The 515,155-nt window shown below is 60.4% G+C and overlaps 5 protein-coding genes and 1 long non-coding RNA gene across 24 annotated transcripts; 3 read left to right on the plus strand and 3 right to left on the minus strand.

Annotated features, from left to right (window-relative positions):
• The first annotated feature begins 13,872 nt into the window (after positions 1-13,872).
• On the plus strand, positions 13,873-28,275 carry Wrap73 (WD repeat containing, antisense to TP73). Its single transcript, XM_046424557.2, has 12 exons — positions 13,873-14,031; positions 16,735-16,887; positions 17,594-17,710; positions 21,633-21,705; positions 23,159-23,262; positions 23,617-23,703; positions 23,989-24,123; positions 24,204-24,281; positions 25,696-25,801; positions 26,592-26,717; positions 27,453-27,644; positions 27,941-28,275. The coding sequence occupies exons 1-12, from the start codon at positions 13,963-13,965 to the stop codon at positions 28,081-28,083; spliced, it is 1,383 nt and encodes a 460-aa protein (XP_046280513.1). The 5' UTR covers positions 13,873-13,962; the 3' UTR covers positions 28,084-28,275.
• A 437-nt stretch (positions 28,276-28,712) lies between these two features.
• Tprg1l (tumor protein p63 regulated 1 like) lies at positions 28,713-33,632 on the minus strand. Of its 4 annotated transcripts, none has more exons than XM_046424550.2 (6): positions 33,372-33,632; positions 33,045-33,136; positions 32,735-32,911; positions 31,215-31,368; positions 29,724-29,925; positions 28,713-28,845 (listed from the first exon to the last, which is right to left on the minus strand). In XM_046424550.2, the coding sequence occupies exons 1-6, from the start codon at positions 33,567-33,569 to the stop codon at positions 28,733-28,735; spliced, it is 936 nt and encodes a 311-aa protein (XP_046280506.1). In that variant the 5' UTR covers positions 33,570-33,632; the 3' UTR covers positions 28,713-28,732. The 4 variants fall into 4 exon arrangements, with proteins under 4 accessions (XP_046280506.1, XP_046280507.1, XP_046280509.1 ...); XM_046424551.2 differs by having other exon boundaries at positions 29,724-29,901; positions 33,372-33,625; XM_046424553.2 differs by having other exon boundaries at positions 28,713-29,925; positions 33,372-33,628.
• A 10,960-nt stretch (positions 33,633-44,592) lies between these two features.
• Megf6 (multiple EGF like domains 6) lies at positions 44,593-137,147 on the plus strand. 7 transcript variants are annotated; one of them, XM_046424792.2, is made up of 39 exons: positions 44,596-44,968; positions 48,975-49,109; positions 54,301-54,410; positions 65,701-65,805; positions 88,684-88,806; positions 107,984-108,106; positions 115,816-115,941; positions 117,172-117,294; positions 118,207-118,329; positions 118,500-118,637; positions 120,111-120,230; positions 120,632-120,754; positions 121,018-121,191; positions 121,526-121,657; positions 122,378-122,506; positions 124,085-124,213; positions 124,756-124,890; positions 125,016-125,150; positions 127,315-127,440; positions 127,956-128,087; positions 128,175-128,303; positions 128,426-128,557; positions 129,022-129,150; positions 129,249-129,377; positions 129,613-129,741; positions 130,036-130,164; positions 130,328-130,456; positions 130,806-130,931; positions 131,083-131,211; positions 131,302-131,433; positions 131,596-131,724; positions 132,147-132,275; positions 133,311-133,439; positions 133,638-133,766; positions 134,147-134,275; positions 134,382-134,510; positions 135,079-135,207; positions 136,241-136,288; positions 136,509-137,147. In XM_046424792.2, exons 1-39 carry the CDS (start codon positions 44,829-44,831, stop codon positions 136,562-136,564), a joined length of 4,881 nt encoding a protein of 1,626 aa, XP_046280748.1. In that variant the 5' UTR covers positions 44,596-44,828; the 3' UTR covers positions 136,565-137,147. The 7 variants fall into 7 exon arrangements, with proteins under 7 accessions (XP_058428745.1, XP_046280750.1, XP_046280748.1 ...); XM_046424794.2 differs by lacking the exon at positions 131,302-131,433 and having other exon boundaries at positions 44,595-44,968; XM_058572759.1 differs by lacking the exon at positions 88,684-88,806.
• A 6,497-nt stretch (positions 137,148-143,644) lies between these two features.
• Positions 143,645-164,502, minus strand: Arhgef16 (Rho guanine nucleotide exchange factor 16). 5 transcript variants are annotated; one of them, XM_046424757.2, is made up of 16 exons: positions 164,236-164,329; positions 163,178-163,235; positions 157,125-157,715; positions 154,209-154,254; positions 153,127-153,296; positions 151,764-151,820; positions 151,252-151,412; positions 149,075-149,227; positions 148,868-148,997; positions 148,218-148,292; positions 147,870-147,962; positions 146,203-146,354; positions 145,713-145,901; positions 145,181-145,254; positions 144,575-144,676; positions 143,645-144,212 (listed from the first exon to the last, which is right to left on the minus strand). In XM_046424757.2, exons 3-16 carry the CDS (start codon positions 157,695-157,697, stop codon positions 144,073-144,075), a joined length of 2,115 nt encoding a protein of 704 aa, XP_046280713.1. In that variant the 5' UTR covers positions 157,698-157,715; positions 163,178-163,235; positions 164,236-164,329; the 3' UTR covers positions 143,645-144,072. The 5 variants fall into 5 exon arrangements, with proteins under 5 accessions (XP_046280713.1, XP_046280712.1, XP_046280714.1 ...); XM_046424756.2 differs by lacking the exon at positions 164,236-164,329 and adding an exon at positions 163,517-164,179; XM_046424758.2 differs by lacking the exons at positions 163,178-163,235; positions 164,236-164,329 and adding an exon at positions 164,448-164,502.
• A 10,715-nt stretch (positions 164,503-175,217) lies between these two features.
• Prdm16 (PR/SET domain 16) lies at positions 175,218-485,228 on the minus strand. Of its 6 annotated transcripts, none has more exons than XM_046424769.2 (17): positions 484,801-485,220; positions 380,908-381,257; positions 332,585-332,635; positions 220,836-220,970; positions 211,922-212,024; positions 206,495-206,705; positions 204,868-205,015; positions 204,217-204,370; positions 200,311-201,712; positions 196,235-196,319; positions 193,089-193,261; positions 192,386-192,463; positions 187,120-187,289; positions 186,754-186,928; positions 182,517-182,753; positions 181,250-181,424; positions 175,218-180,000 (listed from the first exon to the last, which is right to left on the minus strand). In XM_046424769.2, exons 1-17 carry the CDS (start codon positions 484,835-484,837, stop codon positions 179,866-179,868), a joined length of 3,819 nt encoding a protein of 1,272 aa, XP_046280725.1. In that variant the 5' UTR covers positions 484,838-485,220; the 3' UTR covers positions 175,218-179,865. The 6 variants fall into 6 exon arrangements, with proteins under 6 accessions (XP_046280725.1, XP_046280723.1, XP_046280726.1 ...); XM_046424767.2 differs by having other exon boundaries at positions 196,235-196,322; positions 484,801-485,219; XM_046424770.2 differs by having other exon boundaries at positions 193,089-193,258; positions 484,801-485,217.
• LOC124079297 (uncharacterized) lies at positions 230,055-231,984 on the plus strand. The gene is made up of 2 exons (XR_006847254.2): positions 230,055-230,925; positions 231,858-231,984. It is a non-coding gene; the product is annotated as an uncharacterized LOC124079297 (long non-coding RNA).
• Positions 485,229-515,155: the final 29,927 nt, after the last annotated feature.

Consider the following 515,155-nt stretch of genomic DNA (forward strand, 5'->3'; position numbering starts at 1 on the left):
GCTCACGGGAGGGACACAGCTCAGGCCTCCCCAGAGATCCCGCAGCATGCAGTCAGGTGGGTGGACCCACAACTCGCAGGCTCTGGGTGGGGCGCAGGACACACTGCCCCAAAACATGGCACAAAGCCTGCAGAAGCCGGAAGGTCACTGTCACTGTCACATCCACCCCTGAAGCAGGCCACGCAGGAAGGCTGGAGCCTTCCTCTGGAGCTCTCAGTGCGCCAGGCCGGAGGAAGGGGAGCCCCAGGGCGCCATAGAGCTTGATGGGAACCAACAGGCTGCCTTCCACCCTTCCCCTGCGACCCCCTGTGCCCCGTCACCATCTTGCTGCTCGCTTGGGGTGTGATCGCAGGGTTCCCTGGTTCTCTGGGTCTTCCTGTCCCTCACCTGGGCTGTTTTCTCTTGCCAACCTGCCTTTTGTTTTCAGGGGGCCCCCCCCGCCTCACTCTGGGTGGCCTGACGCCCACTTCTGGTCTCTGTCCCTTCACTGATCTCCTGGACTTCTAATTCCCCACCTGTAAATGGGGGAAATGGACACCAAATACAAAAAAAAGGGTCCCCAACCCGCATTACTCACAGCAGGGGAAGCACCAAACCCACGGTTCCCTGTTGTGGCTGTGACTCACCCTTGTATTGGCACCTGCAATGCAGGTGGGGACACAGAGGCAGGTTTCTTATACACTGGAGGGTTTTCCTCTGAGGACTGCCAGCAGGGCGGGAGGGCTCCCCTCACCCAGGGGCCGCTCGAGGGCCCTCATCCCCTCCCGCAGCCCTGGGGACCTTGTCACCTCCACCTCAGGCTGCTCTTGCAGGAAGCTGAGTCCAGCTCCACGGCCCATGGACTGTCCCTCTAGTGCCCCCCACTGTCCCCTCCACAGCCCTGGTATCTCTATTGGGGTTCAGGACACATCATCCCAATGTGCTCCTAGGAGGTTGGAACACACCCCTCAACCCACCCCTCTGGGGCACAGTGACTGTCTGGCTGGCTGTCTGGCCTGCAGAGCGGCCCTTTGCAGGAGGACAGCTCATCAGCTCATGCTCCAGGCTGTGAGCCAGCAGAGCTGGGGAGAGACTCCCATCCGGACACCGGGGGGCGGAGCCAGGCAGTTACTCACCCTTCACTTCCCCTCGCCCTCTGCCTCCACCACCCAGCAGCCCCAAGCCCCTGCTGCCTTCTGTAGCCAAGGCTGCCTCCAAGCTGCGTCTCTGAGGGCCCCTGCGTGCAGCTCCATGACCACCAGAGCTTCTCCTGCTCCTATATCTGCTGTTCTCCCTCTTGGTGACCACGAGAGGTCGACGGTGGCTGGGACTATCAGAGCTGCAGGATCCGGGACCCCAGACAGAAAGCCCGGGAAGGTGAGAGGGCAAGGTTCTCATACATCGGCTGTCCTGCCCGTGGAGTCTGGTGGAGCCCTGGGGCTGGGGTCTTCCCCTCCCAGCTCGGACCAGAGGAGGAGCCTGTGAAATAACTCCAGACCAGCAACCTGGGCTCTTCTCCCCTCTGCCTTTTCTCTCCCTCTCTTCTTCTGTGCTGGGGAGGCCTCATGCACGCCAGGCGAAGGCTGACCCCTGGGCTGCGCCCAGCCCCAGTGGGCTTCGCCTGGTACCATGCTTTCTGACCCCCTTCCTTCATCACTGAGATAGCTGTTGTCTCCTTCATCTCTGCCCTCCTGTCACTTGTGAAGAAGGGCAGAATTTGTAGGGCAGGAAAGGGACAACCTGTACACCTGGTGACCATGCCAGCCTCGCAGACTGGTGAGTTCAGGATTCCCATGGACCTGATGTCCATGCAGACGGACTTTGCTGTGGGTCCCCAGGGCAGAAACCCATGATGGATGGTGTTCTGTCTCCCTTCACCTGTGGGATGTCTTGAGCGCTGGCTCTGTGGCCAGCAGGAATGCTTTTTGGTCTTGGCCAGCGGGGGCACAGTCGGGCTTGCATCAGGCAGGAAGTTGGATGGGTCCTCCCACAGCACGAGGTCTCCAGGGAGTCTGTCTAAACAAGAGGTCCTGGTCCATAAGGGGCTTCTGTCCTCCCCGGCTGCATGTCTGTCCCATAGCACCTGCCCAATGCCCTAGCACCTGCCCAATGCCCTAGCACCTGCCCAATACCTGTCACACATCAGCAGGTCCATGACCACCCCACGTCCGCATTCCCTAGGAGATGGGGACAGCTTGCACAAACCCTGTCCTCACCCACCTGGGTCACAAGGAGGACGGTCATGGCCCCCTCTTTTGAGAACACCTCTTTAGTACGTGGTGGTCACAAAAGTCTTGTTGGTTTTGGTGTTGCGTCACCTGTTGGGCACATTCAATAAGGACGAGAAGAGGAACCCAATTCAATACCACCAGGGACATTCACTGTTTGTCTAGCAAAATGTGATAAATGATATCCAAAGGAATTTTTTTTTTTTAGAGCCCAGTGATCAGAAGTTAGCTGAACAGGGGCTGGGTTGTGGCTATCATAGCATATAAATAAATAAATAAATAAACAACCAAACAAATAAAAAAAGAAAGTTCATTGACAACTAAAAAAAAAGAAGAAGAAGAAGAAGAAGTTAGTTGAACAGGAAACTGAAGATCAGAGTCCAAAAGGAGCTAATTCTGTAAGTCCTTCTCTCCCAAGTTGAAGTAAAAGTGTACACTCTGGGAGTAGGAAATCTCCCTGGAATTCCAGAGACACAGATCCAAACTAGAACTGGGACCTTCGGATTCCCATCCTAGCTCCTGGAGCTGCAGCAGCTGAGGAGGGGTCAGCCCCGAGGGCACTTCTTTGAGTGCCCTCAAAGAAACAATCTCCTTGTCTTGCAAATTGAGTCCTGAAAACGCGGGCTCCCAGTCCACAGCCTCCCCCCCTCAGCTCCAGGTGCTGCCGACCTTGTAAGGGATTAGGACGCCGGACACGGAGGCGGGGGTCGGGTGGGCACTGAGTAGCACTTGGAAAAAGAAGGAAAAGCTTAAACAGGAATCGTTCTGAACCCCTACACTAGGCAAAGGCGCCCCCCAAACTCCTCAGGAAAACCTCCGTTCTTCCTCCGTGTCTTTGAAATGTGAACTTCCTTCCCCACCGGCCAGAGGGCCATCCCTTTGAAATGCAAACTTCAGGGTGATGATTCTCACCCGAGTCAGAAAACTATTTAAAAACCGGCAAATGAAAGATCTCTACTCCTGTACACAAATATCAGTAGAAAGCTTTAGCCATCTAAGCAGTTAACCTTATTATTGTTATTCCATCTTCCAGATTTCGTCATCTGGACCCACTGGTACACTGTGAGAGTCCAAGCTTGGAGGGAGGCTGTGCCGCATCGCCCTCCGCTTGTTTACGCAGAAGTGTGGGTGACATTTATGTGGGGCTTCTCTTCCTCCAGATAGAACTGCAAGCACTGATTTGTAGGAGAGTGCTATTTAATTGGCTTGGACAGAAAGAAGCCCTTGCATACGTTATTCCTAAAATTCTCAGAGAAAAACAGACACCAATGCACAGGCTTTCCCAGTTCTCCTGAGCCGGGATAATCTCGGTGAACGAAAGCTGGCTCACGACTGCCACACGGCAAAGCCGCCGCTGTATTCTCCCTGGGTTTACTGGCACTCAACCTGGGGACAAACTGCAGGGGAAGTGCAGGGACCGTGACGCCTGTCATCAGCACCACAGCAAAACTCACTGAAACGTGTGTGGCTTTCAGGGTTTTGCTTTCCTGAACCTTGCTTCACACATATATGCAATAAAGACACTGAACAGGAAAGTGACCGGCGATGCCGCTGCTTTGTTTGAAAACATAACATTTTCATAAAAGTGACATTTTTGCAAGTCATCCAAACATGATTGTTAAAAACAAGAAAATTAAATGGACGTTAGTAGGACAAAATTTCAGAAAAGAACTTTTCAACAATGATCACGCTTTGTAATATGTCTGCTTCAAAGACAGGTTAGGTTCCCAGATCCCTTGGTAACTTGCTCCCTGAAGGTTACACCCAGCTAAACCAAGTGGTGGCTGTTCATTGCCCACCTCATTTCAAAGTCAGATACAATCTAGAAACTTCGTGTCTACTTTTGGTTTCTGACTACTGGAGAACAGAGCTATTTGGGTCTGTTAGGAACTCCATCTGTGGGCATTGGAAACTGCATCGCAGGCACTCTGCAGGAACACTGCCGCTGCCCTGGGATCTGCCCCTGCAGACGCCCGACTCTCCCACTTGCCAGGAAATTCGTTAGCATTCTAATTCGCATATGCAATTAAAACAGTGGACGTGATAAAGGAAAGAACTCTGAAAAGAATAAGATGTGTTTTTGGTAAGAAAGCCTAGGACCGGCTTTGTTTTGTTTTGTTTTGTTTTTGTTCAGCAAAAAGAGTGTGACTCGTTTGGAGGTTATTTAAAGGTTGTTTCAGAAGGAAGGGAGGAAAAATGAAAATGAAATGGATATAGAGAGTTGGGAAGAGGCAGAGGGAAGGGAGAATCTTGTGTGGTCCGGGTGGCTAAAATTGGATGCACTATAAGAATTTTAAAGTGAGTCTTAACACCAAAGGTAAACTGATGTGGGCTGGCTGCGGCTCAGTGGCAGGACCTGCCTGTGTCCTACCCTGGCCGGGAAGACCAGAAGAAAGGGGTGGGGAGGGAGGGAGGAGGAAGGAGGGAGAGAGGAGGTGGTGAGGGAGGGGAAACTGATGAAAGGCTAGAATTCGGTCTTCCCTTTTAAAACAGCCGAGTTTTCCGGAAGGATTGGTTTGCTCTTAGCGAAAGGCTAGGAAGTTTTTCTTCACCTTTTAAGCCACCTGCCAAGAAAACCAAGATTTTGTTTTATCAAAATAATTTCCTGTGCTTCATGTGGTTCTTATTGGGTCTTTGATTACTCAAGAAAACTGCCTTTTCTCTATAAAAAGATCCAAGGTTTTAAAGAACTATATAGCTTTCCATAGTTGTCTGAAATATTTAACTGCTACTTTGGTTAAGTGATACTTACGTATTTCATAATGTTCTGAGATCTTATTTAACCAAGTGTTTTAGTGTTTGGATATTTGATGACTTTCCAAACTTTAATTCCAAACTAAGTCATTAAGTTTTTTGTTTGTTTGTTGTTGTTTTGGGTGCTGGAGATCGAACCCAGGGCTTAACCACTGCACTACATTCCCAGGACCCCCTCCCCACTTTTTTGAGAAAGGGTCCCACTAAGTTGCTTAAGACCTTGTTAAGCTGTCGAGACTGGCCTCAAACTTGGGATCCTCCTGCCTCAGCCTCCAGAGTTGTTGAGATAACAGGTGGGTACTACCACATCTGGCACCAAATTAAGTCTTTTTTGCCCTCTAATTAACTTTGGGATTTTCCAGATGGGTCCCTGGAATCTCAAAAGAATTTTGCCAGATGCAGCGGTGCACACGTATCATCGTAGCAACTCAACTCGGAAGGCTGAGGCAAAAGGAAGGCAAGTTTGAGGACAGTCTGGGCAACTTAACGAGACCTTGTCTCAAAATTAAAAATAAAAAGGACCAGGGATGTAGCTCAGGGGTAAAGCACCTCTGGGTCCAATATTCAATCAATTAATTAACTAACTAATTAAAAAATAAAAAAGGATGGGGATGTAGCTCAGGGTGTGAAGCCGTGGGTTCAGTATCAAAATATATCAGTATTGGACTGAATAAAAATTTCCAGAACGCTAATGAAGAAATTATTTATAGCTCACAGCAACACAGAAATTTGGTAAATCAGACTTTTGCAAACAGAATAGAGCCTGCCCTCCAAAACTCGGAAGTTGTGAGCGGTCTTACTTTCATGGCAACATGGTTTACCGGCACAAGGTCCTCAGAATCTTCTCCCATGTCACAGTGCGTGGCTGGCTTTGGCTGGGATTTCCTACTTGCCCTGATGTACAATAGAATCAGAAAACCCCGTGCGCTTTTAAGGAGCTAAGTTTGGCTTAACAGAGCCAACAAAGCCTTGGGGAGGAAGAGGAACGCCTGGTTCAGCACCCCGTGTGCAGGGGTTCTCTGCCTTGAGTAAGAACGGTGGTCACTTATGGAAGGCCGGGAACCTTGAGAATTTCTGGGGACCTCCAGGAAGAGGAATTCACCCAAATATAGAGGAGCAGCAGGTGGGTCCTGAGAGGAAGTCGTTGGCTTCTAGCCTGTCTCTGAAGTCAAACTGAGATCTCTCCCATCCCACCCTGCTTTTTAAACCAAGGTACTTGCTACATTGCCCAGGCTAGCCTTGAGTCTTCGACCTCCTGCCTTGGCCTCCAGAGTCTCTGGGATCACAGGTGTGTGCCGCTGTGCCTGGCTCTAAGATTCCTTATTATAAGTTCAGCAAAGCAGACGTGAAGGAGCTGCGTGGCCACTCACTGCCCCTGCCCGCTGCTCTCTTGCAAACAGGCCAAGTTCAATGAGGCTAGACTTGGTTTTGTTTTTGTTTTTGTTTTTTTTTTTTTGCAAACAAATTAATCTACTGCAATTATTTTTGGTAGAAATGGGGTTGATTATAGAAAAATTAAGTATTTGTTATCAGTCTCCTGCTAATTGTCTGTGTGGTTTTGTTTTCTACCTATAAAATGGACTGGATCCTGAATTCTAGTCACCTCTGTACCTGGCTACCCGTCTCCACACTAACATGCCTGCCCCACCCTCTGGTTTACAGTCAGTGAGAACAGCAGCCAACAGGTCCTGGAGCTGCAGCTGGGTGAGGTGAATCAGCCAGACCACCTCAAGGTGCCATGCAGGACAGCTCCCAGCACAGGCACCCTGAGCTCCCTGGAGACCCCGTGCAGACACTGCAAGCCCAGCATCCAGAAATCCCCTCCACTGCTGACCTCTAGGGCAGACACCAGTCTCCAGCGTGCTCCAACCGTGAACTTGTGTCTTTGTCTTTTTCTTTTCTATTCTTTTTTTTCCTCCTTTTCCTCCCTCTCCCCCCAGTACTAGGGATCAAACCCAGGGGTGCTCTACCACTGAGCAACATTCCTAGCTGTTCTTATTTTTTATTTTTTGGGACAGGTTCACACTCCGTTGCCCAGGCAGCCCTTGAACTTGTGGCCCTCCTGCCTCCCGAGTTGCTGAGCGAGTCTTATTACTTATTTGTTGTCTGGTCAGGAGTGCTGCTCCCCTGTCAATCTGTGCTCTGTCAATCTGATTCCCAGAGCAGCCGAGAGCCTACGCTAGAAGGAGCCTCTTTCCTTCTCTTGCAGTCTGCTCTTTGGGGAAACTGACCCCAAGGTCTTCTGGTGCCTCACGTCCTCTCTACTCCCCAAGACCTGCCCTCAGTGCCCTTGCATCACCCCAGCATGTCCCTCCTGCTCCATGTCCTCTCCAGGGTCACTGCATCTATACTGCATGCCTTCTCCCCTGCCCCTCCAGCCACGGTGACCCTCACTGACCTCCCCAGCTGCCTCTCTGACACTGACAGCCAGAGTAGGCCTAGGGCACGTGTGTCACCTCTCTGGGACACGTGTATCCCCCTTCTGGGGCTGTTTCTTGTCCAACGTGTCTGCCTGTCTCCCCAACTCTGGGGGATGTGGGACCCCTTATTGGAAGAATGTTGCCAACGCATCAAGTAAAGTGCAGAAGATCACAAATTGTTGAACTGTAGTTATTCTAATGGAGTCAAGGGCAGTCTCTTCAAAAACATGGTCCTAGGACCTCAGAATCTGACCTCACGTCTCATTTGAATTTAGGGTCTCTGCAGACATGACAGAGTCTCAAGATGAGATCATCCTGGATTACTCAGAGAGGCCCCACACCTGGAGAGGAGAGGCCCAGAGAAGTCCCCATGCTGTGGAGGCAAGCAGTGCAGGGACTCCACAGCACCAGCATGGAGGAGAGGCCAGGACAGGATTCTCCCAAACCCCATAGGAAGCCACCTTGCACCTTGGTTTCAGACTCTGGCCTGCAGAACTGTGCAACAATGACTCTCTGCTGTTTGAAGCCACCCAGTTTGTGGTTACTTGGTACAGCAGCCTGAGAAAACTAACCAGGTCACAATATGCAAAGAGCCATTCTGTGGTCTTATCTGGGATGCTCTTGCTTATCGGCATGTTCAGTGATAAGGCTAGGCAGCAGGTGTGATGATTCATAATCTAAACTTGGCCAACAAGTACAAATGAGACTTTGAGCTTTCTGCAGCAACTGTCAGGCACAACCAAAATGCCAGCGCTGCAGCTGGGAGCAGGTTGTGGGGCACTGCTCCAGCCTGTGGCTTGCTGCTGCGTTCTTCTTCGCTGGAGATCCTGCAGTTGCTTCAGCGTCCAGGTGAGTCAAGTGGCCCTTTCCCCTTCAGTTGCCTCGAATGAATTTCTCACTCCTAGTTTAGATGGTTTCAAAGGGCCTTCCAGGGTGAATGTTCCCCCACCGTATGCTCTGGTGACCACGTCTTGTATCCACCCAGGTCCTAGAGAGTGCCAGGCCCAGGGGAGAGGACCATGCACACAGCTCCCATCTGGCTTGGTTGTCACAGCTGGTGCACTTGGCAGCCCTGTGGCTTGGGCCAGTGGAATAACCCACTGAAGCCTCAGTTTCCTCTTCTGTAAATGGGCTCAACCAGCTGTTTTGAGGATTGGGGCCGGGGGAGTTAATTATTTAGCCAAGTCCCAGCTCACTCGTTGTTACACGTGCTGCATAAAGAATACTTTGACTGTACTTTTTTTTTTCTCCTTTGGGGTTTAGATTTGGGGCAGCCTATTGGGGGGGTGGGGAGCACTTTTGAAGAGCTGGCACTTCTGTGAAGGCCCTGGTGGGAAAGCTGTGAACACTGGTCTAAGTGATTTGGGACAAGCTGTTTTTAATGCGGGGTCATCAGTCAGTCCTACGGCTTCGCCAGATCAGGTGGAGACAGTGCCCAGGGAAGGGCCTGGGCCAGGAGTCCCTGTCCCGCAGTCGCTCACCTTGGGTTCTTTGGGCTCTCTTTCCTTTTTGTCAGATATTTTAAAACACTGACTTAGCTCTCACCAAATTGGAAAATAAAGCTCCGACTGGGAACAGTGACAGGCAAGCTGCAGCCACAGGTGGAGGTGCTTTGGGTTTGTTTCGTTTTGTTTTAATTTTTTTAGTTGCTGATGGACTTTTATTTTATTCATTTATTTATATGCGGTGCTGAGTGACTCAGTGACTCACACATTCAAGGCAAGCACTGGACTACTGAGCCACAACCACAGCCCCCTGGATGGTGCTTGTTTATAAGGGGTTTTCTGATTGTTTGCAAACCCCAGCCCAGGTACACAGCATCGTTCCTGTGACTTTGCAGATGATAAGTCGCCCTTGAACTTGGCGGTGGAAAGCTGTCTCCCACTGAGATGCATAGGAAGCTCTTCATGCACCCACAGAAGTGACTTCACTTTGGGGCACTCAGAGTCTCCTGGTTTGTGGGTCCCTGGGAGCCCACAGGGCCTCCTTCTGGTTCTGGAACCTTTGTCTCTCTCTTGGTCCTGGGTCTCCCCTGTGCATCTCTATTTTTGCTGTGCTCATTTCCATGTGCTCAACCTTAGAAATCCATTCCTGGGCCTGGGTGGGGCGTGCTCTATAAATAAACACCAGACTGAGGCACCCATGCCATGGGACATACCCCTGACAGATGCCACCAGCCTCCGCCCAGGCCCAGGCAGATTCCAGCCTCCCTGCCACCCCCTGGGGAAAGGCCTGGGCTCCCTCCCGGTGAACTGGCTCTTCCTTTAAGGTTCCTGGCCCTCTCAGTCCTGAAGCAGCACCTTGGACCAAGAAACAGCTGAGGCCACTTACTGGATGTCAGGCACCGTCCAAGCATTTTTGGTGTGGCATCTTGTTCAGTTCTCCCAATCCACTAAGGTGGAGACTGTTACGACCTTACTTTGCAAAGGGGTAAATTGAGCCTCCAAGAAGTTAAGTCACTTGTCTGAGGTCCAAGGGCAAGAAGAGGATGTGAACCCCACGTTCTGACTTCTACACCAGACAGACTTTTGAACAGGGCTGCTCATCAGAATTAGGAGACAGCTACCTGTCCCCCCATAGCCTTCACGGATGACCCCCTTGACAGGCTCAGCACCACATGCCCATTCCACAAGTGCCTGCACTGATGGGCCAGCCCTGCCCCAGGCCCCCTGGAGTGCAGCTCAGGCAGCCAGACTAACTGGAACAGCGCTTTTGCAGCTTTTGGTGCCTGACTTTTTATCTTATTTTAAAATTATATATATATATATATATATATATATATATATATATATATATATATATATATATAATTCATAAATTTGCATACTGTATAATTTCAAACACTTCTCTTTTGTTCTCCAGCGCTCCCCCACCCTCTTTTATTGAATAGATCAAAGGATGGAGGTGCTCAGATCTCAGTGCAGAAAGGGATCATTCATTTTGTTTCTGCTTACTTGCCCCCACCCCAAAGCTAACTATCAAGACAAAACAAATAAACAGCAATGATGGTAACAAACAACAACAAACCCAAATACTGTGTTACTGAGACCCAGGTCCAAGGCATTCACTTAGTTAATAAACAGCACAAGCAGGGAGAAAGGTGGCCCCCTCAAAGTCCCCAGCACTGCTTCCCTGACCCTGGCCGGTTGAAGACGTCTACCTGTCACCCCTCTATTTACGACGACTTGTGCATATGTGTGTGCTCATTCCTGAAGGGCAGGAGGAAAACGCCAGCTGAGCAGCAAGGTAATAGTAGCTGCCCCTGCCCAGAAGGACCGTGGCTGCTGGAAGAGGCCAGGAAGTCAGCCCCGGGCCTTATTTCCCAGCCTGGAACAGACTCAGAAGGCAGGTCAGGACCCCCTCTTCCCAAACTCAGAAACGCCAGTCCATCTAGCAACCCATTCCATTGGGCCAGCCTAGCGGTCAAGGCTCGCGCGGGTGGATCCCCCAGGTCCACTGAAGGACCTGGGTCGCCTTCGGCCTTGCGGGGAGTCGGGGGCGCTAACGCCTCTGGATTGGTACGCACTTCGCGGGTGCCCAGGGAGTGGACGCCGGCGGGGAGGAGCTTGTCGGCTCCGGGTGTCTCCTGTTTCCACCCGCAACCGACCCGAGACTTAGCGTCTTCCCGGGATAGCCTTCCGAGCCGAACCTCGCCAGCTGGGTGTGCCGGAGAGGGGCAAGAACAGCAAGGCCCTCCCCAAACCCGCGGGCCAGCCCTCGGCTCCCAAGTCTGCCGGCGCTGCTGGCAAAACCCCGCATCTCCTTGAAGACTCGACTCCCGCTGCCTCCCGCCCCTCAAGCCGAGTCCCCATGCAGAAAGAACTCCGAGGGACCCTCGTGTCACAGTTCCAGCTCCTGCCCAGGCTCCCTCTCATCCCTGATTTCTAGCTTCAGAGACGCGAGCCCGGGCGCCTGCCGCCCAGCGATCCCTCCTAGAAAGCCGAGCGGGGCGGAACCGCACGGCTGACCCCTGGAGCCGGTTCCAGCGCTGCCTACCTGGTGCAGCAGAAGCCCGAGATAATCCGCGTCCGAGCAGGCCTGGAGCTGGCCTGGAGCTGGCCTGGGCTTCGCCGCGCACCCTTGGTTGGCGCAGGGCGGGCGCGAGCGGCTCGCGGGCCTCTAGGCGGGTGCGGACCGGCGGCCGCGGGCCAGGAGGCAGGGCGGGCGGCCGGGCCCGGCGGCGAGTTATATGGGCGCGGGGAGGGGAGGCGCCGCGGGGAGGGGGGCGGCCGCCAGCCTTAGCGCCTTTCGCAGCCCGGCGGCGGGAAGGCAGCGCGGGCACTCAGCCGTGGCGCGAGGAGGGCCGGGCGGCGGGGCCCGGCTGGGGCCTTGATCTTCTACCCGCGCTCCGCCTCCCCAGCTGGCCGGGGAGCGCAGTCGGGGTCCCGGAGCGCACTCCGCCCCGCCTCTTTCCCGCCGCTGTTTGGCGCGCGTGGCCCCTGCTGAGCCCCGCGGGGGTCGCTGGAGCAGGGCTGCACACAGGTCGGCGCCGGGGCCCTAGGGCTAAGGAGACTGGACTGCGACCTTCGGCAGGTCTGAGGGCGTCAGCCAGGGCGCGCGCGAGCCGCGGTGGGGACATGGTCATGGGGCAGACTCCACTCTTCTGCGTGCTGGATTACCTCCGACGGTCTCCTCTCCCCAACGCCCCGACACTCCATCTCCCCGCGCTGCTCCCGCTGCCGTGAGTGTGGTCTCCAAGGGGAGAGAAAAGTCCACCACGCTGGTTAGGGATGCCCCACCTCGTTCTGCACTGGTTGTGGCAGACTGGGGACAGGGTTGAGGGCTGCGGCCCCAGGCTGGGGAAGAAGGGGACGCCACCCTCGGTTCGCATATCCTAGCCACGCAGCTGCGGCTCGACTCCGCAGGCAAACAGGATCCCACAGAGATACTTTGGATATGACCATTCTCTCCCAGCGGGAGCTGTGTCCCACCAACCACAGGGAATGACTCCACTGCACCCTGCTTGGTCCCTGGACGGTCACCGCCTCCAGATCCCGGGCACCGGATTCTATGATTCCGAAATCGTGTAGTGGGTTTACTCGGCAACGCTGGTGCTCACGAGCTTGAAATTGCTCTGGGTTCGCACACAGCTTTGGGTTAATGGGCGACTCCGCTCTGGTCTGAGACACCTGCCGCGGTCGCAGCCGGCTTTTCCTGGGCAAATGAGAGCCTCTAAGGCCCTGATTGGGCTTCTTAGGGACTAGGCTGCAGAACCAGACAGAGGGCGAGTTTGCCTTGCACTGCCTCCGATGCTCATGGGACCCGTTACCTAGCTCTGCACTGATGCCCCTTTCTCATGGTGACCTCCATCCCTTGGGAGGTCCCCGCAGTGTAGCCCCTGGCATTGCCAGTGAGCTGGGCTGGTGCAAACCGGTTTCTCCTGCGGTACGGGACCCCATTTGCCCTGGCCCTGCTGACTTCCATATATAGTTATTGCTCACTTACTGTTTGCAAGGCTTGGTTTAGGAGCTCAAAAACCAATTCTACTCAGGGAGTTGGGTCTGACGCGTTTAGGCACCCCTGGGCGTTCCTTCAAGAGAAGTTGGATACACAGACGTGGGGTTGGGGGTGGGGCGCTAAGAGGTGCGAGAGGGACGCAGGCCGTGGCTCCTCTCTCAGAACACAGAGGATGTCAGGATTTGCGCGACCCAGAAGGCTGCAGAGGCACAGCCTCTGTTGGGACCGGCGGGGACAACTAACGACTTGAGTGAGCGAGGGAGTTGGGAAGGTTTTGTCCCGGAAAGAGGCTCTGGGGTTGCGAGAGGACGAGAAGACGAGACATGGCACTCGGAGCGAGCGTCGGGATAAGCCAGTGCCGGCGCAGGGCCATCTCCCTGCCAAGACAGACGGTGGACTCCGGGTGCGGGCCCTGAAGCATCCTAGTTCCCGCGCATCTAAGCCCAAGTGCGCTTGGAATGAAATGCGCGCGATCCACACATTCGTTCGGCGGGGTAAGCCTCGAATTCGTTCTGTCCTCGATCTGAAAAGCCCCTGAGCATGAGAAGAAAGTCACGCTGCAGGTAGTTGCTCGACTTAGCAAAAGAAAACAAAGACAGATACTTATTTATACGTTATAAATAAAATAATTGTGGCAGACACTGTTACATATTGAATATATGTACTAATATATAAATATATGTTTACGGAGAGAGAGAGAGTGCCCAGATACATATTGAATAAATTTGAATTTAGATAAGCCAGTAATTTGTCCCGCGATATTTGGGAACGTGCTTATATTACAAATGATTCGTTGTTTATCTGAAATTTGAATTTAGCCGTGCGTCCTGCATCTTGTCTGCAGCCCCAGCTGTCTGTGATCCGAGGTCTCGCCGACCCGACGTCGATCTCTGGGACCGCGAAGGGATGAGCGGCGGGCGGCGCCTTTAAGCGCCGGGCGGGGCGCGGACTCCTGGCCCCACAATGCTGCGCGGCCGCCCGCAGCGCCCATAGGCTGCAGCCTCCTTCCACCGCCCACTTCCGGCCGCCTTCCCCACCTTACTTCCGGCCGCGGCCAGGCGGTTGCGGGCGGCGGGTCCCCGCGGGCTGTCAGGCGCGGGTCGGGCCCGCGGCGGCCGGCGGCCATGAACTTCTCCGAGGCGTTCAAGCTCTCCAGCCTGCTCTGCAGGTTCTCCCCGGACGGCAAGTACCTGGTGAGCGGCGGCGCGCGCCCTGCGCCCGCGGCGGGAGCCCGGGCGGACGCTGCTCCGGATCCCGGCACCGCGGGCTGAGCGGGGCGGGAACAGGCAGGAGCTCTGGGGTGGGTGCCCCGGATCGGAGGGGTCCTGCACAGGCGCGCAGCCCCGGGCGGGAGGCGTCCTAGGCAGGTGCGCAGCCCCGGGGCGGGAGGCGTCCTGAGCAGGTGCTTCGCATAGGAGGGGTACTCGACGGTGCACAGTCTCAGGCAGGAAGGGTCCTGAGCCGGTGCGTAGCCCTGGACAGAAGGGCCATCCGGGCAAGTGCTTCAGTCTGGAGGTGAACCTGGGCAAGTGTGCAGTTCCAGGCGGCGGGGTGGGGGGGGGACTGAGCAGGTGTGCTGGACCCCGAGCTGCAGCTCGGTGTGCAGGTGTGCAACTCCAGGCAGAAGGGATCCTGGGCTGGTTCTCCAGACTAGAAAGGGATCTGGGCAGGTGACTCCATATAGCTGTTTTTGGCTGTCAAAGGCGGATTAGGGATAAAGCTGTGTCTCTTTCACTCACTTGAGAGTCCAGAAGATGTTAGCTGATTGTTACTTTGTCACAAAAGTTGTCTGTTAACTGGTAAATAATATGGCTACTTTGTTGTCAACTCTCCTCCCTGTCCTCACCACATTCAAGTAATGCCCTCAAGGCTAGACTTGAACAGCTCATTCCATGGGTGACAATGCTTAAATTGCAGAGCTACAACTTCAAATTTTGAAATAAAGCAATATGACCATTGTATATCCTAAGAAGTGGGGAAAATAATTGATATTGGGAAACGATTAAAGAAAAAACATCAGGCCTTAAAGAAAGTGTGCTTCATTTTTTTTGTTCACTGCCCTGTATTAACCAACTGATGCTTTCTGATTCTTTTTCAGCTTGCACCTTTGTTAGCATTCCTGTTATCTTGCATCTTTATTAACATTTCTGTTGTCTTTGTCTAGACCTTTGAGAATATAACTCCCAAAATGCATGTTTACTTTCTTTATGGAGGTATTATTCTAAATCACATACAATAGTATTCAGCTACAAAGTACAAAATTTCATTAGCTTAAAGTGGCATCCAGAAACCTTGGTATGTTTTTCAAAGTGCCCCCTCCACAAATTAGGTTTTTTTTTTTTTTTAATCCATTTATGAAAGTTTCATTGATTTATAAGGAGAATGATTATATTTGCTTTTTGGTTTGTGTGCCCTCATCAGAATATTGTGGAACACTTGGTAATAATTTGTTACTGGAATCCTGTTCTTGAAAGCCCAGTTTTAGTATCATGCTATAGATATCAGATGGTGCTTGTGAGTGCCAAAGTTTCCATTTCTTAAGGAATTCATTGTAACTAATCAGAGCTGTGGAAGCTACAGTGTGAGAAAATAAGTACTGTGATGCTGTCTCTTCAAATCTGCAATCACCACCTTCCCTTTTTCTTTTTTTCCCCACCAATGAGGCTTTCTTTGTGGAAGTTAATAAAGCTAATAAGTCTAGTTTGACCTTGATAAGTACAGAAATGAAGCAATTAACATTTTTTTTTTTTTATAATGTCTGTTCATGTTTTTTTTTTTTTTTTTAAAGAGAGAGTGAGAGAGAGAATTTTTTTAATGTTTATTTTTTAGTTTTCGGCTGACACAACATCCTTGTATGTGGTGCTGAGGATCGAACCCGGGCCGCACGCATGCCAGGCGAGCGCGCTACCGCTTGAGCCACATCCCCAGCCCAAGCAATTAACATTTAAAAATCCAGTCTTGGTTTTTAGTCTATAATATATAGTCAGCAGGTGGTTACTCAGAAATTATTTGCATAAATATGGACATAAAGAAATATTTAAGAAACATTTAAGAAAATACATTTAAAACAGACTTTTTGATGTTCAGTGACAGGGACAAGTCACATGTGTTCACTTTTGGTTTGTTCTGGGTTGGCTAGTGGTGCCATGTAAAGGGCTTTTCACCAACAGCCCTGAGCCCTGGGGTTTTAACTCTTCATAAATTTGAGGAAACTGTCTAGAAGTGACAGTAGGAAAGGCTCTGGTTATTAAGTCACACAAGAGCTTTTCCCAGTATTCTGTCCCACTTGGGCTTAGTTTTTAGTATTAACTTAAGAAAGGAGTAGAAGTGCTTTAAGTAGAGTCTTAATAGTCTCACACTTTATACTAGAGCATAGTTTATTTCTTTAATTTTATTTTAATTGCAGAGTTATCAGGTGCAGTGATAATTTGACATGTGTAGTATCTAGTGATAAAGTCAGTAGTGGAGCCTAACAATTTAAAACCTTTGTGGGCTGGGATTGTGGCTCAGTGGTAGAGCACTCATCTAGCACATGTGAAGCCCTGGGTTCAATCCTCAGCACCACATAAAGATAAATAAATAAAATAAAGATATTGTGTCCAACCATAACTAAAAAATAAATATTAAAAAAAAATAAAATAAAACCTACTTTGTATATTTCAGCTTCAGTCTCTGTATTACCTCCTCTTGTTTTGGGAATGAGCTCTGTGATTGCTGTGCGGCATGAAGCCACGTAGACATGAGGCTGTGTAGCAAAGCTGTGTAGACATGAAGCTGTGTAACATAAAGCTCATGAGGCAGGGGAAGGAGATGGCGCTGAATGCAGGGCCACGCCGATGCCCCATGCCCCTCCTGTAGAGCAGAAGAGTCCATGCTTGCTCACTTATGTCTTTTAGGCCTCCTGTGTCCAGTACCGGTTAGTCGTCCGGGACGTGAGCACCTTGCAGATCCGTCAGCTGTACACCTGCCTGGACCAGATCCAGCACATAGAGTGGTCGGCAGACTCCCTCTTCATCCTCTGTGCCATGTACAGACGGGGGCTTGTGCAGGTGTGTGTTCTCGTGTTGGGGTCAGACTTAGGAAACCTCCCTGGGAGTGTCGTGTCACCAGTGTTATGTCTTCCAGTTTGGAAAACAGTGGCAGTGCAGCTCAAAGTCAGTTTTCTTTTATAATTATAATGTTCCTCTAATAGTTTAATACTTTAATTTATTTTTTATTTTTCAAATTTTATTTATTTATTTATTTAGTTGTAATTGGACACAATACCTTTATTCCATTCATTAATTTTTTTTGTGGTGCTTAGGATCGAGCCCAGGGCCCCGTGCATGCTAGGCGAGCGCTCTACTGCTGAGCCATAATCCCAGCCTCCTTAATACTTGAAAAATGAGTAAACCCTAGAATATTCTTGGTCTCTAAGCAAATATAATTCCAGAAATGGAGGTATTTGCCACTGCAGTCTAATGCTGGGGTGCTGTGTGTTTCAGGCAGTGCTAGATAAGGCAGTGCTTTGTCACATACCCACAGCAGCTCAGTGAGGGCCTGGGAGGGCAACCTGGATACTTCGTTTTACAGGATAGCGAGAGAAGATCGCCCAGAAGCGAGCTTATGTTGCCATGGGCCTAGAGCCAGTGCTTCCTGAGGGCAGACTCCAGAGCTGTCCTATCTTGATCCAGTGCAGTGGACGGTCCCTAGGAGAAGGCATGCTGGGTGTGCCAGTTGGTCCCTAATGGTGCATCTGTCTCTTTGCAAATCCAGGTCTGGTCTCTGGAGCAGCCAGAGTGGCACTGCAAGATCGACGAGGGCTCTGCAGGGCTGGTGGCCTCGTGCTGGAGCCCAGACGGGCGCCACATTCTGAACACAACAGAATTCCATGTGAGTGTCAGGCCTTGTGAGCCTTGTCAGCTAGTGGGAGCCCACACTCTGCTCCCAAGGGGCCTGGGACTGTCACTGTTGGGCTCTGGAGCAGCATGTCTATCAAAAGTCCTATCCCAGAAGCACTGGATAACCTTTTAGGCCAATTTTGAAGAAAACACCTTTTTTTCCTTTTATTTGTGACACTAGGTTTTTAACTTAAAATTTTCAAAAGGAAAAGTTATTATCTACAGAGTTCATAAACCTTAAAGAAATGGCTTTATTGTGTATCCCACATTACACATATATTAATTCTGAAACATAATTTATACAGAATCAATTACTTGCCTAGAGTGCATTTGGATGACACTGTTCAACCTAAGACCAAGGTTGTGGCCACTTTGCAGGTGACATTAGAGTAAATGTCGAGATGAGGGGTGGAGGAACACCAGGAACCTCATGGCACGGGGCACCCTGAGACAATACTGAAACTGACCCCAATAGTCAAGCAGACTTCCATTGCCACAGTGAAGAACAACACAGGATGCAGATGTCCCTGGCCAGGAATTGACCCGATGGTCACCTGTGCCTCAGTCTAGTTGACAAGGGAGGATAGAACACTCTCAGACCTGTGCCACTGGACCCTTCCAGATGCACAACCCTGTAGGAGGGTGTTGCAGAGGGTGAGAGGAGGCTCTGCTTCCTGCGTGTCAGTAAGAAGGCTGTGTGGTTCCGCAGGCCACAGAGGACAGCAGATTGCTGTCAAGCCTGGAGTCCTGCTTTCCTCTCCAGGGCCACTCCTCAGCCGGCACTTGGCATTAATCGTTTCCTTGCTCTTCTGGGGGGCATCATATGTGTTGCACAGATGTTTGGTTTGCAGTGGCTGCAGCTCATTTAAATGGCCCTGTGCTTGCTTCACAGATCGCCCAGCGTTGTTTTTAGATTCACCCATGTAGTTCGTTCATTCTTTGTAAGAAAAACCATGCCACAGTCTATTAGCCATTCTGTTTCGGGGCATTTTGGGTTGTCAGAGGCACAGGGCTGTCATGCTGTGGTTCATACCCCCTGTAACATATCCAGAATCTGTGGGAGGGTCCTGCCTGGTCAGCACCGATGTGTTCATCTCTCTGGACGGAGCTTTGCGATCCAGTGGAACTGTGCTGGCCTTCACTCTGGTTTAATTTCATGTCCTTAATTATTGATGAGGTCGAGTACTTTCGTATCTTGTTTTACACACGGTAATTTAGACAAGTGGAGTGTATAGCTGTGTGTGGTATGAGGTATGGACCCATTGTGTTCTCTTCCCTGAGTTATTTACTCTAAATAATTACTTCATCCATCTTCACCGTGGTCTAAGTACTGAATTCCTTTATGCCCTCAGGATCATTTCTGATTTTCAGTCTCTTCCATTGTTGGTCCACTTAAGTGCCTGTGTCCCACTTTAAGTGGTTGAGGTTTCACATTATGTATTTATTTACTTTTATTTTTATTGTTCTGGGGATGGAACACACGGGCTCATATGTGCCAGGCCAGGGCTTTACCTCTGAGCCCCCTCCCAACCCTTCGTGCCCTTACATGTTAGTGTGGATGTAGTAAGTAGCCTGTAGTGGACTAGGGGAAAAACGAGGGCTAGAGGTGTGAGTAAGCTGCAGAGCCTTGCCTAGCAGGAGCGAGGCCCTGTGAGAAGACAACGTATTTCACAGGCAGTCAAACCCACCCACTTGATGCTTGCAGTTTGGAGGTTGTTTTGCAGGTAGTCCTGGGTGAGCAGGGCTAAGGACTTCGGCCCCATAGTATGGGACCCCTCATCGCTGTCCCTGTCCTGCCCGTCACCTGCAGCCTCCATCTCTGAGGCTTTGCCTGCTGGAGCCGTCTGCTGCCCAGAGCTCTGGCACCCCCTTGCACCATCCCGTCATGGTGTCCTGTGGCCACCCTCCTGCTGCCGAGTGCTTCTGAACCCTTCTGCATGGCCCCTGTGCCATTGTGGGCTGTCTTCTGATGGAAGTGGCCATAGAGTGGCCTGTGCCCAGGGCCAGCATGCTTCTTCAGCTGTCAGTGGAGCGGATAGAGTTGACACAGGTGTATTCTTTCCTTTTCTTTTTTGAGGAACCCGGTGGCTCTCTACCCATGAGCCACATCCCAAACCCTTTTTATTTTGAAACAGGGTCTTTCTAAGGTGCTGAGGCTGGCCTTGAACTATGATCCTTGAGCTTCATCCTTTCAAGTTGCCAGGGTTACAGGCCAGCACCACTGTGCCCGGCCCCCTAACTTTTTTTCTTACTGGATTTTTTTTTTTTTTGTGTGTGTGTGTGTGTGTGTGTTTACTGGGGATAGAACCCAGGGCCTCGTGAGTGCTGCTAAGCTATATCCCCAGCCCTCCTCCTGGAGGTTTCTAAACTTCTTTGTTCCTGGTGGGTTGAAGGCAGAAGCCAGGCTAAGTGCGTTTCCTGCTGGGGCCTCCGTAAGGTGCAGGCGGCAGATGCTGTCTCTGACACCTGCCTGTGCTCCGGGGTGTATAAGTTTCTCGTTGAGTTGTCCAGTCTGCTCTGTGGGGTGGTCTCCACTCCTGCACTCCGGGCCTGGGGCACCTGGCCTGCCACTGGGCAGTCTGCCTCTGGTGAAGACGGTTCCCTGCTCTCCTCATGGGACTCCTGCTCTACTCCACACCACCCTCCCCAGGCCTCAGCGTGGCAGAGGCTCTGGAGGATGAGCCCTGTCCTCAGTGCTCAAGTTCACAAGAGGGCAGTGCCTGCTGTCACTCCTCCACACTGTGTGCAGGCGTCCACGTGCCCATGGGCTCCCAGACACAGCGGCCTCGGTCTGGTTTTCTTTCTTATTTTTAGGAGGGATGATGTGGAGAAATCGAGTTAGTTGAGTTTTAACCTGATGAACTGAAAGCAGGCAGCATTTTCTGAGTCGCGCTGGCACAGAAACGGGCACACTGCATCCTCAAGTGGCACCTACCTGACTGAGTGCCCTTGGGGCCACATCCTTCGTAGGAGGGCTGTGGAGTGCCACCCAGCTCCTTGTGCCCGGCACTTGCTGCACTTCATGCTGCAACAGCCCTCCTTATGCAGCAGAGCAGCTGTGGGACCTGAGGATCAGAGGCTGTCGCGCTGCCCAGTGGGAAGGGCGTGGAGAACCTTTACAGAAACAAGTTGTTCTTGTCTGCTCCACAGGGGTGGGGTTATAGAGGGTCAGCATATAATCAGGTGTGGCCGGGCACACACGTAGAATTTGATGTTACATCCCAGAAGGTCAGATTCCCATCCAGGGCTGTTCCCCTTGGTGCAGGTGTCCTCAGTCCCTTGTTGGGACCTTGTCTTCTCTTGGCCTTTTGTACCAGCCTGGTCACCTCCAGGGGAGGGAGAGGGGTGGTGGAAATAGCAACAGTGGTCACCTCCCGGCTACCAGGGGAGGGAGAGGAGAGGTGGGGAGCAGTGACAGTGGTGGCCCCGGAGCTCTTCTGCAGAAGGCACGGCCCTTAACGTCCTCCTCTTGGTAACCAGGGCCCTTAGGGTCCTGTTCTTGGTAACCCCTCAATAGGCTGCAGCTGTCCCAGGGACTTAAGCCAGAACCACCTGACTCCACACAGTGCTCTAGAGGCTGAAAGAGGCTCTTCTGGGTCAAGACTTTTCTCCATCCAGACATCTCTGTGCCTGTCGTAATATGCAAGCCAGGAGAGCTAGCGTTTAGAAACACACCCACTTGACTTGGCTCACTCAGACAATATCATTCCAGAACACAATTCTAAGAACATTAGTAGGAGGACAGTAAACTTTGCATTTGGACACAGTTGTAGAGAAGAGTCCCTGGAAGGATCAGTAGCCTTGTGTCAGTAAATCTTTTCCTGGGACTGGTGATCTGGTTTATGATTCGGGACAGGCTTTCTGAAGATGCTAAGTACGTGCCAATTCCTTTCTCTCTCCCATTTCCCCAATAGCTGCGGATAACTGTCTGGTCCCTGTGTACAAAGTCCGTGTCTTACATCAAGTATCCCAAAGCCTGTCAGCAGGGTGAGTCTGCCACAGCCGCTCCAACTTACTTCTTTGCATCTGTTTGGGGATTTGGGGACTTTCTTCCATGGAATATTTCCAACTTAGAAACTCAGCAGCACACCAGCTCCTAGTGGACCCTCTTCCTGTCCCCACTCAGCCCTTGTATACTTGAAGTGTCTCCCAGGCATGTTCCCATCTTTCTCTGTAAAAGTCAAGGCCCTTTTGCTACCATTTGGGTGACAAGAGGAAGCCAGGCAGACTTCAGATAAAAGTGGAGTTCACAGGAGACCCTGGCCTTCGAGAGAGCGGGTGGTCAGACCCTCCAGCTGGTGCCTGGCAAGGACACAGCTCAGCATCCACATGAGTGTCGAGTCACTGGCTCTTCTGGGACTTCTCTGAGCTGGTCACACCCAGGGGCAGGCTAAGGCATGGGGGCCCTGTCCCCATTAAGGCCTCTGGGAGGAGGTGGACTGCTGGGCAGACGCACCCAGCATGCCGGGCAGGACTAGTGACTGCTGCATCTGTCGAGACAGAGGGAAGTAGTGTTACCCGACTGGACGGTTTGATGGCGTTACTGTTTTTCAGTATCAGCAATCTGGGAATTGCATTGGCATGAAAGTGCAATTGTGTGATTATTTTTGATGTGTAGAGTTTGAATGTTAGCAGCTCTGCTGAGGAGGTGCGCACTGCCCGAGTGGAAGTCATAAGTTATTGGAGGTGGTTTCTTTTCTTTTTTCTCTTTTTTAAATTTTTTAGTTGTAGATGGACAAAATACCTCTATTTTATTTATATTTACGTGCAGCAAAGGGTGGAGCCCAGAGCCTCACACATGCCAGGCAAGCGCTCCACCACTCAGCCCAGCCCCGGCCCTGAAGGTGACCTTTTTATTCACAAAACCTGAAAACTTGGCCTGGGTTTTGTGAGGCGATATAGAACTGGAAAATACAATTTTACATTTTCAACCAAAGTTTTTTTCTAAGTAGTCATCTTTTTTTTTTTTTTTTTTGAGAGAGAGAGAGAGAGAGAGAATTTTAATATTTATTTTTCTTAGTTCTCGGCAGACACAACATCTTTGTTTGTATGTGGTGCTGAGGATCGAACCCGGGCCACACGCATGCCAGGCGAGCAGGCCACCGCTTGAGCCACATCCCCAGCCCTCTAAGTAGTCATGTTAAATTTACTTCTTAACAATGAAGTTCAAAAGTAAAAAAAAGAAATGTACTAAGAACTGACTCTTGACCCGCTGAAGAGGAGCCTGGGCTTCTGTGGCCCGCCCAGCAGCTCTCAGACACCGAGTTTTGCCAGTGGTGCTCCCGCTGGTGGGCACCAGGTGCGGGATGTGTCCCGGAGGGCTCCCCACTGGGCACCCCCTTTGCCCTCCGCTTGCTTTTGTCGTCCTCCCTTGAAAACCACTGCTGTCCTTTCTTTTGCTTGGCTACTTCCTAATTGGGTCCTCTCCCCTTCCTGGCAGGGGTCACTTTCACCAGGGATGGCCGCTACATGGCCTTGGCAGAGAGGCGGGACTGCAAGGACTATGTGAGCATCTTCGTGTGCAGCGACTGGCAGCTCCTGAGGGTACGGCGCTTCCTCACCCTGGGGGAGCAAGGCGCCCGGAGGTGGGCCCCCCAACACTGCTGCTGGCACTTGCACTGTGTGGAGGGATTTTAACCACAGGGACAGAATGTAGATATTTTCGTTCATTTGTGCGTCAGAAAATTAAATGCATGAGTGTTAAAAATATTAAGTATACAGAGAAGGCACTGGCCGGAAGCATGCACTGCCTCTAGGAGCTCTGCATTTGCTCAGGCATTCGAGACCCACCTGGGCAACACGATGGGGCTCCCATCTCAAGAAAATACATGTATAAAAGAAACACTTATTTAGGAAAAGATTGGCAGATTTTCATGTTTTTCCTCTCCCCCTTGGAAGCATTTCGATACAGATACCCAGGACCTGGCAGGGATCGAGTGGGCCCCGAACGGTTGTGTGCTGGCAGTGTGGGATACCTGCTTGGAGGTACGGAGTGTGCCCAGTGACACGTCCTCTTCTAAGAGCGCCCACCTGCTCCTCACCTGGTGCTCTCTGCAGACAGTGAGACAGTGGGCTTGGCCTCGTTGCAGTTGACTGTCGTCAGGTGTATGCCACAGTCTCCCCTTTCCCTGTGCCACTGCGAGATGTAATCCCACTTTACAGGCAGGTGGAGGACACTTCCTCCTGTGCTGCTCCCCATGGGCTGCAGGAGTCTGCAGCGCCACTGCTGTGTGTTCCCTGGAAAGTGACGCCTGCATGTCTCCTCTGCAGTATAAGATCCTGCTATATTCCCTGGATGGCCGCCTGCTGTCTGCCTACTGTGCTTACGAGTGGTCCCTGGGCATCAAGTCGGTGGCTTGGAGCCCCAGCAGTCAGTTCCTGGCAGTGGGGAGCTACGACGGAAAGGTGGAGACAGGTGGGGTGGGAACCCAGTGAGCGGCCCTGCCTAGCCCCACGGCTCACCTCAGCTATGCTTCCTTCTCCAGGTGCGCCTCCTTAATCATGTGACTTGGAAAATGATCACCGAGTTCGGGCATCCTGCAGCCATCAACAACCCCAAGATAGTAAGTCCGGGTCCTGAGCTGGGGTCTGAACAGTGTTTGGGGAGGGGGAGGAGCTGCTCTCGAATTCTGACCCTGCTGATGTTATTGTCCCCACACCTGCATCTTTCTGTGCCCTGCTGGTTCTGTCAGTGCAGGCTTATATTTCGAGCTGTGCTGCCCACAGGCTCTTCCAGCTACTGCACTTGCACTTCAAGCCTCCTTCCAAGAGGACCCGAGTCTGCCCCTGCCCCTGCCCCTGCATTTGGGCTGGGAAAGCTGGGCACCTCCACAGGGCCTGAGGAGGTCACGTTCCCAGGGAGCAGGAAGCACAAAGTCCTCTGATGGAGAGGACTCTTGGTGTCCATTTGTGCAGCAGCAGCAACAAGTGCCCACTGCCTCCTGGCCTCTGGTCTGTGTGGGTGATGGTAGAAGATGAGATAAAAATGCTGGCCTCCCTGTTAGGGCTGCCTGGCCCTGAGGAGGAGAATACGAGTGGCGTGGCTGGCAGGTACAGGGCCAGGCCAGCCAGCCAGCCAGGGACCTTCCTGGAGGTGACATCAAGGTGAATACTGGGAGGAGGTGCAGAGAGGAGCTGCAGGTGCCGGGAATGGGTGATCTCAGGTGAAGGTGCCTCTTGGAGGGAGCGGTGAGGGAGGCTCTGTGAGGGAAGGCCGAGGGAAGGCTGACCATAAGGGCCCAAAGATGTGCCTGTGGCCTCTGCATCTCTCCAGGGCCTCTCACCATGCGTGCCTTAAACACTAAACCAGGTGAACCCTGCACCAGGACCCCGAGTGTTGGTCAGCTTTCCCTGCTGACAGAATGCTGCAGAAACAGCTTGCAGGTGGGAAGTCACGGCCTCAGGGTTCAGGCATGCCACCCAACCCTCTTGCTTTGAGCCTGTGGCACAGCTGCTTACCTCGTGGTGGCCAAGAAGCAGAGCAAGAGGGGAAGGCCTGGGTCCCAGTCCCCTTTAAGGCCACGCCCCCAGTGACCTACCTTCCTCCCCTAGGTGCAGCCTCCCCTTGTTGCTACAGGCTGAGGACCATCAGCAAATGGGCCTTTGGGGGACTTTAAGATCCAGACTGTAGGCCCGAGCCTGCCACACCCACCACCTCCTCGGGGCGGTTCCTCCGCATGCTGCTTGCTGGCATCTGGTGGTGCCCACTCTCCTTTGCCGTCACCAGGGAAGTGGACGCCCTGCTCACTTCTGCACGGTTGGCTGCAGGAGTGACCGGGTGCTGTCTGAACACAGCTGCACACTGGCTCCTCGCTTCTCAAGGGGCACTTGCCAGCAGCTTCAGGTGGCCCTGGAGAGCCTCCCTCCACAGGTGGAACCGTTACACCACAGCTGCTTGCCCAGCACCCTCGGGCACCCCATAGCAGCTCCCAGGTCTCAGCCCTGTCCCTCCTACCTGGTGACCCGGTTGTCTTTCAGGTTGTGTATAAGGAAGCGGAGAAGGGCCCACCGCTGGGGCTGGGCCGCCTGTCCTTCCCGCCACCCCTACCACTGGTGGCCCCCCTCTCAGCCTCAGAGAGCAAATGTAAGTAGCAGAGGGCTACTGTCCTCTGCATGGGACACTTTGCTTGTTTTTGTTTTTCTTTTAAAATGAAAAAGATTCCTTTTTGTCCAAATACATTTCAGGTGCTCTTTATTTTTTTAAAAGTCCATTTCCCTTCCTATGCTGCCTCCAGCCAGAGATGGACTAAGTGCTGGAGTCTAGTTTGACAGCTGGCTCCCTGAGGGCAGGACTTGACATCAAGAGTGAGGTGCCCCAGGGGATCAGAGAGCCTGCGGGGTGCAGTGAGCGGGACTAGCTGGACCCAGCAGGGTGTGGTGCCACCTCAGCTGGTCCTGGCCATGCACTGGGGGCAAGGAACCTGTGCTCCAGAGGACACAGGGACCTTAGGGACATGTGGGGATAGCACCTGGCCCTTTGCAAGTGTGGAGGGTAGGAGGGCAGCCTGGCCCCAGGAAGCAGCTCACCGCCACTTGTCCTGCAGCCTCCTGCTGCTGGTTTTATAAAGCTGTCTGCATCTGAAAGCCACAGAAGCAACGAGGAGGTTGAGCTTGACTGAACCAGGACGGGTGGGACAACAACTGCTGAGGTGTGAGAGCAGTGAGGGCAGCAAGGCTGGGTAGATCCGGAACAAGCCGGATGACATGATGCCCTGTCATTTCTTCCTTACCAGACAATGTCCCCAACACTGTATGGGTCTGGGACATCCAGGCCTGGCAGGCAGTGGTGCTACTGTCCCCGGGGGGAGTTCCCCGGGCCTCCGTGCTGTAGCCGACTCAGGCGAGCTCAGCATCTCTCCCTTGTGACGTTCCAGATGAGATCGCCTCTGTGCCAGTTTCCCTGCAGACCCTGAAGCCGGCCACCGACAGAGCGAACCCTAGGATGGGCGTGGGGATGCTGGCTTTCAGTGCTGACAGCTACTTCCTGGCCACAAGGAATGGTCAGTGTGCGCTGGTGTCCACCTGCTGTGCCCCACGCTCCAGGGGTAGAAACCATGGGAAAGGCAAAGCAAGTGAGGGGGCCGTGCGTGGGCTCCGATTGCCTGGCGAGATGCAGTGTCCTGCCGCAGAGGCCCCTCAGGAGTCCAGCTTATCTTTGAGGAGGCAGCAGGCCAGTGAGTCAGCAGCAGTACCTTGGCCTCTGCACACTCCTTCCTCCTTAAGAAAGAACAGGCGCCAGGCGCAGTGGCACGCGCCTTCGATCCCAGCAGCTGGCAAGGCTGAAACAGGATCGAGTTCAAAGCCAGCCTCAGCAATCGCTGGGGAGGCTGAGACAGGAGGAGATGAGTTCAATGCCAGCAACGGCGAGGCGCTAAGCAACTCAGACCCTGTCTCGGGATGTGACTCAGTGGTCGAGTGCCCCCGAGTTCAATCCCTGGTATCCCACCCCCCCCCCCCCAAAAAAAAAGAAGAAAGAAGAGGGCATAGGGCAGGCAGTCTGCCCTGTAGGCCTGGTTCTTTTTTTTTTTTTAATTAATGGTGGCAGCTCTTACAACAAAGCCAAAGAAGAACACTGGTGGGTGGTCTTTGAAGCCTGCGCTTTGCTCTGGAACCCTGGTCCTCTGAAGCAGGCTCAGGAACACTGACCTCTCCAGGGCTTGCTTGCAGAGGGGCCAGGCTACCTAGGGTCAGCAGAGCACAGATGACATGATGCCCTGTCATTTCTTCCTTCGCAGACAATGTCCCCAACACCGTCTGGGTCTGGGACATCCAGAAGCTCAGGCTCCTCGTGGTGCTGGAGCAGCTGGCCCCCGTGCGCTCTTTCCTGTGGGACCCACAGCAGCCTCGGCTGGCCATCTGCACAGGCGGCAGCAAGGTCTACCTGTGGTCGCCGGCGGGCTGCGTGTCGGTGCAGGTGCCTGGGGAGGGTGAGTGCATCCGGTGGGCGTGAGCTGCAGCCTCTGGGGCAGCTGCCAGGCCCTCTGCTGCGCGGGGGAGCTCCTCCACGTCTTCCAGGAAACTTCAAGGCCTGTGCCCAGTGTGCACACCTGGCAGGACCCACCACCCTAAGCTTCATAGGGTGGATGGTGGCTTTGAGCTCTGCCTGGCTTCACCCATCTGGGGCACCCAGGTCCCTTCTGTTTGCCCGTGGGGTACAGGCTGCCTTCCCCAGGGATCCTCATCTCTCTGCTCTAATCCTCTGGCTACCCTTTTCTGTCTCTAGGTGACTTTCCGGTGCTTTCTCTGTGCTGGCATTCAAGTGGGGACTCCTTGGCCCTCCTCAGTAAGGATCACTTCTGTCTCTGTTTCCTGGGCACTGAAGAGGGGGTCCACACAGCTTTGGAACAACGGGACAGCCATGCGTAGGCCCTGGTGGAACCCTCAGCAGGGACTCCATGTCCCTGATCTGGGAAGGAAGAGGTTCCCCTGGGAGCTCTCCGGCTGTGATGTGCTGGCTCAGTGACTTGACTCTGATTTTCTGTAGCAAGGGGGTTTTGTAAATATGTGTGGTATAAAGCTGTAATTTTCATTATTTAAAATAAATATTTGCTAATTGAAGTGCCATCACGGCAGGTTTTCCAGGTCAGGCCGAGCTGCTGGGCCGTCTCAGGACGGGAGGGACGCTGTGCTGCAGAGCCCACCCCACTGCCATGGCTACTTTGGGTTCTTTTCAGGAGGGCATGGGTGTGCCTGCCCTGTGGTAGGGTGTACTCTGGAGTGAGGGGGACAAGCACCTGAGGGCAGGGCTCTCCTGGGTCCCCCTCAAGGGGATGATAGCTGGCAGGCAGCGGCTGGAGCACCAGGGGCGCTGGGAGGGCTGCCCAGCTGCCCGCACTGTGTCTCTTCATGGAGACGTGCCAGGCAGGATCCTGTTCCTGCTCCTGCAGAGCCCGCAGACAGACCTTCAAAGCTGAGGCTGGAGACTCACTGGGGAGCTGCTCCCCTGGCTGGGCACTAATTTTAATGACAATAACCTCAAAAAACAGCAACATCCATTTGGTTCTAAACATCTTTACTACAAGACTGCAAGTGAAGGCTGAAGACCTGGGTGCTTTGAGACAGCCTTCCACTGGAGAGGCCACGTGTCCCGGTCGCATCCGTGCCAGCAAGCGTAAAGCCATGACAGAGCTGTAAGTGAGGAGGAGGAGACTGAGGAGCCAGCGCTCAAGTCGCGAGTGCTGCAGCCCCACTAGGCATGGGCTGGGAGACTGATGGCACCTGGAACCTACGGGCTGCAGGAGCCAGGGTGGCAGCGTGTCTCTGGGAATCTAACTCATCCTTGCTTTAAAGTGCATCCTTTAAAGAGCAAACTACCTATTTCCCTTTTAAACATGAACAAAATAACAAAAGCTGAGGATACCTATAGTTGTCAAAATTATGTGCAATTCCTCAACAAATTGTGTTAAATGATTCTCTGTAAACCTTTTTTGGGCCTGGGGAAAAAGTATTAACAACTTGGATTAATTTTAGAAAACATACAACTGTAGGTCAACCATATTTACAAAAAACAACTGTCCGCTAGGCTCTGACAAGGTACAGACTGCTGTGACCAGTCTGTAGGCTGCTTTTGTATTTTGCTTAAAAAAATGGATAAAATTTCAAAAATACAAAATTTGACATGAGTGTAAACACATGTGCAAGTGCAGGCACTGGAGATGCCAGGCTCCTCCCCATACTGAGGTCTACACAGCGAGGCGCGCAGATGCGCCCACAGACTCGAAGCATGCTGCAGGGGCTGGGCAGGAAACCACAAGAAGCTAATGGGCACTCGAGGGGACACGAACGGCAGCAGCTCGAGGTCAGCTACGTCTCTCTGCCCCTCTCTGTAGCTCACTAAGGAATTCACTGGACCATGCTAATAACACTCAGATCCCCAAAGGTGGCCACCCCGGTCCTCCCTCCAGTAGCAGCGGGCTGGCTTGAGGTCTCCCGCGTTCCCGAGTCCCACTCAACAAGGCTTTCCTTGGGGATGGCTCCACGCTGAGCTGTCTAGAAGCCAATCTTGCCTCTGGTCATGGAATAACCCAGCTTGGCCTCGTTGTTGATGAAGGACATCAATCCCACGTAGGTCTCGATGAGCAGGGGCCGCTCCAAGACCAGCACACCGCTTGCTTGTCCTGACAGAGGACTCTCTTTCTGGGCTTTTTTGACAGCTTGGATTAACAGAGCCTTGAAGCTTTCCAACTTCAAAGAGAAAAAAACAGGGAGCTTCAAGCAACAAAAGAGTGATCTGTTAAATGGAAAAATCGGCATTTTGAGACATTTAACTCTCTCAAAACACACACACACAGGCAATGAGATGTTCTAAAAAACGTCTTTTAAGTGATTTCATTTTGAGAATATCGCAGTACTTATACAACCAGTACGCAGGTCACTCGGGTGCCGGTGTGGTACACTGCTTCACTGCACACTGTAGGGAGAAGCACCCTCTAAATGCTGATCAGAGAAAAACAGGCACGTAAGCCAGTCCTGGGTACTGCTGCCCGGCACCGCGTCCTGGACCGCAGGCGGTGATGCCATGTTTGCAGCTGTCTGCCCCGGTGCCCACCACTGCTGTGTGAGCAGGCTGCTGTGGCACAACGTGACTCTGTGGTGTGTGCCTTTTTCTTTGTTGAGCCCCTCAGGGCCCTCACTTGACAAGACTCCTCTCGGCCACTTCTTGGGAGTCCCTCCACAGCCCTCAGCGTGGCTCTCTGATTGGCGTGACACCTGCCATTGTGCTCGTGGGTTTAGACATCAGCCTTTCCTCCCGACAGGACTGTGGAGGGGGGCAAGTGTTTTGCCACAGAGGCCCACTTCATCCTAGGCAGGCTCCCAGGTGCAAGGCACCCAACCCATCTCTGCTCCAAACCTGGCCTGAGGCCCAGGGAGCACCCACACTAAGTGTCTTCAACATGGCGGGCCGGCTGCTACTCCCTACCGTGTGTCTGGGCTGTTCTCCAAGAGAATCAGCAGCAGCAAGGGGCCATGTTACAGACCAGCAGTCATACAGGGCTCCTCACACACAAACGAAATAATTTTTTTTTTTCCCAGTAATGGGAAAGGAACCCAGGGCGTTCTGCCACTGAGCTCCATTCTTGGGCCTTTTCGTTTTATTTTGAGACAGAGTCCTGCTAAGTAGCCCAGGCTGGCATTAAACTTGCAATCTTCCTGCCTCAGCTTCCAGAATCACTAGGATTACAAGTGGGCACCAAAGTGCATAGCTTAACCAGAATAAAGTTTTTAAAATATTTTTTTTTAGTTGCAGTTGGACAGAACACCTTTATTTATTTATTTTTTATGTGGTGCTGAGGCTCGAACCCAGGGCTGCGCAGTGCTAGGTGAGCGCTCCACTGCTGAGCCCCAGCCCCAGCCCTAACCAAAAGCTTTTTACTTCCTCATGGTCAGCAGGCATTCCTCCAGCTCGCACCGCGGCCTGTGGCCACAAGACTGGATGACACAGACCTCTCTCCACTGCTGGCCACGACAGCTGCAGTGGCTGCTGACCACCTGCTCACCTGGCACAGGGAAGCCGTCTTTTCATCCACACCAGCCATTGGGTGCTCTATGAAAGTGGCGTAGGGCACGTTCGTGGACCAGGGGTTCCATCTGTTTATGAAAGAAGGACGACTCTGCTTGTCCCACTGGATGCGAATCCCAAAGCCTTCTCGCCTGACACAGGAGAACAAACAGCCATCTTCAACACCACAGGAGGAGGCTCTCTCACCCGTCAGAGACGAAAAGCAGCAGTTAATGTAGCTCTGTATCCCCAGGAAGACCCGAGACACTTTCCAACCAAAAGTGGCTTTGAGTGTCACTGTTACCCGGGCTGGCCTTGAACTCATGATCCTCCCTCCTCAGACTCCCAAGTAGCTGGGGATTATAGATGTACACCACCATGCCCAGCTTTTTGGCTTAAGGACTTTTAAATATGACAAGTTAAATATATTGTCTTGTTTATCTAAACTTTATCTTTACTTATGCATTAAAAATTAATAGAAATACATCACAGATAGTCTAGCCCGTGATTAATGTTCATAACTTTGCTGTTTCTTTACTGCATTATTAAATGCTGGCTAAAATTTTTAATCATGTTGGCTCACTGAATTCTCCATTCAAATCTCTACATCAAACTCTAAATTGCAGCTGGGTGCAAAATAAAACCTCTGAATTTTACAGTTTAGGTTTTTTCCTATTAAAGATGATCAATTCTTTTTAAAAAATATTTTTTAGTTGTAGTTGACACAATATATTTTATTTATTTATTTTTATGTGGTGCTGACGATCGAACTCAGGGTCTCACACATGCTAGGCGAGTGCTCTACCGCTGAGCCAGCACCCCTGCCCCAAGATGATCAGTTCTTGAAAGTTGAGCAATAGATATTTTTTTTCCTCTTTTCTTTTTCTTTTTTGGTGGTATTGGGGACTAAACCCAGGGGTGGTCTACCACTGACCTACATCCCTGGCCCTTTTTTTGTTTTTAACTTTTTACTTTGAGATAGGGTCTCACTAAGTTGCCTAAGCTGTCCTCAAACTCACAATCCTCCTATCTCAGCCTCCAAAGTGGCTGGGATAATAGGTGTGTGCCTCTGTGCTTGGCTACCCCCAGATATTTGCAAATATATCCACCCTTAGTAATATCTATAAATTAAATTGGCACTCTTAAAAAAAATCAACCAACAAAATCACTGGGCTTGAACATGTAATCTTTCCTTGGATGGAGATAAAATGCCCTGAGGAACATCCAAGTTCACTTTTGACAGTAGCTCTGCTGGGATGTATCTGAAACCCAGTTAAACCACTTCCACTGCAAGCCTAAAAGGTGTCTTTCATGCCAAAATCCCTCTCAGTAAGCACTCCACTCCCAGAAAGTCACTTGCTTCTATTTTAAGGATCTTTCTCTCCATCCTTCAGGCTGAGATCATTAGCTTACACAGAACAGCAGACACAGGACTACCACCTAGGGGTTTAAAAGAGCTGAGTTCTAAGGTCACAATGGTCCCAACGGCAAGATAAGGGCTTCTTTGAATGCACTCACTTGTTGAGAGATTTGGGGGGAAACTGGAACTCTCCGTGGGAGATGGTGTCCACTGCACTGAGTGCCACCCTGACCACCTGCTGGCACTGAAGGCTGATGAAGTCGTACTTACAGATGAGCAACGACTGGTCAGTGACCAACACCAGACGCTCTTTTTCGTTGTTCCAGTGGTCCACCCTAGAGGTGAAGACAAGTCACCTGTTCCCACCCTCTTGAGCAAACACGGCCCTGGTCTTCTCAGGGGGGTGTTCCAGTGGTTCGCAGGGCCTGGTCACGGGAAGTTCCCCCCCAACACCGGAGGCTCGCTTACTCGGTCAGCAGCCACACCCCCTGGATCTCGCCGTCCTCCACGGGCCGGACAACGGCGCGGATCTCTTCCACGGCCTGCTCGATGGTGCCGGGCTGGACGCGGCCGGGGCAGAGGTCACTCTGGGCAGGCGCTCTCCTCTCCTCCTGTCCCTCCTGCTTCCCAGGGCCTGGTCCTCCTCCCCAGCCTCCCAGACCCTCCCGCGGTCCCAGCTTCCTCCCGTGCCCTCCCCGTCCGTGCCCGACCCTCCTCCCCAGCCCTCCCGCTGCCCTCCCCGTGCCCGACCCTCCTCCCCTGCCCTCCCGCGGCCCGGCCCGGCCAGGCCCTCACCCGGAACACGAAGTACTCCTTGACGCGGGCGCGGCGCGTGGGGTCGTGGACGCTGAGCGGCCACAGCGTCTGGCGCAGTGGCGTGCCCACCCCTGCCCGGGCCCCGCCCGCGCTGCCCGGCCCCACGTCCTCGCCGGCCGCCAGCAGGGCCGTGGGGCTCGTGCCCGCGGAGTCCACCGAGTCCCGCAGCTGCAGCATCGCCACTCCGGGCCGGGACCCTACCCCGAAGCCGCCGCCTTAGGGCCACCGCCCGCAGCCGTCAGCGCTGCCCCGCCCTTTAATCGCGATTGGCTGAGAGCAGCCGGACCCGCCCCAGTCTCCGCCCCTAAAGCGCCCGCCTCCCCCTTGGGATTGGCTCTTTCCCAGCCGTCCTCCGCGATTGGCTCCGGCCCTCCGCTGTTCACATTCCCTCCCACCCCTAGCCGCACCGGAAGCAGCTGTGGCTCGCAGACCCACTTCCTGTTTACGGAACTGAAAACGGACCACACCGAGCGTGTTGCCAGGGAGACGCGGGCGTCGGGGGAGGAGGAAGGGAAGGGCCGCGGGAAGGAGGAGCCAGGAACTCTCGGAACCGGGACCTCCTAGTGCTGGGGCTCCATGAGCGGGGTGTGCGCACTCGCCCATTTGAGTAACGCCCCTTCCGCCTTGGCGGGAGTGGCTGCTGTACGTACGCGCCTGTGCGCTTGGGCCGTGTGAGTACGTCGGGCGTGTGCGTAGCCAAGTGCGTGTGAACGTTAGGTGTGTGCACGTCAGGTGAGCGCACCTGGCGGAAGGCTGCGCGGTGGTGAAGGGTTTGCCTGGATCCAGCGGTCCTGGGGCGGGACCGCAGATCCCCTGCAGAGCTCTGCCAGGGCCTGAAACTGGAGCTCCCCAGGAACTGTGGGGCCCAGCGCGGTGCTGAATTCAGGCACCCTTCGCGTCCTCATAGGGACCTTAGGAAGCAGGCAGAAGAGGATACTTGAGGCACAGGATCAGCCACCTGCCAGTGTCACACCACCAAGGGTCAGGCTGGGCATTCTTCTGACCTGCTCTTGTCCCGAGGGTCACTATACGGTTGTCTGTCCTCCCCCAGCCCAGCGATCTGCCCAGGAGCTGCACACTGCCCTGGAGTCTGCTATCCCTTCGGGAGACTCAGCCCATCCCAGTGTCACCCTCCTTGGCACTATCTTCACAGGCTTCTGGTCCCTCTGACCACTGCCCTGTCATGTCCCTGTTGCCCCCCCACACACACACACACACATGAGACTCTTGTCAACTCTGTGTGCTCACCTCCCCGGGAGATGTTCCGCCATTCACCAGGACTTGCTTTGTTCATGTTCTTGGCTCATGTAGGTCACTCGCTGTGCCCTGGGTCATCGTGCTGTGTGTGCTGCCATGTTGGGAGTCTCTGGAGCTAGCCCCTCTTCTCTGGGTCTTCATGACCGCTTTCAGAGTTCTTTACCTTTCATGACAGCACAGGGATGTAAATGCTATTGTGCCTGCTGCAGACCTGTAAACAGGTCTAGGTCTGGAGAGTTTCCGGAACTGTCTGAGGTTGCACAACCAGCACAACTGTGCCGACCAGCAGCGACCCTCCTGGCTTGTGTAAAATTCAAGGGCTGGTGAGACCTTCATCCCCAAGATCTCCCAGAGCAGGGGTTCGCAGGGGACCACACTTAAGAGCTGCTCACAAGAGGTCAGCATTGATAGAAGCAGGAGACACCAGAATACTTTGCTTCCTGAAAAACTCAAGATTTTGAAGTGGGCAAAGTGAGTGTGCAAATATATAATGGCATGTTGCTAGCACCATGGGCCTGTGGAGTTGGGGCTGAAGTTCAGCTAGCTGCTACACCTTCAGTGGACCAGGGGCAGGTCATACCCCCACCCCTGCTGTGGGCCCTGCCCTTTGGAGGAGGAAGCCCCTCCTCTCTGGCAGTGGAGCCCCTGCCCAGCCCTTGTTGGGGAGCAGCCTGAGCCTTTGGGCTAGAAGAGCAGTGTCCCTTTCATCCTAGAGATGGTGGTGCAGAGCTAGCCCTCGGTGGCAGCTGGCTGGACTTGGAGCCAGAGCTTCTGGGTTTGAATCCTAGCTCCCTGGCTTCTGTCCACATGGACTTGGCCATGTGAGCTCTCTGTGCTTGGTTTCTGTGTCAAGTGGGATATCCTAGGATGTTTCCGGTGGCCTGTTGAGCCCTGGCCTGGCTCAACAGCGGTGGTCCACTAACCTCAAAGCATCTGGAGAGATGGCAAAACTGCTTCTGCTCTCTCCACCTGTGTATGGGGTTGGGGGCACATTACCAAGAACACTAGTCCCCGAGGTTGTCACTGTCTTATCAACAAAGGACTAAGCTAGGACTTTCCCCTGGGCCTGCGAGAACCCGAGTCTGAGCAGCAGCAGAGCCCCCACCACTTGCCTCTGTGCCAGTGGCTCCCAGGAGGGGTGGCAGGGAGGGTGTTCCTGCCTCACCTGACCCACGTGCCACCAACTTCCAGAGCCACCATCAAACATGGTGAGCAGGAGGGGCAGTCCCCTTCTTGGACAGCAGGACTGGTTATGGGCCTGGTTAGGGTCTCCTGGCAGAGCATGCCAGCTGGGGCTCCTAGGAGGAGCACTGAAGGAGGGAGGGTGACAGTGAACACATTAGCCAATCCCCAAACACCAATGCAGAATGTTGTCCCCGATATGAGGAGGCTGGTTCATACCGGGGTTGGGGGGGCATGGGAGGATTAGACGAACTCTAGATAGGGCAGAGAGGTGGGAGGGGGCCTGGGGGTAGGAAAGACAGTGGGATGAGATGGACATCATTACCCTAACTAAGTACATGTATGAAGACACGAATGGTGTGAATAAACTTTGTGTACAACCAGAGACATGAAAACTTGTGCTCTATGTGTGTAATATGAGTTGTAATGCATTCTGCTGTCATATATAACAAATTAGAATTTTTTTAAAAAGTGAACAGCAGGTGCTCTGGGGGACTTGGGAAATGTTTGGATGGAGACCAAGCAGTAGAAAGAGGGGCAGCCAGTCCCCGGTGGAGCCACTGTGGGAGGGGTGCAGTGGAGCCTGGCAGAGCCTGTGGTCTGAATGCCACCTCATTCCACACCCATGCTGCCCTCGAACCTGTTACTTACCCTTCCTGATTCCCTGTCCTCACCCAGAAGGCAAGGTAGGCAAAGCCTGGGTGGGTGCCATCGCTGCTGTGAGGCCTGCGTCAGCAGTGTGCATGGAAGGCCCCTGGCTCCACTCAGCACGTCCAGTGCCCTGCGCAGCCAGCTCAGAGAGCTCGGCAGCATCTGTGGAATGACAGTGACAGCTCGGAGATGGAGAACCAGAGATCCTGGGGTCAGGACTGGCTTAGGGCAGGAGGACAGTCCCCACCACTGGGGACCTGCAGGTGAGCAGGCTACCTAGAATAGTGCACAGGCACTGGCAGCAGACACCAGGTGCTCAGGTCAGAGGGGAAAGATGACTCCAGGGAGAGCCATGCGAGTGTCTCTAAGCCTGGGTCCCCACAGGGTGCACCAGTGTGCCCACACCATGTTCTCCAGAGCAGGATCCCAGAGCCAGTGAGCGAGGGAGGGAGACACTGCCTCTCCCCGAAAGGCTTCCTTGGGACACGACCCTGGGAAATGGCTTGGGTTGGGCAGCAGGATGAATAGGAGACCCCCTCAGAGAAGTATTGCCCTGGGGGAGCTTGAGGTCAGGTGTCCAGTCAGGATCAGGGAGAGGACAAGGGGGAGCACTGAGGGATGAAGAGCAAGCCTGGAGGGAGCTGAGCGCTGGGAGGCACGACAGCCCTGATGGCCTGATGGCCGGGACACAGTGGTCTGGAACTGGTTCTGCAGAGAGGACAGTTCTGGGTGGTGGCAGATATCTAGGTATGGACGTGGGGCTGGTGCCCCAGTGAGGAGGATACAGATCTGTGGGCGTCTGAGCCCAGGACAGTGCAGAGGCCCGGTGCCGGCAGGAGCAGTCAAGGTGATGGGGGTGCCTAGCCTTCTGTGGCCATAGGGCGTGACCTGGACATACATCAACTTGAAAAATGCATGCAGACCATAAACAAGTAGCGTTCCATGATGTACAATAGCCACCGACAAAGCCACAAGCCGCTTGTTTAAGACAGCAGAAATTTACTCTCTCGTAGCTCCAGAGACGGCAAGTCCCATGTTGAGGTGTGGGCAGGGCTGCTCTCCCTCTGAAGCCCCTGGGAAGTGCTTTCCTTGGTCTTCCAGCCTCTGGCATTGCTGTGACCCTCCGTGCTCCCTGGCTTGTGGCCACCTCCCGGCCTCTGTCCCGTTTTCACGGCCATCTTCTCCCAGGTGACCCTTCTTCACGTGCACCACTCACGCTAGATCAGGGCCCGCCCTAGTGACCTCATCTTAGCTGGATCACCCACAAGAGCCCTGCTCCCCAATAAGTCCATATGCGCTGCTGGCAGCAGGTGGATCGTTCCTGTGTGTGAGGAAGGTCGCTGTACCTGCACCTGTCAGAGTGGGAGGGAGATAGCTGTGACTGGCCTCCAGGTGGGGGGGCCTTGAGAGGCCATTCCCATATCCACCAGGAGGTGGCAGCGCAGGCATGCTCAGCCCCAAACAGAGGCAGAGTTCCACAGCTGGGGTGGATCTGCATCCTAGACAAAGTCATTATTTATCTTAGTTCCTGAAGAAGACTCAAAACCTCAGCTTGGAAGAGGAGATTCTTATCTTAATGTCCAGATGTTGTGATTCACCATTTCACAAAATCAAGGAGTCCCACTTTTTTGGTGTGTGTGTGGCGGAGGGGGACAGTGCTGGGGATTGAACCCAGGCCTCAAGACTCAAGCATGCTAGGCAAGTACCCTACCACTGAGCTATATCCCCAGCTTAGCCCCACCTTTGACACTTGACTGAGGGACGTGGGAGCCCAGGGTGGGCCCTCAGAGCTGCTGGGATTCTGCAGGTGTTGGCAACAACTCCTCTGGCATGGGGGTCAGCATGCAACCTAGAGATAGTGGCATGCAGGGCCCATGGCCAGCCCCCTTCCAGTGACAACTGCACATTAAGCCTGTTCTCCAGTATCTCTCAGCCTTTCCCCACTCTGTGGAACCAGGGCTCTGACTTGGCTGTTGTTGTGAGCTCTGGTGCCACACTGCCCTTAACAGGTGCCTCTGGTGACCATGACAGGAGGAGGCTGAGGATGGGATGCACATGGCTGTGGCCCCAAGAAATGCATGGCCTTCATGTGCAAAGTGCATTCAGCAAGAGAGCTGTGCCCAGAAGTGGCCCCAGAGAAGCCTCCTCCTGCCCCATATGTGGTGATGCTGAGACTGCCCAGCCCAGGGGCCCAGGGCAGGTGGCCCTCTGGGGCCATCTCCTGTCCAGGACAGGGCTCCCTGAGGACAGATGCTCTTTGCTTCCTCTGCAGCTTCTGCTGGTTTCCTGTGGATGACCTCAAGCTGGGGGCTGAACCCACAGACCTGGTTCTAGAGGCCGGAAGCCCCAGACCAGGGTGTGGGCAGGGCTGGTTCCTGCTGAGGGCTTTGAGGACAGCCTGCTTCTGGCCTCTCTCCAGCTCCTCCTGGCTCCTGCGTCCTTCTCGACTCACCACACCAGAGCAGCTCCCACCATCACACGGCCGTCCCCTCTTTGAGGTTTCCTCCCTTCTCTTGTGAGGACACTTGTCACTGGATGTAGGCCCTCTGATACAATCTAGGGTGATCTCATCCTGAGATGCAAAGACCCCTTTCCCAGATAGGTCAGACTTGCAGATATGGAGGTAAGGCTGTGGCTGGTCTTCTGGGGGCCTCAACTCAATCCCTACACACTGTCTTCCCAATGCCTGGCCCTGCTGCATGAATGTGCAGGTTGGCAGGCAATCCAAACACCCACTATGCCCGGACCTCACTCCATCCTTGCCACTGCCCCGTGGTAAAGGGGTGAGGGCCAGGCCCGTGTGGTCAGGTGCCATGTAGCCACTGGACAGCAGCTGTGCTCCCTGCAAAACCCCACAGGCAAAGTGATCCCAAAGCGGGGCTGGAGCCAGCTTCCAAAGTGGCTCTGTGTTCCCACTTCACCCCAAGCGTGCTGAGGCACAGAAATGGCCAGGTGGGCCCCACCAGAGGGACCCAGATCCAGGCCCAGTACTGCAGAGTCCCATTCCCTCCCCCCATGCTAGGGCCACGTCCCATGACCCCTGTGAGCTCAACAGGGACGAGCCCTTCCATTTTAATTTCTCTTCTGCAGCAGATCAGAGGGTCAGAAGTCTCTTGAGCCTCAGAGACTGTGGGCTTCCACGGAATTGCTCAGTACTGGGGACAGAACTTTAGGTGTGAGGCTTTGCTCTCTAGAGAACTTCCTCATCTGGCTTTTGACATCACTAGTGGGGGTCTTTGCAGCACTGGGGGATGCATGGTCACTAGTACTGGGCTGGAAGGCAGATGGTCACTTTGCATCCGAGGACCTGAAGGCGCCTTTGGCAGGTGCTTCTACCTGTCAAGAGGAGCTGGGTAAGGTTCAGACAGGATGCCAGGTTGTTTTCTTGGGTTGGCGGAGACATCGGTTCCGGCAGCTGTGGAGGATGTTTTGAGTTTCTCTGTGGGATTCTCTTTCAACTCCTGAAGGATCCTGTCAGACTCGGGATGGGGCGGCTGGTGGGTCCGGCTCTGGGAAAGTAGGGGGGCAGTTTGCTTTGGAATTTCGCTCCAAGAATCATCAGCCAAGGGGTGGTTTGATGCTTCTCCCTCCCCACAGTATTTTTCCTTGGGCCAAATGCTATTTTTATTATTTCCAACAGAAAAACACATCACACAGAAGTGACGTCAACAGCGTCTCCAGGAAGGCTGCAGTGACACTTCTCCAGCTGATGAAACAGGGGGTTGTCCCCACCATGTGCCTGTTGCAGTGGGTCTCCAAACCAGACCCACTCTGTGGGCAACCAGTGAGCAGCCCCAGGTGTGGTGACCAGGTGGATGAAGAAGGGGAGGGCTGAGGCCTCTGGCCAGGGAGGTGTGTGCTGCTGAGTCCTATTCTGAGCCTGGGCATGTGTGCCATACATTTGGGGTCAGATACCCCACAAACCCTCAGGATTGTAAGGAGCGAATCCCACTGGTACCTTGTAAATGGAGTGAGCAAATTCTAAGGTGGAATCCAGACATTTGGCTGCAGTTTTGCTAAAGACTTTCGGGATGCGGTTTGTCCGGGAATCCAGACTCGAGCTGAGCCACCAGGCAGATCTTGAGCTGCAGGGGTGACCCTGTGGGATTCTGGGGCATGGGGACAGGCGGGTTTCAATACCCCTGCTCTCCGCAGGGGCAGTGCCCACTGTTCCGGCACTGCCCTCCCTGCTTCCTTTGATCACGCTGCCTTTCCCGAAGTGTGGGTGTGGTGCACACGTCCGTCCTTCCTCGAGTGCACAGGAAGGCAATTGCAATTCAGTCTCGAGGCAGCCGGAAAGACCTGGATAAAGAGATTCCAAAATCCATGTGGAAGTGTGACGGACAAGAATCACCAGCATAACTTGGGAAAAGCCACAGCAAGGGGGCCATTCTCACCAGGCAGTCACGTAAAGCCAGCATCCATAAGCTGTCACGAAAATCACAACGGTCTCTCACTCTGGTGACACGAGGTACACCCTTAAGACTTTGAGATCGGTAAGGATCAGTGGGAATGCCCAGAAGTAGATTCTATTTGTGGATAGACAGGAGAGAAGATGCTGACCTGCAATGGTGTCTGGCCTGGTCAGAGTCTCTTGAGAGCTGACAGCAGGGTGAATTCCATGAGATAAACACGGGCAAAAATTCAGTAAGTAAAAAAGAATAAATATCAGTGAACTTTCTGAGTTAAGTGACTATTTCTGAGCAATAGAGGCAACATTTGAGCACATACAGTTAGAAACTATAGCCAGACAGCACCATTAACTATATGAAAACCATCCCTTCAAGAGGCTAAAGCAGGAGGGTCAAAAGTTAGAGGAGAGTTTAGGCAACTTAGCAAGTCCTGTCTCAAAAAAATAAAGGGGGGCTGGGGATGTAGCTCAGCGGTAGAGGACTTGCCTAGCCCTTGTGGGGACCTGGGTTCCATCTCCAGAACCACACATGCACGCGCGAGCGCGCGGACACACACACGTGCACCAAAAAAAAAAAAAAAGTCACTCCAGGCTGGGAAAGTGTTTGAAATGATCTTGTGTCCCATGAACTGTCACTTTATTGTGAAGAAGAGCCAAGTCTTGAGACTGTTTTCTGCGTTTTGTTTAGTTTGATTGCTATGAACTTTATTGTGAGTTAAATCTGTTTAAAAGGGTCTCATAGCCAGGTATGGTTGGGCATACCTGTAATCTCAGCAGCTTGGGAGGCTGAGACAGGAGAATCAGCAAGTCACCGAGGCCCTTAGCAACTTACCAAGACCCTATCTCAAAAAATGAAAAGGGCTGGGGATGTGGCTCACTGGTTGAGAGCCCCTGGGTTCAAACCCCGGTACCAAAATAAAAATAAATAATAAAAAATAAGTGTCTTAGACACCTGTGTGCAGTCTGACTTTTAAGATATGAACGCCAGGTACCTTCATTAGTCTGTTGTCATGTCAGTCATGCGAGGGAAGACCCACCTGAGAATTTTGGCTGCTGGATGTTTGATGGTTGCCTATGCCCTCTGTGCCAGGCTGGGCAGAGGAGCCAGGATCTGGGTAAAGGGTATGAGATTTAGGGAAAGAACAGCACTGGGCCTTCCTTCTGCACCAGTCTTGTTTGGAGAAGTGAGCTCTAGGCTGGGGGTTCACCAGTCCACCTCTGTGCCTGAGGAGGGCTCCGCCTGGGGACAGTGGGCAGACCCCAGCCACGGGTGCCTTGGGAGCAGGTGACAGCAGGTGTCCTGAACCAGGGACTCCCAGTAGGAAGAACCTGTCCTTTCTTTCCTGACGCCTGCTGGGGACTGTCCACCTGACAGCTGATGAGAGTGGACAGAGGCAGAATCACAGTGAGGTCAAGAAAGCTTCGCTGCAGTAGCTCTTTCACTCTGGGAGGGGAGGGCTAGGAATTCATACAGGTGGTGGTTGTGGCTTTGTAAAATTGACAAAATAACTTCTTTTTATGACTCTGCTTCAAGAGAGTCTCTGAATTTTATGTTGTAAGCCCCATAAAACCTGGATCCTGCCCTGCCCAGAGATCTCCTTCTAACCCAAAATCTGTCCACATTCTTTCCTTCTTCCTCAGATAAGCTGGAGACACGTCTGAGGCGGTGAGTCATCTCTGCCCTGGGGGCAGGGTGCAATTCAGAGAGCATCCCTGAACTTTTCCAAGGTGCTAATCTGTCCACTCACACACCCTTACTGGCCATCCCTTTGTGCCAAGCCAGCTCCAGAGAGAGGATGAGGTGCAAAGTTGGGAAAAATAGCTGGGTGTGGTGGCACACGTCTGTAATCTCAGTGACTCTGGAGGCTGAGGCAAGAGAGTCCTAAATTCGAGGCCAGCCTTGGCCATTTAGCAAGACCCTTTCTTACAATGAAAAGGCCTGGGGATGCAGCTCAGTTGAAGAGTGGCCCTGGGTTCAATCCCTAGTACCCCTCCCCTCAAACAAGGTGGAAAAAAAATGGATGGTCCCATTGCACTGTTCCAAAGTTAGAGAGACACTCAACTAACTTGTGTCTATACCCACAGGATGGGGCGGGGTGCTGAGGTGGGCACTGGGGAGGTTTTCCTGAAGGCAGACCCTGGTCTATGTGAGGGTAGATCAGGAGGAAACGGTTCCTGAGCTGGGGCATGGGCCAACGAGGCTTGGGACAGCTGCTACTACCGAGATCCCAGGGAGGGGTGGGAGGAGGGGTGAGATGGAGGGCAGGATGGGGCAGAATGGGTCCTGTTTGGAGGATCAGCAAGCAGAGCTGCCAACCCGTATTTGAGATCCAGAGTCCAGTGAACTGCCTGCCATCTATTCTGTGCCTTCAGTATTTTTTTCTGACTTTCAGGCAGCAGAGCGTGGGGCTGGCAAATGTCCTGGGAGCCAGACCCCCATGATCCCAGTGTTCAGTTCCCAGACCGGCAGCCAGAAGCCAGGGGCAGGGCTGCCTCCTCCTTTCCTTTGACCTGAGGTTCCTCAAGTGTAGAGCAGGAGTTACTGCTGGGCTGACCTGACAGATGTGCCCCTCCAGGTGGTGGGAAGGGCTCAGATTCTGTGTGTGTGTGTGTGTGTGTGTGTGTATGCATGCGTGCCTGTGTCTCCATTGCTTCTGGACAGCTGTGATTCTCCATCTCCCAAGCCCCTCCAGGGGCTCTCTTCAGAGCTGGCTGTTAGGGGAGGGGGATTCTGGAGCCTTCAGGGTTCCTCTTACTCAGACCACCGGGGGTGTGGGAGGAGGAAGGTCTCAGATGCACATCTCCAGCTGGGACTGGCACATTGGCCCTCACACACCTAGGTGTGACACTCACTCTGGGCTCCACCAGATCCTGTCCAGACTGGACCTCCCCAGGCTATTCAAAACCCGCTGGGAGAGGCTGGCCCTCACTAACCCCAGGACCTCCGAGTTCAACCCTTGGGACAGCTGGTCCTTGCACTGGAGTCGGTCACTTCCAAACCAAAACCGGGGGTAAAAGAAGAAAAGCAGATCAGGAAGGGCTCTGTCCTCGGCGGTGCCTCTGGGCCCTCGGCCGCCACCTCCAAGAGCACTCTGCACAGAAACACGAATGAAGATGCGTGGAAGTGGTTGACCAACAATGTAGGAGGTACGGGGGGGGGGCTGCAGAGGCTGCCCACCCAATCCCCAAGTTCTTCCCCAAGCAGGACCAGCATGGATGAGATGCCAGGGCTGGATGGAGGGTCCACGAGGAAGACAAACTGAGGCTGCTTTCCCTGGGAATCTTGAGAAGGAAGGGGAGGCTGAGGGCTGTCCCCGGAGTCCGGGGTCTGGGGCCAGGGGTCCGTAGAGACCTGTCTCTGCAGGGTGTGCGAGGCGTGCCTCTCTTGTTCTCCGCGGGGCGCGGGGGTTGGCTCTAGGTGGGACCAGGCCTGGGACTTTCAGCCTGAGATAAGCAGGAAGCGCGAAGGGGCTCTGCTTGCGGGGTGGGAGTCTGGGGGACGCGGGGAAGGGCGGTCTGCCGGCGGGCCAGGGGTAGGGGAGCCGCTGGAAGAGGAGCCCTGGGCGGGGCCGAGGGAGTGTGGGGCGGGGCCTAGGTCGGGGGCGCGTCCTGGGCGGGTGGGGGCAGGGCTGTGGGCGGGGCCGGGGCTGGGGTCGGCCGGGCCCGGGGCGTGTCGCGGGCGGGGCGGGCCTCTCCCGCGCCCGGCTGGGTGCAGTCTGCCCACCGCTCACAGGGAGCGTGTGGCCGGCTGGACCTGGGTGGACTGGTCTCCGCACGGCCCTTCGGGCGCGGGCGGGAAGCCGGCTCCTGGGCACCTGTGCTGCGCCCCGCGCACTCTCCCCGGCATGGCGCACGCGGAGACGGCGGCTCCGGGCCGCAGGGCCGGTCTGTGAGCCTCGGACCCGAGAGGCACCGGGGGCTTGGCCGCGCGCACGATGCCTTTGCCAGCGGAGGCGAGGGCGACCCCGAGGGCGACGGGGCGCGCGGTGGCTCCGGCGCTGCTGCTGCTGCTGCTGCTCTCCGCGGTGCGTGCGACTGCCCCGCCGCGACCCCTGCTCCCGCTGCAGCCCAGCATGTGAGTCGCGGGAGCAGGAGAGGCTCCTCCGGGCGTCGGAAACCGGGACCGAGCTCCTGGGCTTTGTCCGGGGGCCCCAGAACAATGGGCTCTTTGCCGTAGCTGGGGAGAGGGTTCCCGGTGGGGTCTGGGGAGCCCCTGTGGCAGGCCTGTGCCTCCTCCCTCACGGCCTCTGTGATGTGGGTCCTGCCTGCTCAGGCAGATGCTGAGCTGGGGAGGGAGGTGAGGAATCCGGGCCCCCTGCCCGGCAGGGTCTAGCCTGGGAGCCGGCTTGGACGGCAGAGGAAGCGGCCTGCTCCCACTTCCTCCAAAGCCTGTCTCCTGGGGTCTGGGGGGCCTTCGCAGGGGCGGGGTGTACCCAGACGGGGCTGCAGAGCTGGTTTGTGTGTTAAACACGTGTGCTTTGGAGCTGCAGGGAGAAGGAATTCAGTACCAGAATGGGCAGGAAGAGACGGTCAGGGAGCCAGCCGAGATGAATTTAATTTTGAAAGATGATTCCCCAACGGGCCATTTAGCGGTCTCTCTTAAACAGCAAAGCAATCCCTGTGTTGGCCTCAAAGGAAAGTGGAGGAGGAGGAGGTGGGGAGAGCCTGTTGGCTGCCCCCCACTCCAGCACTCCCTGCAGGGTGCCTGGGCTTGGGGCCGGCCAACCTGGCAAGGCCTTTGCCAGCTGCAGAGGGGCTGGCCACGGCCCTGGGCTCAGCTCACGTTGGGGCCTCCCAGCCGCAACCCTGAAGCCCCCTTCAGGGGCCACAGAGGGGCTTCTCAGGCTCCTCCTATCCAGCATTCTGGAAGAGGGCCTGGCGCTGGGCCACTCTATGTACCTGGCTGTGGAGGAGAGAGAGGCGGCCCCCTGGGGATGGAGTGGACAGGGTTCCACACTGGGGGGAGGCAGGCAGATTCTTTCCCCCAGGGCCTCTACTCTGGGTCTTGCTTTGCTCCAAGAAGGAAGATTTCCTGTGGTCTCTTCCACAGAGGACCTCCTCTGTGTTGGGGACCTTTCATCCAGAAACTGAAAGGCCTGCACCTCGACTCCAGGGGACTTCTGCTGAACACTTCTGCTTCCTGTGGTCCCCGTGCCTTTGTCCAAGGGGAGCTGCAGCCCCACAAGGGGTTAGCACACAGGCTTTGGGCCACTTGATTGCCTGCTTCTCATACGGCTGCCAGAAGACTTGGGGCTCTGATCCTGGGGGGGCAGCAGCTCAATGGTGACTGGTGGACGTTTCTGCTCTTGAGAGAGGCTTCTGCCCCTGCTGCACTCACGAAAACTGCTGGCTGCCTGCCTTTCTGGGTCCCCATCCAACTTGCCCAAACTTGCTGTTCTCTCCAGGCGTGGAGCAGGGGTCTTTCCTGTGTCCTACTCGCTCACCTGACCTCTGGGAAGCCTGGAGCCAGGCTGGGAAGAGCTGTCGCTCCTTCCAGACCCTCCCCTCCCATTGCTGCTCCCTGATCTTAAATCCTGTGGCTGCTGCCCTGGGGGCCGTTGTCCACTGTTTCCTGGCCCTGTCTCCATAAGGCCTTTGTTCGCAAATTGCCCCTTGCAGGTGGGTCTGAGTTCCAGGTTGGCTGAGGTGGCTGTGTGTCTGCCACAGGCCTTCTGTCACCTCGCCACCTGCATGTGCCTGGATGCACAGTAGGGCTGCAGTGGGCCCTGGCTGGCTGGGGGAGCTCCGATTAGAACAGAGGAGGTTTCTCCCTTGGCTGGGAGAGGGCCGGAGAGCAGAGCTGTGGCCTGGGGTGGGGAGGCAGCCCCTGGCGGCGGCCTGCCTAGGCTGCCCTGCCCAGGGGAGGGATAGCACCCCAGCCACCTTCTGCTGGTCCTGTAAGCAGCCAAACCCACCACCAGCCAGAGGGCCGTGTGTTCATGTGGGGGGTGTGCAGTTTGTGAGGTCGCCTCCTGGGGCACAGAGTGAAGGGGGAAGAGGGTGGTCCTGGTAGGCCGTGAGGTCCTCTGGCATTGGTGGGATCAGGCATGAGACTGGGGGGACTCAGGGCCCTGTGTCCAGGACGCAGCCCAAGGACGGCTGATGAGCCCTTCCCTAACGAGGGGACCCCCGTTCCTGACTCATTGCCCTGCCTGGCCTCTCCCCATAAACTCAGGCTGGGATCCTTGGCCTGCCACAGCCCCTGGGAAGCTGGGGCCCGCGTCCTGTGCAGTCATCTGAGAGGCATGGAACCCCAGAGCAGGCCTGGCTCCACATCTTATTAGTGACCTGGAGCAGGTAATGCAGGGAGCCACCGTTACCTCCTTCCAGGAGTGTTGGGGACATCCGTCCCGCCTGGCCCATTACCCCAGGCTGGAGGAGCCGGGGGGTGTGGAAGCTGTGAGGCCGGAGCAGCAGGTACCACTGGGAGCTCACAGGAGAGCCTGGATCCTGATCCTGGGCTGCCCTGTCCTGCACTTTGAGGATCCTCGCCCTGCAGTCCCCCCAGACGTGGGCTGGCTGGCCTCTGCCACGGAAGACTGCAGGAGGGGTGTGAATGGGACGTCTTGGGCAGCCTGGTCCTGCGGACTTGACTGGGGATTTGGGTTTGGCTCTGCCCTGGCCACCAGTCTTTGATGGTCAGCTGGGGGCGGAGGACCTCGGCCTTGGTGCTGTGGCCAGGCCAGGCTGGGGACCCAGCTTCGTTGGTGCTTTCATCTTGGCTACAAAGCAGAGCCGCTGTGTGACTCCCTGAGGGGCGGGCTTCCCACCCAGCGAGAGCAACAGGAGGAGGAAAAATAAAGTCCTCGGTTGCAAGAGCATCCGTCTGGGGGTGGCTGGCCTAGGGCCAGGTCCTGGGACAGGGCAGCCAGGGTCTTCCAGGGCTGAGCCTGGGGACCCCCAGCAGACCAGACAAACGTCGGGGCTGTATGGGAAGCAGGAACTTCTGCCCAGGTGGACGGTTTGAAAACAGAGGCCAGGGATGTGCTGTGTCCCCTGAGCAGGGAGCTCAGCCAGGAGGTTGGGAGAGAAGTGGCTTCCTGCCTGCTCTGATACCCCAAAATGGTGGTGGGGGCCCAGGTGCTGGATTTGCCAGACTCACTGCAGTGTACCCCCAGGTAGCATGCAGTGTGGTCCACTCAGAGCACAGGCCCTGCCCCTCGTGTTGGGGATCAAGCCCAGAACCTGGCCCTGCTGGGAGAGCCTGGTCTCCTCTTCCTTAAGGTCCCACAGAATCCTGCTGGCTTCTGACTTGGTCCGACTTAATTGTTAGCACTTAAGTCGTGTCCTCTTTTACTGAAACTTGTCTTTGGAGGCCACCTGACCTGGGTGAACCCAAGCTCTGGGCATCCACCACCTCCTGGGGGCATGGATTATGTGCAGGGGGGGCTGGGTTTGAACCCGGGGCCTCACATGTGCAAGCAAATGCTCTACCACTGAGCCACCTCCTCAGCCCTTTTTATTTTTTATCTTGAGACAGGGCCTTGCTAATTTGCTTGGGGTCGTCCCTCCACTGACCTTTCCCCACCTCACAGCCTGATGGGCATGGGGGTCTGTCTTACGCTGACCGCCCCCAGCACTGGCTCTTCCCTGGCCTGGTTTATGCAGTCCCTGGGGTGGGGACCTGCAGAAAGGGGAGTCCTATGGGTCTTGGCAGGGGTGGGGACCATGGCGCTACTTTTCCATTTCCTGCTCCTCGGAGGGGATGCCCTTCTCACTGTGCCAACAGCCCGCATGGCTCAGAGGGTGCTGGGAGTCACTGAGGTCACAGGGATGGGGCAGGGAGGGCCGGGTGGAGAGAACAGAAGCCCTGAGCGGGAGGACTGAGCCATCTGGAAGGTGGTGTGGGGTCTTCCTGGCCTGGCTCCTGGGGGATCAGGCAGCACCTTGGGCAGTGTGTGGTCCTGTGTGGGGGTGCTGTGGTCCTGGTTCCTCTTCGAACCCCCCTCACCCTCGAGCCTGGGTGGGCACTGGGAGGGCTGTGCTCTGGAGGCCTGGCCTCCCAGGGCCATGTGCTGGAGGAGCCTGTGCCAACCAGAGGTGGGTGGTGAGATGCTCACTGTCCCTGTTCTCTGTCCCAGGCCCCATGTGTGTGCCCAGCAGCAGCTGACCCTGGTGGGCCATCGTCGGCCCTGTGTGAAGGCCCTCAGTCGCATGGTGTCCGTGTGGAAGCCGGGCTGTGGGCGCCAGGCATGGTGCATTGGCCACGAGCGCAGGTAGGTGCTGGGCACCTGGGGCTGTGGGCAGGAGCTGGGCAGTGGGGGCTGGGGCTGCACCCATCCTGGCCTCAGGGCCACCGGATGCCCCCTCTGAGGACAGAGTGCCAGGGAGGCTCCAAGTCACAGCTCTGTGGAGAGGTGTGGGGCCCCACCAGGGAGGGGTGCTGGGCACAGCCGGCAGAGAGCCCGAGCTCACCTGCTGAGTTCCGGTTGGAGGCCATTGCTGCCTGACCCTTGGGCCTCTTCCCAAGCCCACGTGAAACCTTTCATTGCTCAATATTTTATTTCAAAATCAAGCTCAAGGAGTTCTTTTTATGCCTCTCCTGTTTGTAGACTCAGCACCGTGGAACCTGCCTGGGTGCAGACTGGGGGGGGCATGGCTGCGGCCCCAGTGGGTGGAGGAAGGAGGGGTCCTGGGAGGAGGGCTGCTCAGCCAGGGTTCCGGGGGTCCTGGTCCTGCCCTGGGCTGCCCTCCTGGGGGCTCCATGTCTGCTCGGCCTGCTCAGGGGCTTGGGGACGGCGGGTGAATGTCTGTTGGCTGGACAGTTAGTTCATCATATGCCAAGTGAAGGAGGAGGAGTGTGGTTGAGTGTGGCTGAGTGTGGCTGCTTCTCACCCGGGGCCATTTTGTCGTCCCCCACCCCGCAGTGCCTGGAGACAGGTTTGGTGCTGGGAGGTGGGCTGGGGGACAGGAGCTGTGCATCCAGGAGGAATGGCCTGGGCAGGAAGGACACATTCCTCATTGCTCTCCAGGGGCTGCTCCCCGCAGCTTCCAGGGTGTGCAGTAGAAACAGGGATTCGGTGGCCTAGACCCGGGTCCCCGTCCTCACCTTGGAGAGGGTGGTTTCTGTGGTGGGTGGCCAGTTGGAGGAGCCTCCATGACTTCCCTGCTGTGGCCTGTTGTGGCTGGACGCAGGGTGCAGTGTTTCCCAGGTGGCTGGGTGGGCAAGGTGTCCAGGAAGCCTCAGCCTCTGGAGGACCTTACTATCTGGGTCAGTGCTGATGCGTCCACAGCCTCCCTGCCGGGGTTGTGCTTGGGCCATGCTGTCAGGGTTTCCCCGGCGGCTGGGGCCTGTGCAGCTCTGGCTCCAGGACTCCGGCCCTGGCACGGTTCAGCTCAAGGTGTCCGGACCCTTCTCCAACCCTCCCTCCCAGGAATGTGGCAGTTCTGCCATGGGGTTCAGTGGGAGCAGTTTGGGCTCTGGGTCATGGGGGGCAGGGCAGCTGTCCAGTCTGGCTGACTCTGGAATGTGGCTAAGGTCTGCCTTTGCTCCACACCCACTCCTGGTAGCCTGAGTGCTCTCAGGGCCTCGGTGCCAAGGGGACAGTGTTTTGCCTGGCCTGCAGGCACTGTCACCCCGTGGCTGTGGTGGCCAGGCTTGCCCCAGTTCAGTGTGCGTGGAATGCGCAGTCTCTCTTCTCCTCTGGTGTCCCTTCCCAACCTCTGGGAACTGGGCACAGCTGGGCCGAGTTGCAGGCCATGTCTCCACATGCCTGTCCACGCCTGTCCCTGCCTGTCCAGCCCAGGTGGTGGAGCTGAGAGGTCTGTCTGCTGCACCTTCCTGCTTACCCTTCCCCAGGAGCTGGCCTGACCCCATCCTCTTCTCCCCATCTGCCCAGTCCAGTCCAGTGAGTCGCCTCCGTGGACGCCACTCCTCCTTGCAATGGTACCGGAGTTCCCGTCCCTGACTGGAGCCCTCAGGCCTTGTCTGGTGCCCCTGAGTCCTGGGCCTAAGGACAGTCATGTGACAAGGAGCTGGTCATGGCTGCAGTGTCCCCGGTGGCAGTAAGCCATTCCTCCTGCTTCTGTGGGGACAGCACATGCTGCATGTGGAGAGCCACAGCTGGTCCTGGGGAGGGCAGGAAGGAGGTCCCCGGCCTGGAGGAGGGCTCGGAGGCAGGGCGGGCCTCTGGCCCCGCAGCCCGGGCTGGGGGGGCCCTGGGTGGGTCCCTGAGCAGCGTGGGCGCTGAGTGGGCTGACAGGAGCCAGTGCCGGGCCGTGGGCTTCGTCACCCTCCCCACCCTACTTGCTGTTTCAGCTCTTGAGCTGACCCACACGTGGGGGGACAGCACCTCATGCCACGGGCGCGTATCGGAGGTGCCCTGGAGTGGCCTTCCCAGCTGCTGGGCACAGAGCAGGGCAGGGAAGCCGAGTGTCTGCGGCAGGGAGAGGGCAGGGGACCCACTGTGTCATCTGGCTCCCTGGACAGCTGTGTGGGCATCCAGGACAGCCAGGCTGCGTTTCTTCAGTCCCTAAAAGGCAGGCAGCGAGCGCTTTGACCTGAGGAAACCGGTGCCCAGGGGTCTGGGCGCTGGGCCGTGGCTTCCCGGGAGTGAGTGGCAGGGCTGAAGCATCAGCCTTGGGCCCTGGCTCCGCGCCCGAGCACTGGCAGCGAGGCCTACAGTCTGCCCACTCAGAGGTGCCCTCTGTGAGCCCTCCTGCACCTCTGGGGGACCAGTGGATGTCTTCATGTCCCCGCATCTCTCTTGGGGGTCACTAAGGCCTGAAGGCTGCCGGGGGCCCGGAGCAGCAGGGAGCAGGGTGGGGAGTATGGTGCAAGCCCAGCAGGGAGGCCTGGCCATGGGGCAGCAGAGCTGGCCTGAGTCCGGCCCCAGCTCTAGGAGCACCTCTGGGCCTGGGTTTGGCCTGGGCCTGGCAGGCGCTTCCCTCAGCTGGGACCAGGTGATGGGGACCTTGCCTGGCCTTGGTGTTGGCAGGCCAAGCGCCACGCACGTCCCTCCGCCTGGGGACCTGGCTCTGCTGCCCCATGGCCTCATGCCTGGGCCAGGGATGATTGTCAGGCTGCTCCCGTTGGCCACTGGGCGAGCCAGTGACAGGTGACAGTGCTACACACACTGTGAGGCCAACGGGCCCCAGATGTGGGCTCTGCCTGCGGGCGACGGCCACCACCTGTTGGGCCCCAGGGCCCTGCCCCTGCGGCCTGGCCTCTAGCCCTTGTCGCTCTGACAGTTCTGTGCAGAGAATTCCCTGGTTTGTTGAGCAGGTTGCAAAGGGGCTCGGCAGATGTGAGGGCCAGCAGTGTCCCCCCGACACCAGCTGCACCCCAGCTTCCCTGGACAGACAAGGGCACCTCCTCTCCAGCTCTTTGGGGGTGGCCACCAGGGCCAGGGGTCACAGGACCGACTCTGTGTCCACGTGCTTAGGCCAGGTTCAGTGCCATGGGGGCCTCAGTTTCCCCGTCTGGTTGAGCTGGGGTAAGGATCATTGGCCACACACAGGCTCCCTGGTGGCTCCTGCACCCTCTGGGCAGGAGTTGGCTTTGTGTCTGGGTCTGGGCTGTCGAGTCTGTGCCCGGCCACAGGCAGGGCCGTGTGGGTGACAGGGCGCCTGGCCTGGCCCAGAACAGATAAGACTGCGCTGGCACCTGGCATCCCGCCAGCGTAAAGGGCCTTCCCCAGCAAACCCGAGAGCCAGCACCGGCCGCTCAGGCTGCATGAAGCCGCGAGAGAGGAGCGAGGTCCTCCAGAGGAAGGAGGGCGCCCCGTGGCCCTCAGCACGGAGCTGGCCATGCTCCTGCCAGGCCCAGACCCTGCAGCTGTGGCTCCACTGGGCCTCCCTCCCAGCAGCCTCGTCCCCTGACCCCAGCCTTGTGGGAATCAGCTCCCGGTGGCACTGGCTGCAGGGGAACGGGGATCAGTCCTCAGGGGCTGACTGTTCCTCTCCCAGGGTCCTTCCTTTAGGGGCCGTGGGATGGGATGACCCGTGGCCGGGAAGAGCAGCTCGTACCCTGGCCCTGCGGCAGCCATGCTGTTCACACTGCAAGGCGAGCGCTCGGCCTCTGATCCATGTCGTCTGCCGCGGGTGGATTTGCGCAGGCGAGTGGTTTCGTGTCGGGCCAAGGTGTCGTGCAAGGCGCTCCCAGCACCTCCGAGTGCAGTGCCTGGCGTGGACGTGTGCGTCCAGGAAGTGGCCCCCGCCCTGTTTGTTTGTTGGGCCTGGGGCCTGGGCCAACTCTGCTTCCCATGCGCCAGCCCCAGCAAGGAGGTGGTCTGTCACTTGGAGGCGACAACTCAGGCTGCCTGGCCGCTCCCAGAGGCTCGAGGGCCCCAACACAGTGGCTGTTGGCTGGCCCCTGGATTCCATCCCTGTGGACCGTGGCGGACTGGAGGGGGTGCTGGGGCTGGGCCTCCCATCGTCCCTCCTTGGCTACTCTTTCCTGTCTCTCAGTCTCTCTGTCTGTCTCTCCGGCCCGGTTCCGTCACTGTGAGCACAAAGGCCTCCCAGCCACAGGATCTGGGGTGTGTGCCAGGCTCTGAGCCCCTGTGTTTCCTGGGGCTCCTACAACAAGCCATGACAAACCAGGTGGCTTAAAGCACCAGGAATTTGTCCTCTCGCTGTTCAGGAGGCCTGGAGTGCCCGGCCAGGTGTGGGCAGGGCTGGTTGCCCCTGGAGAGACGGAGGGGTCCCTGCCCTAGCCTCTTGTGGTTCTCAGGCTGCGGCTGCTGGCCTCTTAGAAGTGTCCCTGGATCACACCCTCTACTTCACACGGCTTCTCCCTGTGTGTTTGTAAGGACACCAGGAGGTTAGGGTCCATTCCAATCTAGTACGGCCTCATCTTAACTAAGGGTTAAGCAAAGACCTTATTTCTGAATCAAGCCCTGTTCCAGGTGGACGTGAGTTTGGGGAACACTGTTCAACCCAGTACAAGCAGCAAGAGGCGGCATTGGAGTGGACGGGGCAGATGGCTGGGAGGGGCCTTGCTGACTGCAGCTGGAGGCTGTCTGGGTGGAGGAGGGCCAAAAGCAGGGTCACCCCTCAGGAAGGACGCCTGGTACCACCTTGGACCAGCCACCCAGCCCTGGGCCCCTCAGGCATGAAGCTTACTCCAAAAGCCATCCCCCCTAGGCTGGGCACATCCACTCTGAATCCCCCAGTCCTCCCAGCCTGGCCGGAGCTGAGACTGGGGCGTGGGCCAGGTGGGAACCTGACCCCAGCTTGGAGCAGGCCCACCGTGGGAGTTGGGGGCTGGGCAGAGGGAGTGGGGTAGCATGGACAGGAAGAGTGCACGGCTCCTCCTGCACGCAGCACCCTGACCCGGCCGCAGGGGCACATGGGTGTAGGCAGCAGCCACCCCACCTGGGCCGCGTGGGAGCCAGTCTCCTGGGTGTGGAGGGAGCCACGGTGTGCTGCTCTGCAGTGGCCAATGTGTCCTTCCTTCTTTTCCAGAACCGTCTACTACACAGGCTACAGGCAGGTGTATGCTGCGGAGGCCCGCACCGTGTTCCGGTGCTGCCCGGGATGGAGCCAGCAGCCGGGTCAGGAGGGCTGCCTCTCAGGTGAGTGTGCTTGTCCCTCTGCACCTGCTGCCCAGCAGAGGCCTGTCTGGCAGGTGCCCTCCCGGCTTTGGCCCTGGGGCTGCAGGCCGGGGTCTTCTGCACTGGGTACAACTCCCCACAGCAATGCCAGAGCCACCAGGGTCACTGGTCCAGCAGCTCGACTTGCCAGGGGCTGTTAAAGGGAGGTGACAGAGAAAAACGGAGCAGCGACTCTCAGCACTGAAGCTGGCAGGAGCATGGCCAGGGAGGGCTGTGGCTGTGGCACAGGTGTGGGCATCCCCGTGCGTCCAGCGTGGCTCAGGTGCTGTGCAACCTGGGACATCGGGACGGGTGGCTGGGGCTGAGAGCAGGCTGGGCCCAGGATCGCATCCTCTGAGACCCGCGGCTCTGAAGCCTGGTTTGTGAAAGGATGCGGCTTGTGGCTGCATGGACTGGCCACAGGGACCATGTGGGAAGGGTTCCTGGCCTGCTGGCATGGGGACAGGGGACAGGCAGGTGGGTGTGGGGCAGGTGCCCTGGCAGGTGAAGGTGACTGGGTGAGGAGTCAGCCACCCTCCTGGGAGGTTGTGCGGTGGCTGGGTTCGCGGGCTGTGGCTCCTGGGTTTCTTGAGTCCCCTCCTGGGGACACAGCCACTGGTCCTGTGCCCAGCGCTAGCAGGATAAAGGGAAGGGAAGGGATGGGGGTGTTTTCCAGAAGGGAAGTGAGTCACTGTCCAGGACATGAGCAAAGGAAGGAGGGAGCAGTGGCTGACTCCAGTGGACGGGACAGGGTGGGACACTGGCCAGCTCCCCTGAGCCAGGGGGCGGGGTCCCAGCCTGGGGGACAGTCGAGGGCACTTCTCTCTGGCTCTCTGACCGTCTCTGCCTGGAGGAACACAGGGGTCTGTTTAGAGGGGACAGACATCAAAGCTGAAGGCCCCCGTGCCTGCCAGAGGTGGCACTGATGACGGCCCTGGGGCTGAAGCAGGGGTGGCAGAGGAAGCGGGGTGTGCTGTCCAGGCCCAGCTAGGTGTGCAGGGCAGTGCTAGCCACTGGTGTCCTCTGGGCCCCTGCTGGGTTTGGGGAAGGTTGCTTTTCACCTGTCTGGAGTGACCAACCAAGGCCAGGGGTGGAGGCAGAAGGGGCCAGGGCCAACCCCTACTGCAGGCCGGGCAGGTGCTGGCTTTCTGGGAAAGTGAGGCCACCATGGGGTTGGGGTGGCAGGTCCTACTGACTGTGTCCCTCTCTCCCGTCCCTTTGTCTGGCATGAGCTCTGGATGTGCCCAAAGGTCCTGTCTGCACCAGCTGCGGAGCTCTCTCCCCCACGCAGGACCCTCAGGCTCCAGTGGGCGAGGTGCTGGCAGTGGCCACTGCCCAGGGACATCACCCAGTGCCCTCAGGGGAGGGGTCTCTGCCAGATCCTCCCAGGCAGCTTGTGGAGGAGCTGGGCTGGGCAGTGGGGCAGCAGGTGGGTCTCTTGTCACGTGGGCCGTGACGCAGCAGGGTACCCACCTGGAACTGGGCTCTCCAGTTGTTTGTTTTGAAGTTCATTTTTCGTGCAGGGTTGGCTTACTTACTGCTTCATTTTGTTTGTTTGAATAATCCCAGTCCAGCCACGTGATCTGGCTTCTCCGGCCTCTCCCCGTTCACCCAGGGGTTGGCCCCCAGAGTGAGAGGCCGGGGGAGGGGAGCAGGAGGGTTCAGACGGCAGGGTGCTCGCTGGCTTGTCCCGCCCAGAGTTGGGGGGCTCCAGCACGTTCTGTGGTGACCTGTGTCCACTCCTTGTTTGTTCAATCACCTTTTTACACACTCACTCACACTCACCCATTCACTCACTCTCCCATCCACTCACCCACTCACTCACTCACTCACCCACTCACTCACCCACTCACCCACTCACCCACTCACCCACCCACTCACCCACTCACCCACTCACCCACTCACTCACCCACTCACTTACCCACTCACTCACCCACTCACCCACTCACCCACCCACTTACCCACCCACTCACCCACCCACTCACCCACTCACTCACCCACTCACTCACCCACTCACCCACTCATCCACTCACTCACCCACTCACTCGCCCACTCGCCCACTCACCCACTCACCCACTCACTCACCCACCCACTCACCCACTCACTCACCCACCCACCCACTCACCCACTCACTCACCCACTATCCCACTCACTCACCCACCTACCTACTCACCCACTCACCCACCCACCCACCCACCCACTCACTCACCCACTCACCCACCCACTCACTCACCCACTCACCCACTCACTCACCCACTCACCCACTCTCCCACTCACTCACTCACCCACTCACCCACTCACCCACTCACTCACCCACTCACCCACTCACCCACTCACTCACTCACCCACTCACCCACTCACCCACTCATCCACTCACTCACCCACTCACTCGCCCACTCGCCCACTCACCCACTCACCCACTCACTCACCCACTCACTTACCCACTCACTCACTCACCCACTCACCCACTCACCCACTTACCCACTCACCCACTCACCCACTCGCCCACTCGCCCACTCACCCACTCACTCACCCAGTCACTCACTCACTCACTCACCCAGTCACTCACTCACTCACTCACTCACCCACTCACTCACCCACTCACCCGCTCACTCGCCCACTCACCCACTCACCCACTCACCCAGTCACCCACTCACTCACCCACTCACCCACTCACCCACTCACCCACTCGCTCACCCACTCGCTCACCCACTCGCCCACTCACTCGCCCACTCACCCACTCACCCACTCACTCACCCACTCACCCACTCACCCACTCAATCGCCCACTCGCCCACTCACCCACTCACTCGCCCACTCACCCACTCACTCACCCACTCACTCACCCACTCACTCACCCACTTACTCACTCACTCACTCACTCACTCACCCACCCACCCACTCACCCACTCACTCACCCAGTCACCCACTCACTCACCCACTCACCCACTCACTCACCCACTCACCCACCCACTCACCCACTCACTCACTCACTCACCCAGTCACCCACTCACTCACTCACCCACTCACCCACCCACTCACCCACTCACTCACTCACTCACCCACTCACTCGCCCACTCACCCACTCACTCGCCCACTCACCCACTCTCTGGATCCCTCGGGTTTCCCCTGCTTCTCTCACGTGTTGTGGAGTCACGAGGACCTGGCAGGGGCAGCACCTGCCCATGGCGAGTCCACAGTCTGGTGGGTGGCAGACCCAAGCAGGTGCCTGTCCTGTGGCCAGGGAGTGACCCAGGCAGATGAGGCCCGTTGGGCTGGGGGAGTATCTGGGGATGGCACAAATGTCCAGGTGCCAGCTGGGAGCCCCAGACAGTCAGGAGGTGAGTGCTGAGTTGGGTCAGCAGGTGGACCTATGGGAGGGGTGGCTGGACGGCTGGGGTTTCGGAGCTCCGGGAGCTGTGGGGCCTGCAGTCGAGCTGTCGAAAAGACTGCAAGGGGCCTCTCAAACTGCCCTCCCTGGGGAGTGGGCTTCCTGCCATGAGCTGCAGGCCTATGGGCACTGCTCTGTGGTCTCCAGGTCCTGCTTGTGAAGTGTCTGGGCCAGGCAGGGCTGGGGGCTTCTCTGGTCCCAAGGAGGGCCATGGCAGGCTGTGACCCTGGCCTGGCCCAGGCAAGAGCATGGGGCAAGCGTCCATTGCTGAGCTGGCGCCGCCCTGTGTGAGGAAAGCAGTGCAGGGCGGAGGCCGCAGCCGGGTCCTGGCCTTGGCACTGACATTGGACTCAGGCACGGACTCAATGGCGGCCACGTGGAGCTTTTCTGTGGCGCTGGTACCTGGTACCCACTGAAGCAGCTCTGCACAAGGAGGTCTGGCCCCCGCCAGCAGGGCTGCAGGACAACTGTTAGGGGTGGGGGACCCCTGGCTGCCGGGTCCCTTGGCTGAGGGCTCTGTCGGCAGGACTTGTGAGGAGCTGTGCCCTCCACAGCCAGCTGTGGGGTTGCCAGGCCGCTCACTGCCGGGTGGCTTGGGGGCATTTCCTCCCTCTGGCCCCGAGGGCTTGGCCAAGCTCAGAGCCCGCGGGGTCTCCCCTGCAGCTCTGGGGGAACTGCTAGGTGGGCGGAGCCTCTGAGGGGGCCAGAGCCTCGGGGAAGCCTTGCTCCAGCCCAGCAGTGTCCCCACTGAGGGCCTCATGCCAGGAGGACGGGGCAGGTGGGGCTCAGACCAAGGGACTTCTGTCTTGGGTGGAAGTCTTGGGGTCCCTGTGGGGGCTCGAGTTCCCTGGGGTCAGGTGACAGTCTAAGTGACTGCCCATGGTCCCCTCCCGGTTCCCATGCCATGGTGCCCCCCCAGCACCCCCTGGCCTGCAGGAGAGGCACTCAGGACCCCTCCCCTGGGCCTCTCCTCATTTCTGTCACCCTGCAGACCCTGCCAGCAGGGGAAGGGCAGGGTACCCCGAGCTGCTGACACCCCCCCTCACAGCCATTGTGAAATTTCCTTGCTGGTGTGACCTGGAAACTGGCTGGAGGACGCGTCAGGCCAGAGGGTGGGCGTGGGAGCCACGTGTTGTGTAGGAGAGCGAGGAGAGCATGACGGGACCCTAGCCCAGAGAGAATGGCAGGAAGCCGCTAATCGCAAGCAGTTTCTCCCAGACCAGTTCCAGCACTGGTGTCGGAGGTGACCAGAGAGAGAAGTGGAGGGTGGGGTATCGGGTGTGGGCTCCACGTTGGGGCTTCCTGAGAGCCCCGTGGCCCTGCGCAGCGGGCTTGTGCCACCGCGGGGGCGAGTCCTTTCTGCTCAGAGGTCCTCTGGCCCCCACCCTCATCCAGTCGGGTGACATGGTTTGCACAGCCCCCCCCCCCCCCATGTTCCAGCTGTTGCCACCTGGGTCCTGGCAGGACCCTCCACCTGGGCGACCTCCCTGAAGACAGGGAATGGGCAGTGTGGCCGCCCAGGTGCCTGGCAGGGAGCAGCCGACTCCCCAGTCCCTCTGTGCGCCGACCCTGAGCTGGACACACAGGGATGAGGAACCGGAAAGACCTATGGCCCCTTACCTCCCCTCCTGGGCTGGACTCAGCCCTGCAGTGAGGTCCACTGAGGAGGCCAGGAGGTGGAGCCTGCCGAGGGCATCAGGACTGGTGTGGAGAGGCCGCGAGGGGAGTCCCGTCCTGTGCGCTGTTCAAGGAGCAGAGTTAAGTCGTTTTGCAGGACTTCTCAGGTCCTTGATGTGCCAACACTCACTGCGGCGTCCTGAGACAGACTAGCTAGTGTATCCCCCAAACCCCGGGGCCTTCTCAAAAAGGAAGACGCGGAAGCAACCAATCAAAGCAGGGGAGTGCGCCCCTCACGTGTGGTGAGAAGCACGGGGAGGCGAGGCCCTGGGCCGAGGTCGGGCGGTGCCAGGTCTGGGAGGGGTAGTTCCCTGCCGCGGGTCAGGGCTGCGGAGAGCCCTGAGGAGGCGAGGGTGGGCGCGAGCTGGGGAGGAGGTCCTGGCAGGGAACGGAAGGGCGAGACAGGAGCTGGGCAGAGGCAGCCGGGCAGGAGGGTGTGGTAAGGCCAGGGTGGAGGATGGTCCCTGTGGCCACCTCAGCAGTGGCCACAAGCTGGGCCCTTGCAGTGCTGGCCGCGGAAGCCTGAAGTCAAGGCCTGCAGGCCGTGCTCCCCCAAAGGCTCTAGGGGACGGTCTTCCTGTGTCCCCAGCTCCCAGGCTCTCTGGCCCTCCTTGGGTCCCTCTGCCCTGCCTTCGGTGGCCTTCTACTCTGGGTGTCCTCTTTTTGTTTCATGTAAGGACACTTATTGGATTCAGGGTCCACCCTAACCTGACATGTCCTCTTCTCCATCTTGATGTCAATCTCATCTACAGAAGCCCTATTTTCAAGCAAGGTCACAGTCTAGTGTCCCAGGCAGGCATGCATCTCTGCAGGACACAGCCCACCAGGGTGCAGTCCCCGAGTCCTCATGAGAACTGTCCGGAGTTTGGGTGGAGGGACCTGCTGGGAGGGGGGAGGGCGGTGTTTCTGGATCTGCCGACGGAGTGGCGTGGACTCTGGGAATGTCTCTACCTCTGAGAAGCCTGGGTCTTGGCGCCCGGTCCCCTGTGTGTGCTCAGCATGGGTGACTTGGGCCAGCCTGGCCTTCAGCTCTGTGGTCAGGAGACCATAGCCTGGGAAGGCCACTGTGGTGCCACTGCCCCAATCTCCTCATGCCTGGTCCTGGTCTTGGTGCTTGAGGGCTGCTGGGCTGTCCAGGAAGAGGCCACACCTTCTTTGAAAAATCTGTCACCTGCAAGGCCTTCTCATCCACAGAGCAGAATAGGAAGGCCGTCACTGAGGGACCCAGGAGGGGACCTTGCCCACAGGTGCCTGGGACCTTGCCCACAGGTGGGTTGGCAAGAGGGATGAGAGCCATGGTTGCTGGATGCTGACCTGGAAGGGGCCCAGCACCCAGCAGCCTGTAGTGGGGGTGCCTGGGGCCAAGGCCTGGACTTGGAGCCTCTGTGTCCAGCTGTCAGTCCACCAGGCAGGTGAGCCCTGCAGGTCTTTCTCCTCTCCTGGGACGCCCAGGGCCCGGCAGCCGCACCCTCCACTGTGTCCCGTTGGGCCTGGTTGGCCGGCTGCTGGAGGGGCTGCAGGAAGGCCCAGGAGGGCCCTGCCCCTGCCCTCGGCCTTTCCTCTTCCCATCTGACCACACGTCCGTCAGCCCCTGCCCCAGCGTGGGAATTGGCGGAGCCTGATCCCAGGTCCTGGGCCTCCCTTCCTCCATGCGGACACAGTGCAGGGTCCACAAGCCCAGAGGGTCCTGTGTCACACCGTGACCCCTGCTCTTGTCACTGTCCCCAGCAGCCCCCCGCTGTCCCAGCTGTGGGGTTTTAGCCTGGCTCTGCGGGCCTGAGCCTGGCAGCTTGCTCTCTCCTGTACCTGACCCTGCCATCCACCTGCCAGCTCATGCCACACACTGCCTTGCACTGACCTGTGCACTCTGTACTCACACACGTGTGCACACATTTAAGCTAAGATGCTTCTGCCATTGCACACCCACTCAAACTTGCACAGACGCGCTCAGCCACAGGCTCACACTCCTGTGTTCACTCATCCGTACAGGCACAGGGTCTGCACACTCACAGTCACACTCAGCCCACGCGTTCCCACACCCACAGACAGTCCTGTGCACTCACCCACCCAGAGCTTCTCCTTTCCAACCCCAGCCCTGCAGCTGGGACCTGTCCAGAGCCATCTGTCCACGGCATGCTCGGGGCAGTGGCCGTATCACCTCCCTAGCACTTCCCGGTGCCTGGGGTCTACCCAGAATTCTGTGCTGTTGCCATCTCAGGTACAGTCCTGGGGACTTACTTGGTGGCCTCGGTGGGCATGGGGGGCTGTCACTTGTCTGTCTAGCCAGGCGGCTTGTCTTTGCAGGCTGGTGGCACCCAGGGCCCTTGCTCGAAGGCCAGTGCTCTCCTCTGAGCTCACCTCCAGCCCTGGCCAGGTGTTGATTATGTTTGGTTTTGGTCCCCGGGGGTTCTGGGGGTCGCAGTGATAGGGACAGCTTGCCCGGGGCTGCCGTGGGGAGCACAGGCTATGGGAGGGAAGATGACAGTGGCCCTTGGATGCAGGGTGATCCTGAGTGCCACAGGGGCCCTTCTTTCTGGAAGGTTCTGGGTGTGCAGTCTCTGCTTTCTAAACTGGCTGTGAGGAGCCCAGAGGCATGGGGACTCGGGGCGTCTTCCTCGGCTCCCAGGGAGGTGTGCGAGGCCTCCTGAGCTGCGCTGCCCTGAGCCCGCCAGGCCCGCGCCCCCTGGTGGAGCCTGGTTCTCACCTCCCAGGCTGGTCTCGGCCTTCACGCGCCAGTGTTGTGCGACCATCCCTGTGCCTTCCCTGTGTGGCTGGCGGGCGGGGTCAGGACAGCTGGAGCCCGGGTCAGTCTAGCTCTAACCTCCTCTGCTGGTGGTTGGAGGGACCCTGGAGGAAGATGCACCGGCTGGGCTCTTGCCCTGATCAGGACGCCCTGGGGCACAGCGAGACCCCCACCGGCTCCTCCTTGGCTGGCGCGGGCAGAGCCCCTCAAGCTGGTGGGAGCAGCAGGTGGGAGCTGGGGCCAGTCGTCGTCACTGCCTGCTGAAGTGGACCCTCTGTGTCCACAGGACGCAGATCCAGTCCTGGGGGCTGGCAGCTGTGTCCCTGGGTCCTGCCTTGCTCTGGCCCCTTCTCCCAGCCCCTGTGAAGTGGGCCTTCCTGTCCCACCAAGGGGACCTTGGAAAGCTGGCTGTTGGTGTGGGCGTCAGAGCTCACTCCTGACACAGGCCGTGCTGAGGAATCGGTCCCTCCCTGTTCAGCCAGGTCTGTAAGTCGCCCTGCATCAGAGCCACCTGTTGCCATCCAGGACCCCACACCTCTGTCTACCCATAGGTGACTCCGCCTTCATCAGAGCCGCCTGTGGGTCCCCGGTGGTCACCCTAGCCAAAGTGTGGGCTCACCAGACGCATGCGGGCCAGGCCTGGCTGGAGCACTACCGGGCCATCTCCTTTACCATCCTGTCCATCACAGGTCTTGGTGCTGGGCTGACCCCCAGGTGCAGATAAGGGACCCAGGCCCAGCTGTGGGAGGGGCTGTTCCACATCTGGAACATTCTGGGAATTCAAGGTGGGTGGGGAGGGCCCCAGGGCCCCCTGAGGCCTCTTGGCCTGGCCCTCAGCACCCAGTTGTGCAGAGGTTGTTGAGACATCACAGACGCTGCCTTCACGTGCTGACCACGGCATGGCCCTCCAAACCTGCCAGCACCCTGGGGACAGGAGGCCTGAGTCCCTCCCAGGCTTGGCCGTAGGAACGTGGGGCAGACCTGCCAGCTTCGCCCAGAGCAACGCCTGGCCCAGGGAGGCGGGGACAGTTGGCAGGGACCAGTGTCCACACCTCTGGGTCCCAGTCTATAAACCAGCGGGAGACGCCCTTCAGCTCTGGGGGCTTGACCTGCTGGCTCCAGGGCCCGAGGGTGTCACTCTGTGTATGTGGACGTCAAGGTGGGAGCCTGCACATTGTCATTTTTTTTTTTTAAATATTTATTTATTTATTTTTAGTTTTCGGCGGGCACAACATCTTTGTTTGTATGTGGTGCTGAGGATCGAACCCGGGCCACACGCATGCCAGGCGAGCGCGCTACCGCTTGAGCCACATCCCGAGCCCCACATTGTCATTTTTCAGAGGGGTTAATTGAGGCTTGCAGAGGTGAAAACAGGGGTGACAGAGTATCAGGGCTGGGGCCTGAGCAGGTCTTAGACCCCCAGCTGACCTGTGCCGCCCAGACACTGGCCCATGTTCAGGTGCAGTGGGGAACTGAGGGAGGCGCTGGAGATGAGTGGACAGTTGGTCACTGGAGGAAGTCCCCCTGCCGTGCATGTCCTCCCCCCCGGCCTGAGCCTTCCCTCCACCTGCCTGGCCCTCAGGGGACAGGGCCCCTTGGTAGCTGCACGTCCCGTGGTGCTGTGGGCCCAGGTCCCCTCTGCCTGGCCTTGCATTTCAGACAGCTTCTCCCGGGGCCCCTGAGGTCCTGTGGGAGCAGCTCCTCCAAGCCAGCAGTCACGAGGGATGTCCCCAGGCAGGTCCCCAGCCACCACCTGGCATTCACGAGATTCACGGGTGTTCCAGAAACCGGCACGTCAGGAGTCAAGCAGGTCCTCGCTCCGCAGCCTCTGGGGCCGGGCCTCCTGGGTGCCTGTTCTCTGCCCCACGTGCCCCACCCTGAGCTCACGGAGCAGGCCACACGTCCCGCCTGCACTGAGGTCCGAGGCCGGAGCAGTCCCTCGGGTGTGCTCCAGGCATCACGTTCCTCATGAGGGGCAGCTGCTGTCCCTGTGCTGTCCAGTGTGATGGGAACTTTGAGGACACAGAGCGGGCACAGACCCCCTTAGGGGGGCCTGAGAAGAGGGAGGTGGGACCCAGCCTGTGGGGACAGGGGTACTTGCCCCACCTTGGAAGTGAATGCTCAGCCTGGGAGGGAAAGGGGTCTGATGGCCAGTTGACCGCTTTGTCCCCACCTCTAAGACCCCATGGTCAGAACTGGACACAGGCAGGGGCACTGAGCCCGGGATGAGCATAGACAGGGCAGAGCCCCAGGGTTGGGCCCCGGAGCTGCACCTGCTTCCTGCCAAGGGTGGCCATCTTGGCTGCTGGGCTCTGTGGTCTCTGGGCAGTGGAGGCCCTCCTGGGGAAGAGCAGGCACGGCTGGCCTTTCTCCAGGTCACAGAGCCTCGGGCACTGATGCCTTCCTGCCACACGGGCCCTGGCGCCCCAGCACCCCGTCCCGTGTGTGTTGGGGTCACTGTGGGCTTCTTCCCATGTCCCGGCTCCCCTGTGGCCCCCCTGTCCTCCTCGGACACAGCCTCAGGCTGCAGGCCTTGGGCTGGAGGGAGGAGGAGGCCAGGTGGGTGTGGAAGGCTGGGCCTTGAGGGGCCTGGGGAGGGAGGGTCCTTTGGGACCGTTCTGTGGTGGAGGGGTGGTTATGGACTGGGGGAGGTGCCTCCACCCAGTGGCAACACAGGTGGGTCCTCCTGACCCAGCACTTCAGTTGAAGAGGCTTGGGTCTGGGCATTGGCCTGGGCCCTGCTCACACCTTGCTGTGTGTCCTGGGGCCACATACTGAATGGCTCTGAGCCTCTGTCTCCTCATTAGGCAGTGCCTGGTCCCGAGGGCTGCTTGGACCATGTGCCTGGCCCGCTGGGGTGGGAGCAAGGGGATGGGGCAGGGGAGACGTGTGGACAGCTGCTCATTCCCCTGCTGTGCTCCGGGTGTCCTGGGGTGCTCCCCTGGCTGCTGGAGGGCCCTCCTCTGTAGAGTTCGTCCCTCCTCACTCCTGGCAGGAGGCCCCAGGGGTGAGGGTGGTTCACTCACCGTTTGGAGTGTCCACTTGCCCAGCGAGCATCCCATGGGGGTGGGGCACAGCCTTTCCACCCCACCCTGCACTCTGGAGTGTGGGGATATCCAAAGAGGGTCCCTCCTTGGGGATGGGGCCAGCTCTGGGGTAGTGGCTATGTGTGCCCCAAGACAGTGGGCTGGGGCTAGTGACCCTAGGCTGGGCCAGGGCTGCAGCCTATGAGCCGTCGCAGGCTCAGGGGGGTGTGGAGGAGGCTTTCCTCTGTCCAGGCTCCAGGCCTTGCCCCCTCCCCATCTCTCTGCAGGGCTGGGCGGGAATGGAGCCCAGTCTCTCGGAAGCAGAGGACAGAATTGGAGCTGGAGGGGGGACTTCCCGGGGAGGGGTCCTCTGGGACTGTGTCCTGGCAGGTCGTTGGGGCTACCCCAGCCTCATGGTCTCTGGTCCTCTCTGCAGCTGAATGCACTTCTGGGCTCTGTTTTAATGGTGGCCGCTGTGTGCCAGGCTCAGCTCAACTATGCCACTGTCCCCGAGGCTTCCAGGGTCCCCGCTGTCAGTACGGTGAGTGGAGTGCCTTCTAGCACCTGCGGCCAGCTGGTGGGTGGAGGGGTGGGAAGTTGGGGACTGGACAGGTGGGCAATCTCCTGGGGACCTCTGCTGATCCCCTCTCCTGGCTCTCTGCAGCCTGACTGGGGGAGGTGGGAGGAGCGGCCCCCCAGCAGATACCTCTGCACCACCTGGTCTCGGAGCCCACCCTGTCCAGCCACATGACAAGAATGCAGGGCCCAGAGAAGGGTGGCGAGTAGTGGGGACCGGGCCTGGGTGGCACCGCCCCCGACCAGAGCCCTCACTGTGGTACTGTTGAAAGACAAGGATGCCTGTTCCCAGCCAAGGTGAGGTGACGGGTGAATGGACCGCAGCACGCCACTGACCGCAAGCCCAGACAGACCATGAAAACCGGGCTGCGGCACAGGTGCCCGTGGTCAGGGAGTGCTGGTGGGTGAGAGCAGGGGCGACGGACCTTCTGAAGAGAAGTCCTGCAGGGCCTGGTCGGAAAGCGGCAGAAGAGCCTCCGCCAACGGGCGTCCCAGGCTCCTTGGGCCACTGAAGCGTGGCTCTGCTGTGCCTCAGCCTCCTGCTCTGCCAAGTCTCTGCCCCCCAGCTCCGCAGGCCTGGAGCCTGGACCTGCCGGCTCCCGGGTGTTGGGCTGCTTCCTGGGTGGGCCCGCGGGTCCTTCCCGCTGCATGCCAGGGCACAGTGTGAGAAGGCTCGACTGCTCGCCCCAGGATTCCCCTCGGGAGGAAAGTCCTGGGGAGTTGGAAGGAAATCAGAGGTCCCCATGTTGGTAAAGGTGACCCCACTCACTCCCTTTGTGGGACACTCCTGATGACCGACTCTGAGTATCTGACCGAGGACAGGGATCTGGCGAGGTCCTGGGGCGCTTAGCACTGTGAGAAGCCTGGGGTCTGGGGACTCTGCCAGCTCGCCAGCTGTCCTCTGGCCCTCTTGCTGGCCACCCCTGGGGCTGAGGGCCTCTGCTGCTGCTCCTGGGCTCTGCAGCAGGTGGCTCTTCCCTGTGGTTGAAAGGCTGTCTCTAAGTGCTGGGGAGGGTGGGTCCCCTGCCTCGTTGCTGCCGGAGGCCTCAGCTTCCTGGCCTTGGCCAGTCCCTCTGTGGGCTGGTCCCAGGTGCCACCCCTGCCCAGTGGCAGGCAGGGTGCAGCAGGACCAGGGACTCGGAGCCCACCTCACTCCTGGGAGTCCTGCCTGTGGCCCGGGTGGTACAGGCCCCTCGGGCCGTCCTGCTCCTCTGTCCAGCTGTCTTTTTGGGACGCGTGTTCTTGCCTCCAGCTTTGGGGAAACACCAGGGCTGTCGGGCTGGAGAGGGGTGGGGCTGGGGGTTGGCGGGGGCTACCCCTGGGAGCTGCCTTGGGGGTTCAGGGCAGGGTTGTGGGCAGATGGCGAGGTGGTGACCTGGGTGTTTGATCTGCCCTGGTCTTGTCCTCTGGGAGGGGGTGAGGGCCCCTGACCTTGCCCTCAGGGCTGCTTTCCACCATCCCCAACCCCCTCCTCTCCTCTGCCCAGCTCTGAGCCCTGCTGGCCAGGGCTTCCTTCACCCCGAGCAGCCTCCCCATCCCAGAGACGCTGACACGTGGCCTCCTGGGTACCAGAGGGTACCAGGGCTCGCAGCGGCTCTTTGTCTAGGCACCTGGTGGGGGGACTTGGCGTCTACTGAAGGCTCAGCGTCCTGTGGGGAGGGGCCTGGGCGTCCAGCAGGAGGATCTGTGTGGCCTGGGGTCAGGACAGCCCCTCTGACGGGCACAGAGGTCGCATTCGGGGATGCGGCTGCGTGTCCCAGACTCGCGGTCCCTGAACTCGTGCCTGCTCCTGGCCGCAGGGTGGTTGCTGCTGGGGAGGGAAGCCTGTGGCTCTGTCACCTTGCTGTCACCTGGCTTCGTCCATTTCCTGGGAGAGCATGCTGAGTGAGGTAAGGGAGGTCACTCTTCCTGAGCAGAGAGCCGGGGCCCAAGAGAGGTCTGCTGCAGCCAGCGCTTGGAACCTTCCCGTGGGGGCTGAGCCTCGGTCAGGGTGGGGCCCCTGAGATCTGGAGATTTGGAGGTGAGAGGGGCAGGGCATCTGCACCAGGAGGACCCATGACCAGCTTGTGGCCCTCTGAGGTGGGCTTCCTAGGAGAGTGGCCACAGAGGGGGCAGAGCAGTGGGAGAGTGGCTGCCCTCTCTCTTAGGAGAAAGGGTGAGGTACGCAGGGCTGGGCTTGTAGGGCTGATCCAGGGGTGCGGGGGCACCTCTTCTCCCACCCAAACCTCCCACCGTTCCCGCCACGCTCCCCAGCTGGGGCTTGGGCACGCAGACCTGGGCTCAGGCCCAGTTGGGAGTATTTAACTAACCCCACAATTATAATTGGTTCCAGTTTTGAAAGTAAAAACCATATTTTTCTGGTTCCCCCAAATTCTTTCATTTGGACCAAAGAGTTGGGGAGGGAGGAGGGGTCTCAGTTGGTGACTGTGGGGAGTGGCAGGGAGGGAGCCCTGGCGCCCTTCCCTCCAAGCTCAGTGCCCCTCCTTCCCCCAACCCAAGTCAGGCCTTGCTGCGTGGACCCACCCACTGCCCAGAGGCCAGTCGATGTGCAGGAGGCCTCTGGAGCACAAAGCAGAGCCTGTGCCGGGTGGTCAGATGCCGGGCACGGCCTGCAGCAGAGCTCCCCCCAGAAGGAGGTGGGGGGACAGCCCCGGGCACAGCCTGCAGCTCAATTGTCCAGGACCAGCTCTGGTGCCTTGGTGACAGGGTGGCCTACTCAGCCTCTGGGGCCCTGGGCCCCCTGTTTTGCGGCATGAGGTGTGCCGGTGGAGATGAGCCCAGTGCTGGCCTGGTGGAAGGGTCAGGAAGGGGTCCGTGGCTCTGACCGTGACAGTGATAAGGAAGTTCTAGATGGGCCACCGAGGTGGACACAGGGCTGAGCTGGTTCTTGGGCTGACCACACACGGGACCCTGCACCTGGGTGAGGCACAGCTCCCTCGTGGCCTCTCTGCAGGACAGCCAGCCTGTACTCCGCAGGTTAGCGCCTTGATTGTCAAACTGGGACACCCTGCCCCTCATAGGCCTCCAGGATCCCCTCCTAACCTCCATTCCTCCGACCCGCCAGGAGGGTCTTCACCAGCCAGAAATCTGGCTTTGTCCTGCCTCCACACTGGAGCCCTGCTGTGTGCCACTCCCAAGAGCAGGCAGGTGCCCCAGCCCCACCCCAGAACCTGCAGGTGAGCCATGCTCTGCAGGGCTGGCTGCGTTGAGTCTTCAAGGACAGGACAGGCCGGACGAACTTCAGGTCACAGTCCTGCTGTCACGGTGGTCTTTTGGCTACAAGTTGTGACCGTGACGACGGGTCATCTCCCATGTCTGTCTCAGCCGACCTTGTGGGATGTGGGAAGGCTGTGCCTCAGTGTCCTCCCCTGTAAATCGGGCAGGCAGTGTGGGGCTCTGAGGCGGTTCCACACAGGAGTGCTGGGCCCTCATTCCTGGGCCCAGGAGGCTGGTCAGTGTGGTAGCATGGCCAGGAGGACTTCCTGGAGGAGGTGGGCCTGTGGAAGGGAAGGGAAGTTGGGGGGTGGGGATCAGGCCAAGTTCCAGATGGGGGCAGGAGCAGGGGGATGGGAGAGAGAAGTGGTTTGGACTTGGAGGGCTGGGCTGGAGGGGAGGGTCAGCCAGGAATTTGGGGTCCCAGCCACTCTGGGTGGGATGTGGCGGGGGCCACCTCTGCTGGCCTGGCAAGTGCCCTGGGTGCTGCTTCTCTGCCCCACCGCCCCCCCCCCCCCAGCAGGCGTGGTCCTGCCTGCAGCCCTGCTCCCAGTCTGTCCTGGGGCCTTGCTTCTCCCGCCCTTGGGGAGCTGGTTTCCCTGCCCGAGCAGGAAGCGGGTGGTGGGCACCCCGTGGCAGGGGCTAGAGGCGGCTGTGGCAGCTGGTGGGGCCCTGCAGCCAGGCCAGGGAGCAGAGCCCCAGGGGGTGAGGGGTGGGAGCACCTGGCCTTGACTCGAGGGCGGCTGTTCCTGGGCTGGAATAATGGCTCCGTGGGGAGAAAGCCTCCTGCCAGCTCCCTCAATGCTGTCCTGTGTCTGAGGGTGAGTCCGACCTCGCCCCGGGTGCAGACGACACCAGTGCTGCTCCTGGCCACCAGCCTCCACCAGGCCTGGAGCAGATCCTGCCACCCCGGGACTGTGGCCCTCGGCGAGGGTGGGAAGGGAACCGGGCCGCCCTGCCTCCCTTGGTGTCTCCTGTAGGGGTGGGCCCTGGGCAGGGCCTCTCCGTCCAGCATGAGCCGAGGCTGGCCCACCTGAGCCCCTCTCCACCTGCCACCCGCCTGGGGTGGCTCTTCTGGGGCCCTCAGCTGCAGAGGCCCCGACCTGGGCCGGTTCCTCGGGAGCCACTTAGCTCCTGTCCTGAGGATGTGAAGATGGACCCTGACCCTGGGCTCTGGTTCCCAGCATCCACGCTGTTCCCTGCGCTTGTCCCCAGGCTCCCGTGAGCAGAAGGTGTCCCACTTGGGGCCGAAGCTGGCTGTGAGGAGGCCCGTCCAGGGAGGCTTAGTGTTTGGTTGGGGAGGGGTCCCAGCATGCACTGGGGGGGCTGGTGCACCTGGGGAAGACTCGGCCCACCTGGGGGCTTGCTCCCTGGCTCCCAGGCAGGGGGCCCGGGCCTGGGCGATTCCTGCCCCCAGTCTCTGTTGAAGGCTAGGTTCCCGGAGCAGAGTACCCAGAGCATTTGCGGTGGCCAGGTGGGCACACGGAGGGCTGACAGTGGTCCTGGCCCACCTCCTGTCAGGGCTCAGAGCTGGTGTGGATGTTTTGTGCTGGGGAGGGTGGGCTGCTGGGAAATGGGTGACGGGCATCTCTAGGACAGGGGCTTCGTGTGGTGCAGGACCCTGAGAGTGGAGTGGCAGTGGGCAGAGGAGACCAGCTCTGGACTCAGGTGTTGGGCTCTGCTCCTCGGAGTACCTGGCCCCTGGCCCTGACCCTTCCTGGTCAGCCTCAGTCTGGCGGCCTCAGGTCAAGGCCTTTCTGGGTGATGTAAACCCCCACAGAGCCACAGCCCGCTGTGTCCCCCTCTGCCACAGAGGAGCTAGAGCTGTCCCTCGCTCTGCCTGCCTGCCGGGGGGGACGGTGTGGCCATGGCCCCTGCTTATCGACACCTGGCTGTCCTCTAGTCTCCTCACCCTGGAGGAGCCTCCGTGGCCCCTGCTGCCTGGGACAGCAGCCGTGTCTGCCTGAGATGGAGTGGCGTGGAGGGGACGGTGGCTTTGACTCTGGCCTTGGTCCCTCCTGGTGGGAGGGTGTGTTAGGCAGGTGTGGCTGCTCCAGGTCCCCCTGGCTGGGCGCAGGTGGCAAGCAGGCAGCCTGGGAGAATGGAGCCCTCCCTCAGAGCTCCCAGCTCTCTCCAAGGGCTGATGTGGGAGGATATTCATGTTGGTCCAGTGAATCGTTTAATTACCAGGTTTGTCCCCGTCGCCTGCCACCCACAAAGCGCCTCTGTCTCTCTCCAGAATGGCGAGGTCCAGCCTGGCCTGGCTCTGTGCACAATGGGGCTGTGGCCTCTCCCGGGGCCGGCTTCAGGGATGGGTGGTCTTTTAATGACATAATTACAGCAGGGTCACTGAGAAGCAGGTCTCCCAGGCGTGGCGGGTAGGGGTGTCTGTGAGCTCATCCCACTCACTGGGCATTCATTGGTGAGTGGTCGTCTCAGGTGGCCGGGACAGTGGTCCAGCTGCAGTCGAGGCTCGGGAGTAGACGGCTCTGTCTTCAGAGGAGGTTGAGGCCCCCTCGGCTCTGGGGCTGCCCCAGGCTCGGGTCCCCCTGGGCCTCAGCCTCTTCTCCAGGTGATCTGACTGGACAGTTCTCCCCCAGCTGTGCCTTGGCCTCCTGAGTCCTTTGAATATGCTCTCCCCTGCCTCGGCCACAGCATCCCCTCCATGGCCCTTGGGGCCAGCAACACTCCCTGGAGGACAGGGCAGCCTGGGTGTGTACCACTGGGACAGGCTCTTGTTCCATTTCATAGCTGGGCACACTGAGCCCCCTGCTGCCTGGGTGTCATGGGATCTCGATGACGTGTTCGACTCCCCAGTGCTGGGCTGGGGGCTTGTGGAGGGGGCGGAGGAGCCTGGAGTGTTTGTTGGGAGCACTGCGTGGCCAGGTCCCGGCCCGTCCTGCCCTAACAGGTCCCCGTGGCTGCAGGGGCACTCTCTGGGAGTGTTTGGGGCAGAGGGGCCACACCCAGGCCTCTGGCCTCTGGCAGACCTTTTCCTGGCCGCCCTGGCCATGAAGCCCAGCCTCTGCCCACCCGCCAAGAAGCCGTGGTGCCGGATTTAGCAGCCCCCGCTGGCCAGGCTGAGGGTGAGCACTTTCTATTCTGGGCAGAGGAAAGGCTGGGCACAGCCTAGGGGCCCGGAGGCGGCCGGGCGCCGTGTGGAGATGCCTCGGCTACTCTCCCTGCCAGCTCTCAAACCCTCGAGGCTCAGGCTTCCTCTGTGGCAGAGGGTCCAGCCCCAGCCCCGGGCTTTAGAAGGCACAGAGGACAGTGCCTGTCCCTGAGGTGCTGGCAGCTGGTGCTGGTCAACACGGGAAGCCTGCTGTCACGGGGGGCCGAAGGACACTGACGTCACAGGGCACAGGCAGGCGGGCATCCTGGTCAGGGCAGGGTGGCTGGAAGGGCTAGGGAGGGGACGGTGGTGTGTGTCTTCCTCACCTGGAGTCGGCCCCTCAGGTGTGTCCAAGGCCCCTCCAAGGACCCCTCAGCCACGTGTGAGCCCACCTGCTGGTTTGAGCCAACGCTCTTTGGGCTCCACTGTGCCGCTCCAGCCAGAGGGGTGGCCTCTTCAGCCCCCCCCTGTGGTGCCTGGTCCGGCTGCTGAACCCCAGCCAGAGTGCCTCTGGAGGTTTGAGCCCCTGGTGGTCACTTCTCGCCCCTCACACTGGCTGTGCCAGGCAGGCACCTTAGGGGTCAGCAGGGTGCAGCCCATTGCAGAGTGAGCGTGGAGGGGGCTGCCTGGTCCCAGGCCTGGGGATCCTCATCTGAGCGGTCCCTGTCCTGCATCATGGCGGTGCCGGTGAGGGGGCCTCGGGCAGTAGCCCCAGGCGAGATGAGCCCAGGCTGGTCTGCTGGAGGGTCTCAGCTGTCAGTAGAATTGGCCCCCGCCAGGGAAGACCAGGGGCTTCATCACCTGAACCCTGCTGTGTGCACCACAGAGGCCCCGAGTCCAGCTGCAGCAGACCCCAGAGGGCAGTCGCTGGGGGTGTCACCGAGGTCCCTGTAGTCCCAGCCCTTAGCCTTCCTGGAGTCCACTTTGGTGCCAGTCCTGGGCAGGGGACTCAGAGGGGCCCTGTGAAGGGACCAGTTCTGGGCTGGGTGAGTCCTGTAGATGGGGATGGCTCTGCCCTGTGTGCCGTCCAGAGAGACTGGGCTTCAAGATGCGTTGGCAGGTCCTCTCATATCTCTGACCCTCGGCCCTGGTGGGATGCTAGGTGTGAGGTTGACACCAGCTTGCCAGGTGTCACAGGACAGCAACAGGTCCCAGGTGCCCCAGCCGCTGGTGCGGCATCCCTGGGTGATGTGACACTAAATCCTGCCCAGGACCTGGGTGTGGGGGACGGCCTTGCCATGCCTCTGTTTCCTCCCTGGGAAACAGGAGGCCATTGTGAGCGTCAGAGGGGACGTAGTATGGAGCACGCTCAGTGAGCACTGAGTAGTGACTGAGCCCAAGCTGCTTCCCAGCTCTGCAGGCCCCGCCCTGAAGCTGAGGCCCCCACCCAGGTCTCTGGGCCTCCTGCACCTGCTTGCGGCTCACCCTCAGGCAGGGCTGCCACCTCCAGCCACTATGGTTGGCCGGGGCTCACAGCTGCAGTATCCTTCCAGAAAGAAGATGCCAGAGATTTCCAGAACGGCCTGTGAGCTGCTCCTGTTGTTGGCCTTGGCCCGAGTTTGGCTGGCATCTCCTGTCCACTCTACCCAAGTGATGGCCACCCAGAGCTGTAGCTGTTCAGGGAGGCAAATTCCAGGCAGCCTGCTGACCGCTGGCTTTTAGGATTCCGGGGGCGCGTGCTGTGCTCCGGCCTCCGGCAGGATAATTAACGAGGGGCGGCGGGGAGGGAGCTGGCGTGCACGTCCCACTCTGCTCCTGGTCCTGGCTCCAGGCATTCCAGAGCAGGGCCTGGCCTTCGGTGCCCGGCTGCGCCCGGGTCTGTGCAACATCACGAGGAGAGGCCAGCTGATAACAGCCTGGTACAGGAGGGGCGGAGGTGGCAGCCAGGGGCCCGTGGCCTCCCAGATGGCCTCCAGCTGTTGCCAGCTGCAGGGGAGCTGCTGCCCAGGGGCGTCTCGTGGGAGCCAGGAGCAGCAGGGGAAGCTTGCCCCTCCACGGTATCCACAGCAGGGCCATCCGGCAGCCAACCCTCTGGCCAGAGGCCTCAGGAGGGAGGCCCGGTCTCCACGGAGTCTTCTGAAGACTCCCTGCCGGGTGTCAGGTTTCCATAATGCTGGCCCTGAGGCCAGGATGGAGTGACTGGACATTACTGGGGCAGAGGGGATACAGCTTAGCGTCCCTGTCCCCTCAATGGATGTGGCCATCTTGGTTTGGGGATCCTCAGGAGACCACAGTGCTTGGGCCTAGAGCAGAGAGACCTGGGCAGGTCACTCGGCTTAACCAGGCAGTTCAGAAGGCTCTCGGACACTAGGTGCCTTGTGCTGAGCCCAAGGGGACTGTCCAGCGTGGGGTTCCATCCCAGGCCTGCCTGCTGACCTCTCCACTCCCTGGGGATGGCGGACTCGGCTGCAGAGGGCTGTTGTGAGCAGAAAGGGAAAGGGAAGGGCGAGGCCTGGCTGCAGACCTGCGGGGGACGATAGGACTGGACCTCAGTCCTTTCCACTGTGCGCTCAGCTGTATGTCCCACGGACAGTCGCTTTCTTCACACAGGAGGAAGTGTCACTCGCCCCCGGAAGCTTCCCTTTGTGCGCTGGCTCACAGCCTGGGGAGGTGAGCTCAGGGCAGGCAGGTCCCCTGACGCTGGCTGGGCCATGAGGCCTGTTCCCAGCCGGATGCCAGCCAGTGGTGCCCAGGATCTCTAGCTCACGGTGGCCTTCTGCCTTTCTGGGGGAACCCTGGGTGCAAGACTGGGGTCACAGCTGTGTCCATCTGGAGGTCTGGGCTGCTAATGCTCTGAGAACCTCCAAACGGGCAGCAGCTATGTGTGCCTCTGTCCCCAATCACATTGTCAAGGGGACAGGCAGGGGTGGCCTCTGCATCCCACTCTTGAGGGTTTTCACACCTGTGCCCTGTGCTGGCCTGCCCACCCCAGCCCTCTCCAGCTGCATGACCCCTGGGTGGGGTCTCTGAGTGCCCCTGGTGATGAGGGAACAGGATCTGTAGCTCACGAGGCGGCAGGATGCAGGGTGAGACGCAGCCTGAGGGTGGAAGGACAGGCCAGCAAGGGCAGGTCTGGGCTGTGTCCCTCTGTCCTATGATGTGCACTGGCCACAGTCAGGGTTATGTTAGGATGAGTGCGGTGACGTCCCCAAGAGCTAGGAGGGCTGTCCTGGGAGGGAGGGGAGACAGGCTGTGATGGAGCCAGACTGAGCACACAGGGGGAGGGAGGTGTTCTGGTCTCTGTGTCCAGTGGGCAGCCTCTGAGCACCATCTTCAGGAGAGGGCTTGGGCATGTGGTCCCTGTGGCCTGAGGGGCCAGGGCTGTTAGAGAGTTGGGGGATAGCATCAGGGTGGCTGGGGACTGAGCCTGGACAGTGCTGTCCCCAGCAGCAGCAGGTGCCTGCTGAGCCCCACGTGAACACTGTCTTGTCACCTGTTTGGGAGCCGTGGCCAGCCTGGCACGCAGACAGGAGCCTCTCAACTCCAGGCAGGTGAGAGAGGGGCCATCATGTGAGTGCCTGTGAAGCTGCGGCTGCAGCCTCCTGGCCAGGCCTGGCCCTCCCAGGGCAGTGTCCTCTCCCCACAGGTGGGCACTGGTCTCCCCCAGGCCTGAGACTGAGATGGCACTTCTGCCACAGGGGCTGCCCAGACACGCAGCCACCACCGTCAGAGGGGCTCAGGAGGCCGTCTGGCCAAAGCCCCTCCTGGACTGTTGCCTACAGGGGCACATTTGCCTGAGGACCCTTGGAAGGCCGAGGCTGCAGGGGACTGGGAAGATGCCCTGGCAGTCAGCTGCCCCGGGGCACAGGCCTGCAGAGCAGGAGGGCACTGCCCCATCTACTAAACCATGTCCAACTGGGCTGTGTCCCAGGTGAGGCAGGTGTGGTCCACCATGGCTCTGTGCGCCATGAGCCTCTCCATGTGGGGCGGGGGGGCCTGAGCCCCTCGCGCTGTGGTGGCCCTAGCTGGTGCTCTTGGTGCCCTGGAGGGGCGGGGTGGGCAAGGCAAGGGGCAGTCCAAGGTCGGGGCGCCCTGTGTCCTCGCAATTCCAAACCTTTCCCTTGGTGGCAGGGAGGGTTGAGAAGGGCCCCCTAGCAGCCGGGCCGAGCACGGGGCAGGTTTAGGGGCTCAGACCCCCTTCTGGGAGGGGCGCTTGCCCCTTGCCACTGCCGCTTGCTGCGCCTGGTCCTCAGGGGCATTCCAGCCTCAGGTCCAGGGCAGGGTGTCGGCGCCCCCTGGTGGCAGTGAGATGCCACTGCAGGTGCTGAGTGTGTTCTTAGCTTGGGGACAGGGGTCTCCCTGCCAGCCTCCATTCCTGCATTTGTCACTCACTCCTGACACCATCTCTGTGACAGTTTGACACATGAGCACTGTGGGGACGCCTGACTGCCCATGCCCTAGGGGCAGCTGCACAGAGGACCCCCAGGCAGAGGGTCCTGGAGAAGAAGAGGGTGAGGTGGCCCCGGTGTTTATTTGTTCATCCATGTATCCAGCCAGCCAGCCGTTCATTGCTGGACCCCACTATGTGCCAGGCTCCATGCTGGGGATTGGCCACCAAGGCCAACGACCCCTATCCTGTGGGTCTGCATCCCGGGGGGCTGCAGGAGACAGGGTCAGGATCAGAGCTGCGTGCTGTGAGGTACGCAGACCAGAACAGGTGGGGTGGTGTGGCAGGAGGAGCTGACGTTGGTCTGACTTTCGAAGGACCTGGGGCAGGTCCAGGTGGGGACACTGCAGCCTGGAGGGAGTGGCTGGCATGGTGGGAGGGCCAGTTACAAAGGACTGTGACCCCAAGAGGGTTGCAGAGTTCACTCCTGTTGGATTGCTGAGAGTTGAGCTGGGGACACAGGGTCCAACCTCTGCTTTCGGGGCTCCCTCTGGCTGCTGGAGGCCGAGGTGGAGGCAGGAGGCCCAGGGAAGAGGCCGTGGGCTGCCTGTGGGACTGTGGCTGGTAGCCAGAGAGACATTAGACCCGACAGAGATGGAGCCTGGTGATGTGGAGGGGAAAGCGGGTGTCCACTGCTGAGCAGCTCTGCAGAGTGTGAGGAAGAGAGGGCTCTGGGGTGCTGGGGGCTCACGTGTCTGTCAGGCAGAAACATGCTGCCAGGAGCTCCGGAGTCCTGTCTAGGAAGGGCCGGGCAAGGTCACAGCCTTCCCTTCCCAGAGGCAGATGGCCGGGCACAGAGCCTGCAGGGCCAACCTCACCCTGTCTCAGTGTTCCCATCTGTAGAACGGGTGGGACCCGCTGACCCCCATGGTCCCTTGTTCTTACAACCTGAGCGTCAGCCTCACGGCTCCTCTGTGGGGGGCTCTTGGCATAAAACAGAGAGCTTACACTCACGCCCCAGTCACACTCAGAGTAGCCCCAGGTCTGCTGTCCATCCTGCAGCCAGCATTCTCCCAGTGGGTATCTGCTGGCCTTTCCTGGGCACCAGACACAGCCGGGGACTTGACTCTGAGATGTGGCCTATTCTCAGGGACGTGCAGCCCAGTGGGGAGGCAGATGGGACCGGCCACCTGCAGAGGTGACACATAAGCAAGGCCAGGGGCAGCAGGGAGCTGAGCTGGTCAGAGAGGAAGATTTAAGAAGGGCTGCAGATGGGCATCAGGCCAGGGGAGGGCAGAAGCCTTGGGGGGCCCGGGGATGCCTTTGGAGAGCTCCTCAGCCAGGTCCTGGGCTGCAGGGACAGCCAGGACAATGGGCCAGCTCCTCACCTCCACTCTCACCATGGTCCTGTCCCTGAGTGGCCAGAAGAAGGCGATGCCCCTGGCTGTGTTCTGGACAGGGTGGGGAAGGTGCTTGGCTGGCCGGGGACTCAAGCATGCCCAACCCTTGATTCAAACCAGGGAGCCGCCAGCAGTGGCCGGCCAAGCCTGGGCAAGTGCTCTCCCTGCAGGGCGAGCTTCCAGCAGGGGCCCAGACCCTCCCTGCAGGGTTCCAGTGCCGCTGGAAAGGTGGTGGGGAAGTGCCTGTTGTCAGCTGGAGGGTGACACCTGTGTCGGACCCTCCTAAGCCTGGGGGACCCAAGCCAGTGCAGAAGTCAGTCCTGCAGCTGCAATGAGAGGGACAGACAGGCAGGAGAGGGACAGACAGGCAGGAGAGGGACAGAGGCAGCCGTACGCACGCAGGGGAGGGGCCCAGCGCCCGCCTGGCCGGGCCACCCAGACCTGCTGGCGCTTGCTTGGCGCTGGCCCCCTGCAGCCGGGCCAGCTCTGCCAGAGAACTGGAAGGTCCCAGGACCTCGGCCACGCGGGGGAGTGAGACCTGGATATTTGGGGGAGCAGAGGAATGTTCTTGGCGTCCTCTGGGCCTTTTACATCTTGTCTTGTTTTCTGAGAAACAAACGGAAAAAAAAAATCCCATTCCCACATTTTTGGAGGCTGTGTATAAACAGGCGGACCTGGGCCTGGGAGTGAGCAGAGAACAGGTCAGGAGAGCCCAGGCCGCCCTGGCCCCGCACACACTGCTCTGCGCCACGTCCCCAAGGTTCTGCTGCTGCCCAGGGCTCGAGGGGCTCATTTCCTGGGTGGTCACAGGGTGCGAGAGGGAGCAGGCTGTCCCCCAGAGTACCTGACTGAATGCAGGTGACCCCCCGGCTCCTGGAGCCCCGTGCCTCCTCTCTAAGGGGCGTCCGTGTCTGCATGAACGGAACCTTCCTTCCTCGGCACTTGGTGGCTTTTGCCCAGGACAGCAGCTGTCACTGCCTCATGCTGGGAATGGGGTGCTGGCTCCTGGGTGATGGGAAAAAGTGATGGATCCCTCTGTCCATCGGATACTTTCAGTGACGTCTTTGCTCTGACAGCCCCGGGCCCGGCTGGGGACACTTTGTTTCCTGTCCTGACCCCACTGCCCATGGGCTCACTTCTGTGGTGTCTGGCCCCACCTGTCTTGGGTCCCACTCAGCTCCTGGCTGGACTGGAGGCCCCGGGTCTCCCTTGACCCCGTGCCTGAGCAGAGTGTGACATGCCCCGCCCTCCGCTGCCCCCCAAGGCCTGGCTCAGAGCCTGTTTCCTCCTTCCATGTCTTTTGGCCACAGCCAGTGGCGGCCTCCACCCGGCAGGACCACACTGTCCTCTTGAGATGTCTTTCCCACCAGGCAGGGCCTTCCCTACGTAGCCACTCCTGCTGGAAACAGTGGACGCTGTAGGTGCCCAGAGCCATCTCTGCTAGGGGCTGACTCCTGCCCTGCAGAGCCTCTGGGGCACTGAGACTTTCAGGTGGACAGCTGGACAATCCTGGGAGTCCAGAGCAGCTGAGGCCTGGCTGACTGTCTCTGGAGCACACGGGAGCAGGCTGTCCCATTGTGAGGTTGGTTGCATACGCGGGGCAGTAGGGTCCAGGGGAAGGCCATGGTTTTGGAAGGACTTCTCTGCTGGTCGCAAGCACTGCCCTGGCAGGGCCACCCAGACCTCTCTGATGCAGAAGGGGTGGGAGGGGCCCTGGGTGCCCTGCGCATGCCTCTGGGACAAGAGTAGGAGACTGTGAGGTTGTTCCTGGAGCTGCCACCAGGCGGCGATGGTGGGCTAGGACAGCCGGGGCACTGTGGGGTGAGGCCCCAGGTGCCTGAGTCTCTCCACAGTGCCAGAGGTCTGAAGGACAGGGCGTCCCTTAGCAGACCCAGACGGCAGCACCCACCTCAGCTGCTCGCCAGCAGGAGGGTGGGCCAGTCGCTCTGCAGAGGGTCTTGGTGCTGCTTGTAGAGACCCAGCGGTCTGCCGGTGTCCAAGCCCCCGCGTCTGCTGTACCTACCTGTGGAGCTGTTTCCTCCGAGAGCTCGCGAGGGACCCCCTCAGGAATCCTTCCCTGGGGTGCACTTCCGAGCTTCGCCCCGGTTCCCACCCAGTGGCCCTACTTCCTGGCTTTCCTTGTGTGGGGCTGGGCATGTCGTCGGCTCCGTGATGCTTGCTGTGGGAGTGAGTGTTGAGTGGCCCTGGTGGGTCCCGGTGGGCAGGGTCTGATGGGAATGAGGCTGGAATGTTCTGGTTGCCTCCTGCCGACCCGGGGATCAAGGGCAAGCCGCGGCTGGGGCAGCCTTTACCCAAGTGCAGGGTCATTTTTCCATTTTGAAGGTGACGCCTGCTTTTCTTTGGCTGCTGTAAGAAATCACCACAGACAATGGTTTGAAACAACAGACTTCCAGAATTCCTACAGGTCTCCCTGGTCTCCTTGGTTTAGAGGCGCGGTCCTCAGGGCCGGTTCCTCTGGGGGCCCTGGGGCAGGACTTTCCTGGCCTTCCCCAGCGGCCACACGTGTGGCGCATGCCCTGGCTAGTGGCCCTTTCCTCCATCCCTGAAGCCTGCAGTCAGCAGCCGGTGGGCGTCTCTCCCGTGTCCTTGCCTCTTTCTGTCACTGACTTTCCGCCTGCGTGTGTGTCCACCATCCTTCTGTGTGCTGCTAGATACAGGAAGTAGGAGCGAGGGGGGGCGGTCACTGCAACCTCGCCCCACACCGGGTTCTGGGAGCAGCACTGCCTGTGGTCCCGGGTGCTCTTCACTGGGGCTTGCTGCTGGCCGCTCTGCCGGTTTTGGATCACTGAGCCCTGCTCCCTTGGTGTGGTCCAGGTCAAGGTCAGCTTGTGTGGTCTGAGGGTTTCCCTACCTGGGGCCGTGGGCTGAGCTGCAGGCTGCTGGGTGCAGGTGCCACACCTGCTGGACCTGCCCCTGAGCTCCACAGCAGGGCGCCTGGGGTGGATTTTCCCACCTCTCAAGCCCCCGCCCTGCGAGGAGGTAACTGCACTCTTAATCCTGACTGACCAACAGCCTGCACATGGCAGTCACCATAGAATGAGAGTGGCTTCTCTGCCCTAGGTGGCTCACAGGGGTCTTTGGGCCAAGATTGTGGGCTTCACCTAGGGCTCTAGGTTATCCAGAGCCACCCGGCTCCCTCACATCCAGAGGAGTCCATTGGGGGCTGTAGAAGCATCATGCGGACTCTCGGATGTCCCGTGGCCATGGCTGAAGTCATTCTGTGCCTGGGTCATGGTGGCTGCTCCTGTGACAGGCAGAGCCCAGCCCCGGGGGCCTGCAGTCTGTCTGGCCACAGACCTGCTAGGCCACTCTGGTTCTGGGCTGGCTGGTGTCCTATCAATCCTGGGGGGAGGGTGAGACATAGCCAGTCATGGGTGGGCACTCAGGGTCCCCAAGGACCAGGCTGCCTGTGCCAAGGCCCTTCACTAGGTGATGGAGGGACAGCTTTTGAATTGGGGCTTGATTTGGGTAACTTTTGCCCCAAGTTGGGAGGGCTCTACCTGGGTCATCCCTCACAGCTCAGTTCCTGGCCAGGGGCAGGGGTGGGTCGGCCGTGGGCTGTGGATTGGGTCCCTGCCTCACCTGGGAACCGCAAAACTCAACCTTGGCCTGAAACCCCGGGAAGACGTCTGGCACACGCTGAGGCGGGTCCTGATCCCACTCTGCCCTGTTGGAGCCGGTGAGCACGCAGAGGTTCCATGCAGCCCTGTGGGTGCCAGCGTGGTCCCGTACGCCCACCCTGGGGTCTCCTGCAGGTACAGACAAGGACTAGGGGCCTTGGTTCCAGAAGCTGTCCCAGGCTGGCCCCAGGGCTGTGCTGCCCTGGGCTCTTGTTTTGATCTAAAACAGATTAAACAGCCTGCTGGATGAGGTGCCTGGGGTTCCGCGTGGCCATTCTTATCTCCTCCCCAGGTGAGGAATTGAAGGCACAGAGGACTTGGGGAGCACCGTGCTCCTGGCAGCCTGGAGGCCCAGCCAGGGCAGAACCCATGCTTGCAGGACCCTGCTCTGCGTGTGGGCACCTGGCTTCCAGCGGAGGTGGGGCACAGGTGAAGAGGGAGGGGTCCCTCAGCCTCAGGGGAATCAGCCCCAACTCTGGTGGGAGATGGCAGGACACAGGAGGACGTGGGGCCTCCTCTCCTCCAGGTGAGGCCTGGAGGGCATGTTCAGAGACCAAGGGTCCAGGCTCAACTCCAGGGTACCACAGCGTGGCGCCTCATCTGGAAGGCTGCTTCCTGCCACCGGTCCTGGGAGCAGTTGGGGACCTTTTCAGTTGGGCCCTGGTGGCTTTGCCATGGAAGGAGTTCGGAAAATGGGTGACCTCTGCCCTCTGCTGCTGCTTCCCTGGCCTCCTTTGTGTGGCCACCAGTGGTCTTGGCAGGCGTCTCTGCAGCCCCTAGAACCCGTGCCTGGCAAGAACTGGGTCTGGGTCCCTTCTGCCTCTCCCCTCCCAGGACAGGAGAGGGTGGGCGGAATGGACACTTTCTCTGCTCTGAAGAGGTGGGTAAAGGCCGAGATGTGGGGACCTGCAGCTCCTGAGCCAGTGGCCTAGGCTGCCACCACCCGGGCCATCAGCAAAGCATCCGTGTCCTAATCTTGCGACTGTGACTCCCACCTGTGTGGTTAAGACAGAGAGGATGAGGGGCTTGAGGGGCTTGAGATGGGGAGACTGTATTGTCCAGAGGTCCTAAGTGCCATCACGGATGTCCCCGTCAGAGGAGGGAGATGTGACACAGAAGGAAAGGTGGTGGGACCCTGGAGGGAAAAGTTGGAGTGACTTCTCTACCGCCAAAGCAGGTCGGCTGTGGAGGAGGCCCGGAGGACCCTGCCCTGGGGCCCACTGATGTGAGTCTGGACTTCCGGCTTCCGGAGCCGAGACAGATGATCCTGCTGGTTGAGCCTCCCGGGCGGCAGTGTTTTGTTACGGCAGCTGCAGGATGAGCCCCGCTGCAGCTCTGCCCCCAGCTCGCCCCCGGCACCCTGGGCTCACTGCTGTCCCGCGGCCTGGCCTGGGCTGGGTCCTCACCCCACCTTTTCAGTGCCCGGCTGGCACTGTGCCAGGCAGCAGTGCTCCCAGCCCGGCCCACCCTGTGCTCCCAAGGCTGGCTGAGCCTCAGCGTCGCCCAAAGAGGCCTATGCACCCTTGGGGCCAAACACCTGCCCCCCAGCAGGCAGGGTGCAGGGGAAGGGGTGACGGGCTTCCTGGGGTGGGGACGGGCCCTGAGCCTGTTCTGCCCGGGGTGCTGACCGGGCACGCCGGCCTGCAAAGCAAGCTCGCACAGGGAGCCCCAATTGTCCCGTTGCCCCCGGAGGGAAGGAGGGGCCCACCCAGGCTCTGAGGCAGAACATTCCTGGGGAGGAACATTCCTGGGGAGGTAGACAAGGAGGCCCCAGTCACGCGTCCTGCCCACACGGGAGCCCCTGGAGGGTTGGCTGAGTGACGCTCGCGGCCACCCTCTGTTCCTTTCCACAGCAGGTGAGGGGCTGCCCGCCGCTCCGGGGTGGCTTTCCAGGCCCCTGTCCCAGGCTCTTGGTGAGCCCCTGTTGCCTGCAGCTCCTGGCCTGTCCTCGCTGCAGCCCCTGTGCCGACTCTGGTCTGGCTGGTTTCTGTGAGCCTCCCTCCTGGCTGAGATCTAGGGAGCAGCCCTGGCCTGTCTGGGTGACACCTGGTTAGGGAAGGGGGATTCTTGGCCTCGTGGGCAAGGCTTCATAAATCCTGGCTCCCGACAGGTAGCCTGAGGCCTCAGGTGGGCGGATGGATCAGGGACAGCATTTCCCAGACCCAGCAAGTCGAGGCTTGGCTGGCCCTTGCCTGGTGGGCTTGGTCAGCCCTCCCTGGGTGCTCAGCCTTGGTTCTGCTGCATGGACACCCACCCCCCCCCACCCTGGGCTGCTCTTCTTTGTCACCAGGTAGGGTGGTGGGCCGGCCGGGTGCCTCCTGACAACTCCCAGGAAGGGAGTCCCCACGTGCTAAGGGGTCCATCAGGGGCCCCAGGTCATCAGGTCACCCACAGTGGCCTGGTGAGAGGAGCCAGGGTCAGCCTAGGCCCCAGGCAGGAAAGTCCAGCCAGCTGTGGGTCCTCTTGCTCAGGCTGGGAGGAGGGCCGGAGGGAAGAGGTCAGGGAAGTGGGCAGGCTGGGAGGGCGGCCTGGTCTCGGGCGGAGGGCTGGGCCTTCCCCGGTGCCGTTGAACGGGGCTGTGCTCCCTCTCTGAGGTCCTCAGCCCCGTGGCCCTGCGTGGCATTTGGGTTGGTCTGAGGGTGGCTGGGGTGGGGGCCTGCAGGTTTCCCTCGGGCCTGGCGGACACCCATCCTTGGGCTGAGCCTGAGTGGTGGAGGGCAGCTGGGCCTCTGCCTCTGCTCTGTTCCCCTCTGGGCCTGGGGAAGGGGCATCCCTGCCTGGTGGGGATTGCAGAGGCCACAGGGCTTGGGGGTGCCAAGCTCCTGGGGGGAAGAGCTGCCGGGGGAGTGGCCCCTGTGGGTGGAGAAGGCTGCCTGGTCCCCTGGGCCACTTCGCAGGCCATGGCCACCCTGCCCAAGGGAGTCTCCAGGGTTTCTTTACGGGATTCCTCTGCCTTTGGGGGCTCGGTCCTAGCCTGCGGTCCCACTGCCCTCCTGGTGTCAGACCCAGCACCAGGAGCCTCGGTGCTCTGGCCCTCTGTGGGGCCTGGGTGTCTGCCCTCGTCCCCAGAGCCTGGAAAGCACAGAACATCTGCTGGCAGCCCAGGTGGCCCCGTGCTCAGGCTGAGTAGCCAGGCTTGGAGTCACAGAGAAGTAGGGGTCCCAAGGAAGGAGCTGCAGACCCGTCCAGAGAAGGGTCCCTGACAGTGGCTGGCTCAGAGCCCAGTGCTGCTGTGTGGAATGTGGACCCAGAGGGAGCTTGGTGCTCGGGACCCTGCCTTACAAGGAGTGGGAGGGGAGGGTGAGTCCCCAGCTCCCGGGCCTGGCCTCCGGAGAAGGCTTGTTTCCTGGTGGGAACTGCAGCCTTTGGGGCTCTGGCCACGGCCCCTTCTCGTTCCCTGAGTGGCTCTCAGCCTTGCCTGCAGGCCATGTGCCTGGGAGGCTACCTCCTGCCCTGAGGGAAGGGGGTACGAGGGGAGGGTGGGAGCCACTGTCCCCTATCCTGGGTGGGCCATGGTGATGCAGGTCCCTTGGAATTGGGGTGTCAAGTCAGCCAGCTGTGACACCTGATTCCCTGTCAGGGCACAGGGAAGGGGGGACTCTAGCTGGTCCCTGATCCTTGGCTGGCCTCTGTCCTGAGGGAACACTGCTCAGGGCAGAGGTCCATGCAGAGTGCCCTACCCAGGGCCTGATCCCGCCTCTTGACTCCTGGGGACTCCCATGTCACACCTCTTCCAGGCCCTGCCACTCTTGGTATCCTTCCCCTGGCAGTTCACCATGGCTGAGGGGGACCAGCCTCTTTCTGTCCCCAGAGTCTGGACTGGCCCTGGCTGGCCCTGGCTGTTCATCCTGGGCTGTTTGCCTTGGAGATGTCTCTGTCACCAGCACAGGGGGAGGGGTGTACCCCCAACAGGAGCCTTGTGGCATCTAACTGTGTGGAGGGGCTTGCAGGGCACGGCGGGCTTGAGTCTGGGGTCACTGCCAGGAGGGGTACTACCTGGTGGGGCTCCAGCCCTGCGACTGGGCAGTGGCTCTTTGAGGTGGGTCCTGTGGCCTCTTCCTCATCTGCCTCACCCCTGGGGGCTCCGAGGCTCACAAGTGCCTGCCAAGGCCATGGCGGGCCCCTCAGATCCCGGCCCCCATTCATACCAGGTAGCTGACCTGAGGACCCCATCGTGGCACCCACTTTGAGTGGACACCCTGACCTTGGGTAATGGGCCTCCTCCTGCCCCCTCAGGATGCCCGTGGCTGCTGGCCGGGTTAGCTGAGGGCATGGTCTTTGGGGCCCTCGCCCAGGCTGCTGGCTGCTGGGTACTAATGACAACTGTGGAGTTGCTGCCTCTAATCAAGGACCCCTGTGATGGGGCCAGAGCGGGTCTGGAGGGGTCTGGGCACCCCTCCCTCTGTACCAAGGCCCCTGAGACGTGGGGTGTGGCTCTGTCTGAGAGCTGCTGTTGGTGGACATGGAGGTGAAAGTCACGGTGGCACGCGTGCTTCGGTGGTGTTGGCACATCCTCTGTGCAGTGTCACCGTCCCCTCTGTCTACTCCCAGAGTGTTTGCATCATGCAGACCCCGCCCATCACCCTCACTCCCAGCCTGGGCCAGGTTCCTTCTGGACGTGCGCTGAAGAGTCGTGTGGTATGTGATCTTCCACGACTGGCTTTGTGCACTTGGCGTGGTCTGAGGGATTCTCCGGGGAACGTGCTGCGTGTGGGGACAGGGGGATCTGCGGGGGGCTGAGTGTGTGTTCAGGGAGGCGGAGGTGAGGGAGCGCCTAGAGGCAGCTGGCGAGGGCAGCTCGAGGGTCTTTGGGCAGTCACCCTTGGCCACGGGATGAACAAGGCCAGTCCAGCCTGAGGTCTGGGAGGGTAGTCACCGGGCAGCGGGCCTGTGCGGGGGCCTCTGCTTGTTGTTATCCGGTCCTCTCCATCACCACCCCTAGCTGTGTGTTTTAGGGCTTGACACGAGCAACTCCATTTTGTTGGAGTTAAGCCAAAGAAGTTGGAAATCTTGCCCTCCAGGGGCTCACGTTCTGGGGGGATCAGGCGATGGACAGAGCACGTGCATAGGTGCCCCGGGGGGAAGGATGGGTCTCCAAAGGTGTGTGGGGTTGGGGTGCAGGTGGCAAACCCCACTGAGCAGGGAACTTTGAACTGAAGTGCAGTGTGGGGCCTTCCATGACCGACCCCTGCGCATGCCCGCTCTCCCTCTCTGTTCCTTCCCCGTGCCCTGATGGCAGCTGGGCTTCCTTCTGTGTCCCCACCCTACCAGCCCATGCTTGGCAGAGAGAACCCGTGGCCCTGCCTGCTCCCTGGCCCCCAGCGTGGGCTGAGGACTGCCACTTCCTGGGGTGGGGCTCCGGGAGGGCTGTTCTGGCTCCTGTCCTGGAGGATTTCCTGTGGCCCCCCGCGGCCTGGGCCAGGCACCAGCCCATCCCTGCCCTGGGGCTGGCATGCACATCTGGGCACATCACCCAGAGCAGAGTCACAGGGCTGCGGGCTCTCAGAGCAGGGCTCAGCCCATCCCAGGAGTGGGGTGCCCAGCATGGATACGCCTAGGCAGGAGAAGAGGGGCACCCCAGCAGCTCTGGCGGTGACAGGGCAGAAGGTTTCATCCTGAGTACCAGGCCTGTGGCCCCAACGGTGCCGTGCCAGGCTGAGGACTTCTCCTGTGGGCAAGGGGAACCCTGAGGCTGTGGCCTGCAGCCTCTCACCCTGGTGCCCCCCAGGATCGTGGCAGGGCCCCGTGAGGTTGTCCTGCCCTGATGGAGTTGCTCAGTGCTCCAGCGGCCTGCAGGAGCCCGGCCGTGCCAGCACTGTGAGATGACTTTCAGGGTCCCTGACCTCGCCCACCTGGCCACTTGCCTTCTGTGGCTGCCTGAATGTCAGGACAGGCCCCTTCCAGGCTGCTGGGCTGGCCTCTGGGCTGCCTCCCCAGGCGGGGCCATGGAACCCTCCCTGAGCACCCGGCTCTGACCCCTGTGCCGAGTCCTCTGTCTCGCCCTGCGGAACTCTCTAGGAATTCCCAGGAATTCCCACTGTTAACCTCTGAGGCTGGGCTGGCGGCTTGTCTCAGCCACCAGAGACTACTGCCTGCTCTCTGGGCCACAGCTTTTCTCACGGGATTGTGGCCATCCCTGAGACCCTTAGCCCAGCCGGGGGGCTTCCAGGGACCCCTCTGAGGAGGTGCAGAGAGAGATGCCAGGCCCGGGGGGAGCCTGGGGCTGGGTCAGGCCTGGGACCCAGCTGGTACCCAGCTCCGTGTGCTTCTCATGTGTGTCCAGGAGGGGTCTGGCTCACCCGCCAGAGCAGCACCTGAGGAGAGGGCACATGCCTGGCCATCTGGCCATCTGTGCTTGGGGCGAGTCAGGGTCCCCACTTGCTCTGAGCCCCGCTCCAGGTTATGTGTCCCATATAGCCAGGGGGAACCGGGGACTCTGGCATCTAGAGGTGGGTGGGCAGGAGTACCTGGACCTTGTGTTGGGCAGGTCTACACAGGTGTGAAGTGTCCTAGGGACACCTGACTTTCCCTGAGAGCAGTCTTGGTCCCCTAGCCCCTGACTGGCTGAGTCAGAGGTGTGGGGAGGCAGTGGTGCGCCCCTGCCCAGGACTGAGTCCCTGCATCCCTGCCAGACAGGTACCTGCTGTGGAGGCTCTGTCCACCTCTGCACCTGCACAGGCAGGAAGAGTGGGGGTTCTGCAGCAGGCGGCCGGGCTGCGTGTCACGGCTCTTGGCCTGTCCCAGGTCTGACCCAAGGCCCCGTGAGTCTAACTGACCCATGAGGGGAGGCTGGGCCTGGAGCTCTCATGATGGGTCCCAGGCAGCTGTGAGGGTGATCGTGGGGGACCCCTCCTGGCCTCCGAGATGAGGGCAGCTTGGTTTCCCTGGAGAACCTGAAGCTGCAGCCGACAGCTTGAGCAGACCCCCAGGCTGCTTTCTGGGGTTCAGACCCCGTGTGGCTGCTCTTATGGGGCAGACCTCCTCTGCCAAGCTGCCCAGATGGCACCTGCAAACACGTTGCGTCCGAGTGTGTTCCCTGTTGGGCAGTGTGGCTCAGGCCGCACAGTGGGTCCCCCGTGAGGCCTGCCTCGCTGGACAATGTGCTCCGAGGCCCGGGGACCCTGAGCTTCTTTGGCTTCTCCCCTTGCAGATGTGGACGAGTGCACCAGTGCCAACGGGGGCTGTGAGGGCCTGTGCTGCAACACGGTGGGCGGCTTCTACTGCCGCTGCCCCCCTGGACACCAGCTGCAGGGTGACGGCAAGACCTGCCAAGGTAGGGAGGACTCGTCCCACCGCCACCCCAGCTACCACGTTCCGGCCCCAGCTCACCCGCGAGGCTCCGCCTTCCCAGCCCCAGGCTGCTCTGGTGGGGGGACTTGAGGACCCTCAGGGTGTTCCTTACCCCCATGTGCACCTCACAGTCTAATCTCCACCCCCCAAACTGCCTCAGGGGACTCAGAACCTGATGTTGGCGGGAGGCACCCTGGGGCTGTGCAGGGGGAGGGAGGGGCTGCACAGGGAGCCACGTGCCCGGCTGTGTGGGGAGGCACGGTGGGCGCCTTGCCTGGCAAGGATCTCAGAGGCCCAGGGCTGGAAGTGCTCGCCAGCACTGGGCGGCCCCTGCCACCCCCCCCCCCCCCCAGCGCTGGCAATCTGTCAGTAAAATCAAGACCGGACAGAAAGATCCCTGAGAAACAGGATGGAGGCAGGGAGAGGGGCCCCGAGCTCCCGCTCCCCGCCTGCCGCTCCCTCCATGGCCTGCTCTAGCCTGACTCTGGGATGCGTGGGGCAGCTTGGCCCTCGCAGAGGGTCTCTGAGCACAGGTCAGCGGGCCCCAGCCCTGCTCTCCCCGGCAGGCTGGTCTCTAACATCCTCAGCTGAGCTCCACACTGTCTCCAGCTGCGCTCCCGCAAGCTGCCTGTCCAAGGGTGGAGGCCAGGCTGATGGACTGGGGGTCGGGGGAGACAGGAGAGGCTGCCTTCTGGGATGTTCTGGGAACGTGGACTTCCGGGTGCTCCTTGATGTCACGTTCTTGTGGCCAGCAGGGCTGGGGAAGGGGAGAAGCTGCTGTGACCTCCCTGCTCACACTCCACCCTGGGGACCCGCCGGGCCTTGGGGGAACCCAGGGTTCTGGACACAGGGAGGAAAGGAGATGGCCTCAGCCATGCATTCTCCACCAGCTCCCAGAAACCCACCTGCCCCGGCCTGTGTCTTGGTTTCCCCTTCTTGAAATGGACTCCATTGGGGTGACATTAAAGCCCCCAAGGTCCAAACCTCAGGATAGGGGGAGTGCTGGTGGAGTTGTCAAGGAGCATCTCCCCCAAAATCCAGGGTGAGGAGGGGTTGCCTGGCTGCCGTGCCCCAAGTTTGGCTTGTCCACCTGGCGCCCCTGCATGTAGCAGGTCTGAAAGGAGCTACAGCCCTGGGCGGGAGGTTCCGGGACAGGTGGGAGGCGGGAGGGGGTGGGGTTCAGGATGGTGCTTGTGTTTCTCCACCTGGACTGACCAGGCAGCCAGCCCCTCCAAGATGATGTCCTCCTCCAGGAGACTCTGCCTGTCCCCTAATCTCCCAGAGTTTCTCCCCCTCTCTGGGCTTAGGGCCAAACCCTTGCCTGGCCTCTGGCATTGTGGGTGGCTCATGATTTGAGCGGATCTCACACCCACCCTGGGAGCAGCCCTCCCCTCCTCGCCTGGTGTTGCCTGGCAGGCCTGGGCCAGGGGCTGGGAGTCACTGTTGGGGCAGCACCCAGGACCCCAGTGGGCATGGACTCCTCTGGTGTAACTGACGGACTCTTTGTGGGGTCAGGGATAACCAGCTCCCGTCAGCCAGAGGGCTGGGCAATTTCCTATACCTGCCAAGGGTCTCGAATGCTCCCTTGGATGTGGTAAGAGCCTGGCCCTAGGTGGGCTCCCTCCCGGCTCTGCGGTGAACTGGGGAGTGTCAGTACTGCTCCACCGCTGCCTCCCAGCTGAGGGTGGAATCGGGCCCTGGCCCTGCAGCCCCCCAGGTCGGGCTGGCCTGGTTTCCGTAGGGCCTGCTCACTGCACCTGGGCCGAGGGGGTCTGACACCTGGATTCTTGATGGTGCCCAGGAAGCTAGACTGGGGCTGAGCCAGGCCTGGGGCAGGGGTTGCCCAAGGTGTCCTCATACCCTTGGTGAGAAACCAGGCAGAGCATGAGACGGAGGCCCTGCGGGGGAGTGAGAGGGCCTGGACCCTGGGAAGCTCCACTCTGAAGGTCAGGTTCCTGGCTGGCTCCAGGGCTGGGGGCAGACCAGTCCCTGGGTGTCCAGCCAGCTTCTGGCCTGGCCCACCGATCCTTCCCTGCAGTCGGTGCCTGTCTCAGGCAGATGCTTGGGCTCTTGCTGTCTCCCAGGTGTGGCAGTTACTGGACTGCTGTCTAGGGTCCCTCCTGGGAAGAGCTCCTGGCCTCGGCTGGCCCATCACAGTGGGTGGAGGGGCCTCAGACCCGACACAGGGACCTCGCTCTGGGCTTGAGAGTCCATGTCAAGGAGGAAGATGGTTCCCAGGGGCCAGGGCCTGTCTGTCCCGAGCTGGGCTCCAGGCTCCAGGAGGCTGTTCTGCAGGGCTGAGGTGGCGAACCTGTGCCTCTGCCTTCCCTGATTCTCTGGGTGGGTTCCTGGGCAGGTGTGTTGAGGCCTGGGAAAGGGGGTCCCGAGGGCCTGTGGCCCCCAGACTCAGAGCTGCTCTCTCCAGCCTGCCTGTGTCTGTTTCCTGATTCTGCGAGGCGGGTGGAGATGAGGCCCTCCTAGAACAGAGCTGTTCCCGTGGTGGGTAGGCTTCCCCAGACCCTACTCTCAGAAGCTGGGGGGTTGTGACCTGCTCTGGGGCTGCTGTCCTGTGTTGACGACCATTCACAAGTGGTTGGCTCTGGGTATAGCTCCACCAGGGCTGAGCGCAGTGTCAGCAAGCAGATCCACCTGGCTTCTGCCTGAGCTGCTCAGGAGGCCTCGGTGTCTCTGTTGGGGGTCCCTAAGGACAGGCCGGTTCTCGCCATCCCGCAGAGTTGGCTGGAGGCAGGGTCATGGACCAGGTGGTCAGGGGCCCAGGTGGGAGGCTGCTTGGTGTCTCAGCCAGGGATCCGGCCTCAGACCCCCGCACTGGCCTCCCACCCCCACGACTGCCCCTTGCCTGGCCCCGGTCCCCCGAGAGTCTGCTGCCCCAGCTCTGCGTGTTTGGGATGGCTGTGGCTCCGAGTCACCATGTGGCTGAGGAGGCCCTGCTGAGAGCCAAGAGCCTGCTGTTTTCTCTGTCCCCCTGCCAGCCTCCCTCCCCTGAAATTGCGGCTCTGGAGAGCAAGTGCGAAGGAGGCTCGGGGACGGCCGCTGCCTGTGTGAGGGCAGGCCCTGGGAAACCGAGACGTCTCCAGAGGGGCTCAGCGCTGCCTGCTCACACGTAGGGCGGTGTGCACGAGTTGATGGCGGGGCCCAGAAACTGCTCAGCGTGATGAATTGACTCTGTAAACCCCGAGTGCTGGCACGGCAGCCTGGGTGTCTGGGTCCTCGCCCGGAACCCTCTCCAGGCCATGTGTCATGTTCTAGGAGACCATCCTGGAGCCAGAGTGAGTTCACTTGGCTGGACTGGGTGACCTGAGTGGGCGCATCTCCCAGCTAGGTGGACGCCAGCTGTGGCTTCCGCTTCCTGGGCAGGGTGTGGCCTCTGACCCGTGCCAGCCCTTATGAGCAGGTGGACTCTGGCTGGCACCTGAGAGGACAGGCAGGCTCTGGGGAGAAACGTAGGCTCTGCTGTGAAGGTCCTTTCTGGGTTGCCCCAGGGCCAGAGTGGCTTTGGCTTCCTGTTTAAGTCCCTCTAGAAAGACCACCCCAGGGGTAGGCTGAGTTTGAGGCTCCACATCGGTCCTCACTGTGTGGCCTTGGGTGAATAACTCCACTACTCTGAACCTCAGTCTCCGTCTGTAAAGTAGGACAAACGATGCTGTCACCTCTTGGTGCTCCAGAGGATTTGGAGGAACTTCCCTGAGGCCTGTGGCCCTACGCCTGCTGGTGGCAATACTCCCTGGAGTGGGCAGTGGGTGGACAGAAGAGCTGCCCCTCCTGAGCCCGGCCCCCCACCAGCCTTGGCATTCCCTTGGCTGAGACTCTTGGGAGCAGGATCCTCCAGGGACCTCGATCCCACACAGGGGTGGTCAGCACTCTCCCTGGGGTGCAGGGGACCGCAGCAGGTCTCTGGGCAAGCCCCAGGCCCTCGGGGTCCCTCAGGTCACTCCCTCCCCCCTCTGCCTCTGGTCTGTAGTCCTGTCCGTCTGAGAAATCCACGTTTCCAGGTGGGAGAAACCAGGGTCGGCCCGTGGAGGGAACAGGAGTCTCAGGGGCCCTTGGTCTCCACGGCTGGGTGGGCTTCCCCCGTCCAGGCCGGCAGGCCAGCCTTCCCACGCTGGGGTGGGATTCTGCCCTGAGACTGCCCTGCTGTTCCAGCCCCAGCTGACCTTGCTCCTGCCAGGAGATAAGGAGGCCTGGGAGGGGACAGCCAGTGGCTGCGGTGTGGGGGCTGGGCAGGGGCTTTCTCACGGGAAATTGCCGGCTCTTCTGGGGGAGTCCAGGTCTGCTGACCCCTGCCCCTCTACAGCTCAGCTGCAAGGGCTTCCTGGGTAAAGTTGTGGTCCTCACTTGAGTGAAGAGCCCAGAGGACACTGTGATGTCCTCCTCGAGGAGACTTGGCCTCCCAGTGTTCCCAGGGAGTCAGGCCCTGGGCTGTCGCTGGGCTCTATCCTGGCTCCCTCACACCCGCCAGGCCTCGCTGTCCCCAGGGAGGGAAAAGAATGTGGGAAGGGACCTGAGCCTCTGATTAGGAAGCCCCAGGGCTGGCCAGCAGCTGACCCGGGCCAGCTGTGCTGTCCTCCGCCATGCCTGGGTAGGAGAGAGGCAAGAGAAGCCAATTCAAACCCTCGTCCTGCCACCGGGGCAGGGGTCTGGCACCTCGGGTGGCCAGGTGTCTGCAGCTCGGGGCCCTGGGAGGGGGAGCTCTCTCTGCCTGCCTGCCCGCCTGCTGGGAAGAGACCAATCTCCCGGCACCGCAGCTCTCCTGCAGGAGTCTCCAACGCCTCCGTGCCGGGAGGACTTTCACCCTCCCTGGGGTACGCTGGCCTTGATGGACCCAAAGGGCCGTCCTCATGACCAAGAGAGAGCCCGCTGTGCCGAGCTCCTGGCTGCTGTGTGGCTCCCATGTTTTCAAGTGGCCCAGAGAAGGGCGGCAGTGGATACAGAGGTCCAGGCAGGGGTCGGGGGAAGGACAGCACCCACAGCCCGTGGGGAAGTCCAGAGCAGCCTGGAGGGCCCCACCAGCTCCAAGCCCCACTGGGCTCCTGCTCAGCTGCTTCCGTTTGGCCCCAGCCCCCATCCGGGGAGATCTCCCTGCCCCTCCGCACTCTGGGGCTGCTGGTCCACTCTTACCCCTCCTGCTGGCGGTGCCTGGACGTCGGGGGCCTTCAGCTTCACCTTTGACATGGTCTGAATGTTGGGCCCTAAATTCTTGGGTTCCACTGAATGCCCAGAGCGGTACTAGTAAGAGGTGGGGCCTTTAGGAGACACTGAGGGACAGCGTCATCATCAGACACTGAATCTTGGGCGTCCAACATCTAGAACTCTGAGAGATAAACTCTGCTGTTTCTAAGTTACACGGATGAAGGGATTTTGTTACAGTAGCTACACAGACGTCAGTTACGCGGCCTGTCGCTACAGAGACTGAGGTTGCAGACCAGGCTCGGCCAGCCTCGGAGCCACACACCTGCAGGCCCTGGGACCCAGGCGTGAACCTGGTCTTCCCGTAGCAAAGCCTCCTTCCTCTGGGGCCAAGCCTGGCCTTCCTGGGCCAGCGTTCTCTGGCTGGCTGTCCTCTGGATGGCAGTGAGGAAGCCGGGCTGCTTCCAGGAGGATGGCAGTGTTTCCGCCGAGGCCTCCTCCATCACAGGGGCCGAGACTTGAAAGCCCCTGTCCCTCTGCTGGCTCCCCTGCGTTCCTGTGGTGGCAAACTCTGGCAGGTGTGGCCTGGTTGAGGCCAGCGCAAGAAAATGACAGCTTTTAATGTCAGCAGTTAGAGCCAGCCCAGTGACAGGACAGGAGGCCTGCACCACCCTCCCAAGGTCCAGGACACTGGCTCAGTGTCTGGAGGACCCCAAGCGCAGAGCTGCTGCCTCTGGGTGTTCACCCCTGGACACCCGCGGCTGGCACAGGGACCTGCAGGTAGGTGTAGACGGGAAGCGCTGGATGTTGGGGCCCGGAAGGCCCAGGTTTGAATCCCTGAGCACTGACTAGGACAGGGGTGACCTGGGACACATCCTCAGACTCAGGGTCCAGGGAGTGCAGGTAGACACCCAAATGGCAAACCCCAGCACATCCTGGTGGGCCAGTCTCCCTGGAGAGGATACGCCCTGGGACAGCAGATGACCTGGGGGGATCTCGCCCGGGGCCTGGAAGCTCCCACCACTGAACCGGCAGCCTCGTGGACTGGGAAAGGGGAGGTCCAGGCCCCCGTCCCTCCTGTCCTCCTGGGACCTGGACTGGTCGTTTTGCTGCCTAGTGGTTTGGGATCTCCTTCTTGGAAGGCAGGGTGACTGGGGGGCAGGGGGCAGTGGCTGAGCTGGCAGGAGTCCCCAGGAGGCCTTGAGGCTGGGTGCATCATGCCGGACCTGGAGCTACTCACGTCCATCTGTGTGCCCCCTGAGAGTGGACGCCACAGGCCCCTGTTGGGAGGGCCGAGGCCCAGGGCTGCCCCTCGTGGCCAGTCCCCAGGGCGGGCCTCGGCTCAGCCAGCCTGTGTCTTCCCCTCCTCGTTTGTCATCTGCCTCTGGTCTGCTTCCCTTCCCTGGCCTCTTCTCGGCCCGCCTGGCCTCTGTCTGGAGTTCTGACCTCTGTCTGGGTCCTCGTGTGGCCTGAGTCTTGGCTGCTGCTCATCTCCGTGCCTCTGGTTTGTAATGACGATGCTCAGCAGCCCGTGGGCCACCTTCCCTGCCACACCCTGTCTCTTCCCCAGGGCATCCTGAGAACTGGCCTGGGCCCAGACCCCCACTCTCGATCCTCTTACCCCTTTCTCTGGGTCCTGGGCTGTGGCTGGGCTTCTGACTGCACCGAGCCCTCAGCCAAATCCCAGAATCCTCACCCTCCCATCCCCCTCCTCACTTCTGGATGGAGGCGGCTCCAGGGGCAGGAGGTGGGGCGCTGGAATGAGAGGGGCAGCGTCCTTCCTCCTGGAGAGCGTTGTTGGAAAGGTCCCTGACGGGCCATGTGATGTCACCTGTGGGCCCCGAGTGTCTTCCAGTGTGAAGGTTTGAGGGCAGGGTGTGGATGCTCAGAGCCCAGGGGAAGCCCCTGCAGTTTCGTGGTGGCTGCCGTGTGTCTTGTGTGGACAAGAGCTGGACCCAGCTCAGCCTGTGCAGCGGGTGGCCTGGGGACTCCCGGGTGGAGCAGGAGCTGGCAGACGGCAGCAAATCCCATGTGTGGGGCAGGGAGGGTGGCGTCTGGGGTCTCAGAGGTGAGGGGGTGCCTCAGAAGGCAGTAGGTGCTAGCTGGGCCTCAGGCAGTGGGCAGGAGCTGGGGGCCAACCCTCTGACCCTGATGTCCCCAGGTACAGTGGAGGGCAGCCAGAGGAGTAAAGGACAGGTCCCCAGGCTGTATGAATTGCTGGTGAAGTCCTGGTGATGCTCTCAGGCCACCAACTTTCTAGTCCACTCTGGCCAGCTGGTGCCCGTTGTCCAGGGGCTCGGCTCCATGTGGTGGTGTGCCCAGGTGGGCCAGACTGCCCTCCACAGCCAGTCCTCCCTTGAGTCTGCCTCTTTGCCCAGCAACCCTGAGCCTGCCCCACATCCTCATCAGTCTCCTTCTGTCCCTGAAAATGCCCAAAGGCCAGGTCAGGCCTGCCTCCCCCGGAAGCCTCCCTGGTCACTGTCCCTAACCTGTCTCCTTATCTGAGTGTAGTTGGAGACCTGGTGTCCATGGGCACACCCTGTGGTCACTACTCCCTGGCAGCTCTCATATCCCTATGAGTTGGCACCAGGGGGTGGCTGGCCTTCCCTGTGGAGGGACCACTCATGGCTCACGTGTCGGGCCTTGCACCACAGGGTAGAGTCCGGCTGCACAGGGAGGCTGGTCCCATGCCCATTGTGCACACGAGCAGAAGCCCTTGCCATCGCTCTGCTGTGGCCTGGGTGCTGCCTCCCTGGGGCAGTTGGGGTTGAGTCCTCAGGTGCTGTGCCAGGTCGGATGCCCCCTGAGCTCTGGGGTCTCTGGAGGAGGGCCGTGGGTCACAGCTGCGGGGTCTGGGCTCTCCCAGCTGGCCCACATCTGAAAAGGGAAGCGGCTCCTGGTTTCTGCCGGCCCCCCAGGCACGACTGCCATCAGGAATGGTGTTTGGCCTGGCAGGGACTGGGTTTCATTCTCCTTCCAGGGGCCTGGGCGAGGGACAAGGTGGGTAACCGTTTACAGGAGGTGGAGCCAGGCCTCCTGTGCTTGGGCCTGGTGGGGGCCCCGGTGCCCTCTGCTCCTGAAATAGACTAGGCTGCAGTGGAGGAGGCCTTGGAGCCTGGAGGCGGGTCTCGGGGAGGGGCAGGTGGGACTGAATTTGACCCCAGACTGCGGATTGACTTCATCTGGGGGTCAAGGGTCAGAAAAGCCACCCAGGGTGGCGTGGGGTGGCAAGGGAGGGATCCTGGGCAGAGAGGCCCTGGGCTCCCCTTCCTTGGGCAGGTGGTGGAGGAGTCTCCCCCAGCCCCTTCCTGGCCCTTCTCCCCGCAGGTGGGGGCCCAGCGGGTGCCGCCTGTCCTGTCCTGTCCTGTCCTGTGCTGCTGGGGCTCTATTTTCTCTCCTCCACTGTCCTCCAGCCTGGGGCTCAACTCCTCCCAGCCTGGCCAGGCTGGGGCACGCCCTTGCCTTCTTGTGTCCCTGGCCCTCCATCTCATCCAGACCTCAGACCACGGGGACCCCCACGGGTGTCCAGAGCCATGGGGGTCAGGGTGGGGTCAGGCCCAGGGTCTTGTGCCTGCTTCTTGGGGCTCTCACTAGAAGCCACAGCACGGCCTGCTCACGCTTCGCAGCTGACAGCAGTCACGTGGCCGACGGTGCCTCCTGGGTGGGTGGAGAGAAGAGAAACTGCAGGGTAACGCCCTGGGCCCAGTGCCCCACCTACTCACCGGAGGTCCTCCTGTCCTCCTGTCCTCCTGCCAGTGCACGGGCTGGCCAGCACAGAGGGCACAGGCAGATACTGGTGCACCCTCATGGATTGCTGCTTCCTGGGGAGCTGTGCTGAGCCTCACCACCAACGTGGGGCACCTGGGGATCTTGAGTGGTGGTCTCTGGAGGCCTCTCTCACTGCTCTCTCGCATGCCTCCATCCCACCCCCTGCCAGCCAGGGGCTTAGCTCCCTCCCCTGTCCCTCTCCAGGTGTGAAGTAGGAGGTTCCACCCTGGGAAGGCGCATGGCCAGCACATGGACGTGTGGACAGGGAGCCTGTGCTTTGGCCTCCTGCCGTCTCCCTATCGGCCCCCACCCCAGGCCATAACTCCTAGGAGGCTGGGGGAGGGGGTGGGGCAGAACCCAGTGACCAGGGCTGTCCAGCCCTCCCAGCCCAGCCACCCTTGTCCTCGCTGCTTTGTGCCCAGAAGCCGAGGTAGCCTGGACCACCTGGGCCCTGCTGCCTTCTTGGGGAGTCAGCAGCATGTGCTCAGGTGCCTGAGCTGCAGGTTGGAGTTGGCGTGAGGTCTCAGGGAGGACTTTACAGAGGGGGTGTCAGAAGAGGACACTGAGGGACAGACACCCCACAGCAGCAGCCGGCCGGGCCCTGTCCTGCCTTCCCGGCTCCCACTGGCCCAGGAAATGGGAGTTCTGCCCCACCATCCTGGAACTGGGCCTCCTGTGGGACCGGCCCAGTCCTGAGGGGAAACTGTGGCATTTGGGAGGTGGCATTGGGCCCTTGTCCCCCCACACCAGCTCTCCCACCCTGGCAAAGGGGCCTGGTGGCCGCCCCGCCCTGGGAGGAAGCCGGAGCTGGCCGGGCCTGGGGAGCAGGCCCCTTGTGCTGACACAGACATTCCGGCGGGCAGAGACGCCCAGCTGCGCTTCCGCATCGGGAAAGCATTTCCCAGACGGCAGCCAGACCCACGGCTCTGGCCTGAGTGAGTGTGCCTGGCGGCACCGAGCAGGGACGTGGGGCCAGTACCCACCGGGGCTCTGGGTACTGCTAGGCTGTGGCAGCCTTCTGCCCTGGCTGGCGGCTGCTCCCAAGTTCCTGGACCAGGCCAAGTGCATGCAGGGCCCAGAGCCCTCCACTCCCCCGGACCCTTACAGAGGTGCTTGGGGCTTACAAACCACGAGTTGCCCTGGGCGGTGGACTGGGGCATACATCTCCGTAGTGGGGACTATCAGGCCCCCCAGAACCATGTCCTGCTCATGGTGGGCACAGGCATCACTGTAGAAGGGCAAGATGAGGGAGTGAGAGGGAATGAGGGACGAGGAGGAAGGAGGGCCAGGGACAGCCGAGCAGCGTGGGGTGGGTGTGGGCCAGCTCTCCGAAGGGTGCACTGGGAGTCATGGCCCCTCAGGCAGGAGGCAGGGGGCCGTGTAGAGCCCTGCAGGAGCCGAGGCCAGGGAGAGCGGGTCAGCAGAGGCAGGACTGAAGCCAGAGGCGGCCTCTCTGGGTGCTGCCCTATGGCTACCACCCTGAGCTCTGGTGGCAGCCTGTGGGCACCTGTGTGGATGGTGGCCTGGAGGGTGAAACCCCACCTCTTCCGGGTGGCACGGGAGACATCTGCTGCGTCCTCTTCTGAGGGAGGAGGCCAAAGGTGGTGGCTTGGTGAGGACAGGAGTGGCACTGGGGTCAGACCTGGCTCCTCTGGGTAGCACCTCTCCCCCGTGTGACCTTGAGCATCTCACTTCGCCTCTGGGAGCTCATGTTCCGAGCACAGGGTTCAGGGCCACTAGAGCATGGCCTCCTGCTCTCGGGGCCCTTCTGGGCAGAATGAGGCTTTACTCCTGGAGGGCAGAGGGGAGAGGTGAGGGTGCTGAGCAGGGTGAGGGAGGACAGGAAGCACGGGGGTGCAGGGCTGTGGGGCCGCAGAGCCTGCTGTGGGGCTGGCAAGGCAGACATGGGGGTGTTGTATGGGCAGAGAGTGGGCAGCATGGGGGCATCCCTCTGCAGAGTGACCAGGTCCACCCTGAGGGAGGGTGGGGTGTGAGCCCTGGGGCCTCACAGAGCTCTTGTAGGTGTCCAGCGCAAGGCTCTGCTCCGTGTGTCCTCTGCCCAGATGTTGTCGCCGAGTTCCCCAGGCCTAGCTGTGCTTGAGGAGTGACCCCTGGAGCACGGCTGTGCCTACTTGGCCTTGCTTCTCCTTCCTGAACAACATGTCCAGGAGCCTCAGGCCTCCGCGTCCTCTGTCGCGATGAGCAGACAGTCCTGAGGGTCCCAGCCCATCACCTGTTGGCGAGGTGACGTGATTGGCAGTTTCCTTCCCATGTCTCTCCGCACTTTTCTGTGACACACCTATTGTCTCCCTGCGGGCCTGGACCCACTGGACCCTGGCCTCTCAGCCCCAGCATCCCGTGGCCAGAGGGCGGGACCCTGTCTCTGAGAGCCTTCACAAAGGAGGTGCACACTCTGATAGTAAGCAGTGCTGCCCTTGGAGGGGCTCTGTGCACACAGTGGCCTGTCCACCTGGGAGTCTGTGGAGGCTCCCGAGGCCAGGGTTGTGTCTCTCAGGGAAGGGGCCTCACCCAGCAGAACAGGCAGGACCATATCCACACTGCTGGGTACTAGTGGGCAGTACCTGGCAGGCTGCGCCCTGGACTGCAGACAGGACTGGACAAGGTGGGAAACCTTAAGCCCATGGGGGAGGCTGTCTCTCTCCCATGGGCTTAAGGTTGCTGGGTGAGACCACTGGCCAGTAGAGAATGCCCTCAGCCACATCTCGGCAGGGTGTTGGGCTCCCGAGATGGGGTCCTCTTAGGGAGGGAAGAGGCTTTTGGGGGCTCTTTAGGGATGGGCTCATTCTCACCTGAATCCGGGCTGGGGTTCTGCTCGAATCCTGTCATGAGGACAGTCTCTTAAGCTGTCCTGGCCTCGATTTCCTCATCTCTAAAGTGGGGACAGTGGCCCTCACTCCAGGGACATGGTGAGAGGGTGGGTGTGTCCTTAGAGCCCAGGGCTGGCACCCACAGGGCACTAAGTGGTTGTTTCTCATTCTTCACCACCAGCCCCGTGCACGATTCTAGGCTCTAAATAACCCAGTGACTATGCGGCTGTCCCCACTCTCCAATCCATGGTCTGGGGGGCCCAGGGAACACGAATCCTCTTCCTTTCCTGGTGGATGGGTGGTGTCCCCAAGCTTTACGCCGCTGAATTACCCCAGTCATGGGCCTTGTGCCCACTCACCACTTGTGGTCTTCAGAGGGGAGACGTCCATCCTGCCTAAGGGGCTGGCTGCTCTGGAGATGCCGCAGGGAGAAGAGCAGGATCTTTCTGGAGGGGCCTGGGGCTGGTGTGGGCTGGTGGGTCACCCCACCACCCCCGCCACCCAGTGCAGGAGCTCAGCCTGATGCTGGAGCCTTCCAGTCAGCACGGGTCGGTCCCAGACAGTGGTCACTGCTGATGGTCACCAGACATGGAGCGCCCCAGCTGGCTGGGCACAGTTGTTCCATCCTCACGGAGCCTGGACAGAGGGCAAATGTGGTAACCCTCAAGTGTAAGTGAGAGAGGGGTTTTGGAGAGGGGTTTCAGGAGTCTCCCGTCTCATCGCAAAGGTGAGATGCGCGTGGGGGTGGGTCAAGTGCCCACAAGGCCTGATTGTAGAGTTCCTCAGATGACAGCTACTGCCCACCCTGGGAGGGCTGTTTCCCACCCAGCTGGGGGCTAAGGCTGTGTCCCTGAGCTGAGAGACTTCTGCCTGGACACCTGTGTGTGTGGGGGGGGTGTTGCAATACCCCTTCCTCGCTTGGGGGATTCTTTCCCAGGCTCCCTCTGTACGGGTCCCTGGTCCAGTGGAGAGTGATATATTGCTGGACACTGGGCCCTGTGCTTGGGGGGGCAGGGGAGTCTTCGCCTCAGGATCCACATTGTCCGCCTTCCTGTTCTCCCCACCAAGCCTCCTCTGCAGGGCCTCCGCCTTGCAGAATGTCTTCCTTTTCGCTTTGGTTTCTCTTCTGTTGTTGGCGCCGGCCCCTGTTGGTGCGTGTGTCTGTGCATATGTTTGTATGTGCCAGTGTGTGTGCGCCTGTGTCTGAGTTTGCGCGTCTGGGTACCGTGCGTGCGTGTTCGCACCCGTACTGTTTGTGCACGTGGGTCCGTGTGCGTGTGGGTGCCTGCGTTGGTGCGTGGGTCTGGGTCCGGGTCCCGTCTGGTCTGTGAGCGCGCGCGAAGGAATGCACGGGGCGGGCGTTGGCGGACCCGGCGCGGCCCCCTGGGGGAGCGGGGGGGCGGGGCCGTGGGCGGGGGCGACTCCCTCGGGCGTCTGAGGATTTGGCCTTTACCTGCAGGGGGCGGAGGGAAAACGGAGAACATAAAGGCGCGGGGCGGGGCGCGCCGATCCCGAGCCGCTCCCCGGAGGCGCCGGGCACAGCAGTGCGGAGCCGACGGCGGGGCTGCGAGTGCGCTCCTGGAGCACGGAGCCTCAACCCTGAGCCTGGTCTGAGCCCCGAGCCGCCTGCCCCGCTCCCGGCGCACGCTGGTCAGCGGACCAGGCATGGAGGCGTCCCGGGGCTGTGGCGGCCTGGCAGCGCTCTGGTGCCTGGGGCTCCTGGGGGGCTTGGCGCGCGTCGCTGGCACGCACTACCGCTACCTCTGGAGGAACTGCTACCCGTGCCACCTGGGCCAGGCCGGCTACCCCGTAAGCGCTGGTGACCAGAGGCCAGGTGGGCGCAGGCGAGCTGCGGCAGGGGCGGGCGGGACCAGGGTGCCCGCTCTGGCGCGTGCTCCTTTTGTTTCCTCTGATTTTAAAAGTTTGCGCCCGGCCGCTGACAGCGCAGAGGCTGAAGGGAGCAGGATGGGGCAGTGCCAGGCAGGCAGCCCCTGCCTTCAGGACAGGGCCCCTCTGTCCTGAGGACGCATACATGCGCATCCCTCTGGTTGTTCCGGCTGCTGACAGCAGGGACAGACGTCACTTGGCCCGAGGGAAGAAAAACACCCTCGCCTTTGCTTGGGTGGCAGGAGTTCCCCTCCGATGCCCCAGCAGCTCTGAGAGTCAAGTGAGAAGGCAGAGAGAGAGGTCCTCAGGGACTCTGAGCTGTCTCCTGTCCAGGGTCCCAAGTGGCCGGGACCCTCCTGGCCGGGTGTGGGTGTGTGGCAGGTGCCATCCTTTCTGCCCTCACCCTCCGAGGCCTCACAGGCCAGCAGAGGGGGGCGGCACCCTCCCTGGGAGGCCCTGGGTTTGCAGTCCCAGCAGCTTGTGAGGCAGGAGGCATCCTGACCAAGCCATCCTGCCTCTCTGCAGCTGGCAGCTGCCACACTGGACTGGCCTCCTTCCCTGTGGCTCCACAGAGCCTGCAGGTGGGCACCCTGAGGACTGTGAGGTGGAAGGTGTGGCGGGTGGCTCCCAGTGAGGCGGCACCTGGAGAGGCAGGGGCCGCCAGCGCTGCCTGCCAAGCCCTCAAGCCCTCACAGTCTCCTGAGTATGGCTCCTTAGAGGACTCCCTTGGGGCAGGTCTTACCTCTCATGCCCAAAGTACCTGAGCACTGAGCAGAGCCGGCCCATCTCCCTTAATGTGGCCACTTGGCCCAGCTGGGGCCCAGATCCCCCACTCCCCACCCCTCAGGAAGCCCCCCTCCTGCTTGGTGGCACAGACAAGACTAGGCTGGCATGTCAGTGCACCACCAGGGGCACAGGTGCCTTGACCTCAAGGTCTTGAGCTGAGTGTGGCTGAGCTCTGGGGAGCGGGGGCTCCTGCCCTGCTCCATGGCCTTCAGAGGGGCAGGGAGAGAAGAAGGGCCTGTGGGCAGCGGTGTGCCTGTGAGAACCCGTGGCATGCGCGGGGCAAAGCTTGTGGGCAGGGCCCCAGGGGCTCATTTTCCCTGGAGGCTCTGAGAAAGCTTTAGAAGGGTCTTGGGGTGGTCTCCGCAGAGGCAGCTCTCTGCCTGGTGTGTGCTGTGGGGTCTGGAGCTGGCAGCACCTGGGTGAGGGCTAGTGGGCGCCCCACAGGCTCCCGACAGCTTGCTGTGGTACTCCCAGCCCCAACTAGGCAGGCACTACAGTTCTCACCCAGCCAGCCTGGGTTGTCACAGTGATGTCACCATGTGCCAGTGTGTGCTACTGATCCTGTCATGAGGCTGCCAAGTCCTCAGTCACTTATAGCCACTGAGGGCTGCAGCAAGACCACAGGACATCTCTGTGGCGCCCTGGCCTGGCTGTGCCGAGACCCCACCAGTTGGCCCCTCCAGATGGTGCTTCCTGGGTTTTCCCTGGGCTGCTCTGAGGGAGATGGGGCAGAGTGGGTTTGCCCCTGGGCCAGCCTGGCGTCCCTGGAGTGAGCAGCTCCATCCGACTTGAAGGTAAACATGGGGACATCTGTGTCCTTGCTCCTTTCAGCCCTCACCCTCCGTTCAGCTTGGGCCCCTTGTGCTGCAGGAGGATGTTCCTGCTAAGTCACAGAGCCTGAGGTGCCCGCGCTCTGCCGGCCCTGCTGGGGCATCTCAGAGTTGGTCCCTCTGCATGACCCCATCTGCACTGCATGTGTGTAGGCAGAGTGGCAGGTACCTAGGGTGCAGGCCTGTGGGACCAGAGAGTCGAGAGAGCCAAGCTTCAGCAGGTGCTGGGGGCAGACAGCGCTCCTGTGGGCCTGGCCACATGGATGGTGCTTGAAAGGACACAGTGGGCCTCCGTGTGGGAGCTGGTGCATCTGCCCAGAGCTGACCTTTGGGAACTGAGGGTCGCCAGCTTGCGTGGTCTGAATCTGCAGAGGCCCTGAGCTAACAGTCAGGGAGCTCCGTGTCCCTCCAGTGGCCACGTCGGGTTTCCCCACCTCGGTGATTGAAAACAACAGATGTTACCTGACAGCTCTGAGGTCAGAGTCCAAAATGGACTAAAATCAAGGCAGGCAGGACTGGTCCCTTTGGAGGCTACAGGGAAGGGTAGCAGCTTTGGCTTCCTGAGCCCCTCCTGCACCCTCAGAGCCGCAGCGAAGGCCTTCTGGTCTGTCTGGCCTCTGCTCCTGTTGCCGCAGGCCCTCCTCCGGCTCAGCCTTCCTTCCTCCCTCTCATCTTCGGGTTGCTTTGTCCGACCTGGGTAACCCAGGATGCTCTGTCAACTGAGACCCTTCACTCCGTCCCAACTGCAAAGTCTCTCTAAGGTTCTGGGGACGAGGCTCTTTGGTTTTCTTTCTTTGGTGCTGGGGATTGAACCCGGGGGTGCTCTACTACTGAGCCACCTCCCCAGCCCTTTTAATTTTTTTAACCTCAGACTTGCGGTCTTCCTACCCAGCCCCAGAGTCTGTGGGACTGCAGGTCTGTGCTACGTGCAGCACACACTGCACGAAGGCCCTGTGCCTGTGGCTGCCCAGGTACGGCCAGAGCCGCGGCAGGCTCAGCAATCTGGGGGTGGCTCTGCTCTGCCACAATGTCGGCCCACCTTGGAAGTTCAGGGTAGGGGGACACGCAGGGGCCCATGGAGTGGAGAGCCCTGCCTGGCTGATCCAATGCCCACCTTCCTGTAAGGGGGATTATCTCCATTCACAGAGGCCTGGTTCTCAGAGCTGGGGGACCCCAGAAAATCATCTGGCCACATGCCATCCTGTGGGGAGACCCCAAACCCTCTAGCCCTGGACTGACTTTCTGGGTCTAGATGCTGACTGTGGGACCAGAAGCCATGTGCTATTTCAGGGTGCCCTGTGTGCGCCCTGTCATGGACTCCCTCTCCTGGCATGGCAGTTCCGAATCCCCACACAGATGTTTCATGACCAGGAAGGGCTTGGGGCTGGGTCCATGAGCCAGGCAGGCCTGGGTCTGTGTACTTGAGGAGGGAGCTGGGGCTAGGAGAGAGGAGTGCCGGGTGGGGGACTGGGAGCTGACTGTTCCTGTCTGCACTGCAGGAGGCTGCGGCTAGCCATCACGTGCAGGTGGGTGTGAGCAGGGAGGCACTGGCTGTGCAGGGTCAGTCCAGCCCAGGAGTGGGGAGCCAGCCAACGGCCCTGCTGACCTTACCTTTGCAGCCAGCAGGGCCCAGTCCTGGGCCCGCCCCGGGGCTCCAGGGAACCCGGTGGCTGAGTGCAGGCTGACTGCCTCCCTCACTGTCCCAATAGCTGGGCGAGAACACAGCCTCCAGGGCTGGCCAGCTCTTAATAAGCACCTACTGTTTGCCTGACCATGCGCTGCTGTGTGATTCACCATCACCTTTTAGGGATCTGGGCTGGGGGAGCCCTGAGCCCTCTGGGTGGGGGTGGGTGCTGTTTCCCACCCCCACAACTGACTCTCCCATCGTGGGGGTCAGGGTCCTGAACCCACTATGCCCTGGGTCCCTCTGTCTCTTTGGGGTCCTGCTGGGGGCCGCTTTGTTTTTAAGCTTCCTGAGAATCCTTCTGGCCTCCCTCTGACTTCCTGTAGGCAGCCTCAGGGCCTAGGAGGGACCCTGGAGTCTGTCCAGAGCAACTGTGGCCTGTGCGTGGAGCAGATGGTCCTGGAGGCCCAGGCAGAGACGCAGGCCTGCTGGGGTTCTTCTGCGTTGTCTGGTGGCAGCAGACACAGGACTGAAGTCCACACCTATTGTTCAGGCAAGGTGACCCTTCGTCTGCCAGCCTCACTAACCCAGACCAGTGTCCCCGATCAGAAAGCTGCCCCTCAGCTGTGCCCAGGGCATTGTGGCACTTCAAAGCCTCCACCATGTCCAGAGGCCCAGGACCTCCAGGAGAGAGCTCCTGAATTATTATTTTTTTTCCTTTTTGGTTCTGGGACTGAACCCAGGTGTGCTCTACCACTGACCCACATCCTCAGCCCTTTTTTATTTTTATTTTGAGACAGGGTCTCTCTAAGTTGCTGAGGCTGGCCTCAAACTTGGAATTTTCCTGCCTCAGCCTCCTGAGTCACTGGGATTACAGTCGTGCCCCACTTCACAAGCCTCCCCTGGAATTCTTCTGGATTTCTTAGCATTAAAGGGGTCACTGGAGTGCTCTGGGCAGTGCTGGGCAGGGGGTCTACCAGGAGGTGTGCACACTGGTGTTGGGGACGACCCCACTTTCTGTGCTCTGTTTCACCTGCCTCCCTCTCTGACTGGAAGTTCGTCCACCTTGACAGATGGAAGGCTGGAGGGCAGGGCAGGAGGCTGGGCACCCTGAGCCTTCTGCACACCCGTGCTTTCCTGATGCAGTCCTGACGGGGTGACAAGGCCTGGGGTGCAGCGTCCTGGCCTCCAGCCCCGGAGAAGGGCCCCAGGAAAGGCTCTTTCCCAAGCCTCCAGCTCACATCCTGTCCTATCTGCTTGCCCTTTGGCCTGAGCCATGGTGCTGGGGTGCTGGGGTGGGCGGCCATTGAGCAGCAGGTGGGCGGCAGAGGGGGCATGTGTGCTGGGCTGCCGTCTGCTGCCCTTGTTCTCTGTGGCTAGCAGAGACCCCACCCGCCAGCCCCCAGGTGTGGAAGTCAAGGCTGCCTCTTCCTCCTTCCTGACCTCCCTTCCTGTACCCTTGGCCTAGATCTGAGCCCTGCTGGAGGCGCTGCCCCCAGGCGGTTTGAGGGCCTGAGAGGGCCAGGCTGCTCAGGTGGCATGTGGCAGGGGCAAGGTAGGAGGGGCCTCAGGACTGGCATCGCTCAGGGGCTGCTGTCCTGGGGATGTGGCCCTCCTGTCCTCCTGGCCCAGCAGGGGAGAGGGGCCGGGAGGGGGCACCCAGTCTGGATTGCTGCATTCGTGTCCTGGGGCTGTTGTAATAAGAGGCCAGGTGGCTCGAGACCCCTGCCTCTCGGAGTGTGTGGGGTCCTTCCTGCCTCGTCCTTCCCACCCCTGGCGGCGGCCGCGGATGCCCAGGTTGTGGCCTCCTCACTGCGTTCTGCTGGGTCTCCACTCGCCCTTTCTCAGAATGACCCCCACCCTCCCCTTAGCGCACCTGCAAAGCACAGGCCGTGTTCTGAGGTTACAGAGGGACGTGTACTGGGCATGCTTAGGCCAGGACACCACCCCCACCCTGCTGTGGCTTTGCCTCAGCCTGGGGGCGGGGTTGAGGGTCATCAGCTTCTGGGCTCGTGGGCCACGGTGGAGTGGACCTGGGCTCCAGGGGACAGGCTGTGCTCCCTGCTCAGCCTTGAGGTGCTGGGGCCTCACCTCCCCAGCCTGCTCCCCTCTGCTGCACCCCATCTCCCATCGGGCCGGAGGTGGCAGCTCTTCCTGCCCACACATGCCAGCCGGTGGGGAGGATGGGCCCTGCCTCTGCACTCTGGCTCTGCAAGCACGGGCTGGGGCTCGGGAGGCTGTTCTGGCCTGGTGGGTACCTGGCTGGTAATCCTGCCCCTCCCTGCCCAGATGTGGACGAGTGCCGTGTGCACAACGGAGGCTGCCAGCACAGGTGTGTCAACACGCCCGGTTCCTACCTCTGCGAGTGCAAGCCTGGTTTCCGGCTCCACGCCGACGGCAGGACCTGCCTGGGTAAGTGCTACCTGGGGACCCTGTCCACCTCTGACCTCGGCTGCCCTGTGCGCCTGGGTGTGCCAGGTCTGGGGAAGGCCCCGTCCCTGCCCCCATGGGGCTGAGGCCTGACTGGGCTCTCACTGGGCATGGCCTCGGTGGCCTCAGCTGTCGCTGTAGAGGGAGTGTGGCTGCCACTGAATGTGGCCCTGTCCTGCTGTGGGGCATGACGGCTCCACCCCGGTGAGGTGAGGCCAGGCTGCAGCAGGTGAAGAGTGTGTCCCGAGGCGCTGACTCAGGTCCCTGAGACCCCAGGCGCCCTCCCTCTGCAGCCTGCCCAGTTCCATTGGAAAGCCGAAGCTGCCTGTGGTGGTCACTCAGCAGGACGCAGGCCAGGCTGTGCTGCCCTCGAGACTCGGAGCCTCAGGCTGCTCTCCAGCAGTCGGGGAGGCTGCCTGGGTCCCGTGGAAGGCAGGCACGTGAGCCGTGCCTGACCTGCAGAGCTGGCTTCTCGGGGACTCGGAGTGTGCGCTGCGGTAGGTGGGGAGTGGGGCGTGAGCCCCTGGCGCCCAGGGTCCTCTCAGCATCTACTGTGAGCTCAGTGGCGCCTGAGGACACAGACTTGGCCTCCACCACTAGGGGAGGCAAAGGGAGGTCCAGGAGCAGCCGAGCAAGGGGGCCGCCCAGGGATCTGGTGAAGAGCCGTGCTGACCCGCACTCTGCCCCGGCTCTGGACGCAGTGCTCTGGGGATGGGCCTGACCCTCTCGCTGGCCTCTAGGGGGCACGTGGAGTTGTCCTCTAGGGGACTGAATGAGACGCCCCTCTTTCCACCCTGGAGATCCAGAGTGGAGCCCGGGCTCCCTCCTGGTCCTGGCTGCTGTGTGGCTGGCAGCCTGCCAGCCCCAGGGGGCCGCTCCCCCACATGCAGCACATGTCCTTCTGCTCCGGGAGCCAGGCAGCTGCCCTGGGCGGGAGAGCAGAAGCAGCTGCAGGAATGTTGTGACGCGCTTCAGAGCAGATGAGCCGGGGCTGAGCCCAGCCGGCTGCCCGCTGCTGCTCCTGGGAGCCCTGGCAGGGGCTCAGTGGCCTTGGGTCCCCTGGTCCCCTGCGGCCTCCTAGAAGAGTGGCTTTGGGAGGGACATGTCCTCCCACTCCCTTTAGATAGGGTCATCTTTGGGGTCTGAGGTGGGGTCCCCTGCTGCTGGCTCCCTGCTGTCGTGGGGTGGGACACTCACTCCCATCCCGGTTCCCACTGCCTGATAGGTCGCCTTCCCTGAGATGCTCCCAAAGGGACCAGGACCAGGGTGGGAGGGGTCATTAACCTGCAGAAATGAGGGACGCTCCTTAGGTCTGGAGTGAGCTGCTGGCCTCAGGCAGCCCAGGAAGCATGCCCCTCAGCCTGGCCTGTCCCCTGCCCCCTCTGCCCACTGCTGTCTGGACCATTCCTGGAGCTAGGCCATCTGGGATCTGCGCACTGGGGCCAGAAGTCTTCCCAGGCACAGGTGTGTTTTAAAGGGTCTCTGCAGAGTCAGATGCCAGGGCTCCTGACTGTGGGGAGCCTCTGGGACCCCCAGCCCTCCTGGCTGTCCCAACACTACGCCTGTTTGAGTGGTTGGGCTCTCCAGAGCTTCAACACCTTCCAGGTACTGGTGCCCACCTGCAGGCCTCTCCCAGCTGAAGGTCCAGCTGGGACTCAGGCACTTTGGTGGGCTGCAGGGTAGTGACCTCAGATTCTCCCTGGACTGCAACTCTCAGAAAGGGTTTCATGCAGTGGAATGTCCCTGTGAGATATATCTGAGGGCTGTAGAGCGAGGACTGTCCTCGTGCTGAGGAACGCTGGTGGGCACTCACCACGCCAGCTCCCCCGGCACCACCCTGTGACTCGGGGCTGATGGCCTCGGCCGAGTTGAGCTGGGAAACACCTTCCTCTCCTGGCAAGACTCCGGTAGTGACCTGGGGACACAGGAGATTGGCCCTGTTCTCAAGCCACCTTTGCCGGCGCACACCCAGACCCCTTTCCCAGGGCTTTCTGGGACACTGGAACTTGTCCCCGTCTGGTGGCTTCCCTTTCCGCCGTCCATGCGTCTGGCTGTTGGTGGGTTCCTGTATCTGGAGGTCCTGAGAGTCTGGGCTTCCCATGGGCCTGCTGGCCTGGGTCCACCAGGAGCTGTCTTCCCTGTGGGCAACTGAGAGGCTGTAAGAGTGGACATGGGGTCTTCTGGGGACTTCTGGGGATTTCAGGGTGTCTCTGAGTCCCTTCTTGTTGATGAGGGACTTGTTCCTGGCTGCCGTTTTCCTGAGATGCTGGCCTGGGAGTGGGGGTAGCTGCACAGTCAGGTCATGGGTGAGGGACTTCCCTTCAGAAGTTAGGGGGTCTCCCCATCAATTTTCCTGGGTCCTAAAGGGCACTGCCCAGGCCATGCCAGGCTCGAGGGGGATGGGTTAGACTTCCTGCCCTTCTCAGCCCTCCCTTCCCCCAGGGCGCCCAGGGGGGGGCGGAGCTGTGGTCCTCCCTCTGGTTCACAGTGGCACCCTCTGCCTGAATTGCAGTAGGTCCTCAGTGGACGTGTACAGGAAGAATTAACACAGGCGCCGCGCTCTCCCCACGGGGCCAGCTGCCGGCAGGCTACACAGCTGGAGCTCAGCTGCAGCCGTGGGCTCCTCCTGGCAGGAGGGTGCTGCGAGCTCCCCTGGGGCTTGGCAGGAGGCAGGGGCTCACCCACAGCCCGGGCCCCCATGGCTTCAGCTCCCCTCTCCCCAGCAGCTCAGAGTGGGGACTTGAGGCTGGGGGCGGAAGGTGCCAGAGGGATTGGCCTTCTTCCTGCAGTGCGACGTGGGAGTCTCAGGGTGGGCCCCCTCGCGGGCTGAGGGACCTGGGAAGACCTCAGAGGAGGCGGCTTTTGAGGGGGGCCTAGAAACACATTTGAACTCACCTCCAGGGCAGGGGGAGAGGACGGGAAGTGCATGAGCTGCATATCCCTGATTCCAGATGATCTTACGGGAAGAAAATGCAGAAGGTTCCGTTTCCATTCTGAACAACAGAAGCCTACGAGGACCTTGCAAGTCAGTCCCTGGCGTGGGGGAACCTTGTTCCTGCCCAGGAGCCAGCATCCTGGGGGACTGCGTTGCCCAGGGTGCCTCCTGGGGTGCCCCATTTCTGGGATGGGGAGAGCAGGGCCCCGCCAAGCCCAAGGGCTGGTCCAGGCTTTCCAACCACAGGGGCCTGAGCCAGCGCCTGCTCTCCCCAGTGACGGGAAGGGGGCAGGCGGTGGTTTGGCTGATGGTCTGGGACTGTCACCCTTGTTTTCCATGACATCTTGCAGAGCACCAGTGTGCAAAACAGCCCCAGATCTTCAACACTTCGCTCAGGGGAACCTTCTGCCTCTGTGGGGCCGGGGTGCTCTGAGCCGGCACGCCCCCTGCCTGGTGGCCCAGGGGCCAGCCTCTCTGACCTTCTGGACTCTGGCCTAGACATGTCTGTCTCCTCCTGTCCCCTGGGTTGAGCAGTGGGGCCAGTCTGAGGACCCACAGATGTCACTGGCTCAACCCACAGAGGTCCCCTTCAGGTGCAGTGCCCTGGCCAGGCCCACGACTTTGTCCTCCTCCTCTGGGATGGACGCCCCTGCGGAGGGCTCTGCTGTCAGCTTGCAGGCCCCTGGTGGCCTGGCTGCCCCTGCCTGTGTGCCCCACCCAAGAGTCAGATGCAGCCAGTGTGTGCATGGCTGGACGGGATTCGCCGTCCGCTGGCTCTGTCCCTCCCGCAGACCTTGGGGCCGACCCCTCCGTCCCCAGGCCTGGGTCATCTGTGAGGACAGCGAGGGACTGCACAGGCCCTGCTTTCCCTTTGGCTCCTTCTGGGGGGCAGACTCCTCAGCCCAGGCCCGGGCTGGGTGCAGAACCTGTGGGGAAGGCCGGGCAGCAGAGCTGGGGGTGCAGATGAGAGAGCTCCCAGGGTTAGTCAGCGAGCCCAGTGAGGACCCGAGTGGCGTGGGGAGGTCGAGGAATGACTGGGGCCTGCGGTGGCCCTCACAGATGCCACGCACTGCTTGGGCCGTGGGCACAGTCCTGCCCCCTGGGCATGGCCTGCCCCCTGGACCTTCATATCTGCTGGATGAGACCAAGACTGATTTAAATGACAAACCAGACATTTTCACAAATGAAAGAAAAAAAAAAAAGGGCTGTTGCTTGCAGGACTTCCCGCAGGATCAGGGAATGGAGGAGGGCTCTGGGCGGGGCAGTGGCTGGCACAGCTGGGTTGGCGGAGGGTGTGGGGGTGCGTGTTGCTCTCCCTGCTGCTGTTGTCGCCTCTCCAGGCCACACTGAAGGGTCCTGGTGCTGTCTGTGGCCAGGACAGGGGAGGGCGGCATGACTGGTGGGGTCACGGGTGCCACCCCTGCTGATCTCCATGGTGCCCTTGGGAGGGCCCCCTTTAGAGAGAGCTGGGGTGGGGGCAGGATGCCCAAGGCACGGGCTGCCCATGGGCAGAAGGGGTTGAATGCCTGTCCTCTCCTGCCTCCCTGGCTCTGCCCCAGTGGAGGGCTTCCTAGAAGGAAGGGTGCGGTGGCTGGGTGGGGGGCCTTCTCTGGACCCCGAGACCACACTCATCAGAGGGTAGTGACTACAGAACCTCGTGACATCAGGAGGACCAGAGCTGCCCGGGGTCAGCCCCAAACCACAGTGCTGGGCTGGAGCTCTGGCAGAGTGAGCTGGCGGGCATGGCCTTCTGTGGTGTGGCCCATGGTGACCAGCTCCCGGTGGCCTGGAGGCCAAGACCTTGCCAGCAGAGCTGCCCCCAGTCCACCTTGGACAGCCCCACCTGCTGAGCCTCCTGAGGCTGCAACAGTGCCCTCTGTCCAGCAAGCTGGAGCAGGTCCTTGGCCTATAGGAAGCGAGTTTTCCAGGGTGCCCAGTTTCCTCCTCCTTTTGCAGGGGTGGGTGCCCACGTGTCCACCGGTGATGCCTGCTGGCCGAGGCGGATTTGCAGCTTGACTCTCGGGTCCTGCAGGCAGCCTGGCCGGAGGGCAGTGCCTCCAGTCTGCAAGCCAGGAGTCAGGGAGCACGGGTCAGTGTGGGCTTCCGTGCCGGGACGCCAAGGACTGGGTGACTTACACAGTGGAGGTTCATGTTCTCGCTGTCACAGCTGCTGGAGGTCAGAGATGAAGGTGCTGGCAAATCTGGGTCCTGCAGGATCAGGGCCCCACCTGCCTGACCTCACTCTACCTTCATCCCCTCCAGAAGGACCCTGGCTCCAAATGTGGTTGCATTGGGGTTAGGGCTTCAACAAATGTGTCTTTGAGGGAGAAACATCAAGTTCCAAACGCCCTGTGTCCCCAGCTGTATTCACTTGGGTCTTCTCTGGACATGGGCGTGGACCTAAGCCAGGCCCTGGTGGGCAAGGCCCCAAGCTGAGGGCCGAAGACGGGCAGGACTGGCTCCGCTCCCCAGGACTGCGCACACAGCGGCAGACCCCGCTGCCTGTAGCTTTCCCTTTGAGACACACCACTTCTGTGGTGTAGAGGTGGAAGGGAATCGGCGGTCATGGAGGCAGCTCCGTGAGCATGTGCCTGTGCACAGGGAGGCAGGGAGAGCCTGTCCCACCAAGGCCAGTCCCCAGGCCCTGCCTTCTGATGAACGCACCTAGCTTTGCTTCAGGTCTGAGCTTGGCTGAGTCTTTGGTGTGGCTGGTATAGGATCCCTGGGCTGTAGGTCCCACAGCTGGGGCTCAGTGGCCAGACTGCCTGGGAACAGCCCCACAGGCTGGCCTCTGCACTGGGGAATCTGCCTCTCAGCCTTCTGGGAATCCCCCACGCAGGATGAGCAGAGGACGCTGGCTTGGCTCCCTGGTGTGCACAGCTTGAGAGCATCTGGGATGTCCCAATTCTGTGAAGCAGAGGACCAGAGGACAAGCTCTGTCCTGGGACTCTAGGCTGCACAGGGACCCCAGCCCCTCCCTTGCGTCTGCCCCTGGTGGGGAGCCTGCATGAGGACCCCAGGCCCTCCCCGGTGTCTGCCCCTGCTGGGCTCACCCTTGGGCCCACCTCAGGGGCTACGCCCCTCTGGGGGTACTGAGGAGAAGTCCCTTCCAGTCCTGCACAGCCCCTCGGGCCCTTGTCGTCCGTGGTCCGTGCTCCCTGCTCGCCTGCAGGCTCTGCCCCCCTGAGCCTGCTGGTCTGCCTGCTGATCTGCCAGACGCGTCTGGTTCCCATTAGGCTGCTGAGGAGGGGTGCCGTTGGTGTGGTGAGCACAGATGAACAGAGTCCCCAGGAATGTGGGGCCAGCTCAGGTCATGTGGCTCGGGAGCCCTGAAGGGAGGGCCAGGGCTGAGCAGAGCTGGAGAGGTGAGGTTGGCCGGGTGGGGGGCAGAGTTGGGGAGGTTCTGTGGGGGATTGCTGCAGTTCTGCCCTGCTTGAGTGTGCCACAGCCACAGGGTGACCACTGCCTCCCCTGCAGCAGCTTTGCTCGGGTACTCGTGGTGGGGGGACCCTGGGCAGTGCTCTCCAGCATGGTCGTGGGGAGGCAGGCGCTCTGGCGAGTGCTGTGGTTTCTGAGCCAGCTTGCTCCAGGGAAGCCCGGCTCTGGCCGACAGCTCCCCGGGTTCACGGAGCCCCAGCAGCTCACGTGCTCCACACGGCACCACCTTGGCCTCCAGCGCCTGCTCCTCCATGGTGCCAGCCCTGGCCCCCAATCCTATATGCCATGACCGTCACTGTTTCCCAAACTCGGGCCAGGCCGGCTGCCCCCGGGGTTGGCAGCATCTCCACCCTAGGCAGCATTGTGGGGTGACACCTGGCCCCCACACTCAGTGCTTTGGTAACGGGGCTCAGGTTGGCATGGACAGCACAGCTCTGGCGCAGGCCTGGCGGCAGACGGTCTTACCCGCCCGGCCGGGGAAGAGCACATATTTGTGGTTTCCCTGCTGAGCTTGGGGCCAATTCCTCTCTAACCACAAGGCGATTGCCAGAGACTTGATTGTAACCAAATCTGTACCAAGGAGCTGGCTGCTGCTTCTGGTGGAGGCACAGGGCCACCTGGGCCAGCCAAGGCCATGCCTGCTATCCATCCGTGGGGTACACAGCTCCCCACTGGGCCACTGTCGCCACGGGGCCTGTGCCTGAGGGGCTCAAGCATGAAGGATGGGGATGCGGCCTCTGCCTGTGGCCTCACCTGGTACCGTCCTTGTGACCTCTGAGGGGACTGGGCACTGGGATCCGGTTCCAGTGAGGCGTGGCCCTTCTAGGGTGGGAGGGGGCGGCTCCTGTGTCCTAGGAGCTGGTGGCCAGGCCTGCACGCCACAGTGGCCACCCACAGTGGCTCCACACCCACCCCTCTGCCGCGTCCTCCAGGGAGCATGCTGGCTGTTCCTGGCCACTGTCCCTCTTGGGCATCTCAGAGGCCTGGGGTTGGCGTCCTCTGGTGGGGAGAGCAGGGCTCTGTTGAGGCAGGACAGTCCGCAGTGCCTCTGTGTCCCGCCCTCAGGAGGGCAGAACTGGAGGGACCTGAGCACGGCCACCGACCTCCAGACCTGAAGGTGGCTGAGAGCTCCGTCAGCTGAGGCCTGCCGCGCCTGCTCCCAAGGCCCACGAGGCTCCCAGGTCCAGGACAGCGACACAAAGGCAGAGGACCCGGGGGCTGCAGGAGGTGGCCGCCTCGTCCTGCTCCTGCCAGCCTGGGGTGAGGTCTGGAGCAGGCTGTCCCCTCAGCTGACTTGGGCTCCTTTCTGTGTCCCCAGCCGTCAACTCCTGTGCCTTGGGCAATGGCGGCTGCCAGCACCTGTGCGTCCAGCTCACGGTGACGCGTCATCGCTGCCAGTGCCGGCCGGGCTTCCAGCTGCAGGAGGACGGCAGGCGCTGTGTCCGTGAGTGCCACCCTCCTGGGAGGGGCGGGGACTCTGCAGACACCCTGCCCTTCACAGACCTGCCCAGGACCCGAAGCCTGGGCTGGAGAGCTGGGCGGTGGCTGGAGGTGACCCTATGGGACCTGGTCGAGGAGGGAGGGAGGGAGGGTCTAAGCGGGGCCTGTAGGCTGGGCTCTGGGGTTGACACCAGGGGCAGGAAGCCAGCATGGGGATGGCACGCCAGACGCCCACCCGGAGCCCAGGCCCTGCGCAGAAGAGGCAGCCAGGCCCCCTCAGCCTGTGCCCGAGGGACCTGGAGCTGCCCGCATGGGGGCTGTGCTGAGAGGGTGGGGCAGAGCAGGAGTGGGACAGGTGCTGAGAGCCCTCCTGCATGCTGGCCCCCGGGGCCTTCCCAGCAGGGTAGTGAGTGAGTGTGGCTCCAGGTCCACGCCAGCCGTGGGCAGATGGAATGGGTCACGGGGCTGAGAGTCATGGTACCAGGGGGTTAGAGTACCATGGATGTCTCAGGGATGAGGGGGTCACAGGGCTGGGGGTGACACAGGGCTGGGGGTGGCACAGGGTTAGGGATCACAGGATTGGTTGTCACAGGGCTGAGGCTGTCACAGGGCTGGGGGTCACAGGGCTGGGGGTCACAGGGCTGGGGGTCACAGGGTTGGGGGTCATAGGACTAGGGGTCACAGGACTGGTTGTCACAGGGCTGAAGTGTGTCACAGGGTGGGGGTCACTGTGCTGGGTGTCACAGGTTGGGATCACAGTGCTGAGGATGTCACAGGGCTGAGGGGGTCACAGGGCTCAGTATAACAGGACTGTGGGGGTCACAGCTGAGGTGTCACAGGATTAGCGGTCACAGGGCTAAGGGTATCATAGCCGGGGTCCACAGCCCTGGTGTCCACTCTGGCACCTCAGTGCTAAGACAGGACTTTGAAGGGGCTGGCTGACCACTGCTGGGCAGGCCAGGGCTGGCTGACCACTGCTGAAGGCCCTTGTCTGGTTGGGCCTCCCTTCCTGGTGTCCCTCTGGCCTCCTGGGAAGCCCACCGAGTGCTGGGGGTTCATGGGATACAGGCAGCTGGTGTCCCGGTGGATGCTCAGGGGAGCCCTGGCCTTTCCTGAGGCCTTGGGGCTTCCCAGGCTGGAGCAGGAAGCGGCGGGAGGTCCCAGGGCTGGTGTCCCCAATCTGCTGGTCCCACCCTGATCCCTCCCCTTCCCCATTCCTCTGTCCACACTGCAGGGAGAAGCCCGTGTGCAGATGGGAATGGCGGCTGCATGCACACGTGCCAGGTGCTGCGGGGCCTTGCCCACTGTGGGTGCCGAGTGGGCTACCAGCTGGCTGCAGACCGCAAGGCCTGTGAAGGTGGGACCCCCGCTCCACCTGCCCATGTCACTGCAGCCCTGGACACGTGGCTCACCTTGCCACCCTTGGGTGACCAGGATGGAGTGGGTGGGAGGCCGGGTGAGGAGCACCCCGGGAGCTGCCTCCAGCAAGGCTCGTTTTGACAGGGGCAGCTGAGGTTTCATTCCGAGGTCTCTTGCAGTGGGCAGCATAGCTGCTGTTGGGAACTGGGGAGAGGGCAGCGGAGTGGGGCTGCCCGAGGAGCCCGGCAGAAACCTGCCGCCGTCCCTGGTGCTGTTCTCTGGGGCTCCTTGTTAAATGGTGCTTAGTGTCAGGTCACGTTTGGGAGATATTGGCTGATGGCCTTTCTGCTTCCCTGCTGCTGTCCAGCTGCAGGGCCCTGCTGTGCCTGGGCTCGACCACAGGCCTGGGTGTCCAGTATCCCTGGCTCTCGCCCGTGGCCAGCACGGCTGGGAAGAGCAGCCCTGTGGTGTGTGGCGGCTGTCCTTGGCCCGCGACCTTTGGGCCAGTGATAAGCCAAGGGGTGTCCAGAGAGGCAGTGGTCAGTTTCCGTGGTGTCCCATCAGACGGCCAGCTGCCCACAGGGTCTGGAAGTTCGTGCTTCCCCACCCCATGAGGACCAGGAAGTTGCCGCTGGTGTGGAGGTTGAGCCTGTCACTCTGGGTGCAGGTGGCCGCCGCAGGCTCAGTATGAGCCTAGCTCAGGGTCAGCCTCATCCTGAGGAATCTGCTGGGGTGCGGCTGTTGCAGTTGCCGGGACAGCGGAGTTTGGTCCTGACCGCCAGTGTGTGTGGCCCCAGGCCAGCATTACTGTGCCCGGGGTGCCCGTGGTCATGAGCTTCCTCCACTGTCCCTGGGGAGTGAGAAGACATCTCCCGTGCCCTTAGACCTGCCTTTGGTCTCTCTGCTCCAGACGTGGATGAATGTGCCTCGGGACTGGCCCAGTGTGCCCACAGCTGCCTCAACACTCGGGGGTCCTTCAAATGCGTGTGCCACGCAGGCTACGAGCTGGGTGCTGATGGCCGGCAGTGCTACCGTGAGTGGGCAGCGAGCGGCCACTCCGGTGCTGAGGGTGGCCGCGTGGCCCTCAGCCCTCAGCCCTCAGCCACTTAGCCGCCCTCAGCCCCCCTGGGCTAGCTTCTGGGCCCATGGGGAGGCCCTGGATTCCAGTCCCCGTCCCCCACCTGCTGGCCTGTCCCGTCACAGGGATCGAGATGGAGATTGTGAACAGCTGCGAGGCCGGCCGGGGCGGCTGCTCCCACGGCTGCAGCCACACCAGCGCAGGGCCCCTCTGCACCTGTCCCCATGGATACGAGCTGGACGAGGACCAGAAGACCTGTGTTGGTAGGAGCGGGTTCCGTCCAGGGCAAGCCGCCTGCCCGCTGGACACAGGCTGCCACCCGGGCCTGGGGCTGGGGTGACACCATGACTCGGAGGGCTCCCCTGCCTCCCCGTCCCTGCCCTGGCTGCTTGGGCTGACCAGGGGGTGCTGACCTGGAGAGGGGCAGCGTCACAGCAAGAAGGACCTGGCTGCCTGCAGGCCACCACCTGACACACTTGGCCCCACCTTGGCCCTGGCTGTGAAGTGTGCTCTGTGTGTGATGTGTGCAGTGTGTGGGTGTGCAGGTGTGTGTGGGTGTGCAGGTGTGTGTGGTTGTGTGTGGTATGTGGTTGTGTGCAGGTGTGTGTGGTTGTGTGTGGTATGTGGTTGTGTGCAGTGTGTGGTAGTGTGCAGGTGTGTGTGGTGGTGTGTGGTGTGTGGTTGTGTGCAGTGTGTGGTAGTGTGCAGGTGTGTGTGGTGGTGTGTGGTGTGTGGTTGTGTGCAGTGTGTGGTAGTGTGCAGGTGTGTGTGGGTGTGCAGGTGTGTGTGGTTGTGTGTGGTATGTGGTTGTGTGCAGTGTGTGGTAGTGTGCAGGTGTGTGTGGTTGTGTGTGGTGTGTGGTTGTGTGCGGTGTGTGGTAGTGTGCAGGTGTGTGTGGTAGTGTGCAGGTGTGTGTGGTTGTGTGTGGTATGTGGTTGTGTGCGGTGTGTGGTAGTGTGCAGGTGTGTGTGGTTGTGTGTGGTATGTGGTTGTGTGCGGTGTGTGGTAGTGTGCAGGTGTGTGTGGTTGTGTGCAGTGTGTGGTAGTGTGCAGGTGTGTGTGGTTGTGTGTGGTATGTGGTTGTGTGTGGTGTGTGGTAGTGTGCAGGTGTGTGTGGTTGTGTGTGGTGTGTGGTTGTGTGCAGGTGTGTGTGGTTGTGTGCGGTGTGTGGTCATGTGCAGGTGTGTGTGGGTGTGCAGGTGTGTGTGGTTGTGTGTGGTATGTGGTTGTGTGCAGTGTGTGGTAGTGTGCAGGTGTGTGTGGTTGTGTGTGGTGTGTGGTTGTGTGCAGTGTGTGGTAGTGTGCAGGTGTGTGTGGTTGTGTGTGGTGTGTGGTTGTGTGCGGTGTGTGGTAGTGTGCAGGTGTGTGTGGTAGTGTGCAGGTGTGTGGTCGTGTGCAGTGTGTGGTAGTGCAGGTGTGTTGTGTTGTGTGCTGTGTGTGGCTTTGTGCAGGTGTGTGACTGTGATTGTGTGTGTGTGCAGGTGTGTGACTGTGATTGTGTGTGTGTGTGTGTACAGGTGTGTGTCCCTGGGTGTAGGTGTGAGGCAGTGTGGCTGTCGCAGGTGTGTGTGGAGGTGATGTGGCCATGTGCACAGTGGTTGGAGGGCAGGAGGCTGAAGGCGTGTGTGGCTGTGTGGGCGTGCGGGCGAGCGCATGAGCGTGTGCAGGGTGGTCTGCGGGGCTGTGGGGCGGGTGTGGAGGCGCCGGGTGCCAGTGGCCTGCCGTGTGCCCTGCAGACGTTGACGACTGTGCCGACTCCCCGTGCTGCCAGCAGGTCTGCGCCAACAGCCCCGGCGGGTACGAGTGTGGCTGCTATGCCGGCTACCGGCTCAGCACCGATGGCTGCAGCTGTGAGGGTGAGCGCCTGCCGGCCCGCGGACAGCTGGGCGACTAGGGCAAGGACAGGCCAGCGCGGCCCTCCCATGGTGCTCGTCGAATCCGCCCGTCTTGTGCCCGCCCCCGGCATTCGTGGAGTGCCTGCCGACTGCAGCCTGCTGACCCGCCCTCCCTCCCTCTGTCCTGGGGTCCCTGGCCTGCAGTCCTGGCTGCTCCCTGAGTTTCTCTCCTAGTGTGGCCGCCCTCAGGCAGGTATCTAGTGTCTGCCCCTGGGGGTGAGGACAGCGAGGCCGCAGTGGTGTTACCAGCCAGCTTAGGGAGACAAGGTGCTTGGCTCCGTCCAGCAAGCAGGGCCAGGACTGGCATGGCCCCTGAGGTTCTGACCCAGGCGCACAGTCCAAGTGGTCCCATTTTCCCGCAGACATGGACGAGTGCGCCTCTGGCCACGGAGGCTGTGAGCACCACTGCACCAACCTGGCCGGCTCCTTCCAGTGCTCTTGCGAGGCCGGCTACCGGCTGGACGAGGACCGCAGGGGATGCACCCGTGAGTCTCCCCTCCCGGCACCCCTGCGCCACTGTGGCTGGCCCCACCCCCTTGCCTCCTGGGCCTGCGGGGCCCCGCGTGGTCCTGCCCCCTACTGTGGGGGTGGGGAAGGGAGCTGGCCACACAGGCATCTCCCAGGGCCAAGTGCACGGGGGTCTAGCTGGGCCCTGACCAGGTGAGGGAAGGGCCACAGCCCAACACAATGTTGTCCCTGGGGACATCAGGGGGCAGCCGGGACTCTGGGCCTCTGTGTCCCTCCCCAGCTCTGGAGGAGCCCACGGTGGACCTGGATGGCCAGCTGCCCTTCGTGCGGCCCCTGCCCCACATCGCGGTGCTGCGGGACGGGCTGCCGCAGCTCTTCCAGGACGACTCTGGGGCCGAGGAGGCGGAGGCGGAGGCGGAGCTGCGGGGAGAGCACACACTCACTGAGAAGTTTGGTGAGGGTGGCCCGGCTTGGAGCTCCTGTCCTCAGGGGCAGCCACCAGGCTCCTGTCACCCGTGGCCTTGGGCATAAGGAGGGAGCTGCTGGGGCCCAGAGAAGTGGAGCTCCTTGCCTAGTTTGCACAGACCGACGGGGGCCAGAGCAGGTCCCCGGCTCCCAGGTCGGCTCGCCTGGCCTCATCCCACCTCACGCTCGTGGATCCTCCCGGCTAAGGGTGTGCCTTGGTCCTCTTCCTGACCCGAGGGCCCGAGTCCAGCCCCTGGGCCTGCCAAGCCCAGGCAGGGAACGAGGCTGGGGCCAGGCTCTGAGTCCCTCTCTGTCCACCCCAGTCTGCCTGGGTGACACTTTCGGCCAGGACTGCAGCTTGACCTGCGACGACTGCGTGAACGGAGGGACCTGCCTCCCAGGCCTGGATGGCTGCGACTGCCCCGAGGGCTGGACCGGGCTCGTCTGCAATGAGAGTGAGGCCATGGGCAGGGCTGGGCGCCGGGCAGGGGGCCTCTGGGCCCAGACGTGTGGGCAGCCCACTCGGTGTTGCTCCTCCTGGGAGCCCTGGGCAGGGGGCTTGGGGGTCCGTCCATCCGTGCATTCCTCGTTTCTTGATAAGTTCTGCTGCCTGCGTCTGTGCCGGGCACTGCTTGGTACTGCCCAGGGACAAGCCCCAGGCGTATGAGGCTCCGCCTCAGTCTCCAGGAGCCCAGCTGCAGCCATACCCCAAGGCACCTGGGGCAGGGGCACCTGGGAAGGGAGTGGTAGGGGGCTTCTCTGGGGTAGGTAGCCAGGACGTCCTGCGTCCCCCGGGAGCAGGGACCCCGGGGCCACACGGCAAGCTAGTAGCTAAAGCACTTTGCAATTCCTCTCGATCCAGAGCCGTCCACTCCCTGCCCAGCACCCCAGAGCAGCGTGGCCCTGGAGGTCAGGGCCCTTCTCCAGGGCCATGGGCAATGCCTGGTTTGAAAGGGCTGGTTCAGAAGGACCCGAGTCTTTTCGTTGGAGGGAGAGGTTGGCGGTCGTAGGGTCTCTGCCGCAGTGTGGTGGAGGCCTAGCACACCTAGCACACCTAGCACACCTAGCACAAATTGCACAAATTGCTCCAGCTGCAGAGCTGCAGCGCTCAGGTCTGCTGAGTGTCCAGGGCGGACACTGGCCACTGACCTGGTGCTTCCCTCTCCCCACTGTAGCTTGTCCTCCAGACACCTTTGGAAAGAACTGCAGCTCCCCCTGTGGCTGCCAGAATGGAGGGACCTGCGATCCTGTGACGGGTGCCTGCCGCTGTCCCCCAGGTGTCAGCGGGACTCACTGTGAGGACGGTGCGTGCAGCCCCTGGGGCAAGGGGGCAGGGGCAGGGGCCTGTGCCACCACCCCCCTGCCTGCATCCTCCTAGGCACTGCTGGGCTCAGGAGCCGTGAATGTAGTCCTTGCTCAGACCCCTGCCCCTACCTCCAGGGCTGAGGCTGGGAGGGAAGGAGACCATTCAGTGGGACAGCCTTCATTTTTCAGTGTTGCTCCTCTTCCAGGGCTTGACTCTAGATGGTATAGATTGAGGGATGATGTCTTTGCAGTGGGCGCCGTGGGTAGGTAGTGAGCCTCCTGTTCCTGGAAGCATTCAAGTAGAGCTGGGTGTTGGCTGGCTGGGGTATGCAAGAGGCTGTTCTGCCTGGGCTGGTGGCCGTGGGGGTGATCCTGCGTGGGGTGATCTCGGCTATCTCAGTTTATGGAGAAATCAGGGTCTGTGTAAATAAGTTTCCTAGGAGCTAACGCTTGTCTCTGGGCCTTCAGACCTTCCGGGCCTGCCCTTTTGGCTGGAGAGGAGGGGATGCCAGTTCAGCTTCCTGCCTGAGCGAGAGGAGGCACAGTTGACAGACACTGACCCCCAACGCTCTTTGTGGCACATGCTGGGCTCTGCAGGCTGGTTGTTCGGGGGCAATAGAGTCCCCAGGCAGCCATGTGGCTTTCTAACTCTTCCCCGTGGTCAGCGCCCCTGCTGTCCTTTCCCCCTCCTCTGCCGGCACTGTCACGCAGAGGCTGACAAACCCATGACTTGGGGGCCGGAGTGCACAGGTGTGTGTAGGCGGGGCACACCTGGCAGGTGAGGATCTGAATCTCAGTGCTTCTGCTTTGCGTTATCCACGGGGCCTCCCAGAGACGGGTCTTGGGGTGTCCTGTGGAGGGCCACCAGAGGCCCTGCTAGTAAGTGCTCCTGTGCAGGTCAGCGGAGGGAGGGCTGTCCCCGGAGACAGGCAGGTGAGTTTTCAGGGTGCTTGGCTCCCCTTGGCTGTGGTCTCTGCCCGAGACTTCACACGGCCCTGCCTCTGCCCGTGCCTTACTCTTCCTGTCTCAAACCCCGCCTGCCTGGACCCTGACGCTGGTCATTGGATTTAGGTCCACCTGGGCAGTGCAGGGCAGTCTCATCCTGAGAGCCTGGGGACTAGGATGTGGACAAAGCTCTTGGGGGTCCACCTTTAACCCACTATAGCCACTTGAAGGGGAGGAAGGACGGACAGGGCAGGGCAGAGCCAGAGGGAAGTGCTTTGGGAAGGACAGCGCTGCCCGGGGCCTCCTGAGGTTTGGGCTGGGCCTTGGCCTGGTGAGGCCTTGTGTCCTTCCTGCTTTGAGGCAGGGAGGTCAGGTTTGGTGCTCCAGGTGTGGTCAGGTGCTGGAGCACTGGACATGAGCTCCGGTCCCTCAGGGGTGTGCTGGGGGATGGACTTGGCCACCCATTCTTGTCACGGACCCTGGGGGTCCTGGCTGACCCAGCTGGTGGCCTCATCTAGGAGATCCATCTCATGCCCCTGGCAGATGCTGCTCCTGACTCTTACGCTGGACTAGGCCTGCATGTCCCTTAGATAGGGGTCACTCTCTGAGTCTCACTGGGCCCCCACCCTCAGGCTGCCCCAAGGGCTTCTATGGCAAACACTGTCGCAAGAAATGCCACTGTGCCAACCGGGGCCGATGTCACCGCCTCTACGGGGCCTGCCTCTGTGACCCGGGGCTCTATGGCCGCTTCTGCCACCTTGGTGAGTCCTGCCGCCCCTGCGATGTCTGAGCTGGCTGCTATGTGGGGGGTGGGCAGTCCTTGTCCTGCGCCAGCCACACGCTGCCAGCCGGGGTCCAGGGTCTGTTCCTGATCTGTGGATGCCAATCCATGTCCTCCACTGCAACTGGGCTGTCCCCAGCCTGTGGCACCCCCAGCCCCAGCCCAGAGAGGTGGGAGGGCAGAGGCCCGAGCAGTCCTCCCAGGCCTGGTGGGTCACACAGCCCCAGGGGCCACAGGCAGGCAGGAAAGAAGCTCCTCCTTCATCCGGAAAGGAGTGTGTCCCCTGCCTAGGGGAAGTGGTGGGACCTGGGCAAGTCCCTAAACTTCACAGACCCTGGGGCTCATCTGTCAAGTGGACACACCGGCTTCAGCCCCCTGGGCATGAGAAGAGGTGCTCTGAGAGGTGCCCCGATTCCCAGAACACGTCCCCCAAGGGGCACAGCCACAGAGGCCCATCACCTTCACCCTGTGTTGGGGACAGGGGGTGCCGTGGGCAGCCCTCTCATGGCTATGTGGATGCAGCCTGCCCGCCCTGGGCCTTCGGGCCGGGCTGCTCCGAGGAGTGCCTCTGCGAACAGTCCCACACGCAGTCCTGTGACCGGAGAGATGGCACCTGCTCCTGCAAGGCTGGCTTCCGGGGCAGGCGGTGTCAGGCAGGTGAGCATGGCAGGGTGGGGGGGCTCCTGGGGCAGGCGGTGTCAGGCAGGTGAGCATGCTGTGTGGGGGGCCCCCTGAGAGGGCGGCCAAACCCATCCACCCCTCTGGTGCCCCTCACCCCGCAGAGTGCGAGCCAGGCTTCTTCGGGCCAGGATGCCAGCATACGTGCACCTGTCCCCCAGGCGTGGCCTGTGATCCTGTGAGCGGCGAGTGTCGGGAGCAGTGTCCTGCTGGCTACCGGGGGCAGGACTGTGGTCAAGGTGAGGCTGGGCCCCAGAGGGAGCCAGTGCTGGAGGCCACCTGGCCCCTTGCAGAGGCTGACTCCCAGAAGTGCTGCTCAGCTGGAGGACGGCAGGCTGCGGCACCTTTACCCTTGGTGTCACCTCCATCATCAGGCAGTGGCAGGCCACTGGTCTGTGTCTGAGGAGCTGCTCGGGGCAGCAGCTGCCTGTCTGCCCAGGTCTGGCTCAGGGAAAGGGTCAGTGCTCTGAGGAAGCACCCGGGCACTCCTCCCTTCCACCGGGACAGGGAGCACCGGGCACGGGAGCCCGGGGCAGCAGGCTCGAGTGTAAGCAGCCACCGGGAGCAGAGGTGGCAGCTGCCCTCGGGGGTTAGAGGGGCCACGGAGGCAGTGATGGAGGCCCCTCCCTGTGGATCTTGTGGCCCAGGCACGTGAGGAACACAGAGCCTGGGGACCCCACGTTATGTGGCAGCTAGAAGAGGAGGTCACAATGGCCACCTGGGATATGGATCGTGACGCCGATTCTCAGGTGTCCCTGGGGGTCTGGCTATCCAGCACCCTGACCTGTTGGCAGCCTGGCCTGGACAGCATGCCTTGAGAGGGCACCATGTTGGCTTAAGGACCCTCAGCCACCTGGGCCAGGTGACCTGAGGCTCAATGTCTCCATCTGACCCAGGCCAGTTCCTCTGAGGCAAAGACGCTGTCAAAGGCTCTTTGGTCCTGTTGGTACAGGAGGGACAGCACAGGGCTCAGAGCCCAGCCTGGAGTCCCCAGACCTGAGTGGACTCACAGGAACTCTGTGGTCTCAGGCCACAGTCAGCAGCTGAGTGTCCATTTCCCCACCTGTGCAATTGCCACGGGAGCTCGGTCATGATGAAGGACTGAGGTCCTCCGGACAACCTGACATGCCTGCACGCACACACACACACACACACACACGCCGGACGGGCAGGCATGTGCATGGGCACACAGGCACATGGGCACACTCCCTTGCGGCCTGCCATCCCTTGTACCCACCCCGTCTAGACTCACTGCCTGCCAGGGCCCAGTGAGGAGGCCTGTCCACCCACCCTGCTGGCCCATCTGCTAAGAGGCCCTTCTGGCCCCTCCCTATCTCCCACCCTTTCTTTTTTAAGTTTTTAAATTTAAAAGCCTGCAGTGGCCTCAGGATGGCCGCGGGAATGGACACACACTTTTGTAGAGTTGGCGTTCCCTCTGTGGGCCTGGAAACTTGCCGTCCACCACGTCCGCCCGTAGGAGCTGGGGAGGCTGCTTCCCCGTAGCGCTGGGCCCTCTCCTCTGGTCCAGGTGTGTGCTACCCTGGTGCTTGCCTCGTGCACCCGGTCCTCTAGAGGGTGCCCAAATGCTGGGTGCACACCTGTGCCTTGGCCTGCAGTCCACCTCATTAGGGCTGCTGGCTCTGCAGGGCAGTGGGATGCCTCCCCTGCCCAGACTTCCCACCCCAGACTCAGTCACTGTCCTCCTGGGCCAGGAGGCTGGACTTGGGCCCTGAGGGCAGGGCAGGTGTGGGGAGCGGCCACTGCAGGCCTCCCAGGGCAGAGTTGGGCTCCAGGGTAGCACGCATCTCCTGAGACCCTGCTGGGGGCCTTGCAGGGTCCTGTCCAGGGTATAGGGGCTCTGCATTGCCGCTCTCTGCGCCTACTGAGTGGTGGGGTGGGGGACCCGAGGCCTTGGGGCCCACTCTCAGTGTGCAGAGCATTCTGGCCACTATTCTTCCCCACCCCGGGTCACCAGGTGGATGCAAATCCTCCCCCAGCCCCTGGGGCTGAGGCCGTGGGGGTGTCCCCAGCTGGCTGGGGGGTGGGGAGACGGGACTGGCACAACCTGGGCAGGTCTCCGTGGGGGAGGAGGAACGCAAGGTTGCCACCCTTCCCGGGGCACTGTCTGGGGCACTGTCTGGGTCTGGCGGCTGTGGCTTCCACCTGACAGGCGCCTTGCCCTCCTGCTGCCCTCCACCTGACCTGCCCCAGTCCTTCACCCCCAAGGTAAAGGAGTGCTCCTGGGCCCGGCTCCCAGTGTCCAGCAGCCTCTGCTGGAGCTGGAGCAGGTGTCTGGGCCCCGGGCGGGGGGTATTGTTGCCAGGAGCCTCAGAGGGCAGGGAAGACTGCCTGGCTGGGCAGCCTCTCATGGGGTGGCTGAGGCCCCTACTGTCCCTCCTGCAGAGTGCCCAGAGGGGACATTTGGTGTGAACTGCTCAGGCTCCTGCTCCTGTGGGGGTGCCTCTTGCCACCGGGTCACAGGGCAGTGCCTGTGCCCACCAGGCAGGACCGGAGAGGACTGTGGGGCAGGTGAGTGGCGGCAGCATCCTCAGACCACTCTTTCCTGGGCTGCAGGAGTTCAGGTGGGGTCAGCTCGGGCTGTGTTCAAAGACCCCTGCTGGACCATACTTGAAGACCCCTGGGCCATCTTTGGGGACCCTGGCACAGGCCATGCAGATCCCAGGCCCTCTACAGAAGCTTCAGGAACTGTGCTGGACTGAGCCTGGTGTGGGCAGGGAGCCTGGGGCCTGCAGTGTCCCCCTACACAGGCAGCGCACTGCCTGGAGATCTGGCCTCTCCCTCTGGCTGCCCTCTTTGTCTGTTGAGCCGTCCCTGGAACTGGGGCTTCACTTCTGTGGGTGGTGCCCTGCAGCCCCAGGAGGTGCCCAGGGCCCTGAGGACGCAGCCCCTCCTCTCCTGGCAGCCTCAGATGGGAAGCCTGCTTCCCCTCCTGGCCTGCTCCAGGGGGTCAGTGTTGTGCCAGGCACACGCTGACCTGCCGGCGAGGACAGGGGAGGGAGACTGACTGGTGCTGGGGGCACTAGATTGTCCCGAGGGCCACTGGGGGCTCGGCTGCCAGGAGATCTGCCCTGTGTGTGAGCACGGTGCCCGCTGTGACCCCGTGACGGGAGCCTGCCTGTGCCTCCCCGGCTTCGTGGGCAGCCGCTGTCAGGACGGTGAGTGGCTCACACCTGACCTCAGCCTTGGGCGGTGGCCTGGTGGGTGTGCTGGCCACCGCCCTGACCCTCCTTCACTGCCTACAGCTTGCCCAGCAGGCTGGTTTGGACCCGGCTGTCAGACGAGGTGCTCTTGTGGCAACGATGGGCACTGCCACCCGGCCACTGGGCACTGCAGCTGTGCCCCTGGCTGGACTGGCCTGAATTGTCAGAGAGGTACGGAGACCATGCCTGTGCTCCCAGTTGTCCCTCCGCTTCCTGCTCCTGGGTCCCCACCTGGCTGCAGAGCCTGTGGACTCCACCGGGCCTGCGCAGGGCAATCTTGGGCTCTGTTGCAGCCTGTGACAGTGGACACTGGGGGCCCGACTGCGGCTACCCCTGCAACTGCACCGCAGGCCACGGGAGCTGTGATGCCATCAGTGGCCTGTGCCTGTGTGAGGCTGGCTACGTGGGCCCACAGTGCGAGCAGCGTGAGTCCTGGGGATCCTGGCCCTGCCCCGGGGTGTGCACGGGTGTGCGGTGCACGGGCACGCTGTGGAGGGGCACACATTTGCATGTGCACACAGTGCCTGCCTGCCTGCCCCCACCGAGCATGCCCAGCCCCACCGGCCCAGGTCAGGCAGAAGACCCAAGCAGGGCCTATCCCACCTGCACAGGACACCTGGCACCTGGGCGGTGGCGCTTGGTGCTATGTGTGTGTTTCCCAGGTGGGAAGGCCCAGGGAGCTGGGTGGGTTGTCCTAGGGGCGGCCCAGGTCTGAGGTGACGTCTGGGTATCTCACCACCCCTGCGGGGGGGGGGGGGGCGGGGGAGGAACCACGTGAGGGAGACTGTCGGGAGGGCTTCCCTGGGGAACTGGCCCTGCTGTCAGTTCTGGGGGCCTGGTCAGGCCCTTGGCCCCTTGGCTGACAGTGGGCTGGGGCTGGGTGTCTCAGGGTGTCCCCAAGGATACTTTGGACCAGGCTGTGGGCACCAGTGCCAGTGTGAGCATGGGGCAGCCTGTGACCACGTCAGCGGGGCCTGCACCTGCCCAGCAGGCTGGAGGGGAAGCTTCTGTGAGCGAGGTGAGCTGGGCTCTGGCTGCTGGCCCAAGGAGTCTCCAGGGCAGGGCAGGGCGTGTCCCCTGACCTCTGGGCCCGCACCACCCTGCCTCTGTCTGCAGCCTGCCCAGCTGGCTTCTTTGGGTTGGACTGCCGTGGCGCCTGCAACTGCTCCGCGGGGGCCGCCTGCGACAACGTGAAAGGCTCCTGTCTCTGCCCGCCAGGCCGCCAGGGACCCCGCTGCACCCAGAGTGCGTGAGGCCCCGCGCAGCCTGCAGGAGGGCCCGGGACCTCCACAGAAGGCTCACCGGGTCCCCACCCTGGGTATTCCCTGCAGGCAGGCAGTCACTCGCTCATGAGGACCCAGTCTGAGAGGGAGTCTCAGGCCAGAGGGAGGGGGGGTTACCAGACCTGCCCAGTGCCTGAGCCTCCTGCTGACGCCCTCTGGTGGCCCTCCTCAGCCCTGACCGCCCCTCTCCCTGGCAGCTTGCCCAGCCCTCACCTACGGCCTTAACTGCAGCCAGGCCTGCACCTGCTTTAATGGGGCCTCCTGTGACCCCGTCCACGGGCAGTGCCACTGTGCCCCCGGCTGGATGGGGCCCACCTGCCTGCAGGGTAAGCCCTGCCCAGGAGTCCAGTCTCTGGTCAAGCCCTAAGGGCTCTCGGTGTGGGGTGCTGGCATCCAGGGAGGGGTGGGCCTGTTCACTCCCAGAAGCCCCTGGCCCCTGTGGGAGAGAATAAGGGGGTTGCTTCAGTGTTGTGCCCCCAAGACTGGGGGGGTCCTGACTGGGCCTGGGGTCAGTCGAGGTCCCCACCCCGGTCTGTTTTGGGCTTGTGAGGGTGCCAGGAGCCTGCAGAGCCGGGGTGCTGCTAGCTGGACTGTAGACTGCTCCCTCTCCCCAACACCAGCCTGTCCCGCTGGCCAGTATGGCCAGGGCTGCCGACAAGCCTGCCTTTGCCAGAACGGAGGGAGCTGTGACCCTGTCTCAGGCCGCTGCACGTGCGCAGAGGGCTGGTCCGGCCTGGCCTGTGAGAATGGTAAGCTTGGGTGGCCAGGAGGACTCCCAGGCCAGAGGGCAGCATCCTGGGGGTGGTCTTGGGCGCCTCTCCTGAGGTTGGTCCCCAAGGAGGTAGGAGCCTGGTCTTGGACATACCCCTGCCCCAGGGGGCCGCGACCCTCATCCTCGCCCCACTGCTGCAGAATGCCTCCCCGGACACTACGGAGCTGGCTGTCAGCTCAGCTGCGGCTGCCTCAATGGAGGCCTCTGTGACAGGCACACGGGCCGCTGCCTCTGCCCTGCTGGCTGGACTGGGGACAAGTGCCAGAGATGTGAGTGGGGCAGGAAGCCGGGAGCCCTGCTGGAGTGCCAAGGGTCCTGTCGGCCTCACCCAGACGAGGACGCAGAGTGGTCCTCACCATGGAGGTTGGGGGGCTGCTGTCTGAGCTACAAGGCCCCGAGGGGGGTCTGGACCTGGGGGCCCAGGCTGGGGCTGGGGAGCCTCACTTTGCCCTGGGCTGGGGTGGGCCTGCTTGACCTGTGCTCTCAGCTGGTCCAATAACTTCTCCCCGCTGCCTTGGGCCCTGTGGCCGAGCCTGGGCTCCTGAATCCCTGTCCACCCTTCTCTCATGGGCAGAGGGCACACAGGGCTCCGCCTCCCATCTGTCTCCTTGCCCACAGCTTGTGCTGAGGGCACCTTCGGGGCTCACTGTGAGGAGCGCTGCATCTGTCGTCGGGGAGCCTGCCACCATGTCACGGGGGCCTGCCGCTGCCCCCCAGGATGGAGGGGCTCACGGTGTGAGGATGGTAGGTGCAGCCCCCAGTGTGGCCGGCTCAAGGGGCCCCTGGCTATGGAGGGACGGTCCTGCCCAGGGTGGCTGTCTGCAGCCCAGTCTGGCCCCAGGGCTCCCCGCCGTGCCCTTGACGGGAGCCTTCCCAGCCCACGCCCTTCCCGCAGCCTGCCCACACGGCTGGTTCGGAGAGGCCTGTGTCCAGAGCTGCCGCTGCCCACCTGGGGCCTCCTGCCACCACGTCACTGGGGAGTGTCACTGTCCTCCTGGCTTCACCGGGCCTGGCTGTGAGCAGGGTAGGTGCTGCCCAGCTTGGGGCACCCCTGGACAGGCTGCCCATTCCTGAGGCTGGCCAGGACTGACCCCACCCCACCCCACTCACCCAGCCTGCTGGCCCGGCACTTTTGGAGAGGACTGTAGGCACCTGTGCCAGTGTCCTGGCAAGACCCAGGCCTGCCACCCTGCCACAGGGGCCTGCGTGTGCATGGCCGGCTACCACGGCACTGGCTGCCAGAAACGTGAGTCCTGCTCATGTCCCCTGAGGCCTGGTGGCTGCCCGCCCTGGACAGCCTCTGCCTGAGGGGGTTGGAGGGGGCATGTGGGGCTGCCATGCTCAGCTCAGGGCTGCTGGGGGTCAGCCTCCAGCTCCCAGCCCCTGGCAGTGGCTCCTGTCCCTACAGGATGCCCGCCTGGGCGCTACGGTCCAGGCTGTGGACAGGTGTGTGGGTGTCGGAATGGGGGCTCCTGTGACGCAGCCACAGGGGCCTGCCACTGTCCTGCCGGGTTCCTCGGAGCTGACTGCAGTCTGAGTGAGTGGCCAGCTACAGGCCTGGGGCTCTCCCTGCATGTCTGGGGAGCAATGCCCTGCCAGCCAGCCCGCAGGAGGACCGCCTCCCAGGCACCACCCTGACCACCTCTCTGACCCGCTCTTGCTGGTCCAGCTGAGCTAACCTGTGTGGCAGAGAGGCCAGCAACCCTCTCTGTAGGACATCAGTGGGATCCTACTGTCCCCAGCTGCAGCTGTGGTCACTGGTGCTGCCAAGGAGGGGCCTTTCTCCTGAGTCGTGGAGACTCTCCCTGTCTGGGGCCGGGGGGGCTGAGGTGGGAGGGTTGGCGTGAGTCACCGCAGAGCCCAGCCCCCCGCAGAGCCTGCTGGTGACAGGGAGAGAAGGGCAGTCCCCGGGCAGGGCCCGGCTGGGCTCTGCCAACTCACCTGCCCCCTCCCTGGCAGCCTGTCCACCAGGTCACTTTGGCCTCAGCTGTGCCCATGTGTGTGCATGCGGGCAGGGGGCCACCTGTGACCCTGTGATCGGCACTTGCATCTGCCCACCGGGGAGGACTGGCACCCACTGTGAGCATGGTGAGTGTCCATGGGGGTGGCACAGGGGCACTACACCAACGTCCCTCCATTAGCCATGGGAGGTCAGTGAGGTGAACTCAGACTACTGTGCCTGAGGGACTGTCCTCCTGCCCTCTCCCAGCCTGTCCCCAAAGCCACCATGGGCTCCCAAAAGGACCCTGTGGGCAGAGGGCAGCACCCTTACTGTATGGCCAGTACTGCCCTGCTGGGTGGACAGGGCCCCATCCCACCCCAGCCCCTACCTCCCCCTACTGGCTAGAGGCTCAGGCCACCTAGTGATTTGGCAGTGTCCCTGTGGCCAGTGGGGGCTTCAGGTCTGGCCAGAGCCCCTCCTGGAAGCAGAGTGCTGGCTGCTTTCTGTCTGAGGGGGAGCCGGCCCCGGCCATGTCTCTAGGCCCAGGCGCAGGGCTCCCGGGGGAGGCAGCCGAGCACAGGCCAGTGAGACAGGGAAAAGGGGGACAGTGCGGTGGCTTGTGTTCTCTGCTATGTGCCCAGTCCCCAGGCCTGGCTCCCCTTAGTCCTCATTGAGGGGGCCTCCCCACCCCAACTCCTCAGCCTCAGGGCTCCCTGGGATCCTGTGCCGCCAGAGGTCAGAACCCAGGGACCAGCTTCCACCAGGAGGGGGCCTGGCCCTGCTTCTCCTCCAGGCCGGGCACCAGCCCCCCTCGGCTGCATTCTGCTCTGAACAGGAGGGCCACAGGGAGCGTCCCTTCCCAGGCCTGGAGGGTGTGCCCTGGCTCCCAGGCTGGCCGCGGCTGTGTGGAGAGGCCACCACCTCCAGGACGTCTTCCTGACCCGCCCACTGCCTGGGAGGTGCTCGCAGCCTCTGGAGGGCGTGGCCCCTTGCTTACTGTCCCTTCAGCCCTCAGCCAGGCCTGGTGTCTGCTGTCCCTCTGGCACCACGTGCCTGGCGAGTGAGGCTGGCACAGGACATCCCAGGAAGCCTCCACTGAAGGAATGGGAGCCTGTGCAGGGCGTGGCCTGAGCAGTCCAGCCTGGCCAGCGCTCTGGGCAGCACCTGTCTTCTGCCCGCAGGCTGCCCGCAGAACCGGTTTGGCGCGGGCTGTGAGCTCCAGTGTGACTGCAGACACGGAGCCCTGTGCCACAGCACCCATGGCAGCTGCTCCTGCCGCCCGGGCTGGATGGGGCCACACTGCGAGCAGGGTGAGTGAGGGGGCCAGAGGGGTCCCCAAGAGCAGTGGGCAGGAGGAAGGATCAGCTAAGGGCAGGGGAGTGGCCCTGTGTGCCCCTGAGGGAACAGGGCTTGAGGGCCCTGGTTGGGGGGCCGGGGCTGACGTAGGGCTGGCTGAGGTGCTGGTCCCGAGTCTGTGCCTGAGAGGCTGTCCTCCTGCCCTCTCCCAGCCTGTCCCCCTGGGCGCTATGGTGCCGCCTGCCTCTTGGAGTGCGCCTGTCAGAACAACGGCACCTGTGAGCCCGCCTCGGGCGCCTGCCGCTGTGGCCCTGGCTTCTACGGTCAGGCCTGCGAGCACCGTGAGTCATGGGCTGGGGCCTCTGCCGGCTGGGCTGTGGCCAGTGGCTGGCCTTTGCTTTACGACAGCGAGATGTCATTGCTCGTGGGGTCCCGGAGTCAAGCCTGACCTGACTCGTGACTCAGGCTCTCATGTCAGAGGTGGCTCCTTGGGGTCACTCAGGGAGCAGGGTCTGGGCTGCCACCCAGTTGGACACCCCAGCTGTCCGGTGTGAGCCCTGCCAGGCTGTCAGACTGAGGTGGGGACCTAGGGCGTGGGGCGTGAGGCTGCAGGGGAGGGACTTCTCTCTGGCCCAAGTCCTCGGTCCCTGCTCTCTCTGGGCCACTGGGAGCTTTCTGCTGCCCCGGCCTCTGGCTCCCTGTAACCGGGGTCCCCCCTCAGCCTGTCCCCCCGGATTCCATGGAGCTGGGTGCCAGGAGGACTGTGAGTGTCAACAGGGAGCCTCCTGTGACCCCGTCAGCGGCCAGTGCTTCTGCCCAGCCGGCTTCCAGGGCCGGTTCTGTGAGAGGGGTGAGTGCCATGTGCCCCACAGGCTCCCCATGCAGCCCCTCAACCCTGTCCCTGTCCAGTCTGGGTGCAGGACAAGAGGGGATGCTGAGCCTGCTGTCCCCTCCAGGGTGTGAGCCAGGCTCCTTTGGAGAAGGCTGCCACCAACGGTGTGGCTGCAGTGGGGGTGCGCCCTGTGACCCCGTCAGCGGCCTCTGCCTGTGCCCACCAGGGCGCTCGGGAGCCACGTGTGACCTGGGTGAGTGGGGGTCTTGCCGGAGGGTTGTGGAGTGGGTCTCCATATTGACTGTGGATTGAGCGCCACCTGTGCCACCTGACTGACGTGCCCTCCTGCGACCTCTGGGCCCCAGAGCTGGAGCTGTAGAGGTCCTGCCCTGCCCCGCGGCTGCCAGAGTCCCAGGCCCCTCTCCTGGGGCCGGGACATTTGATCATGGGAGGAAGCCCCTGATAGGTGGAAGGTGGTCCCTATCTGCTGGCTGGGGGTGGGGGCATTGAGAGGGTGGGAGGGCCACCCAAGGGTGGGGGCTGCCCTACTGGGGCCGCACAGTGGACTGACTGGAGGGTTCCCGGGCCTGATGAGCCTTGGGGGAGCCGCCTCGGCCACAGGTCCCCCTCTGCCCACCCGGAGCCTGGGCGGGAACATGGGTAGTGATTCTGCGAAGGCACCCATCCCATGCAGGAGCCCTCCGATGCAGCACACTGCCCTGCTCACAGGGGACGCTGAGGCCCTCACTCGCCCAGCTCTCTGCCCACAGCCCGGCAGACAGGGACCTGCTCAGGCCTCTCCCCTCCCCCCTTGCATTTAGATTGCAAACAGGGCCGCTTTGGACCCGGCTGTGCCCTGCACTGTGAGTGTTCAGCGGGGGCTGACTGTGACCCGGTCAGTGGGCAGTGCCACTGCGTGGATGGCTACATGGGGCCCACGTGCCGGGAAGGTGAGTTGTGCTCTTGGGGAGGGAGGGGAAGACACTGGGCCCCCACCCTGGCTGAGGACCTGTCCCTTGCCTTGATATCACTGAGTGGGTGCAGCCAGCCAGAGAGACCACAGCCATCCCTGCGCAGTACCCAGAGTGTCCACGCGGCTCCTGACAGGCCAGGTGTGAGCCTCATAGCCACTTAACCATGGGGCAGGGTGGGCACTGCCAGCCAGCAGCCCCACCTTCCCGAGCCCAGCAGCTTCGAGGGCCAGCCCAAACGCAGTGGGAGCCCAGACAGCCCACCCTACAGGCCGGGCTGGGCGAGGCAGTGCAGGCGGGCAGAGCTTGGGGTGCCCACACCCCCTGGCTGGCCCAGGTTGGCTCCCCGGGCCTGGGATGCTGCAGGTGTTGGGCAGAGTCTCTGCAGAGGGCAGGAGGACAGAGGCGAGGCGCCCACCCCAGGGCTCTGGTATGGTGGAGCAGGGATCCCAGCTGGAGACCCCTGACATGAGTGCTTCTTGAACCTCTCCAAGATGATCCTGGCCTCGGATCCTAAGAGCTGTGAAGGGAGGGAGGCATGGAGGAGGGAGCCCGGCTCCACAGTGGGGAGGCTCCTGGGGACCAGGCAGCCACTTGCCTGCTGGTGCTTGCACACAACGCTGTCCGCAGCGGCACCCAGTGGCCAGGTGTCGCGGTGCACCCTGGGGCACCCTAGCCCAGACACTGAGCCTGAGGTCTCTGAAGCCGGGCCCCTCTGGGCAGGGCCTCTTTGGCCTATGGAGTCTGGGCCCTGTTCACTGTCCTGGAGTGGGCTTGGCTTAGCTCTGGGGGAAGTCCCTCCCCATCCAGCCCTGCCTCTCATGCCTTCCGGAAAGGAAAGGCTGGGAGCGTGCGTTGGGAGGAGTCGGGCTTGGGCCGGAGTGAGATGGAGCAGGAGGCCGTGCCTGGGGAGGGGGTCCCTGCAGGCAGGGGTGGGTGAGGCCTCACAGCCCCAGTACAGTGACATCCAAGAATGAGGGCACCATGTGAACTGCTGTGTGTCCCCTCACAGGTGGGCCCTCCCAGTTCCTCGAGAGCCTGTCCCCAGCACAGGGCGCAGGTAAGGGGTGGGGAATGCCCCATGGGCTTTCCAGGAGGGAGTGTTGTGGCTAAGTCCAAAGGTCCAGGCTTGGCAGTAGACATCTCTGCTGCCCGGACCTCAGAATCTAGACCTGATGTGGAGCTGGGGAGGAGGGTGGGCTGCGACGGGCCAGCCAGGACCTGGCTGTTTCAAGAGCTGCCACCCCCGGGACTGACCCTCCTTTCTTCTCATGCCCCAGCGGCCACACGGCCAGTCTCCAGCGGACAGGTACCCAGCTCTGCAGGCACTAGCTGAGGCAGCCCCTGCCATGGAGGCTCTGCCACAAAGCTCCAGCTGAGGGACCCAGGCCTTGGTGATGCAAGAGAACACACGTGGACTAGGACTCCTGCCTCTCTCCAGAGGGCTGTGGACAGCTGTGGGTCTCAGGGGAGGGCTGTAGACAGCTGCCCAGCCGCTCCATCAGCCAGGGCCCTGTGGCTGCGAGGAGGGAGGCCTCATGTGGCCACAAGTAGCCCAGGGGAGTGGACCGGACCTCAGGCTGCATCGTCCACATCAGGCACCTGGCTAGCTGGGCTGAGGACGCCCTGACCCTCCCCGCAGCCTGGGTTGGGACCAGGGCAGCTGTGGGTGTGGGCCTCTGCCCTCCGAGCAGGCCCTCCTGGTGCTAGGCCCTGGACTGCTGCAGCCTGGCCGACTGACTCTTTACTTGCAGATGTGGTCTGGCCAGTTTATGTATAGGTATTTATGGGCAGTGCCACACGCCCCGCTGCCCGTCCCAGGAAGCCTGGACTCAGGCTGGCAGGGCCCTGGGGTCCCCAGCAGATGTGCTCAGGTTCCATGTAAAGCCCAGCGAGTTAAATTAATGTGGGCTTCTGTGGCCTGTGTCTTTGCTGCTTTCCATCGGCTCTAATGGACTCTCGTGGGCTCTGATGGGCTCTCGTGGGCTCTGATGGGCTCAGATGGGTTCTGATGGGCTCTGATGGGCTCTCGTGGGCTCTGGTGGGCTCTGATGGGCTCTCGTGGGCTCTGATGGGCTCTCGTGGGCTCTGATGGGCTCTGATGGGCTCAGATGGGTTCTGATGGGCTCTGATGGGCTCTCGTGGGCTCTGGTGGGCTCTGATGGGCTCTGATGGGCTCTTGTGGGCTCTGATGGGCTCTCGTGGGCTCTGATGGGCTCTGATGGGCTCTTGTGGGCTCTGATGGGCTCTCGTGGGCTCTGATGGGCTCTCGTGGGCTCTGATGGGCTCTGATGGGCTCTCGTGGGCTCTGATGGGCTCTTGTGGGCTCTGATGGGCTCTGATGGGCTCTTGTGGGCTCTGATGGGCTCTCGTGGGCTCTCGTGGGCTCTTGTGGGCTCTGATGGGCTCTCGTGGGCTCTGGTGGGCTCTGATGGGCTCTTGTGGGCTCTGATGGGCTCTCGTGGGCTCTGATGGGCTCTCGTGGACTCTGATGGGCTCTCGTGGGCTCTGATGGGCTCTGATGGGCTCTTGTGGGCTCTGATGGGCTCTCGTGGGCTCTCGTGGGCTCTTGTGGGCTCTGATGGGCTCTCGTGGGCTCTGGTGGGCTCTGATGGGCTCTTGTGGGCTCTGATGGGCTCTTGTGGGCTCTGATGGGCTCTCGTGGGCTCTGATGGGCTCTCGTGGGCTCTGATGGGCTCTGATGGGCTCTTGTGGGCTCTGATGGGCTCTTGTGGGCTCTGATGGGCTCTCGTGGGCTCTGATGGGCTCTCGTGGGCTCTGATGGGCTCTGATGGGCTCTCGTGGGCTCTGATGGGCTCTTGTGGGCTCTGATGGGCTCTGATGGGCTCTTGTGGGCTCTGATGGGCTCTCGTGGGCTCTTGTGGGCTCTGATGGGCTCTCGTGGGCTCTGGTGGGCTCTGATGGGCTCTTGTGGGCTCTGATGGGCTCTCGTGGGCTCTGATGGGCTCTCGTGGACTCTGATGGGCTCTCGTGGGCTCTGATGGGCTCTGATGGGCTCTTGTGGGCTCTGATGGGCTCTCGTGGGCTCTCGTGGGCTCTCGTGGGCTCTTGTGGGCTCTGATGGGCTCTCGTGGGCTCTGGTGGGCTCTGATGGGCTCTGATGGGCTCTCGTGGGCTCTGATGGGCTCTTGTGGGCTCTGATGGGCTCTTGTGGGCTCTGATGGGCTCTCGTGGGCTCTGATGGGCTCTGATGGGCTCTCTCTGATGGGCTCTCGTGGGCTCTGATGGGAGTGTTCATTGGCAACCCTCTAATGGTGGTCCTAGGAAAAGGGGAAGCTGTCGGCATAAAGCCACCCACAGGAAGTTCTCAGCCCGAAGGGTGAATGTTCCCAAAGGGAAGGCAAAAAAGAAACCCCTGAGTCTAACAAATCCAAGGCCACCAGGGGCAAAGAGAAACTCTAAGGTGCCTGGAGAAGAAAGGCCAGTGGGAACCAGGCCCGCGGTGGACTCTGTAAGAGGAACACGAAGGCTGCAAACAGCGTTGTTCTGTAACTTCAAGAGGCGAGGAATTCTGAAACCTGAGTGTTTATGTCCAGCTAAACTGTCAAGATCCATGAAGTCACCCATAAAAGCCTGATTTGAAAACGCTCACTGGGAAATTTCAACAAGAGGGCGAGGATCCCAGGAGGGGGTTATTCTTCACGTTCCCACGTGCCCTAGTGATTAAGAGAACCGGAAGAGTCCTGTTAATCCACAAGGACCCCTGGAGTCTGTCACCACGGGGCGAGAGTGTAGACAGGGACAGATGGAGGGGGAGTGTCACCGTCCTGGCTGGTGAAACCCAGTGATCAGCCACAGGAAGTGAGGGGCAGAGCCTGGGGTCAGCTGGCCTGAGGATGCTGGTGGAACGCCTCACCTCACACCCTCCAGAGAAGCAGGACCATCCAGTGGGAGGAAGGAAGGGACAGTAGAGCCTAAGAAGGAAACACAGGGTGCACGTGGTGATAAGGAGGACCCAAACAGGTGCCCTGAACTGTCAACAGATCCTGAGTAGTGGGCCAGGTGTCGTGGTGCGGACCTGTAATCCCAGCGACTCAGGAGGCTGAGGCAGGAGGATCACAAGCTCAAAGCCAATCTCAGCAATTTAGTGAGACCCTAAGCAACTTAGCGAGGCTCTGTCTCAAAAAATAAAAAGGGGCTGGGGATGTGGCTCAGGGAGTAAGCACCCCTGGGTTCAATCTTCAGTACCTGCCCCCCACCAAAAAAAAAAAGACCCTACTAATGGACTAATGAGAGGAGAAAAAGGACCCAACTAATCCACTTTAAAAGTCATGCCGAGGAAGGCTGGGTAGGAGTTTTAGTATTTCAAGGTGACAAGACTGTCTATACACACACACACACACACACACACATGAGAGGTTCAGAATTCACAGAGCAATGGTGGGTAAAACAGGAAGAAATAAATCATCTTACCTGGTGGTTTTACTGTGCTCTTTACAAAAACCAAGAGTTTAGGCAAATCAGACGGCGAGGGTCGAACCTGAGTAAGCTAAGTGCGTCCCCAGGTGCGTTTTATTCATGTGTCACACACATTCACACTCACTCCTGTGAACCTTGTACTCAGCATGGATTGAAGTGGAACATTTAAGAAAACCAAACTTTCCTTCTTTGAAGACTAATAAGAAAAAAAAGCGTAGAAGACTGATGATTTTGAACATGAAAAAAGAAAAACAATACAGAAGAAGAAGGGAGAATAAACCCACCTGTGGTAGAGAGTGAAACATAAAAAAAGATCAAGAGTCTTTAAAACAGGAAAGGGGCAAACAGGAGAACCAGCAGGGCCACACCAGCCCCAGAGTGAACGCAAGTGGCCAGGAAGGTCCACACCCTCGCTCTGGCCCCGGTCGTGCCTGATACAGATGCTGGCACGGGGGGCCAGGCTCTGAAGACACCGTGGACTTGTCTAATGTGACTTGTTCCGGGGACTTTAAATAGAGGAAAAGTGGCTTCCCTGGCCTGGGGTGGATACTGATGGCTAAAACCAGGTCAGCATGAAATAGGGAAACGAACTCCCAAGTGAGCATGAGCTACCCAAATAACAGGGTTCAGAACTAACGTCTGGGCTGGCAGGCGTGGCTCAGTGCAGAGCGCTGGCCCAGGCTGCGTGAGGCCCAGGGCTCCGTCCTCGGCACCATCAAACAAACAAAAACAGCTAATGTCCTCCTGGTCTGCCGCAGACCAGCTGCAGCAAAATAACTGGGGGGTGACGAACAACTTGTGTACATTGATACAGCAGGAGTGGGAGCCGTTTACTGTAGGACAGGAGGGGTATATATACATTCCACACAGCTTATCTTAATTAACATAAACTAGATACAGCAGCGTGAGGCCCAGGGCTCCGTCCTCGGCACCATCAAACAAACAAACAAAAACAGCTAATGTCCTCCTGGTCTAATGGAAGAGCACCGGCAAGGGGAGAAGTCAGGCCGGAGGCGTTCGGATGCCAGCTCTCGGGAAACCGGGTATAGAAGGGGCATTGACGGTGGTGGCCAAGTACCAGGGTCATGGTTAGTGGAGCCACAAATGAATCTGGGTCTGTCCACTTCCTGCCACCCAAGGGCCTCCCACACCTACCGCGTGACCACCACGGCTTCTGCTCAGCTACCACCTCCCACCTTCCCCACTAGAACGCGGGGTCTGGGGAGGCAGGGGCTTGCCAGCTCCCTGCTGGACACCCTGGAGCTGGACCAAGAGTTGGAAAACAGTGCCTGCAGCCTCCAGAGCTCAGAGGCCCCGACAGTGCTGTCCGGTGAGCACTAGGTGCCAGGGTCTGCCGTGAGACAAACTTGCTGTGATTTTCAGGGGGTTGGATTATCTAGAAAAGCACCAGCCAAGGGCTGCAGTTAATGATTCACCAAGGTTGGCAATAAAGCCATGTGTCATATAAATTATAAAGCCTACAGAAGTCACCAGCCCTTCAACATTAGCCATAGCCAAATAGGAAGCAGTTTGAGACACTATCGCCATGGCAACAAACCCACATGTACGTGGGCACGAGTCTGGCACAAGGATTTCTACTCTGAGTTTTTAAAGACCTAAACAGAAGCATATATATATATATAAACAAGGGACAACTGTGATGTGACAGAGGGGACCTCCCAGTCCTTGCACCTGACATTCCAATCTGTTGAATCAAAGGCCCGGCAGTGGAGTGCACATGGCTCTGGGGAAGCCTCTGCCATGTCTAAAGTGGTCCAGGTCTGATGTCGAGTGGGTTGGCAGGCAGAGAGGAGGACATGAGCAGGGTTCACGGACATGACAGCAGTGTGTGGGGTGGGACAGTCTTGCTACCACCAGACCTCTGCTGGGGCTGGTGTCCCAGGGTCCGGCCAGCAATACCTCTGTTAGCCAGCAGGGGCGCCCAAGGGTACACTGTGTGGCTGGCAAGAGAGGGAGGGGCTGGAACCAGTGAGCCAGAGGTGCAGAGCAGCACCGGGGGGTCCCACAGTGGGGCCAAGACGGGCAGGCCTCCTCCACGGGAGCCAGGCCCACAAGGGCACACAGGGCGGGGCACCCTGGGGCCTGGGAGGGGTCCTCACTGGCTGGGCTGGACACTGATGTTTGCTGAGATGGACCACAGCCCTTGTCCCCACTCCCTGCAGACGCAGGGCCCATGTGGCCCCAGGCTGGCACACCAGGCACTGCCTGGTCCCACTCCGCCCGTCCTGAGCACAGGTCTTGCTGGAGATGGCTGGTGTCATTAAAAGCCTTGAGGGTCCTCTGTAAGCCCAGTGACCCCAGGAGTGGGTAGAGAGATTTGGGGTCTCCGTTTCCCCGAGTGCAGTGGGGATTCTATGCAGGCAAGGGCCTCCCTGCGTCACGCGTCTGGACAGGAGGAAGGGTGGCTAGGCAGCCCTGCCCTGGGTGCCAGCTGCCCCCCGGCCAGGTGGTGTGGCAGGGTCCTCCACAGGACCCCCATTATCGGGAGGGGAGTACCTGACACAGTGGGTAGGCTGAGGCCGAGGGTTCTCAGCGGGGGACCACGCTCCGTCAGGCTGTCTCGGCTGTGGACTGGGACTGGTGGGGCCCGGCTGGGCCTGCCTTGCTGACAGCCCAGACCCTGTCCTTCCTCACTGCTAGGGAGGGTGGCCTATCCTGAGCAGACCTGGCTTGGGCTGGACCGAGGTGGCCCCAGCCACCCTCCAGCCCAGGGCTGTCCTTCCCCTGCTGATGAAGCCGTACTGCCCTAACCACAAGCAAGGACCGGCTTCAGAGGCAGAGCCCAGCCTGTGGCCACTTTGCTCTGCTGGCTGAACTGTGGTTGGGGGAGTCAAGTGCTAGGCCCGCCTGCCCCTCCTGGACCCTGATCCTTGGGGCTCAGTGGTGAGGACTGGCAGGAGGACTGCGGGGCAGTTGGGATGCCATGAAGACGAGGCCCGTGCTCCTGAGTAGGGCAGGCCACGGCACGTGAGCACTCAACACACACACGCCTGGTCAGCCTGCTTGTCCCACAGCAGCTGCAGGAGAGAGAAGAGGCCACCCGGCTCAAGCCTCAGCCAGGGACTGGAGGCTTGATGTGCCCACATGTCCAGGAGCAGGGGCAGCGGGGCCTCTCTCCAGTGGGTCACCCCCAGACCTGGCCTCTCTCTCCAAGACCTGCCCACCTCCTCGTGCAGTGCAGCCCCTGACCACAGTCCCTGCCCAGGACGGTCCTACTTGGGCTGAACCTGGACTCGGCCCTTCCAGCTGCCAGAGGCCACGAAGACCACAGAGAGGAGCCAGCTCTGCCTCCTGGTGCGGCAGCTCCCTGACTCAGTGCCCTCCCACAGGCCGCGCCCACCCCTCCTGGGCTGCCCCGGGGCCTGAAGGACCTACACGTGGCTCCGTCACTGTTGCTGGTTTGCACCCAGAGAAGATGCACCCGACCTTCATGCGGGTGGGCCTCTGCAGGTGCAGGGTCAGGGCAGACTCCCAGCGTGTGCTGGGGCCCCCACCCCACAGCAGCAGCACCCAGGTCCACAAAGGCAAGGGCGTCAGCACAGGATGCAGGAGGGCCAGCGAGGGCTTCCCAGAGAGCTGGACCGTCCTCCCACCTGGCCAGCCCGGGTCGGCTCTGGGGCCTCTCCTACCTCTGTCCCAGAGGGCTCCCAGAGGGCTGGGGGATGCGTGAGGAAGGGGGCTGCCTTCACTGCAGGACCCCAGAGGGGATCCCATGGAATCTGGGTGCTCACACCACCCCCCAGTGGCCAGGATGGGTCCTGCAAGGCCCTGTTGTCAACACCCCCTGGACCCTGGCCACGGGCCTTGCCCAGGACACTCCAGCTGGTGGACAAGGGCCAGAGCCAAGGACGAGCACGGGGGGACCTCACTCGGGGGCCAGCCCCAACCCACAGCACTTTCAGAATTTCACCAGGACAAACGTGACCTTCGCCTGGACTCGGATTCACTGCAGAAATCCAAGTTCTGAAGAAACACTTTATTGTCATCTTAAACCTCAAAGTCACAGTATTCCTGCTGGCCCTTAGGTCTCCTCCTGCTGGCAGCCCGCCTCTCAGGACAGGGCCCCTCAGCACTCAGGCCTTCCTGACTCACCAGGGACAGGAGGGGCGTGGGCAGGTGGTGGCCCTCAGTCATCTCTATCACTGAGCCTGGGCGTGGCTGCCCGGCGGGTGCCCGGCAGGTGGGTGGCAGGTGGCCAGGGGCTGGGGACGTGATGCTGCCCCCAGGCTCTTCCTTGGAGGGTGGGATCCTCAGGCAGGGTCTCAGCCGGGAGCATGTGGGGCCTTGAAGTGTCCCACCAGGCTCTCTGGAGCCAGGGCCACGTTCTGGCTGGGACTAGAAGCCACAGCTGGCTCTGGGCCACAGGGGGCTGCAGGGGGCTGCCTACACGTCGGTCTCCACCCGCAGCCGCTCCATCCTGCGCACGTTGTCCTCCACGGCCACACGGCTGGTGATGCAGCGGGCAAAGTCCTCAGGGAACCAGCCCGTCTCTCCATCCCGCAGCCTCTCTCCAAAGAGCCACCCTGACAGAGAGAGTGGGCACTGAGAGGCGGGCCGTGGGCACTCCCCGAGCCTGGGCAGTGCTGGGCACTGACCACCCCCAGGCCGCCCATTAAGAGGGACGTCAGGGCTGTGCTTGTCCCACTCTGTAGGCACACTCGGGCCCAGCTGAGTGGGGACCCCTAGGAGAGCAGAGCCTCTCCCCACCTAGGGCACAGAGTGTTCAAGAGCTTGCTTTTGATCCTGTGACTTAGGGACGAACAGTCCTCCCGTTGACGAGATGCTCGAGGGAGGAGGCAGCAGGCCCTGAGCAGGCCCTGAGCACACGTCATCCTGCCACCCAGCCTGCTCCACGCCCGCCTGGCCCCCGCCCACCCGTGCTCACCGGCCTCCTCCTCCATGACCAGGACCACATCTGCCTGCTGCAGTGTGATTTCGTCCGCCTCCTTCGCAAAGTAGGCCTTGGTGACCTCCACCTGGGGCAGCTCTGGTGGAGAGGGGCATTGGCCATCAGAAGTCCAGGCGAGGCGCAGCCAGGAGCTCTGTGCAGCCTGAGGCAGCAGGGTCCCTCCACCCCGCCGACTGCCTCCACAGACCCCGTCTATAGAGCACAGGGGGTCCCAGCACACGGACAGGGCAGTGTCCCTCAGGCCAACACAGGCCCTCCAGAGGCTGCAGAACAGGACCCTGCCTTCAAGGTCAAAGCACCCAGCATGGGCAGAAGGGACTCCTTCCCCTCGGGGACAGGGCAGGGCCAGAGCTGGGTGCTGCCTGCCCTGTGGCCTGTGCTCCCAGCTATGGGGCAGGCCAAGGCCTCTGAAGGGGTGAAGCGAAGACAGCGGGCCGTGCGCTCAGGTACGCGCACACGCACGTGCACGTGCAGACCGGCCTGGGCACGCGGCCGGGGCGGGTGTGGTGTGCACCCCGGGCTGGACAGGGCCTCTCCTGTGGGCCGCTCCCTCCCTGGGGCTGCGTCTGCAAGCCTCCTCACCTCCTTTGTTGGTCAGGCCCTGCCACTGCTTCTCCTTGTAGCTAAGCGCTGTGATCCACCGGGCCCGGTCACTCCTGGGGGCCACAGAGCAAGAGTGAGGCCCTGCTTCCTCCCTTCCGGGGGATGCCGTGAGCCCCCAGGTGGCGCCAGCACCCCTGCGGCTGACCTGCCCCACTGTCCCCAGCTCCAGCCTCCGGCCATCCACCTCACTGCTCCACGGCAGGGTGCTCCTGCCTCAGGGCCTTCGCACAGCCATGCCCCCTACTGAGCACTCCCTGCTCCTCTCCTGGGGTCACTGTGTCAAAAGTGAGGCCTCCTCACCAACCCCACCCACACCCCACCCTGCCTGCTTTACCCTCATACACTCCTCCTCCTGGCCACTGGACAGTTCAGACCTCTATCTGCTGAGGTGCCCTCTGGGGAACACAAGCACCGCGTGGCGGGCTGTGAGTTTGTCCAGGGTTCTGCACCCGTGGCAACGCCTACAGGTGTGGACCTCAGGCCGCCCCTCCCCAGGAAGCCCCAGTCTTACGCGGAGTCCGAGGACAGCAGGATCTGCTCCTGGCGGCCCTCACTGTTGCGCAGCAGGGTCACCTGGAAGGGGTGCGGCACGGAGGAGCTGCGATTGCCACCCCCCGGCAGAGAGGCCTCCGAGGGCTCCAGCTTCCTGACCTGGATGTGGTCCATCTGGGCATAATCCTGGACCACGTAGCTGTCCTCGCTGTGGGACACGGGCAGTCAGGGCTGCCCTGCAACAGCTGGGCTGGGCTCCCACGGACACTCCTGGGGGCTCCCTCCCTCCCTCGAGCTGAGAGGCCGCAGCCTTGGAGCCCTGCCCGGGGCAGCCACCCAGGCTGGAGGAGCCAAGGGCCACCCCACCTCGCGTGCAGCGGTGCTGAGCCTCGAGCCTGGGGGCTCGGCTGCTCCCATCCTTCCTGGCCCCCGCCATTCCCCGGCCCCACCTCTTCTTGGTCCTCTCACCCCTGCCGTTCCCGACACCCAAGGCTCACGGCCAGGCCCACCTCTTCTTCTTGGTGACCACCAGGACGTCGCTGAACAGGAACAGGTAGCACGTTGGCCGGCTGGCGAGCTTCCTGAAAAGCCCCGTTTCCTCCACCAGGAACAGCTCCCCGCGCTTCAGCAGCCAGCGGGAGGCGGAGATCAGGGGGAGGGACTAGGGACAGAGAGGACAGAGAGGACAGATGAACAAGGCCCCTGGGGGGACCGACGGGTAGTGTGGCATGGGGGGCAATCCGGCTGTCCAGCTGGCTGCCCCGTGGAGGCTGGGGCGAGAGGTCCCTGGGCCTCGGATAAGTGCTGCCCAGTTGACCAACAGGTGCTGCGCTGGGCCCTGGGCTCTGACCCTGCCCACAGCCCAGGACGGCCCCATGCCACCTCCAGTCATGCCCATTGGGCACTGGCTCAACGTTCAGCCTGCACTGGGGACAGAGACCAGTCCCAGGGAGGGCGCACACCACCTCATCCGGGAGGGGCAAAGCTGATGGCATTTACACAGATGCTGGGCCCCTGGAATGAGGCCTGGTCGGGGGCCAGCTTGGGATGGCCACATGCTAGTATCTGGTGCTGACCTTGACTCAGCAACAGAGCTCCCTCCCACCCTGGGGCCAAGTTGGTGGAGAGGGATGGGGACCAAAGGACCCAAATAAGAGGGGGAAGGAAGATGGGGTTCTGCTGGGCTGGGGGCCCTGCTCCTGGGCTGGCTCCCACCCCCTATCCAAATGTTCTCCCCCTGGACACCCAAAGAAGTGCCAGCGACTCCCACCTCTGGGCCTTGGCCATGCATCCCCTACCTGGACCAACCTGCCCTCCCCAACCCAGGCCCAGGGCAGTGCTGGCTTCAAGACCAGGCTGGGGTAGAGCCCCACTCGGGGTCAGCCAGGCCTGGGACCAGGACCTGGCTGAGGCTGGGTGTGCCATGGCCAAACGTGACGGCATCAGGAGCTGAGCACATGAAGGGCAGCGTCACCGGACGCCTCCTCCACAGAGTCCACCCCAACCACCCCAGGAGCCTGCTGCCCTGGTCAGCACCTCTGAGGCTCCACTGCATGGCCCTGACCTGGGGGGCCTGTGACTTATCACCCAAACTAGGGCACCTCTGAAAGGACAAAGGGGTGCCAAGTGGACAGAACAGCAGGACCAGAGGCCCACACAGGTCCACTCTGGGAGGTGGCTGCTGAGCCTGGGCAATACAGGGGTGAGCTGTGGGTGCTCAGGGGTGGTCTGTGGAGGCCTGGATCTGAGTCCTGCCTCCTGGGGAGGCTGTCCAGGCCCGGGATGGTGATATCTGCCCCCTCCCCAGAATGCAAGGCCCATGGGAAACAGGTCTGGGCTGGCCTCTGGCCACTCCTGCCCCTTTGTCCTCAGTGTGTCCAGCAGGGAGCCCTGGCCCAGGAACAGCCACAGGCCAGGCCTGTTGCCCACTGCCTAGGTCAGTTCCCTGAGGGCTGGGCCTGCCCTCGGCCCACTCGGCCTCCGAGGAGTACTGCGAGCTGAGGGGTGGTAACAAGCTCCCACAGGGAAACTGCCCCAGGGACAGGGACGGGCACAGGCCCCCAAGGCTTCTCTCCAGCTCAGGCCCCACAGGTTGGACCCCTGACCCCAGGCGGACGGCAGCAGGGAGAGGGGCCTGGGGTGCACAGGGGTCTGAGGCATCTGGGGCAGCCCCTACCTTGACCTTGCTGAAGTCCAGCTGCGTGTGCAGCGTGTACATCTGCTCCGTGCGCTGCATGGTGTGGGCCCCCTCGTTGCACTGCCTCACCAGCTGCAGGTGAGGCCGGCGGTCAGCAGGTGGAGCCAGCCTGCCCTCCACGCCTGGCTCTGCGGCTCTCGAGGCCAGCCCTCCCCTTCTGGTGGCGCTGGGTGGGCCTGGTTCGTCTTGGGGTCTCACTGACTGGGCAAGTCCCCTGGCCCCAGGCCTCAGTGTCTCCACAGTACTGTGAAGAGCTCGGGACGGAGGACCCCCCCCCGCCACGCTGCCCCAGGGTCTGTGCCACCAGGTGGGGCCCTGACCCCTCACCTTGCTGATGGCCTTCAGTGCCCGGCTGGTGGCCTTGTATCTTTCAGGGTGGCCTTGGGTCTTGAGGCACAGCGTCTGAGGAAGACACCAGATGCTAGGGCCCTTCTGGGGGTCTGCAAGAAGGGAGGGCTCCCCTATTCCAGAGCCTGGGTGGGCTGCAGGGAGGTCGAGGGCTCCCCAGGGTCCCTGCCGAGGTACGCAGCCCCCAGGTGACCTCAGGCCCTGGGGCTCAGCAAACCAGGCTGATGGGATGGGAGTGGAACCTCACACCACCCCTTCCCACCCGAGGCCCTCTCCCCCTGGCCTGGGGAGCAGCCCCCGGAGGCCCTGTTTTACACGTCCAGGGGCCCAAGAGTCTGAGGTGCCACGCCTCAGTGAGGACACCTCACTGAGCACTCCGTGTGCAGCCGCTGAGGCTCAGCTGGGTCCTCGTGCAGCAGGTGGCACATGTGTGCTCTCTGGGTGGTGGCGATCAGGGTGCCGACCGCAGGTGACCCTGATGGTTCACACCACCTGGTAACCGCCGTCATAACTGACCCATTCATGCAGACCACCAAGTGTGGAGGAGGGGTGTTGGGTGGGTTCCCACGGGCGAGGGGATGGCTGTGCCCAGGCCATCTCCCCGCCAGCTGGCCTGGCTGCATACTCACGTCCGTCAGGAGTGGCAGCCGGGTCACCCTCTGCATGGGGAGGATGAGGAAGGAGATCATGGGCAGGCCCCCGCACGCAGGCTTCTTCTCGATCTCCCGCAGGACCTCGCGGAAGGAGCTGTTGCTGCTTCTGCAACAGAGGACACAGCTGTCCCTCCAGGGGCTGGCGGGAGCCTGGCGGTCTGTACAGATGGGGCGGCCACTCACGTCAGCCTCTGCAGGGTGCGCTGCTGGTAGACCTCGTTGGAGCAGTAGGCGACGTAGGGGTGGAAGTGCTGCTCGGCGTGCTCCTCCAGGATGTCACTGATGTCCTCCACACACACCTGTGCCTTATGTCGCTGCTCCAGGGCCTCGAAGAACCTTCAGAGGGAGGCAGGGCGAAGGGCCCCGTGAACACACGTAACACGGACGAGCACAGGCACACAGAGGTGCACACACACGCATGCTGCTCAGCAGGCCAGATCCCAAGCCTGACGGGCCGAGGCGGGAGGGCCGGGTGTCCTGCAGCGAGGCTTTCCGCCATGCCCGGGGAGCCCAGGACGCACCAGCTTCTCACAGGCCTCCCTGGGGCGCTCCCTGAGCACTGCAGCCCTGGGCCTGCCCCTGGGAATAAGTGACAGACACAGCGCCCAGGCCCCTGAGCACACAGAGGGGCTGCACCTGGAGCCTGGAGGGACAAGGCAGGCCACTCCCCCCAGGGACAGGTCCTACATCAGGGCAGCTCCGCCAGCCAACCTCCCCAACTTGGCTGGAGGCCGCTTGGGGGTGTGTGCATCAGGCTTCCGAAACAGTCCACCTTCATGGACACCCTGTTCTGAGTGGGCAGCCCAGGGTATAGCAGGGGGCACACCTGGGCTTTTGAAAGATTCCTTGGAAGTGACCACCAGCCCCTGACCTCCTCCATGAGGCAGACCCTGGCCCAGGGTAATGAAGCTGAGCTAATCTGCTGTCAGTAGGCCGCTGTCCCACCCTGGGTTCAGCTGGACCTGTGATGGCTGCCTGGTGTATGGGGCCTTCACAGTGCCAGACCCCGAGCCCTGTCCACCACTCCATGCCCTGGCCAAGGAGGTGGGGTGTGCTGTCCCCACCAGACCTCTGTTCATCTGAGAAGTCCCCTCCTGGCTTGAATGTGGCCAGCCAGACCCTCCACTCACACAGGGACCTCACTTCCCATGAGCAGGAACCCTCAGGAGGCCTTGCCCAGGGAGGCCGGGCAGACAGGACAGTGGGTCAGGAGCAGATGGCCCCAGGTGAGCGGATGGTGACCCTGAGGAGCCCTGCTGCCTGGGTGAGGCGGGCCAGTCAGCTGGGATGCTTCAGCGAGGTCTGGGAGATACGGCCATCAGACACTGACCCCAAATAGTGCTGAATTCCAGGGGAGGCTACTGTGAGTGGCCGGGGGAGGTGGCCAGGGAGTTCCATCCCAGGAATGGCCAGTCCAAAGCCCTTCAGAGGCCAGAAGTAAACAGGATGCTGCCTCACACAGAGAGGGCTGCCCTGGGGGACAGGAGTCTGCGTGGGGGTGGGGGTCAGCTGCCACCCAGAGAACCTCCCTCCCCCTCTGTCGAGTTGGGGTTGGAGGTTCCCACAGCAGTAACGGACGCTCTACAGGAAGTCCCTGTCTCCAGGGACAGGCCAGTTCCCTGCTCTCTGACCCCCTGAAACTTCTTGTGGGGGAGGGTGGCCCCAGGCAGCAGGCTCTGCGTGGGGCTCGGGAAGTCCAGGCTGGCTCTGACTTGAAGGAGCCAGCAGCCATTTCCAAGGGCCCAGCTGGAACCACACAACCCGAGGGCTCACCTGACCACCCACCCACCAGGTCAACCAGCCTGAGGGCAGAGAGTGGGAGGAGGCCCAGGGTCTCCTGGGGCACAGGGCCAGGCCGGCCTCTGAGGGGTTCCATGTGGTCACACACACCCCCTCATGGACCTGAGCCTGCACGGTTGGCCCTCCCTGCCCAGGCCTTGCAACCAGAGCCCAGCCTGGCCACCAGACACTCCTGGACAGAACCCGACCTGGGGCTGCAACTCGAGGCTGCCGGAGGCCGGGCACCACGGGCACTGCTGCCTGTGCCGCGCAGACCTCTGGCACACGCTCTCGCGAGGCCTTCCGAGCCGAGCACGCATGGGAACCGGCACGGCGTGGGCCCAGGCTGTGCCCTAGGGGTGCCCCAGCTGGTGTGAGTCTAGGACTCCCAGCACCCTGCTGTCCCCGTGGTCAGCTCGCAGGGGCCTCACGGGCCCACGGGCTTCAGCTCTACCAGCCAGTGGCTGCTCAAACTGCCCCAGGGTCACGGGCCAGGTTTCAACCGCCTCACAGTGATGACGGCTCGGGCAAGGTGGCCTTCCCAGGGACCTGGGCGTGTGGGCGGCCGAGCGAGGTCTCACTTCTGGCTGGCGGCCAGCACGTCCAGGATGTTGGAGAAGAGGTGGTGGTGCTCGGTCTGGGTCATGGTCGCCCGCAGCTCCTTGGACTGCAGGAACTCGGCCACCAGGATGCCCAGGCTGTGCAGGTAGGAGAACTCGGACGTGAGGATCTCGAAGATGGCCTGTGGGGGGGTGGACGGTGAGCTGCCCGCCTGGAGGAGTGTGCCACTGAGGACGGGGGTGGAGGAGGGGCAGGTGGGGCGGGGCCCCTGGGTGACACGCTGGACAGGGCCGTCAGGACAGCCTTCCCAAGCTGCGAGGGACTTCCCCGGGTCTGCCTTCTGGCGCGGCCACTTGTGAGCTACGTGAAACAGGCCAGGGCTCCCATCCTCGTCCAAGCCCGAGGACCCATGAGCTGACCTGAGGGGCTGACCGTGCCTGGCCTGGAGGTGGCCCATGGGGGTGAACATCTCCGTGGCTCTCCCCAGGGTGTTGGGTGGCCCACAGGGGGTGGGCAGCACCCTCTGCCTTACCTCCTGCCTTTTGCGCTCCTCCGTGGACAGGCTGTCCAGCAGGCCCGACTCCACCACCTGGGGGGGCACAGCGTGGGGAGCAAGACTGCACCTCCTGGAGGCTGGAGCCAAAGTCCCCACTCTGTCCTTGCCCTGGACCACAGCCAGGGGAGAGTGGGCGCTGGGACGGTCACCCCACCGAAACACCCGCAGCCACCTGTGCCCAGCTCAGAGCCGAGCAAGCCCCTCACCCCCTCTTCCTTTCTGGACACCGTCCTGGGGCAGGCACAGCCCCTGAGAGCAACCGGGGTCACCAGGGGGATGGCCAAACGGGCAGGCTTCTCCTAAGCACCTGAGCTGGGGAGAGGGGCAGAGCCCAGGGGAGGGGCCAGCCCCGCGAAGGCCGCGACACTGAGGTGGGGCCACAGGAGTGCTCCGCCCTCAGGGCCACGGCTCCAGCTGCCTTGGCTGGAGTGTGGCTCCCTCAAGTCACGGCACACCCTGTCCCTACGAGCATGCCAGGACAGGTGGCCTGCCACATGGCCTGAGGTGCTGCCTCTCAGGACCAGGGCCGCCCTGATTGGACTCTCCTCCCTCGGGGCTGGGCACAGGCCACCTCCTGCCCAGCCTGGTCTGGGTATCCGGCTGTGCTCCCACCCAGGGGGGCCCAAGCTCAACTCCCAGCAGGCAGTAAACACGCACTTTGGGACCTTTCCGTCTGCGGGGGTGGGGAGGGCCCTGCCTTGCCCTCTGCTGGGCCCCCCAGGGGGTCCCATAGCAGGCATGGAAGGTCCCCCAGACGGCCAACAGAGAGCCCACTGTTCTGAGGGGAAGGGAAGCCAGGCCCACCCCTCCCACTGCCACCACACCCATAGCCCTGGGGGACAAGGCTCATGAGCCTGTCCACAGCGGCCAGCTGTGCCCCCAGCACCCCTCATGCATCAAGACCACTTCCTGGGCCTGCTCTCCAATGAGCCCAGGGCCCCGCGGAGCAGGGACGTCGGATGTGGGAGGGGGTGGCCTGGCCTGCTCCCGTCCCTAGCCACTTCCTTACTCAGCCCTGGAGGGCTCTCCCAGCAGGACGGGCCCCTGTACCCACAGTGCCCCACAGGTCAGCCTAAGCAGGATGCCCCCCTCACGCATGATGACAGAAGATAAGCTCACGTGTCCCCAAGTGCTTTCTTCCCCCAGTGACCACCCCCAAGGTGCCCTCATGGAAAGGACAGCTCAAGGCTCCAGAGACCCCAGGTGAGCCTGGCACAGCAGGGGGCCTGCCCCACCTCCCTGTGAAGACCTGGCCGTCCTGGCTGGAGTGGGAAATGCCAGGGGACCTCCTGCAGCCACCCGGCTCGCCTCGGCCCGCCCCGGCCCGCCCTGGCCCTACCTCTGGGAGCTGGCTCCAGGTGATCTGGGCAGGCCGGTAACTCTTGACCACGATGGTGGTGTCCACCTTCTGGGTTCCCCCAGGGCTGGAGGGTTCATCCAGGAGGTCATCGTCAGACTCGTGGGTGGTGTTCAGACCCCGCTCCCGGATCTCCTGGTAAAACCCGGGGTCTGGAGAGGGGAGCAGAGTTACCCCCATGACTGGGGGCTCGGAGCAGGCCAAGCCCTCCCCCGGACCCCCCAGCTCCCCTGAGAGCATCAGGCAGTGCGGGCTCTCAAGACAGGCTTCCCTCTGGCCAGCTGGCTCCCATGCCTAGGTGGCAGCCTGGTGTGGAATGTGGCACCTCTGGGCCAGGGGCCAGCTGACAAATCGGAGCTCTGCAGGGTCTGAGGGGCCTGGCCTGGGGGCAGGCTGGGCCTGGGGTGCTAGGTGCTGTTCCCAGCGCCTGTCTACACCGCATGCCCAATGGCCAGGCTGGTTCCCAGCTCAGGCTGCTGCCATCAACTCGCCCTGAGGCCCGGGCACTGCTGCTGCTCTCCTGGGGACAATCTTTCCCAAGGGGATCACACAGGAGGCCCGGGTCCTTACTCCCAGGCTATGGCCATCCACAAAGCCTCCAGGGGTTGGGGGTGGAATTCCTGGGGGGCACTGGCCTTGGGACCTCTCAGCAGAGGCTGGGCCTGGGGCTCCGAGGCCCCTATCTTTGCTGGGCCTCACTCTCTCAGCAGCGCAGGCAAAGCACCAGCCATCACCCCCCTCCTTAGCCCTGACACCCACCAGGCCGCCCTCAGACCTCACAGATCCCAGGCAGAGCACAGCGGGCAGTCTGTGCCTGGCAGGGCTGGTGCCCTCTGATTTGGCTGGGTGGGGTGCTTGGGTGAGTGTGGGGCAGTCTGTCCTGTCCTCGGGACTTTGTGGATCCATCAGGTGGCACAGTCACATCAGCCCTGGAACCTCCGTCCCTGGCCTGGTGCCCCCTCTGAGCCATCAAACCAGAGCCACCGGACCCCGCCCAGGAAAGCCCCAGTGAGTCTGGCTCCAGCCGGCAGGGCCCAGCCCCCAGCTGCCTCGGGGCCACTTACCATCCTTGAAGGAGCCCTTGTGCGCTCGTTTCCGACCCAGAGTCCTCTGGCAAGAGAGGGGACACCCCAGTCAGCAGGGAAGGGGAGGGCGGGTCACAGGGACTCTGCTCTGGGGACCCAGAGACCCGGGCGAGACCTGCAAGGCCAAGCAACCAAGCCGAGGCCTGGACGGGCAGGTCCAGGAGGACTGCCTGGGGGAACGGCTGAGCTAGCCCCATGCTAGGGAAAGAGGGCGTGGAGGGCTGGGCGCCCGGGGGACGGAGGGGAGCCGAGGTGGGCAGCTGGGCGCCCGGGGAGGATGGAAGGGTGGGCAGGGACAGAGCCCAGGGAGGACGGAGGGGAGCCGAGGTGGGCAGGGACAGAGCCCAGGGGGGACGGAGGGAAGCCAAGGTGGGCAGGGGTGGCGCCCAGGGGGGACTGAGGGGAGCCGAGGTGGGCAGGGGTGGCGCCCAGGGGGGACTGAGGGGAGCCGAGGTGGGCAGGGGTGGCGCCCAGGGGGGACTGAGGGGAGCCGAGGTGGGCAGGAGTAGGAGCCCGGGGAGGATGGAAGGGTGGGCAGGGACAGAGCCCAGGGAGGACGGAGGGGAGCCGAGGTGGGCAGGGGCAGGCACCCAGGGGGGACGGAGGGAAGCCAAGGTGGGCAGGGACAGAGCCCAGAGGGGACGGAGGGAAGCCAAGGTGGGCAGGGGTGGCGCCCAGGGGGGACGGAGGGAAGCCAAGGTGGGCAGGGACAGAGCCCAGGGGGGACGGAGGGAAGCCAAGGTGGGCAGGGACAGAGCCCAGGGGGGACTGAGGGAAGCCAAGGTGGGCAGGGGTGGCGCCCAGGGGGGACTGAGGGGAGCCGAGGTGGGCAGGAGTAGGAGCCCGGGGTGACGGGGGGGAGCAGAGGTAGATAGGGGTGGCTGGCAGAGGGCAGAGCAGGGGCAGAGGGTGGGGTGGGACCTGGGGCTGTCTCAGGCCTTGGAGAAGAGGACCTGGTGTGGCAGGAAGAGCAGGACTGGAATTGGCCAGGACCCCAGGAACCAAAGGAGGGATGGCAGAGGTGGCTGGGGGACAAGGCTCTTAGGGAGTGCCCGCCCAGCTGTCCCTCAGAGCCCACGCTTCTGCTGGGACACAGGGTTTCACAGGTGCACGGTTCCAGGGAAGCCAGCTGGTCTCTGGGTCCTCAGAAAGCCCCGTGCTGCAGGGCGTGGTGCTCCCGGCCTGCTCCTCCCGCCCAGGCCTCCCCTGTCCCTCCTCCTGTCCCCCCAGGCCCTCCTAACTGCTGTAGCCCTCCTGTGCTCCCACAGCCCCTACCAGCCCTGGAGGGTCTCACTGAGCCCCCTCTGTCCTAGAAACTGTGCCGGGACAGGGACGGAGCTGGCTGTGCTCAGCTGGGAGCCCCAACAGTGGTGGGTCCTCAGGAAGTGGGTCTGGGGACGGGCCACAGTGAGCAGATGAACAGGTCCCTGCAGGCGGGGCCTGGGGACAGCGTAGGGACATGTGGGGGACAGAGTGTAAGGGGCAGTGAGTGGGGGGGGGCACAGAGTGTGGACCTGGAGACGGGGTGGGACGCACTGAGTGTGGCCTTGAGGACAATGGGGACACATAATGTGGGTCTGGGGACTGTGGGGGGGGCACACAGTGTGTCCCAGGAGCACCGACCGTGGCCAGAGCAACCCCTGCAGAGGTCCCGCAGGGTCTGGGGTCTGTCCATCTTGGAGGCACAGCAGGGGTGGCTGTGATGGAGGACAGTGGCTGGCTATGGGAGCACAAGGACCTGCCTCAGCCACCACGGGCCCACGGTGGAGGCTGGTGGCCCAGCCGTGCTGTGTACTGGTGGTGGCCGCTGCTCTGACCGGTGGTCTTGGCTTCTGGGGCTGCAGCCGGGGAGCAGATGCCCCTAAGCGCACGCAGCCTTCCCGCGGACACGGAGCCTGCTCCTCGTGCCCACACGCTGCAGGCTGCTCTCCGGAGCACGCCACAGAGGAGGGCCGTCCCCTCCACTGACACACGGGTGCCGAGGCCCAGGAACTTGCTCGAGGCCGCCCAGCGGCAGAGCCCCACCCCAGGACATGCACGAAGGCCTGCCTGCCCGTGAGCCTGGGTCCGCTTCTGGACAAGTCGGAGCAAAGCACCGGCCGGGACAGACCCATGTTCTGCACAGGGGAGAGCTCTGAGTCGGCCATCTCGAGGACGGAGAAGGCCCCTCCCGACCCCGCCCCGGGTGAGCAGACCAAGCAGACGGGCAGCGGGCTCGGGAGGCCCTCAGAGCCGGGTCAGGGCCAGGGCAGCTCGGCCAGAGCACGCGTCCTGCTCCTCCAGCCCCGGGGGAACAACGACACAAAGGGCAAGGGATATGGGTCCAGGAGCCCCTCAGGTCCCTCCGTCCCCCGGGGCCACAGTGACCTGAGCAGCCTGACCGCCCAGGGAAGTGTGTGCTGCTGGCCCAGGGCCATTGAGGCAGGCAGGGGTGGGGGAGCAGCAGCAGGGGTCAGGCTGCTTCCAGGCCACAGGCAGCTGGGCACCTGCCCACTGGCCCTCCTGAGGCTGTCGGGGCCCCAGGCGGCCTGCGCCAGGGTGGTCGCTGTTACAAAGCCATCAGATAGGCGGCTACTGCCAGGTTCAGAGGGGGTGGGTCCCTCGGGGCCTCTGCTGCCCACCCTGGGTGGGAGGAGGGATGCTACAGCCCGAGACCTGGCAAAACCGTCAACCTTCGCGGCTCCGCTGCCTGACAGGACAGACGTTCACACTGAGGGTCTGACCACAAGTCTCGGCTCAGTGAGCTTGTCCAGAGCCGGCACACAGTAGGCTCACAGTGACGCAGATGTGGGTGCAGGCGAGGGGGGCCTAGAGGGTCAGGCCACCTTCTTGTCTGCGGGCGCCTGAGCCCTGAGGGCACCTCCCATCCTGCCCGCCTGGGAGGCAGGCCCCTACCTTATTTTTGGCCTGGCACCGGGCGGGAGGCTGGCCAGACTCCTCGGACAGAGCCTGGAGCTTGGGGCTGAGCTGGAGGGCGGCCCCTTTGCTGCCGGGCGCCTCCAGGCCCTTCATGGCCGCCCGGTAGGACTGGTTCCGCAGGTTCCGCTTCGGCATCCCCACGGGGCCCACGTCCACGTCCATGTCGTCCACGGAGAAGCTGGGGACCGAGAGGAGCTGGGGGTCCCTGCGTGCGGCCTCCTTGCTAAGCATAGCTGCCCCAAAGCTCTGGTGACGGGCTGGGGCCTTGGCCCTGCTGGCCACGGCCAAGTTCCTGGGGATCATCTGCTGGGTGCCCTTCTTGAGGGCTGCGGGGCTCTGTGTGCTTAGGACGATGTGTGGGGGCTCCTGGTCCCCTGAGGGCGACGAGGCCTCGGGCTCGAAGGCAGCATTGGTCCTGGACCTCAGGGAGCCCCGGACTAGAGGGAGCTGGGACACGGGGTTCCCTTGGGCGTCCAGCCGCAGCTCGGAGTGGAACCGGTGTTCCAGCAGTTTCTCCTCCAGAGCGCCGTCTGAGTGCCGCTGGGACATGCTGGGCGGCCACGGGTCCTGGGGTGGAGGGCAGAGAAGGGTCAGCAGGGCCTCCCTCCCAAGGCCTCTTGGGGGTCAGCCCTCCCCCGCCTGAGCATCTGCCCGATGCGCCAGAGCCCTGGTGCAGCCCCGGGGGGCAGCATGGGCCGGGTGGGGGCCAGAGGGGGCAGTGACGCAGGTTAGAGCGGAGCAGGGCAGGTCATCGGCAGGTCCAGTCCCCAGGACCCCTGGCGGCCTGCACGGAGGCGGGGACAGCCTCACACCTGCTCCTGTTCAGGGGCTCATCAGGATGGAGGCTGGGCCAGGCTCCATGGTGGAGGGAAGGCCCTGGAGTCCTCTGACCGCAGCACAGACCAAGTCCCGAGCTGGTGCGTTTTGGGTACACGGGCCCTGGGGACCCACAGACCAGGATTAGAACCTGGCTCAGCCCTCGCTGCTGCTTGGGACACCTGGTGGCATGGCCACTGGGCCTCCCGGAGCCACTTCCACATGGTGGACATAGGACAGCTCATCCTGGGAGCCGTCCCGAGGCTGCGTGACAGTGGCCCGGCCCCACCTGGCTCAGCGCCCCCAGGACCTGCCTGGGACACACACTGCTGCACAGAACCAGCACCGGGACAGGCCTGTGACAGCCGCCTCCCACCCTGCAGCCAGGCTGGCCGTCCACGAGCCCCTGCCACACAGCAGGCCACGGGCTCTGCCGTCCCACGTTTCTGATGGCAGAGGGGCAGGCGACCCCAGGCACAGGAGTTGGGCACGAGCCCGAGGGCCAGGGACACAGCCCAGGACTCACACCTCCTGACCCAGGGCAGACGCCCCAGGAGCCGAGAGCCTGAGGCTGGACGGCATGTCCCTCCCCGGGACGCGCTGGCCTGTCCCTCCTGGCAGCTCACGTCCTCCCAGCCCCTCCACCCTCTGTCCTCTCTCGTCCCTGACCTGTCCGTCATCCTCCAGCCCTGGCCCAGCAGCTCCAGTGGCAATGGGCAGCACAGGCTTGATGCCGCCATGGGTGCTGGTCCCTGGCCCGGCCCTCGTCCTTCTCTGGGCACAAGGCAGGGCCACCTTCTTGCCCACTTGGGAACAACACAGTCCCAAGACTGGCTTTGGCCAGTGAGGAGGGACGTGGTTAGAAGGGACACATACCACTCGGGGGCAAACTCACAGCCCTGGACGCAGGAGCCATGGAGCATGTCCAGGTGGAGCCCCAGTGGCCTGAGACCCTGGTGGCCAAGACGTGTGGTGCCGACTGACCCAGGAGCAGGAGGAGCCGGAAGGCCCATGTGGACGCTGGGTGAGGCTCGCCTGAGGGTGGGTGCACAGGCAGCCAGGTGGGCCCTCATGCTCGGGCAGGTCGGGCCATGCCAGGCCGCCTCGGGCCACTGACCACGCACTCTGAGGGCCAGCTCTCCACCGCGTTCCCCCTGCACAGGGCCCACCCTGCAGAGGCCGGGAAACCCCATGTCCTCAGGGCCAAGGACACTGCCTCTGCCTCAGCTCCTAAGCCTGCACATGGGCACTGCAGGGCTGTTCCCACCTGCGGGCACCGAGGTGGACGGGTCTGTTTAACAGGCTGCATGGAGCGTGGACGTGCCAGCTCCCCACACAACACCAACAGGAGGAGGCCCCCGCCTGGGAGGCCTGAGGATCCAAAGGCCATGTGGAGACGTCACGGCTCTAACCAGCGTCCCTTTAATTAAAAAAAAGAAGCCTCCACCCAGGGGACCCCCCTGTCCAGAGCCTTGAGTGTTAAAATTAATTCCCAGAGTCACTGAGGGCAGCCGCCTGGAGTCCAGATCGGAAGACGAGGCTCAGCCCTCTGCCCACGTTGCAGGTGGAACTCTGGGTTCAGAGCAGGGCTGGGACGTCCCCTGCCATCTCCTCATGCATCTGGAGAGGAGGACTGCCCTTGGAGGCCAGCAGCACCTCCTTCCCAGGGGGAGGTCACAGCCAGAGGTGCAGACTGGGGAGCTCCCTGGGCTCCAGGAAGACGGCACGGCCCAGAGCCACATCCCACACTGCCACCGTCTGCTGTGGCCAGGCTGTGCAGCCTCTGCGGGGACCCCTCCCTGATGGGCGGCAGGGCAGAGCTGGCCACAGGCTGACGCAACTGCAGGACACCAGGAAGCTGGCTGTCCCCACAGCTCCAGAAGCCACCACCCCTCCCAGGACACAAGTTCTCTACTTAAACCACCCAGGAAGCCAGTGCTGGGAGCCTCCGGGTCCCCAGCGAGGGGAGGGGTGGCCCTGGGAGCCCTGGCTGCCCGGGAGGGCGGGCACATTCCTCAGAGCATTCCGGGCCTCCCTGCAGCCTGGCCTGCGAGGACAGCAGCAGCGGGCCTCCCCCAGAGCCGGTGACTTCCCTGATGGTGATGAGGGGCAGACCTGGGCAGGGCTGACCCAGGATCTCACGCCCGCGACTCAGCCGGGTGGAAAAGCGGTTTATTCTGGACTTTTATCAGTGCCCCAGGGTAGGCGGCCGAGGCACTAAGGCCCTGTGTGGTCCTTTACCATAAACAGGACTGGGGCCTTCCTCATGGCCACAAGGGGCAGGAGGCACCAAAGGGTCTTCACTGGCCACGTCTCCCTCCACACAAATGCTGTCAGCTTTCTGAACCAGTGCCCAGATCTGGCAGGCGGGGTGGCCTCTAGCAGGTGGCACCATCCCTGGAGAGTGGTAGCCTCTCCCAAGGGAGGGTAAAGTCCACTCCAGGTCCAGAAGCTGCCCCCAGGGAGCCTGTCAGGTGACCACAGCCAGCCTGACCTCCGTTCCCAGCAAGGCGGCCACACCCACAGGCCTGGGGCGCTGCCTGCCTGGGACCCAGGTAAAGCACAGCAGTGCCCCCAAGGATGGGCACCTGTCGCTGCCCGCAGGAGTCCTCGGGAGTGGCGGCTGCCACGGGCACTGCTGTGGCGTCTGTGCTCTAGTCTCAGCTACTCGGAAGAGCTACACGCACCTGTCTCCAAACCAGATGGCACCGAATGCCTTCTGAGCCTGTCCGGTGTCCCCTGCTGCCCATCTCCAGAGGCCACCACTGCGGGCCCTTCAGCTGGTCCCCAGCCCCAGCCCTGCCCAGATGTGGACTTGGCCCGCTCAGCCGCACAGCGCCAAGCCCCAGCCAGCCTTGTCAATGACCCCTCTCCCGGCCCTGTCCCTGCCCCTCTTGGTGAGTGCCAGGGTCACTGCGGGTGCCTCCTGACAGCACAGTCCCTACGGCAGCAGCCCCTCCTGGTTTTCCCACGGACGCTCGGGGCTGGGTACCCTGCAGGCCTCCAGGTGACCCCGGCCTCCCCTGACCTCTCCCCAGCACGGGACACTTGGCCCCAGGCCTCCTCCCTGGCTGTGCCAAAGCACACCCAGGCCCTGTCCCCAGGACGCAGCTTAGGCCGATTTCTGGTGGCCTGAAGACGTGCAGGTCTTCCTTCTGCCTTCCCTTGGCTGGATGAGCCCAGAGACTCCCGTCGGAGGTTATTTTCTTCCAGAATCATGGAGCTCCCTTCCCTTGTCTTTGCTGCTGGTGGAGCATCCCAACCCCCTTCTAATTTCTCTTGTTGAACTGTGGCCTGTGCTTCTCTCCACCCCAGCCCTGTGAAGGGTTTGGGACCCCCCATTCATTCACTGAGTTAGGTGCCTGGTGGAACTTCCGGTCGGCGTCTCCTGTTTGGGGCTGCGTGTGATTTCTCACGTTATTTCTCGATCATTTCTTCCACTCTGCTCTCTCTCAGGGCCCCAGGAAGACCAGCACACACCCGAGAGCCGCCGAGCAGCTCCCAGCCCCAGCCCGCTCTACTCCGCCTGCCCCTGGTCTCTGGTGCTGAGCCTCTGCCGGGACCCCTCCCTAAAGGTGAGCAGGCAGGGCTGGCCACATGTGATTAACAGTACTGAAGCCTCTGAAATGTTCTCCTATTTCTTGTCTCTCTTTCACTTTTTTCATCTCTTTGTTCTCCTTTTGGGAAAATCCCTCTATTTAATCGTCCATATCGTTTCCATGTCCTCCAGAGATCTCTCTTCTGCCTTCCCGTTACTCTTTATTCATAGCATCCTGTTCTTGTTTTATGAATATAATGTCTTCTATTTACGTAGAGGACAGGATCACTTTTTCTTTTGAACAGATTTTCTTCTGTTAGCTGGCGGCTACAGCTCGGTTCCTGTTCATATGCTCTCCTCCTGTGTCTCAGATGGCTCTCCTCAAACATCTGCGGCAGCTTCTGCTTCCTTTTAGGGAAGAGGCTGGTGGGAGGTGATGTGCTCAGTGCACACACCTGAGAGCTCATGTTCTGCAGTGCTTTCTGGCACCCGATCCTACCTCCATGTCTGCGTCCAGTCGGGATGTCCGACTCAGGAGCCAAGAGCTCAGACCCTCCTTCCAGCTGCCTTCCAAGCAGAAGCTGGCCACAGAGTCTGCAAGACTTATTTCCCAGAGAGGCCACATGCTGTGCAGAGGCCACATGGGGGTCAGAGGCAGATCTGCTCCCCAGCAAGGCAGCCTGGACTCTGAGCAGGGAGCCCCATGAAGCCCTTACAAAGACACACTGCACCAGAGCTTCAGGTGGTCTGGCTGCCTGTCCCCGATTGCCTACAAGTCTGTGAGTCCTTGCAGGGTAGGAACAACCTCCCAGCCCCCAAAGTGGGGCTCAAATCCTGAATTGATGGGTGATGTGTGACACCCTGTCCTTCTATCCCAGCCTCTGAGTCCAGCTGCCCTCACCCTATCCGGCGGGGCTTGGCCTCTCTCCATGTCATCCCGACCCTGGTCAGGCCACAATGATGCCCTTGTGCTTGGTAATTCTGCCCAGCCAAGCTTGGGACTTGGAGTCCCACATGATTGAGGGACCACAGCACACACCAGCGGGTTCCACTGGCTCAGCAGCTCTGCCCACCAGGAGAGACCTGGCAATGCCTGGAGACGCTGTGCAGGTAGTCACCAGTCTGGGACCTGTGGGCTGAGGCCAGGGATGCTGCTGGCACCTGCTGTACAGGGGCAGCCCCACACCCTTAGCTGGCACGGTGCTGAGGTGGAGAGAGCCCTCATGGCCACGTAGAGGGTCACCCTTCACAGTGGGAGTGTCCAGCTCTGCACATAGCCTGGATCAGCCCATGGCCACCCAGCTGTGGCTCTGTGGTTCCCATCTTTAACTCCACCCCCTATAAACCCGGGCCCCGGCTCAGGCTTGACTGGTACCCCAGGGAACCCCAAAGGTACAGGATGGACCAGAGCCCTGACCCTGACTGCTATCTGGACAGGTGACAGGTCACCTGCTGCCCCAGTCACCAGCTGTAAAACAGCTAGCCCGACGGTGCCTCCAGCGGTCCTCTCGCCCACTCTGTTGGCCTCTCCTCAGCTTCTGAAAGGTGGGTGTCTCCCTCCCTGGCAGGTGAGCAGCCAGGTGCGGAGGGAACGTGAGCTCCTGGGTCAGGCCTCCTGTCAGCGAGAGCCAGGCGAGGAGCCAGGCCCCATGCTGACCTAGATGGTGTCTCTCACCTGGACCCTGGTGAGCAGGGATTCTGGATCCGTCCTCCATGCTGCAGAGGGACGTCACCTGAGCAAGGGAGGGCCAGGCTGAGCAGACAGAAAGAAACCGAAACCAAAACCCCCAGACTGGGTGGCCGCTCCAGTCCAAACATGAAGGCAGGCTGCGGTCCCAGGGGTAGCAGGCCCTGCCAGCGGCGGGGACCCCAACAGGCTGCTTCACCTGGGTGCCTGGTTTCACCACAAGGGTGGAGAGGGACTGCCCTTAGGTGCTCATGTGAGCCCTGGGGACGCCCTGGCAGCAAAGGTCTCCCCAGATATGCCCAGAGGGCGAGGAGCAGGTAGACGTACCTGACCACTCTCACCCGGTTCTCCGGGTGGCACCTCCAGGTGACTTAGACCACATTCCTTCCAGGAAGCCCCCAAGACTCTGGCCTCCCCGCAGGATCGGGGCTCCTGCTTTCAGCCCTCAGCACCTCTCCCGTGCACGTCCTTCTCCAGGCTGTGGGCGTCACCGGAGCTGGGGCCGGGACTGTCTGGTGCATGTGTCCCCAGAACAGGACCTCTGCAGCTGCTGCCCTCGAAGGGGACTTGCCTACCACCCCATGTCACAGAGGAGGGAACTGAGGCTCAGAGGCTTATGTAACTTGCCTTAGTTCACACCCAGCCAGGACCCTAACCCCGAGGACACACGCTGGGCACCACACCAGAGGCGTCAGGGCAGAGAGACGGTGCTGTCTGGGACCCTCCGGCTTGTCCCAGCCAGGTCCTGCTGCAGGGACCACTCAAGGCCTGGCCTGTCTGTCCTCCACCTTGGGCAGTGCCAGGATTGTTTACAAGGACGCAAGGAAGAGACCTGCCTGGGCTCCAGGTGGGACTCAGCAGCCACCAGCTGATTCCAGTTCCCCCTGTCAGGTGCACGCAGAGGCCAGCGCTCGCTCAACCTCACAAGGGACCTCTGTGCCCATTTCACGGAGGAGGAAAGGAGGCAGGGCCGCTAAGACAGGTGCCCGCGGTTCCCGTAGTTTGGGAAGCAACCCTCCCCACCTTCCCGGGGAAGCAGAGCTGACCGTCGGGTGGCTGCCGAGGTGGGTTCTCCTCCTGGAGGGTCACCGGCGCCTCCCGCCTCCCCTGCGGCTCCCTGGCCTCGGCGTTTCCTTCCGCCCGGGCAGCAGCGCGGCGGGGCGCGGCGGGGCCGGAGGGCGCTGCGCGGGGTCGTCGCGGGCCGGGCGCGCGGAGGGCGCAGGGTCGCGGGCGGCCCGGGCGCGGCCTCCCGACTCACCTGCCGGCGGGCTCACCTGCGCCGCGGGGCGGAGACCGGCGGGCGGCGGGGCGCGCAGGGCGGCGGGGCGGCTCCTCCCGGCGACCCTCCCACTTCCTGTGCGGCCGGGCGGGGCGGGCTCGGCGGGCGGGGCGCCCGGGCACCTGCCGCGCGCCGGCCGCGCCGCCGTCCCTCCTGGGCCGCCCACGTGACGCGCTGCGCCCCCGCCCCGCGCTCCGCTGGGTCGCAGGCTTCCTTCCGCGTCGCTCTCGCGGCCGCCTCCTCCGGGAAGCCTCCCGGGAGGGAGACCGGGCCGCGGGAACAGTTGGCCGCAGGAAGGGCGCGCCTGGCTGTCAGCGGCACGCGGGGCCCTCTGGCCACCTTGGTGGTGTGGTCGCACTTCCGAGTCCCCGCGTGCACCACGCGGCCTTCCCTGGCCCCGGGGTCCCGCTGTCCAGGAGGAGACTGCAGCACCGGGTGTCCAGGCTGCCCCCGGGGCGGGCGGACTGCACACTCTCCTGGGAAGGGCCGCCGAGAGCCCTGGAGGTGGGGTGGGGAAGGTGTGTTGGGGTCACAGGGTCACCGCAGGAGCAAAGCCCTCAGGTGGAGGAAACCGGGCCAGATAAGAGGCTGGGGGCAGGTGGGGGTCAGACCGGACCAAGGACAGGGGCTAGGCCCACCCTGGGAGCTGCAAGAGCCTGGGGTCCAGCACTGGTCTGCAGCAGGGCCAGCTGGGGAGTGGGGCTTGAGATGCAACCTGGCCATCCTGCCTCTGCTCACACCATCCAAGTCAGATTGTTACCTTGTCCCCTGTCGTCACTTTTTCAGTCACTCTGGATATGACACTGAATCCAGATTCTTTGTCATCTCCAAGACACTTCAGTCTGCCCAGATCCCCCTCAAAATACGGCCATCAGAGCAGACCCAGTGCACACCAGGTAGAGGGGAAGCCACAGGCCCTTGGGGCTCAGGCTTGGTGTTTTGTTAGGTGTCAGGGTTTGAGGGACGGCCCTGCCTGTCACTCCACTGTCCTACCCAGTCCCTGGCCCTGTACTGCCCCCCTCAACCCCCAGTTCCCCAAGAGCTGCCCTGAAGCCGGAGTTACCTGGGTGTCAGTAGTTTCCCTGTATGTGGTTGTCCCCTGAGCAGGACACAGGCTGGCACCAGCCCCGCTGGAGGGACAGGAGGGCCCAGAGCTCACCACCTGGGTGGCCCTTCACCTCCAGGCAGCTCCTGGGAAAGGCTGGTGGCTGCTGCCCCCAAGTGGTCATCCTGGGCACTGCACCCACAAGGCCCAGCCTCCAGGAGGGAATGGGGTTGGGTGGTCTGTGAGCTTCCTGACCAGAGGGGAACAAGGCCACCCGGGGACTGGAGCCAGATGGAGCAACATAGCCTGCTGGGGGTGCTGAGGCCCAGAGGGGAGGCCACGGCCTGGCAGGAGCTCAGACAGAGCCTGGCCCCGGCCACTGGTACTGTCCTGTGGAACCCTCCTTGAGAACCTGACTCAGCCCCTGAGGGTTGTCCACACTTGAGCCACTGACGGGTTGTGCCCACTGGCCGTTCATGCCCACATGGGCGTCTCAGCCACCTGAGCTGGCTCTGTCTCCAGATGGGAGGCTTGGGGACCCATTACCTGGCCCCCGCTGGCACCCCCGGACCCAGAGACAGCTGTCCGTGGTCGAATCACACTCCTGCTAGTTACAGGTCCAGGGGGGTGGCTGCCCCTCCCTGTGCCTCTGTTCTCAGCTGTCCAGTGGGTCCCAAGAGGATGCTGGGGACCTGCCCACTAGGCTGAACCCAGGGCTGGCCTGGGTGCCGAGGTGGGAAGGCACCAGCCGAGAGCTGTGAGGGACCCTCAGGGAGAGAAGGACCCCGGGGGGACTGCCAGCAGGCCTCATCACTTTGCACTCATGGTAGGGCCAGGGGCATGGGGTCCAGGGAGTGGGCACTGGGTGGCACAGAGCCGATGGCCCTGGAGGATGGCAGTAAGTTCCCTTCCTAGCCTCGGTCCCTGGCCTGGGAGCCAAACGCTCCTCCTCTGTGAGACCCCAGGGTGACCTCGCGGTCTCACTTCCCCCTTAATAAACAAGGATCCTGAGGCGCAAAAGAGTGTTCAACCCCAAAGCTCCCTGTCTGCCTTCCCCATACCCAGGGACAGCTGCCCCAGTCCTTCGCATCTCTGCCCCGAGGGCACTTCTCAGAAGGCCTTCCTCGATGATCCTGTGGAGCCAGGACGATGTACCCCACCCACCCAGCCCGAGTAGCTCTGGAGGTGGGTGGACAGTGCTGCCCCCGCAAATATGTGCGAGTCCTGCCCCTAACCTGTGAGTGAGACCTCCTCGAGTGGGAATAGTGTCTTTGCCAGTGCAGCCAACTATGGTGAGGCTGTGCCGCCCCACGGTGGGCCCTGACCCATGGAAGGGAAACCTGGGTGCAGACCAACCCTGGGAGATGGGTGCAGGGCTGATTGTGTGAGGCGGCCACAAGCCAAGGAAGGCCAGGAGCTCTGGAGCCCGGGAGCTGGTGGGGCCGGGGAGGACCTCCATGGGCCTTTGGAGGGAGCATGGCTCCACAGACGCCTGCATTCTGGGGGCAGGGCTGGTTTGGCTCTGGACAAGCGATGGCAGGAATGTCCTCTCTCTGTGCTGGGCGGCCCTGTTTCTGGCCTTGTAGGCCACAAGCCCCCGGGGTCACAGTGCTCCCGAGGGCTGGGAAGAGGGCCGAGGCTGCGCAGCCGAGGTGGGGCTGTGCACTGGGCAGGTCACCCTGCAGGGCTCAGGCTCCGTCCAGCAGGGTGAGGGGATCCAGCCTCTGCGACTTGAGAAGCAGGAGCCCAAAGGAGTGGTTTCTGCCGCTGGGTCCTCCCCGCCAGCCCCATTCCCATGCGACTTGGAGGTGATGCCACTGTCCCCTCATTCAGCTCCAAGGCCTGTTCGAGGTGGGGAGGCTGTGGTCATCTCAGCCCCTGGTGCCAGAGCCTGCTCAACATCACCACCGTGTGGCCTGGCAGGGGACCTGTCACCCAGGGTCCCCTGCAGGGGAGAGGAGCTGGGCCCTGGACCTCAGAGCTGTTGGGTGACCTAAGCCGTGAAGCCCCTGGCCTGCAGCAGCCACACCCCCTTGCACCTGAGTCCCACGCACTGGGGACCTGTCAGGACTCCTAGCTTTTGCTTGGTGTGGGTGAGGAATAGCACAGAGAGGCAGTGCCCTCAGGTGGCCCCCAGGAGACCCCTTGCCTTGCCTTCCCAGGTGCCCAGGACCAAGGGCCAAGAGCGCCCCCTGCTGTCCTCCCTTCCTGCGGCCACGAGGTCGTAGGCCTGCATTCTAACCCAGGCCAGGCCACCTATTGGCTGGGTGACAATGGGCTAGACATGCCTCCTGGTTAAATACAGCAATGATGACCTCTGTGGGGGGGTGTTCTGGGAGCACTCAGCAAGGACCCCCTGCAGAGCCCCCCCCCCCCCGCCAGGCCTGGGGCCCTGTGGGTGCTGAGCAGGAGGCTATGGTCATCTGCTGTTAGGGCACCAGAGTGACTGTGTTCCCTGATCCCAGGACCCCTGGGAATGATTAGGGACTCCTCCAGGCTGACAGAGAAGTGCACGTAATTAAAAACAAGCAAATCAAAACCCCACACGTCTCCTTCGAGTTGAGAATTGAAGCTTTTCGGGTACTGTGGCCACGGTAGGCACCAGACTCCCCTCCCGCCAGGGGCAACTAGAAAACTGAACCAAAAGCACAAGAAGCAGCTGTTGTGGTGTGGACAGCAGGGAGCTGCCCCACCCTGCAGGAGGAGAGGCAGAGCCAGGGGGAGGCCAGGGGCCTGGGACTTGTGACCAAATGCTGGCTGAGCACCACAGAGTGAGGCCTCGGGAGGGGGGCAGCAGCTACCCCAGGAGCTCTGTGGGCCAAGACACGCCTGCGTCCACGGGGCAGGAGCCACTCAACCCAGCCACCCGGGATGAGGAGGCCGACTGCTCACCAGCGCACTCACCACCACAGCCAGGTCTCAGGGGCCGGCTGAACCAGTCCTGGAGCAGGGGCTCCTCCAGATGTGACCAGAAAAGCTTCAGAACAAGTTCAGGAGGGGCCGAGTCCAGGAGGGCCCAAGTCCAGGAGGGGCCAAGTCCAGGAGGGGCCGGGCTGATGGCAAGTACGCGAGACACCCGTCAGCACAAAACTCAAGTTGTGAAAGGAGAGAGAACGAGGTCCAGAAACTAGCAATGTCTGCAGCCTCCAGCACCCAGCACCCAGTCCCGGAGGTGGGAGCAGGAAGCCAAGGCCATAACCCGGAGGGAGATGGAGAGTGTGGTGACGAGCCGAAGGGACAGGGACACTCTAAAGAGGGAAACAACAACATGGAATAAGAAGCCGGTGGGTGGCAGCAGCAGCAGCAGCCCAGGGACCGCAGAAAGCAGAGATCAAGGCCAAAGCCATCCACCCTGACACCCAGAAGCAAGGCCGGGGAGGCGTGAGCAGAGCCCGATGGCCGGGAGACAGGGTGGAACCGTCCAGGAACGGGCCAGGGGGGAAATGATTTCCAAATTGGATGGAAGTCAGATCTGCAGATCCAAGAGCCTCACGGCACCTTATGTGCAAGAGAAGCTGCCCCAAGGTGCCTCACCCTCCAGTGGCTGGGAACCAGCTGGGTGGGGGACTTAAGGGCACAGACAAGAGCGACTTCTGGCTTATCATCAGAAGTGCCGCAAGCTGAGAGCAGAACAGGTCTTCAGAGGATGGAAAGAAAACAAGATCCTCAAGCATCAGGATCATCTCAGGGAGAGCATCCTTCAAAATCGAAAACGAAATGAAGACATTTTAAGACAGAAACTGAGAGAATCCATGAGCAACAGAACTGCTCTATGAAAAGATGTCACAGTGACCTTTTCAGGACAGAAGAAAATAAAACCAGGTGTCAATTCAGACAAGGAATATAAACCCTTGGAAATTGTAAGTGTATGGATAAATGAGAGAAAGTTTTTTTCCTGTGCTCTAAAATAGTTTAAAGATGATATATTTTAAAGTCAAGGTAACAACTGCATTTTGAAATTTGTGACATCTGTAAAGTGAAATATATTACATTAAAAGCACAAAGGACAGGAGAAGAGAATAGACAGTTATGAAACTCATATTTTTACATGCAGTGGTTCGATATCACTTAAAGACAGAAAATAATGAACTAAAGAACAACGCTGAAAACCCTGGAGCAGACCCTGAAAGTTAAGTCAGAAACAGGATTAATATCTTCTAGTATTAGGACACAGAAGAAAGACAGCAGATATTACCATAAAAAAAAACAACAAAAAGCAAGATGGTAGCTTATATCCAACCCAGTCAATAATTATGTTAAATGTAAATGGATTAAAAACACTAGTTAAAAGATAGAGATTATCAGACTAGAAAAAAAAGACCTGATATATGATGACTATTAGATAGGGTGATTCAAATATAAAGAAACAGTGAAATAAGGATATAAAATATTCATGTAAACACTTGTCATAAGAAAACAGGAATAGCTTCTAGGGTGAGAAAAAGTAGACTTCAGGACAGGAATACTACCGCGGGGAAAGAGGGACACGTTATAATGATGAGGAGTTCCACTGACCGAGGAGACAGAGATCCTGCACATTTACACACACAACAACAGGGGCCAGGAGGCATACGAGGACAAATGACCACTGACCAGAGTGAGAGAGGAAACAGACCCACAACTGTAGTTGGAGATTTCAATACTCTCTCAACACTGGAAGGAGCGAGTAGGTGGGACACTCAACAAGGCTGTAAAAGACTCAAACAGCATAGTTAACCAACCCGACCTGACCCACTCACACAGTCACCATGCAGGGATGGCGATACATGGACATTCACCAAGATAAACATAAGTCAGGCCATAAAGCAAGCCTCGGCACATTTTAAATGACAGGAGTTATGCAGACCATGTTCTCTGATCACAGCACAGTTAAGTAGGAACCAATAAAAAGACAATACCTGCAAAACTCCCAACTATTTGAGAATTAATGAATATACTTTAAAGGAACCTAAAGGTCAAGGAAGAAATCACGGGAAACATTAGAGAATATTTTAAACTGAATTATAATGAAAAAAAAAAAAAACCCAAAATTTGTGGGATGCATCTATAGCAGGGCCTTGAGGGAAATTTGTAGCTTCGAATGCTTATATTACAAAAGAAGGTATGTTCAAAATCATTGACCTATGCGTCCATCTGTATATGTTGGAAAAAAATCAGTGGAAATTAAAACCAAAGTAAATAGAAGGAATGAAATAATAAATCAATAAAAATCTGTGCAATAAGAAACCCCTATCATAGCAAATCAATAAAACAACTGTTGTTTGATAGTCTGCCAGAGAAAGGGAGAGGTAAAGACTCCAACAACCAGCATCAGGGCCAAGGGAGCCATCACTACAGACCTCACAGCACTCGCAAGGCAGAGAATTTTGTCAGCAGGTTCAACAACTTAGGTGACATGACCAAGTTTCTTGAAAAACAGGTCATCAAGACTGGCACAAGAACAAAGAGAAAATCCAAATAGCACTGTATCTATTGAAGAAATAGAATTCTTAAAAAAAAAAAACCAAAAAACCAAAACCCTCACTTTTCTGCAAAGAAAACTCCAGACCCTGATGATGTCATGTTGAGGTTAGTGAAACATCATGTTGAAAGAAAGAAATAGTACCAGCCTGGCCCAGTCGTTTAGAAAACCGAGGAAGAGAGGACAGTGCTCATCTTGTTTTATACGGCCAGTGTTATCCTAATACCAATATCAAACACATTTCAAGAAAAAATAAAATTGCAAATTAATATTCCTTGTAGACAAAAGTGCATGAATTTTTTTGCTAAACATTAATAAATCAAATCCAGGTGTGTATGTAATAGATCGTATCATAATCAAGTGGGGTTTGTTTTAGGAATGCAAAGTTGGTTTAATGTTTGAAAACCAGTGTAATTTACCCCTTTAACAGAATACAGGAGAAAAATCATACATTCTTTTCGGAAGGTGGAGAAAAGCATTCGACACTATCCCACACGTGTTAATAATGGGCCTCTTAGCAGTGCAGAAACAGCCCCACAGAGGTTGTTCCACAGCTACATCAGGCCTGGTGGTGACCTTCTTGGGCTCTGACCACATCTACTCAGTGCCAGTCCAAGCATGTGCATGAGCTGAGAAAGAGCCATCAGACACACACGGATGGTGAAGAAGTGTGCGACCCTGAAGGCACCGTCGGGTGGTCGGAGGCGGGGCAGTGCACAGGTGGGGCACAGAGCACGTGCTGATACTTCAGTGCACACGTCTCATCCGCTCGTCAAAATCTCTGGATGTCACACCAGTGCAGCCCCCGAAGAAAGACAGCAGGAAAAAGCCAAAAAAAACCCCAGTTAGACCAAACAAGATTAATCCAAACAGGCCCAAAGGTGAGTTCAGCTGAAAAAAACCATCAGCTCAGAAAAAGACAGGTTTAACTAAAAACAATAAAAAGAAGGAGAAGTGGCCGCGGCTGCTCCAGTGAAGGAGCCCGGGAGCCGTACCAGGGGGCCGTATGAGGCCCCCGTGTCCTTTGGGACCGCAGCGGTCAGCCCAAACCCCCGTGCGGTCTGGGCGATAGTGTCCCCATTGCAGGTTCGTCGACTGTACCAAACGTGTGGCTCCCGTGGGGGACACTCGTAGAGTTCCACGCCAAACCTCTGACTTCTGTTCAATTTTGTCATGAACTAAAACTGCCTGAAAAATAAAGTCTTTTAAAGAATATTTTAAATATTTTATTTAAATATAATATTTAATTTAAATATAATGTTTTTATAATAAATATAATATCTATTTAAATATAATATTTTAAAAAGCTCTGTGACCCGCGGTCTGCAGCAATCAGCCAGCCAGCCAAACAGGAACTCGGCCGCTAAAGGCCTCAAGTGGCCAGGACTGGACCATTCACGTCCTGTGTTTTGTTTCTGCTTCTACCTCAGAACTAAATAGAAGAAGCCCAGATGCTGCTGTCCAGCCCACAGGATGTCCCCATGGACCCCAGGGGCCAGGGCTCCCCGGGGGCCTCCTGTGTCCGGCTCCCCATGCCCTGGCCTGTCCAAGGTGCTGCAGCGCTCTCCAAGTGAGCTGGTGAGTGGCCTCCGCGTGTCCCCACCCGAGGCCTTCCTTCATCTGCTGCTCACCGTAGGATGGACACTCGGGGTCTTTCCAGCTGGGGGCTCTACGCATTGCCCGCGGCACATAGGTCTCTGCATTTTAAAGGCGGGATCCTGCTCCGGCCTGCCTTTCTGGCTTCCTGGACCCTCCCAGTGTCCCTGGGGGCTCAGGAATCCAGCGGCCACAAGGCCCACTCTGGGCAGAGGAGGAGCCAATGCCTTCCCTGGGTCTTCAGGGCCCCATGGCACGGCCTCAGGCCACCACTGAAAGTCGTCACCACAGAGTCCCAGCCTCTAACGCCCTGAGCTGGAGGGCGAGCTCCATCCAGCTTCCCTTTCCTGAATTGGTCACGTCGTCGTGTGGGGACGTGGCCTGGTATGTGGGCAGGGGCCACCCCACCTGCAGTGCCGCCCGGGACCCGGTGCCCCTGGAGCATCCGTGCCGAGGGGGCTCTCCCCGTCCTCTCAGCGCTAGGAAGCCGCCCTGGCCCCGCCTTCGCCCTCCTCTGGGTCCGGGGACACCTGCTGCCCTGGGAGGTAAGGTGACCGTTCCCTCTGGATCTTCCTGGCGACCCGCTTGGCTCCGGGAGGCCGAGGGGAAAGAGACGCACTTCTCTTCCCAGAAAACAGATTCTTCATTGACACTCTTTATCCTTCCTGTCCATTCCTTTCCCCCTGTTCCCCAAACGGGGCCTTCCCTCAGTCCTTTGTGTGAGGAGCGGCCGTGGGGAGACAGAGTCCTCTTGTCAGCAATGTCCTGTCCACCGCTGTTCTGCCTTCCTGCGGGTCCCAACCATGGGGCCATTATCAGACGCTCCCCTCCAGGGCTAACAGGCAGCTCGTTGCCAGGCTGAACACGAGGGGAGAGTGTCACTTGCCGGAGCCCCAGTGTGGCGAGCTCCCGGAGGGGCCCCTGTGGGGGCTGTCGGGCGCTGTCATTCCATCTCTGTGAATGACTTTTGGGAGCCCAGCCATCTGCTGGTTTGAGATTCACACCATTTATCCTCCGAGAACGGAAGCCTCTTTTCCAAAGAGGGGCTGGTCCAGCCGCCTCGCTCTGGGCCAACCCACATCTGACCGCCAGGGCTCCAGGCCACACCAGGCTCGGCCAGTCACGTCAGGAAGGTGGACAGCCTAGAATGCTAGGACTCTCCCCGAGCACTGCGCTGGGGAAATGAACTTGGGTGACGGTCCGGGAGGCAGAACGGCTCGGTGCCCGGTTGGGTCTGGGGATCTTGCACCGAGATCGATTCCCACCCCTTCCTTTTGTCAGTTGCTGGGGCTCACTGGTCAGGGGACTCCAGGTCCCTCAGTTCTGGTGACTGTCACCAGCACATGTTCTGGCCCCTCAGTGGACGCTGGAGGCCCTAGTGTTTCCAGAATCCATGCTGAGAGATGGCTCTCAGCAAACATCCCTCCGCTGGTCCGCCCGTCTGATGTCCCTGGGTGCTGAGGGCTGTGTCAGTGGTGCTATGGGCAGCAGTGGACAGAGGCAAAGGGGTCCTTGCATATCCCGGGGTCTGGACATCCCCAGCACTTCCAGAGCTGCTGGAGGAGGAGAGCCAAACCACCACCTGCAGCCGCAAGGCCCTGGACACCCCCGAGGGCCCACCTTGGGTGGGTGGGGGAGGTTCTGTGGGACAGGAGCCTCACTGGGCGAGGGCCTCAGGAGGGAAGCTGTGATGCCCATCCCCCCCACCCCCCACCCCCCCAGCTAGGTCTGGTGGAAGGGCAGAGGCCATGAGACTTGGAGGCTGGTGTGAGTCCTGGGAATTTGGGAGCTGCCACTTGGAGGTGCAAATGGTGGAGGGAGGGTGGCAGGTGCAGGTGGGGAGCCAGGCAGAGGGCTTGGAGGAGGCCCAGGCCAGGCTGCACCTGCAGGTGAGAAGCTCCCTGTGGGAGTCGGGTCTGGTGGCCAGGCGATGGCTGAGGAAGGGCAGGCGTCAGAACCCCAAGGCTAGGCCTAGGCCACTAAGAACGGGGTCTCTCCAGGAGATGAGGCACCAGAGGGCCAGCCCTCAGCCTCGCCTACATAGCACCGTCGTCTCGTGGCCGTCTGCCACCCAAACCCTGGCCAGGCCCACCTTGGAGCAGGTGGAGGGGTAGGAAGAAGGAGCTTTGCCCAGAGGCTGGGGTCTGTGGAGCAGCTGGCAGGGAGGAGCAGAGGAGAAATGCAGTGACCAGGGCAGGGGTGGACGTCCAGAAGCAAAGCTCGGCTGCCGGGAACATGAGCCGACCTGGGAGCCGGCGGGAAGTTGAGGTGGGGAGGGCCCTGGGAGGGCTCTGGTTCACGGGAGACCCACCTTGGTATAGCAGGGCTCTGAAGGGCTGGGCCCTGGCCTTTTGAGGTGTATGCATCACAGTCCTCTTGGTTAGAGCAGAATCGGGTTGGGCCTGAAGGAAGGTGGACATCAGGAAGGGGTCCCCAGAGGAGGGGCAGCCTGCACAAGGCCAGAAAGGCCCCTGGGGGAGGCTGGATCTGCTCCTTCACAGCTCATCTCTGTTCACCTGTCTGGCACAGGGAAGGTGGCTTTGGGGACCAGATTCCTCTGTCATGGCTGGGGACCTCGGCTTGGGCCAAGCCCCACCCTCCCCAGAGGTCTGGGTTCCTCCCCCAGTGAAGCTCCAGGCAGCGAGGCTTAGAAAACCACACAGATTTATTGCATATCAATCTCATGTATAAATTCATTGTGGCATTGGAAAGATTACATTTGGTATACAGTCCTATTCTACAGCATTAACCTCAAAATCAGCTTCTGCTAGGCTTTACCTTAAAGAAATCTCTCTACACAAGTACATCTGTCTTCATCACGAGCATCAAAATGAAATCTGCAAGATGGCTCTGGATTCTCTACTACGCCCCATGTCTTCTCATTTCACCGCCCTCCTGCAGCGACTTCCGGGTCAGGGAGGGCCTGCCCTCTGCGTGGGTGGCTTAGGGCTCCCAGTCTGGACGTGGACCCTACTCACATATCCATAAGTGCATCTACGGAATTTTCCTCGTAATAAAATTTCACAAACAGACACGATAATGACCGCTAAACACGAGTCATGCACAGTTTGCTTATAAACAGCAGAAGCGATTTACAACCACGGAGCTGTGCGGCGAGCAAAAACAAAACGATATATGAAAACCAGACATTTACATTTGATTTCTTTTTCAACACTATACAGTTCTAAAAGGAACAAAACAAAACAAAACAAAAAAACCCCAAAACAGAACTCAACCCAATCTGCCATGTAACAATGGCGTGGACGCACAGGTCTGTGGTCCTCGTGCGGCCGGGGCAATGCATATGCAGAAATGCAGACAGACCCTCAGTTACAAAGTATACCTATATACACGCTTTAAATTACAGATTCTGACTCCAGGGCTCCGCTTCCCTTGCGCTGAACAAGCGGCGAGACCGGAGGCGCTGAAGGACATCTCTAGAGTTACCTTGTTCACAGGTGAATTGCGCATTTGGAAACTCAAGCTGCCTGTGGGTATTGGGATTTCTTTTTTTTTTTGCCAAAAGTGGTAACTGTGAATCCGTGACAGAAAAGAATGAATAAACAAACAAATGAAAAATGGAATGAAAGAGAAAGGGACTCTTCTCGGAATGACGCAAGACGTCTTCGTCACAGTATCACTCAATGCGGCGGACAGTTCCACGGCTCTGGACACCCGGCTGGCCTCCACTGACCAGGAACGGTGTCCGGTGTTCCCAGCCGGGAGGGAGCGCCGCCCCGGCTCCCCGACCCCCGTCCCCATCCTGCGGCAGTATGGGGCAAGCCCTCCTCTCCCCTCCCTGGAAGAGCTCAGTAGGTTTCAGTCACTCAGGCAAGGGACGAGGATGGGGACAGGGACCACAATCCAGTGCTAAAACACGTGATATGTATCAGGGAGGGTGTTTGCAAATGCTCGCTGGGGAAGGAGCAGAAGCAGAGGGGCCAAGGGCCCTCCGGTCTCCAGGGCTGGACTCTGGGTCACGGGGGTCTGGGTCCAGCAGGGTCTGGAAAGGCCAGCTGCACTCTTGGCCTTGGGAAGGAGGGCCCCTCGGGCTGGGCAGTCTCTCAGGCCACTCTGTGCTTACCCCATCCACTAGTCCACCTCCCTGGGTTTGCTCAGGGACATCACGGGGCTCGCTCATGCAGAATCTGCCTGTTCAGTAGGATGGGCAGCCCCACATGTCCTCCCTGAGCATCCTGGGATGGGGGCAGCAACAGGACACAGGTGGGGCCTCACCAGGGACAGGGTCCCCAGGACGTAGAGGGAAGGTGCAGGGGCCTCCTCTGAATTTCTGTTGGGGGACGAGGGCCAACAATCCAAAGGAGTTATCCTCAAGGCCACACGCTGGGCAGACTGGCCTCAACCTGAGCCACCTTCCGCAAGCCAGCCGCCTCGACCCTTCTTTGCCCTTGCCGCATAGCCACACGGCCCCCTGTTTGGGCTTGGTGCTCTGGGGGCCAGGGTCTTGGCTTGGCCCCCCGACCCCCAGTTGGTCTCCTAGTGTGGAGGACACTGGGCCTGAGTGACCAGACACCTGTGGGCTGCCACTGCCACCTGGGCACAGGAAAGCCAGGAGCCTGGAGCTGGCTGGGTCTGGGGCAGTACCAAGCACTGACGCAACTTAGGGATCGCTCTCTTCGTCAGGGGGTCTGAGGGCAGAGCACCCCAAAATGCCGAGTGCTGGGCCCAGGGGGCTGAGTGTTCAAGAGAAGCTGGGCCTGCTATCCTTTCGGGGACAAAAATACATGACAAATGTGCAGCCAGGGCTCTTTGGAGAGAGGGAAGAAGAGAAGGAAGAGAAGAGAAAATGCGCGGGAAGATGCGCCCCCGATGACAGAACTGGGCAGGGCACCCCAGGGTGACGAGGGGGGCCTGTCTGTCCTGCAGCTGCCAAGACACACCTCGGCCTCCTCCATCCGGACTTCCCGCTGGGAGAGAGCAGCACATCGCAAAGAAAAGCACACACCTTATTCTTTCGCAGAAGAAATCATATAATTTGGGTTTACAGAAGTGGGGGGTTTGTATCTGAGGTTGGATTTTTGTGAGGGTCCCACCCTAGTTCAAGGAGGAAGTGGAAATTCCTGGGCCGGACCTGGCGGGTCTGTGAGGAGCCGTCCTGGGCTGGTGTGTTTGCGAGTCCCTGCGGGTCGGCCAGCGGCTCAGGCTCCCCGGCTCCCCCGAGGGCGTCTTTCCAGCCTGCGCACAGGTGCGCAAGGCCAGTCCAGGGGCAGGCTGGCTCTCTGTTTTAGCAAGGGGAGAAGCCCTTTCACTGTGACCTGCAGGTCCCTGGTGTCTGCAGGGGCCTCCGGGGTGTGTCTCCAGAGCTCACCTGGCCACCTGGCCACCTGGCATCAAGGGGCGGTCATCTTTGGCCTCGAGCCACTGGGACACTCATGGAACACGCCGGCTTCAATACTGCCTATTGCCCCCGGGGAACACCACGGGGAGGTCCCCGCAGGGCACAGAGCTACACTGTGTCAGGCCCTGTGCCCTGGTTCTGTGCGTTCTTGCTCCTCTTTGTTTAAAGGGAAACTGGGGCAATTTTTTTTTCCTCTTCTTGTTTTTTTCTTCCAAACAATAAAAGAAATAAATAGAACACTTGTCTTAAATGCAGCTGAAACTCAGATTTAACAAAACACATGATTGTCTGGTAAATGGGTAGCAGTGACAGCAGGATTCGTGAGGGGGGGACGCGGGGGTATTTGGCACATTAAAAACCGCCCCACTCCCTGGTTAGTGATCACACGACACGCAGCCTTATTACACGGTTTTGGTCCTTCACTAGATACTTATATTAACATTATTTCTTCACAATAAGAATGTCTAATGCCAAAAATACTGTTAAGGAAGAAATAAAATAAGAAAAAAAAAAGAATCAGAAAAAATTACAAGTTATATACAGATTAAGGTAAATTCCATCAGGAAAAAAATTACTTGAAATTGGCCCCTACGGGAATAATTTAAAGCCGGTCCGAATGGAGAGGTGGACACATCCCCAGGGAGGGAGAGTGGCCCATCCTGGGGACTGTGCTCTCTGCTCTTTGCAGCAGGTCCCCAACCCCTTCTGCTCCCGACCCTGTCTTGTCAAGAACCTGCGCCAAGAGCAGAAGCGGCGGCCGGGTGGTCGGTGCGGAGCCTCAGGCACGGGCAGCGCTGGGCGTCCTGAAGTGGTGCAGCTGGGAAGGGCACCCCACCTGGCGGCCTCGGCCTCGGGCAGGACACTCCAGCTGCTGGGGGTCAGGTGAGAGCAGGAGGTTGGGGACCCAGAATGTCCCAACAAACCCTGCCTTGAGAAGAGCGGCTGGGCCAGCCTGGGTGGTGGAGGCACAGCTTGCGGGGAGGATCATCAGGTGCTCTGCCACACCTCTGCACGCAGGACCTGAGCCACGGGCTCCCGACATCCCCATACAATTGGGGGGTCATGGGTGGGGCCCTGTGGATTTCTTTGCAGGCCACAAGCGGGCACGCAACCTCCCAGTCCCGGCTCCAGCAAGCCTGCAGCCAGGCACTAAGTCTAGGAATTCCTCAGCAGGGTCTGCGCACGTTCAAAGGAGAGTCCCCGGGCCTCTTTTCTGTCTTGGGGGGCACCCAGAATCACCTTGGCTTGTACAAATAGGATCAACGATAGAAAATTCTCCATTATCTACAGTATAAAGGGTACACCCCAAGCACAGCGCTGGCTGCCCAGGCAGGTTTGGGTTGGCAAATAAGCTGAAATTCCAAAGCAATGCAAAATTACTTTTAAAAAACAATTTGCAAGTCATTTTGTTTGATTTTTTAAAAAATACTGTCTATTTTTTTTTTTTTAAACCCACATGCTTAAATAGACTCTGTAGTCAATAAGATTACCAAAAGGGTCATTCTGGTCATTTTCATTATAAAAACTGCGCCTGTGTCTCCTCCGGGCACACCTGCGTCCTCTGTGCACTCTCTGGTGCCACACAGGCTCCCAGAAGCAGCCCGGGGCTCCCATCCGGGCTTGAGATCCCACCCTCACCCGCCATGCTCTTCTTCAAGGCTGCTCCGCTCCGAGAGCCGCCTGAGCGTCGCTGGTGCTCGCCGAGACTGAAGGCTATTCCCAGGGCCGGTTCTCAGAGGCAGGGAGGTGCCATGGCTGCTTTGGGGACTGTTGGGTTCCAAGTTTTCCCTGGAGAAGTCAGAATTGAACTTGGAGGGTGGTGGCTGGGTGCCGAGCAGTGCTCCAGTGCAGGTGGCAGGGGCTTCCGGGGGCCCGCCGCCATTCCCTGCAGCTGGCACCCCGACTTTGGACTCTGGCCCTGGGGCCTCCTGGCCCCTCAGAGGTGGTTGATGGGGTTAAAGGCTCCAGACTCCGACGTGGCTCCTGCGATGTTCAACCAAGCGTCCAGCGAGCTCTGGGAGGGGGCGTGGAGAGGAGCATCCTCGGAAAGGGACAGCATCATTGCATATGCCTGGCAGGGGGACAACACAGGACCGGTGAGCAGTGTCACAGACAGGAAGGGCTGAACCTTGTCCCCAACCTCCGCTGGCCCCTGGCCACCTTGGCCTGGCCCTGTCAGATGGGGAGAGGTGGGCAAAGGTGCCTGGGGTCAGGCTCTTCCCCTGGCCTGGAAGACAGAGGCGTGTGAGGGGTCAGAACAGGGCAGGGGGTGTTTGTCCAGAGTGGCACCAAGACACCGTGGCCTGGCCTGGGGCCTCTAGTGCACACAGAACCCCGTGGCCTCCTGGGGGTGCTCCCTGCACTCGCCTTTCATCCCCCCACTTTGATCTTCCTGGTGACAGGTGTCTGTGCTGGGAGGGCCCTGGGACCTGGTGGGAGGTACTGCTAAGACCCCCCCACTCACAGGGTCCTCCCTGCCTGGAGGGGCAGGGGCCTGGGGACACCTGCCTTGGCAGCTGTGGTGTCGTCACAGAGCTACTTCTAGAAACAAAATGGGCAGCATTTCTGAGCTGATGAGTTCTTAGGGAGTGGGAATGTGTTTTTCCTGGCCTTAGTCAGCAACAGGACAGGACATCCTTCTGCCCAGGCCTCAGGGCAGGAGGTGACCAGGCCTGGGACACTCGGAGTATTCTGTGTGTTCATGGGTGGGGTGATGGGGAAGCACGTGCCGGTCCCCCCAAGCAAACATTCTGGACAGCATTAGTAGAAGACGAAGACAGACATGCAGACAGCTTTTGCTGAGACTCTGGGGCTGGGCCACGCCCTGCAGCAGAGAGAGTGGAGGGACCTGAGCCTCTAGCTGCAGAGGCACAGGGGGCAGGGTCCTGTGGCCACGGCCCTAGGCATGGAGATGAGATGTGCCAGGCTGAGGCCGGTGCCCTTCCTCACCCCATGCTGCTCTAGCTGGGGGGTGGTGACCGCTTGACAGGTTAGAGATTGGGAGACCCAAGCAGCTGTTCGTGGGCATCACCCACTCGGGATGGGACGAAAGTGACCCTTGCTCCTGCGTCTGAGACCCAGCTGCCCACTCTCTGTCCTCAACCCCTTCCTGCTTCACCTTGGCTGTGGGCCCCTGGAGGTCACTGGGGCTTCACTTTAGCTCAGTTCAGTGGGCACGCTGAGGAGGGGTCCTGAGCTTCCCTTGGGCAAGGGATGGCCACAGTGGGAGGGGAGGACTGGGGTCGTCCCTCCGACAAGAGGTGCGGTGGCCCGGAGCCAGGTGGAGACGGAAGGGAGGGCAGGGCTCTGATGGTACCTACCTGGTTCTTAGCCTGCCTGTACAGGGTCTGTTTTAAAGCCTCAGAGTCTAAGGTGGAATTAAGCACATCTTTAACTTCAAATGCTTCCTCAGCTGCTCTGTGGAGATCCAGCCCCTTCCCAAAGGCCGGCGTCGGCTCCAAAGCTGACAGGCCGCCCTCTGGCTCCTCATGACACCTGCACCAAGGACCAGGGGGCCGGGGTTAGCGGGCCTGGCCGCCGGCCGCCCGTCTGATGCTGCATGGCTGGCTGTGCGCCTGCATGCATGCCATGGGTCTCCACAAGCCACATGCACAAGGAGACAGACACATGGACACAGGACACCTAGACGGAAGCCACGGACGCAGGAGAGCAGATGGACAGAGGGCCCCACGGGGCCGAGTGGGTCACACACACGACTGACAGCAGGTGTGGTCTCTGGTCTAGAGATGGAGGGCTGGGAAGGAGGCCTTCATTTCGAGAGACTCCAGGCAGCTTTGGAGAGGCCCAGGCTGCCCTCCCTGGACCCAGCACTGCCCAGGAAATGCCATCTCCAGAGGGCCTCCCCTGGGGGTCTTGGAATGCTGGCCATGTCACCCCAGTGCCAAGGGAAGTGGTTCTAGTCGGTAGGACTTCCAAAGCTGTGGGTGCTCAGGCCCTGTACCTACTGCCCCTCTTCAGGCCGGACAGCACTGCTGGGGTGGACGCAGCAGTGAGTAGCCTCATGGCAGTGCCTGGACCCTGAGCAGGAGACGCTCGATGGCCAGCTCTCCCAAGAAGGGAAGGTGCTGGAGAAGCTGTCCCCAGAGCTGCCGGGTGGGATGGGCAGAGTCTCCAGAGGTCAGGGGCTCAGGGACACACCCAGAGCTGCCTTGCTGGCTGGTTGGCCAGGAGCCTCCGTGCACATGTTGGTCATCCAGCGGGAGGCTCTGGCGCCAAGGAGATTGGGTCCTGCTGCCTGCCCTGGCTCTCTGTGGGGTGACCTTGGCAGGGGTTTGGCCTTTGGCCCTCACAGTCCACTCTGCAGACAGGATGAATGGCAGGTGGACCGCAGGCTGACGCCTCCTGTCCGACAGAGGACGCCTTCCCTCCTGCCCTCTCCTTCCAGCCTCTCGGAGGCTCCAGACCCCCTGGCCGTCCTACAGGGGCTTGCAGAAGCCACACCTGCTGGGCAGGGAGGAGCCCTGGATGGAGGTGCCTCCTGGCAGAGGAGGACGTCCTGAAGAGGACGGTCACCTGGAGATCCCCAGTCCCTCCCTGGCTATCCCCCCCGCCCACAGCCGCCCCCACCTTCGGGTGTGGTCAAAGCCCACGGCCAGGGAGGCGGGTGGCTCCTCGTCCTCCTCATCCTCGTAGACTCCCTGGGGCTCGGGCGTGGGGGACACCGTGTCGTCCTGCGACTTCCCGGCCAGGCTGTCCTCGTCCTCCTCTTCCAGCTCCTCCTCTTCCTCCTCCTCCACATCCTCTGGCTTCTCGCTGGCTAAGCCTGGACACTGGGGGCTGCTGCCCAGCTCCTGGATCTCTGGCCTGAAGGACAGGGGGAAGCCGGCTGTGCTCAGGGGCCCTGCCTCGCCCGCCCCCAAGGCCAGCAGCTGCTCTCTCTTTCCCTGCTGCCTCCCTGTGGCCTCCCAGCTCTCCCCAGGAGACCTGGCATTTATGTCAGAATCCTTAAGCTCTGGGTCCTGGGCACCTGGTGGCCTCCCTGGACCCAGCCGTGCTCCCTGCCATGGACGGAGAGCGATGCGGGTGGGGGAAGGTCGCAGGAGAGGAGAGGGTCGTGGGGGGGACGCAGGGACAGAAACAGGTCCCCCGGCAGTGGACACCAGGCCATTCAGGGGTTCCTGGTGAGTGCGTGTGGCAGGGAAAAGGCTGCGGCTGGGCCTGGAGAAGTAGTCCTGTGCTTGTGACAGGGTTGGGCACTGCCCAAGGGTGCCTGCACGCCCTGTCCAGGGCCCGTGGTGCCCATCTGCACATGTTCCCCAGCCAGGCACAGGGACTCAGGACCACGAGGGGGCTCCCGAGGGACATGTGGGACACTGGGCTCAAGCTGCCTGCTGTCAGCTGTCTACAGCAGCCAGGCCAAGCTTGGTTCAGAGACCCCGGGACTCCTGTGGCTCGGATCCCGCCTCACAGCCTCAGGTCACTGTGTCCTGGGCACGAGGCTTACTCTGGCTCCTCCTTACTAAAGAAAAAAGAGAAAAGCCAGCGAGGGGGGAGAGCTCTCAGGCCCGCAGAGAGTCCCGCCCGGGTGCACTCCATCTTCATGCCTAAGGCCACCAGGGCCCGGGGCTGCAGCCACCGTCGGGCGCTCCTGCTGGCAGAGGGCCTCAGTGAGGGGCAAAGGTGTCCTCCACTGCGGCTTCCAGAGCAGCAGTCCCCCACTCTCGTCCTGCTGGGCCCGGGGGGACTGTCGGCAGCAGCACTGGGGCAGCACACGCGGTCTCAGGTGGACCCAGGGGTCGGTTCTTGGCATTGAAGGTGGCGTCTCCACAGCGCCTGGCTGGGCGGGAGACGCTCGATGGCCAGCTCTCCCAAGACGGGAAGGTGCTGGAGAAGCTGTCCCCAGAGCTGCCGGGTGGGATGGGCAGAGTCTCCAGAGGTCAGGGGCTCAGGGACACACCCAGAGCTGCCTTGCTGGCTGGTTGGCCAGGAGCCTCCGTGCACATGTTGGTCATCCAGCGGGAGGCTCGGGCGCCAGGGAGATTGGGTCCTGCTGCCTGCCCTGGCTCTCTGTGGGGTGACCTTGGCAGGGGTTTGGCCTTTGGCCCTCACAGTCCACTCTGCAGACAGGATGAATGGCAGGTGGACCGCAGGCTGACGCCTCCTCAGGTGCAGCGGGCAGCCAGGTGCAGACGTCCCAGGCGGGTCCCACGTAGGTCTGTGTGGAATCCCTGCTCTCTGGGGAGCAGGATCTACCCTCTTTCTTTCCTGCCTGCTCACCCTGCACAGAACACATGCCATGGGTGTGAGTGGGTCCAGCAGGGTCCACTCAGGTCTGGCAGGCTGCTCTCGGCTTCAGACAGGAGGACGGCCACTCCGGTTGGCGACATGCTGGTGGCCTGTGCGCTGACAGCTCCGCAAGCTGACGCTCCCGAGTCGGTGAGGTGTGGCTCAAGGTCCTTCTGAATTTGAGGGGAAACTGCCTCCCGGCTCCTGGCGTCTCTGTCCTCCGTCCCCACAGGGCTCTCCTTGTGTGTTCACACTGCCCCTTTTGTAAGGGTCCAGAGGCCACCTCACTCCAGCAGTCCTCACGGTCACTCCCCCTCCCCCGTGGAGACCCTGTCCCACACTGTCATGCCCAGGTGCGCTGGGGTGAGGGTTCCACGGGGGAACTGTGGGAACACAGTCCCACCCAGGGGCTGAGGGGTTGCTGGGCCAGGAAGCCTGGCAGGCCTTGGCCTCACCTACTGACCGAAGCCAGGTGGTGTTAGCTGCTTCTAGCCCCAAGTGGGACTGCCAGCGTCCCCACCAGGCGGGCTGACTAAAGTCAACCGTGCCCCGCTATCATGGGTGACAGTGACAGGGAACAGTGAAGGGCAAAGCCAGCTGGGCCCTGGGCCTCGCTGCAGCAGGACAGGCTGTCCGGGGCCTGGGTGAGGCCCGACCTTGGGCTTTGTGGGGTGTGGGACCAGGTGTGCCGGGGTTGGGCTTGGGGCTGCTCACCCTCTGGCTGTGGGTAGGGGCAGTGGGGAGGCTGCTGGAGTGCCCCATGGCAAGGCCAGGGTTGGGACGGCAGGGCTCCTGTCCTCATCCGCGAGCTGGGACACTTGTCCTTCCAGAGATGCCCCTGTCCTCATGGCTCAGTGGAGTGCCTGGCCTGCCACTGTGGTGCATGGGGGTCTTGCTGTCCTCAGACTGCCCCAGGACCTTGGCACTGGTCCTGGGTCACCCAGTGAGGACGCCAAGGGCGAGTTCTCATTCCTTCTTTGTCTGGCTCTGCCCAGGGCCTCAGAGGGCCAGGTGGGGTGGTCTTTGGCAGTGAGGAGGTGTTCTCAGAGTGGCAGGACGAGGGCCCTTCAGGTCACTGTGACTGCAGCCAAGGATGGGGAGCTAGGACTTGGGCTGCACCTGGGCCCCGGACGAGGGTAAGAGGGCCCTACAGGTGAGCTCTCCTTGCCAGGGGCAGAAGCACAGGCTAAGTTCTCTGTCACTGATTGCTCAAAGGGACTTCCCCAAGGTCCCCAGGAGCACCAAGGGCAGGAGGATGCAGCCCTGTCCTGGAAGAGCAGCCAGGCCTGGGGCAGCCGGGTCTCCAGGGACCTTCCTCACACCCGAGCTGCAGCCACCAGGGCCACTGGGATGAGGGCCGGGGCTTGGCTGCAGGCTCTGGGCTGGCTGCCGGGCTGGGCCAGGCACCCCTGTGTGGAACCCGGGGGGGGGGGGTCCCTGCCTGAGCCCTTCTGGGGTCTGCAGCACCTGGCTGTCCTGCAGATGTTCTGCATCCTGTCTCCTGGGCTCTGAGCTGCCCTCTGGAAGGAGGGCCCTGGGCAGGCCACACACAGAGCCCTGGGCGCGAGGTTGCACAGAACACCCAAGTCCTGAAGCCGAGTCCTGCCACTGTTCTGCCGTTCTGTGTATGCACGTGTAGAGCATTGTACACACGCACATGCCCACACATGCACACACTACGCATGTGCACCCACACATGCCCCCCACATACGTGGTACGTGCATGCTCACATATGCATAAGCACATGTGTGTGCATGTGTGTGCCCTGTATGCATGCACATGTGTACACGTGTGTCACATGCCTGCTTGTGTGTACGGTCTCTGACTTAGTGGTTCCACTCAGGATTTCTTAACTTTACAGTGGAATGAAAGTGATTTGTATTTGCTGGAAACCTTACTTTGCGTTTTGGACTTCGGACAGGAGGACATGTCTTAACGCTGGGCAGTGGCAGTGAGTCACAGCCTCCATTAGCCCTGTGGTCAGGAGGGACAGCCAGGCCTGCACAGTGCGGGATGTAGGGATGACATTTGACATTAGCACCCGCCTGAGGCTGAGGTGCGTGTTCTGCGCACACCTCAGCAGGTGTGGCCACGCTGGAGTTCAGAGGTCAGGCTGCGGACTGCAGCTTCTGCTTACAACATGTCCAACTTGGGATGTTTTGTGAGGACATGGCCCCACTGTAAGTTGAAGTGTGCCTGTGTAGGTGTGTGTGTGTGTGTGTGTGTGTGTACAAGCATGTTTAAAGGGGCAGCAGTCTTGCTGGGAACCATTAGTGAGTGCCTGGAGTGGACAGAAGCGCCCTGGGCTTCTGGGCGTGGCTGGGCTACGGCAGGAACTCTGCACACGCATCTGTCAACAGCGGCAGAGCCAGTGCCGCTCAGCTGTGTGCCAGGCACCGAGTCCCTCACCTGGTGGCTCTGCGATGCTGGGGGTGGGGGGACAGCCAGGCAGGGGCCTGCCTCTCATGGCCTGGGGCCTTCCTCTGCCCTGGGGCCTGGTCCTGTCCAGGGTCAAGGTCACCTGCCCTGGCAGAGGGTAGCCAAGGTCAGCCCTCTGGGCCGGGCGTGTCTCCCTTACCGCTTGTCTGTTCTTGAGGATGCCTGGCTCATCTCGCTGTTGGCGATGAAGTTCCTGATTTCAGAGAAGTAGGAGTCCTCTTTCTCGTCTAAAAGTGCGTGGTTGTCCGACTCGGAGGTCGGGGAAGAGGCACTGGTGCCCAGGTGGTTTGTGAGGACCCCCGCGTGCTGGCTCACTGTGGAGGGGCAGGTGTCAGGACACCCTCGGCAGGGCCTGCCTTGAGTTGCTCTCAGCTGCCCTCCTACCTGCCTCCCCTAGCACCCCCCCTCCTGTCCGCCCGCCTGGCGCTCCACGTGGCCCACTTGGGGCGCCCCACATCCGCCCACCTGGCACCTCCCCTCCCTCCTGGCGCCCCACGCGGCCCACCTGGCGCGCCCTCATGCTCGTGCTTCTTGAGGTGCCTGTCCAGGTTGGTCTGCTGCCCGAAGCACCGGTTGCACAGGTGGCACTTGAAGGGCTTCTCCTTGTTGTGGATGTTCCGCACGTGCCGCTGGAGGTTGGAGGAGATGCTGAAGGAGCGGTCGCAGTACTTGCACCTGGAAGACAGGCGCACCGGCGGTGGGCAGGGGCTGGCCTCCACCCAGGCCAGCACCTGAAGCGGCAGATCCTGTCTGAAAGAGCCCTGAGCGGGCCGCAGGTCCTGCTGGGCCTCCAGCGTCCAGGGCCAGGCATGTCCGCAGCCTGGGGCGACATGCTCCCAGCAGCCTCACGAGGGCAGCATTACAACACGCAAGAGCTGAGAGCCGCCCCCAGCTTTCCAGGTGGAGGGAGGCCGGCCCCCAGCCTTGCTCTGCAGCAGGAAGGCTCCCAGGTGCCCTCTGAGCGGCCCTCTGTCTCACTTGGGCTTCAGGGTGACAAACCTGTGAATGCTTAGCTGCCCTGGCCGGTGGGGTGGGGGGGCTCCTGGACCTGCAGCCAGAGGGCTGAGGACGGCCTGGGGCTATGCCGACCTTCTTAGTCACCACCCTTGGGCTCGGTTTATCTTTAGGTCCCATCTGGGCAGCAGGGTCTCACCAGCCTGCGCTCTGACTTGGACAATCAGAGGACACCTGTCCTGACTCCCCGTTCCTCAGAGCAGAGCCCTGACACACAAGTGAGGAAGCCCGCCCTCTGCACAGCTTCCCCAGGGAGGGTCCCCGCTGTGCACCACCCTGAAGGCCCTGAAGTGACCCGCACACTGAGCAGCAAGAAAGCCCAAAGTGAAACAAAGAGGCGAGCAGAGGGGCAAGGGCTGAAGGGGTCTCCTGAGCTCTGTAGACCCGCGAGTGCCCTGGGAAGAGCGGGTTCTGCACTGCGGAGGGCAGGTGGAGGGGAGGTGACCCACAAGCCTCCCCAGCCAGAGCCACCAGGGGCGCCACACGTGTGCAGGAGGTTGGCCGCGGATGCTGTGCACCTGGCCTTCAGAGAGCCTCCAGGGAGGCTCATCAGGGTCTCGGGCGGGAGCCCTGGGTGATTTTGTTTATATGAGGTGTGCGTCCGCATGCTTGGAAAGCAAGCCCTGCTGTGTCCACTGGGTAAGGTACAGGCATTCTGGCCGTGGGCCCTGCCTGGCTGAGGCTTTCGGGACGCAGGGCCTGTGCAGCCAGCCTTGGTGGGGGCACGGGTGGGGGCTCTGTTCGCCACCAGGATGTCTGCCTGTTGTAAAGACAGAAGTCCCACGGGCCAGGGCCCTGCGAGGCCCCACCTCACCCACATTTGGTGCTGGTGGACACTCCAGCCCAGCATGCTGGTCACGAGCCTTGGTCATGTGGACACTTGCCCGAGGGCACTTCAGGACACAGCAGGGAGGGTCTCTGTAGGAGTGGCCTTTGCAGCCCTGTGCCACCCCTGGGAGGGGTCTGGATTGACATCGGCGGCTGGTGTAGGCCCTGCCCAGGGAGCCTGAGGGGCCAGAAGCATGCCCTCAGGGCAGGCCCTGGGCCCCACATCTGGACACTGCTGGACTGGAGAGAAGCACACCCCGTGTGAAGGGTGCAGGTGCACGAAACTGTCCCTGGACCCAGCCTGCAAGTGCCCCATCTACAAGCCACCTGACACAACCCTGCAGGCTGATAACAAGTACCCCAGAAGATGGGGGGACGGTGCTGACAGGGAGGAGTGGCCCCCTGTGCCCAGGCCTTCTGTCTGGGCTTGGCAGCCCCAACCGCAGCTCCCATGGTGCACCCACTCTTGCCTGAGGCCAGGTCCACCCCAGCCTTCTCTACAAGGCACGGGCAAAGTGCTGCTCCAGGGCTGTGCACTGGCTCCTCGGCATGCCCGCCTCCTCGGTCCCTTGTCCCCTATCCTGGCTGCACCTCTCTGCAGGACCCTGCACCTCCTTGGCTCTGCTGAGTGGCCTCAGGCATATGGATGTCCCAGGGAGCACAGGGCTTGCCCACAGCCCCTCCCCGGCTCAGCCTGGGGACAGTCGGCAACCTGACTGACCATCTGAGGGGCCAGAGGCGCTGGTTGACTTGGATTTTTCCACCTGAGCAATAACAGGTCCAGGCCATGGTCTGAGCTCCCCCAGTACTGGGCCAGAAAGGCTGGGGTTCCTCCAACCAGTGTACCCACAAAGAGCCCAGAAAGGAGGCGTTTTAATCCCAGTGCCCTGCCTCACTGGGGCCCATACACCCACAACATGCAGACCCCGGGGGAGCCAGGCTCCCAGGCTTTCTGGTTCCTCGGGGCCATGGCTCCGGAAGGACAAGCTTGATCTGGTGTCTGCCCAGCGAAGGCTTCCCGGGCAGTGGCACTGACAGCCCTGGGGTGCCTGGCGCGGGCCAGCCTGTCTGAGGGCGAGCTCACGCTCACACCCCGCCAGTCCAGTTCCTGCTTCCTTTGGGAATGTGGGGACCCTCTGATGCATCTCCCCACAAACACTGAGCAGAGACTGAGCCTGAAGCAGGTGTGGGGGGTGGGGCCTGTGCGTCTGGGGGTCAGGGAAGGGCCAGCGTCCACTGGGTTGTGGTGTCCTGCCCGTGGCCTCTCTTGGCCTAGACAGAGACGTCCATGTGAAACTCCGGGGAGCAGCGAGTCCAGGGCTGTGAGGGAGCAGAGTTCGCCTGCACTGAGGCCTGTGCTGGGAGCTGTCTTGGGGGACACGGCGCCCAACGCCAGGGAGCGAGAGGGCCCAGCCGCACCTGGCCACGCCACCCTGCCGGGAGGGCTGGGGGTGCGCAGGGACGGGGTGGCAGCGGAAGGTAAACAGGCCCCAGACAGTGGGCCCCTCCCTGGGACCTGCGGGGCCACCGCCAGCCATCACCAGGGAACTGCTGTTGGTCCCGTTAAGAATGAAAGGAAAAAACAGAGATTTTGAAGCCCAGTCCTAAAAATTAAAATAAACAAGATCGAGGGCATGCGAGGGCCTCCCGAGCCCCTGACGGAAACACGACTCGCCTTGCTTAGGCAGCCTTGGGGCGGGCAGGGACGGGCTGGGATGGGGCCCTGGGGGAAGAGGGGCACCCAGCTGCACACCGGGCGCCGGCGAAGGCTCGTCTCCGGTCAGGGCGAGACGCGCTCGGTGTGGCTGGGAGGAAGGACCCTGCAGCGGCCCCGGTGTTCCCAGGTCCATCTTCATCCCAATCCTGCCCCCCCCAGTGCTGGAGCTCCAGGAAGTGAGCATCCTTGGCCACACCTCGTCCGTCCTCCGCTTCACCCAGGGGAGGCCGCAGCCCAGGAGCCCCTGCTGCCGGGACGGTGGGAGGCCAGCCTCCCTCCACGCCAGGACCTGAAAATCTTCTGATGCCTCTAGATGATCTAAGGACTCACAAGGAAGATGCTTCTGATCCTCTGCTTCGATTATCCTGCCAGAAGCCCCGTGTCCTCCTGCCCTCCCGGCACACAGAGGCACATATGTGCACATTGACATGCAGTGGGCATGCCCGTGGGTGCCGCCACGGAGGAGGGGCTCGCACCTGGGCCGGCATCGGGGTTCAGCACCTCGTGGCGGGCCTGTGTCCGGCACAGTGGGCTTTTGAGAGGGGCCATGCATTTTTCTCTTCTGACTTTAATCCTGTGCAGATCAAAGCAAGCCTAGAGATCACCAGGGCTCCCAAACGGAGGGCAGCTACTCCTCAGAGCAGGTCGCCTGAGCCAGACCAAGACAGGATTTGCAGCACAAACTTGTGAAGCAATTACTGTTACCAGAGCCGAAAGTCGCAGATTGGAGAGAGCAAAAGAAATCAATGATAATTAAATTCTTCTATAAACACGGCTCGACCCTCTGGGGGCTCTGAGCACACAACACTGTCCAAAAGTCGGCTCTTGTTACAGAAAAAACACAAGCTCGTTTGCTGGGAGGGGACCAGACCAAATAAATCTTTCTGCTGTTCACCTTTGTTAAGTTGTAAGTCACTGTTTTGGAGAGTGGGCCGGGTGCCGGTGTGTGGGGAGGGCTGAGGGCACAGTCACTGGACCCGTCGGGCTGTCACCTACCCTGCCAGGGACTCAGCCCCATGGACGCTGGAGATTCTCCATATATCTGTGTGGGGCTCGGGGAGCAGCACGCACACCGTGCCCCCCGTGGCCTCCCTCCCCAGGGATGGGCACACAGACTGAATCCCCGGGGGTGCCTAGCATCATAGGGTCAATTCCTGGTGACCTGGAGCTCTGTGTGGTCACAGTACAGGCATCTGCTGCTGTCAACCTAAACTGTGCCAAATTCTCTTTATTCCCAAGGCCTTGGCTAGCCAGACACACCCCAGGACGTTACTAAAACGGTCCTGGCAGAGAAACGGGCATTTCCCGCTTGTCTCGGGGTCACAATTGCCTGGGCTCTGTCTAAAAGGCCCACTCCCTGACTGGGCAGGGCTTCAGGAGAATCAGGGTGCCACCCTCAGCCCTTTCCTTTCCCACAGGCCCAAGGGACAGAGAGGACAGGGACCTGGGGACACAGCAGTCAGCTGGGGGACGTCTCAGAGCCTCGGCTTCCTCATCACTGGAGTGGGGGTGGTGAGACTCGCTGGGGGCTGCTGTGAGCTCTGCTTCAATGACCCCCGTATCCAGGAGACAGGAGTGAGGTGGGAGTAGGTGCGTGGCCTCCCCTCAGCCTGCCTGCGAACCGGAGTGAACCCCTGGGGCACCCCCAAGCCAGGATGGGAGCCGTGCTTGCTCAGAGCTGCTGCCCGGCGGTGCACCCACTCCCTGGCCCACCACATGGGGCGGCAGCCGCAGCCGTTGTGAGAGGCGAGGAGCTGTGGGTGCCAACGACACTCAGCTGCTCCACAGACACCCGGGGCCTCAGCTTCAGAGTGGACGCACTCGGATTCTGGGCTGCTGTCCCCGTGGACATTCCAGCCACAGGTGGAGAGCAGCTACCTGCACCTGCTTTCCTGAGCATGGCAGGAGCCTTCTGGAAGCTTCCTGGGTAACTTCTGCCTCCTCCTTACAACCTCTCAGGGAGCCGGATAGCAGTGGGCTCAGAAGAGAGAGGCCCAGAGAGTGACCAGACCCCAGGACTCAGCGAGACCACCCTGGCCCATCCTGCCCACTGCCCCTCCAGGGGCTGTGGCCTTTCTGAGGGTCCAGAGGCAGGGTAGGGGGTCCCTGCTCAAAGGAGGGGAGTTAATGGTAGGCGGAAGCAGGCAGCCAAAATCGCAGCCCCCCACCCCGCCCTCGGAGCTCAGCCGCGCCGCCCTGGCTGGGCTCCTACCTGTACGGCTGCTCCCCGGTGTGCGTCCTCAGGTGTCTCGTGAGATTTGCGGACCGGGGGAAGATCTTGCCACAGTACCTGGGTGGAAGGAGGAGGTGTGAGGAGGCGACAGGCCGCCCTTTCTGACGTCTTCTCTCCGTGCTGGGTCAGCAGCGCCGGAGGCCTCGCCCCGGGGCAGGGCCCATCTGCACCCTGGTTTCAGTTTCTCCGGGGGCCCCGAAGCCTGGCCCAGGCTTACAGAGACGCGTGCTGTGGGCCACAGAGGAGGGTGAACCAGCCCCTGCCTGGAAGCCTCTCGGCCTCTCGGCCCCTCGGCCCAGCAACGGACACAGCGGCAGGGACAGAGTGGGACAGGCCTGCACAGCCAGAAGGTCAGCTGGGGAGTGTCCTCCCACAGAAACTGGCAGGGCCAAGTGCTGGGGTCCTTCAGAGCCGGGGTCCTTCAGAGCTGGGGTCCTTCAGGGTCTAACAGTGGTCAGTTGGTCCCCTCCCGCTGGTGGGCCAAGGTTGTGTTTTGGGCTCACGTGAACCAGCCCAACATGTGTCCTGTGTTGCAGAGGATGCCTCAAGCAGCTGACTGACCAGTCACGGCCACTGTGTTTCCCTGTGGCCATGGCGATCTTCCTAGAAGCGCAGGTTCACAGCCATAGGTGGGCACCTGGGCACCTTCCCACCAGTACTCCAGGGGCACGCAGGGGCTCACCTGCACGTGTACCGCTCCTTGCCCTTCCTGAGGATGGGGTCCGAGAGCGTCGGGGGTGGGGACCGGAAGTTGAAGGGGTGGTGGGGCAGGGGCTGCAGCGAGCCCCCCGAGTCTGCTTTCATGGCTGCGAAGCTCTCCAGCTTCTCTGTCATGGTCTCGATGGCTGCCATCTGCTGGCACAAGAGATGCTGTCTTCAGTGCGTGGACCTTCGTTCGTCATGGGGACGTGAGCACAGCAGCAGGTTCTCAGGTGGTCACTGGAACCAGGGGCCTCCAGTGTCTTACACCTTCTGCAGCCTGCCCTGTCCCTACCCTGGAGCCCCAGCTACAGCCCAGGGTCCAGCCAGAGGGAGCTGGAACTGGCCCTTAAGAACTGGCCTCACTGTCCGGTTTGCATGGAAATGAGTCATGAAGACTGCCAATGCTCGGGACTACCCAATCTCTCATTTTGACCCAGGTCAGCGGGGCCCAGCTGGCACATCCCTGGCAGCGCTCCTGGTGGGCTAGTTTGGGTTATACACAGAATTACACCTAGTTCTTGTTCATCTGTTTTGTTTATAAGCCTTGAAAAATTAAGATGCCGCCTGAATCTGTTTAAAACAGACCACTGGCCCGAGGAACCACTGCCACCTAGTGGCTGCATCTCATAATTGCAGGCAAAGTGCAGAAAAGGAATTCAACCGCTAAGACAAGATCCCCTGGAAACCAATTCAGAACAACAATGCCCAGAGTCACATACGATAGGCAAAGGTCACTGTCTCTGCTCCCTGGAGATGTCAAGGGCTTGCTCAAGGAGAAGGGAGGTGTAGGATTGGTCATTCCCACCTGTTGGGCGGAGTTCTAGTCAAAACCCCAGACTGTGCTGACAGGAGAGGGGAGAGGCTGAAGGAGCCGCTCAGGTCTCAGTGGTGATTCTCCCAGCTCTTCTGTGGGCACTGGGGAAAGCTGGGTGCAGGGGCCCACGGGAAGGAGGGGCTTCATCAAGCCAAAGCTCCCAGTTTAAGGAGAGAACCCAGGAAGTGATGCCTGGGCCCCAGCAGCAGTCACTAGCCCTGGGAGGGGGCCCCTGCAGGCCTCCACACACCTCTGCTCAACGAACCCACAGGACCTGTTTCGCCTTGGAGGGCACAGAGAAGGGACTGGTGAGGCGAGGTGAAGGAAGGCAGGGTGGATGGATGGAGATAGAGGGAAGGAGCCACCCAAGGTCTCAAGTGCAGTGACCACTGGGAGAGACTGGCCCTGGGCAGGGTAATGGCAGCCAGCACCCACAGAGGGGCGTGGGTGGACGAGGAGGTCTTTGCAGGAGGTACTTGCTCATTGACAGCCAAGCCTCTGCCCCAGCCTTCCCCGGGCGAACAGAACCATCCCACGGTGCGGCTGGGGGTTCTTTCAGCCAGCACCGACCCCTCTGCCCCTTGGCCCCTTGTCCAAGTGCCTGGCATGCACCATTGAGGGTGCTGTTCGCCAGGCAGGAAACAGAGGGCTCAGCCCCAGCGCTACTCGGGGCTACGTGCTCCAGTGGTGGAGACATGCTGGCAGTTGGGGGACAGAGGGGAAGCCACTGATGAATGGAGACTGTGTGGGGCCTCCCCTCGAATGCTGCTCTGGGCTCTGCCCCGGCCACAGGGATTCCATCTTCACCCTGTCACCCTCTCCCCTCTTCTGACAGCCCTCAAGAGGACATGGGATGCTTCCAGCCCTACCCGCTGACCCCCAGGTGGAAAGTGCCTGGCTTTCTCGGCCACCATCCAGCCTTCTTTGGCCCTATGGCCTGGGCCCCAAGGTAGCACTGAAGCCCTGGCACGGAGACTGCTGTTCACCTGCCCTCCGGCCCAGCAGTGGCCTAGGAACCCGCTGACTCTCCGCCACCCAGAGACTCCCCAGGAACCCCAGAGCAGGTGAGGGGCTGCCCTTGGGTGGGACCTGGCTCTGTACCCCCAGGGCTGCACACCTGCCCGTGGGACTCAGAGGCAGAGGGGTTTGCTGGGCACCTCAGCAGCCCAGGCAGGTACAGTCGTGACCTCTTGGGAGACCAGCAGCTACCAGGCACTTTTTGCCCAGGTGGCAACCCAACCTCAGACCATTTAATTAGTCACCTCTCCCCTGCCCCTTCCTCCTGGCTCAGGGACACAGGGACCGCCAGGGGTGTTGTAGGCCCACGAGGGGTGGGCAGGAGGGACAATGGGCAGCTGGGCCCCTGCTGGGCCTCTCTTCCTGGGGCTTGGGTGGGTCCGCCTGCCTGGCCTGGTCTGCCCTCTAATATTCCCAGTGGAGACACCCCGCCCCCAACAGGATGTGCGGCTGGCTTGTCTGCCCCTCCAGCCTGCCCGAGGATAAATCAGGGGAAGTCATTAACCAAACTCACGGCCCAGCAGAACAATGGGAGGTGCTAAGTTTAGCTGTGAACTCAACCAGGGCGCAGATTTCACAAACCAGGGGTGTCCAGGCGGGAAAGGCAGACAAACAATGCCCGTGCAGGCTCGGGAGGCAGGCTCGGGAGGCCCCAGGACCCTCCGGGTGGTGGGGGGAGGCCTGGGGCAGTGGCCTGCAGCTGACGGGGGGCCTGGGCTCCTTGAAGGGAGGACAGGTGAGACACCAGGAAGACTCTGAACTGGGCTGTGCCCACCCCCCAGGAGGACACGGACAGGAGGGCGGGCAGGAGGGCCTGCAGGCTGGTAGGGCTGAGTCCAGGGTCCAGGCTTTGGTACTCTGCAGGGGTCCCTCTGCAGACTCCTGCCCAGCTCCCTGAGGAGAGCCTGGTGCCCTCTGCTCTTGGGGAGGTGCACACTCCTGCCCCTCTGCCTGCAGCTGTCCTCTCTGGACTTCACAGTTCGTCAGGCTCAGGTATCACCTAGGAGGACCAGCTTCTACCCTGAGCCACCTGGGCTGCTCACCTCTTCCCCTCTGTTCAAATTCTGGGCTCTCTCCCAGCCCGCCAGTGCACACTCCCGCCCTCCTGGAGTGCCAGGTCTTGGGTCAGTGGCCCCCTGAGGGTAGGGCTCCTATGGTACAAGGCCCCTGGACAGCCTTGCTGGCCTGCACTGTGAGGACCCCCTTCTCATCCTCTCCATCCCTGCAGGATCCTCTGCCTTTGAAAGGTGAGGGTGCTGGCCCCGAGCCTGCCCAGCTGCCCGCCTGGGTTTTACCTGGGGGTGAAACAGCAGCGGGGACGGCCTCAGGTACTTCTCCTTCAGGACACCCACGGGGTCCGTCACCTTCCGCTTTTCTACCCTGCTGGACAGCAACACAGAGGATTACGTGCCCCACTGAGCCACCTGCTCTGCAGAAGCACATCTGTGCCCGCTGGCACGGTGTGGGGCTCACCACAGCTTCCTGCTGGCTCTTACTGCCTTCTTGGTGGCAGAGGGGGGGGTCCTGGCTCACCTACTCACCTGCCTGGACCCCCAGCCCACCTCCTACCCAAATACTCAATTCCCTCCCATGCTCCCGTCACCTCCATGCTCCCCTAGGTCACCCCTAACAACCTCAGCTGCAGGCTCCTGGGCGTGTCATGGGGGCTTGGTGCAGGGGCCAGAAACTTCTCTGAAGGCCCTGGGCACCAGCCCTCTTGCCCACTGGCCAGGGCCACCAGCTCCCATCCACTGGCCATGGCCATAAGCCCTGCCCACTGGATGGGCCAGCCTGGGTGGGAGGCTGCTTTGTCCAGGCACAGAGCCCACCCACAGCACAGTGTGGCTCACTCCTGAAGGCCCAGGGCCCAGCTTCCTCTCCTGCCTGGACGTTGGCATGGGGTGCCTGCCCATTTTTTGCTAATGAACGTGGTGACTGTGGGCTTTTGCCCAGGCAGGGCTCTATCTGAGACTCTGGATGGCTGCTGGAGACTGCAATTCTAGAACCTTCTCCAAAGGCTGGTGACACTCTGTTAGACAGGCCTCGCCCAGGTGACCCGTTGGTCATGGGGGCCTCCACTGCTGCCCCCTTTAGCCGACGCCTCCCAGCAGCAGGTTGCCCGATCTCCCTGCCCCATCCCCATTGAGGGCTGCTGTGAGCCTCCCAGTGCCACGGCATTGGCCAAACCCGGCCTGACCACGTGCCCTCTGAAGACCCCTGGGATAGGCCATGTGTGATTTATCTGTGGGGACCCCCCGCCCCCCGGGGCCCTGGTCCACACTCCAACTCCACCAAGGGCAGTCTGTGCTGCTCTGTGCCCCAGTGGACCACAACAGGCCAGGCCAGTGACAGCAGAGAGAGGGGAAGGCAGCACAGCCAGCCCTGGCCAGATCCCAGGCACAGGCGCCCCCACCAGGGACCCAGGGAGACCACCAGGGCAGACGGCAAGGCTGTGGCCCCGCAGGAGAGGCAGGCTGTGCAGGGCCTCCTGGGACACCCGTGCTCTGGGCCGGTGGCACCTGCAGAGGATGGGACCTGGGAGGGGAAGGGCTCGCTGGGAGGGACAAGCTGTCAGGACGAGTGGGCGCTTCTCTCTGACCTTCAGCCCAAGGTCAGTGCCCCCAGAGGGGCTGACACCCTGCCCAGCAAACTCAGATGCTGCTGTCCTCCTCTGCCTTTCCCTGACACCCGGCTCCCAGATGACCACTGCAGTGGACATGCACACAGCCAAGGTGCTGTGGGTGTCCCGTGGGCACAAAGCCCAGCAGGATGGATGCAGCCACTGTGCGGATTCAGGGAGGCAGAGGGCTGGAGGGGCAGCAGCCAGGGAGGATGCTTACACTCCTCTGCCCAGGGATGGAGGACCAGGGATCCCCCATAGGGGATGGCCAGGGGAAGCTTGGGAGTCTTGCTGATGTCGTGCTGAGTACCCAGGAGCAGAAGGGGCCGGGATGCTGAGGGACCTCTCCCCGAGCCTGGCGTGCTCTTGGCAGCTGGGCCCTGTGCCTTCACACACCACGTCTACCCAGGTTGTACCTGGGGTGGGTAGGAGGGGACCCACCTCAGTCCCTGGCTGGTGTTCCCTAAGTGGACAACCTCTTCCCTGCCTTCTGTCCTTAGGGATGCCCAGGCAGCCCCGTTAGCAGCCTGGACCCTGATGGCCAAGGGTAAGAGTTCAGACACGTCCAGCCCCAGAGCACCTCCACCAGGAGCCCATGTAGGGGCGTGTACGTATGATCGTGCTAGTGTGTGAGCGTGTGGCATGTGGGAGCACACGAGAGTGTGGGCATGGAGGTATGTGGTTGTGTGAGTTCATGTGAGCATGTGCGTCTATGTGTGATGGTGTGTGTGTGAGTGTGCATGTCGGTGTGTATATGTGAGATGCGAATGAATGTATAGGTGAGCATGATTTGTGTATGTGAACGTGTACGTATGTGTGTGCATGCACATGGGTGTGAATGTACGGATGTATGACTAGGGTGAGTGTGTGTATGTGTGTGAGTGTACATGGATGTGTACATGTGTGCATATGTACATACCACTGTGTATGTGTGGGCACGTGCATGGGTGCAGGTGTATGTGTATGTTTACGAACATAGGTGTGCACAGGTGTGCATATGTACATGGGTGTGTATGTGTGAGGGCGTGTGTGAAGGGGGCCTTCGGGCCCTGTGGTCCTCACAGTTCCACCTCCCAGGCTGCCCATGGCCCCTGCAGCTTCCAGGGAAGCCCAGGCCCTAAGCCCTAAACCAGTGGTGTGGAGGGAGGGGTGTCTGGAGGGGAAGGGCAGAGGACGAGAGAGAGGCCAGGGAGGCTCAGGCAGACCACCCTGTCCCTCTGCTCCAGCCCTGGGGTCCCCCCAGAAGGCTCGTCACCCGTCTGGGTCCTATGCACACCAAGGTGGCCTGTGAAGGTCCTGGGATCCTACTTAATTATGATTATTTTTCCAAGATTGAGGTCCTTTGTACACACTTGCCTATGTGGCCAATGTAACTGTCACGGCAGGTGCCACCCTGGACTCCCTGACAGCCAGGACACCCTAGAGAAAGTGAGGCACTGGGTAGAGGATGGGCCTCCCCAGTCTTACGAGCCCCTAATCAACTGGCAAGCGCTGCCCTGGCCTGGTGCTGGCCACCTGTGCCCTGGAAGCGGGGCTGCTGCCTTGACCCTCCCTGCTGAGCCTCTGGCCCGCCCCATGCAGCCTGTGGACGGGCCTCTTCCAAGCAACACAAGGGGCACATTCCACGATCCTGCCACGAGGGTGCCGGCACCCTGCACACAGTAGGAGCTGGCTGCAGACGCGGCTTGGTCTGGGTGGGAGCGGCCTCGGCCCCAGCGGTGCTGTGGGCACTGTGTCCCTGGCAGAGCGGCCAGGCCAGCCCAGCCCTGAAAGCAGCTCTCTGGCCTCCGCACTCTGACATCACTTGTTCTCATCTTTGTCTTCCTAGCTCCCAAAGCACAGCAGGTGAGACCTCCTCACCCAAGTATAAGCCGTCCTCTGTCCCCCCCTGGGGCTGAACTGCGGGGCCAGCAGACACGGCCTTCAGAAGGGGCCGCCGTCCGCTCCCTGCAGCTTGAGCACACAGGCTTCCAAGGCCTGGGCTGGCCCTGGTGCTCGGCCTCTGCTGGGGGCACCCGCTGGGGGCAGCCCCTGGGGTCTCCCTTCATGGCGAGGATGGTGGTGCAAGCTGGCAGGGTAGGACCCCTGCCAGGGAACCTGGTCCCGCTTTCCCTGTGGACCCCTCCTAGGGAGGGGCAAAGCCTGCCCACTGGCTGGGGAATGGGGCTCAGCCGGCCTCTTGCTGGGAGGACATCAGAGAGATGGGACGCTGATGTCCTCCAGACCCTCTTGAACTTCCCTATCCTCTCCCTCGTCCCCTCTGGGGACCAACAGTTCCCTCTGTGGTTTCTCCCAGGCCACCAAAATGCCCCTTAGAGTGGCTTCAAGAGTGGGGTGGGACCACAGGGGCAGCCTTGGGGATGTGGAGCCTCAGGGAGGTGGACAGAGAGCTCAGAGCCAGTGTAGGCCCCTCTGACCTTTTCCGGAACAGAGATTTGGTCCAGGAAAGACAGCTGGACACAGGGAGGTGTGGACACTGATGATGGCAGTACTCAGGAGGGGCTCAAGGTGGGGCAGAGGACATCTGACTTGCGGGTAGTGCAAGGGAGCCACACGTGTCCAGGAGGCCCCACCCCGGCCCACTGACCCTTGGAGTGGCCAAGCCAGATGCCCCTCCAGAGGGGTACGGAGCCCCAGGAGCTGAGGCCCCTCCCTGAAGCCCACAGAGGCAGAGAACCTTGGGCGGACGTGGCCAGCTCCTGCGGCGTGGGCTCCGGGGCAAGAGGAGGTGAGGACGGGCCATGTTAATACCTGTAAATGGGGTCCATGAAGAAGGGAGAGGGCTTGGCGTAGTGCAGGGAGGGCTGCTGGGGCAGTTGCGCTGGGCACACCTTGGGCAGCCCCTCGCCGGCCCCTGGCTTCCGCTCCCCGTAGATGTGGTTCTTCCGGGGCTCCCGGCCCCCTCCGTTCTGGCTGGCGCGGGCCCGGCTGCCGATGCTCAAGTCCAGTGGCTGCTCCTCGCTGGACGCGGGTGCCGGGGGCACCTTGGGCGCGGGCAGGATGGGCTTCGCCTCTTTTGGTTTGGTGGTGAGGTCGAAGGGGCACTCGGCACTGGGGCCGCCCACCTTGAGTGTGTCCCGGGGCGACTTTGGCTCGGCCTTGACCAGCAGGTTGTGGGCGAGGGCGCGGTCCGTGAAGGGGTATAGGGAGTGGGGGAAGTTGGGCAGGAACTGGAAGGGGAACACCGAGTGGTAGGGCAGCGCGCCCAGCTTCTTCTCCTGCATGCCCATGAAGCCCGGGCCAAAGTACTTCTCCGCGATGGATGCGATGGCTTTGATGGAGTCGCCGGCGGCGCCCGAGGCGGTCAGCAGCTGCTCCTCGGGCGGCGGGAAGAAGGAGTGCTGTGAGTAGAAGACGGGCACCTCGGCCCCACTGTGGGTGGACCCTGGGGGCACCGAGCCGCCGCCAAACTCGGGCTTGCCCTTGTCCTTGCCCTTGTCTCGGTCGCTGTCCACGTCGCTGTCCAGGTCCGAGCCAGTCCCCGTCGTGGTGTCCAGGTCAGTCCCCGTGGTGGTGTTGATGTCCTCAAAGTCGCTGCCATCGGACATGTCGGGGCTCCTGGTCTTGAGCTTCTCCACGTACGTGTCCTCCAGGCGGCTCTCCAACTTCTCCTCCGGCCCCGTGGCCGCCATGGCGCCCTGGCCGCTGTTGCTGACCGCGGAGATGAGGGGCAGTGCTGGGTTCCCCAAGGGGCTGGGGAGCTTGGCGTCCTGTGTGTGGTTCAGGGGGCTCTTGAGCAACGGTGTGGGAGGTAGCAGAGGCGGCCGGGGGTACAAGGACGGAGGGAAGATGCCCGGGAAGCCCGGCGTGAGTGCAGGGAAGGCCGGGGGGCCCGTGGAGAAGGGCAGGCTCCCAGGGTGGGGCCTGGAGGGGAAGTACTCGTTGAAGCCCAGGCCAGTGTGGTTGAGGTTGGGGGAGGGCTTTGCCTTGTCCATCAGGGGGCTGGGGGTCAAGGGCAGGCCTGGGGCGAAGAGGCCGCCCGGCGTGTAATGGCTCTTGCCCTCGCAGAAGCGCCGGTGCTTGTTCAGGGAGGAGGTAGTGCTGAACATCTGCCCACAGTCCTTGCACTTGATCTGCGTGCGGCAGTCGGCGTGCATGCGCTTGTGCCGGCACAGGTTGGAGAACTGCGTGTAGGACTTGTGGCAGACCTCACCTGGAACATCAGCAGAGAGCAGACACAGGCCGTATGAAATTAAGGGGACCCGCACCTCGAGGGGAGCAGCTGTGCGGGCGAGTGGGCCTGTGTGTGCGTGTGCGCCTCTTCGTGTGTGTGCTATGAATCTACAACACGCCATGTCTCATGCGTGTACAGAGCCTGTGCTCACCTGTCTGTGTGTACTATAGGGAAGATGTGCACGTACAAACGCGTGTGCCTGTCTGTGCACAGGCGTCCCACCCTGGGGCTGTCTCCGGGGGGAGGGAGAGCCAGCCCAGGCCTGGCCGAGGGCCCGCAGCAGGGCTAGGCCCCCTCAGCTGGCTGCTGCAGGTGCCTGGGCTCCACAGCCACCCACTTCCTCACGGCTCCAGACACGGCTGTCCCCACGGGTGAGAGCAAACCCTGACCGCTCAGCTCTCTCCCACCTCCTGAGGCTCAAGTGCCCCTGGCTCAGGGGTCCTGTGAGCTGGGTCAGAGCAGCACCCGCTCGTCTCCCTCTTGCTTTTCTAACAAGAAAGTGAGGAGCACACGCAAGCGTGGGTGTCCACGGGACAGCCTGCTTCCTAATCACGGAAACAATGGCTCCTCTCCCTCGTCGGGCAGGGTGTGGACGCAGGCCCACTCACACGTCCCCCCACTCGCCCTCGTGGTCACCGGCTCACACACCCTGACTGCACACGCCCGCCCTCTCCAGGACGGTGCTCTTCTGGAACGTGCTCGCGAGGAGCCGCCCACTTCCACGCGCCTTCTCGCCTCCCCCTTCCCCCCTCCCTCAGGCACCCACACGGCACACTCCAGGTCCCCAGTGGCACAGACATCACCTCGGTTTCTGAGCTGGCGGGGGCTGGGGGCTTCCAGGTGTCGGGTGGGCTCCGGGCGTGCACACAGGTTTCACCCAGTGGGTGACACGGCGTCCGTGTGTACTCAGTGCCCGTGCCCTCACTGTCCTCCAAGTGACCCACGTGGACTTCCCCACTTCCTTGCGGTTTCCCATCCAAACCTGAAGCCCTCTGAGGGGCTCCGAGCGTGCTGCCCGGCTCTGGCCTTCGCCCCGTCTGGGGGCCGTGCCCCACATCAACCTGGGTACAGACTCAATCTTGAGAGCTGGATTGCTTTTGCCAGAAGCCAAGGCACAGAGGGGGCCTGGACACCGATGAGGACATGGGTCATCACCCTGGGGTAGGCCCACCCTGCGGGGAGCCTGTGCCATGCGGGGGAACCGTGGGCTCAGCCCGCCCAGCAGGGGCAGCCTGGAACTCACGCTCTTCACGGGACCCAGTGGGCTTCATAAAGCCGGTCTGCACGTCCCGAGGACCACGGTGCGCCCCCAGTGGGCTCTGCCGTGAGGCTGCACCAGTCCTGGAAGCCGTCACCTCACGCCAACACGCACACCCGCCCACAGGGCCTCGCTCTCCTCCTCCGTCACTAGGCCTGATCTGGGTGTCATGATAACATGGGGGACAGTGCGCAGACAGGTGACATAGCTCAGCCAGAGGTCTGCGAGGGGTGACAGCCTGACGTGTGCGTGTGAGACGACCGTGCAAGGCAGGCGTGTGCGAGATGCACGAGGCATACGTGCTTGTGTGTGTGAGGTGACTGTACAAGGCACGTGTGTGGGAGATGATCCTGCACCACGCATGTTGTGTGTCGGTGACTGCATGGGGCAGGCGTGTACTTGGACACACGTGTGTGTGTGTGTGAGATGATCCTGCACTACGCACTTGTGTGTTGGTGACTGCAGGGGCAGGCATGTGCTTGGGAACGCACAAAGTGTGCGAGTGTGTGACTGCACGAGGCGTGAGGACTAGGCCTGCTGTGACAATGACGATGGCACACGGGGACATGGCCTCTCTGTGGCTGAACTCACTGAGAACCAGGGCCAAAGGCCCTGTGCAGGCCCACAGCCTGCAGGACTGGTCCCTGGTGACATCTGCCCCCTGTCCCCCAGCCCTGAGCCTCTCAGCAGGCACCCAGGCCAGTGCTCCTCACCACTGTACTGGGCACCTCCCAACAAAGGTGCAGGGGCAGTGCCCCCCCAGCACCAGCTCGGCCTCCCTGAGGCTCTAGCCCTGCACTGCTGTCCCCAGCTGCTGTCTGTCACCTCGTCTCCTCCCACTAGCATGTGAACACAAGGACAACAGGACCGGGCACCTGGGAGCCAGGCCTGCCCAGTGGCTCTGGAGGACACTGCTCCATGGGCTGGCCCCACCCGGCTGCACTCTGTAGCTCAGCCAGTGCTGGGAGCAGAGGGGCGGGGAGAAACCGAGGTCCTTGCTGCCCCCCCACCTACCTGCAGCCACTGGAGGAAGCACAAAGGGGGGGCCATGCAGGAGGGGGGCGGGGAGCAGGGTGGAGCGAGCGGGCAGTTCTAGTGGCCCCTGAGGGCTGCCAGGACCCAGCCACTAGGCAGAAGCCTCGGGACTGGCTGGGAGGGATTTCTGCCCCGCAGCGTGGGCCGACAGGCAGGCGCAGGCGGGCGCGGGCGGCAGGCGGGCACTCACATATGAAGGGCTTGACGGTGCTGTGGATGTGCTTGTGCTGCTTGAGGCCAGAGGACGTGGCGAAGGTCTTGCCGCAGTCGGGGCAGGCGTGGGCCCGGGCGCCCACGTGCTGCGAGCGGATGTGCCGCTGCAGGTTGCTGGGGTCCGTGAACACCTGGGAGAGACGCTCTGCTGGAGGGTCCAGCCAGAAAGGCAGGGCCCTGCCTCCCTCTGGCGCTGCCCTCCCTGCCCGAGCTGGCCGGGGCAGCTGCTGGGGGCCACCGGGGAGCCGCAGAGCCTTTGGGCTTGGGTTCAACAGTCACTCCTGGGGACATGGGGGCCATCAGGCCACACGTGATCCCTGCAGAGAGTGTCTCCGCTGAAGTACATTGACCCTGAGGGCTGGCACCAGGGAGGCCACCCTCGCCAGCCTCTTCCTTTGGGTTGGCAGGGGCATAAGGGCCTCCCTGGAGAGGACGTGGGTTCTGGTTGGGCCCTGTTCCTCCTGAGTTGTGCGATAGGGTCTCTGACTTCCTGTCCTCCCCAGGAATGAGGAAGGACCACAGTGGCCCTGGGGCCTCTAACCTAAGCTACTCTTGCTACCCTGGGCATTTTCACAGGACGGCGGAGGGAGCTGGGATCGGGGCCAGGCTGGCGGGACTGGCACGGTACCTTCACGCAGTTTTCACATTCAAAGCGCTTGCCACTGTCATGGGACATCTGGTGGCGGATGAGGTTGGACTTCCAGTTGAAGGCCTTGGGACACTGGTCACACTTGTATTCCCGCTCCTCTGTGTGGACGATCATGTGCTGCTCCAAGCTGTGGACAGGGGTCAGAGTCACTGGTGCCCTCTGCCTGCCCCTCCCGCTGCATCCTCTGGGGGTTGCCCAAGGGCAGACACAGCTCTCCCTTGTGTCAGGAGGAAGCCGGTACCTACCCAGAGCTCAGTCCTTCATCCAAGGCCACCCCCAGTCAGCCAGGGGCAGGGCGGGACCCCAGGTCCCACGACCTGGCCACCCTTCTGGGAAATCCCAACTTTGGACTAAACTTGGGCCGAGGGAAAAAGGAGTCACGGAGGTTGGACGCTTCCATGACGTGGGGCTGGGCAGGAACCGGGCTGCCCCTTGCAGTGGCCTGCCACCCAGGAGGCAGCAGGAGTGGCAGAGGGTCTGCAAGGGTGACGCTCTTGGGCGGGGACAGCAGCTGCTTGCAGGGTCCTGCCCCTCCCAGCTGAGCCAACAGCCTCTGACCCCTCCTCTCGGGGGACCCCCGCCTCCCCTCCTGTCCCCGGGATATCCGTTAATCTTCATGAGCAAAGCAGTAATACATCACGGCCCGCTAATTACGGGGCCCAGCCATCCATTTAGATCAGGAACGCCTGCTCCTCCGGCACCCGGAGATTGTATCTTTTGCCTGTTGTTAATTGTGATTTATGTGTTTATGTAAAGAAAACAGGGACCCTCTTTAGGGCGCTCTGTGGCGGCCTCTGCCGGGATTCGCCCACACGCTCATTTCTCAGTCGTCTGGGTGGAGGGTCTGCATCCCAGGGGGCTGGGTCTGGACGGGCTCTAAATCCCATCACAGGCCGTTAGTGGCCCGATGGTTGCTCACTGTGCAGGGCGGGCCTGTGGGAGCCCTCCCAGGCGGGAGAGGCCCGAGCCACAGCGGCTGGTTCCTGGAGCTCTGGGACTGGGTGTCCTGCTTCCCCACAGAGCCCGGTGCTATCTGTCCTTGGAATTTCATGTAGGTCTCCAAGGCCCCATCGTAGGGTCTTGACTCCTGCCCAGCCTCAGGGTGGAGGAGGGCCAGTGGACCTGGTGCTCTGATGTCCTTCTCGGGCAGGTGGCTGCCACCTGAGGGGAGCAGAGCCTGGGGTCTGGGGTAGAAGGGGTTCTGGATGATGCCTTCCTGGGCCTGAGGAGGGGTCCAGGGGAGGCTGCCCATGTAGTCCTTGGCAGTAGGCACTGTGGCCCCTGGCATCAACTGGGGCTAGAGCGCAGCATGCCCAGGGCCTGCCCACAGTCCTGACCCTTGCCAGGCGGTCTCCACAACTCAGGCCTGCAGCCGGCAGGGGCAGTGGCCTCCCTGTCAGGGATGAGCAGGTCTTTCTGGGGCTCAGACTTTCTGGTGGGAATGGGGCGACACCAAGGCTCCGGCACGGGCCGCTGGTGCGCCTGCTCTGTCCCCGCGTTGTACGGGGGCCTGGTGCCCGCCTGGCCCTGGTGCCCACCTGCCCCTGGTGCCCGCCTGCCCCTGGTGACCGCCTGCCCCTGGTGACCGCCTGGCGGGGGGTGGCACCTGTACTTGGTGGGGAACATCCGCTCGCAGTCCTTGCACTCGTGGGAGGGGTCGCTGCCCCCGCCACCGAGGCCATCGGGCTTGAGCCCCTCCCCCAGGCCCTGGTAGATGGCAGTCCCCGCAGAGCCGCAGGCGTATTTCTTGTGGCGCCGCAGGTCCACCTTGCACGGGAAGAGCTCGTCACACTCGTCACAGCGGAACGTGGGCTCCTCTGCAAGACAGGACAGGAGGTGGCAGCAGAGCCAGAGCCCCCCTGTCTGGCTCTCCTCTGCCCCCATCCTGGAGCCAGGGTCCCCGGGGCCTGGGAACCACAGGGACGGAAGACCCCGGCTCTGCCTCCTGGGAAACACTGAGCCGCACGAGGGCCCTGGCCGTGCCTCAGGCAGCCACTGTGGGCGAGAGGGGGCTCTGCCTGGGAGCCAGAAGGAAGCCAGAAGGAAGCCAGGCCAAGGCTTTGTTTATGAATCAGAGGAAGAGACGACAGAGCGCCAATGCGTATAATAAATTATTGTCATCAAGGTCAAACAAATTAAAAGGGGGGCAGCTATTATTAAGTTTATGAGCAGCATCCTGACCACGGTGCCAAGCCAAACAATCAGGCTGGAGCTGTCACCCCGCGGGGGTGAGTCTGGGCCCCCTTCTGCCTCCCTGCCTGCACTCGGAACCCTGCTTGCCACCTGGCTGGAGAGCGAACACCTGCTCTGACCTCTCACAGTAGCACAGCACATTTGTGTATGCTTGTGGGCACGTATGGGTGTGCAGACACATGCTTGTGCATGGTATGTGCAGTTGCATGTGATGTCTTTGCAGGAGTCTGACCAGCCCAGCACAACTGTACCATGTTTGTGCGTCTTTGTGTGAACATGTGTGCATGTCTGTGTATTTGCACCCACACTCATGAACATGCATTTGTGTTTACATGCACATGTGTGTACGTGAACATGTGTTCATGGGTTTCTAGGCAACTGTGTATGCAAATATTCGTGTGCTGGCATATTTCCAAGCTTGCACATGTGTAGTATGCATGTACTGTGCAAATGTGCCTGCATTTGGGGTATGTACATGTTTGTATCCATCTTTGTGTGTCCACGTGTGCACACTTTGCATGCGTGCATGTGTTTTGGTGGGTCATGCATGCATGTTGTGTTGTCACTTGTGAGCACATAACTGTGTCATGTGTTACGTAGGCACATACTTATGTGCACATGTATGCTTTGAGTGTGCGCATCGCATGTGCACGTGTGCAGTGCATCCACGTGCACTGTGAATGCATGAACACGTGTGCACATGTTCAGATGTGTGGATGTGTGTCAGGGGTTGCGTGTGCTCATGTGAACGTGTGGGTGTGCACGTGCCCAGCCTGGGCAGAGCCTCCGTGAATTGGGCTGACTGAGAAGGCTGGAGCTGCAGGGTACCGAGGCAGGAGAGATGGGGACAAAGGAGAGACAGCTATGACCAGGGGCCATCTCCAAGTCCTGGAGGAGGCGAGATGCGCTGCAGCCTGGGCATTGTGATAGCCATGGGCAGGGGCACCTCCTGATACTGGAGGCTTCCCTGAGCCCAAGGGTAGAGGCCTGGGCTGTACTGCCACCCCTAATGGTGGGAACCCAGTGCCACCTTGAGTCCCTAAGATGCTGCTGCTGAGCCCACAGGGCGACACCTACAGGACACAGTGCTGCCCACCAGCTGTGACTCCTGGCCAAGTCTTTGGAAAGGGGCTAATATCTGGGTGGCAAGGAAGGGCTGCCAGGCCAAAAGAGGGCCTTGGGCCTGCGTGGGTTTGGGGCCTCGTGGCAGATGCCACTTCTAGTCCAGATAACCCAGTTTCACCAGGAGTTAGGTGTCCTGGCCCTGCTGCCTCATCTGAGCCTGTGGACAACACGGAACTTGCTTGGGAGGACGAGACCACAGAGAAAGAAAGCCTCACCCGATGCAGACCCTCACCCACACAGCCCTGCTGGGCCACACTGGGCCACAGGACTGCTCTGCAGCCTCATGCTGGACACTGGGCACCCAAGTCTCTACCCCAGCATCTGTAGGGGAGGCCACCTGGGATCATTCCTGGACAGATGCAGAGCCAGAAAACCCCTCCTAGGCCCTGGACTCATCCTTGGGTGCCAGGGTGTGACCCCCAATGGGAACCTCAGAGTGAGGAGGGGGAGGAGGAGGGCAAAGGTGACTCACATTACAGAAATAGTCACCCTCCAGGTCTACACGATGGCTTTAATATAACCCAGTGTGCAGTATCTTTTCAAGAGGTGTTTGCTGTGAACATTATGTGAACAGTGATGTTCACACGGGAGGTTCCCTGGGCACCTGTGGGGCAGGCGCTGTCCTAAGAGCCTCATGGGATTCATGTATTGGAGCCTTGCACTAACCCGAGCGCCATGGGTGCTGTTTGTGTGTCCCACTTTGTCACAGAATAGATGAGGGATACCACCAGCATCAGAACTAAGTCACCATTTTTATGATGCTTCTCGAGTCCCCCAGCCAAAAAGAAGCACAACTGCAGAAGCTGAGGTTTGAAACCAAAGACAAGAAGAAGTGCCACCTCCACTCACCCATCCTGCTGACCAACTCATTTTCCCATTTTTGATTTGAAATTTGGATTTAAAATAAAAATCTGGGGGGCTAGGGGTGTAGCTCAGGGGCAGAGCACGTGAGCATGTGTGCGGTTCTGGGTTCAGTCCCCAGTCCTACAGAAGCAAACAAGACACCGTGCAACAGAATCAGCAGAGGACTTGACCGGTTTAAAATGAAAGTCCAGATTCTGATTCTGGTGGTGTCCGAGGGCACACTGGAGGCAGTGCAGTGGGCCATGGTGACACACGGTGTTCCTTCGTCCTTGGCCCCATTCTTCTGCAAACTCCCGTGTCCGCCCTGGAAGACACAGCAGAGCCTCACCAGCCCATGTGTGTGGTGTGGACGGGCCCTTTGGCTTCCCGCAGGCAGGGGAGGCGGGATCCGAGTGCACACGGGTTTCCCTTCAGCAGCAACAGAAACCCCATTTTAAAGAAGTGCTAAAAGTGTGTGCAACACCCTGACGCGCGTCCTGTGGCAACCCATGGTGTTGTGTGTCTGTCTCACACTGTACGCACACACAGTGTCCTCTGGACCTTCCCTGGAGAGGGGGCAGTGCATTATTATGAGCCTCTCTAGATGGAAAAGCACATTTGAATACAAAGGACTTTATTTTCTCCCAAGACCAAGAAAGTTCTCATGGGAAAGAATTCTTTTTGACAAGCGTCTAAAGAAAATGAAAGGTCGCTGGACCTGGGAATCTGAACGTGGTCAGCAAACCAAGCTCCCTTTCAACCTCTCACCTGATGTGGTCCCCAGCCAAGCCCTGCTCTCCCAAAAGCACAAAAGAGAATGATTGGAAACCGAGCTCTCTTCAACTAACTGCGGTGGAGGGTCTTGGGCTGAGGTAGACAGTCTAACTTCTACCCAAACCAAGCCACTCGGGCCCAGCCTGTGTCTTGCCCATCAAACCTGCACCTCCTTGTCTAGCTCAAGTTCCATCAGCAACTTTCACGGCAGAGCAGGAACATAACAGAAAAATAAATCAGTGCCTAATGGCTTCGAGAACGGAGGGGTTCACAATTACACGGCATCCACACGCTAATCTACGACTCCAGCCTCGAAAGAGCTCGAGAGCTGACTCCAAATTCCTGCAGTGATAAGGGGTCTCTGCATTTAGCCAGGCTGGCATAAAAGAGTTTTTATGATAATTATCTTAGTGAGGAACGTTTTTGCATTTTCTTTCTGCTGGATTCAGAGTTTAAGTGGGGGTGGGGAGTGGCTTTTGGGGCGGCAAAGAAGCGACCTTGACAGCAGAGGGTGGAAAAGTCAAATATTTGATGTTGGACTATTGTGTGTGGAAAGCAATTAGCCCACAGACGTTTGATAGATTATTAGGAAAATGTAGACTCAAGTTATTTAATATCGGGGGTTGGAGGCAGGTGGGGAACAGGAATCAAGGTTTTTAAAAAACCTTTGGAAGAAAGAGATTTCATTGTACAAATGAAATTCCGGAGTCGAGTGCTCTCCTTAAGTTAAGTAGATTTATCTCCCGGAGCTCTCATGCAACATCTAAGATTCACAGGTCTTTTCAACAATTATTTTAGGGAAAATGAGACCTCCCTCTTGCTACTCAAATCTTGCAGATTTATTTTTCTTTTCTCAACGGCCTAATTAAAACCAAACTTTAGGGGAGAGCACAGACGGCACCCGGCTGGCAAAACTGTCCTCTGTGGCGATTTCCTTTCTGCCGAGTCAGGGACAGAGACTGCTGCCCCATAGAGGGGGGACTCTGATTGCTGGGCCAGGCATGGGTTGAGGGGTAAACTAAGGCAGTCTTGGGGGTCTGGTCCTAAAGCCTTCCTGCTAATTCCAGCTGCCTGGCCAGCCACACGGCTCCGTCACCGGGAAGTCAGAGGGGCTCCTTGGAGGAACTCGGGGTTAATGGCATTAATCATTAAACCTTGGTATGTTTGCAGGGGAGGGAGAGGAAGCAGGGAGGAGGAGCCCAACCTCCCTCCTTTCTCTGGCGTGAGCAGGAATCGCTAGTTCTGGAAACAGCTAGACAGAGAGAAGGCCTTTCTGTCCACTGGTGTGGTCTCATCCAAAAAGAAGCTGCTGAACATCTGTTTAGCAAAGCCACTCAGGGCCACCGACCCGTGCTCACAGGCCGTGTGGGCCCCCCTCAAACCACTAGCCCAGGAGCCCCGGCTGCTCAGCACAAGGAAGGAATGCCAGCCTGGGCTCTGGAACCACGTCTGTGGGAGCTGGCTTCTCCTCGAGGGGTGCAGACAGACAGAAAGGGGCACTGGCTGGTCACATCCTAAGGGACAGGTACTCTGATGACAGAGAGGGAAGGAGAGCAGAGAGGTTGCCCAGGCCTGCAGGGAGGAGCAGAAGACCCACTCCACCCTCGAGTTGTCCTCCCACCCAGTAAAGGCTCCCAACTCTCCTGAACTTCAAACTGCGAGTGAACATCACTTCTAAAGACCCATATGTAGCCATCTCCCTCTTATCTGAGACGACAGGAAGCCCCAAAGTGAGCAGGGACAGCCTTCCAAGTCACAAAATAGGCTATGAATTTTTTTGGGGGTGGGAAAACTTATAATGGAAATAATATTAATAGAGCTTTACAAATCACTATAGTCAGAACTCGGCAGGCTACGATGGCCCACACTGTCCTAGCCCTTCTCACATTTGGGGTGAGACTCCGAGGTCCCAGGGAAGGAGGGAGGAAGCCCCCAGGCTGAGGGGTCCAGCAGCACTACATCAGCTGACCTGGGGTCTGCAAACACTGGACACTGCATTGCCAGAAGCCCAGCCCCCCAGCACGTGGTGTGACGTGAAGAGACACCTGGTACCTCCTTCGAGGGGTGGGGCCCAGGTGGCGGCCCAGTGGGGTCTTACCATCCAGGCTGGGTGGCACCGCGCCAAGGGAGTAGGCACTTTCCTTCACGTGCACCAACAGCTCCTCACCCGGCTCAATGTCCTTAATGACTTTATAATAAATCTAGAATGAAGAGACCAGAGAGAAGGGTAAGCATGGGCACTGCCGCTATCCGCAGAGCTCCGTGCACACTCAGCCCCACAGGCTGCAGAGGTCGCTGTGGGGAGGCTGGCCCACAGGCCACTTGACCTGGCTTCTAATTGCTGCTAAGAGGTTTCCCTCAGGAGTTGAGCAGCGTGTGCACAAAAGGAATGGAGTCCGTTTTAATTTGTTTCATCCTGTTTTGGGATATTGATAGAAGAGGGTGAAAAATTAAAGAGGTGAGGGTCAGTGTCAAGTCCCCAGTCAGGAGGTCTCCTGGAAACCCCCAGACTGGAGCAATTCTCACTGGGAGCAGGGTTTTGGATCCCTTCTGTGTCCTTTGTGGGTAGAAGCGAGAGGCCCCGTGCTGCAGAGACAAAACTGAGCACCAGCTGGCCACCAGGGGCTCAGAGTGCAGCGTGAATCTGGTTGTTTTTGAAGGTGGCCGAGAGCAGGCACAGGCTGTGGGTAAGGACACTGCCTGAAATTCCCACAGGAGTGATGCACCCCAGAGTCACGGAGGCTGCGTGTGGGAGGATGGAGGACCTGCCATAGCTTAATGCCCAGCACTTGGCAGTGGGCTGGAGATGGGGGTGCCCTGAGAACACAGTGGGGGTGCAGGACAGATTGTACAGCCTGAACGAGCACTGGGGTCGAGGGGAACCACATCTGGAATGTCTTGCCCAGCAGCTCTGACCTGGGCCATGTCTCCTGAGAAAAGTGGTCTTCTCTTGGCAGTGGTGAAGGCAAAGGGTCAGAGGAAGAAACCTCTAGCAATTTAGAAAGGGAGGCAGGCCATCTTGTCACTGCAGGTCCCAGGGACTTTGGGGAGGACCCAATCTGAAGGCACAAGGACTCGGGACCCCCATGTGGGCCACTCCTCCCTGGGCGTAGTGACATCTTCGGACTGGAAGGGCTAGAGGTGTGGGCACTTTTCTGTCGGGGCCATCGACTGCCTGCCTGTGGCACAGGGGTGTTTGGGGCTCTATTCTGATACCTGGAACAAAGAGCTTCCGGGAACCTGCCACCTGGCCCGAGGACTGCCCTGGGAGATCCTCAGCACCATCCTCATGGAGGAGGGGTCCAGGATAGAACTGAATGGGCAGAGGGTGGAACACTGACCAGGAAGACAGGGCTGGGTAGACTCAGGCTCTCCAGGGGTTGAGGGGAGGGGCTGTCCTTGCTGTGGGTGACACTTCTCCCTGCACTCTCCAGTTAGTATGGGTCAGGCTCCATAGCAGCTGGCCCTGGTTGGGGTCGGTGGCTAGAGGTGGTCAGCACTGCAGAGACAGAACTGAGCACCAGCTGGCCACTTGCCTCTCTAGGCTGCATATGCTGTCCCCCAAGTTGAGGGCTCTGTTACCCATCCAACTCCACAGGACACCAGTGAGATTTCAGGACACACAGAGAGGCTCCCCACAGCCCGGAACTCACTGGCTGCTATTCCCAGGACTCCCAGCGGCCACCCTACATGAGGTAGGAAACACACAGGTGCACACACATATATCTTATCAGTGTGTGAAGTTCTTCTACCAGCAGTCGGTAGTAGTTATTTTGTTTGGCAGTTATTTTCAGATAGATTGATAAAATAATGAGTAGATTTTAAAGTGGACCAAATTAACTTCATTAATGAAACCAATTAAAATCCCAGTTTTGTATCATCTAAAAAAAAAAAAAACCTCTCATTGGCTGAATTTAAAAAAAAAATCAGATTTAAGCCACAGTGTTTCAAATTCGGACACAGAGTGCAGAAGGCCAGGAAGTGGCCACGCCAGGGGGCCAGCAGGGGACCCTTGGAACCACAGGGGCCGGCATGGTCAGGAGTTGTTACCAAGTGGGGCGGCCACACTTCCCCCCACCCGGCCAAAGACCCCCAGTGCGTAGGCGGGCGGGAGCAGAGGGTGCGCCCAGGCAGCTCCTACCCTCCCTGCTGCGCCCCCCCCCCCAAGCCAGCACGTTCCCACCTGGCGACCCGCACGGTGGGTGCATCCTCCCGCAGCTCTGCCTACTTAGATGGGCGCAGAGGTTGGGAGACACCCCCCCAGGCCGCCAGCAATCCTGGGACCCCACACCGTTCACCCCGAGGGAGGGCGTGTCGGCCTCCTAGGAATCCTGCCCCAGCCCACCCACTTCTCTCTGGGCTGCCGGGATCCCGGGAGCCTCAACTCCCAACTCTGGCTCAGGGCAGCCGCGCCTCCTGGAATCCCCACCCAGGCTCTGGAAACTGCCCAGCCCTCCTCCTCCGGCCTCCTCCCAGGGCTGCAGGGACCCCCGAGACCCCACACCCCCACACCTCTGCTCCTGGGATCGCCGGGCCTCCTAGGACCCCAACTCCTGGCTGCGAGGACGGGAGCCTCCGGGGGGTACCCTCCCTGCCGGCGCAGTCACCGCGCCGCAGCCTGGATCTAGCGCGTTCGGCCGCGGGCGCCCTGTCCTTGGTCCCTGGGCCCGGGACCCACTCCGCGGCTGCGGGGCGCCTGGCGGGGGCGCGTAGGGGACACAGGGCGGCAGGCCAGGCAGCCGTGGCCGCTGGGACTTTGAGCCGCGGACGGAATTAATCGCTATTAGCGCTAATCGCAGGGCCCAGGGCGGGGCCGGGGGTGTCCCCGACCTGCCTCCGCCTGGAGGTGGGCATGGAGGTGAACAGGAATCAGCGCCACTGTTTCCAAACTCGGCCGACCCCGCCTTTGCCAACGGCGCCGAGGTACACGGAACAGCCGCCGCGTTTCCCGGCCTGTTCCAAATGGCCCAAGAGGCGTTATCGGCCAGGCGCGCGCCGAGCGCCACGGTTTCTTGTCCGCGGTCCGGCACTTCCCGGGACAAAGGCCGGCTTCGGTGGGACGCGCGGCAGCGGTGGCGGACGGGGGCTGGGCATCTCCCTTGCAGGGCGGGCGCTACAGACCGCCGGGTACCTTACCGCCCCGGGCTCCTTCCGTGCAGGGCCCGTCGTAAATTATATTGCAGCCCCTTAAAAATTCCTGCAGACGGTTTATTGTGTGGCGCCAAATTAGCATCGCGGCTGGGGCCGAGTTTTCACAGGAAGGAAGAAAGTTCGTTCAAGGAAAATGAAGCCCCAGAGTCTGGTATCCTTTAGCCCCCAACCGGCCTTTTAGGAGAGGGCCGGAGGGCGCTGGCACTGGGGAGGCACCAGACCACATCTTGCTCAGGTGACAGCGCTCAAGCGCCCGGGCTTTTTCTGGACATGTCCACTGCACTGTTTAGGTGGGTGTGGGTCCTGGGTCTGTGCAAGGTTGGGATCCTCTGTGACCATGGGGTGGCCGGTGGCCTCCACCAACAGCTGAGGTTGCTAGTGCCGAGAGCTGTCTGTTCTAGACCAGCCTGGAGGGCAGCCCCGTTTCCTCCCCTCAGCTTCTCTCTGCAACCACAGGGCTTTTCTGAGCTTGGGGAACAGCACAGAGCACAGGTCCTTGGAATCACAGCCATGCTTAGTGTCACCTGGCCGGTTCCTTGTCCCTTTGTCACTCTCCAGACCTGCAGGGGGCTCCTCAGAGTAAGCAGAGGTCTGGGACAAACAACCACCACCTTTTCTGCAAAAGCAGAGCAATCACTCAGGGAAGGAGGGTGCAGCACGGGTTCTGCCAAGAGACCAGCTTTGCGTGACCCGGAGTGCCAGTCAAGTCCCTGTCAAGTCCCCAGCAGTGTTCTGGAAGACACGTTTCACAGTGGCGCTAGGCTTTGAGGTGCTTTCTCCATAGAGTTCCTGACGTATATTTTTTAGTATCAGATCAGTTCACAAGCGGAGTCCCCACCTTTGGATTGAAGAGTTAAGTGCCCCAGTGTTCATTCCCACGTAATCTAAGAATTTTAACATTTAAATAAATGAAAAACTCTATCCAGATTATGTGGGTGTTTGAATGACTAGATTCAAAGTCAGGTTCAAAGTCAGCAGATCAAAGACAGGTGGCCGTCTCCTCCCTGGAATCATTGATTTTTTCCAATCTATTAATTAAAGTCCTGGACAACTGTATTTTTCCTTTTCCTTGACTAGGTATAAGACACTTTAAGAGGATGGAAATGTCCTTCCCTGTTCTTAGAAAACGAAAACCCGGGCTGTGGCTATAGCTCAGTGGCAGAGCACTTGCCTACCATGTGTGAGGCACTGTGAAGTTCGATCCTCAGCACCACATATAAATAAACAAATAAAATAAAGGCATTCTGTTCATCTACAACTACAAAAAAAAATCCAAAAGAAAAAGAAAACTCAATCTCTCAGCATCCCAAACTTGGGAATCTCCCTGACTTGCACCAGCAAAGGTTTTGTGAGGCACAGACAAGGCCTCTACCACCACAACCCACATTGGCAAGTGGAATTTGGATTCCTCTAAAATCATTGCTGAAAAGAAAATTCACCTAGCAACCCACAACCCTCCTGTCCTCCTAGAGACAGACTGGACCATCCCTGGGGGTTTTCCTGTGAGTCTAAGACCTCTGAAGAGACTTGGTGGGTCCCAGCACTGTCTCTTGGTGACTTTGGAAACCTCACTCTTTACTTTAACCGCTTGCTGGCCCCCAGCTGAGCTGTTACCTTCTGGGTCAGGGCTGTCAAGGCCAGCTGAGGGTTGAGCTTTTGGTTTTGAAAAACCAACTTTAAAAGATGCTCCAAGATCCAGCAGGAGCAGCGTTTGCAGCTGTCTGCGGCTGGAGCAGAGGTCTTCATTTCTCCTTCCCCAGATGCATGCTGTGACCTCAGGGGCCTTCCTCTGGTCTGTGTTGTTGCCTGCTTTCTCAGAGCTGGGCAGGAGCAAAGAGGACAGCAGTTCTGGGCTCAGCATCCTGGGCAGGCTCCAGAGACATGCAGACGATTCCTTCCTCTGGCCAAGAGGATAAAGCTCATCTGTGTCCCTGGGATTCGCCACGTTCCTCTCTTCCCATGCAATGCGGATGCAATTTTATCTGTGCCTAAATTATTAGTATTTTGTTGCTGTAGATTCTGCCATCTTCCCAGCAGCTCAAACAGAAAAAAAATCTACGTACTTATTCCTTGGGTACAGTTTGTAAAAATATAAATTATTAGTCCATAGTTAAATTAGCAAGATTCTTAAGTGGCTTCTTCTAATAAAATGCTGCATTTGGTTAAGAAGGAGCGGGAAGTGAATTCTGGCAAATGGTCATTGTGATGGCGCGGTTGAATTTAAACCTTGTTGCTCTCACGGTCAGTTTGTTCCAAAGAGAGCTTCATAACAGGTGGCAGATTTTCTGAATCAAAACAGTCTTGTGAGCTGGCTGAGAGTCCCCCAACTCCAACTCCACCCTCCCCATTTCTAAAGAGAAAACCGCATCCAATTGTTGGAGGCTAATTTTGGAACTGACCAGAATGAAAAATTTATGATTTTGAATTAAAAAAAACATGTGAGATAAAGTCAAAGAAGAAGTAGCCTCTCTATGCTTGTTGACACCACAAGTCTCCTTGCAGGTGAGAGAGCCAGGCCCGGGAGGGCTGAGGTGGGCGTGAGGGAAGGGCCTGTCCCTTCTCAGGAGCTCTCCCGGGCAGGAACTCTGGCAGCCACAGAGTACCAGGAGAGGAATCCCATCACCTGGATGGAAACGTGGAGCAGGGCCTCTGAGGGCTTCCTGCAGTCCCTGAGGCCAGGCTTCCAAGTTTACACGTCCTGACCACCAGCAGCAGGAGATTCAGGTGGAGAACAAAGCCTGGTCCTCGGTTCAGAAGGCTCCCCTGCATCTGGAGGCCACGTCTCCTCTGGGGACTTAGCTTCCAAACTTTCTGTTAAGATGTGACAGCCTCTTGTTGCTTGGCTCCTTGATCTTCTGGAAATTGGGGCTGAGATCATGTGTCTTGAACTTTGAAACTAGGCTCAGGCCTTGCTAACCTACGTGCCATGGGTTCCCTCCACCAGTGTCTGTGCTGGAGTGGAGGTGGGGTGTGTGTTGTCCGTGCACATGTGGATGTGTATGTGTGCTCATGTGTGTGTGTGTGCATGTGTGTAGTGGGGTGTGTGTTGTCCGTGCACATGTGGATGTGTATGTGTGCTCACGTGTGTGTGTGTGCATGCATGTGTGTGTGTAGGTGTGGGAGTCAGTGTGTGGTGTCTGTAATTGTCCAGAAATCCTGGTAGAAGGCCTTGGGACCATGGAGATCTGAGAAACTCCGCTAATATTGTGTGACGTTTCCTTCTTAAAGAGAAACCTGTCTTCAAAACCTTTTTTATTGTTAATATTTGAGGAGGGTTTTTATTTTAGCTCCACAGAGGGTCAAAGCAGGCTACTTTGAAGGAATGTGTGTCCCCGAGGGACCAGGAAACCAAGGTGCTTTCTGCCAAGGCCGCGTTGTCCTGGGAGAGAGCTGCTCTGCTTTTGACCACTACTGAACACGCAGTTTGAGATCTATTATTCCCTTCCAAGGTGTTTTCAAAAGTCATTTCATTCAACCAACCAATATGTATTGGGAGTCTGTGGGTTCCGGGGAGTGACTTTTCTTATTATTATAGTTTGGAAATTGCTATCCCCCAGCTGTTCGTCTGCCTTTGGTTGCTGGAATTCCAAGCTGAGGTTTCGGGATGGCTCTTGGACCCAATGTCCCCTGCAGCTCCCTGCAGGTCACCTGTACCTGCTTCCGTTGTGCTCCGGGGGCCACTGCCCTGTGGTCTGTCCAGTTCCGAGGCGCAGTCTGGGAGACACTGGAGGGGATCTCGGGTGCCCCATACGCCTGCAGTGTGAGGGGTCATTGCTCCTGTCTCCCTCGGCCTGGGCACACTGGAAATGCCCAGGAGGAAGAGCCACTTCTGTGGGCTATTAGGGGTGGTGTTTGTCAACCGCACACCCCGAGTGCCCCTAATGTGTGGCTGTGGATCCACCACAGCCCTGAAGCAGGGAGAGTCACTCCTGGGAGGCAGAGGGGCGTTGGAGGGGCTTCGCTGTCGAGAGGGGTAGGTGCCAGAGCCTGGTAAGCGCCCCACACCAGCACAGAGCTTCAGAGCCGGCAGTGTCCCGAGACGGAGGTGGGGCTAACAAAGGCCAACAGGAAAGGGCAGGTCTGTCATTCTGTCCTCGGGTCCTGACAGTGGAAGGACAGTGAGCTGCAGGGCCAGTTCCACACAGGCCCGTGTGGAGCTAGAATAAACGAGTCCCTGGATATTCCCCATAAAGACAGGGCTTTGAAGACGCCTCCCCTTTAGGGTTGGTTTCTACAGAGCTGGCCTCACAAGTTGCCCACCTTTCTGCTTCGGTTTATTTTGATGTTCTAGTAACATTCATTCCCTCGATATAAGAGCCTGCCTCCTTCACTACCTGGTCTGTCTCACAGATGCTGCCCTGGCCAGCCTGGGTGCACTGGCCGCTGCCCCTCAGCATCCTCCAGACAAGCCAGCACAGGGCGTCCCCGGACCTGCTCCAGGAGGGCTCAGCAGAGCTCTGGGTGCCTTGAACCTTCTCACTCACATTCCACTTTCATCTGGAGGCAGGAAAGGTCTCCCCTTTAAAGTTCTGTTTTAATGTCCACGGTCATTCTTTTGCTTTATTTCTGTATCATTATTATTTGCAGTTAGGAAAAGTTGTTTTCAAAGCTTTGGGTTCTAACCAAAGGCCACGGAAGTCCTAGTGGAGAGGTGGATCCACGCCCTTGTTTGGAACCAGCTGGTGTCCAGTGTCCGGTAAAATCACTGCTTGGTCCAGACCGAGCTTGAGTCAAAGGGAGATCAAGCCACGAGGAAGGACCTTCGGCAGCCCGGGGCTGCCCAGGTCTCCCGCGCTGTTTCTTAACACAGAATATTTCTCCAGAGTCAAGAGCCTTGAAGCGCCTTTAACAGCCTGCACGGTCTACACAAGAATGTGGCCTCTGTCTTTTAACAGAGGTCTCCATGAATGTCTTTTAAAGTCGTAGGACCTCATTTTGCAAATGAAATCTCCCTCAGAGCCCCAAGACAGGCAAAGCAGATGGCCCTGCAGGAAGGGGCTGGGAGTCCAGCACCTCAGAGGAGCCCAGTGGGAACACAGGACGGAGGCCGCTGCTGGGCCTGGCTGGATGTGGAGGTCTCCAGCCCACCTGCAAGCTCCAGGTGAAGCCAGGGGAAGTGGCGACCAGCATGGATGGGTGGCCTCCTGGAGTCTCAAGAAGCCACACGTCTCCACTCCCAGCTGGCACGTGGCCTCGGTGACCGCCCTGGGTACGGTCCACAAGCCTGCAGGACCCTTGGCCCCGGGGCTGGGAACAGAAGGGAAGGGCTTCTCACCCCTGTGGGCCAGGGAGAGGACCTCACAGCTCAGGAGGCATCCGGCTTGCTCCTGGCGGGAAGGGACCGTGTCAAAACAAGGCCAAGCCCTCGGCAGGCTGGGGCTCTGGGAGGGGGCTGGGTCTCAGTCTGGCTTGGCCTGGGAGGTGCCCCAGCAGCTTCCTGCTGGCCAGCGCTGACCCTTCTGGAGAGCTTGGTGAAACCCGGGTTCAGACAGGGCTCCTGCGGTTGGCCTCTCTTCCCACCTCTCTCGTGTCTCGTGGGCAGCAGCATCCGCAGGGAGCGTGGCTCTTGTGGTTGGGACCCTGCCTGCCCTGCTGCCCTTGTCAAGGCCACCACCTTTCAGCTGTCAGTGCTGCTGGCCTCAGGCAAGATGGCTGACTGAAGGCTCCAGGGGAGCGTCCCAGGGCAGCGAAGCACCCCAGAGAGCCAGCATTGGCCAAGTGTCAGGCAGCTGCCCCATAGCAGGACAGAAGCCCCCGGCATGGGCTCAGCTGTCCCTCACCGAGGCACCTCCATCCACCCTGGAGTGTGTCCCCTAGGATAACTCCGAGGGGCAGAGCCCCTGCGCACAGCCTGGACCTACCTGCTCGTTGATCTGACACATGGAGAGGTTCTGGTCATCACAGGAGCATGCCACACGGACGTACTTGAGCCAGCTGCCAGCCCCCACCTGGCTGGCATCCACGCAGAACTTCTCGCTGCCCAGGTCTTCAGAGATCTGCCAGGGAAGAAGCAAACCGAAGGTCAGAGGCACCCAGTGTGCTCGGGGCTGCACGCTGCCTTGTCCCCGCAGGCTCAGGGGGACAGCACGTGAGCACCGGCCTCAGCCAGCCACGTGGTTATCAGCCAGGCCCTGCTTGGCCCAGCTGCTGAGCCCGGCGACCTTGGGGGCGGGGGACCCTTTTCCTTTCTCACCGAGCAGGTCTCAGCACGGCAATCTCCCCAGCAAGGCTGACCCAGGTGTGAGTAAGCAGAGGCCACTGCGTCTAAGAACAGAGCCCTCTGCTAAAGACAGCCCGAGCGTCGGGCTAGGAAAAAGAAAAAACGCTTTTGAAGGTAAAGGTGTCATTGGGGGTGCAGCTGTGTCTGAGCCTGGGTGTGTGCTGTCACCGAGTGTGTGTGCCTGCGTCCCTGTGCTCATGCTCACACCAGCCTGCACATGGCCCTGGAAGTCAGAAAACCATCCGTTTCCTTGAAATCGGAACATTCCCGGTGCCGAGCGGTGGCGGCAAGTGCCCGGCTCTCACCACACTCCCAGGACACCTGCTCCGGCCTGGCTTTCTGGTGTTGCTGATGCTGTCTTTTGAATCCCACTCCTGACAGGCAAGTGGCACCTTCTCAGGCTTGATTTCTGATCTGTGTCACCGTCTTGCCTCTGAGAGCACCGTTCATGGGAGAAGGTCTGACCTGACCTGCTGGCCACTGGGGCAGCTGCACTTGAGTCCAGCCTCCCGGCCTCCCCTGCCCGTTCGGTGCCGGCCTCAGGTTCTGGGTCCAGAGCCTCTGAACCAGCAGCATCATGGACATACGAGGGCAGGAGTGGGGGAGAGAGGCTGGCGGGCAAGGGATAAGGCCACTATCATGTGGAGAGAGGCTGAGTCCAGGTGTGCAGGTATGTATGGGCCTAGGGTGCAGGTGTGCCCAGGTGTTCAGGTGTGTCTTGGTGGGCAGGTGTATCCAGGCATGTACAGACAGGCATGTCAGGTATGCAGGAGGTTTCAGGTGGGCAGTGTGCCCAGGTGGACAGGGGTGATGGGAACCGGGAATCCACAGGGTCCCAGGGAGTCAGGGTAGGAGGCACTGGCCATCACATGGGACGTGGATGCTGACTCCAGAATCCTGAACCCCCGAGCTACGTCCTCCAGGTACTCTGTTGTGAGGAGTAGGATGTGGGAAAGGGCCTGTCCACCTGCACTGCCCACTTCCACCCACAGTCAGATGCTTTGAATATAATTGAGGTGCCCCCATAAGTGCGGGGATCCTTCCTGATGGCCTGGGCCTGCCTGGCTTCAGAGTTGTTGGGGAAGTGCCACCCCCGGAGGTGGCAGGGACCAGTGTTGCTGGGGTGCATGGCCCTGCTGTCGGGCCCGTCTGTGCACGGCTTCCCATTCACCCCCAACCACAGCCCCTCCGGAGCCCATGGGGTGCCGCTGTGCTTTAAGCTGCAAGTCTCTGAGGGGAAATGCTCAGGCCCAGCCAACCTGGAATGGGGCTGGGGCCTTGGTTCTGAGATCTCTGAGGACTTGTGCCAGCCAGGATGGGGTAGGGAGAGCAGGAGGGCAGAGAAGGGATGGGTGCTCTGTCCCTGCCCTCCAGCCCCAGGAGGCCATGCCCCTGACCACTGGTGCTGAGTGTCCATCCCCAGTGTGCAGATCCCTGGCCTGGTACGCAACACTCCCCTGCCCAGCGGATGCTTGCTGGGTCTCTGAGCCCCTGTGGGCCATGGGAGTCTTTGGAACTCACTGAAGTTCTGTTTTCATAAAGGTCAACAGCAGCCAGAGGCAACGCGGAGACCCATGGTCCCAAACCCTGCGTCTGTGCCTCCTGCTCCTCTTCTCCAGGGACTCTGGCAGGAGCTGGACCCTGAGCACACAGCGGGTGGGGAGGCCAGCTCAGCACCAGGTTGGCACATCCTGTTGGAGAACAAGGGCACATGACCCTGTGCCCCCAACCACACTGCTCCCTGAGCCCAGTGACCAGGAGGGGCTCAGGATGCCTCCCAAGAGCAGGACCCTCAGCTCCAGGACAAGGGTGTGGCCTGCACCTTTTTCTGTAGGGGCCCCGTGGAAGGCTTGGGCCTTGTCCAGGGGGTTCTGTGACCACTGTCCGTTCAGGGCTCAGAGCAGGGGTACTGAGGACCTCACGTGAAACATGAGGTCACATGAAGAAGACCGCTAAGAAGACCGCTAAGAAGACCCTGGGCCACTAAGAAGACCCAGGCCATCAGCCTGGGTTAGTGGCCTTCCACCTGTTGGGCAGCCCGGCCTTCTGCTTGGCCCCTGGGGGGAGTGGTCAAGACAGAGGGACCCTCCCTGCCCCACTGTGGGGTGGAGCTCCTGTGGGCCTCCGCTGCACCTGGCTCTGTGAGGTCTGCTGGTCGGCTCCCTGGGGCTGGCCTGGCCTTGGCGTCCCAGGCCTGGGCCTCCTCCCCCAGAAGTCCCTGCAAGGGCAACCCCTGTTGCTAGCTGTGGCTGACCAAGATGCTTTCAGTGCCTGGAGCTTGTTGGCACCCAGCTGTGTGCATGCAGGAGCGTGCGTGTGTGCGTGCCAGTGTGTGCGTGCCAGTGTGTGCGTGTGCCAGTGTGTGCATCGGTGTATGTGTGTGCGTGTGCCATTGTGTGTGCGTGTGCCAGCATGTGCGTGCATGTGCCAGTGTGTGCGTGTGCCAGTGTGTGCGTGTGCCAGTGTGTGCATCGGTGTATGTGTGTGCGTGTGCCATTGTGTGTGCGTGTGCCAGCGTGTGCGTGCATGTGCCAGTGTGTGCATGCATGTGCCAGCATGTGCGTGTGCCAGCGTGTGTGTGCGTGTGGGGCCAGCAGCATGGTCTCAGGGGCCAGTAGGCTTCAGGAAGAGATCAGTCAGCCCCTGTGGGAAGGGACCGGAGGCAGATGGCTGGTCCACCTGGCCCTGTGACCACCCAGGTGTCTCCTGGAGTCCATGGTTGGACACAGCCCTCGAGCCCTTCTTGGCCTCCATGACCTGGACAGCAGGTCGGTGAAGCGCAGCACTGTGCTCCTGGACCCAGCACACAGCATGCTTAGGCATCCTGGTGGGTGGGCTGCCCACCTTCCCATGGTGTCCCCCACTGTACAGAGCAGGCCTCCTTCCTGGGACACCTGCAGGGATCTGGACACAGCCCCGTGTCCTTCTAGCTGTCTCCACGCCCCAGCCAACATCTGCAGCTCTTAGAGAGTGTGTGAACATGGACCTGGCCAGCTGCTCTGCATGGGACACTATCCAGAGCCTCTGGTGTGCCTCTGTCCTTCCTGGGTGCAGAGACCCACATCCCAGAGCCAATGAGTCCTCCAGGGCACTGACCCCAAGTGCCAGCTGCCCTTTCCCACCCTGCAGGTAGGCACCACTCTCGGGGCTGAGAGCCCATCCTTCTAGCCATTCCTGTCTCCCAGGCCTGTCCTCATGTCTGGAAGGCCTGCTGCCCAGATCTTGACTCTTGGCACTGTTACAGGGCACAGCTACTCTCTGGTGGCTCTTAAAGCTTCAAGATGTTTGTCCCCGGGTGGGCAACCTGGGCTAGTTACCTCCTTTTGTCCAGAGGCTGAGAGCCTCAGTGCCTGAGTGGAGCCGGGACTGCTGACCCTTCCCCCTGGGGATGCCCATGAAGCTCCCGTCCCAAGGCCCTGGACCAGCAGTGGATGAACTGGAGGCTGGGCGTGAGTGGTCGGTGGCTGGGCCTCACCTGAGATGCCAGTTCCCCTTCCAGCATGGAGTCCAGCCCCACAGCTGCACTGCCAGGCCCAGCTGGGCATACTGGCAGATGCAGGAGGGGCAGGAGTGGAGGCAGGGCCCTGGGCTTTTCTGTCCAGCTGGGGATGTGCCCACGGCAGCCCTAGCCTGGGGCTGCTGCAGAGACCTGGCTCCTGGCTGCCTTCCTGTTTGGAGCATCAACAGGCCTGGGCCATTTCGGCTTCCAGAGAGGGCACATTAGAGTGCAGTTGCCTAGTATTTCCCCACGTTAGGGGAGGGGACACGTGCCGCAGGGCTCAGCTCTGCACCCAGGCTGAGCCCTGGACCGCCTGCTCCCCTCCAACCTAGACTGCTCTGGAGGCCATTCGAGAACCACCAGAGAGACAGTTTCTGTGCCCCACTGAGGGAGTCATAGGATTCTCCGTGCTCTGGAATCCAGAGCAGGCCCAGTGGGTTCTGCTGCCTTGGGGGCAAGACTCACCAGTACCCACAGTGACAGAGCCCTGTCCCCAGTCCTCGGTGTGGTGAACCTCAGGGCCCCAGTAGCCTCTGATGGGGCCAACTGGACTCTGGTGCTATTGCAAGGAAGGACAGGGAAGAGGAGGCCTGGTGGGGGAGGTGAGGGGGCCGCGTGCCGCCCGCCCAGAGGGACCCTTCACCTGGCCAAGTGTGGTCTGCACCGAGGCTCTGACGCCATCGGTGCCTACCCGTCCTGGACAGGGAAGCCCACTGCCCTCCCGCTGGGGCAGGCACGTCCAGCCATGCCCAGAAGCCAGACCACTGCCTGGGCCTAAGCTCCGCATGAGGTCATTTATCTGTGACAGTTTCAGGGGCATTTAGGCCTCACAGGAGGTAGATGAAGACCAGAACTGGGAGGGAGAGAGGACGGAGGAGGTAGGTGCTTGGTTCTGCTCACACATGAGACGTGGGGTGGGAAGGAGGGAGGCAACCCAGCCATGGGGTCCCCCTGGTCAGCTTTAGTGACCACTGCTTGGCGGCAGATGTGGCAGCAGGACTGAGCCTCCCTCCTGATTTGGAATCTGGCCCCCTGTCCAGGCAGCCACCCAAAAGCCTATTCTTAGGCTGTTTGGGGCTGAGCCTCGGGAATCCCAGACCCTCCAAATGAAGCCGCCCTCTTGCCCGCTCACCCCCACCTGGCCTCCCAGGACCCCCAACCCGCTGCCGGCTCCCCCAGCTCATAAATCTCCCCCATCAGAAATGCTGAGTTATGAAGCGAAGGGATGGAAAGTTCTCTTAACCTTGACGATGTTTTTCGCACGTCATTTGAGGTTTCCTGTGCCTCTAGCTGTGGCCCTCCGCTGGGCTGGCTCTTTCACATTTAATGGGCATGGCCAACGGCTGGCCCTCTGGGGCGTGTGCAGCCAGGACCTGAGGCGTCTGCCGTCAGCTCGCCTGATGGATTCTGAGCATGCGGGGGGAGCAAGGCCCCGTGTCCACCCTCGGCCTGTGTCCTGAGTGCCGTGGCTACACCACCCTCTCAGGGGCCAGCAGCATCGCGTCTGCCTGATGGCCAGGATGAGTGGGAAGCAGGGGAAGCTCTGCTTCTCACCCTGACCCCTCCTTGAAGGACCCCAAGGTGATTCAAAGCAAGTGCTAGGCCTGGTGGCTCCTTTCCTGATGGTCGGTGCACACACACACACGGCACCCGCATGCTTGTGCAAACGGGCACAGGCGCACACACGGATTACGACTTATGGCGACCACAGCAGATGAAACAGAGAGTCCATTCTTGCGATGGAAGGAGGAGGGAAAGGCATTCTGGAAACACCTCTGTCCAGTGTGGACGCAGAGCCCGGACGAGCTCATCAATCCCCATCCTGACTCTCAAGGGCTTGGGGTGACATGATCAAGTGAAGGAGAAACTCGGCTGGCAGGGCAGGGCTGCAAAGCTCACGGGAGCCCTGGCGGCGGGGTCAGCAGGCCTGGGGCCCACTTGCTGGGGCTGAGAGGAGGGGGATGGCAGAGGGATGGGTGAGAAAGAGGGAGGGGAGGGGAAGGGAAAGAGAGAGGGCACTTTGCGGGGGCCCACTCCTAGAGGAAGCTGGCTGTGTCTCCTAGGCCCCAGATGACCTTGGTCTCCACTGAAGAGTTCCCAGGGCCGTGGTATGTGTAGGGGAGGGAAGGCCAGGGTCCCAGGCCTTGGATTCAGATGCTGCAAGGAGGGGCCTGCTGTCTGATGGTGAGGGTCTGCTGACCGCGAAGGCGTTGGCTTTGCATCTGAGTTAGTGTGGGAAGAGCCTCTTTACCCAAAGCCAGGCCAAGAAGTACACATGTCGGAAAAAGAGCCTCCAAATCCTGTACCCGATTTGATGGAAACCACCGACCAGACCCCAAAAAGCACATGAACACTTTGGGGTTCTCAGACACTCTCCTCCCAAATCCTCAGACTCTGGGGTGCTGTGTAAGCATCTCAGGGCTCATGGATCACTCCCACAAATTCTCAGACTCTGGGTGCCAGGGAGCTACCAGGGTGACACCCTGTGCGCCCCCCAATGCTGAGTTCCCGAGCCTGCGCCCTGGGGCCTCCTCCTCCTCCTCTGGCCATTAGGTCCCCTCCATCTTTTCTAGGTGAGCTACCTGCACCTCTCCCTCCCCCCTGGGCTGGGGCTACACCTGGCAGGGAGAGGCCCGCCATCTATGAACTTTGCTGAATAGCAGAAGGTGGGCAGCGGTCTGACTGTGTGCATCACCTGAGCCACGCCCGGATCTCAGGTAAACAGCAGAGGGGGCCAAGAAGGGGGGGCTGTGCGAATCTTGGGCCTCAAGGGCTGCCTCTCGCCACCTGCTGCAGCTGGATCTCAGGCCCTTCCTGTGGCCTGAACAGAAGCATGTTCCAGGGTGTCCCCACACTCTGCCCTGCCATCGTGCCCCTGTGGCCTCAGTGAGGCATCTTGGGGGCAGGGCTTCCTCCGTAGCACGTGGCTTGTCCGTGGTTCTTGACCCATTGGAAATAAAGGGGCAAACTGGAGTTTGACGTGGTGCTCCCTGTCCCAGTGAGACAGGAATACGATACAGACCCGTGTGAGTGCAGAGACCTCTTGGGGTGATGGACAATGGCCAGGAGAAACAGGGTCTGTTGAAACTGGGACCAGCAGGCAGATGCCTGCACTGGCAGCCAGCGGGGTGGACGAGAACCGCCAGAGGTGCTGAGTGCAAACCGGGGGGGACAAGGAGGCCTTGGAGGCTGTCCCCTCCTCCAGGGGCCAGCCCTGACAGCCATTCCCAACCAGTGTGGCCCCCCTGGGGTCCTGCCTCACTGCCCCTTGGACACTAGGAAGCCCCGCTTCTGCTTTCCGGCTGCTGGAGGTGCTGTCCGCGTGGTGAGCTCCGAGGAGCGCCTGCGTCGCCCGGAGAGCCTGCTGACGGCATCCAGGACGGAACCCTGTGTGTCCAGCCCTGCCTGGAGGGGGGGTCCCCTCTACCCTGGGTGCGGTGGGGAGCTCCCCCTGACACCCAGGTTAGAGGGTCGGTCCCCTAGTGAAACCCCGCTGTCACCGGAGAGACTCCTGGGTGGGGCCAGGGGCTCTTCACAGAACTGGGCCCATTGCTAGGTGCCTGCTGAGCCTGTGGCCAGTTGATGGGAGTCCAGGACCCTCCTACTGAGTGGTGGATAGCTGTCACAGCCTGTGCCCCAAAGGCAAGTGTGCCCAGGAGGTCTGGGCCTTCGGCCACCTTGTTAGAAACAAGTCACGGAGTCCACGTTCTGCCATGGAGGCTGCTCGAGCCTGGGTTTCTGCAGTGGGTTCTAGGTCTTGGACACATCCCCCAAGGCATGCTGTATGACAGTCAGATGAGCTGACTGGGGCCATCGCTGGCTGTGCCAGTCTCTCTTTGAGATGTGTAACAGGTAGAGAAGGGTCTTGTCATGATGATGGGCAGGTCTACTTTCCAGGGGAGGAGGTCGAGGCAGCGGTAATATTGAGAAGCCCCCCAGGCCCTGGCAATACTCAGAGCTCCCGAGCCATGCCCAGCACTGACCATTCTACCACACTTCCTCAGGCCACCTCTGGCCAGGAGGAGGAGTGGCTCCCCTACCAGTGTTGTGCAGTGAGAGCCCCGACCACCGTCCTTTCCCTGGGGTCACTTCATGATCTTGTATACGCAAAATACCCAGTCTACTTTTGTCAGAATGCTTCTCTGAACTGTTTTATTCTGGTGAATCTGAGCACGGTACCCAGGATGCCCACAGGACCAACTTACACGTCTCCTGTGAAAACGCTTCTTGCCGCTCACATTAGCCTTACACACGTGAGAAAGCCCAGCAGGTCACAAGTGGGTCCCACTACACCCAGAATTCAAAGCAAAAACTATTTGGGTGACTTGTTGAGGCCAGCAAAGAGCTCCAGCCTCTATCAGCTCTGACCACTGTCTGCAGACAGCCTCCGACAGGGCATCTTGGGACTGGCCCACGTCCACAGGGGTGGCCAGGGACGTGGCAGGAGGCAGGTGCCAGGGGCTTGTTCCTCACTCACCCTGTGGCCTTTCCACTGGACTGCTCACTTGCCTACCACCCCCGGAGGACATCCTGAGTCCCTACTGCGGTCAGCCTGGGGGGAGGGCCACCTGGGTGAGTCGAGTCCTGGTCACTCAGGGCCCCTTGAGCTTCTTTTTTGCTCTCTGGGGGCATTTTGTGTGGGCATAGATGGGATTTTCGCTGCTGTGTGGACAACGGGGTCAGAATAAGGGCTTGGGGGCCCATGAAAGAGCCTGCACAGAACACACCACTCCTGACTGCTGTGGAGGCTGCTGGAGCCGCAGGGTCTGCTTGCTCAGGGGGGTCCTGCAGGGTCCAGGGCTGGCTCTGTCCACCCTGTCTCACCCCCTGTAGGCACTGCTTTGGGAGAGCCCAAGGCAAGTCCTCTGCCTGCTGCAACAAAAGCCCTCTCCAGAAGCCTCTTGAATGTGGCTGAGCTCGGCCCACCCGCTGCTGCACACCGCTGGTCCTGCTGCCCTTGGCAGACTCCACCCAGAGTTTAATGCCCCAAGCCACCCCCACAGCAGTGTCCAGGCAATCTGCTCTGGCAACGGCTACCCCTGGAGCATCCTCCAGGTCCCCAGATGGTTTGCAAAGTATTTCCCCAGTGTGCAGTGTCCATAGTATGGCCTGTCCTGTCCCCTGTCCCCCACCACCAGCAGGTCTTGGGTGAGGCCCAGAGCCCTGGCCCAGGCCCGGGGGAGGGAGGGACACAGGGCCGTTTCTGCTTCTCCTGAGGGTGCAGACACCAAGGGCCCATCAGTAGTTCACACTGGAGCCTGCGTGCAGTCAGGCGGGGAGCGGGCGGCCCTGTGCCTGGAGCTGGCACCCAGCACTCAGCCCTGACATTATGAAGTGAGATGCTTTTGCTTTGGTTTGGTTTTTGATCATAAAGAAGATTAATAAGAAAAGGTCCCACAACCCCAAACCAAATGCTTGTGGCTGCGCCCCTGCTCAGGGTACGCGGGGCCAGGGCTGCCACAGGAAGCCACCCCCCCGCGGGCGGCGGGCGAGGTCCTGGGAGTGTCACACTCATAACCTTTTTCTGCTTCTTAGATGGTGACAAACTGCAGAGCTTGCAGACCTGGCCACCCCCACAGCGGATGCTGGAGGAGTCCCCTGCAACCAGCTAAGCCAATGTCACCGGCAGAGGCTTCTAAATATAGCAGCATGTGGGGTCCTGGGCACCGTGGCAGCAGGGCCTCAGCTTTGCTGGACAAAAACTGAGTGGAAGCTGAGTAGCAGGATGAGGAGCCCACCAGGTGCCCAGTGGGACTTGCCAGGTGCCCAGTGGGACTTGGCATACAACCACAGGGAGGCTCCCAACCCTCATACCCTCTCGTGTGTCCCTGATACAGGCTTCACATGGGAAGGGGCTTCCAAACGGACCTTCAGGAGAACCAGATCTCAGCTGGACGCGGCTCCAAGTTCCCACCCGTTATTTCCTAGAGAGGGCAGCCATGTACAGAACCCAGGCCCACCGTGCCTGTCCTGGGGGCTCTCCCAGCTCACTGTTGGGCAGGAGGAGGGCGCCATTCCTCTGCACCCCCCAGAGGTTGCAGATGCTGTGGCCCACACTGCTCCAGCTGAGCATGGTCATTGAGACCTGTCACCGAGTGACAGAATGCTCACATCCACCCCAGGGCAGCCACTGTTTCTTCCACATTTGCAGATGAGGAAACTGAGGCAGAAAGGACTTTAGTGATTGGCCAGAGGTCACACAGCAAAAAGGGATGGACAGACTGGGCAGCAGGTATGGCTGCCCTCCTGGCTGCTTTCATACTGTCAGGACCAGCATCACACATACCAATTGTCCTCCCCTGGTAATCTCTCCTCTGCTTGAGGATGGGCCGAGGGTAGCCAGAATTTTCCCAGAGCCTTGCCTGAAACGAGTGTCCATTGAGACTCACTAAAGGTCTCCATGAGAAGATAGATGGGTGGATGGATGGATAGATGGTGGATGGATGAGTGGATTGGATGAGTGTTGAGTAGATGATGGATAGATGAATGCACAAATGAGTGAATATATTTGGATGGATGATGGCTGGCTGGCTGGATGGTAGATGGATGGATGGTGGATGAAAGATGGGTGAATAGATCGATGTTGGATAGATGATGGATAGATAAATGGATGAGTGAGTGAATGGATGTTGGATGGGTGGGTGGTGAACAGATTGATAGTAGATAGAGGAATGGATGGATGGCAGGCAGATGGGTAAATGGATGGATGTTGAATGGGTGATATATGGATGAGTGGATGTTGAATGGATGGATGGATGGATGGGTAGATGATGGATGGTCGATGGAGAATGGATGGGTGGATGGATGGATGGATTAATGATGAATAGATGAGTGGGTGAATGCATTTTGGATGGATTGTGGGTGAATAATGAGTGGTGGATGGATGGATACTAGATGAATGATGGATGGATGGGTGGATAAATGGATGGATGGATGGATGGATGGTGGATGGATGGATGGTAGATGGATGGGTGAACGGATGGATGTTGAATGGACAGATGACAGAAGTGTGGATAAGTGGCTGGCTGGCTGGAGGAGAGGCAGTGTCCCCCATAACCTTTCTAGCTCCCACAGTGAGATCTAAGTTGATACCCCACCAATAGGATCCTCATCACATGGCATACTCTGGCCATGATGATGGACTGCCTCACTTCCCCCTCACAGATGGCAAGGACCTCAAGTGTTCATTTGGTTGTTTCTCAGAGCCAGGAAGACAGTGTGAACATGTGGGAAACAAATGAATGGATCACGGCACTTGAAGACAACCAAGAACAGCCCTGACTACTCCCCATGTCTCCTGTGTCCACTGGTCTTTCTCTCTTTCTGGTCCGGGCCTTTTTCCTTCTAATCCCTCCCTGTGTTCTGCCAAAGGAGCTGCAGACCCTCACTGTGGGAATCCCAGCCGCAGTTCTTCCTGGGCTGGTGTTACAGAGTCACTGTCCTGAGGACAGTGTCATGGCTGTGATGTTTCCTGGGGTGGCCTGTTTCTCCAGAGCAGAAGCTGTGGCTGGCTGGTGGGTCCTGGCACACAGTGGGTGCCTAGCAAAGGCCTGGTGGGTGGCCAGGTTATTTTTGGTGCCTTCCCTGCCACTCACTCCATCCCCGAGAGCCCATCCCTCTTCCTTCTCCTCAGTGCAGGGTAGCCTGGTGACTCACCGCCTTCCATATCAGCCTGATGCTTTGAGGTCAGCTCTTGCAAATAGCTCAAATCTCAACAGACCAAATCCAAGCAAATACCTTGCCAATCCCCACAAGAAACGGCTCTCGCTGCTCTTCAAAGTACAAAAATGGTCATTGGCAAGGGAGTCTTGGTGCAGACAGGGTTGGCATTGGAGGCACTGCACATGGCCAACTCCAGCTTCTCCCAGGTATGTGGCCCTGGGCTTGCTTTGGCTCTGTAGAGACAGAACGTGCTCTTCCTCCAAGTGGTCTGTGGTGATGACCCTGCTTTCCAGAATGTCTGATGTCTTCAGGGGTCCTAGAGCCCAACTTTAGAGTGAGGATGAGCCCCAGGGTCCACTGACTGGAACCCAGTGCCCCCCCCCCCCCCCGCCGCCCCTTGCTCCTTCCCAGCTGCAGGACGTGCAGCAGCCAAGACAAGAGGGAAGTCAGATCAGCTTCTCGGGTAGCGTTGTCCCAGCCAGCGGCCACCTGGGTCCTGGTGATGGTTTTGCCTGCTAGGTCTACCCTTGGATGTGGGCTCAGCCAGTGATGTCTCTCTTGGGGCTGAAAGCCAACTTCCTTCCCAAACTGGGCAGGACAGGTCAAATCAGCAAGTTTGAAATGATTCATAGACAAAGGTGTGGCCACATCAATCTTGTGCCGTGGGTGGAACCAACCAGCAGCTGTCCCTCTTTCCCGTGTCCCAGCTAGTCATTGTTGACAACATACATCAAAGGGACCAAATGCGTCCCCCACAGAGGCATTGCCTAGATCCCCTTCACCAGCTTCACTCCAACATCCACTCAAGCCCAGGGAATAGAATCAAAGTGGTCTACTAAACATCTGATCACAAGCATATTCACATGATGCCGGTGACCCCGAACTGCTTCCACCAACCCAGTGGAGGGGCTGCAGGGCAGAGGGGCACAGTGTAGCCCATTACCCAGAAATCAAACTGGGGGCCAAGGAGCGTTTGAATCAGCACCTTTCTCTGGGGATTCTGCTACTCCACTTTTTCCTTTGATCAGACAAACATGGGAGCAGACCTGGTCCTCCCTCGGGAGCAGGAGGGGGGAACATGCTCTGGGGAGGGGGGGGGGCTGCTTCTCCACCGTCTTGGGATGTGCAGAAAAGCCCATGGGTAGGGCATCTCCTGCGGAATCAGAGCAGATGTGGCTTGCAGGTATGCCATCGCTGGCTATCCTGAGTTGGGGCACTTGCCCTGGTGACTGCCTTGAACTCTCCCCAGAAGAGGGGCTCGGTGCGAAGATGGCTCCTTCCCCATCGGGGAGCAGGTGCAGCAGGGGAGATGAGTTTAAGGAGAGGCAAGGCTAATGGTCTCTGCTCAATCTGGGGATCTCTGGGTCTAGTGGCAGTCCCACCCAGAGCCCCACCATTGTGCCTTGGTCCCCAAACTTCCCTCCAGAGAGAGGTGTCAGAGCAGAACCTGGAGTGGCTCCTGAGCCGGGATTTCTATCCTGGAGTCCACTGCTAGCGCTGTCCAGGTAGGGACCTGAGCAGGCAGCCCTCGGCAGCTGTGGAAGGACAAGAGGTCCCTGTGGTCCCTGGTGGGTCTGGAATGTCACAAAGCAGGTGGGGGGGGTGGATGGTCTGTTTTCTAGAAGGTTCTTGGACTCTTTGGGGAGATTCGGCTCTGGCTTGTCAGAGGCACAGTGTCCTGACCCCCGCTCCTCTTCTGGACCTCCTCTTTCTTTCCACATGCAGCACTTTACTTTAAAGTCACTGTTGCCGTTCTCCCTGTCTGAACACTGGCATTTCTAAGTGATTTCTTTTCTCCCTCCCTCCCTCTCTTCCGTCCTTCCTTAACACTGGGGATTGAACCCAGGGGCACTTTACCATTGAGCCACATCCCCAGCCCTTTTCATTTTTAGTTTTAGGACAAGGTCTCACTAATTACCCAGCCTGACCTCAAACTTGGGCTCCCCCTGCCTTGACCTCCTGAGTCTCTGGGATCATAGGCACGTGCCACCACACCCAGCTTTAGATGATCTTTTAAATAAAAATAATCACTTTGAATCGTGCTCATGTGCCTTGATTTGAAGACGAGCTTGTTTTTTTCAATTTCATATCCAAATTAACGTTTACAGAATTTAATGAAAACTATAACAGAATCATAACCTTTTTAATAAGTACTCTCTCTGTTCCAGTAATTTGTTTAAGTCTTATCAGTTCAAAAAAATAAATTCATATGTAATTACTTTAAAATATACTTCCTCCATTTTTTGGCTTTCCTTAGCCTTGGATTCTGTGTCCGTGGATTCGACGAAGCTGGGATTGAAAACATTCCAGAAACCCTTACGGCATCTGCGCCGCACGTGAGCAGACTTTGTTCCTCGCCATCATTCCCTGAACGACACGGTGTAGCAGCCGCTGTCCCACATGGAGGGGGTCTGGGGTGTTACGGGTCCTCTAGGGATGGTTTGCCATCCGTGGGGGGACGACGCAGGGGTTCTGAGCAAATACCAGGCCATTTCATGTAAGGGACCTGGACACTGCAGATTTGGGTCCCTGGGGAGCATCCCGGAACCAATCCCCCACGTGTTCTAAGAGACGACCGTGTTCTAGAGCAGAGGCAGAGATTCTGGCAAGAAATCCAGGAGCCACATGCTGGGTGTGTATCTTTGGCCCTGGCTCTTCTGGGGAGGTGAGAGGACTTGCCACCCATCATATCCCAGGGTCTCCCCAGAAGCCTGAGACTGTTGGTGCCTCAGGCTTGGGTTCAGTGGAAAGGCAGTCTCTAGGGGTGCCCAGCCCCCAGCCACAGCAAACAGCCTGCAGTCAGCTCCCCTCTGTGCTAGGGAGACCCCTCCCAGCCATGACCACGCACCACACTTGTGGCTTCCTGTCCCCGCATGGAGAGGGGACCCTCCCTGGCACTGAGACGACGTGCCGCGGCAGCCTCTTCGCTGATCAGGGTGCAAACGCTAGAAGATGCTCACACCCTCGCAAACGGGTCATCGACATCTCGAAAACAAAGCCGAGCAAAACGTAACACATGTGCAGCCCCCCCGCCGCCCGCAAATGCCACAAGGTCCCCTTTGTGCGCCAGCAGAGCTGGGCAGGCTGGCCGCGGTGTTCGCGGACACGATTACAGTCTGGTATTACGCAATAGGATGTTAACCACACATTCTAATAAAAAAATAAAATAAATGATAATAAACATTGGGCTGAGAGTCCAGATCTTTCACGAGACGCCCTGATCATTTTTCTACTCCGACCTCAGTTTTCTCTGGAGCTGCTCCAAGAGCCCAGGGTGGGACGGCAGCCTTCTTCTTGGGGGGAACAAAAGGTCTTTTTTCAGTCTTTGGGGCTGTCAAGTTTATCCAAATATTCTCGGCTTACTACTAGCCCCTTTCTGAATTGATATTTCCAATAAAAGGACACTTTGTATCTGGAAGCCACTCCAGGCCCCCCCTCAGCCAGGACGCCTGGTGCAGGGCCCTGGTCGGCCACTTCCTCGGCCAGGAGGGAGAGGGCGTCCCCAGCAGGAGGAGGCCCCGGGGCAGCGGTCAGGGCCGCGCTGGTGGGAAGGAGGAAACGGAACCCACAGAGAATGCCCACCTCCCGTCAGGGCCTCAGCCACAGCCCAGTTTTAATTCTGGCCAAGCCCGTCCAGTCTGCGAGCAGCCGCCAAGCGCATTAAGTCATGGTCGTGTTTGGCGGCAGGAGAGAATTCATTCCAGCCGGGCCAAGCTGTGCAAAGCCTGTGTTCTCGGGCTGTCGGCAGGCCGGGGCGGCCACCGCCTCGTGAGGGCCCCTCAGACAGGACGGGTGACTTTCATCCTCACCTCCTCCCCATCTTCCCAGACCCTCTCCCGCTGGCCAGCCCCACAGCCTGGTCCTGTGCCTGTGCGCACGAGGGCAGGAGCGTGTGCCCCCCTCCACACACATGCCACACACACCCTTCGAAGTGGGCTCCGCAGCCTCACAAAGGGCATTTCCTTCCACCCCCACCTCCTCCAAACGGCTCTGATTAGTGCTAATGATAATTCTCATTAATCACCTTCTGCTGCTGCGGAATGGAAATGAGGCTGCGGTCAAGTGACAGGAGCCACTTAGGCAGTATTTATGACCTGTGGGTACAGCAGCAGCACTGGGGCCTGACACCTCTGGCCTGTGGCTGACATCAGGGCTGACATCTGGGGCCACCAGCTGCCCAGAGTGCCCCAGTGTCTGACTTGGAGGATGCCAGGAGATCATGGGACCCCTGTTACCCACAGCTTAGAAAAGTGGCCAGTCTTTCGGGTCCAGTGCAGGAGGCGAGTGGCTCGGCAGTTCAGGCTGCTGCCTCAGTCATGAGAGGGAGGAACAGCCAGGAAGCCCCCCTCCTCTGTGCCTCTCCTTCCTTCCCAAACAGAGCCACACACCCCCTTTCCTCTCCCTGATCCCCAGGGGACGGATGGCCCCCAACCCAGGGTAGAGACAGCATCTAACCACTTGTGACTCTCAGTGCCATAGCTTGAGGGTGAGCTGTCTGCGCATGGGACCCCCAGGCCAGTGCCCACCTGAGCAGCCACCCACGGTCCTCTGGTCTCTGCAGAGCTCTGGGAGACCTGTGGCCAGCTCTCCTTTTCTTGATGCCCGTGAACCCAGGTTTTTGCCCTGGATCCCTGGACAAGTGGGTCCCTGGCTCAGGTGAACCAGGGTTTCCCTAGAGATCCCTGGTGTGTTCCTTGGGATCTCCTGGCGGGAAGTTCTGGTGACCTGGCCGGAGCTGGGGTGGGGAAGAAGGGCGAGCACACAGCCCTGTTGGTGACACATGCAGGCTCAGAAACAGCAGGGCCACCCAAGGCATGCCGCTTCCTCTGAAGCAGTAAACGTGTCCCGTCAGGGCTCAGAGACAGGGCCTGGGCCGCAGACCCCGGGTCGCCCTGGCTGGCCTGATCATTAAACTCTCTGGCTCTGTTTCTACGGGGCCATCTGTCCCCAGGCAGCCAAGTGGGGAGGAGGCAATTGCTGGGCAGCAAACAGCCATGTGGTCACCCATCCTGGTTTAATTTTTCCCTCACACCAGGGGCCACGTGCGGGTCATTACTAGGCTGTTGCCAGGAGTGTGGGGTGGGTGATGGGGACCCAGGGTGAGGGGTGACTTGAGCTGAAGGGGGAGACTGCGGGCTGACTGCGGTGAGGGGCTCCCATTAGCCTTCAGGCGCCTTGTGAGGCTGTAGCCGATCCCAGGCACGTCTGGGTCCGTAAGGCACCAGGTCAAGACGAGGCTGCTGGGCAGGGCCACTGGGGCTCTACTTGATGGCAAAGCCAGGAAGGCCCCCCAACACCTTGAAACCACCTGAGCACAGACAGCCCTGCCCGGGGGCCGCGTTGCTCCTGGCCCACGGCATTAACTAGCACAGCTGTCAAGGGCAGGGTGGGGCTGGCGGTGGACAGCGTGCTCTTCCAGATGCCCACAGGACGTGGGGAGCCAGCGCACAGAGCTCTGGGAGCACTGTGTGCACCTCACCGCCAGTTCTTATGGCCAGGGCCACACGGCGAGAGGACAGCATGGACAGAAGCATACACAGGCCTCTTCACAGTTCCCGATGCCGGGCTGCCGTGCCTGTTTGGGGTTGGGTCTCCCTCCTCCTCCTCCTTCCTCCTACTCCTCTTCCTCCTCCTCCTTATTCGGGAGGCTTTTGCTCCTAACATCTCGGCTTCCCGCGTGTTTCTTCACGGTGGCTGTGGTGCTGTGGGAAACAGCTGCCCGTTAGCGCTGCGCGGCTGAGCCCAGAAGGGCAGCTCTGAGCTGTGTGCCCCTCGGCAGCCGCACGGGGCGTGGGAGGTGGTCAGAGCCAAGACAGCTAACCTCGCATCTCACACTCAGGAGATCCAGGCTGCGACCGGTTCTCAGCAATGAAGACATCTATGAGTGACACGAGGGGACCCCAGGAAGCCAGCCTCCTGCTGGAGACAGCAGCCCACACAGTCTGCAGAGCGCCTGGGAGCCCCAGGGCCTTGGAGCTGGCCAGATTCCTCTGGCCGTGAGCATTCCAGGGCCTGGACCCTCGGCAGGTGGGAGGGTCGCAGAGATGAGTACCTTCCCATGGAATGTTTAATTAAGGATGATGTGACATGGTCATTTGGTGTGGGGTGTTGCTGTGAACACAGTGTGAAAGGGACACAGCTCTGTGGGGCAGAGGCAGGCAGCAGATGGCAGCCTGCAACCCCAACGTCCCACAGTTGTACCTGACACCTGACCCAGCTGAGGGTCAGGTGGCCCCTTCAGAGAGGTCCTTGCCTGCCAGCCTCCCAGATCCCAGGGTCCCTCTCGCTCCTTGGGGAGCAGTGAGGAGGGGTGGTGTACTGGTCCCTAGGTATGAGGTTGCATGACCCTGAGCTGACACTGAGCTGGAGGGGGGCTCAGCTCTGAGCAAATATCTGGTGACCCTGGGGGCTGGCCGAGAGCAGCCAGCAGGGAAGCTGTGTAGGCCGTGTGTCCCTGACCCCTGGAGTAGCCTAGGACGTCAGCAGGAAGTAGTCCCAGAGAAGTTAGAGCCACGAGGCTGTGAGGAGCGGCCTCCTTCATTAGGGCTTGATTCGGGGAATCCTCCTCCAAGATTTGCCCCTGCAAACCCCACGGCACCTGCTTCCTGGCGTTCCCATGACCTCGGCCATCCACAGTGTGGGTGTCCTCCACCATCTGCGTGGCTTCTCAGAGAGATGCAGACTGGCCTTGCAGATGACCATCCGAACCCACCCGTTGTCTGTCACTGTTCCCACCTGCTGTGCTCCTGGCCTCTCCTGGCCCATCTCTCTCCCTTCCGGGGAGCCTCCCGACCTCCCAGGTGTGGAGACTTCTGGGCCTTAGTTCCTTTGCTCCTCTTGCCTTGCCCCCATGAGCCTGCATCTTCTCCAGTCACCTCGGTCCTCAGGAAGCCTTCTGGGGGTGCCAGTGATGAGACCTCGGTCACCATGCCCCGGCTGGTTTCAGGGTTTTCAATAGAGCCTGAGGCTTGCTCTACAAACACTGGGCGGGGCATTTGCTAGAAGAAGGGCCAGGTCCCCAGAACTGACCCAAGACAAAACCAGGTGGGGGCTCCATGCTTGCTGGGGGCAGTCTGCCAGGGGTGGGACTGAGTCCAGAGGGGTGCCTTCCTCTGCTTCCAGATGGTCCAGGGAGCTGCCACCAGCAGACAGATACTCCCTCTGGGGCGGTGCTAGGCGGACGGGTCGCTCTTTACCCAGACACTGGGGTCTTCCTCCCAAAGGCCCAGGACTGTTCCCCTCTGGTTTGGTAGGGTTTTGGCTTATTATTCCCCAGATGAGGTTCAGGGTTACGGTGGGTAGGCTTCGGACTGCTCCGGAGATGCACAAGGTGTCTGTCTTTGGAACACCCTTTCTTTGGGACCCACACAGCCTCCAAGGGGCTGCTCTGCACGGCTGGCGTGAAGCAGGGCACCCCAGCAGCCAGACCCTGGGGAAGGGTCTTGTACTTCATGCTCAGTGTTGCCTCTGGCTGCAGATGGCTTCCTTAGGTCCAGAGACCCTGTCTCCAGCCCCTGCTGGGAGTTGGGGACGGGGTGGGGGGGGGCCACAGCCAGGACAGTGAGAGCAGATGCGTGCTTCCAAGGCCGCCCGGGGCCTCTCCGGGGCTCCCGAGGTCCTGCCGTCGCCCCGTGGAGCTGAGCCGTGGGGTGAGGAATGCCGCCTCGGAGGCCGCCCCCACTTCAGAAGGGCTTTCAGGCCGCTCAATGGAACACTGTTCTGCAGACACTGCCCTGATTGTTACATCGTGTCTTCGCTCCGTCACACACAAGTGGCTCTGCTGGAGAAGAGCGTGCAGCACCCCGGCCACTGGGGCCCCTGCCCCCTGCAGCAGCCGGGCACCCGCACATCTGGCTCCATTTGGTGGCTCTCCCGGGAGGTTCCCCTTTGGAGACACGGAGTGGCCTCTGGTCCAACAGGATGGGAGGGTCTTGCTGGGAGCTGAGGGCTGTCTCTCCAGCTCCTGTGGACCTCTGGTGTCATGACCGTGGTCCTTGGTGTTGGAGCCTGCTCCCGGTGGCTTGGCCAGGTTCGCTCTTGTCTCACTGTCCAGAGGCCCTGTGGATTTCCCCCCTCCCTCCCAGAGAACCCAGGGAGGACCTCAGGACGGTGTCTGGCTCTGCTGCTCCGTGCGTGGTGGAGGGGACAGCAGTTTGGCAGCCAGGCAGCCGTGGGTGCCTGTCCCCAACACTTTGTGCCAGAGTCTTCTCAAATACTTGTCCTGGCCTCTGAGGTGGCTTGGAGGCAGTCCTGGTGCCCAAAGACAGCACACTGGTCCTGGTTGACCCTGACGGAGAGGGACCCGTGGTCTGGGCGAACCTGTGGCTTGATGAAGGTGCGCATGGCTGGCACAGATCATGGAGACGTCTGTCCCAGCAGAGCCGAGCCTGCCATTCAGGAACAAAGAGTCGGCACAGGATCCAGGTGCCTGCAGCTTATAGAGGAGACCCTCTCCTGGCCTGAAGTCCCTGATCAGTAACACACAAGCTCTGCACATATGGTCATGATTAGAGAGTCGTGTCCAGGATGACAGATTAAAGCAGCATTTGATTCATGCACCAGAGCTTTCAGCTATGTGACAGCAAGGGACAAGGACTGTGGCCTGCTAGTAGGGTGCATGGGGCCAGCACACTTGGCTGTTCTTCTCCCTGGCCACTGAGCTGGCTGAAGGGAACGAACTAGGAGGCAGGCCGGGCCTCTTGCTCATGCCCGTGGCACCGTTGCCCAGCGCCTGCACAGTGGACACGTGTGAAGCCATGTCCGATGCCAGCTCCTATGTGAGCGTCACTTTGGCGCGGGGGACCTTGTGTGTGCTGGGCCGCCCCCGTGCCTCCAGCTCTGGGCTGCTGACGGACAGACCCTGCATGTTCTCTGAGCACACAGGGGAAGCTGTTTCTTCCAGGGGGAGAGAAGTGAAGACTGCCAACAACTTTCTAAAGACCCTTTAAGAGGAGGCCGAGGAGAGGAGCGTGAGCGTGGATGAGGATAAACATCGCTGACAGGTGGAGCAGAGGCTGAAACCCGAGCCTCACAGTAACTGCGCAGAGATGCGTTGCAGATGGAGCGGACGGCGGCACTGGGGCTGCGGCGGCGCTTCTGACTGGGGCCCTCGAGTGGGGCAGGGTGGTGCCTCTTCCTGGGCCCCGGCCCAGGGGACGCCCTGAGGAATCCGAGGAGGTCAGGACGGCTGTTTCTGTGAACCCAGAGCCAGCATGAAGGGAGGGGCCCGGCCTGGCTGTGGACCCCGATTTTCTGTACTTAGAAAACAACTCTGCACTTAAAACCTGTCTGTCTGTCTGTCTACTGGGGACTGCAGTAGTGACAGACTCTGCTCGCAGACTGGCTGTGGGAGGACCCAAGATTGATGACAGCTGTGGCCGTCCCTCCACTCCTCAAGGCTGGCAATGCCACCTATGTCCATTCCCTGGAGATGGTTTGGGGGCAAGCCTCCCCCTGGCCTGACCATCGCGCGATGACTGTGGAGACTTGGGATGAAGTGGCACTCCACCCGATTTCCCACTGTCGGCCCAACTCCTCCTCCGTGTGCGACGCCTGCCTCCTGGGGCCGGCTGCCGAGTGGCTCCCCGGAGCTCGTCACCTTGCAGGCATGCTGGAGAGATGTCACAGACTTTTAAGCAGGGCTTGGTGCGGGGAGGGGGTTGACAACTTGCCTCTTCCGGGGGGCCGTGGGAGACCCAGGCTCTGACTGGGGAGGAGCAGGAAGCGCAGGCTGTGTTCTACCTGCTCAGAGCCACACCTGGAGGAGCAGGCGGGCTATCTACCCGGGGCCGCGGGGAGCAGGGGCTGCAGGTGATTGTCTACAGCCGCGGGGTCTTCAGCCCCTCGCCTCCCTGGTTGCCGCCCACTGCCCTGGTCTCAACCTCCACCACGCTCTTTGAGAGTGAAGCTCTTCCATCCGGAGAAGGCCCCTTTCAAGAACCCTGGCAGGTGGGCTGAACCTGTGACCCATGAAGCCAGGGGTTTTACTGTGGTTTTGGTCTGAGTACAAGACTGAGGGACAAGCTGTCCTCTAAGGCCAGAGACTGGCCCAGTGCACCATGTCTGCGTTGTCCCCTTGGCCCTGGGCCAGCGCCCCCGTCCTCGGCTCTGAGGATGGATGCAGATGGACGGGGCCAGGACATGAGCCCTGTGGTCATGCCCAGCACATCTCCCTTCAGTGGCTGACGCACACCTGAATCATTAACGTAACCCCCAGGGTGCAGCAGGAATCCTGCTCTGGGATGTGTTTTCCGGTTAGCGATGCCAGTGGCTTTGTGGAATTAGACTGTGGCCTCCTGCAGGGCTTGTGCACTGCATCTCCAGGGACCTTTGGGTCTGGGGCATTCTGTCCTGGGCAGGGGGTTCCTTCCTGGGCACTGTGGGATGTCCAAGAGGCTCCCCAGACTCCACCCATCAGATGCCAGTAGTGACCCAGCAGAAAACCACAACCATTTGCAACTCTTGCGGTGGCCCCAGCAGGGGCGCACAGTGGCCAGTTGAGGACCCCTGGCCATCTTGTAGACAAAAGGTGCTCTCAGCTATTGCTGTTGTGTGCTGTGTCAAGCGGCAGGGTGGGAGGCGGGTCCATGGTGGGAGTGGACAGGGAAGATGGCCCATGCAATCCATCCACACCCCTGCTCCAGCGCAGGCCGCAGCCTCCAGGGAAGATGGTGCTTCTTGGTCCAGAGGAGGAAAAAGCAGAGGCCATGAGTCTGGGGGACTCCGAAGGGTGCATGTGAGCTCCCGGTGGGGCTCTGTCCAGCCCTGGGTGGGGTCTCTCAGTCCCACCAAGCCTAGTGCTTCTTTCCCTGGGCTCTAGGGAGGAGGGAGGAGGACTCTGGAAGGTTCTCCAGCTGGAACGGGCTGGCTGGCCGGGGTGTGCAGCTGTCACAGGGACTTGAAGGAAGTTGTTCCATTCGTGTGTGGACGTGGACAGGCCTGGGACCCAGGGAGGCCTGCCCGGCCTGAGAATAAGGTCCTTGTTCTTGGCTGAGGTGGGAGTCCTCAGCCCTGGAGTCACAGGAACCGGGTCTGTCTTAGGTGGACAGGCCACTGGGGCAGCCCCGTACTTGGCCCAGACAGCAGAGATGAGCCACGCTGTCTGCATGGCGGAGCTCACTTGTCCACGGCAGGGTGAGGATGGCTGTGGCTGGTCTCTGGGCGGAGGGGCTCCGGGGGCCCCCCTCAGGGCTGCAGTGGGTGAACTGGCCATGCAGCGTGTTTGCCCCACTCTGTGGAGTCAAAAGTGAAATCGTCCACCGTCAGGAGAGCAGATCCCTCCACGGCCCGGAGAGGCAGAGAGCCTGGGTTTGTGGGTCCCTGCAGCGGGGATTCCCCGGCTTGCTCGTGGCTGAAACGGGCTCACTGGCCAGTCAACGGGGCCTCCCTTGTGGAGCTGCTCCATAAGGCACCCCCTTACCACACGCGTGGACCCAGACCCCAGACCCCCGCAGCCCGGCTCAGCCTCAGCCGCTGTGTGGTGAAATGCTCTTCCAACAGGCTGGGCACCCTGTCTCCTGGGAGGGAGCTGGGAGCAAACACAGGTGCCAGGCCCCTGGGCTGATCACACGCGCCGCCTGTCATAAGGCGGTTGGTCATCCTGCCTGGCCCCAGTGTACCCAGGGCTCTCTCCCTGGGCTTCTGGGCTGGGAGCTGAGGACTCGGTGAAGGGGCCAGGGGGCTGGGACCTTTGGAGCAACTCCACCAGTCCCAGATGCTGTGGCCCACCCGCACGCCCGCCTACCCAGGCCGGTGAGGGCGGTGTGTGCTTAAGATTAAGTCGGTTTTACTAATGCCGTCATGGGGCTCCTGGGAAAAGCAAACTGTGCTGTTTCCAGAACTCGGAGGGGTCCTGGGCCACGGCTGTGCTTGCCTTGCTGCGGGGAGGGCAGTCCTGCGGTCTTCTTGGGAGGCCCCAGGAGGGGCTGCTCCTTGGTGTCTGCACCCCACTCATTGCAGAGCTTAGGCAGGGATTTTTTTTTTTGGGGGGGGGAGGGTCTTAGACCCACAGGGCGTCCAACTTTCGGAGACCATGGGGTATGACCCGGCAGGTGTTGGTGGCCAGGACATGGCCCCGGCCCTGTGCCACCTCCCGGCTCTGGCTCACAGGGCAGTGTTGGGCGCTCTAGGTGCTGGCTTCTCCTGGGTGGCCTGAGAGCTGATGAGGGCCCTGGGTGGGGTTCTGGGGGCTCCAGAACAGCTCTTGGGAGTCGCTGTGCAGCGGGAGCCACCGGTGTCTTGGTGTCTCATACTCAGCTGTGGCGCCCACCATCTCACTCGGGGTCCCCTTCAAGTGAGGACTGTGGTCCAGAAGCCTGAGAGACCAACAGACTGACACGAGGCACGGCACCCCCTCTCCAGGGGCCACTGAGCCTTTCCTTCATCATCATCCAAAGAGAACACAGTATTTGACGTCACCCTGGGGAAGGGGCTGCACCCAGACCTGCCCAGCCGCCTCACACACACCCTTCAGAAAGCTCTGCTAGACTGTCCCGTGTAACCCTGGCTCGATGGACAAGACACCAAGATGTCTGACTGGGGGTCTGGGGTCCCCTTCCTGCGCCCCTTGCACGAGGTGCAGCGGCAGAGCCTGCAGCTCCTCTGCCCCCGTCCCTGCAGGTCTGGTGTCCTGTGGGCCAGACCCATTCCCCACTCTGACTCCCAGCCTTGGGCAACCTGGTCCTGGTGCCCCGTCCCTGCCTGACCCAGGAGTGGCCCAGGACCTCCTGTGCCTCCCTCCTAGTGCTGGGCTTCAGAGGCTGACTGTGGCCTTCTGCCTTGGGTCACACTCCAGCCTCCTCCAACCTGGCCACAAAGCCCTTCAGGGCGCAGGCCGGGCCTCCTCTCCCACCTGGGTGCACATGGCGCCCTGCCCACACTCAGTGTCCAGCACCGCTGCCTCTGGGCCATCAGCTGCTTACCTAGCCCATCCTGACCCTGACCTGCTGGGAGGTGGGCAGGCAGGACTATAGACATCGACGCTACGGAACCAACCGGTATCTACTCAGCCAATTAGTATGGGGAAGGAAATGGTCCTCTTGCCCCAACATATATGGCGCCCTCTGCAAACCTTCCAGCCCTACTCAGTGCCGCCCTTCCCTGCCTCCACACACATGACCTAGAAAGGTGGCTCTGGGCCCTAAGGCCCTGCACCACCTGGTCTACCCCTGGTAGATGCCTGCAGTCCAGGGGCAAAGGGCTCAGGACACCCCAGGGGTGAAGAGCAGGCGGTGACTCTTTATCAGCCAGTCCCCCACTATTGGGCAATCCTGCCACTTAACTTTTGATAGCACTTTAGTCTTAGGTGTCTGGTCCCAGGAGGTGGCTGCACCGACTAGAACCGTCCTGTGGGCCTGGGGCCGCAGGAGAGCTTCAAGGGGCTGCAGCTTGTGGTGCGCCCCTTTCTCTCAGCCCCAGTAGGGAGAGCACCATGGGGCAGGTGCTCTGGGCCGTCCAGGACGTCTGCAGAGATCCTCTGGGCTTGTATAGCCCTTCTGGCTGTTTCCGTGAGTCCCAGCTCAGCCTGCCGCCAGCATGGCCCTGGGCGTCATTGGGACACAGGGGCTGTATGACGGGGCTCCAGCCTCCAGTGCTGCTCTCTCGAGCAGTCCTCTGCACCACCAGAGGTCCCCAGGCCCCACAGACCCGAGTTAGGGCCACCAGTTCTTTCCACAATGCTCCCAGGGGCAGTGAGGGTGAGGTGCCTCAGTGGGACGAGAGGAGCTCTGCCCTCAGGAGGCTGCCCAGGGTCCTGCCCATCCCCGGCAGAGACATCAGCCGGGGTCAGTCCAGCACCCACTGGGATGTAAGTGAGTGACCAGCAGGGATGCCTGAACTCGCCAGGTGTTTTGGGGTGAGAGGGCTGCGGCTGGTTCTGGGACAGGCACTCTGGGGCGGAGTCCACCCTGAGATGTCACAAGAAACACCCCTGCTTTCCTGCTTGCTCTGCAGACAACCGTCTGGGCCAGAACCACCCAGGTGGGGAAAGGCCAACCCAGGGGGACGTCTGTCCTCCAAGCCTGCCCCTCACCTCAGGCAGCATGCATTTCACACCTGGTTAACTTTTATGACCAGCTCCGCCATTTGCCAGGGGAGGGAGGAAGCAATCCCAGCTACCGGGGGCCAGCCCGGGCTGCGGGGCGTCTGGGCCTGGGGCCAGCTTCTAGAGTTCCAGCTTGCGGCTCCCGGGCTGCCTCCTCGGGCAGCTCTGGTCTCCTTCTCCACAGAGGCAGCCTCTGTGGCCAACAGTGTGTATACAAGGGCTCCCAAGGGGGTCCTGCGGCTCCCTGGGGGAAAGCCCAAGGGTGGGCACCCAGAGTGGCGCCTCCTGCCGGCACACAGGCCCCACGGCCGAGGCGAGACCCCGTCCTCCCTCTGAGTCCCTTGAGCACACGACACGGGACCTTGTGAGTGCCGAATGTGGTCCGACCTACACCCTGAGCCATCTACTGTTCATTCAGCTGGGCAGAGGCCTTGGTGGGGACCCTGAAATTGGCGTGTGGGGGACACGTTGAGGGCGGGGGCCGTCTAATGTCTGTTTTCAATATGTGGCCAATCATGGCCTCTTTTTTCCAGTTTGGTATAATTTTATGCTGGGTGGACGTATTTAGGCCCGAGTGGCCTGACAGTGATGATTAATACCGTGCGCTAGGAGATTCCAGCGCCAGCTCGGAGCAGGCTGGCGCAGCGGTTCTCATCAGATGGTCAAGCCTGCAGGCCTATTAGAAGCAGCAGGAGACCTGGAGGCTTAATCACAGAGGCTGGGCCCTTGCAGGGAGAAGAAAGGGGAAGGGGAAAGAGAACAAATAAAGCCGCAGAGCAGAGGGGGCGGAGATGCTCCTGCAGCCCCGCCCTCCCCGCCACTGCTGGGGGCAGGCCCGAGGGGGAGCCCACCAGAGAATTTAGAGGGAGAAAAACAATTAAAACCTGAAGCCAGCAGCCAGAGACCTCGACTCTGCCGTGGGAAATCTTCTGAGCAGAAATAAACCAGCCCGTGGGCAGGGGCGGAACAGGGGGCCAGGGGAGCGGCCCTGGAACCCAGGCTCATTGAGAGAAAGGTGGCCTGGGGGGAGCATGTGTCTTCAGGGGCCATCAGCCCTGACACTCTGGTGTCCCCTCCCAGGATGACCCAGTGCCCTGTTTGCCCAGGGCTGTTGGGCTCACCTGCAGCCAGTGGAATTGCTCATGGAGCATTTGCCCTGTCCTTCCTGAGTGTGACCACTTGGATGAAAAACCTGGGCTGGTCTGCTCTTTGAGGATGTCCTGGGAGGCTGGAAAGGGGACCCTCACCCAGAAGCCCATGGTACAGCCTGGACACCCTCCGGCATTGACCCCTCCCTCTGCCAGCTCTCTGTGCCCTGTCCTGGTACAGGGCACCTCGTGGCTCCGATCAGAGTGGCCCCGCAGGCTGGAGTGGGAGGAGGGCCGTGGTGAAGGGAGCAGGAGGGAGCCCGGGTGGGGAGGGAGGAAGGAGCACAGCTAGGAGTTGTGCTGGCCAGGGGAGCCCCCCCCCCACACCCCGGGTAGCCCTGGGCTCTGCTGTCCTGGGGACAAGATGGAGGCGGCCTCCCAGCTCCTGGTGACCCAGCAGCAGCCATGTCCCTTTGAGAACTGTGCTGGGGAACCCAACAGGCTCCCCTCCTGGGATTTAGGAAGAAGGCCAAGTTCCAGGAGGCTTAATTTTGTGGGAAAGTTTTCAGAGTGTCTGTCTGGGAGGAGGCGGCACCGTTCAGGGGAAGGAGAGGTTCTGGAGCCGGTCAGAGCTCTGCTGTCCCATGTCACGTGGCTCTTGGCAAGAGATTCCCAGCTCCAGCCTTGGGCCTTCTCAGAGGGTATTGGAAGGGCGCAGACCCTCCAGGGTCGATGCAGCTGTTATTATGAACTTGGGGAAAAACTTATCAAAGACAAACACATTCCTCTGGATTTTCACATAAACCCCAGCCTGTGTGAACAGACGTCCAAGTGCTGCTCAGTCTGTGGTGTCTGTGCCAACCCTGCAGTCACCCCACAGCAGGGAGATCGGTGCCAGTCCAGGGACCTGCTCAGGACCAGGGTGGGCTGGTGGGGTGAAGACTACCCCTCTGGAGTCCGGCCCCTGAGCCCGGCACCGGGTCCTCTACATCCCCGCAGAGGTTCTACAGAACACCTGGAACCCCAAGTGGGCAGAGTTTTCTCCCTAAATAGCCCAGGAGGACTTCTGCTCTGGTGCCAGAAATCTCCCTGGGGTCTTCAGAACACCTGCATCAGGTCCTTTCTATCCAGAGAGGCCAGAAGTGGCACTCCGTGGCCACGCTCCAGCAAGGTCCCTCTGACACCTGGTGTGCGTGAGTGCCCAGCAGGGATCCAGGCTGGTGCTGGCCAGGACCCAGCTGGATCCTGTGGGAAGCAGGTGCCTCTGCTTGTGCTCAGCTCCAAAGCCCACAGGCCAATGAATTGAATTCACCCCAAAAGGCCTGGCCAGCCAGCTGAGGGCCACTCCCAGAACGCAGGGCTTGCCTGGCCAACCTGTGCCCACCCAGAGGACGGCCAGTGCACTGCCACCCAGACGGTTCCCACTCTCTGTCGGCTATTTTTTGGAACTCGTTTTCTGGTTTGCTTTTCTCCCAGGCTCCATAGTAAAAAGGGAGCTGCATTGGAGCCTGACTGGCCTTCAGGGTGGGCTCTGCAAAGCTGGGCTCCTGCACCCCAGAAGTGCCCAGTGGGCACCGAGCCCCACCTGGGGCCCAGGGGAGGCTGAGGCTGAAGGGATACTGGATACTGCCTTGAGCTGCACAGACCTTGGGCTCTGTCCAGGGAGGAGGACCAAGCTGGCCACCTGGAGAGCCCCATGATGACATGGCCCTGCCTTGGGCTGCTCCCAGTCGAGGCCACCCCAAGGCTCTGGCTTCCTCAATCACTGCCCCTATCCCGGCAGGGACCTAGGCCTGGGGACCAGCTGTCACATCTGGGAAGGAGCTTCCACAGGCTGGGCCCTGACCACAGGCTCTGGCCAGGCAGCTGCTCCAAGGACACCCAGATCAGGTGGCAGAGCCTGCCTCCCCTCTGCCTTCGGGCCTGCTGCCCGATTCTCCCCCTGGAAGACAGGCACCCCAGCAGGGTCCAGGAGTGGCACTGTCCTGCCCCAGGCAGGGAAGATGCCCTTTTGAATGGTTGGAGAACGGGACTGAAGTCTCGGCAGAGGGCGCCCAAGCAAGCACAGGTCAGGCCCAAGTCCCCAAGTCCCCAAGCCCAACACAGAGACCAGCATAGCCCAGGCCTCTGAGAATTGAGAACAGTGGAGGTCCTACGGGGCAGCTGGGCCAGGGAGCTTTGAAGACCCTGAAGCTGACCCTTGACTGAGGGCTAGAGAAGGGCTGCCTGAGGCTGGCTTTGACAGGAGGCTGGGCCCCTGACTGACAGCTGCCCTGGGCTCCCCATCCTCCCCATCAGCACATGGGCCTGGGGTTCCCCTTTGCTGTCCCAGGACAAGGGCACCCTGGGGTTGAGGATGACAGCCCTGAAATGAGCTCGGAGCCGAGCCCTGCAGGCACTGGGCGCTGGCCGCTGTGATTGGGTGCTGGGCGCTGACAGGCAGGAGCAGATGGCCCCCTTCCCGCTGCCGCCACCTTGGGAGCCTGACCTCCAGGTTATCGGGCAGCAGCTTTGGCGATGACCTCATTAAGCACGGTGGCCACGTCAGCACCTTTCCAAAGCCCCTTTTATCACTCACAGCGTGCCGGTGCACCCCGTCCACACCTCCTCCCCAACACGGCTCTATCTTATCTCTCATGGGGCGGAGACCCTTGCCGGGAGCCAGAGAGCAGGCCCAGGAATGCTGTCCGGACAGCCAGGCCATTGGAGCTGACACCGCAGGGTGGGGCAGGGGAGCAGGTGGGGGTTTGTTTCTTGCTTGCAAAATTGTGCAGAAGCGCATTGACTTTTGGCTCCTGAAATCCAGTCACGGCTACGGTGACTGTGTGAGAAGCCCCTGCCTCTCCTGCCACAGTGTGCCTGGCCCAAGCGGGAGCAAAAGCCACGTCCCCGCGGGCTCTTTGCAGGCCACGCTGCTCCCAGCTGGCCCTCTTGCTGATTCTGCCCGGCCAGAACGGAGGAAAGTGGCTCGCAGCCAACAGGGGGTGAGCGGAGCCCTGTGGGAGGGTGGGAGGGTGGACGCCAGGTCCCAGCACAGCAGGGCTGGTGTCAGGATGGGGCTGGATGGGGCTCAGTGGCACCTGATGTTCAAGGTCACCTCCTGAGAGGGGCTCTTGACTTCAAAGGCTCTGGGGAAGCCGCGAGGGGGCCTTTGAGAAGCTGAGCCGCCTGCAGGCCCTGCACATCCAAGCCGCCTTTGTGGGCTGCAGAAGCTGTGCTGCTTGTCTGAATGAGGACAGCTCTTTGTCCCAGTGTCCTTGGCCGCGGGTTTTGGGATGTGCTGAATAGCTGCTCCCACCCTCGCCTCTGTGGGCACCCTCCGCTTCTCCCAGGGCCTCACACACGAAGACTAACAAGTGACCCAGTCCTGCGTCGCCCAGAGTCGGTCCCGGAGCCCAGGACCCAGCGTTCATGGGCACCAGGCGCACAGATCCGTGTAGTCCTCCAGCCCAGATGGGCACGGCAGCCCTGGGGACGCTGTGGACTGTGGCCAGGCCTGGGTTCTGGGCTGGAGTGACTGCTTCCTGCCAACAGGTGGGTTCCCACTGCCAGTGATCTTGCCAGACCTGAGCAGCCTGACCCGTAGCCCAGCTCTGGCCTCGGCAGGACCAGAGTGAACCCTTGGCACATGGCCCAGTGTCCAGATGCTCACAGGCACCCAGTGTCTTGGGCTGGCCCAGGGGATGCCCAGAGGCAGTGCTGGAACCCCACAGTCATGGGGATGGACCCATGGTGGCCACCATGCAGAATGAACCTCCTCGTAACAGTACCGCCGGCAGCTGCAACTCCCTGCTCCCCCCAGTCTGGGGCTCTCAGGGACTGGGATAGGGCTAGAGCGGGTTGGAGGAGCCCCAGGCTCCCTGGCACCATGGCTTCGGCTGCACAACTTTGACGACAACCTGCTACTCCTCATGGGCATCCCAGAAGTCTGAGCAGAGCCAATCACACAGGATCTGGATGGGGGTGGGGCAGGGTCCCCCCTGTGACTGTCCCAGGTCCTCTGAGAGCCGGCCCTGCCCAGCAGAAGAGACGGCTCTGACTCACTCACTGCAGCCTCACCCCAGCTGGCCCTACTGCCCTGCCCTCGTCCCACGCACACCTCTACCACCAGGGACCAGCAGGACAGGGCAGGGTTTCCAGAGCACACAGGCAACACCAGCCCCCGGGACAGTCACGGGCAGCTGCAGGGCTCCGGCTCCTCAGGGGCTGATGTGGGGGTGCAGGATCTCTGATGCCTCTCCCCCACTGGGATGGCCGAGATCCCTTCCGCATTAGGGTTTGCCCTGGGCTGCCTCCTGCCCGCGGCTTGTCTGCCCTGGTGTGGAACCTCACAGAAAGATCATCATCGGGGGCAAACAGCCTGGAAGGCACAGCCCCCAGTCCCTTCGCGGATTCCTGCTCCCGGGGCTGCACACTGTCTGGGATCCATCCCACCCTCCCTGGGAAGCCTGGAAGCTGGGTCTCCAGAGCGTGTCTGAGGTCACGGTGCTCACCAGGAAGCATTTCCCTGGGCCTCCAAGTCCAGGGTGGCCGAGGCCAGGGCTGAGGACTTCCAGGGGAGGATCCGGCTGTAAAGCCACCCTGAGCCTTGGGTGCTACGCCTGTCTTGCCTGTGCCCTTCACTTTACAGGTGCAAACATGATGAAGGAATAGTAACACAGACAGGCAGCAGAGCTCGCTCGGAACCTGGTCAACTGTTCAGCCATTCAACAGACACACCAGGGATCGGCGGGCACCGGGGAGGGGGCCTCTTCCCCACAGAGTGCCCATCACACCTGGAAGGGGAGAGGGTGCTGCCTGGGGCTGCAGGGGTGAGAAGCCGCCTCTGCTCTGCACCAGGGTGGCAGACGCTGTTCCAAGAGTGCTCAGAGGATGGGCCATCGGGAGGGGGCTGCAGGAGGAGGCCGTCCGCAGACTGGGCCAGGCAGAGAGAAGCATAGGAAGACAGGCAGGAATGGAGGTGGGGGTGTGCCACGGGGAAGCCTCGGGGCTCTGGCTGGAGCCCAGGGCTCCTGGGAGGAACCCTGGGTCAGCGCTGTGTCCAGGATGCTCGACGTGTACCTTTAGAGGGACGCCACCTCCCGTCAGCAGGCCCTGACGTCCACTTGAGACTCTGACCCTCCTGAGACCCCCCTGGCCACGGTTCCACGTAAGCGCCCTCAGGCTTCCTCTGCTGCTCGGTGCAGAAGTCCAAGCACCCGCACCTCTGCGGACGCGCTGGGGGAGGGAGGCTGTGCCGCCGCCGTGGGGCAAAGCCAAGGGGAAATGCAGAAAAGGAACCTGATAAACAGTTTCCATCTCCAACATTTTCCACATTCAATTATTTTTAAATTAAATAATCTCTCCCCAGGAGAAAAAGGAAAGTCCCCGCTCGGCTCGGCCCTGCCAGGGCTCACAAAGCCCACATTGTGGTGCTGACGGAGGACAAGTCTCCTTGGAGCCCGCCCCTCAATGCCCCCTTCTATGCTGGTGCTCACAGGCAGCCCCTCCGACTGCCCGACGCGGGGGAGACCTGGCCTGCAGCCACACGGCCTCTTTGGGGCTCTTGTTGGCTCCCAGGAGCCCAGGGTGGGGGACCGAGCAGCACTGGGTGGAGCAGGGAGGACGCCAAGAAAAACTCACTCAGGGCTCAGAGGCCGCGCGGGAAGACTTGGGGGGGGCAGCGGGCGGGAGGGGTCCTGCTGCAGCCACGTGGCTCAGGAAGAACAGGGGTCTGCAGCCTGCACACCGGGGTTCAGACCCAAGCCCTTCTCTGGCCAGCAGGCTGTCCCCAATATGACCTCGTCACTGACACCTGTGAGACGGGACGGGGCTGGTGAGGCACTCACAGTGACAGTGGTGGGGACGAGGAGTGAGGAGCGCCATGGGTGGGCGTCAGGCACAGTGGACCTGAGCCAGTGTGGCCCAGAGCAGGTGCTCCGAGCTGCCAGGCCAGCGATGGCCGAGTGGGCCTGTGGGTCTCACTTTCCTGCAGACGGCGCTTACACACGCTGGACAAAATATTTTAAAATGTACTTGAAGGCTCTAGAGCATACCCCCTAAACAGGTAGAAACAGGGCACCTAACCCCTGACGAAGGAACCGCTCTGGTAAGGCCCTCAGTCATCTTTTCCCCCGAGGCCACCGCCCAGTCCACCAGGACACGTCCAGCTGGAACTCAGCCGGGCAGCCTTGTGGGACTGGGGTGCCCAAGGAGGAGCCGGAGGCCTCCATAGCGTCTGTGCATGGAAGACAGAGTCCGGGAGAGGAAGGAGCCACAGGGAGGAGGTCCCTCGATGTGGACCTGGACCCCCTCACATTTGGGGCTTACTCCTGAGTTGCCCATAGGTGGGGGGTGCAGGAAGCCTGGGAGAGCGGCCGCTGGAGGCTGAAGGGGCCGGGCAAAGCTTCAGCTGCACTCAGCAGAGCCGAAGAAGGGCATGTGGAACCCGAGCCGGCAGCTGGGAGGGGTTTGGCGAACAACCTTGGCTTTCCCTGCAAACCCCGGGGGGACTGTGCTTCAAGAAGGTGTCGTAGGACAAAGGATGAGACTGCCAGGCCCAACCTGGCCACTATATGGAGCTTCTGCAACGCCAAGGCGACAGCTAGGGACCAGGATGCCTGCAGAAGGAAAGCCGCCCACTTAGCGGGTCGCAGAACAGGGTCCCCTGCGGCGTCACTGCGGTGCTGGGTGTCATCACAGAATCACTGGAGGCACAAGAGGCAGGAACGTGGCCCGTGATTGGGGAAAATCAGTCAAGTCAAACCCAAGCCGCTCGGCCTCCAGTGCTGGAGCTACCACGGCCTAAAGTAGCTAGAGACGTCCAAAGGCCAAGGAAAAGGTGACATCAGGGACGAACAGATGGGACATGCCAGCGGAGAGACGGCGACCACAGCTTAGAACCAAGTGGACATCCTGCAACTGAAAACTCTAGAACTCTAAGACGGACCCCGTCCCTGGTCCCTGCCCAGGCGTCTAACAGCAAGGCGGGGGTGGTGGAAGGACGGGACGTGAGCTCTGCCATTAAATACAGGGAGAACGTCCCACAGAAGGAACAGTCCTCGGAGCCCGCAGGACGGCTTCTGCTGGGGCACAGCTGCAGAAGGCACGAGAGATGGAACAGGAAGAGGAGGAAAGAAGTTCGGAAGGAAAGGAAGGGATCTAAAGCCCTCACCACGAGGCTCGGGGAAGGAAATGAAGGCCACCTCACGCTGGGCGGGGCACTTGCAGGGGACCAGGGCTTGAGCCTGGGATTAGGAAGCTCTCCCCAAACCAACCCACAATCTGTCGGAACGGAACGTGGACAGAGCCGCGAGCTCACACTTGGAGACAGCCACGCCCGGGGCTAAGGAGCCCAAGCTTGACTTCGCCCGTCGGGAAATGCTCCCGGCACCACGGCTGCTTCAGAGCCACCACATAGGGCCACGCTGAAGACGGATGACCTTTGGCACTGTGAGGAGGATGCAGCTGGGACTCAGGGCTGCAAGACGGTGCCACACATTGGAGACAATCAGTGTCTTAGGGGTTGTAGACACACCCTCCCCTGGAACCCAACAATTCCACCCTAGGTGATCTCGCAAGGGAATGAGAACGCAGCTCCACAGAAAGGCCGCGGAGGGGATGCTCTCAGCGACGGTATCCATAACAGACCAAGTTTGGGCGTGACCTGCGTTTGCGCCTGGGGGACGGCTGCTCTGCAGTGAGAAGGAACAGCTCGGGCACAGGCAGTGGGGGAGGATCCCCAAGCTCAGCGCTGAGAAAGAGCAGGTGGACACCAAGCAGCACCGCCCGTGGGAGCCCTCCTGAAGGTCACAGACAGTGGGACCACCTCAGGCGACAGGCCTCAGGACAGTGCCTGCCCGCCTGCCTGGGGATGCTGACCACAAGAGGCCAGAGTGGCAGAAGAGCCCTGTGTGACCCTGTGAGTGGCTGTCGGTCAGAGCCGGGCCACGCGCCTCTGGGTGTGAACTTCATCACATGGACGCCTTGTCCCTTGGGCTCCGAGGCCAGGTGCCTGGCTGTGAGGGCCGGCCCTCGTCTTGCTGTCCTGTTCACAACCGGTGGACACGGTCCAGCAAGCGCCCTCCCTGCAGGCAGAGAGTGTGCGGTGGAAGGTGCTTCTGGACGGGGGCCTGGTGGATGCACCTGCCCCGGGCGTCCCCAGGGGTGGGGTTGGTTCCCCCTCCAGGAACTTCCCACGGAGCTCGGCGTGCTTTAGGGCCGCAGGAGGGCCTCCTTGGGAGTGTCTGTGTGCTTCCAGGGACCTGGATCCGAATGGCGGCCCCTGAGCTTCTCCCTGGGGTTGGTGGGAGCCTTGCCGAGGCCACTGTGCGCGGCTCCCCGAGCTGCTCTTCCAGCTGAGGGCTCAGCGTCCTCGTGGGACATCAGTTATGATATCTCTGACCTTTCGGTTTAAGAGGTGTGACGTTCTCCGATAGCCGGGTCCTCCTTTTTGTCTCCCTCGAGGCAGGTTGGGCAGCCAGCCTGGCCTGCGTCCTCGTCCTGGTGGTGGGATTCCCCACTCAGCCACACGCGGAGCATGCAGCTTGGTCCCCTATGGCGGGAAGCTCCCTGAGACAGCAGAGGCCCCTGCTGGGTGTGAAGGTGAGTGTGCCCAGGTCACCTCTGGCCGACCGGGCAGGAGCAGCTGGGAAAGGCCGTCAGCTGTCGAGCTGGGCCGGGAGCAGGTCACCGCGCTAGCCGGTTTGGTCCTCACTGCAACCTTGTAGAGTCCGCGTGCTGATCCCCCCTCAGCCGAGGAGGAGTGGGACTCAAGACAGAGGCCGGGGCCTGGGCCGCCAAGGTGTGCGACTGGACGTGTCCCACCCTCAACATGGAGTCCCCGGGGAGAAGCTCACCAGGCACCGGGGCCAGCTCCTGGAGCACAGCCCCCCAGGGTCAGCTTGGCCCCACTTCCCCCATCTGGCGGGCACCGGGGCGCCTTCCTTGGGCCACACGGTGACTTCTGCCCCTACCCGCCGACCCCTGCGGCTGTTAATTTCATAAAGAGGCCGTTGTTCGTCTGGATGGTCTTTGCGAGGCGCGTCCCCGGCGAGTGGAAACATTTAGTTAATAATTTAACACTATGCTGTCTGCTGCGTTCTCCGGCCCCCAGAGGAGATCGATGGAGCTAACAATTGGCTTATTGAGTTTCCAGCTCTATTTCCTGGAGATCCAGGGGAGCGCAGGGACACAGCCTGGGCGTGGGGGAGGAGCGCCGGGCGGGGAGCGTGGAGGGTATCGATGCACGTTGTCAAAAATAATTGTTTTATTTTCGCTGGGAGTGTTCAGACACCCCGGACGCGCTGATCCGTGGCTCGGGCCCTCCGGGGCGGGCGCACGTTGATCGGCATCCTGACGCCTTCCTCCAGGTCCGTCAGGTAGGGGCTCCGCCTGCTCATGCTGCCTCCTCCTCAGGAGGGACGTGGGCAGCCCTTCCCCTTCCACCTCTCAGGCAGGTGGACGCGTGGGACTTGCCCACAGGATCTGTGCAGAGGTTTGGGGAAGTGCTGTGGGGAGTGCCCCAGCAGAGCTCAGGTGGCACTGCCAGGCCCCGAGCCCCAGGGCCCAGAGGGCTTCTCCGGAAGAGGACAGGTCGAGTTCGGCCAACGAGGCGGAGCCACTGCAGATTCCCCACATGGACCTGCCAAACCCAGGCCGTGGATTCATCCTGGGCATCCACTGCCCGCTGGGGCAGTGGGCAGAGACGGTGCAGGTCCCAGAGGGGAAGGAAGGCCGGGGGACCACACTGGGACCCGCGTCACCTGTTGAAGGCACTTGCACACTCAGTGTGTGCAGAACGGCTCCTTCCTGTGGGATGGAGATGGCGCTCCTGGCACCCGCCCCCAGGCCGGGGGGTTGTTCTTCCCTCTGAGAGACAAGGGTCCCTGTGGACCCTGGCTGCGGGGGCCAGGGGTGGCCCCACTGCCCACAGCTCTCAGGAGCCTGGGGCTCCCCTCTGCAGACAGGTCCTCATGGAGGTGACATCTTCGATGACCTGAGGAGTGGCCGTGTCCTATGAGGCCAGGTGACGGTCTCCGCCAAGCCCCTCCCTTGCCCTCTCTGCCTCCCCGGGGGTCCTCTGGAGGGACGGGGCTTCTTGCTAAGCCCCGCGGAGCAGCCCACCTCCGGAGCCCATGGGCAGGGTGGGGGCACGCCCCTCTCCTCTTGGCTCCCAGCACTTTCAGGCCTGTGGGCACCAGGATGTTGTCATTACTTGTCCCCACCCATGCACTAATGCCCCCAGGCTGACCCATACCTTGCTCTGGGCAGGGCCAAGGAGCCAAGTCCTGTACACCCCTGTCCTTTAGGGGCAATTGGCGGTCAGCTCCCACTGGGGACGGTGTCCTGTGAAGTGTTAGCCATCAGTGGCCAAAGGAGAGTGTGGCCAGAAAACTGGTCCAGGGGGCGAGAGGCCAGGGGAGGCCTTTATTGCCTGGACAGGCCAGTGTGCAGGGACAGGGCAGCAAGAGCAGACCAGAGGCTCCACACGGACGCCAGAAGCCACGCTTCTTCCCAGAGGGAGAAGCACGTCTCTGTCCTGAGTGTTGGCTGTGGGTGGCTTGTCACCCTCAGGGAGGGCCGTTCCTGCACTCCTGGCTTTGGGGTTCAACACAGCCCCACCAGCCGAGTGGAAATGGTTTGGACACACAGCAAGTGCCCCTTTGGTCCCCAAGGGTCTGATTGCCATCGTGGCCAGGAACCTCACCCGGCTGCTTGGAACCTCGGTCTGAGCCTGTGAGTTGTGCAGCGGCTCCAGGAGGGCCCAGCCCTGTCCACGCTCAGAGACCTCAGCCCTGGTTGTATCTGGGGTCCCCGAGGGCATGGTGGCCCTGACCGCGGGTTCCAAGTGCCTCCCTTGTCAGGTGGCCCTGTGGCATGCAGATAGAGGCTGGAGATGGAGCGTCTGGGCACCCAGAGGCCGCACCCTGGGCACCCAGAAAGACGGGCAGCTCCCCAGCCTTCCTGGACTTCGAATAGAGCCTCTGGGCTCAGGGAGCTGGGTTGGGAGGAGGCGGCCTCTGGGGTCCTTCATCCTTGGTTGGTCACTGAGATAAATGGGGGTAATGGAGCACGCTGGTGGACAGCGCATTTGTATGGTCCAGGCTGAGTGTCCGGGGGCCTAGACAGGCTTCTTCTCCCCCTGCCTGGAGCAGCTGTTCCTGGTGGCAAGTCCCGTGAGGGCCACTGGGGGCAGAGCAGCCCCTGGTGGGACATGGCCCTCGCAACAAGGTGGGGCAGCAACATGTCCTGTCCCCATCGTGGCCAGCTCCCAGTGCAGCCCAGTCAGGCCCCGGCAGGCCAAAGGGAACTTGGTGCTGCTGGTTTCTCTGGATGACAGCTGAGGCTGCCTGCCCCCCCCCCCACCCTGCGTCTTGCATGTCGGTGTGTGTGCAGGGGCCGGTTGGCGGCCGATCGCTTCTTTTCCTCCCTCTTTCTTTCCAGCTCTTCTCCCAGGGTGTCGGGGGACGACGTGGGGGCGGAAACGCAAGTCAGAGAGAGGCTCCAGCTCCAGCCCCCTGGGCTCCCCAAGCAGAGGAATCCCGCGAGGGAAGGTCAGCTGCCCAGTGCTGAGATGGCTCTTGGTGCCTGCACAGCCTCTGCCAGGGCTCGGCCCGGCCTGCCCAGGCTTCCCCAAGCAGCTGTCATGCCTCGCTGGCACGTCCCGTCAGCTGATGGCTCCACCAGGCAGACCTGGAGCAATGAGGTCCTGCCCGGAGGCGCTCATGATCCTGGAAGTCCTCGTGAGAGACAGACTGATGCACCCAAGCTGGGAAGGAGGCAGCACAGATGACCTGCCTTACACTGAATGCACGGGACAACGCGGACGCCACCAAGAACTCAGAAACCATCAATGACGGTGAAGTTGCGTGACATGAGATCAACACACAAAAGTCAATGGTATTTGGAAACATCAACAGTGAACTAGCCCAAAGGAAATCAAGAAAGCGATCCCATACAAAACTAGAGATGAATGTAAATACCTAGGCGTGAATTCAACGGAGGAAGTGAAAGGCTTTTGCTATCATGATCTGAAGACACAGATGAAAGAAATCTAAGAGGGCACACCCAAAAACTGGGAAAACACCCATGTTTATGGACTGGAAGGGTTAGTTTTGCAAAAATGTCTGCAGTACACAAAGCAACCTGCAGATTCAGCTCAATTCCTACCAAGGCACCAAGGACTCCTCACAGAAATAAAACGAACACTCCTAAAATCCACGGGTAACCACAGCAGACCCCAGTTAGCCAGAATCCTGAGCAACGAGAACAAAGCTGGAGCCACCCAACACCTCATCGCAAAGCGTGCTTCAAAGCCCTGATGGCCAAGCTGCATGGTATGGGCCCACGTCGACGGCAGCGAGCAGTGGACTGGCTTCTCCCAGGGCAGCAGCTTGCACTCGAGGTGCCTCAGCAGAAGGTGCCAGGAAAGCCGGGCACCCAGACACTGGGAAGACACGGGAGCCCTGACTCTCAGAGTTACGAAACCACGCACAGTGGATCACAGACTCAAATGTCAGATCTGAGAACACCAGGAGAGAACACCAGGGGAGATGTTCCAGCACGTTAGATTGGGCCGGGGCTCGGGTCAGACAAAAACTGACAAGGAGGGTCATCTCAAACTTAAAAGCAACATCAACATCATCAAGGAGATGCAAATCCAAACCAGCATGGAAGCCTGCCTCACCCGGGAGGACGCCCATCATCCAAAAGACGAGGAGCCACAGCTGCTGGAGGGTAGAAGGGGAGCACTCCTGCCCTGCGGGGAGTGAAACAGGACAGCAAGTGTGGAGCAGTGTGGGGCATCCTCAAGACGCCAAAATAGAGCTGCCAGCCACCCACTGCTGGGTTCATGCCCAGAGGAATTGAAATCAGCAAGCCCAAGAGATACGTGCAATCCCACCTGCATTGCAGTATTGTTCCCAAAAGCCAAGTCAGGGGCCCGGCAGACGCATGGTTGAGAAGGTGTCATGTGCTTTAGATACACATGGAATATTACTCAGCCCTAAAGAGAATATAGTCTTGTCGTGTGCAGCAACAAGATGAGTCCAGAGGACATGGCTTTAAGTGAAATGAGCCAGGCATGGGAAGACGGGTACCACTCACCCTCACCAGTGTGTGGCAGCTAAAGAGCAGTTTCTCCTCACGGGAGCAGAGAGCAGTGGTTTCCAGAGGCTGGGAAGCCAGGTGGTGGGAGGGGAAGGATGGGGCAGCTCCGGGCTGCAGGGAGGAACAGCTGCATGCGCTGCACGGCACAGCGGACGGCCACGCTCGGTGACAGCCAACTAATTCCAACCCTCACAGAGAGGACTCCCAACACTCCCAGCACAAAGAACGGTGAGTCCTGGAGGCGAAGGACTTGCCAACTCCCTCTCTGCTCGCCACCCGCTGCCCGTGTGCACGGATGTGTCAGGCCACAGGCGTGACGACTAGGTCAATTAAAATCTTCAAATACCTGACGATCCTGCCCAGGACCCAGAGGCCCTGCCCTGCCCCGGGACTGCAGCTTCTGAAGGAGGCTCTTCCAGGAACACAGCTGGGGAAAGGGCGGCTGCAGCTCCCGGGGGCCAGTCACCCTGCTTTGGGAGCCGGGGCATCTGGGAGGCCCGAAGCCCTGGGAGAAGGACGCGGCCACCCGAGGTTTCCTCTCCTTCCTCCTGCACTCAGCTCCCACAGAGGGGTGTACGCGCACACGACAGAGGCAGCAATGCACGTGCACACGTACGCGCACGCACACACACGCCCGCACACACACGTGTAAGCAGGCACACGCATGTGCGAAGGCAGACCTGTACCTAAGACGCAAACACACCTGCCCCACAGTCTTTGGGGGTCTCAAGCCCGGTGCATGGGTGGGCCTGGCCTGCAATCAGACCTCAATCCTCCTGCCCTTTACTGGTCCTGGCACAGCTGCCCGGGGCCCCTGTGCAGAGGTCGGTCACAGGTGTATGTGGACAGGGATGTTGCAGCCTGCTCCCCTGCTACCTCGTGGGACCTGGAACCCAGTGAGGGGACTTATGGTGACATCGGGTTCTTTTTTTTCTTCCTTTTTTTTGGTACCAGGCATTGAACCCAGGGGTAATTTACCATGGAGCTACGTCTCCAGCTCTTTTTATGTTTTATTTGGAGGCAGGGTTTCACTAAGTTGCTGAGGCTGGCCTCTAACCTGTGATCCTCCTGCCTCAGCCTCCCCAGTACCTGGGATTATAAGCATGTACTAGCACACCCGGTTGACATCAGGTTCGGAGGTTCAGAGGGACGGTGGTTACGGGGGCTAGGCTGAGTCCTACCCTCTCTGCTGTAGGAGCCACCCATCATGCTGTGAGTGTGGGCAAAGAGTGATTGGCAAGGCCTGCTCTGGCCCACCTGGCCAGCTCAGGAGTCCCCTCCATTTGCCGGGTGGGCACCATCTACCATGACACAGGATGGACAGTCCACTAAGGGTTGATTTTGAAAGAAGTAGGTGCTTTTCTTTGGAAATTTATGTCCAAGGGCGTGTTTTTTTAAAACCTCAGCCAAAGGTTAGATTTCAGATATCCTCCGAGTGCCTCTCCTGTTTGAAGCGCTGTTTACGTGTTTGGATTGGCCGGGTGAACGTTAACATAAACAAACTCTGCTCCTCTTAGGATCTCACTCGCACGCTTAGGACGCGCTGTCTGCAAACTGTGGTTGAAGTAGGGACGGCTCCCGGGCCTGCCCCAGGGGAGGGACTTCCTGTGTCCTGCTGTCCCGGGCCTCCCCTGCCCTCCACCCATCATGCTCTTTCATAGTGAGGTCTGTGTAAAGGCTCGGGGGCCTCCTGGCTCTGGAACCCTGGTCCTAGAGCTCTGGTCACCCCCTCGACTCCCCAGGTCCCGCCTTCGCTCAAGCCACGGAGCAGAGGCCTCGGGGGTGGTGGCTCCCTGCATCCGCTCGCTGAGGGCTCGCAGCAGTCCTGGGCCTCTCAGGGTGCTGGGTCTCCATGTCCCCCCCCCCCACTAGGCTGGTCACACGTGCACGTCCCCCGGGTGGGCATGGAGGGTGGTTGGTGAAGGTGCAGGACATCCTAGGTGGTGACCTCAGGAGACTTGCGTCTCACCTGTGCAGTGAGCTCAGAGTGCGCTGCGAGGGGGTGTGCCTCTGGGGACACTCAGCAGGCATCAGTGACGGGCAGAGACAGAGAAGCTGGGAGGAGGGGAGAGTCCAGACGGGGAGGACCTGACGGGGGCATCCGGGGAATGAGCCCGGCTGCCTCCAGGAGGGTGGTGGGCTGGGGGCGGCGTCTCCTCCAGCCCTGGAGTAGCTGGGCCAACACGGCTGGCTCCTGTCTGCTTCCTTCCCGCCAGAAGACAGCTCCTGGGAGGTGCTGGGGCTGATGGGCTGCCGTGCGCCCAGCACAACTGGGGAGACTCAGAGGCCCCGCAAGGACCAGAGCTTGAGGACCTGGTCCTGTTCACACCTGACTTAGGGCATGACCTGAGGGGCAGGCAGGGGGCCTATCAGAGGAGAGGGCTATTCCCCCGGCCCCGGGCACGAGTGGGCAGAGGTGACGCCTACATCCGCCATCGGTACCCTGGCCTGGGTATCGGGGACCAGGACACTCCGTGCATCTGCTCGGTCCCTGCCGTTTCCCGAAGGCTCCCTTTGGTCAGGCATGGGGCTGTGTGGATGTCTGTCCCTGGTTAGGCCTGTTTTGTGACCCTGTGTCCACTTGATGGTGGAGGAAGAGGACACTTGGGGTATCATAGGATCTGCTTGGGCTCTCACAGCCGGCGAACGCCGCAGGTGCCGGGCTCCATGTCCATGACCGTCACTATGATGGCTTCTGGCAGAGAAGATGTCAGAAGTCTTTGGAGCAAGATTCTCTCCTGAGGAGGGCCCTTCTGTGGGCACGGCAGGCAGCGCCTCTTCCCTGATCCTGTGGCTCCGGGTCTGACGCGTCCACCCCTTAGGGAGCTCTCAGGGCCCTGGGCTTCCTGAGCCACATCCCTGCCAGCCCGGGGTCCCCATGCCTTGCCACAGCTGCCCCAGCCCCCTTCCCCTGGAGGGTGTCTGCACAGGGACAGGATTCCCCTTCCCCAGGACACCTCGGCTCTCTGTCCCACACCCCTGCTGCCAGATTCCTGCCCACCTCGTGGTAGGACACACACTGACAGACATGTGACACGCAGTTCCACTCCTTGATCTGCACCTGAGGAGCTGAGAAGCAGCGTCCACGGATCTGAACCCTGCGCTCGGGCGGCTCTGTGCCCAGCCCCCAGGGCTGGGACAACGTGGGTGTCATTGTGAAGCAGAGGTGAGCCCGGGGCCAGCGCGCCCGTGTGCTATTTGAGAAGGAATGGGGCTCTGAAGCCACCACGCACAAAGTGACCCTGAAAAGACGAACCTGAGGGACAGTAGCAGGTCACAGGAGTGGGACAGAGCTGAGAGCAGGGGGCCAGGGCCTGGGCCGGGTCACAGGCTCCTGAGGACCCAGCGCTCTGTGTCATAGAGGGGAGGTGGCCACACGACTCTCCTGGGGTACTGGATGTCACCAAATCACACACCTTGGTTCAAATGGTGAATGTATGTGTATTTTGCCACCAAAGAAACAAAACAAAATAAGACAAAACCGATGCTTGACACTCGAGGCTGCTCTGGAACCAAGCCAGCTTCCCGGAGCTCCAGGGCCCATCCTGTGGGCCTTCTCCCCTCCCCTGGGCCTCACCTGGTCAGCCTGAGGGCCGAGGCCCAGGCTGCCTCCCTACCACTGTGTCCACTTGTCTGTCCCACGCCCCCGCGGCCCCTGAGCCACCTGCTGTCCCTCCCCTGCCCTGCGAGCAGAGCGCTGGGACGGCTCGTCTAATCCAGCTCCTGGGAAACAACAGGGTCCCTAATTGAAATGTATGAGAAACAATTAAGAGTAATTGGAATCAATTAATAGATGGTTTTCTTGGGAACTCGGACACAATGTGAGGCAGAGCCCGTCCGCACGCCGCGCTGCGCTGGGAGAGGGGCCGCGCAGACCTGCAGGGAGGACGGTCCCGTGGGGCTGGGCCAACGCGGAGGGTGGGACAGAGGAGGGGCCCACTGGTGCTCCTGGGCAGGTGGTCTGCAGGCAGCAGGACTGCCTGCAGGTGGACCCAGGCGTGAGCCCTGCAGGGAAGGCTGGGCCCTCTCCTGGGCCCTGCAGGCTGTGGGCTGGTGGGCCGTGGACGTCCATGGGCCCAGCTCCTGTCCTCTCGGCTGCTGCTGCTCCTGCATCAGCTGCACTTCCTGTGAGCCGGAAGCCCAGCTCTGGACACAAAAGCTGCCCCTTATCGCCTCACCCCCTGACCCCAGGCGGGCACACCCAGGGGCTTGGTTCCTGATTCCTCTGCAGCTGGGGAGGGGCCTGGCGACTGTGCTGCCGGCCCTCTGGCCTGGCCAGACACCGGAGGCTCCCTGTGTCTGAGGCTCAGCCCTCAGGGCTGCAGGAGGTCCTCCAAGGCCCCCCTCCTGGGCTGTTTGCTTCTCCAGTTGGACCCTCGGGCTCAGCAGCCGAGAGGTTTTTCTCTCGCTGTGAAGGGTGGGAAGTGTGGGGCGCTGGCCTGGGAGCTGCAGCTGGGGTTCAGGGCACGCCAGAGCCCCCCGGAACTGGAAGGCTGAGACAGAAAGGATGTGATGGCCAGGAGTCCCCCTCTGGCCTGCAAGGAGGGTGGGGTGGGCAGGGCCAGGGGGCAAGGGGCAGAGGAAGGAGGAGGAGACCCCGCTGTCCTCTGCTCGCGGCCTCAGCCACTGGCGTGCAGGCTTGTGGGCTCAGACCCCAGCTCCGCTGCCAGCTGCCAGCGCGAGTTAAGTGCTGCTGTCGACGTGACGAGTCAAGGTGAAGTGGGTGGCAGAGGCCTCGGCCCCCTTGACCCCTCTTGGCCCGGAACTCTCACAGTCCCCTGGCAGGGCTGAGGTCATCACTTGTGTGGGGGACGAGAGGTGCTGCATTCTGGAGCCTCCTCCCCGGAGCTCTGCCCGCCCCTGGCCCACGCTCATTTCTTCTCAGCTAGAGGAATTCAGCTCATCCGACACCAGGTGCCTGCTGGGGCCGGGCTGGGGGTCCTCGAGTGACGGAGTCATCTCAGCGCCAGCCCGCTTCCCCTGCCGCCTCCCCCATGAGCCTCCTGCTCCTGGGGCCAGAACCACTGCCCACCCCCTGAGGGGGCGAGGGGGCTAGAAGTGAGGAGGAGGGGAAAGGAGGAAGTGTCCTGGGAGCTCTGCTCACCTCAGATGCCCGAGCTGGGTGGGTGGCGGGCCACCTGGGAGCCTCCTTGGACTAGTAGGGCCACCTCCTCATGAGCCCACGGCCTGGCCCCTGGTTTTCCTCTTACGGTGAGGTCAAGGGGATGCTGAGGTGGGTGGGGAGCCGCTGCCCCATCAGTTGACCACATGGTGATGGTGGACACCATTCCTGGCCAGTGGTGCAGCCAAGAGAAGAGAACACAGCCAGGACTCTGGCCTCCCAGCTCACATCCAGGGACCTGTCCACCCCGTTTCTGAGGAGCCAGATGCCCAAGTCCAGGCAGGGAGACACAGTGGCAGGGAGCCGGGCGTCCTGCTTAGATGCCTACCCACCCCCGATGAATAAGAAAGAAGTAAGCCCCCACCCCAGCACACGGCCTGTCTGCCTTGCACGCTGGGTCCTGGGCCCTGGGTGGCCTGCGCTGCCCTGACGGCGGCTCTCCTGCCTTCTCAAATTGCTGCAGGCCCCTGCCTGCCCTGCAGCCCAGGGGGGCCCTGCCCCTGAGCTCCCACTGCAGCCGAGTAGACAAAGACCACCGGGAACACCGGGTGTTCAGGGGGACCTACAGGGTCACAACAGGTTCCTGGGGGAAGAGGAGCCTGGGTCACTATGTGGTCTGGTGGGCCCCAGTTCCCAGAAGACCAGCGTCTGTCTGGGTCCTGTGCCTTGGCTCAGTCTGAGGCCCCAGCTGCTCCACACACCCCCGTATGGAGCTGTGTGGTTTGGGTACCTCAGGGACAGTGTGGGAGCCCCTGGGAGAGGAGTCGGCAGCCTGCAACCTCTGAGTTTCCCGCTGTCGTGGTCCTGGGATGGAGGCCCTGGCGGGAGGTTCCCCTCAACACCTGGAGAAGCCAAGGCAGGAGAGTCCCTCCCACCAGCTGTGGGCACAGCCCCGTTCCTCCAGCAATGGTGCCCATGTGACCCAGTGGGCCTGCTGACCAAGCCCTGCAGGCTCGGAGCAGGAGGCCCAGGAGGGCGCTGAGGCCCAGGAGGGCACTGAGGCGCGGAGGCTGGCGGTCCCAGCTCGGCAGAGCAGGCGGGTGCGGCTTTGTGTGCTCCAGGCTTCTGGCAGGCTCTGAAGCCTGAGCTGGGTGCTGTGGGGTCAGGAGTCTGGGATGTGCCATTGCCAGGTGCTCCAGCCTTGAGGGGAAGGTCCTCCAAGGAGGTCCACCACGTTGGTCAGACAGGACCCCTTGGCCGGCAGTGCCAGGAGCCCAGATGCTGCCATCCAGGAGAACGTACGCATGTTCCAGCCTGGCTTCGAAGAGCCCCAGCTGCTGGGGCACAACTAAAGACCCTGGCCCCAGGAAGGCCACCAACACAGGTAGGGACAGGCCATCCTGCTACAGCCCTCAACTGGGCATAGCTTTGGGGGTCACTGAGGGTGGGGACGAGACAATTTTCCATGATGGAACTCGGCTCCGATGTCAGCATTTCCCAGGCTCCAAGGTCCTGACCTGAAGCACTGGGGTCTCATGGCCATGGACACCTGAGGGACACTGCTGGGCCTCTTGGAGTGTCTTCCCCACCTGGACAGCTGCCCACCCAGCTGAGCGGGGTCCTGCTGTGGGACCCCATTGCTAAGGCCAGACACAGCCCAGCCCCACCCTCCTGTGGGTGGACTGGGAGGCTCCCTCCCCCCGGGAGTCTGGGGAAACCCAGCACCTCTCTTGTTTCCTCCAGAGACTTGTTTTTTGGCTCAGCACGGAGCCCCTGTGCCTCCGCCCCCTGTGAAGCTGGGGGCAGCAGCTCCTGCCTCTGGGACAGCGCTGTCCGCATCTTCTGGAGGCCTTGAGACCCCTGTGGGGTTACTGGGACCCTTGCTGTCACTCTCCTGGGGCAGGTGGGCCTGAGGCCGAGGCAGTGCACCAGAGGTCTTGGGCCACCCGGACACCCTGGGTCCCCTCTGCTGTGTCTCTCTCGCCACTGTGGCCTCGGCTCTGAGAAGAGGCTCAGCTTCCCGCCCAGATGTCTGCGGGTGGCAGCCGTGTGCAGCGGCAAATCCGCTGAGCATCAGTAACCGGATCAGCGCCGGGTCAAATGACTTCCTGCCGGGGTGACTATCCTGCGGGGGACCCACCACGCTTGTTGGTCCTGACTGCACAGAGAGGTCACTGAAAGATGACTCCTGAGTGCGCCCGGGAGAGGGGGGGCTGCTGAGGATCCGAGGGGACACTGTCCATGGAGGGGGGACAGAGGGGGCATGTGAGTGTGGTCTGTGTCCCTGAAGCCCTGCGAGGCTGGGAGGAAAGGGTCTGAGGGGACTCCCTGCCCAGTGATGATTCAGAAACGAAAAGGACGCGGGGTCGACACAGAGAGCACTTCAGATCCGCCTCCCAGATCACACCGGGCTTCCCGCCTTGTCCGCTGGGGTCTGAGGCCGCCCAGCCACCTGGGCCCCCTCCACAGGCTCCTCCCAGGGCAGGTTATCTGCCAGGCCTCAGCCTGGGGGGGGGCTGAAAGCCGATTCCCATCAGGAGCCATTATCTGCCTGAGACAGAGGAGACCTTGTGTCCAGGGAGGCCAAGAGTGGCCTGCAGGGGCAGGGGACGCCTCTGCGTCCCCACCCAAGACAAAGCAGCCTCCAGCACTGCCAGGCCTCCAGGAGGGACACCTGTCTAGGGTCTGGCCGCTGCTGCCCGCGGGTGGCCCTGCCCGGAGGCCTCCCTCCTGGGCCTTCTGCTCTGATGCTCCTCCGCTGGTCGGCCCTCGCTGGGGCTGTGGGCGGCTGAGGTTCTGCCACGGGGAGGGGACAGGTCCCTTTTGGCCACTTCCCTTGGCTGGCCATGGGGCAGGTCAGAGATAGCCGAGCCAGCTCAGGCAGCCCCCACTGTCCTGGACCTCAGTCCTTCTTGAAGCTGGCCTTGGGAAGCAGCAGGCTGGACAGGGTCCCCCTGAAGTTCGGGTCCTCCTGGAACCTCAAGATGTGGCTGCTTTGGGGAGAGGGTCTTGGGGATGTAAGTGGTCAAGGCAAGGTCATCCACAGGATGGGCTCTGACCTGATGATGGGTGTCCTCACACAAAGGGGACAGGCGAGGGGAGGCCAGGAGAAGGGGGGACAGAGGTGGGAGCGAGGCTTGAATACCAGGAGCAGGGGAGAGGCTCCCTGGGTCCCCAAGGGAACCCCCCGCCCACACCTGGTTTGGACTTCTGGTCTCAGAACTGGGCCCAGAACACTGGCCTGTGCCCGCACTGGCCTCTTGGCTCTGGCTGGAAAGTGCACTCTGTCAGTGGTCAGGGCTCATCCAGGACCACCTGGCTGGACGGGAGTGTCCCTTTCCTCTGGTAGCCTGGCCAGAATCTAGCTCCACCACAGAGCGTGGTGTGGAGGTGGGAACCCTGGGAAGGCCGCCACCCCGCAGGTGCAGGCTGAGCCTTCTAGATTTCCCCGAGTTGTTCTAAGCCCCAGGACAGACTGTGAAGGTGGTCTTGCAGTAGGCAGGCGCCCGCCCTGAGACCAGCACGGTCCTTGGGACCTAAGGACAGGGTCCCAGATGCCCGAGTGCTTAGTCCCAAGCTGCACAGAATCCCAGATTTGGGAAGACGGCGCTCATGTCTTATCTCACACCCCCACACGCTCGCGGAAGGCACGCAGCCCACCAGGAAACAGTGCCACGCCCCCGGGGGCCAGCAGCCCCCCAAGTCCCCACACCAGCCAAGCTTGGCCCAGAGGTCGGCCAGTGGAGGATTTCTGGAGAGAGCTGCGTGCCATCCAGCAGTGAGGACAGGGACCGTCCAAGCAGCCCCCGTGGCCTCTGAATCCACCTACACCTGGAGCACACATGGGTTATTCGACGTGGCGGAGACCAGCCAAGGGAACCACAGCCGGAAGCCACAGCCGAACCCTGCGGACCCTGATTCTGGAGAATGAGCCACAGGTCTTTCCTCTGTCCCTGGGTAGTTCAGGCCCTGGGAAGTGATGGGAAGTGGCACAGCAGGGAGGGACCCAGCCTACGAGGACAGTTGACAGGCCCGGACACCAGCTGCCACTATTAAAGGGCAGTGTGGGCTGGCGCTTGCTGAGGCCCTGGTGCAGCCCGGGGCGACTGCCTGTCTGTCCTGGGAAGCGGCTCCAGTGGGAAGGACCCCGTCTGCTCACCAGGCAGGGCACCAGGGGCCGGGGGCACAGGGAGGGTGAGGGACCGGCCTGGTAGCACTCCACAGCCCTTCTCGACACCACAGGGGCTGGACCAAGGGCCGCCCAGGAGGCTTGATTGTCTTTAAATTCTGTTTTTACAAGGAGTGTGAGGTTTATAGCTCTGGAGGGGAAGAAAACGGTGAAACCCGAGCCCATCAACAGACGTCTACTCAGGGCTGGGTCCTCATCTGAGTCCAGAGGCATCTGCTGAGCGCCAGGCCTTAGCAGAGAGCCACCCACCCCTCTGTGCTCTAACATACACCCTTGAACACACCAGGCACAGATACACACCCCACATTCACACCCACACTCGCCACACAGAGACACACACGCGAGTACTCACACCTACTCCTGCACTCCAAACACCCCCCCACGCTCCACGTACGTGTGCCCTGCATGCCCGCACACCCATGAACAGCTGTCCTCCCCTGCTACGTCATGCAGGGGTGGACACGCTCACGCACTGTCACTTCTCAGATCCCTGCCTTCCCCGTCCTCTGGGAGAATCTGCAGGTGTTAGAAACACAACCCAAGTGCTCAGGAGGGCAAGCCAGTATCTAGCCTTCACCCCTCTTGGGCTGCAACAGGGTGCAGGGGGAGAGGAGCCGGGCATCTCTCTGGGTGTCTGGCTCGGTCGCACTGTTTGCCAGGGACGGGGAGCACACAGGGACACGTCAGCTGTGGTCCTTCAAAGCCTTGTCTGGCCCAGACCTGGCCTGGCCTGGATCCTCCCAGGGCCTGACTGGAGCCAAGACAGAGCAGGCGTGGCCCAGAAACTCTTTCTGTCACTGGGATCAATGGAGATGGAAGAATTTTGTCTTATCTCAGCAGGACCTTTGTGGGTGCTGGGGATGGATACAGAGCTTCCTAGCAGAGCGAGGGCTTCCTTCCAGCAGGCAGGCTGCACTACCAACTCCTCCTCTTCCCATCTCCGGGCTGGGGGACCTGAGCAGACTTTGTGCCCCGAGACCATAATAACCGTGTCCCGGGCCACCTGGAAGACGAGGCTCTCCCCAAGAAGGCCTGTCACAGCCAGCAGAGGCCCTTTGGCCCACCTGCTTCCTGTCACAGCAGCTTTCTGCACACGGGAGCCCATCTTTCAGAAACCAACCCCACACTCACTCACACCTACCCACCCATGTGCACGCATGCACACACGTGTGCGCACAACCAGAATACTGTCCATTTTGAGTTAAACCCAGCAAATCCCAATGCCTCAATGCCTCACACTCAAATTCCTGCAGGGTCTGGCCCTTCACAGACCGACTCTTCTTTTGCTGTCTTGGTCCACGGTGTGGGTCGTGTTATTTGGCACATGCATGTTGTTTCATCATGGTGCCACAATGCAGCTAGCCAACAGCAGAGGGCACTGTGCACACTTGGCCTGTTGCTGCCTCCAGGAAACGGGAGCACATCTCGGGAGCCCCCCAGGAGGAGCTGCCAGCCCTGAGCCCCCTTTTCTAGGGAATGGCTTTGCTAGTCTTTCCCTCCAGTCACCTGCCATGTGTGGCCAGTGTCTTGCTGACCGGGACAACAGCTGTCCCTGGCACCCTCAGCTGTGTTCCTCAGGGGCCAGGAGCCCTGTTAGCCTCACATGGCTGGTCTCAGCTTGTTACCCTGCAAACGTGGGCAGGACACCTCAGCCCGGTGGGGAGTCACCTACCTGCTGTGCACTGTGGGCAGGGGACACCTCAGCCCAGTGGGGAGTCACCTACCTGCTGTGGACTGTGGGCAGAGGACACCTCAGCCCGGTGGGGAGTCACCTACCTGCTGTGCACTGGGGCAGAGGACACCTCAGCCCGGTGGGGAGTCACGTACCTACTGTGGACTGTGGGCAGGGGACACCTCAGCCCAGTGGGGAGTCACCTACCTGCTGTGGACTGTGGGCAGGGGACACCTCAGCCCAGTGGGGAGTCACCTACCTGCTGTGGACTGTGGGCAGGGGACACCTCAGCACAGTGGGGAGTCACCTACCTGCTGTGGACTGTGGGCAGAGGACACCTCAGCACAGTGGGGAGTCACCTACCTGCTGTGGACTGTGGGCAGGACACCTCAGCACAGTGGGGAGTCACCTACCTGCTGTGGACTGTGGGCAGAGGACACCTCAGCACAGTGGGGAGTCACCTACCTGCTGTGCACTGTGGGCAGGGGACACCTCAGCACAGTGGGGAGTCACCTACCTGCTGTGGACTGTGGGCAGGGGACACCTCAGCACAGTGGGGAGTCACCTACCTGCTGTGGACTGCAGCTTCACGTGAGTGGCATGTGAGTGGGCTGGCAGAGAGGAGAGGCCCCCCGCCTGGGAGCAGGGTGACTGGGTGGGCCTCTGCTTTGCGCCTCACGGGTTAGCTAGCAGGACCCTGGCCTCGCTTTCCCCCGTCGGTGAAGCCATTCATCAGATGAGCTCCTGACAGCTCCCCGCCCTCTTTCCCACCCTGTAGCTGGGCCGGCCAGTGAGACGTGGACTCCCAGCCCATCCTGGGAGGTCATCTCCCCGTCTGCTCCACAGTCTCCCCAGCCTGGCTGAGGACCTCAGACTTCTGCTCAGCTGCACTGGGACCAGGAGCCAAGGCACAGGCCCTGTCACCAAGTGTCATCCACCCTCCTGCCCAAGACTGGCCTCCTAAGCCGGAGGCCAAAATAAAGCAGTGGCCCTTGGCCCCTTGAGTGTTGAGCCTTGTTGCCGGCCCCCGACCTCTCCCTTGACCTTCAGAGGAAGGGATGCCAACCAAGCTGAGCCCCGCATGGCCGCCTGGCTCCTGGTCCCTGTGGGCCGCGGGGAGGATGAGCCCTGGGGAGGGGACCTCGAGGCAGTGTCCTCTCAGCAGGGTCAGGTAGGGCTCACGGTTGGAATTCCTGGGTGTCACTCCAAATGTCACGCCAGGGTTGTAGCCATTTGCAGCATTAAAAATGTAAATGAATTAATTACAGAGCCCAGAGGCCGTTCTCTCTCACTCAGTGGAATTTTCGCCGGGAAGTGGGTAGAAAATGCTGGCCACAAGCTCAGCTTTCTTGGCATTTTCCGACGTTTTATTGTTACGAATCTTTCAATAAGCAGGGGAGCCCCTCCCTCTTGGCATGCCTTAATATCCCGATGATGCTTGGAATTTATAAATCATTTTTGTTACTTGCAACTTGGAGACGTGGCCATTGAGATTTGTCGCCCTGCGGGGAGAGTCAAAGGCTCGGGGGCCTGTCTGGCGGGTTGGAGCTGTCTGGTGTTGGAGAGTGGATTCTAGATGGATGCGATGGGTTGTCTTCTTCACCCACATTTTCTGCTCTAAATGGTGAAAGACTCAAGAAAACGGATCTGGGAAAAAGTGAATTTGAACCAGATAATATTTTTCTTAAAAAACAACCAACCAAGGACCCCCAAAGTCCCAGAGTGCAGGAACGGGTCTGAGAAGCTGCAGGTCAACAACCCGACAAGACGGGCAGGAAGCAGCTCCAAGGACACCCTTAATACAGTTATTAAAGTCCTGTATGTGTCTTCCCTTATAATTGAGTTTCACCGCATAATTTAAGAAAAGCCACACAAAAAAAAACTTGTAGTAAAAAGCCGGGGTATAATTTTCTTCAATCAACTCTGGCTCATGACTGCAATTACCCCGAACCCTTTGCGAGTCTCACTGCGATGCTCCGGGGACGGGCCTTGGGGCCGCCGTGGGTGGTGCCCTTTCATGTGCCTCTCAAACCCTTCTTTATTGTAAGGTTTCAAATTAGCGCTAGCAGCAATGAGCAAATTTGATAATTCGATCTCAAATTAGTTAATGTAATGTGCCAGTAACCACTAACCAGCGCATGACAAAAAGGAAAATGTATCTTTTTGGAGTTGGGATATAAAGTTAACCAGCCTGTCATTTTGCCTTTGGAAACTTTTTTGGGTCTTTATTAAAGGAAATAATCCTATAAGAAATGTGCATCTCTCGTGGTGCAGGGGCGTCCGGAGGAGGAGGAGCAGTTGCTGGTGGCGTTTGGGGGCAGGCTGTGGGCCAGGGTGAGGCTGCTGAGTCCTGCTGACTGCCCTCAGAGGGCTTCCCGGAGCAGCCGTGTGTGGTGGCCAGGGTGGCCGGAAGCCGGGCAGGAAGGACTCACCACAAGGCTGGTTCCTGAACGGAAATTGGATCAGGATGTGATCACTGAAGCCCAGTGACCCAGACCTGGAGACTTCCAACTGCACCTGCAGCTGGGCCCACAATCCTGCTCAGTAGCCGGGCCAGCAGCAAGGAATGCGCCCCAGAGAGGCCGTGATCCCCTCTGCCTGTGAGGGTCATGAGGGCCAGCCGGGAACGTCCTTGTCCCCGTCTCTTCCCTATCACCTCTCCCATCAGGGCTGCCGGTGTCCGCTGGGACACCTATTGACATCGTGGGAGCAGGCAGCCCAGGGGCCAGCGTTCCTTGGGTCGGAGGGCAGGACAGAGATGGTCCAGGTCAGCCACACTGCCAGACCTTCAGAGGCCAGCACTCTCTGTGTGGGAGGCCTGGGAAGGCCTCTGTCTCGCCTCCAGGTGTGGGCGGTCTCAGCTTCCCGGTGGCATGAGGCCTCCCGGGCCTCTTTCCTCGGAGTCCCAGTGCCCCCCATACACACTGCAGCTGCCTGATGTCTACAAACCACCCACTCTCCCCGCACGTCGGTGACCTGCAACCGAGGCCTGAGGGGCCTGAGCTTTTCTCAGGCTGTGCTGGACCCTGTGGGGGGAGGGCGAGGCGGGCCGACCACCCCACCGCCCTGGTGGCCTGGGGTCAACCTGGTCAGAGGCGGGAGAGGGGCCCAGCCGCGGCCCTGGACTTGCAACTCTAATCAGAGCTGAAAGGTGCCTCCGCCCCCACCAGCTCTGTCGGTGACAGACGATTCCTGCCCACGTCCATGGAGGAGCAGGGGCAGCCTTATCTGTGTGGCCCGAGCAGAAAGGCCCCTCCCCGTCCCACTGAAAGCCGCTGCTGTTCTCTCATCTGATGGATGAAAGGAATCTGGAAGCCTGATACTGTCCCCTGAGATGTCATTCAAACCCTCAGATACCTCTGCAGGCAGGGCCACCGTCGGTCGGAGCATCCCTGCACCTCCCTCCCCTCGGCCTGGGCCCTCACCTGGGAGCACAGCTCTGATCAATATAAACCAGAGTGACCTGGGGGCTCCGGCTGGTGACCGGTGGCCGGAGAGCACAGTCGTGATTAGAAATGAAGTCGCTGGGGATGCTCTAAATTGGTGCTCTTTGAAACCAGTCTGGGCAGATCGGCTTTCCTTCACGGGGGAATTTCTTGTCAGTTTTCATGGAAAGTAAAACGATGAAAAACGCAGACGACCAAAGCTTTGGGCCCCTCCCCTCCGAGGGCTGGAGACGACCCCGCTCTCCCGGCTCATTAGAAAAGTACAACAAGGAACAGCGACTTGTTAAGTGCTTCCTCTTCCAGAGGACGAAGGGGAGCCAGGGCTGGGACGTCCCCCTCCAGGCTCCCAAGGCTCCACGTCCTTGTCCTGGGGCAGGAGCGCTGCTGGGTTTTACCCTGAACCCCTCCTCCCCACGCAGCCCCCCCGGAACACTCTGCAAACTCTGACCTCAGCAGAGCGTTCGGGGCTGATGGAGCGGCCTCTTTCTGAAATTCAGATATAAATCCCCGGCCTTCTGCGGAGCGCCCACGGCAGCTTGATTTATCTGGGCTGCTGCGGGCTGCCCTGCGGGGAGGAGAGAGAGGAAGGGAGGAGAGAGACCCAGGACGGGAGAGAGGGAGCGCCTAGGCAAGTGTCCTTCCCTCCCAGCTGGGGGCTCCTGTCCCCGGCCTCTGGGGAGGGAGGGTTTGCTCTGAGCAGCCGCACTCAGCCAATCCATCTTCCCCCGGATGCGGCTAATCTGCACATTCTCTTCTCGTGCGATGTTACCACCGCTTTATCATAAGTGGGCTATGAAGACGTTTGGAGCTGCTACCGTTGTAATCCATCCAGACGAGCAGGGGCGAGGGCTGCAGCAAACTCCCGGTTTCCTGCCCCATCTGTGAGCCAGACTGCGGCTGCAGGTCAGGGGCACCTTCCCTCCCTCCAGGCTGGTAATTGCAAAAAATGAAGCCACTGAACCTGAACGGAGATCAAAGAACTCAGGAGGAGAGGGGGGGAGGGGCCCTTGGAGGAAAAGCTGGCTGTGGGCGGGTGGGGGGCGAGAGGCCACCAAAACCCCAACTGCCTTCCAGGAGAGCTGGAGAGACAGACAGACAGGAGCGCACACGCCTGGCAGATGAAGCTGGCCCTGGTGACGAGGGGCGACGGGTGAAGGCGGCTTAGACTGCGGGTCTCCCCAGCACTCCGGGTCCTGGCCCTGGCCTTCCTCAGACCTGTGGTCCCCTCGTCTAGTATCTGGTCATCAGGCCAGGACGGCAAACCTTTCCCCCTCAGCACGAGATGCCACCCGACTCTCTCTCTGCCCCTCTCTCTCCTCAATTTCCAGGGACCATTTAAAAAACAGGCAGCAAGGTGTCAAGAAGGGCCACCAGGAGTGACCCAGTGGTAGGCTCTCCCAGCCTCCTCCAAGCACACGGTCCCGGTCCCAAACACCCTGGCGGCCAGCCTTAGACACACCCTGACCTCGGGGCCATCCCAGGAGCCCTGCTTTTCTTTCCTAGATTTAGGGACAGTGGCTTGGGTTGCTTTGTGTTCCAGGCCCTGGCGGGGATGGCCTGTGGTCAGTGAGTCTTCCTTCCCAGCCCGACACTGGCTTCATGAATTGCATTTTATTTTCCAGTGGACGGGTCTCTGCAGCCAGCCTGGGCTCCCCTGCAATCGGCGATAAATCGTGGCCGAGTGCTAACAGCGCGCACATTTACTCCCATTAATGCTTCCTGTCTCTGGACGCTGGGCCGGGGCCAGATCCGCTGCATTACAAGCTCCCCGCTGGAGAGCGGGCCTCTAGGCTGCGTTCCAGGCCTAACTGGCAGCTAATACCTTCACACATTCGCGGATCCCACACTCCCGGGAGCAGGAGGCAGCGCCAGGCTTGCCCGGGGTCAGAGACTGCAGTGCGCCCACAGCCCTGGGAGGCGACTCTGGCCCTGGGGAGGGGGGGTCCCGCAGGGCCTCCTGAGCCTGGGGTGGGGTCCCGGGCACAACTGGCCCCCAAGGCCATTCCTGATTTTGAAAGCCTTTCTGTGCGTATTTTAGTTTCTCTTTCCACTCGGTTCCTCTCACCTGGGTCCAACTCGGCGGCAGCAGCTGAGCAGCAGGAGGTCGCGCTGTGACCCACCGAGATGCCCTCCTCTCTGCCCAAAGCCGCTCAGACCCCCCATGGCGGATCTCTAAGGTTCCCCGTGAGCCCAACCCCCATGACTCAGTGCCTTGGTGACTGTCACCCCTGGCTGCGGATCCGCCCCCGGGCTCCAGAGCTTCGTAGACAGAGAGTAGTTAAATTCCTTCAGCAGTTACTCTCGCCTCCACGTCTGACCCTCGTGGGCAGAAGGCCCGGGAGGAGGCAGCAGAAACCACATCCTCCCATCAGGAGCTGGCGGGGAAGAGCCCTTGCACAGCGGGCAGCAGCCCCCGAGTCTGCCGGTTCCCCTGAGGGGCGCCCGGGAGCAGGGCCTGGCGCTCACGTGCGTGCACCACATGCATGAGCCGCCACCTGTGAACACGGTCCTTCACAGGAAAACTCGGGTCCTCCCGAAAGCCCTCGTGGGGATGAGCGCACCCTGGCTCTCTAACAGGCGTGTCCAATTAGGTGGGCCTGGGCACGTGTGTGGTGTGCGCCTGCGTGTGTGTACGCGGTGTTTTGAAAAGCCTTCCCCTGCATGTTAGCATCACACATGTCCAAGATCCAGGCACACTTTTCAGAAGTGATTGCTGGAAAAATGTTGAATCTCATAACAGCAATAAAAGGAAAATACGGCCGGAGCCAATGTAAATGTCTCTCTGGAACTCGCTCCAGGAGCGTCGGAATACTCGTGTCAGTTTGAAATTCCAGCTTTCAGAGCGAAGCAGCTTGCCTCTCCCTGGGTGTAGGGGAGAGGATGAGGGTCCTTTCTGGAAGCCCCTCACCAAGCCGGCCCTGTTGGTGACGCTGGCCTGCTGGCCCCAGGCTCCCCATGGGTTCATGCTGCTTCCCAGGAGGGACAGGAGGAGGCCAGACGTGACAGCCCAAGGAAGCAGGGGTGATGGTCAGCTGGGAAGGGTGGCTGCCGCAGGTCTGGGGAGGGAGGGCTGTGGCCCCTGGCCTGGTGGGTCTGCAGTCCTGCTCCTCTGCCTGCCCTACTGCCCCCACATGGCCTGGCCTGCGATGGGCTGCTGTACCCAGCCAGGCCAGGCTGTGGGCTCCTGCTCTGGGACTGCTTCCTCTCTGGGTTCCACTCTGACCGCAGGCTCTGGCAGAGGGTGGGCCTGGGAACACACCTGATGGGGGGTGGAGGACACTGCTGCCTTCTGGGTGCCCGAGGGGGGCCAGGCCAGCTCCGCCTTTGACTCCAGCACGGTCACATTCAACCCAAGCCCTGCAGGAGGCCCATGGTATGACCTTCACACATGGGCAACGGGGAGCCAGGACCAGGGGCAGGGCCAGCGCTTGGGCTCTTGTCAGGGTGTGGCTGCGATGGGACGGGGACCTGAGCTGTGCCCTTTGGGCCGACTTCTGAGTTTCACGCTCTGGAGCTTTCTCAGGCTTGGGCTCCCCGGCACAAGCCCATGGCCTGGACATCACCAGCCTGGATGCTGGAAGCTCAGGAGCTGACCCTCAAAGCTGGGAGGGGCACCCAGATGCCGAGGCTCTGGACTCAGAGGCAGGGCAGTATGGACATGTGGAGGACCCAGGTGGACCTGGGCTCCCTCAGCTCTGGCCCTCTCCTGGACAATGCAGAGGGAGGGCCAGCACTCTTCTCCAGGGCTGGATCTGTGAGGTCAGCAGGTCTAGGTGTCACAGACTCTCAGCCTTCCTGGCCATGCCACCCAAGTCAACTCCCGAACGTCCCTGTGCCTCAGTTTCCCCGTCACTTAGGAGGCAGAGCGAGGGGTATGTGTGGTGGTTGGCCGGGTCCTTGGCCCATGAGGACCCTTGGTCATCGCCTCTCTTTCTCCCACTACAGCCCTGGGCTTTGCTGACTTGCCCACTGGCCTGCAGCGCTGTGGCCAGAAAGATCCCCCAGGAGCGAGGATGACCCCAGAGCCTTGGGCACAGGAGACGGCGAGGTGAGCGCCATCCGAGAAGTGGGATTCCTGGCAGCTTCGGGAAGAAACAAAATTCCACCCAAGAGTCTGTCTTTCTCTGTCCCTGGCTCCTCATGTTTATGTCCAAAAGTAAAAGAAAGCAAAAGAGCAGATCTAGCCGTGGCTGCATGCTTGCTGGGAATCGTCACAAAGACGTGTCCACGGAGCAGCAGTGACACGGCGGCCAGAGGGGCTGGGGTCCCTGAGCGGGAAGTGGCACTCGTCTCAGGACAGGGCTCAGCCTCCATCCCAAAGGGTCGGCCCCAGCCCCCACTCCCCACACGCGGTGGGCACCCAAAGCAAGGGTGCTGGGGTGCAGGTTCAGCTGTAGACTGTGAACCTGCCCCCTGTGTGCTGCTCGCTCACACAGTCACAGCATGTGAGACACACACGTGAACACACACACATGCAAGGACGCACATGCGTGCACACACCCGTGTCCCTCCCCAGGTCCATCTCATCTGAGGCTCCAGAACTAGAGGGTGAGGGAGGGTGGGCAGAGGTGGGAGGAGGGGGTGAGGGGCCCTCGGTGAGAAGGGCTTGCTGGCTAGGCACGGGCAGGACCCTGGGGACCAGGCAACCACTGGTTCACGGTTGCTGTCTCCTTGGAGGGACTGAGGCTCTGTCCCTGGGCAGCATGGCCTCTCCCAGGTCAGGGCTTGGCTGGGACTCCTGGGCAGCCCTGAGGTCCCTATACGCAGTGATGTGAGTGCTAAGGAGGAGGAGCAGAGGCCACGGGGCCACACAGCCAAGGCCCTGCAGACCGCCCAGGGCCACGTTGCTTAGCAGAGAGGGTGCGAGTCGGTGTGGCTGGGGCTCCCTGGGGCGAGGGTGAGGGGGGGCTTAACTCCCAAGGCTGGGGGTGGGGAACAAGGTGCCCACTGCAGGCCCCCCTCAGAACGCACCTGCACAGATCACCTGTGAACCACTCCAGGACACCCACTTCACAGACGTGAAACGGAGGCGCTGAGAGCTCCCTCTACCACCTGTGCTGCCCGGTAAAGTCTCCAGCCGACAGGGACAGACGTGTGACAGTGCCCCTGACTTCCCTGACTTCAAATTTTGCCTTCCATATGAAAATAAAACTGTGTAAGATGCACGGACTGGACGAGACCTCTCTCTGCAGGGTCAAGCTTGCTCTGGGTGGGCCTGCCAGGACCCTCTGCACCTAGCACTGTGTCCCTCTCCCTCGGTGGGGCCGCACTCGGCTCTCTGGACACTGGTGGCTCTGCTGAGTCCTCCCCCTGTGTGGCCCCTGGCAGTGCCCCCCACCTTGGGGAAGAACATGCTTCCAGAAGCCCCTGGCCCTTGCCCGGGTGGCCTCAGCCTCCAGAGCCACAGGCATCTGTTCAAGGGTGAACCCTGCATGACGCAGGCCGGCGCTGGAGGGATGTGGAGAGTGACTGCCTCTAACAGGGGCCATTGGGTGGCCGACACTCACGGGGCGTCTTGCCCACGCCACGCGCTCTTATAGCTCCGCCTTCCTGATCACCAAGGTTCGTCCGTGGCTGTGATAACTACAGGTGAGAAACGAAGGGGGCGGTCACCAACATGCCAAGGCCACAGAGGTGGCAGGTGCCAGGCTGGGCAGACACCTTGGCAACGCTCCCCCAGCCTGGCCGCAGCGTGGCCCGCCACCCGGCACCCTGGGTGGGGCCAGGCCTGGGCTCTGCACCCAGGCAGATGTTCTCATCAGCACATCAGGACGCTGTCCTAGGACGGGAGCCAGGGGCCTCCCCGACAGCCCCTGCCATCTTTGCTCTAGGGCGCCCTGGGCAGTGGCCCCTGCACAGAGGAGGCAGAGCTGGGGAGCTCCCGTCACAGGGACAGAGGGAGGCGGGGAAGCAGGCAGAGGCCCGGCCTCTGCGCCTCTCCATGGGAGGAGCCCAGGGTGGGGATGACTGAGGTGGAGGCCGCACAGAGAGGCCTGGGGACGGAGGGCCTGGGTAGCTCCTTGTTTCCCACAGAGGACGTGTGGGAGCGCCTGGGGCGGCGGTCCTGTGTGCAGAGGCAGGGAGCCCTGCTCCCCCGTGTGTCAAGGTCCACGGCTGGTCACGCCAGTGGGCCCACTGCCTCACACCCCAGACACCGCCACTGCCATCCGGGGAGGAAGCCGGTGTCAGGAGGTGGCGGAGCTGGAGGGACACCAGCACGCTGGCCCCACACCAGCACACTGGCCCCTCTCCTGGGTGGAGTCTGGGACGTGACAAAACCACACCCTGAGCAGGAGGCAGGGACATCACAGGTGGGTGGCTTCCCGAGACGCCCAGCAGGAGGACACGCACTCCCGGACCCCTGGAGGCGGGCGGTGACTGCAGCACAACTGGCAGAACCCCCCCCCCCCCCCCCCCCCGGCAAGAGACCCCTGTCTCCTGGTGGGACAAACAGAAGGAACTGGAGGCCACAGCAGGCCTGGCCTGGGGACACTGCCAGACCGAGGGCGACTGATCCCCCTGTTTACAGGGAACGCCGGGGCTTCCTGGGATGTGGGCTTCCCAGTGCTGACTGGGAAGTCCTGGGCGAGGTGGGGTGGTCGGTTCCAGGAGGGGCAGGCCTGGGCTGGAGGAGGGAGGATACTGCGGGTGGGCAGCACTGCCCAGGGCTTCAGGAAGGAGGCACAGGGCCTGGGGTAGGACTCCCAGTACCCAGGGCGAGTGGGATCAGGAGGTGCTTGGGACCTGGGGAGGGCCTTGTGGTGGCCGCTGGTACTGCTGCCCCTCTGGGGGAAGTCCCACAGATGTCCCTACCTTGGGGGAGAGTCACCTAGCTTGAGACCATGGAGTGAGGATGATCAAATAGAACCAACCGGAGATTATTCCCAACACTCCCAAGAGCCCTGGGGCTTTGTCAGGTTCCACCCGGATCAGCCTCCACAGACCCAGCCCAGCGGCAGCGTGGCCCGAGGCGACGGGCTCTGTCCTTCGGCCCCCTTCTGGCTGAACTCGTGCAGGCTGAGTGTCCTGGGCAGGTCCTGGAGGTTCTAAAGTGGAGGATGGCGTGGGTAGGGAGAGGCGACTCGGGGCGGAAGACACCTCTGTGGAGACAGGGGGTGGTGGGCGGTAGGAGGCTGACGGGGACCTGCTCTGTCACTCTGTGGCGAGGCTTCCCGGGTGTCCACCCAGCTCCAGGCTGAGCTCCAGCTCAGTGGGAAGCTTCTGTGATAACAAGGAGGGTCAGTGCAGGACCTGGCTGGAGATGCTGGGCGCAGGAAGTCACAGACTCCGGGAGGCCCAGACGCAGGCCGTAGAGCACGGCGAAGCCCTGCGGAGGAGCAGACACAGGCACCGTGGGAGGAAGGATTCCCTGTGCTCCGTGGCGTGGAGCTCCAAGGACTGGGAAGGGGGCACCTGCCTGGCCCTGATCAACACACCTCCAAGGCCCTGGGAGGTGCCTCAGGACAGGAACGAGGGTCCAGTGTTGTGCGGTGTTTGATTTTCAGTTTTCTCCTTTATTCCTGACGCTCAGGTGTGCAAGGGGACACCCGATGCATCTGAAGCCACAACAGTACGCGTTGCAAGGATCAGCCGTCAGAATCACCCGCAGGCCAGGGGGACTCTCGAACAGGCAGCCAGGTCAAGGCCAAGTGCTGGCGAAGACGCGGAGGGGCTGGGCCCCCAGTGGAGTTGGTGGGAGCGGAACACGGTGCAGGTGCGGGGAGGGCAGGCTCATCAGTGGAGATTTACACACGACCCAGCAATCCCCCTTCCGTGTTTGTACCCACGTCCACGCAGATGTGTGAGTGTGACCGCTGTAGGGGTGACATTCACAACAGCCACACGGTGGGAAGAGCCCCCTGCCCCCGTGGAGGAGTGGAAGAGGCAACGGGGACCGTCCACACCGCAGAGGCCCTGCACGCACAGGAGGACCACGCTGTGGGTGAACCTCAACAGCAAGAGGCTCAGGGAGGAACTGGACACAGAGGCTGCCCGCGCACGGCTGTTTGTATGGGATGAACAGAGCAGATGAGTCCACAGCGCCAGGAAGCAGATCAGGGCTGAGGGGTGAGGTGACTGTCCTGGACCGAGGGGTCCCTCTGTGGGCGCGAGTGTCCCGAGCTCTGCCTTGGGGCTGGCCGTACCACTTGGTGACCAGATGCCATAGAACTGCAATTGGAGCTGGGTAGACTGTTGGGGAGGAGAACGTCTCTCGGGAAGCTGTTTTGAGAAGGGATTATTCAGGACACCAGCATCTTTCAGCATCCCACTTTCCCAGACCACTTAAAGTTTCCCTGAAAGGCCCCAAACCTGTCTGCAAGAGGAGCCGAGGACTTTCAGAGGTGACCTCCATCTCTAAGACAGACATCTGTTGCCAGGCGGTGGCGTCCGAATCTGTCAGCACCAGGGCTGGTCCAGATTTCCCAGCCTGGGAGCGCAAACCTCATTTAACCTGTGCCGTTTCCTGATCTTAAAACACAGGGAATTCTTGCAACGTGCCTTTGTCATGGAACCAACATTCTGTGCTGTGACACGGTGACGTCCCCGCCGTGGCGCTACCTGCTCCGATGGGCCCCAGCAGGCCTTAGAGTTGTCTGGCGTCTGGTGCCTGGTCTCCCTGCTGTCAGGACAGTGGTGACGTCCCTGCTGCATTAGGCTGAAGGCTGCGGCAGGCGCTCCCCTCCTGCGGATTCCCTGGAGGTATGAACAGGCCATGGGGGCCATGCCCAGTGACCTGAGCCTGCGTTTGTGTCCAGCACGTGAGCTGCAGGGGCACACAGGGCCACACTGACACTTTATATCGAGGACATGGGCCCATGGGGTGATGGAAAGATGGGCCACGGGGAACTGAGGGCCACCCGAGTGTCCAGCTCCCCAGGTCCCCCACCAGCCTTGAGGCTGTGGATGAGAAGGGGCCTCAGGGGCAAATGGGTGTTCCAGGCCACTCCCTGCTGCACCTGGAGAATCCCAAGCTGGTTGGGTGCCTGGGGGGAGGGACGGGGCAGGGAGCATGTGTTGGGTGCCTCTGGGCCAACTCACAGAGCCGCCTGGTTGACTGGCCGTGTAACGCCGTCACAAGTGCCCATGGAAGACCAGCACTGAGGCGCTGCAGGAAATGGGCTCCGGCTGGACCTTGGCCTGCAGGGTCGGTGCAGCAGGAGGTGCTCCAGAGCCCAGGATGAAGACAACGCTCCTTTGTTCTCTACAAAACGGGCCGCATTCGTCCTGGACCACAAGACTGAGATGATCTGTCGAGGGAAAGTTCCAAGGGAACCGTCTTCCCACCTCCCTCTATTTCAGAAGCAGCCTGCCACAGGGACATGGCCACCCAGACGGGGTCCTCTGCTGGGTTCCTGCCTCCCTGTCCTCCAGGCATCCCCAAGCCGACCTCCTCCTGCACCCTCCAAGGGTCCTCTAAAGAGATGGGGCAAGATCAGAACTCCAGGCTGCTGGTGGGGACGGAGCATGGGGCAGCCCCTCAAAACACTAGCCAGAGTCCAGGAACCCAGATCCCTCTGGAGTGTACCCCAGGGGAGCGAAGACACGGGTTCACAGCAGACCCTGCACAGAAACAGCAGTCACGGCATGGTTCACGATCGCCAAAGGCGAGATCAACCCAAATGCCCACTGGGAGGCACACGGGGGTAGACCACGGCCCTGGCACACACAGGGAAGGTATGCACATTAGTAGGAATGAAGCAGACCCGCATGCAACACGGTGGGCCTTGCAAAGTTCACACGAGGACAGAGCCAGTGGTGAGTCCCCACGCCGCGCTTCGGGAAGCACCCAGGGGAGGCTCGTCCACAGAGGCAGGAGCTAGGGGGCTGGGGCTGGGGCAGTGGGTGACCGCCGACAGTGTGGATTTCTTCTGGGGGGAAGAATATGTCCGAGATGGTGGTGACGGTCACAGCTCCCTGTGGATGTACTGAGAGCCACCACTTCAGGAGGGCCGTGGGTCGCATTTCGACGGAGCTGAGGTGTGCCTGTGTCCACGCACTCCCACCTGGCTTTCCCGTGTTTGGTGCTCGTGGGTTTGCCTCCCTGCTGGACTTCCTCTGTAAGCCCCAAGTCAAGGGTCAAGGTGCCCCTGTGGCTCTCCTGGACTCTGCGCAGGTGAGATGGGAGCCCTCAGACCCGTACGCTGGTGGCTCAGGCCTCCTCGGCCTGTGTCGCCACCTGTCCTCCAGGGAGGAACCAGGCCCGTGCACAAGTGCTGTGTGCAGTCTGCCTAGTGCCATGTTTCTCACATTTTGCAAGATTTCTAAATCTTTTTGAAGTAGCCTCGAGCTTGGGAGAAGTGCTGTCTGGGGTCCTAAGCCCAAGGAGGCCGTGACATGGTCAGAGAAGCGTCCCTTGGACACAGAGGTGAGGAGGGCATTAGGAAAAGCGTCTTCATCAGAATCATGTCAAGATAATACATTTTTTCCTCGACTGGTGGATGAAACGCCGTGGCCAGAGTCCTACGGGCACCGGCCGTCTTCCCCTGGGAGCTGCGGTTCAGCATTAGCTGGTGCAGCGTTGGGAGTATCGAGAGCGAACTCACCTCCCACACGGGGGCCGTCCTGTGTCACGTAGCCCAAACACCCTCCAAACCTGGCCAGCACTAAGTTTCTGGGCCCCGACCCCGGGCACATGCTAGAAGCACTTTCAAGGGAAACCCGAGTGAGCTCAAGTGCCTGGGCACCCAGAATGCCCTGGACTTCAGGGCCAGTCTGGGGCTGGCTTGGCTCAGGGTGACCCATCTGACAGACGACACGGGAGCTGGGTCTCTGCCAGGCCTCCTGTACATCGTCCTGGTTGCAAACACACCCGTCCTGACCTCTGTGCCTTTCCAAGATCTGTGGTCCAGGGCTGGTCTTAGTGAAGCCCTTGCCACTGTGAGCTGGTCCTCCTGGGGGAGGGCAGCCTCCAAGGCCACCAGGATGTGATGGAGCACACCCCAACCACCAGGCCAGACTCGGTCCTGAAGCGCACGCCTCAACCCCAGCGCACCCACTATCTAATCTCTTCTGATCCCCGTCTGTGTCGGCTGGAGGGGACGCCACTACAGCTTTGCCCTTGGGTAGCTCCCTCCGAGGGAGCTGGAGTCAAGCAAAGGTGACCGTGGCTCCAGGTGCTCGGTACCAAGAGCAAAGAGACAACCCCAGCAGCCAGGGGTGCTCGCGTGCACAGGGGCAAAGTCCTCCCGGCAGCCCTGAAAGGCCCAGAGCCAAGCCGGGCAGGGAGATGTTCCTGTGCCTGGGGCCCATCCCTGGCCCAACGGGTCATTGTTTCACACACACAAAAGGGGACAGGAAGGAGAAAGACATAAATGAGGAAACAAGAGGAGATGTTGATGAGCACGCAGGTCTGGCAGTGGGAGCTCCGCCAGGGCTCCTCTCTCCCAAATGCACCCCGTTACGCAGAATCCCACAGACGCGGACGTGCGAGTAATTGCTGGAGGAGAAAAGTGCTCACGGGGACAGAGGGCTACGTGGGGACCAGAGGCACTCTGCCACAGTGCCACGTTCTCAACAGTGAGACAGGAGACAGCGGCAGGTCTGGTGGTGACGGTGGCCTGGGGCACACGTCACACAGACCATTTAGGGGACCCGTGGGCCCAGATGGCTCTGGGGGGACTGGAAAGAGTCTTTAGTCTCAGCCATCAAAAGTAAAAAAATTCCTTTGTGCCTAAACATGACCCGAGAGCAGGGAAGTGCCCTCTTCTAGGCTCCTGGGGGCACAGAACTGGCACTTCAATTAGAGACCTTCACCCATTTCCACTCCAGCCCCAGGACCCAGGGGCCAGCCTCTGGGCAGGTCCCCACCTCAGCCACGCTGGCTCTGCACAAGTGTCAGCTCTGTGTGGACACCACCTCGCCCCAAGGGGCCCTCTGTGGTCAGCTGCCAGTGGCCTCTCTTTAGCTCTGAGTGGAAGGGCTGCGTCTGTGGGAACGGGGCTGCTAGCAGGGTCCTGTGCAGAGGGCTCATGCCATGCCCATCATACAGGGCTGCCCTGTCCAGTAGGGTCACCATCTAAATGGACCTGAGTCAAAATGAAATGGGACAAACCCCTGGGGTCCCTGGTTCTACCACATTTCCTGGGCTCAGTGGCCACATTTGGCATGTGGCCGCCACGGGGGATGGGGCAGCTCTAGGTTTCCACCATCACAGCTGTCACCGAGACTCACTGTGCCCTCCCAAAGGTGCTGGCTGCTCAGAGCCTGTGAGCGGGACAGAGGAGGACAGGGCACAGGAGTCAGACTCCAGGGAAATGTCCCACGAATGCTCAGGGTCTGACCAATGGCTGGTTCCCACTGGCTCCCAGCCCCAGGGGCGCAGCCCTTGGAAACTTCTCCAAGGCAGAGCCCTGCCTGCATCCTCCCGTGCCCGCACCCTCCCGTGCCCGCACCCTCCTGTGCCTGCACCCTCCTGTGCCTGCACCCTCCCGTGCCCGCACCCTCCCCTGCCCGCACCCTCCTGTGCCCGCACCCTCCAGTGCCCGCACCCTCCCCTGCCTGCCTAGCGTCGGCTGGCTCTCATGGGCTGGAGGGCGCTGGTCACTGGTGGATCCTCTCTGGGCTTGTTCCTGAAGTGCTGGGCTCTGGACCCCCTTTCTTCTCTCTCCTGGTCCCTTCCCCACTCCGGGCCGCCTTCCCTGACTGCCTCCCGTGACCCCACTTTGCTCCTGCTCCCGAGTGCAGCTGGCTTCAGCTGGCTGCCAGGAACCTCGTCCCTGCACCGATCCCTCCTGCCACCACCTCCTCCTGGCCTGCCTTCAGAACGTCACAGTCCTCAAAGTCCTCTCTTTGGATGTGGACAGGGGCCGATGGGGCTGCAGACACCATTCCAGGTGCTGGGGGAAACGCAGAGCCACCAGACGCAGTTCCCACCGCCTTGGCACCATCTGAGTGGGCAGAACCACTGGTGACGTGGGCCTGGAGACATACCTCGCCCCCAGAAGCCACAATTGCCCGTAGAGAGAGGACGGCACCTGGGATGCCACAGATACCCAGAGGGCAGGAGGCCATGGTGTAGGGGCCTGAGGACAGGAATTAGGTCAGTCCAAGGTCACTGTCCTTTCTTTTAGCCACAGATGGCTTCGTGATGGGACGGGGGCATGTCCTGAGAAGGGCATTGCTGGCCGATCTCCTTGCTGGGCCACGGCATACAGCACGCGGCCCCTCAGCCAGCGGGAGTGCACACCAGATGCTGTCAGCAGGCAGCAGGCGGCACCCGAGCTCCTCTTGTGCCCCTGTCCCTGTGTGACACCATGCCTGACTGCACAGCTGTGCTCTTGACTGGTGGCACAGGCTTTGTCACACCTGTGCCAGCACAGCCCACGATGCCACACTGCGACATTGCCAAGGCTGAGATGTCACCAGGCAGTGAGAACATTCCCGCTCCTTCGTGACCTCGTGGGACCTCCACTGTACACAGGCTCATTGTTGGCCACACCTTGCTGAGGGACGCCTGGCCATACTTAAGGAACTGCACAGGAGTGACACCCAGACTCCCCCTGGGCTCCTCCCCCCCTGAGGGTGGCCACTGGAGCCACCTCCCCATCCAGCTGTCCACGCGGGTCTCCTGGTCCCCGTGGCTGGTGGCATGGGCTCCCATGCCCACTGCATTGCCTGAGCCTCCCCCCCTTTCCCAGACAGATATGTGCAATTTGAAAGTGGCTGGTGGGCTGGGTGTGGTGGTCACACCTGTGACCCAGAGACTCCGTCCTGAGGCAGGAGGGTCACAAGTTCGAGGCCAGCCTGCACAAGACCTTTGGCAACTCAGAAAGACCCTGTTTCAAGATAAAAAGTCAAAAGGGCTGGGGCTGTGGTTCAGTAGGCAGGACCCCAGGATTCCATCCTCAGTAAAAAACAAAAAAGAATAAAGAAAATGACTCCAAGGGGCAGCAGTGCAACGCTAGTACAGGATCGAGCTTCCGAGGAGGGTGGATTGTCCCCTGCAGCACCAGGTCCCCGTCTCATTTCAGCCCAGCAGGGCCAGGCCCACTCTGGAGCTTCCCTCAGCTGGCCTGCTGGGAGCCACCCCCCCCCACACACACACCTCCTGGAACCCTCCTCCAGCACATAAAATAGGAGGCTGAGGTGCTAAGTGGCACTTGTGGGCCTGGCTGCCCCCCTGCCCTGCAGGCTCCGCCCAGCTCTACTGTCCCTGAACTTCTCCCCTCCCCCAGCCCAGCGTTCCACACCAAGTGGAGGGAGAGTGCTGGTGGGGACCCGTCTGTGCCTCTCATTCCCGACCCCCCCGGGCTGCGTCAGCAACAACAGGCCCTGCCTGCCGCCCTCCTGGCTCCCGGCAGGCCCCTCAGCTGCTTCTGTTGGGCAGGTGGGGGGGAAGGGGACCGGATGGCAACCCACAGGGTGCTGGGCGTGGACCTGAAAGCCACACAGGGACTGTCCCTGCTCGCAGCCCCACCCCAACGTGGGCCTCGCAGTATGTGGGCAAGCGAGGACCGTGCTCGGGCCTGGGTGGAAGCCCACCCAGGGCTTGAACCTGCTCCCTCTGAGCCCGGATTGAGGCTCCTGTGCCCCTGGGGCCTGTCCTGCTGAGCCAGGCATGTGATGCTCTGCCTCCCCTTCTGGCTTGTGGCCTTCCTGTGGGGACAGGGTGCCATGCCTCCGTCCTCCCCACCCCAGGCAAAGCTGCACCCACTCTTGCCACAGGAGAGACAGGAACGTCTCCATTTAGGATGGGGATGGACCATCCGTGCGCTGCACAAGAGGGACCTTCAGTCTGCAGACCTCTGGAGAATTTAGAGGGAAAAAGAGCCCAAGTCCAGGAGCCTTGTCCGCGGCGCTTCCCCCAGACTAAACAAAGCTGGCAGTGGGCGAGCTGCGGCTTGCGGGCCTCGGGAGCTGACAGTGGCGCCTGCCGCTACCGTGGGAGAGAGGAGACAGCTGGGCTGGGCTGGCCTCAGGGAGGTGACTGTGAAGGGGCAGTTTGTCCACCCCACATGGTGGCTGCACACCTATGCCATCGTCCACCCCCAGGGCTCGGCTGCTGAGGCTCAGGGGAGGCCCAGGGTCAGCATGGGACACGAGGGTGACCCAGAGCCCTCTCCCAGCTCCCTGACTGATGCTGTATCACCTAATCTCATACTGGCCCTGCTGTCATTTAGAGAGGGGACACTGAAGCCAGGAGTGGGAGGCCCGCGGGCCAGCCATTCACCACTGTCTGCTGTCTCACAGCTGTGGCCACCCTCCTGAGGCCTGGCTTCTCCCTCTGTAGACAGAGATGTCCAGGCTTCTGGAATCTGCCGCTGTATAGATGCGAAGACGCGTGGGGCAGATATCCGGGTCCCTCGGGAGGCCGGGCGGGGGCGGTATGCTGTCCCCAGAGGCTGTGGGCCTGCACGCAGCACCCAGGATGGGATGAGGCTGCGGCTGGGGCAGGCCCACTCCTGTGCTCGGCCGCTTACTCCTGGCCTTAGAGCAGGGAGGGTTAGCTCTGGTTTGTGGGTGCACCCTACATTTTCCTCTCAACAGAGGGGGAATAAGATGGCCATCCCTGCCCAAGGTCAGGCCCAGCAAGGCTCATGCTGGACACAGTTTGTCTTGGCTTGGGGTCTCGTGTGGGCCTCTCTTAGAGAGAACTGCAAGTCGCTCTGCCAATTCCTGGCTCAACAAGGCCCTGTGAGGTGAGGCCCAGGACAGTGGCAGCCACTCTGGTGAGTAGGTTTTTCCCTGCAGGCTCACTGTGGGGCTGCTCTGGAGATTCCATATCTGGGGGAGGGGACAAGGGAACACACAGTGACCCCGGGGCAGGAGGGGCTGTGGCGCTGGTGTTAGAGTAGAGGGGCTGGGTGCTGACCCTGTGGGCTTGCCTGGCTACTGGGGGTAGCTGAGAGGCTTCCTGGGGCCCCTTGTCTGCGGTCCTACCGCTGATCTTGGAGGGAACGCCTATCCTCATGGGGAGGTCGGGAACTGCTTCTGAAACCACAGCTGCTCAGAAAGCAGGTAGAAAAGGCCCATCCGTCACTGGCTCCCTCCACCCAGAAGGCCCAGGGGAGGCGGGCCTGCACAGCACCCTCTGCCCCGGACACACCCTGCCCACAGTGATTCCCAGCCGGCAGATTCTGGCCCACGGTGGGTGCTTCCTCCTAACACAGCTTCAGCTGCCACCTGAAAGGCTCAGGTCAGGTACCATCGTCACCAGCTGCTTCGACTCAGGTGGACACTCAGCGGGGACACCTGGCTCATGGGGATGCAGGAGACGCGACGGGAAAGTAACCCAGCTGAGACTCAGAGACCACCAGACGCTCAAGTCCCACCCTGTCCCCACGCACGCCTGCCGGCAATCTCGAGGAGCCGTGCTGCGGCTCTGGGTGGAGCCCTGTGGGGCTAGACCTCCCATCACATTTCCAAGGGGCAACATTCACCAGGAGACACGGAGAAACCCGGAGAGCCGGAGCAGCCACCGCCTCCCGGCCTCCCAGTGACCGCTGCGCATCCTGCGCAAACAGCTGCGCGGGATCCTTCCATAAATCCCGTTCAACAAGCTCTCAACAATGAAATACCCTACTATTAGCCAAGACAACCACTTACTCAAAACAAACACTATTCACGAGTTCAGCTAAAACGCGTTCCCCCATGATCATCAGTCCCTGGCCTGGGCACTTCAATCTCTCTATTTATGAAACAATAATGGAATTCTATTTAACAGCCCAGCGCTGGAGTTCGCTGCTCTGATAAGTTTGCATTGCAACTTTGCCCCTGGCGATACGCTCCTGCCTATTACTGCCTTGTCCTGGTTCACAGATGGATGAATCACGGCGCGGAGAGCAATGCAACCTTCACCCACACTATTATCAAAACCAGTGTCCATGGCCATTCCAAAGGTTTCACTCCGACACAGCGCATGGGCTCAGAACCCCATGCAAATGCTGCTGCGATTACCATAATTCCGCGGGAGCCCCTGGGGGAGGGGTCTCCCTGCTTCTCAGTGCAGGGGGACCTCCGGCCTCCTCTCCCTCTGACCCTAGACCCTCCACAGGGGCTTGTCCTCTTTTGTCCACCCTGGCTGGAAGTTTTTCACTCCACAAATGTCTGGGAGCCCTGGCCTTGTGCTAGATGCCAGGGTACCACTCAGGGCAGTAGGATGCCTCTCCATCCTTGTGGGTGACTATTCTCAGCAAAGGTTGAGCCTCCATGAGCCCTCTGCCCTCGTGATAGCTGCAGAGAGACTGAGCTGTGTCCAGAGTCCAAGTTCATGCCACCGAGCCCAATGCCTCCAACTGGGACCATTCAGCAAGAATGAGCAGAAAGACGGGGCCTCCTCCTGCTGAGCTGGGCCTCCCCAGTGGCAGGAGCCCACCTGGCCTTTCTCAAGCTGCTCACAGACATTTTTCATGGCTTGGCAACGGGGTGGGGGAGGGATACTCAGCCTGGGCTCCCATCCTGACCTCGGCACCGATTCCAGGGCCCCTGTCCCCCAGGGGCACCCCCATCCCACAGGAAGCCCAGAGGGTCTCTCTTGCCAGCCCTGGTGTTTTCCTCATGGAGGGGGCAGATCTCTGTTCTTCCCTCCTCCCTTCTGACACCCACTTTCGTCTGCCCGACAGTGCGGTCAAGGTGAAGGTTACGTGCACTGCCCGCCAAGAGGGCTCTTTCAGCACTCGGGCCTCGCTGCTGGCCCCAGACCCGGCAGCCAGGGATGAGAGCAAGGCGCTCAAGTGTGTTATCTAGAGCGCTCTTTGCTTCTCCCGAGCTGGAGACACGGGGGCAGAGGATCAAAGGCTGCCGGACGGAGCTGGACACTGCTTTGATTCCCAGGGGCTAAAAATGAACAGGTTTGGAAAGGCAGAGTGCCCGCCCCACCGCGTTATCGCCTCCTCTCCCTCCCGGGGCTTCACGGTGCAATAACGCAAGTGTTGAGTAACAGGACCGAGTCCGCCGGCAGAGCCCTCGGTGATGCCGTTGGACAGCACAACTCTACAGCTTCCCTCAATAAATCTGTCGTGTGCGGAAGGTCCTCAGCTCGACCTTGAAAGCCGAGCATCCTGCCAAGGCCTCTCTGGTCCAAAGGCTTGAAGGGATCACATGCCTCATGCTGAGCTTCCTCTGCTGTGTCCAGCTCAGGAGGGAGGGAAAACCACCTTGGAAGGGGCTGGGCAGGGGGCAGGAGGGGAAGTGCCTGTCCTGTGGGGGACACAGACCAGGAGGGGCTCTGGGGCCTTCTCCCAAGCAGTGGGAGACCCTCTGCCATTGTCCCCTGGAGGAGAACTTGGGGTGTAGGAGCTGGAGACTGCGCTCATCCTCCACGCCCCTCCCAGCGGGTCTCCGTTGGAACCCAGGTCGGAGTTAAGGAAGAATTCACCCCCATCTTAAAGACAACAGTCAGTCGTGTTTATGGGGCACGTGCGCTGTTTTGGTGCCTGTATTCCTAGAGAAGCTGCATTTCTGACAGCTCCTGGGGTTGCAGAGCACGGCAGTGACCTCACCTGGTACCTTCCACATACCTAACTTGGTACCTATGACATTTTTAAGGTTGTCACAGATGTGACTGGTAATAGGTGGCCTGTGGCCTCTGGGCAACTTTCATGGGGAGCTGGGGGGGGGGCGAGGGAGTCGGGGCGCTCAGATCCAGAAAACCTCTGGGCCCTGGGCTGGCTCTCTGGTGTGGCAGTTGCTTGAGCACTCACGAGCCTGGGGTGCTTCTGGTAACTTCCAGGGGCCGGCCTCCTTCCTATTGCCTCCTTCAGCCTGAAAAATTAAAGCCCTCGGCAGCTGGGGGGATTCCCATGGTGCAGACGGGGAAACGGAGGCTCCAGGAGGTGGGGTCCCCAGACTTGGACTCTCCAGGACTCCGTGTTCCTGGGCCCCCTAGGTGCCCCTGGGCTTGGCTTTCCACCTTGGTGGCCCCCTCCTCGAGGCTGTGCAGTTGCTGTCCCCCTACGAGGACCCGCAGGTGGAATCCTGCTGCACACGGCCTGCCTGTTCCTCCTGGCCCCCACCTGCCTCAGGACTCACGGTCACATGATGAAATTGCTCCCTGTGTCTCGAGGCTCCAGGCCACTATCTAGGCTGCTGCTGACCGGGCTCCTCCAGACCTTTCCAGGACAAGGGTGGCCTCTCCCAGGCCCCCGAAGTCAGGAGGCCAAGCCTCTCGGATCACGCCCGAGACAGTTAATAACTCCCTGGTGAATGACGGGAGTGCGTTTCTGCACCACTAATTTCCGTAACTATCACTCTTTGAAAGATAGCTCGGGTCCCCAGAACTCCGGCCTGTCCCAAACAGAGCTGCATTATGTGGCCAAGTTCAGACGGCGTATCCCGTTTCAGGACCTAATAGGGCCTGCCTCAGGAAGCTCGCTGCGTTGGGATCCACGGCCCGTCTTGGGTTTCCCCTGTCCTGTGCATCCTCCTGGAGCCCACCCGTATGTCCTGGGGAGGGGCCTCATCCAGCAAAGGGTGTGGGCGCCTCGGTGCCTCCCTGGTGATGGCCATCTGAGGCCAGAGCCCTCCAGCAGAGGGAGGGGCCTGCTGGACTCGGGCTGGTTCAGGCTCAGAAATGGAATGCAGTGTAGGGGTCAGGGTGGCCGCCTTGGCAGGGCCCAGATGAGCAATCCGCTTGAAGACACAGGCTTTCCTTCCCAGGCTGTGAACATCCAGCAAGTGTCCACCTCTCTGTGCCTCAGTTTCCTCAATTACAAATGGGAACTGAGCCCTTCCCGGGGGCTGCTCGGGGGTGAGGTACGACCCTTCCCACTTATTCATTCTTCCTGCCCGTTACTCGCACTCGAAGGCCCCTGCTGACCCTGCCAGCAGCTCTGGGGCTCACTTGGTCCAGCACAGCCCTGCCTCCCCAGGCCTGGCTTGCCCTCGAGGGTCTGCCTTTCCCTGTGGGGCTGCAGACACCGGGACCAGGCTTCCTTCACAGGAGCCCCAGCCCAGGGCAGCATGGGCTCTGGTATGTCTGCATCTGCCTGCCACAGAGCTCCTGCCATCGCAGCTGGCCCCAGACTCTGGGTGGACACTAGGGCACGGGGAGCACGTTGATGCAAAGGTACCTTGGCTGGCCCTCCCAGACAGAGCACCAGGGATCGGTGTGTGTAATGCAAAGCTCTGGGGCCTAGGCAGGGGACCGGGCCACCATCTCAGTGGCCCTGACCTCCCCAACTTGTGACCTCCAGTTCAAGTGTCTTCCCTACGGCCACCGAGGTGAGGCTACCCTGATTCGGAGTTCTTCCACCTGAGCTTGCAGTGAGGAGCTAGGTGACCAGCCCATGAGGAAGAGGGCAGAGGTCACTGCCAAGTCCCAGAGCAGCGTGGCCTCCCCTGCTGGGGGGCTCCACCTGGGGGCAGACAGGCAGCCAGGAACAGGCCAGCTGAGCTCCCTGTCCTGAAGCCTGCCGGGAGGTGGTGAGTGAGGGAATAATGTGCTGCCTCTCCCCAGGGCCTCCTCCCTGGGACTCTGAAGCCTCAAAACTCCAAATGCCCCGGCAGGGTGAGGACGCGCAGGGTGAGGACGTGCAGGGTGAGGGACGCGCAGGGTGAGGACGCGCAGGGTGAGGACACGCAGGGTGAGGAGGACACGCAGGGTGAGGACGCGCAGGGTGAGGACACGCAGGGTGAGGAGGACACGCAGGGTGAGGACGCGCAGGGTGAGGACACGCAGGGTGAGGACGCGCAGGGTGAGGACACGCAGGGTGAGGACGCGCAGGGTGAGGACACGCAGGGTGAGGACGCGCAGGGTGAGGACGTGCAGGGTGAGGACGCGCAGGGTGAGGACGCGCAGGGTGAGGACGCGCAGGGTGAGGACGTGCAGGGTGAGGAGGACACACAGGGTGAGGACACGCAGGGTGAGGACGTGCAGGGTGAGGACGCGCAGGGTGAGGACGCGCAGGGTGAGGACACACAGGGTGAGGACACGCAGGGTGAGGACACACAGGGTGAGGAGGACGCGCAGGGTGAGGACGCGCAGGGTGAGGACACACAGGGTGAGGAGGACGTGCAGGGTGAGGACGCGCAGGGTGAGGACGCGCAGGGTGAGGACGCGCAGGGTGAGGACGCGCAGGGTGAGGACGCGCAGGGTGAGGAGGACGCGCAGGGTGAGGACACGCAGGGTGAGGACGTGCAGGGTGAGGAGGACGTGCAGGGTGAGGAGGACGTGCAGGGTGAGGACGCGCAGGGTGAGGACACGCAGGGTGAGGACGCGCAGGGTGAGGAGGACGTGCAGGGTGAGGACGCGCAGGGTGAGGACGCGCAGGGTGAGGAGGACGCGCAGGGTGAGGAGGACGCGCAGGGTGAGGACACGCAGGGTGAGGACGTGCAGGGTGAGGAGGACGTGCAGGGTGAGGAGGACGTGCAGGGTGAGGACGCGCAGGGTGAGGAGGACACGCAGGGTGAGGAGGACGTGCAGGGTGAGGACACACAGGGTGAGGACACGCAGGGTGAGGAGGACGTGCAGGGTGAGGACACACAGGGTGAGGACACGCAGGGTGAGGACACGCAGGGTGAGGAGGACGTGCAGGGTGAGGACACACAGGGTGAGGACACGTAGGGTGAGGAGGACGTGCAGGGTGAGGACACACAGGGTGAGGACACACAGGGTGAGGACACACAGGGTGAGGACACGCAGGGTGAGGAGGACACGCAGGGTGAGGAGGACACGCAGGGTGAGGAGGACGCGCAGGGTGAGGAGGACGCGCAGGGTGAGGACGCGCAGGGTGAGGACGCGCAGGGTGAGGACACGCAGGGTGAGGACACACAGGGTGAGGACACGCAGTGTGAGAGGACACGCAGGGTGAGGACGCGCAGGGTGAGGACACGCAGGGTGAGGACGCGCAGGGTGAGGACGCGCAGGGTGAGGACGCGCAGGGTGAGGAGGACGCGCAGGGTGAGGAGGACGCGCAGGGTGAGGAGGACGCGCAGGGTGAGGACGCGCAGGGTGAGGACGCGCAGGGTGAGGAGGACGCGCAGGGTGAGGACACGCAGGGTGAGGACACGCAGGGTGAGGACGTGCAGGGTGAGGACGTGCAGGGTGAGGAGGACGTGCAGGGTGAGGACGCGCAGGGTGAGGACACGCAGGGTGAGGAGGACGTGCAGGGTGAGGAGGACGTGCAGGGTGAGGAGGACGCGCAGGGTGAGGACGCGCAGGGTGAGGACGCGCAGGGCGGGCACAAGACAGCTCGCACATCCTTCGAGGCACCGGTCAGCAGCAGCTGGCCCTTCGGCACATGGCTCTTCCTGGGCTGTGGCAGCTCTGGCTTCCTTTCTTTGGTTCCCAAGGGGACGGGTGCCCTCCTGGTCCTGGAGCCTCCATCTACAGCTGGAAGGTTCCAGGCAGTTAGCCCCCTGCACCGTGGCTGGGGAGAGGCCAGAGTGGCAGCAGCCACAGGGTCCTGCCACGGTCACTGTATTAGCACCCTCAGAGCAGAGCTGCCACCCCTAGACCCCAGGCTTGGGGCCTGTCGGCTGGACTTTCCCAGGAAGGACCCTGAGCTGTAGGAGAAGCAGTCGAGACCACGGAACGGCTTTCTCGGACAGCCTGGAAGAGCAGGTCTGGGACATGCCATCAACCAGAAGCCGCACAGGGGACAAGGACAGATGGAGGGGCAGGAAGCAGGTCCTGGCTTCCCAACCTCCCCTGAGTCCAGGAACAAACAGAGGTGCTGGACCTGCCCAGGATGCCCAGGCTGCTCGGATCAAGCACTGGGGCCTGGGGTGAGGTCTGAGGCCGTCTCAGTGGCCACAGACTCAAAGTGCTAGAGGTCTGGGGGTCCTCCTGCAGGCTGCACCTGGCAGTTTCCTTGGGGACACAGACTGTCATCAGCTATATGGTCAGGGCCTGTTGTCTCAGCAGCTGGCTGGCCCGCCTGGCTTTGAAGGCTTTGCCACTTAGGTGAGGGTCAGGGGCCCCAACACGGACCTCTGGCAGGCTGAGCCCCCTCCTCTGCAGAGTGTTTGGGGCAACGACCTCCTTGCTGGGCCCCTCCTGCGGGACCTGGCTGAGGAGCACGTGTGCATAGAGCCTCTGGGGGGCCCAGGTCAGGGGAGCACACTAAGTGCTGCTGTGGATGCCTGGGTCAGGAACGTTGGCGTGGCCGGGAGGCTCAGTGGGTGAGGTGTCCTGAAGGCCAGGCGTCCTGGCAGACCTGGTTTTGAGCACCAGTTCCTTCTGCTCGGCAGCCCGTGGTCCCGCAGCCCCTCCCCTCTGTGCCTCGGTTTCCCTCCTCCAGAGGGAGCACAGGCCTCCTGTGAGTTAAGTGCCCAGTGCAGAAGAGGCGGTCAGTGTGGAGCTGGTCAGCAGGGCGCCTGGGAGCTCCTGAGGCCCTCACCCTGGACACAACCCTCTGCACCCTCAGATGGAAGTCCCTCGTCTCTGGGAGTCCAGTTCCCTCAGTGGATCCGGCTCCCCCTTCTCTCCCCTCCTAGCGACCTGTGAGCTGGTCATCCCACCCAGGAGCTCAGAGCAGCCAGTGGGGACCAGAGGGGGGGAAGTGCTGCAGAGGGGGACAGAGTGGGCCTTTTGCTGTCTCCAAAGGGAAGCAGAACAGGGCTGGCGGAACTGGAAACCCACATCCGGAACTTTCCGGAAGGCTCCTCCAGCCGGGGACAGGGCCTCCGTGCTGGGCCTGTGGGAAGGGGTGAGGCGGTGCCCTCTCAAGGGTTAACCGCAGCTGCGCCCTCCGCCCACACACTGCCTCCTTTATCACCATGTGCCTCCCATTACCCCCACGACTTACAGCATTCTTGGTGTCTGTATCAAGTTGATTCAATTACTGGGACCACTGTGAGGGAATATTCCCCCCAGGGGCCGGGCAAACGCTCCAGTGCCCGTGGACGGCAGGGGGAGCGGGGAGGGAGGCCCGGTGGAGAAGGCTGACTCGGGCCTGGCAAACCCCCGTAATTGACTTTTAGAAATGGCATTAGCATTTAAATGGTCCCGTCGTTATGGGGTGAAGGTTCAGGAATATGATCAATTTATTGAGCTTCTCAAATGTCCTTTTGATATTTATTTTCCGTGTGTCACGCTGCAGGGCCTCTCTGGGCTCCGCGTCGGCAGTGTGTGGATCCTGGATCGGGTTTTGCAGACAGAGCCGCCAAGTCCACCTGCCTCGGGTCCCACACTCTCCCCTTCCCCTGGGAGTTTCGCAGACTGTGCACATAGCAGTACAGCCACAGAGAGTCTGTGGGGGATGTCTCCCTTTGTCACGGGCTGCAGAGGTGGGCTGCACAAGTGGACCGTCATCCACCTCTTTCCAGAGGAGAAGGCAAGTTCACTTCCGGAGGGGCCCTGGGCTCAGGCTGGCCGTGACTCTGTGGACGTCCCAGGTGCTGGGGGGAGAGGACCCCAGCAGGCTGTCCTACCTGCCACCATGGGGAAGAGCTCACAGAGGCAGGTGGAACGTGGCCCAGGTCTGTGGTGGGGCCGGATCCCGTGTGGCAGGGTGCTGTGTGTCCTGGAAACGCTGTGCCGAGCTGCAGGTATAAGGGACCTAAGGGGAGCCTGGGACAGCAGACCAGCAGGAGAGCAGAGCAGCTTTCCCGGCCACACCTGGAGGTAAGGCGTGTGGTCAGGCGGCCAGCTGCAGGGGAGGGCACCTGCCTCCACAGGGCCAGGGCCGCAGGGTCAGGGTCCCAGCTAGACTGTGCTCCTGGCTGTAGGCCCCACCTCACATGCACACCGGGCTCCCCGAGTGTGTCCAGGGGGCTCTGGAGACCCTGCCAAGGACCTCAGGCATCTCACCAGGGAATGCTCTGGGCTGGCCCAGAACTTGGGGTCCCAGACAGTGCCAGCCTCCCTCCCTTGCATCCCCTCCAAGGCCCCATGAGCACCCCAGGCTGGGAGCACCACACTAAGGACGGTGCTGGGGGGGACCCACCACCACCTGCCTCCTAAGACTCACGTCACTCTGGGGCTCAGCAACAAAAGTGACACGTGCCACCTGGTGCATGGATCCTGGAAGATGGTGCAGCTGGGACACCCCCACCTCCTGGCTCAGCCTGAGCCCCTCAGTCGACCCCTGGCTCTGGGCAGGACACTGCTGTACTCTGGAGCCATCAATGATCAAGCACCTTCCAGGAACACAACTGCCAGGCTCGGCCACCCCTCCCTGGCCACTGACCTCCACACGAGGCCACCAGCACCACCCAGAGACTGCACCCAGGTGGGGCTCCTGTGGACCTGCTCTGAGCGGGGAGGATGCCTCCCAGGAGCTCCCCCAGAGCACCTGTGGACACTTGGATGACAAGCCATGAACAGGAGCCGGGCCAGGCTGGTCCCTTAAGACAATCCCAGAGCTCTTCTCAGGTATCCCTCTGCAGGGACCCACGCATGCTGCCTTGGGAGGCGGTGGCAAGTGCCCCACAGCCCCACGGGGGCTTCCGTCCTCCATGAACGAATTCTCAACACAGAACTCAGAGAATCTTAGCCAGTGACGCGGATCACCCCAGCCCAGATCTGCAGTGTGGGGTGTAGGGGTGACCGTCTTTCCAGCCTGTGGCCCCGTCAATGCACCCAGAGGCTGTAAGCACCTGCGTGGTTTTAAGATGAGGGTCTGGCACTCGACGTTTCCTCAGTGCGGCACAGGGCTGCCCTATGGGTCCCACCCTGGCAAACAGAGCTTCTGGCTGCTAGAAAGTCCCCACTGCTATCCCCCCAGAGCCAGCCCTGACTTTAAGGAAAGGTGTGTGGCTGCCAGAAGGGCCAGCCCCGTCATGCTGTCACTCCTGCTGTCATCTCTGAGGAGTCTGCCCTGCGGACCCCACCCTGGCTAGCGGCCTCCCCTCCCACGATGCCCGTGGGGGCCCAGCACCGCCCACATGCTGTCTTCCCAGTGAGAACCCACAAGGGCGGGCATCCGCTGCTGGGTAAAGAAGTCCAGACCAGCGCTCCAGGGCAGAACTGTCCCCACAGTAAGTCACTAAGTGATAAACAAATTGCCGAGAAGGAAAAATGCCGACGTTTCGCCCCAGGTGGAAAATTGACGTTTTAGAAATAAACAACAAAAAACCGCCCTAAGGCCTTTAAAGATGGAGATCGACACCAGGTTTGAACCCAGAGGCCAGTCTGGAACCTGGGGAGAAGAGCTTCTGCTGGAGCTGGACCAACCCAGAGCAAGGTCACGAGGAAGGGGCTCTGCAGCCACCCCTGGCAGCACCGGCTGGCCCTGTCCCCCCACTCGCCTCTGGGCTCTGAACTGGGATCCCAGTGATCCACTGGTGCAGAGAAAAGGTGAACAAGCCCAGGTGCCTTGGAGAGGGGGTCCTGGCCCCTCACCCCCGAGAGGGGATGCTGGCCACTGGCTGCTGCCCGGAGGCCAAGCTCCAAGTGTTCCGGTCCCCTCCCTCCCAAGAGGCAGGAAGCTCCTGGCCCTGCCCCTGCATCTGAGGGGCCCTGGGCCCTGTGGGTCCCCCTGGCTGCCCCGCTGCAGGGCTCAGACTGGGCTGGGGCAGGCCGGCTCTGGTGCCCACGGGAAGAGCCCAGAGCCAGCCCCCTGATGCTGAACTGGACCTGTAAGGAGGAGCCCTGGGGGCTGTCCCCGTCCCGTCACCTCCACCGGCCTCCACGGTGTTCCGGCTCTTGAGGAATCACAGGCCACGGGGAGACAAACTCTACATTCTGGCCCCACGTTTGATTTTTTTTTTTTTGTATGAAAATTGGCCAGAAAGGAGAAAGCCCATTTGCCTCTCTGCCTCTTAAACACTTCAAGAGGTCCTCACGCTTCAGCGACCACAAGGCTTACATTAGAAGTCAGACAGGAGCTGGAAATGCCTGGCTCTTTATTTTAAAGGTTCCCCAAAGGCAGATAACGTCTGGGGGAAACAGGGACTTTGAGTGCGGGTGTGTGAAGCCAGAGCAGAGATGTACCCCGCTCAGGCAGTAGAGGGCGCCTGCACCCTGCTCCCCGGCAGGGTGGGAGGCAGCCCTGCCCCGGCCCAGGGTGCAGAGGGGAACTGCGGGCCCCTTGGCCCTCTCCAGGCTGCTGACCGGAAGAGATGGGCTGTCCTGGCCAGTGACCCCCAGCCAGGCCCCGAGAGCTCGGTCTCCACAGGTCTTTCCAGCAGCACCCGTTGCCAGCCCGAGCACCGCGTCGCGGAATGGGAGTGACATTCCCGCCTCTGCCAGGCTTTGTCTCCTGTGGACATTCTAACTCCTGGCATTGCCTGGCTGGTGCCTGGAGGACGGTGTGACGGTCACCCTCCACCAGCTTTGCCGGAGGCCCCCGGGGGAAGCCGTGGGAAAGGCTCTCAGCCCTGCGCTCTCTCTCCGTGGCCAGAGGGGGCCGGGCCTGCGTCACCTGGTGTGGGGCTGTCCAGGGGTTCTCAAGCCCTCCTTTAGTGCCGAGGGACATGAGGTGGGGCATTAGAGAAATGACCAGAGGCGGGTGGCTTGGGGGTGAGTCTTCCATCTGCTGAGGCCATTTGCCAGCCACCCCAGGCCCTGGGCAAGGCCCTGGACAGATGTCCTGGGCACCTGACTTACAGGCAAGTCCTGCCTCAGGGACAGCAGTGAACTCTGAGCAGGTGACAAGCAGCCGGGTCACCAGTGCCTAGTCACATGCCCACCACTGCACCAGAGGCCCTGGACTTCAGTGTCGGGAGGGGCAGAGAAGGGGCCACTTGTGCACAGCTCACCACCAGAGCCCTCACTCTCTGTCTCACAGGGGTCCTCCCAAAGCCCTGGCCACGTCCCCTGACAGATGACGTACTGTCGAAGACTCAGAGCAGACAGGGACACTGCTGCTATTGGAGCTGCCTCAATGTGACAGTCCTCACGAGAGCCTCGGGGAAACGCTTGCTCCTGCTTGGACTGACCCCCGGAGCTGCCCTCTCAGCAGGGCTGCCCACCACACTCAGGAGCCCGGGCCCCCCAGGCTCCCCCCAGCTCCTGGAGAACCCCATGCTGCGGTGACAAAGGTATCTCTGGCCCAGGAGTAAACACAGGCATCAAGGGTCCCCCCAGCAGCAGTGGGGACAAGACTCCCAGCCGATGACCCTGCAGAGATGCACGCAGACTGACATGCTCTCTCTGCTCATGTTCAGACACAAGACCAGGGTCCGGGAGACCTCAGTGACCGTGACCACAAGAGCCCCTCCCTGTCCTGCTGGCAAGTGCCTTCCTGCTCGGTTAAATAATGGCAGAAGCCCGGAGCAGCAGCCCCAAGGATGTCCTCTCCTCAGAGTAGGGAGCAGGCCAAGGACAGGCTGCGGACCAGGGAGCCCAGCCAGGCTGCCCACTGCAGACCGTCCCAGGCTTTGCACTCCTGGGGTCAGTTCAACATTGCCTCCTGAACCCCGGGCTGGGGACAGGGTCTCTGGGCCGAGGACCTGGTGTCAGCAGAGTTCCTGCCTCCACTCTGCACACCCACAGCTCCAGAGCTGCCCCTGCTGGCAGGGCCTGTCTGTGCTCCTCAGAGTGGTGCCCAAGCCTGGCGCTTCCTGACCTCTCCATGGAAATGTCTGCATGCCCACGCTTGGCCACTGCAGCCCCAAGCACATTCCTCTTCTAGGACATTCTGAGAACTCACGCTCGGCCCTGTTTATAGGTAGGAGCGTGGAGCCAAGTTGGACACCAGATGCTTTTCATTTGCAAGGCCAAAGGGCGTCCTTGCTGGAGAGACGTGGCTCCCACCACAGGCTGGACCTGGGACTTGGGCCAAATGCATGTGAACAGCTACACGTGATGTCCACTAGCAAGTGGACCCCTCTGCTCAACAAGACTCTGGGGTCACCTCTAAGAAGGCAAGACACAGACACCCCATGCAGCACCGGAGCTGCGTCTGGAGGGGCCTAGGGATCTGCCAGGATGTTGTGCACCAGGGTCACCTTCCAGGGGACACAGCCCCAGCCCTGGCTCCTTATGGCCCCCGCTCCAGGTGTCCACTCAGAAAATGTCACAGAACACCTGCTGCATGTCAGGCTGGGAAGTTAGTCCCAAGAGAAATGACTTTGGCTGTCCCAGAGCTAGTCAGAATCCTCAGGTCTCAGGGGACGTCAGCTCATGCCAGATGTCCAACCAAAGGCTTCATAGCTGTCTTGCCACAGCCTGAGGCCCTCTTCCAGGCCAGGGCTCCTTGCGGGATGCCCCTCCCCGGGGCCCTCAGAAGCCCAGCGCAGCCCATGCCAGCCCTGGATTCAGGCCCGGCCTCCTCCCTCCCATCCTTCAGCCACGGGGAAGATGAGGCTTCCTGCCCTTGTCCAAAAATGCAGCTCACCTTTTGGATCATAGCTAATCAATCAATACGATCACAGCTAATCAATCTGATCATAGCTAATCAACTAATCTGATCTTAACCCTCCACCGTCACAGCTCGCCGAGGATCCCGTCATGGCTTCCTACTTAACCCAGCCCCCCCTTATTAGAGTTGCTTATTTTCAAAGACGAACCCCAGAGGAAGTGCAGAGGCCCCAGTGCCTCTCTCTTGAAGCCAGGGCTCTTGGTCTGAGCCAGGGTGAGAGGCCAGGCCCCCCCAGCCACCCACAGAGGGGGACGCGAGGCAAGACCTGAGGTCCAACCACAGGAGTCCCCAGATGCTGACGGGGTGACGACTCTCCCTCTGCAGCAAATCCTGGCTCCCTTAGGGTGGGCCGCTCCCTGCCAGGGCTGGGAGGCCGGCGGCGAGGAGCGGGCTGAGACAGAAGCCCTCCCTCATCCTGCACACAGAGAGCGCTTCTGCCCTCCCAGGGCCACCTGCCCAGGGGAGGCCGAGGGGAGCCTGCACTCCACACCACGTCCACACACACTCAGGTGTACGTGCACACACGAGTGCACACGTCTGCACACCCCGGCGCACTCAGCGCCAGCTATGCGGGCCACAGAGGGTGCCGTGGACGCCGAGGCGGTCCGTCTGCTTGCAGTGGTCCCCACAGGCCACTAGAACTCTCTGTCAGCAGGGGGACTGTGGGTAATCCTGACTTCCTGCTATAAATGCTCCTGTGTTTTTTCTCCGATTGTTTCACAAAGAACATATATCATTATCATGACCGGGAAAAATCAATACTCCTTTTAGAAGGCTGGAATTCCACAAGGTTCTGTCCTGGCCGAGCTCACGTCTCCCTGGTGATGTCATGGAGGAGGCACAGGCCGCCAACATCAGGGCTGGTGCAGGAGGGAGGGAGCCGCTTGTCCACCCACTGGTGCTCCTGGGGACGTGCTGGACACAGCCCACTTGCCTTCCATCTCTCCCTCAACCTCCAGGCCCGCCTGCACATGGGGTGTGCACTTGGCCTCCAGCTAGGGGCCCTCTCCGGGGAGCCGGGTCTTGGACACCCGGGTCTTGGACACCTGGGGCTGGCACAGGAGGAGGCAGAGGCCCCCTTTTCCTGTTTCCCTCCCTCTACCATCCTCTCATCTCTGCCCCACATCCCACCTAGTCTGCCTCCAGCCTTCCAGCAGGACCGACCACTCCATCAGCTGCCTGTCCCCAGCACGTGGCATAGCCCCTTGGGGATGGATGGGACGTCTCCTCAGAATCTCTTGCTCACGCTTCTCCCCCTGGTTGGCCAGAACGAGCCCTGACACAGGGGCTCCATTCAGGGCAGCTCGGGAAAATGTCGGCCCAGTGGCCAGGTGTGCAAGGGTGGCCTGGTCTGAGGCTGCCAGGCTTGGTCACTTTCCTGAGCTGCTTGCCACCCTTGTTCCAGGACCCCCTGTGTGCCTTTCCTCTCAGAGGTCCCAATGAGCACGTGCACCCTCAGGGCCTGACCCCAGGCTGTGCAGAAGGTGGCTACAATTCATTCCCAAGCTTCTGTTGGCTGAGGCCCGGGCAGGCCAGGGAGGTCCTGCCTCACTCTGCTGGGATGCTGTGGGTCCTTGCAGGGAGGAGAGCCATGCTGTAAGGCCCCTGTGGCCATCTGCATTCAGTGTGGGGGAATTCTCACTGCACTCCAGGCTCCGGAGGCATCCACAGCAGCATTTATGTCCACGGTTTTTGCAAAGTGACAGAGAAACCGGAGCCAGCCCAGCCCCCAGCCTGGAGGTAGCCGGTGACAGACAGAAAGCACACTGTGAGCTCAGGCTCTGCAGGACACAGGCTCAGCTCGTCTCCAGGCCTGGCCAGCAGGAAATACCAGGGCAGCAGAGGGAGCGGCTTTGAATAATTACCTGCCCCAGTGCCTGGGAGGAGCCTTGCCCTGCGGAGGGGAAGCGGGCACTTCCTGCATCCGCGGGGTCCCACCGTTCCCCGCCCCCCCACTCCTGACTGCAGACCCGGGAGGTTTTCTGATCTGGATACATCTCCCAGAAACTCGCCACCAGCCAACTTGTCAAGGCCACCACAAGAGCTCTCGGTGGTGGTGGTGACTTTCTAAGGGTGGCCGGTGATGTGGTTGTGAATCAATTATGCCCCTGTCAAGTCTGCACACAAGCTGCAGAGGGGTGGCAAGGCTGGGTATCTAGGCTTTTTGTCGCTGCCGCAGGCGTGGGCTGAGGTCGGTTGGGGCCCGTGTTTCCTGCTGAGCACAGGGACGTCCATGCTGGTGTCTATCTGCTGAGGAATGTGCTCTATGTGGGCACCTGGCAGAGGGGTCTCCATGCCAGCTGGGTTACCACCATCAGTGAAGGCGCAGCTGCTGGGGAGAGTCCGCTGAGACGTGGGGTCCGCGCCGCCTGAATCTGCAGGCTGTGGGGTCCCGTCGGCAACTGTGGTTCAGTTAGCCCCCTGTCTGCTGCGCACAGCCAAAGGACCCAAAATGCTGGACCAAAGGGCCAGAACCAGGCCACCTCTGGGGAAGCCGGTGCTTCATGCTCACCCTGTGGGAAACGGTCGGTGGGGAGGATTCGGAGAGGGAGAGCAGTGTGGCCTTGGGAGGTGTCTCTGCAGCAGGTGGGGGGTGAAGCACTGGGCAAGGGCCACAAAGCCTGGCCACAACGGGGCCTCGGGCCTGGATGGGATCCGGAAGTGGACGTGGGCAGGAGGAGGCGCTTTCAAGCTCCATCTTGGACTCAAATCAGGATCTCCCCAGACTCGGATCCGGGGGTCTCTGGGCTCCACCCTCCCACCTTATGGAGGAGGATCCTTGGCCAGCCAGCAACACTTGTCCCTGGCTCCCCAGATGGAGCGCTGCACAGGCCCTGTACTCGAGATGTCTTCCCCGGCTCCATCCCTGGGCCACGTCGCTGGGGGCAGCAGCAGGTCCACCCTCTTCTCCCCAGGCAGGGCAGGTGGGCCAGCCTGGGCCCCGCTGCTGGCTCCTGGGTCTCTGTCGAGGCCTCAGGAACCATGTGTCAGGGTGGGCTCTGCGGCAGGCCGAGGACCACAGCCCAAGCTTGAGGAGCACTCCCAGGCCTGCTGGCCTCTGGAGCGGGCAGCGCTGACCTGCACACGTAGGGAGAGTGAAGCCCATGGCATGGTGACCACCCTGGCGGCACAGCAGCCAGAGCCAGCCTGCCCTTCCAGAGGCCCACAGGTGGGCAGAAGGCACAGGGCTGGCTTTGCACACTTGTCCCCAACTGCCCGACTGCACCGCCCTCTCGGAGCCTCCTGGTGTCCTGGCTCTTGTCTGTCTGCTGGTTGCACAGTGACCACAGCAGCAAGTGACAAATGGCCGGTGTCAAGTCCTGTCATGCCAACGAGGTCCCAGGGGAAGCACGAGAGGTTCGCGAACAGCTTTATGACCAACCTGTGGCCACAGAGATGATCGATCACCCTGATTGGCGATGGCAAACGTGGAGAGAGACGAGAGGCAGGTGCCGGCCTCTGGGGGTGGGGCTGGGAGAAGGCGTCTGGTTCCAGGGCGGACTTGACCCCAGTCCGGCCCCACATGTGTACGCACAGCACCCTTTCCAGAATGCCTGGGCACCAGCTGGGGAGGCCTCAGGTGATGGGCAGTGCCAGTTCATCAGGCCACAGCAACGGGTGGGTGGGGGTGCTGCTGCCATGGGAGGGGTACCCCTGCGAGAGTGGGCCCTTTCCCAGCAATGGCTTTGTTCACTGCCCCAGGGTGGGCTGGGACCAGGGAGCCACCCCAGTACCCAGCAGACATGAGCCCTGAGCTTCCACAAGCCCGGGACTGGTGACCCCGTGAGGTCAGGGGTCGGGATTTCAGTGTCCCCTGCCAGGGTGGGTGCAGGTCCTTGGCAGCGGGCGGGCCTGCTCCAACAGCAAGGGGGCTCAGGGCTGGGCGTGGGCAGAGCCTGTGTTCCCCTCCTGAGCTGCAGGTCCTGGGGCTGCCTCCCTTCTGAGTGGCCCCAGAGGCCCCTCCACTGAGGCCAGATCGCTGACAGAGGTGGGTGCCTGGGGCCCAGGTCTCCCACCATGGACCAGATTTCAGTGCACCCCTGGCAGGGGCCCTGAAGGCAGGAAGGGGAAGTTCAGGGTGGGATGGACCAGGCCTTTCTCGTGGAGGTGACCCCTGCCATTTGGAGGAAAAATAAAGCTGCCTTCACAGGAAGCAGCCTCCTAGCTGCCAGTCCCTCCTCGGAGCTCTTCTACTCCAGGTTTGCATGTCCCAGCTGCAGGCTACTGTCAGCCCAGCGCAGTGTCCAGAGACCCAAGCAGCAGAGTGGAAGTGGCACCCACGGTGTGAGAGGGACCCAGGGTGGCAGCTGGCTGGCAGGCACACACGTGCCAACGGGAGTCCACCCCCAGGGGAGAGGTGCAGAGGGCTCCGGGGGGCACCTTGGGGCTCTGATCCTTACTCAAGAGGGACAGCGGCCAGCTCTGACCCCGGGAGTGGGCATATGGTTCTCTTCCTGCCACCGACCCTTCCTGCCTCATAGTGCTCCTGTCACCCTCAGCACACGGTCACTCCACGTTTAGGCAGAAGGTCCTTGAAGTCCAGTGAGGTGCTTCTCACCGGACCTGATAGAGCCCTTGAGGATTTGCTGGTAGCCGGCTCTGGCATCTCCTTGGCCTCTGTGCCCAACCCTGTACCCCCAAGAAGGGAGCCTGCTTGTAGCACCAGGAGCTGCCCACAGGTCACCCCTGCCTGGATCCCCAGGGACAGGCCCAGCCGGAACCTTCTCCCCTTGATGCCTTTCTCGGGTCCTGGGGGGGTGTGAGTGGGCAGCAGAGGTAGGTGTGAGCCGAAGCGAGGGCCAGTTCGCAGGTGCCCAAGGACAGTGCCGGCCACTCTGTCATTACCGCACCCCTTGTTCCTTTCTGGAACGTGGTACAGGGCCTGGGGGCCTGGCCTGCTGGGACGATGCTACTCCCTTGGCCGGGTTCTGGAAGACTCAGGCTCATTTACCAGGCAAAATCAATGAGAAAAGAAAGACCTAAACGAGATAGTAATTTACGACTCCCTCGTACAGCTGCCCATTTCATTTGGAAAGCACTCGGCCCACCTACTCTGGCCCTTCCAAGGGTGCCCCTGAGCCTGCAGATCCTGGTCCCTGCCTGGAGCAGCCGCAGGGAGCACCTGGCCTCCCCCTGGCTGTCTCCCGGGACAAGCTCTTGGGGTCCTGGGCATAGCCACACCCAGTTCCAAGCACCAAGTCTAAAGCGGTCACTTCACAGCCTGTGGCAACTCCTGCAGCTCCCAGCACATGTCCTTGCTGGGCAGCCGGCTGCCCGGGGCCTGGGACTGGGACCCACACCCCAGTGCCTTCTGTCTGCTCCATGCCCTCACCACCTCGGCCCCAAAATACAAAGGAGAAGGACGTGATGGAAAGCGGGTAATGCCGCAGCAGCAAATAAAGCTTTGCTAATGGCTACCGGGCTTGCTGAGCACAGGCTGCCGTTGCTCTGTCTCTGTGCAGAGAGAGTGTGTAATGATCACGCAGCTCGAGACAAGGCCTCGCTCCTCCAGGAGCCGCCGTGACAGGGCTTGGGAGGCAGGTGCTCCTGTAATTAGCTATTGTTTGACTATCAAAAGTCAGGGCTGATTAAAGCCACTAAGCACAAGTGCACTATTTTATTTCAAAGAATATTATGAACTGCACGCTGGGGCCCTTTCAGCACGGACCTTCCTTCCGCAGCCGGCTAAGAGCCCATGCCAGCAGTAATCAAACGCGAAATCTGCATAAACCTTCAGGGTTTAATTCAAGCAGAGACCTTTCATTAGAAATATGTTACTTTATGAAATCTGGTCGCCAGCGAGGGGAGAAAAATGTGACTTCTTAAGAAAAGTGAATGGCACCTCTTTAGTGATTAACCCGAGATTAATGGAGGCCCCCACTGCTCGGCCTAAGTCCATTTTATTGCTAATTCATTTAGGTACCATTTCAGATACGCCTGATGAAAGTTACCTGCTAGGGCGTCGGGTTTTGGCAAGCGAGGAGGGCCATTACGGTCAAACCCCAAATACACTTTTTATTAAAGAAGCTTTGAAAAGTGTCTTGTGTTCGTCTTTCCCCTTCTTTTTAAGGGACGTTCTATTTAATGTACTCAATTAGTTAAAAAATTGGATCCTGGTTCATTAATCAAAGACCCGTCTGACTGTTTCACTCTCAGAGGCTCTTTTTCCTCACTTCCCCACACCGAGCCCAGGGTGAGGGAGCCGTGCTGAGCACACGCACCCACACGCCCATGCACGCACACCTACACTCACACACACGGAACGACACAAGTGTGCGCACACACCCCACCCTCACATGCCCACACGCACACTCGTACTTACTCCCACACCTGTGCACATGCACATGCGCGCCCCCATCCATGCATGCCCACACCTACACAAATGCACACGCACACATGTGTACCCCACACGAGGCACACACCAACATGCCCATGCATGCCCACATCTACACATATGTGCACACATCAGTGTGTACCCCGTTCACACCCACACACTAACACAAATGTATGTGCACACTCAGGCACGCTCCCCCCCACTCACATGACCACGCATGCACACACACCTATCCCCACACGTGCACAGGTATGTGTGCATACACATGTGCCCATACACGTACACACTCCTACACATTGCACACATAAGCGTATGCCCCACAGATACACACACAGATCAGGAGGAGGCTTAGGGTGGGGCCATAATGCACTTGGGAGGGGCTCAGCCCACTCCTACCTTCCCCCCAAGACACCTCGAATGGCTGGGCAGCCAAGCTGGGGAGCCCTGGGGAAGCAGTGGCTGACCTACCACAAGGAAGCCAGGATTGGGGGTGAGCAAGACTTGGGTAAGGCGCTGCCCGGCCACGGCGTCCAACCCATCCACCTCCTGCTCCCCGTCCTGGCCTCCTCCCTGCTCCTGCATGTGCACAACCTTCTAATTCCCAATGCACCCTCCCCGTGGACAGCTGCCCCAGTGCAGCCACCGGGCTCTGGGACAGCCGACCTCTGTGACAAAGGACTCCTCCTGGGGTCTGGAGGGGGATCACGACCCAAAGAAAGAGAGGGGTCAGCATCTGCAGGTTTGTCCTCCCCAGGCTCTTCCCAAGATGTCTCTGATGCCCGCTGCTTGGTCCTGAGGGATTTAAAGACACGAGGACAGCATGGACCCTGTGGGCTCCGTCCTGGACGGTGGCCGACCTTTGTCTCGCTTGTGTCTTGTCTTCCTTCCTCTTGAGGAGAGGTTCTGGCCAGGGGCGTCCGGCTTGCTGGCCTCTAAGACCCAGGACGGGGGGAGCTCCTGGCTCTGTCACCTGTAGCAGGTCTCGTAGGGGACCAGAGCCCTGGCTGCCCCAGGGCCAGCATGGAGGAGCGGTGGCCACTAAGGAGACCTGCCTGTAGCCTTGGTGGGGGGGACCTGGCTGTTCCCTTTGGGCCCCACCTGTGGGTTCTGCGGACTATAGGGACTGGATTCTCTCAAAAGGAAACTCACTGGGCTCTGGCCATGTACCCCTCAATCCTCAGAGCAAACTCAGGAGGACGCTCTCGCAACCCTGGTCAGAATGGTCCCAAACCCCAGGCCTGGCCCAGGGTGGCAGGTGTGACTCCACCTGCCCTGTCTTCTACACGGGCACAGTGAAGAGAAGGAGCAGTGCTCACGCGCAGGGGCTTCTGTGCGCCTGCTCCCAAGAACAGTGCTGCACACACCAGAAGGCCACGCCCCAGGCCCCCACAGCAGCAGTTCTCAGGACCCTGCCCCAAAGAAACGGAGCCCCTGGGGCCTGGGCGCTTCCTGGCCACCGGCCACCCTGGATGCTTCTGGTAACTGACAGAAGCTGTCATCCTCTTGCCACCAGATGACTGGCAGGAGACTTGGGGGCGTGTCTCAGAGCGGAACCATGCTCCATGGTAGCCCCTGGGGGCGGGCACCTGGGGCAGGAACGGGGAGGTGAGGGGGCCTGGGCATGGGGAGGGTCCTGGGAAAGCAGCAGGGACCCAGAGGGGCCAGGCCGCAGAGGACTGTCCCGAGGACTCCCCATCTGGGCTGCTGCTTCCTCCTGCCTGTGGCCCAAGGAGGGCCACCCCAGCCTGGAGAAGCCAGGGTCGTCCTGGCCTCTGCGGCAGGGGCTGGTCTTGCAGCTGACCTTGCGGAGTGGCCTCAGACTGAAGGAAGAACACCCCTGGGTCCTCCCTGGGCACTGGGCCACAGGGAGTGTGGGCTGCCGTGCCTGACTGACCAGTCTCCAGCTCGTACACTGGGGTCCACCTGACTGCCCCAGGCCAGTCCTGGAGCAGGTTCCCACTCTGCTGCAGACCATGGGAAGAGAGGGCTCCCCAGGGGCTGAACTCAAGGACGGCCATTGGCTGGGCATGACGGCTCCTCAGTAGCCTTCCCTGAGCCGCTGGTCCTCAGTGTGAGAGACTCGGAGGGGCTCTGTCAGGAGAGCCTTCCACACAGGACCAAAGGACGTCCAGGGAGTCTCCTCACCGAGGGACCCCAGGACTGTCCCTGACTCAGAAGGCCTCAGGAGCCCCGCTGCTCAGCCTCGGAGGCAGGGGCTGATTTGGGGAAACGCTGGGGCTCCAACTCTGAGCTCAGGGCCTCTAGGACCCCAGTGAGCCCCCAGCTCCTGTCTCTGCCCTGAGATCCAAGGCGCTCCCTCCAGCCCTGCTCGCCTGCACCCACATGGCAGGGCGGTGGACCAGCCCAGCTGGGGAGGGCCTGGTAGACTTAGGACACAGGCCACGCTGCGGCCTCCCCAGGACTGTCCAGTGGGCTCCCCCAGGGCAGGGTGGGGCTGGAGCTGCCTGGAGGTGCTGCCGGCCGCCTCTTCTGGATCTGCCTCCCAAAGCTGCCCAAAGCCTGTACCTGCCCGTGCTGCGCTCCTTCTGGACATCATCGCACAGTGTCCACTGAGGGCCTGGGTGCTGGTGGCTGGGGCCTCGGGAACCTTCCCTGCCCCCCACAGGGCCTAAAGAATAAGGGGCCTTTCAACTGATGACGGGACCCAAGGAAAGCGAGGTAGGAAGGGAGCAGCCCTGACCCCGGGCTTGGCGGTGGAGGCAGAGGTCTGCATCCCCCGGGGACACTGGAGGGGTGGCCCTCACTTCCAGCATGCTAGCAGTGTTAGACTGTCCTGGTGACCTGACTCCAGGCTGGGGGTGAGGAGGAGCCCACCCGGGGAGACCTCTGGGGATCTCGCACCCAGAGCCTTGGTGGAGGCAGCTGCCGGGGGCCAGGCGGGCGCGTGGGGGAGGCTCCCACTGAGCCTCATGGATCTTTTACAAGCAGACTTGGAAAGAGGAGAGGGCTCCCTTTCACCTGCCCCAGGTAGCCATGGCCGGGGTCGGCCTGTGGTGCAGAGCTACGGCCCAGAAAGCAGGTGTCCGTCGAAGGGGCCGCTGGCCTTCACCAGCCTGCCCTGCCCCAGCCGGCCGCCTGCCCTCTCCCTCGGCGACTGCCAGTTCTCCTGCACACGCACGTGTTAATTATCTTGCCACTGCAGTAATTTCTCCCCGTGGTCCATTAATTAAGGGGTCACAATCCCAGAGCGTGTTTACCCAATAAGCTTTCTTTTTTAATTATCCTAATTGCTTGGAGACTGACAGAGACTCTGCCCTTCTCCTTCCCGGTGGATTAGTGGATGACTGACGCACATCCATGCACACCCCACGGACACCAGCCCAGTGCGGCCTGCCACCCGTGGGCTCAAACCCGGTGCCTCGCAGCCCGTGCACACATATGCACTCCTGTGTGCAAACGAGAGCCACGCTTGGCTTGGGCATCCCACAGCCTGGGGTAGCTGAGGTGGGCACTGATCCTGCCCGTGGACGGTGAACTGAGGCAGACCTGCTCCCGGGCGAGGCAGAATCTGAAACGACAGCTTGGACTTCCTGCCGGGGTTCCATCTCTGGCGTGTCTGGGTCTGCCCTGCGGTCCCCATGGTGGCCACCTCCTGCTGCCACCTGCACTCCCTGTGTCTGGATGGAGAGGTTGTCCATGGAGGGAGAGCCGGCTCAGGGCTCCACCCCAGCTCACAGGAGGACAAGGCACTCAGCCGCCAGGGCCCAGGCCCACCCTCAGCCCCTTCTCATTTGGAGCCCCCTTGAGTCTGAAGAAGGCCACCTCTGGGTGCCAACCTGCAGAACAGGCTGAGCCCCAGGTGGTACCACAGCCAAGCAGGCCCAGCAGGCCCACCTGGACACAGGGCCCATCTACAGCAGCCCTCAGGTGGACACACCAGTGGAGGAGTGGATGGCGAGGCGTGGTCCCTGCACACATGGGCTGAGCCCAGGGAGGAGCAGCCCACTGGCAGAGGCTACCACACAGTGCTGGTGCAGAAGCTCAGAGAGTGAGCCGCCTGCACAGGAGTCCAGAGACACGGCGGGCAGACCACCTTTGCCAGGGCCAGAGGAGGGCAGGTGGGCAGGGGCTCCAGCCAGGCAGGTCTTCACTTGGGCTGATGAAAGTGCTCTGGAGCCAGACGGCAGGGTTGCCCAGCGGGGTGGGGTTGCCCAGCAGGGTGGGGTTGCCCAGCGGGGTGGACCTGCCGACATCACCGAGTGGCTCACTGTAAAGTGCTGAGCTTTGGCTTTGTGAATTTCACCCTGGTAATAAATTGAAAAAGTGCTCATGCCACCATGGCCCCAGCTCCTGTGTGTGGCGGCGTCTGGTACAAGGGGACAGCTGGGCCCTTGGCGCGGCCACTCCCTCGGAGGAGCCACACCTCAGCTCCACGCCTTTGTCAGCTCCTGTCCAGGGTGAGCCTGCTGCACACAGGGCTGCTCCTGGGGCAGGCGGTGAATTTGCATCAGCAGGGAGAGAAGCTTCCCGCCACAGCGGAGCAGGAGCATGGGCATCCTCACACCTCCGCCCTCCTGGCGTCCGGCTGTGCAGGGCAGGCCCGCCAGCTCCCTGGAAGTTCGCGTCTCTTTAATGAAGATTAGGATGTCAGGGGCCAGTGCTGCACAAATCCCACTTTTATTAACTCCTTGTCACCAGCAAAGAGCGGAACTTCCGAGGCAGTGCGGCTTCCCGAGAAGAAACTGGTTATTAAATATTCATTCACGATGACTGGCGCTTTTGGCAGTTCTTGCTGACTAAGCAAACGGGCCCTACGTCTCCCTGGCTGCACCCAGGACAATGGGACTTAATGAAAAGAGTGACCGCGCGGCCTTGCCCAGGCTGGGGGCACGCCCAGAGGAGGAGGGGGCTTGGCCCAGCCATGGCCTCCCAGGCTTCACACTGCCCCAGCTGGGTGGTGAAGGGGTGGTGGGGAACTCGGGTCTTGGTCCTAACTGGCAGAGTGCTGGGGCCCTGTGGGCGCTGACCACCAAGCGTGCCAGGCTGGCTGGACTGCGCCAGTCCTGTGGCTCCCCTCAACCACCTGCACCTCCCACCCTCGAATCCCCAGGACGCCCCAAGCCCCTACCTGGGCTGCAAATTTAGGAGACCCCAGGCCCAGGAGAGGCCTCTGGCCAGCATCAGGGCCTCCCTCCAGAGTGGCCTTAGTACTTCTCCCAAGAACCTCAGACCGGTTATGGCACCTGTGTCCTGCACAGAGAAAACCATGCAGGTGACAAACCTCGCCACAAGGACTGTCCCTCTCCTGTTCAGGCCCGCCCCCACTGGGACCCAGATCTGGCCCTCCCGCCTCCTCTGCACCCCCACCTCTCCCCTGCGGCAGCACCCAGAGCCCCCTCCCGCTCTTGTCCCTGTTCTCGGCCACTCTTGAATAACCCTGCCGTCCCTGTCCCCTCACTCTGCACTCACGGGACTTCTGCCCCGAGGGAAATGCTCTTGTCAGGTCATGTCCCCAGGCCCCCATGTCCCCAGATCCCCAACCCCAGACCCTGCTCTTCCGACTTCCTCATTCACCCCCAGCCGGCTCCTCGGGGACCCTTCCCTCTGGGCCCTGGCTCCTGGTCACAGCTCTTGCACTGGGCTTTCTTCTGGCCTCCTCGAGGGGCCTGGGTTTGTGTCCCCAGGATGGGGGTCCTCTCCTGCCCACTCCCCATCTGTGGCTGCCTGGTGCCCTTCTGGGATACCCGAGGGACCCCTCAGGGAAGATGTCCAAACCAGCACATCCACCTCCACCAGCCCAGTCCACGCCCCTCCCCTGGGCTTCCCCAGCCCACAGTGTCCTATGGCAGGCCACCAACTGTCCTTGGTCCCTTGTCCTCTGTGCACAGATAGCCCCAGGTCTGAGGCTCAGCTTGGACTATTTCCACTCTGCCTGGGCGTGGAAGCACTTCCCACTCAGTGGAAACCCACTTGAAATTGTGCCCTGGATCATCTGAGGGCACTGCCACGGGGTGTGACTCTTGGTGCTGGGTGGTGGCAGCAAGTGTGGCTCCCAGTGACCAGTGGTCACGAGGCCCAGGTGACTGCCTTGCCAGGAGGCTGGACTGGGGGCTGGGGGAGGGGCCGCAGCTGCCTCTTCACCTTCTGTCCTCAACTCCCAGTGGGTCTCTTGGGAGTCTCTGTACTGATGACCTCCCTAGGTTGTTCCAAAGGTCACTGTCCTGTTCCCACATCTGACCCCCGTGGCCCACCCACTGGCAGCACCTAGGGCTCTTTGGGCAGGGCCCTCCTGTCCCCGAGGCCTCCCTGGAGGCTCAGCTCTGCCCTGAGGCTTGTGCCCCCTTGGCCCAGGGACCTGTTTAACACCCCTCCCCAGAGCCCTCTGACCCCCTCTCCAGCCCTGCGTGCTGCCCGTAGCCTGGTCCCTGGCCTCCAGGCCCTACCTACTCTGCACAGAGGGCCTGGCCAAGGGGGGGGGGGTGAAGCCAGCAGGTCGACGGCCACTCACACTCCTCAGCTTCAGGCAAAGTCCTTCCACCCAGCCTGGAGCCCCTCAGGGGAAGCGGGGATTCAGCGGGCCGGGGACATTGGAGGGAGACCGGCCGACTGCGTGAGCTGAGGACTGATGCCGCCGTCCTAGGCCAGCGTCCATCCCAAGGATGCAGAAGGCCCTGAGTCTTTCTCCTTTTCTTCGGCGCCTGTCTAGACTGGGCTGGACTGAGGACGGGGTCAGCTCGGAGGCCCTCGCCGCAGACTACACAAGTAGGCCTTGGCGGAGGGTGGCTGACAGCACAGGGCTGGTGCCCCTGCCGGGAGTCCTCCAGGGCAGGGTGCGGGAGGACCCGGCAGGCCTGCACCATGGGGCCAGCACTCAGGCTGGTCTCGCTGGGGTCCCAGGGGGGAGCCAAGCCTTGGGCTGCGGGAACAGCCTCCCACCCCCGACAGGGCGGCTGCAGTGTGCAGTCGCAGGCCAGCAGGAGACTCACTCCCACGGCCTGGGGTTGTCCCAGAATTCTGGGTGGGACAGGTGGGCTCCAGGAACCCAGCTTCAGACCCCAGTCAGGTGGCGAAGCTGCCCCACGTGAACCAGCCCTGTTCTTAGAACAGGCCCCTCTCATCCTGGGCCTTTGGACCCAAACAGCAGAGGCCCCTGTGCTGAGGCCCACCCGGGCACGGCCAGCATACCCATGGTGCAGGCCAGGCCAACCCTCCACCTTGGGGCCAGAGGCCACATACCCAGAGGAGCTGGCCTTCGCCCATGTCCCCACCACATGCTGAGTCCAGAGGTGTAAGCTCACCTCCAGGGGCCAAGGGCTTCAGAGGTCACTGGACAGCACCTGCGGTTGCTGGGCTGGTGCAGCCCTGGGATCACGGTGGGATGGACAGGGACATCAGGCACCTGCTGCCATGGACGCTTGCCCGGTGGTCATCACCACAACTGTGGCTCTCTCTCCACTAAGGGGCACGGGCCAGGGGCCTGTTCTCTGTGGGGTTTCCAGCCGTGACCCCTCCTCATGTCCCCTGGGTGGGAACTTCACCCCTCTGACTTTGTCCTCCCATTTCCTCGGCGGGCGTGGCCAGCAGCAGCTCACGCTGGGAAGAGGGAGGTGGGGGTGCTGAGGAGATGCTGGCCAACACCCCACGGGTCCCTGTCACCTCAGGCCTTGCAGCTGGACTGCTCTGGCTCCCCTGGTTGGCTCTACCCACCTGCTGGTCCTGCTTTCAGATGAGCCCTGCAACTCACAAGTGTTGGGTGCTGGCCTCCCAGTCCCTGAGTGGTCGCAGAACAATGTGGAGCCCCTTCAGGAGAAGGGGGCCCTGGGTCTTCAGAGCCCAGGCTCCCACTGTGTGTCAGAGCTGGAGCCCCTGGTTCAAAGCCTACCCTACCTGTGTGACCCCAGACAGGCTCCTTCACCTCTCTGAGCCTCATGGTCTCATCTGTAGAACCAGCATGGATGATCAAGGTGTTGGCTCCGTGGACAGCCTTTCCTTACAAGCATAAATGACAGAGGGCTCATAAACCATAAGCCAAAACCATAAGGAGACTTAATTTCCAGCCCTTCTCCCCCAAACACCCATCATTCAGTGTTGGGCAGCAAGGAGGTGGCCTGGAAAGGGGAAGGACAGAGGGGCCTGGAGCCCTGTCCCTTCCCGTGCTATTGCCCCGTGGCCCCTTGACCAGGGGGCCCCATGGGGCATCCAGGCCCAGGATGAAGGGTGGGTGGGGCTGGAAAGAAGGGCTCCTTCTCCCAGATTCTGCTGCCTGGGAAAGAAGAGGCGCCTGGGGGGTCCGGTCCCTAGAGGCCTGGGTGTGGGCTCAGAGTGTGGGGGCAGCTCTGCGTGGACAGCCTGCCAGGCCCCCGGCTACCTGGCCTTGCTCCAGGGCCTGCTGGCCAGAGGGTGACAGCCATCTCGGTGCTGTGTGAACCCCTCCCCAGCCCCCCGGGCCCACGCGGGCTGGGCAGGCTTATCAGAAGGGCCGTCTGGCCGGTCAAGGATGTTTCCCTGCATTGTGAGGGGGTGTGGAAACCGAGTCGTACCGGCAGGGCACAAAGGAACCCAAGGGCTTGGAAACGCAAACATATTTTGACCTGGCTACATCAGTTTTCAAAGGAAAAAAGTAATTCACAGTTCACAATCCACTCGCTATCTTGCAGGAAGTCCTGTATTTCTTATGAACTCCCCAAGGCCTGCTTTTCTGTGTGAGAGGTCATCTGCGAGGGCCAGGGTATGAGGGACATTTATGAGTTCTCCTTCCGCCGCTTCCTGTTGTTCTTTCTTTTTAATACCTTGTGTGTGAGGCCCCTCCACAGAGCTCCGTGCCTTATCTCCTGCGGGTCTCGCTGCCCCAGGAACCTGAGTGGGCACAGCGTCTGTCCTGGCTTGCCAAGTCAGAAACAAAGGCCCTGAGAGGTGAAGTGGCTTGACCCTGGCCACCCTGGGTAATGGCGGAGCCAGGACTGCGGCTCCTGGGTCTCCCAGGCCTCTGTGGATGTCCTCTCCTGGCTCCTTGGCTCCCCACATAATGAGTGTGAGTGGATGGGACCTCAAGGTCTCCTGACATCTTTATCAGCATGGCCATTGCTACCATGTCATCACCATCATCAGCCGCACCAGCATCCTCACCATCCAACAACCCCATGACCACCATCATCATCATCATCACATTATCACCAGCATCACCATGACCATCATCACCATCACCATCACCATCATCACCATCACCATCATCACATTATCACCAGCATCACCATCATCACCATCATCATCACCATGACCACCATCACCATCATCATCACCATGACCACCATCACCATCATCATCACCATGACCATGACCATCACCATCATCACCATCACCATCATCACATTATCACCACCATCACCATCATCATCACCATGACCACCATCATCACCATCATCACCATGACCACCATCACCATCACCATCACCATGACCACCATCACCATGACCATCATCATATTATCACCACCATCACCATCATCATCACCATGACCACCATCACCATCATCATCACCATGACCATCACCATCACCATCATCACCATCACCATCATCACATTATCACCACCATCACCATCATCATCACCATGACCACCATCATCACCATCATCACCATGACCATGACCATCACCATCACCATGACCATGACCATCATCACCATCACCATCATCACATTATCACCACCATCACCATCATCATCACCATCATCACCATCACCATCATCACCATGAGCACCATCACCATCATCACATTATCACCACCATCACCATCATCATCACCATCATCACCATCATCACCATGACCACCATCACCATCACCATGACCACCATCACCATCATCACCATGACCATCATCACCATCACCGTCATCACATCATCACCATCCTCACCACCACCACCATCCTCACCACGACCACCATGACCATCACCGTCATCACATTATCACCATCACCACGACCACCATCATGTCCACCACCCTCTTCACCACGACCTAGCTCACACTCTGCACCCCAACCACAAGTGAGGTGCGATTCTACGGGTGTTTCACACACAGAAGCTCATGTTATCACTGCCACTTTGGGTAGAAACTGCTCTTGTCTCCATTTTCCGGATGGGAATCCCGTGCAGGCAGAGGAAGTTCTCTTATGGAGCCTTTGGTCTCTGAAGAAGCTCTTGTTACCACGGAGCCTGCTGTGCCCACAGAAGTGCCATGGGCAGAGCTTTGTGGCTTTCTGGGGCAGCTGAGCCAGCCCCCTGTATGGCCTGACTTGTGTTTGGGGGCTGGGTCCCCGAGCCACAGGGCTTGAGACAGAGGTCCTCCTGTGGGGTCCCCCTGTGGAGGGCAGGCAGGAGCACCTGCTGGGCCTACCCTGGTGCCTGCTTTGGTCTGTTTGGGGGAGAAAGGGTTGAGAAGGGTCCCAGCGTGGCTCCCGGAGAGAAGCCAAGCTTTCCTGGGATGGAATCCATCCCAGTGGGGGCTCCCAAGGAGGCCCAGGTGACACTCAGTGCTGGGAAGCCAGGGGCCAGGAGCGCATCGTGACACTCAGAGAGGGACCCTGAACCTGTTATAGTAAGTGCTGGGGTTTAGTGAGGAAGCAGGTAGGGCGACACCTTCTGCACCAGCAGGAAGGGGAAGCAGGGTCGTGGAGGGAGTTGCCCAACCAGAGAGGCGGGGAGGCAGGACACGCCAGCCGGGGCGGGGGGGGGGGAGGCTCCTGCAGGACACTGGCTGGAGAGCACACTGCCCATGCAGAGCCCAGAGGGGGAGGCTGCGGGGCCCTGCCCGCCTGCCTCAGGGGTGCGCACACCTGTCCAGACCTGGAAACTTCATGAAAATATGAAGGGGAGAGCGGCTGTGGGGCCCGGAGCTCCCCGAGGTGGCCTGAGAGCGTCACCCTGTGGCAGGCAGCGCCCGGCCGCCCTGGTCCTAGACCTCTGGGCCTTGCAAACAGACAGGCCCAGCCTTGCCCTGTGTGTTGGCCCAGGTGCGCCCCTGTACTCCCCGACCCGCCTCTGGGTGAGCAGAGGGACACGGGCTCCCCTGGGGCTGGTGGCACTTTCTGGGGGAGGCACTAGGGAGGCCACTGCGGCCAGTGCTGCCCTCCAGGCCTGACGCGGGCTCCTCCTCACCGTGGGCTTGCTGCCCTGCCTCTCACTCACTGCGCGTCCCAAACACAAAGGGAGGAAATCTGCCCGGCTCCCTCCTCCTCACTTCATTTTTGCAGCTCTCTGGGGCGCCCGAGTCTCAGGTTCCCTTCCCATAATTATCTGCCCTCTCAGGGCCCTGGTAACCGCGAGGCCTGGGTTTGGGAGGTGAGCAGGAAGCCCCGGCCTGGTGCAGGTGGGCCTGACCGGCAGTGGCCAGCAGTGACCGGCAGTGGCCAGCAGTGGCCAGCAGTGGCCGGCAGTGGCTGTGGAACCTGCCCTTGCCCCTCACCTGGCAAGTCCAGCAGAGCCGGGTGTCTGTGCTCCACTGTCCTTCCTCCCGGCTGGCCGATGATGAACGCCGAACCAGGCTCTTTTTATGTGATGATTTTCCGTCCCCGGCAACGCAAACATTTCTGTGGCTAATCCTCTGAGCCTCAGCCATTGCTCAGAAATAACAGGCAAGGCTCCAACACAAAATAATGTGTCTTGCTTTTTATTACTTCATTTATCAACACGGTGCTGGAGAAACATCTTGCTAACTGGGTGAGAAGAAACTGCTCACCAATATGGCCCCGCTGATGGACGTGGGTGCCAGGTGGAGTAATGAACCCCGTTAGCATACAAAGAGGCCGAGGCTGGAAGAGGGCATTATTCAAAGAAGGAAATATTATTAAACAAGAGAGCAGTACACTCACGCTGAATCTCTTGAATTAAGAATCCCACTCTTTCTGGCCAAAATCAATTTGTTATCCTCACGATTTCCCCGGTGTTTAACAGAGGGAATGGAGGCGCTGCCCGGGAAAGGACCTCCTAGCGTCCCCAGCGAGCAGGCACACAGCCACACCCGCCACAGCATGATGGGACAGCACTGCCCCAAGGCACAGAGCAAGCCACGCGAGAGGGTCTTGGAGGTGTGCCCCTCCACTAGGGCCCCTGGGGAATTGGGGACACAAATAACAAAGGCTACAGAGGCTCCTCTGTGCAGGAGACTGCAGTCTCAGAAGAATCCAAACTCCTGAAGACAGGAGACTTGAAAGAACCCAGCCTCTGTTCTCCAGCACCCTGGACAGCTCTTCCTCACAGTAGGTGCTTAGTAAATATTTGTTTAATTGGGGAACAAATGAGGGAAGGCAGGAAGGAAGGGCGTTTGGATATTCTGTGAATTGAACAAAATGTAAGAAATTCCCTAAGCGCATCAGTCAGGGTGAGTGGGGTTATACCGCAGTAACAAACAGCCTCTGAAATTCAGGGACTTGCTGGGCACAGTGGTGCACGCCTGTGATGCCAGCAACTCAGAAGGCTGAGGCAGGAGGATCGCAAACTTGAGTCCAGCCTTGGCAACTCAGCAAGACCCTTTGTCAAATTTAAAAAAAAAAAAAATACTTAAAGGTGCTGGGGGTGTGGATCAGTGGTAGAGTAGCCCTGGGTTAAAGTTCTAGTCCTGCAACTTCAGGAACTTAAAATACCAGGAGTTTTAGTTTTCACAGAGCCCAGGGTGGCGGTGCTATGGCCAGCAGGTGAGCTTTCTCTGAAGTTTCTGGTGCCGCACGTGGAGCAGAGTGTCACAGGGTGCCCCTGAGAGCTCTGCAGAGTCACAGGGTGCCCGACTGCTCACCCAGGAGCAGGACAGCCTAGAAGGCTCCATCCCCCCAGCCCAGTCCCGAGTCCGGAGGTCAGACAGACACCCCCTGGTCATCAGACCTAAGGTCCCACCCCAAGGCAGGACCTGCCGCGCCACTCACAAGGACTGTGACTCCAGCAAGCCACAGTGGGACAACCCAGCAGCAGGGTCAAGGGTCAACTACATCCGCCATCTGCAGTGCCTACCATGGCAGGCAGAGCGCCCAGAACTTCACGCCAACAGCAAGGAGCCCATGGTGACAGTGACCTGGACGCAACCACGGGACGCACCAAGCAGTGGCTTTGCCAATTCTGTGTGTTCTCCCAGCCTGCCCGTGTGGTATGTGTGTGTGAATCACGAGTGCGTGTGTGCACGCCAGGCTGCGTTCTGAGAGCCGCGTCCGTGAACAGTCCCCTCTCCGTAGAGTAACTGCAGGTTCAAGGAAAATCGAGCGCACAGCACGGAGGTCTCGTGCGGCTCCTTTCCTCCTTCACCCCTCGGGCTCCAGTGGCCAGCGTGTAGCGTGTTCAAGGACCACCCTGTCGGGGTTGGAGGACGAGCTCCCCCACGTCAACAGGAACCTGTGTCCCACGAGGGCTCGCGTGTGGCCCCCTCCATGGACACTCCACGGCCTTGTACCCAACATCACGACGTCCCCTGCACTCCCCCGGCCGATGCCCATGTCTGCCCACTCGCCTCCCGGCCCCACCTGACCTTTTCATTCCTCTAGCTTTGCCCTCGGCAGAACACCACAGAGTCGCGTCACACACGGGTGACGTTTTTGGATTGGTGTCTCTCCCTCGGCAATGAGCGCTCGAGATTCGTGGGTGTCTCTACCTACCCGCCCGCCAGGTGGCTGGCAAGGCCCCACGTAGCACTGGGTGGTCTAAGGACCTTTAGGCCCTGGGCCCATTGGTTATGGCACCAAGCAAGGCGCCACCCGGGTGTCCTCCACCTCGGTTCCAGACACATTCTCTGCCAAACCGCCCAGCAAAGGGTCCTGGGACATCCCCTGTGACGTGCCTGGCACCTCTTGGGAGGGTCTTCCTTTCCCCTGGTGGCTCTGGATCCATGGCCACACCCTCTTTGTGAGAGAGATGGCCGGCCCCCAGGACACCTCGAGGCACTCCACAGATGCCCGAGGTGGACAGGGCAGGGGAGCCATGACACAGACATGCTTAAAGGACAGGCTGTCACATGCTCACGGCGCCTCAGCCTTGCCCAGGGGCTTCCTTCTCTAGTTGCGCACGTCCAGGGATGTCCTGCGCTTGAGCTCGTGACCTGGGAGCTGGTCGGGGTCAGCTCAGACACCACCTCCTCCAGGAAGCCCCCTGTCCTCACGTCTGTACTGTTTGCTGTGCAGATCTCCCACGGAGACGGAGCCCATTTTCCACACAGTCCTGGGTGCCGGGGCAGGTGACTGGTTTGGGCAGGCATGGGCAGGAGGGCCATCTGTGCCCTGGCCTGCGGGAGCACACACCCTCTACAGCCCGGGGTTCCAAGGGGGACGACAGGCTTCCTTAGTCGCAGCCACAGTCGCAGGATGGCTTATGCCGACAGCTGCAGGGGCACCTCCCTCCAGGGCTCCAGCTGGCCTGGGCTTGCTCTTCCCTGAACTCAACCCTGTCCGCAGCACTCAGTTCCTGACCGTGGTTCCTGAAGGGGTGGTCAGCCGGCTTGGACACCTGCAGAGCAGTCCTGGGGTGGCGGGAGCGCAGGACACGCTTGCTTTGGGGTCTGGTGGGCAGTGTTTCCAAAGGGTCCTCTTCACTAGTGGTGCTGCCTCAGCCCTGGCCCACCCCCCGCACCTCTTTTGCATGTGGTCAAGGGGGGTAAAGGCTCCTGCATGGCATGGTGGGTAGCCTGGCGTAGGGCGGGCCCTCTGTGGGTGATGAGCGAAGTACAGTGCTGCATGGTGCCAGCCCCCGGGGCCTGCACTGGGGCAGGGAAGGTGGGGTCCCCCTTCTCGCTACCCCACGTCTGTCTTTCCTCCCTTCTACGCCACACTGCTTCCTGTCCCCAACACTATGGACCAGGCGGAGCCAGAACTGCTGTGAAACAGGGCAGGGGTGACCCTCAGTGCCAGCTGCTGACTGTCCCCACCTGGGACCCACACGGCCCTGCAGAGTCAGCGGTCAGGACGTCATCTCACAGAAATGTGCAGGCGGGAGGTGAGCCCAGGTTGCTGGTGCCGCTGGGCCCCCTCCCCACCCTCTCCAAGCCAGGCCCTCCACCCTCCTTCATGGGGGAACTTCCCAGGCTCAGAGCTGGGCCCAGGGAGCTGGGAAGGGCCTCTCTCTTCCAGGTTCCCAGGGCCTGTGCAGGCCCTCCTTGGCTCTGAGCTGTTGCCCTCCTGGGGAAACACCAGCTGGGACCTCCACTCCCTGTGGCTTCACACCTGGAGAGGCACCCCAGGGACACTGGCTCAGAGAGGAGGGGCACCCATGCCATGGCCAAAAGCCAGTGGCCAGGCCACAGGGAGGGTCCCAAGGGTCCACAGCACAGGGGTGGGTGGCCCACATCCCCTGCAGAGGCACCAGACACCTAGCACGTGCCTGCACAGATAGACGTCAACCTCACACTCATGAGGACGGAGTCCCACAGTAAGACAAGGCAGGTGCTCTGAAGGCCACCACCAGGCCCTGAGAGCCAGGTCCTGCCAGGTCCCCACTCCACCGAGCAGCACTCACAGCAGCGAGGCAGGTGTTGGCGCTTCTAAAGCAGAGGAAGCAAAACAGAGCTCAGAGCTGATAGATATTCCTCTCCTAATAGTGTGGCACGATTTAATTAACTCAATATTGCACCCACCTGAAGATTACGGGCCAAGGTTATTGACGCCTCCATCTGGCTCCTATAAAGCCGATAATACAGCCAATAAATCCTGCCTCGGAAGCCAGTGCCGGAGAGGCGTCCTCCTGCAGGGCTGCTCAGGTGATGGGGCCCAAGAGCCCCTGCAGGGCTGCCCAGACGCCCCAAGACAGGAGGAGGGGAGGGAGGCAGGTCAGACAGGCCTGTGAACCCTGACCCGTGGCAGGTGCTGGGAACCAACTTTGGAGGCAGGTGTCCTCCAAGAGGCCTGACACTCTCCACCACCAGGTTTGGGTGCAAGGCCATGGGGGCTGAGTTGGTTCCCTGGTTCCCAGCATAGCCAGGGTACCTCCTCTTCTGCTGTCCCTGGGGCCCGGCACTGTTGCTCCCTCCTCTCCTGAGTCTGTCCCTGGACCACACAGGGCCCTAGGACCTGGGCTCATCTCTGGTCAGGCAGAGGAGACACCTAAGGTGCAACTCCAGGGTTCAAGGCCAACTGCCTACTATCCCAAGCAGATTTGGCTGGGAGGGTGATGGGCTGCCGCCCGCCCCCCCCCCCGCCCCAGGGAAAAGCTCCCAGGGCTAACCTTGCGGACTGTGCACCTGGTGGCTTCTGCATCTTTCCCCGACGGCTGAGGGTGTGCCTGCTGCTGAGGTTTGGGTTTCAGCAGAAAGTGTCTGCAGGGTGGGTGATACTGCAGATGACAGAAGGTTCCCCAGGGCCACTGCTCTCACACACTGCAGTGACCCCGGGTAGCAGAGCCCTGCCTGCCTGCCTGCCTGCCTGGGGCTGGCCCTCCGTCTCCAGGGCCTTCAGATGTTGGCCACAGACCCCAGCTCATCTATTCCTCACAAACGGGGGAAAATGAATAGCCCCTCCTGGTGAGCCCTGAGCACCCTGTGCCTGTAGGCCTCTTCTGACACGCAGGGCCCTGGAGACGACACCACCGGCGGCTGCGGCAGGTAATAAATTACCTCACAGGAAATTAATCAGCTGCACCTTGCCCAGCCTAATCTGATGTTGAGGCTGATTTCAGGGATCTGCAGGTGGGGGTGGGGTGGGTAGCCAGTCCACTCAGTTGAGGAGACAGGCAGCGAGACTACATTTCTAAAGTGGTCATCCAGTCTGGGGCCACCCATAACTCACCTAGGCCAGGCTCCAGGGACATTCGTCACCCTTATCAGCACATGAAGGGGCCACAGAGCACGTGAAGGCAAGTTCAGGGACTGCTAGGGGGAGAGGGCAGAGTCCACCAGGGCCTGCGCCTGCAGAGGCTTCCACTGCGGCCCCTCCCTCTGCCTGGTTTCTGCCCTGGTCTTTCCAGATGAGCGTCAGCAGCTGTGAAAACGGGGTCCTCCTTCCCCCAGGGAGGGAGAAGAAGCCAGGAACTTGGGGCCACTGACCCGGCGCCCTCTTGGGAAGGGACTGCTCTTGGCCGCATTACACCTCTCCGCTTTGCAGCCTTTGATTCAGCAAAATCAAGGATGCGAACTTCTTAGGAGTACTTAGTTTCCATGGCGACCAGAGCTGACCTCAACATTATTGTTCTCAAGAGGGGACTGACTTTACGATATGTTCATTCACTGAATTAATGGACTCCCGGTTCTTTTATCAGCAGCCCCCGAACAATGGAAAGAGAGACGTGTCGTCAAAGGGCTTTCAGACACTGTCCAGCCTTTTGTCCCCGGCTTACTGCGACGAGGCAAGTCTATTCAGCCTGAGATTATCAAAATCAACTCGGGGCTGTCTCCGGGGCAGCTAAACACACTTTGGTTTCATAAAGACATAACTGATCCTACATGCAAATTAATAATTTTGATTGCAGGGTTCTTAGGGTTAGAGACTGGTGTGATTTTTTTTTTTAATTACATTTGTAGGAAAACTGCAGGTCGATGGCAGAGCTTTGAGTTCTGAGTGCCAGCAGGCTGGCTGTTTAGGGGGGCAACCAAGGAACCAGGAACCTTTGGGAGTCCTGTTTCCAGAGGCATCTCGAAACACTGAAGGAATAGGATTTTGGAAACTCACCTGAAAGGCACAGACCTCAGAATAACCAAGGACACCCAGGCAAGGGGCATGATGGCGTGCCTCGGGCGCCAGGGAATGCCAGAGGGAGCCCATGCGTGAAGGGCAGCCTCTCATTCCAGCTCCGCTGCTTCAGGCCTTCCCAGCCACCTCCCTCGCCCGCCCTCCTCTTCCTCCCCAGCCCTCATCCACATGCACGGAAAATGCCTCTGCTTCCCCCAGGAGGCCACCAAGCGGACGACACACACCAGGCCACCAAGCTGATCTCAACCCCTGGCTACCCGGTGCTGTGCTGAGCTCAATAGCCTAGCAAGGCCACAAATTCACCCTGCAGACGGCCCAGGCCGCGGTCAGTCGGTCGGTCGGTCGGTCGGTCGGTCGGGGCCTCCAAGTGGCTGCCTCGCAGAGGACTCTGGGCAGTTGCTCCTGTCTTTGCTCCCACCTCCCTGGACACGCTGACCTCTCACCCCCGGCACAGAGTCACCCTTCATTAGGGAGTCCCTCCCGGGGACCGGGAACCTTTGGGAGTCCTGTTCCCAGAGGCATCTTGCCTGGGGCCACACAGAAGCACACGGCCAGAGAACCTCCCGCGGGAGAGGCCCCGGTTCTAACGCCCAAATAATCATCCCACAGATTATAATTATCCATCAATCACCCTGTTTGGGGGACAGGAGGCTGGGCTATCAGGTGACTTTTATGACCTGTAGCATTTTGTAGATAATAACAAGGGGGCTGGGGGTGGGGGAGATTTATGGACCCATCAGGGCTGCTTCCTTGGCACCTGCCCTGCGCCCTGGGGCTGGCTGGGCTGCTCCTTTCCGGCAGCCTCAGAGTGGTACCTTTTCAGGTCTGTGGTCCAAGTCCTAATGATGTAAGCGGGATGAAGGATGTGTTTGGTGGCGGGAGTACAGAAGGGGAGGAGGAGAGAAAATAAAAACACAAAAGGGGGAGGGCACTTCCTCCGTCTGTTTTCTCCGGCCGCACTGTAGCACTGTATTAACCGTCCTTCCTTTTCAAGACGGTGAAAGAAAACAAGATAAAGTGGGACAAAGGGAAAGGCCGCGGGGCTGTGTTTCCCCTTTTCATATCACCGAAGAGATTGAATCAAAATTCTTTCGGCTGATACCATCACCCCGGGTGGACTACACTCTTGTTAACGGATAAATTCAAGCCCTCCAGAAAGTCAAAGAATAAATTTAAGCCTTTTGCCAAATGTCTATCCTATTGGATTTTGATAAGACGGCCATTGAGCCTTAATAACGTCTTCCATCCATTTTCCGCGAGCCCTTCACGCGGCTCTTTATTCGTCCCCAAAGCCTCTTCGCTCGGCCTTTTTATTACGGGCTCCGCGCGCTCTCCAGGGAGCCGCGCGGCCGGTGATGGATGGACAACTCGCTAGATTATCTCCCGCAGATGTTTGCTCTCCAGGAGCCCCGGGCTTTCCCTCTAAGTAAACAGAGACTAAATAGAGTCCCGGTGCAGGGGCGTCCCCGAGGTCCACGCTGGGAGAGGGACGCGGCCCAGCGACCCGCCAGAGCGACTTTTCAGGAAGCCCCGGGGCCGCGAGGTGGCCAAGGCACCGGGACGGCGGCAGAGAAGAGCGGTGTCGGGGGCTGCGCGGTCACGAGGGCGCGGGCGAGGGGACAGGGAAAGGGGGACGGGGTCACCAGGAGCAGATGAAGGAGGAGTGGGGCAGGGGCACTGGGTGGCGGTGGGGAAGGGGACTGCGGTTGTGGGCGGGCTCAGGCCAGGTGCTGCTCACAGGCTGTCGCTAGGATGGGAGCCCCCGCCCCGCCGCGGGCCTGGGTTCAAATTCCACCGCTGCTGGGTGGTCCCTGGCCTGTGAGCTCTGTGGTCCCTGCAGGAACCTTCTCTCCAACGCGTAGAATTTATAATAGCGACTGACCCCTAAACCACCCTTCTGCACCAACGGGTCAAGCCCCCATAGAATTAGCTAACTCCTTTGCATCTCACTGAAGCAGACAGAAGACAGGAAGTATAAGCCTTCCCAGGAATGCCAAAGGGAAGCTCTGAGATGTCACTTGAGCAGGTCACACAGCCTCCCAGCGCCCTGCTTCTCTGTTATGTTTTTAATGCAAGTGTGAACGTCTTTGGGTGACCCCAACTACAGAATTCACTGAATTCACCCTTACCATGGCACACTAGGGCACGTGGGGTTACATTAGCAACAAACAAATTGTATCTATGTTCGAATTACCCATAGCTGTAGTAACCTGTCTGTTCCCAAGGCTTCAGCTTGGAAGAGACGCAAATGGGCCCTGTCTTGTCTTCCTGCCTTGACCTGTGACCCCCATTGCTCCTCTCTGAGTCTAGTCCCCTCTGCCCTCCCAGACCTGAGCACCGGCTTGGGTTTTTGATCATCCCACCGCAGGCAAGCACCAGGGCCCCTGAATGCTACTGACGGCCAAGTTCCGAGGCTGGAAATCATGGGATCCCACGCGCCGGGGGCCCTGAGTGGCAACTTCTCAGTCTGGTGGGAGGTGGTGGCGGACATGGGTGAGGATGCCCCTCAGCAGGCCCCCACCCTCCCCTTGCAGCTCAGTGGGAAGGAGAGGGCTGGGCTGGGAGCCAGGACAGAGCCAGCTGCCCACATACCCTGGGCTCTGGAGCCCATCAGCGACCTCCCTGGTGCTCAGCTGCCCTGGGGTTGGATCTGAGCAGCCCCTCAGCCTGAAGAGCTGCAGTGAGCTTCACAGGGACCTGCATTTGATGGGTTGCTCCAGCACACGGGGCAGGTACCAGTGGGTGCCTGGCCACTCAGCACCTTGCACCACAGGCAGCACAACAAACTTGGGCCTCAGCAGACAAGACCTCGTTCGGGTCCCACCATTTAGACAACACAAGGCAGATCACAGACAGTGCCGCTGGTGGACAGGGGAGGGAGACCACTGATGTGCTCATCCTGTCTTGTTTGGGTCTGGTTCAAAAGTGGGCAGCGCTTGCCTCTTCCCATGGCCCTTTCAACTTATACTTGACCTTTTGACCTCCCGCCTGGACTCTCATCCTCGGGGGCCTCCACCCATCCCAGCACCCAGTTGGACCTGGAGCTTCTGCCAGGCTGCCTCCACCGCCCATCAGGGGGCTCACACACCTGGCGTGGTGCCCTGTGCAGTGGCGGCGGGGAGACCAAGGTCTCGTGCCCGCTCTAGACGGCGCGAGGTCAGAGTCCACGGCAGCCCGCTTCAGGGCAGGAAGGCAGGAAAGCTGCTTCCTGTCTTGTGCTGCCCTCTGCCCTCTGGGAGATACAAGTTCACTCAGAGGCAGGGAAGGAGCGGGAGGGAGGGAGGGACAGACATCGCCACAATTTGAGCCACAGAGCAAACCCCTGAAGGAAGGAAGACCTCGGGCAGGCAGCGGGGACTGAGAAAGACACCTTGTCCCCCAGAAGGGTCCCTCCGGGGCTGAACAGCCCACAGAGATGGGGATGAGGAAGGTGAGAGCTTCAGCCAGGGCCGGAGGTCCTTCAGGAGCCACCTCAGGGCCAGAAAACACCTGCCACACCATGTGTCCTCCCGACTCAGTGCCTGGGGGAGCCGGCCCCTGCCGTGGTGCAGCCCGCCGGCCGACCTGGCACCACCTTGCCTTCCCCTGTGCCCAGACGCTCAGCCCAGTCATCCCACAAGGTCAGCAGGGCCTGCTGGTGAGTTTAATAGCAAGCCAGCCGCACCCACTGGGAGCTGGTGGTCAGGGCTGGCTCGGCCTCCCCAGCGCCCGCGCGGAGCCGCCTAGCAGAGCCTGGTGCAGCACGAGTCGGGGGCTCTGCATTTCCTCTAGTTTCAGAGCCAAGATGCCCAGAGGGAGGACACCACTGAAATCCCAGACACGAGATCAGCTGCAGGTTGAGTGCACACACACGTGTCCTGGTGTGTCTGCAGGCCTGTGGACTCAGGCTCATCCTGGGTGCATGCTGGACTCTACCTGGCGAGTGGGTCCAGGTTCAGAGGTCAGCTCCTGCCCCTGGCTGTCCCGATGCCGGCTCACACGAGGCCCAGGTGTGGCTCACCTGCCCCTGCTGCCTTTCTGGATCTTTCAGAGCTGGTGCCTGTCATTTCGTATCCAGCCCCCGTCAGCGGGGACTGGAGAGTGCCCAGGCTGACACCTTTGCTTTCTCCCGATGGTTTGCTTATACAACAGGTTTGCTGGGTCTGCCGCCAGTGGCCTCCCCCAGATTCTCTTCATGTGAGTATCCCGTGAAAATGGCTAAGTCAACACAACCTGCCTTTGTCTGCTTTGCACCCATCTGCCTGGCCCCAGGCGCGCCCACAGGTTCTCCTGTCTTCACGAATGAGATGGCTCTGTGCAGTGACCCTACCTGCCTCCACAAGGAAAACGAGCGTCTGCCCCGAGTACCCCAGGCACGGCGCTGAGCACACGTGGCCCCTGATGGCGCGTTGCTCCTGGACACCAGCAGGGCAGCAACGGAGAACCCACATGGTGTCCCGCGGACAATCAAATCACACAGTCCTCTACCCAGGGACGGGAGCACGTGACGGGGAGAGGACGGGACGAGCTCTCCTACCTTTCGGATGCAGCCTTCCTGGGACGGCACCTCGGGATCCGTGAGCATTTGCTGCAAGACAAGTTCAAGAGCAGCCGTTAGTTTCTGGAGCACCAGGCTCAAGCTACATACAGCAGGCTGCACGTCTGGGCAGATCCTGCTGTCCTCTGCGGTAATGGGACCAGGCCCTGCGGCGTCTCCACGCGGGACACAAAGGGTTCTGAGGCTCCTGGGACCCCTGGGCTGAGGACTCTAAGCCCAGAGGACACCTTCCCCCTGGAAGCACTGTCACTGGTTCCTAATGGCTCCACCTCAGAGATGGAGCCACTTTGCGTAGCTCCACTGTTGCCCTGCAGGAACTGGGTGAGGTCCCTCCAAAGGCCAGCCACACATGTCATTACAAAATCAGGGGCACGAGCACCCCGGGATGTGCGCCGGATTCCGCCTTATTTCCCCTGCGTTCCACCCACAAACCCAGCAAAGCATGTGGAGCGCCAGCTGCCCGTGTTTGCCTAGCAAAGGGTGAGAGGGCAGACGTGGCCACGGCCGTGCAGCAGCTTCCAGTCTGGCTTGGGAGGCAGAGCTCAGGGGAGCACAGCCCAGTCCCAGCAGAGCAGGGGGACGTGGGGAGGCACCAGCGAGGGCAGCGGTCACGGGGGAGGCCCGTCCCTCGGCTTCCTCTTGCTTGGCAAGTCAGAGGTGGTCGCCCTGGGTCTTGCCCTTTAGAGAGCCCCAGGTCCCTGGGAAGATGGAGGCGTCTCACAGGAAGGCAGGCCGAGGCGAGAGCCGCAGTGTGTGGCCTCCGGGAAGCGCCCTGTGCGTCCACAAGACCCTCCCTGCAAGCTGCGGCCTCCCGGCAGCACGGGACCACCTGCCTTCCTGCTGCTCCTGGACCAGCCTGGTGACCACGGGGAGGAGTGGCCGCCGCCTGGCGCTCCCCCCTGGCGCGGAGCTTCCACGCGGAGCTTTCCTTGGCCCCGCTCAGGACAGCCGTGGCATCTCGCCCAGCATCACTCCCCCAAACCAACACGTTCCACTCCAGAGGGCGGCACGTGGGGTCGGGTCCCAGAGGGCTTTCTAAGCTGAGTAAACCGACACATGAGCTGTAAGTGTTGGACTGTCCCCTGGGTCAAAAGGGCCTCCCGTGGACTCACACGTGTAGATTAGAGGGAAACCAAGTCTGAAATTGACTCCTGAAAAGTGAAACGAGGAAGGGTGTCACACACAGAGCTCTCTTCCCCTCCCCTGGCAAGGACCCTGGTGCCACCGGAGCCCATGCAGCCTGGGAGAGGACCCGGGCGCCGTGTTCCAAGGCCTGGCGCGCGTGCCCGCCCAGCTGTCATAACAAGAAGGCATGTTCCCCGTGTGGGATTCTGACCAGTTGGGAATTTTATGCTTCTTTTAACAGATTCTGAAAATGTGGTTTGGAAAGTGGCTGTAAGTGAAGAAAGAGAGGGAGACAGAGGATGGTGAACCCCACAGTGAGGCTCCGAGAAGTGTCCAGCAGAGACTCGCCAACCGCCAGGTCACCAAGCTCTGCCTGGGCCTGCGCGGGGAAGGGGAGGCTCAGCGGGGAGGCTGCAGAAGGCTGTGTTCTGCCCTCGTCTGTCTGCTCTTCACTCCTGAACCCAGGGCCAGGAAGGGCGGCCCAAGGCTCGGCCAGTGCGGAGGCAGGAGGAGAGAGTGAAGCTGACCACCTGGATCTCCGAGAAGCCATGCTCCCCAGAGGCTCCTGGAAGAGATACAGACAGATCTGCCCTGGCCTGCACCTGGACACGTCCCCAGCGAGGACAGAGGCCTGGGTCTGCACTGCACAGGGCGGGGTGTCTGTGCCACAGTTTCTAGGAGAGGAGTGGGGGGAGGGGTCGTCACCTCCTGGCTTCGGGGTGCAGCTTGAGCCAGGAGAAAACCAGGGTTCTCGTCTTTTCAAGGAGAGTGGTGTCTGGTGTCCCTGGGGCAAGATTCAGCCCTGGGGGCCGGGGCCACTGGGAGGACCCTTCTTTGGAGCTGACTCAGCCCCATGTCCCGTACTGCCTCAGCCAGACACTGCTGCACAGGGACACGGCCACCTCTGCCTGGGTGGCCCTCAAGCCTCACCCATCTCCCACCCTCCTCCTGCATCAAGCTTTGTCAAAGGAGGCCCCACGCAGCCTGAGCAGCCACCAGGCTGGGTACGCCCTCCCTGGCAGGTCCCTGTTGGGGACCCTTCCCAGGGATGGAGCTTTGAGAATCCCCAAGTGCCCACTGAGCCTGTCCAAAAATGCCATGTGACGTTTAGGAACAGTTTCCAGGCTGCCTCCTCTGGGCAGCAAGGTCCTTGCTCATACCATGGTGGCCCACATGAGCATCAAGGTCATTGTCAAGGTCAGAAAAAGAGCCTTGTGGAGAAGAGTGTGGCCAGGCCTGGGAGCCTGGCTGCAGGTGGGGCTCTGGAGGCCTCCCCGGGCTGGCTCTGGCTGGGGACACCTGGGCTGTCCCAGCTCTGGTGGAAGGATGCCCCAACACAGTAGTGACCCTGGGGCTCCCCAAGATGAGGGAGAGGCTTGTATTGCAGCCTTGGCTTCCGAAGGCACGGTTAGGGGGCTGAAGCCTACCCGGGCCCAGCTGCCTGCACCCCGCACACGTGCCGGAACTCGCTGCTCACGTCTCTGCACGGCCAGCACACCCCAGCCTGCACTCCCCAGGGCCGGCCTGCCCGCCGTTCACACACATCCTGGAGCCCTGAGCGCTGCGCTGGGCCCCACCCTTGGCCTGGTGGGCTCTGGTCGGGTGTTTTCAGGTGGCCTCCTACCCCAGTCGAGCCAGAGCCCCACTCTGTCCATTTGCACCTGTAGAAAGCCGCCCCCCTGGAGTGGGCAGGGAGACAGAGGTGGTCAGGGAGGCCCCCAGCACTGCACGCCCATAGCCAGAGGGCCCAGGTTCGCGCCCTGTTGGCCAGTAGTGCCCCCTGGGCACGGGCTGCCCTCCATGTCCGCCCAGCCCACTCGCTGCCCTCCACTGGTCAAGCCGCTTCCCACTGTGGGCTTCCCTCCTTCCTGCCCTTCCCAGGTCCAGCTCAGCCAGGGGCAGTCGAGGGGCAGTGCCCCCCTGGACCACGTCCTAAGGCTGGCAGGGCCCTTCGACAACTTGGTGGCCTCACAAGCCTCCTGGCGTTTCATGAGATAAATGTGGTGTGCTGGCCACTTGGCGGATGGGGTGGCAGGTGCCCATGAGCTAGGATGGCTCCAGGCAGCAGCGGAAGGCAGAGGTGGGGCCGGTTCCTCTCTGAAGACTCCTGGCCCCTGGTGGATGAAGCCAGGCCAGGCTGAGAGGATGTGGGGACAGTTTGGGCTGAAGCCTCACCTGAGGAGAAGGGATCCCAGGGCAGCCCATCCGCTCCCAGGCCTGGTGGGTCCTGCCGCCTGCTCCCACAGGCCCCTTGGCCTGTGTCCGGTCACCCACACTCACAATCATCAGTCCAGCCAGGGAGCCTGGGTCAAGGCACCAACACGAGGACCTTCCCCTGAGGAGCCAGAGAGCCACCCTATAGCAGGGTCACTGCCCCACACCAACGCACAGAGGGCACGTCAGGAGCTGCGTGGCCTCCACGGCCCTCTTGCTGTCCCTAAACTTACATTAAGGGACAACGTGTCACATAGATCTGGAGCTGAGGGTGACTGCATCCACCACCCTTCCAACGGGGAGGAGCACCCCTGTGAACGCACCGTCATAGCGTCTGGGCCCCTTCCCTCCGTTCCTGGAGAAGCCAGTATAGACTTAGGGGAGGTTCCCACCCACCCAGCTTGTCATCGGATAGGGACACAGAGGGACATTGGACAACACTTTGCCTAAGAGTTCAGGATGCACCAAGCAAGAGACCGACCAGACCACGCAGGCCTCCACCCGAGACCGCCAGGCCTGCACCGGGGACAGGCCTTGGCTCCCAGGCAGGCTCCTGGTTCTGTCTGTGGACCCCTGAGCGGGTCCCTTTGGATGGGCTGTTGCCTGTGGCTGCTGGGCCGTGGGGCTCTACTGACCCACAGCTGCAGGACCGCCAGGCAGCAGGGAAGAGCCACGCGATTCCGGTTCCTGGGCCCTCCTCAGTCACACAAGGCCTGCGGTGGGGGCACCCAGCGCAGCGGCCCCTTGGAGGAAGCAGTGCCCGGTGGTGGCTTTCCAGAAAGAAGCACAGCCTGGAACGGTGGGCTGGAGCCGTGTTCCGGAACTGCCTGCCCCTATTTAATGGCCCGCCTTGGCAGGTACGAATGCCATCAACTCGGCCTCCTCACCCGCTGCCGACCTCGGTGGAAAAACCGCCGGACGCTCTCCCGGAGCCTCTCAGCCTTGGCGTCCGCCCCGGCCGGCTGCTGCCTCGCTGAAAACCCTCTTTATTTTGCTAGCTTAGCTTCAGCACACGCACCGCTGGCTTGTCGATTGCTGGCAGTGGCTCTGGGCTCTCCACTTCTCTGCACCCCGGCAGAAGTATTAGGTGTGTTTTGATTAAGCATTTTAGCCAAAAAAGCAAAGTCTGACCTCCGGCATTTCGCTTCTCTCTCGAGTGTCAGTGCCAGGATTTAGCTAAGTGGGGTTGGTCAGAATATCTTTTTTGACTTAAAATAAATACCCTCTGTTCTCCAGGAAGTCAGTGAGGAGTAGATGCACACCCACGGCATCTCCGGCTCACAGCTGCGCTCGGCCGAGGGGCATGGTGCACTACATCGGGGTCTCAGCAGCCTGCTCTCCCTCCAGAGACTGTTGGGGAAGAACACCTACGGGGGAGTCCAGAGCGGGCCCTGGCCACAGGCCACTCCAGAACGCGAAGGAAGTGGACAGAGCGTGTGCTCAGGCCTCCCTCCACCTGGCCACAGAGACCCCCGAGGCCCTGGCTTGTCACTCGTGCCCCAGGCCCTCAAGCTAAACCTGATCTCTCAACTGCATTCCTTCCTTCCCATTTCTGAAGAAGTTTCGTGGTAGCCACAGAGAGGCCTGATACCCTCCTCTGTGGGTGCTGCTGGGCAGTCCAATCTGGGAGCTCAGGGCTGTGACAGAGGGGAGATTGAGGGGACCCCTAGGCATCCCGTCCTGGCTCTGAGCCTGGCTCTGCTGACCCTGGGGGGAGTCCTGGGCCTCCGGGGCGCAGGCTTCTGCTGAAGGCGGTCTGAGCAGATGGCACAGGACAGTGGCAGAGACTGCCGATGGCCTCTCTGCGGGGTTTTGTTCCCCTTCAGCAGTGCCCTTGAGTACGTGCTCCTTTCTGGAAAGATGGAATTTTAAAAGCACAATTCTCATCCTTAGTTCTCTTTCCAGATCCAGGTCCAGTTTCCCTGGTGTGGATATTGCCTTGAAGTCTTGGTTCCGGCCTGGGGGCGACTTGGGGGGACGGGCCCAGGCACCTGGATGCGAACCTGCTTGTACTCCTCTCCCCAGCCCCACTGAGCCAGCAGGGACACACTGGCATCCCACCCTGAGCTTGGGCCATGGAGGGACAGAGGCCACTGATGGACACATGGGTGGAAAGGAGCCACGGGCCCCACCCTTCCGACCTCGACTCACACCTGACCTGGCCAGCACTGGCCAGGGCGGGGGACGCTCCCCGGGGCCTGAGTGTTGGCAGAGCGGGGCTGGGTGGCGTCCCGCCGGCAGCTCGGGCAGGAGCCATGAAAGGGGTTGAGTCACCAGCAGCCGGGCCCTGGCTCCCTGAGCAAAGGCCCAGCAGTGTTGACACAAACTCTTGAGCTCTCAACTGGGAGTGGGGTCATATTTATTTATTTTTTGCATTTAAAAAAATCAGCTTGGCCCTGTTTGAGCTGCAGAAATGATTTTTTTTAAGGAGCCGTGGACACTGTTTTTAGCTTTTATGCCTAAACAGATACTTCTCAGTTCTTTCAAGTGAGAGCTGTCCAATGAATGGGGCTCTCTCTTCACTCCTAAGGAAAATATTTACACAGTTGAGCACGGCATGCAAAGGGACCTGGACTCTGGAGAGCCCGTCCCCAGGACGCAGAGAGGCCTCCACGCCTGGTCCACTCCCGGCCGCAGCCGGTGCCCTGCCCGCCCTGCCCACGGGCATTTCCATGCCTCGGGCCTCACACCCTGTCCTGGGGGTCCTTTCAGAGAACCCCTTGCCTGGGAGAGGAGGGAGTGGCCCTGGGGGGTACCTGCAGGCCTCTGCCTCTCAGCCCTTCTGTTGTGCCCCCCAGAACCCCCAGGCTGCTCTGCCTCCAGGCCCCAGGAACAGCCCTGGCGGGACCTGCCTTCCCCAGAGGCCTCCCCAGGAACCACCTCCCTCCTGGGCCTGTCTGGGTGTGGCTGAGCCTTCTGCCGGGCTCTGGTCACAAGAGCTCACCCCGGGGCCAGCAGGCTTCAACCACACGCCCCGCGATTTTCCTCAGACATGGGCCTGCCTGCCCCGGCTGGCTGGCACAGCTGTGCAGACCCGGAGCCTGGGCACGGTTTGCCCGCTCTCAGACGTTCCAAGAACACTCTGTTCACTGGCGTGCCCACTGCCAGCGCGCGGCCCCTCTGCCTGCAAGCCCTGCCCAGGCGGGGCCAGCCCAGCCTCCCAGCTTCCTGATGCAGGGTGAGCCAGTCTCCAGGTGACAGAGCCTGCGTCTTCTGGGTCACTGTCCCTCTGCATCCTCATCCCATGCTGAGCACCCTCGGTCTACACCGCCTTTCCTTGGTCTACACCACCCTGTGAAAGGCGCCTTGGGACCCTGAATGGCACGTGATTGAGGACTGACTGGTGGGGCTGGGGAGGGCCACCCAAGGGAGCCGAGCACCACAGGGGAGACCCAGGGCTGAGGCGGGAGTGGGGCTGGAGGTGGGCAGAGGCGGGAGCCTCAGAACCAGGAGCCTCCAGGCTGGAAGGCCGTGGCCAGCCCAGGGAGCTGGTCTTGACCGAGGGGAGCATGGACAGGGGCTGAGGTCGGGCATGACAGGCAGGCGGTGCAGGGAGGTCCAGCTGCAGGGAGGTCCAGCTGCATGTTCACCTGGTCCCAATGTGGCTTGGGTCCACTCTGAGGGGCAGGTGGTGTCTGCTGCTTGTCTAGCGTCACAGAATGCCACTGGGGGCTCGGGCCTGTACCCCTACTGTGCGCCCCCACCTGGGACCTCTCCAGCTTTCCTGGTGGAAGCATTTGAGGCAGTCCAAGGGACAAGACGGTCACCAGTAAAAGGGGAGATGGAGGTGAGCGAGGACAGGGAGTGCCAGGAGGTGCGCTGGGGACATGGCTCCATTAACACAGTGGAAGCTTGCAATGAATCTCTGGGAAAGAACTACGATTACCAGAGGAGGAAGCGGTTCAGAGAGGTACAGAAGCCTTCCCACATCTGCACAGCAGTCTAGGGTGCACCCAGGATTCAGGTGGAGGTTTTGGGACCTATAGGATCAAGGCAAGGGCCCCGAAGGGGCAGTGCAGCTAGGTGGCAGGCTGGGCAGCCCCTCTCCCCGGGGGAAGACAGAAGCAGCAAGGTGTGGACAAGTCTGGCTTCTGACCTCAGGTCAGCCAGCATCTGCCAGAGCAGGGTCCCCAGAGCAGGGTTCCCAGAGCAGGGTCCCCATAGCAAGGCCGAAGCACCTCATGAAGGACCCAGGGAAACACGAACACCCCAGCAACATGCGCCTTCATGGTCCTGGACGTCAGGGGTCCCTGGGCGGAGCAGCCCTCTGGACGGGAGTCCTGCCGCGCATCGCCTCTCCTCCTGGGGCTGTGGGAGATGAGCAGGCAGGGCCACCTTGCCCTGACTCTGATGGGCCCCTGAATCTAACTCTACTGTGACATGGCAGAGCTGGGGGTAGGACTGGGCTGACCGCCTGTCCTGGCAGGTGGGCGGGGGCTCTGGTCCCCCACCAGCAGGACTGATGGAGAGGATTGCCCCTGCCCATCACACAGGCCAGGCTCCTGTGCCGGAAACTGGTATCCATCAGAAGTTGGTGATTCCACATGAGCTGAAGGTGACCTTGACCCTCAACTCCACAGACTCCCTGCTCCCTCCTCCTCCTCAGCTCTTACCAGCCCCGCTGCAGCCGATCTGGAAAAGGACTCTCTGGACTTAACAGAAAGGAGGGGAGATGCCAGGGTCACCCCAGAACAGGACCCCTGGGACGTGGGGATGTCTCAGGGATGAGACCCTAAAGGCAGGGCCACCCACCGTGGTCCTGAACCCTGGCCACGCCTGCAGGATGAGCTCCACTGCCCAGGGCAGAGCAGCCGGCCCACAGGAGCTGAGACCCAGCGCCGCGGGTCACCAGGCAGGGACTGCACCACCTCTATCTGCCCAGCCTCACTGGTCGCTGTGGCGGGCTCTTCCTAGTAACAGCCTCCTTCTTGAGGTACGATTGGCGAGCAGAAAGCACCAGCTATTTAGTGTGAACACCTTAAGGCCTGGAGGTCAGCCTCCACCTGTGGACCAGGGCCACCGGCCGTGCCCTCCACCCCCCCCCCCACAGGTTCACCGTCGTGTCACGTGACCCCTGTGCTAGGAGAACGCCACAGCAACTGCGCTCTCAGCAATAGGTTCCCACAGTCCGGGGAAGCCAGCGGGGCCTGTCGGCCATCCTGCCGGCCATCCTGCTGACCCTGGCCAAGCACCGAGGACCAAGAGGGCCACACCCAGAAGCAGGAGTGGAACCTAGAGGCTGGTGTCCACACGTAGAGGACGGTCCTGCTCTCTGGTGCCTCTTCCGCCTACGCAGGTTTCCTAGTGTCAGCGGCGGACGGGGAGTGGCCTGAGAAACACAGCACCCAGCTCCCCCGGGGCCACGCCCTGCCTGCCCTGAGAGCCCTGGGGTCCCTCACACACAAGGAGGGTGCCACCCAGGAAGGGGACCACTGGAGTCCTCAGTGATGGCCCGTCAGGACCCCCGAGTGGCCCCGTGGACTCAGTGTCTCCCAAGGGGGGTTTGCTTCCCCTGTGGGCAGTATGAATCATAGGGTCGATTATCGATTCTCTATTAACATTTATCTTTTATTCTCGACCCTTTTTAGTTATGAAAATAACCTTGATATTGACAGAGTCCTATTGATGAACTTCAGCCTGACCCTGCCTATTGATAACCAGTTTAAGGTGAACTTTAATAATCGTAAGTGAGTAAAAAGGGTCATAGATCTCCTGGCAATGGCTGTCACACAGATGGGAATGCTTTGGCCTGTGGCATCAGGCTTTTCCTGGGCTGGACGAAGCAACTCTCCTGTTGGGAACTGGGAAGATTTCTGCTGCCTGGAGCCTTCAGTTAGTTAGTTACCTGGAGCCTTCAGCTACCTGGAGGTGGGAGGGCCAGGGATCATCCTTTGTGTTCCAAAGCAGAATCTAGTTTTAATTCCCTTAAAAACGGCAGGCAATGCTTTCTGGGGACCAGGGACAACGCAACTTGAAGCAGGCAGTGCCAGCGGTCAGGCTCCGTCAGGCCTTCCAGGGCTCACCTTCACTCGTCTAATTCCCTCTTGCCCATGCTGCTTGCTCACACAGCAGAAGCCTGTGCACTCTTCGCAGTGGGGTCCCCCAGACCTCCAAGCCGAGGCAGCAGGTGGATGACTGTTCCCACTCTTGCATGTGATACCATAACCGTGGGACTGGTGCCAGCATGGCTCTGCCCAGGCACCGTTGCATTTCCTTATTCGAGGAGACTGCCGAGGCTCAGAAAGGCTGAGAAACTTGCTAATGTCACACAGCCGACTGCAGCGCATGCCCTGAGCCATTAGCTTATTTGGCTTCTGCAGAACTGGTTCCATTTGGAGAAATGGTTGGGGGTGAGTGAGGAACAGAGATAATAAAAGGAGCTTCGCTTTCTCTCCCACGATGAATGTTTCCAATCTTCCAGGAGGGGCAAGGCAGCAGAGCGCCGGGTGCCTGGGTTTGGTCACAGCTGCTGTGCTAGCTTGAGACCACCGTGTGTGGGGGTGGTGGGAGCCGAGAGTCCAAACAAGACCGCACACTTGCCTAAGGGGACCCGATTACAGGAACAGCTGTGCCGAGGAATTCTGCGCTGATCCTCTGTGAAACGGGCAGCCTCTGGGATCCTGCAACTGTGGCTGCAGCCAGGTTCCAGGGCTCAGATCTATCTGCCTTCCGGGGTGGGGAGTCGGCCGAACCAGCGGGCGTGGCCCGGCCCGCTCTGCCTCTGTGGGCCCCCTGCTGCCCTCCAGGCCCTTCTGAGTTCAGGGCCAGCCACTGAAGGTGCTGGAGGGAGAGTTCTGCAGGTTCTACAGGTGCCCAGGGCAAGGCTGTCTGGGCGCCCCTGGGCGGTCCAGGCCACCATGGGGCAGTCGCGCCCTCCTCCCCACTGGCCTGTCCCAGAGCTGGCTGCAGGAGCAGGGCGAGGAGCACCAGGCTCAGGCCGCCCGCCCTTCCTGGCCCAGCAGGACTTCTCAGCACGCTGCACCCTGGCTCAGCACGCAAGTACCTCATCTGCACACGTGACACAAAGCATGACAGATGACACGAAGCCACAGGTGAGGGTGGAAGGGACGCCAACAGTGGCAGGCCCGGCCACACAGCCCTTAACTGCAACATGCCGTGGAGCCACTAAAGTCGTCGTTGTCTGCTGGTGAGATGGCCGAGGCTCCGGGGGCAGACCACGGGGCGGTCAAGCTCACAGTGGAGACAGAGGCCTTCCTGCTGCCCAGGCCCCTCGGGGCTCAGAAGCCCTATGGCCCCTGGGCCTGATCCAGCCTGTGGCCTGCGTGGGCATGGCCTTGAGCTAAGCCTGGCTTCCACATTTTGAAAGGGTGTTAAACAGAGAAGAGCCCGGGGGAGCCTCCCCAGGGTGGAGGAGCCCGGGCACCTGAGGCCGTTCACAGAGGCCTGTGGCCTCCTGCGGTTCCATCGCCGGGAGGAGGACGGGCGGGAAGGAGTCGGTGTCCTTGGGTCCAGTCCAGCTGCAAGCCGGGAAGCAGGAGAGGGGTTCCCTGGCCATGCTTCAGGAACGATGGGCTCACACGGGCAGTGGTGGCTCGGCGGTCCCTGGGTCCCTTTGTCCCCACTGTTGCCAACACCAAATGGCAGAGGCAAAACCCCAAGCAGAGGGAATAGAGTGCGGTCTGGGCTTCCAGCACCTGGCGGGCCCCTGGCCTGGGGTGTTCTTTCCCCAGAGAGCGCAGGCAGGAGAGGGAGGTGCCAGGCTGAGCAGCCAGCAGGACAGGTGGGCAGGGCTGTGTCGTCCCCCAAGCCCACGGCCAGGACTCTCTGACGGGGACCGAGGGCGTAGTGTGAAAGGGTTTCCTCTCACTTCCTCCCCTTTCTTTCCCCCTATTTAGTTTCCAATAAGGAGAAGCACACAAAATTGTCACAGAGGAAATCCTAAACTGCTGGCTGGAATTTCTTCCTTGAGCTGCAGGACCTTCCTCTGGGGGAGAGGCGGCCCTCTCCCAGGGCTGAGCTCCTGCCTGCGTGGGCGGCGGCGGCCGTGAGTTTTCTCCCACAGCAGCCCAGGAGCCCCCAGGGGCCCGGCCTCCTCCTCCAGGAAGATGTTTTTGCGAGGCCCTGGTGGCACCTGAGAATCTGGAATGTCCTTTGAGCGGATGTGCTCGCACCCCCTGCTGTAGAGCCCCTGACATACCCGGGTACCACAGGGAGTTGACAATAGGGACAGGTCTGTCCCTGTGAGACCCTTAGCAAAAGTGTCCTCCAGGGCTTTCATTGCAGGACAACCCTGGGGGGTCCAGGGGTCCCAGAGAACTGCAGGGGGCGCGCATTCTGCCCCCAGCCACAGCGGCCGGCAGCAGTGCAGGAAAATGCCAACCGGACGGGTCGCCAACGCAGGGTGCAGTGTCCCCTTCCTTCCTGCCTTGTCCCCAGGGGTGAGGGCAGGGAGGCTGCTCTGAGGAAGAGTGTGCTCACACACCTGCGGAGCCTGGAAGAAGGAGGAGACCCTCCCACCACCTCCTGCTTTGTCTGCTGGAATGAGCTGCTGCGTTCCAAGGCCTCGGGGTAACTGGGAGGGAATCTGTCCCCCTTACCTGCTGACAAACTGAGAGGAATGACCCCATCAGCGCAGGAGGAGGAACTGCCCAGAGAGGGCCCACGCATGCCCCCGTGGGGGACACACACAGGAGGAGAGTGTGCTCCACGCTCCACGCTCTGCACTTGAACGCCAGGTCCTTCTGGATGCATCTGGGTTGCTGTGTGGGCCTCCGAGCTTGCGGGGAGGCTCACCCAACGGCCCACACAGGCAGCAGAACGAGGCACTCAGGAGAACGCTGGCCATCTCCAGGGCCCTGGGCTCCTTGCTCACCTGCCGTCCTCAGGAGTTGGGCAGGTTTCCATGGGCCCCAGGGGAAGGTTCACCAAATGGCTGTGGAAATGGGCACCTCTGCACGCACGGGCTCTGGAACCGGCAAGGCTCCCCTGGAAGGGCTGCAGAGGTGTCCTCTAACTCAGCTCGACTGCAGAACTGCGGGGAGCCGGGAGAGCTTGCTCGGCACCCTGACTTACTTGCTCTTCCTAAAGACTGAAGAGGGAGTTAAGGTCTAGCCAACAGGGAACCAGGCGAGGTGTGGAAAGCACGGGCACAGGCCCAGCGAGTCCTGGGCAGAAAGACAGTGGGAGAGAGACAGAGGGGAGACCAGGGGAGTTGGGTGCCATGGGGAGGGGCTGGGCAGAGGCATGGGCAGGGGTCTAACAAGTGGACCGGGCTCCTGGGCAAGACATGCAGGCTCGCCAAGGAAAAGAGATGACCTCTGGGGTGGCCGGTGGCTCTACCTTGGGGCCAGCTGTCACTTCTAAGCACTTGGGGTGGAGGAACCAGGGCAAAGCCCCTTCAGGTGAAGCGTTAGCCCCACCTCGGGCTCTTCTCAGCCTGGCATGAGCCCCCTTCCAGAGGCTGGCCAGGGTCCTTCCAGGCCCCAGAATGAACAGCGTTTCTCAGAGAAGGCCAACACCACCTTCCCCAAGACCCCGTTTTTGGTTGCTTGGTTGGGCCTGTTTTACTCCTGGACTTTTAAGACAGGGTCACCTCTTGACAAGCCTATCAGACGCTGAAAATTCTGCAAGTTGAAGATGCACTGGATGCACCCGCCCTCCAGTTGCTGCAGCCGAGCCACACAGCACACTGTCCAGGCTCTTGTGGTCACAGGGCTGGGAGCTGCTGCCTCTGTCCCCACAGGATCCTACCAATACCACCAGGAAAGACCAAAATTCGGACCCTGGAGCAGAGTTGGTATGGAGCACATATCATCTTGCACCTTGAAGTTGGAAATCACGTGTGGAGCCAGCGTCTGTACTGGACACAGAGCCCTCTGTTTGGGGCTGCCTGGGGTTTGCCGATTTGCCTGTGAACATTAAAGTAGAAATCCTTGGCCTGCTTCCGCCCGGCCTCAGCCCGCGGCATTCGGCCTTAGAAGAGCAAACACCCCATCCCTGCTGACCGTTCCCTGGAGGTCCAGGTCTGTTCACTCTCCCTGGAGGCTCTCGAAGGCGTGACTGCCGTGAACACGTCAGAGTCGTATCAGTCTCAGCCTGACAGCCTTTCAACTGGCAAAAGACTCTCTTTTGTCCTAAAGATGTTGCTCTTCCTGGATGGAAGAATGGCTTCATGAATGAGACACTTAGGTTGCAACAGAAGCAAGCCTGCGCCCAGGACAGAGACCTGGGCTCTTGGGCCAGCCCCTGGCCAGCCTGTCCCCCATAGAGCTGGACCTCAGGTAGAGTCCTGCTTAGGAGCAGCGGTTGCCCCAGAGAGGACCTTCCCAGCCAGGGTTTCCGGGTCCTACTCTTCCAACATTACAGAATGCCTGAACCCAGAGGTCTGGGCAGCACTGGGAGCCCAAGGCAGTGGTGGGGACCCTGTCTCTGCCTTCCCCAGGGCAGGCTGCAGCAGTGGGCCTGTCTCAGGTCCCCATCCAGCTCTGGGCCCACAGGCCCCAAAGCCCCTTTGGCATTGGCCACTGGAGAGGAAGGCAGACCCGGGCACGGCCGGCTGCTCCTGTGCAGTGGGCTATCAGGCTGCGGCCTCCCGGCACCTCTGCGGAGGGCTCCTCTGCGTAGGGGCTCCGTGTCTGAGACACCACAACCTTTTTACCCAATTTTCCAGCTGAGTTGACTGAGGCCCGTGCAGGTCAGGCAGCTTGCCTGGGGTCACTGAGTACAACAGCTAAGCCTCTGGCCCCAGGACGGAGAGGCAGGGCCGCGGCTCCTGCCCCTCCTCGCCAAGGCCCTCCATAAATAATGGAAGTAACAGGCTCCTCTTCCCTCGGAGGCCGAGCTCCCCGCACGGCACCAGGCCTGGGGCCTGCTTTCTGCCTGCGCTCGCCGGCTGGAGGCAACGTAGGGATGGAGGCGAGCGGGAGGCCGGGGCTTGGCGCACCAGTTGGCTCCTGTGAAGGCATTAATTTGTAACAGACGGCAAAGCGCTGGGAAGGGCGCGGACGCCGCGCACGCGACAAGGGCCGAGTGTTCACGGCTGATGGTTATTAGCCCGTTATTAAACCTATGAATTGCCTCTTTCATACCACAGTGCCTGTCCTTAAAGAGCTGTATGAACGAACATTAACCAATCCAATTAGCAAAAGACACTGTATTTGTGTAATTAGTAATTTGAGGCTTTGTTCTGTCCTGGTCTTAAAGAGACGGCATTGGCTGTTGATTAGCGCGTAACACTGTACAATTAGGAGAAGTGGCCCGAGATTAGCCAGGAATGTTCCGTTCCCTGGGGTCCTCCCCGAGGGACCCGGTCTCGCTAAGACGTGCAGGGTTTGTGTTTGTGGCGTTTAAGCGGATCCAATCGCTTCCTCTCACATCCAAACTCCTCCCGCAGTTGGCATGGCCTTCCGCATCCAGGAGGGGAAATATTTATTTTCATTATAAATTTAGAGGCTGAGTACAGTAAGGAACCTTGTTATTAAATGCTCCAAGCCCAATTCTGCAGAAAATCTCAAAATCCAACTTTGAGTATTGATTGCAAGATTTTTTTTCTAATCAGATGCCAAAAGGAACATTGTGGGGAGAGACGTCTCGGGGCCGCCCTTGCCAAACGGCACTGCTGTTTATGTCTCTGAGTGAGCAGTTACATCTCGGAGACACAGAGACGGCCGGGATGGGGCCAGATGCTGCAGATAAGAGCAGCCTGCGGGTCCTGGGCCCTGTGTTCACAGTGCACCCCCACGGAGACCAGCGCTGAGATCCCATGTGACCATCGGGATCCAGGTGGCTCCCCAGACAGTCCCGTGTGGGAAACAACATGTCCACGTGCCCTGCGCCCCTCTGTGCTCCTCCTGGATGTCTCCAAATGTTGCTAGTTAGTAAACCTGCAGAGCCAGCCCCTGAAGCTGAGCAGCCCCCGGCACTCCTCGGCAGATTTTAGCTGTGAACAGGAAGGAAGTTGGCATCTGCCCCCAGCCTCTGTCCTTGGCACCTGAGCTGCCAGAGGGGGAGGGGGCAGTGCCCTGGGTGGGTGTCTGCCTGCTGGGCATGGTCAAGGTTGTCCACGCTCTCTCCAGGTAAAGTCTGCCCTAAAGCAGCGCACTGGGCCTGGCTCACTACGGCCATCAGTCCGGGAACAGATCAGCCTCGCCCAGCCACCCCTGCTCTTGGGGACAGAGAAGGCCGTCCCCTGTTCTGTCTGCTGGCCCTGTGGCCCCGTCTCCAGGAGCTGTGTCCTGGGAGCTGACACTGCTGGTCGGAGCGGATATCTGCGCTGCTCAGAGCCCAGCTGTTTGGGCCGCGGGCAGTCTCTGCTGGCCCCTCGCAGCGCTGGTTCAGACAGGGCCTTATTCCAACCGGTCAAGTCGGATTCTTATGCGTGCGCATGTCTGTCTCCACTCCACACCAAAATCGAGTCAGATGCCCGCAGCGGCCTCATCTGCCTGCTCGTGCCTCTCTGTGCACACACGTGCCCGTCCACGTGCTCACACCCACACACAACACGACTGGCCCGGCCGGAAATGCAGCACCCAAAGGGCAGGAAGCGGGTGCCCACTCCCCCACCCACTGGACCTGTCCCTGGGAGGCATCAGGGACCCGTCCCCAAGGGCGCTCATGAAAGGCAGGGCAGAGAGGAGAGTGGGTGCAAACAGCTTAGAAACCTCTCCAAAATATTTGGGTTTGTCAAAATCCCAAACCGCCGTTTGCCAAGCACTTTTCCCGCTAGTGTTTGAGCCCGCGGGTATTTTAAAGGAAATGAAATCCGTGTGTTTCTGATTTATTTATACTTAACTCATCAAAATGCTGTTTAAAAGAGCTATTTTGTATCCAAAATGCCCTTTATACTCCCCCCCCCTTCCAAACTGAAAGCTGTATTCTGCCAAGCATACGTGACCTTAAACTCCAGCATCCTCAGGCTCTTTTGAAAATCAAGTTCATGATGTCCAGATAGACCTGAACTGGAACCCAGGAGGCAAGAAATGGCTGGGTGACACTCTCGGCCTCTTGACCTCAGACCCATGCCAGGGGGTTCCCCACTGTGCCGTCAGAGACCCTCAGAAGCTGTGCTCAACAGGCAGCAGCAACCTCTCTGGGGACGAATCCCCAGAGCCAGGACCTTACGGTCTCTCCCAGAGCCATGTCTTGTCCAGCTCAGGGTCACCCATGGCCCCTGGGGCTGGGTTGCATCTCCAGTCCCAGCCACAGACGGATTCCTCTGCTTACACCCTCTTGGGACTGCCTGCTGAGGGGGCCCGGTGGGCACGTGCCATGTAAGGCAAGAGTAAGCTAATTCACACCAGGACAAGGCTTTCTCTGCTCTAGGGAAACAGGAAGCTGCAGCCAGAGCCCAGAGTATGTGCCGGCTTAGGAGAGGGGGAGTGGCACCTGCAGGCTGACGCGGTGGCGGAGGGACCGTAAACCAACAGGGTATTGGCAACACTGTCTCCTGACCTATAACGCGGGACTCGAGTTATATGCTTTTGGGTGTGATATTTATTTCTGACTGATTTCATGCAATGGAGTTCAATTATGAATTTGATTGCTTTTTTTTGTGCACGATATAAAATCCTTTATCCTCACAGGATTTAATTGTGTTCCCTGGCAGATTTGGTATTCATCACGGCCCTGCTGTCCCCAGCCCCAGAGATAAACCATTCGAGGGGCAATAAATGTCTACTCTGATTATTGATGCTTTCAGGGAAATTGATTATCTATTTGAGGGGCGGAGCAGACTGATGTATGGCAGCCTCTTTACCAGACACGACAGCTTCCGGAGAAGAGAAATCCCTCGACTGCTGCAATGGATTTCCTATTATATTTAACATTCTCCAAAGTGACACCCGTTTATCTTGATATCTGAAAGCGGGGAGGCAGGAGAGGGGATTGGGAAGGCCGCTTTCCTTCTCACCTGTTCACAGTATTTAAAGTTGGAAAAGAAAGAGCAGCTGCTGACAGGCCGGGTCCTTGTGCGGGTTTGCTCACGCTGCGGTACCCCACCCTCCCGGGGCCGGGGCTGCTCCCTGGCTCTGGTACCTCCGCAACCTTCTGTACCAGGTCTATGATTTACTGAGAAATTTATTTCTAAAGTTGTGATGATCGTTTACCGTCCAATTACACAGTCGCTATTTCTCAGTAACCCGTAAGAGAAGCTGGCTTTGGATGAGTTTCATTGGACCTAAAAATAATCCAAGTAATTTTATTCTATATTTTTGGCCATACTTTAAAAGTCTTCCTTTTATCACAGTTGATTGATGCCTGCGTGAGGGCAGTGGTGGGGCTGGCCACCTGTGTGAGGGTGAGTGGGGCTTGCTGAGCTGGGAGATGTCCCAGCCCTGAATGGGGAGATAGAGGATGAACTCCGCCTCACCGGCACGGCCTCTATTAGTCAAAGATAACAGGCGTTATAAACTCAAAAAAAAAACAAAAAACTTTGTTCACCACAAAAATCAATACAACTCCATAAGCAAGGCTGTGATTAGCTGTGCCCTAGTTCACATGGGTCCCTTTGTGTTCTCTTGATAATTCCCTAACAGTAGAAAGAGGCATTTACCTGGGCCTCAGCGAGGCAGGGCCACTGGGCTCATCTGGGCCCTCTGCAGATGCACCCGTGGGTCTGCTCCCTCCAGGGAGTCCCTAGAGCTCTGGCTTCTGTGGCTCAAGGAACATCCCCTCCCAAGCACGCGGCCCCAGGCTGCAGTGGCATGGAATCTGCACCCTGACCAGGCCTCCTGTGCACCTAAAGTGCACAAAACTTGGGGCTTAAAACCTGAGGACCAAACTCCAGTTCTCAGCCCTGGCTGCACGTGGGAAACAGCGCTGCATTCGCAGCTGCCTGGCCACCCCAAGAGTTCATGTCCCGGGTGTGGGCGGGCCCCGGCACTAAGCAGCTCTGGAGGGCAGCCAGCAAAGAACACAGGCCCTACCCTGCACGGTAGCGACTAGCGAGGCCTGATTGGCAGCACCCCGGAATGTGCCGGCATCCTGTGCAGGCAGGGCCTGGCAGGTTCCGCCCTCTGGATCCCGCCAGGGCTGAGGGCGAGCCTTCCTCAGGGAACAAAGGGGGATGCTGGCCCCAGGTGAGGACTCCACCCCTCATGGTGGGGAGGAAAGACGACGGCTGGCACTTGGGCCTGCTCAGAGCCTTGGCTTCCTCCAGCTCAGAACCCTGGGAAGGACATCCCAGGCCTTGGCCTCCCGGCAGCAGGGCGGCTGGGGCAGCTTAGTGGGTTGTCACCAGCTGTCTCTCTAGGAAGGTGGCTGGTGTCTTCTGCTCAGGCTGTTTGCCTTGTTGGGGGCTGGGCGGGAGGGGGGCCTAAGCTCAAGGTCATGCCACCTGCTGCAGACAGCCAGCCCAAGGTGCACCTGCGACAGCCCCGCCTTCCCCATGCCCTCGACATCTCCCGCCAAAGCAGCCTGCAGGTGCCCAGGGCTTGGAGGCAGACAGGTGACAACCGCGAGGCGTCCTCTCCATGCTCTAATCAGGGATTTTTCTGCAAAATTGCTCCATGCCAGGCAAGCCCCGAGTGGGGCTCCAAGGTTCTGGGCCTCAGGAGGACGGTGAGCTCAGGGGAATCAGGTGTGTTCATGTGTGCATGTCTCACATGTTCTTTGTGAGCATGCATGTCTCTGCCCATGTGTGCGTGTGCACGTGTACACCTGTGTATCACATACTGGGCTCTGCTCTACTCAGGCCAGACAGGAGGGGGCCAAGGACCCGGCCCCATCTGGCCTCTGCCCCCTGGGACAGTGCTGTTCCCACTGTACCCCTGAGGACAGAGCCTCCTGCGGTTGACGGCTGAACAGTAGCTCTCCAATTTTACTGAGGAGAATGCTGTGCGTATAGACTGTGCCTCTTGGGACAAAGGGCTTCCTCAACATGGCTGCAGCCATTCTCCCCTTATTTGCACAAAGAAAACACCCCCCAGCTGCTCTTCCCACCTGTGGATAAAAGTCCCACACATCTTATCTGTTTGATCATCTTTTTATACACTGCGACATTTTTAGGATGCACAGCAGGAAGCTGAACGCGGGCACTTGGAGGCCCCGCCCAGTCTTCTGCTCTCTTGGTCTAGGGCTGCTTCCCTGCAGATCAGAGCAAGGGACAGAGCTGGGCCTGCCAGGGCCTCTGCCCAAGAATGGAGTGTTCTCCAAGGTCACATACTGCGTCAGAGTTGCACATGGCGGAGCTCTACAGGCGACAGAGTGGCCCGACACTACCACATCCATCACTGATCTCCACCTTAAGGACCCTCCTGAGTTCTAAAAATGCCAGGCTCCTCAGACAGGGCCTGAATGCCCAGCAGCCTGGCGCTGCATGGGTGCCGCCTGGCGGGGTGGAGTGGCTGGCAGGCACTGGCTTTTTGGCTGAGGTGCAGCTGCTCCCAAGGCTGGAGCAGGGTGGCCTGTGTCCTATTGTCCCCAAGCTGCCTGTCCCTCACAGGCCAAGACAAAATCTCCTCTGAGAAGGTGAGCAGTGCCTGAGCCTGCACCCAGGCCTTGGTCTGTCCTGTTTGTCAGGCCATTACAGCCTCCATCCGCCTCAGCATCAGGGACAGTCCCAGGACCAGGCGTGTCCTGGGCACCCCGGGAATGGGGAGGGCAGCCCAGTGGTGTCCTTTGGGCTGGGCCTTCCAGAACATCCCAAAGGTGGACTTCCCTTGGCTTTTGCAGAAGGGAGCACAAGCAGCCCAGGTGGGCAGCAGGACCCGGGTCAGTCAGGTGGGGCCAGGTGCTCCTACACGGGAGCCTTCCAGTGGCCTTGCCCCAGCTGGCTCGGTGCTGCTCCGTGGCCTGCCTGGGTCCGATGTGAGCTGTTTCGAGGCCCACTGAGCTGACTGGGGGTGGAAGACAGGGGTGTCACAGGATCTCCTGGCTCTACCCTGGGGGCTGGTCCTGGAGCTGCCCCGGGCGGCTGCAGAGATGCCATGGCCCCACTCTGTGGTGGCAAGGATGCTCTAGGGACAGGCCCCGTCTGGTGGGCAGACTCTAGACCCGCAGGGACGTGTGGAGGAAGGCACCACAGATGGGAAGACGGCGTGGGCTGAGCGGGGACAGGATGCTTTCATTCTGCTCCCGTGGGCACCTAATGGATGTCTGTTCAAACGAGGGTCTGTCTGGACGGCCGGCAGGCAGCCTAGGTCCTGCGAGAGCCCATCCGGAGCTTCCACTGTCTGAGCTACGTGGTCAGTGGTTTTCAGGGGAGGCTCATTATGGCTTCAGTGCCAGACGTCTGCGGTGGCACACCGCCCACGTGTCCCCAGGGAGACCCCCTCAATTCCGCCCCCGTTTCACCCAGCTCTGTGCCCCCCCGGCCCTCATGCTGCAGGAACCTGCTTCACCGGGAGACCCACCTACGGCTGCCCCATGTTCACAGAGGGCTTCCCCCCAGGCCGGCGAAGCGGGGAGGGCAGTGGGCTACCGGGACTTGAAACGCCGGTGAGTGGCCCACTCCCGTCAGCCATTAACTCCCACAGGACTTTATCTGCGCTGAATCTCCTGGGTGTAGGGCTGCGGCCAGGCAGGGGAGAATTTTATCATCCTGTTCCCAACACTGCAGACAGGCTGGGGTAATCATTAACCCGGCTCTGCCTCACTCCCATCCGAAGATGGTCCACCCTCCCAAAGGCCCGCCAGCCCCTGCCTCTCCTCCCACGCCGGACCCTTCTCCCGCCCAGCTCCGCGGCGAGGGGAAAGAATGAGCAGGCAGGTCCTCGGGAGCTGGCACGGCAGACAATGTGTGTCTTGTGTGAGTAATTTAGCGCTGTGGCCAGTCAATCTGGTTTCTGGGCCCGCTGCCCTGACCCTCTTTAGAGCTGCTGGCTCTCCGGCTCAGTGTGAAACACTTTCTTTCACTGCATTGACACTCCGCAGATTGAGACGTCAGCCGGGTCCAACTGCAGCAAATTAGCAATTTTTCTTTTGCTAATTGGAAATAAAAATGTTTGCCGAGGGAGCTGTTCGTCGGCATGCGGTTTTCGGGTTCTGAGCATCAGGAGGCAGCGTTGGAAACGCATCCTGAGGCGCTGCACACCCTGGGGTGCCCCCTCCACAAAGCCAGAGGGGCCTCCTGGTGGCAGTGTAGGGACATCCCCCAGCCTGACAGCCCCATGTCCCTGGGACACTTCCGAGGAAGAGCGGGCCCTCCGGTCATTGTGTGCCTTTGGGTACCAGGTGGCCAAACCGCCTGGGGGAGCTGGGGAGAGGAGAGCGCGGAGCACAAAGCACACCCCCCAAATGCCAGTGGGTGCTGGGATCCCTGTCAGTGAGCACGCGGTCGCCCACCCTGGCCCTGCCCTGCGGTTTGTGTGCCGCCGGGAGGACATCCCCTGGCCCCCTCGGGTCTAAGAGGAGAAGACCCAGCACCTGGGCAGAAGCCGAGGGGCACCTGCCAGGAGAACAGGATGAGTGTCATTTGCTAATTGGAACAAAGAAGCCAGACAGCGGCGGAGGCCAAGAGCATCCCCGCCCGGGAGGGGCTGGGCCTGTGGCTGAGCACCGCAGCTTTGAGATTTGCGAATAAACAGCCTGGTCCACACACACCTGTGCCAGCCCCCTAGTGTGCCCGTGTGCTGGCCCAGCAAGCAGGTGTGCACACATGGGCGATGGACTGCCACTGTGCTCCCAGGCAGCTCCAGCATCCTGCCCGGGACACCGGGTCTCCCAGGACGCCCGGGTGGCTAGGGAATCAGGGACTGCACTGCCGGCACGGGAAGGGTTACGGAGCCCCCCTCCCACGTTTCTGATAGAGCATTTGACAGCCATGCCTAATAATTCTTTCTGCTAGGTTTTTTCTTGATGTCTTTATGTGAATATGAAGCAGAGTGAAGGCTTGGGGGACCCCCACGAGAGAAGGAAAGTAGGAACTGGGAGGAAGAAAGAGTGCCCGGGCCCCCCGCCGAGACCCGCACCTCCCTGCAGCCCACGCCGCGGCCTCACTGGCTCTTTGTAAGTGGGCCGAGGCTTCTTCACTCGGCCGTGACAATAGCGTTTTGTCGAGGGGGCAGAGTGGGTTGGGCGGTGAGCGCGAGCCCCTGCTGCTGATGGACGAGGGGTGATTTATGGGTCCCATGTCCTCTCTGCATCTGGCTACCTTCCCAGACCCCAAACTGGGTGACTGAGGAGGAGGGCTGGCGAGAGGGAGGCACCCCGCGCCTCACTGGGGGGACTGTGTCAGGGACCTGGGTGGCCCACAGCGGCCCCGGGACACTTCTGGGAGGAAGGGCGAGCCCACCCCCGGGATGGAGCTCACTGGGGTGTAAGGAAACCAGGGTGAGGTGCTGCTCCTTGTCCTGGGTCAGCAGTGGCCTCAGGGGGAGCGATGGCTTTGGAAGTCACTGATGTGGCCGCGGGGGGCCGGGAACTCCTCAAACCCTCACTTGGGCTGGCGTGACCCGTGTCATGGCCAGGTTCCACACGGGCTGCATCACACCTCCCAGTGCTGCTGAGGCTCATTTCATCCAGCGTGAGGGGCAGAAGGGAGCGTTCCCTCTGGGGTTCTGACCTGGTCCAAGCCAGGGAGGCCATAAATCCAGCAAGGAGGCCATTCCCACGAGATCCTGCTCCTGTTCCAGGCCAAATAAGTCTGGATGAACTGGCACAGGCAGCCCCAAAGCCTCCACGCTGCCTGCCGATGTGTCCCTGTCCCTACACCCTCCGGACCCCAACACCAGTCCCCGAGTTGTTGAGTTGGTAGGGCAGTGCCCAAGCCAGGCGCTCCTGGGCTGCTGCCAGGGCAGGAGAATCGCTGTCCAGGAGCCCACAGGGAGAAGCCCAGTTTCCCCCAGAAAAGGACTGTGGGGGAGAATTCCAAGCTGGGCCTTTTAAATCCCATTTTGGAGTGAGCTTGGAGTACCAGAACCCTGACGGCGAGGGATGGAAGACATCACAGAGAAATGACACTTCTGGCACAGGTGTGGCGTCCCTCCCGCCCTTGCCGCATTCCAGCGAGGATCAGCACTGGACAGGAGATCGATCAAGAGCAGCCTCTGGTGATCCCAGTTGGTGGCCTCAGGCTGTCGGGGACAGCAGTGGCTCTGGGAGGCAGAGGGGAAGGAGGGGCCCGAGGCAGGCGTCGTGGAGGGCCGACCGTGGGGAATCCATCCACCCAGATCTTTGCTGGTGGTCACTGGCCACAGTCCCACCCTCTAACATCGAGAATGAGTCAGATATCAGCGGCTCAGCCTAGACCTGGACTCTCACTCCACAATGCCAGACACTGCCTGAGGACAGCTCGGCTGGCGGCTCCTCCTCCAAGTTGGGAGGCTCAGAGGCCCCAGCTGTGGCTGCAGGGACACCTCCCACAGGACAGTTTCCTGCCACCGCGAGCTAAGTTCAGGTGGCGAGAACCACCCGGACCCCTTCAACGCCCACCGATCCCTGGTCCCTGGGCGGAGGCTGACTGAGCATGCCCCCTCTCAGGCAGGCAGCTTCCGGAGGACCTTCGATGCTCCTCTCTGGGGGCCACGGGGCACGCATGCTCCTCAGGAAGCCCCTCCGGCTTCTCAGCCCCGAGGCACGGATGTCACCCATGTGACGATGACGTGAGAACCACTCGGCATTTTTTGTTGATGGGACACTCTTTGGACATGGCTGGTCCGCGTCTCGAGGGCCTGGCAACTGCCACATCAGCGCAGATTTCTCCCCCAACTTTTCCCTGGGATAGATATGTCGACACATTTTTCCCATGGAAAGAGAGTGTGGCCTTTGTGAGGGGCACGGCCCGCCCGAGTTACAGTAAAGATTAATCCCAAACAAGAGACAAGAGACAGAGACAAAGAGCATCATACACCCGGCTTTCAATGGATGTTTTCATAAATGTATGAATAATTTAAATTATCATTGCCGAGTATTTATTCGAGTGTTTCAGGGGGAAAAATGCCTCCTCTTTTTTCTCTCTCGATTCTTTTCATTTCTGTCTCATCTCTTTTATGTGCTGCATGGGCTGTTCTCTCGCCATCTGAATCGGCCGCGAACAATGGGATGTAAGAGGCCGGGGGCCGGGGAAGAATGCGGCCCTTGTTGCCGTCGCCGTGCCCTGACATTGATTAATGAGGGTGCGGACACGGGCAGAATTTGTGAGAGCCGAGGGGGAATCGGGACCTGAGGGCACGGAGGAGGAGGGCAGGGCTGGCAGGGAGAAGGCCACGGCCGACCCTCCGCACCCAGTGGGAAAGGGCAGAGGGGGAACCGCGGCCCGAAGCCACCCGCATGCAGGGACGGTGGCTCGGCAGGTCCTCGGAGGTGGGGCCTCGGGCCGGGGTCCCTGGCCGATGCCCACCTGCCTGTCAGGCGCCTACACAGCAGAGGGAGGGTGCAGCTGCCCAGCCCCCTGCCCCATAGGCCCACCTCCACCAGGCTCCTCCCTGCCCGCTGCGGGCTGCATCCTCCATGAGCCCCCCAAGGGGCTCTGCTTTCCTATCCCTGGGGATGGGGCCTGTCCAGACTGTCGTGAGGGGACACGCCTTCCTGACAGGGTCCCAGTGTCACCTGCCAGTCCCCACAGGGCTGGCCGAGGGTCTAGTCCACCCTCTCCTCCTCCCAGTCCAGCCTGTCTTTCTGACTTAATTACTTGATTTTTGCTCAAGATGTCCTTTTGGCTCTGACAGAACCTTACCACAGGTGACCTGTGGCTCAGGACGGACCACTGGGACCAAGAGCAGGACAGGTCAGTGGCCATGACCATGGAAGATACCCTGGGTTGGGCCCGTTGGCTGCACAGGCCCCATCTCAGGCTTGCTGCTACCGACTCTGCGATTGGAGGGCCCTGGGGAAGGCGGGGCCACGCCCCAAACATGGCACCCGGGTATCAGGACCCGTCCAACCCAAAGGCCTGCGTCCACCGGAAAGCTCTGCCCTGCCAGAGTCGGGGCCAGGGGCCTGGTCTGAGTGGGACATGCTAATCCTGGGCTAGGCAGTGGCCACTGGGAGGCATGAAGAAGGACACTGGAGCTACGTCTGCCCCTCGTGGGAGGGGGGCATGGGCACCCTCGGGTCAGGTGCAGGGGTTTTCCCTGGAGAGAGGATGTTCGGGGGAAGCCCGCCCAGGGCCAGGCTTCCAGGACCAGGGTCCAACAAGGGAGACCACTTTGGAAATCAGTTCCTGAAGTTTTGGTGGCTCCAGGTAGCTCAGCACCCCTGGCACTGCAGAGGTTCCTGTGCTGTCCAGGAGGAGCAGGACGGGGAGGACACGTGTGCCTCTGGGAAGCCTCCCTGCTCAGCACTTCCCCCACAGGTATCTCACCAGGAAGCCCCCCCGCCCCACCTGGTGTGCCCCTCCAGACAGCCAGGACGTCGTAGGAGCTGTGGGGTCGGCTCCAGAGCAGCCGAGCCTCCACGGAGCTCACCTGGCCGCGCCATCTGGCTCATGGCCACACCCTCTCCCCGCGTGCTTCCGAGTTAATGTCCCAGGGAGCACAGCCTGGATAAGGATCTAGAGCTGCAGGATTAATGGGGGGTGGACAGGCCTCCTGGGAGGCCTGTCTGTGACCTTGTTTGGGGGTGACTTCAGGTGGACCAGATGTCTTGGCCTGGAGAGCTGGGTCGCCCAGTCTGCGCTGTCTCCTGGTGGAGGTGCCCGACACAGCTCTCGGGAGGCATCTCTCGGTACACACCTCTGGGGACACCTAGCTGGTCACACTATGACAGCACCAGCCACTCCTCAGAGAGAGTGATTTCCAGGTGCCTGAGCACCAAGGAGGACCCCCAGGCCCTGCAGCAAAACCAAATAGCACAGACCCCCAATGCTGCAGCCTGTGTCCCACCCCATACAGCACGTGCGGCTCCCAGTGGTGACAAGCCTGAGTGGCAAATTACAGTCATCACAATTTTATAATTACAATGGCTGAGTGGAGACGACCGGGGACCCGTCATCCCGCTCCCAACACCCCTCTCCCCAACAAGATAGTTAGGGTTATTTATGTCAGCAAATTAAGCAAAAATGGCTGTATCTATAGCTTGATGGAGTTCCATGTTTAATTCATAAGGATTTGGGAAGGTGGCTTGGGCTTCCTTCCCACCTTATCACTGAGCGGGTCACATTGGTTGGCTACGTTGGGGATCCACCATCGCGTGCTCGGCAGCTGATACTGCTGGCAATTGGGGGCTGTGATCCTGCAGGACGGGACCTGAGGCCACATCCACAGTGTGGCCTTGCAACCTTGTGGCAGGTGAGGCTGGGACCCAATTTCCTCTCTGAGGTTGACCTGTCCTCTTGACAGGAGGGTCCTGTGCATCCCCCTATCATGGGGCGCCACTATCAGGGTGCTTTTGAGAGAGTCGTGCATGAGCTCCCCAAGAAAGGTAGCCAGAAAATAGCCTGGGGACTCCATCCAAGGAAGGGGCACTTGGCACCTGTGGCCCCCGGAGAGGGAAGCCGACGGGCTGGGAGGACCCTGTCTTCACCAATTCAGATGCCAACATCTTGAGCCTGTGTACAGTGGACACAGGACAGCAGCCAAGCAGGGCTGAGCACACGCCGGACGGCCCTCCCTGGGGACGCAAAGTGGCTTCCAGAGGAGCAGGCCCGTGACTGGAGAAGGGACGTGCACAGGCACGAGGGGGACCCCCGCGGTCCCAAGGTGCCCCGCGGGCCTCCCTGCTCTCCCCACTCGGCTGGGGCTGGGGTGTCAGCATCACCCGAACAGGCAACGCCCAAGGGTGACCCCAGCCCCTGGGGATGAGCAGGAGCTGACTGGCCCAGGGCCACGGGAAAGGAAGGAAGAGGAGAACAAAGCTGCCGCCAAGCTGCCCCTCTGGGCATTGTGCGCGCTGGCCCCTTTCCCAGCGTATCACTCTCCATTGAGGGAGGTCAAGCGCCGCGCAGCCCTTCCGCAGCCCTGATGGTTTTCAGGAGGCGCTGAATGGAGTGCAAATTAGCGGAGTCCTCGGGAGCCTTGTTACTGTCACTCCCAAACTGACGCTCCAAAGGCAGCGCGGGGATTAATCAATCCAAAGAACTCGCCATTATCAAAGCAAGGTAGGAAACTATTTATTGTCTCCTCTTTCATGTTGCGCCCCTTCTGCCCGCTGCACCCTGGCGTCCTCGCGGAGGTGGTGGAGGTCCAGCCTCTCCAGCCCACCCCACGCTCCCACGCCGCCAGGCCCCGAGCCCTGGGCTGCTGCGTGGGCCATTGTTCTCCAGAACCGAGCCGGCCCGGCCCTGCAGAGCCAAGTGCAAGGCCTGAGGGGGTGGGCACAGCAGTGGCCTGGAGGACCAAGGACCAGGCCAGGCCTCGGGGATAGTCCAGCCACATGGCAGCGGATCATGGAGCCAAAGGAGCTGAACCAATTTGCTTTCAGGACTTGAGGGCCCCGAAGCCCCGGCTCCACCTGACCTGTCTGGAGCCAAAGCTGCCTTTGCTCAGGAGCTCCCCACCAAACTCGGTTCCAACTGGACCACGCCAGTGGCTCTTCAGACTGGAAAAGCAGGCCCCGTAGGAGATGGCCTCGATACTTGGTTCATCTCACAGTGTGGGTGGACGAGGTTTCCAGGAAGACCCGTCCGCTTAGAAAGGGGAAAGAACCAGCCCTGGCTACTTGACCCACAACCTCTGGGTGACCAAGGCCCCAAACAAAAACACACGTCCAACTCACGCGCAAGCAAACGGGCAGCAAGTGAAGAGTGTGCGTCTACACACACACACACACACACACACTGAGGCTGGGTGAGCAGATAAATATCTTGAACGAACGAAGAGACATCTACTGGACAAATACATCTAATGCGTCAATTAACGAACATCCAATGGACGAACAAATATGCATCCAGTGGGTTGACAGATATGTAGTAGCAAATGGATGGTCAGTGTCTGAGGAATGACGTTCATCTGTACATAAGCCGATACCTTCTGAGCAGCAGATAAGCCGTGTCCATGTAGGGCACCCACAAGCAAGTGAAGGTCCAGGAGTCAGCAAGCATGGAGGTGGCTCTCTAATGGGTAACAGATACAAACCTGAAGGACAGGTGAAGACGTGCCTAGTGAATGCGTTAACAAGTAACCACGGGCAATGCAGCTGGGTAGGCAGAGAGCAGACAAACACCCTGAGTGCACGAAGGCGTTCCAAGTGAGCGAGAGCGAGCACCCTGAACAGGGAGGTACCCACACATGAGGCGCCCACAGGCGTCAACATCTCACATGCTCGAGGGACCCAGTGCCCATCCAGAGGCCACAGGTGTGCCCGGCCACCTGGGGTCGTGAGGCACAGCTCCCCAGTCGGCTCAGGACAGGGCCTGTTCTTTGGCGAGTGCCTTGGGAGTGCCTGGCCAGGTGCTGGTGTGGCTCGGCAGCACTGGAACTCGGGGAACGTGAGACCCCCTCCCTGACGCCACCCGCTGCAGGCCGGGCTCTGGCCGGGGAGCCTGGACTCTCAGCCTGCAGTGGCCGGTCACACATGTGTAAGACGCACACCCTCCTGGGCCTCGGTTTCCCTGCCTACCACCCGGAAAACAGTCCTCAGGCCCAAGTTCAGAGCAGGAGGATCAACGGCTGCAGGGAGGTGGGCGCTGGCTCATGTTCCAGCATCCATAACCAGGTGACTTGTGAAAATAAGATTATATGAATAGTCACAGATGGTCAGGGTGTCTGCTGTCTCTACAAAGGTCTCCCACGGACCATGTGAGACCAAGCGACAGGCAGGCACGGTTCAGAGCTCCTGGTTAAACCCCAGAGGTAAATGGAGGTAGCTATGTTAGATCCCGCCTCCCACAGGCCCTCCACACAGCCCCAGGCTGAGTTGCTCACAAAGCCACAAGGCACGTCGTCAGCCAACTCAGGAAGGGCCCTGTGCAGGGCGGGAGGCACGTGGCTCCCCACGTCAGCTGCCAACTCGACGCCCCCAAAGCAGGAGGTCTTATTTGCTGTAAATGGTGAAGTTCCAGAACATTCCGTGGAGGTACTCAGCTCCACAGGCACCTGCCGAGAGCCTCCTCTGGGAATCTGCGGGAGGAGCACCGCGGCCTCTCTCGAAGCCTGCCCCGTGCCCAGCGTCCTGCTTCTTGCCCGGACCTCCCAGGGAGCACGTGGACAGACACGGCTGTCGCAGGCAGAAGGGCCTGTGGGCCGGCCCCAGTCTGTCTGAGGTGACCCTGGGGCAGTGTGGCACTCGGGTTGGGCCACCCCGAGTGGAGCTGCGTTCCCTGAGGTCCACCGCGCGCTCCTCCTGGACTCCCGTTGTCTTCAACACGCTGTGCTGGCGAGAGCCCAGGTGCCATGTGTCTCTGTGCTTATCTCCTGCCCCTTCTCTACTCAGGCATGAGCTCCTACAGATAAATGGTGGGTTCTTTCTTGTCCCTGGAAACACACTTTCCCACATTTTTGACAATGACATTAAAGGCTGCCCGATGTCTGCCCTGCCCAGTCCGGGACAGCACCCAGTGTTCCCTCCTGGGCCTTTCAGAATCACTGGCTCACTCCCCAGGACGCTCTTGTTGGCACAGACACCCTGCGAGTTACACCCCTCCCCCAGAAGCAGACAGCGGCAGAGGGACAGCGGGATAGGGGACGTGCTGGCCCTTGGGCCAAGCAAGGCCATCCATGTCAGTTTGGGTGGAGAGACCTTCTGCCCACTCCAGAGTCCCAGGGACTTGCAGGTCCCCTGTAGGAGGGAAGAGGAGGTCGGCTCCCAGCCCGACCAGTTGTTCCCAATCAGGACAGTCCAGCGGATGTCTGGCCAGGTCACAGAGTTGACTGGCACAGCCTGGTCGGGGGTGGGGGTCCTGGCACTCAGGTGGCCAAACACCAGCAAAACAGCATGGAGGCGCGCAGACCCGCCATGTCAGAGGAACCCACGGGCAACCTCGAGATCCCAGAGACGCTGGAGGCTGAGGCAGGTGCATCACAGGTGCAAGGCCGGCCTCAGCAACTTAACAGAAGATAAAAAGGGCTGGGGAGGTAGCTCGTGGTGAGTGCCCCTGGGTTCTCTAGACAACACAAACCCACAGTGAGAAATCGCCCAGTTAAGAGAGGCATTGGTGGGGGCTCCAGTTGGCCCCCACCATCTGGGTGAGGACCCCAGAGGGGTGTCCTGTGGGACTGTGGCTGGACTGTGGGGCTGCAGACAAGCCCACACACTCTCTGGGCAGGGCCAGCTCAGGCATCTTCGTAATGGCCCAGGAGGCTAAGACCACCCTGCAGACCAGCAGACTGTGCACAATGTAGGGTATGTCTTCAGGGCCACCAAGCCAACAGGTGGCAGTCAGGATTCAAATCCAGGGCTCTAGAAATGGGTCTCCCAAGCCCCTGCCATTCGGCCTCTTCATGAAGCCCCAGGGAGAGGGGTTTCGTCCCAGATCTGGAGTCTTCCTGTGGCCGCTGCGATCCCCAGGAGCCCCAGGGCCTTGGCAGGGACAGCAGCTCTGTCCCACCAGGAGCCCTGCCCACAGCCCCAGCAGCTGTCGACAGCACAGTCTGGAACATTCTGCCCCAGGTGGGATGTCACGGAAGGGGCCATCTCGCTCCATTCCAGGGAAGGGGTCCTTCTGTCAGTCCCTGGACAGAACACGCCCTGGCGCTTTGCCAAGCCGGGCCATTCCCAGCACACCCTGGCTGTCCCACTCCAAGGGGGCTGCTCAAGCAGTCCTGGTCACGAGTGACAGTGTCTCAGGTGAGCAGTGTGGGAGGGGCAGGGAGAAGCTGACAGGAGCAGAGGGCCGGCAGAGGCCTCTGGGTGGGTGGCCTGGTGGCACCCTCCTTCCCCAGTGGTGCTCAGCTATCTAAGCTGACACCTGGGCTGTCCCTTTAGTGCTGTTGATGCCAATGCACAGGCTCCAGGGAAGCCACCCTCACAAATCCTGCCCTCACTGGGTGCCAACCTGCTGAGACGGCCAGGAACGGGGTTGGCTGGTCATCCGGGCTGGGTGCAGGGGGACCAGGGGTGGCAGCGCTAACTGAAGGACCTGTGCTTTGTAATGGAAATGTCCTCCCCAGTCATAAAGGGGATGAGTGGCCACAGGTGAAGGCTCTTGCTGGTGGCTCTTGGGAGGCTGCGAGCCCTAGCACGGGTCGACTGGCCCCATGGATGTGTCCCCTGAAGGCCTCCTCTGCCCAGGCCACCACCTCAGATCCAGCTCCACCCAGCAGGCCTCCTGCAATGTCCACTTTTCCTGCAGCTGGCCCTCAGAGGGCACACAAGTGGTATCAATGTCCTTCCCACCTTAGCCTAGGCTGTTCTTATGCCTGGCGGTGCTGGGGGCGAGAGGGGAGGGGTCCTCTTGGTCCTCACTGCAACCAGATTCCCAGCCAGGCCACGTCATCCAATGCCACATTTCCTCCACCCCATCCCTTGGGTCTGCCCAGCCCTCTCAGGTCCCAGCCACTGAGGTCCCAGTCCAATGAGGTCCCAGCCACTGAGTTCCCAGTCTCTGAGGTCCCAGCCCACTGAGGTCCCAGTCACTAAGGACCTAGTCACTGAGGTTCCAGCCATTGAGATCTCATCCATTGAGGTCCAAGCCACTGAAGACCCAGTCTACTGAGGTCCTAGTCCACTAAGGTCCCAGATACTGAGGTCCTAGTCCACTTAGGTCCCAGCCACTGAGGTCCCAGATACTGAGGTCCAAGCCCACTGAGGTCCCAGCCACTGAGTTCCCAGTCCCTGAGGTCCCAGCCCATTGAGGTCCCAGTCACTAAGGACCCAGTCACTGAGGGACCAGCCACTCAGGGACCAGCCCATCGGGGGCCCGGCCACTCATGCCCAGGCGGCACTAGTGGCTGCAGACACCTGGGGGCCTGGGCCGACTGGGAGAGGAAACCCTCCTAGACAGGGTCTTCCGGTGCACAGGCCCTACCCTGTAGACTGGCCCATGGATGTGCTCCGTGCTTGGAGCCCACTCACCACCGCTGCTGTTTCCCTGCAGAACCTCACCTGAGAAGTCCCACCAGGCTGTGGCTGAGGCTCGTGATCCAGTGCACGTGGGTGTGTGCATGGGGGTCCCACGTGCACTGGAAAGGACAGAATGTGTCCGAAATTCACTCTCCAAGATTTGCTCCCTGGGGCTCTCTGTGCATCTGCTCCAGCACCAGGACCTTGTCACTTCATCTCCCAGGAGTAACGTCCAGTCCCGTGCTGCCCAGGGAGGCAGGTGCACAGAGCCCGTCCACGTGCCTCTCCCCACGCAGCAGGCCTTCAGCTTGCGGGCTTACGAGGGGCTTCCCAGGGGCTTGCTCCTGCTCTGCCTGGGGGTCACCTTCCAGGCCAGTGACACCCCATGGGCAGGGTCTCCTCAGGGCCTCCACATTGCTCTCGTGGCCCATCCCCAGAGCCTGGGTTCTGGCCCCCGGGAGTCCCTCCTAGATAGGACCCTCACTAGACCCATGGGGTTGCATAAGTCTGAGGTGGTGCACCCTGGGCAGTGGGGGTCAGTGATCCAAGTGCAGGGTGTTGGCTCTTGGAGGTCCTCACACATCACTCTTGGGCACCAAGAAGAGCCCTTTCTAAAAATCACCTGGGACACGGTACCAGCCGGGGCGTCTCTATCAAGCATTGCTGGGGAGTGCAGGGGCACTGCCAGCTCCAACCCTGCTAAGTCACCCTGGGGACGCACTGGGAGGGACAGCGCTGGACCCCACCAGGGAGCCAGCAGGGCAGAGGCAGGAACCCTTCAACACTCCCCAGAGAGGGTTGATGGTGTGTCAGAGGGCAGGTGGTGGCAAGGGACCGCTGTGCTGTTCCTGTGGGTGGAACCTGCGTAGAGAATCAGCCAGCCCAAGGGGCAATTACGGGCAGCCGGGGGGTTGCACCTCATGTCGCCCCAGGAAGGTCCAAGCCCCCGCCTCACACGCACCTCGGCCTTTCATCTCCGCCAGGCCGGCCCTAATCATCAGATTCCGCTTCATTCTTAATCCTTATTTTCTTTAAAAAAATGGATTAGGCAAATCTCATCTGGAAAATTAATTAATGTATGAATTCAACAAATATTTACTGAGCACAGCGCTTTGTGAAGTATTTATTTTCATGTAATCTCCCGTGCTCCCGGCCACTTATTATTTTTTTCTTTTCCTTTCAGGTTTCTGGCCGGTCCACGTCTGCATTTGACGGTTTTATTGCTGCACCTAGTGACGCTGGTTTTTTTTTCTAACTCTGCCATTAAGGTATGTTCCTTTCCTCGGCAACCGGCCACATAAGTCCATGTTCAACCTCAAAATTCCACGTGGTACAAATCGAGTGACCTGATAGAAGGCTGGGGGGTAGGTCCCCTTGGCTGGCAAGCACGGGTGACCCGGGGGACGCGAGGGGCTCCACCGAGCCCCCGGGGCCGTGCTGGCGATTGTCTGGGCCGCGGTTCCCACTGCCCATCCTGGGGTTGCTTTCAATGGCTGGTTCCCTTCTGGGCCTGTCACTGGCTGTAGGTAAGTCTGTCCTCAGGAGCGCCCCGCCCCCAGCCACACAAAAGTGAGCCTGCCTGCGATCCAGAAAGGGACAGGGGCCTTTCATGGGCTTGAATGGGGCCTTCATTTCCCCTCCCTCTTTACCTCATTCAGAGGTCCTGCCGGGCCTGCTCAACTCCCCGTTCCGGAGCACATTGTCCAGGCGCGGCGGCCCCCCCACACCGGGGTCCCACTCTCCAATTAGCCAACCGCTGGGCCGTCCCCCCACTCCTTTCCTGCCTGCCCGCCTGTTTTTTTTAACCATTTCCTTTTTGAATTAGCTGTCCAAGGGCCTTCAAGGGCAATCATCCCACTGCAGCGGGTCAGCAGGCCCCAGGAGCAGTGAGCACAGTGACCACATAGTTCTGCAGGTCAATTGGCTTCTGAAAGTCAGCACCAGCCCCCCAAAGAGACTGAAGGTCACCAAGAACAAATGGCCCTGCCTCGACGTCCCCACACCTCGATGCAGGCCATTCTGGATGGACAGGTCTTCCCAGGAATCCTGGGCACTCCTGGCAGTGACGGTGCTGGGGGAGGCGCTGTCCTAGATGACCCCGGTCCTCTTGCCGCCTCAGAACGGGAGGGCAGTTTGGGTTCTTCACTTCCTTTGGCCCGAAGAGTTCAGGCCACACCATTTCCCCCCAACCAAGTTCCCCTGCCTAAATCAGAAGTTTGAAAAGCCGGTGGGTGGCAGGCTCCAGCCCAGTCTCTCGTAGACCCCGACTGCACACCCCACATGGCACTGAGGGCCGAGCAAGTCTGAGTGGCCATGTCCACGCAGATGGGTATTTCACTGCTGTTAGCACCAAATGAGAAATACTGGGAGTGTCCCAAAATGCTAACCCTAGCGAGTACCTTGCTGTTCCGACCTGGGTGGCCCCACGCACGGCTGCCTGCTTACCTCTGTGGCTTTAGCCCATCCCCGTGTTTACTGCCCACACCACAGGAGGTCTGGGAGTTGGCACAGGTGACATGGGGACATCGGATGGGGTGTGCGTTCCCCGCCAAGGAGACCTGGCCACAGCAGCCTGGGATTTGTGAGCCACATCATGTCCCCACATCTATGAGCTGAAGCCCTAACCTCCAGCTCCCCGGAAAGTGGCCTCGCGCAGAAACAGGGTCTTTGCAGGAGCAACGGGTTGAGGGGTTGAGTCAGTACAATCCAATGTGACAGGAAGGGGACATCTGGATGCAGGACACACAGGACGGCCATGTGAGGATGAAGCCAGAGGCCTCATGGGGTACACAGTACGCCAGAGACCCGGCCCAAGGTTTCCAGCAGCCACAGGTAGGAGAGAGGATGGTCAGCCTGGGCCTCGAGGGCACTCGGCCACTTGACCTCAGACACAGGTCTGCAGGGCTTGTGGGCGGCCCAGCGGCAGCAGTGGCTTCTGCCTCCCTTGGTGGCCGGTGCTGTGCTGACACAGTCCCTTATTCAATCGCTGTTTCCCCCCAACATGGAGGGTCTGGAAACCGCCGAGAAGGAGAGCCCGCAGGGTGCCCACTCCACTGCCGGCCGTTCTGTGAGAAGGAGCTCGGGGCGCCTCCCGCCTCGGTCAGGAGGAGCCGCGGGCAGCCTGTGTTGACCGCCACCCGGTCGGGGAGGAGGACAGCCCCCTGGTGGGGCACGGCCGTCCCCCACATCTCTTTTTCCTCCACATTCATCAAGGGGGACTCCTGGTTCCCCATCCTCACACTTCTAAAATAGCAGGGGTTCCAGCGACACGTGGAGCTGGGACGCGACTTTAGGACAGTTTGTTTCCAACCTCGAACACGTGGAGGACTGCCTCAGACATGGCAGTGGCTGGCTTGGGGTCTCAGTGGAGTTTCCAGAGCTTGGGTCTTGCCATCACCCTCTGGCCGTGGCCCCGGACCCTGCCTCTGTGACTTAGATTCTTGAAAACCTGGACATTGCTTTTTAAAAAACCTCATAGAACAATCTGATGTTTAAAAGGGACCAATAAAAACAGCCCACAGTGTCCACATTGTCCCTCACCGTCCACTGTCACTGGGCCGTATGCAATGCAGTCTGGGTAATTAAAATGCAAAATGCCCAGCGGTGGGTCTTGAACCCCCAGGGTTCTTGAGGAGAGCCCTAAAGGGGATGGGTTATAATCAAGAGTCCCTGAACTACCCTGAGCCACCCCACCTCTCAGCAGAGCCGTGGCAGGGCCCCTCCCAGGAAGTGCCCTCGCCCCTGAGGCCAAGACAGCTGAATGGCCCCTCAGCGTCAGCCCCAGAGGACAGTGGGCTTCCCTGTGACTGTCCCCTGCCTCAGGGACATGTGGAACCCACCATAAGGAGCAGGTGTTGCGAAGCCAGGACCTGCAAGGGCTGGTCTCGGCAGGAAGGCCCAGCTGGAGCCCCCGGGGAGGCAGGGTGATCAGCACCTTGGCCCCAGTGTCACGAGGGCAGCCACGCACTCAGGGTGCACACAGAAGAGGGTGGGAGAGGCTGGCCTGGAGGACCAGCAGGCGGGCAGGCAGGGTCTGTGGGTCACCATTGTCCCTGCCCCGAGGACCCACACAGTGGCACATGGATGTGGCTGGGAGCCCTGTTCCCTCAGGTGGAGTGAGTCCTTTGGGGGGCCCTGGGCTGCCCAACCCAGTCCTCACTTTGGTTCAGAATTTCCAATGACCGCCACTGAGCCCAGATCTCCCTGGAAATAACCCCAGGGCCACGGGCTCAGAGCGGAGAGGAGGCGCCCTCCAGCACGGAGCCCCCTCTGCCAGCCGGCCCCCACGGCCTGCAGCACCCGCCTCGAAGGGACCAGCGCTGGCCTTCATCCGGCCCTCAAGTGAGCCACGTTAGGGTCTCCTGATGACGCGGATTCCACGGACCACCCAGGAAAACGTGTCATGCCCCAGCAGCGGGTCCCCGATCCTGCTGGTGGAGCAGGAAGATGGCTCCAAGTGTAGAACAGAGGGGTGTCCTCCATCCTGCTCAGGTGACAACAGCCAGCTCTGCAGCCAGAGCTCAGAGTCTGACCTCCCTCCGCCACCCTCAAGGCTTTGGTTGCTCCAGGTGGACTTCCCCAGACCCCACCCCCTCTGTGTGTGACCCTCACGGCTTCAGGGTCTCTGTGGTCCTCCTCCACCTCTGCCTCCGCCTCTGCCTCCTCCTCTTCCTCTTCCTCTTCCTGTTCTTCCTCCTCCTCCTCCTCCACCTCGTGCTCCACTTCCTCCCCCTTCTCCTCCTCCCCCTCCCCGCTGCTGTCCCTCCTCCGTCCCCTCTGCACGCTTGGGTGGGGTTGAAGATCTGGGCCAAAGCCTTCAGGGACGAGGTGCTTGTCAAGTGGAAGTCAAAATCAGAGATGCCCAGATGGTTTCTCCTCCCAGACCCGACCAGGCCAGTTAAGTGAAGGTCAATGTCTCACCTCCTGCCACATGTTCTGGAGAGCCAGGCTCATCGCTGGGACGCTGGACCTGTGCCTCAGGCCCCACCATTGACCTCAAGATCCACACATTGACTCTAGGTCTGCAGGAAAGCCCTGACCACAGGCCTTGCAGTCCACGGCTTCCTGGGGGCAAGCGGCTTGTGCAGAACCACGGCAGAGTCCATCCTCCTCCTCCTCCTCCAGGCCCCACAGCCCTCTGCCTGGGCCTTGACTCAGTTGGGTGAGGGCCATTCTGCCTCCCAGGGCCTGGGCCGTCCCCAGGGTGGGCTCTCTCCTGGGAAGCCATCCACCTCAGCAGAGAGAAGTCAGGATGGGCCACCTTCCACCTGGGGTGTCTCCCAGGGGCCTCCTCCCCAGCCAGACCTGGAGGTCTGGGACAGTGGAGTTTCCTGTGTAGGAAGAGGGGAGACACAAGCTCCTTCAGAGGCGACCAGGGTGCGGTTCCATGAAAGCTTCGGGCTTGAGAGAGGGCCAGCCGAGGTCCGTCCGAGAAGACAGCTCGGGGCATGTGGTGGTGTGGGCAGGTGTCCAGGGCCAACAGATGGTGTGCCCTGCCCCAGGCTCTGTGGAGACCCCTCAGAGAAGCCGAGGCCTGGAGCACCTACAGGGCAGCCATCGCCCCTGGGCACGGTTCCTGGGCTTCTTCGGCCTGCGGGTCTTCAGGTGCCTGCAGCTTGTGAAACGTCCTTGCTGTGGGTGCTGTTCTGGGGGGCACAGCTCCAGTGTGATCCGGGCCCTGGAAATGTGATCTTGGTGGGTCAGGAAGCCTGAGCAGCCTCTGCCTTTCCTTCTGCTGAGGTTCCTGGTTCCTGGAGGGGCCGCCAGGAAGGAGCCTGTGGGTCTCCCACAGCTACACTGTGAGCAGAGTTCCGCAGACCAGGGCCTCCGGGGCACAGCCCTGCCGCCATCGCTGCCTCCAGGTCCCAGCCTGGCTTGAGCCCTTCACAGTGTTATTTCACCTCTCAGGAGGCCAGGAGAGGGCGTGGCCACCTCTCCCGGGCTCTGGGACCTCCTTGGTGCACAGCTGGTGAGTCTGCCTGCCACCAGGCACGCACCTACACTTCCCGAGGTGCCTGTTGAAAACGAGGAAGCAGCCAAGCATCCTAATCCCCCGTCCCCCCCCACTCTTCCCAGCTCTCTCTCCGGCCTCTGCTGAGCACCAGGGCCGAAACGCAGGCTGATAAATTAGTCTAGAGGGAAACAAGGCCGCTTCTACTTGTAAAAGGTCATTTCGACTTTGTTCTGGGTGAGGGTTTATCTCAGCTGCCGCGGAGACAGACAATGCCTGGGGCCTAAATGGCAGAAATCTTAGCTCTGCTCGTGAAATTACTGTGCTGATAAGCAGAGTGGACTTCAGAGAGATCTAAATGGGGAAGGAGTGGATGTAGGTATTTCTGAACATGATTGAACAGGGATGGCACAATGGATGCACAGTTAACTGGGCATTAGCCCAAGGGAGAGGCGAGTCTGCGAGCCACACACAGGGTGGTTCCTGGGGCTGTAATCCCTGTCCCTGCCCTGCGCTGGCCGGCACAGGATACAGCTGGGGATGGGAGGACAAGGCCGGACACATCTCACCCCTGCACACAGTGGGGACAGCCTGATGAGCCTCAGGGGCACCTGCTGAGGGCTGTAGGGGCTGGCAGTGAGGAAGGACGAGGCTGGCTCAGACCTGCTGGCCGGTGTCCCGGAGGCGGACCAGAGCCACCTTCAGGCCATTTTATTCAGGTGTTTTCAAGGTGTGAAAGGCACCTCGGGGCACTGTGGGACAAACTGTCCATGTATAGGGAGACCACAGGCTGCCAATCCCCCAAGGGCCTGCTTCAGGAACTCAGACTGACCTCTGGCCCTGGGGAAATGGCCCCGGGCGACCAGGCCGCCTGGGGGTGCTGCCTACATTCCAGGCCAACCCAGAGCGTCTCAGTGCCCGAGGCCGAGGGACGCAGCAGGATGGCCACGGGAGCCCCAGCTGCCTCTGCCGGCACGAAGGTCACTAGTGAAGATGGGCGACTGCAGGTGGACCATCCCGCAAGCCACTGCCCCTCAGCAGCTGGTGAGCTGCTGTGTCACCCTGGCCTTTGGCTGAGGCCAAGGTGGCTGAGACACGTAGGAGCACATTCCTACCCCGGGGTGATGGCCACAAGAATTCTCCTCTGATAAGCAGGCAAGGCCTGGCCAGGGCAGAGGCGGAATCTGCCGTCCTCTGCCTGCTAAGGAGCACATGGCCCGCGGCCCGGCCTATGTCCACGGAGACCTTTTATGGCCTGGAACGCCTGGGGCTCTTGTCTGGCCTGTTGGCAGGGAGGGAGGCCCTGTAAGGGGCTGGACGGCTGGCATTGCTGGGGTTCCCCAGGGAGCTGCTCGGCCAGTCACGGCCCCACCCTCAGGAAGGCCGCCCTCCTGGCCCGTCTGCTCGCTGTGAAACCTGCCCTTGGGAAATTACTCAAAACCAAACCATTTCAAGTACAAATGCCAGACGCGGCAGATTCTCTACCTTAGTGATCTGGTGGCTCTCGGCTTCCCTCAGGGAGGCGAGGTGAGCCCAGAGGGCGTTTGTGCCCAGTGCCCAGCATCACAAGGCTAACCCCAAATGCCAGCCTGGTGCACAGCCAGAGCTACGTGGAGTCCATGTCACTGCCCGGCCCACGCGGCACATTCCAGCCCCGATATCCCTGTTCCACTAGTGCCCCAGGTCCCCCAATGGCTGACGAGAGCCCTTGCTGACAGGGGACACTGGAGGGAGTGGGACCTGCCTGTGCCCTCAGCCAGTGTTGGCGACATGAGCCCAGGGCAGGAAGGACTGGCTGGAGCACACCCCACACAGCCTTCTTCAGGCCACCGCCCTGGCGCGGAGGCCTCCGGGGGCTGCTCCTCAGTCTTGGTCAGAAGGCAGAGTCCTGGGACCCACCCCAGGAATGCTGGCAGGGGGTGAACCTGGATTTAAAAGTGCCCTGGGGGTCTCCAGCAACCCCAGGGCCGAGGTGTGCGGGGGAGATGCTGCCCCTCTCAGCGGACTCCTGGGCCCCAGCACGTCTCTGTCCTTGCAGGCCCCTGACCTAGCAGGATGATCACTACAGGACCCCACATCCAGTCTTCAGGACGGCTGACAGCTCTCTCCAGGGTCTGCAGAATTCCATGTCATAAATATAGTGACACGGGACAGGAGATGGGGACCCATTTGGCAAGCGAGGACACCACAGTTCCTGGGAAAAGTGAGGCCCCAGGAGCCAGGAGCCAGGGCTTGGGCCCCGCTCTGGCCCATTGGGGTCCACCCTGAGCCTCAGTCATCAGACCAAGACCAGTCCCCTCAGGGCCCAGCACCGCTGCCCAAGGAACTGTGGAGTGACCTTGTGCAGGCCTGCATTCCAGGCAAACCCAGAGCACTCCTCGGTCACAGAGGGACGCGATGGCCAGGCCGCCTCACCAGGCTGCCACATGGCGGGTCCAGGTGCCTCGGCAGATTGTTAGTGCGTGATCCGTATCTTCTTAAGGAAAAGGAAGACAGAGGGGGAGGAAGAGGGGACGGAGCAGAGGCAGGCCGGATCTGCAGACAGCCTTGGGGACTGGCGGGCAGGCCCGGGCGTGGCCCTGGGGAGCACTGTCCCTGGAGTGGGATGGGTCTGGCCGTCACGGGCGGGTGTGTGTGAGTGTGGATGGTGAAATGCCACTGAAGGAGTTGGCATTCGAGCTGTCTCTCAAATATGAAAAGAAAACATTGATTTCCCTTTTTCGCCTGTGAATCAGAAAGCTCTATTTAAAGAAAGTGCCCTCTGCCGGGTTGCGACTGAGTTATTACCCCTTAAGGAAGTGGAGGAGAGCCTCGGAGGTATTCTTAGTCATCCTCTCTCCTTTTTTCTGAAATTCCTTATATACCCAGCCTCAGAGCAGGGCCCAAGATAGTGCAGGATTCGTGGCATTCTTGAGCTAAAAGCGTCTGGGCTGATGTCAGGGTGCTTGGGAGACGGACAGGGTTCTGACGGGCTCCTTCGGCCGTCCTGGAGAAACGGGGTGGCGGGTGGGCTTCTCTTGGAGAGCTCCTGTGTGGCGCTCCTGAGGGCCATTCCGGCGGGACACAGTCCTCCTGGAGCCCACACTCCAGCTGCCAGCCCCAGAAGTGTCCTAAACGCACCAGAGCGTCATCTGGGTGCTAACTCGACGGATGGCCACTCCATGAACCAAGGGGCCCACTTGCGGTTCTGGACACTTGGTACCGTTAGGCCTCCACTGAGCCCTAAGACGTCATCGGGGAAGCCCCCCAGTGCTTCTCAGACTTCAGCAAAATTTTCCTGACAACCAGAGACGTGGCCACCCAGGGTCAAGGGTGCCCAGCTATGCGAGCAGAGAGGGTGCAGCCCTAAGGACCCTTGGGCTGAGTGTGCCCTGAGCCCTGGCCACAGCAGCCTGGGACCGAGTGTGCACCCGGAGCCACTGAGAGGAAGTCCCATCAGGGACAGCTTCGGCTTCTAGACGATAAGGCGGGGACCTAGCACCCAAGACCCAACACACCAGGTGATCCCCTGGCCCCACTCCAGGCTGCCACTCCCCAAGCCAGAGGTTAAAGGATGAACTTCACAAGATGCCCAGAGAGCTGAGGGCAGGGCTGCCCTGGCTGGAGAGGCACGCAGGACAGGGGACGAGGCCCTGAGCCGGGAGCTGGGAGCTGGGAGCCGGGAGTCTGAGTGTGCCAGGGTGGAGGTGTGTGCCCACACATGTGCCCGTGAAGGCACGTGTGGGTGTGAGCTGGCTGTGCACTGTGTGTGAGCCTGTGCATGCGGCAAGGAGCATGTATGTCACCACACAGGCCCGCCGGGTGGCTCCTAGGGGCAGCTGACCCCCGTGTCCATGCAGAAAGCCGCTCAGGACACCCCAGCCAGGAGGGGGTAGAACCTGCTGCCCTTGGCAAGGTTTCTCTCGGCCTGCCCTGCTTACGCCTGGCTCTTGGGTGCCCGGGGCCGAGATGTAGAGGGCCCCTTGGCTCTAGTCGGTTGTTCTGGACGCTGACCCTACACTGAATCTCCTGGGAGCCGTCACAGCCGAGAACCTGGGGAGGTTTTCCAGGGCTTTCCATCCTGAACCTTCACACTCCTGGGCACACACGGATGGCTGCTCCCCCCACTTGGCCCACCTGGCTTCCCCAGGCCTCACCAGCACTGGCCAGGTGCACTGCAACCAGTCAGTGAGACCTGTGGCCCTAGACCCCAACCCTCGACTCAGGTACCCAAGGAGCACCCTTGAGGCTGACCGTCAAGGGCACACCGATGTGTGCGGGTGAGGTACCAGGTTTCACGGTTTCTCTGCAAACTTGGCTGACGTGTCAGGGTCACGTGTTTGGACCTTCTTCAGGCTCGGCTGACTCACTTCTCCAAGTCACCTGAGCACGTGCAGGAATTCCCAAGTCATCTCTCTTCTCCCACCAACCCAGGGCCTTGCTATGGGTCCTTCAGAGCTGGGTGGGCATGAAGGCGGAGGCCCTGTGGCTGTGGAAGGCTCCACGGGTTCAGAGGAGCACCCTGGCCTGCTGACCAGTGGGCCCTGGACACAGTGCTCTGCTTCCGCATGGGGATTCTTGGAATGGCTAAGCCTGCAGGGTCGAAGCTGCTGCCCAGCCCCCGTGGGCCAGAAGCTGGGGAGGCATCTCCCTCTTCCTGGGCCACCAGGGGAATGCTCAATCACCTGTGTGCTGTCACAGCCCTGAGCTGCCTGCCTCCCAAGCTGACCATGTCTGCTGGGCATTCATTCTCTGGCCTGTCCTTCCAAAACTCCTGCGGACACAATAGGGACCTTGTCCAAATGCACCAGAAGGGCTGAGAGTCCTCATTTCTGGCCATCCTTCAGGGATGTGGTGCTGCCCATGAGGACCACGCTGAGCCTGCAGGGATGCATGGTCTTGTGTCTCCCACAGGTCCGTTTCTGGCTGACCTCAACTTCCCTTGTGCTTCAGAAGAAGAGCGCAGGTCCCCAGGAGCCCAGGGATTGGGCATCCTGGTTCCAGGGGGCTCGCCTCCGCCCCGGCACCGACCCCAGCACAGCTCACCCGCCCCACACCCCCAGCCTGGGGCACACAAGGTCTCTGGGTGGCTCCTGCCCCAGCACCCTGACCAGCCTGAGAAGACCAGAAAGAGGGCCTCCACCTTGTCTTCCTCCTCTCACCCCACCCTCAGCCCCGCTCAGGACGAGGGCAGCCCTTCTGCACCTGCAGGCCCAACACGAAGCCCTGGACGGGGGCACTCTGTGGCAGGGAATGCCCAGGTCCAGGGGGAGTGGTCGTCTCCTCAGGGTCTCCTCTAAGGCCCCAAGCCCCGCCATGAACCCAGAGCTGGAAAGTCTCGTCAGGATCCTCCCAGAGCCCACAGAAGAAGCATCCCCCACAGTCACCCAACACAACAGGCACTGAAGCTGCTCCCAAACCTCCACGCCCAGGCAGGGTAGAGACATGGAGGCCCTCAGGAGGAGGTTGCCCCTGTGCAGACTGGAGGCCTTGCCCCGGGGCACCCCATCACCCCAGGGTGGCAGGTGGAAGACCTTCAGGGGGGAGGAGAGCACCGGGCTTGTGGTGAGGGTGCGTGAGGTCCCAAAAAGGAGGAGGGGAGGCTCAGCTGCCCCGGGGGCCTGGAGCTGAGGCCAAGGCCCAGCCTGGTGCCCCCTCTGCCCGCCTGCCATCAGGTTGGCCTTGGCCACAGCCCTGGGGCCTTTGGGACATGCTGCTGGTGCTTGAAGCAGCCGCTCCTCGGGGCTGTTTCACGAGTCGAGCTGCCGTTAGCTGTCTGCTGGGGACCTTCATCCTGGGGAGGCTGCAGGCTGAGCCACCCTGCACAGACAGCCCTGCCGTTACCAGGAGCCAGAGCCACCTTGCTTTTGGAGAATGCACAGAGGTGTGCACGCCCTGTGCTGGGGACACCCTGGGCACCCCCTCCCTTCAAGGCTGGTGTTGACAATAATGACTTGGTGTTACATGGGCAGAAGTGTCTCAGAATCTCAGAGGACAGGGCTGGGGCGGATGGTGCCCATGGTGTCCCCCAGCCCTGGCATCTCTGGCCATCAGGGGGTGACTGACAGGCTTTGACCCTTCTCCTGGGGTCCCTGGAGAAGCCCCTGAGATTGTGGTACGGAGGAATCGGGGAAGCCCAAAGCCTCCAAGCTGCTTTCCCAGGAACCCTGCAGCTTCCCAGGGGCCTTGGCTCAGGCCCAGATGGTTTGTTGATTGAACAAACGAACGTGTCTATTAATATTCAGTCATTCGCGCCAGGGGATGCCGCAGTCCACTTGAGTCAATTCTCCAGATAATTGAAACCCGTCGGTTCACAGCAACATTCTTTAGCAGCTTCTCCAACACAGGCAGACGCCCTCCTTCAGCAGAAGACACTCAAGTGCTGATTACAGCAAGCCTGGGAGGCCATGAGAAGGGCTTTGGGGTGCCCCCAGCAAGCAACCCACAGGACTTGGGAGGAAACCGTGGCTGAAGTCTAGGGTCGCCTGCTCTGGGGCCTGCCCCGGCGTCCAGCCACGTTCCCTGCCCAAGCGGCTGGCACAGCTGCAGACGCTGCCTGGGGCAGGTGGCCTCCAAGCAGCCCATCCAGGGCCGGCTGTCTCTGGGCTGTCACTGCCACCGTCTCTTAATTAGCAAAATAAACAGTGCGATGATAAATGTCACGATTTACTCAACAGATGATCAAAATCATTGTTCTGCAGACCCTCGGGCAATAAAATGCAATCATGGGGTGATTTATTCTGGGAGGGCGAACAGTAGGCTGCGTCACGGCGGAAAGGCGGCTGAGCCCGGCGCGTCAGGCAGCAGGGGAGTGGGAATTGGGGCGCCCTCCTGACAGAGCCCCCTAGGGAAAGAGTCCAGCGAGCGTTTCCAGGCACCCAAGCCCACACGGGCATAGCCCACCCGGTCCAGGCATGGGCATCCGGCAGGGGGCGTGTTTCCTTCCAAAATGGCAAGAAGTCACGTCCTGGTGGCCCCAAAGCACCCCATGGGGTGGCCTAAAGACACTGAATGTCCCTGATACATGTTGGAGATGGAAGGAGGAACAGCCTTCGGGGCCTAAGAAACAAGTGACCAGTGGAAGGAGAGGCTCGGCCGGGTCCCACATGCTGCTCAGCTGAAGGAAGGTCCCCTGGAGTGGGCTGTCCCTGCCCATGCGCAGGAACCACCTGCCGCCTCGGGGAGAGGAGAACTTTGTCTGGGTCTGAGTCACCCCAAAACCTCGGGTCGACTGGCCCTATGTATCTTCATGGTGGCTCAGACTGGCCACCATCCCGTGCTCCTGGCCACCCCTTGGGGACACAAAACCATCCTGGTCCTCCTTAGCTTTCAGCTGTCATCTTTGCTAAAATGTTACTTATTCTTTTTCCGTAGATGAACACCGTGTTGACAACAGTGAACAGCGTGAGCGTGGAGGGTCCTGTTTAAAGTCTGGACCATCGGGAGCCCAGCCCTGTGTGGCCTGGGCCTGCTGGGCTCCCCGGTGGGTGGTGCGCTCACACAGTGACACAGCCCCATGACATCCACCTCCTCCGTCTGCAGGAGCACAGGCCGGAGCAGCCGGCAGGTCAGGGCCACCTGGTGCGCCAGCAGCTTGCGGTGGCTGACGGGAGGCCCTCTGCTGCCAGAACCACAGAGGCCTGGGCGCTGGGTCCCAGGTGTTCCGTCCGGGCTCGGAGGCCCTGCTTGCGGTGATCAAGAGATAAGGCACACAGGCCAAGCAGCTCAGGGAATTCCTGGGAAGGGACACCGCCAGGGCTGGTCTCTCTTGAGCCCTGCAGACCTCCAGAAAGGCAAGGAGACACTAAAACGACAGCCACCACTCAGGACTGTGTAGAAGGTCCTGGTCAGGCTGCCCGGAGGAGAGGGTGGCTTTCCCCGCCCGAGGCCCGGCTGAGACTGTGGAGCTAGAAAGAAAGCGCTTCTCTGTCCTCCTTGATCCCAGGAGACAGGGGGTCGCCCTGAGCTTCCCCACGAGTCCCCAGTGGTCTCCGTGCACCTCTGCCACTGGTACCAGATCCCAACGACACAGAGGACTGCGCGGTCACTGGTGGCAGGCAGGGAAGGCAGAGAGGACCACCAAGCCAACGGGTGCCTGAGCCACTCGAGATCAAGGTCAGACGAGACAGCACAGGCGCATCTGGAAGGCCCTGAGGACGGGGCTGAGGGCAGACTCTCTAAAAGCTGGCACGACAAGAAGCTGTGGGGTCGTCGTGGGGGACAGGGCTCTCAGCAGAAGGGGGGGCACAGTGGGGCAGGAACTCTCCCTCACCTCCTCAGAGAACAAACAACACTGCAAAGTCAACAGGTGCCGGCGGGTGACAGGGACAGCCTGTGTGCCCTGCACCAGAGTCACAGCGATACAGGCCATTTCTTCCAATAAAGCAAATAGAACTTGTATCAAAGCAGACAAGAACAAAGTCACCTCAAGGTCATCCAAAGAGCTACCTGCAGGGTTCATTGACCCTCAAGCACCTGAAAGCCGTCTACTAATTAAACAGCTCAGGCCTTTTAAGTAGGTCAGACAAACCCCCTGGAGTCCCTCCCTGCATACAAGCCACGTCCAGTCCACAGCCCAAATGTCACCTGCCACATTATCTGGACCTGGCTCTCCTGGCCCCGAAGGACAAGCCTGTTGGCCACGAGGAGGCATGCCACCCACCCACGTGGCTGTGACTTCAAGCTCCCTCCCCTCTGCCCACCTTGCTCCTGGCCCCTGGCCAGTTAGTCCTGAAGGTGACCTCCTGAGGAGGGCAGCAGCTGACACACGGGCCCCCCATGCCAGCTTGCTGGGTACATCCACCACCTTGGACCTCCGTGAAGTCCATCACGCCCATTCCTCCACCCACCTGGTCAACCTGGCCCCCTCCTGCGACCTCAAAGCCCTCCAAGAGCTGATGCTTGGGCTGGCAGGCAAGTGTCCCGTGCCTTGCCCCAGAGTCCACAACAGTGGGCCCCACGAGTCCCCACGCTAGCAGGGCCACATCCCACCTGCCTGCAGGACAGCGTGGAGACCCCTCCCTTGCCTCAGTTCTGGGGCCAGGGGGTAGACACTAGCCACACCCCAGGCACGTTAGCGCCCAGTTTTCCTTGATATCTTCAGAAAGGGCTTGGAGTGCTGCAGGCCCAGGGGAGAGCCTGGGGCCCTGAGGGTCCAGAAGAGGGCACTGTGCCTGTGGTGTCTCTAGGGTACGTTTGGGAGCATAAAGGGCCATGAGAAAGAAAAACTTCAGGCCAAGGTCGTCCCTCACCTGCATAGACAGCTGAGGGGCAGGGCAGTGTGGGGAACTCTCCAAGCCCCTAGAGGGCAGGAGGGAGGGCCCAGGGGGCAGAGCCTGTCCACCTGACGCTCATCCTCCCGCACAGCCTCGGCCCACGCATCTCTGCAGGTGGTGGATACCAGAAGGGACCTGGATTTGCAGCATCCCTAACAAAAACACCCCACAAACCAGGGTCAGCACAGGGTCAGCAGAAAGGCCAGGGCTTTTGAGGAAGGGCCACTGCAGCTCTCCAGTTCCCCTGAGACCATCTGAGAGCCCCCCAAAGAGTGTTCTTCTGAACCCTTAAGGGCTGAGCAGGACATCTCCGGACACTTTGGCTCTGAGCAGCCCTGGCCAGGCCGTGGGAGGTTATCCACGTCGTCTCAGCAGATGCACCCTCTGTCTCTGACCCCCCGTGGCAGGTCAGGCGCTCGCGGGCACCAACACCATCAAGGCCAGCCGAGGCTTGGGAAGGAAATTTAAACAGCAGGACACCCTCCCTGGCTGGAAGAGGCCCTGAGACCTGAGAATAGGCCCCTGCAAGGACTGGGCAGCAGGCCCTTGGCATGGACATGCACGGCCAGCAGACACTTGGGGAGCTGCCCCCCGGCTGCCGGGGTTACGATGGAGCCCCAGAGTCAAGACGGCTCCTCTGGGACAATCCATTCACGTCCCCTGCTCCGCCACGATGGCACGTTAGCACCTACAATCTGGCGGGAGGCACGGGATGTTTTAAGACATGAGCTCATGAAAGACACATTTCCGGGCGGAGAGCGCTGCAGCCTATCGGGGCTGACAGGCGTCCACGAGGCCCGCTGATGTTTTCTGAGTCGCGTCATGAAAGCTGCAGGATAGAATAACCCTGGGAAATGTGACATTCGAACGCTCTCTCCGACCCACCGAGCCTCCCGCCTCGGGCAGTGGCTGCTCCCCGGCTTTATAAATAGATTGAACACAAGATAAATGGCCGTGATCAATCATGCTCAGCTCAGAATGCTCACCTCCCATCCAAAGTCGGCCTCCTTCAGCGCCGCCCGGGGCGCCGCCACGCAGGGGCCGAGCCTCTCCCCGACCTCCATCTTCCTCTTGGCCCAGATCCCCAGGCCGGCCCCCGGGATGGAGGACTCTCGCAGCTCGAAGTCTGGCGGGATCGGAATGTCTTCGGGAATGTAGACGGGAGCCTCGTAGGGCGAGCCCTCCTTGGGGGTGAAGTCCTCACTGGTGGGGAAGGGGGACGGTGGCCCCATGGGGATGGGAGACAGGATGCTGTCCTCGGTCTCCTCCTCAGCACTCTGGCCAGCCAGCAGGTCCGGGTCGGGCTCATACATATTATTTACAACGTCACCGTCACCTAAAGAGATAAGGCAGTGTCAGCCTCCATGGCAAAGGGACCCCCCAGGGTCATGGGCCCTTGGAGGAACCCAGGGCACCCAGAGCCCTCTGGGCCCTGGCCGCCTCCCCCTGCCCAGCCGATGCCACCTCTGCTCCCTCCTGAAGCAAGCGGTTGGCTCTGGGGAGCTCCACCAGGCAGGCTCCTGTGGGGCCTGTGCTCCCCACAGCCCAGGGGTGTGCTGACTGGTCCTGCTTCAGGGGAGCAGGGGAGGGATGCTGCCCCTCACAGGCCTCGGGACAGTGGGAGGGCCCTAAGTGCAGCGGCCAACCCGGAAAGGACGGTGGAATGACTGCTGCAGAACCCTGGGGTTCTCGGAACCAGGAACGGGGCAGCGGAGGACAGTCCTCAGTCTCGGAAGGACTCACGATTGGGGTTCACACGCAGTTTGCTCAGAGCTGCTGCCCCAACAGGACGGCCACTCTAGGGGCTGACTGGGCACTGGTAAGGCCCAGGGCCACCCGAAGAGAGGGTTAGTGCCGCCTGGAGTGTGCAGAGGAGCCTGAGGCCCTGAGGGCAGGAGGAGCCCAGGAGGGTGAGGCCGAGGTTGGTGGGAGAGGAAGGAACCCCTCCCTGCATCTGCCACCAGCAGCCCACGGTAGACCCAGGCCAGAGGCCGCGCAGCGGAGGGGCCGACGAACACCCTGTGGCCCCTCTGTGTGAGGGGACGTGGTCCCTCCCCAGAAGGAGGGGAGCGTGGACATGCTGCCTGTGCACTGACCTCAGTGGCCTCACGCAGAGTGTCAGAGCAGGCCGCGCCCTCCAGAGCAGCTTTGAAACATGCAGCGCGCAGCCGGTAAGGAAGGAGTCCCTGCCACCGCAGCAGCTCTCCAGAACCCACTCCTCCTGTCGGCCATCGGTGCCCTCCCCAAGGCCCACCCTGATCTGGCCACTCCCCAATGTGGGCGCGTGAGGACACCTCACACTGTGTCCTGTAAATACACACAATCATGATCTGTCCATTAAAATATTTCTAAATATTATGCAGAATTAAAGGAGCCAGGGGAGAGGAGCCGACCCCTGCACGTGTCTATCTACCAAGGGTCCAGGACAGACGGATCACGGGGCAGACAGACCGCTGCCTGCCAGGGCTGGAGAGAGACCACTCAGGGGCGCGGGCGTCCTTTGGGTGAAGGTGGTGGCTGAGGGACATGGTGAATGCACCAAGTGCCCCTGAGTTGCTCACTTTGAAGTGGTGGCTCCCAAGTCACGAGAGTGTCACCTGGTAAAATGTCAGGAAAGAGCAGGCGGCAGAGGCCAGCGGTGGGAGACCTGGGGCTTGGCGCCTGCTGCCCATCTCTCCAGCCGATGGTCTGAAAACCCGTGGAAGTGACCGAGGCCACTCCCTGCTCCCCGACGACGCTGGTGAAGCGAAGCCTCAGGGGACAAGAACTTTTAAGCATAAGAAAAACGATTTCAGATTCCTCACGCCGGTTGCAAACAGATCCGCTCGAGAAGTAACAAAATGTTTTCTTTCAAAAGAAACCAAAGTCTCGGAAAAAAAAAAAAAAAACATGCGGATAACACTTATTTAATTTAGCAGCATTCACAGAAGTAATGATTATGTTTTAAGTGGCCAACGGTTCCTTTTTAATTGGCTGGTAGGATCCTTTCAGAAATTCAGCAACAGAACTACGGCCCTTGTTCCCTCCTCCCAAAAGCCCGACGACGCTGTTGAGGTTTGAAAGAACACCCCCGTAAACCTTCCCGTTGACTGTGTGCGGCATAAAGGTAAATTAGGAGGGGGGTAATTAACATGCCACCTTATTATTTGGAGCTGGTAACTGCGCAGAGCTCACAAACAAAATCGCCTTGGAAGCCCACGTTCCCCGCACTCTGTTCCTTAGCTCCTTCGGGTGGGGCTGCCTCTGCCCCCGGCACGGCCAGGAAGCACCGGCTCCTCGTGGTGCTCCGAGGGTGCCCCACGCGGGGGAGGCCGCGTTAAGTGCGTGTGCATCTTGTGAATTTCATTTTCTGTGTGAATTCGGCTTGCCTGACCCCCTCACCCCTGGGAGGAAATCCGCGCCTCAAGGGCATGCTGAATTCCCCGGGTGGGAAACGTGCGGGAGAGAGGGAGACTGTTCCCTGCTGCCGAGAGGCGGGTCTGTGCACCAGCTGGCCTCCTGTCCCTGCTGGTCACCGGGGTTAAGTGATCGCCTGCAGCCACTAAGAAGAGCCCAGGTCTCCATTTCGCGAGCCTTGCTGCCGAGGGGAGAACTCCTCGTGGAGGCCCAATCAGGGTCCAGAAAACATTTTGAGAAAATAAGGGGTCAGGAGCAACCCGAAGGCCCTGGGGAAAACACAGGCCTGTGGCCGACCCAGGAGCCCTCAGAGCCAAGCACAGACGGCTCTACTCTCGCGGGTGCCCGGGGCAACCCGAGGCTGGGATTTAAAAATCAGCTCTCCCCGGCCACCAGTGCCAGCCAGGATGCCCTCTGAGATGGTCAGCCCAGGCAGGGAGCTGCCAGGCCCCTCTTCCCGTTCCCATAGGCCTTTCCTGAAGCCAACGTTGCCTCACCCAGGCCTCCGTGACAGTGGGCGCGGGTTCGGCTGCTGATCCCTGGCAGGTTGGAATTGGTGCCAAGAACACCAGCTCTTTGTGACGTTGGCGGTGAACCTGTGGGCCATCAGCTCATTGAGAGGCCTGGATTCTTTGGGTTTTGTGGTGGTCTCACGCTAGGGCTTTTGACCGGGGCCATCATTCCCAGATTCATTTTTGGGAAAGCTACCAAAACAATGAAAGCAAGGAGGGGAGGGCTCAGAGAGGTCGAGGTGGGGGGGCCCCTGCCCAGACTTGGTCACCCACGAGCCCGGCAATCCAATCATAGCCAAGGCTACACACTCTCCAAGAGGTACCTGCCAGAACCACTGGGTGCCAACTGGGCCTGTTCCTGGAGAGCTTCATGCAAGACTGTGTGTGACTCACGCGGGTCAGGTGTGGACCTGCTGCCTTGTCGTCTGCGCTCATAAAACAGGTCCGAGGACAGAGGACCCAGCTGCCCCTGGAAGGAGGCACCGGCTGGGAGCCACTGTGTCCTCAGGCCTCTCCGCGCCCAGCTCCCGCCCAGCCTTTGGTGTAGGGCTGGTCCCAGGTTCACAGAGGGAGCCTTCTGTCCCCTCTCACCCAGTGTGGTGACTACTTCCTGAGCAAAGCCACCCCACCATCTCCCAGAGACCCCCACGGAGAAAGCAAACCCGTGGCAGGATTCTGGGGTGTGGAGAGACGTGGTGGGGAGACCTGAGTTAGGACCTCTGGTAAGTGTGTAAGACCCAGGGCAGGGTCTGAACAGCTGGCGGGCCTCCTTGCTGCCCGCGACCCTGTGGCCCCGTGGTAGGCAGGTGGTCACCAGCCCCTCTCCTGAAGCCCGAGCTCCTGGCTGTTATCACCTGGAGGAGAGGATGGGAGCCTCCATGGGAGGCCGGGGAGCCTGGGGGACCTTCGCCATTGGGTGTCCTCGTGGGCTGGGCTGTGAGTGGGCATGAGCTCTGAGGGCTACAGGGGAGGGTGAGGGCCTGAGCGCCAGTGGAGAGTGGGCGTCACGCGGGCGTGGTCACAGGAGTGTGTGTACGAGCGTGGTAGAGTGTGTGGAGGGGAGGGTCTGCCGCGTGTGTAGGCAGAGGGCCGCCAGGAACCCAGAAAGTATGCCAGGCACTGTCACAGGCCTGCACAAGGGCTGCCGGGAGGGGACACCCTTAGAGAGGAAGGGAGAGAGAGCTGTGCCCGGGCAGCCCCCCACACTGTGCCCAGCAAGGCCCTGTGGGGGTCCCTGGGGACACACGGATGCAGGCCTGGGATGTCACTGGGGCGACCCCCCACTGCCCCAGCAGTCTCAGCCCTGCTGGCCCCCACTCCTCGGAGGGCCTGTAGCCTGAGCCAGCAGCTCCCTCCCAGAGGTCGCGGAGTCCCGGGGCTCACCACGCTCCCGCAGCGCCCCTGACTCTCCATGGGAGAGCCCCACCCTGTTTGTCCTCATCACCGGGCACAGCCTACTCCGGCCCAGGAGGCCACATGCCCCTGCCAGCCCACCAGACACGGTTCCTGAGCACCCAGAGCCCCACCCTTGGTGCCATGGCTGGGTAGGGGCTGACGGCATCTGCAAGTCCACCCTCCCAGCAGGAAGTCTGGCCAGCAGACAGCGGCTGCCCCGATGGCTCAGTGACCACAAGCAGGTGTGGTGCCCGAGGCTCCTCAACACAGGGGTGGGAGTGACTTTTGGGGAGGAGGGGGCTCCCTGAGGACAAGGGGCCCCCCTTTCATCTGGGGTCACGGGGGTTAGACAGGCCTAGGTCATGCTGGGTGTGCACAGACCACCCTGGACACAGAGCCAGATGCCCGTGGGAGCCCCGGGACCTCTGAGGGGGCTGGACTGGGCCTGACTGAGCTGGCTGGGACCCCGCAGGGGCGCACGGATCTCCCCTGCCATTGGGATCTCCCACTGCTCACTGCCGTGTGGCATCCACAATTACTTCAGTTAAACTTCAGTGGAAAGAGCGACATTCAAAGTTCCAGGGGTCCTCCTCTGCCTGCGCACACGCTGGTGTGGAGTCCCTCAGCCTGTTTGACCCTGTCGTTTATGAGACTGTGTTTAGTTACTGCCACCTGGTCTAGTGGCTCCTCGCCTGGCCCCGGGAGGGGGGGGGGGGCTGCTTGATAAAACCCTGAGACCACAGAGGGCAGGAGGGCAAGGAGGGCAAGGTGGTGCTCCCCGGAGCCTGAGCCCAGGGAGCCCCTGCCAGGCAGCTCCCTGGCACTTCAGATTCTGGAGACCTGCAGCCTCCCACGAGAGGGAGACTGCAACCCATGGTCACAACTCTGGGCTGCAAACCCCCAAATCCTTACTCGTCACAGGTACAGATGGACCTGGTGCCCCCGGGAGGGTCTGCCAGGCTGAGAGGGGCAGATCCAAGACAGCAGGTGTGGGCAGGTTGTGGCCTGGGCTCTGGCCTCCTGACCTGCATCCAAGTGGCATCCAGCTAGTAACCAGAAAGGTTGTCCTGGACCACCCTGTATCCCCCCTGACACTGCCAGGAGGCTGGACCCAGGCAGGGCCAGGAGGGGGCAGGCCAGATCATGTACCTGGCCCTGGGTGGGCACCCCTTCGGTGTTCACCCAAGCTGCTGCACTGGCCACCCATGTCCAGGCCTGGCACCAGAGAGCTCAGGAGTCAGGGCCTTGGCTCTCTCCCCCACTCCTGGAGACCCACTGGGGCCCGTGACCCAACAGGACATCCTTCCCAGGGGTCCAGATGGATGCGACATCACAGGGTTCAGAAGACCTTTCAGAGTAAGACCCTGCACTGGATTGAAATGTGAATCTCAGAAATCCATGTGGCACTGCTTCTGTGGGACCCTGGTTCTGGCTGAACAGCACTGCTGAGCTCCCAAGGCCCACTGGGGCCCGGTGAGCTGGGACCTGTCCAGCTACTCCCCATTCCACCAGAATCCCCGGCTCTCCAGGATGAAGGCTCTGGCTGGGACCCGGGACCCTGCTGTCCTGACTGGGTACCACATGACGTCTCAGGAGGTGGCAGGAGGGCAGAGAGAGCAGAGACCTGGGGGCCAGGCACCTCCCCAGCCTGCCTTGTGACCCCAGCCCTGTTTCCCCCTAAGCCCCCGCCCCGGGAGGAGGGGGAATGGGGGTGACTCCCCCATGGGTGCCGCCTTCTCACCCACAGGAGGGGAGGCAGGGCCCAGGAGGCCCAGCGGCCTGCACAGCAGAGCAGTCGAGTCCTGAGCCACGATGCCCGCACCCGGCACCCTTCAGTGCCCTGACCCATCCTGACATGGCCCTCACCCTATTTTTCTAGATGTCTGCCGCAGGTCACCCCTGGCTGTAGGACCAGGACCAGGCAGGAAGTTTGAGAAGACTGCAGACATTCTGACCCGTCCAGACACTGGCCAGGCCTCCCCCAGTGCAGGGTGGAGCTCCTGGCCCCACCCTGACACGCACACGCGGCACCTCTCAGGTGGCCTTCTGAGGCCGGGTTTTCTTTTCTGTTCCTGTTGCACTCACCCCCGTCCTCAGGGGTTGGAAACAAGCAGGCTGCCATACTTCAGAGGAGGGGACAGTGCTCCCAGAGTGTCCCATAGGGCCACCAGCTGGGGGGGGGGGGTAAGGAGGATGAGGTAGCCTGACCTCCCACCCAAGCAGTGACAGCCCAGCTGGCCCCTGTCCCAAGGCTTGGGGCTGATATCCCCAGCTGATTGGACTAGACCCCGAGTAGGCACTGCCGTCCCCCCACAAGGAAGAGAGAGGAACATGGGAAGACAGAAGAGGGTCATGTGACCCCACCAGGCACAGAGTGGCTATGAGTGGGGCTTCTGTGGCACGTGGCTGTGGCCCCCGGCGGGCTGAGCGAGACCAGCTAGGCTTGCTGGGGAGCCCTCTGGTGGGGGGCAGCCTCCAAACCCTACCCAGGCCTAGCAAGCTCATTGTCCACTCAGCCTTCCCCACTCCCTGTGGACATGGGTTGGGCGGGGGGACGGCCCTGCCTGGTGAGGACATGTAGGCTGACCTCAGCCCACCCCAGCGGCCCCCAGCCCCACTCCAGCGGCCCCTTGTACACCCTGCAACTGGGGGAGACCCGGAAAGGACGCCATCCAGGGTACCCCATGGAATGGAGTCTGCCAAGGCACCTACAAGCTCAGACCCTGCCCGTGCAGCTGGAGGTGGGCAGGGTGGATGGAGCCTCCCTCTTGCCCATCTGCAAAGGAGGACTCCTGGCGGCCAGTCAGACAGCGACCCTGGGAGGTGGCCAGGCTCTGCTGAGCTCTCATCCTGCTGTAACATCTGACCAACTGGCCACCCTGGGTCCACCCAGGCAGATGGGGGCCAGGCGCAGCTCGCTGGCTCCCTCAGAGCTCCCAGTGGCTCAGAGCTCCCCCCAAGAATGTATTTGGGCTGCACATAGCAACAGACGCACTCCCTTCCGGTCTCGTGAGCCACGCTCAGGCGGGCCACCCCTCCTTGCACCCGTGAGGCCTATAGGCGCCCCCAGCAGGCAGCAGCTCTGCACCCAGTGGCCTCCCCATCCTCTGTCCCCAGAGCTGTGCCTCTCAGAGGGCTGCAAGGTCCTGGTTCCTCACGGGCGACCCCCACCTGTAGGGTGCAGTGGCAGCCCCAGGGCTGGTGCCATCACAAGGGTGCACGCAGGCTGGTGCTGATCAGGGACGCGCAGGCCACAGGGAACCAGTCAGATCCCCAGAGCTGAGCTGGGGGAGTTCCTGTCTGGAGAATCCAGGTGCTTTAGGAGACTGGGCACCTCTGAAATGACATGGCACAAACCACCTGACCGGGGTGCCCAGCTGTGGGTCAGGTACCCACTCAGGGACCCCCTCATTCAGAGAAGAGCCCAAAGAGCCTGCATCTGCTGGCCACAGCCAAGCTGGCCCCAGAGCACCACCCTGAACACCAGGCCCAGTCCTCCAGGACCCCTGCCGCCTGCCAGGGCAGTCTGTGGAAGACCCGGCGGGTTCCTGGGAAGAGCAGCACCCCCAGTGCAGGGCAGCCAGCACCCTAGGGCAGGCCAGTCTGTTGGGATGGACAGGAGGGGGCCTGAGGGGCGGGAAGGGATGGGGTCCTCAGTGGGAAGCCACGGGTGGGTGAGTTCATCAGAGGACAACATCACATCACAGCCCAAGTGGCTCAGGGACCTGTGGCCCCAGGCCCCCTGGGGTGGTACTAATTTCCCAGAAGGCCCAGTGTTGGCCACCGTTTCCCCTGAGCTCATCGTCTAGCTGGGAGAGGGCTAGAAGGACATGTCCCAACTATGGGGTTGTGACCTCGGAGGGGAGGTCACCATAAGGCTTAGAGGGAGGTCACCATGAGGCTTAGAGGTGAGGTCACCCTTGAGGCTTAGAGGGAGGTCCACGAGGCTTTTAGGGAGGTCACCATGAGGCTTAGAGGGAGGTCATGAGGCTTAGTGGTCACCCATGAGACTCAGAGGGAGGTCACCATGACACTCACAGGGAGGTCACCATGAGGCTTAGAGGGAGGTCATCATGAGACTCACAGGGAGGTCACCCTTAAGGCTTAGAGGGAGGTCACCAAGAGGCTCAGAGGGAGGTCACCCTGAGGCTTAGAGAGAGGTCACCCTGAGGCTTAAAGGGAGGTCACCATGAGACTCAGAGGGAGGTCACCCTGAGACTCACAGGAAGGTCACCTGAGGCTTAGAGAGAGGTCACCCATGAGGCTGAGAGGAAGGTCACCATGAGGCTTAGAGGAAGGTCACCTATGAGGCTCAGAGGGAGGTCACCATGAGACTCACAGGGAGGTCACCACGAGACTCACAGGGAGGTCACCATGAGGCTCAGAGGGAGGTCACCCTGAGGCTTAGAGGGAGGTCACCATGAGACTCACAGGGAGGTCACCCTGAGGCTGAGAGGAAGGTCACCATGAGGCTGAGAGGGAGGTCACCATGAGGCTTAGAGGGAGGATACCCTTAGGGCTTAGAGGGAGGTCACCATGAGGCTCAGAGGGAGGTCACCCTTGAGGCTTAGAAGTAAGGTGGACCCATGAGGCTCAGAGGGAGGTAGACGCAGCTGTGTTGGGTGTTTGGGGCATGTCACCTGTCACTCTGGAGTTTGATTGGGCCCCTGGACTAGTGTATCCCACCCGCAGGGACTGTCTCTAGCTGTCATTCATGGGCTCCGCCCAAGCCTGCCATACCTGTGCTAGAGAGTGGGCAGCAGCCTGTGCTCTACTGAGCCCTGGACCCGTCCCCTGAGCTGGAACCCCTGCTTGGCTGAGCCTGCGGGGCCATGTCAGGAAGCCCCAAACGATCAGGTGCATCCAGGGAAGCAGGGCTTCCCTCAAAGGGACCCAGATCCCCCTAACATATCCAAGTAGCCTGAAAACCTGGACGGCACCCCATGGACCCTGATGTATTGAAAATTTGTAATTCATCCAGAGAAAAACAGCAGCGGACGGTCATCGTGCTCCAATTGCCCTGCTCTCCAGGACGAAGAACTGGAGCCGGGGTTGGTTCACGCAGCAGATGACTTGAAGAACTGCTGCTGTGGATGTCACTGGGAGCCTCTGCAGAGCTCTCCACCAGAGACCCACCGAGGCTGGGCTGGAGTCCGGGCAGCTGCTGAGGGTGTAAGTGACCCAGGGCAGATGCTCCCAGCTCTGCAGAGGCCCCAGGGAAGTGCCCCTGCCCTGGCTGAGTGGACAGGCCTGGCCCTGTAAGCAGCTCCCTTGTATTAAGGCGCTCTGTGCAGGGAGGAACCCAGAGCCTGCCAGAGCCGCGGGGCTCCTCCGCCTCCCCCCACACTTGTGGCAGGGAGCAGCCCACGTCCCCCTCCACAAAATGCTGGGTTACGTTTCCAGAAAACCCGGGCCCAGCCCGGCCTCTCAGACCTTCAGCATGGAGGCTGTCCAACCCCATGAGCCCCAGGCCTTCCAGGAGAGCTTCTGCCCAAAGCCTCCACCACACCAACCAGCATCCAGGACCCCAGCCATGAGCTCTCCCGAGCAGCAGGACCAAGCAGGTGGCACCCCTCCCCAGTGGTAGCTCAGGACTGTGGTAGCCTTAAATTTCACCAGCCTGCTAAAAGCTGTGTTTAAAACTTATCCATCATTCAGTTCAGCTTCTGCGACACACGTGGCTACGAACGGCAGGGCAGAGAGCACTGGTCACTCTGAGACTTTGAGAAACACTCCCTGGGCTTAGGGACACAGTCAGTGCCTGTCAGCTGTGAGTTCAATTTTAGAACTCTGGAAGTAGCCAGAGTTGGGGTGGGGGTCTGACCAGAGACCAGAGGGGTCTCCCCTTGGCTGTGCCAGTCTGCAAGAGCCTGGCACTGATGTGGGCTTGATGTTTGGGGACTAGATGCTGCTGGGTACTGACTGGACCCACAGAGCATGTGGCCAGCCCTGCACTTGATCTAATTCCCCAGTAACCACAAGGCTGGCAGGGGTGGGACTTCACCCTTTGGTACCTAAGTGACATGAAGCCTATGCAATGAACAGCTTATTCAAGCCCTGAGCTGGGCCTCGCTGGGAGCTGTTCAGACAGCCCTCTTCTAAAGCTCTCCAGGGCCATCCTAACAAGCCCAGCGAGAAACCATCAGAAAGAGTAACACGGTGTTTTTATAGCCTTCTCGGTGCCCAGCAGAAGAGGACCTGGGAGAAAGAGTGGATAAGTAAATGTGTAGCTGGGTAGACAGATGATGGACAGGTGGATGGTGGGTGTGAATGGATAGATGGATGGTTGAGCGGATGGATGGAGTGTGGGTGGGTGGGTGTGGATGAATAGGTGAGTGGGTAGATAGATGGATGAAAGCATGGATAGATGGGTGAATAGACGGGTAGGTGAGAATAAATGTATGCATAGGTGAATGGGTGGATGGATGGTTGCAGAGAGATGAGTATGAATGGATGGCTGGGTGGATGGATGGATGGATGGATGGTTGGATAGGTGAATGCATAGGTGGGTGATGGATGGATGGACAGATGGATGAACAGATGGATGATTTGTTGTGGATGGGTGAGTATGAATGGATGGATGGATAGGTGTGGATAGATTAATTGATGAGTAAATGAATGGGGGTTGTGAATGAATAAGTGTGATTAGGTAGATATACAACTGAATGCATAGGTGGATCATGAATGGATGGGTGAATGAGTGGCTGGTTGTAGATGGATGAGTATGAATGAATGGACGGATAGGTGGACAATTGAAGGATGGATGGTCGGCTGTGGATGGATGAGTATGAGTAGATGGATGGAATAGTGGATGGAGGGTTGTATGAGTGGAGAGAGGGTGGGTGGAGAGATTTCAGGATAGGTGAATTCCCAGGATGGGGCGGCCAGGTCTTTTGACTTCTGGGGTTCGGCCTGACTCTCACAGGGAGTTGTGCCTCACCAGAGCCTTTTTGAAGAAAAACCCAGGGCTCGGTTCTCCATCTTGCAGCCTCTTTCCCTGTCCCAAGCAGGACCGTGTGCGGTGCACAGGGTCCCTGGGGACCCCAGGAGAGTTCCTGCCTCTGTGCCCATAAACCCACATAAGCTGTGGGTGTCTGGGAACCCTCACCCCTTGCGGGTGGATGGAGAGAGGGAGAGGCGCAGGACTTTCTCCAGGTCCAGCCAGCTGGTTTGGGAGCAGACCCAGAGGCGATTCCCAGAGATAAACCAGCCATTATTGTTTCGAATGGAGGCCTTCTGCACAGCTGCCCGCCGTGGGTGGACCTGGCCAGGGGAAAGCCCGCTCAGAGAGGGGTTCCTGGGCGCCAGGGCCTTCCTGGAGAATGGTTTGTAGAGGGAAGCACAGGTTTGAGTAGTGCATCTTGTGTCCTCTGCCTTTGAAACGCCATCACCACTGTGGAGGCCTTGGGTCTGGCCCTCGACAGGAACAGAGCAGCTGTGACTCCCGTGGGTCACCCTGAAGGGAGGGACTGCAGCTCTCACCTCCCGACAGGGCTGCGGGGGCTGCAGGCCACCCTCAGCTCTGTGCGCGCTGCCATTCCCCTCGCCGAGCCCCAGAGCCCGGACAGAGCGTGCCTGTGATCAACACAGCAGATCAGTGCCCCTGAGAAAGGAGGTTCTGCAAACATGCTGAATAGTAATGACGACCAATTGCCATTTAGATCCCCAAACCAGCGCCAGGGACCTCGTCCGCAGAGATGGCCCCAGCTGCAGGGCTGATGGAGCCCTGGGGACCCTGGGGAGGTGCAGTGCGCTGGCCGGCCTGGAAGTCTGGCACCACCCTCCCCGAGTCACTCTTACTCCCCTGTCCCCACAGCCTGATGCAGCCACCTGGTCACCCCACACACACGCCCCTCTTTTCCACGCACACGGAAGGGAGCAGGGACAGCCCACAGCAGCCTCCTCTCTGTGGTCGAAGGCGGGGGGGTCAGAGCCACCCAGTGGTGGCAGGTCCAGACCTTTGTTCCTAAGTCCCTAAGACTGGCCCCGGGTGACTCATGTCCCCACCCAGCACCTGGCAGAGTGGTCTCACTTGGGATTCAGTTCTTTTCAGATTTCACAAGTTAAACCAAGATATTGGGTGTCCCCACTCCTATCTGATGTACTTCGAAGAGGCCACAGAGGGAGAAGACAGTCATATGAGGACAGAGGCAGAGGCTAGAGTAATGCAGTCACCAGCCAAGGAATGTCTGGGGCCACCAGGAGCCGGAGGAGGCGGGAGGGACCCTCCCCAGAGCCTTGGGCGGGAGCACAGCCCTGAGGATGCCTTGATCTGACGCTTCCGGCCTCTTGAGCTGGGAGACCATACGTTTTGATCGCTTCCAGCCGTCAGTGGACGATACACCCTCACAGCCGTCCAGGACGCTGCAAAGGCCGCGGAGGCAGGTCCTGGTCCCCGTGCTCACTGCAACCTCCCACCTGCCCCTCGTCCATCTGCCCACAGGGCCCTGAAGCAGGAGGTTGCCAACCCATTTCACAGATGACAAAACCCTGCACCAAGAGAACGAGAGGCCAGAGGAGCCCCTGGCGACCACAGAACCCACACTGGCCAGGCCTTGGTCTACCTCAAGGCCAGTTCACCTCCCCAGCGGCCAGTGTCATGACTCAGCCATCCAGAACGGAGCCAGAGCGGCAGCCCCGGCCTTCCCTCCACTCCACACAGCCCAGGCCACCATGGCCTACTGGGTCCAGCGGCCTGTGGCCAGCAAATTCCCCTTTCCATCCCCAGGTCCCGTGTCCAGCTAGCCGAATGGGCACTTGCCTAGGACCTTGGAGGGCTCTGGCCAGCCACCTGGCCCTACTTAAAGCTGATGCATTATTCTAAGACGGAGTATTTGTCCTGCAATGCCCTGGGGACAGCCAGCCCCACTGCAGGCCCGCATCTTCCATTTCCTGGCCGCCTCCATCGCCCCGGGCAGCGCTGAATGACTTGCGATGCCTCTGTAATCTTTATCAAGGCTTGTTCCTGGTAAAAGCCTCTTTGTTTCAGAGAGATGTGATTTGGCCTTTTCTTCCTCTCCTTTATTCCGTGGTTAATATCCCACTTCCCCGAGCCCGGGGGCAGCGAGGTAGCCCACAGATTGTTCAGATCTCACTGTTTTTCTTCTAAATCACACAGAGGCTCCCGGGCCCTGCTAAGCACTATCTGGGGGCAGGCTGCGCGGGGGTGTCCTTAACCCCTTGCCTCCTGAGCCATCAATATGTCAGACCCCTTGGATGCGTGGGGGGCTCCAGCACTGGCTGTGTGTCCTCCCCGCAGGGTGCATGCCCGGCAGCCCTGTGGCGGGGCTGGGCAGCCCCGTGAGCAGCACCATGCAAGGCCTTGGGTTCTGCCCTGAGCACACCAGGCAACTGCTGTGAGACGCATGTGACGTCCGCCCCGCCATCTCAGCCATTTCCAGGTGTGGCTTCCGTGGCAGTGAGCTCTGCCATGCAGGGCCACCGCCCGTCCCCTGAACTCTCATCTCCCCACCGGGAAACTCTCCTCTAAACACTGGCTTCTGTCTTCCCCTCCTCAGTCCCTCGAGCCTCTGTGCTGCCGGTCTCTGTGACTTCGACTCCTCTCAGGACCTGATAGAAGTGCAGCCACACAGGATTTACCCTGTGGCCACCCGCATATGTCACTGAGCCTCGTGTCCTGGAGGCCATTGATGTAGCATGTGTTGGAACTTCATCCCTTTTTAAGGCTGAATAATATTCCCTTGCATGCTGGTACACATCCTGCCTGTTCCTCTGCAGACAGACCAGCTGCCTTCCCGGGAGCTGTGTGAGTGAGCGTGAGGGCCGGGTTGTGCAGGCACCTCCTGCAACACACAGCTGCCCTCAGCCTCGGCAGGCCATCCCCCCCCCACCAACCCCAGGGGGAGCGTCCTAACCAGCTACAACAAGGCGGAATCCAGTTCCCCTGTCAGCCCGCTGCCCAGATGCCAGTCGCTGGAAGGGGACTGAGGCTGCCCTCCCCACCCCTTGCTGACTCTCATCTCCTACAGGGGAGCCACCTCCCTCCACCGTCCACAGGACATGGAGTGTGGGGCCTGGGGGAGCCCCTTGCACTCTGGGCCTGCACACCCCTCTGTCCTGGGTGCTGCTGGCACCATGGCGTCCAGGCAGCCACCCTTCTAATACAGGCTGGTGCCCGTGACAGCAAGACCACTGCAGCACTGGGCAATGCCACCGTCCAGCCCCAGGCCTCCCACATGGCCCAGGTGTGTCCCCTGACAAGGGCACACATTCTGCCGGGTGGTGGCCCCTGTTCTCTGATGGAAGGGGGATCCTGGGAATCAGGATTTGCTCCCTGAGGCTGAGCTGCCCGCCCCCCACCCCCCCAGCTTTGTGCCCAAGAGGCCCGGATCCAACCTGGGCTTCAGGAGGCTCCAGCTGGGGAGGACCCGGGAGGCCACAGATGAGGGCATCTCTCCAATCCCAGCTCCTCGGCTCCTCTCAGAGGCCCCACAGATTGGCTTAGGCAGGCTGGAGTCCTGGGGTCCTCCTAGGGGGAGCACGGCCAGCTCCTGCGGAGCCAACCAGAGCCCACAGCACCTGGGCTTGCTGGGCCGTCGAGGACAGGCGGCCTTGGGCGTGGCCAGGCTGGACCTGGGGAAGAGGCTCCATTCACCACCCACCCACCTGTGCTTCTGCAAATGCAGAGGCTTCCAGGGGACTCGGAGGGCACAGGGCAAGCAGGCAAGGATCCCTGCCCCAGAGGGCCCCAGAGGGCCCCAGAGGGCCACATGGGGCTGCAGAAGGGCCCAGCAGGAGTTCTGCCGACCAGGCTGCCCGAGAACAAAACGTGGTCTTCCAGGGCACGTTCAGAGAAGGAAGTGCCTTCTGTGATTTCTCTTCCCCCTTTTGTCCCCCTCCCTCTGCCGGGCAGTGCTTGGAGGAATGAGGGGTTAAATGCTGAGCCAGCGCGGTGACAACCCCGCCACACTATTTATAGACATATTTATCTCCGTAGCTCCTACCAGCCGGCAGGCCTGTGGCTGCCGTTCACGGGCAAGACCACGGACACCCGAGGAAACCAGTGTGGCCCCCAGACAAAGACGTCAGGAGGGAGGCAGCAGCCCGGAGGCCGGTCCCCACTCCTAGAGGCCCAGCTTCCTGGGGGAGGCTGAGGGCACCGGAGTCCTGCTGGACTTGAGTTGCCCTTGACCTGGGCTCTTGTTGGGGGCTGCCGTGAGGCGGGGCGGGCTCCCTGGGCAGCGTGGGCAGAGGGAGGCGGGGTGGCTTTGCCAGAGTGGGAGGCCACACTGCCCGAGCCCTTTCTGCTGCTGCCTCCGCTACACGCAGAGCAGGCCGTGGGCTCCCAGAGGCTCTGGCCGCTCTGAACGAGAACCGGGCAGAGGAGCCATGGACCCTGCCTTTTGCTTCCAGCCCTGGAGCTGGGGAGAGGCCTGAGAGGCTCTGTTGCCCTGGTGGGCTCTGGTCCTCGGCCCTCAGCCCTCTCCCAGGCCCCGCCTCCTCCGGGCACCAGGCTGCTGGCTCCCTGCCCTGCCCTGGCCTCCCACCAAAGTGGGGGTGGGGAGCTGCAGAGGCTGAGCCCCTCTGAGGCACGACACCCCGCCCCTTGGCAGCCAGGACAGGGTGCAGGGACCACCAAGATGCTCCACGGAAAGTGGTGCCACCTTGTGACCTGGCTCCCGGAGTCCGGGAAGGCCGCCCTGAGTGGATGCGCGGTCCAGGGGCACCTGCTTCCTGTTCACTCTGCTCCCTGCCCAGTGCTGCCCGGGGGTGCAGTCAGTGTGGGGCTATTCCCAGGGACGGAGTCAGCCTGGGAATGCCCCCGGCCTCCTTCATACCAGAGCCCCTGCCTGGGAGCCTCTCCCTTTCAGGGCCGGGGCGCCCTCTGCTTCCCGCTGCAGAACGGCCTCCAGCTCACAGCCCGGCCGCTGCCCAGGAAGGGCTGTGGGTGAGCAACCGCCCGGGCCCTCTGGCCACCTCCTACCCTAATAAAGACGTTTATAGTTTTAACCATCAAATAAAGTGCTTAACTCCAGCGAGCTCCCCTTCACCGCTCTGAGCTTCATTTAGCAGGCCAGTGGCGAGAGGAGAAAAGAGAGAAAGAAAAAAATTCATTAATTTTTATTAACAGGGAGAGCCATTTGTTCCCTGTGACAATATTTGACTTGTCGAAATGATTTTCACCTCTGCCACGAGGTGCGCGCTCCCCACATACATCACCCGATTACTTGGAGCGCGCCGGCCCCAGTCATTAGGCAGTGAATTAACGACAGTCCCCACCACTATTAATCACCCTGACAAAGGCGTTAGCGCGCCACTGACCCGAGCGCTGCCCGCGGACACGGCAGCCCGGGGAGAGGCCGCGGTGGAGGAGGTGCCGGGGGCTGCCTGGGGCCTTCCCTGCCGGTCCCCAGATCGCAGGGCGAGTGGCCCGGTCCCCTGCAGCAGAGACAACAGACTCCAGTTTTCTTTGTTAGTTGTTGGTTTCCCTGCCGCCCCCCCCTCCCCTGTCCAGGAATGAGGTTCACCTCTGACCTCATCTCTTCCTCGGCACCCAATCACAGAGCAAGGCCTGCTATCGCCCCATTTTGAAGATGGGGAAACCAAGGCACAGAGACCCCAGGAGGTGCTGAGGTTGTCAAATGGCGAGGGCCATCACCGAGATTTAACCTGGACGTTTGGTCTCCAGAAGGCCCCAAACCAGGGGTTTTGCTGGGGACAGAGCTCGGGATTCCTCCCACTGTGCCCTGTACAGCCCCTCCCAGTTCAGGGCCCACCAAGGGGCAGAGGGGAGCATGACGGGCCCGACACCAGGCTGGCCCAGGCCCTCCCAAGGGAAACACCAGCCTGGACCTCCCAGGCTGTGTCCAGGAGTCCAGAAACTGGAGCCAGGCTGCAGAACCATGTCCCCCTGTGCTGGCCCTGAACCTGCACCCTAGGTGTGGCCAGGGGTCAGCTGCAGATGGGCAAAGGTGCAGGCAGGAGCTGTCTGACTCTATGCATGAGCTGGATGTCCCAGCTCCTCATCCCGGGAAGGGGAGGCCAGGCCCACCTGTGGGGTTCCTCCTGAGGACTCCGGAATGACCTCAGCAGAGACATGCCGCAGCCGGCAGGTGGCAGGTGGCCCAGGGAGCGACGCCCCTGCCCCCTCCTTCCCGATACTCTCAACCTTATTTTTTGCACATTAATCCAGTTAATCATCTCTACATTTTAGACCAATCTCTTCACATTCCCGCAGTCGTGAGATCTGCATTTCTGTCTGGTCCACACTAGAGACTGAGAGCGCGAGGGGCGGGACTGGGGGACGACCCCCACCCATTTGTCTTCTTTCCCTGGACTTCTCGTGTTTTACGCCTCAGCAAACTCCCTGATTTTCCTCATGAGCGACTCATTTCCGCGTCCCCACACTCGCCCACCTGTTCCTCCGCCCAGGGTGCTGCAAGGGTGGCTGTGGCCAGTGCTCACTGTGTGAGGCCTGCACTGAGCCCTTGGTAATCAGGTGACGCTGGCCCCCTGGGACCAGAGGTGCGGAGAGGGACCTTCCCTGCTGGGGGTCATACCTGCGTGTTCATGTGACCCCTGCAGCCAGCACCTGACCTCCTGCGCGCCCCCCTTGGGGCTTCCCGCCCTGCTCCACAGCCTAAATGTATGTCTGGGGCCTGAATTCATGGGGCACCGGAGCATCTTTGGGCTTTACTAGTTGCCAGTTTGGGGGTGACTTGGGGGTCTTCTTCAGAGCTGCGTCTCCCTCCCAGGGCACAGGCGGGCAGCCAATGCCCTCCAATCAGGCTTCCTGCCTTTCTCTGTAGTATTCTTGGGGAAATCTCTCTCTCAGCTCGTTGGTGGTGGTACCAGCAGTGTAGACAAGCACCAGGGAGCCCAGGTCTTCCCTGCGCCGGCTCCCTGGGTCTCCCAGGAGTCTTTCTGGGGGGAGGGGTGGCAGGACCAAGGGCAGTTGAAGGTGAGCATTCCCCCTTTCCCCAGGGTGCCTAGCTGTGTGTCTGCAGGCAAGGGCCTTGAGTCTCTGGGCCTCATGGTGGCATCTATGCAGCAAGGCTTCCATGAGGCTGAAGAGGCTTCCAGCCACCTGACACACAACCAGCCCCCAGCACCGGTCAGCGCATGACAAGGTCACTCTACAGTGAGAATGTGGCTCACCCAGGGAGGCAGAGAGCCCGGTCCAGGTTGGGCCTCCAGCTTGTACCCCCTCTCTCTCCAACCATCGGAAGGTGCTGGGTGGCAGGTGGGGGTGCTAGGCCAGGGCCAGGCAGGAGCAGGCTGTGGTCACTGGGGATGCTCTAGGACCGTCCACTTCGAGAGTCCTCTCTTTTGAGGCCACCAGTGAGGCTCCTCCCAGGCCGGGACTGTGCCCTGGGAAGGTCCCATTTAAAGGGCATGCAGAGGGCTCTCCCCAGTGGGACATCTGCACTGGGCCTGCAGGGCCAGGGAAACCTGGAGAATGGCTCCACGGCCAGGCACCTGGCAGCCTCTGCAAGCTGCCCTCCTGGGCAGGGCTGGCTGCTCCTCAGCTGGGGGCAGGCTGTGGAGGAGGCTGAGTGTGGAAGTCCACTGATCCTAGCAGCTGATGAATTTAGCCAAACAGGGGGCGAGGGGCTGCTCCCAAGACCCCAGACCAGGTACAGGCAGCAGCAGGGCCCGGGGGTCTCAGCCCCCACCCCACCTGCTGAGACGAGGAAGCAGCCTCTTTCTGAGGCATTTGCTGACGTTTTGATGAGCATTTGACAGCATGGGGGGGTGCTGCTGGGAAAGGAGGCCGGGTGCCCGTCCCCGAGCCAGGGGTGCTCATGCCAGGAAGGCCAGGCAGAGAAGAGGGCCTGGAGCTCCGTGGTGACCTGAACAGGTCTGTTGAGCACACACTCGATGCTGGGTCCCCTGACGCAGAGATGCCCACTTCCTAGTGGAGGAGGACAGAACACAGGGGGCCACACGGGGTGGAGGGTGCCCCACACCTTGGGGCACATGGGAAGGAGGGAGAATCAGCCATGGCTCTCCACGACGGCCAACGCACGCCCCGCCACCCTGACGTGCCCTGCAGAAGCCGAGTGCCCATCTGGGAGCAGGGCCCACTCGGGGCTCAGTGGGCAGGGCCCCGTGGCCCCATTTCCCAGTTGCCCACCCAACACAGCCCCCTCCCTGGAATTACTACCTCACCCCGGTCCCGTGATCAGGCAAGACCGTGACCTCATTCCCTCATGGGTCAACTCACTTGGCCAGGCCTCTCGCAGGCCACTCGCCTGCCGCCTGCACTTAGCCAGCAATCCCTCACGCGGCCTCGCCGCCGTCTCCAGGTCCTGTGCACAGGGACGCTTTCTATCCAGTCAGCAACGCCTCGGGTTGCTGTGGGGCTGAGCCCGGGCTCAGGGAGCCATGCGCAGCCCATAGAGGTGCGGCCGTCCTGCTCTGGGCCAGCCTCAGCCTCCCCACCAAGGACACTGGAGGCTCCAGTCCCGCAGGCCCACACCCCCTGGCTCCTGGAAAGAAGGAGGCCGACCCCCGTCCCCAGAACTCCGTCCTCTCACGTTGCCCGTCACGCTGCTCGCCAACCCCAGGCGCCTGGGATCATTTCACATCACTTTTGGAACCTCAGAAAGCCAGGAAAACGGAACGAGCTCTTGTGCTCGTCCACACCTTCTACTGACGCCTCTGCCCGGACATCCGGGGCGCGGGCGCACCAGGCAGCAGCCTCTTACAGTCCATGCCAGAGTTAGGGTCTGGGGGCCGGTGGTCCAGCCGGGAACGACTGCTCTAGAGGGGCAGGAGAGCCGGACACGGGGCAGGGAGAACCTCCCCTGGGGCCCCCGGGAATGACCCTACTCTGTGCCATGAATGTGGATGACTGTCCTTTCAAGGCTAAAGGCTGAATTCTGCTCCCCCAATTTACATACGAGAGCCCAACTCCCCAGCACCTGCACATGTGGTCATGTGTTGGAAGTAGGGTCCCTTAATAGTAGTAGGGTGGCCACTAATCCTAAATGACTGTTCTTATAGAAACAGAAATGCGAACACCCACACCGAGGGAGAAACCTAGCGGAATAGAAGTCCAGGGTCCGGTGAGGTTTCTGTAAACCCAGGAGAACCAGACTGCACCAAGGCAGGAGGGGGCCAGAGGCAGGAGGGAGGCCAGGAGCGGATTCTCATGGCCTCAGGGGGCAGGTAGCCCTGTCCACACCTTGATTTTGGACTTCCAGCCTCCAGAACTTTGAAAGAACATATGTCTGCTGTTCGAGGCACCTGTCTGGGGTACTTTGTTAGGACGGCCCCATGAAATGGGTTACATCCATCTGTCAATAGACTGGTTTTGCTTAACAACGTTTTATTAAACACCTACTATGTGCCAGGTGACCAAACGAGCTCATCTGAGTTGGCGAGATGTGCGAGCCCCGTCTGTCTGCAAGCCCCTGATTTGCAGACTGTGTGTGGTGTCAGAAGAGGTGGATTAAAGGGGCTTCCACGCGACGCCTTTCCTCAACCTTCTAGGGGCCCAGATCTGCTTCCACCCCGGTCCTTCCCTGTGGCTACCGGCCTTTCCTCCACTGCAGAGCCGGGGGCCCGGCCCCTGCCACCCAGGTGAGGCGGACAGCTGCAGGAGCACGGGGCAGCCCCATCGCGTTCCCCGGACCTGCCACCTCCTGCGCCTGGTTCAGGTGCGCGGTCTCCTGCTCGGCTAGCCGCTCCATCCTGAACCACTCGCCTCCCAAGAGCAGGGTCATTTTCCAAACCAGGCCCTTCACAGAGCCCGGGAAAGGGGCATTTAATAAGCCCAAACAGAGAGCGTCCCAGGCCACGACCTGAACCAGAGGAAAGGGCAGGAGGGGCTCCCGGCAGAGCTGGCTGCCCGCCGCAGGAGCCGTGAGGTCGGATCAGCCGGCTGCCCTGAGATAAGCTTTTCCATCCTAAAAACACGAGCCAGTAATCCGTAAAGACAGAAAGTAGAATGGAGCCCGCTGGGCAGGGGTGGCCAGGGTCACAGCTCAGGGGTGCCGAGGTTTCGCTAGAAACAAAACAGCATGGGTACAGACAGTGCACCGGGCAGGAGCCGCCAGCTGGTCCACGCCAGGGACGGCACAGCCACGGCGCTCTCCATGCCAAGGGCCACGCACCGCGCACATTTACCACGGTTCAGCACCAAACAGGCCGGGGCTCCGGGACAGGGCTGCCCCCACTGCCACAGCCCTCCTGTCTCCTCTACGAGTCACCCTCTTACCCTGCTGGGGTCACATGCTCTCCTGGCCCCAGCCACGCTTACTCCTGGTGACGCATCCGGCACAGAGTGACTTTGCCCGGGAAAGGAAGAAGGTCTCCCGCGTGGGCAAGGGTCTGGGGCCTTGGGAGGACAGAAAGGGGGCGGCTGGCAGAGACCCCGCGTGCTCCAGCAGCTTGTGACAAAGTGCCTCCCGAGAGGGGCCCGACCGTGTCACTGGGAACAAAGAGGGCGCTGCCAAGGAAGCGGTTTCAGGACTGATTGTTCCCGTTCCTTTGTGAACCGTCTTTGGGGCTCCTGGGAGATCTGCTCGCAGGGAGCTCGGCAGAAGCCGTGCGAAGAGGGACACAGCGGCCCGTAAACAAGGCCGAGGCTGGCACTCGCCCGGATGAAGGCCCTGCTGTCACGCTCTGTGTGCCGGGAGGTCCCCCACAGACGGGTTTCCAGAACCCGTCCCGCTCCCTCCTTGCCCGGGGCGGACTGGGGCTGGGGGCCATCCTTGCTGACCGGCTTCTCCGCAGCCGGGCGGGCAGGGGACACTTAATTGTGGAGCCCGTTTGCTGGCAGGAAGCCCTGCCTCGTCCAGCGGGTAGCAGCATGATAATGAGACAGTTTCTATGGAAATGAGCTTATAACTATTCATTTTCTCCCCATTCCCGACCCATCCACAAAGAGGTTTTCCAAAATGACCCCCATTTTCCTACCCCCAACATCTCCTCACGCCATTGCCCGACCCGCTAATCAGCTCGAGGAGAAGCAAAGAGGAAATGCCGCCCTTTGACGAGATGTGGGAAACCACCTCGGTCTGTGCTCCGCGGCTGTGACCAGCAAACAAAGAGCCCTCGCCTGCTCCGGGGCCAAGTTTCAAGTAAACTTTCCCCTGAGCACCCTCGAGCGTGTTTTGTGTGTTTCTGGTGAGATCTGAGCGCTCCTCGGCTGGCTTTTGAGAAGCTCTGAACGCTGCTCTGTTCGGCCGGAACATTCCGCCCTGGCTCCATCCTGCCGCCCACCCTCACCTGTCAGCTGCTCCCGCAACCCCCTGTCCTCTGAACAGCAAAGAACCAGGGAGGGGGCTCCGTTTAAACGACACAAAGTCCACTCCAGCAGCCCCTGGGCCCATCCGGAGCTACCACCTTCTCTACATTTTCTCTGCACGTTTCTGGGGCTCTGAGGCAGAATAGACGGCCAGCCCAGCAAGGGACAGGGAAAGTAAGGGAAGGACAGCCACCAATCCATGCAGCATCTTGTCACAAAACGGCACCATGGGGCTCAGACCCAGGCCCAGCCTTTCACACTGTGTGGCCTTGGGCAAGGTGCCTAACCTCTCTGAGCCTCAGCTGGGCCACCTGCAGGTCCAGGAGGGAAGCTGCCCCACCCAGTGCGCTGGGAGAGGAGAACGGGCATTCCTGTGTGGTCCTGGCATGGCACCTGGGCAAAGCCCTCTGGTCAAGGCTAACCAGCATGACCGGATGCTGTCATCAGCACATGCCAAGGAAGGCCTGCAGTGCTGTCCAGTAATGCCCCTTGCAGCTCCTGCCCAGGACACGTGGCCCTCCTGACCCTGGACAGGGGAGGGGTGTGGCCCCCAAAGCCCACTGTTCCTCCATGTCCTCCTCGGTGTCAAGCAGCCGCTGTGCACATAGTAGGCACCCATGAATTCTGTGTTCATAAGCAGGGGTGGGGTGGCACCTCAGGCCCACACCATCAGACTCGCTGGGCACCAGGAGCCAAGCCTTGCTACAGTGGGTTCTGAGGGACACCGGGGCTGGGCAAAGGCTCTGGGGCTGGCCGGCCACATGTCCCCTTTCCATCCCACCCTGCCTTCCTGTCCTCTCCAAATGGCACCAGGGCAGGGCCGAGGTCTCACCTGGGGGTCCCCAGGAGCCATCCCTGCAGCCCACCAGCTCTGTGTGCCACAGGAACGTGGACACACAAGGAGCCCTCAGCCAGCAGCCCCCAAACACAGCTGGCACTGAGTGTGTGGACTCTCTAGCCGGGCAGCGGGCTGGGAAACAGGAGACAGGACACCCATTAACTCTGGATTTCTGATAGGTGGGTCACCGTGTCGCCTGACTGTGACCTGGGCGGGGCGTGATGTCCTCAAAGGCAGGCGCAGCTTACCTGAGCTCATGTCACCGGGTGCTGCCTTTGACCTGGGGGCCTGGATCTAGACGCTCCCCTGGGGCAGCTGTCCCTACCCGGCCCTCCAAGCTGTCCTGGGGCCTCTGCTGACCCCATGGCCAGCATTCAACCTTGATCAGGCCACTTTCTAGACAGCAGGTCAAAGCCACGAACTCTGGGTCAAGTTCTCCCTGACCCGGGGTCAAAGCCGAACACATCTCAGATCCCTGTGCAGGGTCCCAGCCCACCGCCTGCGATGGCCACTTTGTTTGGAAATGGCATCTTTAAGGGGTAAAGTGAGGTCACTAGGGTGGGCCCTGCTCCAGTGTCACTGGTATCCTTATAAGAAGAGGACAGGAGGACGCTGATGCTCACAGGGTGGAGGTGACCGGTGGGGACATAGGGAAGACGCCATCTAGACCTGCCACACCTGGGCCAGGAGGCCTCCGGAGGACATCGTGAGGCTGCTCAGAGGCCACTGTTGTGGCAGCCACCAGGAGTCCCCAGAAGTTCCTGTGGCTGAAGCTGCTCTGTGGCCCCCAGAGCTGGGGGGCCCTGCAGGGATGGCTCCTGGGGACGCCCAGCGAGTCAGAGCCTCTGGGGGAGGAGAGGGGAGCTGGCTGAGGCCCTTCTCACCCTCGGCCTGACCCCTCGGGTCTGCCTGGGCCTCTCGTCTGTCCCTGGTCCCAGGCTGGGGCTGCCCAGGGGCCTAGTCGGGGCTCACTTTTAAAAAAAAACTATTCCACAAAGCCTCAGCCTGGGCCCCTCTGTCTCCCCCATGAAAGTCGGGGAACCCGTTACCATGGGGTTGCAAAGCCAGCGCTTCCCCGACCTCCCGAGAACAGAACCACCTCCCCAGCATTTACAGAAAACACCCGTCAGGAGTCACATGACTCAGCACAGTGGGAACTGTCAGGGGCTGGGGCGTAGGTGGAAGAAGACGAGAAAACAGAGTTAGATGCGTCTAATTTAAGTAATCACAGCCCGCGCTTGACCAAGACACATTCGGAAATGCAAATCAGGTGTGATTCCCTCTTGGGAAAATGACCGCCCCTCCCACCCCCAGCAAGGTCTTCTTCTTCCGCAAGGTCCAGTTTGTCCATGGAGGACCTGGGCTGATCAAGGCTAGGGGGTTGCCGATCCCCACCGGGACCACGGCTGGCGTTTGGAGGGTGCTACTGCCCAGGTTTCTGAGTGGTTTGGCAGCTCTTCTGGGAAAAGAAGTCATCTTTACATCCATGTGAGATACACCAGACCTCAAAGAGTGCCCAGGGTCACCTCCAGACACAGATGCCAGCTTTGTTCTCAGAACAGGGGTCTGCATCGTCTCCAGAGCATGTTATTTCTGTAATTCCTGCTTTCCCCACTTCCACCACGTCTGAGTTACACTATGTCAAGGGAAGGTGCTCGTGAGAGCAAGCGCAGTCCAGGAGCTGGGCTCAGGTGCCCCCTGGGGCGGGGCTGCGTCTGCCAGGAGCTGTCCGGGGTCCCTGGAGCTTCCGGCCACTTTGCTAGCCCAGGGACTGGCCCCTCTTGATGTCCTCAAGACCCAGAGCCAGCCAACACAGCCCCTTAGGGAGGGGGTGCTGACCAAAGTCCCAGTTCTGCAGGATCCAGCCTGGCGCAGGCTGGAGAGTGTCCGGGCCTCCTGTCCCTACACACCCACATCCTCAGTAACCCACTCCCAAGACTTCTCTGTGATCTGCAGCCTGTTCTCTCATCGACAGTCCTCCTCTGCTCAGGACCTTATCCACCAACAGCTTAACCCGGCCTGGACTGTTTCCAAGGGGAAATCAGAGCCCCCACAAAAAAAGTCGGGTGTTTTCCCTCAAAATGGGTTAAGAAGGGCGTGGAGCTTAGAAACACAGCTGCTGGATAAAGTGGCATAAATACGATCGATAAAATGGAATAAGGGCAGTGAATACAAGGGAGGGCGGACTGTTTGGGGGACACACTCCTACTGAAGGATTCTGGGCTATTCTTCTGAACTTCGAATCTGAGTTGGTGCTCTGTGTCCTCATCTGCCCAGATCACCACCTCCCTGGGGTCAGAGCTCACTCCAGCTCAGCCATGGCCTCCTCCACGTCCTGCTCTGTGAGCACAGCAGGCCCTGCCAGGCAGGTGCCAGCGCCCCTGGTCAGGGGCCTGGGCAGCTCTGGCCAGCACTGGGCCTCCTGCTCATCCCCAACCCCAGGTTCTGTCCAGATACTCACAGACCCACAGGCACCCTGCTGTGAGCCCCACGGCCAGGCCCTGACACTGGGAGGCCACCATCCCCAGCAGGTGCAACCGGAGGTCTCCCCAGAGCTGACCCACCCTGGGTCCTGGAGAACACTCAGGAGAAGCCACCTTCTGCTTCCCTGCAAGGGCTTATGCTGGGAGCAGGCTGGGATGGAATCGGAGGTGTCATTCCAGCCTGTGCCGGAAGGAGCCCGGAGGTGAGCCCTGCCCCCGAGGTGAAGGCACAGCCTGCAGTCGATGGGTTGGGAGAAAAAATCCCCAAAGCAGATAAAACCAATGAGAAAGAGAGAGAGAGAGCTCTATGTGCATAGCCCCTGCTGTCACCAGGAGGAGGGGACACCAGCCCAGAAAATCCTTCCAAACTAGAAGAACATTTTGTCCTTCTTTGGGGGTATTGATTTGGGTGTGAGCCAACACATCTTTTGAATGGTAGCCATTGACATACAAATCCAGCAGTGCATCTGAGGCAGTGGCCCCTCCTGCGGAGAGGGGGTTGTTGTAGGAATCACCTCTGATCATCCCAGACCCCCCAGAATCCTCTCCCCAAAAGTTCACCTAAAATCAAAACCGGTTGCAATTAAAATTCACGGGGCCCTGACCCAATGCGAGGCCAGGGCCCTGCTGCCTGGGAGCCTGCAGTCAGCCCCGTGAGCTGCCCTGGGCAGCCCGGCCGCATTCTATCACACTCCAAGTGGACTCTCAGAATAAATGGGAGAGGAAATCAAGGAGATAGATTAGCGCTGCAGGATATTTGTCATCCCCTCTGTCCTTCCTTCCCCAAGAATCTCGGTGATGAATTTGCAAATGGTCCTGGATTATGACAGAGCTGTTTTCTCTCTTCATTATTTATCCCTTCTCTGCACACCTCGATTAGAGGCCACAGTGACAAATGCATATGAATAAAAGGCAAAGACAATATTTTAGCAACGTGTTGTAAATCTCTTTCTACGCATTATTAATTTAAAGAAGCCCATTACACCCAGCAGCTCTGAAGAGGAAGACCAGGGTGGTGTAGGAAAGGCTTCCGCCCAGAGGGTCAGAGAAAGGAAAGGCAAAGTCGGCGTCACCCTGGTGGAGGTCACTGCTTCTCGCCAAGTCCCTCCAGCCACTGAGATTTCACTCAAAAGACAAAACATTCACCCCCAACGCAAGCACAATTGGCAAAGTGGGAAGCGGCGAGTTTGAGATGATCTCATTTTTCAGGAACTGCGAAGGGAGGCCCCAAGGTGCTGGGCGCGCGTGTCCCTGCCCTCCCGCCCTCCCGGAGGAAACGCTGCTGCAGCGTGTATCAGGAGGAAGGACAGGAGAGCTCATGGAAGGTGCCGGGCCGTGCGGGAGCAGTGGTGCGGGAACAATGGAGAGGCCCTCTCTCCTCCCGAAGGGAACGTGGCCCTGCGAGTCCCGTCCTGCGTGACGGCCACGGCACAGATAACAGGGCAATTGTGCCACGAACCTGAACCCAAAGTCCTGGCCGAGGCTATGCTGATCGGGAGCAGCCGGGCCGCAGCGTGGCCAAGCCCTGCAGCCGGGATTTTCTTTCCCCCTATTTTCTTTTCTTTCAAAACCCTCCAAGAAAGGAGCCTGGGACCCGGGTCCCAACACCTGCCTGCCTTGGCTGGCGGGGGAGCTGTCGTGGGCCTGAGCCAGCTCTGGAAGCCTCCCCCAGGGACCTCCCTTGGGAGATCCGGAGGGACGGCAGCATCACCCGGGTTGGGGTCCCTGGGGACGAGCCAGCAGCCCCTGAGAGGCCGGGATGGCCGGGCCTGGCCCCAGAGCTCTGGAGCAGGGCAGGGCCCAGCGCAGAGGTCCATAGGGGCCCTCGGGCCCAGGGTCCGGGAAGGAGCAGAACAAACCTCCAGGAGAGACGGCAGAGCAGCCCAGGGAGAGGCTGCACTCTCCTGCACCAACCAAAGGCTGGTTTCTGGTGTCTGTTTGTTTGTTTTTTGAGACAGAATTGGAATTTCTCTCTCTTCGGTGCAGACCGATGCCCCCTGTAGAGTAGGGCCGGTCTCCCAGCAGTCTCCCTGAGTGGCTCCCCCACCCATGCTCCTCCCTTGGTGTCTGAGGGTGGCTGGGGCCAGCAGGGGTCTGCGCACATCCAAACCTGGATTTGAGCCTTCCTCCTCTCCCAGGCCCCGAGGCCATCCTGGGGGATGACCAGTGGTCCACAGGACGCTGCAGTGGGGTCACTCTGCAGGCCTCAGGAACACGGGGGAGCACGGCCGGGGCCTCAGGGCCAGAGGGGACAGGGATGGGGAGGAAAGCCTCTCCAAGCCATGTAGGGCTGGACCCACAGGGTCGGTCGGGAGGATTGGGGCATAGGGACCTGCCCTGAGCCAGGCAAAGCTGTGCCCATGGCCCTGAGCCACCTCCAGGGCCGCTCTCAGCCCCACCGGATTCTGATTTCACCCTGGCCAGCATCTTTTCCCAGAGGACAGGCTGTGTCCAGAGCATGTGAGAGGCCATCAGGCAGCAGACAGCTCTGTCTGTTGGTGTGAGCTCCCCCGCCCCACAGTGTCCATCCTCCCCGAGGGAGGGTGCGCCAGCCTGCAGTGACAGCCCCGTCAGTCCATTTAGGGACTCGGTGGTGGCTCGCCGTGCAGATCCTAATGACTCATCACAGGCCTGGCCCTGGTGACAGCCCAGCGGCACACACAGGAAAACAGTGGCAGGGCCCAGTGGGACCCGCGGCTCTAAAATCAGAAAGTCACAGACAAAAGGGCTCAGGATGGCGAGTCGGGCGGAGGGGAGAGGAGTCCCTGGTGGACTTCACTCGGCGTCCTCTCATCAGCCTAATTGCTTCAGGAGATGGGGGCTCCTTTAAAGCTGGGCTTGCAGAGGAAGACTCCCCGGTAACACGCTGAATCGAAAGCCGCCGAGTCCGGATCGCGAGGTGGATGTGCACGTATTAATTTGAATTTTGTAAGACAAGTGCTGCGTGTTATTAATATAATTGCCAGTTGCAGAAACGGAGCGTTGACTGCGCTGCCTGCCTCACTTTGCGCTCGCGCGGCTCCGTGGTACGCGTAACGTTCAGCTGGTGTTTACAGAGCAGACGACTGTTAATCAGAGTAAATTAAATGTGTACTTGAAACCCCCTCTTAAGGCCCAGCTAATTATTTTTTGATCCAAACAGGACTGCCTTTTCCGGAAGGGTGAATCGGGGCTCTCCGGGACCAAATGGGAGCGCGAGGAGCCGTTGCCAGCATTGACGCTCGCCTCCAGATTGACGCTGGGGAATTTTGCTTGCCCCACTTTCCCACATGGGTGATGGTGACTTCCACACCAGCCCCAGTCTGGTCCAGCCTGGTGCCACATGTAAAGGAGCCAGCAAGGGCACGTGCGGCTTCCTCCACTGGACAGCCGATGCCCCCTGGGAGCACAACAGCCAGGTGTGCCCTTCAGCTGCACGTGGGCCACGCTCCCTGGTCATGCGGCGGGACAGAGCACAGCACAAATCATCAGCCTCCACACACACCCACGTGTGCACACGCACCTGCATGCTTACGAACACACGGGGACATGTGCACACAACCAGCCCAGGACCCCGGGGCCTGCCAGCTCAAACTCTACCCTCCCGGCATGTCCCTCACCTCCTCATCCCCCAGCCCCCAGCCCAGGCCCACCCACTGGCCACACTGCCCCAGAGTTCACCCCTCTGGCCATAGGTCATGAACGTGTAAAAGTGCAGAGACAGGAAGAAGGCCCAGATCCCAAGGGGCGGAAGGAGAAGTGGGCACAGCGGCTGAACAGGGAAGGTCTCAGGTGCGGGCCAGCCCTGCTCCCCTCAGAAGAAGGCGAGCTGCCTCTGGCCTGCTGGCCACTGGCCTCAGGGCGACGGGTTATCTCCCGGGACACCTCCCTGATAGAAATCGCCTGTCTGGAGGCTCCCCTGGAGCAGCCCCAGAGCCTGTCTTCCTGGGTGGAAAGGGCAAAGGGACAGACCTGAGCCTCTGGAAATCCCCTCCCATCTGAGGACAGGGCTCCACCATGCCTGAAGCTGTGTCAGTCTGGCTGAGTCCTTGTGGCCTCCGCATGTCCAGAGGCAGGTGGACAGCGGCACAGCACTGTGCTAGAGAGCACTGCCCTGGCCTGGGTTGAGCGCCCAGGAGGAGGTGCAGCAACCTAGAGCAACGTGCTCCCTGCCTTTGGAGGCAGCACAGTAGGTGAGGGCTGCTCTGGGGACGGTCGTCGCACAGCTGAGCCCATCTACTGGGACATGAGAAGCGAATGAACAGGGCAGGCTCAGGAGATCAGCAAGACCACGCACAGACAGCACCTAGCAGGCTGCAGCACCCCTCGGTGGGTGGGTGGGTGGATGGGTGGATGGGTGGGTGGATGGAAAAATGGTTGGGTGAGTGGATAGGTGGATAAATGGATGGATGGATAGACAGACGGATGGATGGACAAATGGATGGGTAAGTAGGTGAACGGACAGGTGGTTGGATAAACATGTCTTCCAGCTCAAAGGACTTGTTTATTTGGTTACAAGAGCCCAACATAATATTGTCCCAGATTCTGTGGGATATCCTCAGGACTCCCTTGCCTTCCTCACCCTCACCACCAGCACAGAGGTCCTCCCAGCCTGAGAGAGGACTCCAACACAGGGTCCATGCACAGCCTGGGTCTGGCCCAGCTTTGATTTCCTGCATGGATCTCAGGGAGGAGGACGCCCTCCTCACAGAGTTGCACCGCAGGGTCAGGAGGGAAGCCAGCAGAGGAGACTCCCACGAACCCACACTTTCTCTCCAAGAGCAGGGTATCTTAGATCCAAGCCAAGTTTTCTTTTGTAAGGTCTAAAAGCCACAGTGGGCCCTGTCGCAGACTCTCTAGAGGCAGACAGGGAGGACAAGCTCAACTCTGGCCTGTGCAGGTGCGTTGCCTGGGCGAAGGTCCCAGGCCGTGCAGCTGGACTGCATCTTCGCTGGGACCAAGGGGTGCTGGCCACCTTGGTGAGGCTACTCTGGGTCGCTGAACAGCTTGCTGCTGAGACGAGCCGGCTGAGCCTGTTCCACGGTCGCCCCAGGACAGGGGTCTGCAGTTTGCTGCTGTCCTTCTCACCGGCCTGTGCCCAGGTCCTGATGGGACCCTGCACTCACACGCCGGAAACAGAAAATGTCCCCCTGCGTTGTACCCTCTGGTGACAGAAGGTGAAGCAGGAGCTGTTGGTGGCCTGGCACTGGGGGCTTTGGGGCCAGAGGGCTGAGCCTCACTCTGGGCAACAGGGTGGTGTCCAGATCCAGGGTTTCACTTACAAATGAAGAAACAAGTTCTGGATGGTTCTCCCTAAGCCACTCTCCCGAGAGTGGTGCCCGGGCCTTCTCCAACTTGCTTCTTCCTGTAGCATTGAGTTCTTGCGGGCTTGGGGAGGCTGTCTGTCCCCCTGTCTTGGCTGACACTATGTGTTGTCCCTCTGGGCAGTCATTCGGGGGAATCCCCAGGGGAACATGGAGACTGGGCACTGTCCTTTCTGGCCTTGCTGGACAGTGGATCCAGTTAGCTTCATCTGGCTTCTGGCCTTTGACTCTCGCCCATGTCTCGGTCCTCGAACTGCCGGGCCTCCTTGTCCATCACAGCAGCAGAGCCTGGAAAACGCCGGGTTCCCAGCTCCCTCGGTGGCAAGGAGGAGCACCTGTCCCAGGCCCAAGGAAAACAGGGAGTAGCTTCCAAGGATGGCAGCCGTGAGTGCATCGCAGAAAAGCCACTCCCACCTCGGAGTTTCTGAATCAGCCTGGGACCTTCCTCCCTCTCCATCCACCGCGGGGGATCAGTGAGTGACCGTGTGGGTGTCTCCCTACTAAAATAGCATCCAGCCATGACTTGGAATAAAAGGACATCCCCTGAGGTGGCCCGGTGTCCAGCTGAGGCTCTTGCATGCCAGCCAGCCCATCACCTGCCCACATACCTCGCCATGAGCCAGACTTCTTCAGCCAGGCTCGAGGGCAGCTCAGCACCTGAATGGCCGACCTTGAGAGGGGCCCTGGCTAGCTGTGCCCCAAGGTGGGGGGCTCTGCTCTCTCTATCCAGGCTCTGGCTCCATCCCCAGCCTCTTTTGGCGGCAGGGGAATGGTGGTCACTGAGCCCACTGGAAGCTGTCCTGGCTGGCCAGGGGGTCCAGCCGGCTTCATCTGGGTTCTGGCCTTTGACTCACCCATTTCTCCATCCCTAGTGAGGCTGCCCCCTACGCCTGGACCTCAAGGTGAGGCTGACTTCCTGCCACCCGTGCAAGGAGAAACCCACCTGCAGAGGACTCAAGAGGCCCCCAGATGCCAGCTCCCAGAGCTGGGAGCAAGGTCCTCTCCCACTGGCACCAATCCCAGGTTCCTTCTGCAACAGCAGCCCCTGCCCTCTGGCTCTCCTGAATCCCACTGGTTAAGGAAGCGCGCGCGTTGAGTAAGGCTGGGCCTTCCAGAGGACTTTCAACACGAGTTAGGGAACAGCGATGGATCTCAACAGCTCTCAGGGGGACCCCGGCATCTCAGGGAAGCAGGCAGGGAGCCAGGGTCTCCAGGGCTCCCCGTGAGCTGCTGCGCAGAGGCAGGATGAGCCCAGAGCAGGCCCCAGACTCTGCTATGTGCTGGCCAGGAGATGGAGCTGGACACAGCGCCAAGGCCTGAAGGTGCAGCCTGCAGGACAGCTGGCCCGCTGGACTCATGGGGCCGAGATCCTGTGGGGCCTCTTGGGTGTCCAGAGACAGTGCCACCAACTCCTCTGGTGGCCTAGCTCCAACCAGGGTCTGCTTCTGAAGAAATGAGTGGGCAGCCCCTTCCTGATCGCCTCTCAAGGGTGGCATCATCCCTCCGCAGAAGCCAGAACATTCCCGAACGTGAGCCACCGGGAACAGACACACTTGGCAACGTGAGAAGTCTCCTCTGTCACTGTTCAGATGAAAGTGGAACAGGAGGGCCGACCGCTGGTGCTGCCCGTCCTGCCGAAGCCTCCGAGCCGTCCACAGCCGTCGCACCGGCAGTGCTGCTGCATACGGACCCTCCCGCTCTGTGGGCGAGAAGAGCCACCTCTTCTACCTTTCAAAGCCATCTGGGCCTTCCTGGAAGCCAGGGAAGATGACTGTGGATGCTCACAGGTGGGTGGAATATTCTGGGCAGTCCCAGGGACACAGCAGCCCTCACAAAGCCCACTTTCGCCAGCACCCAACACTGAACCCTCCAGAACTCATCAGCAAATGACCTGCAAGAGGGACAGAGTCCTGGAATCCACATCAGTAGATGCCCCTCCTCCAGACCCCCGGCGTCACTCACGAGGACACCAGGGACGCGGTAAGCTCTCATAGGATTCAAGCCAGCAAGCCCAGAAGTAGGGCGTTACCTCTGAGGAACCACGGCCTGCAGGAAGGAGCAGCCCAGGAGCCGCGCCTCCAGGCGCCTGGCCCCCTCTACCTGGTGGCAAGCACGCACGCGCTGCCCCAGGGGAACAGTCCCCTCTGGGTGGGGCCCAAGCTGCAGCGCCTGCACAACCCCAGCAAGGAGGAGGGGCGCAGGAGGCTGCAGGACCTCAGCCAAGCTGGGCCTCCGCACCTTCACACCTTGCTGACAGCCAAGCCGACCCGGGGCCCTGGGCGCACTTCTGGCCTCCCTGAGACCAGGGGCCACCTCGCCCACACTGCAGTCAGCTTCCTGCACAGCCTCTGGCTGAGATGAGGCCCGGGCCACTCCTTGTCGGCTGGCCCAGCTGGGCGGCAGGAGCCCACCCTGCCCCACACTCTGACAAGTTGCAGACAGCCTGGCCTGCCCCTGTCCACCCTTCCCATGGGCCCTGGGTGGGGACAGGGATAACCCAAGGACCTCATGACATAACCAGGAGCCACGCCATCCATGACCCTGCAGGGAGCTGCCACAAAGCTGAAGGCCTCCAAGTCCACGAGGGCCACAGAGAAGAGCCACAAGAGGGGGACGGCCACCCCCCGAATGCGCTGGGCCCTGCCTGCCACCTCGGACACTACCTGGCCTGCGCCCGACCCGCCCCCACCTCCCAGCAGACCTTCTGTGTCCCCACTCCTTTGACAGAGGCCACACCTAGTCCAACGGTCCCCTCAGTGGTGCTGGCCACAGCTGGCTTGAAGTGGACCTAGAAATGCAGAATCCACCTTTCCACGTGTACCTGAGTCCCACAAGCCTCACCCGGGCAGTGTCCAGGCTCACTGCCCTCTGACCACTCTGATGCAAGATAAACTTCCAGGAAGATGGGGCCGGGGAGGCCAGAGGCCAGGATGCGTCATGGCCCACCTAAGACTCAAGGACTGGACACACCTGAGAGGCCGAGGAAGGAGCAGCTGGCTGGAGAGGGTCAGAGCAGCACCGCACCCGCCTCCCCTGTGCCCAGAGAGCCTCCGCCCACTGGCTTCTCCACTGCCCAGGTTTACAGTGAGAACCAAGGAACCTGGGGGAGGAGTGGCTTTCCTAGGGTCACACAGAGCTGCTGCCCAAGGTCAAGATTTGGGGTCTCACCCTCACAGTGTACGGCACTGGGGGGCCTGGGTGACGCGGTGCTCCACAGAGGAGAGCAGAAATGACCAGAGACACGACCCGTGCCCAGGCAGCCGGCTCCGTAGCCTCTCGTTGCCTGACCCTGGGCACAGGCGGGCGTCGGTAATGCGCCTGGTCCAGTGGCATCTGGCTCTGGGCCCCTGTATAATTCTCAGTTCTGCCTGAGGACAATTTGCTGGAAACGTGGACGGTGGGGACATGCGCAGCCAGGTGCACGGCACCCTCCACACTGGTACACAGGTCTGCTCTTCTTTCCAGGAGCAAAATTAACCCCCATTCCCTCACGTCCCTGCTCAAAGTAAACGCACGCGCACTGACCCTCCACCCCGGGCATCGGGCAGCAGTGGGGCCTGCAACATTTAGAGCAGATGATTTTTGGAAATCGCTCCTGGGTGGACACTTGAGTGACATGCCATTGTGTCACAGGTGGTCATCTTTTGCATTGTGGGCAATCCAGGAAGAGGCCCCGGACCATGGGTGAAGTCAGTGATGCTCATTGCTGAGTGGACCTCCCAGTGTCCACAGAGGAAGGCGGGCAAGCAAGAGCGGAGGGCACGCCCACGGGGCAGGAATGCAGCCCAGAGCCTCGATGTGGAAAGTGGTGTGTTGGTGGCCTCAAATACTTCCCTGCTCAGCCCCACCCTCTGAAGAGCTGCATCCATCCCCTGGCGTTCCTGAGAGGGCTCAGGGGCCCTCTGGGTGGAGGCACATGAGTCCCCCCAGGTGGTTCTCACACCTTGATGATTTGTGTGACCCAAGGGGATGCCTGGGGACAGGGAGGACAGCAGCCTGACCCCGGGGTGATGGGGCTGCCCACATGCTGGGGCGATAGGGAGCTAGGGCTCACTCAGACAAATTAGATGATTAAATGGAATCTGGCTAGATAAATTGCACTTTCTTAATGAGGTTATCAGGGGCCCTCAGTGGGCAGCAGTGACCTCACCGTCTGTGTAGCCCAGAGCCAAGCCGGCAAGGAGGAGACCCTGTCGGGCCAGGCCTGCATTGGCCTAGAGACCTGATGTCAGCCACACCATCCCACTGATAAGATCTCTGTTTCTGCCGGTGGAGGTGGAAGATAGGAAGTGGGGAGGGAGGGGCTGGTGGAGCCCCTCCTGAGCTGCCCTGGCCAAGGACTGTGGCTGTCAACAGAGGCCAGAGGTTTCTTTTCACCAGAGTTTATTGTTCCCCAGGAGGCCCAGGGCAGCCCGGGGCTTTTCCTGCCGTCCCAGCCCAGGCTGGCAGGGACACCCCTGAAGCTCAGCCTGCCGACTTTACCCTGGTGGGCTCCGGCCACAAGCACCGCTCGGGCCCCACAGCCGTGTAGAAACTCCCCTGGGGGAGGGGCGGCCGCGGCCTCCAGTGGGGGGGGGCCCCAGCTCTTGCTGCCAAACACGCCAGCCCGCGCCATCTGCAGAGGGGCATCTCGACCCTTCCCACCACACTTCCTAGGACGCCACTAGGAGTGCAGGTCCTGCCCACACCCTGGGAAGAGCCCGCAGAACAGGCTTGGGTGTCAGGGAGGGTCACCTGTGAGGTCAGCCCAGGAGTCCAAGTGCAGGGCCCCTGGGTTGCTCCTTCCAAGACAGGGAAGCAGCGTGGGTGGGCGGCTCCGCATTTCTGCTGCAGCTGGTGCCTCCAGTCACCAGGGGTTGGTTGACCCCGAGCCCATCAGAGGAGGTGCTAGGAGGGCGGGAGTCCTGGGTTCTCTGCCTGCTGGCCCTGCCCTCACCTGCCTCACGAGCAGAATGCACCCCTGGACCAAGGTGATGCAGAGACATGGAGTCTCAGCCTCCTGGTCTTGAAGTTATGAAATTTGGAGAGCAAAAAACGCCCTTTGCTGGGGCATCCAGGGCCATCGCAAATCCCAGCTCCAGCCCCTCTGGGCCTCGGTTTCCTCCTCTGAGAGCGGGAGGGCAGATGGGCACCTGGAGGGCGTCTGTCCATTGGATCCCTGATGCAGTCTGAGGAAGGGGAAGGCCCGCTGTGCTCCGGCTGCCGTGGGCCTGGGGCCTGGCCACCCAGGGCAGTGCTGCCTGGCGCGGATGCACAGGCCCCGTGCACTTGTACCCCGGGCCTGGGGTGAGGCAAGAGGGGAGAGGCAGTTCCCAAAGCCACGCTGGGCGTGCTGTAGAAGCTCACGTGGGAGCCCAGACCTGCCTCCGTCCCACAGATGGCCTGGCTCCCTCCCACCTTCCTGGGCAGGGTGGTCACAGTGGCCCCCAGGGCCTTCCTCTGTGGGCAGTGGTGACTAGCTTCTGGGACTGGTTCTCCCAGGCTCCCTCCTACTCTCAGGGGCCCATTCACCATGGGGCAGGGTACTCAGAGGTCTGCCAAGCCATGGGAGGGGGCCCCGAGGACCCCAGTGAAGAAATGGAAGAGAAGGAGTGGGGGCTGCGAGGGGCCCAGTCGGGGGTGAGAGTCCAGCAGGGCAGTGGTGGCCTTCAAGCTCCCCCCTCCAGCTAATGCGCACAGCAGACCTCCTCAGACCCCCTCTCTGCTCCCCCAGGCTGTAGCTCTGCCCCGCGTTGTGCTCCGGACACCCATGAGACCCGCCTGGCTCTTTCCCTGGCCCTTTCAAACATTGTTATTTTTTTTGTGTGTGTAAGAAGATAGAGGAGAGCCCAGGCCAGATCAAGTGGAGGCTGATGCCCCAGGGTCCCAACGCCCTGCCCAGCCGGCAGCAGAGTGCCTCAGCCCTGAGCTCAGACCCATGCCCATGCCGCCCACACTGCCCGTAGGTGGAAGGCCAACCAGCATGGCTGAGCACCTCTGCCAAATGCCCAGTGAAAACCAGAGACCCGAACACCGAGGCCCCACGGGAACTGCCACTCTGACCCCGGCTGAAGGACGCAGCTCACCCAGACACCAGACTTTCTCCCTTACTTCTATTTAGAACTACGGGCCACGGAAGGCAGGAGGGGAGCTCTGAGTGCACTCCCCGCCCCGTGTGACCAAAGGAGAAAGGCCTGAGAGCTGTTACTGGGGGGTCTGCGTCCCGCCTCAGGGTGCTGCCGAGGAACCCAGGTGCGGAGCATCGGAAGCAGCCCGCATGGTGTGCCCGGGGCTAACCCTCGGCAGCACACAACGTCCAGGGTCCCAGCAGGCTGCTGAAGAATCTCCCTGCTCAGAACCCTTTACCCTTCGGAGCTCCCCGCTTCCCCCAGCTCGGCGGCAGGTGATCGCAGGAACTTCCGGGACCTTCTGGCGATAAGGCTCGCACCAGGTAAATATCCTCTCCTGGGGGAGCTTGGGAATCCAGAGGCCTCTGGGCTGTGCTCCCACTGGGCGTGCACAGGGACCACGGAGGCTGTTTGTCCTGACTCCCCAGACCCCCCTAGTTCTGAGCCAGGACATCAGCGTGGGAGTCTGCCTTGGGAAGGAAACAGGAGCATTGGGGCGTTTGTGTGCGCGCCCTAAGCTGGAACCTACCCTGAGGCCCAGAAGCGATTTTGCGAGTGAGGTAAATGCTTTATTGGAGCAGCCCGAGATGGGGCAGGAGGGCCAAGGTGCAAGCCTCCTCTGTCCACAGCCAGGATAGCCAGCCCCTGCCCCAGCTCAGGGACAGGCTCCCGCCTTCAGCTGGGCCGCTAGTCATCAGCGAGCCCAGATGTTTTCACTCGGCTTTGTAAATCTGCTGCAGGCCTAATACATCGCTGTTTGTTCTAGAAATCAAAAGGTCTTGCCTGGCTGTGAAAGACGCTTCACCACCGGGCCCAGCCTCCCCCGCCCCTCTGAAGGACCAGACCCCAGGAAACCCACGGAGGAGGGAGCGAGGCCGGGGCGCTTTCGGTTTCTCGGGAGCCCAGCTTCAGAGACATCAGCAGCTCCTACAGGCTGGAGGTTTGCACCTGGCTCAGCGAGGCCTGTGCCCCCGCCACCCCCGTGGCATGCACACCGTGACCCCGAGCTTCAAGGAAGCACCGTACGCTCAGGCCCACCTCAGCCCGAGGGCCGCTGGGTTCTGAGGACCAGAAAAGAAGTCCCTTTTGCCGGCGCACAGGCTTCTGCCCAGGGCCGTGTGCGTCCAAGTGAGCAATTTTGAAGGGCTGCGCTCCCCCCAGGGGCCCCCCAGCTAAGATTGCAGGACGGATCCAATGTTTCTGGAAAGTTCTGAGTTTGTCTCACCTCCTCTGTCGATTTCTCTCTGTTCCTCTCTCTCAAAAATCAAGCCTGGCAAAGCTCACAGAATAAAATCATTTATTTCCACAAAATTTATCATCTCCTTAACGGGCCGCTGTGGCCAGGGCATCATTCACACCACGCCAGGAGCAGCGGCTGGTTGGCTTCCCACTCCCATCCCTGCCGCCGGGGCAGCCGAGGAGGGTCCGGGCAGAGGCCAGGCCGCCTTTGATATCTCACTGATAACGTATTGTACAATTAGATCAATTTGACAATTTCCATTATGGCTGATAAAATATTTATCGAGCCTTGGAGATGATGTCTGATCTCTGCGCCATTTGTTCTGCTAATGGGGGGGAGACTGACGAGGCCGCAGACAGGGCTCCGAGCCGGCTCCTCGTACCCTCCTCCCCATTAGGTTTGCAAATTGCCGGCACCAGTCATAAATTACCGCCCAGCCCAGCGAGATTGATGCCGAGCTGACAGGGCAGGTGGGTGACTTGTGATGACATTACCTCATAGAAGCATTAATCACGGCAGAAAGAGAAAATGCCCTCAAATTGGCCCATAAGTCTAAATATTAAGGAATGAGAAGCAGACAGCTGGAGGATGGCTTTAGCAAGAGCTGGGGATTGGGAAATGAAAAACATTTTCTATGATTTAACAAATCATCTTAATAATTTCCAGTGTTTTTCCTCCGAGTTCCGGGGAGCCAACACAGGCAGGATGGCTCTTGCTGCGCCCTTGCTGCTCGGGAGGCGTCTGGTGGAACTTGCCGGAGACAGCTGCCAGGCTACCCTTGCTGGGGATTGCCACTTGGGGGAAAGGGACCCAAGCTGGGAGCTCGGGAGGGAGGGAGCTGCTCTGTGCTCAGGCTCAGGCCGACCACTTGGCCAGGAGCCTCCCCGGAAGCACCGGCTTTTCCTCCGTGGGGATTGCAGTTGGGCCCGGCCACGCCGAGGCCAGGCCCATTCTGCCCTCAGACGCAAGCTCTGGAAACCTAGAGGAGGACCCGCACGGGCTGTGGGGGCCTTGAGGGACGCCCGAGGTGGCATGCCCCACGTGCTGCTCGGAGCTGCCCCGTGTCTAGGCGGCCTCGGGTTTTACAGTCCTGAGCTGGGCTCTGCCTGTAAAATACAGCTGCATAAGACAAATGGCCCTTAATGAATTGCCCCTGAGTTAGGGACCAGTGTGGCCTTAATGGCAAGTGGAAAGTAAGCCTGTCAATGAGCAGGGAGACCCCGTGGTCCAGGGCCCGTCCTCGGCTGGGACCAGTGGGGGTCAGGGAGATTGGGGTTCTGAGCCCAGGCCCCTCTCCGGCACCCTCCCCTGAGGGCTCACACCTCTCTCCCGGGCCCTGTCCAGGCCTCTGGGCTTGTCCTGAATTTGGGGCCCTGTGTGAGACCCCAGTAGCCACATCTTGGCTCAGGAGGCTGCAGTGCAGAGTAATTAAATTAAATTGATGCTGTCCCTGTTTTGAGGCCACCCTTGATTTAAGGCCAGAAAAGGAAGCAATTAAATTTAATAAAAACCAGGTTCCCAAACCAAGATAGATGGCAAATGCGGCCATCCGGAGGCTGCGTCCGCCAGGAGAGAGACCTCTCTGGGTGCTGCTGATGTCAGATTTGAAATAAAAGAAATAATCAGCTCCCAGAGCCTCTGCTGTCCTAACACGCTGCTCTAAAAGGCCCGTCTCGCTGATGACTCTAAAACCAGAGCCTGCCGCAGTCAGTTCTCGGAGGGAGATCACGGCGGGGGCCATGGCAGTAACTTGAAACTGACCTATTCGTCCAGCAGATGTGATTAAAAGTGGTCTATCAGGACTCAAGGTCAGGGAACTCTGCTGGTGCCTGGGCTGGGGCAGGAGAGGGGACGGCTCTGGGAACAGGATTGAGGAAGGAGAGGCAGTCCGGAGCCCTGGGTCCTTCGTCGGCTGGATCAGAGTCACCGGGAAGCAGGACCAAGCGTATGTACTCCAGAGTGGGTGTACTGGGCCAGCTGGCTGCACACGGAGGTCTGCACCCAGACTCTGGGCCTAGGCAGGAAGTACAGGCGGCAGGCACACAGCACACTCACTCTTATTTGCAAAGGCGTCGTAGAGGCAGTGAGCTGGCGGTGCGGAATGCCCCCGGGATGCGGCACTGCTCGCCCCGGCCCCTGTGGGATGTTGGGTGTCTGAGCCCCAGCTGGCCCCAGTCCCTGCTAGCTGCTCCATCCAGTGGCTCTCCTGGACGGGTCATCAGCATTCACAAACGCAAGATGCCTACATCAATCTACTGCCCGCTTTGGGCAAAGGGGCCCGTAGTTCATTATTTAAACATGGATCTCCATACCCCAGGGTCACAGAGAGCACCTCCAGCCCTGCTGCTTCCAGGTCCTCATGCAAACGCCCGGCTCTCCTGGGAGGGAGGCAGGCCGCCTCGGCGCGTGGCAGGAAGGGTTCCCGCGCGCTGTGTTTCTGACGCGCTTGGCCCTGGGGCCTGAGCACACTCCACAGGGAGCCATGGCCACCCAGCTGGGGTCCAATCCACCCAACACACAGCCAGCTGTGCTCCACCCCTAGGAGACCAAGCCGAAAAGTGAGAGGGCGTCCGAGTTTCGATGTATCTACATGGAAAAGTCAGAGACAAACGATCTCTCAGGACTGGACTCTGAAGCCCCCACTCAAGCCTCCGCCACCAACAGAAGCCTCATTATCTCATCCCAAAGGGCGAAGTTGAACGCCCACAGCACACGGGGAAAACCGGCCGAGGGGGAGGTGAGCGCCGCTGAGGAATGGTCCTCGCTGCTCTTATTCAGGCGTCCTGAAAACAGCATCGAAACCAGATGAATCCCACATTTGGCCGCCCACCCCCAGGCCCGGGAAAGGTGTGCCTGGCTTCACACCATGCTTGGGGCCCAAGCAACTGCAGCCACCGTGCAAGCAACCTCGGCTAGCAGGCCCCGGGCACCGGCACCCACGGGGCCAGCAAAAGCCTTTTGGAACCTTCCAGGTCTTTCCAGAACCATATTCTCCCACTCCCTGCAGTGCTAGTCCCTTATTCTAAAAGGAGGGAGTTGTGATAGAACATTAGGGTTTGCCAATTTCTTTCTAGCCAAACTTTGCCCCCACTCCTGAGCATCTCCAAGTACCGGAAGAAAGTGTGGATTTGCAGCAGGAGCCGAGGACATCTCCACTAGGGACTTAATCACAGGTGCAGGGGGTAAACCTTCAGAAAGTGGGTGCAGGCACCCCCAGCTGGCATTGCAGTCACAGAGGTGACACCAGGGTGGAGGGCACACGGGGTCCTGGTCCTCGGAGTTGGTGCTGGCCCAGGGCAGCCTCAGATGCACCTCCACCAGCCAGCAGGCCCCTGGACCTGTCCCTTTAAGACCTGGCTGCCAGCTTTTGCATCTAATTGGTGGGTTTTGCTCCAACTCGCTCAGAGACAGACACATGCAAAAAGCTTCAGTGTCAGAAGAGGCACCTGGAGCCAGCCCCTCGTTCACGGAGTCAGGCCCAGTTGTGTCGCCGGGCTGAAGGTGGCCCCACGTTTCCCCTGAACGCCCGAGAACGCAGAGGACGGGCCGGGAGAACACAGCGAGAAATGGCAGGAGACGTAAAAAGTTATGTGAAAAGGGGTCGGCCCCTCCCTTCCCCACGAGCGACAAATCCGTTATTGTGAGCAGTGTAAGCCTTCGCGGGCAGGGGGCGGAGGCCAGGGGTGACCTTCGGGGGGACCCCGAGTCCCGGCAGGCTCCCCACTGCCCCAGCCAGATCTGGGGATTTCAGTCCCTCCCGCAGGGCCCCGGGCTCAGCCCCTCCAGGGATGGTCCCCCAGGGGCCTTGGGCCACTCGGTCACAGGCAGGTGGGCCTACAACCGTCAGGCAGTGGAAGAGAAGCGCTGGCCTGCAGGGCCCGGACTCTGGACAGGCCAGCTCCTCCTGTGGCCAGCGCTCAGGGGAAGGACAATCGGAACTCAGCAGGACCACAGCGTCCTGGCATCTCAGCAGCCCTCTTGGTGGGAGCCCTGTCCCTGGCTGCCGGGGGCAAGAAGGAGCTGGGCTTTTCTGTGTGACAAGGCTGCCTCCACCCTCCAAGGGCCACACAAAGCCGCCTCCTCCAGAGTTCTCTCAGGTGGCCTTCAGACCCGGCCACATTCAGTCTGGCCCCTGCCCTCCATGCTGGCAGGCCCTGGGCTCCAAGGACAGGCACACGCTGAGGTCAGCACTGGCCGCCACCCCCAGCAGGCAGGACTGTCCCTAGAATTTCTCTGCACACATGAGGAGGCTTTGCAGGAAGGCGCATGGGTGACTTCCCATTCAGCTCTCAGACGCGACGGGCTTGCGTCTAAATCTGCACCGTGTGACCCGCCTCACATGCTTGCTCAGGCCAGGCGGCAGCCAGGGGTGGGAAAGCCAGGGCGGCCCGAGGGCACTGCTGCTGGACTTGCCCTGCCCTTGGTGCCCCGGACACCTGGGCCAGGAAGGCCGTGTGCAGACAGCCAGGGTAGCCCTGTCCTGGCACAAGACCCCAGGCTGGGGCCGGAAAGCTGCCTTCCATGCTGCCTCTGTGACTCAGGTCCCTTATCTGTCAGATGGGACAAGCCTGCCTCCACCAACCCTCCCCGTCCACCCCACATGTCTGATGACCAGTCCCAAGTATAGGCTCCCCAGAGCTGAGACCTCCTTCTGCGGCAGCCTCTCCCCAACCCAGAGCTCCTGCAGGCACCTCAGGCCAGTGGGGGCTGTAACAAGGTCAGCTCCAGCATCCTAGAGCCAGGGCCACCCCATCACCCAGCATGGGATGGATGAAATATTGATTGTGTGTGTGGGGGACACTAGGGAGGAGGCTGTGGTCATCAGGAGAGCCGAGAAGTGGGGGCTCTGAAGGAGATGCCAGATGAACCCTTGCTCTGTCCACACCTGGCAGCCAGAGTCAAGGGCAAGAGACTCCCCGCTCTGTGGCCCGGACACCAAGGAAGTCACATGCCCTCGGAGGTCTCCAGAGCTGCCCCATGAGCATCGGTCGACACAAGGACTTGGGGACCGTCGCACCTCCAAGCCAGGCCAGGCTTTCCCCTACTCTCTAGTTCAGGGAGGGCGTGAGCAGCGAGGGCCTTTGATGGGGTCAGGCCTGGGCCCAAGCCCCGGCTGAGCGACTTCCAAGCCACTCTGTTCCTTTCCTGGGTCTCCACTTCCTGTCTGTCAAAGGGACGGCAGAGCCTCCCTCGCGGCCTCCCTCATGTGGAGAACCTCGACACCACTCAGCCGGCTGCCTTCCAGGACTTTCTCTCCCTACTGCTGCCCTTGCTGGGGCTGGGTCCCCAAATCCATCCGCAGGCTCATATCAGCCCCGTGCTGGGCCCAGTGGGAGGGCCCGGGGTGGGCAGTCCACAGCTAGGCCATGGAGGATGCCCATCTTCCGGGGACAGGGGGGATCCCAGGCCCCTGCCCCGCCCCAAGCCTGGTGTCCCATGGCTCTGGACAACGCAAGGAAAACAATCTCCTGCACGTGGACCTTCTGCCTTCAGCTGCTAGGGACAGAGAAGCAGATGCCCTGTCCTCCTAAGCTCAGCCCCTATACCCCAAGGGTGGCCCTAACCCTTCCTTAGGCTCCACACTCTGGGCCCAGGACAGGGGAGGTTGAGGACGGGTCCCAAGGAGGGGTGCAGGGAAGGGCATGGGAGACACAGACCAGAGGCAGCAGGGATGGGGAGGGAGGGCTGGGGACAGCCAGGGTCCAGCTGGGTAGAGGTTTGGGCTGAACAATGTGAATACCTGTTTCTCCGGGTAACCGGACCCTGTAATTATGCCTAAGCCCCAGGAGGGTGTGCTGGGCCCACAATGCCGCGCTCGGAGCCGGTGAGGAGACCCTTTCATTGTCATTGCCACGCCAGGTTGCATTGAGCCCCTGGGCTCGGGTTTCCAGGCTCACAGCTGGTGTGTCACCTGCCCGCACAGAGAGGAGGCTCCGGGGCAGCCCTGGGGCACCAGAGCTGTGAGGCTGGGCAGGGCCGAGCCTGCCTTGGCAGCAGGGCTGCAGGGCCTCCCGTGCTCAGGGCCTGCTGAGCTGCCCCTTCCCGGGACCACGGGAGCTCATTGTTTGCCTCAGATAAGAAAACGTGGGCTCCTGTGTTTTCTTTCCTTGAGAAAATGTCGCGTCATAGATGGTGTCTGCAAGACAGGAAGAGCCTGCGAGGTCCACCCTTCCCACCCCTGAGAGCCCAGCCCTCCCCAGGGCCAGCTGGACTCTCTCCCCGATTCCAGGGGGCATCCGACCAGGCCTCCTGGGGCCCCCGTGGGTTTCTAGGGGTATGGCAGTCAGCACTATGAGAAAGATGTCCTTCCCCCAGGAACCCCCTGTCCAGCTGGTGGCCGGCATGCAGGAGCTGGACTCCCAGGCCCCAGCCTCCCAGGCCCTGGCCTGTGGGTGGCCAGCAGCTCCCCGGCCACACCGGCAGCTCGGCCAGCTAATCCCCAGCTAATTCCTGGTGATTCCCTCTGCTGGCTCGCGGGGAGGTGGGTTCCTGGGTGCCCCACGCAGGCTCGGGTGGTCAGGCCCCTTGGTCAAACAAAAGGCCGCCTGTTCCTGCCTCTGCCTCGTCCGGGCTTAAGGACATTTTTGTCATTTTTGACCAGCTAATGTCTTGAAAAAGAAAAGTAAGTTGTCTAATCGCTTTAAGTCTAATCTTCGCTTCTTCGAACACTCTAGGTGCCGGTGCTGACGTGCAGGACCAATTAGGTCAAGGTCCTTCAAGGCCGGGCCTTGACTCCGGGGCCTTTTTACTTTTCTTGTTTCTGCTTCCCCGACCAGGGGAGGTGGGTCCTGCAGGCCCCCACACACCTGTGCAGTTGACCTCAGGGTGGACCTGGCTTCCCCAGTGCACACAGGAGCCTGCCGCAGCCCTGGGAGGTGTGGAGAGGAGGTCCTGTGGGCAGGGGACTTCCAGGCTCACTCCACACCTGTCACTGCCTGCTCTGCTCAGCCAGCATCTCTGCCACTGGCTTGCCCTGCCTGGGGACTCTGAGGCCCATTCGGTAGGATCCCCACCCTCCAGGACTTTCACTTTCTTCCCAGCTCCATCTTGGCTCTGCAGAGCCAGGAGGGACACCTTGATCTTGGGGACACTGGCTCTGGTTCCTCAGGGGACTTTGCCCCTCCCACCTCCCCAGGCACTTGGGCCCACCCCTCCTCCTGCATCAGGCTGAGCTTCTGAGCTGCCCTCACACAACAGGAGGAGGCAGGGATTGGCCGGTGCAAAATAACTGCAGATTCCCCCACGTGAGCACTCGCCCCGGCACCCTCGACCCCCGCAGGCTGCACCACCTCCTGCTCAAGGGGGCTTCTCCTCTGCCCCAGGGACCTCTTTCTGTCTGCCCTTCTCTGCTATCCCTAGGCTGAGTGACCCAGGACTGTCCATGCCACAGTCCGGGGCATGCCAGGGCGGGTCTGGTGAGGGTGGGGGAGGTCCCTGAGAATCACTTCTGTCGGCTGGTGGGTTCCTGGGACCAATTCTGGGGAGTCCTGCCCCTGGTGACCAGGTTGGCTGCAGACAACCGAGCCACATTATGAAGGGTCTGGTTTCACAAATGAACAGGGACAGTGGCTCCGGGAAACCAAGCTGCATTATTCTGCCCGCTGCAAGACACGCTTGGAAAACACTCTTGAGCAGCCCCCCAGACTGGCCAGGGGAGAAGCAGCTGTGCTTCCTGCGCGAGTGGAAAGAGCAGGCGGAAACTTCCGGGTGGGGGGCTCCTCCCAGCAGCACTCCTCACTGGGAGCCACTGCCGGTGCCTTTCCAGAGAGCTCGGCGCACCTGGAGGGGCAAGCTGGGGTGGGCGACACACCGGGCCTCAGGGGGTCAGCCTTCTATGGAGCCGCTGGCTGGCTGGACAACATGTACCGCCTGATGTCTGGGATCCGGGCCACTTCACGTACTAGAGCCACCCGCAGTGACATCCCCCAGTCAGACGCACAGCTCACTTGCCAGCCAGCACGCAGTGCACCTGCCACAGGAACCGGTTCAAACCCCCACGCCCCATGCAGTGTTTCCTGTAAGCATCGCCGTCCAGAGCCAGACACACTGTGGTGTCCACGACAGGCCTGTGTCCCCACGTCTGGGGAAGCAACACAGATTCCTGACTGCAGGGGGCCCGCATCCCAGTCCCGGGGGTGGGCCTAACTGGGCAGCCCTGTCCAAGCCCTGGACTCCCACCCCAGCCCCAGAACTCCTAACCAAACAGGCTCAAAGCCGTCTGGACCAAAGGAGGGTCACTTTGGTTCAAATAAATCATCCACTCTCTCAGGAAAGAGAGGCATTGACTTCTCCAGCTCTAGAACATTCCAAGCCTTATGTGGGCTCCGGATCTGCTGAGGAAATACGTGAGGAGAGAAGGAGGGAGAGAGGAGGGAAAGAGACAGACATTTGAGCAACTCGAAGAGCCCACCCCCCAACATCCACTTAGCCCCCAGGGTCTGGAGTGGTGAGTAACCTGGAGTGAGACCATTCCCTGCACTTCAGCCACTTAGTAGAACAACTGTGCGCCCTTTGGAAGGTTCTGGAAAGACCCAGAAGGTTCCAGAAGGCTCTGGTGAGCCCCTTAGGGGCCTAAAGCACTAAAGACAAGGCCCAAGCCTCTGTCTTCCTCCACCTTAACCCTCCCCTCCTCTGCCCAGATACTACCCAAATAATAAGACCCTTCAGCAGCCACATTTTCTGCTCTGCTGTGCAGCGCCTTGCCCTCCCTCCAGGTTCAGGACCCGCCATCCCCGCCCTGCCCTCCTGGCTGCTCCCGCTGCAGGGTCCAGGACTCAGCCTCCAAACACCAAACTCAGATAAATAAGTTTAGACCTTTAAAAAGTGCCCTTAATGCCCCATTGTGCCCTTGATTGCCCACTTCCCAACTATATAATTAGCACATAAAGAACTCTCTCCTCCGAATTAAATGGCAGTAATTGGGTTTTTAAAAAACTAATTTAAATCCTAAACCCTTTGAAAAAAATTGTCATTGTTTACATATTAAACGGACTAGCATTTTAAGTATTATGGGGCTAATTTAACAGCTTATCTAGGACCTGGGCCGGGAGGGAGACAAGGAAGGCAGAGCTGAGCACAGGGCCTCGCCTGCCACAGGGGCCCCAGCTCCAGGGCTCAGGCCAAGGCGCCGCCCAGCCTCCCGGGAGGTGTGGACCCCAGAGCCCAACCCGGCCTGAGCCTGGCCCGGCCTGCAGAGCCCACCGCCCAGGCCTGACAGGGGACTTGTCTTGGCACCCAGGAGCCGGTGCACACAGGAGGACCTTCATTTCCTAGAGGCGTGGAGATATTTGCTTATTGTTTCTAGAATTGGCTCCTTTAAATTTTTTCCTTATATTGAAGGTATTCAGTGAAGGGAGGTAAGAGTTTTAATTATTTTCACTTAAACAGATTTTCTTTTACTCTCCTGCTTTTAAAAAAAAATCATTTAAGGTAGAACTCATTGAGAAATGTGTTGAATGTGTATGAACAGACCTACAAAATTTTAGTAAAGCCATTTTTTAAAAAATAGTCTTAAATAACTTGAGAGAGAGATCACACTCCCCCGTGGGAAGAATTAAAAATCACAAAGCTCCCAGTCCCTACCTTTACCCTAGAAATGCACAACCGTATGAATAAACCTTTTCTCAACCCTCGAACCTGAAAAAAAAAAAATTCCGAGTTTTTCTCAAAGGGGAAAAAAAGAAACCAGACGACGAGGAGGAATGTTTAAAATAGAAAAGGACTCTTGCCTTCCCCTGAATTGAAATATCAGACAGGAGTGCAAAGATAATAAAGACAACAATAAATCACTGAAATTGTGGGTGCAGCCAGGTCCCCCGAGGGAGGAGAGGGCCTGCACCCAGCGCCTTCGCTCCCCAGCCCGGGGCAGGAGGAACCCCCTGCCGCTCACAACATGGTCTCCCCAAGAACAGGGGGCACCCCAGCCCTGAGGCAGAGAGGCACAGAGGCCTGACCATTCAGAACCAGAACCGACCTGCCCCAGGCAAGCTGGGAAACAGATCGGGGAAGGCTGCAGCCTGGGAGGGGGCAGAACCCAGGCCACGCAGAGGGTCGGGAGCGGCCCCTCCCCGGCCTCCTGTCACTGTGGTGTTGGGGCTTGTAAAGGACTCTGGGATGTGGGCACAATGATGGGTCCAGACTGGCCTTTGTGGCCTCTGAGGAGAGGCCAGCTCCCTGCTGGCTCCAGAGCCCCCCTCCCTCCTGGGACCCCAGCCAGCTAGGCCCCATGTAGGCTGCGACTCCAAGGCCCACAGGCCACCCGTCATGGCCTGCCAGGGCCCCCCACTCACGCCTAGCCCCAGAACCAGGTCAGATGTGGGCACAGAGGGCTCTGCTGGCTTCTCACTGAGAACAGCAGTTTCCTCAGTACCCACCCCAAGACCCTGCGCTCCCCCAAAGACGGCAGGTGGTGGGCACAGAGCCAGGGCCCGTGGGCAACTTAGGGCTTTCTTCAGATGACACTGGGAGAGCTCTGGACATGGCGGGTGCTTCTCTCTCCCCAGGGGTACTGGGGTGGCCCCCAAGGCAGAGCCTCACCCCTTGCAGCCCAGCAGCCTAAGGTCCAGAGGCCGCAGGGCCTTGGTGGGTGTGAAGGGTGAGTCTCCCCAGCCCTAAGGCGGAGGCAGGGCCTCCTTCCCTCCTGTATGTATTGATCCACATTTGAGTAGGCTAAGAACTGGTAACCTCAGGAAGAGGAGAACTACCAGTGAGTCTAATGTTAGGGACTTGTTACCTCAATTAAGTTCTATATCACAGAGGAGAAGGGATGGCACTGGGTTGTTTGCATCTGAGGGTGTGGACACAGATGTGCACAAACACGGAGGGGAGGTGGGAGAGGCAGGTCCTGCTGTGCAGAGGTGCACCCGGTCCCTCGGCTCCTCACAGCTCTGGGGCAGCCTGGGCCAGAGAAGATGACCAGCCCAGGGCCTCCTGCTCCCAGGTGGGGAAGCCAGGCTGCCAGGCATGGCTGTGACCTGGGCCAGGCAGTTCCCACAGAGCCCACACAGGAACCGGGGCCCATGGCTGACACCACAGGAAATCCCATCTGAGTCACCGAGTGGCCCCAACAGCAGGGTGAGAAGCAGGACTGTCCACGGGAGGCCTGCATGGCTGCAGGGGCCCTCCGCCCTGTAAGCATCGCCGTCCAGCCAGACACACTGTGGTGACCACGACAGGCCTGTGTCCCCACGTCTGGGGAAGAAACACAGATTCCTGTCTGCAGGGGGCCCGCGTCCCAGTCCCGGGGGTGGGCCTAACTGGGCAGCCCTGTCCAAGCCCTGGACTCCCACCCCAACCCCAGAACTCCTAACCAAACAGGCTCAAAGCCGTCTGGACCAAAGGAGGGTCACTTTGGTTCAAATAAATCACCACTCTCTCAGGAAAGAGAGGCATTGACTTCTCCAGCTCTGTCAGACACACTGTGGTCACTCTGCCACGGTGGTGGCATCTGTCAGCCCAGGGATCCAAGCACAGGGTGAGACTCGGGTGTCTCACCTCAGGACGAGGCCACCGAGAAGGCAGGGGCTCAGGCTCGTAAGCAAGGGGTGGGGTCTCCTGTGCCCAGGGGCTTCCCGGAGTGCTGGGCACCCACATGTGGCCCCCGACACCGGCCTGGCCCTCTGCACAGTCACCTGCAGTTTCAAGACGGCCTGCGCTCTCCCTCCTGCCAGCCACCTCCTCTTACAGCCCGCTCCCCACTCCCAGGCCTACAGCCCCTCACAGCCCCTCACAGCCCTGGGCCGCAGGCCTGCAAGTCCCCACTGGGAGAGAAGTCACCATGCTGGGGCCACCTGGAGTGCTGGGGAGCCTGACGCCCTGGCTTTAAGCTTGTTTTCTTCTCTTTCTTTTTCTTTTTTTTTTAGAGAGAGAGAGAGAGAAAGAGAGATTTTTTTTTTTTAGAGAGAGAGAGAGAGAGAGAGATTTTTTTTTAGAGAGAGAAAGAGAGTTTTTTTTTTTAGAGAGAGAGAGAAAGAGTTTTTTTTTTTTTTAGAGAGAGAGAAAGAGAGTTTTTTTTTTTTTTAGTTTTCGGTGGACACACATCTTTATTTTATTTTTGTGTGTGGTGCTGAGGATCGAACCCAGTGCCCGGCGCCTGCCAGGCGAGCGTGCTACCGCGTGAGCCACATCCCCAGCCCGTGGCTTTAAGCTTCTAGGGGCAGCAATGGCATCCCACGATCCAAAGAACAGGGGGCCAGGAGCCACCCCCCAACGTTTTGGATTCACATTGCTTGGGATAAAATGTAAAAAATCAAAACTTGACTCCGTGGCCTCCCAGGCCTCGTAGGACAAGGCACCCGGGGTTGAGGCAGCAGTCAGTCCCCCTGGCTGACCATCAAACTTCCTGCTCTTTGTTTCCCTTCCACAGGTCACCCGTCCAGGGAAAGCAGAGCACGCACGCGGACAGACCCCAGCCTTCCTCTCAAAACACTCGGAACGAGTCTCTCTCGATGGAACAGGGAGGTGACCCTTCAGCAGCCAGGCCGGCCCCAGGGACAGGCTTTCACTCCAGTGCCTTGAAGTGGAGGGACACGTGCTGGCCGCCTGCTCAGGAACTGGCCTTTTGGGAGGAGGCTCAGGAGAGTGTCCCCAGACACCAGGTGCCCCTCCATATCCAGGGCTGACCCTAGGCACTCCTCCCACGTAGCCCTGCCCCGCAGCCACCCCACCCCACCTTCTTCTCTGGGCAGCCAGGCCCCTGGTTGGCCGCGAGGGCGTAGGACCTGAGCTTGTAGTAGGCCCTATTCCTCTGCACAGGGACACTCTGCCTCCACAGGGACCCCTCAACCTCCTGCTCACATGGGCAAACTGGCCTCCTGCTCAAGACACAGGCCCGACCTCTGCCCCGCAGTGGCATGGCCAAGGGAGGTCTGCCGACCCCCGGCCTACTGTCCCAGCACCGAGGGAGCCCAGCAGCCCAGAGCATCTGGATCCTTTTACAGGCCGCAGGGATCTGCTCAGCAGCCGGTCTTCCAAAATGAAACCAGAAACCAGGTCTAATCATTCGAGCTCGATAAAGATTCCCCAAGTGCCCGGGGAATCCGGGACTGGGCCGCGGGTAGCCGGTTTCCTTTCTCCCCAGACACATGGATCGTGCAAGCGGCAAAACGCAATACATTGGCTGCACCCACAGAGTTGAAGGGTGGGGGCCCTATCTCACGAGGGCATCGTCTGAGTAAGATGATATCAGAAGTAGCAAACAAGACAGGCAAAGTTCAAGAAACCAACGTATATCAGCTTCTGGCACAGTGTGCACACCCCGGCTGTGCCAAGTCGTAACAGGGTCCCCTGCCAGGAACCGGGAGAGGTCAAGCGAGGACCACAGAAGAGTGCAAGGACCTGTCTCTAAAAAGCACACTGCTGAAATCTATTTTGAGTTTTGCAAAGCAAGAGACCGTCTGGGCCTCTCTCTCTCTTTTCACTTGGGCCTTTCCCTTTTCATTTTAAAACTAGCATCTGAACCATGTTCCCACCGCCAGCCTCCAGCTCCACCCAGGCTGGGCCCAGCCTGGTAGGAGGGGCTACCCGGCAAACATGGCCCGGGACCCAGTGGCAGTCCTGCCTGACTTCTGGGCACAGGGGCTGCACGGGCCTGCCCAGGGCCTTCTGGCTGAGTCTGAGGAAACAGGATCCCATCCCGCAGAGTCCACAGAATGGACAGAGGGAGGGCAGCAAGCGCTGGCCCTGACACCAGAGTGCACGCCACATGGAACCAGAAGCCGCTCTGGAACGCGGCTGGCCTGGCCTGTCTCTGTGCCATGACCACCAGACCCCAGCTCTGCCTCTGCCTGTTGGCCCATCATCTGGGCCAGAGCATCTTCCCTGCAGCGTGGGGTCCCTTTGAGAGCCCAGCAGGTGCTGGACCAGAGAGATTCTGAAGGAGCATGAATGCTCACAGCTCCCTCCTGCCAAGGGCCGCCTGGACCCAGCCGCGGCACCCACTGAGCAGCTGCCATCAGACTCTCAGGCCTCACCATGTCCATCTGTACAATGGGTTGGTCCTGCTACCTCCAGAGCCCAGGGAAGGGCAGCGCTGCCAGGCAAAGCGAGGGCTGGGGTGGAGGGTGCCACTGGCCCAGCAGACATTTTCCCAGGTGCAGCTGGTCACACTGGGCAGGCAGCGAGGGCCGCAGGGACTGTAGCTGCCTCTACAAGCCGGAGGAGCTGGGCCGGGAAGGGAGGCCAGCGGCGCCTGGGCCACAATGGCCCCTTTCTCCCCTCGTTGATTGAGACAGTTCAGTGTGGAATATTTAAACAGTTGTATATTCACAGATTGCAAGACGGAGACGATTACCTAAGGACGAGGTTAGCCGGCGATCAATGCATAATCAGATAACTGCCCGCGTTCTGCACAGCTTCACGGGAAGATCAGCGCTCTCAATCCCACTCCTCGTGCTAATTAAGCAGCCTGTTAATTGCTGCCGGGCCTCCAATGCCCCTGTCATTACGCCTGACAGCAATGGGCCCGGAGCTCGGGGCCCACAAAGGAGCCGAGCCTTAATGAATTGGGCAGCGCGGGGACACCGGTCCCATTGGCCCTGCGCCTCGCTTGCGCTGCGCTCTGCTCCAAGGGGCCAGGCGCAGCAGGGTCAGTGTCCCTCCAGAGGACCCAGCACGTTACAAATGCCCCCGGCCTGCCGGGGCTGGTTCTGAGGAAAGGGCCCTTTCTCTCTTCCTTAGAAATGCAGCGGGGCCTGGCGAGGGACCCACAGCCGCCTCCTCGACTCAGGGCTCCTCCAGAACTGAGCGAGCAGCACCCAGGGCAGCAGCACCCAGTCGCCTGCATTTCCAGAGCAGGTGTCTGGCGCACAGCTGCTCAGCCCTTCGGAGTCCGGGGGCCACAGCTGAGCGGCCCAGAGCAAGCGGCCGTGCGTCTGGGACTCAGTCTCCCCGGGTGGCCTGTCGATGACGGGGGGAACTTGGCAAAGAGGGGTTCGGCGGAGGCAAAAAGGGCTGAGCAGATGCCCACACTAGTGTCACAGGGGGAAGCCCTGCCTGGGGATGACAGGAGCGCACCCCATCCTGACTCTGTCCCCTCCCTCTCACCAGGCCCGGCCTCCTCTGCCAGGCTCAGGACTGTGGGGTAAGATGCTGGACTCGGCTGGAGCCATGTGGGGAGGGCCGCCGTGCCTGCGGAGGAGGCCCAGACCTTCTCAACGAGACCCAGCTGCCGGACGCTCCCATCCCAGGGACGTGTTGCCCTTGGCGCTGGCCAGCCTTAGCAAGGCAGAAATGTCAGAGCATCAGGAGAGAGAAACTCGGCAGAAGTGCGTTTGGCTTGGGTCGGACGAGCGGGTTTTTCCAGAGACAGAAAGAGCCAGAGAGGCCTGAGGCCGAGGCCAAGGCCGGTGAGAGTTGGTGTCTGCAGAACCAGCACTGGGAGCTGCCCGGGCCACCCCCAGGCCACCCCGCCACCCTCCAGGACACCCCACCCCCAGCCCACCCCTGGGCCACACACCCCCGTCCCCACCACCACCCTGCGGCCAGACCACTTCTGCCTCCTCCAGCTACCCCCAAGACCGGGGGCTCTTCCTCAGTCCTGAGTCCCCCCAGGGTCTGTCCATCTGGAGGAGGAAGGAGGCCGGGATCAATGACATTTCCTGGCATGTCCCTCCATGAGCCCTCAATCAGCCTCAAGGGTGGTGAGACCACCCTGTGCTGCTGCCCACAGGTTGAAGGGTGCGCGCCCAGCACTGCTACCAGGCTGACCCCACCTGCCCCGCCTTCCCCTCCAGGGCTGTCAGGTCAGAGGAAGTGGCCTGAGTGACGAGGCCTGGAACGTGGTGGGCACCTGCCGTCCTGCCCACTGCTGGGTGCTGGACTACAGGCCAGGTTCACAGAGCCCTGACCAGCCTGGCCAGGTACGGGCAGGCAGAGGAGCCACTCAGGCTCAGATCCGCACCTCCTCCTGCCACTGCCCGCCCTGCATCTGGCCGCCGCTGGCTCTTCCCTCCTGAGCCCACACATCTGGGCAGTTCTCAGAGAACATGGGGCATATCTGAGGCTGGGAGAGTCCTCCCCGTCCTCGGGACAAAAACAGCCTGGGAGAGGAGGGCCCCTGCAGCCCTGCCACACGGGACCAGGGGCATGTGGCACTTCCAGATAAGCCACTCTCAGTGGCCAGAGGGCCCACATCAAGGTGAGTGGCCCAGAGGCACCGTCTTTACCAGAGAGGAGAGGTCAACGACACCTGGGTCAGTGGCCTCTAACCAACAGTCTGCCACCTGGGCCCTCAGCCTGCCAGGACCCACCCAGGGCCGTCCGAGTGGTGAATGGGAGGAGGGCAGGTGGCTTCCAGGCTCACCTTCCTGGCCTTCAGTTTCCCCAGGAAGCAGGCACAGCCGGGGTTGCCCCCACCAGCTCTGGCCTCACCTGAGAAACTGGGTCCCCACACCTGGACACGTGTTCCATGCTCTGTACTGCAGGGACTGGTCGGGGGTGTCTATTCAGACTGCTCCCAGGAAGGCCTGTGGCCTCCAGGCTGCAGCGGGTGGTCACTCTCCACCAGGTCTGGGGAAAGCATTCCTCTTGGTCTCCCCTCCCACTGGGCATGGCTGTCCCCTGGGGCTTTATGTTAGGCAGTGGCCCAGAGATACATTACTTTGGCGCTCCACTGAGGACAGCCTCCTGTCACCGCCAGGCCAGCTTCCCTGGGGCCTGTCCTCCGCAGAGACTCACAGTCCTAGGAACCTGGCACCAGAAGCTTGCAGCCCCAGTGGCCCGTGTGAGGCCACAGAGCCCAGGCTGGAGGCCAGGCCTGAGTTAAGAGTCACCGGGTTCTGGGTGGCAAAGAAGAGCAGCTGCAGAGACTCAGGGACCCTCTGCCATGGCACGGGGTACAGATTCGGGGCCGCCCAGCCCAAGCATCTGCCCCGCTCCAGGTCCCAGCCTCGGCCCAAGGAGCAGAGGCGCCATGAGGAACAAAAGGGGTCTAGTTCCCACCAACCCGGGCGCCTTTTGCCCACTGCCCGGAGCACCCAGACCCACAGCCCTCCCTGAGCCGGGCTCCCTGCAAGGGGCGGCTTGCCTCTCACCCCTCTTTTCAGATGCACCCGTCTCACTCTCCAAGTCCTGGTTTGAATTTGCAAGGCCAGGGCTGGTTTTCATTCCCAGGCAGCCGCCTTCCTAGGGCCCTACGGGAAGATTCAACCTGTTCAAAGTAGAAATAAAATAAAATACAACAGCATCTCTCCACCCCTTATTAAATTAAAAATTCTGGCCAGTAAGGGAAACCCCAAATTCGATTTCCTTTGCCGGGCTTGTTTGGCGTGGGGGCCGAGCCTAGTGGAAGGGCAGGGCCTGGTGCCCGTCAGCTCAGCGGGCTCCCTGTTTTCTGCTCCCGTGATGATCCCCTCTTCCCTGCAGGGTCTTGAGCTTTGTTTATGCTGCCCCAACCCCAAACTCCCCCACACAAACGGCCCACGGCCTCTCGGACGAGTTCCTAGCAGATGTCAGGTGTGAAAGCTTAAAGGCATAGGAGACAGCCAGCCCTGGTCAGATCGGGGAGCACCTGCGGGAGCCCGTCTCCTCCGGGATGGATGGCCGATGGAGTCAGGCTCCCGTGGGACGGGTGCTCAGAGCAGGATCCCTCTGGGATCAATGAGATTCCCCAACACCGATGGAGAGGCTGGGAGGGGACGGGCAGGTGGGCAGGCGGAGGCTTCCGACAGACCGTCCTGGTCATGCCAAGCTTGGGCCGCCAAGCTGTGGCTGGGCTGCAGCCGGGATGCAGGCCTTACCCGCCTGACCTCCCAGACACCAGGAGCAGGAAAGGGGCTCTCGGGGCAGCGTGGTTCCCCTAATAAGATCCATACTCTGCCGGGTGCACATCTAATATAAAAGATCTGGCGATACCCACCGCCCGCGCCCGGCGCTCGGGTCCAACTGAAAAGCCTTTGTTCGAGGAGATTAGAGTAGGATTTGCTTTCATTTTTCATGATGTTTCACTCACTACATCACCGAGTTTATTGACGTGGCTGCAGCCCCTCCTCCCCTGCACGTCCCACCCTGGCCACACATTCCAGGGGTCTTAGCCCCCTATGAAGGGGTGCTGGCTGCAGAGAGGCCAGCAGGGCCACCCGCCTCTGGGCTGGAAGGTTGCCCTTGGGCCTTGCCTGGGACCCCGACTCAACTCCCTGCCTGCCCCATGACGGGCAGGGCCTCACATCTGTTTCTCTGCACTTGGAAGCCTGTTCACTTCTCACTGCCGCCCTTTGTCCCACACTTCCCAGTCCTGGCCAAAGCCGGGAGCCACGTGCAGCCTGGCCACAGGGCCTCATGGGCTGCGGCCGGAGCTGCAGGAGTCTCCCCGGCACAGGCTGCTCCTTCTGGGGTCCTCTGGCACCCACGTATTCTGCTGCTTGTCCTCTGCGTCTCTCAATCAGGGGCTGGTGCTCCCAGAGTCCAGCCCTGGACATAGCAGTGGACAGAAGGCTGTTTACATAAAAACTGTTCTTACCGCACAAATGATGCCCCCTCCCACAACCCCCAGTGCCATTGTCACTGTAGCTGTTGGTGCTGAGCCCCGACAGTCCCCAGGCCTCACTAGAAGGTGGCCTCATCCTGCCTAGACCCGCTGACCCTCCATGCCAGGAAGGTCCAGAGCAGCCCTGTGGCCGGCAGCTTCTGGAGGAGGAGGCCACCTCGTCCCTGCGGCTCCCTGCCTCCCGGGCCCTGCTTCGCGAGCTGGGCACTAATTGTGGCGTTTTCCTGAGCAACAGAAAAAAAGAGGAGAAAACACCCACTTGTGTGTCCCAGCACGAGGTTCCGACACGCTAACAGGTTTATTATATCCTGTTTCTAATCTGAACGCAGCAGGAGCTCCGTGCGGGTGGGAAGTCGGCCTCCAACGGCTCTCTCCAGGCTGCCGCCCTGCTCCTGGCTGCCCGTGGCCTGGGCCCCGCCCGCTGGGGTCACTCCCCAAGGCCCCTGCTCCAGACCCCTCCTCCCCAACAGTCGCTCTGCCTTTCGCCAGAGGCCTGCCTGGGTCTGCAGAGCAGGGCAGGCAGGCCTCCCCGGCTCCTCTGGCCGTCAGCAGGTTTGGAAGGGTGTGGCCCTTTGGGGTTCCTCCATAGAGATGCCCCCGTGCACAACCGAGATGGTCATTTCATGTGTGACAACCCTCCATGGATTATGAACACAGCCCCCCTGCAGCTCCAGCCCAAGCCCCGGGCAGTGTGGGTGCCCCTACACATGGGGTGACACCCCTCACTTTCTGGCAGTGAGGTCGTGGTAGAGAGTGTGGAGGCCCTAACCAGACCCCAGCCAGCCAGCCGCACCCCTGGAACCCTCCAATACTGACAGGGGCAGCTGCCAAACAGGGATGGTGTGGGGAGAGGGGCCTGAGGGGCACAGAATATTTGTGGGACAACACAATATGGGAGGCATCCTACAGATTTGATCTGGCCCCTTAATTATATGGATTTCAGCTGCAAACTGATAGCAGCCCTGTAGCTGGGGCCTCCCTGCCTTTCCCTGCCCCTCCCCACAAAGGCCCCAGGGCCACCTGCAGAACTGGAACCCTCCATGGGCACATTGGTCACCTCCACCTGCCCTTGAGCAAGAAGGCCCAGCACCCTGACCTATCCCTGGGTCTCTTAGCCCTTGGAAGGGACCAATCAGATCCACCCTCTGGGGGACTCCGATTCTCAGCCTAGTCACAAAGCTGCCCAGCCAGAGGAAGTGGGGTCTTTTGCCCTCTGCCCTCTCCAGAAATGGCCTCTGGGCACAGAAGGGCCTGGGGAGGGATGCAAAGATCTGAGCTGTCCCCACTGCCTTCTCCTCCCCCCCACACTCTGCAGATGGGCCGTGGGGGCTGCTGCGCTGGGGCACCCTTCACGGCAGAGGGCTGGCCTTCTCACCTTCTGCAGCAGTTTCCAAACACTTAACTCCAGGCTTACGTGAAGAAAAAAGACCTGTCATGAAAACCTCGTTGTGTGGAAACATGGCGCCCCAGCCACGCTCCCACAGTCTGCCTCGGCCCCCGGCTTCCCATCCGCCCGTGGACAGCCATCGAGAACCCTCTCACAGCAGGTCCGTCAGCCCCAGCCCGAGTCAGGGGAAATGGGAAGCATCGCTCCTTCTCCACCTGGATTCCAGCCACTGGGAGGGGACCCCAGAGGGCCTCAATCCTGGGGCCAATCTCTGAATCCACGGAGGCTGTGCTGAAAAGACTCAGCCTCCTCTTCCCCAGCAAGGTCGTAAGGCTGGGGAGGCCGAGGCCCTGAGAGCCCCTCCACACCCTCCAGGAGAATGACTTTCCACGCCGGGTCTGGAGAGAGGTAACTAACTGGACCCCAGAAGGCCACGCCTGTGGGTGGGTCACCCACCTGGCCACACAAAGAGCCACCACCATGCCAGGATGGGCCACTTCGCTCTGGCACAGCCATGAGGCAGGTGAAGAAGCCCCGTCACGGCAGAGGGAGGAGGCGCAGGGTGGGCCACTCCTAAAGGAAGCAGGCAGAGTCTCCAGCAGGAGCCATCCATGCCAGTCCCTGACCCAGCCGGAGGTCACCAGGCCAGCGTGTTTGGCCACAAAGGCCCTCAGCTTGCAGACGGCACAGATGTAGAGAGGAGGTGGGCCGTAAGGGCTCCAGGACCCTTGACCCAACCTGGGCTGGCCCTGGGACTGCCATGGCCCCTCCCTTCCTGCCAGGGCCAAGAGTTCCCTCAGACTGGGATCCTACACACTGACCCCTCTGCCAGGGTCTCATCCTTGCAAAGTGTCTCGGGAGGTTGGACAGGGCCTCTTCTGCCACGGGGCCTTCAGTGACTTGGGCCCTTGAGGTCCTGAGTCTGCTTACAGAGGCACACGTGTGCACACCTGCCCCATCAAGCCAGCCCTGTGAGTGAGGGCCTGGGTCTGCCGTGCCCCAGGCTGGGGTCAAGTTGGCTCCAGGGGTCCCGACTGCCCTCCTGGTCACCCTCGGCATCATGGGCCTGTGACAGAGGCTGCACTCTCCTGCTCTGGTGATGGGGTCATCTCTTACCAGGAACCTGGCCTATGACCTGTGGACACACCTCCCCGGATCTGGCTTCCTCTGGTTCCCAAATCTGCCCCCATGACAGCTTGGCCTGAGCAGGGCTGCAGTCTCAGGGCCAGGCAGGGCGGGTCACCGAGATTCCCAGTTTCCTTTGAGGAGACTCGGTCTCCTGTTCTCTGAGCAAGTCTGAACCGTCCTTGAAGGGACCTGTGTTTTCATGGGGATGGGGACAGGGGGGTGGGGGCGTGCATGCGTGTGTGTACATGTGTGCACTCTCACATGAGCCATCCTTCTGAATATGAACTGAGAGGGGCTGGAGGACTCTGCGGTGCCACCTGGTTCCCCGGAGGCCCTTCCTCCTGTGTTTGAGGAGGAGGTGTGAACGTCTCACCCCGGGTCTGAGGTCCTCTGGCAAGACAGTCATAGAGCTCACACGTGGGCCCGGGTGGCCGCCGGGCAGTGGCTCGGCCTCGGCAGTCAGACGGAGCTGATCCGAGACGCACCCTTGGCTCAGTGGGAACACTGTCAGGTGCCCCAGCCCCAAGCTCTGCTGCTCACACTGGAGAGAGGCTCTGGGCACAGAGGTCATTTCCTGGAATCACACAGGAGAGAGCTGGGAGACCGATGGGATGCCGGCAGAACTGGCATGGAGGCTGGGGTGTGGAGGCACCCTGTGCACCCACACTCCAACCCCCAGGCCGGTGCCTCACCCGCTTTCTTGGGACAAGGGAGCGTCCAGAAGGGGAAGGAGGTTCATTCCCGCCACGTGCACCGGCCACCCTGGCCCCTCTGTGCAGACCCTCAAACCCTGGTTTCAATTGGCCCCGTTCCTGCACGGTCTAATCCGATTTCCTACTCCTAAAGAGGGCCGCGGCCATGACCACTGGAATGCTGGGCCGTGCTCCTGGCCTCTGCCTGCCATATTTGTATTTAAAATGCCCTTGAACTTGGGCCAGCCTGGGGCAGCTCTCAGACGCAGGCGTGGAAACCAAAAACCAGGAATGAATTATTCCAGAGGATGTTCGCTAAAAAAGCCGTAGCTAAGAAACTTAGAGCAAAGACGCTTGCGGGGGTCTGCCCCACAGAAGACACGGTGCCCCCACAGTGGCCCCAAGCACGGCTCTCCACGTGTGTGCTGGGGGCTGGGCCCACCTGCCACCCCCAGGGCGGAAATTTGGGAGAGGCAGCTCCTCCTTCAGCACCTCAGGTTCATTTCCTGAACCTCAGGAGGGATGTGGACCTGAGATTCCTGACCCACCCTGGGTGCGAGTGCCCTGGACACAGGGAGCGTGGGCCTGGGCGCCCTGTGGTCACTAGGTGTGTGTATGACCTGGTAGAGGCCTTTCCTGGGGCTCCAAGGTGAGTCCCACTGAGGTCCACAGCCTTTGGCAGGGTCACCAGGTGGGGCATATCCACCAGCAGAAGGTCACTGGGTCGCATGCCAGAAAGAGGCTGGCAGGCAGTAGCTTCTGACCTCTCACTCCGACTCTGATCAGCCTCATGCCAGGGAGACCCCGACCACGTCACGGCCAGAGCCTGGGCAAGGACCTGAGTTGGACAGCCACACAGTGTCTGTGATCCCAGTCAGGGCCATTGTCAGTGCTGGATTCTAGTCACATATAAAGCAGGTGCTCGGTGCAGCCTGAAGGGACAGACCTGAGGCACAGAGGCAGCAGGTGGACTCAGGCTGCTATCCTTTCCATCCCCAGAGGGCAGCTGCAAATGTAGCACCCTGGGCCTTGGACTGTCCCCTGCATCACAAGTGAGCTTCTTTCCTTCTCCACTGCGTCATGCCATCCGGCTGTGTCACCAGGACAGGTGGTCACCAGGACAGGTAGCCCTTGCTGCCAGCAGCCACCTCGGCCACATAGAGTCTTGTCCTCCCTGGCCCCCAAGGAGGACCTACCCGGCTCTCTGTGTGAGGGCCCCTGGCTACCTGTGTGGAGTTAGCACCTGCAGTCCTCCAAGTGCTGCAGGGGTGGTGGGGGGCTGCCTTGGGACCCTCCAGGGAGGCTGCTGGAGGTGCCACACAGGGCGGGAGGCCATAGGCTAGCTCCCAATGAGGAGGAAGCCAGAGGGGAGGTGGAGCAGCCGCAGCTCTGGGGGACAGCCTGAGTTCATGTCGGCTGCCAAGCGCCCTGCAGCCTAAAAACCTGCAGCCGCATTGGGTGCCTCTGCGCGTCAGCTGGACCTTGCTCCCGTTCCTCAGGGGATGCCGAGGCCCTCCGTGCCCCACCCCGTGTGTGCCACGGGCAGTGTGTGTATGGAAGATGGCGTGTCCCCCTTTGTCCATGTACACGCCATTCACCTGGCCAGCTCTTCCCAACAGAGGAGTATTGATCCACAGAGTGCAAAGTCCAGTGTGCCTCAGCTGGTCTGCCGGGGGGGCTCACACCATCCTGTCATTTGTCACCGTCCCAGCCCTGCTGGGCTGGTTTGCCCGCCACTTCCCAAGGCTCCCACACCCTCCCTCAGCCCCACCGCCCCTGTACCCCCGAGCCTGGGAGCTAGGGCCTCTGTCCAGGGTCCCGGGAGCTCCACTTTGCCGGGGCCCCGCAGGGGCTGAATGTGTGTCATTCCATGGCCAGGATCCCCCCGACCACTGAACCAAGCACGTCCGATTACCAGGGTGAGCAGGCAGGCACACAGAGGACTGGCATCCGGCTCGAAGTCACTCAGAGGGGAAGCACCAGGCTGGGGTTGGAATCATATGCACCAGACTCCAGGGGCTGCATCCTGAGGTCTGGGGACATCCCCAGGAGCTGCATCCTGAGGTCTGGGGACACCCCCAGGCCAGTGCTGGAGGGTGGGCACTGGAACAGGGGATGCAGCAAGGTGTGTGTGGAAGACAGGTCCCAGCCCTGGTCCTGCATCTCTGCAGGGACCCCTGCCCCAACATTTCAGATGGCAGAGCACCCCCCAGGGGGCTGTTTCCAGTGGGGCAGGGGTAGTGCATGGTTGGTGGGGCTCAGGGACGTGGGCTCCTCTGAGCTGCATCTGACATCTGCCCACATTGAAAAGGGCGGCTTGCCTTCTACACACACACACACACACACACACACACACACACTGACACTAACACAGCACTGCAGCATTATGAATGAACACACATTGAAATGGGAACCGACATTTGAGGAGTCATCGGCTTTGCCCCTGAAGCTCCCCACACTACTAGTAGCTTAAAACGGTCAAATGCAACATTGGCAGATGAACAGGACTGTTTCCATGTCTGTCCCTTCGCATCCTGAGTTGTTTCTAAAAAGAACAGACAAGGAGTGATAGGAAATAGTCCCAAGGAAACACCCAGCTCTGCCTCTGGGGTCCTGGGGCTCACAGGACCATGGACACCAGGTCTGCCTCGTGGCGTTGGCCTTACCCACAGACCAGGAGATCCTGGGGCTCTGGCGGTGTCTGGAGACAACTGTGATTGCCACCGCTGTGGGAATGCCAGTGGCAGCTAGTGGGTAAGCCAGGGACGCTGCTAACTCCCTGCCCTGGTAAGGAATCATCCAGAACAAACCACCCATAAGCTGAGGCTCCCCCCTCCCGCTCCCTCCTCCTCACCCACCCTGACTGAGCTGGCTTGGGCCTGGGGCTGAGCCACACTGGGGCTTGGACCTGGGTTGGAGGGGCCATCAAGAGGCAGGGACATGGTGCCCTCACATGTACCATCTTCCCAGGCCCCTCCCCACCCACCCTGTACCAGTCCACAGAAGGACCACGAAGACTGGCTGGCAGCACCCAAAAGAGGGACCTGGTGCTCGGCACTCAGCCCCTCTGTGGAGTCAGGACACCCAGATCCTCTCTGGTCCCCAGCGTCCCCTGCGGGCCTTGTGTAGAGATGCCCCAGGCTGTCTCCCTCCACAGCACAGGGCCCACCAGCCCCCCAGGTCTGGGTCCAGGCAACCCTCAGGGTGCCAGGTGACCAGGGCTTGTGCTGCCCGGCCTTGGAGACATCCTGATTCTCTGACCCATCTGCTGAACCCTTTGCAAGGTGACTTGGTTGACCCCCACATTCTGCTCATCAGGAAGGCCTGGCTCTTGACCTTGTTCCATGGGAGGGTGACGGGGCCAGGCAGGGAGCATCTGCTAGATACAGGGTCTTTGACACCCCTGGGAAGGCCCAGTCTCCCAGTCCCTGCGGTTGTTGGGTGCAGGCCCCAGAGGCACACCCTCCAGGAGTAAGCTTGGTCTGAGCTGCTACAACTGTCAGCAACAAAAATAAACACCCGGTGGAGCCCTGGCTGGGCCTGCACAGGAGTGCCCGAGGGAGGCCTCTGCACCCGCCGTCGGCGCAGGGGGCAGGAGCGGGGCCAGGTGTGCTTTGCTTGAGGGAAACACCATGGCAAACTCCCATCTATGAGCAGAGGGGCCCAGGCAGAGGCCGGAGGCCGGTCCCTGGCCAGGCTGCCGTGGGTGCCCAGCACGGGAGCTTCAGCGTTTGTTAGCAGCGGGCACTTGCAGACAAAGAGGTGCTTCATCCAGCTCCTCGGCCCTGCGTCCCCAGGGGGGAGACGCGGGGCCTCTGCAGGGCTGGCCCTTCCCTTTCTCGATGCTCTGAACCAACTTCCCCTTCGGCTCGGGCGCTTTGGATTCCCTTCCGAATGTACCCCAAAAATAAAGGGAAGAAAGGAGCTTCCCGGGTCGGGAAGCCCAGATCTGGCAGGAGTTTTATTCAAGTCTTTTCTACTTACTTCCCACCTAGATAAGATCTTAATCACAGCCCCCAAATTATCCGCGCTGACATTTATCAACGCCCGTCACCCGCCCGCCCGCGCGGGGCCATCAGCTTTCTGCCTGCCCTCCCTCTCAATGGAAGTTAATTTCGAGCACATGATTTATCTTGCTGGGGAGCAGCTCCGAGGCGGCCCACCTTTTCAAAGGGCGGGCTGGGAGTGAATTATAGCGGCGCTGTCCAGTGATTGGGTTCCGTGGGGAAGGAGAATAGGCAGCCGTGGGTCGCCTGGCGTGATGCTGGGCCTTTTCAGCCCGGAAGAAAAAAAGATTAGGCCTCTGACGGCGGGGCTGACAGGCGAGCTCGGGGCCGCAGACAAAAGGCCGCACCTGAAAGCCGGACCGGCCCTGCCCCGGAGGGGGTGTTTGCCCAGCCAGGCCATGGCTGCTGAGCCTCCACTTGCTAGGCCCTCCGCCTCCTCCTGTCCCCCGGCCTCCTCCTCTCTCCTCCTGGTCCCCCTCCTCCCTGCCCTCCTCCTTGTCCCCTGGTCCTCTCCCCTCCTTCCTGCCGGCTTTCTTCCTCTTCCTCCTCCTCTTCCTCTCTCTCCTCCCCCCTTCTTCCCCTCCAGTCCCCCTTCCTCCTCTTCCTCCTCTCCTCCTCCTCCTCCCCTTCCTCCTCCTGTCTTCCTCCTGGTCTCCTCCTCCTCCCTTTCTCCTCCTCCTCCTCCCCTCCCTGTCTCTCCTGGCCCTCCTCCCTGGCCCTCCTCCCTGGCCCTCCTCCCTGGCCCTCCTCCTTTCTCCACAGAATCCCTGCGCCCCTCACCAGCGCCTGGATCTCCAGAAGAGTCCACCTCTGTGTTTGGATCCCTCCCTCGGCAGCAGCCTCTCCCTCCAAGAGGGAGACTCCTCTGCCGCACCCCGCAGAACAGGGAGCAAGAGGCCTGTGCAGACCCACCCCCACTGAGAAGGTGGCACAGACAAAGCCCCTCCCTGCTCTGTGCCTCCTGGGCACATTGGCAGGGCAGGCTGGGAGGGTGGGCACAAGTGCCTGGCTGGGACCCCCAGGGGATGGCTGGGATTCCACAAGAGGGGGGGGGGTGCGCGGACATGGTCCAACGGCCTTCCCAGGAGGGGCCGGACCCCTACGACAAGCCAGCAGGGGCCCCTCCCCCGACACTGTGCACAGGACTGTCCACTCCAGCCCACCTGCTGGCCTGGCACTAGTGGCCTTCTCACTGTCTCCCTAGGACCTGGTCGGTCTCTGGCTTCCGGCTTCCCCAGCCCCAGCCTCAGCAGAGGCAACGAGCCGCACCCATGGAAGAGCCTCCCACTTCCATCTGCAGCTCCTGCCCAGGCCTGCCCTCCGCCGCCCCCCACCCCTGTGACCTGCAGAGACACTCTGCAGAGGAGGCCGTGGAAAGAACTTGGCCCCGGCCAGTCCTGACACCCAGCAAAAACGAGCCACGCCTCCGGATGCTGACCTGCATGTGTTTTTGTGAAAAGACCCATTTCAGATCCAACTTCAATCCCTAAAAGCACCAGGGACACGGATGTCAGGGGCCGACCGTTCCTGAGGCCTCCGGACACCAGCACATGAATGTTCCTCGAAAGTGTCCCTTTCTTAAAGACCACACCCTGTGGACCGGCCCCCCATGCGACCCCTACATGGGACCTGGTGCCAGGGTCTCAAAGACCAGGGCCCAGGGAGGGGGCCACCTGCATCACGTGCTCCCATAGCCAGATTTGAGGGGACCAGGTCACCATCTCTGAGGCTGCCGACCTTCACAGCCCTGAGAGCAGAAGCTGGACGTGGGTGCCTGTACCCTGGAGGACGGCTGGAGGAAGAGTGTCCTTTGAAGCCCCTGGGCACTTGTGCAGCTCCAGCTGGGCCTGGGCCCTGAGCATCTGTCTGACATGGTGTCTGCTGGTCACGTCTGGGCAGCCCCCTTCTTTACCTGTGAGTCATGGGCTGTGACTAGTAGCTAGACCTCTGCAGGGCCTCCTTCTGAGGCAGGAGAGGCGTGTGAGACGTGCTGTTACCGGGCACACCACCGCCACTTCCCTAGCTCCAGAGCTGGGACAGAGTGGCTGAAGGCCCATCAGCTCCAGAACCCCAGGCCCTGTCCATGCTGGGTGGAAATTCCCCCTACCTGGCTCCCAGGATGACCTGGATGCCATCCCCTGGCAGCTGCCCTTCCCTTCCAAACGTGAAGCTGTCCCTGATGGCTGCTCATTAACGCTTGGCCACAGCCCCTGGCTAATGGCTTGTGATGCTTCACTAGGGCCTCCCGGGAGCACTCAGTATTAGACAGTTATTAAAAGGCAGTTGACTCCGAGCTCCGCGGAGAGGAATCATTTAGCAAGCGTGCAGGTTGCTCCTGAGCTACAGGCCCAGGAGGGAGGTCCCCGCTGCCACCTGGGGCTCTGTGGTGTGGATGCGGGTGCTGTGCCTGGCCAGTGGTAAAACAAACTCAGTCTAGAAGGAGCTGGCAGTCAGCCTGCTGCAAAGGTCAGCACCCTTAGCCCCAGGACAAGGAAACCCCACAACACACAGAGACAAGCAGAATCCCCCCATGACATGCCTACTCGACATGACTGTGTTTCCCCATATTTTTTAAGCTTCCCAACACCCTCTGGATGGGTCCATCTTGGAGCTGCAAGAGGCTGTGAGGCATACACAGGGCGTCTCAGACCCTGTCCAAAGTCCCGTGGAGGCTCGGGCCTCCTCATTGGTCTTGGCCAGAGCAGCTGCCCCCAAGGGTCTTGGCTTGCAGATGGGTGAATGTGGAGGGAGGTTGCGTATCACTCTGGGTTCCAGTCTCAAGCAGCACCGCAAACTCTCTGTACTTGGTCTTCTCTACTGTCTTCCCAGGGCACAGTGCCTACTGTGTCCTCTACTCTCCTCCCAGTGCCCACAGGTTCCCGTGTTACCAGTATGAAGTGGGTGCTGCAGCAGTTATACCAGGCACTGCAGCACTGACCGGAGCATGGGCCAGCTGGCCGGAGGGAACTCAGAGCAACCCAGAAACAAACCCTCAATCATAGGCAACTTGGACCATCCCAGAGGCAACACCGCAGGCTACCTGGTGACATTCTACCTAAAAAAGGCTAGCACTTCCGATCGGCAAATCATGCTGGGATCCTGGCTCTCTTCATGGTACATGATATAAAGTTAGATTCATTCCTCACACCAAACACAAGAATTCACAGAGGTGGACCCCTACCTCACACCAAACACAAGGATTCACAAAGGTAGACCCCTACCTCACACCAAGCATATGAATTCACAAAGGTAGACCCCTACCTCACACCAAACACAAGAATTCACCAAGGTAGACCCCTATCTCACACCAAACACAAGGATTCACAAAGGTAGACCCCTACCTCACACCAAACACAAGGATTCACAATAGAAGAATTAAGAGATTTAATGATGGAAAGCAAAATTTCAAAATCTCCAGAAGGAATTATAGGAGAATATGACCTGGGAATTGGGAAGAAGTTATTAAATACAAGGTGAAAGCACCAAAGACAAAAGTCAAGACGGATCACTCCTGGCTATTTGTGTTCCTCCCATCCCACAACTGTGAGATTTCATACGGAGGCACAGTGAGAATACCTTCCAGGCTGTAAAACCGGGATGGTAACAAGCCCCACTCACAGGTTTGCTGGACCGAGGAACAAGTCTTACTGGCCTGTACGACAGCCAGGCTCACTGTTACCAGCAACGCTGAGGCTGCTCCCTGACTATAGGGCTCCCCCAGGTAGCCAGAAACCACACCGTGTTTTGCTTAGGGCTTCTCAGGAGAGCATAGCCCATGCTGGACATCCAGTGGCCATTGAAGGGATGCTTGGGAACAGCTAGTTGAGCAAGGTGAAGGCCAGGGACTGAAGTTATCCAAGACCTGTGCCCAGGGCAGGCACCTGGGGAGGTGGCTAGCAGAATTCTCAGGGATCAGGTGTCTTCCCTGAAAAGGGGAGGTGGTTCCGAGGTGTTAGTCCAGTAGGGAGGACAATAAGGGATGAGAATCTACCCAGGATGCTTTCCATAATTACCATGATAGCCTCCCAGGGCTCACCACAAACACAGGCCACCAGGAAGTGGGCTGAGACCAGGGAAGTTGACCAGCAGGTGTTTTGAGAGGAGACTGCTGCTGGGGAGGTTTGGGGCTCCCTGTGGAGCAGGGCATGATATCTACTTAGGGGGCTGCTCTATTTACATTAGAATTAGCTATGCGACTGACACCAAGGAACTGCTGGCTTCCAAATCCTGGGCCTCATAATCCCTTCCTAAGCCTCACACGCTAAACCACCTGGGCGCAGAGTCACGAGCCCAGGCCCCTCTGGGCACAGCCTGTCCTGCAGAGGAGCCAGAGCCAGAGCCCCCACAGCCTGGACACCAGCAAAACTGTGTCTTACCCTCTTGGGCCCCTGAGATCAGCAGGGTGGGGAGGCAGGCAGGGTGCGGTTCCTGGTGAGCTGTGAGTCTCTTGGGCACACAACACCAACTCAAGGCTGCCCTTCCTCTGCCCTGAGGAATGACGGAATGGGTCCCTAGGCCTGTGGGACCTCCCCCAGGACAGAGCAGCAGAATAGGACATGCACATGGCACCCACCGTCCCCACCTGACGGCATGTGAGCAGGGCTCTGTGGGGCCCTGGGGACAGGGCCCAGCAGGAGATGGTGCTATCTGAGCAGGACCAGCACATCACACCCCCACTGCCCTCCAGTGCCAGCCCAGCACAGTCTCCCCGATGCCCGTGTGGGTCCCACAGCAGTCCAGGGACATCTGCCCCCCCTGGGTTGGCCCTAGCCAAATGGCCACTGCACAGGTGTTTGGGACAGAAACTCGCAGACTCCACTTGCACCATCCTCACCTGGGAGCTCCCCTGAGGGTGCCTCACCCCACCTCCCACCATCTCCCGCCTCCGCCTGGTCCTTTCCTCCAGGCCCTGGCAGCAGCCCCCACCTGCTCCACTCAGGCACATCCTGAGCCGTCCAGCCCTGGCTCCCGATGATCTTTGACAAAAAGGCCCACGTTTCTCCCTCACGGAGCACCCTCTCTGGCTCCCTTGTACCTGGAGCAAAGCCTGTCCCCCATACATGGCCACTGTCCCTCCGAGCCGGCCCTCGACCTCTGTCCTCTCTCTTGCCTCCACTCACGGCCGGTGCCCTGGCCTGGGTGCAGTAGGACCTCACGGCTTCTCAGGCAGAGCCCCCCCACCCCCTTGCCCAGAGTCCCTGCCTCTGGTGGCTTGTGTCCCTCCTTCATGCTCTAGTTTGGATGTCCCCACAACTCATCCAAAGAGCCCAGCTCTTCTCTGCACAGACTAGGCCACCTCTGGCGTCCAAGCAGTGTCATCCTGGTCACCTGCACCCTGGGGCTGTCCCTGAACGTGAGCTCCCAGGCACCCCTGCCCACCCTGAAGGGCTCCGTCACCAGGCTAAGGGAGGAACAAGACTGGCGTCCTTTGGATAGGGGCAACTTGGGGAACAGAGGGGCTCTACCCCAGCCCTTTCTTGGCTCTGGGGCCTGCACCCTGGGTCCTGTCAACAGGAAATGAGGGACAGCAACTCCTGGAGCCCTGGCCAAGCTCGTGGGCCCTCCCTGCCGCCCCAGGTAAGCTGAGAGCACAGGGGGCTTGAGGTCCCCCCAGGACAGCCTCAAGAGGGTCAGGAGATGCCTGGGGCTCAGCACCCCCTGAAGACCTGCCCTGGACCCCCGGGGTCCCACTGCCCTGGCATCGCCCTGTGTCCTGTCCTGGGTGAGGAAGAGGAGGGCAGGGGCTATAAACAGAAGTGGCCCCCTCTGGCCCCTTTCTCAGAGGGAATGAAGCCAGAGTTCCCGAGCGGCTAATTAGCATGCTGTTTGTGGGCCGAGTGGGAACGTAATTACTGCGGGAGGCAGAGCCTGCCCCAGGAATGCATTTTGAAGGTTACCATAGGAATCTGCTGGCCTATTCATCCCGGCAATCCTAATCACAGTCATAAGGAAGGATCTGGGCTGTAGGTTAACATCTGATGAGATGCCCGCGAACAAAGCCCCGGCACTTGCTCCTTAACCCTTTGGGGTCCAGAGCGGTGACCATCTTGGGGCCCAGTCCCTCTGGTCGGGTCCAAGCACCAGGTCAACCACTGTGCCTCCAGGGGCACTCACTGGCCGGCCTTTGACAGTCGTCCCCACAAGAGGGAATGCAAGAGATGCCGCGGTCAGGCCGGAGGTGAGCAGCCAGGACAATGCTCGGGGCAGGCCAGCACCATGACCCAGATTGTTGAACAGGCCTTTAAGGGCCCTTGACCTTGAGGCTCAGGGAGGCCGGTGGGCAGGAAAGTACCTTCATGTGGAGGCCTCCAAGGCCGAATGGGCAGCAGAGGCCCCACCCTCAGGGAAGAGTGAGCCTTCCTCACTCCTCTGGGCAGGGCTGCAGGGCCACCCGTCCGGACCCTCCTGGCCCACCCCTGTGGGCACCTCCGCTCTAGAACAGTCGTCCTGCTGAGGCAGTCCCCTCTGGGGGCGCTGTCCTCTGAGACCCATCTCCCACGTGTTCCGTGAGCATTTATGGAGTGCCTGCTGGGTACCAGGTGCTACCGGGAGCTAAGAGGGTCAGCAAAGCCACCCCTACTCCTCAGGGTTCACAGTCCCCCGTGGGGTGGCCACCACCTGGAAAGGCCCAGCCAGGGACAGGGTGACACATGAGGGCTCTGAGGAAGGCTTTGCCAGGGCCAGGGAGCCACAGCCAGAACCCAAGAGGCAGATGGAGGTCCGAGGAGAGGGCCCTGAGCACGAACGTGCAGGCCCCTCACAGGACCGGCTCCGGGTACCGCGAAGCCTGCAGCCTGCTAGTGTCACCTGGCCAGGGTTGGGGGGTTCTCTCCCCACTCGAGGGGGTTCCTTGAGGCCAGCAGGGGCACCTCCCATGACACTGAGGCAGGCCCCTGGAGGGTCCCCACTGCTGGAGATGCCTACTCCGTCCCAGCACCCTGACCCTCCAGGTTGTCATCCGGGGATGGTGCACACAGGAGCTTCTATAGGAATCTCTGGGCAAGGAGGAACCTACCTTCCAGGCCCTTCCAGCAGGGACAGCAGCCCCAGTTGCCTCTGCCCAGCTGCACTGCCCTCAGGGGACTGCCCCCCACCCCCAGGGCCCCCCAGCGCTGCTTGCTAGCTAGAGTCTGAAAAGACTGAAGAGGAGTGTGCATTTAGGTTCCGAGCCACGCTGTTCTCGGCAGACCTTGGGGGCCCCTGTCTCCGTGGGGATCTGCCATTCAGTGGTGGCCTGAGGAACTGTGTGTTATCAACACGCTTTACCCAGGCCGTGAGCGGGACTTCAGGAGGAAGGCAATTTGTTTGTGAATTTTGCCCTTTGTTATGGAAAGCTGTTGGGTTTTAAAAAATTGTAAAGGTTTGAACCGTTAACTCCCAGGGTAGTCCCGCCCTGTGGGTGGGGAAGTTTGTGGATGTGTTTATTTCTTTAAAAAAAAAAATACAGAATTGATGTTAAGTAGCCGTATGCAAATTTCCTGGGGCCTGTTGATTTTATTCTCTTGAAACCCTATTGAAAAGAATCAACCCCACAAAAATGGGAAAAAATTGTGCTCTCCAGCACAGCCCTGATTTCCATGGACACTCCCGGGCTCAAGGCCTCAGCCTAAGCCCAGCAGCCAAGCAGAAAGGGCCCGTGGTGCCCACCAGACACATCCGCCCCAGGGAGGGTCTGGAGGCCTGCTGCTGGGGGGTCTGTGTCCAGGACACCCGCAGGTGTTTCTGCACCTCTCCTCCGGGACTGGCATTCCGGGGACCTCTGCAATCAGCTTCCAGCAAGTGCATTGGGTTGTCACAGACGGGTGCTCTAAGCCCCAGGAAGAGCAGCCACAGGCCAGTGCAGGGCGGCAAAGGGGCTGTCGGGACTCAACTGCACCCTGAAGTCCTGCGCAGAAACCCTAAACCCCCAGATGTGCCTACGTTTGGGGACAGGGTCTTTAGAGAGGTGATTGATTTAAAGGGGATATTAGGTGCACACAGACAGGCCCGGGGGTCGACCCTGGGAGGACCGGCGGGAAGACGGCATTAGCAAGCCAAGGAGAGGCCTCAGGAGAGGACCTGCCGCCCCTTGATCTGACGTCCCGCCTCCAGGAGTGACTCAGTCCTTGGGCCGCACGGTGCTGCGCTGCGGCAGCCCTCGCCCACGCTGGAGGCGTGAAGGAGGCCCTGTTCTCACCACAGCCCACTGCAGTCCAGATGCGGCAGGGGCTGGGCACGGTGAGCCAGTTCACCCCAGGCTGGGACGCACGTCCACAGGACGCCCTGGTCTGCGCCTCACCCGAGGAGGGATGGAAGGTGTCCCCAGGCACACTTCTGGACATGTGTGGCCATGAAGTCAGGCTGCAAGTCTGACAGTGCGGGGCTGTGTCCAGCTCGGCATGTCCTGACCCTCCAGGGTGTCCTGTGGCTCCCAGGTGGGGCACTGTGCCCTTGGCACTCAGTCAAGCTCTTACTCTGCCCTGGATGTTTGGAGAGTCTGACAGCAGGTACAAGTAAGTCTCCCAGCTCCCAGAGCAATTTGGGTCCTTCAAAGAAGTAACTGCAGGTATTTGCAGAACCGGAAATTTCTACAACAATGCAGTAAACCCTACCAACCAGAGGAAGCTCCACACTCAGCACAAAAATTGTCCATCACTATGATGTCCCCAAGTGATCCAAGGCCCAAACTCAGGGCATTTGGAACCCTACAGTCTGGCGTGGGGAAGAGATTCCCCTTGCTGGTCACAGCTGGGGTGGGGCTTTTAGGGTTCACAGCTGACACTTTCGATTCAGGCCACACCACGGGGGCCCAGCCTACTGCCCACCCAGAGGAGCCTTCCTGAGAGGGCTTTGCTCTGCCAGCGCCTGGTCCCTGAGCATCTGTCCATCCTGGAGACTGCTCTGTGAGCAGCTGGCCTGGACCAAGCTCCCCAGGGAACCCAGGGACAGCCAAAGGCAGGCAAGGCTGCCACCCTCCCTCCTGCCTTCCTGGCCCACTACCTGTGCAGCTTGGAATTACCCCCTGAGCTTGGGCCCTCCATATGTGACAGGGGATCCTGGGACCCTGGACGAGGGTGTGTGCCAGCCCCCCCCCCCCGGCTCTGCCTTCATCTGCTGTAGACTAGTTGGGGATGGAACAGGAGTCCTCTTGCTAGAAGCATTGAGAAACCACCCTGGAAACTCCTCCTTCCTTTGAGGAAGTGGGTGGGCACGGAGTGGCATCCCAGGGGAAGGGCTGTGCTTCCCAGAGGGCACCCAGTCAGCCGCCACTGTGCCCAGCCCAGGGCTCCCACACTGGGTCCAGCCAGGATGTGGGAGCTTGCAGGAGGCAGGGCTGGGGTGGGTTCCCCAGATTTGCCCTGGCATTGAGGCTGCGCTGCATAGAAAGTTCCAGAACATTTCTGTTGAGCTGGGCCAGCATTCCTTCCCAGCCTCAAGCTGCCCTGAGGGCTTGTGCGCACTCTCTGGCCTGGCCAAGTGCTGTGCCCTCTGGGCCCCTCCCTTGGGTGACTTCCGGCTCTGCAGGCCTGGAGCAGAGACCCACGGTTCCGGGCTCCTCAGGTGCATTCAAGGGGCAGGTGGAAGGACGAGCTCATGCCAGCCCACGCTCCTTCATGGGGTGCCTGCTGCCTCTCCAGGTTCACTGCGTCCCTTCCTGTCACGGCTGCCTCCCTGCCTGATGCGAAGGTGCCTGCCGTCCGTCCGCTGGAGCTGGTGGTGCGGCCGCCATTCAGCACAGATAAGCCCCTTTAGAAACGAGGGGAATTTAATTCAGCGCCTGAGTGACAGCGCGAAGATTTATCCCCTGGCCAGACAATACAGCCCTGGGGCTCTAATCTCACCCAGACAATGCGCTGCCTCCGGCCCTCATCTCGGGCTTTCCCACGATGGCTGCTGATTACCGAGGTGCATTGGATGGGAGCCACTATCTCTCAAGGAAGAGTATTTGCTCGGCCGCCCAGGGCTGGCGGGAGGAGGAGGAGGAGAGAGAAAGCTGAGCTCATCTGGGCCCATCTCTAGTCACCACACCAGAGGGGCTCAGTGAAGAGGCTTCCACGAAGCCCTCCAGGTGCCAGGGGCTGAGGCTGGCCACACCTGAGAGGTCGCATCCCTGCCCACGCCCCAGCGCAACCCCATGGAGGGCAGCCCCTGCCCACCCCACGCAGACAGACCCCTTCCCCAGCCAACACCTGCCCTGGGCGGACATCCCCTCCTCCAGGTCCTGAGCCAGAAGGTCAGCCGAGTGACCAGGTGACCATGGTCACTGAAAGTAAGCTCCCTGCTTGGGGCCACCCAGCACAGGCCTCTCCCTGTGGAGGGAGCTCAGTGCCGTCCTCATGGTCCCCAGGCACTTCTCCCCTTCAGGAGGGTGGACCCTTCCTTCCCCACGTGCCACAGCCCAGGGCCACTCCTGGCAGGTCATCACAACCCAGGCCCCTGAAATGGCTGTGTTCCGCGTGGACAAGCCCTGGTGCCTTCTCTCCATCACAGGAACTTTATGAGGGACACCTTCTCCCTAAGCAAGAGGGACAGATGGACTCCAGCCACACGGCACCCATGAGAAAGCAGCACCTTGCAGGCAGAGCTGGCTGCAGAAAGGGGTGGGGTGCCCTGAGGAGAGCACCATCCTCAGATGGACAGAGGTGGTGGGGGTCCGCAGGCACCTGTGACCCCAGGGAGCTCTGGCCACCCTTCATGGAAATGACTGGAGTCAGGGGGACAGGTCAGTGCCAGAGCAGACACTGTCCTCACCCGCCACCGTGGGTTGACTGGAGCTCCTCTCCAAACCTGGGGACTCCCTGGGCAGGGGTCCCTCCACCAACTCTCTCTGGACCTGTGGCCTCAGCACAAGGCACAAAGCTCTCAGGCCCTGCAGTCGGGCTCCGTGGGGCTCCCAGCTGGCCCCCTTCCTGCCCACCTCCCCCCTCTCCCCAGCCCTGCGTACAGCGCCTCCGGACTTCCCTGTGACCCAGGCCACATGGCTCGGCCGAGGACAGCCCTCTGTCCCCACGGCCCACTCTGTTCATTCCTGCACCTCCCAGACCATGCCCTCAGCCAGGAAGGGGAGTGGCCTGGTCTGGGCCGCTGTCAGTCTGCTCTTTGTTACCAGGGGCACCAGGAATTCAAAGGGTGTCAGAAAGGACATGGTCCTCCCTGGGGTCGACATGAATCCCGCGCCCACCACTTGCCACTGATCCTCCTTCCTCTCCACACCTTGCCTGAAGGCTCGGGAACACCCCGTCCCCAGCCAGATGCACGCAGGCTCAGCCTTGCCCTGACCTCCTTTGGAGTTCAAGCATTCTGACTGGTTTGCTCCCACTTCAGGGACCCGCTTCTCAGCCTCCTGGGCCCAACCCAAAGGCCCACATCAGTGCTGATCCCCACCCTGCAGAACAGGGAAGCTGAGCGGGAGTCCTTCGATTCTGCCATTCCACATGACCATGTGGGGTTTCATTCCAGTTTAAGATCTAAAATCATGAGACAGGGTAGAAATGCAAAGTATAGTAGTTTTGTCTAGAAACAAGTTTTCCAGGAAATGGGAATTTCTTCTTTTAAAGGGCAATTGCTTTTGAATCAAAGAAATGAGTCAAGAAAACCATGACCATACTGACCATTGCTGGTCAGGAATCACAGGGTTTTGGTGCATGGAGGAAGGTGTGCTGCTGCCCCCACGGCCACCCAGCTCCGGCCTGCACACCCAGCCCCACAGGTCCAGCTTGGCATAGCTCCCCCAAAGCCCCCCTGCCCTCCAGGATGGGTCAGGTCCTCTGGGCTCCCGGCACCCTGTTGCAGCCCGTCTCCATTCCAACAGGGCAGCAGGGCTCCCTGCAAGCTGATCAGTCCCCAGGGCCCTGGGCTCCTGCCCAGCACACAGCGAGTGCCACCGCCATGGGGCTGACTTCAGATCTGTCTGGTGAAGAGAAAACATGGGGCGTGTGCAGCGGGGGGTGTGGTCAACCCTGGGTGCCGCCCGCTCCCCCAGGAAGCCAGCCAGGCCTACATAGCCGCCCTGCAAGCCCAGTTCACGCTCAGAAATCTCCGGGAGGTAAAAGCCGCTCTGCCTCGAATTCCACGTGAAGGTGCTCAAATCTGAAGGCCTGGGCGTGTCCATCTGCTCCACCTCCAGAGATAAGTGGAGGGCAGTCACAGAGCAGGCCGTGGTGGCCTGCCCTGGCTGCCACCTCCCAGCCAGGAGCAAGGCCGTAGGGGTCCCTCTGGGCCCCTCATCTCTCTCCTAGAACCTTCACAAACAGTGGGCACTGGGCTGGGCCTGGGAGCAGAGTGGCCTCTGGCTGCACCCCTAAGGGGAGCAAGTAGGAGACAAGAAGGCAGTGGGGGCTGGGGAGGGGGCCAAGGGCAGCCCAGGCTCCCAGCTGGAGGGCATCAAGGTGACCGAGAAACATCCCTCCTGCCTAGGTCAGAGTTGGCTCAGAGCTCCATCTGGAGAAACACCTCTCTGTGACGCACATGGGACATTTCAAACCCCTCCCCCAATATCCAAGGGAGCAGGACAACAGAGCCACAGCACAGGTGCCACACCCCAACACCAGCCGCAGGGGCTGGGAGCCAACAGCCAGATGCCCGTGCCCCCTTTAGTCATGCTGGGGACCCAGTGCCTAGTGAATGGGCTCCAGGGTTCTGCACGGCCCCACCATCTTGCAGGGCTGAATGTAACTGCAGCCACACATCTTCCCACACCCCAGATCCCGGGCAGCCTGGAGTGGGTGTCAGCATCTGCTTTTTATGAGAACTCGGAACTTAGGGCCGCATGGTGGAAGGCGGCAGAGCAGATTGGGTCCACCAGGTACCAGGTCCACAGGCTGAAGGACTCGGTGGGCTGCCTCCGTCCAGGGCATGAGAAGTCCTAGTAGCTTGATCACCAGAGCAGCTGGCATCTGTGTCCCAGGTGGCTCTGTCACCCTGGGTGTGCTTACTGGGGCTCAGGAAGTGTGTACCAGACCCTCATGCTCATCAGGGAAAGGCAGGTCCCCTCTGCCCTCCCCCCACAAGGTCCCTCAGCCCTCAAACAAGCATTTGCTAAGGTCCTGGGGGTGTTGGCAATGTCAGCACTGGTGGAACCCCCTCCAGCACCACACGGTTGGCAGAGAGAGGACAGAACAGCTCAGCCTCTCCCATCCGCAGCAGGTGGGCAGGGCCCAGGAGTCGGAAGTGGGGCCAGCTTTGCCAGGGGCAGGGCAGGGAGGGGCTGGGAGGGAGACCCCCCTGCTCTGGGACTGGGAAGCCGTGTGTCCTTTGCATTCACAGCACCTACCAAAGCTCAGGAGAAGGAATTTCACCCCTCAAAAATCAGATTTATTTTTATAGGGCAGGGAGCAAACATGGGCTCCTGCCCTGGGCAGGCTGTCCCCACCACGGCCTGCACGTGACCCACAGCCCTGGAAAGCCCAGTCCTGCAGCATCGCCCCAGCGGCCGGAGGCAGGTGTGAGCCCAGTCACTCACCCGGGGTGAAGGTGGGGCTGCCATGAAGCTCAGACGTGGTCTTGGCCCCAGGAAGGCAGAGGCCCCTGCTCTGCTCCCAGAGGCCTGGCTCCTCTCCCATCCCGGGACCCCCCACTTTCCAGCCAGCAGAGGGTCTGGGGGACGTGGAGGTGGAAGTGGAGCAACATATGGACCCTGGCCCAAGCCAACAGGGCCTGGTGGGGAGCTCCTGGTGGCGGCGAGAGTGACCTTGCCCACAGTTAGAGCCCCCGAGAGAGCGCTGCAGAGCCAGCCCTGCTCCGGTCCTGAGGGCCCAGGCGGGGGCAGGCCTGAGAAGGGGCTCTTCCCCAGTCAGGCTGAGGGTCCTGTTTGGAGACCTGGGCAGACCCGGGGCTGCTCCTTCCACCAGCAGAGAGGCCAACAGGGCGCAGGACAGGCCGACCCCCAGTGCTGTCAGACGCAGGCCGGGGAGGACCGGGTGCCAGTGAAGCCCCTGCCCACAGTGGTTGAGGCGGGGTGCAGTTTCCAACACCACTGGGGGACCCCGCAGCCCCTGCCGGGCAGGCGGGATGTGGGGCGGGCAGCAGCTTGGCTGCAGGCAGGGGTGTCTATGTGAACAGACAGCAATGACGGGGGCCTGGAGCTGCAGGACACTGCACCTGCCTCCCGGGTCCCCCGAGGTCCCTGTGCCACCCTGAGACCAGGGGCGCTGCTGGTGCATGTGCCCTTACCTGGAGAAGAGTGCCTGGCCTCCTGGGGATCTCACCACAAGGGGCCAAGCACAGGTGCTGCCAGCCCCACACTGACCCCCTGGCTTCGGGGGAGGTCCTGTGGCTGCCCCTTCCAGGGCAGAGGAGAACAGCTTGGCCAGGACCCTGGGGGCCGGGGCAGGAATCCCGGGCTGAAGAGGGGAGGCCAGGGCCAGGCCGCAAGGTGCCCAGTGTGGAGAAGGTGTGGAGGGAAGGGCACGCTCAAGGCCATGCCACCTGGGCAGCTGGCCACTCTGGCGTCTACGATGATGGAGCTGGACCAGCCCCTGCAGACACTGAGCTACAGGGACCCAGGCCAGGACATGGACAGGGAACCTGGCCGCCAGATGGCTGTCTTTAAGGATGGCTGGCTCACTGGTGTCCTGCCGTGTGCCATCGTCACTCTCACTCTATGGAGAGGGAATGAACTCTGAGAGGCCAGGAGATGTGCCTGAGGCCACACCAGCAAAGGACCCCAGGGACCCACAGCTCTTCCTACACAGCTGAGCCTCGCTCTGCCCCACTCCCAGGGAGGATCCTAGCCCTGCTCTTAACCTTCCTGTGACCTTGGCAGCTCAGGCAAGAATTCTCTGAATTGTTTGTTCCCCATTACCTGGGGAATGGGAATGTCCTTGATCCCAGACTGTGTCCCCAAGGAGAAGGTGCACCCCAAACACACCTGGCACATGGCACCCAAAAGGCCTCTTCTTGGAAGGAAGAACTTGGAGGGAGCAGAGACCCCAACAGGAAAGTCTGAAAAATGGGTCAGCGGCAGGGGACAGCCTCTTGGCACTTCTGAGACCGAGTGCCATCAGCACAGCCCTGCTGGCCCTCCAGTCCTACAGGGATCCTTGCTACCTCAGCAAGTGGGGGGCAAGGAACCCAGAGGGGAAGCCAGCGAGGCTCCCCTCCTGGCTGCTCCGAGGAGAGGTCTGCACGGGAGGCCAAGGAGGACGAGGCCCAGCAGCCCACCGGCTCCTGCTGGAGATGTGCTCCACTCACCCATCGTCCTGCTCTGGAAGTTCCGAGGGCCAGCCAGCCCTGGGCGAGGAGCAGAGGCCGTCTAGGCGTCCCCACCAGGATGCTCCAAGGAGAACAGCAGCAGGACTGAGGGGAGCAGCCCCTGGGCCTGGCTGGGCAGGGAAGGGGCCGGGCCGCAAAAGAGGAAGAGCAGCCGGAGGGGAAGCGCAGGGCCGGGAGAGAGGTGGGCTCAGGCCTGGCCGCTCACTCTTCCACAACCTCGTTCCCTCCCTGTGCCTCCAACGCAGCCACGGAGGGCCCCAAAAGGCAGGGCCGGCAGGTGGCCCTGGGACCCTCATGGTGGGAGACCAGGATAGAGACTTGGGGTTGGGGCTACAAGGGACAGACCAAGAGGAGGTGGCAGTGCAGGAACATCCAAGCAGGGACTATTGCGGGAACCCAGGGAGGCCCAGTTTGGGAAAAGGAGGGTAAAAGCCACTTTTCCTCCCTCGGTGGGGGGGGGTCCCAGGGGCACTGGGGCTTTCCCAGGGGGTCTGCGTCCCACTCAGATGGGTAGCCAGCCAGGCAGGGATGCAGCCAAGTAGGAGGGCAGGTCCCCAGGACTTCGCAGGATGGGGGACATCCTGAGTCAGGGTTCACTAGGCCATGGTAGGGTGGGGAGAAGACAAGGGAAGGAGTTAGGGGTCCCCACTGCTCTGGTCCCCCCAGGCACCCTGCGGCTCCCACCAGGTCCATGCTGTGGGGTAGAGAGGCATTGCCTCAAACCACGGACATGCACAGCCCTGGGCAGACCCGGGCAGGCCCCGGGGGGCAGCCCCACCCCTACAAGTCCCCCTGCCCCAGAGCCAGCCCCACGTGGCCCAGCTGCCCTCACCTCCTGCTCTCCTGCCTCAGCCCAAGGCTGCTCGTAGCCCTCGCAGTCCCAGGGCTGTCTGCACCACGCCAGACCCAGGACTCATCCCAGATCTACCTGTCCTGTCATAACCCTGAAGCTCAGCAGGTCTGCGGTGGTCGCCCTAGTGCACACCACAGTGCACCAGCAGGGCAGCCCAGCCTCGCGCCCTCTCCCCACCGTCTCTCCGACCGTCCCTTGGCCTCCCCTGCAGGACAGAGCTGGCTCTGCTCTCGAGCAGGGGGCTCCGGTTTGCTCAGGATTCTTTACCTTAGGCCCATCCCTGGGCTTGCCAGGAGGGAAAGGCACAGAGGACCAGCCAAGCCCAGGCCACAGGAGGCTCAGCTGCACCCTGCTCCACACCCCACACTGGAAGTGCGCTTATTCCCTTTCCTCCACAAGCCCCAGGCCTCCTCCGAGCTGCCTCTCCTGACAGCTCTGGGTGGTGGGCAGAAGGGGACTTTCAGGCCACCTGGATCCAGCTGGCAGCTCTGCTGGACAGACCCTGCCGGCAAGGCACTGGCCACATAATAGACTCGGTGGTTAGGAAGACTGGGCTTGGCCAGGTCTTTTGCGTCCTGAGTAAGAGAAAGGCCTTCTCTTCTCGGGCAGGCAGGCAGGGTGGCAGGGCCGTGGCCACTCATCAATACCCACAGCACTCTGGTCAGTGCCCAGTTAGGACAAGCCTGGACCAAGGTCATCATGTCTCCTCGATGGAGAACGCTTGAGGGCAGCAGATGTAGGTGGACAGTCGCGTGTGGTGGTGGTAGAGGCTGTGGGGAGGGGGCCTGTGGAGTCAGAGGGGTGGCCAGCACTGGTCGGGGTGTCTCCCCTGGCATGGGAACTTGCCCTGTGTTGCCATAGCAGGACTCTGGCTCATAAGCCCAGGGTTTGGGGCTTTTCGGCTCCATATATAAAAGGGAAGCCCTGCCTCCACCTGGGCCCCAGGGCTGGGGCATCACCTGAAGTCCCTGGTGCCAGCACCAGGCTCCCCAGCTCTATGAAGTCCAGGAAGGCCAAGGGCGTCTGTCCAATGCCTGCCCATTGGAACAGGATGGCACAGTAGCCAGAGGGCAGGGGATGGCCCACGTGAGCCCCCTGCACAGAGCGACATGGCTGAGCTGAACTCAGGTTGGTTTAAGCCACTCCACCCTGAGAACGCAGGGTGGCCCTGGGGTCGCTGGGAAGTTGGGGAACCCTGCAAGTCAGGCTGGAACCCTGGTGCGTGTCCTCTTCCTCCTCCTCAGTGCTCCAGGTGTCCCAGGGGCCCACCGCCTGCCTCTGCAGCCTGCTGCTGGCCCCTGCCCAGCAAGTGCCACTGTCCTGCGGCCACTCTGCCCAGCAAGGTGCCTCCCCACCCTGTGCACCCAGGTGTTTGTTTCTGGGTCACCAGCAGCCGCAGACCACACTGGCTACAGCTGCTGCTTTCCCTAGACCAAGGTCACAGCCAAAGTCTCCACTTCTGCTTGGCACTTCCTGAAACACGGGAGCCTGACCGCAAAGTCACAGAAGTCCACACGCCTGTGGCGACTTCTAGAAAATTTCCAGAGCTCAGGGAAATTTGCCAGGAACTCCTTCCTGGTCTCACCTACTATCTGCTTAGGTAGGTCAGGGCACGTGGGCCCGGCCCCCGCAGCTCCCCGACATTCCCGATCCTCTCCTGCACTTCGAGGCCACTGGCCAATGCTTATCCATGGCCAGGTAGGAGCCAGCATGGGCTGGTGCCTCCACAGGCTTGGCTGCAGGCTGCAGGCTGCACAGGTCTCTGGAGTGGCCTCTCCACCAGCTAGCTGTTCCTCCTTCCCTGGGGCCTGCTCCCAGCAGGCATGCCAAGCTCCACGGCACCCAGGCAGAGCGTGGGCATCCTGCAACACTCTGGCTGCCACACCCCAATTCCCTCAGAGTCCCCAAATCCCAAGAAGCAGTCAGAAGTCACCGAAAAAGAGCAGAGAGTGCGGGGCGAGCTGGTGTCTGGCTAGCCCAGCTTGGTCCACTAGCCCCATGGGCAGGATGAGCAGGTCAGGAGGGCATGGCTTCTGCCCCGAGCTTTCAGACATCCCTGCTGGACAGTGCTGGGGCTCAGAGCTGACACAGGCTGGCCACAAGGACAGCCTGGGCCCTACCCCTGACATGGCCCTAGCCTGGGCCCTGGCAGGACTGTGGGTGGGAAGGAGAGGGTGATAATCCTCTGCCCAGCTGGCCAGCAGAAGCAGCCTGCCTGGGAGACTCCTGTTTCCTGGCTACCAAGGAGCCTGCTGGCCATATCCAGAGGGCAACCTGCACTGATCCTTGGGGGCCCACGGCAGCCCCTGCCGTCCCTCCGTTCTGCTCATGATGGTAAAACCAGGCTGATCCTGACCACCCTTCCTAGGTCTCAGAAGTTCTACCTGGAGATTTCATGACCCCGTGAGACAAAAGAAGCATCCACCGCAGCCCAGGCCAGGCCCCCAACTGGTGCAGAGGAGGCCCCACAGTGTATCATCCCCACTTTGTGGCTCAAAGCCCAGAGGGGCCACCCAGCGCCTGGTGGGACAGTTTACATCCCACTGCTTACAGATGGTGTTGGACTCTTTATAACCAATGGTACATTTGACCACGGAAATGAGAGAGAGCGAACGCCCCCACCCCTCCGCGCCTGTCCCACTTTGGGCCTAAATGACAGGGTCAGCCACACACCTTGGGCTCATAGGGCGTGGACGTGCATGAAGGACCTTAGGGATCTGCAATGGGCAAGGTCAGCAGCATCTGCTCCAGGAAGGACCCCTGAGGAGCCCACAGCAGCCCCGCCTCAGACCACTCCCTGATCCCCTTGGGTCTGGACCCAGGGCCCCACAATGTGCGGTCTCGGTGCTCTCTGAGCCCGTGACCTTATCTGCAGGCAGGAGGTGCGCTGACCATCAGCCTCACTGGGGGGCCGAGGCAGCATCCTGGTGATCACCTCAGTCTCATCCTCTAAGTCCACACCTGAGTCCCCTCCTCAGGAGGCCCCCATGGGCAGCACACCTAAAGGGACACCCCTCTTCAGCACCGTGGATTTTCTCTCAGTTTCTGCAGGCTGAATTCTCTTCCATCTGGCCACTTGCTATCATGTGTCCTCCAGTGAGAAGGTGACCCCAAGGACACAGCTGTGCCTCCATGGCTCACACCATAGTGGCCACTCGGGTCCATACAGTTCTTTGAGGCTCCCTGTGTGTCCACAGCAGGGACACCACCATCCACCCTGTGTGTCCACAGTGGGGCCATCGCGGTCCTCTCTGTGGGATGAGTCTCTGGTCCTGGTGAGTGCCCAGTGAGGGCCAGTTGCAGCCCTGTCCAGCCACCCTGAGGGGGCCGATTCCTCTGCAAGACAACTGTGCCTTCCGCAGTGGGGACAGTCCCAGGACACTGCAGAATGGAGCGCCAGGGAGGCTGTGGGAACACCAGCTCCTTCTCTGACTCCAGGAGCCCTGGAGGGTTGTAGGCCACAGCCTGGAGGATGTGGCTCGGGGGCAGCAGGGAGAGGAGCTCAAGCCTGGTCCTTCTCACCAACTCCACAGGGGCGAGCGTATGTGAAAAGCCCCCAGCGCTGGCCCTGGAGTAGCCAGCCGAGTGCAGAGGCCAGAGGCGGAGCTCTGAAAGGTGGAGAAACAGCTGGGTGCTGCTCCCCGGGGCGTCCTCTCCCAGCCGTCCTGTCCTGGGGCCTAGGTTTCCCCACTGGCATGGTCCCAGTGCCTGTCTGGCTCCCACCATGTCAAGTGACCCCCCCCAGGAAAGTCCACCTGGGCCTCCTCCTGGGCTTGGGCTCCCTGGCCTCCTGGGCTGCACCTTGAAGTCACAGCTCACAGTCAGCTCTCTCCCTGCTCAAGTCTCTGATTAGCATCTGGCCTTTAGAGAAGTCCCCATCCTGACCCAGAGCAGGCACGCAGGGACGGCTCATCACAGGGGGTCTCCAGGCAGGACGGGAGCAGCAGCGGGCATCTGCACTCGAGGCCATCTGCTGTGCTGCTGCAGGGCACCTGTGGGCACAGCTGGATCCGGGCAGCCAGCGTGGACTTGCCTCTGAGACCCCCACCCTGGAACCCTCGGGTAGCCCCCGGAGTGATACACCATCACGCACGGGGACTGACGGGAGCCCCGTCCTGTTGGCCTCGGGGGCAGGTCCAGCGGTTCTGCTGTAAGCTGGACTGGAGGCTCAGGGCAGGAGTCTGGTGCCACCACCCAGATGCACTTCTGGACCCTGAGTCTCACGGCCCGCTCGCTCTCCAGGGGCCGGTGCTCTGAGAACACACTTCCCCCTTTCCCGTGGGCTCGGGAAGCACACAGCCAGAGTTCGAAGTCAGGGGGCCTCAGGGCTCAGCTGGGGTGGGCATCAGCATGGAAAGCAGCAGCTGGGTCTGGGGTCTCTGAAGGCTGCTTTGTGCCAGAGTCTGGGACGGAGTCACAGGGTTGAGCAGTCCCCAGAGTGGGGCCGTGGTCCTTTCCAGAGGGGAGCATGCATCTTAGGGAGCACAGCAGTGTGGACCTTGATGCTGTCTGGGTGAAAGCAGCCATTTGTTCCCTGAGGAGTTTCTACATCCTGTCCCCAAGGAAGCTGGGGCCCAGCAGGTGTGCCCAGGGGCTCAGGAGCTCCAGAAAGCTCCCTACCCAGCCTGGGTGGGCATGAGGTGCTTCTCACGGGCAAAGTCCAGCACTCGAGTCCTCCGGCTGGACTCCATCCCAAGGCTAGCCGCTCCTGGGGGACGTGACTGCTGCAATCCTTCGAGTCACCCTGCTGGGCTGTTCTCAGCAGTTTGGATCCCCATGTCCTCTTGGGTGACCAGCCCCTAGGATGACATTTGGGCGGCTTTCTGGATGACAGGAAGCTCACTGGCCTTCTCTTCTTCCACCCTGTGCCGTGGGTCAGGAGGGTCATTGATGTCACCAGAGTCGCCCAGAGTGGAGCAACCCGATTTGGACCCAGACCCAGGGTGCAAAGCCCAGGTTCTCACGGGTCTGTCGCACACCAGCTCAGCACTCATGCTGCCGGATCCCAGGCTTATCTGCTTCCAAGTGGCTACTGAATCCTGGTGCTGATGTGTCATCTGTCCAGTTGGACCGGGAGCACCTGGAAGGCTGGAAGTCAGCTTCTTGGAGCTCTCGGTGACAGTTTGGAGGCAGCCCAAACCGAAGGGAGTGACGTTGACCAATGGGTCAGTTGATAGGAGGAGCCAGCCTCCCATTGATGGGTCTGATGGAGGACAACGAATTTGATGCCCCTGTTTTCACTAAATCAAAACAAATAGGGGGGTGCACAAACTCAGGCCTCAGGGAACCGTCCAGCACTAAGCTCAGCCCTGAGCAGACGCAGCCAGAAGGGGAATTCGGGAGGACCACAGAGGGAGGCTGGGGTGGAGGCTCCCTTGCATGTATCAGCAGGCGGGGCTGCCCCAGGAGGAGCCGAGGGGACCCCCTGGCAGGACGGGTATTTCTGTTGCCCTATGAAGAGGCGACGAGGCCTATATGTGTCATGGCCTGCGGAAGCCCTGACACAGTTTAGTTTTCTGGAACAGGAAGATGGACCCGCTGCTGGGCTCTGAAGGGTTTCTGCTCCTCCAAGCACAGAAGCCACTTCTCCCTGTGGCGGGGGTGTGCACGATCCCAGGGCTGGCGGGGCAGCCCCAGGGCCCCAGGCCTTGGAGAAGTCAGTGCTCCGCCTGGGTCTCCAGCTTGTGGGCAGCAGGGGTGCCAGGGCTCTGGGTCCACTCGCCTCTTCTCCGGGCAGGGGCACTGCTGATGCCCATCTCACCCACTCAGGCTGCAGATTCTTACAGCAGGAGGGCACCTGCCTCTCCCAGGCACTTCTGGGGTCCTCGTGCAGCCGGCCTGGGGTTCTAAGGTAGAATGGGTCCCATGGCAGTGGGGACCCCCACCCTCAGCCCTGGCCTGACGGGCCGTTACTGGCTCCGGGGATGTTCTCAGAGACTCAAGCCCCTTGCCCTCTTTTTCCCCTCTCGGTGCTGGGGATGGAGCCAGGGCCTTGCAGGTGCCAGTCGAGCGCTCTGCCAGGAGCTTCAGCCCCGGCCCTCGCTCTCTTAATGCCACCGAAGGGAAAGCTGGTTTGGTGTCTGGACGGAGCCCAGGGACCGCAGCCCCTCACTCCTGACTGCCCGGCCTTCCCCTCCTCCCAAGGAACTCCAGCCTGTCCATGTGTCCCCCTGAGCCGAGGCCGAGGCCAGGCGGCAGGAGAGGGGAATGTATACAGCAGACGTCCCGGGGGCGCGTCTCAGAGCTCCTAACCCTCCACCACGCTGTGGCTGGCTTTGGGAGGTGAGAGGAGCATCAGAAAGGGAACAGGGAGCAGAATGACCGTGGCAGGAGGCCCAGCGGGGCGTCAGGGAGGCCGGGAGAGCACCGCGGGGAAACTGAGCCCAACCTGCCCAGCCCGGAACGGAGGCTGCGCCCGGCGGCACACGCCGCACATCTGCCTGCCCGGAGATTGATTCGTCAATCACTGGGCACTTGTCCAAAGGCACCTGAGGCTGCTTCAAAAAACAGTCAAGATGTCGGGGCACACGATGGAGAAGGATGGAGAGGTGCTTTCTGGAGAGCTGAGCAGCTCCGGGGCTGCCGGCCGCGCCTGGCTGACAATCTGGAACTGTCAGGTTTACGGCGCTCAAGGAAACGGGCACGTGGGCGTTTGAGACCAAGACTGCGTCTGCAGACGAAGAGCTCCAACCTATCTAAATCCCCTCCCGTGATGGGAAAACTCCCTCTGACCAACCCCAGCAGCGCGTTCCCTCACTCGGGGCTGGGCTGCCCCCGGACCTGACCTGCTGTGGAGTCAGTTTGCTGACAGGCCCTGACCCACCAGGATCAGCTGGTCCAGCGGGTGGAGTCCAGGGCCCTCTGCACCTCCTCTCCTCAGAGGCTCCTCCGGTCCTGGCAGGCAGGGGCTCTTTCTCCTGCAGACTGGGGAAGCCTGGGCTCTGGTCCCCTCTGCTGCCAGCCCAGGCCTCTCTCTGCACCTGGTCCCATAGGTGGGGCTAACCACGGAGTCCCCATCTGGGAAGGCACTGGGACTTCCGAGAAGAGGGACAGAAACCTGTGTGGCGTCTCCAGTGGTGGAGTCCACTTCAACCATGAACTCTTCAGCTCTGGCCGTCCCTGGACTTCTCTTCCCTTTTCTTCCTGCTCTTTCTTCCTCTGTCTCTGAACGTCCACTGGCGGTGAGTGACGCCATCTGGATTCTGGAATTCCACCCATTGCTTCGCTACTGGAAACCTCAAGAGGCTTCTCATTCTGTTCCTGGAGATCTGCAGGCCCTAACACATTTCCACAAACCTTGAGCCTAATCAATGGCCTACTTCATAAAAAATAAAGAAGGCAATCACCAACAGATTAAACCAAATCATCCCTTAGCCCCAAAAGGAAACCACTGCGGATAGGCAGCTCCTCCACCCAGGAGGCCACAGGTGGAGGCACGGGCACGGGGCTGGGCCTAGGGTCAGCACGTGCACACTTCAGCCCTGGGAGGCCCTGGGTCCAATCAGCACCACTGTAGCTCTGCAAGCTAAGCCCAGGGAAATGTCCAGATAAAAAGGTGACGGTGGAGGCCCGGGGCCGAGGGAGGTTGCGCACCAGCGTCTCTGGTTGTGCCCACTGGAGTTTCCCGGTGCAGGCCCTGAAGGTATGCAGGCAGCAGCCAGGGAAAGTCAGATCTGATCCAGGGCCCCCAGATGCCCACCTGTCCTGGGACCCAGCAGGTCAACCAAGACGGCTAGAGGGGACCTGCTGTGGCCACCCTGCCGTGGCCTCCAGGAAGAGAATGAGCAGGTGAGTGGGGCTGCTGTCCTCCAGGGCCAGCCATGCTTGTTCTTGACTTAACCACAGCCCCAAGTACGGGCCACAGCTCAGGGAGGCTTCTGAGCAGCAGCGGGACACTCCGCGTACCAACAGTGGGTGCCAGGGTTCCCCTGGGTCTGCCTGAGCCCCAGGCCTGTGCTGCCAACTAACAGTCAGACCATGAAAGCAGATGCCCCCAGGAGGGACAGTGCTTGAGGGGAGTCCTTCTGCTCTGCTTTGCCTCCCAGAGTGGTTTGAGCGATTCAGAGGGAGACCCTGATGCCTCCGTGGTCCTCCCAGGCCCTGAGGGCAGGGAGAAGCTTGGTTCCTAGCGGTGGGATGATTCTGTAGGGGAGCCCAGTTGCTGCAGCCTACAGAGACCCTGAGGCCCTCCCCAGCATCCCACCAAAGCCACAGGCAGCCTCAGTGACATGTGTCTTCCCCCTGCAATGCCACCTGCGTGTGGCTCCTGCCAGGTCCCACCTGGATGCACCCTGGCAGGCCCTGGGCACTAGCCCCCAGAGCAGTGGGAGGTGCCCTTAAGCCATCCACCTTACAAAGGTGGGTTCGATTCAGAGACCAAAAGGGGCAGGAAGCAGGGCTTGGATTCTGTGTGGAAACTGTCCAGCTTCTGGGAACCAACACTGAGCCCAGGGTGGCCACGCCAGCACCTGAAGCCCAATGCACACGGACCCACCAGCCTCTGCTCACCATCAGCCTGCAGCAGGACCCACAGACCGCCAGCTCAGGGACGTACTGCCCAGCCACGATGGCCCTGCGCCCAGCCTGTGTGCTCCAGGACAGTCAGTGGGGCAGCGAGTGCTGGCCAGTCCCTCTGGACATCTTTCTACCCCACTTTGGTTTTTTTTTTGAGCCGCAGGAGCCCTAGATATAGGCAGATGTGGCCTCGAATCAAATTCTCAAGGGCAAGTGCAGAATGGACGGTGCCTCCTGGGCTCAGATGTCCTGAGACAGCGGCTCCCATTCTGGGGCCGCACCTCAAATTTCGGCGACAGAGCGGCCACAGAAAAGCAGCCCGTTTTATCGGCAGCCTGCGGGAGCTCTATATTGCTGTGGCCCCTCACCTCCAACATTCCGGGCCTCCCAGGGGGGCAGATAATCCCACAAAGGGCCTCGTGCCAGAGTCTGGACATTGGAAAGTGCTTTTGGTTCCCGGGAATCTTCTTACTGGGCCCCAGGGTTCAGATCGAATGTCCCTTTGAAAGGGCCAGAGGCAGCCCCTGCGCCCTGCTCTGGGTCTGTCTGACACCAGATCCAGGGGGCTCCAGCCTGTCCTGCCCCAGCTGAGGGGGACAGCCTCTGGCTCCCTACAGCCTGCCAGGACCACAGTCCCTGGTCAGGATAAGAGGGAAGAGTAGGGAAAGGCCACCACACAGGCCAACAGACGCTCACCCTTTATTCTGCAACGGAGCCCTCCACTGTGCCATCTCCCTTTCCCTCTTGCTCTATCCACAAGCCTCCAGGCCTGTAGAGACCCAAGGACAGCTCCTGGACAGGGTCCTGTCCTGACAAGATGGTCTCCCGAGCTGGGTGTGGAGGCACACACCTGTAATCCCAGCAACTTGGGAGGCTGAGGCAGGAGGATTGCAGGTTGAAGGCCAGCCTCCACAACTTAGAACCTGTCTCAACATAAAAAAGATAAAGGGCTGGGATGCAGCTCAGTGATAAAGTGTTTCTGGGTTCAATCCCCAGTACCTCCCCGCAAAAAGAGGTGTCCCAATCTGATGTCTGCACATTAAGTCTCCAAAACAGTCTAGGACACACCAAGTCCGGCTCCCAGGGTCACATCGTGTGAACACAGTGCTCTGTGTGAGTGTGCACACCGGATTGCCCCATGTGTGCAAGCACCTGCCTCACGCCCGTGTGTGCAGTGTGAGGGGCTGCCCTGACAGCTCACCTCCCGCAGTCCCCAAGCCAGGCCAACGTATGTCCCCCCAAGACGTCAGGGCTGCAGGCTCAGGTCTGAGCACCGCATGGTGATGGCAGGACAGCGAGAAACCGCTGCTCAGGGATCTGGCACCCAGCCCTGGAAAACCGAGGGAGCAGGGGACCCAGAGGGCGCTGACGGCACCGCCTGCGCATACCGTGCAGTCTGACACTCACAGGTGTCCCCAGGCAGGTACCCCCAGGCAGGTGTCCCCAGGCAGGTACCCCCAGGCAGGTGTCCCCAGGCAGGTGTCCCCAGGCAGGTACCCCCAGGCAGGTGTCCCCAGGCAGGTGTCCCCAGGCAGGTGTCCCCAGGCAGGTACCCCCAGGCAGGTGTCCCCAGGCAGGTGTCCCCAGGCAGGTGTCCCTAGGCAGCAGGGTGTCTCCACCATCCTCGAGGCTCTTCTCATGGAACCTGTGGAAAACTTGGCCAGGGATGCTGCCGCTGCCCCTGTGCACCCCGTGGACGGGGGACACGCCGTGCTGTCTTGCTGACTGGAGGCCACGTCCAGGGACCCCCCCAGGGGATACTGCCCAGCTCTCCTCACTCACACATAAATCTGCCCTCAGCCAGAGAAAGTTCCAGAAACCCAAAATAACTCCTAACAATAACAACCTCGATCCTGAGACAATAATAGCAATAGTAATGGCCGCAAGCTAGAGTTCCGGGTGGCTTTCCCAGCAGGGCCTGGCCGGGCTGCTCTCACTCCCCCACGGAGCTTGGCCGCTTCTTTGTGTCTTCTCGGCACAGTTCAGCAACGTTGGGCCAAGAGGTGGAGAGGAGCGTCCTGCCCTGGAGGGGAGGGACCGGCGGCTGGGGACACGCAGCTCACTCCACCGAGAGCCTGGGCAGCTCCCTGGGCAGCCCTCACTCCACCCCAACCATGCTGGTGCCTGGAGAGGGTGAGGTGGCCCTCGAGCCCTGTGGCCTGCGGGACCAGAGGCACCCCAGCTCCGTCTCTCTGTCTGGAAGGCCCAGCTCAGGGTGCTGGGAAGGAGGTGCTTGGCACTGCTACGGCGCCTGGTCTGTCCTGACTCAGCAGAGCTGGGGGCACCGGGCAGAGACCCAGGAAGTGACCTGCGGGGTCAAGGGCCCCGTGACTGGTGACCTTGCGGAGCATATCCCAGCCTCAGCCCTGGTCTGCATAAAGCACATGTCCTCAGTGCCCCCACCTCTAACGGCTGGATCCAACTCAGCCTGGGGCCTCCTTGGGAACAGAAGCTGAGGTCCAGTCATCCCGGTTCCGCGCTGGGTCAAGCTGGCCCCTGACCTCACACTGGGCAAGCCAGCCCAGAGCAGGTCTCACCAGAGCTGCCCACTCCTAAAGGTCACCGAGAGCAGGAAACATCCCCTCAGGATGGCCCTGCAGGTCCCCAAAGGCTAACCTGACCACCAGGAATTGGGCTCGTGGCCTTCGACTTGCCCCACGTAGGTCACACGGGGCTGAGGGCCGGCCCTTGCCCATCTAGTTCCGGTGGTTTGTCCAGGTCAAGCCAGGTGCTGGAGCCCATTTGACTTTAGGAACTGAAGGCCGGGAGCCGGCAGGTTCAACTCAGGGGACCGCAGGGACCATGGGTGGCTCGGAGTTGGGGGTGGCACTTACAGGGGCTCCACCCAGGTTCTTCCCACAGGTCAGGAAGGCCTCGTGGCAGGCAGGGAAGGGGACCTCTCAGTTTTGCTTTTCCAGGTTCAGTGGAACACCAGGGGCTTCGAGGAGATGGCCTGGCTGACCCCACCATGCACGTCTTTGGCCTCCAAGGTGACCCTTCTTGTGCCCAGGGCCAAGCTGCACTCACGCCCTAGTGACCAACACCAGGTGATCAGAACCAGCTGTGTGGTCAGGTGCCTAACGCACAGCTGTCCTGCCATGTCCACGGCTCACGGCAATTGTCCCCGGCCCGTCCTCCTTCTTACCAAATGGGGACCACCCTGCTTCCCCTCCAGGCCGCGGCGGGTCCACACTCTCATCTAGGTCCTGCTGGAGGCTGACCGGGGCCTGCGTTCTTCCAGCCTCAGCCCTTTCTTTGTCACTGCGGCCCTCAGTGGGCAAGGGAGGGGGATGTCCCAGGCCGTGGGCCCAGGTTTTGAGCATGGGCTTCTCACACCCCCGTGGCCGCCAGCCCCCCACTCCCCTTTGAACCAGGGTAGTCTGTCAGGATGGAGGGAACCTAAAACCCCCGGCAGAGAGAGAACCTGGGCAGGGGCAAAGAATGGCTCTGATCGCAGCTGCCCCACCAGGAGCTCAGGCCCAGGGAGTGGGGCCTCGAACCCGAGTCCCAGGGCTGGCGTAATTAGCAGATGAGATTCAATAACAAACAGCAGCTTTCAGCAGCTTTATCTAACCTCTGGAAGGTAAGATCAACACCTCCGATGGAGAGAAAGTTAAAGCTCAGGGGCCCTCTGCTCTGCGATTCGGATTCCCAGACCTGAAACCAGAGAGCTCCTCCTGGGACAGATATCTGGCCCCAGGACTTTGGAGCTCTCTTACTTTCCAGTTTTGCTTTTTTTTTTCCCTTAAGGAACTTTTGTTCTTCAAGACCCTCGGCCAAATGTGCAGCCACCAAACCACACCCCCACGATGCACATCTCACAGCCTTGTGCACAGAACTGCTGAAGGGTCCCGAGGGTTAGGGACCGGGATGCCCCTTCTGGCGTGGGTTTACAGCCAGAGACACCAAGCCTCCGTGGGCTCTGCAGATATTCAACATCTCCCATCGTCCAGTTTTACTTGTTGCTGCTCAGATTTCACTTGCCTGGAAGAAACCATCCAACATGCTCTGATGCTTGGAATCCGAGTCTACGACAAGTCCCCCCAGCCGGAAAGCACGCGGCCTCGCCGAGGTCTGCCTTTCGCAGACTGCAGGCCCGGGAGCAGCTCTCCATTTTTCCACAGAATGGACCCTAAGCAGCACTGATGAACTCTGGGGGGTCTGAGGACACCGCCCCGCGTAGTGTAGGAGGCCTTATTTTTAAAGTCATGTCAAATCACTTTCAGGGAAAAATTGATTTGTCTCTGATAGCTTTTCCCCCTGCTAATGTGATAAATAAATAATTAGCCGCACCATCGGGCTGTTTCATTAAAGAAAAGGATGATGAGGTGGCCCAGACAGAGAGACCGATCAGGAAGGCCCAGGACGGCTGTAAACCCCCCGCCTTAGGACACCATTCGTATTCTGTCAGTCACTAGCTTAGGTTCAGCCCGAGCTGGGAACTGAATACCCCATTCAGAGAGGCACTCGCCCGGCGTGTTATTGCAATTTAATATTTTCACACACAGACACATCGTTATCTCGCAACCTGACACTGGCAGCATAATTCTGCAATTTTTCAAGAGGCCTAATTTTTCTAAATATGAGCACCAGGGCCCAGGATGGCCTAAAGAGCCGTCTCTTCTTTGTTTCCTCCCGGGGGTTACAGGCGGGCAGGAAGGTGCTCGCAGATCGCTGCCACCTCTCTACCTCGGAACATGCCTCGTCCCTTCTCCCACTACAACCAGCTGCAAGACGGCTCTGGGCCAGGCCTGGCACCAGCTGCTCATGGCAACCGTCTCCAACACCATGCAGAGCTAAGGGCACAGGGTCCCATGGAACTGAGTGGCTTTCAAAGCACAGGTGGGCAGGGGAGTGCTCCCTGTTACTGACCCAAAATATAAGAACAAAACTGCCGGGGGGTGGGTCTGACTCAGGCGTCAGACCCAGATTGCACACAGGTGCCCACACAGCACAAGTGGGCACACAGGTGCACACCTGCCTGCTCCAAGGAGACGCTCCCAACGTGATGGGCAGGCAGAGGGTCCACTGCAGGACCCGTTCCCTGCCGGCAGTGTCAGCTCGGGCCAACATCCCCGCTCCGGCTTCCACGGAGTTGAGGAATGCAGCAGTTGCTCCACAAATAAGAGGTGGCGAGTAAGTTGCAAGGAGGGCCAGAAACTTCCCGGGAGCCATCTCTTCAGCTGTGCAGGTGGCCAAGGGGTGGACACAGCCCCCAAGCCAGGCCGGGCTCCCCGGTGCTGCTGCAGCTGCTATAACCGCCTGGAGTCACAATATTGTTGGTCACTGGGGGTCCTGTTTTGTGGCTTTCCTCCAGAAGGGACCCTGGAAACGGTGGGCAGCTTGCTCATTTCCTGCATGCTAACACCCCCTGGCCCAGGCCACTCTGTGTTCACCCTGGGGCTGGGCGGCTAGGGCAGCCGGGCCAACAGCCCCTGGGTGTGGGCTGGGGTACCGTCAGGCCAAAGCCATGGATCTTCAATATAGTGAGGCCCTTATCACATGGCCTTCCTTGGCGGGGGTCTTCCCTGGAGACCCCCAGGTGGACTTCACAGGAGGGGAGGAGGCAGAGGTGAGGATTAGTGCTTGGTGCCTTCCTAGACAGCTCTGCCTTCTCCTGCCTGGGGACCCACCGCGGCCTTCCTGTGGTCAGCTACCGGGCTCCTCTGGTGAGCACGATATTCAGTCTTTGTTTAAATGTTTTATGGACTGATGTGACCAGGGCCCTCCAAGGTAGCTGTCACAGCCCACTGGGCAGATACAAACGTGTGAGCCTTTTCCAACGCATGCCCCTTTCCCTCCGAGACCCAACTAGCGGTAGCAATCGGAGTCCATTATGTAAATCCATATTTTGGTATAATAGTGACTGCCAGCTTCTGAATATAGATATGGGATTAAACTGTATCACAGGAAAGAGTCCCAGGGCCATTCCTCATGGCCAGCCCAGTGTTCATGTCCCTCTGCTGAAACACTGTGGCCCTGCCTGCCGCAGGTACTCGGGAAACAGACTTCATGTGAACCACCAAATGTAAAAGAGAGAAGGAGGCTCGTGGAATCCGTCCAGCCTCTCTCCCTCTCTCTTTCTCCCCTTACGGCCTTTCTAGTTTGCAACAGAGCTGGCGTCTCGCATCCCCTCACCGGCACCAGGGCAAGGCCAGGGTGAGCAAGAACACTGAGGCTGGGTGGGTTGCTGGTCTGACTCCGGTTTTCTCCCCTTCTGAGCAGTTTAGACCCAGAGGCCCAGAGCAAGGATGCAGAGTCTGGTGAGTCCCTGCTGACCGACCCCACTTTCTGTCGTAATGGACACAGCATAGCTGCAGCCACCCCACCCCCAGAGCTCAGGGACCACATCCTCCAGGTGGATCCCCCGGGCAGCCTCCTGCAGCTGTGGGGAGGCTCTGCCCCAGATGACCATGACCCGGAGCCTGGCATGCAGTAGGCCCGTGGAGGGCTCCAGGGAAAGATGAGCAGACCCATGGGAACGGAGCTGCCAAGGCAAGCCCAAGACCCCAGCCCTGCAGGAACCGGGAGGCCTCTGATAAGGGAAGAGCCTGCAGATGCCAGCAGCTGCTTCAGCCCAAAGACAGGTGCAGGGGTAGAGAACGCCCACGGGCTGAAGGGTGGGAGGGCGGCAGGGGGTGTGGCCAGTTTTGAGCCCAAAGAGCCTCGCTGCACACACAGGGCCACAACAGACCCAGGCCCCAGCACCCCTGGGTTTGGACACAAAATAACCAACTAAGGATCCTGGGTGCTTTTTATTTCAGGACCGAGCTACATGGCAGTCATCAAAATTGGTCTTGCTGGGGCAGAGGAAGGGCCCGTGGTAGGTAGGCCCAGGTTTCCTAAAGCCACACCGCCTACCACCACACTGAGTGGTCCACACACTGCACCGGCCTCCCTGCCCACAGTGACCCCCACCCTGGGAGGCTGCAGACCAACAGAGCGGTGTCCCAAAGGGACCAAGGAGATGAGAGAAAAGTGGCTCTGACCACCTGTCTGACTGGGGTGATTCTGGTGCGTCCCGGCCTGGCTGCAGAAGCACCACAGACACCAGGCCGGGCCCTTCCGGATCGTTCTGTGAAGCCTTCCCGCTGGAGGTCAGGGGTGGAAGTAAGCAAGAAACAGACTCCCACGCTTGTGAGTGATCCAAGTTCAAACTCACTTGAATTCTCCACAACATCCTCGCCTTTACCTGGTGCCAGGTAAGGGTCTTTGTACTGGCAAAGTCACGCTGCGTCAGGCTGTGAGGATCCAGGAGCACCTGGCTGTGTTCACAGTCCAAGGTTGGAGAGAAGGGAGCCCCCAGACGTGCCTCCCAAGCCTGGGCCATGGTGGGCCTGGCCGCAGGACTGGGCCCCGAGTGTGCCCTTGCGGGCAGCCTCCAGGGGGGCCTGTGGGCTTCCCATTCGCCCAGCACTCAGCCCCTGAGCTGACGAAAGTAGGAAAGTAGACAAAGACGCTGATTCCTCAACTTGACAGTGCACCAAATGGAAAGCAAACTGCAGATGGACAGAGGCCCCAGAGCCCAGCCTAGCCCCACCAGATGACCCAGAGACGCTGGGCTTGCCTGGCGTATGCCTGTGCCCCCTCAGAACGCCCCATCCTCATCAATGCTGAAACTCACATTCAACATGGATTGTGTCAGCAGGAGAAAAATGATTACTTAAATCCACCCAGGGAAGTCAGAAGTCTAGGAAGGAACAGGAATGGTTCTTAATGTGCCCGGGACAGCCCACGTGGATTTCTGAAATTACCCCAGCAGCCCAGGGCCCTGGCCTCTACCCGAGAGGTCTGACGACGGTGCCTCCTGGCACTTCCTCCGGCAGGGGGGAGGCACCCCCTAAGAAGCCAAGCTCCCTTGCTTCTGCCAGCAGGGTCAAGGGACGCTGAGGCCCACCTGTGGCCCGGTTCCTTCACATCCAGACATGTTCCCCGAGCCACTTCCACGCCAGGAAGAGCAGCAACCGTTACCCGGGCAGTCCCCAGCACAACTCAGTTCTCCTCAGAGTGCACCTCAGAAGCAGAAGCGAAGAATCCAGGGAGCCTTCCCCTGCCCGCCACCCTGCCCGCAGGTCGGTCCATGGTGCGCGGCTATTCAGTGGCTGGAATGAGGGCCGCCTCCTCCATCAGCCCCCTCAGCCACGGCAAACTCAGCCGACAGCCAGGGCAAGGTGGGTCTCTCTCTCTCTCTCTCTCTCTCTCTCTCTCACACACACACACACACACACACACACACACACACACTCAGGCTCACTGGAACACAGGCAGGAGATGAACACCACTCTCGGACACACGTCTCCACCCAGAAGCAGCACATGCTGGGTGGCTTTTCTGAGTCCATCCTGCAGGACCCGCACCCTGAGTTTAGGAAGCGGATGTGGGAGAACCTTGGAGACTTCACCTTCCTGAGCCGGGCTTCAGGGTTAACGAAATAAGGGCTGTTCACTGGGTCCCAGCTCTGAGCTCAGGGCACTGTGCACGGGGTGGTTTGCTGCATGATGACTGTGGATCCTTTCTCCCACCTGAGCAGGGAGACTGGTGATCTAAGGGCTCCACAGCACTGGCCTCTCAGGGGTCCCCTCTGACCCGTGGTGGGTGTAAGATGACTCTATGGCTGCACCTCGTCCTCTCAAGAGCAGCGCTCAGGCCAAAATGAAAGAGAAGCCCCATCTTTCATCAGGTTCGCTTAAAGACAGACTCTGAGGCCTCCACCTTGAAAAATGGGTGATGAGTGGAAACGGCACAGCCTCCGTATGTAAAGTGTGCACAGGATAATGCAGAGCCTTATTTAGAGGAGATGAAATATTCACCAGGACTGAGCCATGTTTTAAAATGATTATAAATTATTTTAACAGTGCATTTGCAAAGGGTTATAAAAACAGCCATAATATATTTTTTTCCTTAGATTCTAGAATTACCAGTGTGACAGCTAATGCAATAATGATTTGTTTCAAATGCCAGTGTTTAAGCTGTATAAAGCTGATTTTATACATTTTTCCAGTAGGCCGCATTGTAGTTAATGAAATTAAACACACCAATCGCATTTGTCCCCAGGGGACGAGGAACTGAACACACCACTGGTTTATTTTTTTATTAAAATAAATTGCAGCCGGCAAGATGGACTAATTGCATACAGAATTGAAAAAGAAACATTCCATTGATATAATTAAGCCAATTTTCATGGACAGAAATAGTTATAGTGGATATAAAATAAGCAAAGCCCCCACCAGAATCCGACTTCCCTCCTTTTTTGCACAAAATGTTAACTATTAAATAAATATGTATCTCCAGTGGTCGGCTCTCCTGTCTTCCAGCTCCGGCATTGTTCCTCCGAGTCAGGAGAGGCTGGCCCGAGGGCCGGCCAGGGCACCTCCAGGCGGTGAGGATTCGGTGTTGAAACCCGGAGAAGAGCACAGTCAGAGCAGGAAGAGGCCAGCCTTTCCTTGCTCAGGGGCATTAGAGCTGGGGGAACTCAGCCTACAATGGACACTGTGGACGCATGAGGTCACAGACTTGAGGAACAACGGCTGATTCCAAGCTGGACCAGCTACCTCACTTGGGCCCTGCAGCTCAGGCCATGCAGCCGCAGTGGTAGCAGCAGCAGCAGCAGCAACAGCAGCAGCAACAGCTGGCGTTAGAAGCAGCAGCCACTCCAAGTCTCTCTGATTGCCTGGAGCAGGGGAAGGTTGATTACTTCCCTCCAGGTTGGGTGGGGGGAGCAGACAGGTTCCTACACCTCCTGGGCCAGGCACAGAGTCCTGGGCTTGCTCTGGGAAGGAGGAAGATGATGGGGGCAGAGGGGTGCAGAGAATACTCTCCCTGGTCAACACTTTGGCTACTTTACAGCTGCCCTTGTGAGAGGGCACCTATAGCCCGGTGGGGAGAAGCTTGGTCACAGCTCCCTGGAGCAGAAAGTCCAGCCCTGAGCAAATAAAGAATCCAACCTGCTGGCAGCAGAGATAAGAGCTCACTCCCGCCACGTTCACAAGCAGTGGCACATGGATGTCTGTCTTGCCTTTTAAACAGACCTGTTCCAAACCGAGCACCAGCCTTGGAAAAAATGCTTAGATCTGGACACACGAGAGAGAAAAAAATTAAAACCCCTATGGAATTAGCCACCATCTGCAGTGCCCTGTGGGTTGGGGGTGCTGCACAAGAAGACCTGGGAGTCTTCACATAACTGACTTCCTGAACCCTGAACTTGCTGTGCGGCTTTGAGAGCTGCACTCTGTACCTGGGGTTTTTATACCTATAAGAGGTGCCAGCTACTCCGTGCCTCCCAGAATCAAAGAGGGGAGAGTGGGGTAATGTACCTGGGGCTCCCCTACGGAGAACCCTGCTTAGCTTCCTAAGGCTGCCCAGCAGGACTGGGGCTCAAGCTGCAGCCCAAACTCCACCAGGCTGAACCTGGGCTCAGGGATCATGCTCAGAAGGGCGCAGGGCCCAGCACAGCCCTCGAAAGCCCTCTCCCTCCCCCTCACAGTTTCCCTGGAGGATCCCGACCCTCATGGCTTGACTTGAACCCTGGCTGCACCCCCGCACTCTCTATGCAGGTCAGCACAGTGGCAGTGAAGGGCGAGCCGGCACCGGGGGCAAGGGTCTGGGGAGTCAAGCGCAGACACTGTCCTTTTCCACCCCGGAAGCCAAGAGGCGGGGACCCTTGGGACTGGACCAGGGACCAGAAGGAGAAAGGCACCGTTATGGCTGGGTCGGGGTCAGCGACTGCGCCCCTGTAGACGCGAGCGCTAACCCATGGGCGGTAGCGGCTGCGACATTGTGCGCTGGGGGCCAAGGAGCCTCGGCAACCACCCGCAGGGTCCGGAGTCCCTTAGCCCGACTCCCGCCGATGCACACCTAATGGCCCTCGGGCCAGGTAGCCCGACTCTGCGCCCAAGCTCCTCCTCAGGAAGTTTCTTTCCTGCACAGGGAAGGCGCCCTGGCCACTCCTTGTCCTCCAGCGCTTGCTACGTGAGCTGCAGCTTCCAACGCTTGATACACGGGTTTGATTCAAAACCTGATAAATTGTATTTAAGGCTATTTGAAAATTTTAAACGAAATTATTCAAAAGATTTTTAATCCTGGATAATTTTTGTTGAAACTCTAATTATACATCACCTTAATTACCAGTACAGCCCCCCAAGGGTCCCTAATTGCCTCCTAATTGAATAAAACAGGGGGCTAATCGAGCCCACCACGGCCCAGCAAGCTGTAGCTGGCTGTGCCTCCCTCAAGGGGCCATGGGGGTGCCCCAGCAGCCCCTATCCAGGCGGGGGACCTTGTCCCCCGCCCCCAGCGCTGCCTAGAAGGGATTTGGAGTTGCAGGAGCCTGGGGTGGGAGGGGCTAAGCGGTCTGGCTGCACCTGCTCCTGCAAGCAATCCACAGGCCCGGTGGAGCAGGGCAGCCCAGGTGGGACCCCACGCCTCCAGTCCGTCCACAGCAGCCCCCTCCCTTCACCCTCTGCACCAGCACACCCCACAGCCAGTGGCAGAGGAAGGGCTGGTGGGCACACGGCAGTGACACAGGGCACCAGGTCCTTGGCCCGCAGCCCTACACCCCGCCCCTCTGAGTTTTCGCCCAAAGCGGGGCAAGAGGCTAGACTCCTGGCGGAGAGTTCCTGGTGCTGCCGCCTTAACCACTGTCCCGAGAAAGGGTTGCCATGTGGGCTCTGGGGACAACAGCCAGAGAGGGTCAGACTTCCCTAGGGAGGGTGGGGGAAGGGCAGGGGCCATTAGTTGGAGCCCCCACGGTTTCGGTGAGAAGAAGGAACCAGGCTGAGATCTGGGCCTCCAGGTCTGCTCACCCCCACCCTGTCTCACACACACCTTCTGCACACACAGTACCTCAAACACGCAGCACACACACACACACACACAGAGTTCCACAGCTAGCAGGGTAGCAGCTCCTACCCAGGGGCTAGATGCTGGTCTCGAGGATACTCCTAGCCCTGGGATACACGCTTTCTAGGACCATGGGGGTTTTCACCTGCATGGGGATCAGGCCTCAAAAGGCAGCCTGGGGGGGGTGTCCTGGCTGCAGAGTCTCTCAGGACACATCTCTCCTGGAAAAAGGTCACCAGTCTGTGCTGAAGGTGGAGGTCAAGAGGGCATCTTGGCTGTGCTAACCCCCACCTGCCCACCTGGCTCTCGGCAGTGGCAGAAACAATAAGCTACTGTTAGAAATTTAGTTTTTAAATGTGGGGCCAGAACAGCCCCCCAATCCCCACTGGCCAACACTGGACCAGCTTAAGTAAGGGGACCCCAGCCCTGAACCATCTTCACTCTACCCCTGGTCCTCAGACTCAGATTTCTCCTCAGCCATGACCCAGTGCCCCACCAGCCTCTGCCTGAGAAGTTAGAACCAAGACCCCACTACCGGACCCAAAGCGCTATCAACTAAGCCCCCTAGAAGCCCAGCCACAGCAAACCCTGGCCTGGGGCCTGGAGGAGGGTCACAGGGAAACACAAACGAAATTATAGCCCCAGATGTACCCTCAGGGGTGGCTCCTCCAAGCTCTGGGTCACAAGGTCACATCTACTAGCTTGGCTGTTCCTTCTGTCCCCTGTGCGTTTCAGGCACAGCCCAGGTCCCGAGTGCAAGGGCATTGTGAGCCCTTATAACCATGACCCTGCTCCCTCCCCAGCACCTGATGCCAGTCGGGATGTGGCCGGGAGAAGGATGCTCCGTTATCTGCAGAGTGATGGCCAGGCTGCTCAGATTCAGGTAATGGAGTCGGTCCCAGGAGACTTTCACACCTGCTTAAACTATTGTCCAATAAAATGAAATTCCTCAGCAGATCCTGAGCAGCTTGGGGCAGGCAGGGCTTTCCTGAACCTGCCTGGGCCACCTTTTGGGGAAGGATGGGGCAGTGATTCCAGCAGTGGAGCCAGGAGGAGTCCCACAACGGGTTCCAGCTGGGCTCCTCGGGACCTGGCAATCAGCTCACCTGTGCTGACTCTCACTCTGGGTGCCCCAGTAGAGAAGCAGCCTACGTGCTGGGCTCCCATCAGATAACTTCTCTGATTCTCTGGCCTCCCCGCCACGTCGCAGATAAGCTGCCAGGCACCCTATCTGGGTCCTGAGCAGAACCGGGGTCCAGGCAACCTTACCCACCTGGCTGGGGTGGAGCCGACTGAGGGCTGAGGCCAGGCAGGCCCCTGGCCCGGTGTGGGCCTCTGGGAAGTTTCCGGGGCAGCGCAGGGGTGCGCTAAACCAGCCTCTCGCTTCCAGCGAAGGCCAGGCCAGCCCAACGGCTTTACTCTTTCTTGCTCCTGCTTTGGGCCCTTCCTCTGTGAGGGCCTGACCAGCGCGGTCTGCAGCCAGGGTCCAGACTTGCAGAAAGCCCGCTGGGCATACACAGACCCAAACGGGTACACAACACACACGCTCCACACGCCGAGGAGAGGACAGGCACGCAGCGCGCACACAGCTCCTTCATGTCCGCTGCAAAACGTCTGTCTGGCCTTGTTCGCACCAAGAGGGGTCAGAGGTCATGGAAGGCCCGGCAGGCCGAGGCCAAGGGCAGCCCGCAGAAGAGCCCAGGGGGAAGGGGGCGCCTCGGGAGGAGCCACGATCGACCAACAGCGGAGCCCGGGGGAGCTGCTTTTCCCTGAAGGCTGGGTGCGCGGCCTACGGCTGCGGGGCCGCTGTGGGGCCGAGCTCGGTCGGGTCCCGAGCCGCAAGAACAGAGCTTTTTCTGAAAAGTGCTGCGAGTCCCCTGCCCACTGGGCTCACGCTTGAGGGCTTGGCCCTGGGTGCTGCGAAGCCGGCCCGGCAGGATAGGGCCCAGGAGACACGGACGGACGGAACAGCCTGGTGATCGAGCGGGAATCTCGAGCCGAGCCGGCTGGGGCGTCCCTTCTGCGAGTCGGCGGCCAGCGGAGGAGGGGGCGGCACGAGCAGGCGGCGCGGGGTTCTGCTCCGCGCGGCGCTCGCCGCTTCGCTGTAGCCGGGCCGCGGCCGGCTGCGGGAGCTGCGCTGGCCGGGCCGCGGCGCCGCCGGTCCCCACCTGCCCGCTGCGGAGCCGCGAGGGCCGCAGCCCCTGGCCCGCTGGCCTGTCGGGGGATGGCGCCGGCGGCCGAGCGCGGAGGGCGCACGGGCTACTCGGAGGCGCGGCGGGAGCGGCGCGGGCGGCGGGAGCACACGCCCGCGGCCAGGACTGGCCGACCGCAGGCTGCGCGCGGAACCCCGGCCTCGGCCCGAAGGCGGAGCGAAAGAGAAAGTAAGACCCGGGACCCGGCAGCCTTGCCGGGGCAGTTCCATCCCCTAGGGCCGCGCGGCTGTGCCAGGCGAGTGAGTGCTGGAGGGTCCGCGAGACAGAGGGCGGTCGCGGCGAGTCGGAAGGCGGCCGGTGGGGACTCTGCTGCCTGAGGCACCGGCACCGCGGCGGCCCGCGCGGGCTGCCCGAGTCGCAGAGGAGCGCCCGCCACCACGCGGGGCACCACTTGGGAATAAACTTCACGACCACGGTCCCAAGCTCAAAGAAAGTCTCCATTTTGCTCCCCAAGTGGCTGCGGCCGTCTTGCCTTCACCACCCCTGCTCTTACGCCCGGAGAGCCGGGTGGGCGCCGGCCCGCGCCCCCTCCTCCGCCCGCCCCCTCCCCGGCTCGGGGTCTCCCTCCTCTGCGCCCGGCTGGCGGACGCCAAAGGCGGTGCTCTAGCGCCCACTATTTCAGAAGCCCGGAATATGATTTGACCAGGACTGAGAGCCACTCGGAGAGAGAGGGAGAGCGCGAGCCAGGAGGAAAAGTTGCTCTCCCCTTTCGTCAACTTTTCGCTAACTTTCGCTTTTCTCTCCCCTCCACCCCTGGCCCTCCCCCTCCGCCCCCCTCCCCGGCCCCCACCGCGCGCCTCGGGTTCCCGGGCCCGAGCGCCTGACACTGTGGGGGGGAGGGGGTTCAGCGGGGAGGGGGCCGGCGCCATCGGGGAGCGCGCGGCCCGGGCGCCCCGAGCCTCCGCGCCGAGCCCGGCCGCCCCGGAGCGCGGGAGGCGGAGCAGCCCCCGGGGCCGCGCGGCCGAGCCGGGGGCCGGAGCGGCAGGCGCGCCGACCGCGCCCCGACGCGCACCCCTGGCCCGGGCACCCGGGCCCCGCGGCCCGGGCCCGGCAGCGCGGCGCGGCCGAGCGCGGGAGACTTACTTTTGGCTAGCTTCCTCGCCCTCGCCTTGGATCGCATGGTGTCGGCTCGCGGAATCTCTCTCCTCCTCCTTGAGCCCAGAAGCAGCTACACACTATCTTCATCTCCCCAGCATTGTCAGTTTGGACACCTTCGCACATGCGCACAGAGCACTCAATCTGACACCCCTCGCCGGGGCCAAAAAAACTTTGCAATGTATTCATCATCCTCATCGTCGCGCCGCTGCCGCCGCCGCCGCCGCCTCGGCGCGGGATTGGGGGGCTCTCCTCGGCCTTCTCGGTCTTCACCTCACTTCTCTCTGCCCCCTCCCCCCCCTTTTCAGCGCCGCTTGGAACTGGCCCTTTAAGAAAACATTCCGTGATCTGCGCTCTCGCCCGGGGCCCGCACCCCGGACACTTTAAAAGGACCCAGGTGGCCCTGGAGGCGAGGTGACCGTCCCCCCGCCCTGCCCCTGCGTCGCGTCGCGCTGCAGCTCCCGCCCCAGCCGGGCCAAAGATGGGGTGGCGGCTGCGGTTTTTCGTGCGACTTCCTTAGATCTTGGGGCAAACGCGCAGATAGTTCGGACGCGGGTCCGGGCTGATTTCGCTGCGTTTTATTGCGTTTTATTACTAATTAAAAAGCTTTCGTTCACCGTCGCCCCAGCCCGCTCTTCTCCCGAACTCTCCCCTCGGCCCCCGCCTCCGCCCCGCGATTGCTCCGGGGGTGCCGGCGCCCGCGCGCCAGAACCCGGCTCCTCCGAAGCCCCCTCCGAGCCCCGCCGCCGCCCTCGGGCCTCCCGGGCCCCCGCCCCCTCCCCTTCGCCCCCACCCAGCGGCGGCTGCTTCGGGCTTCTCGGCTCAAAAACAACAGCGGAGGCGCCGCCAGCTCCGCGCTCCGCCACTGCCCCGGCCGGCGGGCTGCACTCGGACCCGCCGTCCTCCGTACGGCGCCCAGCGACGGAGCGCAGCGCACTGCGTTGGGGGCGGCTTGGGGGCCGCCGTCCGAACACCGGGCGTCCTCTGCCCCGCGTCCCCCTGGCGTCCCGCACCTCTCCGCCTCGGGGGCGTATCCGCGCGCTCTGGCCTCTGCTCCCCTGCTCGACTGCCGCCGTGGCCCCCAGGTGAGTACCCGGGTGCGCGAGCGCCAGGGCTGGGACACTTTCGGGAGCCGGGGGGCCTCTGCGGACCCCGCTGGCCTCTCGGGGACCCAGATGCGTCCAGGCTGGAGGGCCAGCGGTGCAGGTGGAGGAGCGCGGGCGGGAGCCGACCAGGCGCTTCTTCTGCCCCAGCAACCCTCAAATTGAGGCGCGGCAGCAGAGAGGTCTGCCTGGGCACCCGCAGGGTGGACCCAGCCCAGGGGCCTGATGAAGTGAGTGCGGATTCCTCATTCAAGTATGGAAAGCCGACAGAGGCGCTACCCTGACTGGTTCGCTGCCCCTCTCGTCCTTCCAGAGTATCAAGGTTCCGCCAGGCAGGAAGACTTGGAGCTGTCACTGCGTCACCCGAGCCCGGGGCAGGGGTCGTGCCCACGGGTCCAGGTCTCTCTGCTACCCAGGGTGGGGCTCCTGTCCATGCCCACCCACTCTTTGTTGTGCAATGAAACCAGTATCCGTTGCACTGAGACCTACACACGGAAACCTGCGTCTTTGCCCTTTGCCTTAAATTGGCCACGGCTGCAGAGCTACGCCGAGGGCTAGGCCCCAGCAGAGACCAGAGATGTGGGGCCTAGGGACGCAGGGCCCATGCCACCCCAGAGGAAAAGCCCCTGCGGACCCAGACTAGATGGTGTGCTGGGCCTTCCGCCTTCTAGTCTCAGAAGTCGACAGCCTCTTTCCTGCTGGGCTTCCTGCCCCTGTGAGATTTCCAGGCGGTTGCCCAGTCCTGCACCCTACTCGCTGCCCCGCATGCGGAAGTGCTCACTGGCCACTGCCCCCAGGCTCTTTCTGGCCCTAGGTGAGTGTGTCCAGGAAGCCCTTCAGTGAGGTTCTGCAGAGGGTCTATCAGACCATTACTCACCCTCCCCACACTGACTACCTGTCCCCTGAGCTGGGACACAGGAGTATCCGGCTTCCAGGGACATGCTCTGTAGGTCTTGGTGGGGAGTTCCCATGGCAGGCTAGGGCACTGTTTTAGGCCTGACCGGTCCTGGCAGCCTGTGAACCTGCTCACTCCCATGGGAATGGGGGTACTGTGCTGCCTAACCTTGGCCCAAGGGCAGGCTCCAGACTCAGAACCTAACCTGGCTGGGGCTGCTAGCCAGACAACTCAAGGTCACCCCTTTACTGCAGCAACCCAGGTGTCCCTTGCTCCTGCCTGTAGCTGCCCGGGATGTTTGGCGTGCAGCCTGGGGAGCTACACTGGAACCTGTGAAGTACTCTTACCTGGAGAGGGTACCTGCCCTTCCCCCATCCCCACCAAGGGCTGCCTCCTCCCTGCCCTGGAGGCAGCCAGCAGGCCCCAAGGTTAGGAAGGCCCAGCCTTTTTCTGGGGTGCAGCAGCTCACCAGAGCCCTCTTCCTTCCTCCTTCTTCAGCTCAGGAAGGGTCTGTCTGAACTCTAGCGAGGCTGACTAGGACAGCCATCTCTTGGGCTAACCCTTGCTGGCAGGAGGTGTGGGGAGTAGGCAAGGTTGTCTCTTTTCTCTGTCCTCTTTCAGGGTTCTTGGTTCTGGGGAGGAGAGGGACACCATGGGCTTGCCTGGGGATCTGTGGACCAAGGCTGAACAGTGAGATGGCTGAGCTGCTGGGTCTCTCCAGGTGCTGAGGAGTAGTGTCTCCCCAGTATGCTGGAGGGGCCCAGGCAGGCTATCCCCAAGGCCAGGGCCCTGGCTGGGGTTGGGTCCTGGCCTGGCCAGGCCCTGCCCCCGCGTGGCCAGACTTAGAAGCTGAAGGCAGGGTAGGGCAGGCATTGAGAAAGGGTGCAGCAGGAAAGTCAGATGTAGCTCCACTCCAGGCCGGGAGGCCCCAAGGCCTTCGGTATCCCAGCCTGGCAAAGACTTTTGGGGGACTTACCAGGCTTTATGGGCAAGTGGGGGCCCTACTTGTGGAGGAAAGGTTGCTATTGAAAGGTTTAAAAGCAATTTTCAATCTGAGCCAAGCTCTAGGGAGCTTGGGAGCTGAATCCTGACCTCAAGGTCCTCACATTGGGGAGCAGCAAGGTGTGGCTGTCTGAATGGCAGCTCCCCACCCTAGAGAACCTCAGGCTGCTATCAAGCTCTGGAACCAATGTTATTGCTGGGCCTGGGGGGACTAGAGAGGGGAGGAGGGCAGCAACTTCTACTGCGCTCGCTTGGGGCAGGGAAGGAGTTCATGGACTCCCAGCCTTTCAGCAAGCTCAGAGATACAGCTGGAGACATCAGATCATCTCCTCTGGGAAGTGGTGTGGATTGGGGGGAGTAAGAAAAGCTGATTCTGTAGTGCTGGAGTGAGCATCAGAAAAGACAACTGGCGAGGAGGAGCCCCAGCCCCATGGGTTCCCCAGGAAGCTCTGCACTCCTGGTGGTCCCACACACACTTTCTGGGCTTGTGCCCCCTGCCTCCAGGAGAAGCCAGGTCTCTGGGGAGGAGGCTAGTTGTTGCAGTGCATGGAGGTGGGGGGGGTCCAACCTGGCCCAGTTGCCCCTGCCAGGGCCCCAGGGAGCCTTATTGTATCCCGTGTGCTTGAGATGGAAAGGGCTGCCTGGCCAGATGTGTTGACCTTGCCAGGTTCTTGCCCCCGTCCCTCCCTGTTCCTTTGTGCTTGCCAAATTCGGCCAGTGCCTTTGGGCACTCAGCCTCTGGGCTCTGTGGAATTCCAAGTTTTGCTCACCCTCAGGTTCCTGTCTGGGTAGAAAAGAAAATACACATGGGCTTTCCCCGGAAGTCTGGAACCGTGGAACTGCTCAGGAGCGCTCTCCACTGGACTGAGACTCACAGACCTGACCCCACACAACATGTGGACCACTGAGTAGGTGAGGTTAGGTCTCTCTAGGTATGTCGTCTGCTCCACCCTTGGTGGAAATGTGTCTCAGATTTAATCAACAGCAGTATGGAGGCCATGAGGGGCCCTTGGGGATGATCCAACTCACTTCCCACGACACAGAAAGGGAAATGAAGGTGGTCTGCTGGGACCAGCCCCAGCAGGGGACTCAGGGGACCTGGGGCAGGAGGCTGGCCTGCCTGGGAGTTCAGTTAACACAACTGAGGTGAAGAGGAGATCTGAAGGGCTCTTTCCCCCACCCAGCCATTCCTCAGCTCTACACTGGGGTCACAGGAGCTCCTGACACTGAGTCTCGTATCTCAGGCCCCCTTTACTCCTCTTCCCTCACCACGGGACTTTGCTGTGACATGAATGATTCTGAGGACTGACAGACACAATTCCCAATTTCTGACCCAGGCTTTCCCCTCTGCTCCGAAGAGTCAAGGGTCCCGGCACCAATGCCCTGTCCCAGAGTGGGTTGCCAGGAGAGTCCACTGCTCCCCAAGATTTCCCAGGAATGTGAGAACAGCTGATTTTGAACACACAGCCGTGCTCCTCGGAGCACAGAAGAATGGTTGTCCCCGCAATGGGCAGCCACCAGGGAGGGCCTTGCTGGGCCATCCGCAGGCTCCAGGCTCCTGCGCCCATAGCTGCCTGGTGGCTTGGCATTCTTGTGTCCTCTAGTCCTTGCAGGTGATTGGCTTTCCAGAATGTAGACGTAGGGGTGTGCCACCTATGTTGGCCCTTGCCACTGTGCACTTCTAGGGCCCGACAGGGAGTGCTTTTGTTTTAAGGGTAAGATCGAAACTGGGTCGGAAGTCCAGGTCCTCTCCCGGTTGGAGCCCAGGAGGGGTTTGGCTCCTACACCCCTCCCAAAGCGACCCTCCAGAAGGTACTGGAAGTCCCCCACACCTCCTTCTCATAGACTGAGCTCAGTAGAACTGGCCGAAGGGCCGAGAAGCACTGGGGCTCCGCAACCGCTGCGGGGAGCAATAAACGGAATTTGTTTCCCAAGATTTTTCTTTCGATCCCAGAAACGTTAAAAATGCGTCAACGAATCCTCCAGTCAAGTTTGAGCTGCGTGTGCACTTGAGCCGCGCAGCCATAGTGTAGAGGGTCCCCTCCTGCCGCCCTCACCCCGGGGCCTCCAGCCCGCGCTTGCCGGGACAGCTTCGTTCCCACGGCGCCCTGGCCTGCAGCGCTCGCCAAGCTGCGCGCAACAGAGCGGTCCAGGCGCAGCTCAGGATCCCTGACCACGTAGACGCGGCCGCCTCCGGTGCTCCCGGTTCCAGCCGCGAGCGGGCAGAGCCCTGACAGCAACGAAAATGGCAAGCCGCATGGCTCCCGGGGCCCGGGCCGCCGGCCGAGGCCTGGGAGCCGCTAAGAGGGAGCCCGGAGCTCGCCCTCGGCGTCCCCAGAAGCCCCTAGCTGAGCGCCGTGGCGGAGCAGCGGGTGAATGAGCTAACTCCGAATCAACCCACGCCGGGATTCACATCTCGTTGTCCGATGTCGCCAGACTCTCAGCCAAGGACCCGGTCCCACGCGGCCCACCCTCTGGGTTTGGAAACCCGATTTTGTCTTTGTGGGCTGCGTACCCAAATGGCGGAGGAGGAACCGCGGTGGATTTTTTCCGCGCCACCTCGGTTTCCCCTTCTACGTGTGACACAGGGCCAGCCGCACCTGTTCTCCTATCAGGGATTATTGTGGGGTTGGCAGCAAAGAATGAACGATGGGAAATGCTAGCTCGGCGGAGCAGGAGACCCAGCGCAGCTCCACACTTGGGTCCATGATTTTGGGTGCAGATCAGAGGAAGTGCCCTGCCCTGAGGGTCCCGGGTTGCTCTGGGGCACTCTCTGCCCACCCCTGTCCCGTCGCCTGCTCCCTCCTCCCTGATCCTTCCCACTCCCCTGCAGTCTTCCTCAGCTGGGTGGAGCGGGTGTCCCCTCCACCCTTGGGCAGGTTTTGCCCGGCAAGGACTGTTTTCTCAGGTTCCCTTGGGGGCTGGGGGGCCCCGGAAATGTCACACAATAGGCTCCGAGCTGGGAGGAGGAAGAACTGGCAATAGGGCTGGTGCCCGCTAAACTCATAGGGAAGAACACCCGTGCACTACCCATCCTGCTCGAGGTGTTGGGGACCTTTCCCTTCTAGGTGCAGGTTTCTGGCATATCCCAGAATGTCTGGGCTGGGTCCTGAGGCTTGACCTTGGGAGTTGGGCTGCCCTTCTGGGTGAAGGTGGAGGTGGGAGTAGGGAGAACCAGGGGAGAGGGCTGGGCCTGTGGGCCAGCTCTCAGCCTTCCACCCTCTGAGCAGATTGTGGGAGGTGGAGGAGAAGAGCCGGGGTGGATGGGGGACGCCCCACTGGACTGCTCCCCCCTCTGCTTTCTACTAAACCAATAATCGCAGACGCGGCTCCCTGAGCCAGCAAGAAAAGGCCAGAGACCAGGACTGCCCCAGGCAGGGAAAAAATGACCAGTTCTGCAGAGTGACCCCAAGGTGATGGATTCAGGCAGAGTGTCCTCTATGACGCGGGGGGCAGGGGGGCCTGCCCCCACCAGGGCTCTTGCACCCATGCCCCAGGACTGGAAAAATCCAGTGGGACTCTGACCCCTCCCAGGCTTTACAACCTGAGCTCACGGGGCTCTGTGTCCCAGAGCCCTGAGGTTGTCCCCTTCCCTCCCACCAAGATAGGAAGTAGCTCAGTGGCAAGGGACATAGCTGCATTCAGCGTGGTATCCCTGAAGTCCCCACAGGTGACCTCACTGAGGCCTGCTCCGTGCTGGGGACTGGAGATCAGGGTGGAGATGGCAGGGTGCAGCCTTGAGCAGCTGTCACTCACAGGGACACACCCTCCTGTGACATCAGTGAATTATAATGGGTACCCATGCTGGTGGTGGCCAACAGGGAGGATAGAGGAAGTCTACCAAAGAGGGTTGGGTTGGCTCTTCCCCTCCCAGAGCCCAGGGCTGTCCCTGTCCCTCAGTCAGAGGGACTGGCTGGGGGGGGGGGCACTTCCCCTGGTCAGACCCAGTCTTTGCCCCACTTCTGCTGGGACCCTGGGTTGGCCCATCCAGAGTCCCTAGAAAAGCATGAGAGGACACTATGAAGCTTGCCTGGCTGACAAGAGAGGGCGATGTTGGGGCCAGGCTTGAGGACCACAGCTGGGCCCTTCTTCAGGTGCCTCTCTCCCTCTGCCTCTGAGGCCCCAGGGTCTGGACCCTCCTGACCATGACCTACCCTAAGCTGCCGTAGGACCAGTTGGTCTCCTGACAGCTGCACCTGGCACTTCCCACAGGTCTAGCTCAGGCCTCAGACCCGGGCTCACTCATCCACCTAGGAGAGGCCCTGCAGGGCAGAGTGGTCCTGCAGCTTAGAGTCTGAGGGCTTCTGTCCCACATGCGGGTGTCTCCTCCTCCCAACCTGGAATGTCCAGGGTGTCTTGCCACCTCCAAAGCCCTGGCACCTGGCCCCAGGCCAGGGCTGTGCTTGGTGCTCAGTGAGTGAAGGAGTGTGTGCAGGGTCCTGTGTGCAGGGTCCTGAGAGAGTAAGCCTCTGGGCCTCCACCAGTGGGCGTCTGTCCATCCACCCAGGGACAGACAAGGAGATGAGGGCGGCCTGGCAGAACGTGGGCTCTGCTGCGTGCCTGAGGCTGAGTCCTCTCTAGTGTCTCCCTTGGCCCTCACTTGGTCACCCAGCATCCAGCATGATAATGCCAGCACATGTGACTGGGGATCCAGCAGTGAGCAAGCCAGCAGGTCCCCAGCCGGAAGGGCACAGTGTAGAAAGGGAACACAGCTAGCTGGGGCAGGAGCTCCGCAGGAGGGCAGGGGTGGGAAGGTGGGCAGAGGGAACCTCTTCAGAGAGAAACCTGCCACCAGGTCCTGGCCCTGGAGGGCTCGGGCCAAACTGGGACTCCTGGGCCAGGCTGCCGTTCCAGAAAGGGTACGGGCAGCCTCCCGCTCCCGGTTGCCACACAGTGTCTTGTGACCATCACAAGGATCCCATGTGACAAGGTGCGATTATTCCCCCTCACAGGTAGAGAAACTGATGCTCAAGGGCCTGAGCCACCTGCATCAGGATCTGTCCTCGAGGCAGCAGCAGGATTCCCACGGAAAGCTCCCTGACTGCAAAGCCTGCATTTAACGGGCTTAGCTGCAAGGACCTGCCAGGACCAGGCCCTCCTGGACAGCGGCAGGGCCACTGTCACAGAGGGGCTCTGCCTGGGACCTTTCTCTGGGCTCCTTGACCACCAGAACCTGAATCTGGAGAGTGCTCTGGCCCCAGGGCACCTCGGACACCAGTGTACTCGCCTGGGTCCAGGAGGACTCAGCCATTTGGGGGTCCTTGCTTCCTGAGCCCACCTTTCACTGGGGAGTCAGGGGCCCTTTTCCCCACTTCTCCCCAGTTAACTGGGCTGGAGCTCCCAGGGGATAAGGGAGGCTCCCTGACCTGGCCAGTGGCTTTGGGGGACTCATTTTGGGTGCTCCTACACATGAAGAAGGTCACACTCATTATCTGAGCTTCTAGTAACACATTTCCAATCTTAAAAAGTGTCATTAAAAAAAAAATAGGTGTCCATGAAGTGTACACAAAACGTGGACCACATGGGACAAGGTTGTTCTAATGAATACGACTAAGCCAGTTTTCACATCAGAGAAATAACAGCTCCTCATCGAAACGTGGCACTTTTAAAGAGGTTAATTGATAAACAGCAGGTAATTGTTCGTGGTGCGTTGTGGCGCAGGGTAATTTTCATTTGAGAGGATGGAAGGGCCAAGTACCCCTCCCCACTCAGCATTTTTCTGTAATAATCACCTTGGCTTCCCCTCCGCCTTTAATTTTTACAGCTGGAGCTGTTTATCATCGCTCCAACTTTCACTAAAGAGGCAAAACTATCACTTAAACAAAGCCATTGAAAACTCGGCATCGTACGCGGCTTTCTTAACATAAATAAATCCTACAAACCAAGATTTATGTTCTCTGGATGATGTCATTCATTGAAGGCTGCTTCCCAATCAGGTCAGCATTTCCTGATTCTCCCTTTGTGCGTGTGCTTTTCGCTAACTAGGAACAACCCGCTCTTTTGTCTCCATCCCAAGACCTCAGAAGGGTCTCACCCTGGGTCAGAGCCGGGTCTCAATGGTGAGGACGGCTTTCACTGCGGCCTGCCTCCCAAGCCCCCGCTTTTGAAGCTCGGCCTGAGGTTGACAGACTGGGAAGCCAACCCTCAGCGCCCGGCAGGAGTCCCGGCCCCAGCTCCTCCGCAGGAGCCCAGTCCCGGGTGAGAGGAGGAGCATCAGTCCTGAGGGGATAGGCAGGTGCCAGGGAGAGGCATGTGGCCATAGATGGGACCGGAGCCCTGGCTCACGGTCAGCTGCGAGGAACCAAGAACATGAAGCTGAGGGACGATACCCGTCACCCAAGGTCACATCTTGTAGGATTCACATCATGAAATGCCCAGGTCCTGCCAACCTAGAGTTGGTGAAGACAGATTCCTGAGGAGCAGGCAGGGGACGCCTGCTTCAGGGGTTCCTTGTGAGGAAATGTCTGGAAGGGGCCGTGCGGAGGTGGCACTCCTTGGGAGCCTGCTGAAGACCGCAGCCTCGAACCCTCAACAACGGCGGACGGGACTTGGTGACACGGAACCAGATCCCCTCGGAGCTGCTGTTTAAAATCACTACTCAGCATTCACATTTCAAAAGTCTTCTGCTCATCTTCAAAGGCTTCACTTTGAATCAAGGGTGCGCGCCGCGCCACACGCCGCGCAGCTCAGGAGCACTGGGTCAGGGAAGCTCTCTGCGACCCGCCCCCACCCCCACAGGCGCACCACCCCTGGGGGAGGGGCGCTGTTAACTGTCCCCTTCCTCTGCTTTGCAGTCCAGCTGCTTAACACAGACCCCCGGGGTGTGAGCCTAGCTGCAGAGTTCCTTGCAGTTGGGGGGACCATTGCAGCTCCCACCGCAGAGGAAATGTGGTCCACCCACTCACGCAGGGGGGCATTCCTCAGCCGCAAGGGGATCCAAGCTCCTGCAGGCTTGGAAATACCTTCCGGGGTGGAGGGAGCCACACACAGAGCCACAGGCCATGTGACTCCACGTTCATGAAACTACTGCCCACTACTGGCAGACCCACCTGGCAGGTGCAGGTTGGTGCCGCTGGGCGGTGTAGAGGGAAAGGCCGGCATCTGGACAAGTGAGTGCGCCAAGAGCACAGGAGTCTGGTTTCAGCCCCTGCAACCACCCCAGAGTCAGGGGAGCCAGGCAGAACTGGGCGGACCGCGGCCAGGCACTGCAGCCCAGAGTGCAAGCCTTGCTTGCTCAAGAGAGCAGACTGATGGCACGCCTACTCTGTGCCAGGCATGGCCATGTGACCCAAGCACGCAGCAGTGAGCAAACAAGACAAGAGCCTCTTCCACCCCCTTGAGCCCATGCTCATGGTGGAGGCAGCACTGACTGATCATTGTAGGCTCTCTAGAAGAATCTAAGCGCCCCAGGCACAGAGAGGTGAGAACTTGGACAGCCAGAGGACATGGTTACCAGCAGGCTTCCCTGCTAGTAGTCAAGAGAGGCCTCCCTGGGGTGGTGACATTGGAGCAGAAGCATGAAGGAGTGCAGAGACAGAGCATATCTACAGAGCAGCCTTCAGGCAGAGGGAACAGCACTGCAAAGGCCCTGAGGTAGAAGTAGCTGGAGCAAAGGATAGGGGAGAGGAGAAGTGACTCAGGGCAGAAGGGCAGTGGGGAAAATTCAGATAACAGGAATTAGGGTTTCCTCATCAACTGACCTCAAAGTGGGGAAGTAACCTGGATTTTCTGGGGAGCCCAGCATAATCACAAGGGACCTTACATGTGGTGGTGGCAGGAAGAATAGTCCATGTTGAAATGAAACCATTTGCTTCTCCCTGGAATCTTCTCTTTGTCTACGCCAGCCTGCAGGCTTTGGAGATGGACGTGGCCATGAGCCATGGATCACAGGCAGTCCCTCGGAACCGGAAAGGCAAGAAAAATATATTCTAGCCCCCCAGAAAGGAACGCAGCCTTGCCCACGCCTTGACTCGAGCCCAGAGACACATTTGAGCTCAGGGACCCCTTTGGACTCTCTAAGACAGTAGACATTTGTGCCATTTTAAGTCACCAGATTTGTGGTCCTTGGTCACAGCAGCCACAGGAAACTCAGCTGGAGAGGGAGCGGGAGCTTCCTCTGCAGGGGGTCAGGATAAGCCAGGCAGGCTCCCCCAGATGAAAATAAGGGACAGAGATGACTGCAGAGAAGTTGGCGTCCTCAGTCACCTGCTGAGGTGACTGTTGCCTCTGCCTTGCACCTCCCTATGGTCACCTCCGCAGGATCGCTTGGAAGGGGGATTCCTTGGGCTCTCCTGCTGTCTTCAGTGAGCACTCTCTTGGTTGACTTTTAAATATTTTTCAGTTGCCCATGGACCTTTATTGTATTGATATGTGGTGCTGAACCCGGTGCCTCCATGCCAGGCAGGTGCGCTGCCTCTGAGGCCAGCCCCAGCCCTGTCGTAACCCTGATAAACAAGGCACCAGGTACATCGTGAGGACTTTGAAGTGCCTTCGTTCTTCCACCTTGTGGAGTGGTAGGTGGGCTGGGTATGGAATTCTAAGGGGGAGATGGTCTCCTTTGTTTCATTCACGGCCTTCCTGCTCCAGGGCACAGCTGTCTTGAAGCCTGCGGAGATTCTGTGGCTGCTTCTGCCCTGGAATCTTCTCTTTGTCTCCGCCAAACTATGGAACCGGCTCCATCAACAGACGCGTGGTTTTTAACCACGCTGGGTATGCACACGTGGAGGGGCCTTTGCTCTTGCTGTACTTTGTGGTACTGGGGGTGGAACCCAGAGGCCTCACGCAGGCTGGGAAGTGCTGCACCACGGAGCCCCAATCCCAGTCCCCAAGAGTTTTAGTCAGCTACAAAGGAAAAAAGAAACGATGTCAGATGGAGCTTGAGGACTTTATGTTGCATGAAATAAGCCAAGCTCAGAAGGTCAAAGGTCATGTGTTTTCTCTCCTATGTGGAAAAGAATGGTGGGGTCTGGGTGGAACTGAAGGGGCGTCAGGAGAGTAGAGGAAAGGAGGGGGAGGGAGGTGGGAAGGAAAGGGGACTCCTGGAGAAGGACACTGGGTGAGTATGAACATGGCCCCCATTAGGCACAGCTGCCATGCACCAGGGAGAACCGCTAGTAGATCTGCTTCTGACATAAAAGAAGAATCGTCGCTTCGTCCCGAGGGTTCCTCTGGGTCACAGGACATGCCCTGGACACGTCCACTGTGCGGCCCTGGGCAGTTTCCTGGGGACACTCTGTGGTGACATCCTGCCCTGTTTTCTATTGGAACTGGGTGGGCTGCGAAGCTTCTTCTTCCCACCGCCCGCCATCCTGGCCTTCCCTCTCAGACACCTGCTGGCCCTTGACTGGCTCCTGCCTGTGCCCAGGAAATGACCAGAGGATCTGAGAAGAGGGGGGCTTGATGCCTGAGGCCCGGGAGATGCTGAACCTCTGGACGTCAGCATCTGCCAGAGTCGGGAGGCCTGGAGCCAGCTGGGCTTGAGGGCAGGGCTCTGCAGTCAGCCACCTGTGTCCAGGGATGGACCTCTGGACCCCTTCACGTCTGTCTTCCTGAGGTAGCAACCCCATCCCTAGTCTCAGGTGTTCTTGTGGCCACTCCTGACTTTTGGGGTGCTCTGTTACGAATCTAGGAAAGCCCCCCCCTTCCTCTCCACCAGGGAGCCCTCCCTACCCTGCATCTGGAGGCAGGAGCAGGAGGAGGGGCTTTGTCACAGCTGCAAGGTGACCTTCTTCAGGAACTGCCCCGTCCCTCTCCAGTGAAGTGGAAATCCCCCTTCTCTGTGTCCCTAGGACCCCTGTGGACTGCAGTCACAAGCCTGGCACGGCTGTGGCCCAGGAGGGGATCTCAGCCCTGATACCCGCTCCCTGGCACAGAGAAGAGCAGCAGCAGGCACCCCCATGTGGAGTTAAGTGGTCAGCAAGGTCCAGACCAAGGCCGGCTGCCCTTGGCCACCCTGAGCACCGTGAAGTGGAGCCTCCCTGGAGGTGGGGTTGCATGGGGTGGCCTGACAGGCTGCCTCCTCCCTCCCGCCTGACCCCTGGGCCTCTCTGCCCTGCAGGCAGACCCTCCTGGGGTGGCCTTCCCTGTCCTTCCTGCCGTCCACAGGCTGCTCTCCTCTCCTGCGGGGCAAGGCTGTGGGCTCTCAATCCCTCCAGTCCCCAGGCCCAGCACCCTAGTTCTCCGCAGGTGTGGGCCTCGTCCTCCCACACACCTGGGGGGAGCTGGCGCTGCCCTCCTGCCCTGCTGTGTCTGGTGGGGTCCTAGGAGGCAGGCCTTCCGTCCCACCAGGAGGGCAGTGAGTCTCCACCCAGGGCGGCTGGTCACTGAATGACCCCACATACACACTCAGGTGGTGCCCAGAGGGTGGGTTTCTTGCTTGTTTTCTTCCCGTTTATTCCCAGAACCTGAGGGTGAGTGGCTGGATGTCAGATGTGTGGACTGCTACCTGGGTGGTGGGCGGGTGGGTGGATAGGTGGCTGTTTGGAGGGTGCTATGGTTTAGATATGGGGTGTCCCCCAAAAGCTCGTGTGTGAGGCAGTGCCAGGTTTAGAGGTGACATGATTGAATAATGGGAGTCCTAAGCCAGTCAGTGAATTAATCCCCTGATAGGGATTAACTTGGTGATAACTGCAGGCAGGTAGCGTGTGGCAAAGGATGGAGGGTCCCTGGGGGAGAGCCTTTGGGGGGCTGTTTTGTCTCTGAAGAGTGGAGCTGTCGGTCTCTGCCTCCTCGTGGGGTGTCATGAGCCACTTTCCTCCGCCACACCCTTCCACCTTGATGCTCTGCCTCACCTCGAGCCCCAGGCACGGAGCTGGCCGTCTGTGACTGAGACCCCTGGAACCGCAGCACCAAGCGGACTTTTCCTCCTTAAAATTGTTCTTATCAGGTCCTTGGTCACAGCAGCGAAAGAGCTGACTAAAACAGACGATGGTAGATGCACTGGGGCTGGAAGGACTAAGGAAGGGTGGACAGAGAGATGGTTGATGGACGGGTGGGTGGCTGGAGGGGTGCTTTTATGCCACCCCGTTCACTGGAATGATGGTGAGACCAAGGCCTAGTGGGAGATGCAGTTTGTTGCAGGCGTACCGGGGACAGAGCTGGCGCAGAACCCCAAGTCCCTGACCTCTGTGTCCGTGTGCGACAAGCAGGTCTGTTCACGTCTGCTGACCAGGCTGGAGCTCTGGGCCGGGATGCCCCTCACATTCCATTCACTGACTGTGGGAAGCTCCCCCAGCTGTCACTCTCTGGCCACGTGGAAGGTGACACCTGCCTCTCAGGCCACACAGAACAAGTACATTGAGCTCCTGGAATGGGCGGGCTGCTGACCACAGTGCCTGCCCCCGCTGGACACTCTCTCAGGGTCCCCAGAGGATCGGAGTGCCCCCTGCAGTGCTGCACGTGCTGACGCAGCAAGACCCCAGACAGAGCCCCTCCAGGGCCAACCCGGACCTCCCCCACACCAGGAAGGGCTCGGTCCCCAGTTCCTGGGGGCAGGAAGCCCAGGGGCACTGCCTGGATCCAGCGAGGCTTCTGCCTCTCGGTTTTGCACCACCTCCTGCTTCTCCAACCCCTGCTGAGCTTCACGGTGGCCTGGGTCACAGCCAGCACCTGCTCTCCTCGCCCTGCAGCGGCAGAGTCTCCCTGGGCGGGTCCCTGAGGCCAAGCCACTGACCTCACCCTACAGAGGGCACAGCAGTGCATCAGGAGGCCCTTCCAAGGCCCCCCCGGGTGGGGGCTCCAGTCACCCCTGAGGCTCAAGCTGAGTCCAGTCGGTGTGACAGGCAGGCCAGGGCTTCCCTGCTGTGGCCTCTGCCCAGTGCCGGCCTCTGGCGCAACAGTGGACTCTGTGACCCACCTCGGCTGCCTGTGGGGTGGCATTGGACTCCCTGCAAATGAGCCATCGCAGGAACAGCTGGTCTGGGCTCCAGGGTTTTTATGGGTTTGCCTTAAAGATTTTATTCCAGAAAAAACCAAAAGCAATTAATCCAAATTACAGAGTAGTCATTTGCAATAATATTTGCTTTAAATATATGTATTTTTAAAAACCCCTTAGCTGTGGGCCTCGAGTGAGTTCGAGGTGAAGGACACCTTGAAATAATTACATTTTTTGCTCATTTTATGTTGTGAAAATGGCTCAGTCGACTTGGGGGAGAATGTAAAATGGTCACCTGATCCCCATAGGAAGGGCTCTTATTTTTCCTCCCCTTGCTGCCAGCATGACCACACTGTGATCGGTTGCCCTCGTGCCTCGGAGGTGGACTTCTTCCAAAAGGCACCTCTGGTATGGGTCCAGCTGCCCCTCAGCCAGCCCTGGGCAGCCATAGGGAGCAGAACCCCTCCAAGACGTCCACCCAGTGGGTGGCCTCAGGAGGCCAGGAAGACAAGGCTGTGTGCATAGCGGGGTCTGCAAACACAGAGAAGCTGACCCCCCCTCAGGTGGGAGGGGGAAGGGAACCGAACTCACCTGCTCCTTTGTCCCAAAGATGACAGGGGACTTCCCCATGGGGTGAGCACGGCCCAGAGGGAGTGAGCCCAGCCCTGTAAGGACCTGCCTGGTGAGAAGCTTACAGATCTGGAAAGGGGTTCCTTGAGAGACTCAACTGCTCAGGAGGACATCACAACCCTGCGTCCTGCTCAGCCAGGAGCCCTGGCTGGGCCCAACAACCAGAGATGGCCAGGGACCTGCGCAGGCGTTTCCCTCCCTTCTCCAGGCCTTGGGTCCCCGAGGGCCTCGCCAGGCAGGCGGCTTACAGAGAGGCTGCCAGGGCTCCACCTGTCATTTCTTTTCTCCCTGCGCCACTCAGCCCCGGGGGATCTCTCCAGGGTCTCACTATGCGACGCAAGGACCCCACCACCGAGCTACAGCCCCGCCTGCCTTTCCGTTTTCTTGACCTGTCTTCTGAAGAGTAAACCTTTACATTTTAGCAGCATCCTACATTTTTTCACTTATAATTCATGTTTTTGTTTTCCTGCTGTTTCAACAATCTTTGCCTAACTCGGGGTCACCAAGATTTTTCACAATGATTTTTCCAAAATGTTACAGATTGGTATTTAGATCTAGGCTCTGTGCTGTCAGTCTCAGCGGCCCAGGAGGCTGGGGCAGGAGGACCACTGGAGTCCCTGTGTTCAGGGCCAGCCTGGACAACACAGCAAGACTCCATCCTGAAAAAACAGAGTAAGGATCTCATTTTGAGCTAGCTTTTCATATGGCATGAGGTCTGTGCCCAACTGTTTTAGGATCATTTGGTGCAAGTCTGATTTTTCCCACTGCGTTGCTTTGGCAACCTTGTCAAAAACTAATTGACCACATAGATGTGAGTCTATGTGCACTCAGTTCCGTTGATTTTTCTGTCTGTCTTTTCACCAATACCAAGCTGTCCTCGTCACTATTACTTTAACAATAAGCTCTGGAACATTGTATGTCTTTCAATTTTTGTTGTCTTTTTCAAACTTTTTTGTTTGTTTGTTTGTTACTGGGAATTGAACTCAGGGGCACTCGACCACTGAGCCACATCCCAGCCCTATTTTGTATTTTATTTAGAGACAGGGTCTTATCGACTTGCTTAATGCCTCACCATTGCTGAGGCTGGCTTTGAACTCGCAATCCTCCTGCCTCAGCCTCCCAAGCTGCTGGGATTACAGGCATGCATTGCTGTGCCTGGCTCTTTTCAAATTTTTTCAAGCAATTCTAGGTCCTTTGCATTTCTATGTAAACATGAAGACTAATCTGTCAGTTTCTTTAAGGGAGCATTCTGGGATATTTTTATTGCTTTACATTGAATGTCTATATAATTTTAGGAGAGTTGCCATTCTAATTATACTGAACATTCTAGTCCATAAACATAGTAGATCTCCCCATTTATTTAGGTTTTTTAAAATTTGCGAATCAGTGGGCTGGGGATGTGGCTCAAGCAGTAATGCACTCTCCTGGCATGCACGGGGCACTGGGTTCGATCCTCAGCCCCACATAAAAAAAAAAAAAAAGTTGTGTCCACCGAAAACTAATAATAAATATTAAAAAAATTCTCTCTCTCTCTCTCTCTCTCTCTCTCTCTCTCTCTCTCTAAAAAACAATTGTGAATCAGTGATATTTGTTATTTTTTTTCCATGTGTGAGATAAACCTTACACATTTGTTTTGTTGAACTGATCACTAAGTATGTCACCTTTATTATGAATTTATCTTTAAATTTTCAATGAAATGTATGTCTAGTAGGAAGAAGTCCAATCAACATTGGGTCAGCTTGTCACTGCTGTGATGTAAGGCTCTGACCAGAACCACAGCAAGGAGGAGAAACCTATTTGAGGTTCAGAGGTCTTGATCCACAGAAGGCTGGAGGTGAGGCTGGTCACCTGGTGGGAGAGGGTGGCGGAGGGAAGCAGCTCCCATCAGGAGGCAGAGAGGCTCCAGCTCCACCTTCTACCTACCCACAGCCACGCCCCCCCTTAACCACTTCCTCCAGCCACACCCACCCGCCTTCAGTCCCCACCCAGCTAATCCCATCAGGGATCAATTTGCTGATTGGGTTAAGACTCTCACAATCCAATCCGTTCCCCTCTGAACCTTCTTGCATGTCTCACAGTGAGCTTTGGGGGGACACCTCACATCCAAAACCCAACCCTCCCTTATTAGTTCCATAGCTTTTTTGTAGTTCTTTTGATATTTATTTATTTACTCAGAAGTGTGGGCCACCTCCACCTGCTTCTTCTAGAAATGTGAGCCTAGTTATTTATTTATTTATTTACACCTGCTTCTTCTAGAAATGTGAGCCTCCTTTTAGGTTTTTACTGTAATGACGTAACTTGTCCATGCCATTTTCCTGCTGTGTTTCTGTTTTCTGTGGGGTTTGTGGTGACCTCGTCTTCATCCCTGACATTGTGACTGTGTCTCTTTTCCTTTTTTCTTGATAAATCTTACTAGAGATTATCAATAAACTTTTAAAGAATTGGGTTTGGGTTTCATTGATTCTTCTTGTTTTTCTGTTTTCTATTTTATTCACTTTGGCTCTGACCTTTATTATTTTCTATTATTTTGATTACTTTGGTCTTATTTTTTCTTTTCTTTTTCTTTTTGTAGTTCTTTAATAAAGAAGTATATCAAAGTCTAATATAAGAATCTCATATTACAAGTTTTTCTCTAAGCACTGCTTAACTGCACCCCACAAGTTTCAAAAGACTCTTTTCATTTTTATTCAGGTAAGAACGATTCGTGATTTATTTTTTGGCCCATGAGTTACTTAGGATGGTGTCGGTTAGGTTTTGGATGGGGATTTACAGATCCCATTGCTAGTAATTTCTAGTTTAGTTATTTTGTAGCCAAAAGCCACACTCTGAATGATTCCCTTCCCTTTACATGTATGTGGACTTGTTTTGTGGCTCAGAACACGGTCTCTCTTGGTGGCAGTTCCATGTCCACCTGGGAGGACTCTGATCTCCTGGTGTTGGCAGATGCACAGTCATGATCACTGTGTCCCCTCAGAGAATCGGCCCCTTGGCCCTCGTAGGCATCCTTCCTTACCCGCGGTAGCGCTTCTTATTCTGAAGTCCACCCCCATTGGTGTTAGCACAGCAAATCCAGCTTTTTAAAGACGAGTACATGGTAAATCTTCCTTCATCCCTTTACTTTCAACCTGTCTGTGTTTTTTGTATTTAAAATGAATTTCCTTGAAATTAAACCCCTGTCTCTCACCATGCACAAAACTCAACTCAAAGTGGATCAAGGACCTAGAGATTAGACTGGAACCCTGTGCCCAATAGAAGGAAAAGTAGGCCCAAGTCTCCATCAGGTAGGGATTAGGCCCTGATTTCCTTAACAGGACTCCATAGTGCAAGAAATAAAATCAACAATCAATAAATGGGATGGATTCAAACTAAAGATCTTCTTCTCAGCAAAAGAAATCATCAGTGAGGTGAATAGAGAGCCTTCAGGATGGGAGCAAAGTTTTACCAACACACACCACACAGAGCACTAATCTGCAGGGTCTATAAAGAACTCAAAAATCTTAACAACACAAAAACAAACAACCGAATCAACAAATGGGCCAAGGACCTGAACAGACACTTCTCGGAAGAGGACATACAATCAACCAACAAATACATGAAAAAATGTTCAACATCTGTGGCAATTAGAGAAATGCAAATCAAAACTACTCTAAGACTTCATCTCACTCCAGTCAGAATGGCAGCTATTGGGAGGACAAACAACAGTAAGTGTTGGCGAGGGTGTGGGGAGAAAGGCACACCCATACACTGCTGGTGGGACTGCAAATTGGTGCAGCCAATATGGAAAGCAGTAAGGAGATTCCTTGGAAAACTGGGAATGGAACCACCATTTGACCCAGCTATCCCTCTCCTTAGTCTATAACCAAAGGACTTAAAAACAGCATCCTACAGGGACACAGCCACATCAATGTTTATAGCAGCACAATTCACAATAGCTAAACTGTGGAGCCAGCCTAGATGCCCTTCAGTAGAAGAATAGAAAGAAACTGAGGTACATATACACAATAAAAAGGGATTAAAATTAAAAGAGAATAAAATCATGGCATTTGCAGGTAAATGGATGGAGTTGGAGAATATTATGTTAAGTGAAGTTAACCAATCCCCCCAAAAAACAAATACCAGATGTTTTCTCTGATGTTAGGATGGGGATGGGGGTTAGTACGGGAGGAGTGGAGGACTCTAGATAGGGCAGAGGGACAGGGAAGAGAGGGTAAGGGGGTCGGAAGATGTGGGAGGAGATGGGCGTCATTACCCCAGTACGTGTATGAAGACACGGATGTTGTGACTCCTCTTTGTGTACAACCAGAGACATGCAAAATTGTGCTCTATGTGTGTACTAGGAATTGGAATGCACTGTGCTGTCATGTATAACAAATTAGAATGAATAAAGAAAAATTAAAAAATCTTGTATATAGTGTAGAGTGGGGCCTTATTTTTTTAATCCAATTTGACAACTTCTGCCTTTTAATTATGATGTGTGGGCTCTGGACATCTAAAGTGGTCATGGACATGGCTGAGTCGTGGGTCATCAGCTGTACACGTTCCCTGTCGTGGTTTCTGTTCAGTCACTGTCTTCATCTTTAACTTAATGACATGCCTCCAAATAATGATCGGCTGGGCTGGGCTGGGGCCCAGTGGCAGAGCGCTGGCCCGGCACGTGTGAGGCTCTGGGTTCGATCCTCACCACCGCATAAAAATCAATACACAAGATAACGGCATTCTGTCTATCTACAGCTAGAAAAGCCTGTTTTTAAGTGATGATGGGCTGCTTCCCCTCCAGCTTGGAGACCTTTACTCATGTGCTGTCTGCTTTCCGTCCTGCCTGCTGTTGTCCCGAGTACCACGTCCTCCTGTGTCATAGCCTTCTAGCACATTACGTCTTCCCCTGGGAGGTCAGTTATGTTTTAAATTTTTAAAAATCAATTTAAATGCCTCTCCCCTGCCTCTCCCCTGCCTCTCTCCCCTGCCTCTCCCCTGCCTCTCCCCCTGCCTCTCTCCCCTGCCTCTCCCCTGTCTCTCCCTGTGCTCCAGCCCAGACTCTCTCCAGGTTGGGAGCTGGGCTGCGGCAGGGCAGGAGGGCTAAATGCTGAGGGCAGGCTCTGGGCCCCGGAGCCTCACGCCTGCTGGCCAGGCTGCACATGCTGCTGGGCTGGTGACCACCTCCCCCTCAGGATCCCGCAGCCTCAGCTCCTCTCTGACGCTGCCTTGTGCCTTCACAGGGGGATCAGTGGCCTTCGAGACCGCACCTGTTTCCTGAGCAAGCAGGCAGGAAACAGACGTTGAAGGAGTACCGCTAAGAGGTGTGCCTTCACCTGCTCCCTGGGAATCCATCTTGTCACCAGTGCACACCTGAGGCAGGTAATACCATCTACTCTATCCTCTCCACCCTGGGGCAGGTACTGCCACCCACTCCAGCCTCTGCACACACCTGAGGCAGGTACTGCATTCCCTCCATCCTCTCCACCCAGAGGCAGGTACCACCATCCTCTGCACACACCTGAAGCAGGTATTTCCACACCTGTCCCGAGGCCAGGATGCCCCCCGCAGCACCCACCAGGCCTCAGAGTTACTAAGTGCAGCTGTTCCCGCGGCTCTTCCCCCAGGGAAACTTGCCCACCCGCTTCCTACAATCAGGTCAGACCTCCAGACGCAGGGAGGAGGCCCTGGCAATGCCCTGGACCCTGCTTCCTGGGGGCACCTGCTGCCTTCCATCGCCAGAGGTCTCAGGGGGACCCTCAGGTCTACCTTCAGTGTCCAGCTGATCTTACAGGCGAGGACCTTTAAGGAAGACTTTAGGTGAAAGTTCTCCAGACATTTCTGGAAAAATACAAAGTGACAAATCTGGCCCAGGAGGAAATAGAAAACTCAAGATGTGAAAAGCGGGAGAGGAAGACCTCACCCTTCTGCAGAGAGCCCCGAGGCCACACAGTCTGCCGAGGAGCAGGCGAAGGCCCAGATGCTGCCGACCTCGTTTCACCTTGAAGGACGGGGGTCACTCCCGTTCAAGGTCAGGTAAGGGCTAGAAAAGAAGAGAGGAAAAAGCGTGTAGGCCCACTTTCCTTATGCCATCGTAGAAGATCTTGAACACTGTGTGAATGATTCCTAGCTGACGGGCCCCAACAGTGTTGGGGTTTGTGGTTGTTGTGGTACCGGGTGCTCTGCCACAGAGCCACAGCCCAACCCTTCTTATTTTCTATTTTGAGGAAGGGTCTTGCTAAGTCACAGGCTGGCCTCAAATTTGCAATCCTTTGGCTTCAGGCTCCCAAGCCATTGGGATGACAGGTGCCACCACACCTGGCCAACAGTGTTTGGAACAGAGACAAGAACTGCTCAAATTCAAAAAGACTCCACATGGTGGCAGGAATGCAGGGTGACCGGAATTCTCCACCGTGTAGGTGGGCTGTTTTGGAAAAGACTTGGTGTTTTATTATGAATCTAAACGTTCAATTACCCCATGACCCAGCGACCCCACTCCAAGATGTTTACACGAGAGAAATAAAAATGCATGTCCAGAAAATGACAAGAATGTTCATAACAATTTTATTCATAATATCTTTTTAAAATAGAAACAGTCCACATGTCCATCGACGGGAGAATGGGCTATCAAACTGTGGTCTAGTGCAATTGGGGTTTACATCTGCCCCAGATTCATATGTTGGAAGCTAATGTGTGTTAGATTAAAAGGTGGGAAGTGGTTAAGTCACGAGCTGCACCTCATGAGGGGCCGGTGCCCTTACAGGAGAGGCCCTAGCCAGCTCCCTGCCCCTTCCACCACGAGAGGGCCGGTTGAGAAGCGCCATCTTGGAGCAGAGGGCAGCCCTCCCCCGACACCCAGTCTGCCAGTGCCTTGGTCTTGGCTGGACTCCCCAGATGCAGACTGTGAGCACTTGGTTTCTGTCACTCACCAGCGGCCGGCCCGAGGGGCTTTGCTACTGCAGCCTGAGCCGGTCAAGACAGTGTCCCGCTCAGCAGGGACAACGTGCACACCGCCAACCCGTTCAAAGACAGGGGTCTCAAAATCTTTATGTTGACGGACAGAAGCCAGACACAGAAGGACACATGCCATGCAATCCGAAGTTGTGGAGTGGACAGACGAGTTCACGGTGGGGGATAGCAGAGCTGTGCTCACCCAGGAAGGTGGGGGCTGGGAAGGGCAGGGAGGAGCTGCTGGGGCGAGTGTCCGCATCTCCACCAGGGTGGGGCCCATGGTGTGCACCTGGCCAAACCTCCTCAAATGGCACCATGCAGACATGAGCGTCTCGCAGTATGTAAATTTTACCTTGAAAGAAATAAAGAAAATGGTGCAGAAATATTGAATTATAGTTAATGCGTACATGTGAAATATTTAGAGAAAGTGAGCTTCTTAAAATTCACCTCTATATGCATCCTGAAAAAAGAATGAGTGGATGGATGGAGGTGATGGACGGAGGGATGGAGGTGATGGAGGTGATGGACGGAGGGATGGAGGGATGGAAGTGATGGACGGAGGGATGGAGGGATGGAAGTGATGGACAGAGGGATGGAGGGATGGAGGTGATGGCTGGAGGGATGGAGGTGATGGCTGGAGGGATGGAGGGATGGAGGTGATGGATGGAGGGACGGAGGTGATGGATGGAAGGATGGAGGTGATGGTTGGAGGTGATGGATGGAGGGATGGAGGTGATGGCCGGATGGATGGATATGCATATGCAATATGGCATGGTTAATAAAATGTTAATGTAAATGAGAGAAATACTCATCAGTTTTATTAACAATCAACTCATCTAGACAGTGGGATTATGTGCTGGTGTTCACTGTAAAATTCATCAAGCTTTTTTTTTTATATTTGAAATTATTTTGTAAGAAAGGGTTAGGGAAAGATGCATCATGACCAAAAGTGGCTGATCCCAGGAATGCAAAGACATTTCAAATTCAGAAAATTGATGAACCCACACTAGTAGACTAAGGAAAAAATAATTGGCACAGAAAAAGAATTTGATAAGGCTTAGCGCTTACTGTTTTTCTAGAAGTTCTAAAAACACTAAAATAAGAAACTTCCTTATCCTGAGAAGCATGATCTTCAACAAACCTAAGACAAGCTTGTCACTCACTTGGAAGCATTCCCATGGAGATCAGTTGTAGGGCCATCTGAGAGGGGATGGTGCTGCACCCAGCCAACACTGCCTGCCGAGAGTGGGAGGAAGTGTGGTCACCTTTACTGACATCACGAGTGGACACAAGACCAACAGCAACAACTTGATAATACTGGGAAAGTTCAGTGTGATTCTAGAGAAAAGGTCAACTTCCAAAACACGAGTGTCCCTCTACCTTGGCAATAGTGTTAGAAAGAGCAGTGCGAATATGGAGGTGTTCGTGTTTGTAGGAATTCATCCATCCATCCATCCATGGGAGGACTCCTGAGGCTTTAGGAGAGCATGCTTATCTCTGTTAGAGAACCCAGAACAGGATGCATCCAGGAAAGAGAGGAAAGACACTGTCAGGTAACATTTTAAACAGCGCAGTTCTGCATTTAACAGTCAACTCAACTCCAATCACAATCTCATTAGCACTTTAGAGGCGTAATTAGCTTATTTTTGCACTTGCATGGCTGACAAAGCTGACCACCAGATAAATAAGGCTTTTTGAAGAGAGGAGCAAGACAGAGGCTCAGACTAGGCACTTGACCCCTTTGAAGCTGCCGAGCAGAGAACAGAGTTCAGAAAGAGGTGGAGGCTTTGCCTCTGGAAAAAGGAGAGCTTGAGATTGTTCAGTGTCTGTTTGGAAGACAGACTTGCTCTTAGTTCCACCAGGGAACTTGGATGCTGAAGTCCTGGGTGTAAATGACAGACCGTGAGGTTCTCTAAGGAGAGAAAGGGTGGGGAGACATCCTTGCAACCTGAGGCAGGGAAGAGCTCCCTGAATGGGACCTGACCATGTCCCCCGTGTTGGAGGTCAGAGTGCAGACGTCCACTCACCAGGACTCTGCAGAGTTAGAGGGGCTGTGACTAACTCAGAAGACAGACATCCCTATCGGGGTCACCCAGAGCAGGGGTCACCCAGGGGCCAACACTCCCATGAGACTGCCAGCCTCGGCAGCAACCAGACGCATGCACACCTAAGAGATGATTTTCACCTCACACCCACCCAGTTCACAAAAACTTGAAAGTCAAATAATACCAAGCGTTGGTGAGCTGGGGAGGGGTCCCTCCTCCTACAGGCAGTGGAGAGGACCTTGCAGAGCTTGGTGGCACTCACCCAGTCTACTGTCACCGCCCTCCCCCCAGGCCATGCAGACAGGTTGGAGGCCTGGCCCAGCCCCAGGGCCCCATGCAGAAGTGAGAAGCAAGACCCAGGGCCAGCACCGCCCCGTGGGCAGATCTGAAGGACACTCAGCCCAGCGCAAGGCACACATGATGGTGTGAAGCTGCAGCACAGGAGCAAGCCAGACACACAACACAGACACGCAACACAGAACACGCTCACACGGAACAGCTTGTGTGCCCGAACACACGCAGGAAGCACATGCAGACACATGGCACACAGAGAACACGTATGCACACACACACAGTGCACACACACATATGCACATACACACACGGTGCACACGCAGTGGGATTTACTCCTGAACTGCCTCCCTCCCCGCGGCAGCAGCAGAGGAGCCTGTCTCAGCACTGCTCCCACCACATAAAGCAGCTTGGGGCAAGAAGGGGTGAGAGAGCTGCTGGCCACAGAGGCCCTGGGAGGGGTGGACTCACTTTCCAGGGCCCCTCTGCCAGGGATGACCTGGGTGGTGGTCACAGGATAGACTTGGCCACACACACATATGCACACACACACAGCACACACACACATATGCAGATACACACACAGTACACACACACATATGCACATACACACAGTGCACACACATATGCATACACACAGTGCACACAACACATGTATACACACAGTGCACACACACATGTGCACATACACAGTGCACACACACATATGCACACACACACAGTGCATACACACATATGCACATACACACAGTACACACACATATGCACATACACACACAGTGCACACACACATATGCACACACACAGTGCATACACACATATGCACATACACACAGTGCACACACACATATGCACACACACACAGTGCACACACACATATGCACACACACAGTGCATACACACATATGCACATACACACAGTGCACACACACATATGCTGACACTTGCATACAGTGTGCACATGCACCAGCACCTGCTGCCAGCAGCAATCACCCCTGTCCTTCCAGTACTCATGGGATCCAGGGACAAATAACCTTTGCCCTGCAGTCGGGAAGTGCTCCCAGGGTACCAGGTGAACGCAGTGGGATTTACTCCTGAACTGCCTCCCTCCCCGCGGCAGCCGCAGAGGAGCCTGTCTCAGCACTGTTCCCGCCACATAAAGCAGCTTGGGGCAAGAAGGGGTGAGAGAGCTGCTGGCCACAGAGGCCCCAGGAGGGGTGGACTCACTTTCCAGGGCCCCTCTGCCAGGGATGACCTGGGTGGTGGTCACAGGGTAGACTTGGCCAGTGCACTTGGCTTTCCTGTGGATGGTTGCAAGCTCCTCCTGAGCAACTTGATATGCTCCACCCAATGTGGCTGTCCAGTGGGGTCCAGCTGGACAGACAGCAGCCAGCCAAGTGAGCCAGTCCCTGCGGACAGAGCCTCCAAGCAGGGCCATTCCCAGGCAGCAGGAGGGCGAGCGGGCACCACAGCAGGGTGCCCCCTCCAGGCCAGCAGCGTGCAGGCAGGTGGGTGCCAGAGGAGCAGCTGGTCCAGCTGCATCTCACAGGACAGCTCAGGACAGAGCCAGGGGAAGGGGCCTTCTCTCCGCTCTGAGCCCCCCTCCCGCTCTGACTGGCCGACTCTCATCTACGGCAGCCCTAGCCCCTGCCAAGTGGTGGACAAGCTCAGATGTGCTGTGGGCAGCTCAGACGGGTAACAGGGAGGAGCAGGGCTGTGGAAAAGCCCAGGTGGGCAGCTGCGCCTCACCTGCATCCGCAGAAGGCCCCTCTCTCACCTCCGCTGCCTGACCACGGCAGGGTCTCAGCTCATCTCCCCGATGGACAGCATCGCTGTGCGCAGACCACAGTTGGGAGCTGACTCTGAACCGAGGCTGGCCGGCTGCCTCTGCACATGGTGGCTGGACCCTTTTGGCTGCTGGAGCAGGGGACAGGGAGGAGGCGGGCTCTGAGGAGGACATGGGGGCAGGTCACCGAGGTGCAGACCAGGTCACTGAGGAGCTGAGCAGGAACCTGGCCGGGCTTCTGGCTTGGTGGGCACCAGACTGTCCCCAGAGCTCTCCCTGTCCTGGGCTCAGGCTCCTGGGCCTGGTGTGCACACTGGCTCTGCTTGTCACCTAGAGGCCTCCTCCTTGTCCCTCAGCCCTCGGCTTAGTTCTCCCTGCCTGAGGGAACCCACCTCTGATGGCTCTCTCTGGGGAAGTTAGAGTGAAATCTTTCAAAGAGGTAAAATCAAGTTTCTGAGACACATATTTTTTTTAAATGCAGGCAACAATCTTACTTAATGCGCCAATTTATGTGGGCCAGTGGGGTGTGAGAAACTAACTCAGAGGAGAATCAGTCAGGGCACGTTTTACAGGCCGCCGTGAGCTCTCGGGGGATTTGCTGGGTTCCCACCGCGACAGCCGACCACAGCCTCTGGACAGAGACCCCTGCCCCTCCAGGGCAAGACTCTTGGGCATCGCTGTCCATTTCCTACAGACGACAGGTTAAAAAACAGCTCACGACAAGGAAAGGCACGGACCCACAGTCCAGATAAGCCAGGAAGGGCCGGCCAGCGGCAGCCACAGAAAACACGTCCAGACGTTCTCCGCTGTTTCAGAGTCACCTTTCTCCCGTCAGCCTTCAGTAGTCCCCTCGTCTCCCCTCGGTGGCTGCAGCCGTGGCCTTGGGTGCAGCCCGGTCATCAAGTCCCACAGTGACAGGTGCGTTTCGTGTTCCTCCAGAGAGCCTGAACCTCACTTTGCCCCACCCACCCCACGTGCCCACTCAGACTGCCCGGAGTGAGAGCCACCGGGAGCCCAGCGTGCTGCGTGGACGAGCTGACTAGCCAACCCCGCTGGGCTGCAGGCTCCATCCTGGGCTGCTGATGGCCTGGACATGCTCTCCGTGCCATTCTGTGCTCCTGCCTCCTGGACATTCCTGAAGTGTCCACAAAGCACGTGATGGTCTTGAGAGCTCAGCCTCCTTACAGAGGGGCAGACTCCGTCCAGCTCTGCAGCTCACCAGAGGGCAGACCGTCCCCCTTTCCGGGCCCAGCAGGGCCCCATCTGGAGACCACGGGACAGGGCAGTCTTCATCTGTCCCGTGGCTTCATCCTGAGAAAGGGCTGGTTCTGAACTCCTGTGGAAAGGGTGGCTTGGGTTTGGTGAGCCCCAGCAGAAGTGCTGTGGCCATTTCAGACTCTGGCCCTGCTAGGCTGGGGGACACTCTGGGCACGTGGGGAACAGGAGGGAGCAGAAGTCCAAGGACACTGCAGAGGAACCAAGTGGCCAAGGGTCTCATGGAGCAGGGCTGCGTCTTCCTTTCCCATGACGTCGGTGGCTCCTGGACGTGCGTCCCTTGGCCTCTCAGGAACAGCAAGAATGTGCAGAGAAGCCACTCCTGGCACATGCATGGCTCTGGCCCAAGTCAGGGTCAGCAGGGAGGTGGCCCTCTGGACACTGCCAACCAGGCTGACGTCTGCACGCAGGCCCTGCCAGAGGAGGAGACCCTCTTTGCAAGAGGGGAGGGGCTAGGGACACTCCTCTTCAGACCTTTGAAGGGAGCTGCCCCGGGGCCCAGGCTGGCTGGGTCAGGAGCAGCGTCCAGCCCAGCTCCGCATTCTCGGCACCCGTCACAAGAACACACGCCTTGCTCCAGGCACCTCCCGTCATTTGGGTCAGAGAATACATAGCAAATGCCGTGCTTGTCTTCGCTGCCACGTTCCCACCTGGCCACGCCACGGGAAGCCGCTTCCTGCCAGGAGCCCAGGGACCTGGCTGGGAATGGCCCCACTCACCTGCACCCTCAGAGCTGGTCCCTGCCAGAGCAGGGGTTCCTGGGGTCCACGGCTGTGGGAGGTGGTCTGGGCTCCTCTTCCCCAGAGCAGCTCCCTGTCCCCAGCTGCAGCATAGGCGTGGCCGCCCCCAGCTCCCGCCCCGTACCTGCCCTCCTAGCATCTCCACACCTGGGTGGTTTGGGTGGGGAAGGAGGCCCAAGTGCTGCTTCCTGTCAGTCTCCTATGGGACACTCTGGGCACGTGGGGAGCAAGGACGGGCTCCTCCCCGGGCGTGGGACCCAGAGGGAGGAGGGTGCATGCAGCTGTGCCAGGTGCAGTGGGAAGGAGCAGGGCTGTCACCAGGCACCCTCACCCCAGGAGCCTCCCTCCTCCCGGCCCCAGGGGGCCCCATCCTGCCCAGGGCTTGTGCAGGAGGCCCCAGTCCTCAGGGCCTGGTGATGTGTGCCTTCTTCAGGCCACACTGCACTCTGTGCACCTCCAGAGTGTCCCTAAGACACAGGCGGGAGACCCTGGTGACACCAGGACTCGGGATCAGGATCCCTCTTGGCCCCTCAGCCTGGGTGTTAGAGCCGCAGCCCCCTGCGGCCACTGCTGCCCCTGGACGCAAGGCCCACAGGCTCACGACTGCGTTCGGTGGCCAGGGAGTGACGTCCTCCGGAGTCGGCTTTGCTGTGATCTCAGCGCAGGGATTTAAATCTTGTATTTGTATTCTGAGAGCTTGACTCTGACCTTTTGTTTACCCATTTCTGGAACAGCAACTGGCCTTCTAGCCAACAGAACCACGGGGTGTGTGCTGGACCTGGAGATGCCCACGCAGTGTGTGTGTGTGTGTGTGTGTGTGTGTGTGTCTGTGTGTCTGTGTGTGTGCGCACATGCACTTGAGGATTCATTTTAAACAACTGGGTCACATGACTGAGGGGACCAGCAGGTTCGATGGGCCAGAGACCCGGGAAGGGCCGATGTTGTGGCCTTGAGTCTGGAGGGAAGGCTCTTCCCTCTTTGAGTGACCTGGAGACTTTTCCCTGGAGACCTTACGCTGACGGGGTGAGGCCCACCCACAGTGCAGGGGCGCCTGCTTCCTCAGAGCCCACTGATTTAAGTGTTGGTCACATCCAACAAACATCTCCCAAGCAATGTCTGGACCAGTGTCCACCAGATACTGAAGGTAACCGCCTGTGTCCCTGAAAACTTGCCCCCAGGATGAGAAGCTCAGCCTGAGAGATGCCCAGCCTGCCCTGCTGCACAGCAGGAGTTTCAGGAAGGCAGTGAAGCCTCTGGGGAAGTGCCCCCTGTGGTCACGCCATCACTGGCAGCTTGCGGGAGCAGGGTTGCCCCTCGGCTGCCATCCAGGAACACACGGGGGCAGGGCCCTGGGGCTGGGTGACCATGGGCTGGCCAGCTCCTCTCTGGAGGTCTTCTGCCTGTGGTGCTCAGCACCCTCCAGCGTCCAGACGGCTGGCTGGGGAGCCGCTGTGCTCATCTGCTGGTAGGGCCCTGGCTGGAGCTGCAGAGGCTCCCCCACCACCGCGTCAGGTGGGGGCTTCAGGGCAGGGTGTGGCTCTGGGGCAAGAACCTTAGTGTCTCAGTGACCTCTCCCTGGTTCCAGAGGAGCACAGTGGGCCGGAGGGTCCACAGGGCACATATCCCAGGCCCTGGGGAGGAGCCCGCACCGTGAGCTGTCTTCCTGCTTCAGGTCCTGGCCTGGCTCCCACACAGGCCAAAGCCAGGGCTCCCCTTCTCCCACCCCGCCTCTGGGATGGGTTATACGGAGCGTCTCTGAGCTCCGGGCGGAAGGCAGCCC

This window comes from Marmota monax, unplaced genomic scaffold (assembly GCF_021218885.2).
Source record: "Marmota monax isolate L192 unplaced genomic scaffold, Marmota_monax_Labrador192_F-V1.1 WCK01_AAM20220418_F8-fsc00080, whole genome shotgun sequence".
Classification (NCBI taxonomy): domain Eukaryota; kingdom Metazoa; phylum Chordata; class Mammalia; order Rodentia; family Sciuridae; genus Marmota; species Marmota monax.

What these genes read in the sequence shown, in the direction of transcription:
- Megf6 (XM_046424792.2), top strand. Translation starts at nt 44,829, where the DNA reads ATGCCTTTGCCAGCGGAGGCGAGGGCGACCCCGAGGGCGACGGGGCGC. An exon ending in GGACCAGAAGACCTGTGTTG is followed by an intron (nt 118,638 to 120,110) that starts GTAGGAGCGGGT and finishes TGTGCCCTGCAG; the next exon opens with ACGTTGACGACTGTGCCGAC. An exon ending in GGGGCCCACCTGCCTGCAGG is followed by an intron (nt 129,742 to 130,035) that starts GTAAGCCCTGCC and finishes CCCCAACACCAG; the next exon opens with CCTGTCCCGCTGGCCAGTAT.
- Wrap73 (XM_046424557.2), top strand. Translation starts at nt 13,963, where the DNA reads ATGAACTTCTCCGAGGCGTTCAAGCTCTCCAGCCTGCTCTGCAGGTTC. An exon ending in TCCCAAAGCCTGTCAGCAGG is followed by an intron (nt 21,706 to 23,158) that starts GTGAGTCTGCCA and finishes CCTTCCTGGCAG; the next exon opens with GGGTCACTTTCACCAGGGAT. An exon ending in GGTGCAGGTGCCTGGGGAGG is followed by an intron (nt 27,645 to 27,940) that starts GTGAGTGCATCC and finishes TTCTGTCTCTAG; the next exon opens with GTGACTTTCCGGTGCTTTCT.
- Tprg1l (XM_046424550.2), bottom strand. Translation starts at nt 33,569, where the DNA reads ATGCTGCAGCTGCGGGACTCGGTGGACTCCGCGGGCACGAGCCCCACG. An exon ending in AGGAGTACTTCGTGTTCCGG is followed by an intron (nt 33,137 to 33,371) that starts GTGAGGGCCTGG and finishes GGCCGCGTCCAG; the next exon opens with CCCGGCACCATCGAGCAGGC. An exon ending in GGGTTATTCCATGACCAGAG is followed by an intron (nt 28,846 to 29,723) that starts GCAAGATTGGCT and finishes CCTCACTTACAG; the next exon opens with CTCTGTCATGGCTTTACGCT.
- Prdm16 (XM_046424767.2), bottom strand. Translation starts at nt 484,837, where the DNA reads ATGCGATCCAAGGCGAGGGCGAGGAAGCTAGCCAAAA. An exon ending in TGTGTCAGATCAACGAGCAG is followed by an intron (nt 212,025 to 220,835) that starts GTAGGTCCAGGC and finishes TCTTCATTCTAG; the next exon opens with ATTTATTATAAAGTCATTAA. An exon ending in CGCTGCTGTTTCACCCCCAG is followed by an intron (nt 193,262 to 196,234) that starts GTAAAACCCAGG and finishes CTCTTGTGCCAG; the next exon opens with CAGATGGCAGCCATCGAGAC.
- Arhgef16 (XM_046424754.2), bottom strand. Translation starts at nt 160,232, where the DNA reads ATGAGGAAGGCCCCAGTCCTGTTTATG. An exon ending in CTGCTGTCCTCGGACTCCGC is followed by an intron (nt 145,255 to 145,712) that starts GTAAGACTGGGG and finishes TGTGGCCCCCAG; the next exon opens with GAGTGACCGGGCCCGGTGGA. An exon ending in GGTCATGGAGGAGGAGGCCG is followed by an intron (nt 144,213 to 144,574) that starts GTGAGCACGGGT and finishes TCTCTCTGTCAG; the next exon opens with GGTGGCTCTTTGGAGAGAGG.